The sequence below is a fragment of the Pinus tabuliformis genome, chromosome 1_2 (genome assembly GCF_031772625.1).
Source record: "Pinus tabuliformis cultivar Carrire ecotype Pingquan chromosome 1_2, CPIR1, whole genome shotgun sequence".
Classification (NCBI taxonomy): domain Eukaryota; kingdom Viridiplantae; phylum Streptophyta; class Pinopsida; order Pinales; family Pinaceae; genus Pinus; species Pinus tabuliformis.
This window is the reverse complement of record NC_142298.1, coordinates 455,712,719-456,289,434: the sequence shown is the minus strand read 5'-3', so window position 1 is coordinate 456,289,434 and position 576,716 is coordinate 455,712,719. Positions and strand designations below refer to the sequence as shown.

General features: G+C 39.3%; 1 long non-coding RNA gene and 3 pseudogenes across 2 annotated transcripts; 3 read left to right on the top strand and 1 right to left on the bottom strand.

Moving 5' to 3' along the window:
* Window positions 1-365,612: 365,612 nt before the first annotated feature.
* Window positions 365,613-369,015, bottom strand: LOC149206329 (triacylglycerol lipase OBL1-like; annotated as a pseudogene).
* Window positions 369,016-413,453: 44,438 nt separating this feature from the next.
* Window positions 413,454-414,879, top strand: LOC149206328 (uncharacterized; annotated as a pseudogene).
* Window positions 414,880-414,920: 41 nt separating this feature from the next.
* On the top strand, window positions 414,921-416,704 carry LOC149206327 (lysine-specific histone demethylase 1 homolog 3 pseudogene; annotated as a pseudogene).
* A 6,099-nt stretch (window positions 416,705-422,803) lies between these two features.
* LOC149206326 (uncharacterized) lies at window positions 422,804-433,991 on the top strand. 2 transcript variants are annotated; one of them, XR_016252545.1, is made up of 6 exons: window positions 422,804-422,934; window positions 429,044-429,093; window positions 429,525-429,659; window positions 432,588-432,663; window positions 433,083-433,515; window positions 433,677-433,991. It is a non-coding gene; the product is annotated as an uncharacterized LOC149206326 (long non-coding RNA). The 2 variants fall into 2 exon arrangements; XR_016252546.1 differs by lacking the exon at window positions 433,083-433,515 and having other exon boundaries at window positions 433,520-433,991.
* Window positions 433,992-576,716: the final 142,725 nt, after the last annotated feature.

The following is a 576,716-nucleotide window of genomic DNA, read 5'->3' as shown; positions in this document are numbered from 1 at the left end:
ATTTTTGACAGCAAGGATTGGGTTTCGCTCTTACAAGGTGAAGAAGGTTCTTCTGGTTGAGCTGGCTCCTCGTCCTTCTGCTTTGCTGCTTATTTTTTCTTTCTTCACATGGATGGGGACTCTGGGTACCCACTAACCCTTATCCTCTACTTCAGCCTCCTGATGCCAATTGGTTTATCAACCGGCCTCTTGTCAACCCTTACTGTCAAGGGTTGGGGTTTCTCCTTTGTCACCTGGAGCTTCCTTAGACATCTCGGCTTTCCTTCTACGGGTGGTCCTGGGCCTTTTCCAGATAAACTCTCCCCAATTCTTTCCCTGTCGGCTCAAATTATCCAGCAAAATGAGTTTGAGGCCATGGTTGGTAACACACGTTTCTAGGTGCGCAGTTGTTTTCACAGCCGTGACCATGTGCCTAATGTTTCCCAGCAAGAAATAAGGAAGGTTGATCAACTGTTGATGCTGGAGGTGGTTCAGCAATGGAAAATGATAATTAAACACAATTGTTTCCCTTCCCCTCAAGTAATGTACTTGATTAGGTAGAGGGAAACATCCACCCATGGCTGGGAGAGTGACAATCTATCAATTCCCCTTCCTTTCTTTACCAGCGACTCTTCTTCTTGGAGGAAATCCCCTATCAGTGACGGGTCATTGACGTTCCTATTGAACCATCTCTTCCCTTTCCCTGACAATCCTGTTACTCTAGCAATCACCTCTTCTATGATTGCTAATTCCATGCAAACTCTTCGCAAATTCCATGACAACACCATTGTCTAATCCTTCCAACCTCCAGAAGAATTCGAACCAACCTGCATCCTTAAAAATTTGGCATGCTTCTAGGCAATATTCCAAGGCTTTTGTGGACCCTGGATTGTGTCATATTGTTGCTTCTCCCCTTTCTTATACAATTTAGTGTTGTTCCATCTCCTTATCCTTCCCTTTAAGTGCTCCGGAGTAGTCAACACACAATCTAGTTGTTTCGGCTTATGCTACTATCTTCCTCTCCTCTGAGAACTCTGAATGGGGATTTAGTGCTTTCAGCAAGGGTAAATGGTAGGGTGGTAGGTTGGAGCAAGTGAGGATTTTGAATTGGGATTTGGCACGCATGGTTCATACTACATAATGAATTTTTCCTTAATGGTGAGTCATGGGGAGGTCTCATCAATGGTAAACTTATCCTTTTTGGTATGTTTAGCATTAAGTAACAGTAACTACTAGGTCATCATGCCTTAATTATAGGATTTTTCAAATGATCACAAATCATGTGACGGTCATGTCGCAATACGATTCGTGCCCACCCCCCCCCAAACTTAAATATGAAAATTGTCCTTAGCCATTAAAAGTCATGTTAAGTTGCCATAATTACAAAATAAAATGAATTCAATATTACCTTTTTGACGACATACCTGGGTGATGTGGGTCGAAGTAATGGGTGGCGCGACGCACGAACCAAGCTTTGACAGCAAGACGCATGAACTTAATTCTAATTATGAGGATCACAGTGATGTTCTGCTACTTATCACAATAAAATATATCATTTATTGTTGAAAAGTCGTCAGCTATTACAAGTGTAACAGCCAAGACGACTGATATATATTATTTTAATTTTTACAAAAAGATAAAGAATAAAAGATCATGTAACAACACTTATTGTGAGATATGCACTGAAATAACAAATTTTGTTACAGAGTGTGTAACATCCGCCACCAGGTGGTTTTCAACTGCTACAAAAAGTGTTTGTCTATGCCTGGGAAAGGTTTTCACAGCCAAATTATTATTATTATTATTTTGTTTTTTTTTTTAATGTGTAACCGCCGCCAACCAAAGTTTATTTTCAGTTGTTACACTTATTGGAAAAATTAATTTTTTTGCAGATCAGGGGGCTTCCCCTGTTCCCATAATCTGTAGATCTAAATTTGTGACAATGTTTACAAATTAATCCGTTGAGGTAGTTTTGTGATATAACCAATGATGGTTCCCATTTGCAAGTAATGGTGTCCTCGCACTATCAATGGTCACCAGATTTACAGTCCCATTGTCAAATACTGCATCTACCTTATAAGGACCTAGCCATATGGTGCAAAGCTTACCCTTGAAGTCTTTAAACCTTGAGTCATATAATAGAGCCCAATCTCCTTTTTGGAACTTAATTTTCTTTATTAATATATCATGCCACTTAGCTCTCTATTGTTGGATAACCTTTGTTTTTTGGATAGCAGCCAACTGTTTCTCCTCCAATTCACTGAGCTAGTTCAATCTTTTCCTTTGTACTGTAGCCAAATCCAAATTGACCTGCAATGTTATCCTTAGTGTCTTGATTTCAAATTCAATGGGGAATAAAGGGTTGTTTCCATACGCAAGTTCATATGGTGAGAATCAGTGGCATTCCTCCCTGTAGTGTTGTATGCCCATAACACTTCTAAAAGTTTATCAACCCAATTTATTTGATGACTGGCCACAATCTTAGTAAGCATCCCCTCATGACTTTGTTAGTGTTTTCTACTTGGCCATTTTCTTGGGATGATAAGGTGTTTTGATTATGTGATGGATCTTATATTTCTTTACCAACTCCTGGATCTTATGATATGTGAACCGAGGCCCTCCATCTGTGACTATCTCTCTGGGTGTGCCGAATTGAACAAAGATTCCTTCAAACAGGAAGTCTGAGACAACCTTCTCTATGGCTCTAGTTAGTGCCTTCACCTCAACCCATTTTGTGAGATAATCAGTGCAGACCAAGATGTAGGATCTCTGTCCAGATGAAGGATTAATTGGTCCCACAAAATCTAGATCCCACTTCTCAAAAGTTTCTAGGATGATTTGCAGTTGTAACGACATCTCATCTGATTGTAGTGGTTGGATCATCCTTTGACAACTATCAAATCCCTTCACAAACTTCTTGGCATCATAAAATATTGTTGGCTAGTAATACCCTATTGAAAGGACTTTGTATCATATATGTTTGTCTGTGAAGTGTCCCCCACAGGGTTCCTAATGACAGGTTTTAAGGATATCAAAGACCTCATCTTCTCTAACACAACATCTGATCTGGAAATTTGGTCCAGTGTGGTAGAGGTCCCCATCTATCCAGGTATATGTACCACTCTGTTGTATGAATTTTCTTTTCTCCTTGGAGGAAAAATATTGTGGAAGCTTCCATCCAACAAGATAATTGGCTATATTTTCATGCCAAGGTGAGTAAGTAGAAATAGCAAAAATATATTCATCAGGGAAAGAATCTTCAGTGGGTGTGCAACTGTCATCAATAGTTAGCCTAGAAAGAAAGTCAGCTACTACATTGTCTTTTCTAGACTTATCTACAATAGTGATATCAAATTCTTGTAACAGCAATAACCAGTGTGTAATACTACCATTTGTAATTGGCTTATTCATTAAAAACTAAATGGAAGAATGGTCAGTGTGTACAAATACTTGACACACAGTGATGTAATGTCAGAATTTATTGATGGCATGCACAAATTCTAAGAACTCATTCTCAGTCACTGTGTAGTTGAGCTCAGCCGAGTTATATTTTTGCTTATGTAGTAAATAGCATAAGGTTTCATATCCTCCAGTTGGCCCAAAATAGCACCTACAGCAATATCTGATGCATCTGTAGCTATGTGAAATGGCAGTTCCCAATTAGGTCCTCGCAAGACTGAAGCTACTGATACACAACATTTCAGCTTCAAGAAGGCCTACCCACACTTCCCTGTCCATAAGAAATCAACATCCTTCATGAGAAAGGAAAATAATGGCGATGAAATTTTTGAAAATTTTTCTATAAATCTTTTGTAATACCCTGCATGCCCCAAGAAACTATCTACCTCTTTTTGCATTTTTGGGGTTGGAATTTTTAGAATTACCTCTATTTTTGTAGGGTCTACCTTGATTATGTCAGTGGAAATGTAGTGTCCAATCACGATCGCTTCAGTCATCATCATGTGACATTTCTCAGTGCTCAAAACAACATTAGTCTGTACACAATGTTCCAACACTTTCTCCAGATTGACTAATGTTGTTTCGAAAGCATCTCCATAAGATGTGAAATTGTCCATGAAAATTTCCAGGCATCCATTCAACAAGTCAGAGAAAATTCCCAGTGTTTCCCTTTGAAAGGTTGTTGGCACATTACATAGCCCAAAAGGACGTACTCTATATGCATAGGTTCCCCAAGGACAAGTAAAGGTCATTTTATACTGGTCTTTGGGGCAATCTGTATCTCATTGTAGCCACTAAATCTGTCCAAAAATGAAAAGAATTTCTTTCTAGAGAGAGTATCGAGGACCTGATCTATAAATGGTAAGGGAAAATTGTCTTTCTGAGTGGCCTTATTAAGTTATCTATAATAAACACATAATCTCCACTTGCCATTCTTGTTAGGAACGATGACAAGTAGTGACACCCACTGACTGTCATATATTGGATAAATAAAATTAGCACTTAGAAGTTTTTGTAGTTCTTCTTTCACCACCTCCTTTAGTGCAGGGTTCATGTTGTGTTGTGGCTATCTAACTAGTTGCAGCCATTCTTCAAATAAATAAGGTGACTGCATAGGTTAGGGTGGATCCCTTTCATATCCATATAATCCCATGCAAATGCTTTTTTATACTTCTATAATAGTTGTTGGTTTTGTTCAGCAGTAAGGTTGGGATTAACATTCAAAACCTTTCCAAATTCAATCTCAATTGGACTGCTAGCAATATTCAGAGCGGTTCTCATTTGTTAAAATCTATATCTTCCACCTCTTCTTCCTCATTTGCATTTTAACAAAAGAAACAAAAAGTAAGTTATTAATAAGACCGTTAATGACATCATCTTCTATCTCATTTTTAAAGTATCGAGCTTTCCCCAGAGTGAGGAGTGGTAGGGAAAGATCTAACTTAGGCTCAAAATCATCCCACCAAGGGTTGTACACATGCATATTTGGTTTCGGGGGACAAAGATTAAGGTTTTGTGTTGCCTGGCCATCCGAGATCATCATAGATCCCATCCTGCAGCATATAAATGCATCTGTAGTGGCCCGCCAAGGTCTCCCTAGGATCAAACGATGTGCCCCCAAGTTGTATTTGGGCTATAAGATAAGAAAATCAGTGAGATATCTCCAAGAAGCTATTGTAATCACTATATCCTCTAGCATCCCCTCGAGTTTAACATAGGACCTGTCTGCTAATTCAAGCACAGTAGGAGTATGTCTGAGTCCCTGTAGCCCGAGAGTGATAAAGACGTCCTTTGTCATTACATTAATGGCAGCCCCAAGATCAATCAATGTGTTGGCTATGGGCTGATCATTAATGTAGACAGTGACCGTAGGATTTCCTAGATCATTGTACTTTGTTAGGAGAGTCTAAGCAGACATTAATTCAGATAATTTCCCCGTCACATGTATGGTGGTAGGCTCTTTAGGCTTCCTCTTCGGTTTCTTGATGCACAAATATCTCACTGTCTTAGCATAGATGGGTACTCATTTAAGGGCTTGCAACAAAATAATTCGTACATGCAAATTTTGCAACTCCCTAAGAAAATCAAATTCTGGATGTGAAGTCATCCTAGGTTTGGCCAACTCTAAGGATACGGGGGGTCCTACTTACAACAGTCGAATCTGTTGTTATAGGTGTATCAACCTTCCCTAAATTGGTTGTTACAACAATAGCAGTTCTTCGCGGGTCGGCTGTCACAGATGTAACAACTTCCTCTACATCAGTTGGTGTAGGCACAATAGCCACCTCAGAGCCTCCGGCATCTCCTCTAGATGGTTCACAATCCTCCTCTGCAATGATAGGGGAGTGACTTAGGTTAATTACTATGCCTGATTGCAATTGTATTTCATTAAGTCCCACGGGGTAATAAGGTAGGTATTGAAGGTAGTCGGAGCCTTTATACCCTAAGCTACTTTATTGTTTGGGTTTGGGTTAGGTTGCACAGGTAGTTTGGGTCGCACAGGTGGTGGAGGAGAAAGGGCTTGGAAAGGAGGTAACTGCAGCTGTTGTTGCGTGGGTGGTCCAAGCAGAGCTGAATTCTAGGAATTTCCTCTCTAGTTTTGGTTCCAAGGGTATGGTTGGAATTGAGGATTTTGAACAAGAGGAGATGGAGACCATTGGTTCCAGAGTGAAGGGAACTATTTTGAAGGAGTGGTAGAATATTGCCATGGATATTGCTGGTTATTATATGCATTGTTCCATGAATTGAAAGAGGAAAAGTCTTGAGACATACCTAGAGGTTGAAGTTGCCATGGCCTCCTTGGTGTGATGATGTAGGAGGACTGCACCTCTTCGCTTGATTCTCTCGAGTACTGCCTTTAGTCTAGGAAGCTCTGGACACTGCTCTATCAAATGCTCTAGCTCACAAATATTACACAAGCTAATGCCGTTCAATTCGCATTCCCTAAAAAGATGCTTCTTCCGACAAGTCAGTCAGAACATAGCCAAGGGTGTTTCAACTTCTACTTGTGTCTTCTTGATCTGTGCTATCATTATCTAGGCCAAGAAACTAGTAAGGATATCAGTCTTGAAATCTTTGAACAAATTCTCGATCTCCGCTCTAGTTACTCCTCCGCCTGCATAGTTTTGAATATGAACAGAGGCATCCTGAATTGTACTCCTTCCTTTGGATGACCCTCGATAGCATCATAGGCAGAGTTTGGCAGAGATTTACAATTTCAGCAAATGGCTCTTGTGATACACCCCCTTTTCCCCATAGGTTCAAGGTGTCAAGGCAGTCATCCCTCATTCCTCTGATGAATATAGTCTTCAAGATTTCCTGGTCTAAATCGCTGTGTTTAGACCTCTGCAGATTATAGTGGAAATGTTCCACATAATCTTCCAAGCTTTCATCCTCCTTTTGCATCATTCTAAATATTTCTTCCCTTAAGTCCCTGGTCCTACAATAGTATTGGTACTTTGATAAGAATGTCTCCTTCATATCATTACACATTGAAATAGAAGCAGAGCCCAATCCCATGAACCATCTTAAGGCTGCCCCTTTTAACGTAGCAGGGAATAGCTTTAATTTATGAGCATCTATTGTATAATCATAACTTCTACATAAGACATCAAACTCAAATAGAAATGTGTTTGGATCTTCCACGATCATCCCTAAGAGGATGGTAAGGATGATAGAAGAATATTTTTCCTAGGAGCTTCACCTCTTATATTCTCGATTGGGAACTGAAAGGTGGTGATAGTGGCATCTATTTTAGCATTGTTATCATTGTTGTCCCACATGACTAATTCTTCTAACCCTTGTTGTAGAAGATTTCCTTCAAACTGCTTTTGTGATGGCCCTGTAGATGTGATTAGTGCCTTAGATACCCCTGGGGCTGGTTATTTCACCGCACTACCTGTATCTGGATATTGATAAACCAACAGTTGCTTTTCCATCTCAAGTGTCTGATGTTCCCCCTTAATTTCCCCTTACCCCTCAGTCCTCAAGTTTTGGCTACTAGCTTCCCCTTCTTGCTCATGAATTGAATCCTTGGTCTTGGGGGTATGAGTGCTAGCTTTAGAATGATACGGTCCTGAGATGGAGGAATTAGAGTTTTCTGCTTTCGCTATGGGAGTAACAACTTTGTACAGCCCTGTTTTCCTTGCATTCCTTTGAGAGTTGGAGTGTTCTTTTTCCACCTTAGAGATTTGTTCATGGATAAGTGTCTTCCTTCCCAAATCTTCACCCTTCCTTTCCTTTTTAAGACCCGTCGTTCCCATGACTTATTAGAGTGGGGGTGATTTCAGTATCTCTATAATTCCTACAAGTGCACACATGGACTCTATGTGTATTAAATCACACACTAAGTGTCTCAGTCTTCGATAGTGGTGAGCCCTCCCAGGTATGTTAGAGCGATGTGCAGGCTCTTACCTCTCATCTTACAGACCAGTGACTGAAGAGTTGAAGACAAGCTAACAAAACATCAAAATGTCCTAAGTTTCCTAGTAATCACAGTGGTGAGCCTGCCCAGGTATGTTAGAGCGATGTGCAGGTTCTTACCTCTCATCTTACTGCCCAGCAACTATTGAATAGGGACACTCTATATCAAACAAACAACTTGGCTAATTGTATCGTCAACTTCCATCTGCGACAACAGTGCCAAAATGTAGTGTCGTTTTAATCAATCTTAATTGACTGAGACTGCAACATTTAATTGTCAACCCAGTGTAGGTCTTGTTGTTTCAACGGAGTTCTCACTACTTGTGCCAATATACTCCGGCCAAGAAAATGCAGAAAACTATTAAATATGTCGCTGATATAAATTGTTGAATCAAACCATGCATGTAGACATAAAAACACTCTACAGAATTAAATCACAACTCACAGTTATCAAAGTAAAGGCGCGCTACATAGGAACTAATATATATTTCTATTGGTTACTACCATTCCATTGATTAACTCAATGTAACATCATAATATAAATAGAAACAACATCGAATGTAATCCATGATTTGTACAACATTGAGAAACCATAAATCAATTAACTAAACTAGAATGTACACTACCTATATCAGTGCAATCCTTGCCAAAGAGGAGGGCCCTTCCTCCTCAACAAGGCGTGGGAATAACACAAAAGTGATTTAACAAATGAGGTGAAGAACATTAACAACATCATTGTGCTAATTGATATTAAAAACAATCTTAGAATTACAGAAGCAAAGTAACAGTACTCTTCTATATGTCGTATCTTTGTATATGAAAAATTCAGTCTTGTATAGTTATTACAACCCGAAATTAGAAATAGATCAGTCATGAGAATCTCACGATTCTTATGTTGATAAAAAATAAAAGTAGTTACAACCTTTTGCTAAATACAATATACATCAGTTATGATTGCAACTGCTTGAGCCTTGTTGCTTCAAAAATAAACAATCCCTACTGCTGACAGCGATTATGTGGAATAGTACCCGCATTTTCCAACTTCAGCACAAGAGCATCGAGTGAATGGCGCTTCACGATGATGTGGCATCACTAGTGACATCACTTTTGGTGTGACGGTGGAATCTTGTATTAACTTGTGGTGTAACAACATCTAATGTGTAACAGTAACCTGTAACAGCATCCAATGTGTAACAACATCATGTAACAACATCCAGGGTGTAATAGTGAACCATTCTACCCTTTTCTTCAGTTCATCCATGCTGCCCATCTACTTCATAGCTTTGTTCTCGTGAGCCATCACCTGAAAAGAAGACCTTCACAAAATACTTCTTCAATACACTCCCAGTTAGCTACAAAAGGGAATAAAGCCTCGTATTATTCGGTAAAATACAACAAAGTAACATGACAGTAGAATAGGTTAAAAATATAAGAAAACAGGGAATTTGATCATGTAAATTCGTAGGCCTGGAGGACAAAAAGGTTAAAACTAGGGAAAGAATGTGCAAAAAATAGGCAAAAAAACCACACCCAACAACATAGCTCACGTGCTTGTCCCAACGTTATTCTCTGGTTTTAGGGGAACATGCCCTCCCCCTATAATATAGTTCTTATAGACCGGCCAATGGTCCTTATCATGTCCATGGCTCTTACACGTCAAACACCAGACATCAGTGTGCACCTCCAGCTGAGCTTCCTTTCCTTTCTTCAGGCTCTGCAACTCCACGTGCATGCTTTCTAGCTATGAGTGAATCTGTTGCACTACAAGCTTTGTATCCTATATAGGTGAAGCATCCAACCTCATCACTATTTCCAACGCTTCTGCTTGCATTGATATCTTTTTCTCTGAGAGTGGAACTCTTAAATGTGGCAAGAGCAATGTTATATACCAGTCGCGATGCTGGGAATCTGTGATTATCATATTGGCCTACTTGATTAGCAATTTCAACCTTTGAATGAAATCCCAAGGTGTCTCATATATATTTTGTCGAGTTTCCTTCAATTCAATTACTAATTGTTCCTCTGACTTAGGATTACTGAAGTTCATGTTCAGAGCTAGTTGAGTATCTTCCAAAGTCGTGTTGGGGTTATCAATATTATACATGATGTACCATGTTAAGGCATGATCTTGTAATGTTGTAACCAGTTGTGCTATCTTAATATTATCATCCATAATCTACTATGTAGTCCAAATAGCTCCTGCAACAAACCAAAACTATTCTGGATATCAATCCCCTATCCCTTCAAAAACTGGCATCTTCATCGCATTCGCCATGTTGAATGGTGGAAGTGGAGGTGGACGGGGTGAAGGTGTAGGTGTATGAGGCAATGGTGTAGGTGGAGGTGGAGTGGATGGATGAGGTATCCTCAAGATACCCTATGTAATTAACTGAACTGCACTTCATGGCATAGTCAGCACCATCCCTTTGTTGTTGCTTGAAGGGGTTTCAATGAGCAAACTATATTCTGGACTTGATCTTCCATTCCTTCTAAAGAATCTCCCGCTTCGTGTAGCCCCAAATATCAAGGTAACTACATAACCCACTTTTCATATAACAACATTTTAATTCCAGTCATTAATGATTTCATATACTTACCTTGTGGTCCTTTAAATAGCCTTCGTTCCACTTTTCTATAGTTGATATTTCTGTCATTCGCAAAATAATTCACAAAACTTTCGAATGTGTGATCAATCCAATGATCCAAAACCCACATGATATTTCTTTCTAATGCTTCCAAACGTCGCACCAGTTCAGGGGTCCACACGATAAGACCTTCAAGCCTCCACATTCCTTGACTATCAACCAACTTAGAAAACCACTCGTGTAGTTCCTCATGCAAGAAACAGAAGAACGTATTGATCTCATCTGTGTACAAAAATCTTTGCAACCATTGTTCCTTGGATAATTTAGGGCTCCTGTTCTCTTGAGCCACAAACATGTGCACGTTTCAATCAATCCACTTATCAATCTCTTTCTTCATAGGAAACCATTTATCAAACATCCCTTAGATAGATCTTGGTCCCAACAACGAAACCAATTGTTGGCTTAAGGGGGTCTGACCTAGGTTCAGAGTTGTTCATGCTAACCAAAAAAACCCTAACTGTTGGCCCTTTTGGAAACAACCCACATAGTGCAGGTTGCAGTCACACCTGAAGCATTATTGGGGGATGCTAGAACCAGTTTTTTGCATCCACAAATAGTATGATAAGAGGTCTTTAAGCCCTGGTAGCTCAAATCTTCCTTTGCACAGATCGCTATCCTTCTATGTATTTCTACCGTAACTCTATGAAAATAGCTTCTAGACCTTCATGAAGGTCTCCGATCAGTCTTTACAAACCCTAAAGAGGCAAACTATCCACTTTCACACACTAATTAATAACCCTAGATCTGCATTCACGCAGATCTATCTTATTTCACTACAAATCATAACAGAATTAACCCTTATCTTCAAGAAATCAGATAATTACTTAAGCCATGCATAAATAAGATAGATTCATGCAACATTTTTACATTATTCCACAGAAAACATATTATTGAGTGACAAAACATAACATAAATAAAATTCACAATAATACTCAGATGCAAGTTATTTCTTCAAAATCAGTATTTATTTAGTTCCAGCGTTTAATTTACAAACTTCTTCACCCTACACACTCAGTTGCAGGGGTCTGTGCACTCAGTTGTGTAATTTCCAAGGCCTCCTATGCACTCGGCTACAAGATCCTTCCCCTTTCGCCAAGGTATAGGAAGCAGAGCCTTCTTACCTTAGCACTTGCCCAAAAAAGAACTCTATCATGACTTGTCTATTTTTCGTTACTTGTCTAGACTTGCTATGACTCAACTATATATAGATTCTACAATACAATACCATGGTCCACAGACCATGGGTGGTCTAAAAAAATGACCTATCACTTACCCAAACAAGGGGCTAAATCCCCTTTGACTCATATCTAGCTGCGTGCTCCGCATCCACATTTGCAGAGACTTTACATTCTTTACAAAAAAAAATTACAAAATTGGGTTAAACCAACCCCAAGGACCCTATCCCAACACCATCATGTGACACCATTCAACTAACCTTATTGTAAATATTTGATTATCCTCCTTCTCCACCTAATTCACCTTCATCCTCAGGAAATTCCTCTAGTGAAGAAGGTTCTTTTGAGTCCTCAAAATCAGAAGGATAACCTAGGATGGAAGATGAACCCAACTTACAAGCAACCATTCAGGAAGCCGTACAAGTTGAAATGGGCATTCTTTGTCTGAAACATATTACTAATACACAATAAGGCGTTGCCTTCTCTTCTGGAAAAAAACCAAAAACATCAAAATACCCTAGAGTAAAAAAGTTCCAGCCAACTTTAGACTTAGAAAGCCTCGAAAAGGTTATAAATAAATTATCCAATGAAATAAATGACTTTAGAAAGGTAAAATTGTAATGATCAACTGACATGGGAAATTTTAAGAACCCATTTAGAAGACCACCTCCTCCAAAATCACCTCTCCTGAATGAACGGTTGAATGCTAGAGGACTGGAAAATATTTTTCAAGCTTTAATAACATATATTTATTCAACACCTGATAATAGTGAAGAGAAAGAACTTGGATTGGATTATGAAAATCTAGATGAAATTTAGCCTCCTGATTTCTTCACTTAATTTATTTGAAGATTATATTAGCCCTATTTTTACTAGTAGTAAAACTTTAGCTGGAAGTCAACCACCACCTTCATCAAATAAAAATGCAAACAGATTATCACTTGGCACTCAAGAATCTACAATTTTAAATATTGAATATGGTCGAATAGATGATCTTAAGAAAGTAAAATTTAATATCTCCTTGTATAAACTTTGGAAACTTGTTGTATTTCAAAGAAAAGTCAACAACATAATGTTGGTTTAAGATCTCTTGCAAGTAAAGATACAACTAATTTTGACAAGACATATATGGAAAAAGTTCAGATATGAAAATTCCCTTCTACATGGGAAAATAAACCCCCACCATTCTTGTTGTTAGAGCATAGATTTACCTCAGGCTGAAAAGGTAAGATTCTAGGTCCACATCAAACCATGCTCAGCCTGGTAGCTAGCCCTACCAGGTCAGGAGAGGGCTCTCTCCGGGTCAATATTAGCAAATTATGATCACTAAGGGCTTGAGATTGACTGATATAGCTACTGATCTTAGGCTAGGTATAGGTGCAAAGAGTTTGATTGGATAAAATGATGATTTTATGGGCTCTAAGGGAAAGGCAGATTTTGGGTGCAGGGAATGAGGCACAGTCTTGCAGGGATTTCAATGGGGAAAGGTAGGCAACTGTATTTGGCACTCTAAATCAAGTGAGATGGATGGATCAGATAGAGGAGGAGTTGAAGAGGGCAAGGGAAGCCATGGATCCTCTCCAAATGGTGGAAAACATCAAAAACTAAAGAAAACTTCAATTGGAGCACTGCAATTTCAATGTATTCTACTTACACTCTTGTTTGTTTTAGCTGAGAAGAAATAAGAAAGAAATGATACACATAACACATGAATAAATTCACAAAGACATAAGAAAGCATTGTGCCAAAACAAATGCCACAGGGATCCCAAAGAGTACTGCAAACCCTGGTCTCAATTCCTTAGCCAAAATACTCATATGAGTGTACAATGAAGCTCAAGGCTTTCTCAAGAGTCCAACCCTGATAATGACTGAAAAAAATAATAATATATACAAAATAGCTCACCATTGCCTCTAGGGGTCAAGCTCACATGTTTAGAAGCTGATCCAACTGATTCTAAACTAGGAACTGGAAATCAGGCAATGAAATAACATGCCTCTAGAAACAAGGGAACTGATTCATTTAGTTTCAAACAACTTTTAAACTGATGAATATACCTAACCAAGTGAAAATTTGACATATTTACATCATGATCCATCAATATACATGAAATTACATCACAATTTTCCATCAAGAAAGTGAAAAATTCAAAATGGCCAAAACTGGGTGAAAAACAGAGCAATACTTGGTCAAACTGGCAATTTTTCCTCTATGCACCGCGCCTATTTGGACCCACTCTTGGAGGCCTTCCCAGTGTCCAAATCAGCTCCACGTGTGCTTGTTGGAAAGGTATGCCTATCTACTTTCCAACACAGTGGAATTTTTCAATTTGGCCTTTATTTTCCCTGCCAAAAATTAAATATCCCAAGACTGCCTCCTATGTGTCAAAATAGGGGCAGTGAGGTCATTTTTTGAGTGTTTTTGACCTTTTTGAGGGCTCAAAACCTGCCCAAATTTCTTGGACATAGGTAGGAAAGCATAAATTTTCATGCCAAATCCACAAATTCTGAGTTTTTTGGATTTGGAGGCTCCTAGCAAAAGCGAGCGCCACGTGGCACGGCGCATAGAGCAGAAATCACTGTTTTTGTCCCAAAAAATTTCCAAAATGCAAAAAGTGCTCCAAATTTTTTGAAATTTGGGCTGATTCTTCTATATCAAGAGCTATTTTGGGCCAAGGAAGCCTCATCCAATATCTAAAGTCAATCATGCTCCTTTTGCCTCTTTGATGCCTTCTTCAATTTTGCCTTTAAGCTCCTGATTCTCGCCTTGCAAACTTTGTTCCTTGCCATGTAATGAAAAGCCATGTGTCTCAACAAGTTTTTCTCCTTGTTGGCCTTCTCCAACAATCTCTCTAAGTGGATATTGACTCTCTCAAGCCAAGACTCCCGATCAGCATTGATCTCCTACTCTAGTGAAGTAAACTCCACCCTCCTTCTTTGGGCAGCTTGGCGGTTCTCCCAAATGTTTTGTAACTCCATGATCACCTGCTGATCTTCAAGCTGCTTATTCCTTTGCTCCAATTATTTTATAATCCACTTAGCCCTCCCCAAGTTGAGGGACAAGGTCTTGATGTCTGTCAGCTGCTCTTGGATGATTTCTTTGAGATTTGTGCTTTGCGGGCCCACATCTGTATCATCATCCTCAATAAGAATAAAGTCCCGCTCACCTGAAGGCCCCTCATCCTGCATTTGCCTCTTGCCTTTGTCCTAAACCTATGGTGCTGATGACGGAAGTGAGACCCCTTCCACCCCAGATGGAGATAATACTCGCTTTGCTGCTACGAACAACTGCCTAGTGCCCTTCTGATAAGTGATAAACACCGGTGCACTAGCGACCTGTGTCTCATGGCCCTCATGCTGATCAAAAGGTCCACCTATCTCATGCAAAGCCTCTGAATGTCCCTGAGGAGCTGTGAAAAGCTCACGAGAGATGAAATCCTCCCAAGTAATACCCTGTAAGTCAAGCTGATGGATGACCATAATTTTGATGAGAGCAAAATGGTAAATACTGTTGAACCGCTGCTGAGGAGTTTTGCGCTACACTAGAGTGGTTATCCTTTCGATATTTTGGTACACGAAATAGGGGATGTTCATCATCCGTACTCGGGTAAAATGCATCAGCATCCTGATATGATAAGCATACAAATGGGAGAACCGACCCTCACAACTGAAATACTTCATGATCAGTTTCATTAAAGGAGCATATTCATCTCTGAGGTATTGAAAAGGAAATACTCTCTTGAGATGTCTCAAAAATCTGGGCTTGATGTATGGTTCATAATGCTACTGGTCAATTTGCTGCCTCTTATTCCATGGCTCTCCAATGTTGGGAATACTGGTTTCTAGTGAAATGGATTCTGGTGTTAGCGTGAAAGTGACACCAGCTATGTGGCCTAACCATCATGTAAATGCAGCACAAATAAGCGGGCCAACTCATGGTGAAACTGAATGCTAGCAACCTTCTCACAAAAATCATAGCAGGACTGGTGTTGGAAACAAGATATGGCAAGTGGGCAGGCCTGTAACTTAGCAAGGGAGGTTGGTTCCTCTCTAATATGTTTGCCACCTCTATGAGGCCTCTTGGGTGCATGTCCCTCTGTAGGTGAGTCACTATGGGTTTCCTCTTCATAATCATATGAAGGATCAGATGCCATGTCTGCTAGTAGATAAACTGTCTTGGAGAGGTAGGTGCGGATGTGTTAAACTGTCTTTGATGATGTGTTTGACCTCTGCCGCCAAGGGAAAATAGTGAAATGAGGGATTGTGGAGGGGTAATTTAGGGAAATAGGGAATTAGGGAATGATTTAGGAGGGGCTAGGGTTTGGGAATTTGCTTTTGGGATTTTGGGAAAGAGAACTTGAGATAGGGGATTAGTGAACTTAGGGGTAGGAGAACTTTAGGGAATAAGGAAATCAATGGAAAAATTAGGTAGGGGAGTGATGGAGGAATTTAAAGGATGGACTTGGTAGCAAAACAGTCAACCAAAACCCTAGCACAGTTTGCTTTGGAAATTTTTGAAGAGGTAGGGTTTGATTTCTTTGAACAATCAGCATTCATCAACCACCATGAAACAAGCACCAAACTTGGATAAAGAAAAGAGATGGAAGCTCAACCTACTTGTACCAAGACAAATCCACGCGTTTTGGGCGGTTTGGAGCAAGCTTTAGCAGTTTTCGAGCTTGCTGGTTGTGTGCACCACGCATCCAACCCAATGCACCGTGCTCAGTGTATGCACCGCACCCATGTCTTTTTGCACTGAGAAATGCGGCCCAATGCACCGCGCCTAATATGTGTGTCGCGCCTCCTGCCTAGTGCGTCGCGCCCAGTGTCTTGGAGCGATTTTCACCCAAATTTCTCACTTGCTCACCACAACCACTTTGCTTTGCTTTCTCTTTGCTCTTGGAGTGCAAATGAGCTTTAAACATTTGGACACATGATTTATACATGAAGCTTTTAAATTCTAATTTTGCAAAACCCACTTTCATAATGTTTTGAAAATGACCTTATTTTCAAACTCTGTTTTTTGGATTTTTTCACTTCATTTGAGATGAACTAAATGACCTGAGCTTTGCTTGTTTTGTAGGTGTTGGAGCTACAATAAAAGAAAAATACTCTGTTTTTTCCTCAAAACAGAGTTTTGAGGAAAAACACATTTTTGAACACTTGATGATGAATTTTATTGATGTTGGAACCTCCTCATGGCCTGCTGGTTGTTATTAGACACTTTGAAACATTTTTTGACGAAACCCTAATGAAACCCTAGACCTAATTGACAATGAAACCCTAAAAAGACCTTTGCAACCTTTAAGACAAAAAGAAGAATATATATGCTTTTTGATGAGCAAACATGAACCAACAGGTAAATGACATGAGGGAAACTATAGGAAAGCCACTCCCATCAAATGATCCATGCGCCTAATGGAATGCAAATGACTGGGCGGGACACCTAATATGAAATGCAACAAGAGGATTTGATCTCTGACTAAGGGATGAAGATACTGACACAACATTGGCTCCAATGGGGATGGTAGCTCCTTGGAGGTGCCAAGAACTACAGATCTCTAGGAAAGCTGACAGTGCCTTCGTCCATTGGGCTATGGAGTCAATAACTTCGACGAAACAAAACTGAACTCTTGACTTAAAGACTCAATTTCAGGACTAAATGTGAGTCAACCCTGACCCATTTTCAAGAGTAAAATTGACTGGAAGACCTGACTCTAACAAACCAAACTCAAAACTGAAATCAAACTTCAGCTTTATAGCCTTCACCTCGGGCCCCAAGCTGAAGAATGAAAACAGTACACACTTGAAATGGAATTTACACAAATCGGTATATACAATGATGAATAGAACAGTAGTAAACATTTCACAAATAATATCGCTTGAGGTGCCAACCATTGGCCGCTCCACCCGGATAATCTTCGCCATTCAGCTCTTGCAACAGGAAAGCGTTCTGACCCCAATATGCAGCAATATTGTAGAGTCCTTTCCAAAGATTTTCAAATTTTCCATGTTTACCTTTCTCCTCATGCCTTGCATCCCATTTCAACACTATGTCTCCTATCTCTAACTTGTCCGCCTTTGCTTTTTGGTCATATATTCTCTTGATTCTTTCTGGTAGCTTGAAAGTATTCTGAAATACATCCTCCCTAGTTTGCTGCAAATGTATCATTTGATTGATCCTCCGCTGCAAACCATCATCTTCGCTACTCGCTTCTTGCAGAAGTTTAACCACCGGGACTGCCAAAGAAGTTGGTAAAACTGTTTCCACATCGTATACAAGCTAAAAAGGATACATGCCTATCGATTTCTTGTGACTTACCCTGTTTTCCCAGAGTGCATTGACCAGCTTTTTATGCCAACTTTTCTTGTTGATTTCCAGCAACTTTTTGATAATGTTGACAAGAGATCTATTTGAGGATTCGGCCAATCCATTGCCCTATGGATAATAGGTAGTCGAATGCCCCAAAGTTATTTGATACTTATGACAAAAATCAATCATTCTTTTCGATTTGAAGGCTGTTGCATTGTCGGTGATCAACTTATGGGGACAACCAAAATGAGACAAAATATTGTTTTCAAGAAAGGAGATAATTACCGAATCGGTGGCCTGACTTGAAGGAATTGCCTCAATCCATTTGGTGAAATAATTCGTCGCCATGAGGATCCATTTATGCTGCGCTGAAGAAGAAGGATGAATTTCACCAATGAAATCTAAACCCCACTACTGAAATGGAGTACTTACTTCAATGGGCTTGAGTGGCAAAGGCTGCAACTTCCTCTTACCTTGGAAAATATGACACTCATGGCAGCTGGCCATTGTTTTGTACACATCAACAAAAAGAGTTGGCCAATAATACCCGACTCTCAAGATTTTATTAGTTGTTGTCTTCCAGAAAATATGGCCTCTACAATCTCCTTTGTGAAACTCCTCCATTACCTGTTTCGCTTCTTCTTCCACTAAACAATTTAGCAAGACACCACCGAGGTCTTTCCAATAAAGTGCACCATTCATGACACAAAATTTTTCAACTTTCAATTTCAGTGTCCTACTCTTGTTCTTAGCCATTCCGGGTGGTGATGACAGATTTTGGAGTACATAAATAATGTCTGAATACCAAGGAGAAAGGAGGAACATTTCTGATACATGTACGGGTAGATTCTCTTCGTTTTCCTCGGACATAGCAGCAATTAGATTAATGTCTAGGACGTGTAGATTTGACTCAGCCATTAGTTTAGCCAGTCCTTGTCTTTTAATGAGCTTTGTCGGTTTGATTTCCACATCATACTCCAACAAGGAAGCAATCCATTTTCCCTTTCTCCCCTCCAGATCTGTTTGCACTAGGACATCCTTAACAGCAGCATTAGGAATATAAGCAAGGATGTGAGAATGCAAAATATAAACCCAAAAGTATTTCAATGCCTTTACCAAAGCAAGTGCCTATTTTTCAATAATATTGTACTTCAATGTCGTATCCCTTATGGTTCTGCTGAAAAAGCAATTGGCTTCTCGAGCTGGTCTCTTTTTTGCATCAAAACCACTGCCATAGTATGATCCAAGGCAAATGAAAACAAAATAAAATCCTGAGTATAGTCTGAGCTGATCAAAACTGGAGCTGAAGAAAGTGCTAATTTCACTAAATTGAAAGACTTAACTGCTTACTCCGTCCACCTTACTGCACTATCCTTTTTTATCATATTTGTGATCTCCCTTAAGTGTTCTGCAAGATTGGGCACAAAGCGACATAAAATTTTTATCTTACCATTGAAGGATTGGATTTCTTTCTTACTTCATGGAAAATCAATCTTTCAAATGGCCTCCACCCGAGCTGGATCAATGCGGATGCCATCCTTTGAGATGATGTGCCCAAGAAGCTTGCCTTCAATCCAAAAGGCATCTTTTCATAGTGAAAGGTTCCCCACGGAGTGGTGAACACTGTTTTGTCTCGATCATCCTCACGGACCAGAATTTGGTTATAACCCAAATAACCATCGAGTAGCGACATCCTGAATGCTCCAACTAATCACTGAAGTATGTGATCCATCTTGGGCAATGGATAGTTGTCCTTCAAGGAAACTTTGTTTAGATTTCTAAAATCAATACATAGCCGAATCTCACCTGTTTTCTTGTGCACAGGCACCAAGTTTGAAATCCAATCTGAAAACCTTATGGGAACTATGATACTAGCTTTATACAACCGATTCACTTTCTTCTCAATTGAGGGTAGCAACTTTGGATTTATTCTCCTTAGCTTTTGATGAAATGGCTTTTGATTTAATAGGCTTGAGCGGGATGACATGCTGAATAATACTTGTATCATATGAATTCAAATCTGAATAATCCCAAGCGAATACATTAGTGAAAGAGGATAACAAACTTATATATTTTTCTCTTACTGGTGGAGGCAATGCCTTTGATAATTTTACCATCTTGGGATTTTCAGCTGATCCGATGTTCACATCCTCAACTCCTTTCTCAGTTGGCTGCAAGATTGGTTTTCGAGCCACATGCCATGATATAACAACTCCTCTAAAGGGATTAGACCTTTAGGAATGATGTTGTCTTTGAGCTGCAAAACTTCCATCTGATTGACTTCTATATCTGAATCACCATCATCATACTCCACATCAATAAAAGTGTCCTTGAATTTACCTTTGTTCTGCAGAAATTCATCGATCTCATGATCATCTTGGAACACTTGCCAATACCTTTGATTTTCAGGGACAGTTGGGCGATGTTTCACATGAATCTCAAACTTCTTGTTTGAATTCATTGGAACTTTCAGATTACTTGTTGTTGTTGCAAGTGAATCGGGAATGATATTTTGAGCATGATGAACACAAGTCAAAGTATAATCTTAAAATACTCTCAAAATATCAAGAATTGCATTTCATTAAGCCCGCATTCTAGGATGTTTTGCTTGATATTCCCCTTTAACTTGCTTGATAACCAGCTCGGAGTCGCCATACACTGAAATCCTTTTGGCATTCAGCTTTCTAAGAATTTTTAAACCAGCAATTAAAGCTTCATACTCAGCCTCATTATTTGAACAATCAAAAGCTAATTTATAAGAGCGGACCCTTACATTTCTTGGCACTTTGTTTGGGGTGAAAACAGGGCTGCGTATCCAAATTCCAATTCCAGCACCTTCTCTTCCTACTGCACCATCAAAATCCATGATCCACATGCCTGCTTCATCCTCTTCCAAGTGCTAAAACTATGTTTGTTATGTTTCTCTTCTTTGCTGTCCATCACTGTGTTGCTGCTGTCGAAAGGCTGATTGCTCAGCGGTTTTCCTTTCTTGCTTCAAAACTTCTCTGAAATTTTCAGAGATCTCGGGAATGTCTTCTACCTCAACTACTTGTCTATTTACATCATTAAAGCTATCTGCATACAAAACAAATGATTCTAAATCAGTATGTACATAGTTGATCGAATGATTTACCAGTTTCTCCTTGCCAGTGATCATGTATTTCATCTTTTGTTCCCGATATAGTTTCCTCATCTGACCGAACACGGGAATGGTAGAATAGGAGAAATCAAGCTGCATTGTCCCTTTAATATTTACTCCCCAAGACCTGGAAAGAAGCATGCCAAATCTTGTAGGTATATTCGCTACGACTACATCCATCAAAACATTTTTGGCCGGAATCTGATCCAAACTGACCACCAAATCCTTGATAATACCAATGAATCTTACTCTCGCGGAATCGAAAGAGTAAAGGTCATGATACTTTCTCATAATTGTCAGTCCCAATTTCTCCATGATGGCCTTGGGGATGAGATTATGAGAAGCTCCGGAATCAAACATAGCATTATGAAACATAACGTCATGCACCCTGAGACTGATATAGAAAGGAGCTACATCACTATCTTGAGACTGACCTTCCAATGCTGGCCCAAAAATCAACTCAGGACTGTCATCATCCACATTCACCATATCAGATGATGGATCTAAATTCAAAATTTTGGAGACCTGATCTTTATAATTGCTATTATTCATCAACTCAATCAAAGGAATGGATATCTTAATCTTGGAAATTTCATTTTCCAAGTTAAAAATTGAAACTTTTTCTACCTATTTCGATGAAACATCCTTCTTTTCAGAATTTTTCCTTTAACCCACTTGGCTGATTGGATCTCTCATTTGCTGATGGCGTTTTGCTGGTGGTAGGATCAGCTGTCTCTTTTCCTTTTTTCTGCACATTAGGAGGATCATTCTTTGACATTGCTGCCTCCTTCCTTTTCTGAATTGGATTCACGGTCATTGCTGAGCTGATAAAGCATTCATGTATCCTCTTTGGTACTCATCGGACTCTTAGTCAAGAACAGTCTCATTTGCCAAAATGAAATTTTCATCTCTTTGTTCAGCTGAAGTCTCGTAATACTCCTCATCCTCAGTGATGAAATAGGAATATCATCGGGTGTAAAGAAATTATTTTCTTCTCCAATCACATTCTCTTCTTCATCTGATTCTAGACCATGTACAAAGTTCTACTGTAGAGGTTTCTGCACCGGCTGCTACACTGCTTGATCTTGGGCTCGCTGCTCTCTTTGTTTGATTCTATATTGTGGCTGTTGCTGGCCACGGAAGTTAGGATTTCTAACTTGAGGTTCAGGCTTGTCAATTTTCATTCTCTCAAGCATCTGCTCCACCTTCCGAAGTACTTGATCTGAAGTGGAAGACTCTTCCTTTATTGTGACTCTCTTCTCAGCTCTTGCTCTAGCTCTCTTGGAAAGCAAATTTTCCTCAACACTGACTGCAATATTCTGCATATCTTCCAATGTTGTTGGGTCTCTCTCTCTTAATTGATAAGCCATGTCAGTGTCAAAACCATATGGAAACTTAATCAAGGCCAACCCCCTAGGTGGCTTTATATGATTAGGAATTGCATTATAAACAGAGTTGAAATGAATACAATAATCTTAGACAAACTCACCAACATTTCGCTTGATGTGCTCATATTCGGAGAGGATCTGAAGAGGATTTTTCTTGACTTCCTAGCTATCTAAGAACTGTATTTGCAGATTGGCCAATGTAGTGATACTTGCAGCCGGCAAAGCTTTGAACCATTTCCTAACTTCACCACCAAATGTTTGTACAAACAGTCTCATTGTTACATTTTCTGCATCAATTTCATGAAGATCGAAGAAATCTGCCATTCTGTCCACATGTTGTTGAGCTGTAACACTATGAGGAGTGCCATCAAACAAAGGAATTTTGATTTGATAATCAGCGGGCATGTCATCCAAATTCTGAGGTAGCACAAGGGGTGCAAAACGAGTAGCCATTACTCTCAGTGGATTTGCAATCGGCATTGGAGATGTTGTGGGAGTAGGTGTAGCTGATGTATGGGGTGTATGAGGAGGTGTGTGCAGAGGCGAAGCAATTTTGGAAGCTTGAGGAGTAGAAGGAGTAGACGGAGGTGATATTACTGCAGACTTTTGATAAGAGATAATAGGATGCACGGGGATGGTGGGAATGAAAGTCGGTTCAGTGGGAATCCTTGAGCTAGATGCAGTTGCATAAGATCCAAGGGTTGCGGATGCAGATTCTAAGAAATCAACGATATTTGAAGCCAAAATTGAAGTCTGGATCTATTTCAAGATATAATTATCAATTGGCTTATTGGCCCTTTCAGTTTCAAGAGCTGCAACAAATTTTGGATTCAAGACCATAGAACCAATAACATTTCCGAATTTGGTTTCAAACAATGACAAATCAAAATGTTCATCAAAATCAAGCTCTTCAAGATACTCAAAAATCACAGGAAATGAACGAGATTTAAACACGGGAGTCTTGGAACTCTCTTGATGAAGGATTCTTGGAATAAGATTGGGATTCTTGTATACAGGAGGAGGATTTGGATCTGGATTGGCTCTGGTATATTTTCTGGAAGCCAGTGTGCTATTATTGCCAAGAGATAAAAGCGGACATTAACAACTTGTTTAGCCTATCAAATCCTAAGCTTATCATCCAAAAGCTTAGAATTATGAGGTGCACTGGGGTGAGTTGCAGGTTAGATTTTCCATTAATAAGACTAGACTGGAGATTGACTGAAGTAACATTTATCTACTTGCACTAGTGCAAATCAAAAGCGTTTCGAAGGCTACCTGGCTAATCTTCAGACTCCATCTGTAGTTTAAAAATGAAGAATACTAACAAACAATCAATTTATTCCCCAGTACAGTCGCCACTATGTTAGAGCCTAGATTTACCTTAGGCTGAAAAGGTAAGATTCTAGGTCCACATCAAACCACGCTCAGCCTGGTAGCTAGCCCTACCAGGTCAGGAGAGGGCTCTCTCCGGGTCAATCTCAGCAAATTTTGATCACTAAGGGCTTGAGATTGACTGATATAGCTACTGATATTAAGCTAGGTATAGGTGCAAAGAGTTTGATTGGATAAATTGATGATTTTGTGGGCTCTAAGGGAAAGGCAGATTTTGGGTGCAGGGAATGAGGCACAGTCTTGCAGGGATTTCAATGGGGAAAGGTAGGAAACTATATTTGGCACTCTAAATCAAGTGAGATGGATGGATCAGAAATAGGAGGAGTTGAAGAGGGCAAGGAAAGCCATGGATCCTCTCCAAACAATGGAAAACATCAAAAACTAAAGCAAACTTCAAGTAGAGCACTGCGATTTCAATGTATTCTACTTACACTCTTGTTTGTTTTAGCTGAGAAGAAATAAGAAAGAAATGATACACATAACACATGAATAAATTCACAAAGACATAAGAAAGCACTATACCAAAACAAATTCCACAGGGATCCCAAAGAGTACTGCAAACCCTGGTCTCAATTCCTTAGCCAAAATACTAATATGAGTGTACAATGAAGCTCAAGGCTTTCTCAAGAGTCCAACCCTGATAATGACTGAAAAAACACATAATATAGACAAATAATAGATCACCCTTGCCTATAGTGGTCGAGCTCACATGTTTAGGAGCTGATCCAACTGATTCTAAACTAGGAACTGGAAATCAGGCAATGAAACAACATGCCTCTAGAAACAAGGGAATTGATTCATTTAGTTTCAAACAACATTTAAACTGATGAATATACCTAACCAAGTGAAAATTTGACATATTTACATCATGATCCATAAATATACATGAAATTACATCACAATTTTCTATGAAGAAAGTGAAAAAGTCAAACTGGCCAAAACTGGGAAAAAAACAGAGCAATACTTGGTCAAACTGGAAATTTTTCCTCTATGCGCCGCGCCTGATTCTCTATGTGCCGCGCCTGTTTGGACCCACTTTTGGAGGCCTTCCTGGTGTCCAAAAAAGATCCACGTGTTCTTGTTGGAAAGGTTTTCCTGTCTACCTTCCAACCCAAGTGGAATTTGTCAATTTGGCCTTTATTTGCACTGTCAAAAATCAAATCTCCCAAGACTGCTTCTTGTGTGTCAAAATAGGGGCAGTGAGGTCATTTTTTGAGTTTTTTTTACCTTTTTGAGGGCTCAAAACCTACCCAAATTTCTTGGCCATAGGTAGGAAAGCTAACTTTTCATGCCAAATCCAAAAATGCTAAGTTTTTGGGATTTGGAGGCTCCTAGCAAAAGCGAGCGCCACGTGGCGCGGCGCATAGAGCAGAAATTACTGTTTTTGTACCAAAAAATTTCCAAAATGAAAAAAGTGCTCCAAATTTTTTGAAATTTGGGCTAAGTTTTCTCTATCAAGAGCTATGTTGGGCCAAGGAAGCCTCATCCAATATCTGAATTCGATCATGTTCCTTTTGCCTCTTTGATGCCTTCTTCAATTTTGCCTTTAAGCTCCTGATTCTCGCCTTGCAAACTTTGTTCCTTGCCATGTAATGAAAAGCCATGTGTATCAGCAAGTTTTTCTCCTTGTTGGACTTCTCCAACAATCTCTCTAAGTGGATATTGACTCTCTCAAGCCAAGACTCCCGATCAGCATTGATCTCCTACTCCAGTGAAGTAAACTCCACCCTCCTTCTTTGGGCAGCTTGGCGGTTCTCCCGAATGTTTTGTAACTCCATGATCACCTGCTGATCTTCAAGCTGCTTATTCCTTTGCTCCAAGTATTTTATAATCCACTTAGCCCTCTCCAAGTTGAGGGACAAGGCCTTGATGTCTGTCTGCTGCTCTTGGATGATTTCTTTGAGATTTTTGCTTTGCAGGCCCATATCTGTATCATCATCCTCAATAAGAATAAAGTCTCGCTCTCTTGAAGGCCCCTCATCCTGCATTAGCCTATTGCTTGTGTCCTGAACTTGTGGTGATGATGACGGAAGCGAGACCCCTTCCACCCCAGGTGGAGATAATACTCGCTTTGCTACTGCGAACAACTGCCTAGTGCCCTTCTGATAAGTGATAAACACTGGCACACTAGCGACCTGTGTCTCATGACCCTCATGCTGATAGGAAGGTCCACCTTTCTCATGCAAAGCCTTTGAAGGTCCCTGAGGAGCTGTGAAAAACTCACGAGAGATGAAATCCTCCCAAGTGATACCCTGTAAGTCAAGCTGATGGATGACCATAATTTTGATGAGAACAAAATGGTAAATATTGTTGAACTGCTGCTGAGGAGTTTTGTGCTACACTAGAGTGGTCATCCTTTCGATATTTCGGCACATGAAATAAGGGATGTTCATCATCCGTACCCGGGTAAAATTCATCAGTAGCCTAATATGATAAGCATACAAACGGGAGAACCGGCCCTCACAGCTGAAATACTTCATGATCAGTTTCATTAAAGGAGCATATTCATCTCTGAGGTACCGAAAAGGAAATACTCTCTTGAGTTGTCTCAAAAAGCCGGGCTTGATGTATGGTTCATAATGCTACCGGTCAATTTGCTGCCTCTTGTTCCATGTCTCTCGAATGTTGGAAATACCAGTTGCTAGTGAAATGGATTCTGGTGTTAGTGTGAAAGTGACATCAGCTAGTGTGGCCTGACCATCATGTAAATGCAGCACAAATAAGTGGGCCAACTCATGGTGAAACTGAATGCTAGCAACCTTCTCACAAAAATCATAGCAAGACTGGTGTTGGAAGCAAGATATGGCAAGCGGGTAGGTCTGTAACTTAGCAAGGGAGGTTGGCTCCTCTCTAATATGTTTGCCACCTCTATGAGGCCTCCTGGGTGCATGTCCCTCTATAGGTGAGTCACTGTGGGTTTCCTCTTCATAATCATATGAAGGATTAGATGCCATGTCTGCTAGCAGATAAACTGTCTTGGAGAAGTAGGTGTTGATGTGTTAAACTATCTTGAACTGTCTTTGATGATGTGTTTGACCTCTGCCACAAAGGGAAAACAGTGAAATGAGGGACTGTGGAGGGGTAATTTAGGGAAATAGGGAATGATTTAGGAGGGGCTAGGGTTTGGGAATTTTCTTTTGGGATTTTGGGAAAGAGAACTTGGGATAGGGGATTAGTGAATTTAGGGGGTAGGAGAACTTTAGGGAATAAGGAAATCAATGGAAAAATTGGGTAGGGGAGTGATGGAGGAATTTAAAGGATGGACATGGTAGCAAAACAGTCAACCAAAACCCTAGCACTGTTTGCTTTGGAAATTTTTGAAGAGGTAGGGTTTGATTTCTTTGAACAATCAGCATTCATCAACCACCATGAAACAAGCACCAAACTTGGATAAAAAACAGAGATGGAAGCTCAACCTACTTGTACCAAGACAAATCCACGCGTTTTGGGCAGTTTGGAGCAAGCTTTAGTAGTGTTTGGGCTTGCTAGCTGTGTGCACCGGGCATCCAACCCAATGCGCCGTGCTCTATGCGCCGCGCCTGTGTATTTTTGCACTGAGAAATGCGGCCCAATGTGTCGTGCCTCCTTCCCAGTCCGCCGCGCCCAAAGTTTTGGAGCGATTTTCACCCAAATTTATCACTTGCTCACCACAACCACTTTGCTTTGCTTTCTCTTTGCTCTTGGAGTGAAAATGAGCTTTAAACATTTGGAGACATGATTTATGCATGAAGCTTTTAAATTCTAATTTTGCAAAACCCACTTTCATAATGTTTTGAAAATGACCTTATTTTCAAACTCTGTTTTTTGGACTTTTTCACTTCATTTGTGATGAACTAAATGACCTGAGCTTTTCTTGTTTTGTAGGTGTTGGAGCTACTGGGGCTAGGGAAAGAAACGAGGATTACAAATGAAGGGATTTACAATGAGGAAAACAAAATTTCATGATTTTTGTACAATAAAAGCAAAATACTCTGTTTTTTAAAAACACATTTTCAAACGCTTGATGGTGAATTTTATTGATGTTGGAACCTCCTCATGGCCTGCTGGTTGTTTTAGACACTTTGAAACATTTTTTGACGAAACCCTAATGAAACCCTAGACCTAATTGACAATGAAACCGTAAAAAGACCTTTACAACCTTTAAGACAAAAAGAAGATTGTATATTCTTTTTGATGAGCAAACATGAACCAACAGGTAAATGACATGAGGGAAACTATAGGAAAGCCACTCTCGTTAGATGATCCATGTGCCTAATGGAATGCAGATGACTGGGTGGGACACCTAATATGAAATGCAACAAGAGGATTTGATCTCTGACGGAGGGATGACGATACCAACACTAACACTTGTTAACTATGTAAATTTGTAGTCGTAATGTCCATAATTGTATGATTGATGTAGGTGCTTCTTCAGAGGTAATGCCACTTTCCATTTGTAAAACTATTAATGAAAATATGAAACCTTATATTATACAATTCGAAAAAACGTATGTTAAAGTAGTAGAGGAATTGAATGATGTTTTGATCATATTTTCACAACAACATAGAGTCGATCAGATAATAGATATTATGTGTTGAGATTGCAACAAGATGATGGAGCTTAGTGAAAAGAGTCGCCTTCACTAAGTGGGCCCACAGGCTATTTTTGGCGCAAGTCTATTTTTAGACTATGTCTATTTTTAGACATATGGATCATGTTTATGGATGATTGGTCAAGTTGGGAAAAATAGATGGACTTCTATTTTTGATCAAAGTGTGAGTGGTCACAGTGTGAGTGATCAAAGTCTATTTTTAGACTGGCTGTCAAAAATAGAAAAGTCAAATATTATTGTCTCAAAATAATATTTGGACTATAAACTTGATCTTATTCTCTTGGAGCACTTCTGTTTGAGCTACAGAGGTGGCACATGCAGCTGTCAGAAGGAAATACGCTTTTCTTATGAGTCAGTTGAGTTTTTTCATGCATGACTTCAGTTAGAACTCAATCAGTTGAGTTTGGTGGAGTTGATTGTGGAGTTGATGGAGTTGTGTTCAGTTTAACTTGGTTAAACTAGTTGTAATTAGTCTAACTGCAAATAGACTAATGACGAGTTGTTAAACTAATTATTAACTCATGATGCAACTAATGAATACATCAGTTAACTCAGTTGCATGTCAGTGCATGTTCAGTTCAACAGGGACAGGTGGTAGAGAATCAGATTGCTATCAGTTGTGACTATAGTTGTGCACCAGATCTTGCACAATCAAGGGATTGAGTATGACAATGAGTTTGCTCACGTATTTTCCCAGTATTGTAGCCTTTGCTCACGTCCAAGAAAGTGTGAGTGATTATTTTGAGGTGAAATACGAGTTTGGTAAGCCATTCTCATCAGTTCTTGAGCAAGTATTGAGCAGTGGAGGCAGGCAAGCAGTGGAATAGATTTGGAGATCAGATCTTAGTTGTATTGTGTGTAACAGGTGGAGCTAGTATTGGATTGCTTGTGATAAGCATTGTTCTTTGTAATGTTACATGGTCTCAATCATTAATATACAGATAGTGTGGGGTTTTTAGCGAGATGCTTTCCCCAGGTTACATACTATGTTAATGTGTGAATGCTCTGGATGTTTTATTGTTATTGATGCTGCTATATTGATGATCAACATAGAGGAGCTTATGTATTGTGTATGTATTCCGCAATAGTACATGATCAGGATAATCTCTGTTGAATATTTGTTAAATTATTCAAAATTTCTACATGGTATCAGAGCGAGCTAGATAATTGTAGAAAAAGTTTCTACATGGTATCGGAGCTGTTGATCATCAGATCTACTATTCAGGAAGTGTTTACATTTTATTTCTTCAGGCAGAGTCTGTAATCGGGCCAGGTAGCCTCTGGATTCGTCCTTCCTTTGGAAGGTGAGATATCCGGTGAATGCCCATACAGTCAATCTCTGTACGAGAAATATTGTGTTCTCACGAATCTTAGATCCGAGGCGGTTGAGTTGGTTGATGGTGGAATTTGAATTTGCAGCAGTGTTTTCTTCGTGACAACGCAGCAATGTCTTTCAACGGATTGCGATTGGAGTATGCTCTTGAGGGCAGCTCAAACTATATTGCATGGAAGGACAGGATGGAGGCAGTATTGGATGATAACGGGCTGAAGGAGTTCATAGATACGGATATCCCAAAGCCTACTGATGCTACTCAAGCTGATGCTTGGCAAAAGAAGACCGCAAAATGTCGAAGGATTCTATTGGAGGGCGTGAAGGATCACATTGTGTCCAGCCTCCATGGAAAGGCTACTCCATATTTGATGTGGAAATCATTAACATAATTATTCCAAAGCAAGAGCGATCAGAGGAAGCTGGCGCTCAAAGATAAACTCAGAAACATCAAATGCGAGAAGGGTGACAGTATTCCCAAGTATCTCACGAAGTTCACTCAGTGTCGAGATGAGCTGGGAAGTGTGGGGGTTACTGTCGATGATGAGGACTTGGTGAGCTTGGCTCTTCTTGGTCTTCAGAAGAGTTGGCATTCCTATCAGGACTCTGTCAATGGTCGGGAGAAATTGCCAGGATGGGAAAGACTATGGTCAGATCTTGTGCAGGAGGAGATCAGGCGGAGTACCAGGGACGGATCTTCGTCAAAGGGAGCTGATGAAGAGAATTGTGCTTTGGTTGTCAAAGCAAAGAATGGGAAGAGAAAGAAAGCTTCTCAGTCTAGTGCGAAAGGCAAGAAGCAGGATATGTCCAAGGTGAAGTGTTTTCACTGTCACCAGCACGGACACTATGCCACAAATTGTCCGCAGAAGAAGAAGAACAAGCAATTTGTTGGATCTGCAGGGGGAAAGGCCTTAGCCTCACAGTTTGAGCTTGATTTTTCATTGATCGCATGCTTGGTTTCAAGTGTGATGGGATCAGTGTGGTTGTTGGATAGTGGTGCGTCTTTTCACATGACGGGAGATAAAGATTTGTTCTCTAATCTGGAGGACAAAGATCTTGGAGTGCACATCGAGATGGGCGATGATGGTAGATACAGTGCGACCAGTATCGGTACCATTTCCTTTGAGAGGGAGTCTGGTAAACCATTCATATTGAAGGAAGTCATGCATGTTCCAGGATTGAAGAAGAATCTTATCTCAGTGGCGATGTTAGAAGACAAGGGCTATGATGTTGTTTTCAGCGAGGGAAAGGCTTTCCTGCGCAGCAAGACAACTGGTGAGACCCGGAAGATATGGGTTCAAGTGAGGAACCTTTATCAGTTGCATGTAGATGGATGCACAGCAATGGCGGGAAAGGCAGAAGGATTGGTGAGCCGGGATGATGGCGAGTTGTGGCATAGGAGATTGGGTCACCTTCACCATGGAGCCTTGAAGATACTGCAGCAGATCACTACAGGGCTTCCTAAAGGCACACTTGCACAGTCAGATCAGTGCAAGGGGTGTACTTTGGGGAAGTTTGTGAAAGCCACCTTTCACGAGAAGGATAGTCGCGCCACGACGATCCTTGAGAGAATTCACACAGACGTGTGTGGACCTTTCTCAGTTACTTCGACAGCAAAACACAGGTATTATGTGATTTTTGTTGATGATTTCTCTCGTAAGTGTTGGATCTTCTTCATGCAGAAGAAGAGCGAGACATATTCAAAGTTCTGTGAATTCAAAGCACTGGTCAAGAAGGAGTTGGGGAAGAAGGTGAAGGCTCTTAGGAGCGATAATGGTGGTGAATACATCTCGGACGAGTTCAAGGATTTCTGCAAGGCAGAAGGGATTCGTAGAGAGCTCATACCTCCCCATAACCCATAGCAGAACGGGGTAGCTGAGCGGAAGAACAGAACGATTGTGGGTGCTGCACGGGCAATGTTGCATGATCAGGGCCTACCCCTTCACTTGTGGGCGGAAGCATGCAATACAACAGTTTATGTGCAGAACCGTTGTCCTCATAGGATACTTGGCATGAGTACACCCGAGGAGGCTTATTCTGGTAAGAAGCTTGATCTTTCTCATTTGAGGATTTTTGGTGCTAACATTTACATGCATGTGACGAAGGATGCCAGGAAGAAGTTGGAGCTGACCGTAGAGGTTGGGATATTTGTGGGGTACCCTGATACGCCCCACAACTATCGTGTGTATTTTCCAGACAGTGGTAAAATTGTTGTGCGACGGGATATAAAATTTCAGGAGGAGAAAGCCATGAAGTGTTCACTTGAGAGGGAGCTACACTTGCATGTAGATGAGGAGGTATTAGTTCCTAAGGATGAGCTTCAGGATGTGGATCAGCCACAGGATGAGGTTCATGGAGTGGACGAGTCCACTCATGCAGCGCCAACCATCAGAGGGCGAAAGCACTTGACAGAAGCTGAGCGACTGGCTCAAGATGCAGAGAAAGTTGTAGGACCACCTATAGCCCAACGCAGGCAGAGACAGTCACCTGATCGGTACACTGGATACATGGCTCTTATGAGCAAGTGTGTTGTGACTGAGCCATCCTCTTTCGAGGAAGTTGTGGAGGATCCCGCATGGGTAGATGCCATGGTGGAAGAGTATGATTCTATTGTCAGAAACAGTGCATGGGAGATTGTTCCTAGATCGGAAGGGAAATCAGTGGTGGGTTCGAGATGGATCTACAAAGTTAAGCAGGCAGCTGACGGGAGTGTGGAGAAGTACAAGGCAATGTTTGTTGCCCGAGGCTTTTCACAGATTGAGGGGATTGATTATGAGGAGACCTTTGCACCTGTCGCAAGGTATTCTTCCATACGGATGATTCTTGCTCTCTCAGCGCAGATGGAATGGCACATTCATTAGATAGATGTGAAGACTACATTCCTCAATGGATTCATTGAGGAGGAGGTGTACATTGAGCAGCCCGAAGGCTTTGAGGTCTTCAGCAGCGAGTCGCATGTGTGCAGGCTCAAGAGAGCATTGTATGGGTTGAAGCAAGCACCACGTGCTTGGTGCACACGGATAGACAGCTATTTCACAGGACTTGGATTCTCCAAGAGTGAGGTGGATCCTAACCTATACCAGATTGTGGTGGAGGGTAAGTTGCTTATCATTGTACCATATGTTGATGATTTGATTCTAACGGGTGATGAGCTGTTGATACTGTCATGTAAAAAGGATCTTGCTACAGAGTTTGAGATGAAGGACTTGGGCCTCCTTCACTATTTCCTAGGATTGGAAATATGGCAGCGCAGTGGTGGACTGTTTGTTTCTCAGGGCAAGTATGCTCGGGAGATACTGGAGAATTTCAACATGCATGGTTGCAAGCCTGTTGATACTCCTCTTCCTGGAGGTTGGAGGAAGGAGGATGCCACCTCGGGAGAAGAAGTGGATGCCACTGTTTATCGACAGTTGGTGGGGTCATTGATGTATTTGGTCAATACACGACCTGATATATGCTATGCAATTAACCAGCTTTCACAAGCTATGGTTAAGCCTACCAAGCTCTTCTGGAAGGCGGGAAAGCATGTATTGCGCTACTTGAGAGGCACATCAGGATATGGTTTGTGGTATAGACAGGAGGATGAGGTGAAGCTATGTGGCTTCACGGATGCAGATTGGGCAGGGAGCCCAACGGATAGAAAGAGCACATTAGGAGGGGTCTTCAGTATCGGATCGATAGCAGTTTCTTGGTACAGCAGGAAGCAGAGATCCGTGGCACTAAGTTCAGAGGAGGCCGAGTATATGGCAGCAAGTTCGGCTGCATGCGAGGCTATATGGATGAGGAAGATCCTGGTTGGTTTGTTCGGTTCTCATTTGGATCCTACTGTGATTTACTGTGATAACCAGAGTTGCATTAAACTCTCGGCTAATCCTGTATTTCATGATAGATCTAAACATATTGACATCAGGTACCATCATATCAGATATTGTGTGCAGCGGAGGATCATGTTACTTTCGTACATTCCAACGGAGGATTAGGATGCTGATATTCTGACGAAGGCTCTCACTAGGAGCAAATTCTAGTACCACCGAGGTAGGATAGGGGTTGCTGATAATCCATATCTTGTCAAGAGGGAGTGTTGAGATTGCAACAAGATGACGGAGCTTAGTGAAAAGAGTCGCCTTCACTAAGTGGGCCCGCAGGCTATTTTTGGCGCAAGTCTATTTTTAGACTATGTTTATTTTTAGACATATGGATCATGTTTATGGATGATTGGTCAAGTTGGGAAAAATAGATGGACTTCTATTTTTTATCAAAGTGTGAGTGATCACAGTGTGAGTGATCAAAGTCTATTTTTAGACTAGCTATCAAAAATAGAAAAGTCAAATATTATTGTCTCATAATAATATTTGGACTATAAACTTGATCTTATTCTCTTGGAGCACTTCAGTTTAAGCTACAGAGGTGGCACATGCAGCTGTCAGAAGGAAATATGCTTTTCTTATGAGTCAGTTGAGTTTTTGCATGCATGACTTCAGTTAGAACTCAATCAGTTGAGTTTGGTGGAGTTGATTGTGGAGTTGATGGAGTTGTGTTCAGTTTGACTTCGTTAAACTAGTTGTAATTAGTCTAACTGCAAATAGACTAATGATGAGTTGTTAAACTAATTATTAACTCATGATGCAACTAATGAATACATCAGTTAACTCAATTGCATGTCAGTGCATGTTCAGTTCAACAGGGACAGGTGGTAGAGAATCAGATTGCTATCAGTTGTGACTATAGTTGTGCACCAGATCTTGCACAATCAAGGGATTGAGTATGCCAATGAGTTTGCTCATGTATTTGCCCAGTATTGTAGCCTTTTCTCACGTCCAAAAAAGTGTGAGTGATTATTTTGAGGTGAAATACGAGTTTGTTAAGCCATTCTCATCATTTCTTGAGCAGGTATTGAGCAGTGGAGGTAGGCAAGCAGTGGAATAGATTTGGAGATCAGATCTTAGTTGTATTGTGTGTAACAGGTGGAATTGGTACTGGATTGCTTGTGATAAGCATTGTACTTTGTAATGTTACATGGTCTCAATCATTAATATACAGATAGTGTGGGGTTTTTAGCGAGATGCTTTCCCCGGGTTACATACTTTGTTAATGTGAGAATGCTCTGGATGTTTTATTGTTATTGATGCTACTATATTGATGATCAACGTAGAGGAGCTTATGTATTGTGTATGTATTCCACAATAGTACATGATCAGGATAATCTCTGTTGAATATGTGTTAAATTATTCAAAATTTCTACGTTATGATTGTTGAGATTCTTAAAGTATATGATTTTTTTCTAGTAGGGACTGGATGTGACATCTTAAGGGATTTATTGACACTGATTTGACCCAATTTTGGCTACGCTGGATGTTGGGTATGTATTATATTCTTTCCATGACTAGCCCCTAGCATAGCAGGGGTTCACAAGGGGGGCGACACCCCCTCTACATGGGGTCTGGGATAGTGCCTCGGTAAAAAAAAATTATAAGGACCCAAGGATGGGGGCATACCAAAATATGTTGGGTAGACCTACCCATGGTTTTATGCATGGGTTTTTCAGATGGTTTTGGGCATGATCGTTTTCTTCCCGTGGTATTTTTCAGATCCGATCAAGGGAACTATGGTATCTATATATGTATTGTAACATTGAAAGGAATATAATGAAAAATCAATCTCGTTGTCCTGGTTTTGGGATCTAGGGGAAAATATCTATGTATAATTGTTTTATGTTCTCGCCATTGTATATTTTTTTGTTTAAAAATTTGTTTTCAGGTAATTTATGTACAGGGATAAAACTTACATTAGAAAGGGAATTCGAATAAAATAAAGATTAATATAGAGCCATACATGAAACCTATGATTATTGATTTAGATGATTCAAATGAACTAGTAAATACTGATGATTTCCTTGCATTTGACTCTATCTTTGGAAATTTTGTTGCCAATTTTTCTCTAAATTTTAAATTTAGAGAAAAAATATGATTTGGAAATAGTCAACACATTAGTGTCAATTGATCATGGGGTTTTTTATATTAGTAGTGTGTCAAGTCTGTTGACACCTAATCTTTTGGATGAGGAAATTCATGTAAATAATGTAAATAGAAAATAAGGAGATTAGGAATATGAAGAGACACTCGGAGGTGAACCCCAAGAGTCTCTCCCTCCATGTATATATCTATGAGAAATATTAATGCAAAAACAAAATTCGCATTGTGGATTTACCTCCTGGCCTGACACGCTATCAGATCCAACTCCATTTTTAGCTTTTCTACCCTTGTAACTCCCTTCTGCTATTTTTGCAATCTTCCCAGTTTCTACTGTCTTCCATATTGTTTATTCCTATGTTATTTGACATTTGTGTTTGCGTTAGTTTTTTTAAATGCATTATTGTTATGCATTGAACTATGCATATTTTTGTGCCTCCAAGAAGGACTGAACGCTGATGTGAACTATGGGTTTGTGCCTTCTTAGTGAATGTTGTCTAACATTGAAACCTCTATTGTTATGACCACTGGTTCTGCGTTGGCGTGGAAGATTGTGAGTGTGTGTTTGCTTTCAAGGCTATTGAAATATGGTATTTATGCATTCAATCATGTGTTGAATTTTTATGAGCATGAATTTTAACATCACTCGTATATGAGAAGTTTGGTATATTATTTTATGAGTGATGCACCTTCATAGATGACCCTTCTGGTTCATCACTCCATACCACCGCTCCATCGGCATCGTGATTGAGCCCTTCGACCTGTCCCCGGTCATAATGCCCCTTCGTGGCTTGTCCGTTGTGTTAAAAAATGTAGAACCAACTCTCTCATACGTTGGCTTTGCGGCATTGACTCTCACATATCGGTGTTATCTCGATTGTCATCTCATCCCATACTTCCATGTTACACTCCTCGACTCTGGTTACAATACCTCCCTCTATGGTAATACTACTCAGGTCCTACATGTCCAGTGGTATTACACAGTCATCCTCTAATACTACCTATTGTGGCATCCACCATACTGCCTTCCCATACAACTCTACCATAATACACTCCATACCATAAATCCGCTCTCCAATCCATAAATCCACTCCCATTTTTTTTATCTGTGATATATTTGTTTATATATGTGTTTTAATAGTGTCTCATACCATAAGCCCACATACAATATATGTGTTTTGTTAATATATGTGTTTTAATAATGTATCATAACATAAACCCACATACCATATATGTGTTTTGTTAATACCATAATCCCACATACCATAAGTCATAAGCCTGAATTTGCCTCCCCCATAGAACCTCTCCCTCCCTCATATACTCCCTCCCCAATATAATGCCTCTGCTCCATATTTATATAAGAATTGTAATTTTTTTACAAAACTACCATTGGAAGTGTAATTTCTTACAGTATATTGGCAGCACAAGTACATTTTTTTTACAATACACACATTTTAATTGCATTCGTTGACATATATTGTTGGAGTAGTTCTCTTGGGAAAGGAGAACTATCGTGAATGGTCAAGGAACATAAAACACACTCTCATTTTCAATGAGTTGTGGAAATGCATTTGTGTAGGAGAAGGAGATAATGAACCTGCAAAGCCCACCTCAGATAAGGAGATTTCCATTTGGAAAAACAAGAATAGCAAGGCCTATGTCTTGATTTTAGAATCTTTAAATGAAGATATGAATTGCCATATTTCACCATTTTCAAATTCTTTTGAAGCCTTACATAAGTTGAAGGAACTCTATGACTCACACTCTGAACTTGAAGTTGTCAAATTGATGATTAAAGTATTCAGTCTTGAATTGAAAAATGATTATCCTATTGCTTTAGCATCAAAATTACTATTTGTTATGCATGATATCAAAACCACTGGTGTTCAAATAGATATTCCTCTCATAGCTTATGTCAAGGCACTATATCCCACTTATTCAAATTATCTTGAGTCATCGCAAGCAAGTGGAACCATCAAGGATATTACCTTTGACTCCCTTGAGAAGAAGTTTGTTGAGAGATAGAAGGCTTTTGGGAAGAAGAGAACTCCTCAATCCTCTGAAGAAGTTGTGTGACTTCCACACAAAGCGAATAATGATGCACAAGATTCTTCTAGAGGAAGAGGTGACCGAAGAGGTAGAGGAAGAAAAAATTTTAGAGGCATGGGGAGAAAACATTTCCAAGGAGAAAAGTTTGATCTTCATTGCATATGTTGCATTACAGATGGACATGATGCATCCATATGTAAGTTTCCTTGGGGAAAAATTGAGAAGGAAATAAAAGAAGCCAAAGGTAAAAAAAACGAAAAATGGAAAAGTAAAGAACTCGAATTCGCTCACTATGTTGCGGCACATTGTAATATTGGAGTAACTGAAGACTTGTTTAATGCTTCAATTTCTTCTTTGAAAAATGATTGGTTGTTTGATTCAAGATAAAATTGCCACATGACTTTTAGAAGATATTTTTTTGAATAATTTACTGACAATGTTGATGGAGCAGTATACTTTGTAGACAAGTCAAAACTCACGGTTTGGCACAATCAGGCTCAAACTTCTTGGTCTTTCAGAATTTCTTCTTCATGATGTTTTATATCTCTCAAAGCTAAGGTTAAACTTGTTGTCTTTGGTCCACATCCTCCAGCAAGGATACTCCATTCATATGTTTGATGGTAGGGTTGAGGTTATAAAACCATCATATCGCTCACTTGTCATGACAGGGATAGAAGAAGAAAGACTTCTGAAGCTGCAAGGTGCCTGTTCTCATATACAAAACTTCTCGTACAGTTCTTGTTATGATGAAGGTAAATTTCCATCAAGTATTTTATGGCATGCTATATTTTGGACACTTGAATTATGACAACCTTCGTATGTTGAAGAAAGGTGGTGTTACTAGTTTGCCTACAATTCTTAGGAAACTTAAGCAATGTGATGCTTGTATCTTAGGAAAGTACAACAAATAATTTTTTCATGATTCACAATCTAGAGCACATAAAAAACTTGAACTTATTCATTTAGATTTATGTGACCCAATGCATGTTCCTTATGCAAATTGAAATAAATATATAATGAAATTTATTGATGACTACACCAGAATGCGTTGGGTTTATTTATTGAAGAAAAAATCTACTTTTCAAACCTTCAAGAACTTTCATGCGTGGATTGAAAATGATGCACAATATCATATTGGCTCTATTCACACTGATAATGGAAAATAATTGTAACACCCCCTCCTAGGTCTACCAAAAGTAACCATGCCAACCTGGGGTAAACATGAGAAGAGAGGCCACTATGATCCAATTTGACCTCCCATGTCACCTCAAGGAAGTGGAATCGATGGAACATCACATACAGTCATCCAACATGATCAACAGACCCCTCAAGAGACAAGTTGGCTACTCAGACAAACTTCCCCTAGGTCCCACTTATATTCTACAGCTCTTAACCCTCATTCGCTCTCATGCTATGGGCAAGTGAGCAACCAACAACTCAAAGTCGCTCTCATAGGGCTAGCTGCCAGCGACTGTGATCTAGAATTGCCAGTTATGTGCTAGCGGCCCTAAGATTTGAGACACTTTTCTAGCCAATAATCCTATCCTATTCCCAAAACTTGTTGTAACTTTCAGAAATCATTAAAAACATGATAACGATATTGATTAATCAAAATCACCCTCAAGACTAGGCCTTAGCATCCCCAACTGGGACTAAAATTCTGTGAAACACATGGAATCAATGTAACCTACAGGTCTAGGATACAAGACAAAGCATAAATGACTGAAACAACTTATGAAACATAACTAGAAGGATCACCTCCTTCTCCATTGAGCCACTACATCATCAATTAGGTCTTCAATTTATCCTTTTAGCAGTTACCAGTAAATATATGAAATAACGATGACATGAACTAGTCATTCAACCATTCTTATAACCAACATAAAACCATATAAATAACATAGATATGATAACCATTAAATCCACATAAAAATCAGTGAAGAATTAAGAGAACTTAGATTTTATTAACCATAGGAAAATCTGACTAGGTTTGGGACTTCCACGTACCACCCAACCATAGACATGGCTGAACCAAATCTCTCTTTCTGTCAGTCACCCCCATGCCATATTCCAAGCATGAATGTGGGATCTCATAGAACAACCAATCCAAGAAAAACTAAGGGAATCCAAAGGTTAAACCACCTTCACCATCATCCAACCATGATCACACCAAAACTGGCGCTCTCATCACAACTGAATAGACCTTGGATTGCCATCCAGAATCCATCACTATCCTTGAGGAATTTTCCATCTCCTTGTCTCTCAGGCTTTATCGTAGTCCAAACCCAGATCACTAGGCCCTGATCTGAAACTTATTCCTTAGGCTTTACCGTGTATCCTGCCAAAACCATTCAAGGGATTCCTAGGCCTTTGGGAATGAACCTTGAGACCACCTCAGCCTCGGATTTTGAAATCCATTCAACAATTCCAAAGTTCCAAAACCAAAATAAACTTCCCAACATACCATGGCATCCAGAAAAAGGATAGGCTAAGCTGAAAACCATTGTCATAACCTGACAAAACCATGCCACTGACAACAAGAGAACCATACACCAACATGCAAAGCCATGCATGTCCAAAATAGCTAGGAAATCACACATACAAAAAGTTACCTACAAGTATTCTTGTTGAAGTTTCTTGATCATGCTTTCATTACCTTATTCCTTGCTTTCTTTTCCTTTCATTTCCTTTCGTTCCCTTTCCTTTGCTCCAAACTAGAGTGCTCCAAGAAAACTCTAAGTGACCAAGACAGTGAGTGAGAGAGAGAATGATGAGATAGTTCCAAACGTGAACTTGACAAAAAGCCATGAACTGATCCTTAGAAGCCTTTTTATGGATGAGGCCTCTAATTTCTTCATTTTTAATTATATTTCTTCAATTTCCTCCTCACATGCAACCTATGACCTTTTACCTTCCTTTTCTCCTAATTTCCTTTTTTTCATAAATAAATGTGCCAAAAATGTTTTTTTCCTTTTAATGCCTTTGCCTTTGCCTTTGCAAATTTTCCTTAGCCAAAACACACATCCAATGATGCCCAGTAGGATATCTTGCCCAACATTCAGCTTGGAATAAGTGTCCCATAACGGTGGTTTTATTTTTCCTTTATTAAATTTGATTACATGAAACTTTCACTAGGATTGTTACAGAAACCTCCCCCTTGGGGAACATCGTCCTTGATGTTAAACCACACCAATACCTCAGAAAAACTATTGAAAAGTAACATACTACTTATGGAGCTTTATAACTTAGCTTGTTGTAGTATTTATAATGAAGAACCTCCTCAAAAGCAAAACATCATGACAACATGACAAGATAATAACCATAATAACATGACATACATACCACTTATTGGAGCTTTATAAATTATATCATTGTGGTATTTACATCCATATATATACATATACAAATATCAAAACATCAACAAAACATATGCCAACATAAACCAACATCAAACCAAAATTTCTTTGCCTAAACTGGCAAACAATGAAGGATATAGGGCCCTGTTGTGCTATACAACAACCCTCCCCATTTCAAAATTTTTATTTAAAACTTTAACAAGAAATGGGTCGCCTTTTTAGAACTTAGATAAAATCAATAAAACCTTTAAAAAATCAATAGTTGTGATAAGTCTTTTGCTTTAAGGTTAAGTTCAATAACAATCGCAACTTTGAAAAATCTATACAACACATGAAAATCCTTATGAAAAGGTCTGATCCAATTTAAATATTAAACAAGACCTTGTCATAAAACAAATATAAATGAATGTGTCACATCCTTTGTTTAAAAGATAGACTTAAGGTTTCCATTGGCAATCATCGATAACAGCCCGTGCTAAAATATTACCCTACAATGACTTGGTCAGATGGATAATTGAGAGTATCAGCATAACAGACAGAGCATTCTTTACGGTTGATGGAAGGATGTTCGGGTCATTCAAGGTGGAAGATATCAAAAAGATGTACCATTTGCTTGAACCACAGAAGCAGTACAAGTAGGAATTTTTTGAATCCTTCGCCAAGGAAAATGATGTGGCGGCTGACCCTATCAGGTAGTGGATGCATTACCCAAACAAAAACAAGCATGAATCATCGGGTATGTACTCTGTAGACTCCTTAGCATCTCCTTACTGCTATGTTGGTGCTATGATATGCAGACTCTTTGGAGTCCATGATTTGGCTAAGTTTTCTATAGAAATGGTGCCTTTAATGGAAGCAGTAGTTAACTCTTATATCATGGATTGGGCAACCATTTTATCTGATAAAATGGCCAACCAAATCCTTGATTATAGAAGAAACAGGTTTGTGACTACCCGGGTAATACCCCCGTTTTATATGAGTGCCTACATTTTGGACACCATCTGTTTCAATTCTGATTACCCCATTTTAGGTTGGAAATGGACTCCACAAGACCCGACCCCCATTCATATCTATCATAAGGAATTGTGGAAATCCCATTATAAAAATCATCTTTATACAATCTGTCATGCTTTCGTTTTACATGTTCATTATGCTATATTCAACAAACCCGCTCCTCGGTTGTCCGATGAAGCCAGTGTCGACCTAACATCAATTGGTAGTTGGTTCGGTGAAGAGAAGTTCACCTATATCAGAGTTTTTGGCAGCACTACTGATCCACATGTCCTCCCCTTATACATTCCTGATAAACTATTTTCCAGAGAAATAGCTTATCAGATAACAGAAGCAGGGATGTCAAGGAACCTAAAGGAGTCCAAAAAACAAATGTGGCCTTCATTCCCCCTCCGATGTGGTACTTTCACACTGCATGACTTCAAACATGCAGAGAAGGAAGCTGAGAAAATTAAAATGTTAAAGTTAGCAGTCATCCCAAAGAGGCAGTATGATCCAAAAGCAGTCGCCTACAATTTCACCTCTCATGTCAAACTTGCCAAGTTTGAACATGAGAAGGATGATTATGATGATTTGTTCACTTCAGCTGAGTTATTTTCTCAAGTGAAACATCTAGCAAAAATCAGATTGGGAGCAGAGGGATTAGAGGAATTTTTGAAGTTCAGGACACAGAGGTTGCAAACACTACCTCTGGACTTGTTAAATACTACCTCTATGGTGCAACTAGAAGGCCATTGTGAAGAAAAAACTATTGAAAAGACTCCTAAAAAGGAAAAGAGCCCTAAAAGGGAGCAGACAAAGGAAGGAACTAGTGAGATCCTTGATACTAATATAAATATTGATCCTACTTTAATCAAGGAATGGGAGCAGTTCGATCTAATCATCAAGGACCCGAATGACTCCCAAAATCTCACTACACCAAAATAGCCTGTGGCACAAAAGCCTGAGGTTATTAGTGTTCCAATTGAAGGGACAAGCAGCCTACCCAAGATTCAGTAGGATATAGAAATCATTCTCGAAAATCCTACAGAGGAGATTGTACAAAAAATAGAAGAAATACCACCCCTAGATGTATTCTACAATCCGAAGCACAAGGTTGTGGTTAAACGACAGAGGAAAAAGGGGAAAATTGATCAAGGACCTCTTCTAACTCCTCAGGCCGAAATGATGAATGTGGTATGGATGACAGAAGTCAATCCTTCTAAGGATTTAACTAAATTATCTCAGTATGCAGGGGCTTATACAACAGCAACAATGGAAAAAGCCTCAGAGGCTAGCCAACTAATCATGGAAAAGGATCACAGGATCACACGACTTGAAGTGCAATCGGCAGAAGAACAGTAAAGGATTAGTCAGCTTGAACAACAACTAAGCAGGCTTCAGATGACAATTGAGCAGGAAATTAAGGCCAAGGAAGATCAAATTGCACAATGCAATTACAGATAGAAAAGTATAAGGGTTATCCACAAGTTACTGAATTCAGAAAAGAAGCCTTGGAGATAACCAATGCCTTGTCCCAATAGTTGAACATCCTTTGCCATAATATATCATTGGCTGACCCATTGTGTGATATCTCTACATCACTGATTGAGAAGGAAATCGACACCAGACTAGAATTGGAAAAAGCAGATGAAAGGATAACAAATTTTCTTTCTTGGCAAGATTCTGAAGAAGGAATGGCTGCCAATTTGCCAAAAATACAAGAATCGCACAAGGAAATCCTATTTTCGGAATGGGAGTCCCAGCTAATGAAAGCCAAAAGAGAAACTTCTAGATCTAGAGCTGCAATGAATGGTGTAATCGAATTAGTAAATAACAGTTTAGATATGTCTAATTTGATCTACGATTGCTCTCTAGGTAAAATCCCGAAAGCAAAAGCACTGGAACATCATTGGAGACAGGAGCTAGCAAGCAGAGAAAAACAAATCGAAGAAGTGCAAAACTTGACATGGGATGCATTCTCGTTTTTTCTAGTTAGGCCACATATCCAGCAGATGGCCATGAAATTCCTTTCTGACGCAGTCAACTGCATGATTCTTGAACTCTCCGATGCCACCTACACAACCTAGCTACATTCGAGGATGAGTCAACCTCTGGAAATCTAGCTAATGCTCGCAATCTGTCAGCTACAAGCACAAGAAAGGAAGCCAATTCAATGAATTAGTTCAATCACTATCGCACTGCTATTTTTATAGCAAATCTCAGATTTTCATGTCTACAGTTTGAATAGCACATAGCGATTTTTTGTTGATAGTTTGTTTTTATTTTATTATTTAAGACCCTTTCATGTCTTTAGAAAGGGTCCTCAATTTGTAAAATATTTGACTTGGGAGTTGCACTTCTATACTTCTAAATATTTTTTTTATCAAAAGTGGATCAAGGTTCTACATTTTTGTGAAAGAAGCTTTTTCAAGACTTTCACTTTTGCATCTTCTGGAGGTTTTCTCAAATAGGAAAGTGGAATTAGAGTGTTGTTTACATCGAAAGGATTCAAATGCATGTGGTACTTATATCACTATTTTTGTCTTATTTCTTTATATGAATGAACATTTCTTAAAATTTTGTATGCTTTTTCAAATAATTCTTTATTATATCATTTGTGAAGGTTGAGAATTGTTTATTTCAAAGGATATATGTCAGAAATATATATTGTGATGAATACGATAATGTTTTTTATAATTACTTTGTTTAATTTCTTAAACAAATTTATCATTATATGAATACATCTTTCTATTTACGAATAAGCCATATTATGACTATTTGTTTATTAGAAATAATCAGAAATCGCATTGTTAACAAGCTACCCAAGTTATATAGTTATATTTGTATATTTTTGAATTGTAGGATTAAAAACTTATCACCTTTGTTACAACTTATAAAAGAATCACCCATCAACTCATACATCACTAGGAAACTAGTCCCATTATATCCAGTCGGAGCCACCATACTAAATACAAAAGGAGCTACACTAAGGTTCGGACCGAGTGGTTTTCCCTGATGTTGATGCTAGGATTTTAGAGGCATCAACAGGTTTGCATCTAATCCACCATCTCACATGTAGCTTCTTCATGACCAATGTGCTTCCACTGCACTTTAACTTTCTCTATGGATCTGTTCCTGAGCATGAGATGTTTCTATTGCAATATGCACTGAGGCTCTAGCTGGAACTCTCCTTCTTTCTCCACCTGCAATACAGAACAATCAATAACATGATCAACATCCTTTATATCTTATTAAGCAATGAAATATGGAAAACATAATGGAATTTCACTGTTGGAAGTAGTGCAAGTCAATATGCCACTGGCCTAATCCTCTCAAGGATCTCAAAAGGCCCGTAATGCCATGGTGCCAACTTGGCACATGAACTAATCTTGAAAGGGCTTTTCTTGGGCTTGATGTGAAAATACACATGCTTACCAACCTAAAACTCTTTGAACACCCTATGTTGGTCTGCATAAGTTTTATGTATCTCCAGTGTTTCCTTTAGATTCTTCTTTATAACCTACATTTCCTGCTCCATGTCCACCAACATGTATGGTCCAATAAGTACCATGTTCACTAGATCACTCCAGCTAATGGGAGTGTTACAACTCCATCCATAGAATGCCTCGAAAGAACTCATCTTAAACAACTCCTGATAAACATTTTTGCATACGAACTCCACCAATGGTAGATACTCTTCCCATTTCTTTTGCTCATGCATCACATACATCCTCAACATATCTTCTAAGATCTTGTTGACCCTCTCTGTCTGACCATCTGACTGTGAATGACAAGATAAGCTATGCGTGCAAATAGATCCTTCCAAAACATGGAAGTGAACTTTGCATCCTTATCTGACACAATATTCTTTGGAACAACATGTAGCCTCACTATTTCTCTGATGAACACTTGTGATACCTCACTGGCTAAATATGTAGCCTTTACGGGAATGAAGTGAGCTACCTTTCTCAACATGTTGACCACGACCATAATAGAATCATGTTGCTTCTCTTTCCTTGGAAGACCTATGATGAAATCCATGGAAATGACCTCCCATTTCCATTCTGCAATCACTATAGGTTGTAGTAAACCACCTGGATGCTTGCACTCTACCTTTACCTGCTGACAATCTAAGCATCTAGCCATGAACTCAACCACTTCTTTCTTCAGATTCAGCCAATAATAGAACTTATTTAGTGTTGTCAGTGTCTTCTAATATCCTGGATGACTTGAATATGGTTTCACATGAAACTCCCTCAAGATAAGCTTCTTGAGCTCACTGGAATTCGACAAATAGATCCTGTCTCGAAACCTCACCAAGCTACCTACCATGAGATGATAGTCTGCATGCTGATCACCTGTACTTGTACCTGCACCTGTACCTGTACTCTACTATAACCTGTGCATAAAATCCATGTATTTTTCATCTCGTTGTCCTGCCTACAAAATCCTATCTTGTAACTCTATCCCATAAGAGCTTATAGTTGTTATATGATTTACCTATACCTTCCTACTAAGAGCATCTGCAACTTGGTTCTCCTTCCCTTTGATGTATCTGATCTCAAAGTCAAACTCACTAAGGGTGGCCAACCATCTAGCTTGCTTGGCATTTAGATTCGGTTGGTCAAACAAATACCCCAACCCACTATGATCGCTCATTAATGTGAACCTCGTGCCTAGAGGATAATGTCTCCACACCTTCAATGCATGTATACTCGCTGCTAGCTCAAGATCATGCGTCAGATAGTTCTACTCATGCTCATTCAGCTTCAATGAGTCATAGCACACTACCTTTCCTTCTTGTATGAGAACTCCACCAAGTCCCCTTTTGCAAGAATCTGTACACACAACAAACTCTTGGTCCAGATCCACAATCTTTACATTGATGCATGTGTCAATGTGTCACATGGAATGAGTCAATCTTGCGGACAAGATTGACCTCCCTAGTATCTAATGATATCTAGTGACAAGCAAGCCAATCAAAAAATATCTTTCTCTAAATATGCAACTTATAAACAAAGGCAAACAAGTGTTTTAGGCCTACCTTGGGTCCAATGCAAGTTTGTGGAAGCCTCGCTCCTTTGATCCACATGAGCTCCCTTGTAGCGAATCTGCAAACACAAACAAGAAAACAAATTAAATAGCACCTGAAAAGCAAATATCATAAAGCATACTTATCATGATGATCAAGGAATTCATGAAACAAATGACATAAGACAATTTGTTGAGAAAAATGAATCTGATTGTATTAATTCAAATCAAAGAAGAACTTTACAACCTGTGCCTTGATGCTGTACAAGCTCCTCCTAGGGTGCAAAAAGAAGTCTCCTCTAATTTTACAAGTTTCACTCTCTTACAAATGAAGCCAAAAGGTATGTGATTCCTCCTCTCAAGCTTAACTAGGAAGTCTCAATTCCACTAGCATTTACCCTAAAAAATGTTCAGCTTCTAACCTCCCTAGCAACCAGCCCAATGCCTTAATTTATAGTGCAATGGAGGGAAGTTATTAGGTCCTCATTCAAAGGGATAAAGCCCTCCTTCAAAGGGATAGCTCCTCTCATCAAGGGATTCGCTCCTTCTCTTTTGGGATGCATGAACCACCTAAGAGCGACCAATCAACGTCAAAATTCCTTCTAGAATCATCTAGAATTAACCCAAAGTGAGTTTTTTAGAATAAACTTGCGCCTTTTTTACTTTCACAGGGGTCCGCACCCACTCCTTTAGGGACAGAGTGGGAAAGTCCACAGTTTTTGTGAACAGGGGGTGCGGGACCGCAGGCAACAGTGAGCGAAAGTGCGGAACTAGATCTTTGTTGATTTTCAATGTCTTTCTCTCATTTTCAAAGCTTCACTTGAAGAGCTGAGGTCTGAGACTTGCTTAGGAGGATAGTACAAGTGATGATAGACCCATACTGACTGCAAATAGTCATGGTGACGATATTTTTGTGTAACAGATTGCCCCCTAAAGTGCGAAGTCTGTAGTAGATGAGGATTTCATTTATCATTTAGGAAGAGTGAAGTACTTTATCATTTCGAGGATCATCTTGTGGAGAGCCTGGTCGGAACCTGTAAAAACATTCAATGCAAAATATATATATGAGATCATATCATCGTTGAGGTAGGCATTCCCATACTCAGATCAAAAATGACTAGAAAACTAACTACTACTCTGATATAGGAATGATCTTGTAATACATCACAAGTATAGACACATGTAGACACAGTATGGGTGCAGCCATCTGTTTATGAATAGTCCACAATTGTTATAGACAATTTTGTGCCTTGCAGTATCAGGCATGAATTGTCAATAATCCAAGGGATCCAAAGTCCCTAAACATGATGTTCCTACCCCTAGAGGAACAAGGTCAGCAAGCCAACAGATCTCAGATCAGTTCTCCACCTGAAAACACTCAAAAACAAGCAATCCTGAAATCAAAGCAGGTGCTCCACTAGGCTTCTGCGCTGAAACTCAGCTGCTCCATGGTGTACCTGTGTTGCAAAGCAAGTGGAACAAAGGCCACCTGCGCTGGGCGAGATGGGACAAGTGGCACAATGAGTCATTGCTCTGGAATCTTCCAAAAATGACACTTGGATCAGGGATTTCGCCTTGTGATGAGTCAGAGGCTCTGTTTCTCCAAGTGGAAGCAAGGTTCTCCAAGTGGACTCAAGAACTGAAGATCAACTGAAGAGAGAGAGGACACAAGGCAGCTACACATCAGTTGCAAGCTGACTCATCCTTTCTCAATTCATCTATATATTGAGCTCTCTCCTATGAGCTCAGGAGGCTGGAATTTTGTGCAAAGTAATGATATGCTGTTGGTTTCGCTATAGAGCTATTGGGTGATTGCTTGAAGGAGGTGAAGAGGAGAAATTCTTTCTGCTGGGAGGTGTTGCAAGATTGGAGCCTTCAATGGTTGTACCACTCTCAGAACTTTACTTCTTCTATTAATAAAAGCTATTGAGGTTCTTCTATATGCACTTGTTTCAATGATGTGTTGTGATAATTGTATATTTGATTTATGCTAATCCTTGAATCAGTTATGATTGCATGCTTCTTGTAGTTTCCTTCTTTGTTATTTTGTAGGATCTCATTGTAGCTGGGCCGGAAAAAGAGCAAGGAGCTGGGAGCAAGCAAGCAAAGAGAAGAGTTTGGATTCGACATTAAGCGCAAGGCAACGATTAGTGCATTTCTTCATTCTCTCTTGCTTTCATAAAGAAGTAAACCTTAAGTAGTTTTCTTTACAGTTGTTGCTGAGGTACTATCACCCTTAGAGTGGGATAGGGTCATCCGAATCGGATACTTTTCCCTACAACAAACTGGCGACTCCACTGGGGATCGTATCTGTTTGATTGTTTGTAGTATTTTTCTATTCATTTCCTGAACAAAAGAGTACCAAATCGAAAAGCTTTTGACTATATCAAAAGCGAAGTAGAGGGCAGCTACTCTAGCTCATTTCTGAGCATGTTCATGATTTGAAGAGCTGATCTACAAGGATCCTTGTAAGCTCTTAGTGATAGCTTTTCACTTTCCTTGTTATCCTTTAGTGTGTGCTTGACTGATAGCTTCTGATTTGAGCAAAAACTGTGAATTTTTGAGAAAATTGTGACCCGGAAACTGTGAAAACGAAACTTTCGTTTTCCAAAGTAGGTAGCACACAGGCTACCTGCTTTGCAACGCAGGTCCCGAAGGGGCTACCTGCGCTGAGAGCCAGATTGGCTGTGCAGCACCTGCGTTGGCCCAATTTTGCCTTGTGCAGTTGGGGTTTCCTCCTTTTTCCTGTCTGTTTTCACTATAGTTTTTTGCAGCCAGTTACCAGTCTTGCACCTATTCTGAAACCAACCTTACTTTCCATCATTCCGCCTCTGTTATATAACGAAATTGTACTTGTTCTTTTGTATTTCTTACGTCATTTACAATTTCCCATAACGAAAGTGAACTAGTCTTGCTTTTGGCCTCTTAGATCTGAACCTGTGTTAGGCATTTTGCTGGTCTAAAGAGTTAGCTTGTTTGTTGTCCATAGCTTATTAGTCTTTTCATTTTTGTCATTATGGTTTGATTTCATGTATTTCCAGTGATTAAACAAGTAAATCTTAAGGTGTCTTTTGATTTTGGACTAGCTTGTTTACTTTCGCTTTAAATCGAAATCAAAAAGTTATATAACAACTTTCTTTTTGTAATACATCAACATTAAGAAAGGGAAAAGAAAATACATGCATTGTGCATTTTGCATTTGAAAAAGTTTGCATGATGATTTAGGAGAAAGTGCATTAGTTTGTGCTGTATGAACTGTGTGAAAAGATATGCCTTTCTTCTCCCTCAGTAGTTAAGATTTTCATCAGTCAAAAAGATTTGAAAAAGCTTGCTTCTCATCTTAGGCTGCATTTAGGAATTTGTCATATACATCTCGTGGTGAACCTTGAAAGGCAAACTTTAAAAAGATCAACTTAAAATATACTGAATGAACCTAACAATGCATTGAAACATAACGCAAACACATAGAGGTCTAAGCTAGAGACGTGTTCCGGCGTCGTTAAACTTAGTGACTGTCGATCTCTACGAAGGTGGGTGATTCCTCCTGAGAGTCGGTGGCACTAATACGGACTTGTGCTCCCACGTACCATCGCGTATATATTGGGAGACCCCTATAGGAATAAAGCCTTTATCCATAGGAAGCCGTGTCGGCCGCCCTACTGATCGCAATGCAGTGAACACAGCATTCACGAAGATTGACCACACGTACCGTAAAACGTATTCCGTGGTTTTGCGAAAGGTTTGGCACACCCTCTGCCTAGAACTCCAGAGCAGTTTCTTTTGGCCTTTTTCAAACTCTATAACTGAAAAAAGTCCAACCGAGCATTTGTCACTTCGGGCTCGTTAATACATCGAAGGAGACTAGAATCATCTTTAGCTTTTTCTCGACTCTTAAAACATGAAAAAGCAAAGTTATGTCTAAAAGCGTCTAATAAAATTCATTCAAATCGGAAACACAAATTTTCCCCTTTATATTTTAGTTGATCGAGTAATCCGCAATCGTGGAAGAAAGTCAATTGAATATCCGTCGTTCGCGGAGGCTTGCAAGCCAACCGTCTTTGTCTCCGGAATCGAAAACAATTCGGGAAAAGCGAGCTCGTCGAACCAGTTCAAAATCTCCTTTAAAAGTTAGAACAAGTGTTCCAACAACATCTGAGATTCTGGTGACTCCAAACATTTCCGGAAACCCTGCCTCTATAGAAGAAGTTCAACCGCAGCAGAAGGACAGTAATACTGATCCTAGTCTGGGGGCAAGTACTTGTATAACTGAACCAGTTCCATCTGTAATCGGTCCAGAGAGTTTTGTTCCTCAAACATCTGTCACTGTCGATACAACCCCTTCTTCGGCACCGGAAATCTTTTACGGACCTGACGGTCTTCCTCTTCCACCTGGTCTGATTGCGATAGAGGAAATTATAGAGGAACCGCAAGTATCCACTCCAACTCATTTTGGAGTAGGGGTCACTCTATTTCCTGCTACAACAGAAGTTTGTCCATCGTCAGTGGAAGTTCCTGTAGAATCACTAGGCGATCAATTGGATAGACTCAAAATGTCTGAACAACCGTCGACATCTAGGACTGTGTCAAATGACACGACGACAGCAGAATTACCTGCTGCAAATCCGACAATGTTCGCCGGCATACCACCTGTCCCAACTAGCTCTCAACCGCTAGAAGGAGTCCACCCAGGGACTATCGCGACGGTATGGTCTGTTCCTGTTTGTTCCGGAGTAATGTCTGGTAACTCTTACGGTGAGACTCATCAAATTGACCCTTTTGGGAATCAATGTAGGCCATCCAGTCCTCCAGGACAATCAATTGCCTTGAGTTCTGGATTACCACCGTATGGGGGGCAGTATGCCCTTTCATTACCCCCTCCGGGAGGGTACCCATACGGGAGTTCTCAACCTTATTCAAGTTATGGTGGAATTGCAACAAGTAGTTGGGTACCCATGCTATCCCAGCAACCGAGAGTTGTATATTCTATGCAACAGTGTGTACCTGTGACGAACATCCCAACTACACCGGCCATTGTAACCGTGTCGCAAGTTCAAACGATGCCTGTTGTATGTCAACCTCAGATTTCTCAGGTTCTCTTGCAACAACCCCTTGACCTTGCGACCCAACCTCAATCGCCTACTGGTGGGGCGACACAAGTACAATCGGGTACAATTACCCCACATCTTGGTCCAATGGTTAGTGTAGCACAACAACCCATGGTCTCACAACCGTGGCTAGTGCAGCACCAACAACCACAATTCCAACAAGTGTACCAAGGTTCTGAACAGCAAATCTTTGCGAATAGTGGACAACCATATATCCAAAATGGTCAAAATCAACCACTTTATAGCGGTAGTGTCCACCAACCGTATCAGTCATACCAGCATCAACTCCATTATGCTGGCATGCAAAGACCAATTGTTCAAGCGATTCCATCGTATCCTGGTTACGCTTCACCTAACTTGAATCAACAGTTACCATTCGTGGCGACTTTAGAATTTCCTGATCTACATCGGTTAACCAACGATCCAATTGCTTACGCCCCATGGTGGCCAGTGATTCTGCACAAACTTCCATCCGACATTCCTAAATTCAATGGAAATCCAGGTGAAGACCCGTCGAATCATGTGATGACATTTCATCTATGGTGTTCATCGAACACCTTAAATGATGATTCGATAAGGCTTCGCCTCTTTCAGAGGACATTGACAGGTCCAGCGGCGAAATGGTATATAGAATTGCCAAGAGCTTCGTTCGACAATTTTAGCTCCCTTGCCACGACATTCTTAACCCACTTTCAATAACCGATAAGGTATGAAACGGGAACAGAGATATTGACTAACTTCAAACAGACAACCGCAACTCATATATCAGATCATATACATGAGTGTCGACGTCGACGAAGAATGGTTAAAACATATGTTCCTGATCAGCTTCTAGCTGAGTGGTTTATAAAGTCGTTACTTCCGGCCATAACGGAAGATGTGGCGAAGGGGGGAGTCGTAACAGAAGAGCAGGTTATTGCTCGTGCGCAATATTTGGACTTAGTATATACTCAGTCCGGCACGCTCTATGACAAGATACCAGACGCCCCTAGACCAGAGTTTTCAATCCCTCCTCCTCCTAAATCAAACAGTGACTCTCATGCCGGTGATGGCGTGATTGGCACAGCAAACTCGAATCCGAAAAAGGTAAATCAAAAGAAAGCCCGTAAGGATTCGAATCAAAATGTGCATGAGGAAGTTCTTGCTTCGGAAGTAAATGCCGTATCGACAGATAAAGGCAAAGAAACTAATCAACCAGGAAGCAAGAAGAAGCAAAACAACGGGAAGAAAGATCAAAGAAAGTCATCTCCTCGAAAAACTCCTCATAGAGAGGAGAAACCACCAGGGAGGTGTCACATATGTGACGATGATCATTGGACGGCAGATTGTCCGTTCAAAGTTGAGTTTAAAAGATTCGTGAAGAATTCACAGACTCCAGCTGTGTTGACTGATCCATTTCCCGACCCAAGTCAGAATCTGGTTGATAGTGGAAATGCTTCCCCATCACAAGTTATGATGTTGTCAAGTTTTAAGCGCCAAGATGATGCTTTAATTTCAACATTAAACAAAATCCATGGGAATTCACAGTTGTTGAATGGCAAGAGAAAAGTTCAATTAGACAGTTCGACAACAACTTCGACAGAAGTTGTGCCGCCATCCAATATAGGAAGCATTCCAACAATCCATGGAGGCAATCATCCTCTCCAATATATCGGAGTAATTTTCCTAAAAGGCCCTTCTTTAATGGGCACTTTTGCCCCACCACCACCGAGTAATCTTACGGAGATGGGTGCAACGGAATATGAAGCCTTCTATTTTTAATGGATCTAAAAGTTTCGAGGATAGTTCCTGTCTCAAGTCAACCTCGTTTAAAAAATGAAATGAAGAGTAAAGAGGATAGTTCTTTACGATGTCAACCTCTTTAAAAAATGAAATGTCCCTTTAAGGTTTAGAGGACATATGCCTAATCTACATTTTTATGCTGGGGGCATCAAGAATCGAGCAGTTTTAGCAATGTTCATGCTCGTTAAAAAATAAATGCAAGATCCGAGCAGTTTTAGCGCATAGTTCATGCTCGTTAAAAAATAAACATAAGTTGTGAGCAATCTTCCCCTAGAGTTCAAGCTCACCCAAAAAAAATGAACCGGTAAATAACCTTGGTAAATGTAACCTTTGACTGCCATATTAAAAGCCCTTGGTCGTGTTTATATGCCATCACCTCCATCCGTTCATTTGGCCAATCGTTCATCTCCATATGATTGTTTACCTTCTTTTGAGGAACAGCTGCGAAGAGTGATTTCACTAAGCCATCCTTGTGACACTGCCGTGATTGGAATATTCCAACCTGTACCTGGAATCTACTGCTATCCCTGTTTATCACTCGTTCCTCAAAAGACGAGTCTTCTTTGAGCTCTTTTCACTGACTCGTAAAATATGAAAAGTTTGTCGAGTTTTGGCCTTCCAGCTCGTTAAAGCGACCGGAAAGCTATCCCTCCTCTAGATTTTAATCTTTTTGGACCTGAGGGATTATTGCACAAAAAGATCGAGCGCTTGTTTTGTTCGGCTCGTTAAAAGTACCGAAAAATCATCCCTTCTGTATTGTTTTATACTTTTTCGGACTTAAGGGATTAGATGACGAAAAAGGAATTCTGGAGTTGACTTTATGTACCTTTTCAGACTCTCTAAAAATGAAAAGGACCGAGTTATCCTTGTCGTTAGACTCGTTAAATTCATTAAATAGCGACAAACTTGTCTTTAGACGAGAACGAGTTTCCCTATCGCTAGGCTCGTTAAAACATAGCGATGGGCTTGCCCGAAGGGCAGGTTATAGAACAAGCATATGTTATCCTCCTCAAGCTTGAAAAAAATAAAGAGGTACTGGTCAGCAATGACTGGGGAAAAATTGGGAGAACCTCACAGCTTTAATGGTAGCAAGTCGCTCTTGAACATGACACTTTGTCCTCCGTACCACATCGGGTTGGGTTGTTTCATTCACCGGTCTCATCACCATGGTCCTCGCCACACCATCCATAGTTGGGGTAATGCTACCGATCCATCACATCAGTGTCGTTATATGTTCAAGAGATGTTGTTCTGCAAAGAGTCAACCGTGTCCCATCCACTACCATACATTGTCCTTCATCCATTTCATGACCGCCACCCTGAATCATACATCACAGTTTGTTTTCACCTCATCACAATCACTAGCTCCGTTCCGTGTCAATGATGTGGGATTCATTAAGGCCCTCCTTTGACGGATCACTCCTTGTCGACATCAGCTCATTATCCAAGGAGTTGATCTAGGAACAACCCCTTCAGTACTTTGAAGCTTGCATGCCTCAATGGCAAGTTTCTCACTTCCGGCGACAGGTATACATCAATGACCTTCGACCAGAAGATTTTGCATGGTGGTCGACGCCAAGTCCTTTATTCCCACCATGTGAATTGTACTGCTGTACCTTGAGGGTCATCATCCTTATCGGTGATTCCTCTCGTGCTTGTTAACGGTTTACATCATTGACCGGTAATCAAGCGATGTCTTTCCATGTTCGACTTCAAGAAATTCTCACATGGATCGACTTGTACATCGAGTGAAGATCGGAAGAGATTGAAGACCCCGGATCTAGTTTCATCCATCCGGGCTGCGATATATATTCAGGATATAAAGACATTTGATATGTACATCATTGCAGCAGATGATCATCCTTCTCAAAGGATGATACTTTCAGCAGAGAATTATCAGTCTACCATCAGACGATCGTCTGTTCTATGTACCAAAATGAATTTATAAAGCTGAGCATGGGAATGCCCGCCTCAGCTAGATCATGAAAAAGTATGAAAAATAATGTATTGTATTGTATCTTATTACAGGACACTTCTCAGCAGATTGAATGAACTTCGGATCCTCCTAATAAAGCATTTCACCCGATAAACGACCTCATACTTTAGGGGGCATCTGTTATAGACAATTTTGTGCCTTGCAGTATCAGGCATGAATTGTCAATAATCCAAGGGATCCAAAGTCTCTAAACATGATGTTCCTACCCCTAGAGGAACAAGGTCAGCAAGCCAACAGCTCTCAGATCAGTTCTCCACCTGAAAAAACTCAAAAACAAGCAATCCTGAAATCAAAGCAGGTGCTCCACTAGGCTTCTGCGCTGAAACTCAGCTGCTCCATGGTGTACCTGCGTTGCAAAGCAAGTGGAACAAAGGCCACCTGCGCTGAGCGAGATGGGACAAGTGGCACAATGAGTCATTTCTCTGGAATCTTCCAAAAATGACACTTGGATCAGGGATTTCGCCTTGTGATGAGTCAGAGGCTCTGTTTCTCCAAGTGGAAGCAAGGTTCTCCAAGTGGACTCAAGAACTGAAGATCAACTGAAGAGAGAGAGGACACAAGGCAGCTACACATCAGTTGCAAGCTGACTCATCCTTTCTCAATTCATCTATATATTGAGCTCTCTCCTATGAGCTCAGGAGGCTGGAATTTTGTGCAAAGTAATGATATGTTGTTGGTTTCGCTATAGAGCTATTGGGTGATTGCTTGAAGGAGGTGAAGAGGAGAAATTCTTTCTGCTGGGAGGTGTTGCTGGATTGGAGCCTTCAATGGTTGTAACACTCTCAGAACTTTACTTCTTCTATTAATAAAAGCTATTGAGGTTCTTCTATATGCACTTGTTTCAATGATGTGTTGTGATAATTGTATATTTGATTTATGCTAATCCTTGAATCAGTTATGATTGCATGCTTCTTGTAGTTTCCTTCTTTGTTATTTTGCAGGATCTCATTGTAGTTGGGCCAGCAAAAGAGCAAGGAGCTGGGAGCAAGCAAGCAAAGAGAAGAGTTTGGATTCGACATTAAGCGCAAGGCAACAGTTAGTGCATTTCTTCATTCTCTCTTGCTTTCATAAAGAAGTAAACCTTAAGTAGTTTTCTTTACAGTTGTTGCTGAGGTACTATCACCCTTAGAGTGGGATAGGGTCATCCGAATCGGATACTTTTCCCTACAACAACAATATAATGAATACAAAATTCCTTGTAGCCTGGATTGCGGAAACTAGATCCAGGGTCTTCATTTCTACTTCCCGAAACAGTACGATTCTATCCATGCGAATGAATGTGTTGGAGTCGAACATGGTAGAAACCACTTAATTACCAGTCAATGATGTAAACTGTTAACAAGTGTGAGAGAAACCACCAGTAATGTCAATGGCTCTCAAAGTACCCAGTACAATCCATGAGATGTGAATAGATGTGTTGATGTCGAACATGTCACAGAGTCTTTTGATCGAAGGTCAATGATGCAACCTGTTGTCGAAGGCAAGAAACCTGCCATTGAGGCATGCAGATCCCAAGGTACTGACAATTTCTAGATCATCTTTCTAGATAATGAGTTGGAGTCGAAAGAAAGCGATCCGTCGTAGGCAAGCCCACAACACGAAATCATAGATCAAGTTGAAGAAATTTAGTTGCAAGGACTGACTCAGAGATGGTCAAGATGGATGACAGATATTCTGCAGATGAATGGCTTATTGGCACTGACCTCTTGAACACATAACAACACGGCAGATGGTTTGGTGACAATTGACCCAAAGTTAATACCCAGAAACCAGCTCAAGACTTTCAATGTGGTTTGATCAACTATTAGGCAAAGGATTTCCCAACCCAGGTGAATAAAAGTGTCGTGTTCAAGAGTGGTTACAAAGTATGACAAACAGGCTCATTTTTCTCTCTTTTCCCCCTAGCAAGTACCTCTTTATTTTTGACAAGCTTGAGGAGGATAACATTTGCTTGATTATAAGCTCATCCTTCGGATGAGTCCAACTTAGTTTAAATTTGAACCCTAAGAAGGAGTGGTCTGTTCCTGTTTGTAATTGAACAGGTCCTTTACTGTTAAATTTTAACGAGTCCAGTATAGGAGAAACTCGGCGTTTTTCAAATTTAGAGAGTCTGAAAAAACTTAAGGAAACTCCATGGTTGTCCTTTTTCGTAAATTTGTGTCTCCCAAGCCTGAAAAAGTATAAAATAATACTTGAGAGAACCGCTTGATCATTACGACCAAGGAGTACTTTTCATAATTAGTGTCTCTGATCCGAAAAAGTAAAAAAGTGATCAATGACACGTCGTTTTATAACCAATATCGAATTTGAAACGAAAAAAATCCGTCAATATTTTCATGTTTTTACGGTCATAAAAGGGTTGTAAGTGGACCGTCTTTTTAGTTCCATTTTAACGAGTTTAAAAAGAAAAACTCTGCGATATTTTCATGTTTTAGGAGTCAGAAAAGAGCTTAAAGGTGACTCTAAGGTTTCACTTTTTCGTAAGTTTTAACGAGTTCGAAAAAATGATAAAAATGTAGTCATGGTTTTCACTTTTTCGTAAGTTTTAATGAGTTGGAAAAAATGATAAAAATGTACTCATATGACCAACTTTCAATTTAATTTACGAGCAGGAAAAGACGGAAAGAACTCGGCATTTTCATTTTTTTTACGAGAATGAAAGATAGAAAAATAATCTCGGGATTTTCATGAGTTTAACGAGTCTTGAAAATAACCGAAATTGACTCGAGATAGGTTTCATTTTTACAAAAGCTTGAAACAGAGAAAAACTATGCTTCAAAGTAGTTTCATTTTTACACAAGCTTGAAATAGAGAGAAAACTGTGCTTGATGCCCCCTAAGCGTAACTGCTAGAGCGCATGCCCCCCCAGCTTCATTTCGTTCAACTAAGTACATCACTGGTAATTAATATATGTATGGAATGAAGGTTCATTTGCGAGATCATTTGAAAAACTTGACCTAAAACTGTAAGAAAATTATGCAAAAAACTGAAATAACTAACCTAAATATACAACTTAAAATTTATGAGATCTAGTCAAACTCTCGACTCAATTAGAGGAGGATTTGTTTCATTTTTTAACGAGCTTGACACAGGAAAAGAACTATGCTCGGATTCAGTTTCATGTTTACGCAAGCTTGAAACGAAAAACTATGCTTGTTATAAGTTCGCATGCCCCCAGCATAATGACGCAAATCAAGGTACATGCCCCCCAAGCTTCATTGCATTCAACCAGGTGGATGAAATGAAGGTTTACTTTCGAAATCTTGGAAAGACTTGTGGGAGTTGTTTCATTTTTTAGTGAGGTTGACACAGGAAAAGAACTATCCTCAAAACCCTTGTTTCATTTTTTAAATGAGCTTGACACAAGATAAGGAACTATGCTCATAACTACTCTCTACAATCTACCTAACAAGGAACTATACTCTAAAAACCTTGATTCATTTTTTAATGAGCTTGACACAAGACAAGGAACTATGCTCTAAAAACCTTGATTCATTTTTTTAACTAGCTTGACACAAGACAAGGAAATATGCTCTAAAATCCTTGATTCATTTTTTAACGAGCTTGACACAAGACAAGTAACTATGCTCTAAAATCCTTGATTCATTTTTTAACGAGCTTGAAACAAGACAAGGAACTATGCTCTAAAATCCTTGATTCTTTTTTTAACGAGCTTGACACAAGACAAGGAACTATGCTCAAATCTACTCTCTACAATCTATAACCTATGACTCCCTGTTTCATTTTTTAATGAGCTTGACACAAGACAAGGAACTATGCTCTAAAATCCTTGATTCATTTTTTAACGAGCTTGACACAAGACAAGGAACTATGCTCATACTCACTGATTCATTTTTTAACGAGGTCGACACAGTAAAAGGAACTTTCCTCGAACGGATTCATTTTTTAACGGGGTTGACACAGTAAAAGGAACTTTCCTCGAACATCCAATTTCATTTTTTAACGAGGTTGAGATGGGAACAAACTATCCTCGCCAACTGATTCATTTTTTAATGAGCTTGACACAGGAAAAGAACTGTCCTCGAACAACTGATTCATTTTTTAACGAGGTTGACACTGGAAAAGAACTGTCCTCATACCTGATTCATTTTTTAACGAGGTTGACTCAGTAACAGGAACTATCCTCTGACCAACTGATTCATTTTTTAACGAGGTTGACACAGGAAAAGAATTGTCGTCATACCTGATTCATTTTTTAACGAGGTTGACTCAGTAACAAGAACTATCCTCAACCAACTGATTCATTTTTTAACGAGGTTGACACAGGAAAAGAACTATCCTCATACTCACTGATTCATTTTTTAATGAGGTTGACACAGGAAAAGAACTATAATCACGCTCACTGATTCATTTTTTAACGAGGTTGACTCAGGAAAAGACTATCCTCACAACACCCTGTTTCATTTTTAACGAGGTTGATACAGGAAAAAACTATCCTCGCACCCACTGATCATGGCTTCCAACTGGAAGAAATACATGTCAATGGACACACCTTGATCATGGCTTCCAAGAGGTCTTCAAAGGAAGAATAGTTCTCTGGAAGGAACACATGTCAAGGGACTCAAAAGGGATAAGAACATCATGTTCAAGTAATCCCATAGAGTTTTCCATGTCAATTACCGGATCCAAATCAAAGGAAGATGAGAAAATAGTGAGAGGCTCACTTACATTGGTAACTGAAAACATGGGACTAGTTGCCACATAACTAACTCGTGGCGGGGTAGATACCACTTTAGAATCAGGAACATTTAGGGGTGTCATATTATTAGTAGTTGAAACAAGACTAGGGAATGAAAGCTGGTCTACAGTCACAATATTTCCATTCTGAGGGAAAGACATCACGCGAAAGAGTGTCGATACGAAAACTTTCATTGCATAAACATAGTCTTGCCCAAGGAGTAAATTGAAATCCAAGGGACCTTGAACTACCATAAGATCAATACAGACAGTTTTACCTTCCAAGGTAATAGAAAACTTAGGAAGGATCCCTAAAGGTAATAGAAAACTTAGGAAGGATCCCTAAAGGTTCACTAATGGTTCTATTAAAAGCTTTCAGATTCTGCGTAATAGGCGCAAGCTGAGGGGAACCCAAAGCTTTCCAAGCAGTTAAGGATAAAATACTAACAGAAGCACCTTCATCTACCTGTGTGCGGTGTATGTCCCTACCATCAGCCTTGACAATGATTTGGAAAGGGATGGAGGAAGGGAGACGAGGTTCTGTCAATCTATTCCAATCAAAGGAAAAGATCTTAGTACTTGGACGGGGTTTTGTTGAAACAGGTGAAATGCCCCCCGACATTGAAGAATCTGATGTAACAAAAAGAACCTGAGCAGTATGAAGTTCAATCTCTAAAGGGAGAGTGGGATCGACCAAATGTGAAATTGAATCGACCACTTGATCAACTAATGGATCATCAACCTAAGTGATATGAGTTTCACTCTCCAGTGGAAGAGTGGGATCGACTATACTTGAAATTAGATCAATCAATCCGTGAGTTGACGGTAGGTTGGGAGAAAGTTTACGGTAACCAGTTGGAAATTCTTGCTCTGGAACAGTAAGGTTTTCCAATAATTTTGAGGCTTCATCAATGTGAGGGCAAACGTGAGTTTGATGACTCCCTTTGCATAACTTACAAGGAAACCTAACTTTACCCTTTTTCCCAAGAACTTGACTATCACTGGTTGATGGATCAATGGAAAGTTGATGAAATTTTTCTGACCCTACTTCCAAGACCTTTGGAATACTAGGACAATTGATAAGGAAGTGGTCACCCTTACAAATCCCGCAAGGGTATTTGGGTTTATGATGCATGTTGGATTTTTCCTCAACACAACTAACACTTACAGTCGTGGTTGGTTGGTTGAATTCTTTCTTATCTTGCTTCTTCTTCTTCTTCTTCTTCTTCCCTTTCTTCTTCTTCTTAGCCACCTGGTTACTAGCATTGAGGCTTTTACCAAGTGAAGAGGAATAAATGGAGGAAGAAAAATTAGGCGAAGAAGGTAAAGGGCCAACAGAAGGTTGGTGATGTTGAGATGGTGAACTCTTTTGAGGTGAAGCATTCAGTTGAGGTGGAACAATTGGAGTATTTGGGGCCAACGAAGTTGAAAATAACCATATCGGTAAACCTATTGTAAATCCAGGTAATGACAAAGTAGCCATGTAAGGAGGACCAACATTTCCAAAGTAAGGAAAAGTACTAGGATTCTCGTTAAGAGGGGTTCCTTGGTTGGTAAATTCCGGAACATTTTCCATTATATTCAACTTCAGTGAATTTTATTAACAATTTAAAACTAAAACTAACAATTCACAATTCACACCTAACAATTAAAATTCACAATTCACACCTATGGTCTCTAAAAGTAAAAACAAACAAATTAACACGCACTATCAAATCTAGGAGTCAAACCACACACAAATAGTAACTTTTTGTACCGAAAACACTAGTTGGTGATGAAATCCAACGTCGCAGAATTCAATACAGAAATGGTGGTTGGAACAGTTACCCTGACAACCTGCTTAATGAATAGACTGGCACAAGTTTCTCCACTTAAACTGTCTCGAGTGAAGAGAACCCCCCAGAAAATCCAAGTGCGTCTAGTCGACTTCTGCTCCAGGTACAGTGGGATCTTCCCTCCACTGTCACCTTAGGAAAAAATCTTATGGATTATGGCCGCTAAGGTTACCAACAGAAACAAATATACCTGGGGGAACAGTCTACGATCCGATACACACACAAGGGCAGAGTAACAAAGCTCAATCCCCTTGAAGGCTCCTTGACATAATCCAAGGTTTACCAACAAGTGACCCCAGGCTCCTCGACAATGGTTAACCCGAGGTTTACCGTTTTTAATACGTGTATATCTGCTATCGTTCCCAATGAGGAAGGATTGATTAACTCACTAGTTCAGATATGATCTCGTGCTTCTCCTTTAAGAGGAGCTTTCCCAGAGCATAGATGTAACAATTGGAATTTCTCCTTACCGCAAGATCGACTACTTGTTTGTTTTACTCTCTTGGAGAGTTAACTAAAACCTATTCCAAGACACTAGCCTAAGCTAGATTGGTGGAAAGAGCCCTAAAAATGTAAAAATTACTAGTTGAATTTTAATTAAGCGTTGTGTTATTTAGGCTGTTATTACTCAAAAGGGTAAATGGATATGAAACTAATGGTGTTATGACCCGACCCAAAATTGAATGCAATCGAATATGATAATATAATCTTTTCAATTCGATGAATCCTAACTAAAGTAAGGATAGAGTTTCCATTTACTTCCAACAATGCAAAAAATTGATCAGTAAGAGAAATTATAACAAATTCTCTAATGCACTAATTTCATCAAGAAAAACTAATGCAAATCAATTCCAAAACAATTTTTTTATTTTTATTTTTGTGTTAAAAACAAGCATAAAAATATGTAAATTCAAATCAAAGAAAACTGATCTAAATCTACGATTGATTTTTCAGAATGTAAACTATGATATTGTAATCTATGCACAATTCACTTGAAAAGTATGCAAATGTAATCTATGCATGTTTTTCATTCATATTCTGAAAATGAGAATTCTAATTATGAAAATGTGACCTATGCAAGAGAATTCTCAAACACAAGATGATTCTAATGTAATCTAGGAACCAATCAAGTGCAAGTCAAGAAAATTGGGTGAGAGTTCCAAAGATCAAAAAATAAAAACACTCAAAGGTGATTAACACTCAAAGGTGAAAAGACTGAGACAAACCTCGAAGGAATGACCAAAGGAAATCAAATTAAGAATTTCTCAAAAAAGAGACTCAAAACACCCAATTGATAAAAGCTTAAAACAGGAATGCCAGTGGAATTAACCTAAGAAAAGTTCCTGACAAGTCATGTGCAGATCTGGGCAGAGGCTAAAAACACATAAACAAATCCTAAGCTGACTGAAAGAGAAAATCTTAAGTTTTTCAAAATTTTGACAGGGTCTGCAGGCCCGTAGTGCACACAGGTGCGGGACCGCCTTGTGCGAAAAGCAAAAGTGCGGATAGGTCCGCACTGTGTTGCAAGCCGAGGGTGCGGTCCTCTCCCAAAATTATGAAAAACAAAAAATAATCATAGATCTACTAAATCTACCCAATTCCACACACAACAAACCAAAAACAGAAACAAAAACACAGTTTCTCAGGTCAAAGTAAAAACAAGGAAAAAATCAAGTCCCCAGCGGAGTCGCCATTTTGTCACACGGAATGAGTCGATCTTGCGGACAAGATTGACCTCCCTAGTATCTAATGATATCTAGTGACAAGCAAGCTAATCAAAAAATATCTTTCTCTAAATATGCAACTTATAAACAAAGGCAAACAAGTGTTTTAGGCCTACCCTGGGTCCAATGCAAGTTTGTGGAAGCCTCGCTCCTTTGATCCACATGAGCTCCCTTGTAGCGGATATGCAAACACAAGCAAGCAAACAAATTAAATATCACCTGAAAAGCCAATATCATAAAGCATGCTTATCATGATGATCAAGGAATTCATGAAAAAAATGACATAAGACAATTTGTTGAGAAAAATGAATTTGATTGTATTAATTCAAATCAAAGAAGAACTTTACAACCTGTGCCTTGATGCTGTACAAGCTCCTCCCAAGGTCCAACAAGAAGTATCCTCTACTTTGAAAAGTTTCACTCTCCTCCCAATGAAGCCAAAAGGTATGTGATCTCTCCTCTCAAGCTTAACTAGGAAGTCTCAATTCCACTAGCATTTACCCTCAAAAATGTTTAGCTTCTAACCTCCCTAGCAACCAGCCCAATGCCTTAATTTATAGTGCAATGGAGGGAAGTTACTAGGTCCTCCTTCAAAGGGATAAAGCCCTCCTTCAAAGGGATAGCTCCTCTCATCAAGGGATTAGCTCCTCTTTTGGGATGCATGAACCACCTAAGAGCGACCAATCCACATCAAAATTCCTTCTAGAATCATCTAGAATTAACCCAAAGTGAGTTTTTTAGAATAAAATTGCGCCTTTTTCACTTTCACAGGGGTCCGCACCCACTCCTTTAGGGACAGAGCGGTAAAGTCCGCAGTTTTTGTGAACAAGGGGTGCGGGACCGCAGGCAACAGTGAGAGAAAGTGCGAAACCACAACTTTGTTGATTTTCAATGTCTTTCTCTCATTTTCAAAGCTTGACTTGAAGAGCTGAGGTCTGAGAATTGCTTAGGAGGACAGTATAAGTGATGGTAGACCCATACTGACTGTAAATATTCATGGTGACGATATTTTTGTGTAACACAATGACTACTTAAGGTGCTCAAAAATATCTTCGCATTCCGTCATCCATTCAAACTTCTTACCTTTCCTCTACAATGACGTGATAGGATATGCAATGCGTGAGAAGTTTCTGATGAACCTCCTAAAGTAACCTGTCAATCCCATAAATGATCTCACCTCATCTACATTCTTAGGAGTTGTCCATTCCATGATGGCCCTTATTTTTTCCAAATCTTTTGCTATTCGTTCCTTAGAGACAACATGTCCCATGTAATGTACCTCAGTCTGAAAGAAGTTGGACTTGTAAAGTTTAGCATACAAATGATGCTCTCTTAGCAATCTCAACACTGTTGTTAAATGTTCGGCATGTTCCTCCTCATTCTTAGAATATACCAGTATTTCATCAATGAATACAATAAAAAAATTGTCCAAATAAGGATGCAACACACTATTCATCAAACACATGAATGTAGTTGTTGTATTAGTTAAGCCAAACGGAACAACAACAAACTCATAATGCCCATATCTGGTCCTGAACACAGCCTTGAAGATATCCTCTTCCTTGATGTGTACTTGATGGTATACCGGTCTCAAGTCGATCTTAGAGAATAATGATGCTCCCTTTAGCTGATCAAACAAACCATCAATCCTCAGCAAAGGGTACATGTTCTTGATCTTTACCTTGTTCAACTGTCGGTAATCAATGCACAATATATGAGTACCATCTTTCTTATTTACGAACAACACTGGTGTTCCCCAAGGTGATATGTTGGGTCTTGTGTATCCTTTGTCTAACATTTCCTTTAGCAGCAACTTCAATTCTTCCAACTTAGGTGTGCTCATCCTATAAGGTGCTTTCGATGTTGGAGCTACCCCTGGCCCCAACTCAATAGAAAAGTCTACCTCCCTATGAGTTGGAAACTCTAAAATGTCCTCAGGAAATACATCCTAAAAATGCTGCAAAACTGGGTACCTGCTTAACACATCAGCATCCTCAACCTCCTTACCCTTTTCACTGGAAATGTGTACTACAAACATCACACAACCTTTTTGGTAACTATACTTAGCCTGCATAATGGTAACCATCCTCATTAATGTAGGCTTCTTCTTCCCCTGCAAGATCCTCTTTTCCCCACTATCATCCAGAAACTCAATGGCCTTGTCGAAGAAATCCACTTTGGTTTTATGAAGGTATAGCCAATCCATACCCAAAAGAATACTATATGAACCCAATTGAAGTACATTCAAATGCGTTGCTGTAGGCATACCATTTAACTCAAATGCACAAGCTCTTACCCAATGGTGAACTCGCTTCTTTGTACTTGTAGCCAACTGTACCAACCAAGATTCTACATGCACTTCATTTCTCAAACCACAATTATCCACCAGGTCATGATTAATATAACTATAGTTAGATCCAGGATCAATCAAAATAGAAACAACTTGATCACAAATATTACGTCCATCTTAATGATCGATCCCTAATGATCCGCCTACATGTTGTCCACAACTGCATAAAACCAATGAATGTTATGACTAGCATCACCAACTGTATGCACCTCTTGAGAACTATAGATATGGGTTCTACCACCACTTTGATACTACAGACAATCCCTCTTATGATGATCCTTACCACATATCCAACACTACAATTGTTCCTTACCACCACCTCTAGCCTACTCCTCACCATGTCCCTTCTCAACTGCATTGAATCTCTTGTAAGGAGTTTCATTATCTTTCTCACTTGCATCTTGAGGTCTTCCTCTCTTTGGTGGCCATTTTCCTTTAGCTTTGTTGCTTCTTTTCGATTCATGTCTATGCTCAACTTTGCATGAAGACTGCTCATAACAATGCTTCGACTTTCGAATGGCCTCCTCCAACGATCTTGGCTCATTGAACTCAATCTGGTCTCTGTATGCAACTAGAAATTCACAGATGAATATCTGAACCTTGGCTTTATCCTCTCTAAGGTAAGGAACATATCTCAACAACTCCAAAAGTATGCTAGTATACTCCTCATCCATCATATAACGCATCCACAACTCATAAAAATCCTTGGCTATGTCATAATAATACCTCTCAGACAGGTACTTATTCTTGAAGAGCCTTCGAAATGCATGCCATGTCAACTCATCCTCATGTATTTCCTTGACATTCTTCACATCTTCCCACCAAATATCTACTTTACCTTTGAGACTGAAAAGTGTTATCCTTGCTTTCATGTTTTTTGAGTAATCATGCAATCTAAAGAATTTATGCATGACAAACAACCAAGCCTCCCCATCCTGTGATTTCTTCATCTATCCATCAAAGTTGGGTGGCTTTGCCTTCTTTAACTCATCTAGAAAATATCCCCTATCATTCCTCTTGTACTAATGATAATGATGATAATCATGATGTCTATGAGAACTAGAACTAGAGTAATACATGTGTCTAGTACATTTGCTATCTGGAGTGTCCAACAAACTTCCATCTCTGATAGTGTCAAATCCATCTGACCTATTTCTACTATTCGACCTACTGCTATATGCCCCATTATTTTTTTCCTCATGTCCATGGATGATTCGAAGAGGTCCCTGTTGCTGAAAACTTGACAAACTCTAATGTAATATCGCATTCAACTCTACTTGTTTCTCTTGTGCCTACATGATTTTGTCATTGTCCAATTTGCAAATCCTTATTTCTTCCTTTAGGCTTCTTAAGGTGTATGTTGAGTCAGAAGAGTGCCCCACCCCATGCTATCCATCTGATTCATAGGGAGATTCTATGTAGTCTAACACCTTGTTATCCATTTGATCTATTTCTTGCAAGGCATACTATGTCAGCTAAACCAAATCGCCATAAATCAACATACGTTAGCATACTTGGGGAGGATACCCTGTCTACAAGATCATCAAATCAGCGTGATGAATATACAATCATAACCATAATAACATATAGGCATATATCAATAAGTGCATCAACACATAACCATCATACTAAGTAGGTCCAATCATCAATGCAAGGCCATATCAACAATTCATGTTATGACCTCATGCATGACAACAACCAATACTCCAGTATACACATTGCCTCATGCAACTATCCACCTGCATAAGAAATGCCTAATCAACTACACATACACATAACTACATGTAGTTAATCATAAGCAATCAATTCTTGTAATCAACCTACAATACTGATGCATGTAATCAAATAACCAAGAATGCAACCCAACATACAACAATGTAATCAAGTTGCATATAATTGTATAACCAATCATATACTCACGATGATGAATTCCATAAAATTGACATCAAGTTACTCACGATAACCTTACTTTTACCATTATCAATATGATGCAGTGTAATGAGCACATGGAACTTCATTGTAAGAGCCACACATGCAACTAACATGCATGCATGACCAACACATTCACCCATATATGTAGCACCAGATATGACCCAAAGAGAGCGTAACCATGCTCTTATACCAATCTGTAAAACCTCCTCCCAGGTCTACCGAGAGTAAGCATTCCAACCCGGGGTAAACATGAGAAGAGAGGCTCCTATGATCCAATTTTACCTCCTACGTCACCTTAAGGAAGTGGAATCGACGGAATATCACATAAAGTCATTCAACATGATCAACAAACCCCTCAGGAGATAAGTCAGCCACTCAGACATCCTATCCCTAGGTCCCACTACTATTCTGCAGCTCTTACCCATTGGTCGCTCTCATGCTATGGGAACGAGAGTGACCAGCAACTCAAAGTCGCTCTCACAAGCTTGCCTGCTAGCAAATGTCGTCCAGAATTGCTAGTTCTATTCTAGTGACCCTCGAATTTGAGCCACATTTCTAGCCCAGATTCCTAGCCTCTACCCATAACTTATTATAACTCTTAAAAATCATTAAAAAACATGATAATAATGTTGATTAATCAAAATCACCCTCAATACTAGGCTTAAGCATCCCCAACTTGGACTGACATTATGTGAAACAGTTGGCATCAATGTAACCCTCAACTATAGGATAAAAGACAGATCATAATAGCTGAAACAACTTATGAAACATAATCAAAACGATCACCTCCTTCTCCATTTAACCACTACATCATCAATTAGGTCTTGCATCCATCCTTTTAACAGTTACCAGTAAATATATGAAATAACCATGACATGAACCAGTAATTGCATAAAACCATATAAATAACAAAGATATGACAGACATTAAATCCACATATAAATTAGTGCAAAATTAAGAGAACTTAGCTTTTATTAATCATAGGCAAATCCAACCAGGTTAACCTCTTCCACGTACCACCCGACCATAGACATGGTTGAACCAAATATCTCTTTCAATCAGTCACCCCTATGCCATGTTCCAAGCATGAATGTGGGATCGCATAGAACAACCAATCCAATAAAAACTAAGGGAATCGAGAGGTTAAACCACCTCCACCATCATCCAACCATGATCACACTAAAACCAATGCTTTGATCACAACTGAACAGAATTTGGAATGCCATCCAAAATCCATCACTATCCTTGAGGAATTTTTTGTCTCCTTGTCTATCATGCTTTACTGCAATCCAAACCAGGATCACAAGGCCCTAAACTGAGACTGCTCCCTCAATATTTACCGTATATCCCTCCAAAACCGATCAAGGGATTCCTAGGCCTTTGGGAATGAGTCTTGAGACCACCTCTTCCCTAGATTCTAAAATCCATCCAGCAATTCTAAAGTTCCAAAACCAAAATAAGCATCCCAACATACCATGGCATCCATAAAAAGCCTCAGCTAGGCTGAAAACCATTGTCATAACCCGACAAAACCATGCCACCAACAGTAAGAGAACCATACACCAACATGCAAAGCCATGCATGTCCAAAGTAGCTAGGAAATCACACATGTAAAATGTTAGCTACAAGTATTCCTGCTGAAGTTGCTTGATCCTTCTTTCCTTTCCTGGTTCCTTGCTTGGTTTTCATTTCCTTTCCTTGCCTTCCCTTTCCTTTGCTCCAAACTAGAGTGGTCCAAGAAAACTCTAAGTGACCCAAAGGGTGAGAGAGAGAGATAATAATGAGAGAGCTCCAAAGTTTAACTTAACAAAAAGCCATGAACTCATTCTTAGAATCCTTTTTATGCGTGAGGCCTCTAATTTCTTCATTTTCCATTATTTTCCTTCAATTTCCTCCTCACATGCAACCTGTGACCTTTCACCTTCCTTTTCTCCTAATTTCCTTTATTTTCATAAATAAATGTGCAAAAAATGCCTTTTTTCCTTTTAATGCCTTTGCCTTAGCCTTTACCAATTTTCCTTAGCCAGAACACACATCTAGTGTTGCCCACTAGGATATCTTTCCCAACATTCATCTTGGAATAAGTGTCCCTTAACCATGGTCTTATTTTTCCTTTATTTAGTTTTATTAAATGAACTTTTCACCAGGGTTGTTACAATAATACACTTCAAATGAATTTAAAAACTATATTCCCTAGCATGGGATAAAAAATCAAACAACTCTACCTTATAATCCCCAACATAATGGAGTAGCTGAAAGAATGAATAGGAAAATCTTAAATGGTATATTCCATGATGTTTTTCAAGAATGTAAAATTTATTTTTTGGGCTGATGCAGTTCTATGTGTTGTGTATATAAAGAATAGGTGTCCTTCTAATTCTATTAGAAACAAGACTCCTTATGAAATGTGGTATGGTCACATTCCTTTGGTAAAGCATCTCAGGGTCTTTGGTTCCACCTATTATGCCTTGATACCTAAGGAACAGAGAAACAAACTTGGTGCAAGGAATTGTAAGTGTATCTTCTTGGGGTATTCAAACACCTCCAAATCATATCATCTCTATGATGAATTTAATAATAAGTTTTTTGTATCTATAGATGTGATCTTTCTTGAATCTTCCAAGGCTGACAATGTCGTTGAGTGGAAGCTTGATCGCTTGGATAGATTTAGACATTCAAAATCATTCCAAGAATTTGATAATAATATTCCATTGAAAGGGGGTGATTCATGTACTATATCAATCAATGGAATCTTCTTCTACAACACTCTCTCCTCCACATGATTCTCTAAACATTGGTGATAATTTGAGTGATGTGACTGAAAGAATTCGGAGGATCAATATTGATTCAATCCCAACTCAGTCAGCAGAGAATCCCGGGCCATCTCAGGAAGTTCCTCCAAAATGGCTGACAAAGACACTTGAAAGTGTTCATCGTGATGAGGTTGGAAAGACAGTAACAAGAAATTTAACCAGACAAAATGGAGGTGATGTATACGATTCTGATTCACCTATTGATATGGATGTTTCTTATGATTTTGAACTGAATTTTTCTACATATTTTGAACCAACTCCCTTCAAAGAAGCTATTTCTCATGATGAATGAAAGAAGTGATGTAGAAAGAATGTGATTCCTTGATAAATAATGGCACTTGGAAGCTGGTTGATCCTCCATTGGGAACCAAACCAATTGGCTGCAATTGGGTCTATAAGAACAAGTATAAAGTTGATGACTCTCTTGACAAGCACAAAACTAGGTTTATGGAAATAGGTTTTGCACAGAAGGGAGGGTCAATTATGAGGAGACCTTTTCCCCAACAAAAAAATGGGCTACCATCCAAATACTCTTTGCCTTGGTAGTTCAGAATAGTTAGAAAGTCCATCAAATCAATGTAAAATCTACTTTCTTGAATGGAGATCTGAAAGTTAATGTTTTATGTCCCAACCAAAAGGATTTGTTGTGAAGGGCCAAGAACAAAAAGTATGCAAGATTGTGAAATCCTTGTATGGCCTCAAGCAAGCACCGCGAACTTGGTATGAAAATTTAACTGAGCATCTTCTGAAACTCAACTTCAAACATTATTATCTTGATGATGCAACTTTGTTTGTCAATAAAGTTGGAAAAATAGTTGTATATCTTGTGGTGTATGTAGATGATATCTTGATGACAGGGAACAATGAGAGCCACATTGCATCCATAAAAAAGGAATTGAGGAAAGTTTTTGAAATGACTGACTTGGGCTATGTTCGCTACTATCTTGGTATTGAAGTAACTCAACATCTGAAGTTTATATTCCTCTCTCAAAAGAAGTACATTGGAGATCTATTGAATAGGTTTGGCATGGCTGAGTGCAATCCTTTGACTACTCCAATGGAATAGGACACTGATTTGAGGATGCAACAAAGTATAAACAACTTGTAGGAATTGTTAACTACTTGACTACTAATAAACCATAAACTTCATTTGTTGTTGGAATCCTCTCTAGGTTTATGTAAAAGACTTGTAAGGGACATTGGTCTGCTGCAAAAAGAGTTCTAAAGTACTTGAAGGGAACTTAAGACTTTGGATCAAGTATACACAGGTGGGTTATTTCATCTTGATTGGATACTCTGATTCAGACTTCGATGGAGACAAAGAAACTAGGGTATCTACTTCGGGTTATGTTATGAGTCTTGGATCAGGAGTTGTCTCCTGGAGATCACGCAAACAATCAGTTCCAGTAGATTCGACGACTGAGGTAGAATATGTGATAGCATATTAAGCAACAAAGGAAATTATGCGGCCCAAGAAAATTCTAGAAGATTTACAGGAGAAACAAATGCATTCAACTCCTCTCATGATTGACAACACTGCAATAAAGTTGGCCATGAACCCAAAGTTTCATGATCAAACAAAACACATCAATAAAAAATACCATCTGATTCGACATCATGTTGAGGCCAAGAAAATCCATCTACTCCATTGTTCAACAAATCAGAAGATTGGAGAAATCTTCACCAAAGCACTTGTAAGAGAAAATTTCGAAAGATTCATAATGATGCTTGGAGTCACCGACATCCATTCATATTAAAGGGGGCAATTTTGACACCTAATATTTAGGATTACGAAATTCATTCAAATAATTTAAATAGAAAATAAGGAGATTAGGAATATGATGAGACACTGGGAGGTGAAGCCAAAGAGTATCTCCCTCCATGTATATATCCATGACCAATCTTAATGAAAAAACATAGTTCACATTGTGGAGTTACCTCCTGGACTGACAAAATCTTAAGAAATCTAAAATCTGGTCATTGTGTTTTGATGGTTCTAAGTCTAAACAATGAGTTTGTGTTGGATGTATGATTTTAGATCCTTATCAAAATAAAAAATTTATTGCATGTAGATTATAATTTCAAAGTACTAACAATGTTGAAGAGTATGAATCTCTTATTAAAGGACTTCGCAAAGCTTTGGACTTTGGAGTTAAATGTTTAAGATTTCATGGTCATTCTAGAATAATTGTTAAACAAGTAAAAAATTATATTCAATACCTTTCAGCAGATTTAAAGGCTTATCAAGATCAGGTATGGGATTTAATATCAATGTTTTCAACTTTCAATATTGATTATGTCTCTATAAATGTAGATCAAGAAGAAGACTTGTTAGCTAATGTAGCTTCTAAATTGATTCCATCTTTTACAGTAGAATTACTTTTTAGACCATCCATAGCTAAGAACATCACTAATTGGCATATGTTTGACGATGATAGATATAGCATTGACTTTATACATATCGAGGGTACATGTAATGATGCAATCATTGATGATACAACTCATGAAGAATATTTGTGGGAATTTTCTCATATCAACAAACAATAGTCATCAGATGAACTCTTTGACATGGTAAAAATGATCCATAAATTTGTTATTATATTGAAGCATTTATATGAATTTATTGATAGATTTAAGAGAGTTAGGAATCGTAGAACCAATATCCCTACCATGGAAGTCGAAGTTATAAAATTGGGGTGAAAAGATATTCCACACTGCATTAATTTAGGATTAAAATATTCTCCCAAAGAAAGGTCATATTTTATTAACTTGTTCAAAAAGTATAGGGATGTATTTTCTTGGACTTATAATGATCTAAATACCTTCGATCTAAATACTATATAGCATCTTATTCCTATGAAACCCCAAACCAAACCTTTTTAGTGGAAACTTAAGAAAATGCACCCAAGTCTTGAGTCCTCAGTTAAAGAAGAATTGAATAAACTCCTGAAAACTAAGATCATTTTCCATGTGTGACACACTCATTGAGTTGCTAACTTAGTACATGTTAGGAAGAAAATTTGACATCCATATTTGTGTTGATTTTAGGAATTTAAGCGAAGCCTCTGAAAAATACCACTACCCAATACCACCCATGGAACAAATTCTCCATCACGTCTCAGGCTCTGAGATGCTATCCTTCTTGGATGGTCTCTCGGGCTACAATAAAATCATGGTAGAAAATGTTGATCAATTGAAGACCACATTTTGAACTTCTTGGGGTACCTTTGCCTATATTAAAATTCCCTTCAGATTTATAAACACAGGGGAAAATTTCTAGCGGGTGATGGATATCACTTTTAGAGGTCTAATTAATGAATCCATGGTTATATACTTAGATGATATCACTATTTTCTCAAAACAAAGGCTTGGCCATTTATTGCACTTAAAGAATGTGTTTGAATATGTTGAAAATTTGGAATCTCCCCTAATCTTAAAACAATTATTTTCACAGTTACTGAAGGGAAATTACTGGGATGTATTATCTCTAAATATGGAAATAGGATCAATCTTGATAGGATGTAGGCCATTAGAACAATACCCCACCAAATTCCAAAAAATCCATACAGTATTTTATGGGAAATATTAATTTTATTAGATGATTTATTCTTAGGTCTTCCGAAATTTTAAAACATCTTCAATATTTAGTGAATAAAACTGATGCTTTTAAATGGGGAGAATCACAAAAATAGCTTTTAGCATTATTAAAGAAGCAATTGCAGATTTGCCTACCTTAATTAGTCATTATTTCTCTAAAGAGTTTATTTTGTATACATTGGCTTTAGACTTTTCCTATGTTATTATGCTTATGCAAAAGGTTGTTCCTAATACTGAAAACCCTATTACTTTCATGAGCTCCACTTTTAAAGAGTAGAAATAAATTATGCACTAGTGGAGAAATAAGTCTTTTTTGTGTACAAAGTAGTTAATATTTTTTATTTCTACCTTCTCAAATCCAAGACAAAAGTTATAGTCACATACCCAACAATTAGAAATATTTTAATACAAAAGGAACTTGGGGCGAAAAGGGCTCATTGGATGACAACTTTTCAAGAATTTGACCTGGAAATTAAACATGCACAAATCATTAAAGTCCAGGTTGGTTGTAAATTGGATCATGAATCTATTCCTTCCCCTACTAACTATTCCAATTTTCTATATGATTCCTCTCTAAACAATGGAGTATCCCTAGTACAAAATGAAGTTTTGTGCTAAGATTATGATCCTAACTCATGGTATGCAGACATTAGATTTTATTTAGAAAAAGGTACAACCCCCTCTCATCTTAGCACAACTCAAAAAATAGCATTGAGATTAAAATCAACAGCTTACCAACTTATTAATAATCTTCTTTCATAAAAAATTATGATTGGGTGCTACTTTGCTACCTAGAATAGGAAAATGCTTCAAAAATACTTCATGGAATCCATTTTGGCCCTACTGGTGGACATTTTGGTGGTGATACCACTACAGACAAGATTATAATGATAGCTTATTATTGGCCCACTCTGTTTAAATATTCCCATTCCCTTGTTAGAAAATGTGAAACCTACCAAAATATCGTTGGTAGGTTGAAGAAACCTGCATTTCCCTACAACCTATCATTGTTGAGGCTCCATTTCAACAATGGGGCTTGGACATAATTTGACCAGTTAATCCTCTCTAATCCCAACAAAATAAATTCATTATAATAGTTATATATTAATTTAGTAGATGGGTTGATGCAACACCTCAACATGTGATCAATGCTCATCAAGTTATTAATTTTCTTGAATCTCAAATTTTCACCCATTTTGTTGTTCGTGAGTCATTGGTATTTGATAATTCATCTTATTTATTATCTCATGAGTTAGATGCATATTGCATAGAAAAAGGGATAAAGGTTAAATAATCAGAAAACTATTACCCACAAGGAAATGGCCTTGCTAAATCATCAAACAAGAACTTGTTAAAAATCCTTAAATGAACAGTTTCATCAAAATCATAAAAACTGGCATCCTTATATTTAATCCATTATGATCTGATAGGGTCACACCAAAAGTTGTTATTGGAAACTCACCTTTTTTCCTCGTTCATGGTAGAGAAGTTATATTACCCCCTCATAGTTTTCTTCCTTCTTTGAAATTGTCCCAGAGTTTCCAAAAAATTAAGTCACCAACTATGGAGGATAGAATCAATGCTTTATTAAAATTAGAAGAAGAGAGACATAAAGCTAAAACCAAGTTAAATCAACATCAAGAACTGGCAAAATTATGGTTTCATACTAAGTTTTATTCTAACAGGGATCTCAAAGTTGGTGACATGGTTTTAAAATGGGACAAGGCCCACGAGGACAAGGGGGAACACACCAAGTTTCATAGGTTATGGTAGGGACCATTCATTATAACAGAAAATATTAGACCCAAAACATTTCAATTGCATACTTTGGAGGGTCAAAATGAGTCTCTCCCAGTCAATAGACATCTATTAAAAAGATACTTTGCATGATATCCTTCAAGGAACTTTTGTATATATTTATGTTTATGATTGTATTTAATTTTGTATATTTGAGTTTTCTCTTTTGAGTATGCTAGTACTTGGTTTTTATTTCTTTTGTTACTACCTTTATATATCATTCCACAGTCAAATATTCTTGGAAACATTTTCAAACTATGTTTTTGTTAGATTATTTGTTAATTCATGTACTGGTTTTTGAATCAATTCTTTTAGTTTGATTTTAACAAAGCAGTTTCTATGTTCAAAGATATCTTTGGAAATGGTCTTATTTATAGGAATTATCTCAATATATTATTATTTAGGAAGAATTCATATTTTGAAGAAAAAAGAACTTTTAACAGTGTTATTGATCTAAAGTTTGAAAGGTAAACTTTTCATGCCATACCTAGCCTTAAGCAGAACATTTTCCTCCCGATCTATTAAGTAATCCATCAAGGATTATTAATTATTAGAGTGTAATTCAAAAATTAAAAATAAAATAAAATATATGAGGTTTGATTACGAGCTGACCTACCAAGATCATCAGTCCTAACAGAAGTGGAATTACTCTCAGTGGTCACCAAGCCAAGGTAATGGATTTTAGTTGTAAGGATGAAAAAAAAGAGGTGTCATAATGGGTTGGCTTGTTGATTGTTTTAGTTCTTGTGACTGGGACTGACATTATTTGTTTACCAAGCCAAGATAGTGACTTTTATTTAAATACTAAGAAAACTTTTAAGGAAAGTAAATATTTTTAATAAATCTGAAGTCATACCTAATGGATGGTATACACGCATACTAGTGGGTTAAAAGGTACCCATACCAAGGATATGGATGCCTGCTGGAAGCAATGGCTCTATTTGTGGTATTAAAGTTATGATTGTGCCAAATTTCATAATTTGTTGTTTATCTTTTAAATTTGTCATCAATGTGGATCCTTCTAAATATTTAATTAATTATATTCTAATTTATATAAATTGCTAATCCTTTTAATAAAAGTATTGATGAATACTTATATTGTTTTGCAGATTGAATTCAAATAGACTTATTTTTAGTATATGATACATGGCTATAATTCCATCTCATTCTTTCTCCTTGAATTTTAATTTTTAGGCAAAGAAATTTGATTCAGCCTAGTGAATAACCAATGTTGGCAAGCCAGCGTAGTCCCTTTTATTTTTGACAAAATAAAGGGCCCCTCCTAAAATTTGTACTATTTTGCTTTTTTAACTAAATTGGATTTGTATTGGTTTGATTCTTGAATGCCTTCCTCTAATAATCATTTTGTTTTTTATGGCATGATGGTTCATTGTAGGGTCTATTCCTCCATTCATTGGGATATAAGTATTATTTTCTTTAATTTTTATTATTAGTATCATTTAAAGTTTCTCTTAATAGCAACCAAATTTTTCAGTTCAAGGGCCACTACAAAATCATAGATTCCATAGCAGCCCAAAATTGAGTTTATGATGTGAATGGGATAATTTTCTTGAACTATCATATTCATTCCTATGTTTATCCTTTTATTTCAATGTGATGTGTGTTTTGAAATATTTCATGACCGAATCAATGGCCATAACCTAAAATGTATAACCTATATGGTGCCACTGTATGTTTCAATTTCTCATTGTTATCATTTAATTATGTCGCTTTCCACTTTTGATATGCATTGTTTAATGGTCCATTGATTTCGAATTAAATACATGATTTTATATGATTTGTTTTATGGATCAAAACTTATGGTAAATAATTGCTTCAGATGATGTGATATGTTATTACACCTAGTCATCCACTGACATGAAACCTTAGGTCTTATTTTTTATCCGTAGTAGTGCTAATTTTCATATGGCTCGTGATCCCATGACTATGGTTCATTTCTCATATCCCAAGTCCATCCTATTCCTATCCCAACTCGGTATTTGGTAGTAGTTGAATTGATCATTGGGATTTTCTTGAGAAATCTTCATCAAATTACTTCATTTCGATCTTTCTCATTTTGGTCCTAAGCTTTTTTAAACCTAGGGTTTCATGTCTGGTCATTAGTTTTCCAAACCTTGTTTCAATATGACCTATAACTATTCCTCTATAGTATGCCACTAGTAGTCCGAACCGAGCTTATTAGAGCAAAACTTGTCAAGGAAAATGAGGAATGCTGACCTATTTTTTGTCAAGTTGGTGGTGGGAGTTTTTGAAAATATTTCGAGGACACAACGATGAAGAATTAAAATACTTTGTTGAATATTTCAATGGAAGGAGAGCCTACATGGGTGACTTGGAGATTAAAATTAATCTATAATTTTTGGCAGCACCCACACATTTACCCCTAGAGGGCGAATGCTTGTCAAAAAATATTGTGGTCCAAGGCATTCCATGGAGAAAATTGCTAGCTTACAAGGACTGTAAATATATGGTCAAAAGTATGCTAGTATCATTCCTAAAACCAAAATGGCGTGAGTTGTTGTGTTTGATTCATACATACATAACTTGTGAAGGTCAATATAGTGTTGTTTCCATGTATCATGTTCAACTTCTAATGGTTTTCTTAGGCTGAAATATTAACTTCTCTCATTATTTTCTTAAGATCTTAACCAAAATGTCTAGGGCTTACGAAGCTGACCAAAAAACCCCAAAAATTCAATTTTCCACCATAGTTTAATCTACATGTTACTCAAGTATATTTGGCTCAAACTGGTGATAGTTGGGATTCCTTTCTCTCTCATAAAAATTATGTTAAACCTTTGTAGTTTGACCTTGTTCAACCTTCCAACACCTTGGCTCCTCAACCTTCTCCCATATATTCAACCCCATCATTGGTTGAGGAGTTACAATAGGATGACTGTGAGGCATCTAAGCACCAGGGTGACCTTCCTCAGATGATAGTCAGGTTAAAGTTTCAAAAATTATGACCTCTCTTTGAGTTACCAAGATCGTAGTGAAAGCTCACATTTGGAAGCCCTTTGTTTAATGTCCTCGATGTGAACCACTATCTATTCAACTTGCACAAAACCAAGAAACTATTGAAATACATAAAAATGAACATGGCATGGTTAAGGTAAAACAACTATAAAGGAAAATTTCCAAAGCCCGAAGGACCAGACGTAAAATCCCCCTGAGACTATTTCCCTTGTTTTCCTAGAAACTAATCCTGAGCCATCATTGAAAAGAAACAAGCACCAGTTGTAGGTTTCTCCTCATGGTCATGAAAATACTCCCAATAGTGGTGATAGTTCTTTAATCACCAATATGTATTAGAAGCAATAGTATTTTCTCACTATCCCTCATCTAAAACAGCAAATCAAGCAACTCAAACCTTCGTTCCAGACAAAGGACAAGTCTAATGAATGAAAGTCATCCAGTGTCGAAGGTAAAACATGGTCCCACGATACTTACATTGTGATAAATTATATGAATCTCAAGGTTACCATTTCCTCATAATTAGAGTGATTTGATGCAGGAATATAGTGAATTTATCTTTATCTAAGCATGATAAGTGTTATAGATAATCTTTTTTTTATTTAGTTTTCTTTTTTAGAATAAAAGGGCTTCCACAAAATCATAGATTTTGTGGTAGCCCCCATTCAAGTATCATTATCGGAGTGTCTAATTCTAGTCTATTTCTTTAACAGGTTTTACATGCTCGTAAGACAATCATCTTGTATATCATGACTTGGGATATCTTCAATCACAATGCTCCCATTCTTAACCTCATATGGGAATCCTACTTGCCACATGTTTTATTTTAATTTGGTCATTTGGCCAAGAGGCCTGAAAATGCAATAACTCTCTTTATTTTCTATAATTGAAAAATTTAAAGATAATTTTTAGTTTTACTTTGTGGTGAAAGGATTAAGGACTACGGTTATATATACCCCTCACTTTGATTATAAAGGGGATTTGAAGAAGGAAAATTTTGGCACAAAGAAATGTTGTTTATATTTTGATTGTGGAATTAATTTAATTTAAGTGTGAAGATTTGGCTTTATTCAATCTAGTTCTTCATTTTTTAGGTTCCATGGTCATCTAAATCTCCTCTTTATTTATCTTGTTATTAGTTCTTAAAGAACGAGAGAATAAAGCCTTGTTTGTTTAATGGTTTTATTCCTTAAGAAAACAATTTTTTTTATTACATTTTGTGTCAATTACAACATAAATTTGATTTGTAATTATTTCAAGTCGATTGATATTCTCTTTCAGCGGCTTAATTCCTAAGAAGATATATCAATCTAGGCATCAGTTTAATTTCAATTTCTGTGATTTAATTCCAAATTTTCAACTTGGTATAATATGTCAATATTATTTGCAAGTTAATGATAATGTTGTTGTTATAGATGATAGTTTATCTGTGTTCATCTTACATGATAAGAAACTTTTCATTTACAATTACTCATTCTAATTCTTATTGACATTCAAGAATAGTATGAATGAATTTAGGAACAAAATTAGATTTTATTCCATTTTGTGAAATAGTTCATTTTCTTTTAGCTAGTTACGTTGTGTTATGTCTTGTTTCATTCATTGTTACATAGTATTGTACATTTAGTATTATAATATGATTATGTAACAAGATTATTGTATCATACTCTAATTCGAATATATAACTTAAATATATAAATTAGAATTACTTAGTATATATTTAGTTCATTTATAGTGAAACATTCACCCATTGTTTTAATATTCATATATATCGGAACTAAGCTATTGGATTTCCACTATTTCATTTATAGATCTAACTTAATAATTTAATTGTAGTGTATTTTTAACCATAGTTTAGTGTAGAATTAGTTCAGATTTGCGCAACATAACTATAACTTAGATTAGTTTAGATTAGGATAAGTTTTTCCGGATTTAATCCTTCGTAAGAAGAAAGGATCCAAGGCTAACGTAACCTATGAACTTGTCAAGGGTAGCTATACAAAATGGATTCAGATATTAAAGAGCCTCAGTCCGAACTATTCCTCCCTTGGTTACTTAATTGTACAATGCCCGCATCAACACATTGGAAATCTCTTTCTAATAAGTATCCAACTACACCATTTCCAAGAGCATATGAATTGGTCTCCTAAGACAAAAATGTCTTCAAATCTATAACTCCCCATTTGGCCATGTCAAAGGGTCCAACTCAAGTAGAACAAGAAACATACCACAACAATGTCAATCACACTATGCATCTAACATCAATGCTAGCCCAGTTAACATTAATTCCAACACACTTGATGCCACCTACCATCCTAACAATGCCAACTATCTAACAATCTTCCCCTTTGGAATTAATGAAAACACATCATCATTAATGGCCACTCATAAAGATACATCCAACAAACAAAATGTCATTCAATGCATGGTTGTCATTGAGTTTTTCTATCTTGCATGATCCACTAGTAGTTATTTATCCCCCTTTGACATCAATGGAAAAGGGCTACAAAATAGTTTATCTCCCCCTTCCAATTAATGTCTAAGATTCTAGTTCCTAATGTATATTCTTCTTTGCAAACTTCTATTCAAGGGCTAATATCTCCTTGATGATGCACTTGAATTCTACCATCCAAACTCAACGACGCCATCATGGGCAAAGACACCTGCAAAACCAAGCATTAGAAAAACATGTCCTTGTATCTTCTTCATAGTTTCTCTTCCACTTCGAGAGAATTGGGTATATATGATATGCTCCCCTTGAGCATATATTGCCATTTCTTTGAATGGTCATCTAGTTTTGGACACCTTATGGTCGTTGGATGAAAACTCTCTGTGCCAAGGCATCTTCTGTACCAATTCAAAAATAAATTGATACTAATTAAAACTGCAAATGGTATTGTTATTGTTACAAATACGATAGTTAACAATGCATTTAGGCTTACTCTTCATTGTTGTTACTCCTTCAGAGAATGTGCTCACTTCTCCAAAGCATCCTAAACATCAACTCTTCTCCCCTAGATATCATGCTACTGTAGAATAGGGACTATTGCTTAACAATACTAATTGTGCCAAGAGATTGAAACAAATTAGGTAGTGCACAAGGAAAAATCTTATAATTTATTCTAAAAAAGATGTCCATTTATCATTAGGTGATAAAATTTATGCTCGAAAATGAAAGTGCCCAGAAATTGTTGAAACTAGAACCAAATCGAAGTGCTCATCATTCTGAATCCAACGACATTCATTTCACCTAATCCAACACAATATGCTCAAGTTATCGTGTGCTAACTGTTTGGTGAAACAAGTAAAATTTGAGCAGAGCAATTGATTGGAAAGATGACTAGGATTTTGTACTACTGAGACAGTAGGGTGATTATGCACGCTATAACCCAATCACAGGCTTCCAAGTTTCATCCTCTGATTCATTGGCATGTGGTTAAATCTAATTGGTTGAGGTGTTTCTAGATGGACCAATGAAATGGTGCCACGTGGCCCAATCACAAGCTTCCAAGTTTCATCCTCTGATTCATTGGCATGTAGTTAAATCAAATTGGTTGAGGTGTTTCAGCATGGACCAATGAAATGATTCTACGTGGCCCAATCACATGTTGTGATGTGGCACCCCGATGTCATGCAAAATATTGGTTTGGACGGAACAACACCGCACAGGATTCGAACATGAGACCTTGTGCCCACAAGTCTGAAAACCTACCACTATGTCATGCTTTGGTCCTTATTAATGATATTGGCCAACATATATTTGAATGGGCACACATTGTATATCGGGGAAGGGGCCATAGCCAATCCCTCGCCCACAAACACACCCCACAACACAGGATCGACGGATAGAGCCAAGGGCTCGAGGCCTAGCCCTAGCCCTAAACCACAGTCATATGATATATCCCATAGACCCATGACCCCATGTAATTGTTCGCCTGGAATTTAAGGGCTAGGCCATCGAGGGCGAACGTTAAAGCCCAGCCCTCAGCATTATGTGGCCATATGGCCACAGTTTTCTCTCTCAAGGGGTTGGAGGGAAATTTAATGGCCCAACAAATTACGCCTACAGAGGGTGAATTTTTCACTTAGTTAGTGATTTTCAGGGTGGAATTGTAGGATCGTTATCCAGAAGGGCAGAATTGTAGGATGTTTAATAATCAAGTTCATGGATGAGCTTGTAGCTCATAAGTTTTTGAGATTTTCACCAATTTGAGCTCAAAAAGAGGCTACCTGGAGGTTCTTAGATGTTCTGAATCCATTGGTGACCTCTGTTTTATTTTTTGAGCACATCTAGATGGCCTTTTTTTTTAGGTTGGAGGCTAAGGAATGGTAGCATTTTCTGAGGGTGTTGGGCATGAAGAAGACCTTGTAGAGGTTTCTTCACCTTCATAATTCATTTGCAGAAATTAATACTTGTAATTTTCAGATCTTGGACATTTTTCTCTCTATGTCAAGATGAGGGAAGCTTGAATTATGTCCTTCTTTTTGCATGTATGCTCTTTTTCAAATGAGGTCTAGGGTCTTTACAAAAGACTCCTTGTATTGTTGTATTTTACATGGTGATTGCAGGTTGTCATGTTGTTTTTATGTGATAATTCTCTGAAGAATAACATTTCCTTAAAAGGGAAATAGCTACATGGTCATCAAAATACTTTAAGAATTTCAATTTTACACTGAAATATGAGTGGTATAGTCATGTTGACAGACCTCGAGATGTAGCCCGGGACGGGTGAACTCTTTCATCAAACCTTGTGTTTCTCTTCTCTATACCTACATGAATTATATGTTTTATGTTCATTATGATTCACTTGCACATGATAACTAATTCATTCTTGAAGGAACACTAAACAAACATGTTTCTTATGAAGACTCATTTTCATGCTTGCAAAGTGTCGACGCGGTCCTAATAGTTTTTGTTTCATTTGGTTTTGGAAATAGAGGCATAAAGCACATATTCCACTTTTATATCAATTTATACAAAAGGTAATTGAACAATAACCAAAGACAACCAACTGACGTAGTGATACCAATTGATAGTGAAGAAACCTATAAATATTGCACCAGTTGTGTTCATGAACCTAAATTTGCTAGGCATAATAAAATTCATAAATTAAATGAAATAAGGGTACTTCACCCAACATGCAAACCTTTCATTTCTTAAGAAATAACTCTTCCTAAGAGTAAATATTTTTTCCTTGTACTATTGCTAAAGAAGCCCCCCTTGAGTCAGTTCTCTCTTCTTTTATATGACCTCTTTGTTTCTTCTTGAGGAATAATTGTGTGGACCTGATTTAAAACTTTGGGTTCCTTATCACTCCATAGTTCTGCTACAACTCCTCTTCTTTTGACAACATAAAATATTGTTGTGTACGCCCCCTGAAACCATGTTGAATACACTTTTCTCTCTCTTTTAATGATGATGCATTTGAATAAACAAATTCATCATTGTAATCAATAAGGGGAATCGACCATTCCTCTAATCATTCAGATGCACCTCTCAGTATATTCCTTCTTGAAACTTTCATCTGGCTTATTTGGCTTCCCTTGAATCCATTCTCTTCTTTTAATGAAGATAAATAAAGCATCTAATCCCCCTGACTAGATTATCCCTTTTTTCTTCCACACCTTCATTGGCCGATTCCACATAGGAGCTTTCCCTTTGGTCTTGTTGTTAATATTGCTTTGTATTTTAACCTAACTACACAAGGTTAAAAGACACTCCTCATTTCTTTCCTCTTTCTTCACCAAATTCTTATGGCTACCATTTTTCTTTGCTTGTAGAGAATAATTATCTCCCCTCTTGCTTCTCTCACAATGATAATTTCAGAGACATCCTCAATAGGGATAAGAGGGTTGCATCTTTCGTTTTTTCTCTGAATATTCTCAAGAAGGAGATAGTATCATTGCCAACTTCTATCCCTTTTTTTCAACTTTCCATTTCATTGAGTGTTGAAAGCAAGATTGTATTGATTTTCCATTTTTATTTATTCTAACCTTCACAGGTTGAGTTTCTTCATTTGCATGCATATTCTGAGTGGAATTCCTTGTCTTCTCATATATATAGCTTGTTGCTTAGTGCCCAAATTTTCCACAGTTGTAGCATTCAATATGGCTTAGGAAAGGAGAAAAGGGGGTTTAATTTCTCAGACCACTTTCACTATTTATTCTCTTACTATTATCATACCCACTCCTTGGGTAATAATCAACTCTCTTATTGTTATTACTATAATCCTTCTTGGGCATCCTTTGCATCCTCGGATTGCTACTACCCAACACATTTTGTTTTATTGCATGCCATCTACAAATTTATGGATTTATGCCCATAATTATTGTAGGAAAATAAATAATCATAAAAGAGCCTTTGAAAATTAAATACACCTTTTCTTTGAGGAATTTTTCCTTGATGGGAAAAGGACCTCCACTAGTTCTTCATGTTCCTTCCATGGTTATCTGAATCTTTTCCTCTAGCGTTATGTTGTTGCTTTCTCTTATGCCCCTTCATCTCTTCTCCTATCCTTTTCGGTTTTTACTTAAGGTTATTAATTACTTTCCTTTGTCGTTGTTTTTTCTCTTGATTCTATTGTTGTCTAACAATCCCTTCACCTTTATTAATGTTAGATTCTTTGAATACACCATCCTGGATAGCTAATTCTTTGACCTTTTCTTTTTTGGAGATTAGTTCTTCATTGAAGCCTAAGCCAACCTTGTTGAAAGGGGATCTTTTTTTCCAAGAATTTCATCCAAAATCTTGGAGCCTCCTTTTTTATTCTAATATTAAGACAATTGATCGTTTACCTTTTCTATATCATTTATCACTGAAACTAATTTGACTTGTAATTTCTCACATTAGGAGTCCTTCTCATTTTTCTGACTTGTCAGCCTTTCATTCAATTTATTGGCTTCCTCTTATTGAGCTCTAATATCAATAATTATTTTGCTCAACATCTCATTCTCAAGCTTATATTCTTGTGACTCCTCCTCTTTCTTGAGATTTTCTTCTGAAAAATCCTTGATCTCCTTAAGAGCATAGATGATCTTTTTCTTGAAATAAATATTTTGATCTATATCCCTCTCTTCACTATCATATGTGCTAGAAAAATAATCACAAAGATCTAGACCCATTCTTGATTCTCAAGAATCCTCCATGGGTATGAGGAGTATTCCTTCTTCATCACTATAGGGAATGCATTAATTTTCACGTATAGATGAACACTCATGGGATCTATCTTCAATATCTAAATGATATGTTCTTCCCTCTTCTAAGAGGTACCTTAATTATCTATTGATACAAATGTAGGTCTATCTTCACCACTACTAGATGCATCTTTATATTTTTCTTCATAAACTTCATATGAAAATCTAGAAGATAAATGACCCATTATCTTAAATTCATAATAGAATAGTAGCATACTTTCTAAGCTTCTTGTACTCTCATCTGAGTCTTCTTCTTGATCATGTTTCGAGAGATGATCAACAACTTGTGCATTGGGAGGAAGATCTTCAATATTTTGAGCATTGTCCTTATGAGATGCATTCTTTGTCCTCTTTCTTCTCTTCTTCTCATCTCCAGCAACAACTTCTTTAAGATTTGATTCACTACTCAAGTAGTAAGGTTCATTATCCTTATTTGATGCTTTGTAACTATCTCCTCCGTATAAGCATTGCAATTTGTCTAGAATTTCCTTTGTTGCCACACAATGTCTCACTTTATCAACATATGATTGTGATATCCCTTTCTTGATAATCATCTTAGCCTCTAGATTGAACTCATTCTTGTCTCCATATTTTGTATACAACCAAATATATTCACTGATGGACATTAAATGGGCTCCCATTCTATTCTTCTGGATCTCATAGCCTAATCCATTTAAAAATGGGATTCCCTTTGGTGTAAGGAAAGTTTGATTAATTAGAGAAATTTTGAGGTCTAAAATGGGTCTCAAAACAAAAATGTACAACCAAAATAAACTTTATAAAAACCAATAGGATTCAATAGGAATTAAATTTTGGATCTAACGAGCGCTCCTATTAGAAGTTTAAGTAAAGTCATAGGGAGATAAGTTGAAAAAGTATTTTTTTTGTTTTTTTCGTCTAAAATTTGATGATGTAATCTAATATTACTTTATTATTTCCACTATTATTTTATAATATTCCTTAAGAGGCCCATTTTAGACCTCAAAATTGGTATAATGACCATGTTTCATTTTGATCTACCTTCAAGTAGTTAAGTTGTTCCTAAAGGAACCTTGCTCTAATACCAATTGTTGGAAACAATATTTATAACTGAGAAGGGGCGTGAATCAGTATTAAGGCTAATTTCAACTATTAATGCCAATTTTTATATTCATATTCAAACTTGGAAACCATCATGTGTGCAACCACTATCATCTAATGTGTAACAAAATTAAATCATCTCAAATATACACACACCATAGTATCATAAGCAGCAAACACGTGGAACACAAAGGATATAATGTGGAAACCCAAAAGGGAAAAACCACCAAACCTTTGTTTGTATTGTCATGTAAAATATGAGCTCTTATTCCATTTACATCAATATTTGTGAGCACTCACTAGAAGGAACCACCAGCTCCCTTCTTTTGTAGACACCTAATCAACTTATCAGAAGAACCAGATTCTTGGATTGTTGCAAACACCAACTTGTAGGAGGCACCAACCCCAAATCTCTCTTCAGATATCCACTAATATGGAAGCACCAACTCCTTTTTTGTAGGCTCCAACCCAAACTTAATAAGGAAATCACTACTCTTTTTTGTGGCACCCCTTGGTCTGATCTCGACTCTATGTTCATCAACTTGGTCCTCGGTTCTCAGCAACATACACTCATCCTTCTCCTCACTGCCTGTCCACTCTGCAACAACACTTTGTTCTATGCTCTTAGACCGCATATAGTCTATAAGATCAAAAAATCGTAGCCTTGAGTGTTCCTCAGGCTCTCTCAGTGTTATGTAACCAAGTCATAAAATAAAAGAAAAGATAGATCAACGACTTCAAAATCAGCCTCTTTGAGGGGGAAACCTCCTTTACACTACACAAATGGACAATGCTTAGATGATTCAAATGAAAAAACATCCTTTCCATATAGGAGTCTAAGGGGTCACAATATAATCAAAGCCAGCATAATAATAATAATTTAAGGGCACAATAATAACAATAGTGGGCTTCTATGGGGCATAATAATAAGAATATCGGGACAATAGTGCCACACCAATAACAATAAGGGCTACAATGAAAATAGTAATGGGAGAATCACTAGTATTATAAGGACCTAACATGTCCCTCCCCTTTATAAAAGTGTTGTCCTCAATGCTTGAGTAGTTCTGGATGCTTCTGTATAAAATTCTCATCCTCCCATGTGGAATCTTCATCGGGTAATTTCTTCCACTTGATGAGATACTCCGAAATTGATCGATTACATAGCTATTGAATTCTTATTTCTATGACTTCTTCAAATTCCAATATGATTTTGCCTTCCTCGTCAAGTTCTAGGAATATTTTTTGAACTGGGAGCCTCTTACCTATAACCCTCTTTAAGCATCAAACATGGAAAACTAGGTGCACTCGGGAAGTTGTAGGAAGCTCGAATTTGTATGCCATAGTTATAAATATTTTTCAACACCTTGTACGGACCATAATACTTTGTTGATAATTTATTATCCTTGTTAGCTTGCTTGAGGGACATTTGTTTATATGGTTGCAGCCATAGGAATACCCAGTCACCTACATCAAAACGTCTTTCGTTGCGATGTTGATATGCCTATTTTTTCATTATATTCTGCGCCAAAGTGAGGTTATCCTTTAAGAGTTGGAGAAATTGTTGTTTATGCTCGATGTGATCTTCCACTGCTTGAACCTATTGGGTTGTGTTATATTCTTTCCACGACTAGCCCACATAGTTAACTGGGGGGTTAGAGGGGGGCAAAGCCCCCCCTTCGTTGCGCCGATTGTTTATCGGGGGGTCACAAGGGGTTTGAGGCATACCCATAACCCCACTTTATGGGGTCCGGGGTAGCGCCCCAGAAAATTTTGGTTTTGGACCCTATGTTAGGTTGGGTGGACCCACCTATCGTTTTGTGCATGATTTTCGCACATGTTTTTGGACGTGATGGTTTTCGGTCCATCATTTTGGACATGATGGTTTTCAGTCCATGGTATTGGATGCTTCAGCATGTATAAATATGTATTATAACATTGAAGGAATATAATGAAAAATCAAGCTGGTAGTCCCGGTTTTGGGATCAAGGGGAAATCTCTAGGTATATGTGTTTTATGTGTTATGCTCTCCCATTATTTATTTTCTGTATTTTAGAATTTGTATGAGAGTAATTTATGTATGGGGTTAAAACCTACATTTGGTATCGCAGTTGTTTTGGCTTCAAGGGGACGCCTTTGTTGCTGAGGGGTTTCGCTCAGGCCTGTGGTAGACCCTGTTCAGTGAGAGATCTACGAGATCTATTATGGTGGTGAAATAAGATGGCAAGCAGTGGAAAGATAGAGATCAAAAAATTTAATGGTCAAAGTTTTGAGTTGTGGAAACTCAAGATGGAGGTCTGTTGGTGGATAAAGATTAGTGGATCGTGGTAGATCAGGTACTAAACCAACGAGAGTGTCTGATGAAGAATGGAAGAAGTTGGATCGGAAGGCAAAGAGCCCAATATTATTGTGTGTATCAGATTCAGTATTGTTGAATGTATCAAGGGAAGCTACGGTGAAGGCTTTGTGGGACAAGTTAGGGAATTTGTACCAATCTAAGTCTCTGGTGAATAAATTGTTCCTGCGGAAAAAGCTGTATAACTTGAGGATGAAAGACGGAGACTCGGTGACAGAGCATCTAAACGCATTTAATACTATGGTAAGTCAGTTAGCATCTGTTGATATTAAAATTTCAGATGAATATAAGTGCATCAGTCTGTTGTGTTCTCTACCAGATTCGTGGGATAGTCTAGTTATTGCAATAGGTAGCAATGCAACTACCTTGTAGTTTGATGAAATAGTCTCAGCCTTGCTGACAGAGGAGATGAGATAGAAAAATACGGAGAGACAGAATGGTGATGCCTTCTCTGTACGAGGATGGTCCTAGAACAAAAACAAAAATAAGTCATCGAGTGGGAGATCTAAATCTAGAGGGAGGTCTAAATCTCCAGGAAAATCTGTAAAGGTGGTGTGCTAGAAATGCGGAAAGGAAGGGCACTACAAAAGGGACTATAAATCTAAAGCTCCTGGCAAAGGAAAGGGATCTGATGATGCTCCTTCTGCAGAGGTGAAAACCACCTCTAATGAAGGTGGGGATGTGTACTTGGCTTCTTCAAGTACACATGTAGATCATGAGGCATGGTTGATTGACTCAGGTGCATCCTTTCACTTCACTCCCCATAGAGAGTGGTTTTGCGAGTATGAGAAATACGATGGTGGTGAAGTCTTCTTAGGGGATGATAGGAAGGCTAGCATCGTTGGTCATGGAAAATTAAAGTTGAAGTTGCAAGGTGGAAGGGTTATAACACTTCCAGGTGTTCTACATATTCCTGCATTGGCCATAAATTTGATTTCTGTAAGCAAGCTGCATGATGTAGGTTTAAAAACAGTGTTCGAGAAGGATACCTGCAAAATCGATTTGGGAGCACTGGTATTGATGTGGGGAGTTTGGATTGGAACTCTATACAAGCTACAAGATAGCACTGTTATTGATGGGTGCAATAGTTTTGTGGTTCCTGAAAGTGGAGCAGAAAATCCAGTGGTCTCTGGAGAGAAGACCATGCTGTGGCATCAAAGGCTTGGACATATTAGAGAGAAGGGCATTCGAATACTTCATGGTAAAGGTATGGTAGAAGGTATGAGTAATAGCCCTTTGGATTTTGATTTCTGTGAAAATTGTGTATATGGGTGTGGAGCACTTGGAAGGTATGCTTTTGACAAGCAATCTAGTGGTTTTTCAATAATAATTGTAACCTTTTCTGCATTAGGAATTCAAAGAAGATAAAGGATTTTGATAAAATGTGAAAAAATAGACAAAGGAAGCTCAAGTGCTAATAATTGACGTTTTCTATACAGGAAGACGTGCGAGCAAGGAGTTCCCGTCCAAAAGCGAGAAGCAGAGGAAAAACAACTGTTGTTCCTCCAGTGGGGAACCGGATGCAGACACGATCAAGCAAAATCAGAATTGAATAGTCCAGGAAAAGAATGCGGGATACCGGCTCGGCGAACGCAAGAAAGATTGAACGATTAGCGAATCCCTCAGGATCTTCGATCCTGAGGGATCGCTGCTTTACTTATCTATGATTATCTAGATATCTCCGTCATTTCTTTTATATAATGGCACAGCATCATTAAGCAAGAGGACGACTGTGTTTGTAATTTTACAGTTCCAGAACAAACTTTAATCATTGAGTCTCACTGAGACCTGATTTTGTTATACTTTTGTGGATGCGATTAATATAAAAGACTTGGTGTTTATTCCGTCTCTGCGTCTGGAGTAATCTAAGGCGGTGTACCATTGGCAGCTAAGGGCCCGGCTCCGAAGGACACTTGCTTTTGTATCATTATATGGTGATTTGTGTGTGGTTTGTTTATCTTTATTACTTAGCAATCTGATAAATTCTTTATATGATACGCTATGCTCTGTTATGATCAATGAATGAATGATTTCTCCATGTAAGGACTCTGCACTGTATAATTGGATTTACACAGGGTCGAATTGTATCTTTATTCAGCCATTTCTGTAACAGAGTGCTGGTATGAATGTTACTGTCATTGGATTTATGTGAAACAATATTTGTGGGATTTGAGAGTAGCGTCATTCTGTTTAGAAACATAGTTATATCATCCAATATTCTCAGATTGCTATATTAGTGTAGAACATGTACATACAGGTGATGGTTGTTGTTCCATTTGATTATTGCTATTCCATTTGATTACTGCTGTTCCATTTGATTATTGTTGTTCCATTTTACTGCTGTTCCATTTACTGTTGTTCCATTTCCATTTTGCTGTTCCATTTTACTTTCCGCTGATTTATTTACCTGCCTTTGTTGTTTTGGTGTGAGAGAAGGCCTAAGGCTGTAGTGAGCCTCAGCAAGACGCTGCTTAGCTCCCAGACCTATAAGTCCATGCTCTAATTTCCCTTCTTTAATCAGTTTCTAGAGGGATGGGTTATTGATTCTGTACCCTTGACTGATCAACTGTTTTGTGTGATTCCATCTTTTGGGTTAGTTTAGTTACAGCTTAGCATCTGTTTTCCTTTGAATCTTCTGAACACTGTACTACTAAGCATTACTCGGACAAATAGCCTCGGATTGAGCTACTTCTTGCAATAACAAAACGTTCCCGGATTGACTTATTAATGTGGAATAATTAGTGGTGTGAGAGACCCTAGTTATAGCTCTACATTTTGGCGTCGTTGCCGGGGAAGGAGTATAGCCATTTGCCCTTTACAGAGTAGTGCGCAAATCTGCTAGGGGGGAGTTGGATTTTAAAAACGGAAGGTAAGAACCTGCGTACGGAGCATGTAAAAGCCCTGCTCCACCGTCCGCTCTCTTAGCAGAATTGCTGGTTGAATAGGATTTAGTAGTTTTTAGAGTGCATGACTAAGCAGAAAAAGCTAGAAAAGAATATCAAACCTCCAGTCAAACCTGAAAAAGCCAAAGGACCGGTGACCCTTGGCCGAACAACCTTCATAGACGAAATCTATAAGAAAACTGAGTCTCAGCCGTCAGTAAGCCTCAGAAAGATTCATTCTAAGCAGCCTACTAGTTCCCTTCAAGCTACAGCATCACCATCTGGAGCCTACGCTGAGGTGCATAGTCAGACTGATGAACAGGACTTCCAAGAAATTGAAAATTCTATGTCAGAACGGCTGCAAGAAGGGAATTTAAGCAATCTTTGTGAAGGAGAAGGGGAAACAGGGGAAATAGAGGAACCAAGGTCTCCTTCTAGGATAATCCAATTGTTAAACAGCCCAGATAGGGGGAGCGCGGCCAAAGTTAACATTGAAGGCACCCCATTCCCTCAGACAGAAATCCCAGATAAGGGAAGTGTCATTAAAACAGTTCCTGCCAAGGCCGTCCCTTCTCAACCTAGGAACACCCTCCTAGAAATTCCGGAAGGATATTGGCACATATTTGATCCAATGGCGCAGAATCAGCCAAATACTCAAACTTCTACATTGCAATATCCTATAGTAGATTCTGCTGCAAATGCACCCATGAAAGCAATACCTCTTCAACACATCCCGACGTTTCATGGACTTACATCAGAAGACCCCGATGCATTTTTATTTGAATTCGATGTGCTATGTAGAGGGTACGATTACACCACTGACCCCCAGAAATTAAAGCTGTTCCCCTCCACTTTAAAAGGAGCAGCTCTGAGATGGTTCATGGGTTTAGGTGGTGGAGTCATAAACAACTGGGAGCAAATGAAAGAATCCTTTCTCAAAAAATATCACGATTATTGTAGGTCGAGAGAGCTAAAAGATGAAATTTTCCAAATGACGGCCAGACCAAATGAAACTTTAGAAGAATACGTAGAACGTTTCTAGTATAATTTACAGAGATCCCCCTATGCATCACTACCTCTGCCTGATAATGTGTTGAAAACTGCATTGATTAGAGGAATGAAAGAACAGTGGATTGAAACATTGAATATCATAAGAAAAGGGGATATTTACCAAGAGAATTTTGCTGATATCATTAATTTATGCATCAGGAGTTCAAGAGGCAGCACAAGGATAAAATCAACAGAATATGATAGGTTTGTTAGAGATAACAAAATATCAACAGAAGGAGTAACACGTGTAGAACTATTGAATTTATTAGAAAATTTTAAAACTGATATTCTGGGGACATTAACTACACAGCTTGATATTGTGCAGGCTAAACAAAAGCAAATGGAGGCGGAGCAAAATCTGGCAATTTTCTGCCCCCGATGCAGAAGAAAACATAGCCACAAGGAATGTCCGCTAGATACAATTCAAACATGTGCTATCTGTACGAAAGACCACCTTACTGAGAGCTGCCCCTCACTTCCTGGATTGAAGGCAGTATACAAGGACGCAGAAGAAGAATCAGAACCAGCATACTTTGTTAACCAACGTCGCCAATGGAAACCTAGGCAATCTGGTATGTTTTCGGACCCAACTTCTTCTTTCCAGCCTCCGCAGTATAATGCTCAGCAATATGGTATGTGGAAAAACCAATCTACACCCCCAGTCCCGAATTGGTCATCACAGCCGTTTCCTTCTCCGAATCCATGGATGAATCAGACAAGCCAATTCAGCTGGCAAAATTTTCCTTACACCCCACCATATTGGCAGAATAACTCATACCCTCCACAATGGATTCCCCCTACTTCACAAGGTTCACCCTGGCAGACAAATTGGCCAAGATCGACATATCAGTCAACAGGAACTATTCCACTCCCTCAACTGACTCTGCCAGCCTTACAACAAAACCCCCAGTCTAATCTAAGGCCGCAACTCCCAGCCCAACCCAATCCCAATCCTAATAATAGACCAGTCCAATCCCTCCAAATTATAGAAACATCAGAAACTGGACCTGACCTAAGGGAGTGCAATGACCTTCAGTTACGATCTGGACGTATCATAGAAACAGAGGGAGACAAAACAGTTCACATTGAAGATCACTTACCAATAGAACAACCACCACAACAAGAGGGTGTAAATAAAGAACAGACCCATCAACAAGCAAATACATCCTCTCCTCCTTTCCCGGAACGATTAGTCATACCACGACCAGTACAACATCCAGACTTTGACATTCTGGGAGAGTTACAAAACCTGTACATAAAAATTCCATTCCTCCAAGCCATTCAAGATATTCCTATATACGCAAAAACTATAAAAGAACTGTGCATAAAAAAATCAAGGAGGAATACAACCACTAACCCAAGAGTCCAAGTAGTCGGCACCTTATCTGACTTATTATCGGGAAAAGAGACACCTATCAAATACGAAGATCCCGGAAATCCAATTGTAACTGTCCAAATCTATGGCCAAACCCTGACTAACGCTTTAGTTGATCTAGGAGCTGCAATCAATATTTTGACAACCTCTACCTGCCAAAAGCTTGGCATCACATCAGTAGAACCTACTTCTACTTTGCTAGAATTGGCAGATCGATCTGTAGTTCGACCAGAAGGCACTCTATACGATGTCATGGTTTCTGTAGACTCCTGGGAATATCCAACTGATTTCCTGATAATTAATCCAAAAACCCGACTGGATGGACATCCGCTAATACTAGGAAGACCTTGGCTTGCTACTGTCGATGCCTACATTGGTTGCTGGCAGGGAAACATGACCATAACTAAAGGACCAGATGTTAAAAATCTAGTTCTATATCCTCCAGCACAGCCAAGCCTGCCAATGATCAAAACCAATCAGTATCCTGTGTCATACCTTACTAACAATATCAGATCCCCATTGACTGTACAGAAGGCTTTAGATTTTAAAGATCAAATAGAAGATGATGCCATCAATAACTTCATTAGTCAAACTGAATCTAGATCTCACACACAGTGTTTTATGATAGAGGCAGCATTTGATAGTGAGCTAGAGGAAGACCCTTTGAAAGACGCACATGACCAAACAATACCAGTGACTGTTGTTGCCAATAGTAAAGTAGTGGAAATTGAACCTGGTAAGGCCCTAAATATCAACGCCAACCTTACACCAGACCAAGAAACAAAGCTTGTAAATCTGTTACGAAAATATCAAGGAGCATTTGCGTGGGATTACCCTGACATGAAAGGGATCGATCCCCAATTATGCACCCACCACATCTATATAGAAAAAGATGCAAGACCTGTTCGTCAGCCGCAAAGAAGACTTAACCCCCATCTAAAAGAGGTAGTAAAAGCCGAACTTCAGAAACTTTTAGATGTTAATTTTATCTATCCCATCTCCGACAGTAAATGGGTCTCTCCCCTGGTGGTGGTACCCAAGAAAAATGGAAAATGGAGGATTTGCGTAGATTACAGGGAGTTAAATAAAGCCACACAGAAGGATCACTTCCCTCTCCCGTTTATAGATCAAGTATTGGACACTTTGGCAGGAAAGAAATTCTTTTCTTTCCTGGACGGCTTCAGCGGATATAACCAAATCCAAATCGCCCCTAAAGACCAGGATAAAACTACCTTTACTTGCCCTTGGGTAACGTTTGCCTATCCAGTTTTGCCCTTCGGCCTATGTAATGCCCCTGCTACATTCCAAAGGGCTGTCCTTAGTATCTTCGCAGATCTAATAAATGACGGACTTGAAGTGTATATGGATGACTTTACACCATATGGAGATGATTTTGACCCAGCTCTAGATACCCTGGAAAAAGTCCTACAACGTTGTATCGCTACCAGACTTTGTTTGAGCCACGAAAAATGTTACATGATGATGACAGAAAGGCTCATTCTAGGGCACTATATCTCAGCAACTGGCATCCAGGTAGACCCGGCTAAAATCCAGATTCTTTTGCTTATTCCTACCCCCACTACTCAAACGGAGGTACGCAGTTTTCTTGGATTTTGTGGGTATTACAGACGATTTATAGAACATTACTCACATATTGCTGAACCTCTATATGCTTTAACTGGCAATGTTGATTTCTTATGGACAGAAAAATGCGACCAGGCTTTTAAGGAATTGAAGAAGCTTGTATCAACAGCCCCAGTCCTTCGAAGACCAAACTGGAATTTGCCATTCCAAATCTCATCTGATGCCTCGAATACAGCAATTGGTGCAGTCCTAGGGCAAGAAGAGGATAAGAGATCATATGCTATCTACTATATCAGCAAAAATTTATCCTCTGCCGAACTCAATTATACTGTTACTGAAAAGGAATTCCTGGCTGTAATACATGCTGTTAACAAATTTAGACATTATATCACAGGCTATCCCGTTGTGTTATATACAGATCATTCTGCTATCAAATATTTGGCAAATAAACCTGTTACGAATGCTAGAATAACCAGATGGTTGATCTTATTGCAGGAGTTCGACATCACAATCAAGGATCGACCTGGCAAGGAGAACCCTGTAGCTGATTTCCTCTCACGAATACCGAAAGCAATTGAAACAGCAGCAGTGGAAGATCAATTTCCTGATGAGCACCTGTTTGTTGTTGCTGTTCGAACACCCTAGTATGCTGATGTCGCCAATTACCTTGCAGTCGGTAAGCTACCAAAACACTTAACCCCTCAGGAACGTAAGCAGATTGTTCAGAAGAGCACTCGGTTTTCGTGGATTGGAGACCATTTGTTCCATATAGGGGCAGACATGCAAATCAGAAGGTGTATTCGAGAAGACGAAATCTTCGACATTCTAAAAGCTTGCCATGACGGACCATGTGGGGGACATTTCGCTGAAAAGAGAACAGCACATAAAGTATTGCAGACGGGATACTATTGGCCTACAATTTTCAAGGATGCGAAAAAATTTGCACAAGCCTATGACAGCTGCCAGCGAGCAGGAAGACCTGGCCAAGCCGATGAAATGCCTCTGAGACCACAATTGGTCATTGAGCCATTTGAACGATGGGCTCTGGACTTCGTTGGGCCCATTAATCCATCATCAAATCAGAGGACATACATTCTGGTGGCGACAGACTATGTTACTAAATGGGTCGAGGCCGAATCATTACCTAAGGCTACAGAAGACTCTGTGATACAATTCTTGTTCCATTTGTTTGTACGTTATGGACTTCCGAGAGAACTAATCACCGATGGTGGACCACAATTTGTTGGAAATAAATTAGCTGCAACACTTAACAATTATCATGTCTAACATAAGATCACTACCCCATACCATCCGCAGGCAAATGGGCAAGTAGAAAGTAGTAATAAGGTAAGGCCACTCGACTACCCGAGGCACTGTGGGCCTACAGAACCACATGGAGAAGTACTACAGGCTATTCACCTTATCAATTAGTGTTTGGAAAGCAGCCAATTTTCCCCATAGAATTCGAAATCCAAACGCTACGAACTGCACAGGAAGTCGGCCTAGATCTGAGTGAGGCACAAATCAATCGATTACAGCAGATTAATGAATTGGACGAAATTAGGCTCTCTGCATTACAAAATACAGCATTGATTCAACAGCAGCGAGCTAAATGGCATGATGCACTTATCAAGAATAAAGTCTTTCATGAAGGAGACTGGGCTCTGTTATACGACTCTCGGTTTCAGGACTTCCCGGGGAAACTCCAGACTCGATGGTTAGGACCATACGAAATCCAGAAGGTACATGACAATGGGACCCTTACCCTGATCACAATTGACGGTTCTGGATATGCATTCAAAGTAAATGGCCACCGAGTTCACCTTTATCGAAAGCCACTCACTCGGGAATCCTTCTGTCAGCAGCTACGACAAGATACTGATATGGAAATCTTAGGAGAGGAAGCGAAATCTTCCTCACCTATAATTTAAGAAATTCATTTTTATAACTTGTACATAACATCTTGTATATATGTTTTCTTGATTTTTTTGCTTGTATTCCAAGTGTTTTTGTTGTTCCTTTGCAAAAGGAGCAGCACTAGTGTGTTTTTGTTGTTCCTTTGCGAAAAGGAACAACACTTGTGAGATTTTGTTGTTCCTTTGTGAAAAGGAACAGCACTGGTGTGTTTTTGCTGTTCCTTTGCGAAAAGAAACAGCATTTGTGTGTTTTTGTTGTTCCTTTGCGAAAAGGAACAGCACTTGTGCTTTTTGCTGTTCCTTTGCGAAAAGGAACAGCACTTGTGTGATTTTGCTGTTCCTTTTCAAAAGGAACAGCCTTTGCGTGTTTCTGTTGTTCCTTTGCAAAAAGGAACAGCACTTGTGTGATTTTGCTGTTCCTTTGTGAAAAGAAACAGCATTTGTGTGTTTTTGTTGTTCCTTTGCGAAAAGGAACAGCACTTGTGCTTTTTGTTGTTCCTTTGCGAAAAGGAACAACACTTGTGTGATTTTGTTGTTCCTTTTCAAAAGGAACAACCTTTGCGTGTTTCTGCTGTTCCTTTGCGAAAAGGAACAGCACTTGTGTGTTTTTGTTGTTCCTTTGCGAAAAGGAACAGCACTTGTGTGTTTTTGCTGTTCCTTTGCGAAAAGGAACAGCACTTGTGTGTTTTTGCTGTTCCTTTGCGAAAAGGAACAGCACCTGTGTGATTCTGCTGTTCCTTTTCAAAAGGAACAGCATTTGCGTGTTTTTGCTGTTCCTTTGCGAAAAGGAACAGCACTTGAGTGTGTCTGCTATTCCTTTTCAAAAGGAACAGCATTTGAGTGTCTTTGTTGTTCCTTTCTCAAAAGGAACAGCATTTGCAATTTTCCGTTGTTCCTCTCAAAGAAATGGTATCCTACGAATGAATTCTTCTCTCAGGAATGCCATCGACATGTTTTTGCCCTTATGGAGGATGCTTTGCCCCCATGTTCTCCTCAATCTTTTAGATACAGCAATGAACTTATGCGGTGAACATAAACCATGATATACCGAAATCAGCACATCATAAATCGCTATCACTATGAAGCCAGTATGTATAAGAGGACAAGAGGAGGGACGTGAACTTTTCATCTTCGCTGTCATTGTCATTTACCGGTACCCTGGTTGGTGATCTTTATCATGACGATTCCCCTAAAAATCTTTCTTGATCATTACTTAGGAGTAAGAACGAACGATTTATATCTATCTGTTGGGATCATAAGACTTCTTCCACGATTCCTCGCTCTTGAGTGCGGAACCACCCTTATGTGAAAATAAACAAGAGAGGTGCTCTGCAAAAGAAAACAAAAACAAAATATGAAAATTGTCAAATGCAGGATAGGGGGTCTCATTAAGAGCCGACCTACCATGATCATAAGGATGGAAGCGAAGTGGCATTCCCATAACGGCCACCACACCAGGGATATGGTCCGAAGGTAAATTAACAAGCAAACCTTGGAACAGGGGGTCTCATCGCGAGCCGGCCTGACCACGTTTCGCGCCTACCTTGTGAATGGCATTATGGCTATCTGGTTACCAAGCCAGCATAATGGCCTGCATTTTGACAAAGCACTCTTTAGAATATACACAAAGGATCATGGTTCCGGAGGGTGAAATAAACAACTCTGCCAAGGTTATGAACACCTGTTGGTAGCAGAGCTCTGTTAATGGCATAGAAGTCGTAATAATTACACCAACAGGTATGATATTAAATTTTTCTGTCTCTTATCCTTTGCAAAGATCATATGTCATGCCCGATGTATATATCGCATGAATATTCATTACCACCAATCATGGCAACGGAACTGACAGTGACCACTGGAGACTTCGTACACTTGATAGACGTCCCATCCCCTAGCTCCTCATTATATCACGCAGGCTCTTATATAAAACGCGATCTACCTTTTTGCCTCGGTTTCGGCATTTCGTTGTTTTTCTAAAACATGGCATAATTTCATATGTTGTACTTTATGATTGGACCTCCGACTGGCTGCTGCTCCTCTCTTTGACGGCTGGGGACAGCCTATCAGATCGCGGGGGGGAGGTAATCTCATTACTCCATGATTACGTGGCTGCACACCATTCGGGCGAGATAATGTACGAAGGAATGGCATGGTTTAACGGTATGATGATTCCATTCTACGGAAATTGCCATCCACGATCTCTTTTTTCGTTGCATGCTCGGTGATCTTTTCCAAAATTTGGCAACGATCATCCTCTCTGCGTCGCAAACACCGCAAGCAGTTGCTGTTCCATTTCTGAGTAGAATCATGGGCGGAAAGACGGTCCGAAGCGAACCTCACAAGCTGACAGTTTCCACTGCTGCTCGCAAAATCCTGGAAAACGTAGGATGGTTGAATTACTTCAGCTGCCTGCAAGAATCAAATGAAGCCGTGGCGTTGGAATTCCTGCAGAATTTGCAGGAAAATTACTCCATAGTAGGAGGAAAGCGGATAGCGGTTACAGAGGATATCATCGCAGAAGTCTCAGGATTACCAGCTGCTGGACCCATATGGACACTGAAGAAGGAAAGATTACAAAAAGCTATGGAAATTTTCCAGGACGAAGGCCAAAGCTTGACAGTCAAAGGGAAAGGAGTTCTGCCGGCAACACTAGGGGAACCCTGGACCGAGCTAGCGAAGACAGTACAAAGTTATATCACCTGCGAAGGGAGAAAAGACGTGGTAAGACCTCGTCACCTGAAACTTTTAGTTGTTTTAAAAGGAAAATGTTCTGTAAATCTCCCTGCACTTTTAAATTCGCTACTACATGACGCGGCCCGAAGCCTGAGGAAGGCCCAGCACATAGATGCAGTCGTTAGCCACCATGGGCTGATTCGGTTGATAGTGAGCCACAGTCTCACTCAACAACAAAGCACTTGGGAGGAACTGATCGCAATAGTCGAAGGAGGATCGGCTGCACCACCCCCAAAACCTGAACAGTCCTCTAGCACGCCGGAACGATTAGAGAAACGCAAGGAGTCAGCAGCAGAAAGACATGCCGCTTCAAAACGGAAACAACCTTCCGATACGCCAGAACGACCAGAGGAACCCAGAGAACCTGCTGGCACACCCGACCAACCTGAGAGACCAAGGAAGTCAGCTCGGCTGGCCCGGATACGAGGAAGGTTGGAAAGAATTCAGGGAACAACGGCCCAGCCAATTGAAATTGCGGACGAACCTCCAGAACCAGAAGGAGGACCCTCCGAAGGAAATGCTGAGCAATCAGGGCCCGGGACTGGCCAGCCAGAAGAGGAAGAAATGGTTACCGAACAGAGCAACCAAGAAGATGAGCACTCTGAGGAAGAAATGGCCACCGAACAGAGCAACCAAGAAGATGAGCACTCTGAGGAAGAAAGGGTTACCGAACAGGGCAATCAAGAAGAAGAAATAGCACAGCCAGGGGGTAGCCCGTCGCAGGACCCTGTAGGTGAGGAGGAATTGGCAGCAGTTCTGGCCAATATGGGGGAATATGGCCAGCCCTCCAGCACAGCAGGCGTCCCTGACAATCCTGCAGAGGAAGTACATGCAGAAAAGGCTGGAGAAGAAAACCTGCCTGGTTATGATAATGAAATTGAAGACAACAATCAGGGACAGTCTGTCCCCAGGACGCCGGAAGATATCCCAGATGAAGAAGGAGCCAGCTTAAGGGCCAAACCCTCTGCCGAGGCAAAGGAAATTAAGAAATTAAGAAAGAAACAGTAGAGGTTGTTGGGCAATATAGCCAGGCTCCGGCAACAAATTCGAATTTTGAAAGCCAATTTGAGAATACAAAGGACCACAAGGAAAAGGAGGAGGGCCACTATAGCAAAAACCCCGAGGACAAGAACCCGTTTTGTTGGTCGAAACCCCATCAGGAGACCTACTGCCGAGGAACAGTCTGCTGTTCCAAATGATAATGAGGAACAGGGTGTTGTTCCAAATAACATAGAGGAACAGACTGTTGTTCCATCTGACCCTGGAGAACAAACTGACATTCCAATTAAGGGAGAAGAACAGCAAGATGTTCCAATGGCAGGGGGACCTCAGCAGCCTTTCATTCGTGTCAAGAAAGAGAAAGAGAATAAGGGGATCCAAACAGAGGCACCACCCTCAGGGGTTATTCGGGTTCTGAACTCTAAACAGCGCAATAAAAAGTTTCAGGCAAAATTCCCGGCCTCTACGGCTCAATGGAAAAAGGATCCAAAAACGAGAACCTTGCACAGGATGATGAAGCAAGCCCAACAAGAAGCTGAACAACTAAGAGAGCAAGCAATCCCCCGGGAGAAATACGAAGAGTTACAACAGCAACTTCGGAGTATTAGTCAATCCGAAAGCCAAGCCTTTGAGGGATGGCAGAAGGAACAAGAAAAGGTTGCTAAGGTAACTCGTCGATTAGATAGTGTTGTTAAGCAGATGGACACTGTGTGTTCCTTATATAATGACGTTTTGACTTGTAGGGCCCCTGCTAAAAATTATGCTTTATTTTTGCTTGAAAGATATTTGAGATTGAAAATAAAAGCCGTTAGGGCAGGAGCACCTATCCACATCAACACTGTTAATGATTTTATAGACTGTTGCAAGCATTATGGGGTTAAGGTTCAAAGGTTATTGTGCGAGTTTTACTTGCACAACCTTGTGCTAGACCAGGAAACTGATTTAAATCCTGGCCCTTTTGTTGGCGATATACAATTCCAAGCCTTCATCTCATTTGGGGTTAATCAGCTGAAATGGCTCAGAGCTTATAACACCTTTCAGAGACAAGAAAATAGCCTAGACTTGTGGATACGAGCTGAACCTAGAAACCCAGTGACGCTATGGAGAGAGCATAGGAGTCTTATGAGGATCCCAGGTGTCATCGAGATATTAGGACCCATGCACGAAGACTTGATCCGAAATGGTCTGGAATATTTCCTGACTATTAAAGATCTTGCCATCGATGCTGCAAAATTTCGATACCAGACCTCTAGTCCAAGCATCCAGCTCAGGGAACCATTCAAATATGAGAATTTTGAGCTGGCTGCCAGCCGATTGAACCTTTATGGGGAACGGATTCTGCAAGCAGGGCCATCCTGGTTGGGGTATCGATTTCGCAGTCCAATTATTTGGCACCCTGCACCCGGATATCAGGCCTTGTATGAGATGCCTGCAGATCAAATAGATCAGTTCTTTGATAATCTAGTTGCTCATCACGGTTGTCGGCCTCCTCACGAGATCCCTTCTCCGGCCTATTCTCTCACCGCCTTGCATGTCAACTATAATGTTTTCATGAGGCCATGAAACAGGGTAAGCAGGGGGGTGTGTGGAGCACTTGGAAGGTATGCTTTTGACAAGCAATCTAGTGGTTTTTCAATAATAATTGTAACCTTTTCTGCATTAGGAATTCAAAGAAGATAAAGGATTTTGATAAAATGTGCAAAAATAGACAAAGGAAGCTCAAGTGCTAATAATTGACGTTTTCTATGCAGGAAGACGTGCGAGCAAGGAGTTCCCGTCCAAAAGCGAGAAGCAGAGGAAAAATAATTGTTGTTCCTCCAGTGGGGAACCGGATGCGGACACGATCAAGCAAAATCAGAATTGAATAGTCCAGGAAAAGAATGCGGGATACCGGCTCGGCGAACGCAAGAAAGATTGAACGATTAGTGAATCCCTCAGGATCTTCGATCCTAAGGGATCGCTGCTTTACTTATCTATGATTATCTAGATATCTCCGTCATTTCTTTTATATAATGGCACAGCATCATTAAGCAAGAGGACGACTGTGTTTGTAATTTTACAGTTCCAGAACAAACTTTAATCATTGAGTCTCACTGAGACCTGATTTTGTTATACTTTTGTGGATGCGATTAATATAAAAGACTTGGTGTTTATTCCGTCTCTGCGTCTGGAGTAATCTAAGGCGTTGTACCATTGGCAGCTAAGGGCCCGGCTCCGAAGGACACTTGCTTTTCTATCATTATACGGTGATTTGTGTGTGGTTTGTTTATCTTTATTACTTCGCAATCTGATAAATTCTTTATATGATACGCTATGCTCTGTTGTGATCAATGAATGAATGATTTCTCCATGTAAGGACTCTTCACTGTATAATTGGATTTACACAGGGTCGAATTGTATCTTTATTCAGCCATTTCTGTAACAGAGTGCTGGTATGAATGTTACTGTCATTGGATTTATGTGAAACAATATTTGTGGGATTTGAGAGTAGCGTCATTCTGTTTAGAAACATAGTTATATCATCCAATATTCTCAGATTGCTATATTAGTGTAGAACATGTACATACAGGTGATGGTTGTTATTCCATTTGATTATTGTTGTTCCATTTGATTACTGTTGTTCCATTTGATTATTGTTGTTCCATTTTACTATTGTTCCATTTACTGTTGTTCCATTTCCGTTTTGTTGTTCCATTTTACTTTCCGCTGATTTATTTACCTGCCTTTGTTGTTTTGGTGTGAGAGAAGGCCTAAGGCTGTAGTGAGCCTCAGCAAGACGTTGCTTAGCTCCCAGACCTATAAGTCCATGCTCTAATTTCCCTTCTTTAATCAGTTTCTAGAGGGATGGGTTATTGATTCCGTACCCTTGACTGATCAATTGTTTTGTGTGATTCCATCTTTTGGGTTAGTTTAGTTACAGCTTAGCATCTGTTTTCCTTTGAATCTTCTGAACACTGTACTACTAAGCATTACTCGGACAAATAGCCTCGGATTGAGCTACTTCTTGCAATAACAAAACGTTCCCGGATTGACTTATTAATGTGGAATAATTAGCGGTGTGAGAGACCCTAGTTATAGCTCTACAATGGGAAGCAAAATCAGGTGAGTTTCCCCTCTGGTATTAAGATGGCGAAATAGATATTAGAGCTTGTGCATAGTGATGTGTTTGGACCTGTGAAGGTTCCATCACTAGGTAATTCTATGTACTATGTATCATTTACAGATGACTTCTCAAGGAATACATGGATATATTTCCTTAAGAAGAAATCTGAAGTCTTTGACAGGTTTAAAGAATTTAAGGCTCTCGTGGAAAATCAGACAGAGAAGAAGATAAAGGTGTTGAGGACAGATAATGGTGGAGAGTTTTGTAGCAAGGAATTTGAATATTTCTATAAGAAGTGTGGTATATCATGGCAGAATACTACTCCATATACACCTCAGCAAAATGGAGTTGCAAAAATAATGAACAAGAAATTGATGGAAAGGGCAAGAAGCATGCTCAGTGGTTCCAAGTTAGGACAGGAATTCTGGGCAGAGGCAGTGGATATTGCATGTTACCTGGTCAACAGGTCACCTTCATCAGCGTTGGAGGATAGGACTCCACAAGAGGTATGGACAGGTAAGAAACCCTCTCTTTCACATCTGAGGGTATTTGGATGTGATGCATACGTACATGTTCCAAAGGAGAAACGAACCAAGTTGGATAGTAAATCTGAAAAGTGCATCTTTATTGGGTATAAGGATGGTTTAGAATGTTATAAGCTTTGGAACCTAGTAACAAGGAAGGTTGTGTACAACCAAGATGTGGTGTTTAGATAGGTGAAAGATGTTATTAAACATGAGGTTCAACCAAAGGAACCTGAGAAGATAGAGTTTGAGCTAAAGGAGGAAGAATCACACTCTACAGCAGAGGAGGAATCAGAAGATGAAGATCCACAAAATCCGGATGTGAGAAGATTAGTTCGAGAAAGAAGGCAGCCAAAAAGGTATAGTCCAACTACTTTCTGTTGAAATTTTGATTTGTCTATTATTGACGATGATCCCAAAACTGTGAAGGAAGTAATGGATTCAAAGGATGGAAAACTCTGGAAAGAGGCCATGGTTGATGAAATGGCATCTTTGCACAAAAATGAGACTTGGAATCTGGTGGAGTTTTCGGCTGGAAGGAAACCCATTCGCAGCAAATGGGTGTTCAAGAAGAAGACAAATGCAGAAGGAAAAGTGGAAAAATACAAAGCTCGGTTAGTATCAAAAGGTTATTCCCAGGTGTCAGGAATTGATTTTGGTGATATTTTTCTCATGTTGCCAAGGTAACTTCTATTATATTACTTTTATCTATTGCTGCTGCTTTTGATTTTGAGGTAGAACTAATGGATGTGAAGACAACATTTCTTCATGGGGATCTGCAAGAGGATATCTACATGAAGCAACCTGAAGGCTTTGTGGTGAAGGGTAAGAAATAACTCATATGCAAGTTAAAGAAATCTTTGTATGGGTTAAAACAGTGACCAAGGATGTCGTATCAGAAATTTGATACATTTATACGGGGACTTGGCTTCACCAGAAGCAAAGAAGATCACTCTGTGTATTTTAAATTAGTTGGTGACCATGTTATTTATCTAGTCTTGTATGTGGATGATATGTTGCTGGTTGGAAATGACAAAGAAATTATCCAGGATTTGAAGACCCAATTGTCCTCCAAATTTGACATGAAGTATCTTGGTGCTGCAAACTATATTTTGGGCGTGGAAATTAAAAGAGATCAGGCAAAGAGGAAGCTCTGATTAAACCAGAGGAAGTATGTCAAGACAATACTATAGAGGTTTACTATGTAGGATATTAAACCGGTGAAGGTTCCTATTCCTGTAGGTGTGAGGTTATCTGTTGAACAGTGCCCCAAGACACAAGAAGAGGAAGAGGACATGTCGCGTGTTCCATATGCAAGTGCAGTCGGTAGCCTGATGTATGCAATGGTCTATACTAGACTAGAAATTGCACATGCAGTGGGAGTATTGAGTAGGTTTATGTCAAAACCAGGGAAGGAGCATGAGACAACAGTGAAGCGGGTTTTCAAGTATTTGCGTGGCACTAGTGATTATGGTTTGTGCTACCAAGGAAGACTAGGATTGGACAGAATGTTGGATATTCATGGCTTTGTTGATGCATACTGGGTAGGAGATCTGGATCGGATAAGACCTACAAGTGGGTATGTGTTTAAACTATTTGGAGGTGCAGTCAGTTGGATGAGTAAGAAATAATCTGTAGTGGCACTATCAACTACAGAGGCAGAATACATGGCAGCCACTCATGCAAGCAAGGAAGCAGTTTGGTTGCATAGATTGTGTTCAAGTATGGGGTCAGTACAGGGAGATATAAGGATAGACTGTGATAGCCAAAGTGAAATTTTCTTGGCAAACAACCCCGCATATCATTCAAATACAAAGCACATTTATGTTCGATATCACTTTGTGATGGATATGATAGAAGACAAAAAGGTGTTGCTGGTAAAGGTGGAAATTTTGTAGAATATTGTAGATAAAATCTATGAGCTCTGAAAAGTTCTCTTGGTGTAGAGAGACAATCGGCATTTCAGGGCTGGAAAAATGATTAATCTCTCTTGTGGCCCTCAGTGGAAAGAAAAAAACAAGTGGGAGAATGTTGGGTTGTGTTATATTCTTTCCATGACTAGCCCATGTAGTTAACGAGGGCTTAGAGGGGGGCAAAGCCCCCCCTTTGTTGTGCTGATTGTGTAGCGGGGGGGTCACAGGGGGTTTGAGGTGTACCCATAACCCCCACTTTATGGGGTCTGAGGTAGCGCCCCCGAAAATTTTGGTTTTGGACCCTATGTTAGGTTGGGCGGACCCACCTACGGTTTTGTGCATGATTTTCACACATTTTTTTGGACGTGATGGTTTTTGGTCCATGGTTTTGGACGCGATGGTTTTCGGTCCATGGTATTGGATGCTTTGGCATATATAAATATGTATTATAACATTGAAAGGAATATAATGAAAAATCAAGCTGGTAGTCCCGGTTTTGGGATCCAGGGGAAATCTCTATGTATATGTGTTTTATGTGTTATGCTCTCCCATTATTTATTTTCTATGTTTTAGAATTTGTATGCAGGTAATTTCTATACAGGGTTAAAACATACAGAAGCTTAGAATTTTCTCTTAAATATGATGTGATGGATGGTGGATGATATCCATAAAGTTCCATAAATAGGGTCATCTTTGCTACAGTATGGAAGGAAGTGTACACCACCATTCAGTCCGAGGAAACCATTTGACCCATTTTGTCTATTTATTATATATAAAGAAACAAAGATATCCTTCCAAACATTTGTTTACTATCTCATTTTTCCCATCAGATTGAGGATGATAAGATGAGCTATGAGCTAACTGACTACCAAGACAAGAAAATAATTCTGTCCAAAAATATCCAGTGAAAATGGGATCTATGTCACTTACAATAATATTTCGGTTTCCATGTAGCTTTTGAATTGTTTCCATAAATGAAATAGAAACTGTACTAGCTTTAAATGGATGAGATAATGCACAAAATTTTGCATACTTGGTATGTCTATCAATTACCACCATGATGACAGTATTTCCTTCGGACTTGGGTAAACCTGTGATAAAATCCATTGAAATCTCTTCCCAACGTTGGCTTGGAATGGTTAAAGGTCGTAATAGACTTGGGGACTTAATAGTTTCAACTTTATTTTGTTGGAAAACCAAACATTCCTCCACAAACTATTGAATGTTCGATTTAAGGCCATCCCAAAAAATTCCTTCTTAACCCTGTGGTAAGTTTTTAAAAATCTTGAGTGCCCTCCTAAGGGAGAGGTCTTAAATTCCATAAGAATATTTTGATTGAGTTGGGAATTCTTACATAGGTATAAGCAATCTTTGTACCATAACGAATCATTTTTCCAGCTAAATATATCATATGTACTAGGATATTTTTTTATCTTTTGAATGAGTGCCCACACTTCTTTGTCATTCTTCTATTCACCCCTTGCTTCATTTATCCAATCTCGTTGGATAATAGAAATGGCACAAAGCAATGCTTCCACATCCTCATCCTTTCTTGGGAGTGCATCTGCCACAGCGTTTTGCTTCCCTTTTTTGTAGATGATTTTAAAGTCATAACCCAACATTTTTGTGACCCATTTTTTCTACTCTTCTTAAGACAATCTTTGTTCTAAAAATTATTTAAGACTATCATGATCTGTTTTTACCTTGAAGTGTCTTCCCATTAGGAAGGGTCTCCATTTCTTAAGTGCATGTAGTATTTCCAACATTTCCTTCTCATAAATAGCTTTGTGTAAATAATTTCCTTTGATTGGATGACTTTCGAAAGCAATGGGTGTTTCTTCTTGCATTAAAATGGCACCAATTCCATTTCTTGAGGCATCGCATTCCATAATAAAGGTTTTTTTGAAGTCCAACGTAGCTAAGACTGGTGCTTGGAACATTTCCACTTTAAGATTTTCAAATGCCTTCGTTGCTTCTCGAGTCCATGAAAATGCATATTTCTTCAATAATGTTGTTAGAGGTTCTGCTATTCTCCCATAATTCTTAACAAACGTGCAATAATACCCTGTCAAGCCAAGAAATCCTCGCAGATGCTTTATGGATGGGATTTTCCATTTCTTAATGGATTTAATTTTTCTAGGGTCTACCTTAACACCTTCATTAGATACAATATGACCCATATATTCCACCTGTTGTAATCTAAATAAAAATTTGTAGCTTTTTGCATATAATTGTTTGTCCTCCAATAGTTTGAGCACCTTGTCAACATGTTGAACATGATCCTTCCAATACTTGTTGTAGATTAGTATATCATCAAAAAATACTAGCACAAATTTTCTAAGGAAGGGTTTGAAAATGGAATTCATCAAACCTTGAAATGTAGAAGGTGCATTGGTAAGGCCAAAAGGCATGACCAAAAATTCATAATGACCCTCATGAGTTCTAAATGTTGTTTTCGAAATGCCTTCATTCTTCATTCTGATTTATGATATCCTAAATGAAGATCCAACTTTGTGAAGTAAATTGATCCATGCAATTCATCTAATAATTCATCAATGACAGGAATAGGAAACTTATCTTTAATAGTGCTCTTGTTGAGCTCCCTATAATACGAACACATGCACCATGATCCATCCTTCTTGTGCACCAATACTATAGGAGCAGAGAAAGAACTTTGACTAGGTTTAATTATACCAGCCTCTGACATTTCTGCAACCATACATTCAATTTCACTCTTTTGGGCAAAGGGATATTTGTAAGGCTTGATGTTTGGAGGAACACTTCCTGGAATCAAATGAATAGCATGATCATGATCACAAATAGGTGGGAGGCCATTGGGAGTCTCAAATACCTTTAAATGATTGTCCAATACTTTTTGGAGATCTGGAGAAATAGATGATTTTGATGTGGTAACCTCTAGCGAACATGATTGTGCAATTACGCCTCATTGTTCTTTATTTAGAATCTTTGTCATTCCTTTAGAGATGATTATCTTTCCTAGTTTCCCTATGATACCCCTTAATTAAACTTTCTTTCGTTCTAAAAAAAAATTCATGAAAATATATTTAAAATTAAAAGCTATTGTAGCCATTGGACTCCTCATACAACATCAGCACCACCCATTGGAATGGAAAGCATTGGGCTATTCAATACATATTCTCCCATGGATAGCTTTATATTATGGCACTTTCCGGCTCAATTTATGGTTCCTCCATTCACCACCATCACTTGACACTCTAGTGATGGATATAGGAGGAAATTCAATTCCTTGGTTATCTTACAATGAATAAAACTGCCCGAATCAATCAACACTATTACCTTTTTCTTCTTGATATGTCCTTCTATGTTGATAGTTTGAGTAGTGGTAATTCTATCCAATGCATTACAAGATATGGTCAGATTCATTTCTTCTTTCTCTAGGGTTTGTTCCTAGTGTATATCCTCTTCTTTTGATGTTTCTTGTTCCTTACCTTCCTCTTCTTCACAATCTATGTAAAATCATTTATTCTCAGCACACTTATGACCTTTAGTGTATTTGATATCACAATTGTAACAAATCCCTTTTGCTCTTTTTCCTTCCAATTGTTGTGGTGTCAACATTGTAGATTGTGGAAGGCTAGTAGCAACAACACTTCCATATTTATAGTTGTGAGTGGTAGGCTTCCTTGTTTCCATAATTTTTCTTTCCATTTTTCTTTCCAACCTGAATGTCTTCTCCAATGAATCAGGTTCCCAAAGGCAAACCTCATGTTGTATGTTATCCTTTAAAGTCCGTATGAACACATCAATCTTATGCTTCTCTGGAATATCTTTTATCCTTATATTCAATTTTTGGAAGTCCTCAATGTGCTCCATCATTGAACCCTTTTGTTTGAGATTTATCAATTGGCTAAAAAAAAGTGTTGGTTTTTGTATCATCATAATGTGTTATTATTTCTTCTGTAAAAATTTCCTAAGTGATAATTTGTTTATGAGAGAAAATCCATCAATACCATACAAACTGATTTGGTTCCAAATATAAAGTTACAATACGTACATTTTGTGTGTTTTGCACATTATGGAGATCAAAATATTGTTCCATCTATAGTATACATGTTACAGGATCCTTGCCATCAAACTTCGTCATATCGATCTTTGGAACATGGTGGGTCTTCAATCCAACGTTAGAGTCTATGAAATCATGAATAACATTTATTTTGTTCTCGCCATTAGTTTCCTTTACTACCCTTTTGCCATTAGTAAGCATTTCTTGTAGCAATTTGTTCAAATTTGTCTTCAAATCTTCCATGCTTCCTTTAAGTTTTTATTTTATACCATCCATCTTAGCTTCCACATCATTCATCTTAGGTTCCATGTCATTCATATTAGCTTCCGTGCCTTTATTTAAACCATCCATCGTAGCTTCCATGCCTTTCTTTAAACCATCTATCTTAGCTTATGTTACTTTTTTTGAGAGTGAATTTTGTTGCACTTGATCTCGTAATTTTGATATATCATGTTGCATTTCTTCCTCTTCCACATGAGTCATGCTAGAGCTTTTAGGTTACTTACTAGGTGTTTTCATTTTCTTTATTCAGGGCATCAATTAATGATAATTATGGTTCATTATGCCCTTTGAATTCCTTCAACTAATTTTTCAAACCAAACTTATGCAAAATCTTAAAAAAACTACACACATTTTTTCACTTCGTAGGAGCTCGATATTGAATCTATTGTAACTATGTAATTTTGGATCTCCAAGGTCTTAAATTTCATCCTATGGTAGCCTCGATGTCCTATTTCGAACCTCACAACTCTGATCAAGATTGGATTCTCCAAGAAACAGTTATGCCAAATCTCTCACAATGACCTGATTATAGACTGATTCAGTAGAGTGAACTTGTACAAAGTTCCACGTGTCATTGTTTCAACCTGAGGACCTAAAACCCATACACCGAAAATGACAGGCCATCCTCTTTCTATAATGTCTTATGAAATTTCAATCTGATGCTCAGAGAGAAAGTTATTCCTATTTTCCCCAGGTCACCTATTTGATATATAATTTGGAAGCCTGCAAAAACCCTAACTTCCTTGGATCCTATCTCCAAAAATATAACAAGAAAATATCTTAAATTTGGACCCAAGGTTCGTCATGATTTCGACTCAAATGGATTTTAATTTCAGCTTCTGAAATATTGTATAAAAAAAAGTTATAGCAAAACTTCCACAATGACCTATTTGGAGTAGTGAAACCCTAAAATCCAAGCCTCTGATATCAAATGTTATGTAACCAGCGTAAAATAGAAGAAAAGATAGATCAAGGGCTTCAAAATCAGCTTCTTCGAGGGGGAAACCTTCTTTACATTACACAAATGAAAAATTCTTGGATGATTCAAATGAAAAAACCTCCTTTCTATATATAGGAGTCTAAGGGGTAACAATATAATCAAAGCTGACATAACAATAATAATATAAGGGCACAATAATAACAATAGTGGGCTTCTATGGGGCACAACAATAACAATAAGGGATACAATGAAAATAGTGATGGGAGAATCACTAGTATTATAGGGACCTAACACTCAGCCTATCTCAGTAGCCCTCACACACACATATCTTTGTAGATAGATCTCAACAATGTTGTATTCCCCCATAGTGCACACCCACGATCCTATTTTTTTTCTCTGTAACATAGAGAATGATGTAGTCTCTGTCAGATCATCACTTTACCTGATATCATGCTCTATCCAACCCCTCAATTCTACAATTACATCTAATTTCTTAGCGACTATAGTTATGTTATATTTTAGAATGGGCTTTGGAGGTTTTTCCATGCTTAGAATTAATTCTTAGCCCACCTAAACAATGAGAGAGATCCTCCATTATATTCTGCTTGTAAAAACAACATGTCTCTCCAATGCTTGATATGTATTTGGACATGGAATTCTAAGATTTTGGTCTAATATCCATTAATACTCTTCCAGATATCGTGGTCCTTATTGCCTTCTTCATTTCCTTGCTTCTCAGTTCTCTACAATCACCATTAATTCTAGTAGTAGGTTTTACTTGTTCTTGTTTGAGCTAGGCTCCATTAATTTACTGTGCAAAATCGTGGTCCTTATTTGTCTTGATCTAGTGCTCTCGATAATCACCATTGAATTCATTAAAGCCAACTTGTGAATTCAAACCATTTATTGCCAGTGGTTTAAAACAAAACCCCCTTATGTGGTTTTCTAGTATGATGGGGAGGGGCTTCGCTTTAAACCTGGATTGTCAATCATTTGATCGACAGTTTGGAAAAATCACCATCCATGAGACCTCCCTTGTTGTTAACCCACTGGAGGGCACGGGCCTCGCATTTTTTGTGATGATATTGTGGTACAACACCATATCTATCCTGGGCTTGGCCATTCTTTAACCTTTCACAACAATGTTTGTTGCTCCATTCATGTCGTAGGTGTTAATCCCTCTCTAATATGCATGCAACCACTTCAAAATAATCCCTTAGTCCCTTGGTCACTTTAACACACAAAACCATCGCAAAACTGGCTCCTAGGTTTCCCTTTTGGTAAGCCTCAAGGGGCTTAAACTATATGCACTAACCTTTCACACCCATGGTCACATTGCATGCACAACACCAAGTACTAGAGCTTTACCTTTACCCATGGTAGAAATAAATTGTGAACCTTTTTTTCCCTCTAGGGTAAGCCTACCAGGGTTACTTATCCTTGTGGGACCACTTTTCTATGCCACTTGTGCCCTTCCTATTACTTTACAACCCCAATTCATATGCCAACTAGTACACCATGTTGGCCTAGCACCTCATCACCTTTGTGAAACTTCTTGCAACAAACTTAATAACCTCCAAGGTAAGGCCTATGGGACTATGTATCTTGGTGGTTCCCTTTCTTCAAACGTGTGATAATCATAAACCTCTCAAGATGGTGTGTTCCTACCAACATGCTAAATTGTATGCCACCTGTACCAGCTACCACATTTCATCAACTTTTGGCCCACTTGGGTACCCAAAAATTTTGAATCTACTTTCCATGTGTCATGGAATTGGACTTCCACGTGTCTAGTCTTACATCATGTTGACACCATCACTAGCCTTGCACATCCTTTGGATCTTCTAAGGTGACGTACCTAGTGGGATCCTTTGTTGCAGTGCTGCACCAATGAAGAAACATTCCATCAGTTTTGTGTGAGGCCACCCCGACACGTTATTACCCCAGTACTTCATCCTTCTTCCAAAATTTTTAGCTTCGGGGGTAGACCCTTTGGGATTACTTGTCTTGGGTGGGGCCCACTCACTTCCTCCTGAGATTAAAAATGGGCAATCCTATTCTTCCACCTATACTCAAGTGCCACATGTACGTTGACTCAATTATTGGGCCCGTGGCTAGGTCACCAAGTTTAACTTTTTTCCTTCTAATTTTTACCAGCCATAATGTTTGATCCTAGAGGCCTTTCTTGGACTTTAGCATAGCCTTGGAAAGCTATTTTTGAACACTATCCAATTGCATCATTTCTAGGAGCATCTGAACTAATCTCTTGAGATAGAAATTCCTTCAAATATATAACTCCCTATTTGGCTCTATCGAAGGGTCCAACTCAAATGGAATAGGAAACATGCCACATTAATACCAATCACACTATGCATCTGACATAAATTCTAAACTAGTTGACATCAATTCCAACACACTTGATACCACCTGCCATCCTAACAATGCCAACTATCTAACACATTTTATCCATATTTTCTTGAAATCCTTGTCTCTCTTCTTCCCATATTTGGTAGTGATGGTTTGAACCCCTAGCTACATTAATTATTTGGATTTTTGGAGGGCTATTGTTAAGATATGTTGAAAATAGAAACTATAAATGTTAAAAATAACATCAAGAAAAATCCTAATTTAATTTGTCCTTGAATAAAATTGGGAATTAAATTGTAATTCTAATTCTCATAGCAACTTGTAATAGTTAACTAAGTTAATTTGACTTAGTTAACTCAGTTAATTTGATTTGGGATTCTATCTAGAGTCATGTAGAGTGGTTCCTAAATTTTAGGGGCCCAAGTTGAGTTCTTTTAAGTTGTAATTATTTAATTCATCTTAACCGATTTAAATTCAGTTAAACTAGCTCCAATTAATGGACGAATTAGTGGGAGATCCAATAATGGGATGTAACATGTAGTAGTGGGGTGTAACCAACATTTCTAAATCTATGAACTGAATATTCACTCATTATTAACTCATGCATGTTAGATCAAATAAAAACCTAGTTGAGATTAGAGTTTAAGGAAAATGTACTATGAGTTGTAAAATCATCTAAATTGAACAGATGGTGCATGTAATCATAAGAAGGCCTAAAATAAATCATTCCTTAATTAGAAAAAGCACTAATTTTAACCATTCAAATTTCCTTTAAAAGGAGGAATGAAGGCACAAGTTTAATCATTGTTTTGGTGAGCATGAGTTGGTGATACAAAGCAATAGGAAGCACGAGTTTGTGCATGGATCTTGTGAGAGAAAGGTGTGCTAAGAGAAACTTGTGCACAAGTTGGTAGTGAGATAGATACAAATAGTGCAGAGGTTGCTCGGGCTTGAGAAAATCATTGTAATCTTCTCATATTTTCTGATTAATGTAATATACAGATAACAGGGGTTTTTATCTATGGCTTTCCCCAAAAAATTATTGTGTTATGTCTAATTGAACTCATTCTCTTTTATGCTTCGTGATTCCATCGATCATTTATTTCTTCTGTTGATGAGTAGAGAAGATTTAAGTAAATTTTTTTAGCATATTACAATCTATAGTTTGAATCTACAAGGAATTTGTACATGGTATCAGTGTTGAAATCACTATAGAAAAGGAGAATATGAGTTTGTCTTCTGCAGGAGATATTGAATTTGCAGTATCATACTTCAGAGCCAGTAGGATGTCGTTCTATGGATTGAGATTCGAATATGCCCTTGAGGGTATTTCAAAGTATAGTTCTTAGAAGGAGAGGATGTAGGTAGTGTTGGAAGACAACACGCTTAAGGAATTCATAGACAAAGATATTCCTAAGTGAGCTGATGCTCAAGATCTGGCAAAGTGGAGAAAGTGTGTAGCAAAGGTGAGAAGGATTATTCTAGAAGGAGTTTGAGATCATGTTGTCTCGAACCTTCATGGTAACGACACTCCATTCGCAATGTGGAACGCATTGATAAACCTGTTTCAAAACAGCAATGACCACAAGAAGCTGGCACTGAAGGACAAGCTCAGAAAGATCAAGATGGAGAAGGGCAACACAATCCTGAAGTACTTGACCAAGTTCACCCAATGTCAGGATGAGCTTGGAAATGTCGGTGTTATAGTTGTTGAAGATGATATGGTGAGCCTATCACTTCTAGGCCTTCTTGGAAGCTAGAATAGCTACTAGGAATCAATTATTGGGAGGGAGAAGCTACTATAGTGGGAGTGGTTGTGGTCTATGTCATGCGGAAAGAGTCAATTTTGCGGACAAAACCGACCTCCCTAGAAGCTAAGGCTTTCTAGTGACAAACAAGACAATTAAACACTATCTTTCCCTAAACATGCATTTAGAATACAAGTAGTCAGGTGTTTAAAACATACCTTTAGTCCCACGCTGTTTGTAGCAGTCCAGCCTCTCCGATCCGGATGAGCTCCTCCTTCTCTTCGAAACCTGCATTCACTAACAAGCAAACGATTAAATAGCACCTGAATAACTCATAAAATAAAACATATTCATCATAAAGACCAAGGAGTATATGAAACAAATTATGAATAACAACTTGTTGAGAAAAATGAGCTTAATTATATTAAGTGGAAACAAAAGAAACCATTACAACCAGTGCCTTGGTGTTGTGCAGGTCCCTCCCAGGGTCCAGCAAGAGTTCTCCTTTACTTTGATCAGCTCACCCACTTCCAAATGATGCTAAGAAAGGATGGGAATCTCTCCTCTCAAGCTCTATAAGGGAGTCCTAATTTCAGCAGCATCTACCCTTAGGAATTTTCAGCTTTCAACCTCCCCTCCCTCTGGCCCAATGCCTGTACTTATAGTGCTTTGGAGGAAGTTAATCAGGTCCACCATGAATGGGATAAGCCCCTCTTTCAATGGGATAGCTCCCCTCTTCATGGGATAAGTTCCTCTTTCATTGGGATGCATGAACCATCTGGAGGCGCTCAATCCACGTCAAACCATCTTCTAGAATGCTCTAGAAATGACCACAAGTAACTTTTTTGAAGTGAAACTTGTGCCTTTTGACCTTTACAGGAGTACGCACCCACCCCTTTACAGACAGAGCGTACAAGTACGCAGGTATTGTGAACTTGGGGTGCGTACACGCAGGTAAGGCTAAGAGAAACTGCGTAACCAGAGTTAATTGACTTTTTAAGGACTTTCTCTCTTTCTTGGAGTTTGACATGAGGAGCAGAGGTATGAGACTTGCCAAGGAGGATAGTATGACAGTTGATGAAGCCATACTAACTGTAGATAGTCATGGTGACAAATTTTAGTGTAACAAATTGCCCCCTAAAGTGCGAAGCCTGTAGTAGATTAGGGTTTCATATCATCTAGGAAGGGTGAAGTACTTTATCATTTCAAGGATTATCTTGTGGAGAGCCCGGTTGGAACCTGCAAGTATTCAACACAAAATACATGTATGAGATCATATCATCGCTGAGGTAGGCATTCCCATACTCAGATCAAAACTTTAACTAACAAACTAACTACTGCTCTGATACAGGAATGATTTCGCAGTACATCATAATCATAGACTTATGTAGGCACAGTATGGACGCAGCCATCTGTTTATAGTTAGTCTACTATACAATGAATACAAAACTCCTCGCAGCCTGGATGGTGGAAACTAGATCCAGGGTCTTCATTTCTACGTCCTGAAATAGTACGATTCTATCCATGCGAATAAATGAGTTGATGTCGAGCATGGTAGAAACCACTTGATTACCAGTCAATGATGTAAATTGTTAACAAGTGTGAGAGAGAACACCAGTGATGTCAATGGTTCTCAAAGTACCGAGTACAATCCATGAGATGTGAATGAATGCGCTGATGTCGAACATGTCGCGGAATCCTTCGATCTAAAGTCAATGATGTAAACGGTCGTCAAAGGCGAGAAATCTGCCATTGATGCATGCGGATTTCAAGGTGCTGACGATTTCTAGATCATCCTTTTAGATAATGTGTCGATGTCGATAGAAAGTGATCCGTCGTAGGCAAGCCCACAACACGAAATCATAAATCAAGTTGAAGAAATGTAGCTGTAAGGACTGACTCAGGGATGGTCAAGATGGATGACAGGTATTTTGCAGATGAATGGTTTATTTGCAGCGACCTCTTGAACACATAACGACACAACAAATGGCTTGGTGACATTTGACCCAAAGTTAATATCCGGCTGAAGACTTTCAATGTGGTTCAATAAACTGTGAGGCAAAGGATTTCCCAACCCAGGTGAATGAAAGTGTCGTGTTCAAGAGTGGTGATAAGGTTTCTTCTGAGACAAAGGATAACAAATAGACTCATTTTCCTCTCTTTTCCCCCACCATTTCTGGCAAGTACCTCTTTATTTTTTACAAGCTTGAGGAGGATAACATATGCTTGATTATAAGCTCATCCTTCGGATGAGTCCAACTTAGTTTAGATTCGAACCCTAAGAAGTAGTGGTCCGTTCCTGTTTGTAATCGAACAGGTCCTTTACTGTGAAATTTTAACGAGTCCAATATAGGAGAAACTCGGCGTTTTTCAATTTTAGAGAGTCTGAAAAACTTAAGAAGACTCCAGGGTTGAACGTTTTCGTAAATTTGTGTCTCCCAAGCCCAAAAAAGTATAAAATAATACTTGAGAGAACCGCTTGGTTTTTTACGACCAAGGAGTACTTTCATAGTTAGTGTCTTTGACCTAAAAAGTAAAAAGCGATCAAGGACACGTCGTTTTATTTCCAGTATCGAATTTGAAACGACAAAAATTCGGCAATCTTTTCCTGTTTTTACGGTCAGAAAAAGGGCTATAAGGGGACCGTCTTTTAATTCTGTTTTAACGAGTGTAAAAGAAATGCTCGGCAATCTTTTCATGTTTTAGGAGTCAGAAAAGGGCTTAAAAGATGACTCTGATGTTTTTGTTTGTGAAAAATGACAATTTTCCCTGAAAATCCTTTATCCTGCACAAAAACCAACACATTACTCATACCTGTTTAAAGATAGATAAAAATACTTTGAAAAATACCTTTTCACGGTGGAAAATAAACAAATTTAACATTTATTTACTCAAAAAACCTATAAAAAGGGCTTTTACCATTTCATTTTTACCATTTTACTGTTGAGGAGAGAAAAAGGGCTTTTGGCAAGAAACTTCCCGTGGTCATTGCGGAGAATCCGACCGTCGAAATCGAACGCCGTCTCATCAGGTATTCTACAACATCCTCCTCTTCATTTCCATTCGTTTAGAATTTGTTTTTAGGCTCTAGTTTCATTTTTTGGAGGATTTGGGGTTTCAAGGTCCGCTTTTCGGGGTACGCAGGTGCTCCACTGGTGACCTGCGTCCCGACATTTTCTCAATTGGGAAAATGCCGGGCGTATGCAGCTTCCCTTAAGAGAACCTGCGTACACACGCTCTGTCTCTAAAGGCGGGCTGCGTACACCGCGGAGAGGATTTTCAAACCCCCATTTCTCCAAAATGAACCAAAAAATTTTAATTTTATGGACTCTAACAGATGTTTTATGGTGTGTAGATTGCCCACCATGCTTGATTGGCGCGAGAGAGAACATGAAGATGTTGATTTGGCTGCCATTAATCATCAACCCTCCATTGATGCTTTAAAGGCATGCGGTCTTTACAAATACTGGGCCATACCTGGCATGAGGGCCCAGGTGCGCTTTCTAGAGTGGCTGGTTGAAAGGTGGAACGTTCAGGATCAGTGCTTTTACATTGGAGGGCACCAGCTCGAGATAGAGCCCTCAGACATTTATTTTCTCACTGATTTGTCCGGGACTAGGCCGGGTGGCCAGTCCATCGCTAGTCTCCGTCTAGAGTGGTGTAATAATAAAAACCAGGAGAGGGGGATAGAGATTAAAAAGATATCCCGACCTGAACTTATGGTAATTGCCTTTACAGTTACCAAACTTTGCGGAGCTGCCACTTTGCACATTGCCACCGGGTCCCAAATGTGGATGGCGATTGACTGCTATCAGGGCACCATTTTCAACTGGTGTGATGTTGTGTTGGCCAATTTAAAGGGCCAACTGACTAGGACTAAAAATGGACAATTAAAGACTTTTGGTTATGGGCCTTTAGTTGTGAGTTTTGCCCTAGAGAGGGTTCTAATGTTGATCCCACAGCAGCTCACTGTTGAAGTTGGGCTTCCCCGAGAGCCTAAATTGATGCGATGGGTTGCGGTACTGGCCCGTCATCCTGATGAGGGAACGGAGATTGTTCGATTTACTCTGGAGTACTTTCACTAGTTAGAGGACCAGGTCTTTTCGATACAGGATTTTTCTTATGCCGGAGTTGATTTTCGTGGAGATCCGGACATGATTCTTCCACCGGGAGAACAGTGGGATGACACAGGTACTTCATTTTTCACAAGTTTTTAAATTATCTATTTTTTTTTTTTTATATCGTCTCAAAGCTGACAGTGACAATTTTCAAAATGCAGATGTAGGCCCACGGCGTCCAGCCAATCTCCGGCCTTTGGAGAGGAGACAACTAGTTGCACCGGCACCGATCCCACAGGACGAGGCTACAGAGACCTTAGCTGAGTTGGAACAAGACCTAGAGCGTCTGACAGCAGATATACCAGAGACTACTATAGATGATATTCCTATCAGGCTTCAGCGCTATGTAGTCGGAGTCCCAGGACCTTTTAGAAGGTTCTTGTGTAGGGTGGCTCGTGCAGTGGTGTCGTATAGAGATCATCACCAGTGATTGGATGATCGTTTTTGTAGACACATGTGACATTTTGGTTTTTTGTACTTATCATTTTTGCCGATCATAAGGTGTTCCTATGATCGAAGACGATGTATTTTTTGACACACTCCTATCTATATATATCATTATACCGGCTTATCTTGTTAAACATGTGTGATTAAATGTTTTTAAATTTACATGTATGATTATCGCAAATGTCTGTTTAACATTCGAGAAGCAATTGCATCTGCTAATGTATTTAAAGACCTTGGAATATGCTGATATTCAATGTAATCAAATTCACGTTCCAAGAGACGCACTCTCAAAAATAACCTTAATAACACTGGATTTCTAATGGCATACACTCTATTAAGCTGTAATACAACGAGTTCAGAATCTAACCTCACTATCAAACTCTGAATCCCAAACGAAATAGATTCAGACAATAACTCAATCACTGCACTGTATTCTGCAATGTTGTTTGTTGTTTGACCGAGGCTCACCCCATGCATATAAACTAACTCGTCAGAGGGTGAATAGATAACCCAAGCTGCGGAAGAGATATTTCGTGTACTACGACAAGCACCGTCAGCAAATCCAATGTATGTTTGGAGAGGCATCGACATCTGCAAACATCAAGTGTAAAACCAAGATAAGCAGAATAACGACGAAAAACACACTTTCTAAGCTAAGCACACTGTCTAAACTAACAAACACACCAGCTAGAAAGAAAAACCTAACCTAACTAAAATCTCCATACCCATCATTTAAGCATAATACCTCTTTAGGTAAAGTCCATTTCTGGGTTTACCCAAAGAGTCCCCGTCAAAGTCAACTAGCTCATAGGCCCCTTTTGCTACCTTTCGCTTGACAATATAGGGCCCATGCCACATAGGAACGAATTTTAGCACCTAATTTATCGTTAGCTTGATCATATAATAGCACTAGGTCTCCTTCCGAAAAATTTCGAGGGGTCACATTTCGATCATACTGAGCTTTCATACGTTTTGCATGAGTCTCGATCGCCAATGCAGCATCACGTCGAGTCTCATCTAATTGAGCTAAGTATAATAAACACTTCTCCTCTTCGGAAGTAGCTGGAAGTAATTCGACAGCCATTTGCAGTGACGGGATTTCGCATTCAATAGGTAGCACAGCTTCCAAACTATAAACTAGTTGGAAAGGAGTGAACCCTGTTGATGTTTTCACTGAGGTTCGGTATGCCCAAAGCGTGGAAAATAACATGTTGTGCCAATTCGACCGATGAATACCAATGATCCGTCGGATCATGATAACTGAAACTTTGTTGATGGACTCAACCAGACCGTTTGCTTGGGGATAATAAGGAGTTGAGCTATCATGACGCAAACCAAGTTGGCCTGTAAGTTCTGTCATCATAATGTTTCGAAAATGGCGCCCATGGTCAGTGATTATCACTTGTGGGACACCAAACCTAGCAATAATGTGATTGAATACGAAAATTACAGTTGTCTTGCCGTCTGCCTCGAATGTAGGCATCGCCTCGGCCCATTTAGTAAAATAATCAACCGCAAGGATGATATACGCATGCCCCCCGGCCGAGTGAGGGTTACATGTAATAAAATAAATACCCCATTTGGCAAAAGGACCAACGGCAATTATAGGGTGGAGAGGAGCAGGTGGTGCACGCATCTTGTGATCAAACACTTGACAGTTGTGGAATTTCCGGACCGCAATAATACAATCTTTAAACAATGACGGCCAGAAGTAGCCAGCGCGCAACACCTTTTGGGTTGTGGCATACCCAGACATATGACCGCCACACGCTCCAGAGTGACAGTCATTTAAAACTCTTTCTGCCTCTTCGTGAGTTAAGAAACGTCGGAAAATCAAGTCTGCCCCACGGCGATAAAGAGTATCTCCAATAATTTTGTACTGTTGGGACTGGAATCGAATTTTCCGACGTTCCGACTTTGAAACTTCAGGCCGAAAGGATTGGGTTTGGAGATAGACGATTATATCCCCATACCACGGATCTAAAGTGCTGATGAGAAACAAATATTCGTCCGCAATGGGTTCCTCTGCCACAGTTTCCGTGTCAGCACGCGGGAAATCACACATTAACTCGGCAAAAACTAAAGATTTCTTAGACTTAGATTTTTCAAATTCCAAGTCGAACTCCTGCAGGATAATAATCCATTTGGAGTACTTGCCCCCTAGCAATTGTTTAGTCAAAATGTAGATCATAGGGTTGCAATCCGAAATGACTGTAGTTTTACGGAGAAGAATGTAGTGACGAAAACGTTGGACAGCTTGAACGGCTGCCAAGGCCAATTTCTCCACATGTGAATATTTGAGCTCAGTCGGATTCAACGTCTGACTAAGGTAATAGATCACATGTTCTGTTCCGAATTCGTCTTCCTGTACTAGGGCCATGCCAATGGTGGAATGAGCGGCGGCGAGGTACAAAAAGTAATCCTGGTTGTAGTTGGGAGGATGCAGCAACGGTGCATGGGTCAACACGTGCTTGAGTGCATCAAAATATTTCTGAGCTATCTCATCCCAAGAGAATTGAGCGTTCTGTTTCAACAACCGTGTAAAACCCTTTGTAATCTCGGCGTAGTTAGGAATGAATTGGCGTAAAAAGTTTGCTTTCCCCTGCAAACTTTGGAGTTGGCGAAGACTCGAAGGAGGAGGCAATTTGATGATAGCTTCTACCTTCGAGGGATCGATGCGAATGCCGGCTTTTGAAACTACAAATCCCAGCAATCGTCCTACTTCTATACAGAAGACACATTTGTGTGGGTTCAACCGTATACCATAATGCCTACACCTCATAAAAATTTCTCGTAAATGGACAAGGTGATCAGCTCGATGTAATGAATGAGCGGGCAAAGCATCGAGATACGGTTGCACAATGTGTTTGATGTCATGAAACGCATAAGACATCACCCTTTGAAAAGTGGCTCCGGCATTCTTAAGCCCAAAAGGTAATTTGCAATAAGCAAATGTCCCCCATGGACAAATGAAAGCCGTTTTTGGTTGGTCGGCAGGTAGAATATTGATTTGGTTGTAACCGGAAAAACCGTCCGTAAAGGAAAATATTTCACTGCCGGCACAATCATCAATTATTTGATCGGTATAGGGTGTTGGATAGTTGTCCTTGGTACAAGCACGATTGATATCCCTATAGTCGATGCATATTCTTATTGTTCCTTGTTTTTTGTTAACTGGAACAATATTCGATACCTAATTCGTTAACGGGATCGGATAAATGAAACCTGCTTTCAACAGCTTCTCAACTTCTGCTTTAATTGCAGCCGCTTTTCGTGGGTGAATCTGACGCAAACGTTGCCGGACGGGTTTAGCATCCAGGTAAGTCTTGATCTCATGAACAACAATTGCGGGATCAATTCCTGGCATTTCCTCATAGGACTAGGCAAACACGTCGCGGAATTCTTGAAATAGGGCCTTGTATGTCTGAATTTCGTCATCTGTACACGAGGCACCTATATGAATGTGCTCAACAATTCCGGGCTTGACTAAAATGTCAATGGGAACAGTGCGAGAGATGTTTCCCAAATTCAGCTCTGAATCAGGATGTTTCATTGAACTCTGAGATTCCTTGACATATTCAGCTGTAAAGATTGATGAGAAATCATTTTCAAAACAATCATCCTCAGGTAAAAACGAAGATCTATGATGGAGATCTTCCCATGGTAAATCGTCTACACACAGGACTTCACAAAGTTGTTCGTCAGATGACACAACTTCGGGAAACGTTATTAACTCTGAGGTTGAGGTGAAAAGTGATTCCTCACAGACCACATTCATTTGGTCGACCTTGGTTGAACGCGGGTTGGTAAAAGACTGCACGGCTTCATAGGCAATTTCATATGGACTCAAAGGCATAGAATTACCAAATGAGTCTATTTCAGATTCAAAAGGAACGATCCAAGGATCGTTGTAAACAATGGTATCTAATGTAATCATATGAATGGATGCAAATGAAGACACGGCGTTGATTGGAGGAAAAGGAAAAGTTCCCAGTAAACCGGAATCTTTAACTAATCCTACGCCAACATCCTTATAAGGGATTGTCGTTTTACCGACATGCTGGATACTCTCTGAAGAGGCTGGGTCGGATGAAAAGTAAGCCAGCTGGTCTATGGTTACGATCTTGCCATTATGTGGAAACTTTATTACTCTGAAGACCGATGAAACGACCGCTGTCATAGCGTAAGACCAACTTCGACCCAAGAGAAGGTTGTAGTCTAGAGGGGCATCAACCACCTCCACATCTAGACTAACGGTTTTTCCTTCAACTCCTATAGGCAAATCCTGTAGAATGCCAAACGGATGAAATCCACGGCCATCAAAGGCCTTAAGAATTGTCGGGGATTGATTTAGTGAAGGAGAACCAAGCGATCTCCAGCACTGTATCGACATAATACACGTGGAAGCTCCCTCATCAATTACAGTCCGATGAATAGGCCTGTTTTTTACTATCACTGGGATCTGGAAAGCCATTTGATGAGGTAAACGCGGTGTACTATTTTCTAGATCAAAGATTATTAGGTTCGGGTCCTGAACATCAACAGCTCCTATAGCCGACAAAAGTAATTTTTCGTTGTGCTGGGCATGATTGCAGCACTTCTAAAGCCGACATTGCTGAGGGTGAAACAGCTAAATCCTCAACAATGTTGTAATTCTGGGCCGCTCTCACATGTGGATTGAAAGCAGACCTTCGAAGTACACCCTTGGCGGGCGGTTTGATTACTAAGTCAGGGTTAGGTTTCTCGATCTGTAGTGGATCAGAACCGGGAGCTAAGGTTGATGGATTTGAATGAGAAGATTCTGCTTCTTTTGATCCATCAACAGGACTTTTACTACCATAATCTTGCGATCGAGTCGCAATCCTTACATGAGACATCATCAATATGGGTTCTTCACTGGCACTCGAGGAAGAACCTATCATCTTACTCTCCTGCTTTGGAAATGGATCTTTCAAAACAGCAGGAGTTGGGGAACCCTTGACGATTTTCACAACCTCGGCCCGATGAGGGCAATCTCTTGTAAAATGATCCTCTTCACAAATAAGACAAGGATATCGAGGTTTGCGCTTTTCATCATTGGTTTCCGACTTTTCTGTTTTCTCCTTTGGAGTTTTGTCTGATTTATTCTTCTTCTTGCCTTTCTTCTTCCCACCATTTTTTGATTTAGCCGTAGATGACTCTACAGCGTGAATATCAGCGGAAACTTCAGCAGAAGATTCTCCTGTCGGGGAGTCTGGTAAGGTTATAATGGGCGAAGAATTCTTTGAAGACTTCTTCTTGCTTTTAGTGTTCACCGTACCAATCATGCCATCAGCGGCATGAGACCCCGAAGGAGCAGCAGCGATTTGATTTGACTTTGGAAGATCTGGGATCTTTTCGTGTAACGTACCTGACTGAGTGTAAACTAAGTCAAGGTATTGCGCTTGAGCAATCACATTCTCCTCAGTAACTACTCCGGCCTTAGCTACGTCTTCAGTAATCTTCGGTAATAATGATTTAACAAACCATTCAGCTAAGATTTGGTCCGGGGTAAAAACTTTCACTAATCGCCTTCGACGTCTCCATTCGTGAATATGATCGGAAATATAAGTGGACGTCGACTGTTTTAATGAAGTTAGTAACCCCGTGCCATTATCATATCTGACCGACAACTGAAAATGAGTTAAGAACGAGGTAGCTAACTGACTAAAATTATAAAAAGAGGCCCGTGGTAACTCAATGTACCACTTGGCCGCGAGACCAATGAGAGTACGCTGGAAGAGACGTAAACGGATCGAATCATCCGAGATGGAATTTGAGGCACACCAGAGGTGGTATGTCATCACATGATTCTACGGGTCCTCTCCAGACTTACCCTCGAACTTGGGAATGTCACTGGGCAATTTATTTGGCATTGGCGGCCAAAACGGAAGATAATTGATCGGATCGTTCGTTAGGCGCGTCAAGTCTGGTAAATCCAAAGTTGCGATAAATGGTAATTGCCGATTAGGATCCCTAAAACTCTGGGTCACAAGACCAGTCCCAGGAGGAGGATATCCAGGATAACTTGGAATAGGAATCGCATTCGGGATATTGTATCCTCCGGGAAAACCAGGATTAACCGGACCGTACTGGGGTTGTTGTGGTTGTTGATAAGTGTACCCAGGATATGGCTGATACTGGTAAACTGGCTGTTGGACAGCAGGGCCGTATTGGTATTGTCCCTGGTACGGTTGATAAGCGAATTGTGGTTGACTAGTGACAACCGTACTTAAACCAGGTTGTCCTACAGGCATATGAACCGTAGTTTGAATCGTGGATCCAGACAATGGTAAAGATGTCTGAGGAGTAGTTACAGAGACAGTAGAAACCGGAGTTGTCGATACTCCAGAAGTAAGTGCGGTAGATGGAACAGATGTTTCGGTAGTTGCAGCAGTCATTTGAGATGGAGTACTAGGTGCAATGGGCGACTGAGTAACTATCGAAGGTACAGAAGTTTGAACATTAGACTGGACTGGTTTCTAGGGTGAACCAGAAACTAAATGTTATCCAGTTTGAGATGACAACTGTACGCTTGGCTGCAACACCTGTTGAACTTGCGATGGATCCCACACTATGTTCATTCCGGGGTATTGACCCATGACAGGTTAAGGATATTGAGATCCATAACCGGATCGAGGGTAGGATTGATAATTGAAAGGTACATTTCCCGTACCTTGAATATACGATTGACCTTGGGGTGGTTGATAACCTTGACTCGAGTACTGACCTTGGAGTAGATACCCTTGAGGTAAGTACTGATACTGGGGTTGACCTTGAGGCATAAATTGATACTGAGGTTGACCTTGGGGTACATATTGAGGCTGGGGTTGACCTTGAGGAATGTACTGTACCACGGTGTTGTGGGGAAAAGTATCCGACTCGGATGACCCTATCCCTACTCTAAGGGTGACAGTCCTTAGCAACAACTGAAAGTAAAGCTTTGATATTTTCCTTTATGAAAGTACAGAGAAGGAAGAAAAGATTGACCAACCGGTGTCTTTCACTTTTATCGATCCTGTCCTCTCTCTTTGTCTCTTGTTCCTAGCTCCTTGCTCCCTTTGTCGGCCCAGCTACACATAGATCCTGCACAAACAAGAGAGGGAAACTACAAGAAACATGTACTCATAACTGATGCATGGATTAGAGTGAATCAGATATACAAGTAAATACAATACATCAATGCAATACAAGTATATAGGAGAACATTCAAAGCTTTATTGATAGAAGTAAAAGGGTTCTGAGAAGGTTACAACCATCAATGGCTCCAATCCAGCAGCACCTCCCCAGCAGCAAGAAATCTCCTCTTCACCTCTATAAAAGCAATCACCCAATAGCTCTAACTGTAAACCAACAGCACTTCCTTGCTTTGCACAAAATTCCAGCCTCCATAGACCTCATAGAAGAGCTCTATATATAGGATAGAAGAAGAGAGGATGAGTCAGCTTGAGACTGACATAAAGCTGCCTTGTGTCCTCTCCCTCTTCAGTTAATCTTCAGTTCTTGAGTCCACTTGGAGATCCTTGCTTACACATGGAGATCAAGTACCTCTTACTCATCACAGGGCGAATCTCTTGAACCAAGTGTCAGTTTGGAAGCTTCCTGGGCAATTGACACCTTGCAAAATGACTGTGCCACTTGGCCAATCTCGCCCAGCGCAGGTAGCCTTCATTAGATTTGACTTTCAGCGCAGGTACAAGGAGGAGGAGTTGCATTCCAGCGCAGATGCTCAGTGGAGCAGCTGACATGATCCAAAAATAGCCCGTTTCTGAGTGTTTTCAGGTGGAGAACTGATGGGAAGTGCTGTGGTTTGCTGACCTTGTTCTTCTAGGGGTAAGAACAACATGTTTAGGGACTGAGGATCCCTGTAATTATTGACATTTCATGCTCCATGCTGCGAGGCACAAAAATGTCTATAACACACGGGTACATACTGTCCTTAAGGTTGCCCCCCAGACAAAATTTGTGTACCTTGAGGTTGCCCCCCAGGCGTTAATTGAGGCTACCCCCCAGGCGGTAACTGGCCACCTTGAGGTTGAGAACTGGGAATTGAACCTGAAATCATGTAAATGTCTCCTACGCCCAGCGATTTATTACCATTGTTTCCAGTTAATAACCCATGTTCAATGCGTTGAGGAGATGCTCCCGCAAAAGTACCAGAAAGTGACTGATACCCAGCAGGAACAGAAGGACCGCCATATAAGAAAAATTCAGGAGATTGAGTAAACATGGACGACTGACCAGACATATTTACAGGAGTATAAATACCTCCAGGTGGATAAGGAGTACGAGGTGGAGAAAACTTGACCTTGAGTTGTCCAAATAATTAGTTAACGAAAGATACCAAGTAGTACTTCTAGGTGGACTGTAAAAAATGGATTCACGCTCCCTTAGATCAATAGTAGGTTGATCTTCAGGGATAGGGATGCCTATTTCCTCTTCTGGAGCAAGTTCTTCGATAGCTATCAAACCAGAAGGAAGATTTTCGGTGATGACTCTTTCTACCCTAGGTGAATCAGGAGCACTAGAAGTTGGAGTAACAGGTTCAGATATTTCAGGTTCTTCGCCTATATCACTAGTAGATGAAAAACTACCAGCAAGCTCAGAAACTGAAATAGCTTCAGGATTATAACATGTTTCTAGACTTTGGTAATCAGGATGAACTACCAACGAAGACTCTCCTTCTTCAGGTGAACCTACTTTACTGCCACTAGGAGTTACAAGGACCTTCAAACCTTCGTAATGACCCGGGACGTCTTCAGGAGGTTGGCCCCGAAGTCTACGGGACTTCATCAACAAATCGGCCACGATAACAATCTCACGAGACTGGCCCTGAAGTCTACGGGACTGTCTCGGTAATTCAGCCACAGTTAAAAAACTTTTAACTACTGCACACGCAAACAAAGTAAAATCTCAAAGCAAACCGCCTAAAGTCTCTAAAGAACCAGACAAATTCGAATCACACACCTAAAGAATCTAGGGCGTCAAACCATACACAAACAGTAGCCTTCCGGACCGAAAAAACTAGTTGGTGATGAAGCCCAACATCGCCGAATTCAGTACAGAAGTGGCGGGTGGAACAGTTACCCCGGCAACCTGCTTAATGAATAGACCGGCACAAGTTCCTCCACTTTAACCATCTCGAGTGAAGTGAACCCCCCGGAAAATCCAAGTGAGTCTAGCCGACGTCTGCTCCAGGTATAGTGGGATCTTCCCTCCACCGTCACCTCGGGTAGAACCCTAAAGATAATGGTCACTAAGGTTACCAACAGCAACAAATATACCAGGGGGAACAGTCTACAACCCGATAGCACGCAAGGGCAGAGTAACAAGCTCAATCCCCTTGCCGACTCCTTGACAATAATCCAAGGTTTACCGACAAGTGACCCCAGGCTCCTCGACAATAATCCGAGGTTTACCGTTTGTAGTACGTGCGTATCTAGCGTCTTTCCCAATGAAGGAGGATTGATCCCCTCACTGGTTCAGACACGGTCTCGTGCTTCTCCTTTAAGAGGAGATTTTCCAGAGTACAAATGAAACAGTTGGATTTATCCTACCACAAGATAAGCTACTTGTTTGGTTTTACTGTCTTGGAGAGTTAATTACTCTCCTACTCCAAGACACTAGCCTGATCTATATTGGTGTTTCAGAGCCCTAGTAAATAAAAAGTTACTAAGTTGATTTTACTTTAAGCGTTAATTTTTATGGCTTTTCTTTAGGACAAAAGGTAGCGGAGATGAAACTGATGGTGTGTAGACTCGAATCAAATCCACTAAAAAGATGCACCTAGGATGATTTATACTAATTTTCTTTTTCAATGAATTCCCTAGCTAAGAGAGTTGGAGAATGCAAAATTGATATAAAGACAACTTTCTTGGCAATGAAAATCAAAGAAACAATCTCTTTATCTTTTCCAAAGCATACAACACATGAGCACTAATTATTTCATGAAAATTCCTTTTCTTTTCAAAGACTCAAATGTTACTAAAGCAAATTTTTCTTCAAAAGAGATTTTTTTTGGATTTTTTCCTCATACTAACAAAGCATATAAAAATCAAAAATCAAATTTCAAAAATCTATGACAATCAAATCAATTTTACCTAAAAGCAAATCTAAGAGAAAATCACCTAAAATCAAATCTAATGAGGCCAAAGCCTACAAAGTATGATTCCAGGATGTTTTACTCAGTCACGATTTAACCAAGGACTAGTTAATGCAGAATGATAAACCAGTCAAAAACAAAAAATCAAAATCTTTTGTTCTTTTTCTTAAGAATGAAATTCACAGTTTAATCAACAAACTTTTTCGAGATTCCGCAAAGAGACAACACAAAGGTAGGTTTCTCACAAAGGTGGATTCTATGAAAGGTCCGACTCCTAAGAAGACTGAAAAGACCAGGGATATCCAAGGTTTTACAACTTCTAAAGCCAAAGTCACTACAGGACCAATGCAAAAATCAAACCTTAGGGCTAGAACCTCTATGAATTTCACTAAAACTCTTGACACTGATGAAACAAGTTTAGGTGAAGACTTCTGGCAGGTAACCAGTGGATCTGGGTAGCAAAAACAAATTATAAACAAAATCTAAGAGGCAAAAAGGAAAAAATTGAAATTTTCTCAACTTTGACAGGGTACGCAGGCAACCTGTTTGCACAGGTGCGTGCACGCTCTGTGTACAAAGCTGCAGTGCATACAGGTACGCACTGTGCTTAACGCAGAGGTTGCTTACTTCTAGCAAAACCAAGAAAAACTAAAATCTAACTTAACCCTAAGCTATCCCACCCAAATGCACAGTCAAACAGCCAAAAACCAGAAAGAAAACGACTTTTCTCAAATCAAAGTTTCATACAAAGGAGAAATCATTCAAATCAATGGAGTTCCCCAGCGGAGTCGCCATTTTGTCATGTGGAAAGAGTCAATTTTGCGGACAAAACCGACCTCCCTAGAAGCTAAGGCTTTCTAGTGACAAACAAGACAATTAAACACTATCTTTCCCTAAACATGCATTTAAAATACAAGTAGTCAGGTGTTTAAAACATACCTTTAGTCCCACGTTGTTTGTAGCAGTCCAGCCTCTCCGATCCAGATGAGCTCCTCCTTCTCTTCGAAACCTGCATTCACTAACAAGCAAACGATTAAATAGCACCTGAATAACTCATAAAATAAAACATATTCATCATAAAGACCAAGGAGTATATGAAACAAATTATGAATAACAACTTGTTGAGAAAAATGAGCTTAATTGTATTAAGTGGAAACAAAAGAAACCATTACAACCAGTGCCTTGGTGTTGTGCAGGTCCCTCCCAAGGTCTAGCAAGAGTTCTCCTTTACTTTGATCAGCTCACCCACTTCCAAATGAAGCTAAGAAAGGATGGGAATCTCTCCTCTAAGGGAGTCCTAATTTCAGCAGCATCTACCCTTAGGAATGTTCAGCTTTCAACCTCCCCTCCCTCTGGCCCAATGCCTGTATTTATAGTGCTTTGGAGGAAGTTAATCAGGTCCACCATGAATGGGATAAGCCCCTCTTTCAATGGGATAGCTCCCCTCTTCATGGGATAAGTTCCTCTTTCATTAGGATGCATGAACCATCTGGAGGCGCTCAATCCATGTCAAACCATCTTCTAGAATGCTCTAGAAATGACCACAAGTAACTTTTTTGAAGTGAAACTTGCGCCTTTTGACCTTTACAGGAGTACGCACCCACCCCTTTACAGACAAAGCGTACAAGTACGCAGGTATTGTGAACTTGGGGTGCGTAGACGCAGGTAAGGCTAAGAGAAACTGCGTAACCAGAGTTAATTGACTTTTTAAGGACTTTCTCTCTTTCTTGGAGTTTGACATGAGGAGCAGAGGTATGAGACTTGCCAAGGAGGATAGTATGATAGTTGATGAATCCATACTAATTTTAGATAGTCATGGTAACAAATTTTAGTGTAACAGTCTATCTTGGTGCAAGAAGCGATTCGGCGGAACACCAGAGATGGGATCTCATCCAAAGAAGTGGAATAAGAATTTTCATTAGTCAACCAAGAAAAGGGAGCCAAGGGAAATAAGTCCCAAGGAGAGGATGACAATAAGAAGAATGACTTTTTGAACATCAATTTTTTTCACTATCATGAGTTCAAGTACTATGCCATGAAATCCCCACGTAAGAAAACAAGAAAGAAGGAGCCTATAGTAGCAACATCAGGTGAATCCCTAGCTTCACAAATAGAACTTGATTTCACTCTCATTTCATGCATGGAAATCACTATAATGGTAATTATGTAGTATGTAGACAATGGTGCCTCTTTCTATATGATGGGGAACAGAGATCTCCTTAGTGATTTGGAGGAGAAATACCTCAAGCAGAACATAGAGTTTAAAGATGATGTAAGGTTTAGTGTGACCAAAATTGGTATTGTTACCTTTAAGAGGGAGTTTGGCTCCCCTCTTAGACTCACATATGACATGTATGCTCCAGGACTAAAGAAATATCTTGTTTCCATCGTGGTATTGGAAGACTATGGCTACGATATAATATTTAGCAAAGGAAAGGTTTTCCTTAGAAAAATTTCCATGAGATGGGTGAAACAAATTGGTGTGTGAGTCAAGAACTTGTATGAAATTGAGGTACATGATGCATGAAAAGCCTTGAGGAGGAAGGAAAAGGTTAGAGACTTGGTTCTTGAGAGGGAGCATAAATTACCTCTCAACATGCAGCCTCAAAAGCAGCCTCACCAAATTGTGGAGTAGCCACAATTGGAGAAGCATAGAGGAGACCAAGCGGAGACATCCACTGAACCAGATACCTCTAGTAGGGGGGAATTTCAAGCCATTTGGGCAAAGGGAGCACATGCAACCATACCTCTAGGCTTGAGGTGGGGAAATATGAAACCATAGTGCCAAGAGTGCAGAAATTTGGGCAGGGTCCATTGAGGTGTTTTTTGTCTTATGGATCATTACCTTGCTATGGAGGCCCATAGTATCAATAGAAAGAGGATCATTGTCAGTCATATATTGAGGAAGTGCATAGAAGATTCGACAACAGAGCAGGAGGCTCAGTAGCAGAGTTAGCAGCAACACAATTTTCCTAGTAGACAGTTGCATAGACAGTTGATTCTTTTTATTTTGTCTGGATGCTTTTTTTTGTATATGTTGTAGTAGCAACAACAACAGTCACAAGAGTTGCATGCATGACATTCCAAATCTATCAAATCGGGATATAGTTGAATTCCTTTCTTTTTGAGAGGGAGTGTTGAAAATAGCAACAAGAAATGTTAAAAATAGCATCAAGAAAAATCCTAGTTTAATTTGTCCTTAAATTAAATTGGGAATTAAATTCTAATTCTAATTCTCATAAAAACTTGTAATAGTTAACTAAGTTAATTTGACTTATATGACTCAGTTAATTCGACGACTTGGGAGTCTATCTAGAGTCATGTAGAGTGTTTCCTAAATTTTAGGGGCTCGAGTTGACTTCTTTTGAGTTATAATTATTTAATTCAGTTAAACTAGTTCCAACTAATGGAGGAATTAGTGAGAGATCTAGTAGTAGGGTGTAACCAACACTACTCAACCAATAAACTAAATATTCACTCATAATTAACTCATGCACGTCAGATTAGGGAAAGACCGGTTGAGATTGGAGTTCAGGGACAATGTACTCTTAGTTATAAAATCATCTAAACTAAACATATGGTGAATGCAATCAAAAGGACTAAAATAAATCATTCTTTAATTAGAAAACTCACTAATTTTAACCATTCGAATTTCCTTTAAAAGGAGGAATGAAAGCACAAGTTTAATCATCGTTTTTGTGAGCATGAATTTGTGAGACCAAGCAATAGGAAGCACAAGTTTGTGCATGGATCTTGTGAGAGAAAGGTGTGCCAAGAGATGTTTGTGCACAATTTGGTAGTGGGATAGATAGAGATAGTGCAGAGGTTGCTCAACCTTGAGCAAAGAAATTTAATATTCTCATATTTTCTGATTAATTCAATATATAGATAACAGAGGTTTCTAGCTGTGGATTTCCTCGAAAATTACTGTGTTGTGTGATTGAATTCTTTCTCTTTTATGCTTCGTGATTTCATTGATCATTTATTGTTTCCACTGATGAGTATAGTAGATTCAAGTAAATTGTTTTAGCATATTACAATCTACAATTTGAATCTACACTAAATTTCTACTAGATGTTGATATGCTTGGCAGGAATACTTTTGATCGCATTTTTGCGGCATGCGTCTTCTAGGGCCATCATATCAAGCCCTTCAATATAAGTGAAATCTTCTTCCTCGATCATGAGAATGTTCTCTTATTTTTATGGTTTTGATTGTACTTGCTGATAATTATGGGTCACTTCCTTCAGACATTTCCCTTTGTCCTTAATGTTTGGTTACTTAGGTCTTTTAGGCTGATCTTCCTTGGCAAGTCTTTGAGTTGGCTTGGGGGATTCCTCTGGGAGGTCTCCTAACACATCAAAGTTGTTGTTGGTCATCTAGATTTTGGGAGAAACATTTGTGCTAGAATATTTATTATGACATTTCTTGGAGGGGATTTTGGTTTTAGATTATTCAAAGGGAAATCCTTGAAGAGGTTCCCTTGTTGATGGCATTTCCAGCATTGGTAAGGAACATGCTCATAGATTACAATTTGGACCCAATATTTGTCTTCAAATTCCAAGGCTATTTCTTTAGGAAGCGATGCCAAGTTGTTCATATATATGGAAATTATGGCATAGGATGTGTAGAAGCTATGTTTTGTTTTCTTAAAAAATCATACAAATTTTCCAATTTTATTTCCTATGTCTTGTAAGGTTTCTAGATACTATTAATCATATGGGAGGGAGTACATGTGAATTTAAATGAGGGGCCAAGAGAAATCTTCCTTGTATGGGTTGAACTTTTCCCTCCATTGAATCATATAAAGACCTCCTAAGTTGAAGAAGTAGGGACCTCCCTCCATGACCGCCTTCAAATCTTCTTAGCATGTGAATATCATTATGAAGAAGCCCTTCGAGCCAAGTTTGACATCGTAGTGAGATTTAGGTTTCTAGCGCTATTCGATCTAGTTCAAGAGAGATTCTTTAGTGAGTCAAAACCTGATAAACTTGCAAATCATGCCATGATATTGCATGAACTGTATCCTACCATTTAATCTTACACAGGGAACATGGACTCACAAAATCTCTATCAATTTGGAAATATAGGTATTGGTGTTTCTTTGAGTGGAGGGTTTGATCTGATCTTGTCCTGTGCTAACCTCTGCATTAGCTAGGATGTTGTCAACATTGTTTGAGTTCCTTGGGTGATTCCATTGATTGGCGGGGTGAGGGATTCCTAACAGAATTGAGCTATCAGTAAGGTTGGAGGGGCTAGGGGCCCTTCCTCCTGGGGTCAAAAGTAAGCCAAAACAATCAACCAAGTTGGAATTGGAACATAATTGAGAAGGGAGATGAAAATCAAGGACTGAAGACAATTTTTTGCCAGAGCATTGTTGCAGAGCCCTACCATCAATGGATTTTTACTGCCCACACTTTGGAGTGTAAAATATTATTTATTAATTAATATTTTATTATAATCAATAAATTAGAATATTTATAATAGTTTTCAATTAAATAATATTTAATAATAACTAAGTTTCTTATTATTAATAACATTAATAATTATTACTTAATTAATTTATTAATTATTTAATAATAATAATAATAATTACTTAACATTAATTATTTTAAATAATAATGGTAATGTTATTTTACTAAGATCCATAATAGCTTCAACTATAAAAATAACATTGTTTTTAGACAGTTAACGTCATGTAAATTTCAAATGGTTTATTATAGAAAATAAATTATTAAAAATTAGATAATGAATTTAAATTTTATTTTTCATAATCTAAAATCACTAAGTATGTATCTCAAATGGAAAATAATTCATTTTGTTCCACCTGTCATTTTTTTGTTAACAAAAACTTTATTATTATTTTTAAAGTAAATATATCAAATCCTTGCCATTGGTTAAAAATTCAACGTGGGTTCATCCAGTTGAGTTTGTAATAGGATGCCTTTGGCAAAATATGTAAATAATAGGAAATGCGAACAATTAGAATAAGAATCGGCCTTTTAAGATTAATTGCATGTTGAATCTGATTCTTCAACTTGTCCTGACGATGAACCACACTAGTGGGTTCGAAACGCGTCAACAAATGAAATTTCATGTGATTTCCGTCGAAAAATCTCTCATAAAATTAATATGGATCACAAAAGCCTCAATTCAACAATTCAACAATTATATTCTCATTAATGCAAGCGCATCCAAGTTTGGGAGTTACTTCACCTAGCCTAAAAGGGCATCAGAGCTAATTTTATACATTACCACTTAACTCCAATGTCCATTATTTTACCCCTATCTCTAAAAAATGTACCCTTCACATCTAACACTAGGCTCTTATAAATACATACCGCATGTGGTACAATAACGCTCCCCTCCTATCATGATTTCCTTTATTTTTTAGTTACCTTATTTTCCTTTGGATTTTCCTTTCATATTTCATGCTTTGGGTCCCTTTGGAACATTAATGGGCATGGCAAGAAGCAACAGGGCCCTGGTAAGTGAGTTGAGCAAGACCAAAAGGAACAAGACCTTAAATAGGCCCAGCGAATAATTAAAGAGCATTTTGAAAAGAAAAATGATGTGAAGGGTTGGGTGAGGGTGAAGGTTGAGAAAGATTGTTGTTGGTGTGTGTTGGGGCATCTCTCCTAAATATGATAGCAGGAAAAATAGAAATTATGTGCAAGCTACAAACTGTTGTGTGAATAACAATGTCAATATAGGGATATCTGATGTCTAGGGAGGCAACCACCACGGGCGAGACAAGGTTAATAGCATATACAACACATTTTCATTAACAAATTATGTATTACAACAAGTGAAATAAGTTCAAGTGTTCAACATAGGTTAAAGAAACATGCATTACAAGTGTTCAAGATTAGTCTTACAATAGTTACAATACATGTGTGAAAACGTGTTGGCCTGTTAGTAGGCTTCTAAATTAAGCGAAAGTTCCAAGACACATCATTACACCATACATCACTAACCCCGTGCGCGAGGTGTTGGAGCCACTAGCTACTCCTCAAAGAAAAGATTACAGACTCTCTTGGCTATATAGGAGGAGTTGAGGTGAAAATTCCTTTGTATTTACAAATGAGGGGGTATTTATAGCCAAGGGTGAAACTGACCCTTGTGGCTATTCGACTACCCTCATCATTATTTGACTTCCATGAATTTTTGACTTTACATGAATCTTTGTACAACAACTGGGTCTCTTGGACTTCCAAGTTACATTACATTGATTGACAACATGGCCCAGAGTAGAGATGTGGACAACATGACTCATGACATGACTTGACATGACAGTGCTAGTCCATTCGTGTTGCTGCTGGAGTGCATGTTGAGTTGTAGTGTTATTGGGTGATGGATCTCTTCATGGTGTGTCACATATTCACCTCTTGTTGTCTTAAGGGTCCCTGACCCAGGTTCAATGTTAATTATCCAAGTAAATCCCTACACTACTGACCCTTTTGGCATCAATCCGCAGAGCGCAGACTGAAGTCTCACCTAAAGCAGTATGGGGGGGTTCAGGAACTAAGTTTCCGCACCCTGAGATAGTTGTGATGTCGTTTTATACCCTAACACTTCCTTCGCACAAATCGACGAGCCTTTTAGGTCTTTCCAATTCACTTCTCTTTATTTGGCTTCGAAACCTTTTTGAAGGTCTGTGATCGTCCTTCACAGACCCTAAATAGGAAATTCATATGCTTACGTGCCTCTATAACTACTCTTACTTCTATGTTGACCCACATTAGCTTAAGTATTGGTTAACTTCAACAAGTATTATGATTATCTTCACGTAAACAGATATTCTTACTTACATTCATATGACAAAGTAAAACACATATATTCGCACATAAATACATCATTAAACCATAAACCCAGTATTCAACATAATATAACTGCATGCATTCATAACAGAAGTAAAATAGGTCATACACAGATATCTCCAGAATAATTCTCTTTATTGATGGTTCAGAGTTCCAGTATAGACTAACTTCCCTGCGCACACAGCTACAGGGGTCCATGCACTCAGTTGTGGAGTTCTACCCTAGGCCTTTGCGCACTCAGCTTTGGAGCCTCTTCCTATGCTAAGACTCTTTGCTCTTAGCTCTCACAGACTGATTACATAAATCAATTGCCCAAAAAAATACTAAGACTGAACTGCCTTAGACTCCTCTAAGACTCCCTTTTTATACATTCCCATGGCTCGCGGACCAAGGGTGTATCTCATCAAGCCGAGACAAGCTACCTAAACTAAGGGCAGAAACCCTTTTTTCCTGTTTACATCTTTGCACTCCATGACCACAAAATGCGGGGACTTTACATTCTTTATACAAAACTTGGGCCTTTAGCCCCAAAACTTGGGCTTTTAACCCCAAAAATTGACCCTAGGGGACCCGTTCCCAACATGCCCCCAACACAAATCTAGTGACTCATCCCAAGTCACTCGGCCAATGCGGATATCTTGGCGTGACGACCTCCCATCTTTGACAGTGGTCTCGCACTGCACTCTGGCTTCTAGTGGAGTCGAAAGTTGGGCCCTCAACTCAAGTTCTGTGATCTTAAGGTTCAGTCCAAACTAAACCATAGCCAACTTTGTTCATGCCTCTTGATACATGCATTAACTGGTGTGTCTTCTAGGATGTTCATTTCTGGAATAGTTTAGCATGCCTCAGCTACCACAGCTGTTGTGCACTCACTCTTTTCTGTGACCTTCTTAAGAAGATCATTCGTGGCCGATTTTTTGACAAACATCTATCCATTTTTCACCTTTTTCTCGTTGATAACATTCAATGTGTGTTGTTCCCAAGCCTGTTCTTCTGTGATCACACCATCGTGCAGGGTGTGAAGGGCTTCACCTAGAAGCGCGGCCAAGTTTAACCCAACTTTCTTGAGGGCGCTAATGGTGCCCCTGTCAGCCTCTATTTATGTGGTCAATGCTCCATCCGGCAACGTGACAACCCATGGATCCATTGAACGGACCATATCTACTGCATCTGAGGTTCTAAGTGCCAAACTGCTCAACACCATGTTGCCCAGCCCTACAGTAGTCTGCATATGAGTTGCCTGGATCTGCAATTCATGCAAACCCATTTGAATGGTGACCAAGGCATGTTTCTACTGCTGCTCGAACTACTACAACAATTCCACAGTCACGTTCCTTACTGTATCGTTGATAACATTCAAATCACCCTCTATCAAGGTGATTGGGTCAAGGGAGGATTTGTTGGCCGTGGACTTCTTCTACGGCCTTACTTTCTCCTGCTCCCTTGTGTGCTTAACCTAGAATGGAGTAGTCTCCAAGTCTGCTCCTCCCTATTATGAGCGCTGCTCCTCATCCTCTGTCTATGGAGAAAGCAACTTCTGACTCCAATTAGAGTCACAGTCTTCCCCTTCCTCCTCCACTTCTGCCTAATTTTTGGCTGCACGCTTTGCTTTGGCTTTGTCCTCGGCTTCCTTACTCTGTCTTTCGGCCAACTGCTCCATCTTTAACTTTACCTCTTCCTTCTTTTGCTTTGAGCAAACTTACTAGACCTAGTTGACAAGTCTGAGGCTATGTGCCACTCTACCAACCAACTCTCCAGAACCGCAGTGATTGCATCATCCGTCGCAAGGTATGGAAGATCATACCATTTTTTTTGTGGGTTTCTTCCATGCTCTGATGGAAACGCAGTGGAAGTTCACCTTGAACTCCACATATTCAGAAAACTACTCAAAGACAATCGGTGAGAGCCATGATTTTTGGTTGATTGTGGCGTGGATGCTTGATTCCATGAGAATCCAGAATATCTTGTTGTCCTTGACCCTTTGGGGGTCCTTCGTGGCCCAGAGCAAAGTGAACTTCCTCATGATTTTCCTCGCTGAGATATGGGTGGCTACTTTAATTGGAGGTTCGGTTATGCTGGAGATGGAGTAGCCACGTGGCTTTTTGGAAAGCTTGAACTTGTCCTTCATTCATTCGGCGAGGTCGCACTCACCCGTCTTTTCGCCAAATTCCATGGCCAGATTCAAGCCTGAATGCAAGAGTAAAGTGATCATGTGGATCATCATGTCCATGATCGATATCATATCTCCTAACCACAGGCACCCATTGTACACAAAGCATAAAAGTTGTTTGATCACTATCAAAGTTATGGGTACGTGGTTGTAATGCGGCACCCATAGTAGGTTCAACAGTCCTGCCTTATCCACCCCTTTTAACCACTATCTTGGCTCCAGCGCAGTCACGCCAAAGTCTTTATAGAAGACGTGGGGCATGAATGCATCAGTCACCAAGTGGGGAAAGCACTGGGTATCTGCCAAATCCCAATCCTCGAGCTTCAAATGGGGGACACGTGCCAAGCGTGTTCCTTCAAATGTGATTTTGTTTGGCAACAACAGGGTGAAAAGTGTGGTTTTGTTCTCATCGATATCCCTTGGTTCCTCCGCCTTGTCTCGGGGCGGAGGGACATATGGTGGTAGCTTCGAGATAGGTTCTACTCCCTCAATGTCAATGTCTTCTACCCTCATGTCAATGTCTTCCACTCCCACACCAACATCTTCTATGCCCCCATTAGTTCCAGGTCTACTACCTTGCGCTTCTCACGTGCAGTAGTATTTCTTTCTTCTGGTGCTTCCTTGCCGACTCACGCATCAGTTTTGTTGCTTTCTACTTATCCTTCTTCATCTTGGGATGCTCTTTGGGTGGCATAGGCCTCGACCTGGGCAGCGTAGGCCTCAACCTGGGTGGTGTAGGCCTTGGCTTGAGAGACCTCGGTGATCTAGGTACTTCCACAGGGACCTCTACACTCACTACCTCCGAGGCAGCTCCCCTCGCTTCTCCAACACTTGCAATATCCACAGATGCCAACATAATGTGAGTTAAAAGCTCCTAAGTTTCCTACGGTAATTTCTCAACCACTAAACTTGCTATCAAAGCCTCGAAATAGTCAAGGTTCATGCGCACCTGATATCTCAACACCTCAATTCTCAAAATGCCAAGTGTTTTTCATTGGTCGGTCATCTATAACTTATACGTAATTTCAAATTTGAATCCGACCGTTCCCCCAAAAATATGTTCATAAATTATAGAGTGGCGGCAGATTTTCAAAGATCTTGCTCTTAAATTCCAACTTAATTGTTGCCCCCCCCCCACTCCATTTAGTCATTTTCCCACTATCAAGTCATGAACTGTGACAATAACGGTCACTTTCTAGCTGCCCTGCATGGTCTCTCCTTCAATAGTGTAGATCCCCTCACACTTTTGTTAACACTATGACAATCCTCCATTCTGTGCAGTACCCCAATCGCACAACTCTACAACCCGGGCAGTGTAGTTTATAGTCCCACACCTCCTTTCAGTTACCTGGAGCGCTAAGACTGTGCTTCCACCATATAGTCATCTGGTCAGATCCCTGGTGTATGGCTTCAATTAACTACCATTCACCTTCCCTAGGAATGGCTCTCCATTCAACTTCACCAACTGAACTACTCCACCATCGATAATCTCCTTGATGACATAGGGCGCTAGTGAATGCATCCGAAATTTTCCAGAAAATTTATCAAACTTGCTATCATATAATAACACTAAATCATTTACCTTGAAGGTGCATTGATTGATGTGCCAATCATGCCATGCCTTTTTGTTCTCCTTTTGAGCTTGCTAGTGGAATCCAGCCAAAAACCTATCTTCTTCTACTTTCATCAGTTGCATGAGTTGTTCTTCCAGAGCTCCACAATCCGCCATTCCTGTGAATGTTGCTATGCACTGACTAGGTACAATGTATTCCATTGGCATCACAGCTTCAATGCCATAGACCACCCTAAAAGGTGTTTGTCCAGTCAACTTCTTACATGTTGTTCTGTAAGCCCATATCACCGCGGATACACGCACATCCCAGTCATTTCTTTGTGCATTGCAAACCTTCGTCAGCGCGCTCTCTAATATCTTATTAAACTCTTCTACCATTCCATTAGCCTGTGGGTGATATTGCGTACTCTTCTGATGACAAACCTGAAATTGCTATGTCAATGGACTCATCATCTCATTAAGAAAATGTGTATTGCGATCGCTCATCAAAATTTTTAGGCAACCAAGGCTCGTTAGCACGTACTCAAACATGAATTTTGTTGTTGTTGCGCATGTACAGTCCTTCACAAGTTGTGCCTTCGCCCACCTGGTTAAATACTCATTCGCGGTGATGATGCACAGCGCACCCATCTTCTTTCCTGGAGGCTGAATTGGTCCTAAAAATTGAATCACCCACTTCTCGAATGGTTGTAATGATGTTTGCAGATTTAGTAGTAGCTCATCCCTCCCCGATGGTCTGCCAGTCCTTTGGCATGCATCACATGCCCTACAATACACTTTTGAATCCTTATGCAGTGTCAGCCAACACAACCCAGTGCGTAGAATCTTCTGTGTTGTTGCTTTCCCACATAATTTCCTCCTGCGACTCCTCCATGAGCCTTAGTGAGGTTGTTGTTTCATTCAAATTCTGGCACATAATGTTGCAGTATTTCATCTGATCCCATTTTATAGAAGTGCCCTGCAATGACAAAAAAATATGTCGCGTGCACCACCAGTTCCTTCTTCTGTTGGCTAGTATATCCTTCTAGAGTCGTTCCCATTGTTAGGAAGTGTATGTTGGGCATGGGATCCCCCCCAGTATGGTTTGGGGCTCAAAGCCCAAGTTTTGGTCAATTAGATTGTAAGACTCCACAAATTGTGGGCGTAGAGCATGAAGTCTAGGATGAGTCATAGGGTTGTCTGCCCTAAAATATTGTATTTTAATGTAAAGTTGTGTCAGCCTACCCATGGTCCGCGGACCATCAGATTGTATAAATAGAGCGAGGCTCTAAGTGTAAAGATAGCTAGAAAAGGTAATAATAGATAGAATAGTGAAGGCATGGTTCGAGGTTAGAGTGGAATCTGAAGTGTGTTGGGTCATAGTAGTAGGAAGAGGCTCTACAGCTGAGTGCACAGAGGCCTAGTAGAGTCCACAGCTAAGTGAATGGAACCCTGCATTTGAGTGTACAGGGTGAATTTGGGTTTGTACTTGGAATTGAAAGTTAATAAAGAAAAGTTTACTCTGTGCATCTATTCTTGAATCCATATCTTTATGTTATACATTACTTCTACTATGTTTATTTACTGTGTGCACTTGATGAATACTCGTATGAATGCTTATATATGAAAATAATCTAAGTAATCAGCTAACAAAGCTTAACTAAGGAAGACTTGGGTAAATAACACGGGTCACGTTGTCGCTAGAACTGCGCGAAGACAGTATTGCAAGGCGCGGGGTACCCGCTGGTGCGCATAGTGCAGTAAGTGCGAAGGTTGGACCGCGTACCAATCACCTCATATCAGACATCCCCATGGTGTGGAAACCTGGTTCTAGCACCCTCCCATACTACTTTGGGTGAGACCTCAGTCCGCGCTCTGCAGGGTATTGCTGAAAGGGCCAGTAGTACCAGGATTTGCTTGGCTAAATCACTTCTGAACTTGGGTGGCTAAGCCAACAAATGGTTCCGTTGCTGGGATCGGGATCTGCATAAGGGATGTTTGATATCGTGCCACTGGAACCCAACAAAGAAGGAAATTGAAGAGTGGTTGGACAAGAAGATTCACGAGTTCGCGACACAAGAAAATAGAACTCTGCAAGTACTAATGAAAAGTTGTTGGAGCACTACGTGTATACGGAAATCCACAAGATTTTCTTTGCGTCCTTTCCTTCTGAGTTGTATGAGTGGATCGCGAGGTTAGTCGATAGCCAGGGAAGGTGTAGGCTCGACCAAATGATAGTGTGGTCTCCGCAATTAGTGTGCAGACTAGAAGCATCAGAAGATAAGATCACATGAGCTATGGACCATTGGCTCGACCGGAAATAGGCAGATTTATCACTGAGTTTGCGGTTGACACGACCGTGAGCTACCATGAGGCAGAGTGATGATTTCTCAAAGGACCACGAGGTAAGTATATTAAATCTTTGAATACTTGGATTAACATTCTATTATGTGAGAAAAGGGTCATGCGAATACATTAATGTTTGGGACTACATGGAGCAGAAAAATCTACAAAAGTAGCAAAGAATTAGAAAACAGTCCCTTAATTTCACCCTCACGAGAGAGCGAGAAGGAGTTTTCTAAGGTCTCTCCAAGAAGCGCGGTCAGTTTGATAAGGCAATGTATTCCATGGTTACCACCTCCACCCACACCGCCACCCACTTCACCTCCTTCACCTCCATCTCCACCCACTCCACCTCCACCACCTCCACAGTTCAGTATGGCGAGCGTGATTAAACTACCAATATTCATAGGAGTGGGGAATGAAGATCCGAACCAATTTTGGTTCATGGTAAGAGTAGTATGGGAAGTAAAAGGTGTCATAGATGAAAATATTAAGAAGGCTACACTGGTGAGCATGCTGCAAGATCGCGCATTAACATGGTATATAAAGGACTCTAACGACCACCCAAACACCAGGATAGTAGAGATCCAGAATGCGTTGAATAGGGAATTTAGCAGGCCAACACAATTGATCATCGAGTTTAAAGAAATCGCGATGCTCCCAGGTGAGACTCCATGGGATCTAGATCAATGGCTGAAGAGTACGATCCGCGTAGCCAATATGACATTGACAGATGGATAGCACCACACATGGTTTGTAACATCTCTAACACTGCACTTGAGGATGGCGTTGTCACAGAAAAAACATTCTACCCAGGCCAAAGTGTTGGAAATGGTGATGAGATTACATGAGACCCCGATACAAGACCCTAGGTTGGGAGTTCAACAAATCCACGCACAACTACAGAATCTGTGTTTTGAAATACAAAGCTTGAAGAAAGATAGGGCATGGCAGCAAGAGGCACGTGAGGAAGTATGGTGCATAAAATGCAAAGGCCAGGGCCATTGTTGGCTTATATGGGCCTAACCCAGGTTCGGAAGAATTATTTAGCCAAGCAAATCCTGTAGCTACCGGCCCTTTCGGCAACATTCCACGGAGTGCGGACTGAGGTCTCACCCGAGGTAGCAGGGGAGGATGCTAGAACTAGGTTTCCACACCCTTGGGATGTCTAGATGTGATCTGGAGGGTTCATGCAACCTCTCGCAGCGTCCCGTTGTCCTGTTTCACATAGATCTAAACCCAGAACACTCTTTGCTAGTTAGTAATGCGTTGTTTACAGATCTACTTTATGTGGTGAAATATTACTTAGAAATTTCTTTAAGTAAACATTTATTAGCTTTACTCAATTCGCATACCTAAATTAACCATAGATTCATATGTATTCAGAATGTAAGCAGATGCGCATAGATCAAACGGTAATATTAATCATTCAAAAGGCTAGATCCACGATACTTCAAATTAACACAGAATTATATCAAAGCAACTTATCTTTATTTCCTTTCTTCACCAATACATCCATATCCTCCCTACACACTCAACTCCAGGGGTCCGCGCACACAGCTGCAGACTTTTCCAGGCCTCTACGCACACAGCTGCAGAGCCTCGACCCACTACCCACACTCTCAACTCATATTTACAGACGCTTACTGATTCTTCTCAAAAACCCATTACATCAAAATCATAACCAAGACTTAGCTACCTCTACCCATAGAGCCTCACTCTATTTATACCTTTCCATGGACTGTGATCCATGGGCGGACCAACTCAACTTACATTTCTTTACATTATTCTTGGGCGGACTACCCTTTGAATTTCACCTATTACAAGCCGCACTCTGCGATCCTTGCAGAATCTTTACCTTTACGTTTCCCAAAATTGTGGGCTTCACACCCCATAACCATTGCATGGGGCTTCCGCTACCCAATAGTCCCCCAACACAATCATCATGACTCATCTCGAGTCACTCAGCTACTGCTTCTATCTTTGCGCATAGATCGGTTAACAGCCTTTGTGCGTTGCTGGTGCTAACCTCAAACTCTTCCTTCATTCATTGCATTCATTCCACATGTGTTACAGACACCTCGGTTCCTATTTCTGCTATCTCCATGGAAGCACACTCAACCTGCATGTGGGCTACTTGGCACTCGATAGTGGTTGAAACTGCAAATGCTTCATCTAGCCAAGGCTGGAGACAGGCTTTAATCACTGCTTCCTTTTGTCTGGCGGCTTCAGCTTGGATTTTCAGATCCTGAGCCTCCTATATATTATCCAAGCGTTGCGTAATTGCAATGTTTTGCACGGTTCCTTGGATCTGATCATAAGCTTGCTGAAGTTCCCGGGCCTCGATTTCTAATCGATGAAATGTTGGATCCTTCTGAAGGGATGTGAGTGTAAAAATCAACTGAGTGAGAAGCTCAGTACATTCTTCCATAGAAGATGTAAGCATTGCACACCCCATAGTGATAATGTTCCTGCGTTGCCCCAGGATCTCTGGTGGTACCATCGGTGGAACCTGTGGTTTTAAGTCTGCAATCTACATGTTGAGTTCGCACTGGATCTGCACGGCCTCCTCCTTTGTGTGTCAGAATCTAGTAGCCAATTTCTGGATTTGTGTCTCGGCAGGCAATTCCACCACAATCTCTAGTTCACAGGCACTCAAGCAAGCTTCTGCTACAACCTTCTCCACTTTTTGCTTCTGCTTAATTGCTTTGTCCCAATGGAGGCGCAGTTGGTCGATATTAATTTTTAGTTCCTGGAGTACTTGTTCAGTGCAGCCGGTCCTGGCGCAGAGCTCCATTGTGGCGCTATCCTAGACCTGCTACAAACTCTCTCATGGTAGAGCAGTGACATTTAATCCCAGCCCTTTAAGTCGTCCTAGAACTATGCGATCCTCCGCATTTGTGGTGACCAGTGCTCTTGCCGAAATCGGGATGGAATGAGCCATTTAGGCCTTCAACAATGGTTCAATGATGGACATGCCAGGAATATCCTATGTAGCGTTGGTGCTTATTGGTACGATCCTTGTTCCAAGTTCCTAGAGCTGTGTATAGATCTCCCCCAACACAATCTGCTGCTTGGACATAGCTTCATCTATGGCATCCCGAGCGACGTCCCACACAGTGTTCTCTATATCATTTAGATCCCCCTCAGTGAGGGTGGTCACTCCAGTGTCCGTCTTAGATGCTTCTGCCTTTTTTCATGGCTTTGACCTTTCCTGTTGTACAGGCCATTTCAAAGGTGAAGCCATGCTATTTGTTGGTGGCGCTTCCACTGTTGTCTTAGTGGGCAGCTTCTAACTAGTCTTGGTCATTGCCGACGTAGCCCCTCTTGGTGGTGGTTGTCCTGCTGCCGCCCGTGCCGCTTCTCAAGCTACCTGAACTTCTACAATGAGCTGTTCATTCTGTTTCTATTGCATGGCATGCTTAGCTTCCTCCTTTTGCCGTTGGATAGCAGCCTCGTTGCGCTCTACTGCCCCTGGTTCACGCCATGCCGGTGGCTAGGTGTCCACAACCCCATCTATAACATCATCAATGGCAATAAAGCAAAGTGAGGTCCATGCCTGTGTTGGGTCCTTGCATGCCCTAATGTAAATACGATGCATGTCTGCTTTAAACTCGGCAATATGCTTCATGCTTTCATAGATCCTATTGAACAAGTGGGGTAGCTGATTAATCCATTGATGCACAGTCGTGTCCATCAGTACCCAAAAGATTTTGATATTTCGAATTCGTTCTATGTCCCTTGTCACCCACAGGGAAGCATATCACGTGGCTTCTGGCCATTCTGAGTCCAATACCGGAAACTCGCTTTCTTCGGGTAAGTCAGTGGCGACCAGCATGATGGACAGGAGTAGCCACGCATAATGGAAAGTCTTGCCATCTTCCTGCACTTCACGGAAAATTGTTTAAAACTCTTCACAAAGGAACTATGACAAATTGAACCGTATTCCGGCTACGCATTCCTCAGCGAGTGTGATAACTGGTGGGCCCCAGTATTGTAGCAATAATGCTACAACTCCTGGAACTCCCTTCTTTAATTTTATCAACCCGGTAGTTCGTAACAAACTTGGAAGCGACGGTGCTGTATGCACAAGTACTAGCTCTTGCCGCAGCTGTCACTTGGTCAGCTGGCACAAGTCCGCTAGGGGCTTAAGCCAACTTCTATGAGCTCTTAGAAGAAGCTTTTTAACTGATGGATGAAAGCTAACTCAAAGGAAACTAATCTACTTGCGGAAAGAAACTGAAAGCCAAAAAGAAATGCAAACCCTAGCAAACCCTAATTCTACAAGCTAGTCCTACCGATGCAAAGATGAGAATGCAAACTACTGAAAGAGATGCCATTACTTCTATGAAGGTAACATACATGTGTCTAGACTACCTCTACCTGAAGAAAACATCTTTTTTTATTTTTGAATAAGTTATTAGAATTATCATGCATGCGCTTTTAACTGGCTTTTTACTGTGCAGAGGTGGATCAAGGAGGAGAAATGCTTGGAAGAGGTCGGGAAGGTTCGGAGAGGGCCTAAGGGGTCCCTAACACCCTTCCAGAGAGTTTCACAAAGTTTTCCTGCAAAGAAACCGCGTTTATGAGCTTCTATAGGAAGTCTGCAGGGGTTCTACAGGATGTTCTAGGATTTCTACAAGATGTTCTGTAATTTTTCTACAGGATGTTCAGAAATGGGGTTTTGAAGCATGGATGGAGGGAAAAAGGTGGAGGAATGAGTATGGAGGTGAAATAGGGGTGTAGGGGAGTTCAAGACTTGGAGGATGGAGTTGAGGAGTTGCGTAGATGGTGAGATTTGTTCAAGGAGGGATGAAACGATGTTGCACAAGAAGATGAGAATCATGGCAAAGTAAGCGAATGAGGAAAATGTAAGGTAAGGGTTCTGAGTGAAGGGTGAAGCAGGTAGGTTGGATGGAGTATGGGCAGGTAAGGAAGGATAACAGGTACTTTGCAAGTGGTTTTTCAAACTAAACAAACAAACACTTATAAAACCTATGACCTAGTTACTTCACTCTAATCTGACCTAACAGCAAAAGGAAATGAACAGAAGTTTATTTGCAAGGAAACCATGTGAAACAACTATGAAACTAAGCAATCATAAACCTAAACATGCATCCAAAACTGATATCAAGTTCTGCAAATGAGATTCGAACACTAATAATTGCATGGTGAAGCAAAGAATGTGTTTTTGTGGGCAGCAAGGTTACATTGGTCCCAGCTCATGATTCCACTGAAGGGGAGGTGAGATCCAAAGTACTTGGTAGCCTTTTTATGAATATATTCCCTGTGATTAACCTATCAAGTAAATCTGAATATGAAGAACCTTTTTAATCATCAAAAGCAACCTAAATAACAACACAATATTTAAATCTAAATAGCAGATTTTATTCTAAGAATGCAGCAAAGACACATGAAAGTAAACAAAGGAGGTACTGTGCGCTTGAGATGGGCCCAACCCCAAGAGATATAGCCTCCTAAGAGAGATTTAGAGCTGGTGAAAAGCTGGATTCATCTTTATTGAGCAAGAAAAGAAGAGTTACATCAAAACTGTCCACAAGGGAAACTTGAAAATGAGCTGAAAGCAAAGCTAATCTATTGCCTAAAAATCGAACTACAAAATGACTAACTACTGGATAACTACTAGCTAACCAAAATGAGGCCCTAAGCCTTCCTATTTATACAAATTGAGGACCCCAACAGTCCTCCTAAACTTTAGGGACTTGGCTGCCCAAAACTTGTAGTTAACAGCAGTCCTACTTGACTTGCTTGGCTGCCCTTGTGTTAATTGATTTGGTGGCCCTTGAACTCCGAGCTGATGGTGGAGAATTCGAGGTAAGGGCCCATAAATGAAGGGGAAACCTTCCTACAAATCCTCTCCCTTGTACTCCCACGAATTTGGCTGCCAAGTGCTCATTAAAACCTTCAATTTTGTCTCCAAATTGACCAAAAAGGCTACACAAAGCACACATTAGACTTGTTGGCATAATGACTAACCTAATTCACTCTATTAGCATAAATATAATCAAAAACATGCAATAAACTAATGATAATGGTGGATTAAGTCGAATTAGGAGGTTGAATGAGCCCAAATAATCATCCATTTTTGGGGCTCATCAATAACTACAGTGGGAACCTCAATGCCACCACATTTCCTCATTACTTTTCCTGCCAATAACTGAGTGGCAATGTGAAATGTGTTGTCTGAGATACTGTCAATGATGTACCCTTGTTGTCCCTTGGTGAGCTAATACTTCTTTTTTAGTCACTCTATCATCATGACATCGTTACTTCTATCAGTAATTTCCCAAGGGTCTCTTCTGTCGCAGGGAAGGTGCGAGACCCGATGAACAAGTTTTGTGGTGATACTGACGGGTTTGCCGACTCATAATATTTCCTCATGTACTAAACAGAGCAACTGCTTTATGACCAACATGGTGATCGGAGGCCGTAGAAAGTGAGGAATTGACAATAGACAGAGCAACCCGACTTTGTCCACCTTCTGCAACCAATCTTATGGTTGTAGTGTTGTCATCATCCCTTCAACAGTCTGCTTTATTAGTGCATATGTTGCCAGGTGGGGGAATTTTATGATATCTGTGAGGCCCCAATCTTCGAACTTCATTGTCGCAACACAACCAACCACCGAGTTTTCCACTGGGATAGATTTTGGCAGAGACAGGGTAATGATTACAGTGTTGACTTCATCTAAGTTTGCAGGCACCTTCACCTTCCCCTTTCTTGGCAGTACATACTTGGGTTGTTGCACTGGCTGTATGGGATCCTCCTCAGGGTTTACTTCTTTGATATATGTGGGAGACTCTTCTGCTTCCTCGTCGCTGTCAATTATGATAGTTTTACCTGTTTCCTCCATTGCAAACTTGCCAAAGTGCAGGTGTCGCGGCGATCGTCTTACTGGTTCTGGATCTTGGGGGTCCTTCCTGGTCTTTAGTGTCTGGAGTGATTTAGGGAGCTCGCCTACTTGCAACGTAGCTTCTTGTGGACTACCTACGGGAGGGTTTGTTGCTTTTAGGATTGCTTCCTGGTAATGTTTTGGCAATTCCTGAAACGACGGACTTGCTTTGAGGTGCTCGTCACTCATCTTGCGCTTGTCTCGGACCGTTATCTGGAAATCTAGTGTCTATGTAAAGCTGCTAGTCCCACTAAGATGGGTAGCTATCTTAGAAACAAATAGATTAAAGTTACTTTCATTTTCCTTTACGAGAAGTAGATAGAGGAGGAGCAAAGAATACCGACCTCAATCTTTCGCTCGATTCCTTGCTTGTTCCTTCTCCTCTCTGACAGATCTTTGCCGCTTTTCCCTTGACCACTCCACTTCTAAGAGTACCTGTAAAGTCAAAGCAGCATAATACCTTCAAAGTGCAGAGATATACAATCATAAACAATATAGGACCAGATATATATTGACCACACAAATGCATATATTATCAGACATACAAGAATGTGGAGGAAAACTTGAATAGCTTTATTGATTTAAATATTCGAAGAGAGGATTACAACCCATTAATCTGACCCAGCGTCATCCTCCCAGCATGAAAGCCCTTCTTCACCTCATGAAAAGCTTAGATCACCCAACACTATGATATTCCACCAAGAAACCAACAACACTTCCTTACAAGATACAAAATTCCAGCCTTTGGATCTCTAGAATGAGGGATCCATATATAGATGATTGCAAGGGGATGAGTCAGCTTCTGGGATTTTGATTAGTGTCTTCACTCTGATAGTTATTTATTCCACTTGGAGATTGATGATCTCTTACTCATCCCTGGGCGTATTCAGAGAGGCAAGTGTCACAGGAGAAGTTTCTGGAAGATTCCATGATCATCCACCTTGCAAAATGTCTCTACCATTTTTCTACTCTCACCCATCGCACCCTACGAAAGGGCTTTCCAGTATGCATCACACTTTTTACACTAAGGAGGTGAGATGCATCGCACCCTTAGCACTGGGCAATCTGTATGGTCCAGTTTTGACCAGTTCTGAGCAGTTTTCTGTGGAGAACTTCTGGGAGATGATGTAATCAGCTGACCTTATTCCTTTAGGGCATGAAACAACACTTTTAGGGACTCAAAATCCCTTTGTTTATGGACATATGTGATTGGGGTTGCAGTGCCCAAATATGTCTATAACAGTTGCCCCCTAAAGCATGAGGTCGAAAATCTTTTGATGTCAGGTGAAATGCTTTATCATGAGGATCCGAGGTTTTTCGAATTGGAAGGCAACCTGTAATAAGATATAATACAATACATTATCTTCATAACATTTTCATGATCTAGCTAAGGCGGGCATTCCCATGTTGAGCTTTATAAATTCATTTTCATGTACATAGGACAAACAACCGTCTATGTGGTAGACTGATGATTCTGATAGAGCCATCATCCTTTGATTCAGATGATCATGTGTCCAACAATGATGTACATTTAATGTCTTTATTTTCCTAGATATATCGCATCTCAAATGGATGAAACTAGATCCGGGGTCTTCAAACTCGTCCAATCTTCGCCCGAAGTATGAGTCGATCCACGTGAAAAATGTTCTGAAGTAGAACATGGAAGGACATCAATGATGTAAGCTGTTAACAGGCGCGAGAGGAATCACCGATAATGATGATGACCCTCAAGGTACTACAGTATAATTCGCGTGGTGTGAAAAACTTGGCATCGAACACCACACAAAATCTTTCAGTCGAAGGCCATTGATGTAAACCTGTCGCCAAAAGTGAAAAACTTGCCATTGAGGCATGCAAGCTTCAAAGTACTGAAGGGTTGTTCCTAGGTCGACTTCTTGGATAATGAGTTTTCATCGACAAGAAGTGACCCTTCGTAGGAGGGCCTTAATGAATCCCATATCCACGACACGGAATGAAGCAAATTATTTTGTGGAGGTGAAAATGATTTGATGATACAGGGTTCAGGGTTGCAGTCATGAAAGAATGAAGTGTGAAGGTATTGCAGTGAGTGAGACACAAGCTGGGTTGGTGAATTCTCTGATCGACTTCTCTTGAACATATCGGCGACACTGAAATGGATTGGTAGCGTTAACCCCAAAGATGGATGGTACGATGGACCAATGGTAGTATGACCTGTGAACGGAATAACCCAACCCAACTCAATCATGGTGATGGAGTGAAAGTGTCATGTTTAAGAGTGACTCACTACCAATAAAGTTTCTTCAAGTTTTCTTCCCAATTTTCCCCAATCATTGCTGACCAGTACCTCTTTATTTTTATCAAGATTGAGGAGGATAACATATGCTTGTTCTATAATTTTCCCTTCGGGCAAACCCGCCGCTATGTTTTAACGAGCCTAGCGATAGTGAAACTCATTCTTGTCTCTATGGACAAGTTTGTTGCTATTGGTTTTAACGAGTTTAACGAAAAAGACAACTCGGTCCCTTTTCAATTTTAGAGAGTCTGAAAAGAGACGGAAAGAAAACTCCAATAATCCTTTTTCGTCATATAATCCCTTAAGTTTGAAAAAGTATAAAATAATACGAAAGGGATGAATTTTTTATAGCGCCGAACAAGACAAGCGCTCAATCTTCTTACGTAATAATCCATCAAGTCCAAAAAGATTAAAATCTAGAGGAGGGATGGTGCTTCCGATAATTTTAACGAGCTGGAGAGGCCAATTTCCTGGCAATCTTTTCATATTTTACGAGTCAGATGAAAAGAGCTTAAAGGAGACTCGTTTTTTAGGAATGAGTGATATTTTCGGGTAGCTGCTAATTCCACGTAAGGTTTGGAATTTTCCAATCATGGCAGTGTCACAAGGATGGCTAACAGAATCACTCATCGTAATTGTTCCTCAAAAGGGGTAAACAATCAAATGGAGGTGTATGATCGGCTAAGACAGAGTGGAGATGATGGTAAGAACACGACCAGGGCTCAAAAGCTGATGATAATGCATTCGCAATGGTTATTTATCGGTGGTTGGTTCATTTTTTAATGAGCTTAAACTCTGGGGGAACATTTGCTCATTGCTTAGGTTTAATTTTTAACGAGCTTGAACTTCGCATAAAAACTTCTAATGCCAGTCATATAATAAGGATGTCTCATCGATAGGTTCAATTTTTAGGGAGCTTGCACCATTCAAAACTTTGCTCCGCTGCCTCTCGCATGCATGCTAGGAACGACCAACTACTATCCTAGGGGTTATTTAACTACTAAGGTTAGGTTGGAAATTTTTTCCTTTACTTTGCCGGTGCTATTTGTCCCCTGTGAAGGCGAACAGTCGATTTGACCACTCACCTAACTTAAGTAGTTGAAGTTAGCGGAACTATAGAGTTAGCGTTATGCTGGTCACTTTTCACTTGCACACAAAAGGTTTGCATGCTCCTAGGTATAGTGAAGTAGAGTTTCCAGGTTACCCTTCAATTTGCAGATAAAACATTTGTTCTATCGGGAAAGGCCTACCTTCTAACAGAGGTATCTGATTCTAGTCCAATCCCATTTTCCTAAATGGACGGGTGTGTCAGACTAGTCATATATCCTCCGTGGAAACCTACCCTATACCTAAAGTTTTTATGCCGAAGCAGACCAGGGTGCATGCCCCCTAGGTTTCAATCATGGCCACCGAATTACTCGCGTTCTTCAGGCGGATGGACTGGAGATTGACGATACATTCCTTGCATGAAAAGACCAGTTAGGGATGGAATTTGACTATTAGCTATGTGTGAGCCGGGGAATGAAAGCTGATCTATGAGCTGGACCACTCGGCCTTCATGCGGAAAACACATTACTCGAAAGAGTGAAGAGACAATGGCTCCCATGCTATAAATATAGTCACGCCCAAGGATCAGATTATAATCTAAAGGTCCTTGGAATACCATTACATTCAGATACGCGGTTTTCCCTCTCAAATTTATAGGTAAACTTGGAAGGATGCCTAATGGTCGATTGGTTCCTCTGTCGAAGACTGTTAGATTTTGCATCTCAGGCAGAAGAGATGGTGAACCAAGCACTTTCCAAGTAGTTGAGGAAAGGATACTCACAGAAGCCCCTTCATCTATGATGGTACCGACCATGACCATTCTGTAAGCTTGTACAATGATTCAGAATGGTACATTAGATGGTAGATGGGGTTTTCCTAGTAGATTCCAATAGAAGGAAACAACTAGGTTTCTTGGAGGTGGGACCTAATAAATGGCCGGATATGACCCTGACAAACTTCCTTCCTGTGGTAAAGGAATGGGTAGGTTGCCTCCATGTTCATCGGAGTCTATGTTTACGAAAAGAATTTGAACAGTGTTGTTCTCATTCTCTTCGGTGACTGTATCATCTAAAGAAGGACCTTCTGAAGACAAGACCAAGTCGACTACCGCCTCAACCTTTTGACTTTCGTCTGGTATGGATTCAGAGGGTTTATCTTCAATGATAGATGCTTCGACCGGACACAAAGTTGTGTCGGTCGGATTTTCAACTAGTGACAGACTCGGCAATATTTTCTTGTCCCCAAGAGGAAGCTGTAGTAGTGAAGCAGGACGGTTATCCAAGACTCTTTTAGCTTTGTCCAGGAAGGGAAAACGGTGGATGGCATGATTTCCTTCACACAATTTGCAAGGAAATTTACATTTTCCTTTCTGTCCAGAGACTTCGTTTTCACTAGTTGACGGTGTACTCTCAACGTGACCATCAGAGGTTGATGACACCGGATTGTGCAAACGAGGAGACCAGTCCCTTAAGATCCGAGGGATGCAAGGACAATATTGATGATAGTGGTCTCCCTTGCAAATGACACATGGAGATTTAGGCTTGGACGGTGCAGTGTGTGGATTTTCGCTAGATGACACATGGTTACCCCTTTTCGCCTTTGGCTCCTTCTTCTTCTTCTCTTTCTCCTTTCCTTTCTTCTTCTTCTCAGTTACTTGGTCTTTAGCTTTACCAACTTTACCAAGCAAAGAGGAAGGAGCGGAGGGAGAAACCAACGAAGCAGAAGGTTGGGGGTAACTCTAGCATCATCTAGTGCTAACTTGATTTCTCAGGAATCACAGAGGTTTGAAAGACAGAGGTAGAGAAGAGCCATATTGGCAAGCCGATTGTCAGTCCTGGGAGGGACAATGTGGCCATATGAGGTGCACCAACATTTCCCCAAGAAGAGAAAGGACTAGGATTTCCCTCAAGGGGGAATCCTTGGTTGGTGGACTCCATTTTTCTCAACCTAAGACCAACAAGGGAACAATGACGTTATTCCGATTAAAACAAATTTTAGATGCTTTGACACAACTTTCTTTTTCAATTTTTAAGAGTCGAGAAAAAGCTAAAGATGACTCTAGTCACCTTGGATTTTTAATGAGCTTGAAGTGACAAGTGCTCAAATGGACCTTTTCCTTTAAGGAGTCTGAAAAGGAACGAAAGAGACTACTATGGAAATCTAGATAGAGGGATTACCAAACCAATCACAAAACTGTAGAATACTTTTTATGGTACGGCAGTCAATCTTCCTGAATGATGTGTTCAGTGCATTGCGATCAATAGGGCGGCAGACATGGATTCCTAAGGATAACGGATATAGCCTATTGTGGTCTCCCAATATATACTCGATGGTACGTGGGAGCACAAGTCTTTACTGGAACTTGTCATCTCAAAGAGGAGGAATCACCAAACCTACGATTAAAGCAATAGGTACCAAGCTTTACGACACCGGAATACGTCTCTAGCCTATACTTCTAAATGTTATGTATTAGGTTCCAAAGCGTTTTTATGTTCCTTGAATTTATTTTACATTTGATATTTCTTAAGAAGTTTGCCTTTTAGGTTCACCGCGTGATGTAGATATACAATTCCTAAAATGCAATCTAAGATGATAAACAATTGTTTAATCTTCTTTTTGCAATGAAAATCCTAGCTACTAAGGAAAGAGAAGTGGGATTCTTCCAACATAAAGCAGAAAGCAGACACTAGATGCACCGTTCTAAATCAAAATCAACAAGCAGTCTAAATGCAAATGCATATGCATGTATTTTTTTCGCTTTCTTAATGTGTGAATGACAAAAAGAATGTTAAGTACAAATCTGAATCGTTTCAAGCGACAGTACTAACGATTTTCTTTTCAAAAGATGAAAGGAAGATAATGACGACACTTTGCGATTTTGAATTGAAAACTGCTTTCGACACTTGAAAAACTACTAATTCAAATCAAATACAAGAGTAACAGTGTAATCGACCATCAAGAATAGTAGGATTCTTTTCTTTGACTGAAAACAACACTTGCGACACTTCCAAATCAAAAGACGATAGTTTTATTACGCTACTTATTTGTAAAGGAGAACCGTAAATGGAAAACAATACATAGAAACATTCACAGTTCTTTGTACTATGGAGGCTAAGTCATGCAAAGGAAGGAAGTTTTCACAGTGGTATACTAATCACAGAGAGCAAAACTCCTGAATAAAGCTGAAGGGAGTGAACAAAAAACCAAAATCTGGAAACAGAAGAGGACTTATATGATCATCGTACCCGTAACACAGGGAAAGAGCGATGTAGCGCACCTACTGCACATGGGAGGTGCGATGCATCTAGATTCCCAAGAGGAGAAGGTGCGATGGTCCAGGGACGAGACTTCAACTTGGTTTTGGTCACAGTTTGCAGCTCAATTCAGGGATTTAGGACGAGCTAATGATAGTCAGTAAATACAAATAACAGGGGCTGATCTAATGAGCCTACTTAAGCCACCACTAGGGCAATTAGGATGTTTGAAAATCAATTGTTCAGTTTATAAACAAAACCTAGAGATAGACTGAAGCAGCATTGATCTACTTTGTAATTGCATAGAAAATGCAGTTCGAAGGCTAGCTGGCTTGACTTTAGGCTCCATCTGTCGTTTATAAAGCAAACAAATATAGACAAGAAAACAAGTTATTCAGTCCCCAACGGAGTCACCATTTTGTTATCGGGAAATCTAGTGTCTATGCAGAGCTGCTAGTCCCACTAAGACAGGTAGCTATCTTAGAAACAAACATATTAAAGTTACTTTCATTTTCCTTTACGAGAAGTAGATAGAGGACGAGCAAAGAATACCGACCTCAATCTTTCACTCGGTTCCTTGCTTCTTCCTTCTCCTCTCTGACAGATCTTTTCCTCTTTTCCCTTGACCACTCCACTTCAAAGAGTACCTGTAAAGTCAAAGTAGCATAATACCTTCAAAGTGCAGAGATCTACAATCATAAACAATATATGACCAGATATATATTGACCACACAAATGCATATATTATCAGACATACAAGAATGTGGAGGAAAACTTGAATAGCTTTATTGATGTAAAGATTAGAAGAGAGGATTACAACCCATTAATCTGACCCAGCATCATCTTCCCAGCATGAAAGCCCTTCTTCACCTCATGAAAAGCTTAGATCACCCAACACTATGATGTTCCACCAAGAAACCAATAGCACTTCCTTACAAGATACAAAATTCCAGCCTTTGGATCTCTGGGATGAGGGTTCCATATATATATGATTGCAAGGGGGTGAGTCAACTTCTGGGATTTTGATTAGTGTCTTCTCTCTGATAGTTCTTGATTCCACTTGGAGATTGATGATCTCTTACTCATCCCTGGGCGAATTCAAAGAGGCAAGTGTCATAGGAGAAGTTTCTGGAAGATTCCATGATCATCCACCTTGCAAACTGTCTCTACCATTTGTCTACTCTCGCCCATTGCACCCTACAGAAGGGCTTTCCAATATGCATCACACTTTTTACACTGAGCAGGTGAGATGCATCACACCCTTAGTACTGGGCAATCTGTATGGTCCAGTTTTGACCAGTTATGAGCAGTTTTTGGTGGAGAACTTCTGGGAGATTATGTAATCAGATGACCTTGTTCCTTTAGGGCATTAAACAACACTTTTAGGGACTCAGAAGCCCTTTGTTTATGGACATATGTGATTGGGGTTGCAGTGTCCAAATATGTCTATAACACGAACCTAAGGCGACTTTCTTGCAGGATGGTAAATTGTGGAAGTGTGACCCCTATTATGCTTATATAGAATTTCGAATTTGCATTTGGTTGTTTTCACATGCCGCAGCTCATAAATGCAAGTTTGGCAGCTATTCCTCCATCTTAATTTCCCACCACCCGCTCCACGATGTCCTAAATGGGCCATCATATTATGAACAGTACCGGTAACAGTCGCTTTCCACCTTTCCTTCAAGGCAGTGAATCCCCAAGGATGCAGGTGCAGTTCTTGTGTGTATGATGTGGCCATATTACGCAGCTTCGCAGTAGCCCGTTTTATAGTCCCACGCCCTCTTCCAACTACACGGGGCACTAGGACTGTGCTACGAATGGATAGTCAAGTGGGCGAATCTCTTGCACAGGTCTTCCATTTCCCGGCTAGCCCGCGCTACGAGCACCCATTACATTCCCTTGATTCTACTAACGAATTACAGTGTGTGCATTTTCGTCTTCCCAGGTTCGGGCACAACCATGCTAGCAGCGCCACTGCTTGTAGTAGGGTAGGAGAGTCAGCCATGTCTATTTTCTTCATTAGCTCCTTCGTATAAGTGACTTCTGACTGTAGCTTATCAATTTCTTCAGCTAACCTGACACTCTGTGCACAGAGTCTAGCCTCTGATGCTTCTAACTTTTCAATTTTCATTTTATCTCGCCAAATGGCTTCCAAGAGTTGTTGAATCCTTCTGTGGGTGTTTTCCCTGGAAGGGTGGGCTGTATCTGTGCTAGGTTTCTTGGGTGTAATGAGACTTTCTTGTCCGGCTGTGTGATCCTCTGATTTGCATAGATTCCAATGGGTGGTTGGTCGCCTGAGAAGTACCCATACTCTTCTTCATTGAGGTATGCCTGCTCTATACCAACTTGGCTGTTGTGCACATCCTTTAGTCCCTCCCTGGAAGCGCCTCCTCCGTTTCAGCTTCCGCGGGTCCCTTTTAGGTGTGCGCAGCACGTCTTCCAACCCACTACACTGCTCCTGTGCTACGTAAAATGTGTCCAGTTGGACAAGTTGCCTTTCCTCTATTGCGGCGCTTTCCTCTAGCCTTCATCATTCCTCGGTGGTTATGCATCGCAATGACCAAGTCATTAAATTACAGTTTAATGTCATATCTTTTTGCAACCAGTTCTGCCATCGCTTGATCTCCTCATCGAAATCCACTGTACAGGTGCTATCACGCTCCCATGCGACTCCTTAATCCTCTGTACAATGTGTCAGATCTGGGTTTTTCACTGTTATCTGAAAGACACAATCTAGTTCTTCATCTCTCACGGGTTCGGATTAGCGTTCTCCTTCGGCTGGGTCCAATGGAACTACTACTCGCAGTGACTTCTTTTCGAATGTCAGTTTCCACCTTTTTAAGTTAATGATCCTTTCATGTCTGTCACCCAATCAATCCCAACCAGTGCAGGGTAAGGATTACTGTCATCAAAAATATCTATGACTTCGAAATTGGTTTGTGTACTTACACCGTAGATATTCACGGTTACCCCTAGTAGTCGGTCCATTGGTAAGATCTTTTTTTGGTTGGTCATTCATAGCTAAATTGGAGACCATTGCAGTGTGAGCTTGCCCATGCATTCCCAAGTTTGCTTAGGTAATACGTTCACATCTGAGCCTAGGTCCAGGATGACCTGATCCATTTCATACTCGCCAATTTGCACTGTCATTCTCATTTCCCCCCTGTTGCGCAGAGCATGCCTTCACATTTTCTAGACTACCTACATCTCATCCAATCTGGTGCACCTTGTGATCAGCTCCTGGATTCCCTTAATGGCTTTACTATCTCGTAGCAGTTTCATGCATGTTTCGAGAAAGGTGGTAATCATGGAGGGGTCCACTCCTGGCCCCATTTGATCCCTCCTACCTGGAGTAGAGACATCCGTGAAGCTCCTCTGAGCTTCTCCCGGCATCTTCATCCCTAGTTCTGACTCGGAATCTAGTTCCTTTGAACAAGTGTCGTGCCTCTTTCGGCTTTCTTCACCCTCTTTTCACGGATTTTCTTTTGTAGTTGCGCCGCTCCTTAATACCATATTTATACTAGGGTCCTCTTCACAAGGTTCTGATCGCATCAGTTGGACATTCTAGGTCGGCGAAGATTGTAGCATGCCCTTTTCACGCATTTGGGCAATTAGCGTTAGACAGTCCACCATCTCATGATCAAACTGTTCACAATAGGGGAACGAAATTCTGGTTGGGTTAGTGCAGTCGCGAGCGTAGTGTCCCCGCCCTCCACAGTTATAATAGATCAGCTATTCGTGGCCCTGCCCAGGTCCCATTCCTCTTCCTTAGCCGCGTCTTTGAAATCCTCCACACACTTCAGCCTGCATTCGGTAAGTTGGGGTTCTTTTCATCATCAAGTCACAACTCCGACATTTGCTCATTGTGTCCTATTGATTAACAAAAAATGCAATATAGCTGCTGTGGGGTCTAGGTATACTTTTGTAATAAGTGGTAGTTATCTGTTCCATGTTTTCTACCCACTTAACAAATCGCACACCAGAGTGCAGGCACAGCACTTGGTCTTGCTTGTACCTCCAATTTCAACAACATTGGGCCTCCCCCTGCTATATAACTCACAAAAATAGGAAAATGGTCCTTTTCGTGCCCCTGGCTCTTACTTTTAAGACATCCTACCTCTACGCATGCCTCTAGTCGAGACACTCTTTCTTGCTTCAGGATTTGCATTTCTAAACTTAGGTTTTGAAGTTGTGCATGGATTTGCTGAACTTCCAATGCTAGGTCTGGTATGGGGGTCTCGTGCAACCTCATTGTTGTCTCTAGTGCCTCGGCTTGGGTTGAGATCTTTTGTTGTGACAGAGTTGTCCTCAAATGTGGCGTCAATGATGCCACAAAACACGTGCAATGTTGTGCATCCGTCAATGTCATATTCGCTTCACGAATAGTGCTCTTTAATCTCTGGTTCAAATCCCACGAGGTTTTCCTAAGCAACATTATGATCTCGTTGAACCCAAAAACTTACTGGGTTTTCGATTTTCGTCAACCAAACTCTTTGTTTAATGCATCCTGGATTGTTGTTATTCCTGCATTTGGATGATCAGTTGAGTAATTTATGTACCACGTCAATGCGCGGTCCTGTAGTGCAATAACTAGGGTGGCTTTTTTGATGTTTTCATTTGTTATGCCCTAGGCATCCCATACAGACCGTATCATAAATGAAAACCATCCTGGTTCTTCATTTCCTACACCCTTAAATGTTGGCAGCTTGCTCGCACTCGCCATCCCAACTTTTGGTGGGGGTGGGGTTGGGGGTGGGGTGGATGGGTTCAATGAAGGCGATGCGAGGGGTGGCATGGACAAAGATGGTAAAAATGGGAAGCACTCCTCGATCAAATGGATCGCGCTCCTTGGTGAGAACCTTGCGAGCTCTTTCTCGCTTTCTTGGGAAATAGAAGCTAAAGGATTGTTCTCTACTCCTTCTGTTTCGCGATAACCTCTTCCGCACCTCATTACTCTAGACATCAATATATGTGCATGATCTGTTTTTCACATAACAGCATCTTAATCCAAGCATTTAAGGATTTGATAAACCTACCCTAAGGTCCTTGAAGAAACTGTCTTTCTGCTTCGCTATAGCTCACAGTTGTATCTATTGCGAACTCAATAATAAATCCTCCTATTACCTGATCCAGCCAATGGTCTACTACGTGTGTAATTTTATCTTCTATGGCTTCTAGCCTATGCACCAGTTCCGGGGTCCACATAATAGGTTGGTCCGGTTTTCACCTTCCCCCGCTGCCAGATATCCTCGCGATCCACTTGTACAGTTCTACCGGAAATGTCGCAAAGAGGATCTCGTGAATGTCTGTTAATATATACTGGTCTAGCCAATATTCTTCTGACACTCGCGGGTTTCTGTTCTCTTGAGTTGCGAACTCGTGGAGTTTCACATCCCACCACTCTTCAATCTCTTTCTTCATAGGGTTCCAATGTCCCAACATCAGACAACCCTTAGGTAGATACCAGTCCCGGCAACAAAACCATTTATTGGCATATATGGGCCTAACCCAGGTTCGGAAGAACTATTTAGCCAAGCAAATCTCATAGCTACCGGCCCTTTCGGCAATAGTCCATGGAGTGCAGACTGAGGTCTCACCCAAGGTAGCAAGGGAGGGTGTTGGAACTAGGTTTCCACACCCTTGGGGTGTCTAGATGTGATCTAGAGGGTTTGTGCAACCTCTCGTAGCGTCACACTAGCCTGTTTCACATAGATCTAAACTCGGAACACTCTTTGCTAGTTATGAGTGCACTATTTACAGATCTACTTTATGTGATGAAGTATTACTTAGAAAGGTCTTTAAGCAAACATTTATTAGCTTTACTTAGTTCGCATACTTAGATTAACCATAGATTCACATGTACTCAGAATGTAAATAGATGCACATAGATCAAACAGTAACATTAATCATTCAAAAAGCTAGATCTGTGATACTTCATATTAACACAGAATTATATCAAAGAAACTTATCTTTATTTCCTTTCTTCACCAATACATCTAGATCTACCTTGCACACTCAGCTGCAGGGGTCCGCACACACAGCTAAAGACTCTTCCATGCCTCTACGCACACAGCTACGGAGCCTCTACCCACTACCCACACTCTCGACTCGGACTTACAGACGCTTACCAATTCTTCTCAAAAACCCATTACATCAAGATCATAACCAAGACTTAGCTACCTCTACCCATATAGCCTCACTCTATTTATACCTTTCCATGGACTGTGATCCATGGGCAGGCCAACTCAACTTACAATTCTTTACATTATTCCTGGGTGGACTACCCTTTGAATTTGATTTATTACAAACCGCGCTCCTCGCAAAATCTTTACCTTTAGCTTTCCCAAAATTGCAGGCTTCACACCCCATGACCATTGCGTGGGGCTTCTGCTACCCAATAGCCATGACAAGGATCATTGTCCAGTATTCGCGAACTACTTTGTAGGAGGAAGGCCAATATCGTTAAGACCGGAAGCACAGGCAAGGCCGAGCGTGGAACCCATTTTATGGTGAGTGATCTATTAGATAGGATGGAAACACACGATAGATAATTGTCATTTGTTGCAGAAATATACGCAGACACCCCAAAAATTGTTTTGTAATTTCTCTAGGTCGGTAGGCCACGATGAGTACGCTTGTCACAGTTATGAGCTAAGGATGGATTGGAGCCCTGCCTATAGGATGCAAACCGAAACGCGAGCCCTCAACCGAGATGCGGGGATGGCATGCGCTAGATTTCAAGGGCGAGGTCGACGACGAGATGGAATGGGGCCAGGAAGGGGTCACAAACAATTAATCTGTTGCAACTGCGGAGGACCAGGGCATTATGCCCATGATTGTACCAACCCGACAAGGATATCCTGTACATATTGTGCTCAGTTTGATCATGAAACAATAGACTATCCTACATTGATAACGAGGATGCATGAAAAAGGGGTATTCCAGCATCCCCTGACTCAGAATATACAAATGATGAGGTCTGAACCATGCGAAGAAGACCCGAATGTCAACATGATGCTCAGAAGCGGTATGGCCATGGGAGAGGATATGGGGAAGTAGCAAAAGGAAAGTACATGGGTTCACAAGGCTCTTGAAAAGGAACTCGAGTTTGACTTAGAACATGCAAAGGAGACGTTCATGGAAGCTAAGAAGAACTTCATGAAGGCCTCCACTTCAGGTAGTAAGGATCAACCATAGCCAAGAATGGATCCTTCAATGCCCACTACCTTTCTGGAGACATGCATGAAACTGTTGGACGAAAACAAGGTAATTAAAGGACTACAGGAACTGATCACTACTTGTGCAGGGTCAGGAGAACCGCGCGTGGTCCAGAAATTGGGGAAGCATGCATTGCGCACTGGAAGGGAAATGAGGTTGACTACACAGATGAGTGAGTATGAAATGGATCAGGTAATCCTAGATATGGGTTTGGACGTGAATGCATTACGGAAGAAAACATGGGAACGCATGGGTAGGCTCACACTACAATTTTCCCCTATTCAATTATGAATGGCGAACCAACAGAATATTTTACCCATGGGAAGGTTGCAAGGGGTAAAAATTGATATTGAAGGCACATGCACGCAGGCAGATTTTGAAGTAATAGAGATTGTCGATGACAACAATCTCTATCCTGAGTTGTTAGGAATACACTAGACCACTTATATGAATAGAGTCATCAACCTGAAGAAGCACAAAATGATCTTTGAGAAAAATTCATAATGCGTAGTAGTCCCGCTGGACCCAGCTGAAGGAGTGCGCTACACTGAACTGGTGCGCGACAATGATAGCGATGAGGATCTTGATTGTATTTACAATATAATTGTGTTAGACCAGGATTGGGTGAATCCGACTGTAGATGCAAGGATCTCGTGGGAGTGCGAAAGCTCTTGCACTTTGGATTCAGACGAAGAAGTAGAGCGATAGCAGAATCGGTTGCACAAAGTGACGACATTGAATTGCAACATGATGGTTAGATCACTGCATTGCGTCACAATGGAGACCAGAGAGCTGCCGACATATGATGGATTGATAGCGGTGGATGAATTCCTGAGAAAATTTGAAAGTGCAGTACTGGCACAGCAATGGTTCGATGCGTTGAAGTGGGCACTGCGCGCAACACCCGCACGATGGTGGGGTACACATCAAGGAAATTTTGAGGACTGGCATGGATGTAGAAGGATGATTTGCCTATGATTTGGAAGCCCCTATCTTTGAACAAGAGTCGGCCAGCAAGAACAAAGAAACTTGCATGCCCACCTGTCTCTATGGGTACACACATGTGTTGGGCAACAAGAAAACCCCAAACTCAGGAACGAAAATTGAAACAGGACATAGAAGCAGGAAATGCGATGTGCACCACAAACATTCCACATGGAAGCATTCAATAAGGTATGCAGAGTCCTGAACAAGGTTCACCAGGTGAGACGAACTAATTGGGACCTGCGCGTGCCAGAAATTCGATGGGCCTATAGAACCATGTGCAAAAACCCGAGCGTGGAGATGATTCCAAAGCTGAGGAGTAGAGTCAAGACCAAAATTTTGAAGGAAAGGAATCCTCACACAATAGCTCCCATAGTTGGAACAATACGCGAGGACTAGGATGAAGGAATTATACAGCTACGCGAGGGCGAACATATGCAGATTCAAGAAGCCATTCGGTGAGCAAACCTTAAGCTTCACGAAATCGAATAATATTGGGTACACCTGAGGAAGAAAATCATGTTAATGGATGCAGAAATCAAAAAATCAGAAAATTAAATCATGCAAGCATGTCTCGTCGATAAACTAAGAATGACAAGACAATATACGGACAACCATACTACTGCATTAGAAGAGTGTCACCTAGAATTTTGGACTCTACTACCATGGTTGCAACTGCACCTTACCAAAAAAAGTAAACAGGGGAGTGCACCACATAAGGAAGAACACACGGCACTGACTGTCGCGAGGATAATTGAGGGGTGCCCATGGACTAGGCTGGAAGCTGAATTGAAGTCTCGCACAGGTGGTGCAACCACTTGACGAGCTATAGGGAGCATATTCTTAGCACTCCAAGTAGTTGAAAGAGAGTGCAGGACTATAAAAGAGTCTGTGAGGGAGCTGCGTGATAAGGAGCTTGCGCACAAGATTGGCATGTCACAAGGGTCGCGCCCATGCAGAAGGGGTTGCACTGCCGTGCGAGTAGGCTGGGAAGCGACCATTGGTATCATTGTTCATGGCAAGATGTCCAATTTAAGACAAAGAGAAGCGGACGGCAGGCAATTAAGACACGAATTAAGAGCTAGATTTGGGATGATATGCCACCAAGAAGGCATTAATGACTCAGAAGTGGGGGGAATGGTCAAATTCAATTTCAAAAGATATTATAAAGCCCCCAGGAATATCCATGAGAAAACACTTGGTTGTTTGAAATTTGAGTAGTTACAGAGCATTGAGCATGTTATAGGACAAATTGACCTCCTAATCAACTTAGAGGAGAAAGACAAGATGACTAAAAGAATGACCACAGTTGCAAGCCCTGAATCCACACTAACGTTATCTATACACTAATAACCTACTTTATAAAGCTTGTTTACATGCATAAAGAAGCGTTAATCAACTTGCTAACTCTTGTTGTTAGACCAGGGGAGCGTTAGTGAACTTTAGTGATGCTCAAGTGGTTATACCAATGAATCTGTCATTAAATATCTAGATATTGTTTCCCTAAATTTACGCAAGAAAAGCAGGGAAACTCCAAAAATCAAGATATTTGGAGAAATTCTATTCCAGAAATAGAGGCAAATGGGAAAAAGCTGGTAAACAAGGTAGGTTCATGGTTTTTACCCAAATGAACTACAGCTGGAGTTGGGCAACCCTAAATCGATCACTATATAAGCAACGAGAGGGCCATTGCAAAATGGTCAAAGAATTTAGAAGGACAGTACATGGTGATGTTGTGATATTGTCATCTTCTTGAAGGAGCTAGTTGAAAGAAGGAGAGAGAGAGGAAAAAAGGATAAGGAAGGCTGATACAACAGGGTTGTTGTAATCACTCTTCTATTCTGAATATAGGACTGCAGTTGTGTTCCCTACTCGAAGTGTCGGTGATATTGTGCATTTATTTGTTCATTCTGATGCTTGTTGTGTTGAGTAGATAAGTTACACATTTATACATGTTTGTTACGGATTCTTACATTAATTGTCAGAAGTATATGCTGTGATTACTTTGCTTTGCTCTTTTGTGTAGGAATCGTCTTCGAGCCAGTCACGAGGAGTTCTTCTTACCGCACGGAGATCCCCAAGTGAATCTAGAAAGAACCAAAGGTGATCCTTTCTCCATATCCTGTCAATAAATGTCAGATAGATGAACATGTGTGTAACAGGTACCTTTTGTAGATAACCTTATGGTCTGTCGAAAGTCCCGGGAAGACTTTCGAGGGTAGTTTTCGTCCCGTGCATTTTACCCCATAGTAGAACTGGTGACTCCGCTGGGGACTATACATTTAATTCTCGGTTATCCAGACTCCTCTCAGATCTCTTCTCTCTTCTATGAGCTTCCCACTTCTTCATATCCTTCTCTGATCCACCTTCTAGTTTGTTGCATCTAGCTAAGTTGCTTTCTCTTCAGAAACTGATCCCAAAAGCCCACTTTTTGAGATCTTTCCCTCGCTAACACAGGTTGCTAGTCTACACAGAGCTTTATAAAGCTCTTTGACTATGCACAAGGAGCGTTAGTGGCTAAACTAAAGCTCTATTTACACATAGATAGAGCATTAGTCTCCCATTTCTATGTTTTTCAAGAGATTTTGTAGACCAAAAGGGGGGAAACTTGTCCCAAGGGATAAATTAAGATCTGCAACAGTATCATGCTAACAAATTTGGTGTCTTAAAATTTATTTTTTAAGAAAATGCTTTAATTTTTCTCTCATGAAAGAAATTTTGGTTGAAAGAAAAGCTAATAAACTGTACATCTCCTTCTGTCGAAATAGTTGTAGGCTGCTTTGTTTTGGTTCAATAGTTGTTAGGGAATATTGAGAAAAGGAACTTTCAGTTATGCAAAGTGTTGAATGACTTTAGATGCACTGATGAATACATGAATATGTGAAATAATACATGTGTAGAATAAGACTTATTTGCATAAGAAATTGAAAAAAAATTCAAAGCATTGTTCTGCATGGTTTATTGAGTTGAGAGTCTCATCATATTCATACGTCAACACCCCCTCCAAAGACAAATAAGAAAGTACACTAAAATCAATCAGATACTCTTTTTTAGAGCAAACCAACATTAGATAGATTAGGACCTTGGGATAAGAGAGTGAGTCAACTACCCAAGGTTGAAAATCAAACTAGTGTCGTTAAAGAGTGAAAAATCATTCTGCACTCATATTACCGGGACCACTCCACTCACAACAGAGCTAAATATGAGACAACATTGGATTGTAATCGAAGGTAGCTTGCCTTCTTTTACAACTCCTTTGGGCATTCTGTGTAACGGGGGTCCCTTCGGGGATTTCGGAACTGAGTCGGGGACTCAGGTATCCTGCCCACACAACGTGTTGTCTATGACTATGTCCCCCCTAGTAATGTCTATGATTTGAGGTATCTCTAGTGGCCAATACTTCTAGGTACTTCCATAAGGTGACTAGGACAGGCTGTCCTGGTACCTCAAATGGACGGATCTACTTTGTCTTCATTTTTGGGGAGGGTGCTCATCTTCACGAGAGTACTTGGCCCCTCAATTTGAGGTTTGGACGAAGCTCAAAAGTAACCATAACCGTACATTTGGCCATCCTTCTCTATTACTCATTGAGAGACTGGGTTCATCTCCAGTAATCGGTGTTTATCAAACGAGGTAATTTCACTTTGTTTGTTGATTGTCATTTTTAGAGTATTTTTTCTTTTTAGGTACCTGAGTGCTATCGTTTTCGAGACTTAAATAATATCACCTTAAAATTTATCCAATAAAATTTACCAGTCATTGTGGCTACATCCAGCCCTCACCGTCAATCCAGGTGGTTATTAGGACTTCCTCCACTCACTATGGAGGATCTGCCGAGATCCACTGACTCAGATTCCTCATCTTTGAGAAATCAAACTCCTAAATCGCACACGGGATCATTCTGGATGACCGATGATTCTGATTTGCTAGAGGATTTCTTCGCAGAAGGATTTCTTCCTCATTTTAACACTCCACTTACAAATCAGTCGGATCCTATTATTGCTCCCATCATACCAATACTTCACTCTTCACTAGGAGGAACTCTCCCATCTATTCAGTCAACACCTCAAGGGTTGTGGAATTATAGAGACACTGTGAGTCCTCTACCACTTCCCCAGTCGACAGTCATCACAACACCGGCAATGTGGAACCCCGCAATCCCGTTTTTCCTAGGTACTGCAACTCACATAACACCCTCTATCAGCGGAACCCAACAGATGCCAGGTTCCACTCCTATGGTGTGCCAAAGCATACCTTCGACTAGTGCCACATATAGTGCTCCATATAACACTCAATGTGGCACTATGGGTGTAGTTCCAGTTTACCAACACCAAGGTCGGCCGCCAATGTATGGTTCTGACCCCCAGATTTAGATATCTGGGGCAGTTCCCAATATGCACATGGCGGCAGGGAATGTCACAGTTCCCCCGTCGTTCTCAAGCATGCATGGACAGTCACTGATTGACATGAGACTTCCCTCTGTCAATCAAAGCCATATGATCAGTTCAGTGTCGGTTGGGAATCCACAAGGGATCCCCACCCAATCCATGGGGGCACCCTACTCACAAACTCAGATGAGTCAAGGGGGCACCGCTTATATTGGGGGAAACTTCATACCCTAGTATCAAAATCCTCATGGTAATCCACTTTACAACACCATACCACAAAGCAACTGCTACACCACGTAGCCCATGTACACCATGGGGAACCAAACGATGGGAGGAGCGCAGAGCTCCTCAGGTCATCTATCATCACAATGGTCCGAGTTGGGGGCACCCAACAATTTGCCTTTTTTGGCAACATTGGATATCCCCAACTTATACAAGTTGACTAACGACCCCATCTACCATAACCTACAATGGCCACCGATCCCGCATAAAATACTGGTGGATATTCCTAAGTTCGACGGAAAACAAGGGGAGGATCTAGGCACTCATGTCACCACCTACCATCTATGGTGTGTTTCTAACTCCATGGTGGATGACAGTGTCCGGTTGCGTCTTTTTCCCCGCACCCTCACTGGCAATGCTGCAAAGTGGTATATTGAGTTACCACGTGCGTCAGTGAATACCTTTGATGCTTTAGCGATGGAGTTCCTAAAGCACTTTCAGTGACCTATCTGCTATGAGACTGGGACAGAGCTCCTTACTTCATTTCGTCAAGATACTGCCACCCACATCTCTGATCATATTCATGAATGGAGACGTAGGCGGAGGTTAGTCAAAGCTCCCCTCCCAGACTTTCTCTTAACGGACTGGTTCTATAGGTCGTTACTGGCACAAATCGCTAGAGATGTCGCTCTAGGTGGTGCGGTCACTGAAGACCAATCCATACGTCATGCCCAGCACTTAGATTTGATTTATTCACAATCTGGCACTCTTTAGGACATAATCCCCCATGCTCACGGTAACCCCAATGCTTTCACTATCACCAAATCAACTGCTCTTCCTACCACTGCGATAAACTCTATGCAGTCTACACAGAAATCCAGTGGTAAGAAAGAGCAGAATAAGAAACAGACCGCTCCTTCTGAGGAGCAGTCAACAAAGCAACCCAACCCAAAATAGAAGGCTGCTATGCCTACTGATGTGGAAAAGGATAAAGGCACCAACTATTATTGCAAACTCTGTCTTGAATATCACGTAACCTGGCATTGTCCGCGTCTTCAAGAATGCACGGATTACCTTGCCAAAAGAGATTCTGGTAAGGCACCTGCTGTCCTTAGAAATCCTTTTCCTACTCAAAAATAGCAAAATCTTGTTGCCAACCAAACTCAACCCACGTCAGGGGGTAGCGACGGTTTGCAACATCCTTCAGCTGGAGAAGGATCTTCTGTCGTTTACACATTTGGAACAATAGATCTCACCACAAGAGCCAAATCTTATGGACCTCCTGTCACTCCGGCAGTAGAACCATCCTCAGGTCAAAACCCATCGTTGCCCAACGATCTGCATATTGAAAGGTCATTGAGGACTTCGTAATTCAACCTCCCAAAGGGGCACTTCAATGCACAATGCACAATACATCTGCACGTGCCACCCAACACTACAATATCGTAGAGGATTTGGCGCAAGCGCCATCGGCTATGTCGGCACTCGAAGTATTACAAACATGCCCCAGCCAACGAAAGGCTTTGCTTTCGATTATCGGAGGTATTGACCCTACAGATTCCATGCTTTATATTTTCAACATGGACAAGTGTAGACCTCCCCTTTCTCACCAGCTTGCATTCCAAGTGCATATCACCACGAAAGATAAAGGTATACATAGAACTATCATCGACGAAGGTACTTCAACCTGCATCATGTCAGCTTCATGTTGGCTCGGCTTGGGTTCTCCAACCCTATCCCCGTTGTTGAACTCCCCTAAAGCTTTCGATGGCCACACCTTTATCCCAAAAGGATACCAAGCCAGTTTTCCCATCACTTTGGCTGGGAAAATAGTAATGGTGGACGTAGAAGTCGTTGACAAGAAACTCAACTATAACTTGTTGCTCGGTCACAGTTGGACATATTCCATGATGGCCGTTGTATCTACTATCTTTCGCATCATCCAATTTCCATTGAATGGAAAGGTTATTACAGTACATCAGTTGTCTTTCTGCACCCTCGATTATTCACCACGACCAACTGGCTCTGTACCCCTAGTAGGAGGTGGAACTGACAGTTACATCAGTTTAGGTACCGGTCTACTGAAGGCTTCTTCCCTCATGGATTGTTTCCCTCTTCAGCCACTGAAGGTTTCACAATCGGTCAACATGCTTTCATATTTTCCTCATGAAAAGACCAATCCATGGATCCTACCGGCTCCTTCAAACATTGACACATACGGAGAGAAAATGCCACTGTCACTGGCTGAATCAGCTTACCAAGCCATTCAATTTGCATATGAATCTTTGGTCACTTTGGTTTTGACCAATGGTACCACTACCCCTCCCATAACCGCTCCATCTTTTGATCCACTCAATCATGTCCTATCGGTGGATGAAGCTATTAGAGAGATCACGCAATTAGAAGAGCGACCTTGGGAGGATTCGCACCATCATGTTTCGATATCTGATTCGGACATGATGCCTCTTCAAATCTTGTCACCTGATGCACATGAAATCGTTTCCTCACCATATACGACTATCCAACTTTTGGACTCGGAAGGAAACAGTGGCAATCTTTCACAAACATTGCTCCCTGATATTTCTGTCATGACGGGCATCATGAAAAACATACAGAGTGGAGCCAATCACAATCTTGAGGAAATTGTGAGCTTCACCTACCCATTTAGGGATTTCTGCGATGTTTTTCCTTGGTATTATGAGGAAATGCATGGCATAGACCCTTCTAATGTCAAGTATGAGATCGAGAAAGATCGAGCGTTCTTTTTATGGTATTTTTCTTACTCGTTAATCCAAAAAACCTCGAGTCTTCTTCTTTGGGCTCGTTAAACTACTACAAAGATGAATAAAGCACTGTTAGGGATATTTTATTGCCCTTTAAAAAATATAAATCTTTTTTCCTTGTGCTCGTTAAATCTATGCAAAGATAAATAGAGCACTTTTGGAGACATTTTATCGCTCTTTAAAAAATATAAACACCTCCGAGTTTTTGTGGTAGAACTCTTTAAATATATATACCACAACCCGTAAAGCACTTTTTTGGGATATTTTATCGCTCTTTAAACAATACAAACATCCCCGAGCTTTTCATCCTTTGCACTCGTTAAACAGATGCAAATGATGCTCTGAGCACCTCTTTTTTGATCTAGTTCCAACTCATAAACTGAAAAAGACCAAATGGAGCATCCTTTTTAGGCACTTTTTCCTTGCTTTTTAAATTGAAAAGAAAACCAAGATGTGTCTTGTTGCTCGTTAAACATGCTAAAGATGACCCGAGCATTCTTTTAGGTACCTTTTTCAAGCTCGTTAAAAAAATGAAAAATCTCGAGTTTTTGTTACCGAGCTCATTAAAGTGTCACGAAAAAACACGAGTTTAGTCCGCCTCCTAGTACTCGTAACAAAATGAGGTCGACATCTATTGCAAAAAGGTTCTCTTTATCCAGGTCCAGTAGATTAAATACAGAAAATTAATCGATACGGGTATACTATTAACCTTTTGTCACACTCGTTTAACAACTATGACAAAGGCGCCACCATGGAGTCTCTCTTTACGATCTTTTCAGACTCTCTAGAGATGAAAAGATCACCGAGTTCTCTAGTCTATACTCTTTAAATACACAGACAAGATATAGAGTCATTCTTTTAACGATACTTTTCAGACTCTTAAAAAATGAAAAAATCAATGAGTCTGCCTCTCTGGACTCATTAAACTAATTAGATAGGGCAAAGAGTCGTTCTTTTTTTATCCTTTTCATACTCTCTAAACATGAAAATATCGATGAGTTTACCCGTCTAGACTCATTAAAAATCAGACGAGGAAAGTGGAAATACAACCGTATCCTGAAGCGTGGTTTGGCAGCAAAAGTTCCCTTAAACATGGCATTCCCTCAGATAAACCGTCATTTTGATAGCCTCTCAATATGAACCCTACCAACCTCTGAGTTTTTAGCCCATATACCTTGATGCCATTGCATCTCCGTATCTTAAACACTCTGTAGTGTTCATGAGTCTAGTGTTATCTGGTTAAAACCATTGGCGTGCCTTCTATTGTTCAAGGGCCCCTACTTGTTTCCTCAATCAACTGACCCTACATATCCTTTAATCATGCCCCCCATTGTTTAGACCCAAAAGCTCAAAATATTCTTCAAAAAACAAAATCATCCTTGTCCGGTTTCGTGTTGACTGATGTAGGACACGTCATTGCCTACCTTTTGACAGGTTCCTTCCTATCGACTTCAACACTCTATCTAGGAAGATAACCCAAAAACACATTCAGTGCCTTGGTGCTTGCAGACATTAGTGGCAGGTTACCTTGTGCTTGATCATGGGTTTTCATCATTGGCTCCTGGTTAAGAGATTCTACGAGTGTTCGACGACAAAAAATCTTTCACACTCGCTAGTTTGCACTGTGCATCTTGGAGACCATCACCATTATCGGTGGCCTTCCTCACATCTGTTAATAGTCTCCATTATTGGCTGGTAATCAAATGATTTCGTGCATGTTTGACATCAACTCATTTTATCACATGTACCAATCTATGTTGTTCGGTGAAGTGGGAATCAAGACCTTGGATAGAGGTTTGCATCATTTGGCCTTGTTTCCTCTCCCAAGCTGCAATATTGTTCTTTGAATATAGCCATTTCAGGATAATCTATTATGACACTGGATCCGCCAGGTGCCATATTGGTGGCCAGCATTGTTATATCTCTAAGGAGAAAGTTACTTTGACATAGCTACTGAGCATGGGAATGCTTGACTCAAGACATGATTTTAGCAGTTCATATATATGTACTTTTGTTGTATCAGGTTTTCCTTATCGCCTGAAAATTCTCTCTACAAAGATTTTGATGGGAAACTACAGTATTTTCATAAAGTATTTCGACCATCATCTCTGCCTCTGATCTCATACTTTAGGAGACATATGTTATAGGACAAATTGACCTCCTAATCAGCTCAGAGGAGAAAGACAAGATGACTAAAAGAATGACCACAGTTGCAGGCCTAGAATCCACACTAACACTCTCTGTACACTGATAACTTGCTTTATAAAGCTTGTTTACAAGCATAAAGGAGCGTTAATCAACCTACTAACTCTTGTTGTTAGACCAAGGGGAGAGTTAATGAACTTTAGTGATGCTCAAGTGGTTATGCCAATGAATCTGCGATTAAATATCTAGATATTATTTCCCTAAATTTGCACAAGAAATGCAGGGAAACTCCAAAAATCAAGATATTTGGAGAAATTCTATTCTGGAAACAGAGGAAAATTGGAAAAAGTTGGTAAATGAGGTAGGTTCATGGTTTTTACGTAAATGAACTACAGGTGGAGTTGGGGAACAACGAGAGGGCCATTGCAAAATGGTCAGAGCATTTAGAAGGATAGTACATGGTGCTGTTGTGATATTGTCATATTCTTGAAGGAGCTAGCTGAAAGAAGGAGAGAGAGAGAAGAAGAAGGGATAAGGAAGGCTGATACAACAAGGTTGTTGTAATCACTCTTCTATTCTGAATATAGGACTACGGTTGTGTTCCCTACTCAAAGTGTTGGTGATATTGTGCATTTATTTTTTCATTCTGATGCTTGTTGTGTTGAGTAGATAAGTTACAAATTTATACATGTTTGTTAAGGATTCTAACATTAATTTTCAGAAGTATATGCTGTGATTTGTTTGCTTCATTCTTTTTTGCAAGAATCGTCTTGGAGCCGGTCAGGAGGAGTTCTTCTTACTGCACGGAGATCCCCAAGCAAATCTAGAAGGAACAAAAGGTGATCCTTTCTCCATATCCTGTTAATATATGTCAGATAGATGAACATGTGTGTAACAAGTACCTTTTACAAATAACCTTATGGTTTGTCAGAAGTCTCGGGAAGAATTTCGAGGGTAGTTTTCATTTCGTGTATTTTACCCCATAGCAAAGCGTTGAGCACTCTTACCACCTTTGAGTACGTGACAGAACATATCCCTTGTAAACATGATGACTGCTACCAAACCAGGAGTGTGATTCGCCAAAGATACTACTGGTGAGACCGTGGAGCTCCATATGGTCCATGAGGAGCCCGAAGATGTGGGGGTTGCACTAGAAGTTCCAAAATCGCCACGGACGCCGAAGCCGAGGAAAGATAAGCAGACTATGGGACCAGTTCGTGTATCCCTAAGAAACCCACGATTCGGCAAATTGTCAATGGAAGAAAAAGGCAAAGTTGTCACCATTGAATCAGATGAAGAGGAGGAAGACTTACAGGTGCTAATTGTTCAAATAGAGGTGCAAGACGATGTGGAGGACGTTGTCCCACCAATGCCTTCCGTGATAAAGTTACCCACGTACGTCCCTTCATGGAAAGCAAAATTTAGGGTGGCCAAAGACCTGGAGGCCACGAAGAGTGCGCTCTAGACCTCACTCCTCCCCAATGGAATTACTTTTGAGGGTCTGCCCCTCGGCTGGGTGCCTACCCTGAAATTCGAAGATTGGGACCTTGCAGACAATGAGAAGTTCCCGCACCTGACGATGGAAATCTTGATGAAACAGAAGTTGGAGGGGCCAGTGATCACATTGGAGCTGCGAAAATGATTGCGCAGTGTGGATAAGGTCGGGTTACTTCATCTACGATGGATACCCACTTTTACCGTGCGCCCATCACCATTTTCATCATGAGGTAGTTGTTGTGCCTGGTGCATGATGGGTATCTATGGCTGGAGGAGCCTATTCCCATCACGACAGAACTTATTCATAGGATTTTTCGGCTTCCCTGTAAGGGAAGGGACCCCGAGGAAATAGCTGGTAAAAGCAGCGATTTGGCTCTCGTGGAAGCCATGAAAACCAAGTACAAGCTAGAGAATAAGAAGCGTGGCTATGCGATTGTGAGTATCAAGAACAAAGACATACACGTAGCCACCCAGCTCCTAGCCAGAAAATTAATGCGGAGGTGTCGTGCCGATGAAGTACCAACGCTTGTGGTTGCGCTGGCCGAGCAGTGCGTGGAGGGGGTCCAATTCAACTAGGTTGAGTTCCTTTGTGAGGAATTTTTACTGAACTACAAGGAGGTCCAAGTGCAGGGTAAGACCTTCCACTATGTGTGGTTGCTCTTATCCATCTGGCTGGTAGCAGGTGAACTACCGATAAATAGCCAGTTCCCACCTATCGACCAAGACCTTCCTGAGGCCGTGAAGTATGCTTTGCTCTGGGCCACGAAGGATGTAAAGCAGATTCACATGATCAAGATTTTTTGGGTGCTGATGGAGGCAAGCATCTGGATGTGGATCAATAGAAGAATACGGTTGTCACCCATAGTGTACGCCACTCTACAGAGCTTTGCAAAGTTTAAATCGGACATGCACAACATTCAAGTCTAGGCATGGAAGGATCTAGCAAAGGAATGGAAAAAGCTTCCATTTATTGCCACTGATGATGCCATCTTCACAGTATTGGAAACATGGCCTCTGGAGTGGCGTACCACAGACTTAGCAAGAATGGAGAAGGTTGTAGCCCAACAAAGGAAGGACTGAGCAGCTGGCCAAAAAGAGGCATTAGGAACAAGAAGCAGCCACATAGCAGAACACGGCCAATGCAACAACAATGGTGCAGACAGCGAAAACAACAACAACGCTAATAAAAGAGGCTAAGGGGGGCCATGAAATGGCCACAGGGAAGGGGGCTGAGGACATCGACCTAGACAAAGAGCACGCGGATCCGGAAACCACCTCGCAAGAGCTAAAACGGTCGCGCCTCCTTGAGAAACCAATCCCCATAAAGAAGACGAAGGCATCCAAGACATCCATGGACCCAATCACGCTTACAGAAGGTGATCTTTTTGACATTCACGAAACGGTTCGTGATGACACTAAGGACGTGCTCTAAGAAGTGATGGTGGAGGAGAACACTGTATTGGGGGCATTACAAATGTAGTTACAGGGACTACAAGTGCAGCCTCCTCAGATAAGAACGATGGCCCCATATGCCGCAACATGTACATCAGAGACAGAATAGATGTTGCACGCCCACATGACCAACACTTTCATGTTCCTTGAGGGCACGTTAGCAGTAGAAAATGAAGTTGACCAAGCTGCGGTGGGCAGGATTAACGGGTTGAGCATAAACTTGGCTGCCCTTCCATGAGAAACCCTGTACCAGTTACAAGATGGGGTCATAGCCGAGCTCCGTGCCAAAGAAGGTCATGTGCTACAGGTATTGAGCAAAAAAAAGATCAATATGGAACATCTCAGTCAGCAACGTGATGAACTCATTGTTCAGACTCAAGAAATAGCATAAACAGTGGACGATGCTTATAGAACTGTCCCGGAATTGGCTGTATGGGCAGATCTACTAGTAGGAGAGTGAATTCACGGATTGGCCAGTGGATTCTGTGTGGCAAAGGAGGAAGCAACGAGGATACAACTGGACCTCAACCTTCATATTGCTGAACTGTGATTAAAGGCGCAATCATCCATGCCCCCAGAAGTTAGGGAATAATGCAGTGGCACTTTACAAAAAGGGTTGGAGGAAATAGGATAGGCAGTGCAGAACTGTACTACTATGTTGGAAGAATCCTTTGCGGTTCTCACTTTCTTATAGGAGGACCCCACCATACAATGCCTAGAAACAAAGGCGTAGGAGCTTCAAGTGTAGTATGACAGTGTGCGCGGAATGGTGCAGACAATTGTCCTAACCCAACAACTAGCGAAGCTACAACAAGTGAAGGCATTGAAAGAACAGGTGGATGTCGCACAATAGAAAGAGGCAGTACTTAAAGTGCACATCCAGCCTTGGATTGATGAGGCCTCCCTCATCACTACCAACATCAAAGGAAAGCTCACACAAATGAAGGTGATGCATGCTATAAGATAGGGATTTGCCCCTGACAGCGAGCATTCAGCCAAAAGAGTCAAGTAGATCCAGCAGATGGCAGAACAGTGCACTGTGGACCTTTGCACAACCCATGCATAGTTGGAGGGGTTCTGTGCCAAGATCGTCGCACCAGCAGAGTGACTTGGGATGAGTCACGATGATTATGTTGGAGGCCTATTGGGCATGGGATCCCCCACAGTATGTTTTGGGGCTCAAAGCCCAAGTTTTGTTCAATTAGATTGTAAGACTCCATGAATTGCAAGCACAAAGCGTGAAGTCTAGGATGAGTCATAGGGTTGTCTGCCCTAAAATATTGTAATTTAATGTAAAGTTGTGTCGGCCTAACAATGGTCTGCAGACCATGGGATTGTATAAACAGAGTGAGGCTCTAAGTGTAAAGATAGATAGAAAAGGTAATAATAGATAGAATAGTGAAGGCATGGTTCGACGTTAGAGTGGAATCTGAAGTGTACTGGGTCATAGTAGTAGGAAGAGGCTCTATAGCTCAGTGTGCAGAGGCCTAGTAGAGTCTTCAGCTAAGTGTGTGGACCCATGCAGCTAAGTGCACAGGGCGGAGTCGGGTTTGTACTTGGAGTTGAAAGTTAATAAAGGGAAGTTTACTCTGTCCATCTATTCTTGAATCCATATTTTGATGTTATACATTACTTTTACTCTGTTTATTTACTGCACACTTAATGAATACTCATATGAATGCTTATATATGAAAATAATCTAAGTAATTAGCTAACATAACCTAACTAAGGAAGACTTGGGTAAATAACACGAGTGGCGCTGTGGCTAGAACTGCGCGAAGAAAGTATCACGGGGTGCGAGGTACTGCTAGTGCGTGTAGTGCAGTATGTGCGAAGGTTGGACCATGTACCAATCACCTGATATCAGACATCCCCAGGGTGCAAAAACCTAGTTCTAGCACCCTCCCATACTACTTCGGGTGAGACCTCAACTCGCGCTCCGCGGACTATTGTCGAAAGAGCCAGTAGTACCGGGATTTGCTTGGCTAAATAACTTATGAATCTGGGTCAGGCCCCACTAAGCCAATAGTGTATAATATCTTCAAAGTGACTGTCCGCGACACACACCACAATGAGCTATGTGCCAAGTAGTCCTTCCTCCAAATTAGTAAGCTCCTCTCCTGTTTCAATGCATGACAGATGATCCGGCCTAGAATTGAATCATCCTGGTTTCATAATAACCTCAAAATCATATTCCTAAAATAGAAACAACCATCTGCATATTTCCCCCCAACACAAGCTTGATCACCAATTAATTCAATGAACAATGGTATGTATACATCTTAAAGTGTCTGCCTAGCAAGCAGTGCTTGAACTTCTGGAGCACATATACCATAGCCAGACCTTCGCACTCTGTCATTGAATAATTCTTCTCAGATTCAAATACCTTCTTACTGGCAAACGCTATAGTATGATCCAACTCTCCCTCACCTGCATGTGTCAGTACTACTCCTAGCGCAATACATGACGCGTCCACATGCACATGAAATTCCTTCTTCCAATCTGGGAAGACTAGGATCGGCGCGGTGAACATTTTCTCTTTTAGCTCATCCAAGATCCTCTAACATTCCTCATTCAAGCAGAATGTAGCATCCTTCTTTAACAGTTTCTCCATTATTGCAGTGATCTGAGCATAACTTTTGATGAACTTTCTATAGTACCTTGTATGCCCCAACATCGCGCGCAGCTGTTTCACACTTCTTAGTGCTTCCAAATTGATTATAACCATGATCTTCTTAGGGTCTACCATCAAGCCTTGTCTACATACCACGTGACCCAGCAAGATCCTATAAGGGACGTAGAACAAACATTTCTTTAAATAGAGTGTGATCTGGTACCTTCGACATGTATCCAGCATCAAGCGCAGACTTGCTACATGGCGCTTTACCAGGCCAAATAGTGTCGAATCATCAAAGTATACCTCCAGAAGTTTGTGCATGAAATCTTTGAATGCTATGATGACTACGCACAAGAAGATCTCCAGCGTGTTCTTCATCCCAAAAGGCATCATTATATACTGAAAGCATCCTCATTTAGTTGTGAAGGTCGTCTTACTTCTATCCTCTAACGCGATCGTGATCTAATGGTACCCTGAGAACCCATCAGTAAATGAATACGCTTCTTGGCCACCAACATTATCCAACACCTCATTAGTGAATGGAGTTGGGAAAGGATCATGCACACAAGCATCATTCAACTTCCTGAGATGTACACATATCCGTATCTCATCCTTCTGTTTCTTGTCCTGAACTACCGTGGGGCTTACCCAATCAGACTCTTTTACTGGTTCAATGATGCCTGTTGCAAGCATTTTATCCAACTCCAAGTGGAACCTTTCCTTATACTTCTGGTTGAGGTGGTAAGGCCTTTGCTTAACTGGATTCATGTCCATTTTTAGAGTGATATTCATGACACCCAAGTCCCATATTATCCCTTTCAGATCAGAAAACTTCACAGGGAACAGATCCTCATATTCGTGGAGAAATTCAGCGACCTTACCTACTGTTGCGTCATCCCAGTGGTCCCCAATCTTTGCAAACCTCAGCTCTGCCATTGAGATGGTCGTAAGCATGACATTACCATCAACACGCAAAATATTTGGTGGAATAACTAAGCAAGGTGGGTTTGAAGGCTCACACAAGCTCACGGAGTGAACCTAAGTGTATGCAACCATCAAGTGAAACTCTTGAAGGAGGCTACAAAATTGGGTGCAGGCCAAAATTTTCGAGGGTGGTTGTAGCCACTACAACAGTTGGCAACGCACTGGTAGAACTCCAACTTCTCTATTTTGGTTCATTGATAACATAGGGCATTGGTCTTTCGGGGAGTATTGAATTGTTGTGCGGGTTACTTTGGCTTCCCCACTTACCACATGGACATACATGGTTCAGCTTCTGCCAACTCAGTTAAACACAATCAAAATTTCATCTTGATCATGGTGTTTCGAAGATGGGAAGGGTAGTTTAGCTCGCGAGTTGAAGATTTTCAGAGTATAAGTTTTCATCTCTAGTGTTGCTCCATTGCCAACAGGCCTAGACAGTACCCCGACGGAATCACGTAGGAACACACACATTTCTCCACTACCAGTGAGCCTGGTCAGTACCCCAGTGGAATTTTATGCTTCACCTCTCTACACAAGAAGCCTTTCTCTTTTTTTCCTTTGTAATTTTCAAGAGGACTGTGCATAGACACTTATTTATTTTTGGGGAGGAAGAGGGATCCTGACTTATTGAGAGCAGAAAAGGTTGTTCTTTTAGAGAAGCATGTAATACCTCTGACATTAGTTTTCTCATTTAGATTTTCACTTTCTCCATTTCTACTAGTTGGATGAGTTTGAACACATAGAGCAAAAGGCTGAGTATAGGCATGGAGCTTCCCAGTGCAGACACAGGCTCATGGTTGGACAAAAACTTCCCTTGTAGAGGGTTCATATTTTCCATCAATACTTGATCAGTCGAAGGTTATAACCAAGCACAGAGAAGACGGGCATAAATTTTCCAAGTGCCGCACTGTCACAAGTCTCTTCAAATTTCAGCCACATACTCTATTCAAAATCCAGAATGTAGTGGTTGGCAACACTTATTTCTGGAAAAAAAATAGTAATATATCAAACAAACCAACAAACGTAAAAAAAAATAGTAAGTAGAACAAAATAAAGTAAAACAAAGATATTAAGAAAAGGAAACAAAATGAAAACAACAAGAAGCAAGCAGACTATGTACATGGCATGGGGCGCGGCCTAGCCTACTAGGAGTGATGCTTGAGATCTTGGTCGTTGACAGGAAGCTTGTCAATCCTCCCATCAATTGATGGAAGATGGTACATGTGTGGGCCAAGAATCTTGTGGACTAGTATAAGACTATCAGGTTCTACTACCAGAACCTGGTGGTATCCCAAAAGACCTTTAGGTGAAGACGATACTACTCCTTCAGATACTGTGTGCAACATAGGTTCTGATGATGTCATGGGGTAGTTGTTTTTATTCCAAGAGTGGTTCAAGTTTCTGAAATTGAAGCATAAGTGAATTTCCCCAGATTTCTTACGTGCAAAACTTAAATTAGAAACCCATGTATGGTGACGACCTTTGTAATTAATCCAAACATCCAAAAACTTAGTCAATTCTTTCTATATAAGGAGTTCAAATGACATATGTGTTTTACCTAGCTTCTGCTACAATGTTTTGGCTCCTCCTTTGCTTAGAATCTCGTGTTGGATTCTTTGTGCATTGTATGCACTAAGGTCGTCATCTACCCATGTGGATACATCCTGGTATTGTTTGATTAAGCAGCCAAAAGTTTTTCGCTATTTCAGTGTGTAATTTGTACCGAGACTAACTAACTTCAGATCATGATTGGTTCCCAAGTTGCTCTATTCGTTCATATTGGTGGACCTGGGGGTTCTGTTATTTCTTGGCCCTTGACAAAAGTTCTGTAAATCATAGATCTTGTTGAGAGAAACCAAAACCTTGGGAATGAGGTTTCCTTTCTTGCCACCAACCGCAGTTTTCAGAGGCTGACATGCTCATCTTCATCAACTATTGTGTCTTTGAAAGCATCAATACTATTCACAGGGTGCAATATTGCTTTGGGTGTGACCATGTTGAGGCTGGTGGCCCTTTGTAAGCCCAAAATGAGTGCTTCATACTTAGCAACTCTGTTTTTGCATTTGAACTTCAAGAAGCTGGAAATCATGCATTTTCTATTGTTTTGGATGATTGTGATATACCCGATTCTTGAGCTATCGTGCTTTTTTTATCCGTCAAAATCTATGGTGCACAGCTCATTTATACACAGATCATCTGACATGCTAGTACTGCTACTACTACTGTTGCTACTGCTACTGCTACTATTGGTACAATGCACTGTACATGTTTCGTTGCCATCAGTTGGGAAAAGGAAGGAGTCCCAACTGCGTGTCTGGTGGGGTTGTGTTGTGCCCTACAACAACCCCCCATTTCATATCATTTATATTTACAAAATTATTATATGAAATGGGTCCCTTTAGAAGTTAATTGGTATCAATATTGCATTATTTGAAAAAGGTCCGCAAACCAAATGAAGACATTATATAAAACCTTTTGAAAAACCCATTTTTGATCAAATAAAACAATCTTTTATCATTGCGATAAAGCGATCGCAAGATCGCATATCGCAATGACATAGAAAACACAAATAAGTGACATGTGGGTTCCCGCCGATGCGAAATCGCTATCGGCTATCGGCGATACTTTATACGCAGTCTTAAAGCACCTTAAGCCATTCACCCCGATGCGATGCGATATCGCAATCGGCAATCGGCAATATCCTATGCACAATAATAAGGCGCCCAGGTCATACCCCCGATGCGATGCGATATCGGCAATCGGCAATCGGCGATACACTATCTATGCACATTGTTATGCCCTTTCACTCCGATGCGATGTGATTTCGCTATCGGCGGTCGGTGGTATGCTATCCATATGTTTATATAACACCAATTCTCCCGATGCGATGCGATATCGCTATCGGCGATCGGGGTTTCAAAATTGTCAACATAAGGATTTAAGTGTTCCCGACGCCCGATTATGATATAGCACGGATTTCAAAAAATCGTTAAATGGAGGGATATTATGATCCGTTCATATTTAAAGCTTGATCTCTTAAGTAATCGATCACCTGCACTCAACCGCCAAAATATCCATAGCACGCTTAAACGGGCCATTCGGCCGAATAATGGTATAATGAGCATTTAAGGGGTGGCAGGTCTTAAACGGCCATTTAATGTAATTGTAAGATCTTCCCATGGATTGTATCCGCAGCCATTTTTAAGAGTTAATCTCTCAGCACGCTTTGATCAATATATCTTTCCCATATTGGATTTTCATTAGCATATCTCTGTGTTACGTTTATTTTCACCGCTGTGCAGAATTCATCCATAGAAGAAAGCTCAAGCAAGATGGGGAAGAAATCCAAGAAGACCACAGGCGCTTCTGCTACACCAGCTGCAGGACAAGCTGTCATGGACAAAAAGAAGGGCTTGATATCTGATACTACATGTACGGGTCTCACCAGAGTTACTTGGCAAGGCACTTACAACCTGATTGAAGCCGAAGAACCAGCAAGGACAATAGTAGAACCTACTGTGGATTTAACTTGGAAGTCTGAGAGTAATCTCAAGGATTTAGCCGACTCTTTCCTTCACAGGATAGCGGCCAGGGAGCAAATTCTCCCATACACAGACGTCGTGCGATGGGTGATTGAAGAAATCCCAATCTTGGATAGAACTTTCAGCACCAGAGACGGGAGAATTTTCGGATCATTCAGGGCGGATGATCTAAGCCAAATGTATCATTTGCCCGAGCCAGAGAAGATATATAATAAGGCGTTCCTGGAGAAATTGGCAAATGAAAATGAAGTTGAATCCGAACCCATCCGGGATTGGAGACAAAATCCGGCCAAGCACAAACACGAATCTTCCGGTAAGTACTCGATTGATTCTATGGCTTCTCCTTAATGCTATGCTGGAATAAGGATGTGTAGATTATGGGGATTGCATGACTCTGCTAATATTACCATAGAAATGGTTCCTCTAATGGAAGCAGCATGCAACAGTATAATTATGGATTGGGCCACCATCCTTTATGACAAATTAGCACAAGCTGTGCTTGAGTTTAGAAGCAAGACCCGTATTTCTGAAAGAGTAATTCCCCCATTTTATTACAGTGCCTATATTCTAGATACCCTCTGTTTTAACTCTAAATTCCCCGTACTCGGCTAGAGGTGGACTGCACAAGACCCCACGCCTATTCATATATATCATCAGAAATTGTAGAAATCTTCTTATAAACATCATCTATACCAAGTCTGTAATGGCTTTATGTTGCCTATTTATTATTCCATTTTCGATAAACCTGCTCCCAAGATTTCATATCAAGCCGGAATTGATTTAACCGGAATAGGTAGATGGTTTGGAGAGGAGTGATTTACCTACATAAGAGTTTTTGGTAGCCAAGCCAGACCGCATGTCCTCCCTTTTTACATACCGGATAAACTGCTAGCAAGGGAAATTTCTTACCAAATCATTGCAAAGAGTGTTAAACAAACGCTCAAGAAAAATAAGAAGCAAGGCTGGCCCTCTTTTCCTTTGAAGTGTGGTGTATATACCCTGCATGACCTCAAACATGCAGAAAAGGAAGCCACAAAAATTCAATCCTTGACTCTAGCGACTCTCCCAAATAGGCATTTCGATCCAAATAAAGTTGCCTATAATGCATTAGAACAGGCCAAACTGACAAGATTTGATCATAAGGAAGATATCTTTGACGACCTGTTCTCTTCAGCTGAGTCAATAAATCAGGTTAAATCATTCGCCATAGCGAAATATAATGATGAAGGGTTGACTGAATTTAATAAACTTAGAGAACAGAGGTTGCAAACTCTGCCTCTAGATTTGCTAGCAACAACCCCAGCAACATCATCAAGCGAGCCTGGTCGGCAACAGTCAAAGGAACCTCCGGTTACAACAAAGGATCATAAGAAGGAACAGGAGGAAAGGCAAAGGAAAGAACAGGAAGAAAATCAGAAGAGAGCACAAGAGGAAAGACAGAGGAAAGAGAAAGAGGAACAACAAATGAAAGAGCAGGAGGAGCAACAGAAGAAAGAGCAGGAAGAAGTGCGGAAGGAGTCCCAAGCCGAAAAGCAAAAACAAACCACCATTGATGTCAATATAGATACTCGTATTGACCCTAAATTGCTCCAAGAATGGAAGCAATTTGACTCTATCATCAGTGGGTTGGAATGTTCAAAGGATACAGACACTTCCAAGACAAACGATACACAGGACATCACTTCACCTCAGGTTCTAAGTGGAACCAGTGGCCCACCCATTTCTAAGGATGTTGAGGTAATACCAAAAGACCCCTCCGACCAAATCATTCTCCAGGTAGAAGATATTCCTCCCCTGGATGTTTTCTACAGCCCGAGGCATAAAGCAGTGGTAAAACGACAAAGGAAAAGAAGGAAGATTGATCAACCTTCCCTTTTCCCAGAGCAAACTGTTACGGGCAGCGTGGTTTGGAAGGAGGAATTTGACCCCTCCGATGACCTGACAAAACTGTCACAGTATGCGGGAGCCTATTCGGCAACGACAATCGATAAGGCATCAGAGGTAAGTCTTCTACTGAAAACCAAGGATCAAGAAATTTTCGCATTACAGGCAGAGTTGGCTGAGACAAAGCAGAAGGCAGAACAGGCAGAGCAGCAATTGTTGACACAACAGCAAGTGAACAGTCAATTAACTCAGCAATTGCAAGCAGAAAAGCAAAGGATCGACCAAAGCGCGATCAAGAAATAGAAGGAATTATCAGAGGCATTGGCACAATTAAGGGCAGCAAACGAGCAAATGATGAAAACAAAGGATGAGCAAATCGCTCAATTGTCATCGCAGCTCAAAAAAATAAAGGGCGCTCCACAAGTGGATGAATTCAGAGCAGAAGCATTACAAATAAACACTGCATTAATATCCCAAATTAGGCTCCTGTGTCAACAAATCGCTCAGGCAGAGCCACTGTGTGAGTTAACGACATCCATAAATCAGCAGGTAGAGAAGGCCAGAAATGAATTAGATCAAGCCGAAGAGATCATAACTGCATTTCTTGACTGGCAAGATTCTGATCAAGGGAGAGCAGCAAATTTTCCCAGGATCTTAGAAACACATAAAGATATACTCTTCATAGAATGGCAGTCTCAGATGATGAAAGCAGAGAGGGCGGCTTCAAGATGCAAATCAACTTCCAGCAATCTAGTTGAACTAGTTAACAACACTCTCTACTTATCAAATATGATTTCCCAATGTACACCAGGAAAGTTGACAACAACAAACACATTGGAGCAATCATGTTATCCTGATTTAGAGGAAAAGGGGAGATTAATCGCTGGGATTAACAGTTTAACCTTCGAGGCATATTGGCTCTTCCTGATTAAGCCGCATACACAGAGAGCCGCCCTTAAGTGCCTAACAGATGCGATCGGGTATATAATTCCCGATATTCAGGATGCCACCTATGCCGCCCAGCTCAGTTCGCGCCTCAACAAACCTCCTGAAGTAGAGCCAATGCTTGCAATAAGTCAGCTCAGATTTAAAGGCAAGTAGCCTACTTGATGAATCATGCCGCCGATTGCCAGATCGCTGAGGGAAATAGGATCAAGATTTATTGATACCGATTTAGTAGGATTTCAGTTTAATAGATATTTAGATTAATTTAGTATTTATAGACCCTTTCATTGTTTTGGAAAGGGTCGTAAAGTTTTGTACCAGACTTAAAAGACTGAAGTTTGCACTATTGTGCTTCAGTCAATATTCTTTTATGAAACTGGACCAGTTGTTCTTAATTCAACAAGGAAGCTTTTTATGCAATTGTGCACTATTGTCTTTGTTGAGAATGTTTTTGCGTTGAAGGAAGAACTACAAGTAGCGATTGATATTGGGAATGTCAAGCAGCTCATATGGTATTTCTATCTATGTCTGAATTCATTCCTTTCATATGAATTGTTATGTGATTATTCTTGCTATTATTGATTATATGCATGCGCTGTGACAGCAGATCTATATTCATTCCACTATTGGATGTTTTATGATGTGTTTTTTTTTTAATCATGTATATGTCAATGATATAAATGATAAGTGTGGTAATATTGCTTTAATCGCTTTGCTTAACTATTTAAGCACAGTAATCATGAATGAAATAATGTCCCTGTCTGTTAGATGGAGTCATCTATATGCCTGTTTATAGACACGGATCATTAAGCGCTGCACTTTAAAGCTCAATAAATTCCCGGGATAGATCATAATTTATGTATTCTTGTTAATAGTTTAGTTATTCGCTCACCGCTAGCTTAGTTTATAAATCATCCATTCATCCCGTTTATCCACTTTTGGGAAACTGGTCCCATTATCCCCAGTCGGAGCCACTATTCCAAACGGAAAAGGAGTTGTACTAAGGTCCGGACCGGGTGGTTATCCCCAATGTTGTTGCAGCGATTTTTGAAGCATCAACAGGTAGGAGCTGGCCGTGCAGGATAACACCCCAATGTTATTTCTAGGAGGTAGTTTCCAAACATGAGTTCTGCGAAGGCCAACGGTTCATTCTCGCCATTAAGGGGGGTAACATTGTGCTTCATATACCTCTCAGATAATACCCAAATTTGGTTGCATTTTCCCTTGTACGGAAACCACATGTTGGACCAATTTGTAACAAAATATTTGTCCAGCTCATTCGACCAGTCTCTACTGAGTAGCAAACTGTATGCTTCCGGTATGTCCACAACAACTACGTTGATGCATTGGTGGACTCAAATTTCATGAGAGTTTGATGATCACATCTCACAGTTCACCAATGGTTGATACTAATGTTTGATCAAGTTGGATGATTCGCGTGGATGTCACGCTCCATTGCGCATTGATCTTTTATGCAATGGAAAGTGGCATGACGTTGGCGACCATGTTAGAATCAACCAAGCAATTATGAACATTATAGTTAAAAATTTCAAATGATAGCATGAATGGAGGGCAACCTGAATTTTCTTCTTCCCTCCAGAGTGTGTTGAGCACAGTGGAAAGTTATCTGGGAGGTGTGCTTGCTCCCTTGTTGGTAGGTGTTGTGTTGTTCATTGTTGTTTGTCCCAATGAATGCAGTAGGATGTCTCACTGACTCTGGTGTTGTGGGGAAAAATGCCTATGCAGGACGATCCTATCCACCTAAGGTGTGACAGTACCTTAGCAACAAACAGATACAGCTACTTCGGTTTCTTCCTTTATGAATTGTGAAAGAGGGGAGATTGGCAGACTTACCGTTGTCTTCCGGTTGTCCCTCGATCTAGATCCTCTTCTCTTTGGGTGTCCACAGCTACTTGCCTCCTCGCTTGCTCAAGAGAACAGCTACTTGATTCCCACGAGATCACAAGAGAACAGCTACCTGTGACAAGAGAACAGCTACTTGCGACAAGAGAAGGACACAACACAAAGGAAAATATACATATTCATAAATGATTCAGGATTAGAAGTAAATCAAATATACTAATGCAAATCATACAAAATACACCAGCATATAGGAAAGAACCAAGAAGCTTTATTGATTGATAACAAGGTTCAGGAAGAGATACAACCCATAGGGCTCCAACCCAGCATCTCCTTCCTAGCAGAATGGAATTCCTTCTTCAGCTCCCTTCAAAGCATTAAGCACCCAATGATCCAACCTCAAACCAACAGCAATTCTTTGCAATCACAAAATTCCAGCCTCCCTGATCTCATGTAGGAGAGATCTATATATAGGGATATTGGAGAGAGGATGAGTCAGCTTGAGGCTGGTATGAAACTGACTAGTGTCCTCTCCCTCTCATAGTTCTGGAGTCCACTTGGAGGTTCTTGCTTCCACTTGGAGATTTGGAACCTCTTACTCATCACCAGTCGAATTCCCTGATGCAAGTGTCATTTTGGAAGCTTCCTGAGCATTGACACCTTGAGAAATGAGCCTGCCACTTGTCCAGTTACGCTCAGTGCAGGTAGCCTTTGTTGCAGTTGACATTCAACGCAGGTAGACAGTGGAGCAGTTGACATTCAGCGCAGATGCTCAGTGGAGCAGTTGACATGATCCAGAATTGCCTTGTTTTTGAGTGTTTTCAGGTGGAGAACTTTTGTGAATTGTTGTGGTTTGCTGGCCTTGTTCCTCTAGGGGTAAGAACAACATGTTTAGGGACTTTGGATCCCTTGATTATTGACATTTCATGCTCAGTGATGCAAGGCACAAAAATGTCTATAACATCTGGATCTTAGCTAACTCGAACAAACTAATGTTCACCTGAGTTTTCTTCATGTCATCCACAATGTTGTAGTCTAAAGGTGGTAGACTCACTGAGGTGTCCAGGGTAGAACGGGTGTTTGTGTCGTCCGATGAAGTGTTCTGCAGTTTGCTTCTTATGGAGGTACTCTTGTCTACCACTGTCTTCCAAGACTTGTTCTGTGTTTTATGCTTTGGGGCGACTGGTGGATTAACCTTCCTCAAGAGCAATCTCATATTTTCTTATGCTTCCCTAAGTGTAAGGGGAGCCCCTTTACTCTTAATATTGTAACGATCATTTTTCTTTTGGGGTTGCTTCTCAATGTTCGTCTTCATCATTACTTGCAAGCACTGATATGCATTCACCACGTGCCCAGAACTTGTTGCTTCATTAGGTGCAACCTCTTCTTCATCCTCAGTGTCTTTCGGCTGCTCCTGCATACTGCTTTTCGCATCGAGTGTATGGCTGCAGGGAGAGCTTGTGACTCGCTTCCAGTCCGAACAAGAGTTCTCGGGGTGATGTTCTTCGTGGAAAGAACAAAACTTATGATCTGCACATTATTCGACCTGGAACACAGATTTCTGTGCAGTTTTTGGAGCAAACCGGTTGCTACTTAGTGAGCTACTTTCATGTCTTTGTATGGATGGATGGCTTCATTGAAATGTGTCCATTTTCTATTGTTTGAGCTCAGACACTTCCGTAGTCAATTTCTTGACATGGCGAGTGAGGGTCTTAATATTGGTTGCTTCCTTGTCTCTACCCTTGCTCGCCATTGCTTGGGACTTCCTACTCACATCCTTGGAGTCCTTTTCTAATTCATTATCCTTTATGACTCTAATCAAGCTTAGGTCTTTCTCAATAGCAATAGCCTCTTCGTAGTTTTCGAAGAGGGTTGGTTTTGTAGCTCGCTTGATGAACTACGCAATGTTGGTCGGCAGTGTGGACATGGAGTAATCAACAAGGATAGAGTCATGAGGTTTAATGTCCACTGGAAACTTATGCGTGTAAACCTATAATTGAAGTATTTTACTTTTTCTTTTCCCTCCATCTTTAGGCTTCCCAATTCTTTGAGTATCATGGTTGGGGCCTTGTCAACAACAAACTTTTCAAGGAACATTCATTTGAATGCACCCCAATTCTGTATAGAGTTTGGTGGAAGGCTATGATACCAAGCAGTTGGGCAACCGTCTAAGGTACATGGGAACAATCTACATACTACGTCATCATACTGTACCTCAAGGGTCTATTGTTGTGAGTAGAACTTGTCCAAGTGATCTTCTACCTTCACCGTGTTGTCAGGGTTGAACTTGATGTTCATTCTCTCTGCTCGCTTCGGCATCTTGTGCAAGACACCTGGAAGAGCCAATGGTCCTTGAGTCATCCATTAAAGATTTGGGTCAACCATCTCTTCTTCTTCCTCGTCCTCTTCCTCTCTTTCAGAATCTGATGGTTATGGCTCTAAGTTTGTTGTTTCGTCTTCGCCTCCACCTCCTTCGCTGCTTTCCCCTCCACCTCTTGTACTGAAGTTTGATCCCAAGATCACAAGAGTGTCTTGTTCACCTTGCCAGAATACCATAGGTTCCTATCCATCTTTGATAGCTTCTGCTAGACCTTCAAGTGTAGCAAGGACTTCTTCTTCCACCAACGTTACAATAACTCCCATAGGAGTGGCTTTTAACTTTCTTGATGCGTACATAATATGTTTTATGCTTGGGATCATTCTGAATCCTTTCGTGAACTGGCGAGTGATGGGACAGATGGAGTGAAGTTGATGATACAGAATCTCGTGTTCAATCCTGTGAGGTGAGGAGTAACCAACTGCAGAGTCACGTGTAGGTGAGAGGGAGTGCGAGTTACTACCTTGACTAGATGGTTGATGAATAAGTGTGAGAGGATGTTTAGCCATATACAACTGGCAGCCCTCCTTCTAGCGTTGGAAATTTTGATGGTGTTGGACCCTCCAACATTCAGGGGATCACCCTAGTATGAAGTCCCAGCTAGACCTCAAACTTTTTTATGTGGGAGTCCCCTCCGATATGATGGCTCAATTTCCATTGCCTTAAGGATTTTCCGCAACTCTTACTTATCAGCACAGGAGAGTGGTATGCTTTGTCTTCAAGAAGTGAGGTTTGCATGCCTAGTGATTGCTAGTGTTACTTGTGTCAAAGGTTCTTTCTGATCTAGGTGGCTCCAGAGAGACACATAGGACAAAGAGGGCTTATGAACACTTGAAATCAAAGTGTTCAGTATGATGTCGACCCAGGACCAGAGCGTAGATCTCATCGTCCTAATCGTGGAGGTGTGAACATTTTTTCAAACCGAGCTTGTATGAGGAAGAACGGGCCAATCAAAGTTTGCTCAAAGTTTGGCTGTGGGCCAGGTTCAAGTTTCCTACAATTTGACCAACCCCAAGGCATGAACCTAGCTCCCAAAATCGGTCGAAATTGTTGCCTTGTTAATTTGACAATGACCCTTATTTTCTAGAAGTTTTAGAATGGCCCTTCCTTATAAAAATCAAATATAATTTGTTATGAGGTGGCAGGCCACCACCCCTGCCACCCCAAAAATTTCATAAAAAATTATATTTATTATAAGGCCAACGGGCCATAACTCCCCACCGGCCTAATCACCCCAACCCTTTAAAACAAATCGCATATATATTTTAAGGCCAATGGCCATAACGCCCATTGGCCTAATCGCAATCACAACCAAAAAACCAAGTCAATATATGGTTTCGAGATGGCGACCATAACCCCTGCCAAACCCTTCTCCACAACCCTCCGCATATATATATATATATATATATATATATATATATATATATATATATCTATATATATATATATATATATATATATATATATCATAACCATATATTGTTAAAATGCGGGCCACCGATGGTGGACCCGGCCCACACCCTATCGCCTCGACCCTTCATATATCTCCAATATATATATCATCGAAACCACCATATATCATGCTAATACATATGTGATAAAAACACCATATATAGCGTCGATCGCCAATACCTTAAACACGCCAATACATAATCGCTAATTCTAAAGGTCGATCGCTGATATTTAGTATGTCGATAATGCTTTTAGGGCGAGGTTTAAGGGGCGAGCCACCCAATGTGGACCTGACTCCCATTTCAAATACATTTGTGGTTATAAAGAAAAAAATATATATATATATATATAGAGTGGCAGGATTTGATCCCCCAACCTCTCCTTAACCATTTTCCCATTTTACCAATGCGCTAACCAATTTCATTGGTATATCCGCCTATAAATTTATTTAAACAGTCATCTTTACCTTTGCACACAGTTCAAGAAACAGGAGAGAAACTGCAGGCACAGATTTTGAGGCAGAAGGTGGGCACGTATTTCGAGGCAGTTAGTTAATATTTTAATGCAGGAACCATGAATTTTGTAGGAGGGTAAAATTTTCACTTTGTCATAATTTGACAAAATTTATATGGATTCTACACCTCTCATCTCCATGAGCACAACGGTGTTGTCCATTTCTCCATCAGAGTTCTGCATTTTTTGGTCATTTCCAAAATGCATGTGGAACCATGATTTTAGTGAAAATAGGGAGCGGAGCCATGAGCCTTGAAATTTTCCCAAGGAGGTAAAATTTTGATATGTCAGAATATAGTCAATTTTATACTTGATTTTCATGGTTTTCCACAGGGATCCCAATGGCGAGATCAGATTCACCATCTGATTTGCAGATTTCCTGTCCATCCATGGAATAGAATCTTTGAGGAATCTTGGAGGAATCTAAAAGATTCCTTAAGCCTAGAATTTTCAACTTCTCAGAATTTGGATTTTGGATAGCCGATTCAACACTACTCAACACCACAAATCTAATGGCGTCTTCAGATTTCTTATTCTCTCATTTGCTCTTCTAGTCACTTTTCTAAGTGCTAGTGCAGATGTCCACATTCATGTGCGAGCAGCCATCTTCATATGATCGATGCCTTGAGATCGATGGTCCGAGCAGCTTCAGCAATGTGACATCCACTTCTTCAAATGGACCTTGGTTGTGAGGTACATGATGTGTTCATGTACTTCTTATTTATGCATTATGTTGCACAGATCCTTGATTGATGTTGATGCAGGATCTTGTTTATTACATGTTGTCATGATTCCTTGCTTCATTTGATGTGGAATATTTTATGTGATGTACTTTTTGCCATAAATCATCATGTTATGCTTTGAGATCCCTTGTTCTATGCTGCTGGGATAGTCTTTTTGTCGTCATGCATGTGTTTTTCTTTGAGATCCCTTTTGTGACATGTTGGCGAGATGCTCATCATGCATGTTTTAGTGTCATACTGATAGGAATCTTTTGATTGAGAATTCCAGTAGTGGAATATCTCTTAGAGCCACTCCTGCATGAGGGCATTTTTCCTTGTATGATCGAGACATCATCTCTTGCGTACATCACCATTATTGATATGCATCAGCCTACACCATCTTCACAGCGGGGCCCAGAGACGTAGTCCCTCCTGGACGAACTCCGTTATCAACAGCTTATGTTTTCATGTGCTAATGATTGTTATGTTCCTCTTCTTTTCTGCATGCAGCTGTATTCATTAATGTTATTTTAAAATGCAATTTAACACATCACGAAAGTAAAAGGTCTTGGAAGGGTCCTTCTTCACACCCGGATCAAGTGGTATCAGAGCGGTCTTTGCGTGTATGTGAATTGCAGCGTGAACAATGGAACGTGCAGTGACAGAGAATGAGAGAGCGATGTACGAGACCATGGTCAACATTTCAAAAAGAGTGGAAATCATGTATAAAACTCTACATAAAGAAACAAAGAAAAAGAAGTGATTGCAGCTTTAGTTGCGAGCCACAGAAGAGGCCATGGAAGAACTGAAGCAAAACAAACATAATCTTAAACAAAAAATGATGAATTGAAGACATGCCTACATGAAGAGAAAGAGGAAAAACAAAGTTTGCTAGGACAGCTGCAAGCAAAGGACAAGGCCTTGGAAAAGTTGCAGCATGACCCATGGGAGGTAAAATGTAGTAGTCTATTTCATGTATGTTTCCTCATAACGATTTCGTTGTTTTTGAAAATCATACCACAATAATTGGCTCCAAAATGTTAAAGAGAATGGGGTATGAAGGAAAAGGCTTGAGTGTTAATGGCCAAGGAATTTTCAACCCCAACAAAGTGGAGGAATTACCATGTCGAACAGGACTTGGGTATGTCAGAAAGAAAGTTGGGGAATGTGCCACGACAGTTAGCAAACCAACAACGACAGATGATGAGCAGCCCTCATCAGTTCTTTCCAAATCGAAAAAAGGAGGTAAAAGATGTTGATTTCCTTTCAGTTTCATCTTCTGATAGTATGATTTCTGTTGGAGATTTGGATATCCCAATTACAGGGACAAACATGAGGCTCCTTACAAGGATGATGCTCGAGGAGAAATAAGAACTTGGTGTTAATAACCAAGGAATAACCCCACCTTTGGAGGTTTTTCATGAACATCCATTTGCAGGCTCAAGATACACTAAAGGAGAGTGCTCGAAGGTGTCAGAGTCATCCAAGACATCAATGAAATTGTCGAGGAAAGAGAATGATGGGAACACATCCCCATCATCCCACGGCAGTGCCCATTGTAGGGAGAGAGCTTAGGCAAGCTCTCATTGCCATACTGACATCAAAGACTATAACAATTTTTGATCTTCAAATGTGCATTTTGATTATGATCATGTTGTTAATAATGAACGAAGATCAAGGAATTGAAAAACATGTACCTTTTGTGGTTTACCTAACCATACCTTTTCTAAGTGTTGGAAAAGAATGGAAGCACTCATGAGGCATGAAAGACCCTCTCAATAGCATGAAAGGAAATAGGTTAAGCAGATATGGAGGAAGAAAGCCTACTGCAGTCATTGCGAAAGAAATGGCTAGCAAAGAGCCACTTGTTCGAGGCTCTATCCAGAGTAGCGCCTTAAAGACAGGGCGCCTGTGCATGAACTAGGAAGAGTAGTTGTTCGACAAGCAAAACCACCTCAAGGAGGTGACCCATTCACATTGATAAGTGAAAAATGGTTTCTAGACATGTTGTAGTTTCATGGTCATTATTTTGTAAATCATTTGTTGCATTTTAAAGTGTAAAAGTGATTATGTGTTTCCATCATTTGGTTAGCAACAATGATGTTTGGTCATGTTTGAGTCATATTTTGAGTCGCATGTTAAGACTCTAAAAGTGATGTTATGTTTCCATCACTTTTCAAAACAATAGTGTTTTGCCTTATGTATGTAAATCATATGTTGTAGTGATGATGTGTTTTCCATCAATTTGTGAAGCAACAATGATAAGTTGGCCTTGTTGTCATAGCTAGGATATTACATCCATCTTGTTGTAAACTTGACCACCGAGTATGTGTCATGAACTCGTGGCAAGTATGGGACATTTGGGTCATTAGTTGGCCTTGTCATTCAAGAATGTAATTTGCAAACAAGGTACTATAGGTTGCAGAAGTAGCAGGTGACGACTCATCGCTTAAGGCTCTGAAGGACAATGGTGAAGGAGATGGAACCTTGTGATGCAGATAAGGTACATAGAAAGTTGCAAATTATTTTTCATGCTTTTGGAGGACCAAAAGCTCCTCAGTGGGGAGGATTGATCCAGGTGGCTCCATAGAGACACACAGGACAAAGAGGGCTTATGAACACTCGAAAATCAGAGTGTTCAGTATGACATCAACCTAGGGCAAGAGCATAGATCTCGTTGTCCTGATCATGGAGGTGCGAATGATTCATCAAACTGAGCTCGTGTGAGGAAGAATGGGCCAGTCAAAGTTGGGCTGTGGAGCAGGTTTAAGTGTCCTACAATTTGACCAACTCCGAGGCATGAACCTAACTCCCGAAATCAGTCGAAATTGTTGCCTCATTAATTTTCCCAATGGCCCTTATTTTCGAGAATTCCCTGAATGCCCCTTTCTTATAAAAATCAAATATAATTTGTTATGAGGTGGCAGACCACCACCCCCGCCACCCCAAAAATTTCATAACAAATTATATTTATTATAAGGTTGACGGGCCATAACTTCCCATCGGCCTAATCACCCCAACCCTTTAAAACAAATCACATATATATTTTAAGGCCAACGGTCATAACCCCCACCGGCCTTCTCGCAATCCAACCAAAAAACAAGTCAGTATATGGTTTCGGGATCGGTAGCCATAACCCCCTCCGAACCCTTCTCCACAACCCTTTGCATATATATATCATAACCATATATTGTTAAAACATCGTATATTGGGGTGGGCGGGCCACCTGCGGTGGACCCGGCCCACACCCTATCGCCCTGACCCTTCGCCGATATATATATCGACGAAACCACCATATGTGATAACAACACCATATATAGCGTCAATCGTCAACACCTTAAACACGTCGATTCTAAAGGCCGATCGTCGATATTTAGTACGTTGATAATGTTGTTAGTGCAGGGTTTAAGGGGCGGGCCACCCAATGTGGACCTGACCCCCATTTCAAGTACATTTTTGGTTATAAAGTTATATATATAGAGGGGCAGGATTTGATCCCCCGGCCTCTCCTTAACCATTTGCCCATTTTACTAATGCGCTAACCAATTTCATTGGTATATCCACCCATAATTTTATTTAAACAGTCATATTTACCTTTGCACACAGTTGGAGACAGGGGAGAAAAACACTGCAGGCACAGATTTTGAGGCAAAAGGCGGGCATGGATTTTGAGGCAATTAGTTAATATTTTAATGCAAGAACCATGAATTTTGCAGGAGGGCAAAATTTTCACTTTGTCGGAATTTGACAAATTTTATATGGATTCTACACTTCTCATTGCCACGAGCGAAATGGTGTTGTCCATTTCTCCATCAGAGTTCTACATTTTTTGTTCATTTCCAGAATGCACGTGGAACCATGATTTCAGTGAAAATAGGGAGTGGAACCATGAGCCTTGAAATTTTCCCAAGGAGGTAAAATTTGATATGTCAGAATATAGTCAAGTTTATACTTGTTTTTCATGGTTTTCCGTAGGGTTGCAATGGTGAGATCAGATTTTCCATTTGAGTTGCAGATTTCCAGTCCATCCATGGAATAGAATCTTTGAGGAATCTCGGGGGAATCTAAAAGATTCCTTGAACCTAGAATTCTCAACTTCTCAGAATTTGGATTTTGGACAGTCGATTTAGCACTACTCAATGCCACAAATCTAATGGTGTCTTCAGATTTCTTATTCTCTCATTTCTTCTTCTACTCACTTTTCTAAGTGCTAGTGTAGATGTCCACATTCATGTATGAGCAATCATCTTCATATGATCGATGCCTTGAGATCGATGGTCCGAGCAGCTTCAACAGTGTGACATCCACTTCTTCAGATGGCCATTGGTTGTGAAGTATATGATGTGTTCATGTACTTCTTCTTTATGCATTATGTTGCACAGATCCTTGATTGAGGTTGATGCAGGATCTTATTTATTACATGTTGTCATGATTCCTTGCTTGATTGGATGCAGAATATTTTATGTGATGTACTTGTTGCCATAAATCATCATGTTATGCTTTGAGATCCCTTGTTGTATGTTGCTAGGATACTCTTTTTTTCGTCATGCATGTGTTTTTCTTTGAGATCCCTTTTGTGCCATGTTGGCGAGATGCTCATCATGCATGTTTTTGTGTCATGCTGATAGGAGTATTTTGATTGAGAATTCTAGTAGTGGAATATCTCTTAGAGCCACTCCTGCATGAGGGAATTTTTCCTTGTATGATCGAGACATCATCTCTTGTGTGCATCACTATTATTGACAACACTTAATGCAACAACCTACACCATCTTAACACTAGGGCCCAGAGACGTAGTCCCTCCTGGACGAACTCCATTATCAACAACTTATGTTTTCATGTGCTGATGATTGTTATGTTCCTCTTCTTTTCCGCATGCAGATGTATTCATTAATGTTATTTTAAAATGCAATTTAACACATATCGAAAGTGAAAGATCTTGGAAGGGTCCTTCTTCAGACCCGGACCTGGATCATTTTTACTGTAGGGGAGACAGGGTGAGAGTGAGTTCCAAGTCATTTGGGAGGAAACTCCAACTCTGCTAGGAACACACAACACAACAAGATGTGCACAGCTTCTAGAGGAGCAATCCACACGGATGCGGAAGTCACAACACACAGGGGAAGATAACACATACAACACTCAGTGGATGAGTCCGCATGAGTGCAACAATTGTTACAGCAAAATTTATGTGAAAGGTATGTCTGATGTCCAAGGCGGTAACCACCACGAGCGAGACAATGTTAACAACATATGCAACATATTTTCATTAACATATTATGTATTACAACAAGTGAAATAAGTTCAAGTGTTCAACACAGGTTAAAGCAACATGCATTACAAGTGTTCAATATTAGTCTTACAAGAGTTACAATACATGTGTGAAAATGTGTTGGCCTGTTAGCAAGCATTTGAATTAAGTGAAAGTTCCAAGACAAATTGTTACACCATACATCACTAAGCCTGTGCACGGTGTTAGGTTCCTATACCAATAGGAGTCATAATTTTTGAATGGCTAAGATTAAACCTGTAATATGTACATACCTTTGCTTTCTACAAATGTTTTCCATATTCAAAAAATTAAAAAATGTAAAGAAGGTATGTCCTAAAAGAAAAATCAAAGGACAAAAAGAATAAAAAGGTCAAAAAATATTTAAAAAACAAATATAAACCCCAAGAAAGAAAAAGACCATGAAAGTGAGCAAGTCAAAATGCCACTCCTAGTTACTTTTGATACAAAATAAATGATTGTGTGTAGCTTGTTACCTTTGCCACAATCCATGATAGTCAAAATGTTTAAACTTGACTATTTCACGTTTTCAATTTTAAGCTTATAGATAGAGAATAAAATCTGACCAAACTGTTTAATCTTGGCAAATAATTAGATTAGGTAGAGTAAATAAAAGGAGCTCAACTGCTTAATCTGAGCCGTTGAATGTAATAAGGTTATACTTAGTCAGATTATTATTGTAAATGAAAAGAAAATGTTTTTATAAGGGTTTTCCAGCTTAAGTGCACCCTAATAAAGAGAAGTAAAAATGGTAGGATGAGTAGGTGGGTAAGAAGAAGTAAAAGCATATTTATCACCTTCATCATCAAAGTTCTAAGTATGGATGAAAATTGGACATGCATCTATATAGGTTTTAACCCCGTACATAAATTACCTGTATACGAATTCTAAAACACGGAAAATAAACAATGCGAGAGCATAACGCATAAAATAATATACACAGAGATTTTCCCCTAGATCCAAAACCGGGACTAGTAGCTTGATTTTCCATTATGTTCCTTTCAATGTTATAATACATATTTATACATGCCAAAGCATCCAATAACATGGACCAAAAACCATCGCATCCAATACCATGAACCAAAAACCATTGCGTCCAAAAAACATGTGTGAAAATCATGCACAAAACCATAGGTGGGTCTGCCCATCCTAACATAGGGTCCAAAACCCCCTGTGACACCCCCCCCCCAGCTACACAATCTGCATAATGAAGGGGGCACCTGCCCCCCCTTCTAACCCCCTGGTTAACTACGTGGGCTAATCGTGGAAAGAATATAACACAACCCAACATTCTCCCACTCATTGTTTTCTTTCCATAGGGGGCCACAAGAGAGCTTATTCATTTTTCTGGCCCTGCAACACCCATTGTTTCTCTACACCAAAAGAACTTCTCAGAGCTCACAGATTTTGTCAATGCATCTGCAGTATTCTTCAAAGTGTCCATATTTACCAGCAACACCTTTTTGTCTTCTATCATATCCCTCACAAAGTGATACTAAACATCAATGTGCTTTGTCTTTGAATGATAAGCAAGGTTCTTTGCCAAGAAAATTGCACTTTGGCTGTCACAGTCTATCCTTATAGCTCCCTATACTAACCCCATACTTGAACACAATCTCTGCAACCAAACTACTTCCTTGCTTGCATGAGTGGCTGCCATGTATTCTGCCTCTATAGTTGATATTTCCACTACAGATTGTTTCTTACTCATCCAACTGACTGCACCTCCAAATAGGTTAAACACATACCCACTTGTAGATCTTCTCTAATCTAGATCTTCAGCCCAGTCTGCATCAACAAAGCCACGAATATCCAACATTTTTTCCAATCTTGATCTTCCTTGGTAGCACAAACCATAATCACTAGTGCCACACAAATACCTGAAAACCCGCTTCACTGTTGTCCAGTGCTCCTTCCCTGGTTTTGACATAAACCTACTCAATACTCTCACTGCATGTGCAATGTCTAGTCTAGTACAGACCATTGCATACATCAGGCTATCGATTGCACTTGCATATGGAACACGGAACATGTCCTCTTCCTCTTCTTGTGTCTTGGGACACTGTTCAGCAGATAACCTCACACCTACAAGAATAGGAACCTTCACCAGTTTACTATCCTCCATATTAAACCTCTGTAGTATTGTCTCGACATACTTCCTCTGGTTTAACCATAGCTTCCCCTTTGTCCGATCTCTTTTAATTTCCATGCCCAAAATATAGTTTGCAACACCAAGATCTTTCATGTCGAAATTGGAGGACAATTGGGTCTTCAAATCCTAGATAATTTCTTTGTCATTTCGAACCAGCAACATATCATCCACATACAAGACCATATAAATAACACGGTCACCAATTAATTTAAAATACACACAGTGATTTGCTTTGCTTCTGGTGAAGCCAAGTCCCCATATAAATGTATCAAATTTCTGATACCACATCCTTGGTGATTATTTTAACCCATACAGAGACTTCTTTAACTTTCATACCAGTTCTTTCTTACCCTTCACCGCAAAGCCTTCAGGTTGCTTCACGTATATTTCCTCTTCTAGATCCCCGTGAAGAAATGTTGTCTTCACATCCATTTGTTCTACCTCAAAATAAAAAGCAGCAACAACAGATAAAGTAATCTAATAGAAGTTACCTTGGCAACAGGACAAAAAATATCACCAAAATCAATTCCTAGCACCTGGGAATAACCTTTTGCTACCAACCGAGCTTTGTATTTCTCCACCTTTCATTCTGAATTTGTCTTCTTCTTGAACGCCCATTTGCTGCCAATGGTTTCCTTCCAGCTGGAAACTCCACCAGATCCCAAGCCTCATTTTTGTGCAAAGATACCATTTATTCAACCATGGCCTCTTTCCAAAGTTTTCCATCCTCTGAATCTATTGCTTCCTTCACAGTTCTAGGATCATCGTCAGTAATACATAAAGAAAAATTTGAACAGAAAGTAGAGGGACTATACCTTTCTAGTTGCCTTCTTTCTTGAACTTATTTCTCACACCCAAAGTTTGTGGCTCTTCATCTTCTGATTCCTCCTCCGGTATAGAGTCTGATCCTTCCTCCTTAAGCTCAAACTCTATCTTCTTAGGTTCCTTTGGTTGGACTTCATGTTTAATAACATGTTGTACCTCTCTAAACACCACATCTCGGTTGTACACAACCTTCCTTATGGCTGGGTTCCAAAGCTTATAACCCTTTAAACCATCCTTATACCCAATAAATATGCACTTTTTAGATTTACTATCCAACTTGGTTTGTTTCTCATTTGGAACATGTACATATGCATCACATCAAAATACCCTCAGATGTGAAAGAGAGGTTTTCTTACCAGTCCATACCTCTTGTGGATTCTTATCCTCCAACGCTGATGAAGGTGACCTATTGACCAGGTAACATGCAGTATCCACTGCCTCTACCCAAAATTCTTGTCCTAACCCGGCACCACTAAGCATGCTTCTTACCCTTTCCATCAACGTCTTATTCATTCTTTCTACAACTCCATTTTGCTGAGGTGTATATGGAGTAGTCTTTTGTCATGTTATGCCACACTTCTGATAGAATTCTTCAAATTCCTTGCTGCAAAACTCTCCACCATTATCTTTCCTCAGCACCTTTATCTTCTTCTCTGTCTGATTTTCCATGAGAGCCTTAAATTCTTTAAACCTATCAAAGGCTTTAGATTTCTTCTTAAGGAAATATATCCATGTATTCCTTGAGAAGTCATCTATAAATGATACATAGTACACATACTTACCCAGTGATGGAACATTCATAGGTCTAAACACATCACTATGCACAAGTTCTAATATCTGTTTTGCCCTCTTACTACCAGAGGGGAAACTCACCCGATTCTACTTCCCATATACACAAGTTTCACAGAAATCAAAATCCAGAGACCTATTACTCATACTTTCTACCATACCTTTACCATGAAGTATTTGAAGGCCCTTCTCTCCAATATGTCCAAGCCTTTGATGCCACAACATGGTCTTCTCTCCAGAGACCACTAGATTTTCTGCTCCACTTTCAGGAACCACAGAACTATTGCACCCATCAATAACAGTGCTAACTTGCATCTTGTACAGAGTTCCAATTCAATCTCCCTGCATCAATACCAGTTCTCCCCGAACCATTTTGTAGGTATCCTTCTCGAACACTGTTTTTACACCTGCATCATCCAGCTTGCTTACAGAAATTAGATTTTTGGCCAATGCAGGAATATGCAGAACACTCGGAAGTGTTCTAACCCTTCCACCTTGCAACTTCAACTTTACTTTTCCGCGACCAATGATTCTTGCCTTCTTATCATCCCCCAAGAAGACATCACCACCATCTTATTTCTCATACTCGCAGAACCACTCTCTATGGGGAGTGAAGTGAAAGGATGCACCTGAGTCAATCAACAATGCCTCATGATCAACATGTGTACTTGAAGAAGCCAAGTACACATCCCCACCTTCATTTGAGGTGGTTTTCACCTCTGCAGAAGGAGCATCATCAGATCCCTTTCCTTTATCAGGAGCTTTATTTACAGTCCCTTTCGAAGTGCCCTTCCTTTCCGCATTTCCAACACACCACCTTTACAGGTTTTCCTGGAGATTTCGATCTCCCCCTAGATTTAGATCTCCCACTCGATGACTTATTTTTGTTTCTGTTCTAGGAATGTCCTCATACAAACAAGGCATCACCATTCTTGCTCTCCATATTTTTCCGTCTCATCTCCTCCGTCAGCAAGGCTGAGACTATTTCATCAAACTGCAAGGCAGTGGCATTGCTACCTATTGCAATAACCAGACTATCCCACGAATCTAGTAGAGAACACAACAAACTAATGCACTTATCTTCATCTGAAATTTTAATATCAACAAATGCTAACTGACTTACCACAGTATTAATTGCATTCATATGCTCTGTCACTGAGTCTCCATCTTTCATCCTTAGGTTATACAGCTTTTTCCGTAAGAACAGTTTATTCACCAGAGACTTAGATTGGTACAAAGTCCCTAACTTGTCCCACAAAGCCTTTTTCATAGCTTCCCCTGATACATTCAGCAATACTAAATCTAAGACACACAATCGTATTGTGCTCTTTCCCTTCCGATCGAACTTCTTTCATTCTTCATCGGAAACTCCTGTTGGTTTAGTACTCGGATCTACCACAATCCACTAATCTGTATCCACCAACAGATCCTCCATCTTGAGTTTCCACAACTCAAAACTCTAACCATTAAATTTCTTGATCTCTGTCTTTCCACTACTCGCCATCTTCTTTCACCACCAGAATCAATCTCATAGATCTCCCACTGAACAGGGTCTACCACAGGCCTGAGCAAAACCCCTCAGCAACAAAGGCGTCCCCTTGAACCCAAAATTGCTCTAGTTCCAAATGTAGGTTTTAACCCTATATAGAAATTACCTGCATACAAATTCTAAAACACAGAAAATAAAAAATGCAATAGCATAACACATAAAACACATATACACAGAGATTTTCCCTTGGATCCCAAAACCGGGACTACCAGCTTGATTTTCCATTATGTTACTTTCAATGTTATAATACATATTTATACATGATAAAGCATCCAATACCATGGACCGAAAACCATCGCGTCCAAAAAGCTTGTGCAAAAACGATGCACAAAACCATAGGTGGGTCTGCCCATCCTAACATAGGGTCCAAAACCAAAATTTTCTGGGGCGCCACCCCAGACCCCATAAAGTGGGGTTACAGGTATGCCTCAAACCCCCTGTGACCCCCCCCCCCCCACCATTACACAATCGGTGCAACGAAGGGGGCTCTGCCCCCCCTCTAACCCCCCGGTTAACTACGTGGGCTAGTCGTGGAAAGAATATAACACAACCCAACAATCAAGTCCACAAAATCAAATTGATTAACTTCCCTCACTCATTACACCTTTCACTTAAATAATTTCCAATAAAAAGTCTTAAGTACCCAAAATCTTAAGTCAAAATGGTTTAGAGCATTTCTCTGACTTCTGGACGTACCGGATCCTCAACCCAATTATTTACAGGTCTTAAGTACTAAAAACCCCCTCATAAACATTCACCCCCTTCAATTCATTCATATTCCCAAACAAATCCCTTTCCTAAGAAAGACACCATTTTCCTAAGGAAAAGTCATTTTCCCCAAATAAACCCCTTTTTCTAAAGATAAAACCTTGTTATCCTAGGAGAAGTGATCATCCCCCCATGAAAGAGACCCCTTTTCTCAAAAAACCCAAAAATACTTTAAGCCTAAGTATAATGTGTTTATGACAATGACAAATGAATGAAATACATTACACTTTAGCGCTTTTTCATTATCATATTAACTTCTAACCTTTATATGTATTAAATCCCAAAAAAAGCAATAAACCTTTTCCCCATATAGTTATAAAATAAATCCCTATGTATTAATACCCCACCCCCAAAAGGTTTGAAACATAAACTTTATAAAACCCCTACCCCGATAAAAGAATTAATCAATTGATTTGCGGTTAATTAATAATCTAACCCTCTGCCAATGAAAAACGCCCCCGACGCCCTAACCCCACCATAATCTATTCATTTAATCTAACCCACCGTGCTTAATCATGGGCCAGGCCCATCCTTTACCCTCCGTACGAACTCCCCACCCCGATCACCATGCGATCGGCTCCTCGTTAATCCAACGGTGGTCATACATATCAGGCGGCCTCCAGCACCTGAGCTTTACCCACCCGATATGGGTTGTTTTCTTTTGGGCCCTGATGCTACATGGCACCCGAAGAGTGGCATCAGGTGGCCTCCCCCCAAAACCACTCCAACCACAAAAATGGTGTGATCAAACCCTCTTACCGCCTCCTGCTAGACAATAAAAAGTCACATCTCCCGCTAAAAGCCAAACGTACCTTTTCCCTATGTGCCCGCCAATGGTTGACTTTGCGAATAAAACTAAAAAACTCATTATTATTTTTTTAATCGTGAAGGAGCGCTCCAGACCTTAATGAAAGCAACAGACTACATTCAACTACCAACCCACATCCAACCGCCAACCTACAGAAGCCACTGAACTTCCAATCAACCCTCTAGTTCAAATAGACCTCTTGCAACTGTGCACAGTCACCCATCGACCCGTCAGAGCCAAAAATTCCAGGTATTTATCCAAATACACCAAGCAACCCTGTCTCATTCCTAAACCTATTACTCAATTGCTTGAAATTATTAAGTAATTAAGTAAAAGAAATCCACAACAACCCCAAACTACTCTGTAATTGAACCAAATTGCCCCAATTTGACTGACAACAGTTTCCCCATTCTTAAATCCACAAGAACTAAGAATGGCTACTCCAGTTGCAATGGATGTCCAACTAATTACCACTCCCCATCTGGATTTAGACCATCTCCTTTTGGCAGATAAAGATTTCCAAATCAAGGACATTGTTGTCCGTGAATCCCCTCTTAGGCTATACTACCAATACAGGGACCAATACCTAAACCAAGCTAACCAAATCGGGCTTTGGGAATCTAATTTTCCCAAGTACCAGTTCCCAAAGGTGCATATCTTCCCTGAAATTGTTCGTTATTGCCATACCAATTATAGCCCTAGTCAAAGAGTAGTGATGTCTCCAAACTAGGATGTACTCTTTACCATCATTATTGAATCCATCAATGAAATGTTGCAGTTGCAACCAGGACAAAATCTGACCCCCATTTCCATTGGAGACCTACTAGACAAATTCCCCAAGATTACCCCTATCAGACTTGCTGAAATATTCCAAACCTTTATTTTAGAAGAGAATCATATTCCAAAGGATCCTCCCCCATACATGTGGACCATATTTTCTAAACTTGGCCAGGACATTGTGTCAATGATATCTAGTGTCTTAGGCCATACTGTCAGTGAGTATATTGATGAAATCATTCTAGCCTTCATGTCTATCTTCACTCCAGGATAACCCCCTGCCATCATATATGATTATGCAAAATTCATAGCAGATAAAATTCATGATCAATTCTTAAGAATGAACAATGAAAGAGTATTCAAGTATTCCTCAGTTCTGTACCACCTTTTCTTATATTATGAAGCTGATAAATTCCCATTTACTCTTCAAAATCTTGATACCAGAGGCCACCCTAGGTCAGTAGTCTTTTGGAATCCTTTGATCCACAAATATGAATCACCATATCCATACACAGACTTCATAGATATTTTTGTATATCCTATAGTGACCATGCTACTAGGAAGTCCTCCTCCAAGGATCAGTTCAGATATCAAGAGGATCCTACAGCTTTCAAAACAACACAAAGTGGGAGATTGGTACTTGTACCAAAATCACACTGAAATTAGGATCTATGGTTGTGAGTTAGCACCATACAAGTTACCCAGATACCTCCCAATGAGGTTATTTTCTTTGGAGTACTACAAACAGATAATCAACTCAGATGAGGTACATTTTGTGAAAGCCAAAAAGAAGGCTCAACTTAGAATCAAAGATCAACTAGGCCCCTTTGTGTGCAATAGTCGAGAAGCTGGAAGAGAAGCAGAAGAAATCCTTCAAAGGCTCAAACTGAAACAAAGCTTCATATGGATATATGACCCCTTTTATTTCATCTACAATAGAAGACAGAAAAACAAGTTGTCTCCCTATATCCACCATAGAATCCCTGAGATAGAAAAATATGCAAATCAATTGGAATGGGTGGAAAATACTCTAGTGGATAGAGATAGCATTGAAGTTGTTGTTGAAAATGAATTAATTGATGTAGAGAGGAGGCTTGATGAAGGTTATGTCATATAGGTGCTAGGAGAATCTCAAGCACAAAGGGAATCACAGGCACATAGTGAACAACAAGCAAAAGAAATACCCCAGGTTCAAGAAGAGTCAGAACAACCAGATCTATCAGAAGAACTAACTCAAACATGACTGCCAGAGCCCATCATGAGTACTCCCCCTATCGTGAAAACTCCTCTCAATTAGGAGAGAAACCTCAAAAGAGATAGGGAGGAGGCCACTCCTTCAAGCAGAGCCATTTCACAAACATATGTCAAAAGGCAAAGGTTAAATCCTTTCTCCAAGCAAGAATTCATAGAAGAAACAGTGGGAGCCACAAGCATAAAAAGAGAAGGGAGCAGGCATGCTACTCCCTCTGGAGGAACACAAGAACCTTCCATATCACATGCTCAGATGTTGGAAAGACAAAAAAGTGTGGAAGTGTCCTCATCTAGGATTCCAACTGACCAAGACTAGGATATCAAAGAAAAGTACAAGGAAATAAAGGCCAGGAATAAAAGGTTAAAATCCCAAAGCTATGCTCAGTACCTCAAAATGGATCCCACAAACTAAACAAGGCTTATGTCAGCCTTTGATGTGAAAGAAGGAAAAATGCAGATGACTTTCCTGAAGCCCACCACTCAGCAGCCCAAATCAACAGCTGACTACTAGAAGACAGATTTTGAAGTGCTGGAAAAGGACATACATCCTATTGACCAAATTGAATTGCATAAACAGATAGGAGAGATGGTATATTCCACTTTGACAAGCAAAACCATTGCAACCCACCAGTTACAGAATTCATTGAATAATATATCAACGCGGTTTCAACTAGAAAAGGCCTCCTCACAAGCTAAGGATACCAGAATCAAGTCCTTGGAAGACTTAATCATAGAGTTGGGACATGATCCCAAAGATGTGAAAGCTACAGAAAGGTTAATTAAAAAGAAGAATGATGACATAGTTGCTTTGAAAAAGTAGCTCAAAATTCCACATCTTCATCATCCACAAATAGCAGAAGTCTTAGAGACTCAGAAGGAACAAGAAGAGCTTATGGAATTGGTCCTTAAGCTAAATGATTAGCTGAAAGAAACTAAGAAATAGTTGGTCACATTGATTCAGTCTAAGCAAAGTGAGTTGGCCACCACTCCACAGACTGTTATTCCCACACTCTCTACTTTAGTTCCCTCGACATTGGCAGCGTCTTTAGCACCAACAGCTCCACCTGCTACATCACTGCCAGTCAGAACGGAGTTTACAACTACAGATACTTCAACAGAGAAAACAATAGAGTTAGTAAAAGCCATGGAGGAAATGTCCATTCAGGATAGAGAGCTAAAAAAAGCTTAAGGAGAAAGTGACAAGCTTAGAAACTAACTTTCAGCTTTCCCAAATACAACAGAAAGAAGAAGCACAAAAAGCCCTAAGGATCGGTGATAAGATAAAGTTCCTTGAAAAAGATTTAACATTGAAAAAGCCACTAGGACAAACTAAGTAGATGCTCTAGGCCAATATCATTGACTCTGTCAATGATGTTTGGCCATCAATTCAAGTAATATTCGAGCAAACAGAACTGGTGAAAGTGGCCACCGAAGCAATACAAAAGGTAAAGGAAGACCTAGGAGACCAGCCTGAGGAAGCTAATCGACTCATCCATTTCTTGAACAACAAGAACAAGTATGAACTAGATGAGCTTGGTGTGGAGGACAAAATAGAAACTGTCATTAAAATAAAAAAGGTTCTTTCTAAAAGAAGCCTTATGCTTAACTTAGAGAAAAAATGCCATGACTTGCAGGTTGGTATTGACAGATTCATGGAAAAACTTCAAATTTTGATAAGTAAAGGCCTTCCCAATCCCATGGTAATCAATGACAAACTTATGATCCAATTGGACTACGTTGACAGATTAGAGAAATTGTCCAAGGAATAGGCAAGCACTTTAGAAGTCAAAGCATTACCAACAGGGAAAGTATTATACAATACTTTAGAAAATCTATTCTTCCTAGAGCATGAGGTGAAGCATCTCTTCGTCACCAAGCCAAATTTTTCCAAATACATTGAGGCAGATGAGATATATAGAAGGATGCTCAAGGTAAAGTTTCCTGAAAATGAATTGTGGGTAACAATGACATATTTACTATAAGTTACCACAATGAATCTAAAAGCAGGTGAAAGGATAGATAAACAACGTCAAAGACTAACAGGTTAAAGAGTATCAGTAAAAAAATTAAAGACAAAGGTGATTCCAGCATACAAATATCAACTAGCTTAAAGAGCTCAAAATTAAAACTGTAAACAACTAGCACAATCACAATAAAAGGGACAACATGATGCAGTTTTCCATATTTTTCTATCTTCATGCTTGAAGATATTTTGATTTCCTAGATTAATTCTCAAACTGTTATGAGATATTTTGTAAATATTTTTTGTATAAATACTTCACCTTTCGAAGTATTTAGGGTGGATTCAAAGACATTTCTATAGACATTTTCTTCTCAAGTTAAGGAGCTATTGTAATCGAGATTAGATTGGCTTGCTAGATCAAGGAATAAAGTAAATACATTTCACAGGATTCTTGTGTAAAGCGGAAATCAAATAAGTATTGTCTCTCTCATGTGTTATATTGTTTCTCTTTATGTTTATTAATAATCATATGTGTCTCTATGAAATCTAAATGTTAAACTAGGAATGATATTTCAGAACTAGCTTGAATGCTCTCTGTCTTGACTGTTTACATTCTTAATGATTTTTGCTAAAATATCTTGGTCTGGGAATTCTTAATTGCTCCCTTACTTTCGTAGTTTCCCCCCTAGGTCTATAGTAAATGATTCTTATTTTCCCTTTTCTCATGATCACTTCTTGCTCTTCATCTTGATCCCAGTCTACGGATTCTTCATTGCCCTTTCACCCTAGTTAGGATTACCTCATCCATTGGAACATGAAGATTTTCCTTTTGCTTTGCTAGCCTGCCCTGTGAACTCTTCCTTTAGTGATTGATCTGATCCAGTTAAGCCATCCTTTGATTGAATCCATAGCCCAATGGATTCAAAGCCTTGCTCCGTCCATCTGTTCCTAGAATTCCATCACCAACCAAAATCAAAACCTTATGAGCACTAAGAATAGCCTAAAATCCCACCAAAAAAAAGTTAAATTATAAAGAGAGAGCCCTCTCTAGACTTAGGTTGGCTAGAACCCAAGTCTAAGAGATTATGTTTGTGCTTACCTCAGATTATTCCTTCTTTTGATCACTTCTAGGGAAGACTTCTGAGTGATAACACACAGGGAATTGGAGCCACTACTTACTCCTCAAAGAAAAGATGACAGACTCTCTTGGCTATGTGGGAGGAATTGAGGTGAAAATTCCTTTGCATATACAAATGAGGGGGTATTTATAACCAAGGGTGAAATAGACCCTTGTGGCTATTCAACTACCCTCATGACTGTTTGACTTCCATGAATTTTCGACTTTACATGACTCTTTGTACAACAAGTGGGTCTCTTGGACTTCCACATTACATTACATTGAATGACAACATGGCCCACAATAGAGATGTGGACGGCATGACTCATGACACGACTCGACATGGCAGTGCTGGTACATTCATGCTGTTGCTAGAGTGCATGTCGAGCTGCAGTGTTGTTGGGTGATGGATGTCTTCATGGTGTGTCACAGTTTCACCTCCGCACAGCAAGGTGCATGGAGTCTTCGATGGTTGTTGGCTCACTTGATGTTTTTTTGGCACGTTTCTCCTTACTTGTATGTTTAAAGGCTTGACAAGCTCATCTTTTCGCAAAAGTTGCATGTTCGTTTGTTCATCCGTCTGTGAGCACATCTTTCATGTTTTCTCATTCGTTCGTCCACAAACACATCTTTGAATGATCATCTATTCGCGAGCACATCTCTTTGCATGCATTGTTCGTCATCCATTGGTGAACCTGTCCTTCTACATGTGCTCCCTTCATTCATCCCATTCGTCGTCACGCCATGTTTGTTGGTGTACCTGTACCTATAGTCACTCATGACGAGACGACATCAAATCCAAAGGCCTCCTAACCTACCATGACACATGATCATTTCAGATGCAATTGACCAAGAGAGGCAATAAGGTTGCGAGGCAGGATGATGGCTCCAGGCACTGCTGATGAAAATTGTGCAAGATTCACTGGGTGATTAAGATGGGCAATCCGAGTCGAAAGTGACTATCCATGAGGTCTAGCTCGACTGGAAGGTAAAACTACTCAAATTTTGGGAGGGATATTCTGGGTTGTGGGAACGCAAGGCAAACAAAATCTACGCATTTTACAGAACCAGTGGGCAGCAGCAGCTTGACAGCAAAATTTGTGCAATTTCTAGGAGGAACAGTCTAGGCTATAGGGAGGATTGGTAGACAGGATTTGCGCAATTTTTTGGTAGAACAGGCCAGGGGCTTGGTAGCCAAAACTACACAATTCCTGGACGGTACTAGCAGCTAGCTGTTAGGTAACTGGCAGTAGAAACTGTGCAATTCCTAAAGGGAACTAGCAGTCAGCTACTGGAGCATGGCAACAAAAACTATGCAATTCCTGGGGGAAACTGGTAGTCTTCCGATTCGAGCTTCTGGTGAGAAAAACTACGCTGATTCTGGAGGCTGCCTTACTGGTCACCTCTATGCAATTTCTGAGCTGAGAAAACTACTGGGTAGCAAAGGGATTGCTGATGAAAACTGTGCAATTTTCTGGGTGAGCATTCAGCGGATTGTCATGAGGACTAGCTGGAAAAATTGTGCAATTTTCTTAGGGAGACATGGATGAGCACTGGGTGTATATCTGGAATGTCTGTACAATTTTCCCAGCCAATGGAGCTGGCAAGGTCTGTAGCATCTGTGCAATTTTTTAGGGGAATGAGTCCTTGGGTGGCTGTCGAGTCGAATTCTCTAGTTGACCAACTTGAAGGCTGATTTATTTTCTTGCGGGCAGCATAGCTTGAAATGACTTGCTTGTTGCTTTTGTGCTATTCTGTGTGACAGTCGATCGATTCGATGGCGGGGTGATGATCTAGGTGTCAGATGGGAGTCTAGTCATCAGAACTTAAGCAAAATGACTAAGTGTGTGAACGAGTTAGAGATGCATATGTGATCTTGTAAACACACACTTACATGACTCCAACGAGATGATGCAAACCATCCAGACACACATGTTCAACATGACTGGCCGACAGTTGCAAGCGAAAAGCGTGACACTTGTGATTGATCGTTGATTGACCGCGACGATGCTTGCACGACAGTGAATGTGACTCTGTGTGTGAGTCCAACAGATGTTTTCATAGTGAACATAACATGTACACACGAAGAGAAGACCTTGAGCATGGCCAGAACATGGTCGCAAGCATGACATTGGCATCAACATGCAAAAGCTTGGGTGGAATAACTAAGCAAGGTGGGTTCGAAGGCTCACATGAGCTCATCGAGTGAACCCGAGTGTATGCAACCATCAAGTAAAACTCTTGAAGGAGGCTCCGAAATTGGGTGCAAGCCAAAATTTAGGAGGGTGGTTGTAGCCACTACCAAAAAAAAAAGAAAATTGGCAAGGAGGAGAATGCACTAGGACATTCTCTCACTCACTCATTATTCCATTTGGGCATGCACATGTAGTGGAAGTGAATAGAGAAAAAAAAGTGCCAGCTAAAGAGTCCTCGGAAAAAGGATTGTTGAGTGAAATATTCATAGGCTTGCGTGAGGGTTGAAGAACCCACTAGGAATATTATTGGATTAATGAATCTATTTGATAGGAGCAAAGGATATTTTGGTTTTGGTGGGGCTGGTAAACCATAATGTGTTTCCTTGGGGGACGGAAAACATTCATTCTTGCTCCACTTGTGAACCACCAATGGAAGGAAGCCCATGTACTCCGTGGTAGCTTAGCTAACTAGTGGACCTTTTGTTTAGGTGGGAACTCTCGTACTGAAGTTAGGTCACACTCCCTATATTAGGACCTCTATTATGATGTCGTGATGATGTAATTTTCTTAGATAGTTGGTGGGGGAAGGTCGTGTAGCCTTGGGGACACCATGTTTCAACTGTGATATTGGTTAAAACATACCATTGGTATTGGTTGTGTATAAGTGAAGGTTCGATGGTTCATTGACCATTTGAATAGATTGTGGGTGAAGAAAGTGTGGCCTTCAGACACCCTGTTTCAACTCGAGATTCAATTATTCCTCGAAATCATTTCACCTCAAGCATTGGAATTTAGATTTTGGGTGACACCTATAAGAAAGACTTGGCTACAATTTTTTATGGTTGGGTGGAGAGTTAGAGTCCCACTCTTAGTTGCCAAACCTTCCATAAGATAAGTATTACATTATGATTGTGCTTGTGATTACCGTATTTCCTCTGTTACTTGCAAACAAGATAATGTCATGCTAATAATTGAGGAGTGTTGATTATTTCACTTATCAATTACATCAACTATTGTGTTGGCCATAGGAATGCATTGATGTTAAATTCAATGCTCAAATGTGTGATTCATGCCTGTGAATCAAGTGAGTACTGATATTTCATGTCTACCTATGGAATGTGATTTCCTATACGAATTTAGGCCTCATGTGTTTCATGTTCAGTTTCATCAGTTTGTTGTATGTTTATTAATAGCCCAAGAGACCAGTGGATCTCGAAGATAAGATGGGCTAATTTTTGTCTATTAAGATCATCCTGAGAGGTTTGTAGACCTTTGAGTTATGATGGGCTTGCAATTTTTCTAATGGGCCTTAATGGTTATGAATGGCAAGCCCCATCTTATTTATTGTATTGCTTATACAAAATGCTACTAGGCCTTCTTCCTTTAGTTTCAAGCTCATGAAGGATAGTGCTACATATATACATCTATATCTATATATCTATATCTATATATATATATATATGGCACTTCCTTCACCCAAAGGAAGGATTGAATCTATTCATGCTTGTAGCAAATCATGATTGTGGGATAGGGATGTTGAGAAATGGAAACAAGAAATTCCAGTTTAATTTTTCCTTGAAATAAAATGAGAATTAAAATTGAATTCTATTCTCATAACAACTTGTAAATAGTTAATTAAGTTTAATTAGCTTAATTATCTTGGGAATTATTTCTTCACTCATGTATATGTTCTCCCTAAATTTTATGGGTCCGATATGAGTTTAAATTGAGTTGGAAAGTAGATCACTCAGTTTACTAAGCTAAGTTCCGTTAAATTATTTCCAAATTATTTTTGGAACTAATAGAGGACTAACAGTCAATTGGTGCACTAGTGCATCCACTAGTGCTACTCCAGTTAACTGAAGATTCCCTCATTAGAAACTCATGCATGTCAGTTCAGAGAAAGACCCAGTGAGACTAGAGTGCAAGGACAATGTACTATCAATGGTATTATTTACTGGAGTGTAAATATCATGCATGCATCAAAGATTGATCTTGTGTTTGGATTGTGAAGTTTTGGAAGCATGAATTCCCTTTAAATGCCGGCTATTCATCCTAGGAACTATGAAAGAGATTATAGACTTGGAGAGCTGCAGAATTGGCTAAATGTTGGCCAAGAGCTAGCTTGTGAGTTAAGAGAGTTGACCATATTTGTGTGGAATTGTTGTAGTGAGAAAAATCTTTGTATATTCACTCATATTTCTAATATATGCAATACAGATAGTAAGGTTTTTAGCAATGACTTTCCCCATATACATCATGTGTTATGTGCCATTGATTTATCTTCTTCTTGTTCATATTGTTTTCATCTATCTATTGGCTTATGTTGGTTGGAAGTAGAAGCATATTTCTGTCCTCTGCTTTAGTACATTGCATGATCTTGTGAATCTACAAGATATTCTACATGGTATCGGAGTTGAAGACAATATACTAGAGGAGATTTTGAAATTTTGAGTTTTGGGTTATAGGTGAAATTCGAATTCGCAATACATACTTCAATATCGGCAAATGTTGTTCTACGTTTTGCAACTCGAGTATTCCTTGGAGGCAACTCGAATTTTATAGCCTAGAGGGATAGAATGGAGGTTTTTCTAGAGGATAATGGCTTGAAGGAATTCGTTGATCAAGAAATTCCTAATCCAACAGCATCAGATGCACAGAATTTGGTTGAATGGAAGAAGTGTGTGGCGAAGGTGAGGCAGATAATCCTTGAGGGAGTTGGAGACCACATTGTCTCAATTCTCCGTGGCAAGGAAAATTTGTATGCTATGTGGAAAACATTGAAGGACTTGTATCATAATAGCAGTGACCAAAGGAAATTAGCACTGAAGGACAAACTTTGAAAATTCAAAATGGAGAAAGGCGAGACTATTCCAAAATACTTGACCAAGTTCACTCAATGTCGTGATGGACTTGGAAGTGTTGGAATCATGATTTCTGAGGACGATATGGTGAGTCTTGCTCTTCTATGACTCCCAAATAGTTGGCATAGTTATCAGGACTCTGTCAATGGTCGGGAGAAACTGCTAGATTGGGAATGACTATGGTCAGATTTAATGTAGGAGGAGAACAAGAGGAACACCATGGATGGTTTTCATCAAAGACTAATGATGAAGAGAACAATATCTTACCCATTAAGGCGAACAAGGGGAAAGGGAAAGCTACCCATTCCAAATTGGATTCTTATCATGGAGGTAAGAAGAAAGACATGACGAAAGTTAAGTGCTTTCATTGTCATGAGCTAGGTCATTTTGCTACAAATTGTCCACTCAATAATTCCAACAAGAATTCCTTAGGAGGAGCGGCGGGTGAGGCTTTCGCCTCTCAATTCGAATTATACTTTTCCCTCATTACATGAATGGTGTCATCAATGATGGAAAGTGTATGGCACTAAGACAGTGGAGCTTCATTCCACATGATTGGTGACAAAGAGTTATTCAATGATCTGGAGGAGAATGATCTCCATATGCATATTGATATGTGTGACAACGGGAACTATAGTGTTAATGGATTGGGCATGATTACTTTTCAGAGGGAAAATGGGGCTCCACTCACCTTGAAGAATGTTATGTATGTTCCTGGGTTGAAGAAGAACTTGGTATCCATTTCCATGCTTGAGGATAGAGGCTGTGATGTGATCTTGTCGAAAGGAAATGTGTTCCTTCGACACATAGCCACCAGTCAAGTAAAGAAGATATGGATTCGGGTGAAGAATCTTTATAAGTTGGAGGTAGAGGAGTGTGTTGTGTTGAGAAAAAAAGAAGAAAGGGTGCAGATCCAAGATGTTGGCGAATTGTGGCACAGGAAATTGGGCCACTTGCATCATGGGGCTTTGAAGATATTGCAGCAGATCTCTACCGGTCTTCCCAAAGGTATGCTTGAGTGAGTTGAGACATGCAAGGGGTGTACTTTGGGAAAATAAACCAAGTCTTCCTTTCAAGACACAGATAGTCAAGCAGAGGCTATTCTAGAGTGATTCCATTCAGTGGTGTGTGGACCATTCTTGACAACATCCATGGCCAAACACAGGTGATCTGGAATCACTTGTGAATGATCACAGTTAATTAATGAAGGTATTACAAACTCATGTTCCAGGGTGTGCCTATGTTATTTTAAGCAACGAATCGATAAAATTGTGAAATACACAGGCACTTGAAACAGTAAGAGAAACACAGTAAGCAAATATAAAAACACAACAAATTTAATAAGGAGTTCACCCAATCCTCCTGGGCTACGTCTCCTGGTCCAACCTTCAGTGGTGGCCTTTTCTATTGTGTCTTAAAGTAGAGATTTTACAATAAGGAGCTCAATTTGAGTCTCGCTTAACAGATAATGATCAATAGGATTGTACTTGGATCCCCCAAGTCTCTAGAGTACATAGACTTCCCTTACTGAATCTCGACCTCAACTGGTCTCAGTGGTATGCATCCAATTTGGTACTCAATACCTGACAGGTACACACAGAGGAGTTTCTTGAACCTCTCAAACCTTCTCTAGAGTTCACAGACTCTCGGACTCTCTCTGTTCTATCTTTGTCTGCTCGATGCTACCTTTTCTCTGTAGGTTAGCTCAGCTTCTCTGTTCTCTGCAACTCACTTCTTTCTCTCTAATTTTATTCCCCCTTCTTCTCTCTCTCTTTCTCTCTGTCTGTTCGTGGCTTAAAGCCAATTTTCTCCCTGACTATTCATTTCTGCTTCCCGGCTCTCTAGATCGCCTACCTCTATCCACTGGAATTCCCTTTCTCTGTGTCATCATCGCTGTGTAACGCTTCTCAAGGAGGTGGCCACATGTCTCCTCACAAATTGAGTGTAAGTTCTCTTTGAATGGTCATTATTTCCGTTATTCCAAGATTGCCTGTGAAACTGTTCCTCGGCCAACTCATCGGTCATGCCAGACCTCAAATTTCATGTACCTCAGTCTATTTCCCTGTCAAATCCAGTCTTCCATTGGGTTTATTTTCCACCGTTGATCTGGAACATCGAGATCCTACGGTCTCCGTCTATATCGCGCGAGTGAGCTACTTGACTGTTACTCACGCGATGTAAGTAGTTTTCTCTCTCATCCGTTGGACACGTGTCACCCAGTGTGTGGCATCATGATAAATTAGACCAAACCCGCTTACTGCTCGAAGTGCAACGATATCCTGCCAGTTTTGGGCGCATGACCTACCTTCTGATGGAATCGGTGATTTCCATGCGGTTCTATGCTTCAGAGCTTTCCTTCACTGAGGGTTTTGCCCTGTGATATGTGATCAGTGCTTTGCGCTAATCGCATATCAGGCACTACCTTTATTTTCAAATCTAGGCTTTCGATTGCCAATTTGCGTCCATGCGCGGTCTCCATGGGCCAACGGTTAGTGCGCTTTGACCGAGGGTCCTCATTGTTCCGTGCTGGGCACAAATTGCCATTGTCCGAAAGTCATTTTTGATAATCTCGTCATTCATAAGATTTTGAAGCCTGGCATAATTTGAAACAGTCATGGAAATGTTAAGGATCCAATTCGGATCACGACCTTCCCACTGAAAAATCTTTTGGACCACCGAAATTTGGTTTTCAAGCATTGACTAAGTGAGGGTATATTTGTCTCACTTGTCCAATCTCTATCCATTTTTCACTGCTTGGCTTTGAACCCTTGAGTCCAATCCTGAGGTACTCAACATCTCCCCTACGTGTCGTCCTCACCTTCCTATCCAAAACTGTGTCTTCCTGTAATTCATTGAGATATTCAGGTAACACATCATCAATAGAAGGAAATTGGCTCTACTCTTCGGGATCTTCAATTAATGAAGGTTCAAATAGTCTCAAGATCTCTACATTAACAACTGAGTAGATGTGCATGTAAGCTGGTAAATCAAGGCGAAAATCGTTCTCACCAATTTTCTCAAGTATTTTGAAAGGTCCATACCTTATTAGATTTAGCTTTTTACCTTCACCTTGCATTTTTCCCTTTGCTGATATACAACCAGACTTGATCACCAACTTGGAAACTATGCTCCACCCGATGCTTGTTATTCCTTGCCTTGTATTTGGCTTGGCTCTTTTCCAGCTATTCCTATACTGCCTGGTGAATCTCTTCGATTTGTTCAATGAACTTGGTTGCCTTGTCCACATCACTGTGTCCATCAACTGCTATGTCTTTACCAAAGACAAAATCTAAAGGAGACATTGGTGTGAAAACAAAGTAGGTCTCAAAAGGAGATCTCTGTGTAGAAGAATGTTTTGCTCGGTTGTAAGCATATTGCACATAACACAAATGTTCATCCCAAAGTTTGGGATGCTTGTTGCAATAGCCTCTGAGCAACTGGATCACTGTCCTGTTGACCACTTCTTTCTGGCCATCTGTTTGTGGATGAAAGGCTATGCTTTTCTTTAGTTTGGTGTCCATCAGTTACCGTAGTCTCGACCAAAACTTCCCAACAAATCGGGTGTCTCGATCAGACACAATGGAAGTAGGTAATCCAAAATGAACACATACATGCCGAAAGAACAACTTTGCAGCTTGTTCAACTGTAATCTGTTTATTAAAAGGTATCAAAATACACATTTTGTATCCACAATAACATATAAATAGTCATGACCTTTCCTAAATTTAGGCAATCCTCCCACAAAGTCCATGGAAACACTTTCCCAAGGATGAGAAGGAACTAGCAGTGGAGTGTACAAGCCTAGTTTTCTATTGTTGGGCTTGCTTTTAGCACACATGGTACACCCTCTTACATATCTAGAAATTGTCTCATTCGTTTTAGGCCAGTAACAAAATTTTTGCAGTTGTCCAACCATTTTACTTACACCAAAGTGACCTGATATTAGAGAAGTGTGTGCTTCTCGAATTATCTTTACTCTTTCAGTTTGTGGAATGCATAGCTTCCCACAATGATACAATATTTGGTCCTTAATGTGATAATCCAATTCTTCTATTCGTTTTCCTTGACTTAAAGTTGCATATACATCTTTAAAATCTACATCTTGAGCATATTATTCAATGTAGCTCTCATCCAATACTGAGTTATGCTTAAGTATAGTAGATGCATTTATAATTGGTCTAGATAACATATCTACAACTTTATTGTGTATGCCCTTTTTATATCTAATGACTAAATGAAACTGTTGTAGAAAACCCATCCATCTATAGTGTCTTGATTGCTACAACTTAGTTTGGGAGTGTAGATACTGAAGTAGTTGATGATCAGTATGTATAACTGTCTCTTTGCCCATTAAGTAATGTTTCCACTTTTTCCCACTCTGTACTAATGCATACAATTCTTTATCATCTGTGGGATAGTTAACTACTGCATAATTAAATGTCTCAGAATGATAACATATGGGTTTATTGTGTTGTAGCAACACTGCTCCCATGGCATAGTCACTAGCATCCGTTTGGATCTCAAATGGTCTTTGAAGATCAGGAAGTGCTAGTACTAGTGCTATACTAATCTTTTCTTTCAAGGTGTCGAAGGATTTCTGTTGTTTTCCTCCGCACTGAAACACCTTGTTCAATCCTATTAAAGCATGCAAGGGAGTTGTAATTAAGGAAAAGTTAGAAATGAACTTTCTCCAATATTGTGTTGCTCCTAAGAAGCTTCTAACTTCTATAACAGATTTGGGTTTAGGCCAGTTTACAATGACTGCCACCTTAGAGGGATCTATCTTCAATTCACCACCCCCTACTATATGACCCAAATAATTCAAAGACGTTTTTCCGAATTCACATTTTGAGAGTCTAACATAAAAAATTTCTCCTTCCAAAACATCTAGTGTTTGCTTAACATGGTTTAAATGTTCTTCCCACATTTTGCTAAATATAAGAATGTCATCTAGATATACAATAACAAAATCATCAAGAAAATGTCTGAGTACATCATTCATTATTCTCATGAAAGTAGCAAGAGCATTAGTTAAGCCAAAAGGCATAACTAGCCACTCATACAATCCCTGCTTTGTTTTGAAAGAAGTCTTCCATGCATCTTGCTCTGCGACTCTGACCTGATTATACGCACTATGCAAGTCTAACTTGGAAAAATAAACAGCTTCTTTCAATTGATCTCATAGATTATCTATGCGAGCAAGGGGATAATGATTTTTGATTGTTATCTTATTCAGTGCTCGGTAATCAATGCACATTCTCCACAAGCCATCTTTCTTTCTTACCAAAATGATTGGAGACTGACATGGTGATGTGCCAAGTCTGATGAACCCCTTCTCGAGCAACTCCTACACCTGCTTCTTGATTTATGCATTCTTTAATGTAGACAACCTGTACATTACGATGTTAGGCAATGGAGCATCTTGCTGCAAATTAATATCATGCACTATTTCCTTTTTGGCTGGCAGATCTTTAGGTTCTTGAAACAAGATATCATATTTTGAAAAAAAAAAAATCTAAATCAACTTACTGTTTAGTATCACAGCCCTCAAATACATTGGTTTATCATGTTTCTTTTCCTTCACAACCATTAGTAAAAATTGTTTGCATGAATTTACAATTCGTTTCATCTACCCTGAGTTTATGAGAGTATAATTATTCTTGAGTTTTTGAGCTCTTACAAAGTATTTGATTCCATCTTTAACGAGTAGATACTTGTTCTTAGCTCTATAGAAAATAGCTTTTCTATTATACAAGTAAGGACTTCCTAAAACAATCCCACATATATCTAGAGGAACTATGTCTAACTCAACCTCGTCTACAAATGATGACCCAAAAGAAAACTTAATTTTACATTGTATGGTCACTTGTAGTTGTGCTTTATCACTTAACCAACCTAATGGGTATGGTTTCTTGTGAGGTGTAGTCAGTAATCCCAACTTCTTTACAATTGCTTCAGAAATTAAATTTACTTGTGAGCCACTATCAAACAAAGTATCAATCTTTTGATGCTTGGAAATAACTCGAATATGGAAAAAGCTCATGTCTTTTTCTCTCATTTTCTTCATCATTCATATATCGTGCAGAATTACTAGTAGATGATTCATAATTTTTACCTTTTATACATGTGGCTGAAATTGTTGTTTCATCTCCTGAGTCCAACCCCAAATCTTTCTGAATAGCTGCAGTAGTCTTCTTCTTCTTTCCCCCAAACTTCTTAGGTCTCAGCTCTAGATGCAGAATCCAACAGTGCTCATCATCATGCCCATCCTTCTTACAATGAGTGCATGAAGACTTTCTTTTCTGTGCAGTGTTGGCCTTCCTCTCTTTCCATTTATGTTTTCTTTTCTCCTTATTCTTTCCTGCAATGGGCTTGGATGATTCTCCAATTTTTGGGTTCCCATTCTTTCCTCTAGCTTCTAGATGCATAGCTTGAACAAATACCTCATCTATGCTAGTGGGATTAAACATGAGGATAGTGTGCCTCATGTAGCTGTGTAGACCACCTATGTACTTCAACAGAGTCTCAGGTGAGTCTAATGAAATTCCTAGAATCAAAACTATCTTCCTAAATTCTTGGGTGTAACCTTATACACTTTGCCCTTTCAATTAGCGAAGAGTTTGCCAACTCGTCATGGCTTGCTGCATGTAAGCTAGTGGATAAAATTGATTTTTGATTGCAGAAACAAATTCACTCCACACAGAAAGAATCTTACCATGTTTCTTCATGTCAGCTTGGGTCCTGCCTTATCACCATACCAAGGCAGTGCCTCCCAGGCGTAGGTTGGCCAGCTGAATATTACTCTTGTCTGAGTCGATACTCTGCACTTTGCAATAAACATCAATTTGTCTGATCCAATTATCCAGCTTCTCTGCATTCAACTCTCCATCATATATTGGTAAATCAAATTTAACATCTAATTTAATCAAAGATCTCTTCTTTTTATGTTCAGGGCTATTAGGAGGTGTGAGAAAGTTTTCCTCTTTCCCTTTGCCTTTTGAGTGGTCATGGAGGAGAGACTCTTCTTCCCCTTTATCTTGTTTGGAGCTTGAAGAATCTTCATCTTTATGTTTCCTAAAATCCCTATACATTTCCTCTACCATGGACCTCATGGCTAGGAAACTATCTATAAATTGGGGATCTGGTCCCAAGGGACTTTCTTTTGACATTTTCTTCTGAGGATAGACTCTTCCAATTTCCGGGTTAGTTTCGATCAACTCTCCTTTTCCTAATTTAAGCTTTGATCTGGTTAGCATTCAACAACAAATCCAGCACAAGCTTGTCTAACCTTAAACAACCTAGAAGCTCTGATACCACTTGATATGGAATCACTTGTGAATGATCACAGTTAATTAATGAAGGTATTACAGACTCATGTGTTGGGGTGTGCCTATGTTATTTTAAGAAATGGATTGATAAGATTTCGAAATACACAGGAACTTGAAATAGTAAGAGAAACACAGTAAGCAAATACAAAAACACAACAAATTTAATAAGGAGTTCACCCAATCCTCCTAGGCTACATCTCCTGGTCCAGCCTTCAGTGGTGGCCTTTTCTATTGCATCTTAAAGTAGAGATTTTACAATAAGGAGCTCAATTTGAGTCTTGCTTAACAGAGAATGATCAGTAGGATTGTACTTGGATCCCCCAAGTCTCTAGAGTACACAGACTCCCCTTACTGAATCTCGACCTCAACTGGTCTCAGTGGTATGAGTCCAATTTGGTACTCAATACCTGACAGGTACACATAGAGGAGTTACTTGAACCTCCCATGCCTTCTTTAGAGTTCACAGACTCTCAAACTCTCTATGTTCTGTCTCTGTCTGATCGATGTTGCCTTTGCTCTGCAGGTCAGCTCGTCTTCTCTGTTCTCTGCAACTCACTTCTTTCTCTCTACTTTTGTTCCCCCTTCTTCTCTCTCTTCTCTTTCTCTTTGTATGTTCGTGGCTTAAATCTAATCTACTCCTTGACTGTTCATTTTTGCTTCCCGGCTTTCAGGATCGCCCGCCTCTATCCGCTGGAATTCCCCTGCTCTGCACCATCATCGCTGTGTAACGCTTCTCAGGGAGGTGGCCACTTGTCTCCTCACGAACCTCATGAATTGAGTGCCAGTTCTCTTTGAACGGTCATTATTTCTGTTATTCCAAGATTGCCCGCAAAATTCTTCCTTTGCCAACTCATCGGTCATGCCAAACCTCAAATTTCATGTACCTCAGTCTATTTCCCCGTCAAATCCAGTCTTCCATCGGGTTGATTCTCCATTGTTGATCTGGAGCCTCCAAATCCTACGGTCTCCATCTATATCATGCGAGTGAGTTGCTCGACCATTACTCATGCAATGTAAGCGGTTTTCTCTCTCATCCGCTGGACATGTGTCACCCGGTGTGTGGCATCGCATTGAATTCAGCCAAACCTGCTTACCGCTCGAAGTGCATGTGATATTCTATCGGTTTTGGGCATAGGACCCACCTTCTGATGGAATCGGTGATTTCTATGCGGTTCTATGCTTTTCCCTGTGACCAAGCGCTCGGGGCTTTCCTTCACGAAGGGTTTTTCCTTGCGATACGTGATTAGCAGTTGCGCTAATCACGTATTAGAAACTACCTCCGTTTTCGGATTTGGGCTTGCGATTGCCAATTTTCATCCATGCACGGTCTCCATGGGCCAACGATCAACGTGCTTTGACCGAGGGTCCTCGTTGTTCCGTGCTGGCCACAAATTGCCATTGTCCAGAGGTCATTTCTGATAAGCTCGTCATCATAAGATTTTGAAGCCTGAAATAATTTGAAACAGTCATGGAAATTTTTTAAGGATCCAATTCGGATCAACAAGTATTATGTTATATTTATTGATGACTATTCTTGTAAATGTTGGATATTTTTCATGCAAAAAAAGGATCAAACTTTCAGACGGTTTTGTCAGTTTAAATCATTGGTGGAGAAAGAGTCGAGCAAGAAGGTTAAAACTCTATGGATTGATAATGGTGGTGAGTATGTCTCAAATGAGTTTAAGAGCTTTTGTGCAATGGAAGGGAATAATGGGACCTGATGGCACCCCATAACCCTCAGCATAATGTGGTGGCTGAGAAGAAGAACAGAAGCATAGTGGGGAAGCGAGGGTGATGTTGCATGATCAGGGCCTACCACTACACTTGTGGGTTGAGGCATGCCACATAGTGGTTTATGTTCAGAACTGTAGTCCATATCAGATACTCGAGATGAAGACACCAGAGGAGGCTTATTCCGGTAAGAGGCCAGATGTTGGTCACTTTATGATTTTGGGTCATCGGTATATTTCCATGTGACCAAAGTTGCACAGAAGAAGCTTGAGCCAAAAATAGAGTTGGGGATATTTGTGGGGTACACTAATACACCTCACAACTATCGGGTGTACATTTCAACCAGAAGGATGACAATTATTCACAGGAATGTCAGATTCAGTGAAGGGAAGGCCATGTGATTTTCCCTGGAGAGGGAGCTTGAGCTACATGCAGATGAGGAGATTTTAGCTCCTAAGGTTGAGGAGCCTCAGATTGATGTGGAGCAGCCACATGCAGAGTATTTGGAGTGAAGACATACACTCAAACATAGTCTTCTATAGAGGGAAGAAAGCACACCAGAGAGATTGGTAGATTGTTGGATGATGCATAGGAGAATGTGGGAGCACCCACTTCTCAGCACAGGCAAAGGAGGTCACCTGAGAGGTGCACTAGATACATGGCTCTTATGGGTGAATGTGTTTTGATAGAGCCATATTCCTTTAAGGAAGAAGTTCAACAATGATTTTGGGTTGATTCCATGGTGGAGGAGTATGACTCTATTGGCTTATATGGGCCTGATCCAGGTTCGGAATAATTATTTAGCAGGGCAAATCCCGCAGCTACCGGCCCTTTCGGCAACAACCCGCAGAGCGTGGACTGAGGTCTCACCCAAGGTATTAGGTGAGGGTGCTGGAACCAGGCTTCCACACCCTTGGGGTGTCTAGATGTGATCTGGAGGGTTCGCGCACCATTTCGCAGTGTTGTGTTGGTCTGTTCTGCGTAGATCCAAACCTATAACACTCTTTACTAGTTATTAGCACATTGTTTACAGATTTACTTTATGTGATGAAGTATTACTTAGAAAGGTCTTTAAGCAAACATTTATTAGCTTTACTCAGTTCACATGCGTAGATTAACCACAGATTCACATGCATTCAAAATGTAAGCAGATGCGCATAGATCAAATAGTAATATCAATCATTTAAAAAGCTAGATCCGCGAAACTTCATATTAACACAAAATTATATCAAAGCAACTTATCTTTATTTACTTTCTTTACCAATACATCCAGATCTACCCTGTGCACTCAACTGTAGGGATCCGTGCACACAACTACGAACTCTTCCAGGCCTTTGCGCACACAGCTGTAGAGCCACTACCCACTACCCACACTCTCGACTCAGACTTACATATGCTTATTGATTACTCTTCTCAAAAACCCATTACATCAAGATTATAACCCAAAACTTAGCTACCTCTACCCATAGAGCCTTGCTCTATTTACACCTTTCCATGGACTGTGATCCATGGGTGGGCCGACTCAACTTACATTTCTTTACATTATTTTTGGGTGGACTACCCTTTGACTTTGACCTACTACACATCGTGCTCCACGCTTCTCGTGAAATTTTTACCTTCATTTTTCCCAAAATTGCAGACTTTGTGCCCCATGACCGTTGTGCAGGGCTTTTGCTACCCAACAGTCCCCCAACACAATCATTGTGACTCATCCCAAGTCACTCGGCTGGTGCTAGGATCTTTCCCTGGAGGTCGCTCAGCACCTTTTGCATCTCACTCGTCTCTGCAGAAAATTAGGTTGCGAGCCTCTATGCCTTTTCCAATTGAGCCGCGAAGGCATCCCTTTCACCTGAAACTGCATGCTCTATCACATATACTAACTACATCTATGTTACCTTACCTTCTATGGTTTTCGATATGCTAAATGTTTCCTCGAGCCAGGGCTGGATACGCTCTTTAAGTACTGCCTTTTGTTGCCACACCTCATCCATTTGTGCTTTAAGCACCTGGGCCTCTTTCATTTTGGCCAACCGTTGTGTGATAGTGACTATCTTTGCAGCCCCATGGGCAATATCGTAGGCTTGTTATAGTTTACGTGCCTTGGCTTCTACCTGTTGTATAGTTGGGTCCTCCTGGAGGGTAGTGAGTATCCCGAGCGACTGTCTGAGTAGTCCCGAGCATTCATGAATAGCGCTATTCATCGTTTCTAGTCCATCTATAACTTTTTTGCGGCGGCGTTCCCGGGCTGGGGGTGTGGGAGGCCGGGCCTTAAGACGGAGCTCTACAACCTGTAACGTTAATTCATCTCGGTTTCTTGCAGCCTCTACTTAGGCTGTGCGAAAGCCGGCTGCCATGTGTTGAATCTTGGTGGCTGGTGGGAGGTCCCCGGGGATAGCTAGCTCGAGTACCATGCTACATGCCTCTATCACTGCTTGTTCTACCACCTGGTAGCGCGCAGCCAAGTCCTCATGCTGAAGATTGATTTGTTCAACATTTGCCCTTTGTTCTATTAAGATGTGGAAAGCGTGACCTTCCCTGGCTCGAACCTCCTATGCTACTCCCTCTTGTAGTAGGTATACCATATCTCTAGACAAGGTGGCTAGATTTAATTTCCAACTACCCACGTTGCTTGTGGTTACAGCTCGGACAGCATCTACTAGAAATGGGTGAATATGTGGTGTGTGCATGTTGATCCCTTGTTCGGCAGAAGTTGTGTTGTCTGTGGGCTCGCGAGGGACCCAGCCAGGGGTCGCTCTTGTAAGGCCTGTAGCTACGCTCTGATATCCCCCAACACAGCAGTTTGCATAGAGAGTAGTTCAGGCAACGCGTCGGTGGTAACATTGCTTGTGGGCTGGCTACTGTCCATGAATTTTTTTTCAAGAGCCTTCGCTATTTTGGACTTTTCTTGGATGCCCAGTGTTTCCCTATCATGCGACCGCTTGAGGTGGTCTTGTGTCTTCGATTCTTGTTGCAGGTCCTGTTACAAATCCATGCCCTGCTCTCCCTGATTCCCCATTGTAAGTGGGCTCGGCATAGCCTCCTATTGCAAAGCAGCCTGTTGTTCCTGACGTGTTTTTTCTTCCAATTGAGAGTTGCTACTGGCATTCATTATTTTGCTGCTGGGCGGCCAATCTGTCGAGAACGGCCTTGTCTGGGGTGTGCCATTACAGAGGCCATGCTACCAATACTGCGTAAATGAATCATTGGTCGCAAGGAACGAGAGTGTGACCCAAGATTGTCCTAGATCCTTTCGTGCATGGATATACACGTGATGCATGTCAGCTTTGAACTCAGTCGTGCTTTGAAAATTATTGTATATCATAGGGGACATGCGTGGTCTTTGAGAAATCTACATCTATATCTTTCCTTCCATGGAGGTCCAAAATGCCCAGGTTGCAGAAACCCTTGCTGCTTCTTTTGTAGCCCAAAGCGAAATATACCGCGCCCCTTTGGGTAGGCTGTCCTCAATGTGGGCAAACTGGCTCTCTTGCGGCAGTTCACCTATAACCAGAAGGATAGATAAGAGTAACCAAGCATAATGAAAGCTCTTACCCTTCTCCTGTGCTTCTTCACAATTGGTCAGAAACTCATCGCATAAAAACTGCACCCAATTGAATTGAACCCCCTCAGCACACTGTCCTGCAAGGCCTCCCTCAGTACTGGTTCCTGCAATGTCTACTAGGTTATTCCCTTTAGTCGTAAAGTGCGTGATCTGGTGGATTAAGTCGGCTGTGATTGGGATTGGTTCTTCCAACTGGAGATATCCATCATGGATGAGACATAATAGTTGCCAGATCACAAATATGGCGATGGTTGTGCGGTGATAGTGAGGTATCCATCTGAGATTTAGTAGCCCTACCCTCTCCACACCTAGTAACCACTTCTGTGGTAATAACCTGTTGTTGGTGAGTTCGGGGAACTTGTTGCTATTTGCAAGGTCCCAATATTCAAATTCGATGCTTAGAATGTGCCCCATTAGCAAACCTTCAAACCTTATATCGTCCGGAAGAAGCGGGCTTTGCAGTGTAGTTTTTTCAGCGTCTACGTCTTTCAATATCTTGGTCTTCCCGGTCCATGGAGAAAGGTATCGGGGTAACAATGGAAGCTAGAACGCAGGTTGTTCTTCCTCCGCCTATGTGTTAATATGATCTATTAGGTCTTGTAGATCATCCTCTTCTTCTTTGGGTTCATTGGTTACTGCTTTGCCCTTGTCCACGGCTGAGCGTTTGTTGAGCCTTGGGGAGACCTGGACTATTCCCATCTTTTGCTTATTCTTTCTGGGTCGCGAGATATGTGGGGATTTAGGAACTTCATGGGCTAGATTCACCGCCTCAGGCTCTTCTTGATTCAACTGCATCTCTTCTGCGAACCGTGCTTGACCTCTTGCCATAGTACTCATGGAGTGCCTGATAGCTGCGTACTTGCTGCTTTTTGCTAGTTTAAAGTGCCAAAAGTCCAGTTTCAACCTCAAGGCCTGCGATTTTAAAAATCCCTTCCCTCTGTTTTCAGTTCATTAATGGTGTTGAGTGGGTAGATCTTTGCATATCTCGTCCGGAACTTGCATCTTAATGGCTCGCTGCCCACTCCTTTCTGACGTGATCGGACCTTTGTGTTAGGGCCAATGTGGCTAATGGTTATATTTTGACTTTCCTCTATGGTAGTACTATCCATGGGGCATGGCTGCGGACTTCAGGACTACTGGTTTCTCACAGACTGGTTTATAGTCCCACACCTTCTGTCAACTGCTCGAGGCGCTAAGACTGTAGTTTCCACTACTAGTCAGGTATTTTCACCTTTGGTGCAAGGTCGGAATAGCCCTGCTAGCCCGGGCTGTGAGCACTGTTCATGCACTTGGTTATTCGATCGAGGTGTTATGTTCTTTCGTGAGTGTAGGCGCAACCATGATAGCAAGGTCACAGCTCGTTCCTGGTCTATTAGGCTAGATCTGGCCCTTCGTAGTGCACGTTGCTTTCTTGGTTGTAACCACAGTGTATTGATGCTGCAGGGCTTGCGGCTACTTTGTTTTTTCTGAGCTTCTCTCTACCGTTTATTACAAACCCACCAGATCCGTAGTATTTGTAACTTCCTTGAACCTCTGCTGATCTTGGCGTCAGTCGCTAGTGCACCAATCTGTTGGGGTGGCTTGGGACTACTAAAGCTAAGCTGATTGGATGCCCTCACCACAGACATTTGTTGCTTATGTTGTCTAGGAATGCTTACTTCGTTGTGCTCTCCCCTCTGTACATGCACCTGCCTTCGATATTGGCACCCTTTCCTTCGCATCCTCGGGGCTATACCTTTGCCTGAAGCAGTGGTGGCGCCGAATGGTTGCCCAGATACCTTTGGTTGTTCTTTTGCCCCTATTTCCACCATCCTATTACAATTGAGTGTGGTGACCTCATGCAATCGGTTCTGCCATCGTTCAATCTCTTCATCTAAATCTGACATGCAAGAACTATCATGGCCCCAAGAGAGTCTACCATCCGCTATTGGATTTACCCTGTCGTGATCCTGCGCTGTAATCGTGTAGATAGAGTCCAACTCCCCCTCGCTGTCTTTGTCACATAAAGGCTTAGTATATCGCACCCCCTCCACTGGATCCAACGGGATCACTACGCGGAGAGATTTCTTTTTGAATATCATTTTCCGTTTCTAGAGGTTGATGACTCCATTCATATCAGTTGCCCAATCTATCCCTAGTAGAGTAGGATATGGGTTACTATCATCCACAATTTCGATGACCTTAAAATTAGTCTATGTGCTGGCGCCATCGATGTCTACTGTAACATCGTGCAGGCATCCCATGGGTAGAATCTTCTATTGGTTAGCCATCCGTAGTTGAATCAGTGACCATTTTAGGGGAGGCCTACCCATGCGTTCCCAAGTCTGCTTTGGTAAAACATTCACGTCGGATCCTAGATCTAAGACGACCTGATCCATATCATAGTCTCTGATCTAGATGGTTAGTCGCATTTCCTGCCCACTATGCAAAGCATGTTTACCTAATTCTCGGATTGTTCGTGGTTCATCCACTCCCGTGCATCGGGTTATTAATTCTTGCAGCCCCTTTACCACATTAGCATCCCTAAGTAAGTTCATACAGGATCCCAAAAAGGTGGTTAGCACAGATATATCCTTCTCTGATCCTACTTGGTCCTTTCTTCCCAACGTAGAAGCTTCTGCAAAGTTCTTCTTGGCTTCCATAAAGGTTTCCTTTGCATGTTCCAAGTCAAAGCCTGGTTGTTTCGGGGTGGCCTTACGGTCTCATGCATCTGGCTCTGGTTGTTTCCCCTTATCTTCTCCGGTGGTAGCGCCACTACGAAGCATCATATTTATGTTCGGTTCCTCCGTACGAGGTTCAGCCTTCATCATCTGGACGTTCTGAGTGGGGTTGGCCAGGAGCACCCCCTTTTCTCACATCTGAGCAATCAACTAGGGCAATTGACTACTTCGTGGTCAAATTGGTAACATTAAGGACAGCAGGCCTTAGGCGGGTTCATGCAATCCCGCACATAATGTCCCAGCTCTCCACAATGTAGCAAATTAAGGGTTCTCATCCTTGCCCAAGTCCCATGCCTCCACGGCATCATCTGCATCCCTGGTATCCCCCTCATGCAAAGGATGTGGTGGGATCCTATCCATGCGCCTCTATTTTCACCCTATAAGCAGGGGTTTGATCCATCAACATTTGATAACTGCGGTAATTTCTTTCCTCATGGCCCACCGTCCTACAGAAGTTACAAAATAATTTTTGAGGAGGGGGCTATCTTAAGTTTGGCAGTAGGTGACAATTGTATGTATCATGCTTCCATCCCACCTAACAGATTGCGCACCAGAGTGTGGGCACCATGCTTGGCCTAGCTTGTATCTCTGGTCGCAATGCTATTGGTCCCCCTCTTGCCACATGGTTCGCGAAGGTCAGGTAGTGGTCCTTGTTGTGGCCCCGTCCTTTACATTTGATACACCACACTTCTTCCTGTGCTTCTATCCATGGCGCTTGTCCTTGTTTCAAGCTTCTCATCTCTAAACATAAATTTTGTAGTTACACTTGGATTTTTTGTACTCCCAACCTTGGATCCTATATTAGGGTTTTGTGTAGTCACATGGCTACTTCTAGCACTTCTGCCTGGGTTGATATCTTTTGTTGTGATAGCGTCGATCTCAGACATGGCGTTAATGATGTGAAAAACCAAGCACAATGTTGTGAATCCAACAGGGTCATGTTAGACTCGCAAACGGTGCTTTTTAACCTCTGATCCAGATCCCACAAGGTTTCACCAAGCAACATTACAATTTCCTTGAACCAAATAACTGACTGTGTTTCTTACTTTGGTCACCCAAATTCCTTGTTCAGTGCCTCTTGGATTGTTGTTATTCCCTCATTTGGATGGTCACTTGAATTTTTCATATACCCAGTCAAGGCGCGGTCCTACAGCACACTAACCAAGGTAGCCTTTTTGACATTCTCATCTGTGATGCCTTGGGCATCCCATACAAATTTTATCACAAACCAAAACTGGCCCAGTTCTTCATTTCCTAGACCCTTAAATGCTGACAACTGGACTGTGCTCACCATCCCGGATTTTGGTGGCTGTGGGTTTGGCTTGGATGCCCCTGATGTATGTGACGCAGGTAGTGGTGTGGACGGAGGTGATATCAGTGGCAAGCACTCCTTGATCAACCAGAATGCACTTCTAGGTGAGAACCTTGTGAGCTCTTTCTCTCTTTCCTGTGCAATAGATGCCAAAGGATTGTTTCCTATCCCTTCCTTTCTACTGTACCCTCTTCCGCTTCGCGTTACTCCAAACATCAACACTCGCACATGATGGGATTTCCACATGATAGCATTTACTAATTTGATATATCTACCTCGCGGTCCTTGACGAAACCGCTTTTCTGCTTCAATAATAACTCCTTATATTACCCGATCCAACCACTCTTCAATCTATTTCTCTGTCGGGTTCCAGTGTTCCAACATCAGACACCCCTTAGGTAGATCCCGGTCCCAGCAACGGAACCATTTGTTGGCTTATATGGGCCTGACCCAAGTTTGGAAGAATTATTTAGCCAAGCAAATCCCGCAGCTACCGGCCTTTTCGACAATAGTCCACAGAGCGCGTCCTGAGGTCTCACCCGAGGTAGCAGGGGAGGGTGCTGAAACTAGGTTTCTGCACCCTTGGGGTTTCTAGATATGATCTGGAGGGTTCGCACACCATTTCGCAGCGTCGCACTGGTCTGTTCTGCGTAGATCCAAACCTAGAACACTCTTTACTGGTTATTAGCGTGTTGTTTACAAATTTACTTTATGTGATGAAGTATTACTTAGAAAGGTCTTTAAGAAAACATTTATTATCTTTACTTAGTTCACATACTTAGATTAACCACAGATTCACATGTATTCAAAATGTAACTAGATGCGCATAGATCAAACAGTAATATCAATAATTCAAAAATCTAGATCCTTGAAACTTCAAATTAACACAGAATTATATCAAAGCAACTTATCTTTATTTCCTTTCTTCACCAATACATCCAGATCTGCCCTACACACTCAGCTGCAGGGGTCCGCGCACACAGCTGCGGACTCTTCCAGACCTCTGCACACACAGCTGCAGAGCCTCTACCCACTACCCACACTCTCAACTCGGACTTACAGACACTTACCAATTGCTCTTCTCAAAAACCCATTACATCAAGATCATAACCCAAAACTTAGCTACTTCTACCCATAGAGCCTCGCTCTATTTAGACCTTTCTATGAACCGTGATCCATGGGCAAGCCAACTCAACTTACATTTCTTTACATTATTTTCAGGCGAACTACCCTTTGACTTTGACCTACTACAAATCACGCTCTGTGCTTCTTGCAAAATCTTTACCTTCATTTTTCCCAAAATTGCGAACTTCGTGCCCCATGACCGTTGCAAGGGGCTTCCGCTACGTAACAGACTCCATCGTAATAGTGTTTGGGATGTGGTCTCAAGATTGTAGGACAAGTCAATGGTGAGCTCCCATTGGCTTTACAAGGTAAAGCAAGCTCTAGATGGTAGTGTGGAGAACCATAAGGCTATAATTGTAGCCCGTGACTTTTCACAGGTAGAGGGGATTGACTATGATCAGACCTTTTCTCCTATTGCAAGGTACTTGTAAATTAGATCTATATTGGCATTATCAGCACAGATGGGTTTGAAGATACATTAGAGGGATGTGAAGACATGCTTTCTTAATGACATGATTGAGAAAGAGGTGAACATAGAGTAGCCTGAAGGTTTTGAAACATTTGACCGAGAGTCGCATGTGTGCCAGCTCAAGAGAGCATTGTATGGGCTTAAGCAAGCACCCCGTGCATCGTACACCAAGATAGATAGCTACTTCACCTGGTTGGGTTTCATCAAGAGTGAATCAGATGCGAACCTGTACCACATAGTGGTGGAAGGTAAGTTGTTTATCATTTTACTTTATGTTGGTGATCTCATACTGACAGGTGATGATCAGTTGATCAAGTCTTGCAAGGAGGACCTTGCAAGAGAGTTTCAGATGAAGGACATGCGGCTCATGCATTACTTTCTTGGCATGGAGCAATGGAAGGGAGATGGTATTTGTTTGTGTCTCAGGGAAGTATGCCAATGAGATACTCAGAAGATTCTGCACGGAGAGCATCAAACCCATGGAGACTCCTCTAGCAGGTAACTGGAGGAAATAGGATGCTACTTTGGGAGAAGTAGTGGAAGCTACTATTTATAGGAAGCTTTTGGGTTCACTCATGTAACTTTTGAACACACGACCGAATATGTGTTATGCAATTAACCAACTTAGTCAAGTGATGGTGAGGCCTACTGTCGCACAGAATGAGTCGATCTTGCGGACAAGATAGACCTTCCTAGAATCTAAAGAAGACCTAATGACAAGCAAACCAACCAGGCACTATCTTTCTCTAAATATGCTTCAATAAACAATAGCAAACAAGTGTTTTTAGGGCCTACCTTTGGTCCAACGCAAGCTTGTGGATGCCCTCGCTCCTTTGATCCAAATGAGCTCCTTTTCGCGAATCTACAAACACAAACAAGGCAAACAAATTAAATAGCACCTGAAAAACCAATTGCATAAAACATATTTAACATGAAAGTCAAGGAGTCCATGAAACAAATAACATAAGATACTTGTTGAGAAAAATGAGTATGATTGTATTAATTCAAAAGAAGAAGAACTTTACAACCTTTGCCTTGACGTTGTACAAGCTCCTTCCAGGGTCCAACAAGAAGTCTCCTCTACTTTGACAAGTTTCACTCACTCCCCAATGAAGCCAAAAAGGTATGTGATCTCTCCTCTTAAGCTCAACTAGGAAGTCTTAATTTCACCAGCATTTACCCTCAAAATTTTCAGCTTCTAACCTCTCTATTCCTCACCCCAACGCCTGTATTTTTAGTGCAATGGAGGGAAGTTACTAGGTCCTCCTTCAAAGGGATAAAGCCCTCCTTCAAAGGGATAGCTCCTTTAGTCAAGGGATTAGCTCCTTCTCTTTTGGGATGCATGAACCACCTCAGAGCGAACAATCCACGTCAAAATTCCTTCTAGAAAACTCTAGAATTAACCCAAAGTGATTTTTTTAAGATAAAACTTGTGCCTTTTGACTTTCACAGGGGTCCGCACCTACACCTTTAGGGACAGAGCGGGTAGGTACGCAGCTTTTGTACACAGAAGGTGCGGGACCGCAGGTGACCATGAGAGAAAGTGCGGAACCAGAGTTACATTGATTTTTAATGTCTTTCTCCCACTTCCAAAGCTTGATTTGAAGAGCTGAGGTCTTAGACTTGCTTAGGAGGACAGTACAAGTGATGATAGACCCATACTGACTGTAAATAATCATAGTGACGATATTTTTGTGTAACAGATTTCCCCCTAAAGTGCGAAGTCTGTAGTAGATGAGGATTTCATTTATCATATAGGAAGAGTGAAGTACTTTATCATTTCGAGGATCATCTTGTGGAGAGCCCGGTCGGAACCTGTAAAAACATTCAATGCAAGATATATATATGAGATCATATCATTGCTGAGGTAGGCATTCCCATACTCAGATCAAAACTAACTAGAAAACTATCTACTGCTCTGATATAGGAATGATCTTGTAAAACATCACAAGTATAGACTCATGTGAACACAGTATGGACGCAGCCATCTGTTTATGAATAGTCCACAATATAATGAATACAAAATTCCTCGTAGCCTGGATGGTGGAAACTAGATCCAGGGTCTTCATTTCTACTTCCCGAAATAGTACGATTCTATCCATGCGAATAAATGTGTTGATGTCGAACATGGTAGAAACCACTTGATTACCAGTCAATGATGTAAACTGTTAACAAGTGTGAGAGAAACCACCAGTGATGTCAATGGCTCTCAAAGTACCCAGTACAATCCATGAGATGTGAATAAATGTGTTGATGTCGAACATATCACGAAATCCTTCGATCAAAATTCAATGATGTAAACTGTCGTCAAAGGCGAGAAACCTGCCATTGAGGCATGCAGATCTCAAGGTACTGACGATTCCTAGATCATCTTTCTAGATAATGAGCTGATGTCGATAGAAAGCGATCCGTCGTAGCCAAGCCCACAACACGAAATCATAGATCAAGTTGAAGAAATTTAGTTGCAAGGACTGACTCAGGAATGGTCAAGATGGATGACAGATATTTTACATATGAATGGCTTATTGGCAGTGACCTCTTGAACACATAACGACACGACAGATGGCTTGGTGACAATTGACCCAAAGTTAATACCCAGAAACCAGCTGAAGACTTTCAATGTGGTTTGATCAACTGTTAGGCAAAGGATTTCCCAACCCAGGTGAATAAAAGTGTCGTGTTCAAGAGTGGTTACAAAGTATGACAAACAGACTCATTTTCCTCTCTTTTCCCCCACCATTTCTGGCAAGTACCTCTTTATTTTTGACAAGCTTGAGGAGGATAACATTTGCTTGATTATAAGCTCATCCTTCGGATGAGTCCAACTTAGTTTAAATTCGAACCCTAAGAAGGAGTGGTTCGTTCCTGTTTGTAATTGAACAGGTCCTTTACTGTGAAATTTTAACGAGTCCAGTATAGGAGAAACTCGGTGTTTTTCAATTTTAGAGAGTCTGAAAAAACTTAAGAAGACTCCAGGGTTGACCTTTTTCGTAAATTTGTGTCTCCCAAGCCCGAAAAAGTATAAAATAATACTTGAGAGAACCGCTTGATCTTTTACAACCAAGGAGTACTTTTTGTTATTAGTGCCCTTGACCCGAAAAAGTAAAAAAGTGATCAATGGCACGTCGTTTTATAACCAATATCGAATTCGAAACGACAAAAATCCGGCAATCTTTTCATGTTTTTACAGTCGGAAAAGAGCTGTAAGTGGACCGTCTTTTAATTCCGTTTTAACGAGTTTAAAAGAAACACTCGGCAATATTTTCATGTTTTAGGAGTCAGAAAATAGCTTAAAGATGACTCTACATGTTTTTATGTCGAAAATGATAGATTTCGCCTGAATAATCCTTTATTCTGCACAAAAACACAAACATTACTCATACCTGTTTGAAATGGATAAAAGCGTCGCAAAATACCTTTCCAAAGTGAAACATAAACAAATTTGCGATTTATTTACTCAAAAAACTTATAAAAAGGGCCTTTGTCGATTCATTTTTACCGTTTGAGTTTGGGTGAGAAAATAGTGCTTTTGCTTAGAAAACTTCCCGTGAAGATTGTGGAAAATCCAACCGTCGGAATCGAGCGCCGTCTTCTCCAGGTAATCCACATCATCCTACTCTTCATTTTCAACTGTTTAGGTTTTTTATTTAGTCCTTCATTTCATTTTTTGGGAGGGTTTTTAGGCGCAAAACCCGCGTGCGGGGGTCCGCAGGTTTACCATTGCAGACCCGCGGACCCCGAATTTTTCTCCATTGGGAAAAAGCTCGAGGTCCGCACCTTCCGTGTAGACAAAGTGCGGACCCACACACTGTGTCTAACTCGGAGGGTGCGTACCCCGCCGCAAGGGTTTTGAACCCAAAAATTCTCAAAAATGGACCAATCAAAATGTTTTCTAGCAATTTAATTAATCTTTATACTTGATGCAGAGAGTACATCATGCTAGATTGGCATGAACGAGAGCATGAGGACGTGGATACTGCCGCATGGAATCATCAGCCTTCACTTGATGCTTTGAGGGCGTGCGGACTGTACAAATTCTGGACCATTCCTGGCATGAGGGCTCAGGTGGATTTCTTACAATGGTTGGTTGACAGATGGAGCATACAGGACCAGTGCTTTTTCATTGGCGGCCACCGGCTCGAAATCGAGCCGGCGGACATTTATTTCTTGACTGGTTTGCCTAAGAGAGGCGAAGACTTGACTCTGCACGGGACTAGGCCAGGTGGCCAGTCTGTCGATAGCCTCTGGCTAGAGTACTGCAACAGCCAGGCTAGAGACAAAGGGATAGACATAAAGACCATATCCCGTCCTGAGCTCATGGTGATTGCGTTTACTGTCACCAGACTTTGCGGAGCTGCCGCATTACATATTGCCACCGGATCCCAGATGCGTATGGAAGTTGATTGCTTTTGAGGCACCATCTTCAACTGGTGCAATGTTGTGCTGGCCAATGTGAAAGGCCAACTGACCAGGGCCAAGAGCGGACGACTAAAGACCTTTGGTTATGGGGCTTTGGTCGTGAGTTTTGGCCTGGAGAGGGTTCCTATGCTGATCCCACAACACCTTACTGTTGGAGCTGGGCTTCCTCGAGAGCCCAAACTGATGCGATGGGTCGCAGTCATGGCCCGTCACCCGGACGAGAGGACAGAGGTTGCTCGGTTCAAACCTGAGTATTTCCAATGGTTGGAAAACCAGGTCTTTTCCATTCAGGACTTCCCTTACGCTGGGATAGATTTCCGTGGTGACCCAGACATGGCTCTTCCACCAGGAGAGCAGTGGGACGAGTCAGGTAAAATCCTTTTCAACTTTTTCCTATTTTAAATTTTTTTATTTTTTCATCGTCTCAAAACTGATAGTAAAAATTTCAAATGCAGATGTGGGTCCACAGCGACCAGCCGCTCTCTGGCCTTTCGAGAGGAGGCAACCAGTTGCACCCGCGCCAGCCCCACAGGACGAATCAGCAGAGGTTTTGGCCGAGTTGGAGGGTCATCTTGAGCGCTTGACAGGGATATTCCTGAGACCACTATAGACGACATTCCTCGTCGACTTCAGCGCTATGTGATTGGAGTCCCGAGACCTTTTAGGAGGTTCCTTTGCAAGGTGGCCCGGGCAGTGGTTTCTTATAGAGATCATCACCAGTGATAGGATGATCGCCTATTGTGGGCACATGTGACATTTTTGTTTTTTGTACTTATCATTTTTGCCGATCATAAGGTGTTTTTCAACCTATGATCGAAGACGATGTATTTTTTGACACACTCCTATATATATCACTATTACCGGCTTATCTTGTAAATCATGTTATGGAATGGTTTTAAATTTACATGTATGATTATTGCAAATGTCTATTTAACATTCGAGAAGCAATTGCATCTGCTAATGTATTTAAAGACCTTGGAATATGCTGATATTCAATATAATCAAACTCACGTTCCAAGAGACGCACTCTCAAAAATAATCTTAATAACACTGGATTTCTAATGGCATACACTCTATTAAGCTGTAATACAACGAGTTCAGAATCTAACCTCACTATCAAACTCCGAATCCCAAATGAAATAGATTCAGACAATAACTCAATCACTGCACTATACTCTGCAATGTTGTTTGTTGTTTGACCGAGGCTTACCCCATGCATAGAAACTAACTCGTCAGAGGGCGAATAGATAACCCAAGCTGCGGAAGAGATGTTCCGTGTATTACGACAAGCACCATCAGCAAATCCAATGTATGTTTGGAGAGGCATCGACATCTGCAATATCAAGAGTAAAACCAAGATAAGCAGGAATAATGAAGGAAAAACACTCTCTAAGCTAAGCACACTTTTTAAACTAAAACACACAAGCTAGAAAGAAAAACTATCCTAACTAAAAATCTCCATACCCATTCTTTTAAGCATAATACCTCTTCAAGTAAAGGCCATTTCTGGGTTTACCCAAAGAGTCCCCATCAAAGTCTACCAATTCATAAGCCCCTTTGGCTAGCTTTCGCTTGACAACATAGGGACCATGCCACATAGGAACGAATTTTCCAGCGCCTAATTTATCATTAGCTTGATCATAAACTAAGACTAGATCCCCTTCCGAAAAATTTCGAGGGGTCACATTTCGATCATACTGAGCTTTCATTCGTTTTGCATGAGTCTCGATCGCCAATGCAGCATCACGTCGATTCTCATCTAATTGAGCCAAGTATAACAAACGCTTTTCCTCTTCGGAAGTGGCTGGAAGTAACTCGATGGCCATTTGCAGTGACGGGATTTCGCATTCAATGGGTAACACGGCTTCCAAACCATAGACTAGTTGGAAAGGAGTGAACCCTGTTGATGTTTTTACTGAGGTTCGGTACGCCCAAAGCGCTGAAAATAGCATGTTGTGCCAATTCGACCGATGAATCCCAATGATTCATCGGATCATGATAACTAAAACTTTGTTGATGGATTCAACCAGACCATTCGCTTGTGGATAATAAGGGGTTGAACTATCGTGACATAAACCAAGCTGGCCTGTAAGTTCGGTCATCATAACGTTTCGAAAATGACGCCCATGATCAGTGATTATCGCTTGTGGGACACCAAACCTAGCAATTATATGATTGAACACAAAAATTGCAGTTGTTTTGTCGTCTGCCTCGAATGTAGGCATCGCCTCGGCCCACTTAGTAAAATAATCTACCGCAAGGATGATATACGCATGCCCCCCGGCCGAGTGAGGGTTACATGTAATAAAATCGATACCCCATTTGGAAAAAGGACCAACGGCAATTATAGGGTGGAGAGGAGCAGGTGGAGCGCACATCTTACGATTCAAAATCTGGCAGTTGTGGCATTTTCGGACCGCGGTAATACAATCTTTAAACAAGGACGGCCAGAAATAGCCAGCGCGCAATATCTTTTGGGTTGTGGCATACCCAGACATATGACCACCACATGCTCCAGAGTGACAGTCATTTAGAACCCTTTCAGCCTCTTCGTGAGTTAAGCAACATCGAAAAATAGAGTCCGCCCCACGGCGATAAAGAGTATCTCCAATAATTTTGAATTGTTGGGACTGGAAACGAATTTTCTGACGTTCCGACCTTGAAATTTCTGGCCGAAAGGATTGGGTTTGGAGATAGACGATGATATCCCCATACCACAGATCTAAAGTGCTTATTAGAAACAAAGATTCGTCTGCAATGGGCTCCTCTGCCACAGTTTCCGTGTCAGCACGTGAGAAGTCACACATTAACTCCGCAAAAACTAAAGATTTCTTAGACTTAGATTTCTCAAACTCCAAGTCGAACTCCTGCAGGATAACGATCCATTTAGAGTACTTGCCCCCTAGCAATTGTTTGGTCAAAATGTAGATCATAGGGTTGCAATCCAAAATTACCGTAGTTTTACGTAGTAAAATGTAGTGACGAAAACGTTGGACAGCTTGAACGGCTGCCAATGCCAATTTCTCCACATGTGAGTATTTTAGCTCAGTTGGATTTAACGTTCGACTAAGGTAATATATCACATGTTCCGTTCCGAATTCATCTTCCTGAACTAAGACCATTCCAATGGTGGAATGGGAGGTGGCGAGATACAAGAAGTAATCCTGGTTGTAGTTGGGAGGATGCAACAACGGTGCATGGGTCAACGCGTGTTTGAGTGCATCAAAATATTTCTGAGCTATCTCATCCCAAGAGAATTGAGTATTTTGTTTCAACAACCGGGTAAAACCCTTTGTAACTTCAGCGTAGTTAGGAATGAATCGTCGTAAAAAGTTTGCTTTCCCCTGCAAACTTTGGAGTTGGCGAAGACTCGAAGGAGGAGGCAATTTGATGATAGCTTCGACCTTTGAGGGATCAACGCGAATGCCGGCTTTCGAAACTACAAATCCCAGCAATCGACCCATTTCTATACAGAAGACACATTTGTGTGGGTTCAACCGAATACGATAATGCCTACACCTCATAAAGATTGCTCGTAAATGGACGAGGTGATCAGCTCGATGTAATGAATGAGCAGGAAAATCATCGAGATACGGTTGCACAATGTGTTTGATGTCATGAAACGCATAAGACATCGCCCTTTGAAAAGTTGCCCCGGCATTCTTAAACCCAAAAGGCAATTTGCAATAAGAAAATGTTCCCCATGGACAAATGAAAGCCGTTTTTGGTTGATCGGCAGGTAGAATGTTGATTTGATTGTATCCGGAAAAACCGTCCATAAAGGAGAATATTTCGTTGTCGGCACAATCATCAATGATTTGATCGATATAGGGAGTTGGGTAATTGTCCTTTGGACAAGCTCGATTAATGTCCCTATAATCGATGCATATTCTTATTGTTCCCTGCTTTTTGTTAACCGGAACAATATTCGATACCCAATCCGTTAACGGGATCGGATAAATGAAACCTGCTTTCAACAGTTTCTTAACTTCTGCTTTAATTGCAGCAGCTTTTCGTGAGTGAATCTGACGCAAACGTTGCCGGACGGGTTTAGCGTCCGGGTAAGTCTTGATCTCATGAACAACAATTGCGGGATCAATTCCTGGCATTTCCTCATAGGACCAGGCAAACACGTCGCGGAATTCTTGAAATAGGGCCTTATATAATTGAATTTCGTCATCTGTACATGAGGCACCTATATGAATGTTTTCAACAATTCCGGACTTAACCGAAATGTCAATAGGAATAGTTCAAGAGATGTTTCCCAAATTTAACTCTGAATCGGGATGTTTCATTGGATTCTGAGGTTCCTTGACATATTCAGTTGTAAAAATTGATGAGAAATCATTTTCAAAACGATCATTCTCGGGTAAAAACGAAGATCTGTGATGGAGATCTTCCCATGGTAAATCATCTACACATAGGATTTCATGAATTTGCTCATCAGAGTGAACAAGTTCAGAAAACGTAGTTAAATCCGAGGTTGATGTGAAAAGTGATTCCTCAGGGACCACATTCATTAAGTCAATTTCAGTTGAACACATGTCGGCAAAAGACTGCACGGCTTCATAGGCAATTTCATATGGACTCAAAGGCATGGAATTACCAAATGAGTCTATCTCAGATTCAGAAGGGATGATCCAAGGATCATCATAAATAATGGTGTCTGATGTAATCATATGAATAGTTGCAAATGAAGATGATGCGTTGATTGGAGGAAAAGGAAAAGTTCCCAGTAAACCGGCATCTTTAACTAATCCTACTCCAACATCCTTATATGGGATAGTCGTTTTACCAACATGTTGAATACTCTCCGAAGAGGCTGGGTCGGATGAAAAGTAAGCCAGCTGGTCTATTGTTACAATCTTTCCATTATGTGGAAACTTTATTACTCGAAAGACCGATGAAACGACTGTTGTCATAGCGTAAGACCAACTTCGACCCAAGAGAAGGTTGTAGTCTAGAGGGGCATCAACCACCTCCACATCTAGACTAACGGTTTTTCCTTCAACCCCTATAGGCAAATCTTGTAGAATGCCAAAAGGATGAAACCCACGGCCATCAAAGGCCTTAAGAATTGTCGGGGATTGATTTAGTGAAGGAGAACCAAGCGATCTCCAACACTGTATCGACATAATGCACGTTGAGGCTCCCTCATCAATTACAGTCCGATGAATAGGCCTGTTTTTTACTATCACTGGGATCTGGAAAGCCATTTGATGAGGGAGACGCGGTGTACTATTTTCTAGATCGAAAATTATTAGGTTCAGGTCCTGAACGTCAACAGCTCCTATAGCCGACAAAAGTAATTTACGCTGTGCTGGACATGATTGCAGCACTTCCAAAGCCGACATTGCTGAGGGTGAAACAGCCAAATCCTCAACAATGTTATAGTTCTGAGCCGCTCTCGCATGTGGATTGAAAGCTGACTTTCGAAGTATACCCTTAGCGGGTGGTTTGATTACCAAGTCTAGATTAGGTTTCTCGATCTGTAGTGGATCAGAACCGGGAGCTGAGGTTGATGGATTAGAATGAGAAGATTCTGCTTCTTTACCATCAACAGGACTTTTACTGCCATAATCTTGCGATCGAGTCGCAATCCTTACATGGGACATCATCAATATGGGTTCTTCATTGGCACTCGAGGAAGAACCTATCATCTTGTTGTCTTGACTTGGAAATGGATCCTTCAAAACAGCAGGAGTTTGGGAACCTTTGACGATCTTCGCAACCTCTGCTCGATGAGGGCAGTCTCTTGTAAAATGTTCTTCATCACAAATGAGACATGGATAACGAGGTTTGTGCTTTTCATCATTGGATTCCGCCTTTTCATATTTCTCTTTTGAACTTTTGTCCGTTTTATTCTTCTTCTTTCCTTTCTTCTTCCCACCAAATTTTGATTTAGCTGTAGATGACTCTACAACGTGAATATCGGCGGAAATATCTGCAGAAGAATCTCCTGTTGGGGAATCAGGAAAGGTTATAATAGGAGAAGAATTCTTGGAGGATTTATTCTTACCTTTAGTGTTAACCGTGCCAATCATACCGTCAGCGGCATGAGATCCCGAAGGAGCTGCAGCGATTTGATTTGACTTGGGAAGATCGGGGATCTTTTCGTGTAATGTACTTGACTGAGTATAAACCAAGTCAAGGTACTTGCTCCTCAGTAACCACTCCGGCTTTAGCAACATCTTCAGTGATCTTTGGCAACAAAGATTTTACAAACCACTTGGCCAAGATTTGATCCGGAATAAATACCTTCACTAAACGACGTCGACGTCTCCACTCATGAATATGATCTGAAATCTACGTGGATGTTGACTGTTTTAGCGAAGTTAACAATTCCGTGCCATTGTCATATCGGACTGGCAACTGGAAATGAGTTAAAAACGAGGTAGCTAACTGACTAAAATTATAAAAAGTGCCTCGCGGTAACTCAATGTACCACATGGCCGCGAGACCAATTAGAGTGCGCTGGAAAAGTCTAAGACGGATCGAATCATCTGTGATGGAGTTAGACGCACACCAGAGGTGGTAAGTCATCACATGGTTCGACGGGTCCTCTCCTGATTTACCTTCGAACTTGGGAATGTCACTGGGAAACTTATTCGGCATTGGTGGCCAAAACGGAAGATAATTAATCGGATCGTTCGTTAGGCACGACAAGTCTGGTAAGTCCAAAGTTGCGATAAACGGTAACTATCGATTAGGATCCCTAAAACTCTGGGTCATGAGACCAGCCCCAGGAGGAGGGTATCCGGGATAACTAGGAATAGGAATCGCATTCGGGATACTGTATCCTCCCAGAAAACTAGGATTAACCGGACCGTACTGGGGTTGTTGAGGTTGTTGATAAGTGTACCCAGGATACGGTTGATACTGATAAACTGGCTGCTGGACAGCAGGACCGAATTGGTATTGTCCCTGGTACGGTTGATACGTGAATTGTGGTTGAATTGTGACAACCGTACTTAAACCAGGTTGTCTTACAGGCATCTGAACCGTAGTTTGAATCGTGGATCCAGACGGTGGTAAAGATGTCTGAGGAGTAGATACAGGAACAGTAGAAACCGGAGCTATCGATACTCCAGAAGTAGGTGGGGTAGATTGAACAGATGTTGCGGCAGTTGCAGCAGTCGTTTGAGATGGAGTACGAGGCGCAGTAGGCCCAAACTGAGAAACTACCGAAGGTACAGAAGTTTGAATATTAGACTGGACTGGTTGCTGGGGTGTACCAGAAACTAAGAGTTGTCCAGTTTGAGATGACAACTGTACACTTGGCTGCAACACCTGTTGGGTTTGCGATGGATCCCACACTATGTTCATTCCGGGGTACTGACCCATAACAGGTTGAGAATATTGAGGACCATAACCGGGTTGAGGGTAGGATTGATAACTGAAAGGTACATTTCCCGTTCCTTGAACATAAGATTGACCTTGGGGTGGTTGGAAACCTTGGTTCGAGTACTGACCTTGGGGTAGATACCCTTGAGGCACGTACTGATACTGGGGTTGACCTTGAGGTATAAATTGATACTGGGGTTGACCTTGGGGTACATATTGAGTCTGGGGTTGACCTTGAGGAACGTACTATATCATAGGTACGTATTGTCCTTGAGGTTGCCCCCCAGATGCAAATTGTGTACCTTGAGGTTGCCCCCCAGGTGTTAATTGAGGCTGCCCCCCAGGCGGTAACTGGCCACCTTGAGGTTGAGAATTGGGAATAGAACCTGACATCATAAGAATGTCTTCTACGCTCAACGGCTTTGTACTATTGTTTCCAGTTAATAACCCTTGCTCAATGGGTTGAGGAGATGCTCCCGAAAAAGTACCAAAAAGTGACTGATACCCAGAGGGAACAGAAGGACCGTCGTACAAAAAAGATTCAGGCGATTGAGTAAACATGGACGACTGACCTGACATATTTACGGGAGTATAAAAACCTCTAGGATGATAAGGAGCACGAGGTGGTGAAAAACTTAACCCTGGGTTTTCCAAATAATTAGTCAAAGAAAGATACCAAGTAGTACTCCTAGGCGGACTGTAAAAAATTGATTCACGCTCCCTTAGATCAAGAACGGGTTGATTTTCAGGGATAGGGATGCCTACTTCTTCTTCCGGAGCAAGTTCTTCAATAGCAATAAGTCCAGAAGGAAGATCTTGGGTAATTACTCTTTCTACCCTAGGTGAATCAGGACCACTAGAAGTTGGAGAGACAAACCCTAATGTTGGAGTAACAGGTTCAGATATCTCAGGGTCTTCACCTATATCACTAGTAGATGAAAAGCTACCAGCAAGTTCAGAAACTGAAATCGATTGCGGATCGTAACCTGTTACTAGAGTTTGGTAATCAGGATGTACAACCAATGAAGACTCTCCTTCTTCAGGTGACCCAACCTTACTACCACTAGGAGTTATGAGGACTTTCAAGCCTTCAAGCTGGCTCGGGACTTCTTCAGGAGGTTGGCCCCGAAGTCTACGGGACTTCCTCAATAAATCAGGCACGGTTACAAACTTAGGAGACTGGCCCCGAAGTCTATGGGACTGTCTTGGTAATTCAGCCATAGTTAAAAACTTTTAACTACTTCACACGCAAACAAAGTAAAATCTCAATGAAAAACACCTAAAGCCTCTAAAGAACCAAACAAATTTGAATCACACGCCTAAAGAATCTAGAGATCAAACACACACAAATAGTAACTTTCCGGACCGAAAACACTAGTTGGTGATGAAATCCAACGTCGCAGAATTCAGTACAGAAATGGCGGTTGGAACAGTTACCCCGGCAACCTGCTTAATGAATAGACTGGACCAAGTTCCTCCACTTAACCGTCTCAAGTGAAGTGAACCCCCCAGAAAATCCAAGTGAGTCTAGCCAACGTCTGCTCCAGGTATAGTGGGATCTTCCCACCACTGTCACCTTAGGAAGAATCCTAAATAATATGGCCACTAAGGTTACCAACTGAGACAAATACACCTGGGGGAACAGTCTACGATCCGATACACACAAGGGCATAGTAGCAAGCTCAATCCCCTTGAAGGCTCCTTGACATAATCCAAGGTTTACCAACAAGTGACCCCAGGCTCCTCGACAATGGTTAATCCGAGGTTTACCGTTTTTAATACGTGAATATCTGGCGTCGTTCCCAATGAGGAAGGATTGATTCCCACACTGGTTCGGACATGATCTCGTGCTTCTCCTTTAAGAGGAGCTTTCCCAGAGCATAAATGCAACAATTGGATTTCTTCCTACCACAAGATACAGCTACTTGTTTGTTTTTACTGTCTTGGAGAGTTAATTACTCTCCTACTCCAAGACACTAGCCTAAGCTAAGTTGGTGTATCAGAGCCCTAGAAATAAAATTTTACTAGGTGAATTTTACTTTAAGCGTTAATTTTAGTGGTTGTTGTTTAAGTCAAGAGGTGGCGGAGATGAAACTCGTGGTGTAAAGACTAGACTCGAAATCACTAAAAAGATGCACCTAAGATGATTTAAACAATCTTTTCTCTTCGATGAAATTCTACACTAAGAAAGAGTTTGAGAATGCAAATACTTTGTAAAGACAAATCTTTCTCAATTAAACAAATTTAAAGAAGAGCTTTTTCCTTTCCAAAGCACTCAAAACGGGACAACTAGTTATTTCACAAAAATTTCCCTTTTCTTTTCAAAGCACTCAATCACTACAAAAACAAACTTTTTCCAAAAGAGATTTTTTTATATTTTGTAAATAAAACACTCAAAACTAATGAAAATGACTAACTTTGAGAGATACAAACTATAAAAAGCTACTTGAAGGCAAAGCCTACTAAAAGTCTTTTTGAGGATGTTTTACTTAGCTAAATGTGAGCTAAGGACTAATTTATGCAGAATCACAATTAGTCAAAAAACAACCAATCTTTCATTTTTCTTTTTTAAAAATGAAAATTCCAACTTTCAAATACAAGTTTTTCGAAATTTTGAAATGAGAAAACACAAAGAGGATTCCTCAACAAGGGGAGATTTCATAAATGGTCAGACTCATAAGAAGACTGGTAGACACCAAGGTAATCTGAGGTCCCTACGGCTTCTAAGCTCAGAGCCACTACACAACCAAAAACGAAAAACAAACCCAACAAGCAAAATTCCTAGGAATTCCACCTAAAACCCTAACACTAATGAAATTAAACCAAGGAAATTTTTTGACAGGGAACAAGCAGGTCTGGGCAATGGCTAAAACCTATAAACAAATTCTAAACTGATAAAAAAGAGAAAAATTTAAAATTTTTCAAATTTTGACAGGGTACGCAGGCAACCTGTTTACACAGGTGCATCCACGCTCTGTGTACAAAGGAAAAGTGCGTACAGGTACGCACTGTGCTTAACTCAGAGGGTGCGTACCTCTCCCAAAACTATGAAAAATAAAAACTGACTCAAAATTAACTAAATTCACCCAATCCCACAATCATCAAGTCAAAAACAGAAACAGAAAATACAGTTTCTCAGGTCAAAGTATAAACAAGGAAAACAATCAAGTCCCCAGTGGAGTCGCCATTTTGTCACATGGAATGAGTCGATCTTGCAGACAAGATAGACCTTCCTAGAATCTAAAGAAGACCTAATGACAAGCAAACCAACCAGGCACTATCTTTCTCTAAATATGCTTCAATAAACAATAGCAAACAAGTGTTTTTAGGGCCTACCTTTGGTCCAACGCAAGCTTGTGGATGCCCTCGCTCCTTTGATCCAAATGAGCTCCTTTTCGTGAATCTGCAAACACAAACAAGGCAAACAAATTAAATAGCACCTGAAAAACCAATTGCATAAAACATATTTAACATGAAAGTCAAGGAGTCCATGAAACAAATAACATAAGATACTTGTTGAGAAAAATGAGTTTGATTGTATTAATTCAAAAGAAGAAGAACTTTTCAACCTTTGCCTTGACGCTGTACAAGCTCCTCCCAAGGTCCAACAAGAAGTCTCCTCTACTTTGACAAGTTTCACTCACTCCCCAATGAAGCCAAAAAGGTATGTGATCTCTCCTCTTAAGCTCAACTAGGAAGTCTTAATTTCACCGGCATTTACCCTCAAAATGTTCAGCTTCTAACCTCTCTAGTCCTCACCCCAATGCCTGTATTTATAGTGCAATGGAGGGAAGTTACTAGGTCCTCCTTCAAAGGGATAAAGCCCTCCTTCAAAGGGATAGCTCCTTTAGTCAAGGGATTAGCTCCTTCTCTTTTGGGATGCATGAACCACCTCAGAGCAAACAATCCACGTCAAAATTCCTTCTAGAAAACTCTAGAATTAACCCGAAGTGAGTTTTTTAAGATAAAACTTGCGCCTTTTGACTTTCACAGGGGTCCGCACCTACACCGTTAGGGACAGAGCAGGTAGGTACGCAGCTTTTGTACACAGAAGGTGCGGGACCGCAGGTGACCATGAGAGAAAGTGCGGAACCAGAGTTACATTGATTTTTAATGTCTTTCTCCCACTTCCAAAGCTTGATTTGAAGATCTGAGGTCTTAGACTTGCTTAGGAGGACAGTACAAGTGATGATAGACCCATACTGACTATAAATAATCATAGTGACGATATTTTTATGTAACACCTACCAAGTTGTATTGGAAGGCATCAAAGCATGTGTTGAGATACCTCAAGGGCACTTCTCAGTATGGATTATGGTACAAGCGGACAGAGGGAGTGAAGCTTCAAGGCTTCACCAATGCAAATTAAGCAGGGAGTCCATCCGATAGGAAAAGCACATCAAGAGGGATCTTTAGGATTGGGTCAACGACAATTTCTTGGTACAATAGGAAACAAATATCGATTGCACTCAGTTCGGCAGAGGTAGAGTACATGGATGTGAGTCAGGAAACATTTGAGGCCATCTGGATGAGAAATATCATGGTTGGTTTGTTTGGTCAGCAGAGGGATCCAACTGTGATTTACTATGATTTACTGTGATGATCAGAGTTGTATCAAACTCTTTGAAAATCCAATTTTTCATGATTGGTCCAAGCATATTGATATTCGATATCATCATCTGAGAGATTGTGTATTGAGGTGGATTATGTTGTTAGAATACATTCCCACGAAGGAGCAAGATGCTGACATTTTGACAAAGGCATTGCTAAGATGTAAATTCGAGTTTCATAGAGACAGGATCAGGGTAGCTGATAATACCTTTCTTATTGTAAGGGAGTGTTGAAAAATGGCAACAAGAAATTCGTATTTAATTTGTCCTTGAATTCAAATGAGAATTAAAATCAAATTCTATTCCCATAGCAACTTGTATATAGTTAATTAAGTTTAATTAACTTAATTATCTTAGGAATTTTGAGTTGGAAGTATTTTTGTAGTCATGTATATGTTCTCCCTAAAATTTAGGGGTCTACTATGAGTTTAAATTGAGTTGGAAATTAGATCACTCAGTCTACTGAGTTAAGTTCAATTAAACTATTTCCATATTGTTTTTGGAACTAATAGAGGACTAACAGTCAGTTGGTGCACTAGTGCATCCACTAGTGCTACTCCAATTAATTGAATATTCCTTTATGAGAAACTCATGCATGTCAGTTCAGAGAAAGACCCAGTTGAGACTAGAGTGCAAAGACAATGTACTATCAATGGTATTATTTACTGGAGTGTAAATATCATGCATGCATCGAAGATTGATCCTATGTTTGGATTGTGAAGTTTTAGAAGCATGAATTCCCTTTAAATACAGGCTATTCATCCTAGGAAATATGAAAGAGATTAGAGGCTTGGAGAGCTATAAAATTGGCTAAGTGTTGGCCAAGGGCTAGCTTGTGAGCTAAGAGAGTCGAGCATACTTGTGCAGAATTGTTCTAGTGAGAACAAGCTTTGTATTTTCACTCATATTTCTAATATATGCAATACAGATAGTGGGGTTTTGAGCAATGGATTTCCCTCAATACATCTTGTGTTATGTGTCATTGATTATCTTCTTCTTGTTCATATTGTTTTCATTGATCTATTATCTTTCCCTGATTGAAAGTAGAAGTAGATTCGTGTCTTGTGCTTTAGTACATTGCATGAGCTTGTGAATCTACAAGATATTCTACAAGGGAATGCTCACTTATAAGAGCATGGGAAAGGATTTGATATACCTAGTAATTATTTGTGAGCTTATGTATTATATTATTGCCCTTTCCCTTAACAAAACCCCCTTTTACGACACCTTCATCCATGGTATATATATATCTATATATGTAGATATAGATATATTAGCGTCAAAACAAGCATTGTGCCATATACGACCAAGGCTCGTGACCGTGATCCTCCGGGACATGTTACATCAGCTTGGCTACTCCTTCAAGTGATGAGAGAACTCGGTCATTGTATGGCCGCTCTTTATACAATTCTAATGGATATGCATATTCCACCTCCATGTAATCTCAAAGCCTTGTGAGCTCAAGTTATTCTTTGGAATGTGCCTTTGTTCCTCCCAAGAGATGGACTCTAGGGAAACACGAAAGTTTATATCTCTTTCATGTAACAATATGCCAACATGAATTTACACACATCACTCTGGTGTTTTTGTTAAGGCTACCACGTCCATTTGTGAGCCCACGTCGTGTCAGTCCTCATAATCCCAATGGGTTGGGACAAAGAGCATAGAAGTAATGCTTGTGATTGAAGTCTCAAGGTGAGGTGGCAAGGTTTTCCTGCATCTGTGCTTGTTAAGTGAATATATTTATATATTTTGTGTGTGTGTGAGAGAGAGAGAGAGAGATAAAAGTCCTACACTGGCCTTTATGAGTTGACGACATGGGTTTACCTGTGACCTGGAGTATGAACAAGTTGGAAGCTAACAAGTGGCTTATGTCAGTCGCGTGGGCACCACGTGGCATGCCTAATGTCATGACATTATTTAATTTCCCATGACTTCAATTGGCCATATTTGTCGATCTAGGAGTTGGATTGAGACAAATTTGATATCATCAAAATAATCTCGATTAGATGAATGTGATGGCATCATTTTTTTTAGTTTTGAAAGAGTAGAAGAAAGTGAAAATCTAGACCCCATTTCCATAATGTGACTATGGGAGTCGGGCCATCATAATAACTGCCTCCTGCTAACCTTAATTTGGGTGGGGAATAGTAGGGGCCATGTTACATAAACAAGGAAGGGGGGGATGTGGGTAGTCTAGTTGTGACCAACCCAGCTTGTCTAGGGCTAAGGTTCAAGCTTAGGAGGTGGCTACTACTTTGCAGACTATGACCTCCCTTGGCACCCAAGTTGATATTCAAAGACCAGAATCTAATGAACAAGGAAAGACAATCTCTCTTTGACTCAAGGCTTATTGGTGGAGTCTCTTAATGATTATCGGACCTCAGTTGCACTAGTGGCAAAAAATCTCAATACATTCACTCGATCACTTTACACTTACAGCTCAAGGCTTTGTTGGGATAGGTCCTCAAGGAAAAACATGAGGATCATAATGAAGTAATTGTGTTCTTCAATGACATTTAGAGAAATTAGTGGCAAATCCAGGATAATTCTGGGCACTTGGAGGCTTGCATAAATTGTCTAGATGCTTTCCTAGAGCATATAGAGTTGCATGTCTAGTGCAAATTCCCTCATCCTCCACCCTCAGGTTCTAGCACGGTGAATCAAGTGCTGATAACAACTTCTGACACTTCACAATTACAGGATGTGTGAAAATCTTTGTTGATTAATGGTTTATGGGTTCTCTTATGTTTTGGATCTCTCAGTCTTTTCTAGTTAATGTAAAAAAAATATGTTGGTGAATCAACGGGTAACCAATAAATCTAGTATGAGTGAGGCTCACAAAATTTTACAAAGCTATAAACTTCTATGTAACATTTTTGGCTTAATGAAAACAACTCCAACTTACAAAATAAATTTATATTTTTTATATTTTTTTTACTATATTAATATACTTGTATATATCTATTTAAATTTATTTACAATATTAATTTAAATTAACACGTCTGTTAAATTTCAAAGGAAAAGTTATTTTTGAGTCGAGAGCCTCATTCTACAGCCCAATGTGATGTGTCGCGTTGTTTGTCCCTCATCAAAATGGAATTGAAATTTTGTTGAGGTCCGCTAAAATAAAAATTATGAAAAATCTAAAAAAAATAACTATACAAAACATTTAAATAATGTCGATTCACAACAAAATTTACACATGAAGAAATTGGATCGCTCTAGGCTCATGTTAGATTCGGATTTAAGATTGGTCTTTGAGCAGAGAAGCTCATTCTACATCTCAGTATGATGTGTAATGTTGTTTGTTGGTCATCAAAATTGAATTGAATGTTTGCTCAAGTCAGCTAAAATAAAAATCTAAAAAAATTTAAATAAATAAATAACTATACAAAATATTTAAATAATGTCAACTCACAACAAAATTTACACGTAAAAAAATTGAATCTTTCTCGACTCATATTAAATCTGTATTTAAAATAAATTTATACTAATATATTTTTAAATATAAATAAAAATATATATAAAATCTAAAATTCCCCATACTTAGTTTATGCATTCCATGTAATAAATGGTTTGTACTCGAATGAATTAATAATTTGGTAATTCATTTTTTTAAGTTTTATTGCGATGGTGTATTTTTATTTTTATTTTAAAAGAATTAATTTATTGTTTTTATTGGGCCTATAGGTGTTTTATAATTCAGTTGAGGGAAATGTAAGGATTAGTATAAGGGAAATAATCAACTAAAAATAATAATGAAAAAAAAATAATAATAATAATTAATTAATTAATTAATGTCGATTATAAATAAGAAAAATTAATATAAATTGTAAATAATTTTTTTAAATGCAAATAATATTTTTCAAATTTTATAATAAAAAAAATGATATATTGAGAAATTTTATCTTTTCAAGGCAAACCAATAATTAAGTTAATACATAATGTTAAGTGATATGATTTCAAGTAGGATGAACCCTCGTGAAAATCAACTGATTCACAATTACAAAACCATGATAGTACCTTTTCGCATTAAAAAGTATTTTATTATATAATAAACAAAATAATATCCCATAAACAAAATAAAAAATCAATAAACCAATTATTAACTTATCAATTAACATTTTATCACAAACTAATAACATTAGTCACTTAGATGAGATGAGACTAGACAATTAATGATCCGTCATTTATAGGTGAAAATACTGCTTTCCCTCACATGAAACCCGGTATTCAGCGGATGACCTTTAACTTCAGATCAATCCCGATATTGTATATCAATTTGACAAGGGGTTGAGGCTAATGGATTATAAAAACAATGACTTTTACTTGAGATAAATCGTGATACTGTATATCAGTTCGACAAGGAGCTTGACTAATGGATTTATGGAATAAAGAAATGAGTATATCGCAGCCACCCTAGAACCTTCAAAACATTTAATTAATTATAAATTCATAAAAAAACTATAATGATTTCATACAACCATTACCTTAGTCAGTCAGATAGTCCTACTCATTTCCCAGCATCCCAAAGCCTAAAAACTGAGATTTATCACCTAAAAAAGTAACATAAACAAGGGAAGTTGCACCATTGCTAGTCCATGCGTAAGGCTTTATTGTTAAATAAAGGATTTAAGCTAGCTGAAAGAGTTCAATATCCTACATCAATGCCTCTGGTAAAGCACAGTTAAGTCAAAGAATTATGTGGAATTGCAAACTACTAATAAGCAGCCATAAGGGCAACTTTAGTGAGCTTTAAATTCTTGGCATGGTGAGCTTTCAATCAATTCTTCCAAATCATTAGCAGGATAGTGCGGTAGATAGCCAAGATCTTCTGAAGAATGAAAAAACTAAAAAAATTTGCATGTATTCCAATATATATGTTTGAAACCTAGACCGCTTGCTTGGATTCATTCATCTTCTTAGGAGGTCAGGTACAGCTATAGACCAGTCCCGAACCGGTCTTTAGGGCGGGAAGTCATTATTTTGTGGAGTGCGTCAATGCAATGAGCTGCCTCCCTTTACCTTTACAATTCACTTTCCACCTGCTTAGCCCCGAAGTGATCACCCAGTTATGGGCTAGACCTTGACACCTTGGGGCTTAGCGGACTTTCCCCGACTATCCCCACTACAATATCCCAGGAAAGAGAAGTCTGATTCGCTTCAGATAGTAAAGAGAATTCGGCTGTAGGATGCGGAGCCGACCGCGCTTGGTTAGTGAGCCCTTTGAGCAGAGCTAAACTCCATATGTTCCCGGCCATCCAACTCAGAAGACTAACCAGCATCGCTCAATCATTCACTATTGAGTATCAGTTGCTTGCGTAGCGTCCTACCCCTGAAGATGTTTTGTTAGTTGTGTCTGTTGTAGTAGTGCCCCACATCGAAAGTGCAATCAATTTGCTCACAATCAATACCTTTCGCGTCGACATGTCTGTTGTTTAGAAACCCCAGCTTAGAGAAATTCCATATTTATTTATATATGTTGCGGTAGTTTGAAATGAGATGTAGAATTTCAGGATAAATAACTAGAATTGGTAACTAGAGATATTGTAAATCAATCTCATTATATGTGTACTTACGCTGACGCATCGAACGTACTCCCATAGTACTGCTACCTCCGCTGCTTGATCATTCACTAGCTCTAGATCATTTACTGAGACACGGCCAATCAAATAAAATGCAACTGATGTTCGATCTCGATCAATTGGTTCCTCAGCTGAAACCACTGGAGCTCCCAGCTCTGCCACCTATGTATATGCTTGCTTCGATGCTGAAATTCCAATGAGGTGATGCTTATGACTTGATAGCTCATATAGGTGTCATTATAAATAGTAAGGCCTTTATGGTTTCTGGTAGCGGGCAGAGTAGCCTTTCCTTGCTACTGATTAATAATAGGGTGAATCAACTGCTTCGGGGTCAACAAATGGATCTGGGACTTATGAATTGATATATGAATTTTGCGCAGTAAGGATCCTTGACTTTATCCGCGCTAGAGTAGTGACACCCATGTGATTGTTTTGTCATGAAAAGCACAGCCACGTATCTCTCATGTTGAACGCCAAGCTGCATGCATACCAAATGCCTTATTACCATAAATGCCAACATGCCTGCGTGCATACCAAATGCCTTACGATAAACGCCAACATGCCTGCACGCATACCAAATGCTTTATTTTGGCATAGAGAAATCATCACCGGGGAGAGACGGGGGATTTACAGTACGCCACAAACTTGTTCAGGACAGGGACTTAGCCGAAGGAACCAGTAAGTAATACATTACTAAACCAGTCAATAAAATACTTCTGCTATTTTTGTTGAAGGTTCTCTCAAATTCCTCAGTTAATAAATGAAATAGGGTTGCAGAAGGTTGTCTGCAATAAATCCTAGCTCTTTTCATCTTCAAATTGTGAGCAAGTCTAAGTTCAGGAAATTCATTTATAAAGGTCAGTAAGTCTAAGCAACATAGCAGAGGGAAAATGACAGCAGGTTTCATTCTTAGAGAGCCCACAGACCATACCAGGCTCCATAGTCAACCTAAAGTCGTAGCTTCTTTGAAAGGGGTAGGATGGTTATCATTTTTCGATAAGTTAGATGGATTTGATGATGCAATTGCACTCAAATTCGCCCAGAATTCTGAGCATATTCAGGTTCAGAACAGTAATCATTTGAACTAATGTTGGAGCACTGTCGACTCTGATAAATCCACGCTTGGCTGCATTCCCAACATTCGATCCCAAGTGTTTCAACTAGGTTGAATTCCTCTTTGCCACACCTTCCTGAATCTTCGAAATATCTTTGAATTTCATAAAAAATTCAAAGGGCCTTTTGACAGTGATCCTACTACCGATACCGTAAGTGCATTAGGTTGCAGTAGGTTGATATCTAATGAATACTAAATGTTTTTTCGTAAAAGGGAAAACGTTTAACCTAATTTTAAAGAAAGTTTGTAGTTAGAATGTGAACAGTTGATCTTGACTTTATGGATTTTCTTTCAGGTTCTATAGAGATGAATACAATTGTACTTGCTAATCGAATATTGTTGTTGAAAACTTGAGAAGAGTCAAGCTTGATTCTTACCGCAGAGTTTGAAGGCTTCTTTCTGTGATAAAGGGGAATGCAGCTGTGATTTATAAGGATCTAAGGTTTGAAATTCCCTTTTTTTGTATCGAGTTGTCACAATGCTCTGCTATTTTTAATTAGCATTCGCTGAAAAACGACACAGATCGTTAATTCCACATGGACTCTGAGTAACCCTGTGCAAACATCAACAAGAATAGAGTAAAGATAAGCTAGTCCTTTATATTCTGTTTTCTAATGGTTTGTATGTATTTAAAGCAAGGAGATTTACTCGAAACGTTAGTCTTACACTGTAGCAATGAAAATAAACAAACATTAGTCTTACACTGTAGCAATGAAAATAAACAGGTGGGTTGCTGTCAAGATGTCAATTATCAGTTCACAAAATAAAGTGCTCTACTGGTTTATTATTGCAAATGGTGTTTTTATTATTGTTGATGGTGTTTTCTCTGAGTACCTTGCATATCGGTTGATTACATATCGGTTGAAGGCATAGCTACGCCTGTAGCAAGAACCTGAATTCTATCCTGCTTCACCATGCCAAGAAGCTAAGCCGGTAGGGCAGCGGAGTGAATACTCTTCTCTTTTTCTCTTCCAATTGTTGTTGCAGCTGCTGTTGCTGGGCTAACTGGGAGAGAATCCGCAGAGGGTCCGAAGGAGAGGGCTTCGGCCTATTGCTTGGACCTGTTGTGTTGGAGCTGGCAGGATCAGGTGCACTTCGCCTTCACTCTTCTTTGCTTCTCCTGTCCTTCTGTTGGCGCTCGTTTTCACGATCGAAGTGCTAGCTGCCAAAGTTTCAGTGCTAATACATGATAGACATAATAGTTGTTTGTATTTAGTAATATCATCACTGAATCCTTTTCTCTTCTCTGTGCGTCTCTAGGCGAGGAAGAACCTACCAGCAGAAAGAATCCAGACCTACTTGCATAAAGAAGCCAGAGAAGCCAGTGTAAATACTAAGAGCAACTGAACATGAACATGCAGACACCGAATCAACACAATTATGAACATGCAAACACCGAATCAACATGCAGACATCGAAGCATGCAACATGCAGTAACCGATGGCAACAAGTGGCAACTTCGGCTACTTATAAATTAGTTCTAGTTCACGCAAATTAGCTGCACTGGTCCCTCCGCGTCACCCAATGAATCTAACCGCTCACCACCAGCCAATCGTAACGGGATATGTGACCAGCATTACACCTCTAGCACGGTTTGACACTTCCAAACTCTGTAATTCTACTAGCATTTCATACTTCTAAACTAATGCTAGCATTTCATACTGCTAAACTAATGCTAGCATTAGTTTAAATTGATTCCTAATTCCTAATGATTCGGAAATATGAATCACATCACGCGAAGATACTATATGCTTATAGCGTCTCTGCCTCAGGAAGAGGCTAAATAACACGATGAAAAAATAAAAATATAGTTTTAAGATCACATAATGCCGACGGAAGTTAAAACAGTGTAAATATTCAGAAGAATTAATGTTATCTTGTCCATTCCGATTACTATAGTCCCTGGCCATTGCCAGATGGCAGAGACTAATAAAATTGTTATATCACTTATATTATTTCTATTGAACATGCCCTTGAATATGATTAATCTATCCCCATAAATTAGTATTTTATATAACATATAGATGTCTCATGAGTGTAAGTGTGCCAAGTGAGTCTGAACCTTTAGGCTTTAACCTTCAACATGCACGGTGCATTGAAGTATGATAGGAGTGTGATACCATGAGCACTGTTGGTGTTCATGTTGGAGTCTTAGCATTATGGACACCATTGAATTTGTACTTTATTTTGGAATTTAAATTCCTAAAAATAAAAGTTTTTTAATTTTCTATTCTAAATTGAAAGTTTTTTTATTCTCTATTCTAATTTAGATTTACTTATATATGAGATATTATAGTTTTAAATATATATTTAATTTCTCTCACACATATCTAAATATAAATATATATAAAATTTTAATTCATTTATTAGTTTTATAGTTTAAAAATTAATTAAACTAAAATATAAATTTTTAATTTATAGTCAAGAAAAGTATTAATTGAATCCTACTTAAAAAAATATTAGTAAATAATAATTAAATTAAATTTAACAATAAAAACATAGTTACTAATCAAATTAGAATATTACTTTTTACCCATTTTATTTAGGTGGAAAAAAATTCATTTGAAAATTGTTGATTTAGAACACATTTTTTTAGGAGCATAGTTTTGACAATTTAAATTTTGTAATGAACATTTTTTTAAATGTTAGTGATTTTCATGTTGATTTTGAAAAATGTTGATGTAGGATCAACTATTCTTTCCTTGGAGCATATTTTTAACATTTTAAATTTTTTTGTATATCAAGTATGGACTTTTACTTTTTTAAATGCTAGTGATTTTCACACTGATTTGAAAAGTGTTGATGCAGCATCAATGGATACTTTTTTTTTTAAATTTTAGTGATTTTCATACTGATTTTGAAAAATGTTGATGCAGTATCAATGAACATTTTTTTTTTTAAATTTTAGTGATTTTCATATTGATTTTGGAAAGTGTTGATGCAGCATCAATGGACATTTTTTTTTAATTTTATTGATTTTCTCACTGATTTTGAAAAGTGTTGATGCAACATCAACCACTTTTTTTAGAGGGCTTATTTTGAACACTTTAAATTTTCTAATATATTGAGTGTGCCAATTTTGAAAATCATCAATTTTTTAAGACATATTTTTGACACATTAAATTTTGATGTTCAATTTTTTATAAATTTATATATCATTAATTAATACTTCAAAGCGCAAAAATAATAATTATTACTAAAAAACCATAAAAATTCTTAAAAAAAACTACAAAAACTATCTCTCTCTATATATATGTGTGTGTGTGTGTCAAGCAAACAATTTAAAAATTTAATTGAAGAAAAACAAATAAATAAAAATGAATTATAATAATTAAAAATTATTTAGATTAAATAGTAAATAAATTAAATTCTAAAAAAAAATTAAATTTATGTAAAAAAAAATTAAATTATAATTTAAATATATTTAAATGAAATATTTAAAAATATATATATTTAAATTAAAAAAAATAACGGCCCCTCCTAAACTAGGACTGATTTTGGGAATCGACCCCCACCTGGTTGAGGGTCGATTCCAGGAATATGCCCTCAGTCATGCGGGGCCCTTAGGGCTGCCTCAAGACTGACCAAGCCATACTTGTCGATCTGGGAGTCAAATTGGGACAAATTTTATATCATCAGAATCATCTTGATGAGACAAACATGATGACATCGTTTTTTTAAGTTTTGAAAGGGTAGAAGAAATCGAAAACTTAGAGCCCATTTCCATAATGTGACTATGGGATTCAAGTCATCATAAAACTGCATCTTGCTAACCTTAATTTGGGCGGGGAATAATATGGGGGATGTTAGATAGACAAAGAAGGGGGCAATGCAGGTAGTCTAGCTGCAACCAACCGAACTTGTCTAGGGTTGAGGTTCAAGCTCAGGAGGCGACTATTTCTTTACAGACTACGACATCCCCTAGCATCCAAGCTAGTATTCAGAGACCGAAATGAATAATGAACAGAGAATTAAGACAATCTCTCTCTGATGCAGAGCTCATTTGTGAATTTTATCAGTGGTTACTAAGCTCCGATCACACTAGGGGGAAGAAATCTCAATAAATTAACTCAATCACTTTACACTAGCAGCTCAAGTCTTTGCTGAGATAGGTCCTCAAGGAAAAGCATGAGGATCATAATGAAATAATTTCCTTCTTCAATGACCTTTAGAGAAATCAATGGCAGATACAGGATAGTTTGGTGCGCTTGGAAGCTTGCATAAAATGTCTAGATGTTTGCCTGAAGCATAAAGAGTGACACGTCTAGTACAAATTTTCTTAGCCTCCACCCCCCGTTCTTACCAATGAATCCATTGCAAATAACTTTTTCTAACACTCGATAATTACAAAATGTGTGAAAATCTTAGTTGTTTACTAGTTTATAAATTCTCTTTATTGTAGATCTCCCACTCTTTTCTCACTGATGTCAAAATTTTGGTAAATCAATCCCATATAAATAATGCTCGCAAAATTGAAAAACTATAAACCACTGTGTAACATTTTTAGCTTAATAAAAACGATCCCAAATTACAAAATACAAAATAAATAAATAATAATATATCTATTTAAATTTATTTACTATATTAATGTACTTTAATACATGGTATAAATTTCAAAGGAAAAGTTCGTTTATATTTTTAAATATAAACCAAAAGTTTTGATATAAAATCTAAAGTTCCAAACACTTAGTTTCTGTATTCCACGTAATATATGATTTGTACTCTACATATATGAGTTAATGATTTGGTAATTCAATTTTCTAGGTTTTATTGTCTAGCTATATATTTGTTTTGATTTTAAAAGAATTATTTTATTGTCTTTATTGTGTCGTGAGTTGTTTTAAATTTTAGTGCGAAGGAAATGTAAAGTTTAATATAAAAGGAAAATATTTTCATTAAAAAAAAAGAATGGTTATTAAAAAAAAAATCTACTTTAATTTTAGGTTAATTTTATAGAGAGATAAAGTAATTAATATAGAAATTTTTTACAAATCTCATTCTAAGATTATGTAGAAAATCTGACTGTAGATTAATCCAATAATGCAATATAATTAAAGCAAAGTACTTTAATCTACTTCTACAATCAATTAGGGAAAGCTTAAAAGATTTGAGCAAGATCAAGCGGAACACATATAACCAGAGAAGAATCAAAACACAGAAAATACTTAAGAGAAAGCCTCAGCTAAAAACCCCATTATCTGTATTATCATACAAGGTGGAAATATCTCAGAATTACACAAAGCCTTAGTTCTCACAGCTAACCAGCTCTCAGTACAATCCTCTTGGATGCTCACAAGCAAACAAAGCTTCTCACAAGCCTTCTCCTCTACCCTCCAAGCTCCTATTTCTTTGCGCAGTTACCTCTGGGATGATCTCCTTCACCAAGTGTAACACTACTCTCACGGACTGCTCTAACACACTGTCAGAACTGTGCAATCCTCAAGGAACCTTATTCCTTTTGCATGCATGAGTTTCCTTTATAAGAGAAAAAATGCAACTGATAGTACATTGTCCTTGACATTTAGCTCAACTGGGTCTTTCTCAGAATAGACATGCATGATTTTCTAATGAGAGAATCTTTAGTTATCTGGAGTACACTGGTTGAGTGCATGCATGCATCAACTAACTAATAACTCACAATTAGTTCCTCAAATAGTTTGGAACTAATTTCTCTAGACTTAACTCAGTAAACTGAGCTAACTAATTACATCTCAAATATAACTCAATCTTATCTCCTTAATTAAGGGATAATTTCCTTAATTTAAGGGATAATTGTTGGATGACTTCACAAAGACTTCTAAATTGAATTTCTCCAATTAATTAACTCAAGATGAATTAATAAATTATTTTTCAAGCAGCCGGTGAGACTAAATTTGATTTTAATTCACAATTTTAATTCAAGGACAAATTAAAATTGGAATATCTGGATTCTATTTTTATAATTTCTTCTTGTTATTTTCAACACTCCCTCTCAACAAGAAAAGAATTCAACTCGATCTCGTTCATGAACCTTTGGAATGTTATGCATGCAACACTTATCTCTAGTGTTGTTGCTCCAGCAACTCTAGAAACAAAAAAACATCCAACCTGAATGAGTATGATGCATCTGTCATCAAAGTCTCTGACTGCTATTGCCTCTGTCAACTGAAAACTTTGCGCTTCGGCTGACTCTGCATTTCTGCACTGTTGTCAATCCTTCTCTGCGCTCTTCAGTATCTGACTGCTCTAGCCTCTGTCACTTTGATCTCTGACTGCATCAATGCCACTGATTCCTCCCGCTACTATGTACTTTGGGCTTCCGTAGCAAAGTACCATCCATGAGATAAAACCTCTCAATGAACCCTGCACAATTTCAGCCTTCTTGGGACTATTACTTCACATTGCCCCACCTCACACCTGGAGGTATGGCTGCATGTGATCCATTTTCTGACTTGGCTCGAAATTCCCCCCTACTGGAGGTCTCAGAATGAGTGGATGCCCCCACTTGGTTTCCTCTCACCATCTCCAATTGTGGCTCCTCCACAATTGTCTGAGACTTCTTCTAGGGATGTATGTTGAGAGGTAATTTACTCTCCCTCTCAACCACCAAGTCTCTAACATTTGCCTTGCTCCTCAAGGCTTTGCATGCATCTTGAATCTCAAGAGCGTACAGGTTCTTAACTCATGAACCGATCTGTTTTACCTTTCCTGTGGTGATGTGTCTAAGGAAAATCTTTCCCTTACTGAAGAAAACATCATAGCCTTTGTCCTCCAACATCGCGATCGATACCAAATTCTTCTTCAGTCCAGGAACATACTTCACATTTGCCAAGGTGATAGGAGCTCCATGATCCCTTTGAAAGGAAATTGTGCCCACTCCTAAAACACTAAACTTTTCATCGCCACCCATCTCTATGTGAATCTTGAGGTCTTTCTCCTCTAAGGTACTGAATAAACTTTTATTGCTGGACATGTGGAATGAAGCTCCACTGTCAAGAAACCAAACACAACCCATCATCTATGACACCATGTATGCGATGAGGGTGAATTCCATTTCAAACTGAGAGGCTAATGCCTCACCATTCGATCCTTCCGAGGAGCCCTTCTTGGACTTCTTCGATGGGAAATTAGTCGCATAATGACCCATGTCATGACAATTAAAGCATCTCACTTTAGACTTATCAACCTTCTTCCCTCCATGATAATAATTCGATTCGGAATGGGACGCCTTCCCCTTCCCTTTCCTTGCCTTACTTGCTAAGGCCATATTTTCTTCATCATCCTTGGATGAAAAACCATCTCGTGTGCTCCTCCTGACCTCATCCTGCATGAGATCCGACCACAGTCGTTCCCAATCCGGTAGTTTCTCCCTTCCATTCATAGAGTCCTGGTAGCTATTCCAACTCTTTGGAAGGCAAGGAGAGCGAGGCTTACCATATCATCATCAACATTAGTTATTCCTACACTGTTAAGCTCATCTCTGCAAGTGGTGAGCTTGTTCAGATATGTGGAAATAGTATCATCATTCTCCTTCTTGATTCTTCGAAACTTGCCCTTGAGCACCAATTTCCTCTGGTCGTTATTGTTCTGGTATAGGTCCTTCAATGTCTTCCACATTGAATATGGAGTGTCCTTCCCATGGAGACTCGAGACAATATGGTCTCGAACTCCATCAAGGATGATCTGTCTCGCCCTCACCACACACTTCTTCAATTCAGCAAACTCTTGTGCATTAGTTGAACTTGGCTTTGGGATTTCTTGAACAATGAAATCCTTCAAGTCATTGTCTTCTAATACAGCCTCCATGTGATCTTTCCATACTATGTACTTCGAGCTGCCATCCAAGTCATACTCGAGTCTCAAGCCATACAACACCATTGACCAACCTTGAAGTATGAGATGAATTCAATTTGCACCTGCAACGCAGAACTTCAAACTTCGAATTCTCTTCTCTATATACTGTTCACAGTGCCGATAAACTTGGCTCTGATACCATGTAAAAATTTTGCAAATTTTCTACAAATCTCACTCTAAGACTATGTAGAAAATCTGACTCTAGATTAAGCCGATAATGCAATATAACTAAAGAAAAATACTTTAATTTACTTTTACAATCAATTAGCGGAAGCTTAAAAGTTTTGAGCAAGATCAAGCAGAAAACATATAACCAGAGAAGAATCAAAACACATGAATCACAAAAAATACTCAGGGGAAAGCCTCAGCTAAAAACCCCACTATCTGTATTATCATATAAGGTGGAAATATCTCAAAATTACACAAAGCCTTAGCTCTCACAGCTAACCAGCTCTCAGTACAATCCTCCTGGATGCTCATAGGAAAACAAAGCTTCTCACAAGCCTTCTCCTTTGCCCTCCAAGCTCCTATTTCCTTGCGCAGTTACCTCTGGGATGATCTCCTTCACCTAGTGTAACACTGATCTCACACACTGCTCTAACACACTATAAGAACTGCGCAATCCTCAAGGAACCTTATTCCTTCTGCATGCATGAGTTTCCTTTATAAGAGAAAACATGCAACTGATAGTACATTGTCCTTGACATTTATCTCAACTCGGTCTTTCTCAGAATAGACATGCATAAGTTTCTGATGAGAGAATCTTTAGTTATCTAGAATACACTGGTTAAGTGCATGCATGCATCAACTGACTGATAACTCACAATTAGTTCCTCAAACGGTTTGGAACTAATTTAACTGGACTTAACTCAGTAAACTGAGCTAACTAATTACAACTCAAATATAACTCAATCTTATCTCCTTAATTAAGGGATAATCTCCTTAATTTAAGAGATAATTGTTGCATGACTTCACAAAAACTTCTAACTTGAATTTCTCCAACTAATTAGCTCAAGATGAATTAATTAATTTTTTTCAAGCAGTTGGTGAGACTAAATTCGATTTTAATTCACAATTTTAATTCAAGGACAATTAAAATTGGAATATTTGGATTCTATTTTTATCATTTCTTGTTGCTATTTTCAACAATTAAAAGTAAAAAATATTTTACTCTTTATTATGAAGGAGTTCTATAGTAATTTTTTCACTATTTAATATGGAGTAGATATATGACATGCAAAAATAATATTATTGATATATTATATGTAATTCATTTTATCTTCAGTTGATCTGTAATATTTAAAATATATATATTAACAATGAAAATATACATATTTTAGTGTCAATCATCAATAAAATATTTCAATGCCCAATATTAAATAGCATAATTTTATATCAATTTTACATAGATAAAAATAAAGTAAATTAAATTAAAAAATTCTTATATTTTTACTTTCCATTATGAAAAAGATGTACAAGTTATTTAATTGTTAATTTATAAGATTTAAAAATATTAATAACATATTTTTTACTATGAATTATATATCAAATATTTCAACATATTATACATAGAAATAGATTTTATTTCTATATATATATATATATATATATATATATATATATATATATATATATATATATATATAATGAATATATATATATACATATACACGCATAGTCTAATTTCAAGAAAAAATGTGTTTTTTGTTGTTTAAAATATATTTTTGAATACATAAATGGATTCAACACCCTAAAAACCCCATGGGGCTTTTTAATTTTATAGATTAAATAACTTCGACTCAAATTTCAAAAAAAAAAAAAAAAAAGAAAAAAAAATTGCAGATTTTGATTAAAATTAATGAGGAAAAATGTCTATTAAAACATTTTATTAGTGTGTTTCTAAAAACCGATGTAAATCCATCTTAACTCCACATTTACTAAAACTCTAGAGAAATCAAATTTTTAGAAAGGCAAATGTTTCCACAAATTTTGTAATAAAAAAGAGGTTTGCATATTGAAAATTTTGATACTTTATTAGGCATTTGGTAGATCCAATAAAAAAAAATCTAAAGACAATAAACCAAGAATTACTTTAATAGATAATACTAGGTGGTATGATTTCAAGTAAGACCCACTATCATGAAAATCAATTGACTCATAATTATAAAACCATGGTAATATATTTTCAAATCAAAAAAGTTACTTATTAAATGAGAATCCAATGAACAAGATGTAAAATCATTAAACCAATTATTGACTTATAACATGGCCAATTATTAACTTATGACATGGTCCTTGATATTTATAGAATTCCAAATCTATAACATTACTCACTGAGATGACACAATTAATGACCAATGGGTCATTTATGGGTGAAAATATTACCTTCCCTCACATAAAACTTGGTACTCAGCCGATGACTCTAAATGTTGTATTAGGATATTCCGTCACATAGGAAATAATTAAGTATAACTTGGTCTAGTGTATAGTTAAGTAAAGTTTGTTTCTTTAGTATGTACTTTTTGTAACCTCCAATCCGACGACCACAATATGGTCTAGACATGAAGTGATCTGATGGTTCATTATCTCATCGGTATTACTAACACTTGTTCCATAGCTTAACACCCGATTGGTCCATGATATCTATTTAAAGAGCATGGAGGGTCATTTGTTAAGTAACCGTTCATGAGATAAGTTTATGTAAAAAAAATTCTTTTACATTAATAAATTTTCTGAAGTGGTCGTGTTGGCTCACGTCATGGACTATTTCCCTCTTTGAGGGTTTTAACCATGTTAAGAATACTAGTGTATTGATCTGTGATCTGTTTGTGAGCAGTGTCATTTGGTGTTCTATCTAAAGAACTTACCCTGCAAATTCCTACATGGTATCAGAGTTATTCGAGGTCTGCATCCTTTGGTGATCCAAATCTGAAGCTGGTACAACTGCATTCGACTGTCGTTTCCTATATCTATTGTTTCTAGATGGTTTTAGGCCGAGAGAACTTCTCTATTGTGTTAGGAGCATCTGTTCTAGTGAGGAACCCCTTTCGTTTCATCCGAAAAGGTTTCTGGTAGCCCTAGCTATGTCATTTTTAATATCTAGAGGTATACAATCTTTATTTGCAATTACAGTTATTTATCTCTCTGTTTATTTCGATTTATAGTCCTCTATAAAAAAAAACTTATTGCTAGATCTATACCTTTCATTTATGTGTATGCTCTTTGCCCTGCAACTCTGTGTGATCTGGGCAAACCAAAAATAGAAAGAAAGGGTGGTTCTCATGCGTATGCTCTTTTTCGTTGCACCTTAGTGTGATCTCGGAAAATTAGATACATAGAGGAAAATATTTAGTTTCCGGCTAGATCTAACTTTAAGTCATAAGGCTTGGATTATTTTGGTTTTTTTGTTTTGAGTTGTGTGGTTTTTTTGTTTTGTAGGAAAAAATGACTTTTTGAAGTAAGCACACATTCTAAAGCTTCAGTGAGCAAAAAAAAAAAAACCTTCCTTCTTTCCAAAAATTACTAACCTTTTAAACTAGCTCACTTGGTCCAAAGTTACTTTATGAGAATTATAGAGGTCTTGGGTCACAAGTCTTTCATTTTTTTTAGTTACTTTTTCAAAAAACACATGTATCTTATGTTTTAAAGTTACTTTATGTAAAAATGTTCTCACCCATTATAAAAATTGAGTCACTTATAATCCTAAAGTCACTTTATCTTTTATTTAAGTTACAATTTAGTAGATAGTTCATAAAGTGTCATTTTAAAAGTGACTTTCACTTATTTATAAAAGTGGGTCACATAAAGTAATATTTTTTAAAAGTGAGCTAATTAGATTAGGTATGGAAAGGGGGGGACGGGGGAGTTTAAATATAACATTATCATTTACTTCCCAACATTCAGGTGGTTCATCGTCATCTTCAACAACTTTGCTTCAAAAAGCCATAACATCTTCATCCAGAAGTCGTTTTTAGAGCCATTTTTCTTTAATCGACCTAATTTTTTGAAATTTTTCCATTGGAACACTTAGTTTCAGCATATACAACTTCAATTTATTTTAAAATTGAAAGTTCATGCCTAGTTATTCTTGATAGAACTAACTACTTCCAATGGCTATCATACATTGTGGATTTACTTAGAAGTAAAGGTCTTTATAGAATAGCCTCAAGCCAAGAGTCTAAACCTAAAGATGAAGATAAGCAAGCCAAATGGAAAAATAAAAAAGATCAAGCACGTGGGTTGATAGAGATGTCTATTTCTCTAGACCTTAGATTCCATATCGCAGAAATTGATACCCCAAATGAAGAATGAAACAACTCAATAAAGTTTTTGGAATTAAAAATGAACTTAGAGCCCATCAACTCGAAAATGCGTTGCTTACATTGTACCCCAATAATTTTTCTTCCACTGAATATTTTTTGTCCAAGTTCAAGACCCTTAGACTTCTCTTGGAAGGTGTTAAAGTTAAGAAAGAAGAAGGTAGCCTTATCTATTCCATTCTTACTAAGTTAGGACCAACCTACTCTATCTTTGTGTCCACCTTCCATTCTACTGGAGAAGCCTTTATTTTCAAGGCCAAGACTACAAGTCCCCCTCTTTTGATGCCTTTTGTGATTTTTTAATAAGAGAAAAAGAAAAACTCTTACATCTTGGTATTCTTAATACTGGAAACTCTTCTAAGAAAGACTTAATAGCCCGACAACAACCAAGTTCAAAGAATCCTAAGAAGAAGCATCCTAAAAAGAATGGTCATAAACCAAACAAGGGTCCCAAGAAATTTGAGTCTCACAATGAAAAATCAACTGAACAAAATGATAAGGCAACTAAAAACAAAGGGAAGAAGATTGATAGACATTGCAAGTTTTGTAATCATAAGAGCCACTTAGAATCCAAATGCTTTAAGAAGATGGAAGTCTTGGAAGCAGCAATGAAGAAGCATAACATCCATTTGGATCACTCTTCAACTTTAACTTCATCTTCAAGAATAGCACTTTCTGCATGTGGTTGTCAAGCATCTCGGTCTAGTTATGCACTAAAAGTATCTTCTTCTTCTCATTCTTATGAATAGCTCATAGATTCTTGAACTTCTTATCACATGGCCAAAAATAAAGTCATGTTTTCTTCTTTAAATGATTGTAACACCAAAATATATATGTCGGTGATGATAGATCTCTTAGCATTGTAGGCACTGAAACTATTCATCTAGATAATGGTCAATTTAATGATGTATTATGTGTTCCTACCTTATCTTACGACCTTCTATCTGTATATCAGATAACTCATTCAGGTGAAGGTAAAATTGTTGAATTTTCACCTCATGATGTCGTAATTAAGGACCTAAGAGATCCTAGATATATTTTAGCTACTGGCATTACTGATGATTCTACAAGGTTATATAAGTTTAACAACTTTGGGTCATCAACTCTTCCCTCGGTATTTGTAGCTCATAATGATGAAGTGAGCAAACTTTAGCATGAGCAATTTGATCACTTAAACTATCACTCCCTTCAAAATCCATGTAAAGTAAATATGGTGAGAGGTCATCTTTAGTATCTTGCAGAGATGGTGTTTGTTTCGGATGTGTACTCGGAAAACATCATCGGGATAGTTTTGAAGAATGTTCCCCATGGCACGCCTCAACCCCTTTACATCTTGTGCATAATGATTTATGTGGTCCACTTCCAATTGTTTCATTCTCTGGCTACATGTATTTCTTAACTTTCATTGATGATTTCTCCAGTTCTTAAAACTCAAGAGTGAAGTATTTAACATGTTCTTGGCCCTTAAGGACCTTGTTGAGAAACAATATAGACATCAAATTCTTAAGCTAAGATCTGATAATGGCGGAGAATATGTTAAAAACAAATTCATCAAATTTTGCACTGAGCATCTAATTCATTTGCAACATACTGTTCCATATACTCCATAGCAAAATGGTGTAGCTAAAAAGAAGAAACGCACCTTAAAGGAAATAGCTAATTGGATGAGTCAAATTTGGTATATCCCCACTTGGTTGGGAGATGGATGTATGTGTGAGTCATTGGTGATAGGAAGGTCATACTCACATAGTTGAGTTATAGAGTCACGTTATTCCTTTGGAAAACATTTTTGCAGACTCTGCATGTGCTCAGGGGGAGCATGGACAACATAATGTATATCAAAGGGGGAGAATATCTTCGTACGCCCTTTGCCCTTGATGTCAAATGGGGAGAGTGTCTTGGTATTGTTGTTGCCATCAAGTCCAAAGGGGGAGATTGTTGGCATTATGATACCAGTGTTTTCCTTGATTGCAACTCACTCAAATGACAATTCACAGTGCAGCAGGTTAACAGCAAAAGACTACATATCAAACTCCAAAGAATGAAGAAAGAGAGGTATATGTAGGTTCACTTTGTCCAAGGAGTGTATAAACGCGGGTTAACAGAACAAAAAGAGCGTATAATGTATACACACACTTTCACAGGAGGAAAAGCGTGTACATGTTGGAAAACTAAGTTTTTGGTCCAAGGTATTTTTGATCCAAGTTATTTGGTCCAAGGTATTGACCCTAGGTATTTGGTCCAAGGTATTGGTCCTAACTGGTTTTGGTCCAAGGAATTGATAAAGGCCTAAGAGTATATAAGGAGGAGAAGATCATTAGGCCATGTGTGAAAGAAATAAGATTCTAAGGAATACTTCTATCTAAAGTATATTTTATGTTGCAGGGTTATGTTTGGGATTAGATCTGAAATATTCATGTGCACCTTGAGTTCAATATTGGATCAGGAATCATGAGACTTGAAATGACTTATTCTTGAATGATCTGATATTGGGTGAGACCAGATCTAATGTTTTGCACCTGTTCTATTCGTTACCTATCATGATCTGGGTTTGTCTGAAGTCTGGAATCGCAGCAAAATTCCGAGTCAATATTTGCATATTTGTACGCAGGTTCGTATCAGCCAAAGGGTGTATACACGTAGGTTTGGTTCCTTTAAGTAGCGTACTCTAAAGAAAAGTTTCTTTCCATATCTAATTGATCTATTTGATAAATTTTTGTTATTTTACTATTGTATGTCAATGAAGTCTTCTTAGATCTAAATGTAAAACTGAATGCATAAGGAGGTTGCCATTTGATTGATTGATTGTATAAGTGAGAAGAAGTGATCTTTGTCCCCGCCTGTGTAAAGCTTTGAAAGTTGAGAGTAGATATTCAGAATATTGATAGTTGGTACAGACTTGATTCAAAATTTTATGTTTGTAGTAGTTTTAAAGGTATACATAGGTTCAATTAACAAAAGTAGCGTACACACGCAGTTTGGGTGCAGCCAAGTAGCATATACATTCTAATGCATTATTTTTTAGGTTACAAGTAGTTCTGAATGAGGATGCAGGGTTATGGGTTCAGTACAGTGTTCTGGTGTCAGTGATCTGATTGTTCAGATTAACTGAATATTGGTTGATGCAGTTTAAGTTTAAGTACAACTTGGTCTAGTGTAGAGTTAGGTATAGAGTTAGGTAAAGTGTGTTTCTTTACCGTTGTACATTTTGTAACTTACAATCCGACGGTCACGATATGTAGTGATCCGACGGTTCATTCTCTCCTCGGTATTACCGACACTTGATCCGTGGCTTGACACCCGATTGGTCCATGAATTCTATTTAAAGTGCATGGAGGGTCATTTGTAGCGTAATCCGTGCATGAGAGAAGCTTATGTAAATTTTCATTCTTTGATTAATAAATTGCCTGAAGTGGCCGCGTTGGCTCAGGCCGTGGACTGTTTCCCTCTTTGAGGGTTTTAACCACGTCAAAAATACTAGTGTATTGATCTGTGATCTGGTTGTGAGCGGTGTCCTTTTGGTGTTCTTTCTGAGGAACTTACCCTGTAAATTCCTACATGGTATCAGAGCTATTTGAGGACCGTGTCCGTTGGTGATCCAAATCTGAAGCCGGTAGAACTGCATCCGACTGCCGTTTCCTAGATCCACTGTTTCTGACTGCTTTCAGGTCGAGAGGACTGCTCTGTTGTGTTCGGAGCATCTGTTCCAGTGAGGAACCCCTTTCGTTTCACGCGAAAAGGTTTCCGGTAGCCCTAGCTGCGTCATTTTTAAGATATGGAGGTATATAGTGTTTATTTGCAGTTTACTGTTATTTTCTCTCTGCGTACTTTCATTTCTGCGTATGCTCTTTGCCCTGCGACTCTGTGCGATCTGGGCAAATCAGAAACAGAAAGGAAAGATTTTTTCTCATGCGTATGCTCTTTTCCCTGCACCTTAGTGTGATCTCGGAAAATCAGAAACATTGAGAAAAATATTTAGTTTTTCGACTAAAGCTAACTTTGAGCCGCAAGGTTCAATTTTTTGAAAATATTTAGTTTTTTGGGTAAAGCTAACTTCGAACCACAAGGTTCGTTTTCTTTGCATGTCCGTGTTGGGTTTTGTGTTTTTTGTTTTGTAGGGAAAAAAGCTATTTTAAGAGAGTAGAGGTCTTGGGTTCAAGTCTTCATTTTGTGGGGGCGGACTTTTTCATTTCCGCACATTCCCGCACTTCGTCGGCAACTTCAACAACTTTTTTTCAAAAAGCCATAACTTCTTCATCCAGAAGCCTTTTTCAGAGCCGTTTTTTTTAAACCAGCCTAATTTTTCGAGATCTATCCATTGGAACACTTACTTTCAGCATCTTCAACTTTAGTTTCTGTTGAAATGGAAAGTCAATACCAAGTTACCCTTGACAGCACCAACTACTTCCAATGGTTGTCCTACATGGAGGATTTACTTAGAAGTAAAGGTCTCTACCGAATAGCCACAGGCCAAGAAAAAAAACCGAAAGATGAAGACAAGGTGCTAAATGGGAAAATAGACAAGATCAAGCACGTGGTTTGATAGGGATGTCTATTTCTCCAGATCTTAGATTCCATATTGTGGAACTTGAAACTCCTCATGAAGCAATGGAACAAATCAATAAAGTTTTTGGGATTAAAAATGAAATTAGAGCCCATCAACTTGAAAATGAGTTGCTTACATTGGACCCTAATAATTTTTCTTGCATTGAAGATTTCTTGTCTAAGTTCAAGACCCTTAGATATCTTTTGGAAGGTGTGAAGGTTAAGAAAGAAGATAGTAACCTTATTTATTCCATCCTTACTAAGTTGGGACCAGCCTACTCTGTATTTGTTTCCACCTTCCATTCTACAAGAGAAGCCTTCATTTCTCAAGGAAAAGACTACAAGCCCCCTTCCTTTGACTCTTTTTGTGATTCTTTAATAAGAGAACAAGAAAAACTCTTACACCTTGGTCTTCTTAATCTTGGAAACTCTTCCAAGAAAGCGTTAGCCGCCCAGCAGCAACCAAATTCAAAGAATCCTAAAAAGTCATATCCTAAAAAGAATGGTCCTAAACCAAACAAGGGTCCTAAGCAATTTCAGCCCCAAAATGAAAAATCATTTCAACAAAATGATAAGACATATAAAAACAAAGGGAAGAAGACTGATAGACATTGCAATTTTTGTAATCGAGATGGCCACTTACAATCAAAATGCTTTAAAAAGATGGAAGCCTTGGAAGCAGCAATGAAGAAGCATAACATCCATTTGGGGCAATCTTCAACTTCAACTTCATCTTCAGGAATGGCACTTTCTGCATGTGGTTGTCAAGCATCTCGGTCTGGCTATGCATTAAATGTATCTTCTTCTTCTCATTCTCATGAGTGGCTCATTGATTCTGGAGCTTCTTATCACATGGCCAAAAACAAAGCCATGTTTTCTTCTTTAAATGATTGTAACACCAAAAATATATATGTTGGTGATGATAGATCTCTTAATGTTGTAGGGACTGGAACTGTTCATCTAGACAATGGTCAGTTTAATGATGTATTATGTGTTCCAACCTTATCCTGCAACCTTCTATCTGTATATCAGATAACTCATTCAGGTGAAGGTAAAATCGTTGAATTTTCACCTCATGATGTTGTAATCAAGGACTTAAAAGATCCTAAACAGATTTTTGCTACTGGCATTGCTGATGATTCTACAAGGTTGTATAAGTTTCACAACTTTGGGTCATCAAATCTTCCCTCAGTATTTGTTGCTCATAACGATGAAGTGAGAAAACTTTGGCATGAGCGATTTGGTCACTTAAACTATCGCTCCCTTCAGCATCTATGTAAAGAAAATATGGTGACAGGTCTTCCTATGGTATCTTGCAGAGATGGTGTTTGTTCCAGATGTGTACTCGGAAAACATCATCGGGACAGTTTTGAAAAACGTGCCTCTTGGCACGCCTCAGCCCCTTTACAGCTTGTGCATAGTGATTTATGTGGTCCACTTCCAGTTGTGTCATTCTCTGGTTGCAAGTACTTCTTAACTTTCATTGATGATTTCTCCAGACGCACTTGGGTATACTTCTTAAAACTCAGGAGTGAAGTATTTAACACCTTTTTGGCCTTCAAGGCCTTTGTTGAAAAACAATCTGGACATCAAATTCTTAAGTTAAGATCTGATAATGGTGGAGAATATGTTAAAAACACATTCATCAACTATTGCACTGAGAATGGAATTCAAATGCAACATACTGTTCCATATACTCCACAACAAAATGGTGTAGCTGAAAAGGAAGAATCACACCTTAAAGGAAATGGCTAATTGTATGCTACAATCTAAAGGACTTGGTCTTAGTTTTTGGGCAGAAGCAATTAACTGTGAAAATTACATAATAAATCACACTCCTACTAAGGCTTTAAAGAATATCACTCCAGAAGAAGCATGGAGCTCAATCAAACCAGATGTAAGTCACTTTCGTGTTTTTGGAAGTGAAGTGTGGGCCCATATTCCAGATGAAAAGCATAAAGCTTTAGAACCTAAGAGTGAAAAATGTACTTTTGTTGGATATTCTGAAGATGTCAAAGGCTATAGACTTATTCCATTTAAGTTCAAAAATGTTATCATTAGAAGAGATGTAAAATTTGATGAAAATATATCGGCCTGCGAGCCTAGTCCGGCGGATGTGCCACCTCTCCCTATCTCTTCTACCTTTGAAAACATTTCTTCGTCAGATGATGAAAGTGAGGATGACAATCCTCCCCCACCATCTCAGAATCCTCCTTCAGCTCCTGAGCTTCCAAAATGGGTTTGTGCTACTCGAGATGCAGCAGGTGATCTTGCCGGTGATCCTACAGATCAGCGACGCAAACGTTCTCAGTTCGAGAGAGCCTCTTCTTTACTGGCTCAAGCTCCAGTAAATTATGATCCTGACACCTTTGCAGAAGCTTTAGGCCATCCAGATTGGGAAGTAACTATGAATGAAGAATATCATTCATTATTGGCAAATGATACATGGGATCTTGTTCCTTTACCAAAGGGACGAAAACTTGTTAGATGCAAATGGGTTTACAGAACCAAGTATGGACCAGATGGGAAAGTTGATAAACATAAAGCTCGTCTTGTTGCTAAGGGCTTTTCACAGGTTGAAGGCATTGACTACACTGAAACCTTCTCCCCTGTTGCCAAAATGAACTCTATCCGCCTTGTTCTTTCCCTTGCTGCCTCTTTCAAATGGGAATTCCATCAGATGGATGTTAAATCCGCCTTCTTGCATGGGGACTTGCATGAAGAAATCTATATGGAACAACCCATTGGCTTCATACAAACAGACTCTAGCCTTGTTTGTCGACTTAAGAAATCCCTTTATGGTCTCAAGCAAGCTCCTCGGGCTTGGTATGCCAAAATGGATAGCTTTCTTTTAGAATCTGGCTTTTCTAGGTGTCATTCTGACAATACTGTCTACACCAAGAAAGTGGGCAACTCTCTTATCATCCTTGTTCTTTATGTTGATGATCTTATCCTTACTGGTAGTGATCCCAACCTTATAAACCATGTGAAGTCTAGCCTCAAAAGGAAATTTGAAATGACAGACTTAGGACACTTACACTATTTTCTCGGTCTTCAAGTCTTGTAATCCAAGGAGGGTATTTCCCTTTCCCAGTCCAAGTATGCTTCTGATATTCTACGTCATTTTCACATGGAAGACTGTAAGCCAGCCCCTTCTCCCTTTCAGTCTGGAGTCAAACTTTTAGTCACTTGTACTTCTCCTGAAGTTCAACTTGTAGGAAAACTTTTGTATCTAACCCATACTCGTCCTGACCTTTCCTTTGCTGTTGGCCTTGTTGCTCGGTTCATGCAAAACCCCCGTGAAAGTCATTGGAAAGCAGCTAAAAGAATACTTCGTTATGTTCGAGGTACAGTTCAGTTTGGGATTCATTACAGTGCCAAAGCATCTCCTCTATTGGTTGGTTTCACTGATTCCGATTGGGCTGGTGACCCTGATGATCGGAAGTCTACTGCCGGTTATGTGTTCACTCTTGGTTCAGGACCTATTACATGGGCTTGCAAGAAACAGGGTGCCATTTCTCTTTCATCAGCAGAAGCAGAGTATTGTGGTGCCGTAGAAGCTAGTAAGGAAGCCTTGTGGCTTCGTCAGATCCTGTCAGAGTTTGGCTTTGAGCAGCAGCATCCGACTACACTTTGGTGTGATAATCAAAGTGCCATTCAGCTATGCAAAGATCCAGTCCAACATCAGCGCAGCAAACACATTGAACTACACATGCACTTCATCAGAAAGCTCATTCACGACCATGTTCTTGAAGTGCAATATTGTTCAACAGATGATCAAGTTGCAGACATCTTCACAAAGGCTCTCACAGAGGCGAAGTTCACTAAACTTCGATTTATGGTTGGAGTTCAGGAAGTTGTCACTAAGGGGGGATAGGCTCTAGTGCCTCCTTCCTTCTCCTATTGTGTCATATTTGTAAATCCTTCAATCCTATCCCAAGTTGTTCTTAAGGGGGGATGTTAGGATATTCCGACACATAGGAAATAGTTAAGTACAACTTGGTCTAGTGTAGAGTTAGGTATAGAGTTAGGTAAAGTGTGTTTCTTTACCGTTGTACATTTTGTAACTTACAATCCGACGGTCACAATATGTAGTGATCCGACGGTTCATTCTCTCCTCGGTATTACCGACACTTGATCCGTGGCTTGACACCCGATTGGTCCATGAATTCTATTTGAAGCGCATGGAGGGTCATTTGTAGTGTAATCCGTGCATGAGAGAAGCTTATGTAAATTTTCATTCTTTGATTAATAAATTGCGTGAAGTGGCCGCGTTGGCTCAGGCCATGGATTGTTTCCCTCTTTGAGGGTTTTAACCACGTCAAAAATACTGGTGTATTGATCTGTGATCTAGTTGTGAGCGGTGTCCTTTTGGTGTTCTTTCTGAGGAACTTACCCTGTAAATTCCTACAAATATTGATAGTTGGTACAGACTTGATTAAAAATTTTATGTTTGTAGTAGTTTTAAAGGTATACATAGGTTCAATTAACAAAAGTAGTGTACACACGCAGTTTGGGTGCAGCCAAGTAGCATATACATTCTAATGCATTATTTTTTAGGTTACAAGTAGTTCTGAATGAGGATGCAGGGTTCTGGGTTCAATACAGTGTTCTGGTGTCAGTGATCTGATTGTTCAGATTAACTGAATATTGGTTGATGCAGTTTAAGTTTAAAAACTTTGATGAGTCCAACATGAAAATTTAATGAACCTTTAGTTTGTGGTGTTGTGATCCAGGAGTATCTAGTCTGAAAATGTATGAAACATGGTCCCTGGTGGAAGAGTGGAGTTTTCTATATGCTGACACCTATGTACTAGTAAACATATTGGCTAGTACAAGAGCTAGGGGGTTGCAGCTCCCTTCCAGTAGAAGCTAGAGAAAAAAAGAAGGTTTTAACCTTCTGCAGGAAGAAGCCTACATATTGGTATGAGTCTGCACCAGTACAAGATTGTAAACATATTTTCTTATTATTAAAAAAAGACAGAGATGACAGCAGCAGGTGATTTTTACCCACATTGGGTTTCCACCTTAAATCTTGGTGTTCATGTGTGTTTCTTATGTGTGATGCTTTATTCTTCTTTTACTACACTGTCTAATAAATCTCTGCTTTATTGGTTTAAGATCAACACATGATAAATTGTATAAATCACAAGTTCTCTGCAAATATGCTTGTTTCCTTAAGCACAGTCACATGTACACGCTAGTTCACTTCACTGAAATAGCGCATATAAATCTGTTTGAGAAATAAAATTATTGATCTGATAATACTAATTCACCCCCATCTCAGTATTATTTCCAACAATTGGTATCGGAGCAGGTCCTTCAGAAAGAGCTTGATCGCTTGAAGGGAGATCCATCAACATGAATAATCAAGAAAGAATGGGTTCCATCAGACCGCCAATCTTCGATGGGAGAAACTTTGTTTATTGGAAAGTAAGAACCACATCCTATCTACAATTGCTTGGAACGGATGTCTGGGAAATTGTGGAAGGAGGATATACATTTCCAATAGCAATTTCTATAGATGCAGCAGGGAAAAAGCAATATGAAACCAATGCCAAAGTTGTCAATACTTTATTGGGAAGTTTGTTACAATCAGAGTTTGTCAATGTCATGTAGCTCAAATTAGCCAAAGAAATATGGGACAAAATCGTTCTCAGCTACGAAGGAGACTCTCAGGTAAAACGTGCTAAGCTTCAAACTCTCAGAATTCAATATGAAACTCTTAATATGCATAGTGATGAAAGTATATCTAATTACTTCTTATGTATAGATGAGGTAGTTAATTGTATGAATAATCTGGGTAAAGAAATAAAGGAAGTTACCTTAGTTGAGAAAGTTTTGAGATCCTTGTCTACTAAATTTGAATCAAAAGTGTCTGCCATAGAAGAAAAATAGGATCTGCAAAATATCACTATGACACAGCTTCACAGAATCTTAACTGCCTTCGAGATGAGAAAAGGAGGACCATCAAATATGAGATAATCCACATTTAAAGCTTCACCAAAAGGAAAGGAAGAACACAATGAATCAGGACATATTTCAGAAGAAGAAGATGAGGCAAACTTTGTCAAGAAGCTTCAACGAGGTTCTGGAAGGTTTAGAGGTAAGCTACCCTTCAAATGCTTTGCTTGTGGCAGAGTCGGTCATTATGCTGCCAGATGTCCTCATAAAGATAAATATGAAAAAGGAAAGGAATATGTAAAAGGAAATAGAAAACAAGTTGTGAATAAAAGAAGTTACTATACTCATAAAGATAGTGATGGTTTATCTAATAGTGATGAAGATGAAACTGGACAAGATTACAGACTTCTCATGGCCTATGATAGCAATGATTTTTGGGATAGTTTAGAAGAGGATAGTGATGGTTTATCTAATAGTGATGATTATAGACTTCTCATGGCTTATGACGATGATAATTTTTGGGATGCTTTAGAAGAGGAATACCTTCATGAAGAAATCTCTAAATTCAAAAAAAAATTAGAAGAAAAGAATATGATTATAGATACCTTAACATACCAACTTACTGAAAAGGAAAAACACAATGAAAAATTAGAATGTGAAATTGTGGGTCTAAGAAAGGACCTTGAGAAAACGAAATCTCTCAATCTCAGATTTGCTAAAGGATCAGAAACTTTAAATGAAATTATTAAAGTTCAGTGATCTCCACTAATAAAGACAGGTCTTGGATATACTGAAGAAGCATCTCAATCACAGAAGTCGTCAACCTCCACCAAAAGCTATCTTGATGCAGCAAAGACCAGTGAACAATATGACAATCGTTAGCAAAGGTATAAAGCTAATCACTAGGTAAATCGTACTCAATTTACTCCAAGGATGAATAGAAGCCACAACCAACCTCAAAAAAATCATACTCAATTTGCTCCAAAGATGAATATCAATAGAAATTACAATCACCAGGTTAATAGTCACAAGAACTTCTTTAATGGGCAATGTTTTTCATGTCATAATTTTGGGCACAAAGCTGCTCAATGCGTTGCTTACAAAACCATTATGACTTGAGAATCACAAAATTAAAGAAATGTAACAGGGATCAAGAGAAGTTCCTATAATAACTTTTCTCCTCTTGAAAATTAAATAGAATGTTCAATCTGTAAAAACTTTGGTCATGAAGAATCTGAATGCAGGAGCAAATTTCGGAAAACATCTCAAAATGAGCAAACACCATTAAATCCCAAGATATGGAGAATGAAAGAATTCAAACAAAAAGATGTGGTATATCCTTGTATGCAGAAGGAAAAGAAAATCAGTGGTACATTGACAATGGATGCTTCAAACACATGAGAGGTGACAAAGAAAAACTTCACTCATATAATGCCTTGGAAAGGGAAAAGAATACCTCATTTGGAAATGACACTCCTGCTATCATAAAAGGTAAAGGTTCTATTTTCTTGAAAGAAAAGGTTAAAGCTGGAAATGTTATGTTTGTAAACAGTTTAAAGCATAAAGTGTTGAGTGTTAGTCAAATGTGTGATCAAGGAAATGAAGTGGTGTTTCGATCAAACGGGTGTGTTGTTCATGAGCTTGATATAGGAGAGGCCGTGATCAAAGGTACAAGAACTCCAAACAACTTATACATGCTCAAGGGAGGACAACAACAGTGCTATCTAAGAAAAAATGATGAAAAATGGTTGTGGCATAGAATATTGGGACATCTAAGCTTTTCTCAAATAATAAAAGCATGCAGACTCAAGGTTATTCGTGACCTTCCAGATATCAGCATCCCAGAAAATACAATATGCAAACCATGTTAAATCGGTAAGAAAACCAGAGTTCACTTCATTGAAAAAGAAGGGTCAACTAGTAAGCCTCTTGAACTTGTCCATACTGATTTATGTGGACCATCAAGGAAAAAGTCACCTCGAGGAAAATAATACTTTATTTTGTTCATTGATGATTTTTCCAGAATGTGTTGGATAGGTCTTCTAAAGCATAAATATGAAGCATTTGAAAATTTCCAAGCCTTCAAAGCTTTGGTTGAAAATGAATCAGATCGAAAAATCAAATGCCTCAGATCTGATCGAGGAGGGGAATTTACATCGGATGAATTCTTTGACTTTTGTGAACAACATGGAATAAAAAGGAAATTCTCCACCGCAAGGACTCCTTAGCAAAATTGTGTGGTAGAAAGAATGAACAGAACGGTTCAACAAATGGCTCGAGCTATGCTAGATGAGTTTGGAACTCCTGCAACCTTCTAGGGTGAAGTTGCATTCGCTGCCATGACTATTCTCAACAAAACAAATGTTCGAGTAAATAGCACTCAAACTCCACATGAACTTTGGTATGGTAAGACTCCTACTATAAAATACTTTAAAGTTTTTGGAAGAAAATGTTTTATCAAAAGGACTGATGAAAAACTTGGTAAGTTTGAACCCAGAGTAGATGAAGGTATTCTTCTTGGTTATTCTTCTAGAAGTAAAGGATATAAATGTTATAATAAAAGACTTGGGAAAATTATTGAAAGCATTGATGTTGTAGTTGATGAAGCATGAAAAAATCCAAAACAGATAAAAACAAAAGATTATGACAATGAAGAAGATGGGGACTATTTTCCCACATCAAATCAAAATGATATTGAAGAAGAAACCAATGAAGCACTAGAAGAAGAGATAATGGTAGAAGAAAAGACTCCATCCAGGTATGTTCAGAAAAATCATCCAGAAACTCAAATTTTAGGGGAAAAAGAGGCAGGTGTACAGACAATAAGAACTATTGTAGGGACCTCAAGCTATCTAGCATTACTATCCTCCATCGAACCTCAAAATATAAATGAAGCATGCAAAGATGAATGTTGCGTCAAGGCCATGGATGAAGAACTTGAGCAAATTGAAAAGAATGATACTTGGGAATTAGTTCCTAGACCTCATGATAAAAATATTATAGGAACTAAATGGATATTCAAAAACAAGCTGAACGAAAATGGAGAAGTCACTAGAAACAAGGCCAGACTTGTTTGCAAAGGGTATGCTCAACAAGAAGGTATAGATTTTGAAGAAACTTTTGCATCTGTTGCTAGACTTGAAGCCATAAGGATGTTTCTTGCTCTTTCTAGCTTTGATAAATTCAAAGTATACCAAATGGATGTAAAATTAGCTTTCCTTAATGGAGATTTAGAAGAAGAAGTTTATATTGAACAGACAGAAGGATTCATTCTTGGAAATGATGCAAAACTTGTATGCAAACTCATAAAGGCTCTGTATGGTCTGAAATAGGCTCCAAGGGCTTGGTATTACCGCCTTGACAAATATCTACGCCAACAAGGTTTTACAAAAGGTTCAACAGATAGAAATCTCTATACAAAGATTGAAATTTGATAAATTGCTGATTATTATCGTTTATGTTGATGATATCATTTTTGGTAGCAATGAAGAATCCACGAGTTAGAATTTTGCTTTAGTAATGCAGCATGAATTTGAAATGTCCTTCCTTGGTGAACTTACCTATTTTCTTGGTCTACAAGTTCAACAAAATGAAAATGGTATTTTTCTTTCACAAACCAAATATCTCAAACATATCTTGAAAAGGTATGGAATGGAAGATTCTAAACCTATATGTACCCCAATGGTAACAGGATGCACTCTCATCTGAAATGATGAATCAACAAAAATACATCAACGAACTTACAGATCGACGATTGGCAGCCTGCTTTATCTAACAGGTACCCGTCCTGACATCATGCATGTAGTAGGAATAGTTGGATGATTCCAAGCAAATCCAAAGGAATCACACCTTCAGGTAGTCAAAATAATTTTCAAATATCTTCAAGGAACTCAGGACTTCGGTTTATGGTGTCCTAGAGATGCAAATCTTACTCTTCATGCATATACAGATGCAGATTGGGCAGGAAGTGTTGGTGATAGAAAAAGTATTAGTGGTGTTGCATTCTATATGGGTTCTAGGTTAGTGTCTTGGTTCAGCAAAAAACAAAGTTCAATTGTTTTATCTACAGCTGAAGCAGAATATGTGGCTGTTGCATCTTGCTGCACACAGGCATTAAGATCACATGTACCCCACCCCTCTCCATTATATGTGATAATACAAGTGCCATTAGTATTTCAAAGAATCTAGTCACGTGTAGGTTTTAACCCCATACAGAAATTACCTGCATACGAATTCTAAAACACAGAAAATAAACAATGCGAGAGGTCAACACATAAAACACATATACACAGAGATTTTCCCCTGGATCCCAAACCAGGACTACCAGCTTGATTTTTCATTGTTTTCCTTTCAATGTTACAATACATATTTATACATGCCGAAGCATCTAATACCATGGACCGAAAACCATCATGTCCAAGAAACATGTGCAAAAATCATGCACAAAACCATAGGTGGGTCCGCCCAACCTAACATAGGGTCCAAAACCAAAATTTTCCGGGGCACTGCCCCGGACCCCATAAAGTGGGGTTACGGGTATGCCTCAAACCCCCTGCGACCCCCCCCCCCCGGTTAACTACGTGGGCTAGTTGTGGAAAGAATATAACACAACCCAACATCACACACTCCAAGACCAAGCACATACCCATCAAGTACCATTTTCTACATGAATAAGTGCTTGAACAAAAGGTCAAATTGGAGTATGTTCCCTCGAAAGAACAAGTTGCTAATATATTCACTAAATGTTGGCCGGATAAATCGATCTTGTGGACAAGGCTGATCTCCCTAGTATCAAAAGATATCTAGCAACAAGCAAGACAAGAAAATCTACCTTTCTCTAAACATATTGTGATTCATTAATAAAAACTAAAGAGGTGTTTAGACCCTACCTTAAGTCCAATGCTAGGTTGTGGCAGCCATGCACCAACTGTCTGAAAGAGTTTCCTTTTAAGAACCTGCAATCACAAACAAGCACACATCAAATAGCACCTGCATAGCTAATATAATAAATCATGTTCATCATGGTGATCAAGGAATCCATGAAATAAACCATAAAACATAGCTTATTAAGAAAAATAAACTTGATTGTATTAACTTTGAAATAGAAGAACTTTACAACCTTTGGTGCCTTGATGTTGTACAAGCTCTTCCCAGGGTCCAAATAGGAATCTCCTCTACTTTGACAAGCCTCACTCTCTTCCAAATGAGATCAAAAAAGGTATGTAATCTCTCCTCTCAAAAGCTCAATTAGGAAGACTAAGTTCCAGTAGCATTTCACCTCAAAAATATTCAACTTTCCCTCCTTAGTAACCAGCCCAATGCTTCATTTTATAGTGCAAAGGAAGAAGGTTACAGGTCCACCATTGAAGGGATAAATTCCTCCTCCAAAGGGATAAGCTCCTCACATCAAGGGGTTAGCTCCTTAAGGTATGGGATGCATGAACCTTTAAGGAGCGAACTTGCCACCTCAAGATTCCCTCTAGAAGCTTCTAGAAATGACTCAAAGTGAGTTTTTAAGAATGTACTTGCGCCTTTTTAACTTTTACAGGGGTCTGCACCCGTAACACAGAGACAGAGCGGTCAGGTGCACAGGGGACATGACCATTAGGTGTGGTACCGCAGGTAATGCTAAGAGAAAGTGCGGAACCAGAGTTTTAGAGATTTTTAAGGTCTTTCTCTTATTTTCAAGGCTTGATATGAAGAACTGAGGTTTAAGACTTGCAAAGGAGGAAGGTATGAGTGGTGATAGACTCACACTGATTGCAGAATGTCAAAGTGACAATTTTTGTGCAACAGATCACCCCCTAAAGTGCGAAGTCTGTAATAGATGAGGATAGTTTTTGTCATCTAAGAAGAGTGAAGTACTTTATCATTTCGAGGATCTTCCTGTGGACACCCCGGTCGAAACCTGTAAAAACATTCAATGCAAAATATATATATATATGAACATATCATCGCTGAGGTAGACATTCCCATACTTAGATCAAAACTGACTAGAAAACTATCTAAAGTGCTCTGATACAGGAATGATTTTGTAATACATCACAAGTATAGACATATGTAGACACAGTATGGATGCAGCCATCTGTTTATGAATAGTCTACTATATAATGAATAACAAAATTCCTCGCAGCCTGGATGGTGGGAACTAGATCCAGGGTCTTGATTTCTGCTTCCCGAACTAGTACGATTCTATCCATGTGAATGAATGTGTCGAATTCGAACATGGTAGAAACCACTTGATTACCAGTCAATGATGTGAATTGTTAACAAGTGTGAGAGAAACCACCAGTAATGTCAATGGCCCTCAAAGTACTCAGTATAATCTATGAAATGTGAATAAATGAGTTGATGTCGAACACACCACAGAATCCTTTGATCGAAGGTCAATGATGCAACCTATCGTCAAAGGCGAGAAACCTGCCATTAGGGCATGCAGATTTCAAGGTACTGACGATTTCTAGATCATCTTTCTAGATAATGAGTTGGAGTCAATAGAAAGCGATCCGTCATAGGCAAGCCCACAACACAAAATCATAGATCATGTTTTGAAGAAATATATTTGGCAAGGACTAACTCAGGGATGATCAAGATGGATGACAGATATTTTGCAAATGAATGGTATACTTGAACTGGCCTCTTGAACACATAACGACACTGCAGATGGTTTGGTGACAATTGACCCAAAGCTAATACCCAGAAACCAGCTGAAGACTTTCAATATGGTTCGATTAACTGTTAGGCAAAGGATTTCCCAACCCAGGTGAACAAAAAGTGTTGTGTTCAAGAGTGCTTAACTGTTTTTCTAAACACAAAGTATAACAAACAGGTTCATTTTTCTCTCTTTTCTCCCACCATTTCTGGCAAGTACCTCTTTATTTTTGACAAGATTGAGGAGGATAACATTTGCTTGATTATAAGCTCATCCTTTGGATGAGTCCAACTTAGTTTAAAATTCGAACCCTAAGAAGGAGTGGTCTGTTCCTGTTTAAATTTGAATAGGTCTTTTACTGTTAAATTTTAACGAGTCCAGTATAGGAAAAACTCGGTGTTTTTCAATTTTAGGGAGTCAGAAGAAAAACTTAAGAAAACTCCATGGTTGTCTTTTTTCATAAATTTGTGTCCCCCAAGCCCAAAAAAGTATAAAATAATACTTGAGAGAACCGCTTGACCATTACGATCAAGCAGTACTTTTCATAATTAGTGCCTTTGATATGAAAAAGTAAAAAGGCGATCGAAAACACGTCGTTGTATAATCAATATCGAACTTGAAACGACGAAAGTCCGACAATCTTTTCATGTTTATACGGTCAAAAAAGAGCTGTAAGTGGACCGTCCTTTTAATTCCGTTTTAACAAGTTTAAAAGAAAAAACTCGGCAATCTTTTCATATTTTACGAGTCAGAAAAGAGCTTAAAGAGGACTCCAATGTTTCTCTTTTTCGTAATTTTTGGAAGAGTCCGAAAAAGTGAAAAAGTATGCTCTTTGTTGAAAATGATCAATTCTTCTTGAAAATCCACTATTCTGCACAAAAACTCAAAACATTACTTATACCTGTTTAAAATTAATAAAAATGCATCAAAAGTTACCTTTTCAAAGTGAAAAATAAACAAATTAAAAATTCATTTATTCAAAAAAGCTTATAAAAAGGGCTTTTGTAAATTTATTTTTACCGTTTGACTTCAGAGTGAAAAGTAAGAGTTTTTGGTAAGAAACTTCCTGTGAAGATTGCGGAAAATCCGACCGTTGGAATCGAAAACCGTCAGCTCCAGGTAATCCACATCATCCCTATCTTGCATTTCAACCGTTTAATTTTCATTTTAGGGCTTCAAAAATTGATTTTTAAAGGAAAATTTTGTTTAAAAAACCGCTTGTGGGGGTCCACAGGTGCAACATGCGGCCCCTGCGGAGCCCAACTTTTTCGTAAAAAGGAGAAAGTCGGGGTCCCGCACCTGCTCTTAAGGATGAGTCCGGACCTACGCACTGTCTCTAACTAGCGGGTGCGGACCCCATGAAATAGGTTTTTAAAATGTCAATTTTTTCCATTTCCACCCAAAAATTTTGAACTAAATTATTCTAATCCGCCCTTTTTGCAATGTAGGATATACAAAATGTTCATTTGGCAGGAATGGGAGCACGAAGATGTGGATCTAGCCGCATTAATTCATCCACCTACAATACGGGCATTAAAAGCATGCAGACTATTTAAATTCTGGGCCATACCCGGCATGAGGGCTCAGGTAGACTTTCTGTAATGGTTGGTAGACAGGTGGAGTACACAGGACCAGTGTTTCATAATTGGTGGCCACCGGCTCGAAATCAAGCTAGAGGACATTTATTTCTTTATTGGTTTGCCCAAGAGAGGCGAACGATTATCTCTATTTGGGACTAGGCCAAGTGGCCAGTCTGTCGCTAGTCTCCGACTAGATTTTTGTAATGACCAAACTGAGGAAAAATGGATAGATATCGAGACTATCTCCCGTCCTGAACTTAAAGTGATTGCATTTACTTTCACCAGACTATGCGGGAGCGCATCATTGCATGTAGCTACCGGATCCCAAATGTGGATGGCAGTAGACTGTTACCGAGGCACCATCTTCAACTGGTGCGAAGCTATGTTGGCGAATGTAAAAGGCCAACTGACTAGAGCAAAGAACGGAAAACTAAAAAACTTTGGATATGGTTTCTTAGTTGTGAGCTTTGGCCTAGAGAGGGTCCCTATGTTGGTCCACAGCAGCTTTCCGTTGAGGCTGGACTTCCCCGAGAGCCTAAGATTATGCGTTAGGTTGCAGTGATGACCCGTCATCCTAATGAGGGTACAGAGGTTATCCGATTTCCATCTGAGTATTTTCGTTGGTTGGGGAACCAACTTTTCATGATTTAGGACTTTCCATATGCTGGGATGGATTATCATGGTGATCCAAACATGGCTCTTCCACCAGGAGAGAAATGGGATGATTCAGGTAAAATCATTTTCAACATTTTCTAAATTATTAACTAACTTTTTTTGTTTTTAAATCGTCTAAAACTGACAGTAAAAAGTTTTAAATGCAGATGCGGGTCCACGGCGACCAGCCGCTCTCCAGCCCTATGAGAGGAGACAACTAGCTGCAGCAGTACCGGCCCCATAGGACCAATCCACAGAGACTCTGACCGAACTGGAGCATCATCTAGAGCGTTTGACAGCAGATATTCCAGAGACTAGTATAGATGATATTCCACTTAGGTTACAACGCTATGTGATTGGGGTCCCAGGACCTTTTAGGAGGTTCCTTTGTAGGGTGGCCCGAGCAGTGGTTTCTTATCGTGATCATCATCAGGGATAGGATGATCACCTTTGTAGACTCATACGACATTTTATATCTTTTTGTACTATCATTTTTGCCGATCATAAGGTGTTTTTCAACCTATGATCGAAGACGATGTATATTTGACACACTTCTATGCTATGATATATCACTATTACTGGCTATCTTGTATAACATGTTTATGGAATGTTTTTAAATTTACTATCTTGATTATTGCAAATGTCTATTTAACATTCGAGAAGCAACTGCATCTGCTAATGTATTTAAATATCTTGGAATATGCTGATATTCAATGTAGTCAAATTCACGTTCCAAGAGACGAACTCTCAAAAATAATCTTAATAACACTGGATTTCTAATGGCATAAACCCTATTAAGCTGTAATACAACGAGTTCAGAATCTAACCTAACAATCAAACTCTGAATCCCAAATGAGATGGATTCAAATAATAACTCAATCACTGCACTATATTCTGCAATGTTATTTGTTGTTTGACCGAGGCTTACCCCATGCATAGATACTAACTCATCGGAGGGTGAATAGATAACCCAAGTTGCGGAAGAAATGTTCTATGTACTACGACAAGCACCATAAGCAAAACCAATGTATGTTTGAGAAGACATCGAAATCTACAATATCAAGAGTAAAATCAAGATAAGCAGGAATAATGATAAAAACACTCTCTAAACTAGGCACACTTTCTAATCTACAACACACCAAATAGAAAGAAGCTATTCTAATAAAAATTTCCACACCACACTTTAAGCATAATATCTTTTAAGATAAAGCCCATTTCTGGGTCTACCTAAAGAGACACCGTCAAAATCTACTAATTCATAGGCCCCTTTTGCTAGCTTTCTCTTAACAACAAAAGGACCATGCCACATGGGTACAAATTTTCCAGCCCCTAGCTTATTGTTTACTTGGTCCTATAGTAAAACTAGGTCTCCTTCTGAAAAATTACGAGGTGTAACATTTCGGTCGTACTGAGCTTTTATTCGTTTTGCATGATTCTCGATTGCTAATGCAGCATCACGTCAATTCTCATCTAGCTGAGCTAAGTACAACAAATGTTTCTCCTCTTCGGAAGTGGCTGGGAGTAATTCTATGGCTATTTGCAATGACGGAATTTCACATTCAATGGGTAACATTGCTTCCAACTTATAAACTAGCTGAAAAGGAGTGAAACCAGTTGATGTTTTGACTGAGGTTCTGTATGCCCAAAGCGCTGAAAATAAAATGTTATGCCAATTTGACCGATGACTACTAATGATTCGTTGGATCATAGTGACTAGAACTTTATTGATTGCTTCAACCAGACCATTAGCCTATGGGTAATATGGAATAGAATTATCGTGACGCAGGCCAAGTTGATCTGTTAGTTCAGTCATCATGATGTTTCGAAAATGACTTCCATGATCAGTAATAATCGCTTGAGGAACACCGAATCTAGCAATTATGTGATTGAAAACGAAAATTGCAGCAGTTTTGCCGTCTGCCGAAAATGTACTCATTGCCTCGGCCCACTTGGTAAAATAATCTACCGCAAGGATGATATACGCATGCCCCCCAGCCGAGTGAGGGTTACATGTAATAAAGTCGATACCCCACTTTGTGAAAGGACCTACGGCAACTATAGGGTGGAGAGGAGCAGGTGGAACACGCATCTTACGATAAAAAATTTGACAATTGTGGCATTTCCGGACTGCATTGATGTCATCTTTAAATAAGGATGGCCAGAAATAACCAGCGCGCAATATCTTTTGGGTTGTGGCATGCCCAGACATATGACTGCCACATGCTCCAGAGTGACAGTCATTTAGAACCCTTTCGGCTTCTTCATGAGTTAGACAACGTCGGAAAACAGAATTCACTCCATAATGATAGAGTGTATCTCCAATAATATTGTACTGTTGGGATTGGAAACGTATTTTCCTTTGCTGAGATCGTGAGATTTCAGGCCGAAAAGATTAGGTTTGGAGATAAACAATTATATCTCCATACCATGGATCAAGAGTACTGATAAGAAATAAGGATTCATCCACAATGGATTCTTCCGCCACAGTTTCAGTATCAGTATGCGAGAAATCACACATCAATTCTACAAAAACCAAATATTTCTTTGCCTTGGATTTTCCAAATTCCAAGTAAAATTCCTGTAGGATAACTATCCGTTTGGAATACTTTCCCCCTATCAATTTTCTGGTCAAAATATACATCATAGGGTTACAGTCAGAAATTACCGTGGTTTTGCGTAATAAGATGTAGTGACGAAATCTTTGGACAACTTGAACAGTTGCAAACGCCAATTTCTCCACATGCGAATGTTTAAGATCAGTCGGATTCAGAGTTCAACTAATATAGTAAATCACATGTTCATTGTTGAATTCATCTTCCTGAACTAAAACCATCCCAATGGTGGAATGAGAGGCGGCGAGGTACAAAAAGTAGTCTTGGTTGTAGTTGGGAGGATGCAATAATGGTGCATGGGTCAACGTGTGTTTAAGTGCATCAAAATATTTGTCAGCTATCTCATCCCAAAAGAATGGAGTGTTCTATTTCAACAACCTAGTAAAACCTTTCATTATCTCGGTGTAGTTAGGAATGAAACGACGTAAAAAAATTTCTTTCCCTTGCAAACTTTGGAGTTGGCGAAGAGTCAAAGGCGGAGGTAATTTAACAATAGCTTCAACCTTCGATGGATCGACACGAATGTCGGATTTTGAGACAACAAATCCCAGTAAACAACCTTTTTTTATACAGAAAACACATTTATGTGGGTTCAGCCTAATTCGATAATGCCTACATCTCATAAAGATTGCTCGTAAATGAGTAAGATGATCGACTCTACGTAATGAAGGAGCAGGTAAATCATCGAGATAAGGCTACACAATGTGCTTGATGTCATGAAATGCGTAAGACATAGCCCTTTGAAAAGTTGCTCCGACGTTCTTCAATCCAAAAGGTAATTTGCAATAAGTGAATGTCCCCCATGGACAAATGAAAGTCGTTTTAGGTTGATCAGCAACGAGTATGTTGATTTGATTGTAACTGGAAAAACCATCCGTAAAGGAGAATATTTCACTGCTGGCACAATCATCAATAATTTGATCGATATAGGGGGTTGGATAATTGTCTTTAGGACAAGCTCGATTAATATCCCTATAATCAATACATATTCTTATCGTTCCTTGCTTTTTGTTAACAGGAAAAATATTCGATACCCAATCCATTAAAGGAATTGGATAAATGAAACCTGCTCGAATTAATTTCTAAACTTCAGCTTTAATAGCAGCAGCTTTTCTTGGATGTATCTGACGCAAACGTTGTCGGATAGGTTTAGCATCCGAGTAAGTTTTAATTTCATGGACAATAATTGATGGATCGATTCCTGGCATTTCTTCATATGACCAGGCAAACACGTCACGGAATTCTTGAAATAGGGTTTTATAAGTTTGGATTTCCTCGTCCATATAGGAAGCACCTATATGAATGTTTTCAATAATTCCAGGTTTCACTAAAATGTCAATAGGAACTGTTCGAGAAATATTTCCCAAATTCAACTCAGAATCAGAATGTTGCAATGGATTTTGTGGTTCTTTGACATAATCAGCGGTAAAAATAGATGAGAAATCATTTTCAAAATGATCAAGCTCAGGTAAAAATGAAGATCGATGATGAAGATCTTCTCATGGTAAATCATCAACAAACAAAAGTTCACAAATCTGCTCATCAGTTTGAATAGGATTAGAAAAAGTTGTTGAATCTGAGGTTGAGATTGAAAGTGACTCCCCATGGACCACATTCATTGGATTGATTTTGGTTGAACAAGAGTCGGAAAACAACTATAGAGCCTGATATGCAACTTCAAAGGGACTCAGATGCATTGCATCACCAAATGAGTCCACCTCAGAATCGGAAGGTACGATCCAAGGATCATAAAAAACAATTGTGTTCGATGAAATCATATGAATAGTTGCAAAAGAAGGCAATACGTTAAGAGGAGGAAATGAAAAAGTTCCTAGTAAACTAAAATCTTTAACCAAACCTACCCCAACATCCTTGTAAGGGATAGTTGTTTTACCGACATGTTGAATACTATCAAAAGAGGCTAGGTCGGATGAAAAATAAGTTAACTGGTCTATGTAACGATCTTTCCATTATGAGGAAACTTAATAAGGCGAAAGACTGATGAAACAGCAGCAGTCATAGCGTAAGACCAACTACGACCCAAAACAAGGTTGTAATCTAGAGGGGCATCAACCACTTCCACATCTAGAGTTACAGTTTTGCCTTCTACCCTATAGGTAAATCCTGTAAAATGCCAAAAGGATGAAACCCTCGGCCATCAAAAGCCTTTAGAATCATCAGGGATTGATTGAGTGTAGGAGAACCAAGTGATCTCTAGCACTTGATTGACATAATACACGTCGAAGCTCCCTCATCAATCACAGTCCGAAAGCAAGGTCTGTTTTTGACTAACATTGGGATTTGGAAAGCCATTTGATGAGGTAGGTAAGGTGTACTATTCTCTAGATCGAAGATTATAAGGTTGGAATCCTAAATATCAACAGCTCCTATAGCAGACAATAGCAATTTACACTGTGCTGGGCATGATTGCAACACCTCCAAAGCCGACATTGTTGAAGGAGAAACAGCTAAATCTTCAACAATGTTATAGTTCTGAGCAACTCTCGCATGTGGATTGAAAGCTGACTTCTGAAGTATACCTTTAGTAGGCGGTTTGATTACTATGTCTGGGTTAGGTTTCTCGATCTATAGCGGATCAGAACTAGAAGGACTTGAAGTTGATGGGTTTGAATTAGAAGATTCTGCTTCCTTACCACCAACAGGATTCTTACTACCATAATCTTGCGATCGCGTCACAATCCTGACATGGGACATCATCATAATGGGTTCTTCTGAGGCATTTGAGGAAGAACCTATCATCTTACTATCTTGACTAGGAAAAGGATCCTTCAAGACAGCAGGCGTTTGAGAACCTTTGACAATTTTCGAAACCTCAACTCGATGTGGGCAATCTCTTGTAAAATGCTCCTCATCACAAATGAGACAAGGATAGTGAGGTTTATGTTTCTCGTCAGTAGATTCAGTTTTATCTGGTTTCTCTTTTGATTTTTGTTTATTTTTCTTCTTCCCCTTATTTTTACCGCCGGATTTTGATTTGGCCATAGACGATTCTACGACATGGATATCGGCAGGAATTTAAGCGGAAGATTCTCCTGTCGGGGAATCTGGTAAAGTTATAATAGGAGAAGAATTATTTGTAGATTTCTTCTTACTTTTGGTACTAACTGAACCAATCATACCATCAGTGGCATGAGACCCTGAAGGAGGTGCAGTTATTTGATTTTGTTTTGGAAGGTCGGGGATTTTTTCATGTAAAATACCCAACTGCGTATAAACGAGGTCAAGGTACTGAGCCTGAGCAATTACTTGCTCTTCAGTAACAACTCCTGCCTTAGCTACATCCTCAGTGATTTTAGGTAATAATGATTTAACAAACCATTCTCCCAAAATTTGATCCAGAATAAAAACTTTCACTAAACATCATCGACGCCACCATTCATGAATATGATCTGAAATATATGTGGACGTTGACTATTTTAATGAGGTTAATAATTTCGTGTCGTTGTCGTATCTGATAGGCAACTAAAAATGAGTTAAGAATGAAGTGGCTAACTGACTAAAATTGTAAAAAGAGCTTCATGGTAACTCAATGTACCACTTGGCAACGAGACCAATTAGAGTGCGTTGAAAAAGACATAAGCGAATTGAATCATCGATATTGGAATTGGATGCACACCAGAGGTGATAAGTCATCACATGATTTAACAGATCCTCTCCTGACTTACCCTCAAACTTCAGGATATCACTGGGCAACTTATTAGGCATTGGCAGCCAATACGGAAGATAGTAAATTGGATCATTCGTAAGGTGCGACAAATCAGGTAAATCCAAAGTTGCAATAAAAGGTAACTGACGGTCTGGGTCTCAAAAAACTTGGGTCACAAGACCAGCCCCAGGAGGAGGATATCTAGGATAACCTGGAATTGGATTTGCATTAGGAATATTACATCCTCCTGGAAAACCAGGATTAACCAGACCAAACTGGGGTTGTTGAGGTTGTTGATAAGTATATCCAGGGTACGGCTGATATTGATAGACTGGGCTTTGCACAGCAGGACCGAATTGGTACTGTCCCTGGTACGGTTGATAAGTAAATTGTGGTTGACTTGTGACAACTGTACTTGGCCCAGGTTGTCCTACAGGCATCTGAACCAAAGTTTGAACTATAGGTCCTGACTGTGGTAAAGAGGTATGAGGAGTTGATACAGGAACAGTAGAAACCGGAGCTGCCGATACTCCAGAAGTAGGTGGGGTAGATTGAACAGAAGCTGCAGTAGTTGCAGCAGCAGTTTGAGGCGGAGTTCAGGGTGAACTAGGCCCAGACTGATGAACTACACCAGGTGCAGAAGTTTGAATAGTAGGCTGGACAGGTTGCTGGGTTGGACCAGAAACCAAAGGTTGTCCAGATTGAGATTACAACTGCACATTGGGTTGCAAAGTCTATTGAGATGAATCCCACACCACGTTCATTCTGGGTATGGACCCATAAAAGGTTGAGCATATTGGGGACCATAACCAGGTTGAGTGTAGGGTTGATAATTGAAAGGTACATTTCCAACTCCTTGTACAAATGGTTGACCAGAAGGCGGTTGGAAACCTTGAGGTTGATAACCATGAGGCACGTACTGAAACTGGGGTTGACCTTGAGGTATATATTGATACTGGGGTTGACCTTGAGGTATGTACTGTCCCGAAGGTATGTACTGCCCTTGAGGTTGCCCCCCAAGCGGTATCTGGCTACCTTGAGGTTGCCCCCCAGGTGGTAATTGAGCACCTTGAGGTTGCCCCCCAGGTGGTAACTGACTACCTTGAGGTTTCCCTCTAGGTGGTAACTGACTACCTTAAGGTTGCCCTCCAGTCGGTAACTGACTACCTTGAGGTTGCGGATTTGGAATAGTATGAGACATCATAAGAATTTCTTCTACGCTCAACGGTTGAGTTCCGTTATTACCAGTTGATATCCCATGTTCAATTGGTTAAGGAGATGCTCCTAAAAAAGTACCAGATCGTGACTGATACCTAGAAGGAACAGAAGGATCGCCATATAAAAATGTTTCCGATGTTTGGGAAAACATGGATGACCGTTTTGACATATTCGAAGGAGGATAATAACCTCTAGGCGTAGGATGAAAAGGAATACGAGGTGGTGAAAAAACAAGACCCAGATTTTCCAAAAAATTCGTCAATGATACGTACCAAGCATCACTTCTAAAAGGACTGTAGAAGATTGATTCACGCTCCCTAAGTTCTAAAGTTGGTTGATTTTCAAGGAGAGTTGTATCTTCGTCCGGACTAACAAGTTATTCAATGGAAATGAGTCCAGAAGGAAGATTTTGAGTAATGATACTTCCTACCCTGGGTGAACCAGGACCACTAGAAGTTGGAGAAGCAAATCCTGAGGATGGAGTAGTAGCAGGTTCGGTTTCAGGCTCAGAAATTTCAGGTTCTTCAATTAATTCACTGGTAGGAGAAATACTACCAATAACTTCGGAAAATGAAAATGGTTCGGAAATATACTCTGTTGCTTGAACTTGATAATCAGGATGAATAATTAAGGATGATTCTCCAGCTTCCGGTGACCCAACTCTACTGTCACTAGGAGATACAAGAGCCCGTAGCCCTTCAAGCTGACTTGGTGTATATTCGGGAGGTTGCCCTCGAAGTCTACGGGATTGTCTCGGTAATTCAGCCACGATTAAATACTTAATTACTTCACATGCAAACAAAGAAAATCTCAATAAAACAACCTAAAGTCTCTAAAGAACCAAACAATTGAATCACACACCTAACAATCTAAGAGTTCAAACCACACACAAACAGTAACTTTCCGTACCGAAAACACTAGTTGGTGATGAAATCCAACGTCGCAAAATTCAATATAGAAATGGCGGTTGGAACAGTTACCCTGACAACCTGCTTAATGAAACAAACTGGCACAAGTTTCTTCACAAAATCGTCTTGAGTGAAGAGAACCCCCTAGATAATCCAAGTGAGTCTAGTCGATGTCTACTCCAGGTACAATGAGACCCGTCCTTCACCGTCACCTTAGACAAGAATCTTAAGATTATGGTCACTAAGGTTACCAACAGTAAAAAATACAACTGGGGGAACAGTCTACGATCCGATCTACGCGCAAGGGCAGAGTAGCAAAGCTCAATCCCCTTGAAGGCTCCTCGACATAATCAATCCGAAGTTTACCAACAAGTGACCCCAGGCTCCTCAACAATGGTTAATATGAGGTTTACCGTTTTTAATACGCACAAATCTTCTATCTTTCCCAATGAGACAGACTTGATTGTCTCAAAGGTTCGGACATGGTATCATGATTGACTCCTTTAAGAGGAGCTTCCCATATTATATCAATTACAATTGGATTTATTTCCTACCACAAGATATAGCCACTTGTTCGTTTTAACTATCTTGGAGAGTTAATTACTCCCTACTCCAAGATACTAGCCTAAGCTATATTGGTGATAAGAGCCCTAGAAATAAAAAGATTGCTAGATCAAATTTAATTAAGCATTATTTTTATGTGTTGTTCCTTAAGTCAATAACTATGGAGATGAAACTTTGATGGTGTGAAGACTCGACTCCAAAAACACTAAAAAAAAATGCACCTAGAAATGATAAACAATTCTTTTTTCCTTCAATGAATTTATAGCTTAAAGAAAGAGTTGAGAATGCAATTCTTTGAAAAAACAAATCTTTCCTTCAACATGTAAATGAAAAGAAAATCTTTTTGTCTTTTTCAATAAACTCAAAACGAAACTACTAATTATGCTCACAAAAATTAAATCCCTTTTCTTTTCAACACTCAAAACTACAGAAAACAATTCTTTCAAAAGAGAATCTACGATTTCTAGAAAAACACTCAAAACTATGAAAAACTAATCTTGAGATCTAAGCTTTTAAAAACCTAATTGAAATAAAATATTCAAATGTTTTTGAGGATGTTTTACTTAGTTATTCAGTAAACTAAGGATTAATTCGTTCAGAATAACAAATCAATCAAGAGAACACCCAGCTATGTTTTCTTTTATAAAAATTAAATTCACAACTTATGACCAAGTTCGTTCAAATATTTGCAAAGAGAAACGAAATCTATTTCTCACCAAGGGAAGATTTCACAAACCAGCCAGACTCATCAAGAAGACAAAAAGATACCAGGGTGATCTAAGGTTTCTTAGGCTTCTAATCTTTGGGTCACTACAGAGACCGAGTGAAAACCAATCCAGGCATGCAAAACTTCTAGAAAATCATCTAAAACAAAAACACCAATGGAACTTACTCACAAGAGACTTTTGACAGGACATATGTAGATCTAGGCAGAGACTAAAAGTAATAAATATAACCTAAACTTAACTGGATGAAAATATTTTAGGTTTTTCAAAAATTTTGACAGGGTCCACAGGCTTCCAGTATAACCAGATGCGGTACCGCTCTGTGCAGTAAAGTAACAGTGCGGAGATGTCCGCACTGTATTATAAACAGAACGTGCAGTCCTCTTAAAAAATTTGAAAAAACAGAAAACAAAGTAGAACCTAAAAAGCTACCCAATCCCACACATCAAGCAAAAACCAGAAACAAGAACAAGTTTCTCAGGTCAAAGACAAAGGAAAATCAAAAACCAAATTCAGTTCCCTAGTGGAGTCGCCAATTTGTTGGCTGGATAAATCAATCTTACGGACAAGGCCGATCTCCCTAGTATCAAAAGATATCTAGCGACAAGCAGGACAAGCAAATCTACCTTTCTCTAAACATATTGCGATTCATTACTAAAAACTAAAGAGGTGTTTAGACCCTACATTAAGTCCAACGCTAGTTTGTGGCAACCATGCTCCAACTGTCTAAAAGAGTTTCCTTTTAAGAACCTACAATCACAAACAAGCACACATCAAATAACACCTGCATAGCTAATATAATAAATCATGTTCATCATGGTGATCAAGGAATCCATGAAATAAACCATAAAACACAGCTTATTGAGAAAAATAAATTTGATTGTATTAACTTTGAAATAGAAGAACTTTACAACCTTTGGTGCCTTGATGTTGTACAAGATCTTCCCAGGGTCCAAATAGGAATCTCCTCTACTTTGACAAGCCTCACTCTCTTCCAAATGAGATCAAAAAAGGTATGTAATCTCTCCTCTCAAAAGGTCAATTAAGAAGACTAAGTTCCAGCAACATTTCACCTCAAAAATATTTAGATTTCCCTCCTTAGTAACCAGCCCAATGCTTCATTTTATAGTGCAAAGGAAGGAGGTTACAAGTCCACCATTTAAGGGATAAAGTCCTCCTTCAAAGGGATAAGCTCCTCACATCAAGGGGTTAGCTCCTTAAGGTATGGGATGCATGAACCTTTAAGGAGTGAACTTGCCACCTCAAGATTCCCTCTAGAAGCTTCCAGAAATGACTCAAAGTTACAGTAATTTAAATATCAATCTCCTAAAAGAAAGAAAAAGAAAGACATGAATGAAGAAAATAGAAACACCTAGTAAGAAAAATTGGATGGATTATTTGAAGAATGTGATCAAAGCTAAGCTAAATAGTTTTATCTATGCCATGGAAGCTAATATCAATGGTATGGAAGAAGATTTGAAGAAATTCATGGAATATTTGAAGAAAGACATGGAAGGTTTGAAGGAAGGTGGGACAAAGCTACTATAAGAAAGGCCTCCTAATGGCGAAAAGGTAGTATAGGAAACTCATGATGAGAAAAAATAAATGTTAATCATGATTTCAAAGAATAATGTTGGATTGAAGACCCATCATATTCCAATGATTGATATGAAGAAGTTTGATGGAAAGGATCCTATAACATGGATACTACAAATGGATAAATATTTTGATCTCCATAATGTGAAAAACAAAGAAAAGGTATGTATTGCAACTTTACATTTAGAAACCAGTCAGTTCTCATGGTATCGATCACTTTTCTCTCGTCAAAAAGTGGTCACTTGATCCATTTTTATGGAGGAAATGATAGAACATTATGAGGATAAAAAGAGCAACACCTTATTTAGCTAATTGATAAATCTAAAACAAAAGTGTTCAATGGTAGAGCACATTGAGGACTTCCAAAAATTGAATATTAGGATAACTAATATTCTAGAGGAGCACAGGATTGATGTCTTCATAGGGACTTTAAAAGATAGCATTCGACATGAGGTTCTCCTTTAGGAAACTGATTCATTGGAGAAGGCATTCAGGGTGGCAAGAAAAGTTGAAAGCAAAATTATGGCAACAAGGAAGTCTACCACTCATCACTATAAAGATGGAAGTGTTGTTTATCCTAGTCTTCCACAAACTACAAGGTTGACATCACAAAATTTGGAAGAAAAAAGAGCAGAAGAGCTTTGTTATAGTTGTGATAACAAATACACTAAAGGTCATAAGTGTGCTAACAAGAAATTTATTTACATAAATTGTAAATAGGAGGAAGAAAAGGATCAAGAAACGTCAAAAGAATAGGATATACACTAGGAACAAACCCCGGAGAAGGAAGAAATGAATCCGACCATATCTTGTAATGCATTGGCACTTTATGGATATCATCCAACATCCATCACATCATCTTTAAGAGAAAATTCTAAGGTTCAAGAAGCGGAATATCACATTGAGCATCAACAACAAGTTCTCCAACTCTTAAAGGATAACTTCACTTTGGTGTATAATCAAATGAAGCAACCTATAAATGAACATGGCAGTGAAATAACTTTTAATGTAGGTGACTGGGTAGTTTTACGACTACAACCATACAAAAAAATGTCCCTCAAGCAAGCTAAGAAGGATAATAAATTATCACCAAAGTACTATGTTCCTTACAAGGTGCTACAAAATATTGGTACTATGGAATACAAATTAGAGGTTACTGCATCTTCCCGAGTGCCCCTAGTTTTCCATGTTTCATGCTTAAAGAAGGTTATAGGTGACAAGATCCCAGTTCGAAAAATATTGTCAGAACTTGAAGAGAAAGGAAAAATCATATTGGAACCTGGAGGAGTCATGGAAACAAGAACTTGATACGTACGAAATCAATCAATTTCATATTATCTAATCAAGTGGAAGAACTTACCCGCTGAAGAATCCACATGGCAGGATGAGAATTTTATACAGAAGCATCCATAAATACTCAAGTGTTGAAGACAACACTTTTTGAAGGAGAGGGGCATGTTAGGTCCCTATACTACTAGTGTAGCCCCTTATTGTTATTAGTGCAACCCCATTATTGTATTGTTATGCCCATGTAGTCCCCATATTGTTATTATTGTGCCCCATAGAAGCCCACTATTGTTATTATTGTGCCCTTACATTATTATTCGGCTCTGATTATATTGTGACCCCTTAGACTCCTATATATATATATATATATATATATATATAAGGACGTTTTATCATTTGTATCATCCAAGAATTGTTCATTTATGTAATGTAAAGAAGGTTTCCCCCTCGGAGACGCTTATTTTTAAGTCATTGATCTATCTTTTCTTCTATTTTGTGAGTTGGTTGCATAACACCGTCTGTAGAAAAGAATAGGGTTGAATAAATCCTGTAGAGAAAATAATTTCAGCAGTAAACCATAATTAGTAGCAGAGCACAGAGGCCAGAACATGAAGAGATGGAAATGAGGTCCGCAAGCGGAAAGGGGGTGGGTTAGTTGCACTACAACTTCCCCAAGTTGATCTACACTGTTTGATTGATGAATCCATGGTGGACCATCGATCCCCATCACATCCGAGGAGTAAATTTCCAAGTGGACGATCACGGTACACCCTCTAGAGAGTTCGCATAGGTTTCATCAATGATGTGGTGGTGCAATAAAATAAATTTGTTAACATGTCTTATTCATAGTTGAATCAGAGTGTTGTAAAATGTATTAAGACATAGCGGTTGGAAACCTAAGGTTTGATCATTGTGGCGTACAACTATGCGTGTATTGGTTTAGAATTGTTGATATAATGAAATATTTATTTACATAAATATGTTTTGATATAACCATTCTAACCCTCAACTTTCATGGATATCCATTTTATTATTTTTAAATTCCTTAATTTGGCTTCTAACTCCATGTGGTCATTCTCCTTGTATGTATGTGTCACTGTCAAATTGTAGTTAAGTTTTTGGAGTAGTATAAGGAGTTGTGACAATTATATATAGAGATATATTTTATTCCATTAATAAGTATGAGGGAGATTTGTAATCCATTGAACGATATATATATATATATATATATATATATATATATATACATACACTCTAAGCATTTATCACCGAAATCCAGTGACAATTTCAAGCAATATTATGATTTTTATTGTTTAAAATGCATTTATGAATACATAAATGGATTCAGAACTATAAAAAAAAGCGTTTGGGGCACTCTAATTCTATATATTAAACAAATTTAACTCAAGTGTTTAAGCATTTCTACTGATTTTGTTTAAAATTAACTTGAAAAAAATGTCCTAAAAAAAGTTATTCTCTCTCTCTCTCTCTCTCTCTCTCTCTCTCTCTCTCTCTCTCTCTCTCTCTCTCTATATATATATATATATATAGATATACTATTTCAATGTCAAATATGTACATATTATATAAAATAAGTGAAAATATTTTTTTTGTTATAGTTAAAACATTTTATTAGTGTGATTCGAAAAACCAACATAAATCTATATTAACTCCATATTTACTAAGAGTCTAGAGAAATAAAAAATTTAGAAGTGAAAACTTTTCTTCAAATTTTGTAATAGAAAAGAGGTCTACATATTCGGGAACTTCATCCTTTTCGGGGCAAACCAATAATTAACTTAATACATAGTGCTAGGTGGTATGATTTCAAGTAATATCTACCACGATGAAAATCTGCTGACGCACACTTCGAAAACAATGGAAGTACCTTTTCACATTAAAAAATATTTTTTTTAATGAGAATAAATTAATGTGCAATCAATAAACCAAATTATTGACTTATCACATAGTGCTTGATACATTAACATTACTCACTTAGATAAGACAATTAATGATCCATCAATTCATTTATGGGTGAAAATATCGCCTTCTCTCACACAAAACCTGGTACTCAGCTGATGACCTTTAACTTCAGATCAATTGTGATATTGTATATCAATTCGATAAGGAGTTGGACTAATGGATGTCTTGGATAAAACAATGAGTATATTGTCGCTGGCCTAGAATCTTCAAAATATTTGACTACTTTTAAATCCATTATATATATATATATATATATATATATATATATATATATATATATATATATATATATATATATAATTTGACAAAGAGTTGGACTAATGGATGTATGGGACAAAACAATGAGTATACCGCCATCGGCCTAGAATATTCAAAATAGGAACAGTTTATAAAGCGACCTTTTAAAAAATCTAGCAACTGGGAATTTCCTCTTTTCAAATGACATGACATTCCTCATTAGTCCCTGTGACATCCACCGAAGTTCCTCGCCTATGCCATTTCACATCTCCATCCACTGGTAAAAACTAAGCCATACATTTTACATGCATGACATGGTGCTACCCTATCTCATCGCACACCTTTGTCTACACCATGCATCGATTATAGAGCCATGAGACCATGCACCCATAATAGAGCCATGAGGGAACACATTTCGTATGCAGTCATGGAATACCCTATTCACTCGAATTGATATCAAAATCTATGACCATAATGTATTGTATATATAATGGATTTAAAAGTAGTCAAATATTTTGAAGATTCTAGGCCAGTGACAATATACTCATTGTTTTATCCAAGACATCCATTAGTCCAACTCCTTATCGAATTGATATACAATATCACAATTGAAAGCTCTAAAAAAAAAATGTATTGTATACCACCTGGGTCGACATCCAAATCGATGTAGTGAATTAAAGTTGAATTGTTATGTTGTATCTCACTCGGATCGACAACCAAATCAATGTAGTGCAATGGTTGGACTACGTATTTAGGGGCTTCTCAAGTAGGAAATGGAGTTTTGGTATGCACATTACGGTGTTATTTCCCTTCCTTGCAACTCCATGTTGTTTGAACGCATTCTAGGTCCCTTCAACGAAAATGACTAGGGCACTGTGAGCATTTCGATACACTCTCGGAAGCACGTTTAGTCAATTTTTCTGTTATTTTTACTTTTCTTACATTGAAGCACTTTCTCTCAACATTTTTGTATGACTGGTAATGTCTCTGCAACGTTTAAAACCTATTGGTATATATAATATAGAGTTGAAACGTAAAGTTCTTTATCTTGATGATAAAACATCAGTTTATTAATGTACCTTACCTTGCATTTTATTTGGGGTTTCACTTGGATAGGCTCCATATCCTACACTACATACACAAAGCGAAATCATATTTTCTCAAAAGCCCCATACCACCATCGGCCTTGCACGAAGCATTGAAATTCTTGGAAGAGAAGCTTGGAAATTCCTAAGTTATTCGCGATCCTCTTTGGGGATAATGGATGAAATTCCACCCTCTAATATACCATTCCTTCATCGAGCAGAGAATTTGCACTCAATGCAGTATACAATTTCATGGAATGATCTAAGCGAAGATGCAGAGTCTATCGCTTGGATTTGAAGGTTATACCAGTATATGACTCCTTATGTTTCCATCTCCTAATGGGACAACCATGGCTGAAGAAGCGACGTCATGGGTGAGAAATATTTTTTCCATAACTATGTGAGGCTTGTGAAGGTAAAAAATGAGGGCCAAGACCTGAATATCGCCCATGGTAATTTGAACACTCATGGGTGTCTAATGTGCACAAAGATATTTATGAAAATCGTGGTTGTCCCATTAAGTCATTTCATATAAAATCTACTTTCTTCTTTCTTTAGACACAATTACAAACTCTTCCTATAAACTATTCTATCCTTTATACAACTGCAAACCTTTCTCCAACCTATAATTTGATTGCAATTTTTTTCTCTAGTTAAATATTTAACTACAAAATGTTGATTTGCAAATACATTCAACTTCAAATGTTGTCACACCCTTAAACTTTGATGATCACATTCGTGAATCTACTCTCTCTACCATACAATTTAAACTTACCAAAATAATAATCCAAAACCTAGGTAGTGAGGCCAAATTCCATGTTAATGTTAATAGTTAATAGCATGGAAGAATTTGTCGCAACATCAAACATGTAAAGGAAAAAGATAAGTACAAATTTATCTTATTTCATGGTTTATAGGATATGTATTTTAGAATAACATGGTCGTACTTGAGCTTTCAAGAAAGTATGAAACATATACACATAAATATCTCTCATAGTTTTACATTCAAAATCAAATTCCTCATCGCACCTAACAGATCTACATTATAAAAGAAATAAGAATGAATTAGAAGTTCAACATAGGGGGTGGTGGGGAATTTACTTAACTATGATGAGGGCCACAGACGTGGATTTACCAAGGAAGGTTGGCTTCTCATCCCCGGCCATAATCACAGTCATGCTCATGACACTAAAATTTTGACATATCATCTGTGTTCTCATTCTTCCAATCTCTATTATGAATATCCCTTGATATATTTCTTTATTGGCCTTCAAAAGGGTGCCCACACATGGAAGACAGGGTCACGTTATTTTTTATTTTATCTTTATTTTTATTTATTTTTTCATTTTTGATTATGTATTTTGAGAAATTCAAAATGTTTAACAAGACATGACATGACATTTTTTTCAAAGAGAAAAAAAATAACTAACTTTCTATTAAAAAATGTTGTTTTCATTTACATTATGAGTTTTGATAAACTTCATATCCCTTATAAGTGTTAAATTTTCTATTTTTGAGTGAGATTTCTTGTATCCTATTCATTGGTATCCCTCAATACCAAAAAAATATGTCCACATGATCTTTTATATGAACTGTCACAATATTTAGTTAATAGAATGATTTTTTGAATTTCTAGCATTATCGTTTTCATACAAAGAAACCCATCACAAAAATGACAAATTTTCACTTTAACAATATGATTCTATGTCATTGGAATGTTTCATGCTCTATGAAGAAGAGAGCCATTGCAGAAAGATGCATAAGAGATCACTCCATGACGAATGGTATAACCTTGTTTTGATAAAGTATCTATGGCAATATTCTACTCCCTATAGATATGTTCAAACTTAGGTCCTAAAAAGTATCAATCAACATCTTAATATATTTCATCCAATTAATAAACAAGGGCAGCACAAATTTTGTTTTCCTCAACACCCAGTCAATGACCAATTTAAAGTCTCTATATACTTTTATGTGATCAATAAACAACCATCTAACATTAAAAAAAACTCCCCATAGGGTGATAATCTCAGTCTTATTATTAAATTTGTAACATATTTAATATAAATATGATTAGAACTCTCAAACAAAAATTATTAATTAAAAAACGAACTATTAATTTATAAATTAAAGGTTTAAAAACAAAAATTATTATTATATTACAGATAATTATATTACAGATCTGTTATCTGTTATATTATATTACAGTTTGGTTAAGAAGGTTATTTAAAAGGAAAAAAATAATAGATTTTTTTCATTAATTAAAAAAAAAGTCGTTAATAAAAATGATATTTAGTCGTTAATAAAAATGATATTTAAAATAATTCAAATTGAAAAACGTAAAAATCTTATTTATTAAAGAAAAAAAATGTAAATTATAATGATTTATATAATTTAAATTTTGAAAATATAAATAATAATAAAAAATAGAATCTATTACCATTCAAATTAAAATATTTTTTAGTATACCCTTAACCAAGATAAAAGCGTAAACGTTTTATTTATTAAAGGAAAAAATATTCTTAAATTATAATGATTTATATAATTTAAATTTAAAAAAATAAATGATAATAAAAAAATTGGATCTATTACATCATTTCATTGATAAGTGTGGTTATTGTAGGACTATTTTATTTCTAGAGAATGAAAGTATATTGTAGAGCTATTTTATTTCTAGAGAATGAAAGTATTTTGTACAGATATTTGGTAGGGATGGGTAGGCATATTTTATGGTTATTTTTTTAGTTTTCAAGAAGGTTATTTGGAATAAATTATGGAAAAGAGAAGAAAGAGGGAATAGTTTATTATTTCTTATATTTATAATGGAGAAAAAAAAAGAATTAGCTTATTATTTTTTATATTTATAATTTATAATTATATAACTTTTTTATAAATGATGTTGAAAAGATTTTGAATAATTTAATGTTTTTTAAATAAATTAAATATATTTAATAATTAAAATATAAAATAAGTTTAATATATTAAAATTAATATAAAATATACATGTATAAAAATAAATAATTTTAACATGATTTATTTATTTTAATATTTAAAAAATAATTTTAAAAAAAAGGATTTTTTTCAATTTTATTTTATAAAATATTTTTTTAATATTTTTTATTTTTAAAATGAAATAATTATAATTTATTTTCTATTTTGATTAAATATAAAAAATAGTTTAATAAGCAGATAGGCTTTATTGATGTTTAAAATACCTTTTTGAATGAATAAATTGATTCAATGATTGAGGGAGCTGATTTTTGCAAATTAAACAACCTAAACATATGATTTCTAAAAATTGTCCACGGGGTCTTGGATAGACAGTGATCAGGTGCTCTATTAAGGCACTCCTTGATGTGAAGTCGTTGGTTCAATTCCCCGCCCCAATCGGGGTGATATATTGGACATGATGAAGATGTAGTCCTACCAAGCTTACAAAAAAAAATTGTATATGATTTTGGACAAATTGACAATAAAAAATTATAACGAAAGAACCATTCAATATATTAGTTAAACTACTCATATAAAAAATATTAACATTTTAAATTATGGTTTCCTAAACCAATAGTCTATGTAATTCGAAATGAATGTTTATAAAATAAGTTGTTAATTCTACTATGTAAATGTCAATTATACTATACTAGGCTCTTATAGCTTATTTGAGTCCATAGAGTGTTTTCTTCAATCTGTAAACTTTATCTTCTTGACCTTCAACTTCATAACCTAGAGGTTGCTGCACATAGATTTCTTCTTCTAGAATTCCATTTAAGAAGGCTGATTTCACATCCATTTGATACACTTTCCACTTGTTTTGAGCTATTGTTGCTAAGACGGCTCTTATAATATCCAATTTGGCTACCCGAGAAAATGTTTCTTCAAAGTCTATATTCATTTAATGCGATAACCCTTTTGCTATAAGGCTTGCTTTAAATCTGTCAATCTCTCCTTTTTCATTCAACTTTGTCTTATACACCCATTTCACACCAATGATATTTTTATCTTTTGGTAAATCAACTAAATCCCAAGTATCATTATTTTCTATATATTATATTTCTTCATCCATAACTTGCACCCAATTCTCATCTTTGATAGCTTCTTCAAATAATGAAGGTTGAAATGAAAATAATGCAAAATTTGAACTAACATCCAAATCATCATAAATATCTTGTAGACTTCTCATTTTTCTCTTACCATTGCTTGATTCATCACTTGATTTATAGTTGGGAGTATTTTTATTTGTTGATCTGCTTGCAGATCCATGTTGTTCAAAAAACCTTAGATTCCTTGCTAGCGTGACTTTGTTTGGTGTCTTCTCCTGTGACGCATGTTGCTCATTTTTTTCTACATCCTTTTATTCCATCAGTAGTACTCTTGCATCAACTGTTTTGTTTACACTCCCATTCCATGACTCTTCTTCTTTGAACACAACATCTCTGTTGATTATAGTCTTCTAGGTGACAAAATTATACAATTTATAAGCTTTTGATTGCTCACTATAACCAGTAAATATTAATTTTTCACTTTTATCATTTAGCTTTCCTCTTAGCTCTTTAGGTACATGGGCATATGATACACATCCAAACAACCTAAAATGAAATACAGTGACAAGGCATATTTGACCATGCTTCTTTTGGAAATCTATTCATCACACTCTTTGTAAGAGATTTTTTTATCACATAAACAATGCATGCAAATGCTTCTGCCCAATACTCATTAGACAAATTTCTTCCTTTCAATATACTTCTTTCCATATTTATAATTGTTTTGTTCTTTCTCCCTGCTACACCATGGAAGACAGGGTCAAGTTAATTATTATTATTATTATTATTATGTATTTTGACAGAGTAAAAATGTTTAATAGAACATGACATGAATTTTTTTTCAAAAAGAAAAAAACAACTAACTTTCTATTATAAAAAAGTTGTTTGCATTTACATTATGAGTCTTGATAAACTTCATATCCCTTATAACTGCTAAATTTTCTATTTTCGACTAAGATTTCTTGTATCCTATTGATTGATATCCTTATATACCCAAAAAATATGTCCACATGATCTTGTTTATGAACAGTCACAACATTTAGTTAATACAACGTCTTTTAGAATTTCTAGCATTAGCATTTTCATATGAAAAAACTCATACCAAAAAAGACAAATTTTCATCTTAACACTATGATTCTATGTCATTGGAAAGTATCCTACTCTATGAAGAAGAGAGCCATTGCAGAAAGATGTGTAAGAGATCACTCCATGAGGAATGTTGCAACCTTGTTTTGATAAGGCATTTGTGACAATTTTCTACTCCCTATAGATATGTTCAAAAGTTAGGTCCTGAAAAGAATCAATCAACATGTTAATATGTTTCATCCAATTAATAAGCAAAGGCAGCTAAAATTTTGTTTTCCTAACATAAAAAACAACTCCCTATAGGGCGATAATCCCATCCTTATTATTAGATTTGTAACATATTTAGTATAAATGTTATTAGAACTTTAAAGCAAAAATCATTAAATAAATAATTAAATATAATTATTTATTATTATTATATTATAGTTGGTTAAAAGTATTATTTAAAAATAACAAAATATAGATATTTTTTATTAATTTTGATAAAAGTAAAAAAATTAAGAATATGTTAATAAAAATTATATTTAAAATAACTCAAATTAAAATATTTTTTTATTATAATCTTAATAAAGATATAAAAGCATAAACATATTTTTTTTTACACATTGGGAAAAACTATCGTAACTCAATTGTCAAACCAACATTGAGGGAAACCATCACTAACTGCTAACAGCAAATGTAGGTCGACTCATCACCATTATTCAAGGAAAACCACACCACCTGGAATAACCCAATAGTGGTCCGTAAGGGGGCAAGCTTTCACTCCTTCCATATGCCTTTGGGTCTTGGGTTGTTAACCTATTTCCTTAGGTCCGAAGAAGATGAACATTTTACCAAGTAAAAGTAGTTTTAAGGCATAATCTAGACCCACACAAAGATTTTATTTTTTAAAGAAAATAAATAAATATTCTTAGATTATAATGCTTTATATAATTTAAATTTTGAAAAGGTAAATGATAATAATTTTTTTAATATATTATATCATTCCATTGATAAATGTGGCTAGTGTATGGCTATGTTATTTCTAGAGAATGAAAGTATTTTGTGGAGCTATGTGGTAGGGATGCTATAAAGGATATTTTATAGCTATTTTTTTCCTCTTGAATATGGTGGACGTATTTTGGCTCCAACTCGGCCAAAATCTTTGTACTTTCTAGCCATCAGAACAAGCTGGAAAAAACCAGAGGCAAAGCCAGGAAAGGCAGGAGCTGAGCTAGTTGTATAGCTTCCCGCAGTAGTTTATAGTATATACGGGCCGGTTGGAAATTTTATTTTACAATACCGTAGCAATTGCCAGTTCCATAGAAAATGACAGATCATTAACGATATGGTTAGAAATTTCGTTTTACAATACCGTGGGAACTGCCAGTTCCATAGAGAATGACGTTTCCGAGAATCTTGAAGTGAACATTGCTAAATTTTATTTTTATTATTAATTTTTTTAATAGTAATTTATCCCATCGTAATCCATTGTCCATACGGTCAACTGAGGAATATATCGGTCCATGCTCACTTGCGTAATTAATCCAACTTGAGTTGGAGAATCTCACATGTTGCGTTGCATTGAGAGGACTATTAAAATTTATGACTGCAGTAGCATTTGTGTTTGGAGCCTGCCACAAAAAACACCACCTGCAGAAATGTTTGGCGTTGTTTGTCTGGAGACTCTAGGATAAGGGTGGCATCCTTCATTTATTTTTATCTAGAATTTAAAAATGAATTAATTAATATTTTATTAATAAAAATATTATTTTTCATAGTTTAATTGATCGAGTTTATGTATGGTGCTAAAACATCTCACCAAAAAAATTTACAAGGTCAATTCTCTTTGACAAGCTAATAAGATAGGAGTGGACAATATTAAATAATAACAATATTTAAAAAATAATAATTAATTAATATTTTATTAATAATTTTTTTTTTATATATAATTTTGATGGGTAATGTAATTGTTGGAAGTCATGTCACTAAAACATTTCACTAATAAAGAATTAAAAAATCACAGGGTCAATTTTCCTTAGTAAATTAATAAGGTGAGAGTGAATAGCATTAAATAAAAACAATTTGTAGAATTCAAAAACTAATTAATTAATATTTCATTAATAAAAAAATATATTTTTCATAATTTTGATGAGTAGCTTAATTCGGCTATAGTAAAAACTTCTTATTAATGAGAAATCACAGAATCAATTCTCTTTGACCAGCTAACAAAGTGGGAGTGAACAACATTAAATAAAAATAAATCTAACTGTTAAACGTTTTAATCCTTAGTCAGAGCATCACATCTCCGCACCTCAAAAAATAATAACATAGCACTAAAAAATATAACCTAACACTTTTTTTCCAGAGGTAAAAAAACATAGTCTCTTCATTATAAATAAAGTCACGCAGTCTCTTCATTATGAATAAAGTCGTTTACGTTTACAAAGTTCTTTGCTTGATGACCGTTCAGCAAAACCAACATACCACAATTCAATTAGCTCAGAAACAGGGCCATGAGAAGCAACCGTCAATGCTAGGTCATCACTGACCCCAGAAACAGTCTAAGTGAGAATACAAAAATTGAAGATCAAAGATAGCAGAAAGTAGCAAAGTATCAGGTAACCAACCAGATATGGAAGAGAACAAACAGAGCCTCCTTCGCAAAATAGAGCATTGCAGACCAGCATGCTTACACCTCGAAAAACTTTAGCCATGAACAGAGTTGTGGATCAGATGTTCATAAAAAATTAGCTCAGGAAAGATGGAATGGCCAGATTTGGACAGAGCGTCAACAATCTGATTCTTCTGTCTAAACATGTGGGGAAAGGAGATGTCAACCAAAAAAAAGGGAGAAGTGACCTAGTAATCTCCATCCAGTTAACCAACCAGGGAACTTCGAGAGCATTGGCCCCTGAATCCATTGGATTGGATGATTGTCAATACATCCCAACAACCAAGAACCTTATCAGTTGTCAGTCAGAAGGCACACTGTAGCACCCTCAAAGGACAACCAATTATGCCTTGCAATTGAAACCAACTCCTCCATACCAACAAAAGTTATACACCTCTGAAGGGTTGATCCAGATATGAGCCCCCAAATCCACACCCATCCGCCGGAAGATAGTAACCCAACACTTATCAAATAGTAAAATAAAATATTGATAATTATTTGTTATAGAGTAGGATGTTTCAGCTAGATTAATGCATTTTGTATTTATTTATGCGGATGTACCCAATTTAAGAATCTGTTCATATCAACATAATGATATCCTCGAAAATATTAGACGGGATTGCAAAAACATGACAATGGAGAAATCCAATGTAAGAATTTGTTAAGATCAACATAATGATCTCCTCGAAAATATTAGACGGGATTACAAAAACATGATAACGAAGAAATCCATGTTATTGCATTCTTTTTCAAATTCGTTGGAGGCATTCCTTCTAACTTTCGTCAATAATCAATGGACCATGTAAGAATCAACCAATAAGAATTTTGACGGGGTGTAAATATTTTAAACCGTAGTAAGTTCCAGGGATTCGTTAGAAGGATGAATGGTTGGCAATGTTTCTTACAATATAGTCAATTGCACTTGTCCTGATTGCTATGTTTAGTGTCCCCCAAAACAGATGTGATTGGACATTTCCAGTTGATTTTTGAAAATTTTTCTTAAGAGGCATTAAAAAGAAAGTTGTTTTGTTCTCCCATGAACGGAAGGAATAAAATAACCCATAAGATACTATTTTCTGTGTGTCTATTTTATCGGATCTGCATATATGTAGGTACATGTTGTTTGATTTTTACAATAAAATATTAACTTTAGAAGATAAATTGGATAAATGTAATTCATTAACGTGATAGTGGAATTTGTATAAGGTTTGTGTAAACACTCTTCGCTGCATTTGAGTGGCTTTCAAGTGGCCTAGACATAAATTGGCTTAGCACACTGATTGCATAAGCCAAATTAGGTCTTAGGTAGATTAGACTCCCAACCAACTGTTTGTAAAGTGTTGCATCCGCCGCTTTTGACCCATACTCACACTGCAATTTGATGTTCTACTGCAATGGTACTGCTGCAGGCTTACACTGATCCATCCTAAACTTTTCTAACAGGCCTTTGACATACTTTGCTTGGGATAGAAATGTTTGACCTGAATCTCTCCAGATCTCAAGACCTAAACAATATCTGAGTTCATCAAGGTGCTTCATTTCAAACACCTATGACATTTGTTGCTTGAATTCATCAATTAGATATGTAGCATCACGTGTAATTATCAAATCATCTACATATAATGAATCAACACTATGCGCCCTTGTTCATCTTTCATGGTGTAAAGATTAGGGTCATTCTTACTTCTATTATAGCCAACTTGTAGAAAAAATGAATCAATTTTTTCATACCACAATTTGGGAGCTTGTTTTAGTCCATAAAGTGATTTCTTCAACCTACAGACTAAATGTTATTTTCCTTTCTAGACAAACCCTTCTGATTGCTCTAGATAAACCTCTTCTTTTAGTTCTCCATTCAAAAATGCAGACTTTACATCTAGTTGGTGCATCATCCAATGTTTCTTAGTAGCTAAAGCAATTAACATTCTGATAGTGTTCAATTTAGCTACAGGGGTGAAGGTTTCTTCATAGTCTATCCCTTCTTTTTGTGTGTACCCCTTTGCAACCAACCTAGCTTTCAGTTTTTCTATAGTTCCATCTGCATTAATTTTCGGTTTATATAACCATTTACAACCTATGGTTTGTTTTCCTCTAGGAAGTTAAACTAATACCCAAGTGTTATTTCTGATTATTGAATCATATTCCTGTTCCATGGCTATTTTCCATTCATTTGCTTCTTTATAATTAGACAGTTCAACCACATTCATCATACTAGTTATAAAAGCATTTTCCCTATATCTTGCAGGCATTTGAGCTTTCCTACCTGATCCCCTGAGTGGTGGGGTGCTGGTTTCAAACCTTATTTGATCATCATTTATGTCTTCCTGCTACTGCTGATGTTGTTGCTGTTGTTGTTACTGTTGTTGTTGTTGTTGTTGTTGTTCATCCTTTGCCTTTGTCTGCTGCTAACCCTGATTGTTCTTTGCTTCTTCTTCCACAAAGTACAGAATGTCCCATTCCTCATTGTGCTCATCAAGTTCTTCATGATCCTGCTCATGGAATTTAACATCTCTACTAACAAAGATCATGTGAGTAGATGGATTAAATAATCTGTATGCTTTATATGACGAACAATACCCTATAAAAATACATCTGATGGCTTTTGAATCTAATTTTCTTCTATCTTCCTTTGGTATGTGGGCAAATGCTTTTGATCCAAATATTCTTAAGTGTTTTACTACAGGCTTATATCCATATAATGCTTCAAAAGGAGTTTTAGACTCAAGACTTTTTGTAGGACTCCTATTTTTCAAATAAACTGCAGTATTCACTGCTTCAGCCCAAAAACCATTCGAAAGATTCTTACCTTTCAACATACTTCTAGCACATTCCGCTAGCGTTTTGTTCTTTCTTTCAGTTACTCCATTGTGTTGTGGAGTATGGGGTACTGTGAACTACTACAAAATTCCATTATCTTTGCAATATCTGGTAAGCTCATCCTTCCTGTATTGTCCCCCTTGATCAGAACGGAGAATTTTTATCTGTTTCCCTATTTGTCTTTCAATCATATTTTTAAACTGCTTAAAGTATTTGAATGTATGGCTCTTCTTACTTAAGAAATACACCCAAGAAAACTTTGTACAGTCATTAATGAACAGTAGGAAATATAGTGCACCTCCTAATTATTTTGTTTGCATGGGTCCACAAAGGTCTGTGTGCACTAATTCAAGTATATCCCTCTCTTTCTTTTCTACACGAACAGGGAATTCTTCTCTATGCATTTTTCCTAATGTACATGCATCACAATCATTATGTACTTGCTTTAGCATAGGAATATCTCTTACCATTTCCTTCTTTTGTAGTAACAACAAATCATTGTAGTTGATGTGGCCAAATCTCTGATGCCTAAGCTCTTCTATAGTTAGGCTCGCTGTTGTCAAAGCTTGAACTGGTGCAGGTCTCACATCCAACTTGTACAGACCTCCTGTTCAGATTCTTGTAGCAATTGTCTTCATGCCATCTAACAGATCTTTAACATAATAGTTAGATTTAAAGAATTCAAATTTCATATCTTGATCTATAATCATGGATACAGAAATCAAGTTCTTTGTTATACCAGGCACATACATAACATTATAAATTTGTTTGATATTACCATTAGGTAGATTGATAGAAACCTTCCCACATCCTTTGATTTGATGACTTCTGTCATCTCCTAGGTAAATTTGTGCGCCTTCGTTGATTTCTTTAAAATCTTCGAGCCAATGCTTATTCCCTGTCATGTGTGTTGACGCTCCTGAATCTACATACCAGATGTCTGCATCAACATTTTCATCACAATCTGCCATGAACAATCTGAAATTCGGTACCTGATCATCACTCGCGAGATGACCTACATGTGTTTTCTTCTTCTGTTGTTATTCATGATATTTCTTTTTCCTGCACTCCTGGCAATATGACCCAGTTTTCCGCAATAAAAACATTTAGCTTCAGTGTAGTTTCTATTCGGATTCATACCTTGGGTCTGATTCGGTCTTTTGTGTGAGTTTGCTCCATTTTTCTGTTGTGGACTTCCTTTCCCTTTGAAGAAGTTCTTCTTCGCCATCAATGCAAGATCGGCACTCTGGGGCTTCAGAGACAATCTTATTTCTTCTTCTTGCATCAATATTCCTGTCAGCTCTTCAAATTTCTGGATCTTCTCTCTGGCATTTATCCCAGTGATGAACATTTGGTAATCATCAGTGACACCATTCATTGTAATGGTTGCAAGATCTGTATCGTCAACTGTATGACCAATGTCTGCTAATTTGTTCTTCAGATCCTTAATCCTTGCTACGAATGAAGCAATTGTTTCATTCTCCTCGATCTTCAGGGATAGGATCTTACTCTTGAGGAACAGAAGATGATTTGAATTACTGATCTCATACAACTCCTTCAGGATTCCCTAGATATTGTTAGTTGTCTTACAATCTCTAATGTGAGGTATGATGGAGTCTTTCACTGACATCTTTAACATTGTCCTTGCTCCACTTTCTAGTTTCTCCCAATTTGGGATCAATGCTGATCCAGTCGTGGGCTTCAGCTCATCCCCATTCACAATCGTCCAAGCACTCTACGCTTCTAGCAAAGTCTGCATCTTGAACTTCCAATTTGCATAATTAGAACCATCGAGCTTGTTATGCTCATTCATGCATCCTTCAAATATATTGTTATCCATCTTGGCGATTTAGGAAAAAAAAATTGACAGCTAAACGATGTTAAATTTACCCTAGATCTGTGATAGAGACAGATCACTATTCTTCAATGTTGTTTGATCTCGCAGAACCCCTGCAGATCATCGTGGCTTCCTTCTCAGCCTCCAAACAACCTTCTATTGTCAGTTGCAGCCTTGTTCTTGGCTTCCTCACGCAGCTTCTTTGACAGCTATAGCCTTGTTCTTGGCTTCCCCTCGCAGCCACAACCTTGTTGTTGGCTTCCACGATCATCACAGATATGCCTGTCTTTTCTACACGTCGTCGCAGCTGTACACATCTTTCCTGCGATGAAAAATTTAAAAACATGGACGAAGGAGCTACAGTGCCTCGTCTCAGAGGTACACTCAGAACCAGTGACGATCTCAGAATCATCGCAATTATCCTCCTCACAACTGTGATGATCTCGGTTCAAAGAATCACCCACCAAAAAACATACAGGTTCCTCAACCCTAACGCTCTGATACCATGATAAAAATGGCAATGTTTGTATTAAAAGAATAAAATCCACTGGTCAGCTCTACGAAAGAGAGTCTAAACCAGGAGAGTCTGGTTCTGCAGAATGCTCTGTGTTACACAGTAATTTGTCACTGTCTTCCTGTCAGTCTTCCTACTGTGCCATGAGTTCAAATTAATCATGCTCATGCTCTCTAATGTTTCCAAATGACCCACTTTGCCAAATTTTTACTATCATCGCGACTGTTGTTAAGATAAACGCGCTGATGGGTGCTCCATAACAGACGGAATGCGCTGCCAGCGCGGAAGTACACGTGTTTCCCACGCTGGTCGAATTTCATGAGACAGCGCGTCCGTTATTCATATCTGATCGCGCTGACATGAACTTCCTTGTTATTCAGCTGCGATGTCAGTGCTCCAGTACAGTTATGGACCCGCGCTGATCCAGTTTGGGCGAGTTTGTTCTAACAGCCAGCCTTCCAGATGACTCCAGACCTGGTTGTTGGCCTTGTAAATGTCGCCCTCCCTTCTCTGGCATGTTTGTTTCGTCATTTGAGCCACCTTCCTTGGAGATAAGCTCATCCTCCCACCATTCGTGGAGACTCCTTCTCCTATTTAAGCCTCTACCATTGCCATGAGCAGCTAGTTTGGAATTGATAGTGCTTGGAGTGTTGCTGCTAGTGTGTGAACTTGATAGGTAGTTGGTGTGACAAGTGTGGGATTGCTAGAGAGCTTAAGGAAGGTTGTGAAGTGTTTCTTTCTTGTGTAAACTTGTGTGAGAGAGAGTTTTTGTCTTGGGAGATCTACCTCCAAGGGTGAATGCTTGAGAGACTTGCTGGCTGGACCCTCTTGAGAAGGATTCAACGTCAGAACCATGGTTGTATTCTTCTTTGTTATTTATTAATAATAGATGACTATCATTATGGTTCCACTCTCATTGTTTTATGTTTGATGTTGAGTTATATGTTTTCTGACTGATATATAATTGCATCTACTAGATTTTATGCTTGTTTTCGTGTTGTTCTTTTCATGTGCAGGTGTCCAATCACGGAGATCGTGGGGATCGTGACCGGCCAAGGCAAAGGAACGAGGGCGACATCTCTTCGACGAACACTAGCGTTGGAATCCAAGTAGGTTCTCACCATCTACTTTTTATTTGCAATTAGGAACTTGCGTGATAGCATTGTGTGATTGTTGCTAGACCCGGTCTGGGCTAGTAGGGATCGTCTCTGTCCGTAGAGAGGATTTACCTCTACAACAATTTGGTGACTCCGCTGGGGAGTTTTTTTACCTTGTTGTTTGATTTGTAAACTTTGGACGGAGCCTGAAGCACGGCCAGATAGCCTTCGAAACGTTATTTCTCTGCATTAGCGAAGTAGATCAAAGCCACTTCAGTCCATCTCCGGTTTGGTTTACGAACTGAACAGCTTGGAGCTGGCTTTTGTCTTTTTGTGTTCATTTTTTTCCTTGAGTTTGATTTTTGCTCTCTTTTCAAAGTTTGGGGATTAGTTCTCTGTTTTTGGATTTCCTGGTTCAGTCTGGGAGGTGCCTTGATTGTTTAAAGAGTGATTGCCTTGGTTTGGGAGTTTTTGGCTTGATTGTGCCTGTTTTTTAGCTTCAGCGCGGTTTATAATAAAACAGTCGCGCTGCCATCGCATAGCTGTTTCTTTGACTTCTTGATCATCGCGTTTATACACTGAACAGTCGCGACGGTTCTGAAAATCGAACCAGCGCGGTTAAGTCGTGTACTTCTGCGCTGACAGCGCTTTGTTGCTACGCGTGGTTTCTGATCAGCGCATTGTTGTTGTGTATCACCCGCGCTGATACCTGTAGAATTGAATTTCTTCAATTCTGCCTCCTGAGCCTGTTGGTTTTGCTATCCCCTGCTGTTTTCACTTGGTTTATGACTTGATTTCCATTGTCTGAAGATTGAAGCACTTTCTTGAGAAGTCTTGTTGAGCGGATCTTGCTTTTTGTGTCTTGTGACCTAGTTTTATCATTCCAATTTCGTTGGATCGGCTTTGCTTGGTTACTCGCTCACAAAGGTTCGTTTACTGCTTGCTTTTGGTTTTGCGAAACCTTCCTCTTTGCTTGCTTTTGCTTGGTTGTTTAGGTGATTGTTATTGAACCAGTCTTCGCATTGTTTCGATTACTTCTCACTACCCGGACACGGATCACAGTTGTTTGGGGTCAACCGGTTCTTTTCACATTTGTTTGTTATTATTTCTCAAAAGTTTGTTTAATGCACTTTGCCATCAACAAAAAAAATCTCTTATGCTTTATATTGGTTAATGAGAACTAGAAGCTTTTCCTTTTGATTAATGATTAGTGATCTTAACGAAAAGATTATGAATTTCCATTAGCTGCATTAGAGAAGTTGTTTGTTGTTTTGTAATCATTTCATTTGTATGAAAGCCTTCTAACTCTCTCGTAATTAGCATTCATCGAATGGAATGACATATTTTGGCATATAGTTTGCATTTAGGCAGTTTTGAGAGTTTTCATACGGTAGGGCCTGAAAACTGAAACCTAATTCAAGATCAACCGTAAAATGAACTGAATGAACTTAAAAACGCATTGGAACATAACGCTCACTGTTTAGAGGTCTAGGCTAGAGACGTGCTCCGGCGTCGTTAAACCTAGTCACTGTTGTTTCACACTACGGTTGGGTGATTCCTCCTTTTGTGACTCGATAGTGGTCTAGCACGGACTTGAGCTCCCACATACCGTCGCGTATATAGGGGAGACCCCACTAGGTTATCATCCTTTATCCACAGGAAGCCGTGTCTGCCGCCTTACAAGCTGTAACGCACTGAACATAGCATTCGGGAAGATTGACTACCGTATGGGAAGTCCTTGGTTTTCATATGACTGCCAAGGTGTATATGCAGTTTTACGGATTTGTTTGGTAAACCCTTTGCCTAGTCTCTCCAGAGTAGTCACTTTTGATCCTTTTCAGACTCCTTAAAAGAAAAGGCTCACTTGAGTAGTTTGTCACTTCGGGCTCACAAAACATTCGCAGGCGACTAGAGTCACCTTTTGTCCTTTTGTCGACTCTTAAAACATGAAAAGGTCAAGTTGTGTCCTTGCGTCTTAAAATTCATTTGGCCGCGATAAACATTACCTGGTTAGATCTTGTGAGAGTTAGTTTGAGTAGTGTCCTTTATCGTTAGATTCCCTTAGGTTTTGTTTGAAGTTTGTCATCCTGGTTGAACCGTCGACTCCCGTTCCAAGTGATCAAGGGTCTCCGTCTTCCGCTGCTCCTGAGGTACCGGTTGTAAGTGATACTCTTCCTGTTATCCCGAGTATCCAACCGATCAACTCTCGCGCTTCGGACGACGAAGGTTACGAAATTCATTCGAACCCCATCGGGAGCCTGAAGAGGACGATATTCCTTTTACCCCCCCTGGTGTTTCGTCTCCAATGTCTACCTCTCACATGGATGAGACATCGCCTAGAGTGAGTGAGACACCTGTTTTGTCGAATATCGACACTCCCATCCCAGCTACTTCTCCGCTCCCCCCACGCTACCAGTCGTTGAGGGATAGGGTAAGTGCCAGGACCCCTGCTTCGACTATTTGGGACCCCCATATCACTCCCACCACGGGATCTTTTGTTTCACAAGTCCACACTACACCTGTCACTTCAGTTCCGACAAATCCAACTGTTTGTGTAGCACATTCAACTCCGGTTGTTAGTGCCGTTAAAGCGTCTTCAGCTTTGAACACTGGTGCTGGTCCCCCTCACGATCAAGTGAGTAACGGTCAGCCGACACACTCACCTAAAGTTTTCCACCCTGCACAAAGTGCTCCACCCTTTTCTGGTCCCGTCCCAGGAGGGGGGCCATATGATGCCTATGGACAAGCTGTTCAGGATCTGAATGCGCAAGGTCCATTCTACTATTACGATTCTACTAGTCAATACCTTCAGCTTTCTCGACCCTTGCCTACTCAACCTATTGTTGAGGTTTCGGTACCATTATCCGTTGCTTGGAACGCCACCACTTTCCATGGGGGCCAAGCAATGCCTGCACAGCTTCAGGGGCCGCCTAACCAAGGCCAGCCATCTTATGTGCAAACCCCCCAAGGGCAGCAATATTATGGCCAGTCTTACCCAGGACAACCCTATTAGGGACAACCTTCGGCCGCTGGCGGTCCATCTTTTACCTATCTGACTCAACCTTCTGGCTATCCGGGGCAACCTGGTACCCAGAAAGGTTACCCGTCTGGACAACCAGGACAACCTTACATCCAACAAGGCCAACCTGGTATCCAGCAGGGTTATCCCTCTGGACAGGCTGGACAAACTTATATTCCACAAGGTCAACCGGCAGTCCAACACGGGTATCCTTCTGGGCAAGGGGGGCAGCGTTACATACAGCAGGGCCAACCCACTGCCCAGCCTAGTCATCCTTCTGGGTAAGCGGGCCAGCTTTCTGCACAGCAAGGCCAACCCACTGCCCAGCTTAGTCATCCTTCTGGACAGGCTAGCCAACCTCAAGGTCAACCGGTCGTCCAGCCCGCTCAACCATCTGTTCCGCAAGGACAACCCTTGGTTGCTCAAGGACAACCTGGTACCCAGCAAGAACATCCTCCTGGGCAAACAGGTCCGCCCCAAACCCAACCAGGCCAACCTTCCGGCCAAATGGTCCAAGCCCAACCTGTTCAAGGACATCCTTCTAGGCCCCATACCCAAATTGTTTATCAAATGCAAGGTGGGCCACGACCTCAACCTTCTTACCAAGCACAGCCTTCTTATCAAGCTCAGTATGGAGTTCAGAAAACGTATGGCTACCAGCAACCCCAGGGGCAAACTCAATTTACCCCTTATCAAAATTATCAACAAATGCAGGTCACTCCTTACCAGAATTATCAACAACAGTACGTTGCACCTGCAGGTCAAGTTGCTAATCCATGGGGTGCTGGGGGGCAGACCCAGGGTCAACTGTCTGCTTATGGATAGAATCCTTATGGACAGAATCGATATGGATAGAATCCTTATGGACAGAACCCCTATGGGCAAAATCCCTATGGGCAGAACCCTTATGGGCCGAACCCATCCGGACAAAGTCCACGGGGGCAACCACCACCTGGTTGGAACCCTGGTACTACCTCTCTTCCACAGCCACAAATGTCCTTTAATCCTCAGTTTCCTTTCTTAGCGATGTTGGAACTTCCAGATGTGTCCAAGTTGACGAATGATCTCATTCTTCATAATCCATATTGGCCACCAGTTCCAACTAAAATACCCGGTGATTGCCCAAAATTCGATGGCAAAGTTGGTGAAGATCCTCAAGCCCATGTCATGACCTATCACCTTTGGTGCTCATCCAACTCGTGGCTTGATGACTCCATCCGGCTCCGCCTCTTCCAAAGGACTCTCACTGGCTCAGCCGCTAAGTGGTATATTGAGTTGAATTGCGGAACATTTCAAGATTTCAACTCGTTGGCTATGGCATTCCTAACTCATTTTCAGTTACCCATTCGGTATGAGACAGGGACACATCTCCTTACGTCTCTCAAACAGGACACGGCCACGCATATATCCGATCATATACATGAATGGAGACGGCGTCGTCGCTTGATCAAATTTTGGATTCCTGATCAGCTCCTGACCGATTGGTTCACGACTTCCTTTGTCCCTGCGATCGCGCGAGACATCGCCATGGGAGCTTGTGTAACTGAAGAGCAAGCTATCGCGCGTGCTCAGTACCTTGACTTAGTATACTCTCAGTCAGGTACTTTATATGATTATTTGCCAAACGCCCCGAGACCCAGAACATCCAAAGCTCTGCCAAAACCATCTGTTGACGGAGTTATTGGCTCTGTAAACGCGTCTTCAAAGAAGTCATCCGCGAACCCTGGGAAGCAAAAACAGAATGCTTCTAATGGAAACACTTCTCAGGGTCAATCTAATTCTGGAAGTACCTCCGAGGTTAACGCCGTTCAGTCCACCATGGCGGATAAATCCTCGAAAGGGAAAAAGAAAGGGAAAGCCAAGAATAAATCCGAACAGCCCAAACAGGACTCCCCTAAACCTCCACCCGAGGAAGGAGCCAAACGTAAACCTAAGTATCCTTGTCTTATCTGTGATGAGGATCACTACACTAAAGACTGCCCCAGGCGGTCTGAAGTTAGTCGATTGTTGAAAGGTGCTCCTGGGACTCCTGCTGTGCTTAAAGAACCTTTCCCTTCTCAGCAAACTCAAATGGTGGCAGATCCATCGCAACCCTCTTCTTCATTTGGCTCTCAAGTATTTATGGCTGGGACAATTCCCATCCATGTCACTACTCGACCAAAATAATATCCATCTCACGCCAGGAAAGAGCCAGAGGTCCCCTCCAGCGCTCCTCCGTCCAGTTCTGGTCCTCTCCACATCGAAAGACCTAGCACTGAGATGACTATCTGACCCCCTCCAAAAGGTGTACTCCGGAAGTCTTCTTACAACCCTAATGCTCGTGCTGCCCAGCACTATAGCATCGATGAGGACTTAGCTCAAGCTCCCTCTGCTATGTCCGCTCTAGAAATCCTCCAGAGCTGCCCCTCCCAGAGGAAGTCCTTGCTATCGGCCATCGGTGGCATAGACCCAGCTGACTCGGATCTGATTTCTTTTGATCTCGAGGGCTATACGCCGAGACTGCCCCACCAAATCGCTTTCCTTATACAGGTCATCATCAATGGTAAAACGATTCATCGTACAGTCATTGATGAAGGTGCCTCAACTTGCATCATGTCTGTTGCTTGCTGGAAAGCTATTGGTTCTCCAACATTGAGCCAGTCTTCTACGACGTTAGAAGCCTTTGATGGAAGAGAGTCCCGTCCTTACGGTATCCTCCAACGCTTGCCCATCTCCTTGGAAGGGAAGACGGTAGAAGTGGAGGTCGAAGTCGTCGACGCTAATCTTACCTACAACCTCCTCCTCGGACGTAGTTGGACATACGCCATGCAAGCCATGGCCTCCTCCCTTTTCCGTGTCATTCGTTTCCCTCATCAGGGGAAGATTGTCACAGTGGACCAGCTCTCCTTCTTCGCCTCTTCTTCTGAAGGTAATGTGCCTTTCGTGGAGCATACCTCCAAATCATTCGAGAGTGTGGGAGCTGGGCTCTTTAAGGATCCCACCCTAATGGGTGTCTTTCCACTCCCACCTCCGAATCTCGCCCCTATTAACATGATTTCCGTGCGTTCTGATCCGTGGGTCCTTCCTCCCGCTAATCAGATAGAATCCTGGGGCGATATGATGCCGTTGAGTCCTGCCGAGCTCAACTACGTCGAAATCATTGCTGCATCGGCTCCCCCTCCCGAACCTGCTCTTCCGAGCGGTGTTCCCGACTCATATGTTCATTTCCCTTGGCTTGGAGATGATGCTACTTTGGATCCATTAAAGGAAATATTTCCTTCCGATGAAGCCATCATAGAGACCATGTCTCTTGAGGAGCTCCCTTGGTCAGATCATCACCACCGTTCCTCGTTCCTCCCTACCCATCAGGAAATGATCGCATGTCTCGAACGGTTTGCTTCGTGTATCCCATTCTAACCCCTTCAAGCACCTATTCAGATTTACCAAGTGTCTTCTGAGGGCAATATGGGAAACATTACGCAGACCCAACCCATCGACATCTCTGTGAAACCAAGGATTGTCGAGCACATTCATATTGGAGTCACTTGCACTCCAGAGGAAGTTCAACTTTACACCGATCTATTTCGCGAATTTCGTGATGTCTTCGCTTGGTCCTATGAAGAGATGCCCGGCATCAACCCTAACATAGTGGTGCACGAGATACCTACGTATCCAGGTGCTAAGCCTATTCGTCAACGCCTACGCCCTGTGCACCCCCGAAAGGCCGCAGCCATTAAAGCAGAAGTCGAAAAGCTTCTCAAGGCTGGTTTCATTTACCCCATTCCACTCACGGATTGGGTTTCTAATATAGTCCCTGTGAACAAAAAGCAAGGTATTATTCGAGTCTGTGTTGATTATCGTGTCATTAACCGCGCTTGTCCTAAGGATAACTTCCCCACACCTTTCATCGATCAGCTTATTGATGAGTGTGCAGGAAGCAAAATCTACTCGTTTATGGACGGTTTTTCTGGATATAACCAGATCAATATTGCGCCCGCTGATCAACATAAGACCGCTTTTATCTGTCCTTGGGGCACTTTTGCCTATAAGAAGCTCCCTTTCGGTTTAAAGAATGTCGGCGCTACCTTCCAACGTGCAATGTCCTATGCCTTTCATGACATTCGTCACATTGTACAGCCGTATCTGGATGATCTTCCAGCTCATTCAGCTAAGCGTCAAGACCATCCCTCCCATCTTCGCGAAATTTTTCTCCATTGTCGACACTACCGTATCAGGCTCAATCCTCATAAATGTGTCTTCTGCGTTGAATCAGGCCGACTGCTCGGGTTTATCGTCTCCCGAGAGGGCATCCGTCTGGACCCCCTCAAATTCGAGGCTATTTTGAACCTTCCTCCCCCTGCTTCTTTGCAGCAGTTGCAGAGTTTGCAGGGTAAAGCAAATTTCTTAAGACGATTCATTCCGAACTATGCCGAGGTGGCTAAGGGTTTCACACGGTTATTGAAGCGAGATACACCCTTCCATTGGGATGCTATCGCTCAGGAGTCTTTCGAGCGACTCAAGGGTCTCCTTGTCTCTGCTCCATTATTACAACCTCCGAACTACCACCGTGATTATACTCTGTATCTAGCCGCCACTGATACCACTATCGGCATGGTTCTCGTACAAGATGATGATGATGGCAATGAGCACGTGATATATTATCTCAGCCGCAACATCTTGGATACGGAAACTCGTTACGCTTACGTCGAGAAGTTGGCATTGGCACTGTTTGTGCCATCCAACGCTTCCGACGTTATATCTTGTTGCGCACCACGACCGTGATTTCTGACTACAACCCGATGACGTACATTTTGTCACGTCAGTTGCTGGGGGGCAAATACTCAAAATGGATCGTAATCCTCCAAGAGTTTGACTTGGAATTTACTGCTGCCAAGTCTAAGAAATCCCTGCTCTTCGCTGAGTTACTCTGTTCTTTGTCGTCTCCTTCTGCACCCTCTGTTTCAGAAGATCATATCCCAGACGAAACTCTTTTTCTGATCAGCACCCTCGATCCCTGGTACGGGGATATTATCGTTTATTTACAAACGTCCTCTTTCCGCCCCGTTGTATCCAAAGATGCTCGGTGGCGGATCCGCCATCAGTCTCAACCCTATCGTATCATAGGGGACACCCTGTACCGTCTTGGCGTGGACTCCGTTCTCCGCCGATGTCTTACCCTCGAGGAAGCTGAGAGAGTCTTGAACGACTGCCACTCTGGCGCCTGTGGTGGTCACATGTCCGGATATGCCACAGCTCAAAAAATCCTTCGCGCTGGTTATTTCTGGCCCTCCATTTTTAAGGATTGCATTCTTGCCGTCCGTTCATGTCATGCATGCCAGATATACCAGTGGAAGATGCGTGCGCCACCGGCCCCGCTGCACCCTGTAGTGACCGTAGGCCCTTTTGCAAAATGGGGCATTGATTATACAACCTGTAAGCCTCGCTCGGCCGGGGGGCATGGGTTTATTATCGTTGCCGTCGATTACTTTACAAAATGGGCCGAGGCGATGCCCACATTAAATGAAGACGGTCATACAGCAGCGCAGTTTTTGTTCAATCATGTTATTACACGGTTCAGAGTTCCACAGGCCATCATCACAGATCACGGAAAACATTTCCGTAATCACATGATGACCGAGTTGACAACCCAACTAGGCTTACGGCACGATAGTTCAACCCCGTACTATCCTCAGTCTAACGGCTAGGTTGAAGCCGTTAACAAGATTTTGGTTACGATGCTTCAACGCACTGTTGACATGCATAAGTCTAATTGGCATCTGATGTTGTTTCCCGCCTTGTGGGCCTACCGAACCTCTGTGAAGGATGCCACCGGTTTCACTCCATTTCAATTAGTTTACGGACTGGAGGCTACCCTTCCCATAGAATGTGAAATTCCTTCGTTGAAAATAGCCGTCGAGTTGCTTCCCAACACTACTCCGGTAGAGGAACGGCTTCTTTATCTAGAACGGTTAGACGAGACCCATCGCTTAGCCTCTCTAGCCATCGAAGCTCAAAAGAAGAGAGTCAAAACTCATTTTGACCATACCATTCATCCTCGTTCCTTTGTTGAGGGAGATCTAGTCCTGCTATACGACCAAGCAAATGACAAGCTGGGGGCAGGCAAACTCGAGCCCATGTGGCTAGGCCCTTACATTGTAAAGAGAGTGTTGCAAAAAGGGGCATACGAGCTAGTTGACTACGAAGGTAATCCTCTTGATAAGCCCCGCAATGGGTTGTACTTGAAAAAGTACTATGCATGATTCATGCGCTTCAATTTATACATGCGTGTGTCTTAGCAAGTGTGTGTGTGTGTATGTTTTCATGTTTTTTGGCTTGGTGTGAAAGCGTGATTGCTCCTTATTGTGTTTTTTCTTCTTGTGCAGATGTCGGGTGCACCTTATATTGGTTTCGCTGATGGTGCCTGCCGCAGCACTCGCAATTTGTCCTCTGCGGCGTGGGTGATCTACGATCCTCATGGTGAGTTGATAGATCTTCAGGGTGTGTGTTTAGGTTGTACTACAAACAATGTCGCTGAATATAGTGTTGTTATTGAATTATTAGCCGAGGCGATTAATCTCAATATTCGTACATTGGTTGTTAACCTAGACTCTCAACTTGTCGTCCATCAGCTCAATGGGCGATATTCCGTCAGAGACCGTCACATTTTAAGGTTGTACTTACGTGTTAAATTGTTAGAAAGGAATTTTGACTTATCACATATCAGCATATTCCACGACGATCAAACACATTATCTGATGCATTGGCTAATCATGTATTAGATAGACATTTGCGTAATTTATAATCAAAACATCATACAAGCAAGCACATAAAAGCACAATAATAAACCATAGGAATATGTATATATATATTGTATGGCGCACCAAGGCGCTCAAAAAATAAGTGTATATGTCTAGATAAGGCCTGTGTTCTCGGTACATCTGAGACACATGTCTCTCAAAAAACCATCAGTAGGAAATAAAGACCTAGATGTCTACTGTGGTGGGTTATGCTCTCTATAATCTGCAGTCGCTCGGGCCACCCGCCTTAAAAGGCGGTGCATCCTAGGTTCTACCCCCACTGTATGGATCTGAGATGCTATGGGGACCTCCTCTATCCCCTGGTAATCTGGAATCCCTGACAGTAAGCCCTCGAGGTTCCGTATCACGGTCTCCATCGTATCGGCTCCCGGAGGAGCCAGGGCCAGAGCTCCAATGCCCTGTGCATCCCTCCGCGCCTCTGGAGCCAAACCAAGGGGTCTCGTCGGTCCTACATCTGCATACCATAGCATTCATCGTTAAGACATGTGCATGAAAAATCAAAAACATTACAAAAATCAAAATCAAAAAGAGATCAAGTGGCTTACCACCATCGTCCCACTGCTCTCCAGCAGGCAGCGGCATGTCTGGGTCTCCACGGAAGTCTATGCCAGCATATGGCCAATCCTCCACAAAAATAGTTTGCTGATCCAACCACTCTCGGAAGTATACTCCCCATGCCACTGGTCGGCCGCCACCTCCTCGTGGCATGACATGGCCCCATCGTGTGGCCCTCGTCTCTCGGGGGCCTCTAGGTGGATCCACGACCATGTCTTGCAGCTGTAATGCCGGTACCCGCTCCAGCATGAGCGGGACTAAAATCGACCCATAGCCAAACAACTTCGACTCACCATGTCGGCAGTTGGTCAGCTGTCTCTTTATACTGGTTGTTACTACCGCTGCCCAGTTGAATACGGTAGGACTCAAGCATTCGAGAGCCAATCGAAGATGGGCCTTCGAGGCCTCGTGATTGGCCAGGGAGCCCGCTGCCCGAGTCACCATGAAGAGTATGGTTCGAAGGACGATGTCCTCCACCGTAGGAATAGCTACTTTCCCACTCCGCGACTTGCGTGCCTGTGGGCACACCTGGGCCATCAGCATATCCAGAGTATCACCACCAGGTCACTGCCCCTCCAGAATGGGCATCTCACCTCGACGTGATAACCCGGTCAAAAAATAGATATCTGTATAGTCAAACTCAATGTCTCGGCCTCGGATCACAAATTTCCCATCAGTGGGATTCCAGGCTCTGATCAAGAATTCAAGAAGGTCAGGCTGTGCTCGCAGGCGCGGAGTTAGGAAGAATTTGAGCAACCCGCACGCCCGCATTGCATTACGGCACCCAGCATCGGCAAATGCCGCTATGTCCTCATTATCATGAGCTCGCTCCTGCCAAACGAACGCCATTTTACCCTGCATGATCAAAAAAATTCATTAGGGCCCTGTCCATAACGTTTCATACGTTCAAATTGTTAAAAAACTTGTTGCGCGGCGTCAGCGCGACTGTTTTTAAAACAGTCGCGTTGATCATGGCACCCTTTGATATTTTTCCTGGGTCAGCGCGGAAGTACATCACTCTTCCGCGCTGATCCGGGGGTGGTCTGTGTAAATCTTTTTCGATCAACGCGGACCCGATAAGGAAATCCGCGCTGACCGAGAGCGAATTGAATTTCAAAAATCCGCCCAAACCAGCACTTCCCACCGTTAAAATGCAGCTAAAATACTTCAAAATGGAGTGTAGAGGAGGGTGAACCTACCTGGAACAGACTGCAGGATGGTTGATGTGCGTACGGAGTGGAATTCGGCTCGTCAACCTCACAGCTCCAAGACGTCCTCCAAAGCTCCAAATGGTAACAATGGTAAAAAACTTTATTTACCCCCCTATTTATGGTAAAATTTCATAATTAAGTATTATTTTTCATAAATGAGGGATTTTTGTGATGATTTTTACCATGTGCTTGGTGCCAATATAGTTCTGCTATGTTTTTATGCATGTGGTCCGTATTATCTCGAACAGGTTTACGCGTGCGGTGTTTCTTGTGCAGATTATCATGCCGGTGGAATTACGACGGTTCTATACACACTTGGTCCTGGAACGTCGTCTTTAAGCTCTTTTTCGACGTGAAATAAGAAAAGATGGTTGAGTCCCCCTCTCGGCTCGTTAAAAGGAATGAGAGGTGGTCGCCTTTAAAGCTCTTTTTTCGACCGTTTAAACTAAAAAAGATTGCCGAGTTTTTGTCGTTTCGAACTCGTTATTGGCTCCAAAACGACGTGCTTCTGACCACTTTTCTACTTTTTCGGGTCGAAGTCACTACTTACGAAAAGTACTCCTCGATCATACTGGTCGGGCAGTTCTTCCGAGCATTGTTTTATACTTTTTCAGGCTCGAGAGACACAACTTTACGAAAAAGGACCCCCCTGGAGTTTACTTTTCTGTTGTCTTTTTAGACTCTCTAAACAGGAAAAGACGCCAAGTTCTTCCTTTGTCAAACTCGTTAAAACTCAATGACATCGGATTCTATCAAAATGACGCCTTCCAAGCATATGTTATTCCCGTCAAGCTTGTCATCAAAAAATAATCGGGGTACTCGCCAGGAATGGTGGGGAAAATGGAATCATAATCATTGTCGTGTCGGCAGTATGTCGCTCTTGAACATGGCACTTGACCGCATTCGTGTCTGGGTGGGAGTCTCTCATCTTGTTTTACACTGGCCTCCGTGGGTTTGGGTTATCCTGTTTGACTTTTCATCTGCTCATTGACTTGTCACCATGACCCTTGATCATTTGAATATCAATACTGCCAAGTCCACTGTCGTGCCGCCGATATGTTCAAGAGAAGTTGACCTCTGCAAGAATTCTCAACCCCCCTCTGATACCTCACACAAAATATCTTATCCTTCTCTGTCTCGTGTCGATGATGTGGGAAACATTATGGCCCACCTTCGATCAAGGTCACTTCCTGTCGACTTCAGCTCATTATCCAGGAAGGTGACTTAGAGACTCCCTTTAGGTGCCTTAGAGCCTGCATGCCTCAATGGCAGGTTCTTCGTGTTCGACGCGAGGTTTTCATCATTAGCCTCCGATCGAATGATTTTGCGGGTGTTCGATGCCAGCTCAATGATTCGCACGCCGTGGATTGTACCTATAGTACCTTGAGGGCCATTGTCATTATTGGTGGTCCCTCTCGCGTTTGTTAATGGTTTTCATCATTGACTGGTAATCAGACGATGTTCTTGCATGTTCGACCTCAACTCCTATATTCACATGCTTGGACTTGTACTTTGTTCAGGACGGGATGGAGCGCAAGACCCTGGGTTTTGTCTGTTGAAATCCAGGCTGCGATTTTGTGGATTATTAGGATCATTACATGACTCATTGATGGATGGCTGCGCCCATACCTAAGTCTTCATGGATGGCTGCGACCATACCTTTATTGTCATCATGGTCTCTTTAGCTGGGTGGCTGCGTCCATACCACAGACCTCCTTCGTATGTCTTTTGGATGGCTGCGCCCATGCCTGGACTACATGTAATTGATTATCAGAGATATCAGTTGTACGTACGTGCAGATTCTTCCTGGTGGTGTTCTAGTTCAGCGAGTTTTGTAAAGCATTTCACCCCTCCCACTCTCTCGGGCTTCATGCTTTAGGGGGCATCTGTTACACAGTAATTTGTCACTGTCTTCTTGTCAGTCTTCCTACTGTGTCATGAGTTCAAATTAATCATGCTCATGCTCTCTAATGTTGCCAAATGACCCACTTTGCCAAAGTTTTACTATCATCGCAACTGTTGTTAAGATAAACGCACTGATGGGTGCTCCATAACAGACGGAATGCGCTGCCAGCACGGAAGTACACGTGTTTCCCGCGCTGGTCGAATTTCATGAGACAACGCGTCTGTTATTCATATATGATCGCGCTGACATGACCTTCCTTGTTATTCAGCTGCGATGTCAGTGCTCCATTACAGTTATGGACCCGCGCTGATCCAGTTTGGGTGAGTTTGTTCTAACAGCCGGCCTTCCAGATGACTCTAGACCTGGTTGTTGGCCTTGTAAATGTCGCCCTCCCTTCTCTGGCATGTCTGTTTCGTCATTTAAGCCACCTTCCTTGGAGATAAGCTCATCCTCCCACCTTTTGTGGAGACTCCTTCTCCTATTTAAGCCTCTACCATTGCCATGAGCAGCTAGTTTGGAATTGATAGTGCTTGGAGTGTTGCTGCTAGTGTGTGAACTTGATAGGTAGTTGGTGTGACAAGTGTGGGATTGCTAGAGAGCTTAAGGAAGGTTGTGAAGTGTTTCTTTCTTGTGTAAACTTGTGTGAGAGAGAGTTTTTGTCTTGGGAGATCTACCTCCAAGGGTGAATGCTTGAGAGACTTGCTGGCTGGACCCTCTTGAGAAGGATTCAACGTCAGAACTATGGTTGTATTCTTCTTTGTTATTTATTAATAATAGATGACTATCATTATGGTTCCACTCTCATTGTTTTATGTTTGATGTTGAGTTATATCTTTTCTGACTGATATATAATTGCATCTACTAGATTTTATGCTTGTTTTCGTGTTGTTCTTTGCATGTGCAGGTGTCCAATCACGGAGATCGTGGGGATCGTGACCGGCCAAGGCAAAGGAACGAGGGTGACATCTCTTCAACGAACACTAGCGTTGGAATCCAAGTAGGTTCTCACCATCTACTTTTTATTTGCAATTAGGAACTTGCGTGATAGCATTGTGTGATTGTTGCTAGACCCGGTCTGGGCTAGTAGGGATCGTCTCTATCCGCAGAGAGGATTTACCTCTACAACACTCTGCATTGTTCATACACTTTACACATTAAATAGAAAACATGGTTTTAGGGAAGTTAGAACAACATCCTAATAAATAGAAACTAATTCCTGTCCTGAGGTTACGTGAACCAAATCTGCCTATTCTAGGATATTCTCCATTATCATCAACATATGTATGTTTTCAATCCCTCTCTGAATTTTCAGAGGCGATTTACAAGGACGAAGTCCAAAAACTTTTCAATGTACATGATTTTTTTAATAAGGTAGTCTCAGATGACCATGGTTGGGACCGATTTGTTGGCCCAAAAGCACTTGACTCTTCCCCATCTACAAATCTGCGGTCTCTTGAAACCGAGGTTCAACCCTTTCTTCACTTTGTTCAATCAGTTTATGAGAACTACAAGCCATTTTCAATTACTTTTCAACAAATCAAATGGAAATAATAGTCAGCTGAAAACAAATTAATGTTTTTCAAGTTGTTATAATATCCAAGTTGACATTAGACATTAGTTACTCCTAGCTTTTAGTATACCTTTGGCCTAGCGTTAAATATGCTACGCCTAAATAAAGAAGCAATAGCTTAAACTATATTTTGTTGTCAAAGTGGCCCTTTCCACGCCTACCTCTAAGCCAACAACTGCATTATGGAGAAAACTCTGACGCGAGAAAGGAAACGGTGTTCTCTCCCTAGGGTTATAGTTTATAAGGTAATATTTGTCACGAGCCATGTTGTCACGCTCCCTTTGGAGAAAGAGAGAAAATATAGTAGTTTCTCATCCTTCCTTGTTAAACTTCGGCATTTACGATTCCAGAGGAAGAAAGTGGGGATGCGCCAAAAGCGGTATTGGGCATTGGAGCGAGTGGTTTGGTTAAATCTTAAAAGAGCTTGATGGCCATTCAGTTCGCACCACATAATATAGGTAGTGGGGGTCACATTGTACACTGGTAATAGAATAAAGCAGAATAGGATAGGATCGTTAGGAGAGAGGTTGAATTTGTTGGAAATTATAATTACTCCTATGTGTAGGGAAATCTATATTAAGAGTGTGAGTTAATTTGAGTTAATGTGAGTTAATTTGAATTCAATCTATATTTGGAAAAGTCTAATTTAGTGAGTGTTCCCATGAACAAGTTAGCAAGAGTTGAGTCAAGTCTAGTTAGAAATCACATGATTCCATATTTAGTAAGTTATGGCTTTATATACATACGGATGGGTCATTATGAAATGTATGAGCCTAGAAGAGACAAGATACAGAACTCAATGAATGCAGATGTGAGGAATTTTTAGGAAGATAAGATTGTTTTATGTGTGAATTCATTTTTTCCCTCCTTTGCCTTTCCATCAAATTTTTATTAGAGTTGAGATCAAGTTGAAGGATACAAGGGAAAGCTAGAGGATATAAGGAGCCTAAGAGTTTGCACCCACATATTTCAGAGTTGCATTTGTGAGTGATAAATCATGTCCTAGAGGGAAAGGTTGAGAATACAAATTTAAAGTTGTTTTCGCTGCCAACGAGCGATAAGCAGTAGCTTGTCGATTTTTTCCTGAAAAGAGTGAGGGCCAAAGCCCTAAGTGTGTAAATCATCATTGTTGGGTTCACATGGAAGTGAACGAGTCGTCCCATCACTGATTAAATAGATTTGTAGCTCTTGCCATGGCTACAACCGCGAGTTCTTTGGAGTGGAATTTCTATGCTGTCATGAACTTTGAAAAGTCAGCCTGCGATTGATAATAGGTTCTCTTTTAGAAATGAGGTTTTTCTTTTGTAAGTTCGTCATTGGTAATGCTACATCATGGTCATGTCCAAGAATAACACCCAAATAGGTCAGAGAATTGAACTGGTGACTTAACATCTAGGATTATTTTAACAACGCACCCAATCACCATCTATTCAAGACCCTGTGGACCAAAAAAGAAGGGATGCATAGTATGAAAAGGTTTGAAAATGTAGTGTTATAAATTTTATGAAGTTTCATGAAGATAGATAGATTTTTAAAGTGATTTAACAAAAAAAGAGAAAAAAAATAAGGAAAAAGGTTTTATTGGAAAGAGAGTTTAGGACTTTGCAAAGGTTTGTTTATCTATAATTTTTTTTCTGATTTGTCAAGAAAGACAGTTTTTGGGCTTCAGAAAAATCTCTTTGTGTACGTGAATCCAGTGAATATTGTGCCTTAACGGGGCGCATATTGAAAATCATTTTTTTTCGGGGGTGATATGGAAGGAAGCCTCCTGCAATAAGGAAAGCAATCATAAGACAGAAGAAATATAACAATCATGGGTCGCAAAGCACAATTGAAGCAGATGAAGAAAAAGAATAAAAAAGAAGAGGTAGAGATCAGTGCCATATTTAGAGAGGTTCGGACTACAACTCAGGAACCATGAATTCTAGCGGAAGATGGAAGAGAAATCGAAGTTGATCATTGCAGTGTGGATCTACTACCACCTCCTATGTTTACTCGTAAAAGAAATGAATTTTGAGTTGTCAAAATGCAAACTTTTCTTTGAAATAAAGAGATAATTGAGTATCAGTCTGATAACCCATATGGTGAAGTATGTGATGCTTTAGTGTTGGATTTTATAAAATGGACATTGGATGAGAATTTTTTGTGCAAGGTAGCAAAAACTACATCTTCTAAGGAAGCGTGGCAGATCCTAGAAGAAAAAATTGGTACAAAGGAAAGTTACATGTAGCAACAAGTTGTGTCACAATATGTTGAAGAATTAATTGAGAAGTTAGTTGCAGATCTGAGAGTAGATGAGCAAGACTTTGGGAGGACAACAAAGCTTGGAGAATCTGACTCAAAGGTGAGTGATGGTCATGAACACTATAAAAGTGAAACCCATTATACATACATGAATATGGATGAAGAATATGAAACAAAGATTGCAAAGAGAGGAGTTGAAGCCTTTGTGTATGAAGTCGAGAAAGAGCATATAAATGCTCAAGAAATCCACTGTAACATGGATGGTGAAGATGATGGTGAATCCCACTATGATGAGACGGATGTGGATGCTAACTGCAATGTGAGATGTGAATTGGTGAATCTAATTGCAACTAATGAAATTGGGAAGTTGAAATTGTTAATGAGAAAATGCATGCTCATACATCCCATCGTAGGGTGGATGAACATTATATTGATAACATGTGTCATTTATTTTTTGAAACAAGGATTAATTGTGGCAATACAGTAAGTGCCATGTTTGATGAAGAATTGAAGGTTGAAGTTACCATTGTAGTAGAAAGTTATGATACAGTTTGAATTGTTCATGAAGCAGTGTGTAATCTAGCAACAGTTGATGTTGAAGAAGAGGTTAAAGTGAATGAAGAGTTTTTTATAAGAATGTCCACTGATAGCATAATAGTGGGAGAAAGTTTCAATGAATTTGAAGAGGTAGAGAAGGAAGAGGAAGAGAAGAAATCTCTCACTGTAAAGCATAATGAAGATGTTGTTTCTAACATTGTTTTTTAATATCTAGGTGTTCAATATAGCATGGCAGCTATAGTTAAAAATAAATTTGTTGACAAGTTTGATGCAGATTTGAAGCTCATTGAAGAATGAATTGAGAAGTCAATTGAACAAATTGATGATAGTATTAAAACAACAACTAGAATAAAAGAATTAAATGAAATGGTGAATGAGAAAAAGGTAAGTGATTATGACTTTATGTGTAAGCCTAATGATTATATTGAGTTTGTAGATTGCAAGCAAAAATAAGCAGCACATGATGACGAAAGTGAAAGGAAAGACATGGAAATTTGCCACAAGATGAAGAAAAAAATATTGAAGAAATCTTTAAATTTTGGAGTTCTGAAGAAATTAAATTTTACTATGAGCTAATGTTATGGAAGCAGTTGAGTTATCAGGTGTATGATAATGATAAATTGAATTTTGGTTATAAGCTTGATGATAGTGTGCATAAATGGTAGCAGTCCATGAGTGAAATAATTGTTGAAGAGGAAGCTATAGAAGACAGATTCAGAACAGATAAAAAAATAAGCTGAAGAAAAATTACAACAACAACAAATGAAGAAATATGGAGCCTACACCAAGAAAGCATAGCCAATAATGAAGCAATTTCGAGGGTATATAATATGGAAAAAATGAAAAATAAAATCTAGCATTAAGTCGCTGCAAGCTTAGCTGAGACTTAGACCAATAGGCATGTTTAAGTGATGATTGAGTCAATTCTAAGTGTAAACCTAGAAGACAGAGTTGAGTCATGTTTGAGTTATGTTGAGTCATATTGTCATCATTAAGGGAGAGTGTTGGAACTAGTAATTACTCTCGCATGCATTGAAAACCATATTAAGAGCGAGAGTTAATTTGAGTCAATGTGAGTTAGTTCAAGTTCAATCTATATTTGTAAAAGTCTAATTTAGTGAGAGTTTGTATGAACAAATTAGTCATAGTTGAGTTAAGTCTAGTTAGAAATAACATGATTCCATTTTCAGTAAGTTAGGGCGTTATATACCCCTTGTTGGTTCGTTATGAGATGTATGAGGCCGGAAGAGCCAAGAGTCGTAACTCAGTGAATGTGTATATGAGAAATTTCTTTGAATATAAAGATTGTTTTATGTTTGAATTTATTTTTTCCCTCCTCTACCTTTACATCAAACTCTCTCAAAGAGTTGACCTCTCTCTTAATTGTGAGATTCTAGGATATTCCCATAATATGCAATCAACATAACTTCAAGAGGAAACTGGGGGAGTTAAATCCCTTACTATTTTCGTTCAAAGTGTTTTATTCACCGTTGATCGCTTGAGGAAGCTTCAGATTACACCACGTGTCCGGCATAGCAAAATGTTTCCTCCAAGGGGGTTAGGGTAGCTATGCCTTTTTTCATGGTCAACGCAGATGGGACTGGCAGGCCTATACAGGATTCTATGAACGCCATCATTATTTTTATTGCCAAAATATAAGGGTCTATCTCATTCCTTGGAAATAATTTCAGTTTGATCCAAGATTTCAGCCGAACAATAATGGGAAGCCTCACTGAGCCAAAACGATTAACTAATCTAGCTCATTCCTTCCTTGGAAATAATTTGAAGTTAATCTAAGATTTCACACAAACAATTATCGAAAGCCCAACTCAACCCAAATTATTAACTACTTTCCATATCTACAAAGAAAAACATGTTTTAAAATTATTGCACTGATTTTTGAAAATAGATAACACAAATTCCTGAAAATCAACAATGTTAAAATGTGTATCGTTTCCTTGGAAATTAGATTGTTCCTTAAATGGATCTTCAACAACCATTCTATTATATGACTATAACATTGTATATCCTACTGGTATTAGCATTATTGAAACTATATCTTTAACGTTTTATTAAATTCATGAAACTAATCATATTTTTACCACTTAAACGTGTTGCTACTTTGTGTGTCATGAATAGACATGGTAATGCAAAGTAAAAAGTGTTAAACCAAAACATTTAAAACTCATTACACAAATTACTAGATGAGAAAATGCTTCAAATCTGAGGGAATGTCAAAACATTACAAAGCATATTGAAGCACATTGCTAAACTATTTAATATATTCCTTATATTTTTGGAAGCATTTAGTTTAATCAGTTAGAGTTAGTATTATTGGAAATTTAACTAGTTACATAAATTGCCATTACCAATATGGAAAATCATACTTGATTTCATCACTAAATTTTCAAAAAAATCCTCTCCGTACAATTGGATATTGGTAATCGCATAGATATACCAAAGTGTCTTACCGCTTATAAATGGTTCCCGGAACTAGCATGGATCTGCCAAAAGGTCTTCCCACTTGGAAATGCTTAAAATTTAATGATGTGTTTCAATCATGTTGTGGGCTTGACAATATTCTTCCTAATATTAAACAATGTGCTTTGAGTAATACTTGTCCACTAATCTCCAAAATTTACAAATCTCTAATGTATCATTTGGATATTAATATCCCTAAGGGATAACTCAATTGGTCAAGTTCCCATTGTTAAGTACATCGTTTATTAAGAGGTCACGGTGTTAATTATCCTTGACACCCTCAGGGTTAGGCTCTACTAGTTTGGCTGACAGGATGCGATCCCTTCGGGTTCATCTCCAAGGATTTTCCACAAAATAAATAAATGGATAATGATAAAATAATTGGATTGCCATATGTCTTATGATTGACGTCTTTGGGAATGGAATTGACCTATTTATCATAATTTTTCCTCCTTATTACAACCCCAAAATTTAAAAATAAATGAATAAATTTCCTCCAATTTTATGTTCTTTAATTTTCCAAATTGTCCGACTATTTTTTTTTCCCTGGACTGCAACTATATTTCCAATTTTGTTTGTAAGCTTACATTTACATTCCCCTATACCAATTATTTTCGCAATCCATATTGGGCCCTCACTAGTTTTTTTAGGGTCTCCCTTAACACATGGCACACATGCATTCACCTTCTCAAATGTTGACCCTACTTAGGCCTTCCACACTCCATGTGGGCCTTCCACATGACCGGACTAAGTGGGCATAGTTGGACGTTAGGTCTACTCCCCAGTGGTAACATCCCCTGGTAACCTTGCAAGAAAATGTGTGGAGCTAGGAAAAAATTTCAGCATTTACCAATGTGTAACCTTCTAAATTATTTTCCATATTCCTTCAATAACCATTAGATAAGCCATTATCATTACATAGAGTAATCATTAGTAAAACCATAGTGAGATACACAACCATTAAGTGTCATTATTGTAGCATATGAACTTAAATTTCCTATTGTAACTATGCATCGATTCCATGATTCTTTTAACTCAGTTAATAATCACATACTTTATAATATAAAAATCACCTTATGAAAGGAATTGACATCATCAAAATGGCACAAAGAACAATCACATAATTAAACACCGATATACCCTGGAAACCTCGTAGGGTGAAAACCAACAAATGTTTAATTTTATTATTAAACACTTGTGAGGGTGTTCACCCCTCACTCAATGACTTATAAGGGAGTCCATCTCTTAACCATTGTCATAAACTAGTTCAAATAATTATCATCTGAATTGAAGCATAACTAGCTACAAGCTATTACAATCATCATGATATCATTTACCCACGAAGCCATGAACATTAACTCTTTGCAACCTAGTTCTTCCCATCATTGGATCATCTGGTACTTGGCATTCATAAATCTACATGGACCAACAAATATTTGTTTGCCACAATGTTAAACATGAATTATCCTTTTCACAAGTCACTATCTTTTCCTCTCATTGTTTTCATCAGCACACTTGATATCATGATCATATAAAACATAAAATATTAACTAACCAATAATCAATATTCATTAATGACACTTCAACATTTATTTTTGTGCATACATAAACTACAAACAACATTTCAGAAAATGTCTTCTTTGACATCATTGCATATGCATTAGTAATAAGAAAATCACTCTCAAGTGTCATATTTCCAAAAAAACACTAACATAATCTTGCATGCACTTTCATATTCTTTCCAAAGGAAAGCTAACATACTGGATATTATTCTTGTGCGTGCAAATGCGTAACAATCTTTCAAGAGAACTAGCCCAACATGCAATTTTCTTTGTGACTACTATTATGTTTTCTTTTCCAAACAGATCAATGCAGTAGATTTCATACTTATGCATGTGAATGAATGTTCTTTTCCACAAGAGAGTTACTCCCAATAGCTATAATCTATAAAAAAATGTAAGCTTTATTTCAAACAAAGTTAACATAATAGTTATAATTTCTTGCATGCAACTACTTTTCCTCTCCAACAAAAAATATCATGGTATCTTGTTCTTCTTGCATGTGAAGCATATATTTCTTTGCAAAGGAAACTAACTAAAATCTTGCATGGAAAAATAGGTTTCTTTTCCAAGGGATCAAATGCATAACATCTATTATTTCATGCATGCAAAGATACATTTTCCTCTTACCAAATGATATGGCCCAATAACTATACATAATTTTCTCCCAAAAGAAAATTAATACCAAAGCTAATCCATTTAGGCATGCAAAGGCGTATTATTTTTCCCAAAAGAAGTTAACACAATCAATATTATGTGATTGCATCTTTCTTTTCACCAAAATTCCAATACCAAAATTATATTTTTCCTTTGGTTCAAGTGTATATGTTTCTCTAAATAATCTTCGAAATGAAACTTAACACAATAAAGCATGTGATTACCATTTTTCCTCTCCAAGAATCTAATTCAATAATGCATACAAGGACATTTTTTTCTCTTCTCTTCTTTTTGAAGAGTTCTAACACAACAAACACTTCTTTGTATGCAAATATATATATTTATTTTCCAAGGAATCTAACACACCAATTATTATTTTTCTAAAAATTAGCTAACTCACAAGCTATTATGCATGCAATACAAAATATTTTCCTTTCATTTCACACATCAGACAAATTTGTAAGATTTCTCCAAGAAATAACATGAATAACAAATCATTCTCAAATAACACAACCAGATGTCTTTTATGCAAATTTTTTATATGAACGCTTTCTCAAAAAAATTGTTTGTCTCCTTCTTGCACAACAAAAGCTTACCATGCATGTAAAATCACATATTCATATCCAATAGATGGAATATACTAGATATTATTCCTATGCACATAAGCACATATTGTCTTTAAGGGTACAACATTTCTCTTTAAAACTTTAATGCATATCAATGATGAGAACATGCTTGGTAATATTTTTAATGAAATAACTTAATTCCTTTTCAAGAAATATCAACGTAATTGTTCTATTTTTGTGCATGCAAATAACTTATTTCTTTTCAAGAAATATCAAACTTAATAGTTATTTGTTTGTGCATGAAATTAATTTATTTCTTTTCAAGAACATTAACACAATAATTATCTATATATGCATATAAGCAAATGTTCTTATCATGTTCACAAATCAAATGGCAATGCTTTGTTTTACTCTATTTTTCCTGTTTTAGTCATCAACTTTTGCCACGGTTTCCGAACATCTGGAAACAATTTTTTGAAAGAAAAAATAGAGTTTTTTTGTTCAAAACAAGTTCATTAAAAATAACCTCTCTCATTTTTTATACATGTTTCAGGGTCTGGAAGATTCAAATGAATCTTTGTAGCCCATTTTTCCATATTTAAATATTAAATAATTTCTTGTTTTAGTTATCAACTTTGGACGTGATTTTCGAGAATTTGAAAACGAATTTTTCAAATATGAAATAGGTTTCTAGCGATAACTGACTTATTTACAAAGACCTCTTTCTGTTTTTACACATATATCACGTTTTTGGAGGTATGAAGACATATTTGGACCCTAATTTTTCAATAACTCACGCAATTCACACAATTATTTCACCATTCTTTCAGTTTTTGCACATATATCATGTTTTTGGAGGTACCAAGACATATTTGGAACCTAATTTTTAAATAACTCATGCAATTCACACAATTATTTTGCCATGAAAATATTTTAAGAATTCAATGCATGGGAAATATTTTTAAGAATTCTATTAACAAAACAAGTATTCCTCTACGCACGAAATTCCATGGAGTTTTTCCCAAGAAAATAATCTCAATTATTTATCATATGAAATTTTCCAAGTAAATAAATTTGATTCTTATTGCTTCATGCACCATATGCAAACACAATAATTTTCAAAGAGCATAGTTACTTATCATTTAATGCATGCTTGGAATCCTTCCTTCCTCTCTTTTGGCTTGATTCTACACGTAGTTTTTTATTAGATCCCATATTTTCCCATAGGCTTACAATAAGTAGAATTAAGAAAATGCAATAATTTTTATAAATCATAAAAACATTCCATAAATTAGATTTTTCCTAAATTCTAAAATTACTCCATAAATCATCCATAAATTACTTCATATATCATATTTTTCTAAATTCTAAAATCACTCAATAAATCATCCATAAACCTCTCATGTTTTTTTTCAAGGCAAATTTTCTTTTGCCTTATTGACAAAATATCACTTACCCATAGTTTTTTTTAAACTATGACTCATTAGTTATAAAACTCAAAAATATACTAACTTGGAAATACAATTTATTTAGATAGAAGAATATAAATTATTCTCAATATAAGAATTAAGAACTAATTCTTGTAATATTCTTGTAATTAAGAACTAGAAGAATATTCTTCATCTAATATCAATATAGGAATTAATAATATTTAATTATTCGACAACACTTATTTTACGAGAGTTTTTACAGTAGCCTACGTCGGGGATATTACATACTCCCTCCCTTAAAGAGAACACCATCCTAAGTGTTCTTCTATTGTTGGAACATTAAATTTTACTCATAATATAACAATCTAAATACAAAAAATGCAATCATTTCCCTTCAGAATGAAGGATTTTTATGTTTAATAAGTAGAATCAATAATGCTTGTCAAATGAAATAATTTTCATTATCAATTATTTATGCCATGTCAAATAATACTTTAATCATAATACTTCTACAAGTACTCAGATAGAACCATCCCTTTGATCATCAAAATGATTAAAATTTCCATCAAGTGCATACTGTCTTTTATTTAGGGGTTCCACCAGTATTTCTTTCCCACTGGTGTTGTTTGAAAATTACTATCTCTCTCTCCCGTAATGATTTCAATCAAATTCAAACTCATGGCATTTATCTCCAACCATTTTTATCTAGTCTGTGAGGAATTTAGAGCTCAATAGCTCACTATTTTATTTATTACAAATTAATTCACACACACATATTTCAATTATTTCAATCTCTGAGCAAATTATTTCCTCTTCAGATGTCGATCCTGCTTTGAGACAGGGCATCTAGCCAAAAATTGCCCAAAAGCCTCCCAGAAAAATTTTGCTAGAAACAACCACCACAGATCTACATGGTGGGAAGGAGCACAAAAAGAACACTACACTGTCATCAAAGAAGAATACTCTAGAGAAAACTCTGAATCACAAGAAATCGGGCAGGAAAGAAACAACTCTCAAGACAGGCAGGGAGAAAGCCCCGCCCAACAAATCAACAGTTATGAGGATTCGACCGCACAAAATAAATCTTCATTTAACAGCAAAGCAGATCTCCTAGACCAAACTTCTTCTCCGACTATCTTCAAAAGGACGAACACAATAGATCGCGAAGCTAAGACACCAATGTCCCAAGAACCAGAAGAGATGAAGGGGATGCAAGATAAAGGAAGTTGGAAGACCGTAGAGAAAAAAAAGAAAGCTACAGCACCAATCTCGCCAAGAAAGACGAGGAGCCAAATAATTAAAAACTAAGAAAATTATAGGTCCGATAGACCAATTTGGTCTCAGTGGACGTTAACCATAATCATCATCATCATCATCATCATCATAAAGATGTATTGGCATTCATAAGTTAAATCATAAATACATACATTAAAAAAATATTTCCTTTATGCATGCATATAGATAATTCATTTCTAACATGTTCATTTTCTCATACAAACCTACAAGCACAACCTATTTCATTGAAATTATCACTTAGATAAATTAATAGATCATGCATGTAGAACTATAAAACATACAACAACTTAGAGACATGCAACTTACAACTCATTTTAACATCAAACTTCTTTAGACGATTGCAAAATCAATAGCAAAATATAGACATAATTTCATCTAATCATAGTTAATGCTTGAGAATTATTCAAAAGTTGAGCATATTCCACCCAACCATGAACTATCTCAAATAGTTCCCCCCCAAGATAAGATTTACTTGGCACTAAAATAAACGACCTCACTGATTCCTTGATGGATTCTTCCCAACAGAGTTTTAGCAGCATCTTGCTTTTAGGTCTGTCAGCCTTTCGCCTAGGCCTTTTTGCTTTAGTTTTTCGGAAAATATTGTTTTATTTTTCTTTAAAGCACGTCTTTCTCTCCCATTGTGTTTTATTCCAACCCACTTAGTATTTCTCTTCAACTAAGTGATTAACATAACTTTTCTCTCCCATTATGTTAATATTATATTTTTTTATTATTTTCTCCTATGGATATTTAGGAGACTTTTAGGGAAGGTCCATCATGTGGACTTAACCACTAATAGCTTTTCGTAAGCTGGAAAGAAGTATTATAAAATTCTAGTGCTTTTTCTTGATTATCCCAAACAATGTATTTATTAATTCAAGAAGAAAATAAAATATTATATCATTGCATTAGTCTCATCATGGTTTCCATAACCATTTAATCCAATAATAATTCGAAGTCTAAAGATAGTCAATGTCTAAAAGTCCATTATAATTTACATAACTGTCTATTTGCATATTATCATTAAAGAAAAGGAACAATTATGTACATCATGCATCCACACTTTACCCTCAACATAGGTCCCACAATTTATAAAATTACATTCACATAAAATCATCACATGTCATATGGGTGGTATATATTCCAAATTTCCACATAATAACAATCATGCAACTTAGAAAAAAACATTTACATATCTTTCATATCATAACATTATACTTTATATAGGGTCCCACCTTACCAACTATCAATATTATAGATAAATAACAGTCGCAATGAACACTAAGACACAAAATATGATTTTTTTCTTTTCTTAATTACTTGGTAACCTTACTTTAATCCATCACCCTTTAAGATACTTTATGTTCAATAATAACATTTCTTGGTGGTAAGACAAGCTTCCCTTTTATTATCAAACGATCCGCAACATTAATGAATTAAACTCTTACTCAAAAGTGCTTCACTCCTAACAATTCATTATAAATCTTATAAACTAGTATAACCACATTTACCAATGTGGTTGATAAATGTCGATAGGCCTATATGAAACATATATACAACCACATTTTCCAATGTGATTGATATACACCGATAGGCTTATATCAACCACATTAATAATTATTATGGGTATTTTTTTAAACACCAACTAATTATCATTATTAATAACTATATAAAAATTAACAACCACATTATTTATATATATTATCATATCAATATTATATTAATATTATAATAATAATATAAACTCATAATAATATTAGTAATATTAATTAATTAGATTATCATTATATTATTAAAGAAATAAAATCATATAATTATTATTATATTATTATAATAATAATATAAAATTATAAAAATAATAATAACAATTATATTGTATAATCATAATAATTATAATAATAATTAATAATATATTAGGATTATTATTATAACAATAATATCAAATAATAATAATAATATCAAATAATAATAATAATAATCACAATTATATTGAGTTGTTATTATAATAATAATATTAGTTCATAATAATAATCATGATCCAATAATAATTAGAATTGTGATAAGTGAATTATTATGTGTAATTTTCTAAAGACCAACTATTATTATAATTAATAACTATATAAATAATAACAACAATATTCTTATATCTTTATGATTATTATATTAATATTATTATAATAATATAAACTCATAATAATATTAGTAATATTAATTAATAATAATAATTATTCTTATTATTATTATTCTTAGGCTTTATTAATTCAACCATGTTTATTTTAGTATTTTTAATATTTATCCTAGGGTTTGTATATGTTGGGTTTATAATATTAGTCCCTTTTGTTTATCATTACCCAAGGGATAAATACTAAAAACCAAAGGGATTATGAACCAAAGGGAATAATATTAAACATAAGGGACTAATATCATAAACCCAAGGAACTAATATTAGACAACCATGGGAGGGGCACTTTTAACATTTTGTTTCCTTGGCCGAGAACATGGACGCGGGACATGCGAATGGTGGTGACATCGCAGGCTGCCTTGGACGCAGCAGCCGAAAGGCGACGTCGGGCATCGAGCCACCCCTGAATGCTCTGCAACGCAACCGCGACTATGCCCGGAGGGAGGCCATGAGCAACAGGAACTCGAAGCTCCCTAAGCCTATCAATATCCTTGGGGGTGAGCGTCTGAACCTCCACAACCGCATCCAAACCCTATGTAGGGCCGGAAAGCTCGAGGATGCCACGCTCGGCGTCAAGCACAGTCTTTGCTTCAGATCTGACAAAGACCAGCCAGATCCGGTTACCCAGAAGGCAGAACAACCCACGCTCTGGCCAGATCCAGAGATCTGTACACATCCTGGCCAAGATCTTGCAGGTCTGCTCCCCCGGATGGGAAATGGCCATGGCAGATCTGCTCTAGGAAGCTCAAAGCCCTCACTTGACTCCTTTCAGATCCAAATCTCTCAGCCTACAGGCAGAACCATCATGCAATGGGTTAGCCCTTCAGATCTGGTGCAGGAACTCAAACTGATTCTAGAGCGCAGAATGGGGATCCCTTCAAGCTTTCAGCATCTCCTCTTTCAAGGTAAACAACTTGAAGACCCTTTTCCCCTCTCTGCTTATAGCATTTCCAGGAACAGCTCTGTGGTGGTAACCCTCCGTTTGAGAGGAGGTGCAGTGGGACAGTCTTCCTCTTCTCGGCCTTTCTCATACAAAGATGTTGTTCACTCTGAGATCCCCAAACCCCCGGAAGTCCTTAAATCTAAGGCCTTCTTGGTTGACAAGATTGAAGAAGTACCCTCTATTGAACTCATTCATGAAGATCTGGCTTCCCATCTTCAAGAATTTGCAGAAAGAGCCATCATTTGCAGATTCAACGGATTATGGCCGTGATCTCAGGATCTCTATGCATGGATCCATGCAAACTGGACACATCATTGTAAGATCTTTTTTTGTTCGAAAGGTTATTTCATTGTTTTATTTGACAACAGTAAGCACTATGAAAAGGCCTTAGCAGAAGGCCCTTGGTTCATGGGAACTGCAGGACTATTCCTGACTCCTTGGTTCCCAGATTTTGATCCAGCTACTGCAGTCATTACTAAGACACCTGTATGGATCCAGCTTCCAAACTTACCTGCCCACCTATGGAGTACTCGTGTTTTCAGAGCCATAGGAGACACCTTGGGCAGCTTCATTCATGGTGATTTATGGCGGGAAGCCAAAGGTCTCTACTCATATGCAAGAATATGTGTGGAATTAGATCTGAGCAAAGGACTTCCAGAACAAATCAATCTCAAGATTAACGACTTCGTCTGGACCCAGACACTGGATTACGAGAATACTGCTTTTCGGTGCCGTCATTGCCACCAATCTGGGCATTTGCAAAATACATGCCCATCTCGCCCAGCAAAAAAGAACAAGGCCAACGTCTCCAAGCCTAAGGCTAAACAATGGGCTCCTTGTTCTCCTCCTCCTGTCGTGAATTCTGATTCCTCCAGCTCTGAAGATGAAGATAGTGATGAAGAATTGAATCAGCCGCCTCATTTCGTGGCCCCTCCCACAGATGGTCTGGCGCCTTCCACTGACTCAGCCATTGCTCAGAAACGTGTCCACTTGTCCTCCTCCTCTGATTCAGAAAAGGAGGGCTCTCCGGTGGAGGACCCCAATCTTCAAGTTGTTATTGCTCATCCACCCCAAAATGGTTGGGTTGAAGTCAAAAAAAGGAAAGGGAAAAAGCTTCGTGTTGATTCCTCTACCCTTTCAGGGTAGGAATCACTGCTTCTTTAGGTTACCAGTGACTTGTTGTAGCTCCTTGCTTGCTTAATTCCTTCTCCGGAACCGAGGTTGATAGTCTTATCATTTCCGGTTGCCGGTTTTCTACCTCTCTGGAAGGTATCCTCTTGTACAATATTTTTCTTAATAGAATTAGTCTTAATCGAGAAAAATATATATATATATTAGACAACCATGGTCAACCATGGTTGAATGTCACATTGTGACAAAGATTGTCTCACCATGAAAATAAACCATGTTTATTTTAGTCTTCATAATATTTATATTAGGGTTTACCAATGTTGGGTTTATAATATTAATCCCTTGGGTTTGATATTAAACCCTATGATTAATATTATAAGCCCTGGTATCACAAATTATAAAGCCAATATTAAAATTTAGTATTTTAAACTAAATATTAGAAAGTCCTAATATTATAAACTTTGTTTAAACCCAAGTTTTGTAATGTAACAATGTGAATATTAAACCCTAGGATGAATATTAAACTCCATGATTAACAAACCCAAGGGATAAATTTGTGAACACAAGGATTAATATCAAACCATACGAATATAAAACCTATGATTAATACTATAAACCCGAGGAATTTATAGCATAAATCTAATGGATTATAAACCCAAAGAATCTATATTAAACACTCGTTAATATTATAAACCCTATCATACAATGATGTGTGGTTTAACGGTAAGTCTACTTGGGCGAAGCTCAAGAGACCATGGTTCAAATCTCATTAAGTACATGACCTGCTGTGGTGGCGGCTCAAGAGTAGAATCCCACCCTGCCTTGGCGGCATGAGAGTCTCGCTTTGCTAAAATCATAGGATCTTAGTATATCGACTTGCAAGTAGTTGGATGTACTCTTGGTGTTATAGTGGCAACTACGAGGATTAATCTTGGGTCTGCCATAGATTAGGACTGGAAGTTACCGATTCACCACGTGGTTAAAAATATATATATACTATAAGCTCTATCAATAATATTATATGCTAGGAATATGAACCCTTAGATTAATAAACCCAAGGGATTAATAATATAAACCTAAGGAACTAATAACAACAAGGGATTAATACTAAAAACATAAAAAACCAAAAGGATTAATAGTATAACCCAAGGTATATAAAACCTAATATAAACAAAACGGACTAATTTTATAAACGCAAGGAACTAATAAACCCAATGGTTTAATATTATAAACCCAAGGAATTAGTGAACCCAACGGATAAATATTAAAAACCTAAGGGATCAAGAAGCACAAGGGATTGATATTACAAATACAAGAGATTAATAAAAATGACCATGATTGATATTATAAACCCAAGTTAATAATAAACCCAAAGGGTTAATACTAAAACCCCAAGGGATTATGAACCCAAGGAAATAATATTAAACCCAAGGGACTAATATTAGAAACCCAACATTGGTAAACCCTAATATAAATATTAGAAAGACTAAAATAAACATGGTTTATTTTCATGATGAGACAAGCCTTGTCACAATGTGACATTCAACCATGATTGACCATGGTTGTCTATGATTGACATTGGTTGACCATGATCGATATTATAAACCTAAGGGAATAATAAACCCATGGGATTGATATTATAAACCTAAAGGAATAATAAAACTAAGGGATTAATACTAAAACCCCAAGAGATTATGAATCCAAGGGAATAATATTAAACCCATGGGACTAATATTATAAACCCAACATTGTTAAACCCAAATATAAACACTACAAACACTAAAATAAACATGGTTTATTTTGATGGTGGGACAATCATTGTCACAATGCGACATTCAAACATGGTTTACCATGCTTTGCTATGATTGACAATGGTTGACCATGATTGATATTAAACCCATGGGACTAGTATTATCAATCCAACATTGGTAAACCCAAATATAAATACTACAAACACTAAAATAAACATAGTTTATTTTGATGGTGAGACAATCCTTGTTACAATGCAACATTCAAACATGGTTGACCATGTTTGGCTACGATTTATATTATAAATCTAAGGGAATAAAAAACCCAAAGGATTGATATAATAAACCCAAATGAATAATAAACCCAAGGGATTAATACTAAAACCCCAAGGATTATGAACTCAAAGGAATAATATTAAGCCCAATAAACCCAAGGGAATACTATAAACCCAACATTCGTAAACCCAAATATAAATATTATAAACACTAAAATAAACATGGTTTATTTCCATGGTGGGACAATTTTTGTCAAAATGCATCATTCAACCATGGGAATAATATTATAAACCCAACATTGGTAAACCCAAATATAAATACTACAAATACTAAAATAAACATGGTTTATTTTGATGGTGAGACAATTCTTGTCACAATGCGACATTCAACCATGGTTGACCATGTTTGGCTATGATTGACAATGGTTTACCATGATTGATATTATAAAACTAAGGGAATAATAAACCCAATGGATTGATATTATAAACCCAAGGGACTAATATTATACACCCAACATTCGTAAACCCAAATATAAATATTACAAAGACTAAAACAAACATGATTTATTTTCATGGTGAGAAAATCCTTGTCACAATGTGACATTCAACCACCTTTCACCATGATTGATATTATAAACCTAAGGTAATAATAAACCCAAGGGATTGATATTAAAACCTAAATGAATAATAAATCCAAGGGATTAATACTAAAACCCCAAGGGATTATGAACCCAAGGGAATAATATTAAACCCAAGGGTTTATGGACCCAAGGGAATAATATTAAACCCAAGGGATTATGGCCAATGGAATAATATTAAACCCAAGGGACTAATATTATAAACCCAACATTCGTAAACCCAAATATAAATATCACAAAGACTAAAATAAACATGGTTTATTTTCATGGTGAGACAATCCTTGTCACAATGTGACATTCAGCCGTGGTTGACCATGGTTGGCTATGATTGAGGGATTAATATTGAACCCTAAGATTAATATTATAAACCATATGCTTAATATTAAACTGTAGGAATATAAACCCTATGAATAATATTGGAAACTCTAGGAACAATGTTATAAACCCAATGGATTACTAAGCCGATTGGATTAATATTAAAAACCCAAGGGATTAAAAACTGAATGGAATAACATTAGGCCATGGGATTAATATTAAACCCTAAGAATATAAACCCTAATTTAATATTATGAACCTTAGGATTAATATTATAAACCCAAGAGATTATTACTATAAATCCAAGGAATTAATATACATAAAGGAATAATATTATAAACTAAATGGATTATAAAGTGAGGGGGATAATTTTAAACCCAAAGAATTAATATTATAAATCTAAGGGATTAATAAACTCAAAATATTAATATTAAAAATCCAAGTGATCGATAAACCCAAGGGATTGATATTAAACCCTATGATTAATATTATAAGCCCTAATATCACAAATTATGAATCCAATATTAAAATTTAGTATTATAAACTAAATATTAAAAAGTCCTAATATTGTAAACCTTGTATTAAACCCAAGTTTTGTAATGGTTGATAATGGTTGCTTTTGTTGGGTTTATAAACCCAACATTGTTAATTATGTTAGGTTTATAAACCCAAATATAAACACTAAAATAAACATGGTTTATTTTGATGGTGAGACAATCGTTGTCACAATGCGAAATTCAAACATGGTTGACCATGCTTTGCTATGATTGACAATGGTTGACCATGATTGATATTAAACCCATGGGACTAATATTATAAATCCAACATTGGTAAACCCAAATATAAATACTACAAACACTAAAATAAACATAGTTTATTTTGATGGTGAGAAAATCCTTGTTACAATGCGACATTCAAACATGGTTGACCATGTTTGGCTACGATTTATATTATAAACCTAAGGGAATAAAAAACCCAAGGATTGATATAATAAACCCAAATGAATAATAAACCCAAGGGATTTATACTAAAACCCCAAGGGAATAATATTAAGCCCAATAAACCCAAGGGAATAATATAAACCCAACATTCGTAAACCCAAATATAAATATTACAAACACTAAAATAAATATGGTTTATTTTCATGGTGGGACAATCTTGATGGTGAGAAAATCCTTGTTACAATGCGACATTCAAACATGGTTGATTATGTTTGGCTACGATTTATATTATAAACCTAAGGGAATAAAAAACCCAAAGGATTAATATAATAAACCCAAGGATTAATACTAAAACCCCAAGGATTATGAACTCGAGGGAATAATATTAAGCCCAAGGGAATAATATAAACCCAATATTCGTAAACCCAAATATAAATATTACAAACACTAAAATAAATATGGTTTATTTTCATGGTGGGACAATCTTTGTCAAAATGCGACATTCAACCATGGGAATAATATTATAAACCCAACATTGGTAAACCCAAATATAAATACTACAAACACTAAAATAAACATGGTTTATTTTGATGGTGAGACAATTCTTGTCACAATGCGACATTCAACCATGGCTGACCATGTTTGGCAATGATTGACCATGGTTTACCATGATTGATATAATAAACCTAAGGGAATAATAAACCCAAGGGAATAATATTAAACTCAAGGGACTAATATTATAAACCCAACATTCGTAAACCCAAATATAAATATTACAAAAACTAAAACAAACATGATTTATTTTCATGGTGAGAAAATCTGTCACAATGTGACATTCAACCATGGTTGACCATGATTGATATTATAAACCTAAGGGGTTGATATTAAAACCCAAATGAATAATAAACCCAAGGGATTAATACTAAAACCCCAAGGGACTATGAACCCAAGGGATAATATTTAACCCAAGGGACTAATATTATAGACCCAACATTCGTAAACCCAAATGTAAATATTACAAAGACCAAAATAAACATGATTTATTTTCATGGTGAGACAATATTTTTCAAAATGAGACATTCAACCATTGGACTAATATGGTAAACCCAAATATAAATATTACAAATACTAAAATAAACATGGTTTATTTTCATGGTGAGACAATCTTTGTCAAAATGTGACATTCAACCATGGGACTAATATTATAAACCCAACATTGGTAAACCCAAATATAAATACTACAAACACTAAAATAAACATGGTTTATTTTGATGGTGAGACAATTCTTGTCACAATGCGACATTCAACCATGGTTGACCATGATTGATAATATAAACCTAAGGGAATAATAAACCCAAGGGATTGATATTATAAACCCAAATGAATAATAATCCTAAGGGATTAATACTAACCCCAAGGGATTGTGAACCCAAGGGAATAATATTAAATCCAAGGGACTAATATTATAAACCCAACATTCCTAAACCCAAATATAAATATTACAAAGACTAAAACAAACATTGTTTATTTTCATGGTGAGACAATCCTTGTCACAATGTGACATTCAGCCATGGTTGACCATGGTTGGCTATGATTGAAGGATTAATATTGAACCCTAAGATTAATATTATAAACAATATGCTTAATATTTTAAAGAAGAGTTTTAGCGTAAATCACATGTAGAAAACCTTTGTCGACGCATTTCGAACCAACTAGTGTGGTTCATCGTCGAGACAAGTTGAGGAGTCAAATCATAGCTGTGAGTTAAATAAGGAGAGCAGATCTTCCAAACGGCTAGGTGTGACCATTAACAGCGTTATAAAAACGGCTAAATTATATAATAATATTCTAATATTAATTATGGGTCAATAGTAATATAATATATAGTCAACGTACCTCATTATATTCCTAATAAATAATTAAATAATTCATTTAAATAATTGAATCTTGTATTATTTTATATTTATTTTTAAAATTCAGTAATTTATATATTATAATATATTATATATTTGAATTTTATACTATTTCATTTATAAACTTTATTGGTAATTAAATTAATTTACTTATTTAAGTTCAAAAGGTTAAGTAAAAGGGTATCCATAACATTTAAAAAAAATATTATTTGGTTATTAATTTTTAATTATTTTTAATATATTTAAACATTTAAATCCAATAGGGAAATATATAGTCAATCTAGTAATATTATCATCCCTTGATCTATTAGCCGGCTTCTCTTATATTTATTTATTTATTTTACCCTTACATTAATCCAAAATTATTATTATTATTATTATTATTATTATTATTATTATTATTTATTTATTTATTTTTATTTTTTATATTTATGTATTTATTTATGTATTTTTTTTAAGCTAGCAATTAAATATTTTTAACTGACAATTAAAAATAATTTATTAATTCTATTTAATAATTTTTATTATTTCCAAAAAATAAAAATAAAAATTACCCTTTTACTAGATTGACTATATATTTCCCTATTGGATTTAAATGTTTAAATATATTAAAAAGAATTAAAAATTAATAACCAAATAATTTTTTTTTTTTAAATGTTATGGATACCCCTTTACTTAACCTTTTGAACTTAAATAAGTAAATTAATTAATTTAATTACCAATAAAATTTATAAATGAAATAGTATAAAATTCAAATATATAATATATTATAATATATAAATTATTGAATTTTAAAAATAAATATAAAATAATACAAGATTCAATTATTTAAATGAATTATTTAATTATTTATTAGGAATATAATGAGTTACGTTGACTATATATTATATTACTATTGACCCATAATTAACATTAGAATATTATTATATAATTTAGCCATTTTTATATAGTCGTTAATGGTCACACCTAGCCGTTTGGAAGATCTGCTCTCCCTATTTAACTCGCAGCTATGATCTGACTCCTCAACTTGTCCTGACGATGAACCACACTAGTTGGTTTGAAACGCGTCGACAAAGGTTTTCTACATGTGATTTACGCTGAAACTCTTCTTAAAAATATTATAGATCACAGAAGCCTCAATTCAATAATATACTAAATATTAAACCGTAGGAATATAAACACTATGAATAATATTAGAAACCCTAGGAACAATATTATAAACCCGATGGATTACTAAGTCGATTGGATTAATATTAAAAACCCAAGGGATTAAAAACCGAATGGAATAACATTACCCCATGGGATTAATATTAAACCCTAAGAATATAAACCCTAATTTAATATTACGAACCTTAGGATTAATATTATAAACCCAAGAGATTATTGCTATAAATCCAAGGAATTATAAAGTGAGGGGAATAATTTTAAACCCAAGGGATTAATATTATAAATGTAAGGGATTAATAAACTCAAAATATTAATATTAAAAATCCAAGTGATCGATAAACCCAAGGGATTGACATTAAACCCTATGATTAATATTATAAGCCCTAGTATCACAAATTATAAAGCCAATATTAAAATTTAGTATTATAAACTAAATATTAAAAAGTCCTAATATTATAAACCTTGTATTAAACCCAAGTTTTGTAATGGTTGATAATGGTTGACGATGGTTGACGATGGTTGACAATGGCTGCTTTTGATATTGAGACAATTTTTGTCACCCTAAAACAAACATGGTTGACCATGGTTTATCATGGTTGACCATGATTTATCCTAGTTGAGTGTGGTTTAATATTAAAAACCCAAGGGATTAAAAACCGAGGGGAATAACATTAAACCCTAGAATGAATATTAAACCATAGGAATATAAACCCTAAAATTAATAAACCCAAGGGATTAATATTGTAAACACTCGGCTTAAAATTAAACCTAGGAACATAAACCCTATGATTAATATCATAAACCCTATGGTTGACCATGGTTGATTTTCATATTGAGACAATATTTGTCACAATTGACATTGGACCATGGTTGACCATGGATGGCCATTGTTGTTGGACCAAGAGACAATCTTCGTTACATCGTGATCATGATTATTGACCATGGTTGACCATGATGGATCAGAGTTGATTTTCATATTGATAAAATATTTTTCATAATGAGACATGGTCGACGATATTCTTATATATTCATATTGACACAATCTTTGTCATAAAATAGCATTTGACCATGATTTGTTTTCATATTGAGACAATCTTTGTCACATTGCGACGTTAGACCATAATTGACAATAATAATATTATTTAATAAAAGTATTTAATGTTAAAATTAATATTTATAAATAATAATAATACTACGAGTAATATTAATATTCACATTCATATTAATTTATATTATAATTAATATTATTATTAAAATTAAAATTAAAATTAATATTAATAATAATATTAAAGCTTTATATTAAAATTTTATACATATTTAATGTTATTAATGTTAATTATATTCATAATAAAAATATTAATTAGTATTAATATTAATATTATTAATAAATTAAAACAACACAAAATTAAAAATAATATTATTAATAAATTAAAACATCACAAAATTAAAATAATTTAAAATATCACAAAATTAAAATAATTTAAAGTTACCACATTAAATAAATTAAAATTAAAATAACTTAAATTTATATTATTTATTAAATGTATAATGAATATTAATATTAGTTATAATATTAATATTAATTATAATAGTAATATTAATTAAATGTCATTAATATCAATAATTAACATTAAACTTAATATTAAAAACTCAATATAACTCAATATTATAAGTTCTATGGATAAAAACATTAAATAATTTAATATTAAACTCTAATAATGCAAACCTAAAAATTAAAACATAATAAAAATTAGTAGTGAATATTTATAATATTTACAACTAATTATTAATTATTATTAATTATGACTATTAAATGTCAATGTTATTATTAATTCATATCAAGAATTAACTTTTCTTATTATTTATAAATAACTATTAACAAAAATTAGTAGGAATTTTTATATTATTTATAATATTTATTACTAAGTATTAATTATTATCATTATAAATTATTACTAATTATTATTATTATAATTTTAAATATATATATAAGTAAAACTAATTTATTGATATAGGCATAATGTACAAGGAGGCACCAGCCTCAGCGGTACTGGGTCAATGGAATGACCATTTGAATCTTCCAAACTTGAGATCGAGACTGCCCCAGAAGGGGAAACCAGTCCAAGCCCAAAATTAAGAAAGTTTCAGCTGCCCATGTAGGGGCTATAGTTCCCATATACAAAAAATTAGAGTTAAGACTGAGTAAATCAAAACTTGACTCAAACTTGTCCATTATAAGTCAACCAGTGGGGACAAAATTCCAAAATTTTACGGACGAGAAGGAAAATAAGATAGTAAAAGACTGGATAGGATGCATGAAACAAAAGACAAGTGTTAGTTATGAACAAAACCAGATTAAGGCTCGCCACGTGACCTGGTGGGCTACTGCTTGGTTTCCTCTGTAGGTTCCTCCTCCACTATCAGACACCACCTGTAGATGTCAGAACCTGTGTATTCTGCATGACCACCACCTGTGCTATCCTCAAGTTGTATGCCCTTATCCTTTCGGTGGGTTTCGCTTTCCAGTGTTCGCGGATTGCTGCTTGAGGGGAGATCCTTATCTGTTGGCGGAAATCTGGAGCTTGGCTCCCCTAGTTCAAAATTAAAAGAAGGAACTTCGCTGAAATCCCTGCTGAGCGAAGGTTCTGAATTGGACGCAGAGATTTCCCTGAAGTCCACGGTGATGGTGATCATAATGCTCGGCTTGTTCAGGGAGCTTTGAAACTGGAAGTGTGCTTGCTAGGAGGTGGCGTTGGTCGTTGCATGTAGAGGGATGCTTCTAGAGTGACGAGCCCTGCTGGAGCTAATTCTTCCACGTCTGCTTCTCGTGTTCGGATATCTGCCTTGGGGGCTGGGATTAGAGAGGGTGGGGGACTAGGAAACTGAAGGGGAAGAAGAGGCAGAGGGGGGACGATATTTGGAACGCGGAGCACAACCACGATTTCCTCCGCGCCTACTGCTCAATCTGTGACGATATCTCATGGGACTGATGGAGAGAGGCTCCATGGGAGGAAAAAGTCGGGGTTCCACTGAATTCACAGGCGTAGCAGAGGAAGGAGATGGGATCTCAGACCGCAGATGGCAAAGAAGGGATTGGGAGTGGTGAATACCATTGCCAAGGTCTACGCAGCATAATAATCTGCAGCGTCTTCCAGTAGCTGTGTGGAGGCTCAGTTCAGAGACGGAAGGAGGACAAGAACAATTGAGGGGCTGAATGAAGTTAAGTGGAGTCTCCTGATCCATAATTTGGGAGTTGCAGGGAATGTCTCGAAATTCCTAGGTAGTTAATGTTGCCAACCTGAGAGCCATAATTTGCCTTGAGAGCACACAAGCGGTGGCACAGATGGCTGTATGGATGGGCCGCCTGTTTGCCCGCCTGCTCATACACCATAAATGTCTATCTACCACCCGCATCCAGCGAAAGTTATTATAAATTATTACTGATTATTATTATAAATGATTATAAATTATTAGTGTTATTATTAATTCATATAAAAAAAAATTAAAAATAAATCCAATTAACCCCTAAAATAATTACATAAATATTCAATTTAATAAAAAATTTATTATTATTATTATTATTATTATTATTATTATTATTATTATAGTTATTATAACATTTATTATTAATATTTATTTTTTATAAATAACTAGAAATTATAATATCTATGAAAACTATCAATAATAATATAAATTAGTAGTGAATATTTATAAAAATTATAATACTTATTATTATTATTATTATTATTATGAGAAATTATTACTATTAAGTTTTATTATTACTATTTAGTATTACTATTAATTGATCATTATAAAATAAAAATTATAGGAATTAGAATAAAAATAATAATAATAATAAATAAATAAAATAACCTAATTTAATTTAAAAACTTAAAAATTTGGATAATATTAATTATTAAGCAACCGACCTTCATTTTTCCTTAAATCATAACTATCTCGCATTTTAGCTCTTCTACTATCAACATTCAGAAATAGTCCTGAGGATGGATCTCTGTTGGGATTTGAAACGTTGACAGAATATAGGTATTACTGTGGATTCTCCAATTACTAACTCAGAATATATAAACCACAGATGTCTAAAATCTTAAAACATAATAATCTAAACTTAATATAATGTCAAAACATATTAATACCTAATATGACATAAAAATATATTAATATTAAATTAATTATATTTTAATAAAATTGGATTTTAATTTTGTTATTAAATGTAGATATTTATATTAATATCATTATGAATATAATTAAGTATAGAATTAATAAATAGCAAGTTTATTATCCAATTTAAACAAAAAATTAAATTTTCTCAAAACAGAAAATTGTATGTTTTAAGAATATCTTAAATAAAAATATTAATAATATAAATCTAAAATTACTCATTTGCTTATGGCCCCTCTCAAATTTAATGTTTTCTTTAAGCTACATTTCATGCCACCATTATCTTGGTTTCCTTGTTTATGAAAAAAAAAGATTATATATGGTTAAGATTTAGTAAATTAAAACAAAAAAAAATAATATTTTCAATTATTATTAACTTATTATGTTATTAATTAATTGAATATAAATAAATCAAACATTAAGGGGTAATTGTGAATTGTGGTTGCTTAAATAAGTTTTGAAACACAATTTTACATTTTCAAGTTGTAAATTGGTTTAAAATGATTAGTTTTCACCATTTTAAATATTATTATGTATTTGCATTGTTAATTTTTTTATATTTTTTAATTTTACAATTAAGTTTATATATTTGTAAGTTTTCATGAATGAATACATTGAAACATAATAATACAAATTTAAAATGATTCATTTCATTATTTGGACTGTAGATCAAGTTTATATATCCATTTTCAATAAAAATGAAATCAAAGTAACTACAAATTTATAGAAAGATCCAAGCTATTAATCCATTACATGTTTATTGCAGGTTTATAAGCATCTAATTTTCTGAGTATTTTAATTTAAAAATATGGAAATTTTATTAGCTCGATATAGTTTCTTCAACAAAAAATACATATTTGAACAATAAATAAGTCTGAAAATGAGAGATCCTTTTAATCATCCTTTCATTTTTTGTATTGTCTACATGGAAACAATTAACAATACTTGTTTTGTATAAATGGTTTTTAGCATTTTTATTCCTAATTTAAACATGAACATGTAGCTATAATGTGGTTGGAGAGACAGTAACACAAGGTTCTTGGCATTTGTGGTAGATGTTATTGTCTGTGTTATGTTTTTATTAGCTGAATGGTTTGTTGAAGGAAGATTGAGGAAACACAAACAAATAATATATAATAATTAAGATTAAGTTTAGCTGTACAAGAATAAAAGAATTAGTATAAGTAATTTGTCCATTCAAGATCATAGTTGTTTATTTTATTTAAAATTTTGGGATGATAAATAAGATGGGCCATTTTTATAATAACAATTTAAGATCAATTATTTCAATTTTAATAATATACAAACCATTGAATATCAATATTAAAAATCTTAAACCTAAACCTACCAACCTAAACCTAATCATACTACTCTAAAACCATAAAGCTAAACCTAGTTCCTTAAAACAATATTGTTAAGATATAAACCTATTGTTGTAAAAACTTAACATCTAAAACCATTTTCAAAATAGTGACTTCTCAACTAAATATTGTTATTACTTTTATGAATCTCTCGTTTAAAAGACCTTGTATGATCCTCTCCACAAAGAAATAAATAACTTAACATAATAATATGGATGAACATTAGATAGAACTCTTATTCTCATCTCCACGGAGAAAGAAACAAAACCTAACATAATAGTATGGATGAACATTTGCTAAATCCCTGGAATTATAAGCCCTAATATCCTAAAGAGCGTCGAAAATTTTGTTTCTTTGAAGTCCCTTCCTTTTGTGTATTGCAAGAATAAACTTTGCACCAATTCCCACACAACATTTATGCTTAGGGGGATGAAATATAATAGCGAGAAATTTATGTTGGGCTCCTCCAGAAGATTCTGTCAAAAAATAAACCATTTAATATGAGCATGAGGTTGAACAAAATATTGTATCAGAAATGAAACGGGATTTTCTGGTTGAAGAGAATGTGAAGAGCAGTAGTGTAAGTACCTTCTCTTTGTAGCAGCTGTTGTAGTAAAGGGATACACCAAAGTTCTTGTACTCAAATATTGGATCGTCGAAAGGCAGTCTAGGAACTAGGTCATTGCAGTAGACGATTCTAAAATATGTGGGTACTGTTTCATTTATGTTCTTGTTCATAAACTCTGTGAATACTTCATCTCCAACTCTTGGTTGTCCGAATGTATAAACACCAACCATTTTCTCCAATAGCCCCTCTTCCTTGTGTATAAACAGTATTACTGGAAACGACACAGCCAAGGCTCCACCAAGGTTGTGGCTTGTCACAATGGATTTTGCATTTCTGTGAACTTGTAATAATTATTTCAATTTCTTACGAAGAACATAATAAGCTAAAGGCTTTTCAGGATCTTATTTATCAATATCAACAGTACGCACAACATTGTCATAATTACTATGATTATCGAAGATCTAGGGGTTTTGTGAATGGTTTGCAAGACCCAAAGCTTCCAGAAATCCAAGATGAACCTTTCCGATTTGGCTGAATTCATACCATGAGAAATCGAGATCTGTTTCCCAGTCATCTGCATTAAATGGCTCTGTTCCTCTGAAGGCTATCACTATTAGTTGGGCGTCCACCTCCTTATCACAGAATATAAAGGCTTGCGTTGATTTCTTTTGCAAGTGATCTGATTATATACAAGTCAATCTTAACATCAATTAATGAACGAAAAATTATTTTATATATATATAATATGACTGAATCATAGATTATTGAAGCCAAAGAGTTGCATATATACTATTCCAGCAGTCTAAGAACTCCACGAAGTGCATCTGCAGGATCAGGTTGAAATATTTATTAAATCAAATAGAGTTTTGCATGAATAAACAAGTACTAAAATTCATGGAAACTAAACACTACCTCCCAATGTTTTGTGACTCTGTTTCTGATAACCAGTTTGTTTTCATAAGCTACAGTTGAAGCCATGGCACAAAGGCCTGCATAGAACTTTTTCCTGGGTTCAATGGTTGAGTCAATAAGTCCCCTGGTTCTGCCATGATACAAGTTTACGCGATGCTCAAGAAGGCCGATGATACTGAGGAACGTGTCAGACCCTCTTCTCGGTATTACGATTCTTTGGCCTGAACAAATCAAAACATTCAGCCAAACCCTAATTAATGATGTTGGCTGAGGGTGAATTCCTTATTCAATTTTTCAATATATTAAGAAGAGATCTATGAGAAAGAAACAGACCAATAAAAATCACCAGTTCCTAACTCATGATGTTGGCTGAGGATAAAATCCTTAAATTTAATTCTTAATACTTTAAAATCGCGTATAAAATAAAGAAAAAGATGAATAAAATCACCAGTGAGTGGCCTGAAGAGTGTTTTTAGCAATCCACCATTTCTTGAAAGCAGATTTAAATAGAATTCTATACAGGTCCCCAAGTTGGCTAATGGTACAACAACAATCTGGATAAGTTTTATCAATATAAGCGAAAGCCTGATTTTCCAAGTCTGATTCACGTCTGATTTGATGGAGTTGGGGCATTCTAAAACATCGGATCTCAATGCCCCCATCAAGAAAGGACTGAACAGACCTGATCTCAATGCCCCTGAAGAAGAGATAGCAGGAAAAGGGAGAAAATGCAAACGCCCAAGAAACTTTATGAGATGCTCGACGAAGAAACTTTACGTTACTTATCCATGTTGAGAGTTATTCCTCCACCATATGTCTAAGAATTTAAATCGACATTAGGTCAGGTTTATGACATGCTGGGCGAAGAAACTTTACGTTATTTGTTGAGAGTTATTCCTCCATGTTCTAACAACCATACGTTTAAGAATTTAAATGGACATTCGTTTCACATGCATAGAGAATTTTTAATTATTTTTAATTTAAGTTTTTTAATCTCTATACGTGGCCATAAACAAGACCCATCGGAAATACACCTTTCCACTACTATGCCAAGTGTATGTGTAAGGTGTGTGTTACATTTTGTAGTCTTCCCATTATGGTTAATCCTAATAGGTGTCAATTAACAAATGGCATGGTAAATTTTTAATGGAGCTTTGTAAAAAAATAATTTAAACAAGGTTTAATCATGTGATTTAGATATGCAGGGAAGTTAGTAGTGTGAATTCAATCCATTGATATTGTGGCAACTACGAGAATATGCTGGCATCTTTCAATTGAAACCATCCGATCAATTTTTTTGATTAGTAAAATCATTAAAGTGCCCAACTCCAATAGGAGGGGATGCCTATCGATGTAAATATTTAACTCTATAATTAATCCATGATGTTTAATGACCTTTCCAAACATTATCTCACATTTTTAATCATATCTTCAATGATTATCAACATGTATGTTATTACGTAACGTCATTCATCATTGCCTCACAATAATACTAATACTTCTCACACAAGTAAACTTATAAACCATCTTCATTGATGCATTCCTATAAACACATTAGTAAACATGAAAAACCACAACAAATTGGAGGATTTTTTGTTTTTTACAATTGGCTTGCATCCGTGTAAGCTACAACCATTGGAGAATTTTGAGCAAAAATTTTGCAAGCATGCTATCTACAACCACGGGGACATTTTATCAAATAGTTTGCAAGGATGTAGTCTACAACCATTGAGGAATTTTAACAAATAGATTGCAAGCATGCAATCTACAGCCATAGAGGAATTTTAACAAACAGTTTGCAGACATGAAATAAATTGCCATAAAGATGTTTAAATTATAAGAGAATGTTGTAGCGGCTACAACCGCCCTCAAAAAATTTTCCTATGCTTCACGTTGGACCCTCCCTACTAAAATCTCAACAGCTTGTCTTACACTGCCCAGGTACTTGTGCTTTCATTTGAGTTTTATATTTCGCTTTACAACTTGTGTTTTCTTACTTGATGTGTTGTCTAACCACAATTTTACCTTGTGACTTGGTTGCATTTGGTTCTAGCACTGCCTTTATGCCCAACGCAATCCTAGAGGGCAACCAAACTTTCTCTTAGGAAAATGTGTAGTTCAACCCAGTAGCGAATTTCAACTCCAGAATTACATTGAGTAAGATGTAGCTTGTCTTCAACTGGGAAATTACGCAAAGCATGAGGGCCAGCCAGAACCATGCAGCCCAGGAATTGCACAGAAGAATTCCCTCAGATGTTGTCCGATGCATGTGCCGGTGAGTTACCCGATTCTCCTAGTATTGCGTAATTTCTCAATGCATGCATGGCATCCTTTCCCAAAAAAGAAGAAAGAAAAAAATGAAAAATTATCCCTAAAAAATAGGGATCTATTTTTGGTAGTTGAAGTTACACTTAAGTTATTTCTAGAAACTATCGCCATGTGTCGCTTTTTCCTAGATTTTTTTTCTTTTCGCGTCATCAGCCCTAAATCAATGAAATCTATTTAATGGACACTCGCATATCTCATTTGCACATTTAATCTTGGAGCTCTGGCATTCCCGTGGCATCTAGGAACCTTTGGCGCAGTCAAAGCAGCTTTTCTAGGTAAGTCTTGTTTTTCTTGTCTTTTGCTTCTTTTTCTGTAGCTTTTGTTTCCTTGGCTTGTGAGAGTGATGCTTTACCCATTTTATTGAATAGTTGTTGGCGTTTTGATTTTTTTAAGTTTTTCATTTCCTTTCCTAAGCATCACATGCATAACCCATTTTTTGCACTGATAGTCGTTATTGCGGCTACTCTCTCCACAAGATTTTTTGTTCTTTTGTGTCTCTGATTCCTTCATTTTTTTTATTACATTCATCACCATTCACTCAAATATGCACCAACATTCACTCATACATTCAGATCTTCTCATTTTCATGTTGCCCATGGGCAGATCTAGGCTTCCTTTACTTGCATCTATCTTTTCCTCGCATGCACCACACATTTCTGGATCTCAAGGCTCTGCCTTGGCTCCATAAATTATGCAGAGGTTGCCAGTGACTGGCTCCGACTGCACATTACATAGTTCTAGGAGCCAGTCTCGGAGTATTTTCCATTGGGATTTCTCAATGTGCATTTCCAGCCAGCATGAAAGCCACACTTGACTGTGCATTACGCAGTTCCAGTCATCATCAACTCTCCTGGTAGTTGGGATTGCGCAATGCGCAGATCCAGCTAACAATCCCTCACCTCTAAAACACATAATTGCACAATATTGCCCAGCAGTTGCCCAATTGTTGGGAACGGGTCCCCCAGAGTCAATTTTGGGGTTAAAAGCCCAAGTTTTTGTGTAAAGAACGTAAAGTCTCCACATTTTGTGGTCACAGAGTGCGAAGATGTAAAGAGTCATCAATGATTTCCACCCTTAGTTTATGTAAGTCATGTCGGCATTAAGAGATCCACCCATGGTCTGCAGACTAGGGGATTGTATAAAAGGAGAGCCTTAGAGGAGTCTAAGGCAATTGAGTCTTGGAATGTTTTGAGTCATTGATGAATGTAATGGGTCTGTGAGAGCTAAGAGTGAAGAGTCTTAGCGTAGGAAAGAGGCTTTACAATTGTGTGTGAAAAGGCCTAGGGTAGAAGTTCACAACTGAGTGCGCGGACCCCTGCAGATATGTGCATAGGGCAGTCAGAGTCTGTAAAGAAGATCTTAAGCATCAATAAAGAGAATTATTCTAGAATTATCTTTGTATGATCTATTTTACTTCTGTTATAAATTCATATGATCACTTTATGATGAATACTAGGTTTATGTTTTAATGTTATAATGATGCGTGAATCCATATATTTTGTTTTGCTATATGAATGCAAGTAAGAATATCTGTTTACGTGAAGATCATCCTAATGCATGCTAATTTTATTCAATGCTTTAGCTAGTCTGGGTAAATACAGAAGTAAGAAGAGTTATAGAGTCATGTAAGTGTTTGATCCGCCTATCTAGGGTATGCGAAGGACAGTCATAGACCTTTGTAGAGGGTTAGAGGACGACTAAGAGGAGTATATCGATAAGCCATAAAAGGATTATTGACCTACGTGAAGGAAGGTTTAGGGTATAAAATGACATCACTACCATCTCTGGGTGCAAAAACTTGGTTCCTGCATCCCTTATATTGCTTCGAGTCAGACTTCAGCCCGTGCTCCGCAGATTGATGCCGAAAGGGTTAGTAGTGTAGGGATTTTCTTGGCTAATTAATGTTGAACCCAGGTTAGGGCCCATCAAGCCAACAAATGGTTCCATTGTCGAGATCGGGATTTGCATAAAGAGATGTGTGATGTCACATCACTATAATCCAACCAAGAAAGAAATCAAAGACTGGTTGGATAGAAATATCCATGAATTCATGGAGCAAGAGAACAAGAATTTGTGATTGACGAAAGAACAGTGGTTGGATAGATATCTGTACATAGAGATACATGAAATCTTCTTCCATTCCTTCCCAGATGAATTATACGAGTGGATCGTGAAATCAGCAGACGAGCAAGGAAGGTGGAGACTTGACAGTCCGATAGTTTGGACCCTGGAGTTAGTGTGAATATTGGAAGCCTCTAAAGATAAGGTCGCACGTGTTGTTGATCATTGCCTCAATTGTATCATAGAAGGATTCGTGACAGAGTTCGCAGTCGATACGTCAGTCAGTTTTAGCGAAGCAGACTGCCACTTCTTCAAGAGACCGCGAGGTAAGTATTTAAGGTCTTTAAATACTTGGATTGAGATGCTCTTCTCTGAAAAGTAGGTTATGCATCTACCTTGATGTTTGGAGCTATGCAAAGTGGAAATATCTTTAGGGATAAATGGAAAACAAGCCCTGCATATAGCCCTCTGATTGGACCTCCCCTCTGAGTGATGACGAGGAAGCAGCACAAGCTCCTCCACAGATCGTTGTTCAACTGATAAGACAAGGGTTCCCGCGAATACCTCATCCACCCACACCACCTCCATCTTCACCCCTACCACATATGCCTTCACCCACACCATCACCACCTCCACCACCATCCAATAAGGAGAATTCAATAAAATTTCCTGTGTTCAAGGGGTCAGGAACTGAGGACCCAAAGCAATTTTGGTTCGTCGTGAAGGTTGTATCGGAAGCTTAGGCTATTACAAATTATCAAATGAAGAAAGCAACATTGGTTACCGCATTTTAGGAATGCGTGATAACATGGTACATTAAGTACTACACTGATAATCTGATGGCTTCATTAGAAGATATTCAGACTGCGTTGAATAAGGAATTTAGTAGGCCCGAGTCTGAAGCTCAATCAATTGTGGGATTCAAGGAGATCATGATGAAGCCTGGAGAGACACCCTGGGATTTGGATCAGAGTTTGAAGTGCACAATCCACGAAGCCAACATAAGCCTTACGGATGGACAACACAACAAATGGTTTTTGGCTTCGCTCCTGCCTCATCTAAGGGTTGATTTGTCACAACAAAAGATTGGGACCCAAGTAGAAGCCCTAGAGATTGCATTGAGATTGAATGAGACTCCAATGCAAGATACTAATTTGGGGGTTCATCAAATTCACGCGTAGTTGTAGAACCTGGGCCTAGAATTTCAGAGCTTGAAGAAAGATAGAACAGTTCAGCCGGAGGTGCGCGAAGAAATTTGGTGCCTGAAGTGTAAAAGTCAGCGGCATGACAAAGATCATTATCCAGTCTTCGTGAATTATGTTGCAGCAAGGGGACCGATGCCTCTGAGGCCAGAAGCTCAAGCAGGACCAAGTACAAGGCTCACACTATGGTGTGCTATCTGTTAGGTAGCTGGAAAACATGTGACTGACAATTGCCATTTGCTACAAAAATTTGTACAAACTCCGCAATAGCTCTTTTGCAACTTCTGTCAATCGGTGGGTCATTATGAGTGTAATTTTCATAGTTTTGAGCTAATGATGGATAGAACACCCACATATACAGTGCGAGCAGAAACCCAGCCTCTAGACCAAGGCATTGGGGGAGCGCGAGGGGAATATCATGGGCGTGGACAAGGTTGGGGTGGAGGAGGACTTGGTATAGGTCGAGGATAGGTCATTTGTTACAACTATGGAGGACCAAGACACTATGCACAAGAATGCATGAATCCGACGCGTCTTTCATGTTGATATTGTACTCAATTTGACCATGCGACTGAAGATTTCCCGGTGTTCATAGCTAAGATACGTGAAACGGGGGGCACAACCTTTACAGCTGACTCAGAACTTGCATATGATGATGGCAAAGCCTCACGAAGAGGATCCTAAGGTAAATATTGGCTCCAGAGTGGAAAGACGACTAGCGAAGATAAGCGGAAGAAGACTGAAGAAAGTGAATGGGTCTGCAAAGCCCCAGAAAAGGAGATTGAGTTTGATCTAGAGCATGTAAGGGAAACATTTATGGAAGCAAAGAAAAGCTTTGCTGAGGCCTCTACCTTAGAAAGTCAGGATAAGTCAACTAAAGAGATGGACCCTTCCATGCTTACTACTTCCTTGGAGACCTGTATGAAGTTGTTGCGTGATAGCAAGGTTGTGAAGGGACTACAGGAGCTAATAAAGAAGTGTGTCGGAAAATAAAATACTCCCAAAGGACCACACATAATGAGGAAGATTGGTAAGCATAAGGCAAGAATGGGGCGTGAGATGAGGCTCACTGCGCAGATAGGAGAATATGAGATGGATGAAGTAATTCTGGATATGGGGTTAGATGCGAATGTTTTGCCTAAACAGACATGGGAGAGGATGGGGAGACATGCGCTGCAGTGGTCTCTGATCCAGTTAAGAATGGAAAATCAGCAGAAAATCATCCCCATGGGAAGATTGTAGTGAATGACAGTTGATATTGAGGGCGTGAGTGCATTGGATGACTTCGAAGTAATAGAGATTGTGGATGACAACAATCCCTACCCTACACTCATTGGGATTGATTAGGCCACTAACATGAATGGGGTAATCAATTTGAAGAAGTGGAAGATGATATTTGAGAAGAAAGCCCTCTGCACAGTAGTGCCCTTGGACCTTGCAGAAGGACCATGCTATACTGAACCTGCCCGTGATTATGAAAGTGATGATGATTTGGACTAGATTTATAAGATAACAACGCGAGACCAGGATTGGGTGAATCCCATAGAAGATGGATGCATTTCCTGGGACCACGAAATTTCTTGCACATCAGATTTAGATGAGGAATTGGAACACTAGGAGAACTAACTGCATGAAGTATCTATGCTGCCCTGTAATATGATGACCAAGTCGCTGCATTGTGTATCATCGGAGGTAAGGGATCTACCCTATTATGATGGTTTAACTAATGTTGATAAATTTTTGGATGCATTTCAGAGGGAAGTTCCTGAGAAGCATTGCTTCTAAGCCTTGATTGGGCACTACGCGCTACGCCTACAAGATGGTGGGGTGCGCACAAAGACAGGTTGATTATTGCCGCGTGTACATAAATATGATGAGATTGTGGTTTGGTCACCCACAAGTGTGGCTAATAGAGAGATATGATGGAAGGGATGATCCGCACGATCACCTAGCCAAATGTACTAAGGTTTATGGAGCAGAGCCTTAGCCTAAATGGGTGCATCTGTTTTGTCATACTTTGGATGTAATATCAATGAACTAGTACTCAGAAACGGAGCTTCACCATGGCACTGAAGAAAGAGACGTTTTGCAACAGGAATTATTGATGACGGTTAGCTTTGAAGATTGATTTGAATGTATTAATGAGGCATTACAGGAAGTCAAGGAAACGATCTTTAGAATACTACAGGATCCCTTGGAATTAATTAGATTGGACCACCCAGCTACGCCACATGTTGGAGTGCTACAATGTGACTGCTGAAGAGGAAGACGAGGACTCGAGGAACATTAATATCCTAGAGATTGAAGGTCACTGTGAAGTTGAAGGACCGCAAATTGAGAATCCAAATATCATCGCACCTCTGAAAACGAGACAAGTGAACATTGGGACAGAGGCGAAGCCGAAATTTGAAAGATTTGGGACTACTGGGATGATGCAACAGTAGATAAGGTCGTCGAATTTCTCCACGAGTATAAAGACTTGTTCCCTACAAAGTTTTTAGATTTGAAAGGGATAATAGGGGACCTAGGATTTATGAAAATCACATTGAAACCAGACGCAAAGCCGATTAAGGAAAGGCCTTATCGCCTCAACCCTAAGTATAAAGAAAAGGTCCACTTAGAGTTGGATAAAATGCTTGCCGCAGATATTAATGAACCAGTCGAAGAATATGATTGGGTGAGCCCAATAGTAGTCCAATAAAAGAAGCAAAATGATGAAATAAGGATATGTGTAGATCTCAAGAAGTTGAATGATGCCTGCGTACATGATCCCTTTCCGACTGTGTTCACAAACGAAGTACTAGATAATGTTGGTGGTCAAGAAGCATATTCATTCATTGATAGTTTATCTGGGTACCATCATATCAAGATTACACCAGAGGATAGAAGTAAGACGACCTTCGCGACTGAATGGTGATGCTTTCAGTATATTGTGATGCTGTTTGGGCTGAAGAACGTGCCAACGATTTTTTCGCGTGTAGTTATCGCAGCGTTCAAGGACTTCATTCACAAATTTTTGGAGGTATACTTCGATGATTGGATGGTGTTTGGATTGGTAAAGTGCCACGTAGCTAGTCTATGCTTGATGTTGGATACATGCCGAAGGTACCAGATCATGCTCAATTTAAAGAATGTTTGTTTTGTGTCCCTTTTGGGATCTTGCTAGGTTATGTAGTATGAAGACAAGGCCTGATGGTAGACCCTTCTATGATCATGGTTATAATTAATTTGGAGGCACCAAGAAGTGTGAAACAGTTGCGCGCAACATTGGGGCATACAGGATACTATAGAAATTTCATTAAGAGTTATGCCCAGAATACTGCACCGATGGAGAAGCTGCTAAAGAAGGATGCTACGTTCTGTTGGAATGAAGAGTGTCAGCAAAGCTTAGATGTGTTAAAGGAAAAGATGATCACCATGCCAATCCTAGTCTTCTCGGATTGGAAGAAGGAATTTCATGTGCATGTGGATGCGTCATGTATTGTGTTGGGGCCAGACACAAGCCAGTGAGGGAGATTTGGATCGCCCTATAACGTTTTCTAGTAGAAAATTGTCTAAAGATGAGAAGAACTGTTCAACGACAAAGCACGAAGGGTTGGCTATGGTGTATGCACTCCATAAGTTCCTACACTACTTGTTAGGTGGAAAATTTAAAATGTATACGGACGATTCCACGTTGAAATACTTGGTCAACAAGCTTGTGTTCGGGGGGAAGATATGCATATGGTTGTTGTTGTTTCAAGAATATGATTTCAAAGTTATTGTGAATCTAGGATGATTGAATGTCAGACCGTATCATCTGTTGCACATTGAAATAGGAGAGGGGCCTACTAATTTGGAGTAAGGATTGCCTGACGTGCAGCAATTTGTAGTGCCTATTGCGAAAAATCACTTTGCAGATATCATACACTTCCTGATGACAGGGACAACAACAGAAGGGTACACTAGCCAACAAAAGAAGGAATTGGTGGTGCATGTGGCAGACTTTTCTATCATTGCAAGGCATTTATATAAAATGGGCTTGGATGAAATTTTTTGACGTTATGTACCTGACTTTGAACGGAGCAGCATCATTGCTGAAGTTCATGGAGGAGCCGCGGGAGGACATTATGGAGGAAAAGCAAGAATGCAAAAGATTTTACGCGCTGGGCTATGGTGGCCAATGCTTCATAAGGATTCCAAGGCTTATTGTAAGTCATGTGATTCATGTTAGAGGATGGGAAAGCCATTGAGGAGGGATGAGCTGCCTCTGAATCCACATATGTCATTTTGACTTTGTAGGGCCAATTTAGCCTCTGGGAAAGAAGACGGGTGCACGTTACATCATCACCGCGACTAAGTATTTGACCAGATGGGTGGAGGCGTAGCCTATGAAGGACTGTATAGGGGCAACAACAGTAAAGTTCATATTTGAGTATGTATTGACTAGGTTTGGTTGCCTAAATATTTTGATGAGCGATCACAGCACACATTTCCTTAATGAAATAATCAGTGCACTGATGGAGGAATTCTAAGTTTATCATCAGAAGTGTACGCCATATCACCCGCAAGCTAATGGGATGGTAGAAGCATTTAATAAGATATTGGATAATGCGTTGATGAAGGTTTGCAATGCATAAATGAATATTTGGGATGTGCGCGTACCCACGGTGCTATGGGCTTACAAAACGACTTGCAAAAATCTGACTCAACAAACACCTTTCAGGCTAGTCTATGGCATAGAAGTTGTGATGCTGATGGAGTACATTGTAACTAGTCTACACATAGTGTCATTCACAGGAATGGAGGATCGCGAAGCCCCAGGAGAAAGGCTCGCGCAACGGACTGAGCTAGAAGAGGATACCTTTTTGGCTATATTCCATCAGCAAGTTCAAAAGGAGCGTGAAAAAGCATGGCATGATTGACACATCAAACTGCACACCTTCAAGGTAATTGATTTAGTGTTATTATATGAAAACAATTATGATAAATTTCCAGGAAAATTTTGGATGCATTGGCTTGGGCCCTATGTCATTAGGGAGATTACCGATGGCAGAGCAATTCATCTAGTGAAGTTGAATGGAGATCCATTTCCAGGGAAGGTAAATGATATCCGATTAAAGCCATACATCAGGGATCCAACTATATGACTATTTGGTGGAAGCACAGTCTTAGTGCTCCAGGTAGCTGAAACGAGGCGCTAGACCATAAACTACACTGCCTAGATTATAGAGCTGCACGACATAGGGAATGCGTAGAAAGGAGGAACGTCAAAATATCAGCAGAAGCGCGAGGGGAGTTGCGCTATTGAAGAGGAAACCCTGCAAGGCAGCCAGAAAGTGACCATTATGGTCATTGTTCATGATTTGATAGTGAGAAAATAGCTAAGTGGAGTGGGGGGGTGGCATTTAAGTCGGAATTTAATTGCAAGATATTAGAAAATCTACCACTAGTCTACCATTTATGAGCAGATTTTGGGGGGAACGGTTGGAGATGAATGCAAATTTGCCTATAAATTACAGATGGTCGCCCAACGAAAAACACTTTTCATTTTGAAAATTCAGGTTTCGAGGTATCATGCGCACATGAACCTTGATAATTTCGAGGCTTTGCTAGCCAGTTCAATAGTTGATAAATTGCCTAAGGAAACCTAGGAGCTCCTTACTAGCCTCATGTCGGCGCCCATGGAAACTACAAGTGTTAGAAGATAGATGGCCTCTGAGGGAGCTACCTTTGTGGTTGTGAGTGTAGAGGTGCCTGCAAAAGTGCCAAAATCATCGATGCCATCTAGTCCGAGGCCTACACCAACAAAAGAGGGGCCTAAGACAAAGAAAGACAAGAAGAAAGTTACACAATTGGTGTGCAAGTCACCAAGGAAGCGCCAGAAGAGAGAGAAGCCTACTTTGTAGGAGAAAGGCAAGTTGGTTGACCTAGAATCTGATGAGGGCGTGGAAGACACTGGTATGTGCACAGAGGGTATTGATATTGAGGGGGTAGACCCCATTTCCAAGTTACCAGAATACATCCCTCTGCACCAAGGCAAGATGAAGGTCACGAAGGACTTAGATGAGGGAAAATTTATGATGAATGTTATAGACATATTTGGGCACTGGAACCCCAATCACATATGTCCATAAACTGAGGGCTTCTAAGCCCCTAAAAGTGTTGTTTCATGCCCTAAAGGAACAAGGTCAGCTGATTACATCATCTCCCAGAAGTTCTCCACAGAAAACTGCTCAGAACTAGTCAAAATTGGACCATACAGACTGCCCAGTGCTAAGGGTGCGATGCATCTCACCTGCTCAGTGTAAAAAGTGTGATGCATACTGGAAAGCCCTTTTGTAGGGTGCGATGGGCGAGAGTAGACAAATGGCAGAGACAGTTTGCAAGGTGGATGATCATGGAATCTTCCAGAAACTTCTCCCATGACACTTGCCTCTCTGAATTCGCCCAGGGATGAGTAAGAGATCATCAATCTCCAAGTGGAATCAAGAACTATCAAAGAGAAGACACTAATCAAAATCCCATAAGCTGACTCACCCTCTTTCAATCATCTATATATTGATCCCTCATCCCAGAGATCCAGAGGCTGGAATCTTGTATCTTGTAAGGAAGTGCTGTTGGTTTCCTGGTGGAATTTCATAGTGTTGGGTGATCTAAGCTTTTCATGAGGTGAAAAAGGGATTTCATGCTGGGAGGATGACGCTAGGTCAGATCAATTGGTTGTAATCCTCTCTTCTACTCTTTTATCAATAAATCTATTCAAGTTTTCCTCCACATTCTTGTATGTTTGATGATATATGCATTTGTGTGGTCAATATATATCTGGTCCTATATTGTTTACGATTGTAGATCTCTGCACTTTAGAGGTATTATGCTACTTTGACTTTACAGGTACTCATTGAAGCGGAGTGGTCAAGGAAGGAGCGGCAAAGACCTATTAGAGAGGAGAAGGAACAAGCAAGGAACCGAGTGAGAGATCGAGGTTGGTATTCTTTGCTCCTCTCCTATCTACTTCTCATAAAGGAAAATAAGAATAACTTTAATCTATTTCTTTCTAAGATAGCTACCCATCTTAGTGGGACTAGCAGTTCTACATAGACACTAGATTTCTCGATAACAAAATGGCGACTCCGCTGGGGAGCAAATAGCTTGTTTTCTTGTCTATATTTGTTTGCTTAATAAACTTACAGATGGAGCCTGAAGTCAAGCCAGCTAGCCTTCGAACTGCATTTGCTATGCAAGTGCAAAGTAGATCAATGCTGCTTCAGTCTATCTCCGGGTTTTGTTTATAAACTGAACGATCGATTTGCAAACATCCTAATTGCCCTGGTGGTGGCTCAGTAGCCTCATTAGATCAGCCCTGTGATTTGCATTTACTGACTATCATTTGCTCGGCCTAAACCCCTGAACTAAGCTGCAAACTATGACCCGGAACCAAGTTGAAGTCTCGTCCCTGGACCATCGCACCTTCTCCTCTTAGGAAACTGGATGCATCGCACCTCCCGAGTGTAGTAGGTGTGCTGCATTGCTCTTTCCTTGTGTTGCAGGTGCGATGATCAAATAAGACCTCATCTGCCTCCAGATTTTGGTTTCTTGTTCACTCTCTTCAACTTTATTTAGGAGTTTTTCTATCTGTGATCAGTATACCTATATGGAAACTCCCTTCCTTTGCATGATTCATCCTCCTTAGTACAAAGAATTGTGAATGTTTTTATGTATTGTTCGCCATTTACAATTCTCTTTTACAAAGAAGTAGCGTAATCAAACTGTCGTCTTTTGATTTGGAAGTGTCGCAAGTGTCATTTTCAGTCAAAGAAAGAATCCTGTTGTTCTGGATGGTCGATTACACTGTTACTCTTGTATTTGATTTGAATTAATAGTTTTTCAAGTGTCAAAAACAATTTTCAATTCAAAATCGCAAAGTGTCGTCATTATCTTCCTTTCGTCTTTTGAAAAGAAAATCATTAGTACTATCGCTTGAAAAAATTCAGATTTGTACTTAGCATTCTTTCTGTCATTCACACATTAAGAAAGCGAAAACAAATACATGCATGTGCATTTGCATTTAGACTGCTTGTTGATTTAGGAAAGTGCATTTAGTGTGTGCTCTCTGCTCTATGTTGAAAGATTCCCGCTTCTCTTTCCTTAGTAGCTAGGATTTTCATTGCAAATAAGAAGATTAAATGATTGTTTATCATCTTAGATTGCATTTTAGGAATTGTATATCTACGTCACGCGGTGAACCTGAAAGGAAAACTTCTTACGAAAGATCAACTGTAAAATAAATTCAATGAACATAAAAACGCTTTGGAACCTAACACACAACATTTAGAATTCTAGGCTAGAGACGTATTCCGGCGTCGTAAAGCCTGGTAACTATCGCTTTCATCATAGGTTGGGTAATTCCTCCTCTTTGAGACGACAAGTGCAAGTACGGACTTGTGCTCCCATGTACCATCGAGTATATATTGGGAGACCACAATAGGCTATATCATTTATCCTTAGGAAGCCGTGTCTGCCGCCCTATCGATCGCAATGCACTGAACACATCATTCGGGAAGATTGACTGTCGTAGTATAAAAAGTATTCTGCAGTTTTGTGATTGGTTTGGTAATCCCTCTGCCTAGATTTCTAGAGTAGTCTCTTTCGTTCCTTTTCAGACTCCTTAAAGGAAAAGGTCCATCTGAGCACTTGTCACTTTAGGCTCATTAAAAATCGAAGGTGACTAGAGTCATCTTTAGCTTTTTCTCGACTCTTAAAAGTTGAAAAAGAAAGTTGTGTCAAAGCGTCTAAAATTCATTTAATTCGGAATCACTTTTTCCCCTTTTGAGTTGATCGAGTAATCCGCAATCGTGGAAGAAAGTCAATCGAAACCCCGTCGTTCGTGGAGACTAACGAGTCAACCATCTTTGACTCCAGAGACGAAACCATTCCAGACAAAGCGAACTCGTTTAACTGGATCAAAGTCCCCTGGTTTGATTGGAACTTGTGTTCCAACATCCTCAGGGACTCCAGTTACTCCAACCATTTCTGGTATCCCTGCCTTTACAGAATAAGTTCCGCAGCCACAAGAGGACATTAGAACTGATCCTAGTGTAATGGCAAACACTTCTATTCCTGAATCAGCTCCATCCACAGCTGATTCGGAAGGTGTTATTCCCCGAACATCTGTCGCTGCAGAGTCTACACCTTCTTCGGCACCAGAAATATTTTACGGACCTGACGGTCTTCCTCTTCCACCTGGATTGATTGCTATAGAAGAGATTGTGGAGGATCCTCCATCTAGTACTCCATCACATTTTGGAGTTGGGATCACCCTGTATCCTTCTTTATCAAAAGTTAGTCTCCTGTCATCGGAAGTACCTATAGAATCGCTAGGAAATCTTTTGGATAGACTAGATATGTCTGAACAACTGGCCACATCTAGGACTGTGTCATCCAACATAGCAACGGCGGAACTTCCTTCTACTACTCCAACGATGTTTGTTGGTGTACCATCTGTCCCAACTAGCTCTCAACCACTAGATGGAGTCCATCCAGGGACTATTTCGACAGTATGGTCTCTTCCCGTTTGTTCGTCTGGAATAATATCTGGAATCTCTTATGTTGAGTCTCAACAGATTGATCCTTCGCAACGGTATCAATTTGGGCAGTCCTGTCCCCAAAGGCTAATCGTTCCTTTGAGCACTGGATTGCAACCATATGGAGGGTAGTACACCCTTTCATTGTTTCCTCCGGGAGAACAACCATATGGGAGTTCTCAACAGAATTCAGGTCATGCTGGAATTACATCCAGTGGTTGGGTGCCAATACTGCCTCAACAACCAAGAGTTGTGTACTCAATGCAACAAAGCCTACCTATGTCGAATATCCCCACTACACTGGCCATTGTGACAGTGTCGCAAGTACAAGCATTGCCTATTGTATGCCAACCTCAAGTTTCTCAGGTCGTAATACAACAACCTCCTGTCTCCATGACACAGCTGCAATCACCGATTAGTGGCTCCCTAACTGGAGTGACCCAGGTTCAGACGGGTACTATTACCCCTCATCTTGGTCAAATAGCCAGTATTGGACAACAGCAAATGGTTTCACAACCATGGCTGGTGCAATATCAACAACCGCAATTCCAACAAGTTTACCAAGGATCTGAGCAACAAATCTTTGCAAATAATGGACAGTCGTATATTCAAAACGGTCAACATCAATCACTTCATAGTGGTTACGCCCATCAACCTTACCAAAGTTATCAGCATCAAATGCATTATGCTGGTATGCAAAGACCCACTGCTCAAGCAATCCCATCTTATCCTGGGTATGCTTCGCTGAACTTGAATCAACAATTTCCCTTTGTGGCGACTTTAGAGTTACTGGATCTAAATCGGCTAACGAACCATCCAATTGCTTATGCCCCTTGGTGGCCGGCGATTCATCATAAACTTCCGTCAGATATTCCTAAATTTAATGGAAATCCAGGTGAAGACCCGTCGAATCATGTGATGACCTTTCATCTGTGGTGTTCATCCAACACCCCAAATGATGATTCAATTAGGTTTCGCCTTTTTTAGCGAACGTTAACTGGTCCGACAGCAAAATGGTACATCAAATTGCCTAGAGCTTCATTTAATAACTTCAATACCCTCACCACAACCTTTTTACCCCATTTTCAGTTACCAATAAGGTACGAAACAGGAACAGAGCCTCTTACCAATTTCAAACAGACAACGGCCACTCACATATCCGATCATATTCATGAGTGGCGACGTCGTCATAGAATGGTGAAGACATATGTCCCTGATCAGCTACTAGCTGAATGGTTTATTAAGTCTTTGTTACCTTCTATTACGGAAGATCTGGCAAAGGGAGGAGTCATCACTGAAGAGTAGGTCATCGCTCGCGCGATATATCTAGACTTGATCTATACTCAGTCTGGCACGCTCTATGACAAAATCCCTGATGCTCCAAGACCAGAATTTTCTGTTCCTCCTCCTCCTAAATCAAACAAGGACTCTCATGCCAGTGATGGCGTGATAGGTACGACAAGCACGAAATCGACAAAGGCTACATCTACGAAAGCCCGTAAGAATTCTGATCAAAATGCAAATGAAGAACTTCTAGCCTCGGAAGTTAATGCCGTGTCAACCGACAAGGGCAAACAACTGAAGCAACCAGGGGGCAAGAAGAAAAAGAAAGGGAGAAAGAAGAAGCAGGATGAGTCATCTCCTGAAAAACCTTCCACAGACCCTTATGGGCAAAGGAAACCCCCTGTGGGGTGTCAGATATGCGATGAGGATCATCAGATGACAGATTGTCCACATAAAGCTGAAGTTAAAAAACTCTTTAAGAGTTCAAAAACCTCAGCGGCATTGACTGATCCATTTCCAAACCCGGGAACCAATCTGGTTGCTAATCAAAATGCTTCCCGATCCCAAGTGCTTATGTTGTCCATTTCAAAACAACAAAATGATGCTTTGATATCGACAAGGAATAAAGATTACGAGAATCCACAGATGTCGAACAACAAGGTTATTGATCAACCTAGTAGTTCGACAACGACTTCGACCGAAGTTGTGCCACCCATCATTCCTGAGCTAATGATAAAGCTGCCAAAGGGAGTAGTACACAAATTGACATTTAATCCTCGTGCCAGAGTAGCACAGAATTATAATATAGTAGAGGACCTGGCCCAATCACCATCTGCTATGTCGACACTTAAGGTACTGCAAATTGCCCTTCCCAAAAGCAGGCTCTATTATCAGAAATAGGTGGGATTGACCCAGCAGATTCCAATCTTGTGTCCTTTAATCATAAAGGATATGAACCTCAGTTACCAGCTCAACTCGCTTTCCTCATTCAAGTGAAAGCCCTCAACAAAACTATTCATCGAACAATTATTGATGAGGGAGCATCTACATGTATTATGTCAATGAGTTGCTGGAAACTTTAGGATCTCCACCCATGTCGCGATCGTCAACGACGTTAAAAGCATTTGATGGATGAACATACACTCCATACGGGATTTTAAGTAACTTGCAAGTCAAACTGGGGGGAAAAACAGTAGAAATTGATGTTGAAGTTATCGATGGAAACCTCGATTACAACATCCTACTCGGAAGGCCTTGGATTTATGCTATGGCTGCTATTGTGTTGACATACTTCAGAAAGATTGCATTTCCTTTTCAAGGAGGGATTACAATCATCGACCAGCAAACCTTTCTCCCCAACAGTTCACAAGTTACGGGAAGCATTCCTATGATCCATGAAAGTTCTCAATCGCTTCAAAATGTCGGAGTAGGCCTCCTAAAAGACCCTGCCTTAATGGGTACTTTTGCCCTACCGCCTCCAAGTAACGCGGAAGTGGCCACGGTGGAAACCTACAATATGATATCTTCTATATCTAAAAGATTCGGAAGATTCCTGAACATTTTGTCAGCATGGATCATCGCCATTTTATAAATATTGTAGCAATCAATTATCTTGGCCTGGGGGGCAAACCCAAATCTATGCTCATCGAGTGTTTGGATAGATAGGTCTAAGGAATATGGTACATCTTCAGATCCTTGGTCGCATGTACATTCTACAGACAAAGGAATCATTCAATCAATGATGATAGGAGTGGCACCATGGGAAGATCACCACCATCGTTCCCATCTTCCGGATTACCATGAAGATTATTCCAGCGACCTTAATCATCCTTCAGTGTTTGATTTTCTATCAAATATTGTAAATACGGTGGATTATGAGGATAGTTCTTTTACTGTGTCAACCTCATTAAAAAATGAAACAACTCCTTTCTAAGTTGAGTCTTTCACAGATCTCGGAAGTAAACCTTCATTCCAACCACCGCGTTGAATGCAATGAAGCTTGGGGGGCATGCACCTCAATTTGCTTTATTATGCTGGGGGCATGCGAACTTATAACAAGCACAATTTTTCGTTTCAAGCTTGTGTAAACATGAAACTGAATCCGAGCAGTGTTACCGCAGGGTTCAAGCTCATTAAAAAATAAACCCGCCACGAGCAGTGTTACCGCAACGTTCAAGCTCGTTAAAAAATAAACCCGCCACGATCAGTTTTTATGCGAAGCTCAAGCTCATTAAAAATTAAACCTAAGCAATGAGAAAATGTTCCCCCAAAGTTTAAGCTCATTAAAAAATGAACCAATCTCCGGTAAATAACCATTGTGAATGCAGTATCATTAGCCTTTTGAGCCTTGGTCGTGTTCTTACCATCACCTCCACTATGTTTTGGCTGATCATTTGCCTTTATTTGATTGTTTACCCCTTTTGAGGAACAGCTGCGAAGAGTGATTCTATTAGCCATCCTTGTGACACTGCCGTGATTGGAAAATTCCAAACGTTACCTAGAATTAGCAGCTACCCGAAAATATCACTCATTCCTCAAAAATGAGTCTCCTTTAAGCTCTTTTCATCCGACTCGTAAAATATGAAAAGATTGCCGAGCAATTGGCCTCTCCAGCTCATTAAAGCTATCGGAAGTGCTATCCCTCCTCTAGATTTTAATCTTTTTGGACCTGATGGATTATTACACAAAAAGATAGAGCGCTTGTCTTGTTCGGCTTGTTAAAACGATTGAAAATTCATCCCTTTCGTATTATTTTATACTTTTTCGGACTTAAGGGATTATATGACGAAAAAGGATTACTGGAGTTTTCTTTCCGTCCCTTTTCAGACTCTCTAAAATTAAAAAAGGACCGAGTTGTCTTTGTCGTTAAACTCATTAAAACAAATAGCGACAAACTTGTCCATGCAGACAAGAACGAGTTTCACTGTCGCTAGGATCGTTAAAACATAGCGACGGGTTTACCCGAAGGGCAAATTATAGAACAAGCATACGTTATCCTCCTCAAGCTTGATAAAAATAAAGAGATACTGGTCAGCAATGACTGGGGAAAATTGGGAAGAAAACTTGAAGAAACTTTATTGGTAGCGAGTCGCTCTTGAACATGACACTTTCACTCCATCACCATGATTGAGTCGGGTTGGTTTATTTTGTTCACCAGTCATACAGCCATTGGTCCACCGTACCATCCATCTTTGGGGTTAACGCTACCAATCCATTTCAGTGTCGCCAATATGTTCAAGAGAAGTCAATTAGAGAATTCACCAATTCCGCTTGTGTCTCACCCACTGCAATACCTTCACACTTCATTCCTTCATGACTGCCACCCTAAACATTGTATCATCAGATCATTTTCACCTCCACAAAATCATTTGCTCCGTTCCATGTCATAGGTGTGGGATTCATTAAGGCCCTCCTACGACGGGTCACTTCTTGTCGATGACAACTCATTATCCAGGAAGTCAACCTAGGAACAACCCTTCAATACTTTGAAACTTGCATGACTCAATGGCAAGTTTCTCACTTCCGGCGACAGGTTGACATCAATGGCCTTTGACCGAAAGATTTTGCGTGGTGTTCGACGCCAAGTCTCATTTTCACACCATGCAAATTGTACTGTAGTACCTTGAGGGTCATCATCATTATCGGTGATTCCTCTCGTGCCTGTTAACAGCTTACATCATTGGCTGGTAATCAGGCGATGTCTTTCCATGTTCGAGTCTAGAACATTTCTCACGTGGATCGACTTGTACTTCGGACGAAGATTGGATGAGTTTGAAGACCCCGGATCTAGTTTCATCCATCCGGGCTGCGATATATTCAGGAAAATAAAGACATCAAATGTACATCATTGCTGCACAGATAATCATCCGAATCAAAAGGATGATGGCTCTATCGGAATCATCAGTCTGCCACACAGACGATTGTCTGTCCTATGTACATGCAAATGAATTTATAAAGTTGAGCATGGGAATGCCCACCTCAGCTAGATCATGAAAATGTTATGAAGATAATGCATTGTATTGTATCTTATTACAGGTCACCTTCTAGTTCGAAAAACCTCGGATCCTCATGATAAAGCATTTCACCGGACATCAAAAGATTCTCGACCTCATACTTTAGGGGGCAACTGTTATAGACATATTTGGGCACTACAGCCCCAATCACATATGTCCATAAACCGAGGGCTTCTAAGCCTCTAAAAGTGTTGTTTCATGCCCTAAAGGAACAAGGTCAGCTGATTACATCATCTCCCAGAAGTTCTCCACATAAAACTACTCAGAACTGGTCAAAACTGGACCATACAGACTGCCCAGTGTTAAGGGTGTGATGCATCTCACCTGCTCAGTGTAAAAAGTGCGATGCATACTGGAAAGCCCTTCTGTAGGGTACGATGGGCGAGAGTAGACAAATGGCAGAGACAGTTTGCAAGGTGGATGATCATGGAATCTTCCATAAACTTCTCCTGTGACACTTGCCTCTCTGAATTTGCCTAGGGATGAGTAAGAGATCATCAATCTCCAAGTGGAATCGAGAACTATCAGAGAGAAGACACTAATCAAAATCCCAAAAGCTGACTCACCCCCTTTCAATCATCTATATATGGATCCCTCATCCTAGAGATCCAGAGGCTGGAATATTGTATCTTGTAAGGAAGTGTTGTTGGTTTCCTGGTGGAATTTCATAGTGTTGGGTGATCTAAGCTTTTCATGAGGTGAAAAAGGGCTTTCATGCTGGGAAGATGACACTGGGTCAGATCAATTGGTTGTAATCCTCTCTTCTACTCTTTTATCAATAAAGCTATTCAAGTTTTCCTCCACATTCTTGTATGTTTGATGATATATGCATTTGTGTGGTCAATATATATTTGGCCCTCTATTGTTTACAATTGTAGATCTCTGCACTTTAGAGGTATTATGCAGCTTTGACTTTACAGGTACTCATTGAAGCGGAGTGGTCAAGGAAGGAGCAGCAAAGACCTGTCAGAGAGGAGAAGGAACAAGCAAGGAACCGAGCGAGAGATCGAGGTTGGTATTCTTTGCTCCTCTCCTATCTACTTCTCATAAAGGAAAATAAGAATAACTTTAATCTGTTTGTTTCTAAGATAGCTACCCATCTTAGTGGGACTAGCAGTTCTGCATAGACACTAGATTTCCCGATAACAATGAATACCCCATTGCTTCTAGATTAGATCACATTGAAGGCCCGCACTTGGCGCACAACCCCCATCTCAAGCTAGAGGATTGGGACTTGGCGGAAACGAAGTGATTCCCCCACTTGGTGACCGATACATTTATGACCCGCGTCTTCTGTAAAGATTCTGTGTCACTGCGCTAGAGTAGAGGTAGTCGATTAAAGGGGTAGACAAGGCAGGACTGTTGAACCTTCTATGGGTGCCGCATTACAACCCCACGCCCATCACTCTAATAGTGATCAAAAAATTGTTGTGCTTGGTGCACAAAAGGTGCCTGTGGTTAGGAGAACCGATACTGATCACTGATATGCTAATCCATAGGACCACATTGCCACCACACTTAGGGTTAAATCTGGGTAGAGCATTTGGCAGAAAGACGGGAGAGCATGACCTTGCCGGGAGAATGAAGGACATGTGTAAGCTTGCCAAGAAGCCACGCGGCTACTCACTTTCCAGCATAACCGACCCTGCGGTTAAGGTAGCCACCCAGATCCTAGCTGGGAAAATAGTGAAGAAGTGTCACGCAGATGAGGTGCCGACACAGGTTGTATCTTTAGTAGCTCAGTGCGCAGAGGGCGTACAATTTAATTGGGTGCACTATCTCTGCAATGAGTTTCTCGTGAACTGCAGAGAAGCACAAGACTAGAGTAAGACCTTCCATTATGCCTGTCTTTTACTCTCAATTGTGTTGGTTGCGTGGGAATTACCGGAGAATAGCCAGTTTCCTCCCATTGCCTCAGATCTACTAGAAGCCACGAAGTTCGCTTCAATCTAGGCTACAAAGGACCCCGAAAGTGTCAAGGACAGTAAGATATTTTGGGTGCTGATGGAAGCAAGAATCCGCGCTGTGAAAAACCGCAAGATGTGACTATCACCAACTATCTTCGAGCAGTTGTTGGGCTATGTGGAGTTCAAAGTAGACTTCCACTGTGTCTCATGTGAGCACGGAAGGAACCTAAGCAGAAGTGGTATGATCTCCCATACCTTGCGACAGACGATGCAATCACAACAGTCCTTGAGCACTGGCCAACAAAGTGATGCATGGCCTCAGATTTGTTAGCTGGTGTTGAGATTGCAACAAGATGATGGAGCTTAGTGAAAAGAGTCGCCTTCACTAAGTGGGCCCGCAGGCAAATTATGGCGCAAGTTCTATTTTTTATCACAGTGTGGATGATCACAGTGTGGGTGATCACAGTGTGAGTGATCACAGTGTGAGTGATCACAATGTGGGTGACCAAAGTGTGGGTGATCAAATTCTATTTTTAGACTGGCTGTCAAAAATAGAAAAGTCAAATATTATTGTCTCATAATAATATTTGGACTATAAACTTGATCTTATTCTCTTGGAGCACTTCAGTTTGAGCTACAGATGTGACCCATGCAGCTGTCAGAAGGAAGTACGCTTTTCTTATGAGTCAGTTGAGTTGTTGCATGCATGACTTCAGTTAGAACTCAATCAGTTGAGTTTGGTGGAGTTGATGGAGTTGTGTTCAGCTTGACTTGGTTAAACTAGTTGTAGTTAGTCTAACTGCAAATAGACTAATGATGAGTTGTTAAACTAATTATTAACTCATAATACAACTATAGAATACATCAGTTAACTTAGTTGCATGTCAGTGCATGTTCAGTTCAGCAGGGACAGGTGTTAGAGAATCAGATTGCTATCAGTTGTGACTATAGTTAAGCATCCGATCTTGCACAATCAAGGGATTGAGTATGCCAATGAGTTTGCTCATGTATTTGCCCAGTTTGTAGCTTCTGCTCATGTCTGACACATTGTGAGTGATTCTTTGGAGGTGAAATACGATTTTGGTAGACCATTCTCATTCATTCTTGAGCAGGTATTGAGCAGTGGAGGCAGGCAAGTAGTGGAATAGATTCGGAGATCAGATCTTAGCTGTATTGTGTGTAACAGGTGGAGCTGGTACTGGATTGCTTGTGATAAGCATTGTACTTTGTAATGTTACATGGTCTCAATCATTAATATACAGATAGTGTGGGGTTTTTAGCGAGATGCTTTCCCCGGGTTACATACTGTGTTAATGTGTGAATTCTCTTGATGTTTTATTGTTATTGATGCTGCTATATTGATGATCAACATAGAGGAGCTTATGTATTGTGTATGTATTCCACAATAGTACATGATCAGGATAATCTCTGTTGAATATGTGTTAAATTATTCAAAATTTCTACATGGTATCAGAGCTGTTGATCATCAGATCTATTATTCAGGGAGTGTTTACATTCTATTTCTTCAGGCAGAGTCTGTAATCGGGCCAGGTAGCCTCTGGATTCATCCTTCCTTTGGAAGGTGAGATATCCGATGAATGCCCATACAGTCAATCTCTGTACGAGAAATATTGTGTTCTCACGAATCTTAGATCCGAGGCGGTTGAGTTGGTTGCTGGTGGAATTTGAATTTGCAGCAGTGTTTTCTTGGTGACAACGCAGCAATGTCTTTCAACGGATTGCGATTGGAGTATGCTCTTGAGGGCAACTCAAACTATATTGCATGGAAGGACAGGATGGAGGCAGTATTGGATGATAACGGGCTGAAGGAGTTCATAGATACAGATATCCCAAAGCCTACTGATGCTGCTGAGGCAGAAGTTTGGCAAAAGAAGACCGCAAAAAGTCGAAGGATTCTGTTGGAGGGCGTGAAGGATCACATTGTGTCCAGCCTCCATGGAAAGGCTACTCCATATTTGATGTGGAAATCATTAACAAAATTATTCCAAAGCAAGAGCGATCAGAGGAAGCTGGCGCTCAAAGATAAACTTAGAAACATCAAATGCGAGAAGAGTGACAGTATTCCCAAGTATCTCACGAAGTTCACTCAGTGTCGAGATGAGCTGGGAAGTGTGGGGGTTACTGTCGATGATGAGGACTTGGTGAGCTTGGCTCTCCTTGGTCTTCCGAAGAGTTGGCATTCCTATCAGGACTTTGTCAATGGTCGGGAGAAATTGCCAGGATGGGAAAGACTATGGTCAGATCTTGTGCAGGAGGAGATCAGGCGGAGTACCAGGGACGGATCTTCGTCAAAGGGCGCTGATGAAGAGAATTGTGCTTTGGCTGCCAAAGCAAAGAAAGGGAAGAGCAAGAAAGCTTCTCAGTCTGGTGCGAAAGGCAAGAAGCAGGATATGTCCAAGGTGAAGTGTTTTCACTGTCACCAGCATGGACACTATGCCACTAATTGTCCGCAGAAGAAGAAGAACAAGCAGGCTGCTGGATCTTCAGCAGGAGAGGCTCTAGCCTCACAGTTTGAGCTTGATTTTTCATTGATTGCATGCTTGGTTTCAAGTGTGATGGGATCAGTGTGGTTCTTGGACAGTGGTGCGTCTTTTCACATGACGGGAGATAGAGATTTGTTCTCTGATCTGGAGGACAAAGATCTTGGAGTGCACATCGAGATGGGCGATGATGGTAGATACAGTGCGACCGGTATCAGTACCATTTCCTTTGAGAGGGAGTCTAGTAAACGCTTCGTATTGAAGGAAGTCATGCATGTTCCAGGATTGATGAAGAATCTCATCTCAGTGGCGATGTTAGAAGACAAGGGGTATGATGTTGTTTTCAGCGAGGTAAAGGCTTTCCTGCGCAGCAAGACAACTGGTGAGACCCAGAAGATAGGGGTTCGAGTGAGGAACCTTTATCAGTTACATGTAGATGGATGCGCAGCAATGGCGGGCAAGGCAGAAGGATTGGTGAGCCGGGATGATGGCGAGTTGTGGCACAGGAGATTGGGTCACCTTCACCATGGAGCCTTGAAGATACTGCAACAGATCACTACAGGGCTTCCTAAAGGCACACTTGTGCAGTCAGATTAGTGCAAGGGGTGTACTTTGGGGAAGTTTGTGAAAGCCACCTTTCACGAGAAGGATAGTCGCGCCACGACGATCCTTGAGAGAATTCACACAGACGTGTGTGGACCTTTCTCAGTTGCTTCGACAGCAAAACACAGGTATTATGTGATTTTTGTTGATGATTTCTCTCGTAAGTGCTGGATCTTCTTCATGCAGAAGAAGAGCGAGACATATTCAAAGTTCTGTGGATTCAAAGCACTGGTCGAGAAGGAGTCGGGGAAGAAGGTGAAGGCTCTTAGGAGCGATAATGGTGGTGAATACATCTCGGACGAGTTCAAGGATTTCTGCAAGGCAAAAGGGATTCGTAGAGAGCTCATAGCTCCCCATAACCCACAGCAGAACGGGGTAGCTGAGCGGAAGAACTTAACGATTGTGGGTGCTGCACGAGCAATGTTGCATGATCAGGGCCTACCCCTTCACTTGTGGGCGGAAGCATGCAATACAACATTTTATGTGCAGAACCGTTGTCCTCATAGGATACTTGGCATGAGTACACCTGAGGAGACTTATTCTGGTAAGAAGCCTGATCTTTCTCATTTGAGGATTTTTGGTGCTAACGTTTACATGCATGTGACGAAGGATGCCAGGAAGAAGTTGGAGTCGACCGCAGAGGTTGGGATATTTGTGGGGTACACTGATACGCCCCACAACTATCGTGTGTATTTGCCAGATAGTGGTAAAACTGTTGTGCGACGGGATATAAAATTTTAGGAGGAGAAAGCCATGAAGTGTTCGCTTGAGAGGGAGCTATACTTGCATGCAGATGAGGAGCTATTAGTTCCTAAGGATGAGCTTCAGTACGTGGATCAGCCATAGGATGAGGTTCATGGAGTGGAAGAGACCACTCATGCAGCGCCAACCATCAGAGGGCGAAAGCACTTGACAGAAGCTGAGCGACTGGCTCAAGATGCAAAGAAAGTTGTAGGACCACCTACAGCCCAACGCAGGCAGAGACAGTCACCTGATCGATACACTGGATACATGGCTCTGATGAGCAAGTGTGTTGTGACTGAGCCATCCTCTTTCGAGGAAGCTGTGGAGGATCCCGCATGGGTAGATGCCATGGTGGAAGAGTATGATTCTATTGTCAGAAACAGTGCATGGGAGATTGTTCCTAGACCGGAAGGGAAATCAGTGGTGGGTTTGAGATGGATCTACAAGGTCAAGCAGGCAGCTGACGGGAGTGTGGAGAAGTACAAGGCAAGATTTGTTGCCCAAGGCTTTTCACAGATAGAGGGGATCGATTATGAGGAGACCTTTGCACCTGTCGCAAGGTATTCTTCCATACGGACGATTCTTGCTCTCTCAGCGTAGATGGGATGACACATTCATCAGATGGATGTGAAGACTGCGTTCCTCAATGGAGTCATTGAGGAGGAGGTGTACATTGAGCAGCCCGAAGGCTTTGAGGTCTTCAGCAACGAGTCGCATGTGTGCAGGCTCAAGAGAGCGCTGTATGGGTTGAAGCAAGCACCACGTGCTTGGTACACACGGATAGACAGCTATTTCACAGGACTTGGATTCTCCAAGAGTGAGGCGGATCCTAACCTATACCAGATTGTGGTGGAGGGTAATTTGCTTATCATTGTACTGTATGTTGATGATTTGATTCTAACGGGTGATGAGCTGTTGATACTGTCATGCAAGAAGGATCTTGCTACAGAGTTTGAGATGAAGGACTTGGGCCTCCTTCACTATTTCCTAGGATTGGAAATATGGCAGCGCAGTGGTGGACTGTTTGTTTCTCAGGGCAAGTATGCTCGGGAGATACTGGAGAAGTTCAACATGCATGGCTGCAAGCCTGTTGATACTCCTCTTCCTGGAGGTTGGAGGAAGGAGGATGCCACTTCGGGAGAAGAAGTGGATGCCACTGTTTATCGACAGTTGGTGGGGTCGCTGATGTATTTGGTCAATACACGACCTGATATATGCTATGCAGTTAACCAGCTTTCACAAGCTATGGTTAAGCCTACCAAGCTCTTCTTGAAGGCGGGCAAGCATGTATTGTGCTACTTGAGAGGCACATCGGGATATGGTTTGTGGTACAGACAGGAGGATGAGGTGAAGCTATGTGGCTTCATGGATGCAGATTGGGCAGGGAGCCCAACGGACAGAAAGAGAACATCAGGAGGGGTCTTCAGTATTGGATCGACAACAGTTTCTTGGTACAGCAGGAAGCAGAGATCCGTGGCACTCAGTTCAGCGGAGGCCAAGTATATGGCAGCAAGTTTGGCTGCATGCGAGGCTATATGGATGAGGAAGATCCTGGTTGGTTTGTTCGGTTCTCATTTGGATCCTACTGTGATTTACTGTGATAACCAGAGTTGCATTAAACTCTCGGCTAATCCTGTATTTCATGATAGATCTAAGCATATTGACATCAGGTACCATCATATCAGAGATTGTGTGCAGCGGAGGATCATGTTGCTTTCATACATTCCAATGGAGGATCAGGATGTTGATATTCTGACGAAGGCTCTCACCAGGAGCAAATTCGAGTACCACCGAGGCAGGATAGGGGTTGCTGATAATCCATATCTTGTCGAGAGGGAGTGTTGAGATTGCAACAAGATGATGGAGCTTAGTGAAAAGAGTCGCCTTCACTAAGTGGGTCCGCAGGCAAATTATGGCGCAAGTTCTACTTTTGATCACAGTGTGGATGATCACAGTGTGGGTGATCACAGTGTGAGTGATCACAATGTGGGTGACCAAAGTGTGGGTGACCACAGTGTGGGTGATCAAAGTCTATTTTTAGACTTGCTGTCAAAAATAGAAAAGTCAAATATTATTGTCTCATAATAATATTTGGACTATAAACTTGATCTTATTCTCTTGGAGCACTTCAGTTTGAGCTACAGATGTGGCCCATGCAGCTATCAGAAGGAAGTACGCTTTTCTTATGAGTCATTTGAGTTGTTGCATGCATGACTTCAGTTAGAACTCAATCAGTTGAGTTTGGTGGAGTTGATTGTGGAGTTGATGGAGTTGTGTTCAGCTTGACTTGGTTAAACTAGTTGTAGTTAGTCTAACTGCAAATAGACTAATGATGAGTTGTTAAACTAATTATTAACTCATAATACAACTATAGAATACATCAGTTAACTCAGTTGCATGTCAGTGCATGTTCAGTTCAGCAGGGACAGGTGTTAGAGAATCAGATTGCTATCAGTTGTGACTACAGTTGTGCATCAGATCTTGCACAATCAAGGGATTGAGTATGCCAATGAGTTTGCTCATGTATTTGCCCAGTTTGTAGCTTCTGCTCACGTCTGACACATTGTGAGTGATTCTTTGGAGGTGAAATACGAGTTTGGTAGACCATTCTCATTCATTCTTGAGCAGGTATTGAGCAGTGGAGGCAGGCAAGCAGTGGAATAGATTTGGAGATCAGATCTTAGCTGTATTGTGTGTAACAGGTGGAGCTGGTACTGGATTGCTTGTGATAAGCATTGTACTTTGTAATGTTACATGGTCTTAATCATTAATATACAGATAGTGTGGGGTTTTTAGCGAGATGCTTTCCCCGGGTTACATACTGTGTTAATGTGTGAATGCTCTTGATGTTTTATTGTTATTGATGCTGCTATATTGATGATCAACGTAGAGGAGCTTATGTATTGTGTATGTATTCCACAATAGTACATGATCAGGATAATCTCTGTTGAATATGTGTTAAATTATTCAAAATTTCTACAGTTGGGTCCAATAAGTCCAAAGGAAAGCAGAAGAAGGAAGAGGCCCGGTTGAAGATGCAACAGTTGGCTGACAGGAGGAAAAAGGAGGCTGAGGAAAAAGTGAGAGCAGAGCGCACTACTAAGGAGCACACAGAAGAAAAGGAAGATGAGGAAGAGCATGACTCTAACAGAAGTCATAAGTCTCCTTCACCAGAGACAGAGGAAGAAGAGAAGTTATTAGGAAAGGGTGGTGCAGACCCGTAGACTACTCCATTCCGGGTTAAGCGCACTAGGGAGCAGGAAAGAGAAGGGCCACGGAAGAAGTCCAAGGCCAGTAAATCACTGCTTGACCCAATCAATTTGACAGAAGGTGATCTGAATGACATAGGGGACATAGTAAGGAACACATCTGCGAAACTTCTACAACAGTTTGAGCAGCAACAACAACAACCCTTGGTCGCCATTCAAATGGGTATGCACGAGCTACAGATCCAGGCTACTCAACTGCAAGCCGGTGTAGGGCAGGGCAGCGCGGTGTTGACTAGTTTAGTGTTTGGAACCTCAAAAGCAGTAGAGATGGTTCGCTCTATGGATCCCTGGGCCATCGCGCTGCTGGATGGAGCTTTGACTGCAGAAGCAGAAGTTGACAGGGCCACCATCAGCAGGTTGGGTTGAACTTAGCCATGCTTCCAAGTGAAGCCCTTCACACCCTGCAAGATGGTGTGATCACGAACTTCGGGCCCGCGAGCAGCGTGCTCTGAATGTGATCAACTAACAAAAAGTTAACAATTGCTAAATGTTTATAGAGAAGACTTTCGCAACTGATATCATTAAGAAGATTCAAGAGAGGAATGAGTGCACCACAGCTGTGGTAGCTGAAGCATGTAGAATTGTTCTGGAGCTGCATATCCCAGAAGATGTTTCGGTCGACGCCAGAATTTAGAAGCTTGTTACAGGTATGCATGACACAAAGACAGAGCTGGCTAACGTTCAGTTTGAGTTGAACCTTAAGATCACAGAGCTTGAGTTGAATGCCTAGCCTTCGACTCAACCAGAAGTCAGACAGTAGCACGAGGCAACTATCAAAAGATGCAGTTGCAGCCCTGGATGCTGTCGTGAAGGATTACACTACGCTCTTTGAGTGGTCACTCAAAGTAGTTACCAGTTTATAGGAAGATCCAAACCTGCAGAGAATAGAGACCGAGGTGAGGGAATTGCAGCAGAAGTATGATGAGGTCAGAGCGATGACACGCACCATCTCCATCACACAGAGGTTGGCGAAGCTATAAGAAGCAAAGGCACTAAAGGAACATGTGGATCTAGCACAACGTAGGGAGGCATTACTGAAGGCCATATTGGGGCCTTGGCTAGATGAAGCCTATGTGATCATGGCCGCCATTGAAGGAAAATTGGCTAGTCTGCAGGAAACACAACAGAAGATATAGATAGATAGTGCAGGGCTAGCGACGAAGCAGCTGGTTGAGCAAGTTAAGCAGGCGATGACGCAGTGTACCGCTGAGGTTGTAGTAGTGCAAGTGGATCTGGGAGGTCTTCGCGAGTAGAGTGATTCAGGGGGCAAGTCACCATATTTGGGTTGGGGGCCTATTGGGAGCAGGTCCCCTTGAGTCAATTTTGGGGTTAAAAGCCTAAGTTTTGGGGTTAAAAGCCCAAGTTTTTGTATAAAGAATTTAATGTCTCTGCATTATATGGCCGCGGAGCATGGCGATGTAAAGAGTCATCAAGGTTTTTCACCCTTAGTTCATGTAAGTCATGTTGGCTTTAAGAGATCCACCCATGGTCCACGGACTAGGGGATTGTATAAAAGGAGAGTCTTAGACAAGTCTAAGGCAGTTGAGTCTTGGTATGTTTTGAGTCATTGATGAACATAATGGGTCTGTGAGAGCTAAGAGAGAAGAGTCTTAGCGTAGGAAAGAGGCTCTACAGCTGTGTGCATAGAGGCCTAGGGTAGAAATCCGCAGCTGAGCACACAGACCCTTGCAATTGTGTGCGCAGGGCAGTTAGAGTCTATAAAGAAGATCTGAAGCATCAATAAAGAGAATTAATCTAGAATTATCTGTGTATGATCTATTTTACTTCTGTTATAAATGCATATGATTATGTTATGATGAATACTGGGTTTATGTTTTAATGTTGTATTGATGCGCAAATCCATATGTTTTGCTTTGTTATATGAACACACGTAAGAATATATGTTTATGCAAAAATCATCTTAATGCATGTTGAAGTTATTCAATGCTTAAGCTAATTTGGGTAAATACAGAAGTAAGAGGAGTTATAGAGGTGCTTAAGTGTCTGATCCACCTATCTAGGGTACGCGAAGGACAGTCGTAGACCTTCACAGAGGGTTAAAGGACAACTAAGAGGAGTATATCGATAAGCCCTAAAAGGAATATCGACCTACATGAAGGAAGGTTTAGGGTACAAAATGACATCACTACCATCTCTGGGTGTGGAAACTTGGTTCCTGCATCCCCCCATACTGCTTCGGGTGAGACTTTAGCCTGCACTCCATGGATTGATGCCGAAAGGGTTAGTAGTGTAGGGATTTGCTTGGCTAATTATCATTGAACCTGGGTCAGGGCCCATCAAGCCAACACTAGTTTGTTGCATGATATTCCCTTGAATTTATTTTTGATTTCAAGCTAACGTTTCCATTCCATGAGTGTTCGCTCTGTCTCCAAGTAAAACAGTTGTTGAGCAACTCCTCAGTAGTACAAGTAGTATGGCTTCCAAGAGAGCTAGAATAAAGGATACTATAGAGAGAAGCACTGGAAATGTAGTTGAATAGGTGTCAATGAAATTTTTAGTGTATTCAGACACATTTTTCATAGAGAAGGACATGAAGATAAAATGGCAGGAAATTCAAGACATATTTGCAGGTAGCTTTAAGGAAGATCTGGAAGATCGACAAGACTATGTCAAAATCCACATGTCAGGATTATATAAGGTTGCATGTAGGTACTCTACCTTCCCATGTGCAGACATCATTCACTAGATTTTCTCACATACCGATCCTAAGATGATGACATTGAGTAGTGCTAGTGGAACAAAACTTTCTACCTTCGGGCCGGAAAACTATCATCAGATGTATCACTTACCACAACCGGTGAACCACATGTATGCACTCTTATATACTCTCAACAACAATGTGAACACCAGAGACACCATGAAGCGTTGGGTAAAAGAGTTATCGAATTCCAGGTCAACAATCAGGTCTACACGACTAAGTCACCTAGAAAGGCCTACCAACTCTTGATCATCTTTCCATGTCGCTTGTAAAGTCAAGAGAGCATAGAGACCTTTCCATAGAATTGGGTGGTTGTGTTGGATCAGTTGGAAAATGAAGGTAGGCCATTCAACTGGTTGGATATGTTGGCTCTTCAGCTAAAAGTGCATGTGGTTAATGCCCAAAACCTGCTCAATGATGAGCAAGCGATATTCTATATTTCTGTGTACCTGCTTGATGCAATCTATGCCCAACCTCAGTTTCCTGGCATGGATTAGACATGGACACCATCAAAGAATGCTGTGAACATTTTTTGCAAGTTTCCTTTTGAGTGCAACTACCGAGGAGTCATGGAGAGGCTATTTGGCCATTTCATTATGCCAGTTTACAAGATGATCTTTGAGCAGGATCCACCTTGCATGTCCTAAGAAGCGATGCAAGTGTTGCTTAACATTGCAGATTGGTATGCCTCACCTAGTGGCACCTTCATTAGGATGTTTGGCGGAGATAAGTCTCTGCATGTGCTACCAAGGTTTTCCACAGATAAGTTGGTCATGCAAGAGATTGCATATCACATCTCCATAGGGTTATTAGCAAGATTTCACAGGAGGAAAAAGGCACCATGGCATTCTCTTCCTTTCCAGATTGGATTGTACAACATCCGGAGCTTGAAGGATGTGATTTCCGAGGTCAAGGACTTAGAGAAGTTTGAGTTCGGCATCCAGGATTTAAATCCATATAATCCCCACTGCATATGCAAGAACCAGTGTGCAAAGGTGTATTATCCATGGATCCATGGGGCATGTCATTGGCCAAAGGAGGACCCTTGGAGGTATTTCTACAACTCCTCTAAGCTCAATGAACCGGTGAGCATGGCCATAGAATGGAAAACAACTCTGCAGGCAGAAGAACCACATGAAGCATCATCAACAACAACAACAGTGAGTAGCAAACCAACGAAGAACAAAGGCAAGAGGAAGATTGCCAAGAACCCAGAGGTTGAGAAAAGATACAAGTTCAAAGAAGATCCTCTCGTTGAGAAAGCATCTTTGTAAATAGAGGCAAAGACGAAACAACACTCAAGGAGAGTATAACAGAGGCAGAGAGAGTAGCAATGGTTGGAGGATGTAGAGAGGAATTTGAAGGAAATAGAGAAGAATCTAAAAGAAGAGCAACAACTAAGAAGGAGAGAAAAGGAAGCGAAGAAGAAACAAGAACATGATGAAAGGCAAGGTGCAATGATAGAGAAAACTATAACTATATAGTTGAAGGAGTCAGAGCAGCTAGCAAATGAAGAAGAGGGTGAGCAGGTGCAGGTTCTGGAACTTGATCAGTAGATTGAGCAGGCGGTTGAAGCAAGGGACATGGAGTTGGAAAAGGAGTCATAGGACCAAGATACCAACCTCATCTCGAGAACATATGAGGTCGCACCTCAGTCTCCACCACCTCTAGAATCAGAACCATTCCCGAGTGAACAAGGAAAGGTTGTCCTCCTTGATGATGATCTAGTGATGGATTTGTACAATCTGTCATTTAATTATTCACATCAAAGGATTGTACAAGAATGAAGAAAGTATCTCCCGAATGATCACACATCACCTGCACATATAAAGGAAAGGTTGATTGTGTCAGATGTTAGAAGACATCCAACTTCCTTGGGCGATGCCTCTAATTCTTATGCAGAAACCATGAGTTAACTCGTCAATTTATTGTTAGTAGAGAATTATCAGATGGAAAAGGACTTGCATGAAGCCGAGCAGAGGACAAAACAATCCACAAGGTCCGCTATGGAAGAAATGAGAAAATCTATACTTGCTGAAGTATCGACTCTTGAGACCACGATGTGGAAACTGTATGAAATATTTGTCACCGTGCATAAGCTGGTTGGCCATCTATATGGTTTTCAGCAGTAGTGCATGAAGATTGTCAAAAATCTCAAAGACATAAATGCTGCTATTATGCATGTACAGGAATGGAAAATGAGGTAAAAGGGAGCCTCGCTTTACTTGCATAAGATAATGACATCGTAGACAAAGATAGACAAAGCACAGATTCAGATGTTGATCTGGAACTATGAGAAGCTCCCTCCGCTCATCACTAGCATTGAGGCTTCCTATGCATGATTGTTCAAGATTCTGGATGTGATAGTGAGGACACACATGATCCCTTCAATCAGATCCCTCACTCAAGCCATGAAGAAGAGCTACGTCCTGTTGGAGATCAACAAGTACATGGTGCAGTTGATGCGAGAGGCCACCAATGATGACTTGTAGCTGAGTGCAGAAAACATGCAGAAGTACATTAGTTGTCTAACAACACTCAAGAAAATTCTACGCATGCTTCAAGATGAGTTGGACAAAGGTCACAGAACCATATACCCTGAAGCCATGGAGGCAAGAGTCCATTTACAGAAATACATCACCAAATAGTATGGGGACACAATAGCAGAGTACCAAGCTTGGTATCAGTTTGTCACCAAAGACCATCATGAGGATGTTGTTGGGTTGGTCTTTCCCCAAGATTCCAAGTGATGGTGTTTGTCTTGTTAGGATACTCAAGCCTATTTTGTATCACATGGGTATATGTGGAAATTGTATTATTACTTGTAAATATATTGTAAGTGAAATTCCAAGTGTCAATAGTGGAATGTGAATTGTCACTATGTAATGTAAAGAGCTATTTGTAAATGAGTTGAAGAGTCACAAGGGTAGTGAAAGAGTCAAAGGGGAACGCCAAGGGTTACCCCACCCTTTGTTATATAGCGTAGAGCGAGTACATCTCTTTGGAGGAGCAAGCGATCTTGACTATAATGTTCCACCATTGCGGCTAGTGGTTGTCAATGGTGTATGTATGGATGGAACTTTCACTTAATAGTATAACTGAGCCAACACGTTTTCATCATACACTAGTAAAAAAATGAGAAATTAGTGACTAGGTGACTAAAAAAGTTAGTCACTGCAACTTTTCAAAGTGAAATATTACAAAAAATGAGCAATATTAAGTGACCCAACTAAAAACTACTAACATAAATGACTAAATTAGTCTCTGGTTAAAATATATAACTAGCTAATAAGTAATACAACTAAAAATGACTAACATAAATGACTAATTTAGTTTAGGAACAAAACTACAACCTAACAAGTACTACAGTAATACAAATTAGTGGTTTATGTTCGTCATTTTAATTGTGTCACTTTAGCAATCTAAACTTACAAGTGATAGGGGATTCAAAGGCTATTAATATAGATTGGTTGAAAGGTTATACTTCCTTAAACACTTCTTTATTGGATTAGTGGATGACTATATTTATGGAGCTTATTACAATCTTCAGGGTTATATCCTTTGACCACATTCACAGGGAATTAAATTCAAAGGTTGACAAGTTATCCAAATGAGAGCGGGCATATAGTTGAATCAAATACATTATGAAGAATACCTGCAAAGCGAAGTGTTGGTTAATTAGTAGATGGCACATTTCTTTAGTTGAAGACTTAACTTTTCATTTGTATCTACATTTTTTATTATCAGGGCCATATCCATTGAACTTAGGATGCTAGTTTTTAACTCAGATCCCATGTTGTTTATCTAGTTTGAACGTACATTATGAGCATAGGCAACAATGCAAACATTTAGAGGTAGTCGTTGAATGTGCAATGCACACATAACACAACCCTTTCCCACATATATATGGACCAATGTTGACCCATGGTCTCCTCAACACCTGCCAAATGACATAACTCAATACCTTAAGGCAGCCATGGGTACCCTACTAGTGTGTAATGCACACATAACATTGATTTTAAATAGAAATTTGGATTAAAGCCTACACATGTTATCCTCAATGCCCACCCAAATTAGGGTGGATTATCATATAATCAATTGGTAATGTCATTATTCTTACATGGGAGATGTCTAAGGTTTAAACCTCCCCCCCATGCTCTTTAGACATTGAAATGATTACTACAACTAAGGCCATAATAATTTGGTGTTAGAAATATTATGGCCACATCCATAGGCCATGAATTTCTTCTAGCTAGGACTTCCACCCAACCTTTAACACAAGCAAATAAGAGCATGCACTTTGGGATTGAGACTTGAACCCAAGTCATCGTTAAGGTAAGAACCCCAACTTATATGTAGACCAAAACTCAACACATATCCCCTTCCCATATTAAGTGGGTGCTTCTAAAGTCATTTCTCTTGCAAGTGAGAGGCACAAGGTTCAAATTTCTTGCCCCTTCCCATGTTTTCTCTTTACTAAAATGGTCATTGCAACTAAGCCACAATAAAAAAAATCATCGTATCCATGCATTGTCAATTTATTTTAGGACTTCCACCGATTGTTGAATATGTCGACATTATAAGAGCACAACTTTTCAAGCTATGACTTAAACTTGGGGAATCATTATAATAAGTTTTCCAACTCGCTGCCAAACCATAACATGACAAACCTCTCCCCTCAATGTTAAAGTGAGTTTTTATAATGGAGTAATGTAGATTAATATTCTTACCTTATTAGAGATCAAACCAAAGCGATGATTGGAATTTTTTTTTGATTACTTGATATCTATCAAAGATTGAACTCTAGCCATTTATGGCATATGTTAAATAACACACAAAATGTAACAATTTATAGGCACGATTTCAGATGGAATTCAATCATGGATTATCATTACATTTGGATCATAGTTTTTCTCATGATCCTACCATGATTAGAAGTGTTTAAGGATATTTGATTGAATTTAAAACCTTAGAAGAATACGAATAATGTTAGATTAATCAAAATCTTAAAATTTATTTTTCCCAATAAAATTGGATATATATATATATAGTTTATTGGATAAACAACATTGTGATTTATTTTTTAACTATTATTTTGATAGCCTATCTTTGTAATTGAGCTTCAACATTCTACTCACTAGTATTGACTTTAAAAAATCATATATTCAAATATTAAAAAATAAAGCAAAACAATACTAAACCAACATAGAAATTACCCATAATTTTAATAACAACAATAATTTTAACACATATTAACCAGATCAATATCCTTATCATATATATATATATTTATTTTTCTCGACAATTATCACCATTACCACATTTTCACTATAACTTAGTTTTTCATAATTAAATATATGAGTATACATAGACATAGAATGATAAGAGATGTATATCAATATGCAATAAAGACTTGAACATAAGAAGTGATCATTTTTTTATATTAACATCTTGAACATAGGGAGTGGACCTTTTTTTTCTATTAGCATTTGGCTTTGGTGAAGAGGTAAAAAATCCCTCGTTGTTACCCTGTGTTTTATCGTTCCTTATTTTCACCTCTTTTGTGATCATTAAGTTTTTTATTTATTAATTAATTTAGTGGGAGCTTTAACATTTAAAACTCCTTATATATTTCCCTCCATGCATATATTAATTTGGTGGAAAACTCTTTTTATATTTCCCTCCACACATTTATTAATTTGGTGGGAATTTAAGACTTTTGTTGTTTTGCCTTTCAGAACAAGTAGCCATCAAGAATTTGTCTTGCACTACCCTAATGTAAAGCTTATCATCCCAAAGCTTGGTTTAATGGCGGGTTACGATATGATTAGCTTTCTGAAATAAGTCTGTAACCTTTGGCATTTTTATTTTTATTCTGACGGAATAACGTTGTGAAGTGGAGCAGCATGGAAAACTAAGGGCATTGATGAGTGGAATGGGTCCAGTTATGGCATGGAAAAAACCTCATGTCACTCAATCTCTTCAGTCTCAAATACTAAATGCTGGAATGGTGGAGGGAGATTTTGTAGGCGACAATGAGAACTTGAATCAGCCATTTCCTGCCTTCCCTTCGTCCTCATCACTTCGAAGGTTTCAAGGAAAGGATGCGTTGTATTATGCCAATATAATGTGATCGACGATTAAATTTTCAAATGCACTTGGTCTCTATGGAATTATTCTGGAAACAAAGCCTACCAATATCGATGAAAATGTGTCCAAATGCAAGGTCTCATTCTGAAGGCATTTTAATGCTTTGCTGAAGTTATTGCACTTGATCCCCAAAATTCTTGTGCTCTCATGCACTGCGGATTTTTGTACAAGGATGAAGGGAACTTGCAAATAAAGGTTTGTTTTTCACATCTGACATTTTTTCTTTTAACAATATTTTGTATCATAGTAGTTGTTTTATAATGGAGTGGTTTCAATAAGAGGTGTAACTTCCTAAAACTTCCTAAAAAATTTCGAGGTGAGGAGAGTCTATTTGATTTCCAAGGAAATTGCCATCTTGTTAGGAGTGCCAATAATCATGACATGTGAAGGATTGATAGTCAAGGATTATATGTCCTTTCTAAACCCCCCCGAAACCTCATTTGTGTTGTTCGCTAGGATTTTCAATAGTGTCATACTGTCATCATGATTTGATGTGCTAGTAGTTTTTGTATACGGTGAGGGCTTTAGTGGGATACACTAGATGTTGCAACCTTCAAGTGGATCCTCAGTGAAGTCGACCTTGTCCTCAAATTTTTTTGCATTCGAGGGGTGGGGAAAATAGGGTTTCAATGGAGAGTGAGCATGGAGATGATTAGGCCACAATAAGTAGTCCTATTGGCCTTGCAGAGATATGATTTTACTAGTTTTGTCATTGTACATAAGTGTTAAAGATTTTTTTCATCTTTTATAGCATATATATAAGAGAAATCAGAAATATGACGAGTATTTGGTAACCATCTGCATATATTGACCAAATCAAAGTAGAAATGGAATTATTGTTTATCTCATGCTCTCTGAGACTTCTCACAATTTCTGCTAAGTGGAAATGTATTACATAATTGTTTCCATCTGAATGTTCTTCCACAAATGCATTATTTCTCTCTTGCACATTGTAACCTCATGCATTAAATGAATCTATTTTTAGTTCGCTTCTAACATGCATCAGAGTCAGGACTTGGATTTTGTTTTGAAAACTCTATTCTCCCTTAACTGGATACTCTACACCATCCTTAAGCTATTAGATTATTCCTTCTTTCCTCACAATACTTTGCTTCCTTCATTGACTCTATCTCCCTCACTTATAGCTACTTCAAATTGAAGCTTTCTACACATTTCACTTCACCTTATCAAGTTGCCTGGATTTTTTTCAACTCAACATTCTACTTCAATTTTATTCTAACCACAAAGAAGAAAAGAATCCACTTTGCATAGGATATTTTCTTTTCATATTGTTTTGATTTTCTTCTGCCGTCTATTTTTTGGGGGGTTTTAGCACTTTCCATTGATTAGCAAAATAGTGGACTCCTGATCTATGTTTCACGTGGAGAAACATCTTCAACGCTTGGTGATTCTTCTGGAAAATCACTCTATGTTCAAAACTGAAAAATGATTAGCCATTTTACCTTCGTTAAATAAGAGTCTTGAATCTGTTGAGATATGGTAGCTTAGGAGGTATTTTTCACTAGATTAGTTCCTTAGCTTGTGAAGAATATTAATCAGCCTTGTAAATGCTTACTTAAGTGGAGAACAACAATGGAGATGGTTAGAGCATAGGCACGAGGTCTATTGGCACTGTAGAAATCTAATTCTACCACATTTATTTGAGATCCGCTCCAACCCTAGCCACAGAGCTATCACTTTTCTCATTGTACATAAATGTTACTGATTTTTTTCATTTTTTATAGCATATATATAAGACAAATCATAAATATGAAGAGTATTGGGTAACTATCTACAAATATTGACAAAATCAAAGTAGAAATGGAATTCTTGTTTATCTCATGCTCTATGAGACTTCTCACATTCTCTGAAAACTTTATCCTGCCTTAACTAGATACTCTACACCATCCTTAATTTGTTAGATTCTACCTTCTTCCCTGAAAATACTTTGCTTCTTTCATCGACTATCTCCTTCACTTACAACTACTTTGAACTGAAGCTTTCTGCACACTAGAGTTCACCTTCTCAAAGTATTTGGATTTTGTTCTGCTCAACACTCTACTTCAATTTTGTTTTGACCACAGCAGGAGATTTTTCTTTTCATATTGTTTTTCATTTCTTCTTTTGTTTATTTTTTGTGGGGTTTTAGCACTTTCCTTTTATTAGCAAAACAATGGACTCTTGATCTATGCTTAACTTGAAGAAACATCTCCAACGCTTGGTGATTGTTCTGGAAAATCACTCTATTGTTCAACACTGAAAAAGGATTGACCACTTTACCTTCGTAAAATAAAAGTCTTGAGTCTGTTGAGCTATGACAGTGCAGGAGATATTCTTCACCAGCTTGGTGTTTTAGCTTGTGAAGAATATTTACGCTGTAAGGCGTTCCCTTTGAGAAAAACTCCCTTAACTGCCACTCTGTACCAGTCTACACCATCGGATGGAATGTTAGACGATTGAAGATTTTTAGGTCATTGGATTAATAGTTAATAGTTAAGAGAAAATTAATAGTTATGGCACATAATGGGCATGTTCAAAAAGTAATCAAAACGGTTTTTTGATGGCTTAATGCAAAGGTCTTTTCATTGCAGATACAACAGACACCTCTGCGCTCTTTGATGATAGCATGTACGCACATTAGAAGTGGGCGGGGTTTACTCTGAGTACCTAAATTTGGCCTTCTAGTTTCCTTTCTCTTTCTATGTTACCTGAATTGTCTCCAAGAACTCCATTTGGGATCTTGTGAAATTCTAATTGTGCTTCCTAGAAGTCTAGAAAAGCCTGTATCATTGAAATAACTCTCCATCTATTTACAGTCGGTGTATATTTACACAGGTCGGATTGCAATTTCATTCAAATGGCATGGATCAGTGGTGCATGCAAAATGCCTAATATTTTCCTCACAATTGGCCTTCAAGAATTTGTATGGATTTTATTTTTTTATTGTTGTGCAAATCGTTCATTAGCACAAGTTTTTCTCAAGACATTCAAACTTTGAAAAGCCTGATTTTTTTTTGATTTAGATAACATGTTCTTAGCTTAGGACAGTCACTTCAAAATTTCATATAAGCTCATTTGCTAGTCTATTTTATAGCCATTAGAAATATCATGAAACATTATCAAAATTATAGTGACTAAACAAAGAACATAAGAGATAGGTGCAAAAGAAAAGCCAAGACAAGAGTGCACAAGGATATGGCTCAAGCCAAGGAAAAACCCTAAGATGGGGAAAACCCTATATCAATTCTTCCTATTATTAATATTGAATGTTCAGCAGAGAGAGAGTACAATAATCCAAAGTCAAAATGACTTTGACAATTTGAAGATTCAATATCTTAAACAAGTGTAGGGCTCAAATTGTAATACCAATATTCAGTCAACTGTAATCTAGATAGGGTTGCTTACTGTCCACTTTGATTTCATTCATTTGATCCAAAGACCCTCTACTGCAACTTCCACTGACATGCATGAAGAAGACCATTGCTGACCCTTAGGGTTGATTTGGGCCCATGATAGTAGTCTCGGTCCCCTTGACTGATGTTGCAGACCTACAGCTTCCCTAGAGGAGTAGATCTGAAGAGCAGTCTCAAAACGTCCACAAAATAACCCAGGAGCAGTACATGAATACAACTGGCCTTTCTTCTCTATAATTGGATCTTGCAAAGACAAATTTTACTTACACAAAAATTTCATAAATTCCCGCAAAGTCTGCAGTTGCCCTTCTGGAAATTCTCGGCCCTACCTGAGAAGAGAGACCCAAAACAACAAGCACTGTGTTCTCCTTCAAGAACTCGGCTCCCTCAGAAGCCTTTTGATGTCTCTAAGATCTGTATAATGAGAATGGAGGACACCTATATATATAACAATTTATACTTATGGAGGTGAAGCCGACCTTAACATTTTGGAGGCAAATTTGAATTTCAAATTTCATTTTTCCCACCTTAATAAGCTCATGACTTGTAGAATTTCTTTTAAGTAAGTACATATTTTTCGCTATCCAAATTTGGTGATATTATGGTCGATTTTGGACCTCTTGAAAAGAGGAATTTAATTCCACAATAATTTTCTTTAAAAGAGGAGATCAAAGTGGAATTTCGCCCTAGTTTCCAATTTTAACAATCCCTCTCAACTAGGGAGAATTCCACCTCTCAAACCATCAACCACTGTCACTGATCATAAAACCATCCTGACACCATGAACCATCTCTAAATCCCGTCTTTGCTCTACTTTTCTTTGCTTAACACTGATGTAATAATGAAAAAGAATTGATTGAGAGGGACTCACAAGACTTTACCACTCTCTATTGACAAAAGTCATTCCAGAGGTAAATCCTTAATCAGACTTGATCCTGGATCAAGTTGAACAACACCATGCATCCTAGTCATAGGGAGTACGACAGTAGCCGATGCGTCCATCAGTAATGCTATGGTCCTTAACCGCTTTTCCAACTCATTGGCTAGATGAGAGGTACTTCCCATGTGTCCTAGACTACATGGGTAGGATGATACTGCACCAATAGTAGGGAAAGAATGTATCACATCCTGCTCACAACCATACGTAGGGAAAGGGCGAACCACATCCTACAATACAATCACACGTAGGGAAATGATGAACCACATCCTACAATCACAATACATGTAGGGAAAGGACGAACCACATCCTACAATCACAATCACAATCACACGTAGGGAAAGGATGAACCACATCCTACAATCACACATCACAACAATCAATCATGGGGAAAGGATGAACCACATCCCATTGAATTGTCAACAAATGCCTATATGCATCTCTAATTGGGGTATCCACAGGAGAAGGTGAGCCCCTCATCCTCCTCATATGCGATAGGAGAAGGTGAACCACTCATCCTATGCATATGTCATCAACAATAGTGGAAGGTGAACCCCTTACCCTACATACATGTGTCTGCAATCGTAGGGGAAGGTGAACCGCTCACCGTACACACATGTCAGCCACTATGGGGTATCACAAGGGAAGGTGAACCACTCACACTGTACACAACACATTAGTGAACCACTCACCCTATGGTCTCTCATAGCTCAAAAAGTACCCCAAGTTCCCAAGAGCTCCTAGAGCTCAATATTCAATCTTAACCAATGATCCTTTTATATATAGGATAGAACCATGCTGCTTTCTGAAAATCATGACCATAACTGAGTGATGATTTTGCTGACCAAATCATCAATAGCTCCATCCAACATCATATATTCATACACGACTGATCTTACTCCCTCTTATATTAACAAATGAGAGGGTCATAATTCCCTCTAAAAACACAATCATTGAGCCACCTGTAACCTGCCCTTTTTCTACTATAGACCCATGTTCATGAGCCACGGTCATCAAGGCATCATTAGAGTCATCTTTGCCAAGAAGATTCATCAAGTTATTATGTCAGAGCTCCCTCTAGGTCTTACTTCAGTTGGTTCCTCGTTAGTCTGTTCCGTGTCTGTTCCTCGGCTTGTTGCAACTATATCAACAAAACTTGCCCTATCAGACTTTCACACATGCTATAACCATTCAACAGTAAATTAATGGATTTAGCAGAATTATACATGAACTTCCAATTATGTAAAGACATCGAAGAGATTTTCTACGAATTCTGCTCTGATGCTTTTGGACTGACTACTACAAATCTAAGTGAGCCAACATGTTTTAAACAATCCTGATTCGTAGCCCTTATTGTCACTGATCTGAATATCTTCGTACTCTAGATGGACTACATAATGCTTGGGTCATTTATTGTATTCAAATTCACTGTTGTAATTCTGTCACCATAAACTTCTGTGCATCTAGATGGTAGCACATCAATGATACAACCTTGGCTTCACCAAAATACTAACTTGACAATATATATAAGCTCTATCAGACATAATAATGATAGCTCAATAGCAATAGTGTATTTATGCAAGGAACCCAACCACTGGTCATTAATGTTGAGACACACAGATATTCAATCAAACCTTCTTTCTTCGGAGTGATTGACCAACCACTTTTTCACTTACGTATAGTGCAACAATTCAGATATAATAAAGATTAGACAATTTTGTTAGCAGCCAGGGGTTCAGTGCTCCTTTCAAGGAGGGATCAAGCTCTAGAAATCATTGTTTCTCTTGTACATCATCACAATGATTTGCTCTAGGCTAGTTAATTAAGAATCTTGGATGGACTTCTATACGAGTGTCTGAAGGAACTACATAAGATACTACCATTCCTCCTACGTGCTGCAATGCATAGTGTATCTCAGGTATACATACACAAGTTTCATTTCTTTATTGTCCATAGCGTACTTTCCTTTAAAGTCATATTTCTGATTCCATATTTCACATTTGAGTCTCTTAGTGTGCTAAAAGAGCTATGCAATCTTCAGAATCTAGCTTATAATGCTTATACTACAACAAGCTTCCAATGATGATATATATAATCAAGATTCAAAACTAATTCAGAGTAGTAGCAATATATACTCTCCAGATAAATTCTTACTGCTATAAATAACACAAAATCTCAGGGACGACTTCAGAAACATACCTAGACTGTTGTAATTTGAGGCTGAAATATTATTTCACAGTGTTAGAATTACTTCTTCAATTTGGAGTACACAAACCTTACGTCAGTCCACAGATCTTATCATACTAATGTTTTCTAACTTTTAGATTTCAAAACGTTGCAAGTTGAGCCTTGATCTTCAAGATTGTTAATCTTCTGAGAAGAATATGAATCTTATGATTTAACAATTCTTCCTCCACTACCATAAAACTCAAGAACATGCCAATCATGTTTTTCACTCATCAAATCAACAACTACAGACACAACATCAGCCATACATCCCTGTAGCAATTCTTATGACAAAACAACATAAACACTTACATTCTCTGCTTCACATGGAATTAGTAATAATGGTAAGACACCCTTTCTTAACCATATGGCATCAACCATTCAATACAAGAACTATACATCGTCCAAACATAGATCCTGTGTTTACAACATACACAAATCATGTTGTCTCCGCTCTTTTGGAAGCAATTAACAGCTACAACGATGACCAAAGCCCAACTTTACATGTACAGTGAGGTCCAGGATTGCTTCTGCCTTTATTTGCTGTTGTCTGTTGCCTCTGCCTGTATCTGCTTGCTCTTGGTCTTATTCAAATACATTTGCAAACCCTAAGGACATTAACTTTTCTTCTCTCTTCTTTAACATAGTGGTCCTTGTTGATTCATGACACATATCAGAAAAATTTATTGCATAGGGAAACTTACTTGGTTTATCACAAATGGACTGTAATTGTTGATTCACTGTCAACTTCAACTTTGCACAGACATGCCAAAAGAAGGATGATTGTTCACACAATCACAATCTCAATCTTGCTTCCAAGGTGACCCATAAATTCATCATTAGATCAACACCAGGAAATCTTAAAGTTACAGGTTCATGACCTTTATCAGTCCTTCAAATACAATCATTAATATCAGATAGCATACCTCTAGAACATGTAGTTTTGAAGAACAAATTTTACACAGGCAGCCTCAAGAAAGGATGCAGATAGTTGCCAAATTGTAGAGCTTAATCATCAAGAAATAAGAGGCCGAAACTCCAGCTTGCACAGAAGTTCTTCATGGCTTCACTTCAGAAATGACTTCGGGCCTGAATTAGTTTGCAAAATATGCTTAAAAAAATATGAACAAATTCCATGAAAATGTCGAGCAAAGAACAATTAGTATACCAAGATTGCCACAAATGTTTGACTTAGAATAAGCTTGAACTATGCACACAAAATTCACTCAGATCTTTGGTTAGACAGTGCCAAGTTTTGTCACAGAAACTGCCTCAGATTTGTAAGTCAAAAGAACAGCTTGGATCTATGGTATTTTTTTGCAACAACTTTCCAATATACCATGCTTTTTACAAGAGCTCAACAGAGGACTTATCCTCAAAATTATGCCAGGAATTTAACCTCAAAATCATGCCAAGAAGTCTCACAGATCTGCCTTCCAAATGTCCTTAAGAGCATTCAAAATTATACCATTTTTTGTGCCCTGTTTGGTGGGAGTCTGGTTAGGGCATCACAGTTTAGCCTCCAATTCTTAGATTGGCCTTAAGAAATAAGCTTCAAAAGCTCGCTTCAGCCACAGATCAGTCAACCACTTTTACCCAAATTTTTGTTTGATTTTTGGAGCTCGATGTGCATATATTTGTGCCTTCAGTCACTGAGATAGGCCGCAGAGCATAGCTAACTAGCGTATCAATCTCATATGTGCTCAGAAAAAAAGGATTCTGAAATGCTATCGAAAATCCAAACCCAATCATAAATGTGTGAATGCCCAGAATTGTCTCAAAACTCTGCCTATGAATCCACTCTACAAGGCTGCAGAAGGTGCACTTAGGTCAGCATTTTGTCGTCTCATAGCCTGAAGAAATACTCTCGGAAAACCTCTTCCATTCAAGGTTTGCAAATTAGATCCTTATTAGTTATTTGAAAAATTATTTTCTTCTTTGATTTATGATAAAATTCTTGATAAACCTACTGCATTTGTCTTGTTTCAAAGGAGTTGCATCTTTGGTAGTCATTAATGTATCTCCATGCATATGTTATAACCTTAAAAAAATTAAATCTAATTAGAAGAGATTTTTTGGCTCACAATGTGCATGATTATTACTGCGGGGGTATATAAATGTTGGTGTTGCAGTGAAAAAACCAAAAACGAAAGATGATTTTGAGCCAAAGCTGAAGCTCTCAAAAGAGAGTATGTAGACAGAAAATTGTGGCGACACAGGGATTAATGGAGAAGAGGAGGTTTCTTTCATTCTTGGTCAGATTAAGGATTATGAGGAAAACCTTTCAAGGGGGAAGAATTAAATTTAGGTAGAAGGTGAAAACCAGACAATGCTGCTTAATGTGGAATATGTGAAGAGAAACAAACTTCCAGAGACTGCTCTTGGCCAATAGAATCAGATAAAATGGATTATGAAGAATGTGGTATTTCTCTTATGAAAATAGACAGATCCACAGTGGTTGTACCCAACACAACAGGGAATTTAACTGTGGAGGCTGTAAGAAGCTCTGTTTTGAAAAATGAAGTGGAAATTGAGTCTGTTATTGCCCACAAAGATGATAAGCTAGGACCAAGAGACATTTCTGGCTGAGACTGAAAATGAAGTTTTTTTAGGAAAGGATCATGGAGTAAAAATTGAAGTGGATCCATTACTCAAAGTTCATTATGCTTTGGACCAGATAAAAAATTCTTATGGTGAAGATGAGTTTAGTGACATTGATAGAGCAAACGTTTTGCATAATCTTCGTAAGCATGATTTGCAATTGGACTGACAAATTGATAAACAAGAATCCATGTGAAATGCATCATCACAAGCCAATGATGGAAATTCTATTTTAGAAAGTTGGAAAAGGATAATTATTACTGGTGCAAGGCCTTCTGAGCTAGCAGTTGCTGGGCATTTACAGTGGCTAAATTGTCATGTAATTATTTTGGAAGCATGAGATAGGGTAGGTGGAAGAGTTTATATAGATTTTTCAGCACTCTGAGTGCCGATGGATCTAGGTGTTAGCATTATTATTAGCATCGAGGTAGATGTGACAACAGAAAGAAAATTAGATCCATCTGCATTGCTTTGTACACAACTTGGCCTAGAGTTGACAGTGCTAAATAGTTACTTCACTCTATATGATTATGTGAGTGGTAAAATTTTCCAGCCACCTTAGATGAGGCACTTGAAGCAGAGTATAATGTACCACTTGATGATATGGTGATTCTTATTGCTCAAAATGGAGATGTAGCAATGCACATTTCTCTGGATGACGAGTTAGAGCATTCTCTAAAAAAAGTGACACATCACTTGATCAAGTTCAACTGGTTCAGTGTTGGCAAGCAGTAAAGGTCTTCTTAACAATTATGTCAAAGCACAATTAGGATTCCTGAGCAGGAGACTTAGAGGCACTGAGTGCAACAGTTGATTCTCGTATAAAGGCAGCTTCTGAAAGTAACATTTTAATAGTTGCAGGTATGGAAAATGGAATTAACATGGAATCTCAACCTAATAAACTAAATTTATCTGACAATTCCAACATGGAATAGCAGAGCCTCAATCCACTTGAGGGATGAGTTATGGATTGGAATTTTTCTAATTTGTAGTATGGCTGTGCAGCGAAAATTAGTTGGGTTTCACTCCCTTACTGGAATCATGATGATACTTACGGAGGTTTTGGAGGAGCTCATTGTATGATTAAAGGAGGTTATAGCACTATTATGGAGGCATTAACTGAAGTTCTTAATATTCAGCTAGGCCATGTTGTAACAGAGATTTCATACTCTACAAAAGGACCCAAAGTCAAAAGGTGGAATAGAGAGAGAGGTTAAAGTTTGCACTAAGAATAATTAGGAGTTGTTGGTGACGTAGTTCTAATAACTGTACCCCTTAGCTGCTTGAAAGCAAATACAAAAGAGTTTTCACTAGATTTTCCAGATTGGAAATTAGCCTCCATTAAACAACTTGAATTTTTTGTCTTGAACAAGGTAGTTATGGGATTCCTGAAGGTCTTTTTGGATGAGAGTGTGGATTATTTTGGGGCAACTGCAAAGAGAACAGAGTTATGGGGATGATGTTTTATGTTTTGGAATCTGAAGAAAAGAGTTGGTGCACTAGTTTTGATTCCTATTGTTGTTGGAAAGGTTGCAATAGATGGCCAGGATTTAAAAACCTCCGATCATGTTAAACATGCAGTCATGATCCTCTGAATTTTTTTTGGAGAAACTACTATACCAAAACCCATTGAGTTTGTTTCTACACACTGAGGTGGTGGACGATTCAATAGGTGTTCTTATTCTTATGTTGTCTTTGGTTCTTTTGGAGAGGACTACGATGTTTTGGGTAGGCCTGTAGAAATTTTTTTATTCTTTGCTGGGGAGGAAACCTGTAAGGAGCATCCTGATACTGTTAGTGGTGCACTGATGAGTGGTATTTGTGAATCTGTTTGAAGCATTGACATTCTAGAAAACATGGAGGATTCCATGATAGAGGCTAAGGCTATGGTTTTTCTACAATGGCAGTCTGATAGTAAAAGAAGTGAATTGAGGGACATGGTTATAAGGATTGATGTAGGAGATCTTCCCAGTGTTCTTTGAAAATGATCTCTTAATGGGGAACAAAAGACTTTTAGAAAATATCCTTTACTTCAAGACATGTTTGGAAATGCAAAGACAACAACTGGGTGTCTGTGTTTAGCAAAGTAGATGTTGTAGCTAACTGTTGCTACTATGAAGGCTTTTGCTGGAACAAAAGAAAGGCTTGGCTTTCACAACATATGGATCCTGGTATGTTAAATGCATTTTCCTAAAAAAATTGCAAGTTCATCTAATGGATTTGAAATCAATTATCAAGGACTACCTTATCATTTCATTTTGCAAGGATATTGTAATACTATGAATTTATTTCAAATTTCATAATAAATTGTGTGTCTCTTTAGAATTTGTTATGCATCTATTTTCCTCTAATCAACCCAGAGGGAAGTGTTGGATGGATATTTTCATGTGGATTTAAACTTCTCTCATTCCCTCTCCAGAATTTTCCAATTTTCTAATTGAGTTGATAGCTTATATTAAATTGGCATGGTTTGGGAATTTAGGAACTTTTGTTTTATTATCTCTATATTCTTCAAGTTTAAAAGTGTAATGAAGCCTCATGCACCTTATTATTATAATTTTGTTTTCAATTAGTACTCTTTTACTCTATATTTGAGTACTTCTACATCCTAAACAATTCAAACTTTAATACAATTGTAATGGTATTTAGTTCTTGATTTGAAAATGACATTAAAGGTGTTGTTGAAAAATATTAGAAAGAAACGTTAATTTCCCTCCTGCGCGCGCGGCCGGCTCCTCTGCTCTCAAGCTAGGGTTCTGCGACCTACAGCGCCGCCCAGGCTGCTGCGCCCCTGCGCACAGCCTCGCCCTCCACTCTGCAACCGGATGGAGACTCCTGAGAGCTCTGCCCCCTAGCGGATCCGCCCCCTGAAGTCGCAGCGTTCAGAAATTTGATTGCAAATGGGACAAATCGCCCTCCTTCTGCATCACAGCAGAAATTTATCAAAAGAATGGAGAAGATACCCTCTGTTGCCCTGCCAGAGGAGGACACCTGCAAAGCGGCTCTGAATTTGGCAGAAAGAGGCCTCATAGGCCAATTTACAGGCCTATGGCCCTCCCCCAAATCCGTGGAGGAATGGACCCAGAGAAACTGGAAACCTCTGATAAAAGATGGAGTGAAGAGTTATTTTGTTGGCAAAGGGTACTTCGTTTTTGTTTTCGAAAATAAGGAAGAAAGAAGTTTAATATTCAGAAACGGTCCCTACTTCATGGGGCCACAGGGACTGTATTTAAATCAATGGAACCCAGACTTTGATCCCTCTCAAGACGTCCCATCTGCTGTGCCGGTGTGGGTAAGGCTCCCCCATCTTCCCCTTCATTGCTGGAATCAAAAATCGTTTCAGACCATTGGGAACGCACTAGGTAAATACATAGATCAGGCTGTTAGAAGAGACCAATATTCCTGTGCGCGTATCTGCGTCGAAGTGGACCTTGAAGAAGGATTGCCTGAAGCGATCAAGCTCTCGGTGGCAGGGTGGACGCACATCCAAGAGCTCGACTATGAACAGCTCCCCTTTAAATGCAGACATTGTCATGGCTACGGTCACTTTGCCAAGCACTGCAAGAAGAAAGCGGAGGAACAACCTGAAAAACAGAATGGAGATCAATGGACCTTAGTCCAGAGAACAGCCCAAGCAAAGAAAGATGCAGGAAAAAGCGCAGCATCAGGGGACAGAAACATCAACATCCCATCACAGGAAGAGGGAGAAAAAGTAAAAGGAACCGAGGAGTCACAACCTGATCCACTGAGCAAAGAACAAGAAAAAGAGAACCATGAGGAAACCCCTCCTGCAAGCAAAGAGGGAGGGGGAGACATCCAAGGCAGTCCCTCTAACCCCACCTATGCAGAAATCATAAAGAAAAAGCTAGTCGAAAGCTCTGAGTCCTCAGAGGAAGAGCTCTTTGAGAGACCACTAAAACGACCCGGAAGGAAATCCCGCAAGGAAAAAAGAGAAGAAGAAGCAGAACGGTTCAAAACCCAAGGGAGCCAATCCACGATAGAAATGACAATCGGAAGAAGCAGTAGGCCCAGGTCATCCAAGGGTGGCTCCACCCCCAACATAGGTAAATAATGAAGCTAGTCTCTTGGAATTGCAGAGGATTGGGGAACCCCGCAAAAATAGAAGCAGTAAAGGATCTTTTAAAGTCGGAACCTACTGACATCCTCATGCTCCAAGAGACTAAGATAGCAGGCCAAGCCCTGCTAGAAACCAACAAATTAAAATGGAAGAAAAATTCAGGCATAGCTGTCAGCGCTCGGGGCTCCTCGGGAGGTCTGGCAACTCTCTGGAACGAAGATCAATTTCAGCTGATCAACTCTCACGAGACCCTGCATTGGATATGCACAGAAATAACTCACATTTCAAGTAAGTTACCTTTCTCTCTAGTCAATCTATATGTACCTGTCAATTACTCCAAAAAAAGAGACTGCTGGAATTCTCTGGCAGAGTTTCTTGAGCAGGAATCCCCCACCAATATCATTCTCGCTGGGGATCTCAACATAGTTTTGAAAGCCAAAGAAAAAAGAGGAGGTACCAACTCCAAGGACCCGATGGTGGGAGTAGTGGAGGAGCTTGCCCAGCACTGGGATCTGCAAGATTTTAACCCAATTCAAGGCTTATTCACCTGGTCAAACAACAGAACAGGAACAGATCATATCTCTGCTCGACTGGACCGATTTCTCGTGCAAACCTCCCTCCTCATGAACAAGAAAATCATAACAAAAATTCTGCCCAAGTTGTCCTCTGACCACAAGCCAATCCAGCTCTGTTTAGAAGATGAGGAGGATTTGGGTCCCATTCCATTTCGTTTTTCTCCTCAATGGATCGAAAGGGAAGGCTTTTTGGAGACTGTGAAAGCAGCTTGGGACACCTCCATTGCAGGCTCTCCAAGCTTCGTTTGGGAGCAAAAACTGAAGCTTACCAAAAAAGCATTGAAGGAGTGGATCAAGAAACCAGCTCCCAACCCCATCTCTCTTAGAGTCGCAGCAGTCCAGGCTTTGCACTCACTACAAAATGACATGGAAAGTAAAAATATTAATGAAGAACTCTTGGACAAGGAAACAAAAGCGCAGAGAGCAGCCTACCAATCTTTTAGAAAAGAGGAAGAATATTGGAGATTAAAGTCTAGGAGCCTGTGGCTAAAAGCCGGGGATCGTAATACCTCTTTCTTCCACCGACAGTACAGGGCTAGACTGTCAAGGAATCATATAGCAGAAATAAAGACTTCGACGGGCCAAATCTGCAAGGGCTTTCAACAAGTCAAAGAAGCAGCAGAATTACACTTCCAAAACCTCTACAACCCGGATGCTCAAGGTGAAGAAGCGGACGAAGCAGATTTCCTCAATCACATCCCCTCCTTAATCTCACCGGAGGACAACTCAGAACTATGCAAGCCTGTTTCAGAGGAGGAAATAATCAAAGTTATCTGGTCTATGGATTCCGACAAGGCCCCTGGGCCGGACGGATTCACCATTCATTTCTACAAAGTATGCTGGGATATCATAAAATACGATCTGCAAAAGATGATAAGGGGATTCATGACAAAAGCTAAAGTAGGTGGTAGCACCAACTCAACCTACTTAGCTCTGATTCCCAAAGACTCTAACCCGGAAACCTTTGCCAGATTCAGGCCAATTTCGTTATGCAATGCCTCCTATAAGATTTTGGCAAAGTTGTTAGCCAGCAGAATAAAGCCTCTGCTTCCCAGAATTATCTCTAACTCCCAAGGAGGCTTTGTGGAAGGTAGGCACATTCTGGACAATGTCATTCAAGCGCAGGAGACTATACACTCAAGCAAGCAGAGGAAAGAGAAAGGTATGCTCATAAAGCTAGATATGGCGAATGCGTTTGACAGAGTCAACAGAGCATTCCTCAGCAAAGTTTTGCTCTCCTTTGGTTTTTCCACTCAGTTTGTTAACCTCTTAAAAGCATGCATGAATAATCCATGGATTGCTCCCCTCATAAATGGCAGGCCTGCCAATTTCTTTAAAGCCAAGAGAGGCATCAGGCAGGGATGCCCGCTCTCCCCCTATCTTTACATAATATTGGCTGAAGCATTAAGTCGAAAACTTGAAGCTGAAAGACTGTCAGGATCCATTCCGGGCCTCAAACCCTCCAACAGAGTAAGACCCCTGAATCATGCATTATTTGCAGATGACTCAATCCTGTTGGGGGGTGCCTCAATTAGAATAGCAAAGGCCTTCGACACGGTCATCAGGAACTATTGCAAAGTCTCAGGAGCCTTGGTAAATGAAAGAAAAAGCGAAGTCTACAGCTGGAATACAGATCAACAGGAGCTCAATAATATAGCTAACACTCTTGGATTCAAAGGGCATTCCCAATGGGATAGAATCAGATATCTTGGGCTCCCCATAATCTCAGGGGTGAATAAGAGATCGTTATGGAGTGACATAGTTTGCAAATTTAAAACCAAGATCTCGAAATGGGGAGGATACTGGTTGACAAAAGGAGGCAAGGTCATTTTAATTAAATCTCAGCTCTCTTCCTTAATTATTTACCAAGCAGCCTTTCTGCTTGCTCCCAGAAATGTCATGGATCAAATCTCCTCTTTCCTCAGAGATTTCCTTTGGCAAGGAGGCAGGGGCAATGATAAGAAACAGCATCTTGTAAACTGTCAAGAAGCCCATCGCTGAAGGAGGACTGCAAATTCGAGATCCTTCTCTGGTCAACCTCGCCTTAGGCAGCAAAATTCTGTGGAAAATGATCAAAGAACCAGGACATCCTATAAGTGCCATATTGCGGTCAAAGTATACAAATAAAATTGATTTGAGAAATCTCCAATTGAGTTACACAGCTAACAGCACGCTGTTGTGGAAGCTTTGTTATAACAGCTGCAATTTTTTCAAAAGAAATGTCTACAGAATACCAGGAAATGGTAAACAAACTCGTCTTTGGCAGGATGGGATAATGGGACAAAATCCGCTAAGAGAAAATGAGGAAATCGCTGACTTAAGGGAATGGCTCATTTCTGTTGGGAAGCAAAGCTTATTTGATATCTCCTCATGGGATCAGAGAGACGATTGGGCCGGCTGGGCAATCCCTGTGCCTCCTGCCCACCTGCAACTGCAAATGAATACATTCCTAAAACTGATCGAAGACGCTTCACCGATACATCGTTCACTGCAAGATCGGTGGGGCTGGGGTCAATCTGGAGAATATACAGCAACAGAAGGATACAAAGCACTTCAGACTTCGGGAAACAATAAGTACAGTGCCGAGTTCTGGAAAAACGTTTGGGAGCCTTTAGCTCTCTCGAAAGTAAATTTTCTTTTATGGACCCTGATTCACAACAAGATCTTAACTGGAGACAACCTTGCAAAAAGAAACTTCGCTGGCCCTCATTGGTGCGTTCTTTGCAGAAGCAACGCCGAGACTGCCCAACATCTCTTCATCGACTGCCAGTTTGCAAAGGAAGTATGGGAATCAACGCTCCAAGATTTAAATATAAGCTCCCCCGCTCAGATATCTGTCCCAGATCTCTTCGCAGATTGGAGCCATCGCTATTCTCAGTATATTCCTCAAAAATCGATTTGGTACAAAATCTGGAACGCCCTGCCCAAATTTGTCTGTTGGAAGATATGGCTGGCCCGTAACCAGAAGATCTTTAAAGACCTCCATCTCACTCCCTTGCAAGTAGCAGCTAAGGCCAGATCTCTTCTCCTAGAAGCGGCACAACATCAGAACTACAAAGAGGATGCATCACTCCAGCAGGTAGAGAAAAGGTGGCTTGGAAAGTTTGAATTTCAAAACAGAAAAAATCTCCTTTCTCCACAAGCAGAGCCCCCAAACTGGAAAAAGAGAGACACAGATGAAACATTCCAGCACTGGTGGAGAGCTCAAAACTCCCACACAATCTTCTTTGATGGGGCTTCCAAAGGAAACCCCGGCCCCTCGGGCGCCGGTGGGATCATCTATTCCCCTGAAGGGCTCTCCCGAGATTCTTTCTGTTGGGGTCTTGGCCTGAAGACTAACAATCAAGCAGAGCTGCTCAGTCTCCTCAAAGCATGTCAAATTGCCAGAGAAAAAGGGATCAGAGACATTCAGGTTTTTGGAGATTCGGAGATTCTCATAAAGAAGCTGAAAGCTGGAGAACTATTCAGAAATGCAGGCCTTAATAGATCTCTGGAAAGATTGAAAAGAGTGCTCTCCTCCTTTGCTTCCTACAAATTCTTCCATATACTTAGAAGCTCAAACAGCGAAGCGGATTTGATGGCCAACAAAGGGGCTGCTCTGGATAAAGGGTTGCTGTTCATAAATGAGGACAGATATGTAGAAACTCCTTACTAAATGCTTAGATAGATCAGCTGATTTAGAAGTACAAGCATGATGTAAACAGGGCTGCTTTGGCAAAGCCCCACTCTTTTTCTACTATAAATAATAAAAATATATCCGTTATAGTTAAAAAAAAAAAATATTAGAAAGAAACATGGGTGAAGAACGCAACTTTATGTTATAGTGGACTAAGGGAATATCTATTTTTTCCTTTTGCATGGGGCAAACAAGATTCCATGGGCAAAGATGGGACACAACTCTTGTGCCACTATGTACGATTGCTACTGATTGCTTCAGCTGATATGATTGCATTACAACAATCTGGTAAAGACATTGAAACTTCACCACATCTTGTCATTATTTTTACTTTTTTTTCTTATGCTAATGTTTTAATGATATAGTTTATCCTATATCCCTTGAATGTTTTAAATGAACAGATCAATTTGTTCACGTTCCAACAATGCTTTTTTGATAAATAAAAAAGGGAATTTGCTGCTTGATTTTACAATTAAGAGGAAATTTTGTATTTGATCCATTATATATTTGCAAAAGTTTCTAGTCCAGTTCAAAAAACAAGATACTCAGAGTTATATGGTATGTTTAGTTAGTAATAAGTCCTCTTTTGTAGTTCACCATGTAAGATTTCAATCAAGAGTGTCCAGAGTTCACTTCTATTAGGGAGCCACAAAGAATCCATGGTTGGGAAAGCATAGTCACGTAGTAGAAATGCATCAGGTGAGAAAGAAGCACACTATGGAAAATTATGTGACAAGGGAATAAATATTTCCCAAGGGCATAACATTCACAGGTTGATACTTGATACAAAGACTTCCTAACCCATCCTAAAGTCCTACTGGAAGTGTAAACTGTGGATTGAATGTAGATAAAGCAATTCCTGGGAACCATGGGATTTCTCCTAGAAAGAAAGAAAAACACGATGTGCATTATGGGAAGATAAAAGAACTGAATATTCTTTTTGATGGTAATTCCTCTACAAAGGTTAATACAGAGGATTTCTAGAGAAATAAAACCAAATCCATAAGTTCTATACCTATTTAGGAGTAAAGTGTAGCATTAATGGTGAAAATAGTGAAAAAATGTTGGAAATGTTCAATACAGCTCAAATTCTGTCTTCAGACCTTGGTGAAAGGGAAAAGTGAAAGGAAGACTTGGCAGAGGGCACTGTTGAGATAGAAAGAAGAAAATATTGTGAACCTAGTGGGAAATCAAAAGGTACCAGTTAAGGGTTCTCTGTCCATTCTCAAGCAAAAATAGTAGCGTGGATCAACGCTGTATGAGTTTACTAGCAAGCATAGTTGTGACTGAAATATCAAAATATGAGAATGCAAATGTTGTAGGCAATTCTGTAACAACTTTCATGAGAACATGAGAGAATTTAGGTCAGGATGGTTTATCAGGTTATGGATCCAAACTCAATTCACCTCGGAGTGATGATGTAGTAGGTCAAAATGTGTTGAATATGAAGAAAGAAAAGAATGATCACTATTCCATGGATCATCGAGATGCTTCTAGAACTAACTTGGATACATTTCAAAATTTGGAATTTACTGGTAAAAAGGAGGATGCTTTGAATTCCTCTATGAGGGATTTGGAAACTGTAAATGTTGCTATGGTGGGGGATGGTATAAAGGGCCTTATTGAGGACAGAATACAAGAGCACTATGTTCAAACAAGGGTGGGCAACAACCAAGGCATGAGTTCTATTATGATGTTGAATAACTATACATCAAAGGAAAAGATGGACTGGATTCAACTGTGAAAAACAATCTGAACTAGAGAGAAGAGACAGACAATAGGTACTTGGTGGAGACCAAATACAGGATGCAATTAATTTACAAGAAGAAAAGGTACATTTCAAGGGCATTAGTGTAGAAGGAGACAACCAGGGAATTAGTGAACACTGCTTAGAAAAGGAAAAAGAGGTTGGAAATGAAAACCAAGAAAATCGAAGTGAAGGATATGTTCCATGCATAGGGGCCTCTAATTCTGATGTTAGGGAGCCAAATAATTATCATGCAGGCCTTTCTGAAAACAATTTTGTGCAAATTACACATCAAGTGGCAAACATGGTTGGAAAAAGAAGAGGGCCATGACAAGCAGTCTAGATATAATAAGTTGCCTGATAAAGATGTAGAGGATATAAGTTTGTCTTATCAACAAAATAAAAGTACTGACGGGCTTGATGCCAAGGAATACCATTCTACCTATGGAATTGAACATGAAGACCAAGGAAAGGGTGAACACAAAGGTAATTAACATCTTCTTGTTGCCAGGAGCATCACATATAAGTCAAGAAACTCAGGAAACTCTGACCGAAAAAAGAGAGTGCATGGAACCAGAGCAGACTGTTGCATCTAGAGAAGTAGCAAATAAAGGAATTGGTGTGACTACTAGTTATGAAAAGAAAAATGTTACTACAGAGAAGGGATCTTGTATTGTTATTGATATTTGTGACATTGAAAGGAAATTTCAAATCAAACATAATGAGCTTTCAAAGGTATCTTCTAATATTGGTTATGAAGGTCCACAAAGCATTATAGTTGTATCTTCAACATTCGTAGAACATCAAGAATTTTGTTTGAAAACAATAGTATAGAGTGCGTGGTCAGATGAATTGCATTCTTTTGACAAAATTATGGCAACAACCATCCCTCTAGCAAAATATGACGAAAGCAATGATTCATCATAAATACTTGCTTTTGAATTAAATGAATCTATTGAACTGGATGAAGCGGGTCATTATGACGCAACACTATCCACATTAGCATCTCATTTATCAATTGTGCCTTACACAAGTGCTTCTCTTCCCTTCCCGTATTGTGCACTATCTTAGCAACACCAAGTGTAGTGGTTGCTAGGTCAAAGGGACCTTTCATTCCTTCAATAAATCCAGTGAAAATCATAGGAGAACTAGGCTAGAAAGGATATGGAGCAACAAGTGCTTTTCGACCAATAGATACTAGAATAATTGATCTTCAACATCCTATCTCCAAAATACCAATTTCATATTTTGATGCATTTAATTCAATTGGAAAAGGAAATAGAGATTCATTATATATTGATCTTAATGTGGCTTATGAGAAAAAATATGAAGATGGGGTAATAACAACGCATTTATCTTCTCAAATATGTGAACCATCAATAAGATTTGGATGCAGAGATATGAGCAAAAAAGATTTATATCTTCAATTGTTGAACCTTTTGCTCATACCAGGCCTTGTAGTCCTTTGAATTCATATTTAGAATTGAATCACATTGATGATAGTGGGGAGAATGAACTGATCAAAATTCCTCTTGGTATCAGTGCTGAAAATTTTGGATTGACTTTGAAGGTTGACACCAGTGTATCGTCCCTTGGAGCTTCATGTGTTCTGAGAGATTTTGACTTGAATGATGGGCCCACTTTTGATGATGGTGGAGTTGAATTTTTGCCTCAAAATTTCAGCTCATCTTCCCAGCCTATAGCTGACCTGAGAATGAAGGTCGAGCTATTCAATTCATCATCTTATTTTTCTACTAGAGATGCCTTTCAGTCATTTACAATACCTTTGCATTTTAATGACATGATAGATCATCAAGTTATCACTACATTTGCATCTGCATCTCAGTCTAATTGGAGTTCATTACCTAGTCCTAATTTGTTTAGTGGTGATATACATATAAAGGGCATATATCATTCTCTTCAGATCCTATTATTTCCTTTTCAAATGCCACTAGTAAATCATACCCATTTACTGGATTTCATTTTGAGTCAAGTTTTCATATTAACTCAGCTTCTTTTTTCATGTGACTCAACTTCCTATCCAGAATCATTACGACCAGGATATTTTCCATGCACTGCTCAACCTCATCTATCCTCTCTATGTCTATTCACAGACCAGTAGAAAAATGGATAAACCTTGAGCCAGTTGTGTCAGAAAGTATTCCAGAAAAGGATTTCATTGAAGTTAAATGCTTTCAAGTTCCAACTGAAGGAATGTAGATATTTTTCACTGAGGTGGTGTAGCCAAGTGTTCAAATATAGGGCATGCAATTCAATGTAAGCAAGCTCCATAGGATTGGACCCCAAATCCTATCGTGTAAAAATCCCATGCATACATGTATTGCAATGCGGGCACTCTAAATTTCATAGGCCTATGGTTTTCTACATTTACACAAAACCAAAAATCTCTGTAAGATTATGACTTTCCAGTGGAAAACCTAGAATTTACCCATCATTAATGCCCACATCACACTATTTTTTTGCCATGGAAGGGCTTACTGACATATTTTTTATTGGAATCTAGTGAGAATTTCAAGGATTGAAACAAATTGATCCGTATACTCTACATATTTATTATTTGTGAATCCATCTGTAAAATCCAAATGAACAATTTCGATTCATGTTTTACTGCATGAATCATTGGAAAAAGATCTGAAATCCAAGCACCTTGGCATGGTTCAATCCCAAATTTTTAATCCTATGAAAAGGACACATAGGCACAATCCTACAACTAAATTATAGTAGACACCCATAAAAATTGTCTCCTTAAATTTAGTTTTAGACATCATCTCTAACATCTTTTAGATGACAATTGTGATGATAACATCAGATGTCAAATATCTAATATCACATGTTTTTGGAGACTGGGACTCTGCAGTTGGGGAAAGGGTTTCTGGATACTTGAATCTATATCGTTGGAAAAGGGATTGTTCACGGATACTTGAATATATACTATCGGAAAATGGATTACAGATACTTGAATCTATACAGTTGGAAAAGAGATTTTTCATCAAACAACTAGAGCTAGATCTACGCAACTAGCTATTTATTTTCTTTAAAAACCATCTATATATTTAGATAAATGAATATTATTTTCTTCCGGAAGCTGAAAACTACCATCTATCATCTCTTTAAAAAACATCTATGTATTATGTATGCATGTAGATGGATGTTGTTTTCTTTCAAAAGCTAGAAGCTAGCATCTCCATTGGATTGAGTGCATTGAACCTACAAGTTTTTGTGTGTAATGTGGGTGGATGGATAACATTATTACTACAACAACTCCATGGTTGGGGTTTAAAGTGTTTTAGATTTGAGGGTGTCATGCTCACAGATTGAAAAAGAAACAACAAAATCGACATGTGGATCCTCTTTCTATGGTAATGATATTCATGTGGCCCCGGTAATAAGAATAATATAGTGAGCCATTGTTTGAATATGCCATGGATAAAACTCTAACTCAGGGATGACAAGTGAAGGAAGTAGTTAACCTCAGGTTGAGGATTGGTTGGTAATAAATATTTAATTATGACAAGTCCTGATAATTTTCCTTAGATACGAATTGAACCAATAATGGCACATTCATTGTACTCTATTATTCTCTCTCTCTAGCTAGCATAGGGAAACGAATTCTTCGAACAATTCAATGTTAGGTTTTATTAGTGTAGGAGGAAATAGTCCTTTTCTAAAAATTTGGTAGATATTTCTAAGAATTATAATTTGAAGTTGTTTATTTTGTGGAGTTATAGTGTTGCAGTAGTTTTTTCTAGTGCCACATAGATCATTGTTCTGATAGGTTGATTTAGGTTTAAGCACATATATAGGGAATTGTTCAAATCTCCAGGTTTTGAACAACGACATGTATTTTAAGCATAGGAACAAATTGCATTTCTTCAGGAAAATTCACAGACTGTATTGCTTTAGGAACAAATTTTCAGCTTCCATTGGTGTTAAGGGACACAAATTACAGTCGATTTCGCAGCAAAAACAAGAGAGAATGTATTGGGAGCATTGACAAGAATGTATGGCAGGTGAAGGTATCAAATTTTTATTTTATTTTAATTTACTTTTATATAACCCAAAAAAGTCATGTTAAAAGAATGACTTCCTATAAAACACTATGATATCAGTTGCAGGCTTTGAAATTTGAGGAAATTTTAACTTCAACAAAACAAACTGGTAAGCATTGTGACAGAGTGTAAGTCCTTAGATGGTCTGACCTATCTTTCGTATTTTCTTAAAATATATACTTACTCTTAAATTGTTAAGGCTTGTATTACTATGGTTTTTGGGAAGATTCATTTTTTAGATAGATCATTTTAACTAGTTGTACCCTTCACCTCCTTTGGATTGCATTGACTTCAACAAAAAACCATGATGCTGGAATTCTGGATATTGAACTGTGTAAATTTTGTAAAATGTATGATATTTCAAGAGGACATTACATACATCATCATGGAAAACAAGTCTTCAATTTGCAAGTCATTTGCAACAGTGATGTCTCCTTTGTAAATTAGTTGTATTATGTTTTCTTAGAAGAGTCACTTATATCTTTGAATATATATTAAACTATGGTTAGGGTGTAATGATAGAAAAAATGGTACTATAAATGATAGGAATAATCAAAGTGAACAGTTCTTATGATTGCAGGGATATATTTGCAACAAAGAGGATATAAGTAAGGTTTTTTCATTAGCCAAGTAAGTAGTATATTTGGTTATGCATGTTACATTCTGCATTCTAAATACTAAATCAAATTTTATATGTTTATTGTTGTTATTTTGATGTTTTTATTGGGTATAAAATTTTATGAATCATTCCTTTACATATTCCATTTGTATGCCTTTTTTTTGACATCTATAGCTATATTTTGTTTCAAGATTTCTTAGGTCATAATTTGTGTTTTGTCATCTACAATTTAGTATGTTGATTAGCATCGTATATAAAGTAGAGATAGTTGCAGACTTTCAAATATTATCTAGCTTTAGACTACTTATTCCGATGGTTGAGTTGTTGGTGGCTGGTTCTCTGTTCTTGAATTTGTGTACTATCCTTCCTTTTGTTGCACCAGAACCCTTACGAGTAGTAAATTATTTAATATAATTAGAAGCTTTTCTTTGTCATGGTGTAGATTTGATGCCGTGATACATTTTGCTGGATTGAAGGATGTTGGTGAAAGTGTGGCAATTCCATTACATTATTGTAAGAACAATCTAGTTGGCAACTCAAACCTATATTAATTATGGCCAAACATGGTTGCAGAAAGGTAATTCTAAACCTTGCCACTGCTAATAATATTTATAATTGTGTATATTATAGAATTGTGCCAATGTAGAGGCATTAAAGTAGAGTTATCAAACGTTATTAGCATAGTGCTCCTTAAGTTTAGTTTACATATACCTACCAATTTCTGCAATGTAAATCTTTCCAAAAGAACATGTTATAGTGTGGATGCCTTTCTTCATTTTAGGATTGATTAGGCCTTTTACATAGTTTAACTTTCCTGGTATGGTATTTAGGGGGAGATGGTGAATTTTGCACTACCCCTTTTCATAGTTTTTGTGATTTTATGTCAGTGCCTGATGTAAGGCAATGCTATTTTTGATATTGCATTCTCTTCTTCCTGCCTTCTTTGGAGATCATCTTTGCCTTTAGGAGAGTGTTGTTATATTGTCTCTCACTATAGCCATCTATTTTGAATACCTTTTCCAAGTGTTGTAGTTCTTGCTCTATGATCATCTTCAAAGAGCCTAGTGGCTCATTACTAGAGTGTTTATTGCAACTTGTTTTTGCACTGGATAATGAGGAGAATCTACGTGCAAGTATCTAGTGGTATGGGTTTTATTTTGGTAAACTTGATGGGATAAGCCAATAAGGATCCATCTTAATTATTTTTTATGAGAACATCAATGAAGGGAATGCTCCTATTATTTTCCACCTCCATCATGAATCTGATGCTTTCATTTTGGTTGTTGAGATGATTGAGAAATTCATTCATGATTTTCATTCCATGAGAGCATTCGATATTCATACATCTATGAATTGGTCCCTTTGATCTGGTTTTAGTGGAAGGGATCCTAATACCTTCTTTTCAAAGTACTTGATGTACATATTAGTGGACATTGATGACAATGGTAATCCCATGGCTATTTCTTCATTCTATTCATATCTGATTCCTTGAAGGATGAAGTATGTGGATTTGAGATATCCTTGATTTTCTTGATTTCTTTTTTAACTTCATTTTTTAGTAGATACTTTCTTATATTGTAAGAATTGGATCAACTTTAGAAACAATTCTGAAGTAACTAATAAACTTGTGCAACCACAAAATGTAGTGGCTCATAAATTTGTTATCCTTATGGTTATTCGTGGCGCCAGCTCAAGCTAATTCACGAGTTCGAATGATAGTAGAGTTATCAAGGAATTATTTGAGATATTTTAGTTAATCAAATCATCATTTTGATATTCTATCTGATTTATTACAAGTACATAAATCAATTCCCAGATATTTTTCAAAGAGGGCACTATAAAACCAATTTGACTTGAGCAAAATTTTGAAAAATTTACATTGTTTCACCTAGATCTAAATAAGTCATCCATTTGGTTAAAATGGCATAATTTTTTGTGATAATTGATTCACTATGATTAAATATATGCAATATGTAATGGTATGTATTTTCAAAATACTTGTGTTTCATAGCATACAAGCACAAAAATTCCTGATTTTAAGCAAATTTGTCATCCGTTTTGATTGTGTGAAAGTTTCGTGTTTAATTTGATATAGAATCTCAAAATATATTTTGTTATTTTTTCTAATTAAGATGTGTATCGTCTTGATGCTTCCAATTCCTCCCTAGTGGCATAATAAATGGGTCAATAGAGAAAAAAATGAAAATTATAAGGAAGGATAACATCTCTCTTTAGTGTTGCTCTGAGATCAATATATAAAATGTTTTCATTGACGCTGATGCAAGTGAGTAAGATAGTTGGGGATTATTGTGATCCATTTTGGTATGCATACAAGGATATGTGTATCGGTGTTGTCTACTGCTCATTTATGGATGATTTTGATCCATTTTAGTATGTCCATTGCATACAAGGATATGGGTATCAATGTTGCTCAGTTATGACACTACTAGATGTTAATTTCATAAATTATTTTTAGTAATTTAACTTGAAGCGTAATCATGTTTTACTCAAATATGTTTATCAAAAGGTTTTTTCATCACCAGCTACAGTCTATGGACAACCCAAGGTGATTCCTTGTGTAGAATACTTCTAACTTTCTGCAATGAATCCCTATGGATGCACTAAGATATGTTGTTCAACTTGATGTGTGCACCAATAGTTATATCTCCATATTGTATTTTTTTAGTTGTTGAGTGCGGCTGCTATTTTAATAACTATTAATATTTTCTAAGTAGATTCTTACATTTTTTTTGCTTAAAATAATTTCGTTATTAGTGGTTAGATGGACCATGTAGCTACAGAAATTAATGACTTTTCCATCTGTTTCTTCAACTCTTCCTTGAAGATATAGCCCATGATATTTATAAGTTAGATCTAGAGTGGAGAATGATTTTACTAAGCTACTTCAACCCAGTTGGAGCTCACCCAAGTAGCCAGATTGGTGAATATCCGAAGGGAATTCCAAATAACCTCATGGCTTTCATCCAACAAGTGGTTATGGTAGGCAACCAATGTTGAACATTTATGGTAATGATTTCCCAACAAAGGATGGCACAGTGGTAGGATAGAATACTATATTCAATATTTGATGCTATTATAAATTTTTATAGAGATGCCAATTTGTTTTTTAGATAACATAGAAATTTTTGGTTTTGAATCTACACACATGAAATTACTAGCAGAATAAGAGCTTTCCAAAAATGTCATATTAGTATGTGGCAGAGTCAGTCTCTTAGGATAATTTATGAGACTATTATATATTAGAACATATTGATTATGCAATACTTGCTACTTATTGAACATTGATACTTGGACAACTTTAAGAGACCATTTTATAGGTCATGGATCTTTGAACCTATTTCTTTTGAAGCTTGCAAATGTTTTTGACTATTGTCAACTCTTCAATATGCTACTTTAACTCCTCACTCATTTTTTTGTTTACGCATTTTAGATTGTCTATTTGCAACTATTTATTTTTGTTCTACTGTACTTGCAATGCTATTAGATTCGAGACTAATTCATGTGGTAGACTTGGTTGATGGTCATCTGCGCTCCAAAGCTATTTAATGCAAGCGACATAGGTAAATTTCCCTTGAGTTTCATGATTGATATTTTTGCCATAAATTTAGATCATATAATAAGGAGATCTCAAAATTATTTTAAGTGAATGTATCTTTTCTATGCTGGAAAAAAGGCTTGTACAACTTTTGTGTATTGATTCCTTCATTTTTTTAATATGGTCCTTAAATTTAGTTGTCTAATATAAAGAATTCATTGATATTTTGACATTTCAATATGTTAAGGGTCGTAGATTAAGAAGACATTATGCCTATATTTCACATTTTTAGTAAATCTATGCCTTTTTTTGCTACAAGTACATATTAGTATTGTCAATGATCCGTTAATATATGGGAAGATTTAAATAGCCATTTTCGTTATTGGATGCAAACTTTTCAAATGTTTTTTTAATGGTGATGTTTTATTTTCTTTGTTTATGCAGGTCATTTGGCAACATAGTGGCTACTATCACCCAATTGAATAAAACTAGTTTGGGTTTCCTGAGCTTCATGATTGATATTTTTGCCATAAATTTAGATCACATGATAAGGAGATCTCAAAACTATTTTAAGTGACAATGTATCTTTTCTATGCCGGAAAATAGGCTTGTATAGCTTTTTTGTATTGATTCCTTCATTTTTTTGAATATAGTCCTTAAATTTAGTTGTTTGATATCATTGATATTTTGACATTTGAATATGTTAAGGGTATTAGCTTAAGAAGACATTTTGCCTATATTTCACATTTTCAGTAAATATATGCCCTTTTGGTCAATGATCACTTAATATATGAGAATTTAAATAATTATTTTTGTTATTGGATGCAGGATTTTCAGGGGTTATTTTCTATGGTGACACTTTATTTGCTTTGTTTATGTAGGTCAGCCGACAACATAGTGGCTACTATCGCCCAATTGAATAAAACTTGTTTGAGTTTCTTGCGTTTATTCGGGAAAATAGCATTGACGTAGTTGATATTCCAACGTTCATCTTCTTTCATGTCTTATACTCTTCATTGTATCTTCTTTCATTTTCAGAAGAGGAACTAAGTATTGATGGTAAGAAGTAGGAGTTGAAGAAAGAGCAGACCAATAACATTGAAGCGGCAAATGCAGAAAGAGAGAAAGATAAGAGAACTAGTCTAGTGATACCCTTAAAGCCAATATATCGCATGAGATATACACATAGAGACTAATTGTCAAGTTTTTAGAGTTGTGAATTCACCTACAATGCTTTGGAAACACAATGATAATGTTTTGAAGTGATGAAACAATATTTTATGTATAAATTGTAGTCCAACCAATATTAAGTTGGAAACTCATGTTGTAATATTTGACATTTCATATAATATAATTTACGTGGTTGAAATTATTTAGTGTTGTACTTGATATTATTTAGTATTGTAATTAACATATATAATTTTTTGTTTTCATATTAGATGAACGTGCACATTGTATAACATTTTTTTTAGTTGCAAAATCATACTAATTAATTTGTTGATTAATAATGAACACATGAAATCAATCTAAAACTACTAAATTAGTAGTTTATATTGATTAACAATGAACAAATGAATATACGACTAAATTAGTCATTTATAGTTTTATTAATGAAAGTAAGTGAAAAGAATATTAACTACTAAATTAGTTGTTTATATAATGAATATGAAACTACAAAAAAAATATAAGTGATTACTGTAAACGATAAATTTGTGATTATAAATGACGACTACATTTTGCATATATACCATTCTTAGTAGCTAATTTACAGTATCTTATAACACGACCAAAATTTAGTCATATTTCTTTGGTCTTTAATTGGTTTCCAACGACGACTAAAATTTGCATATATATGATTATTAGTAGCTAATTTACAATATCTTTTAATGCAACCAATATTTTGGTCATATTTCTTTGGTCATTAATTGGTTTTTTGGGGTGATCATATAGTAGTATATTTTGTTGTGTATTTGGTCATTAATTATGCAAATTAATGACTAAGTGAATGACTAAATTTACTACTATACGATAAAATTGAGACAACCAGTTAATGAGCAATCTAAAAACGACTAAAAGTTGTTCGCGTTACAAGAGACTATAAATTAGCCACTATTAGCCACCAACTAAAAAATGGTCATCTATATGCAAATTTTAGTCATTTTTTTAGTAACTAATTAGCCATTTTGTACTAGTGATATGTTTTTATTGTAGTTGGACTATTTTGATTGCTTTAGCAATGTATGTTATTTAAGTTACGCATTTGTGTATGAACTATTTTGTATGAAATTGTATGAATCTTTTTGGAGTTGTGTTTTTGGATTAACTTGTCACATTGGATTGTGGACTATTTTGCTTTCCATCTTGTGATGTCATTCCACCCGTGTGTTCCTTTCCGATTGTGTACTATTACAAGCTTCTAAGGGACACACTTCCTTTTTCCCTTTGTTTGTTAGAACCCCCATGCATCTCACTTGACTCGTTACAAGGTCACACACTTGTTTCTGACAAAGTTATCATACTTACCTCTGCACTCTACCATGGTTAAGGCACTACTTTACTACCCACTACTAGAACTCCTACTCCAAATGGTCTGAGGTCTCGCTGGGATTTCTTACCCAGGAGATCCCTTGACATGTTGGTGGGTCCAACACCGTCAACATTTATGGTGCTAGAAGGAGGGTCAAATGACAAGTTGAGCCCTCAAAGTTTGATTTGAATCTCTGCACATCATTCAATACTATTACAATCTCAAGTCTGGCATGTTTTTCTCATGCACATGATTTCAAAGTGTCAGAGGATGTCGTCAATGGCTTTTCATGGCTTGAATAGAACGATGAAGGTGGAATAGCCCTGTTAAGACACGAAGTTGCCTTCTTAGTTTTCTATGAAAGGAATGAAGTCCCTTAGGACGAAATTACCTGTGGGATATTCTCTCACACATTTGAATGACACATTTAGAAATGGTGTCTCACATCGCCCACAACCTCTATTCACTCTTTTAATCACAAGATCTGAGTGTTAGGTAATGATTTCTTCCGTTATGGCCGTAAAGCACTTATTAAAAAAATTATGGAATTACGAAAAACACTTGATGAATCTATTGCGCAATTTTGGGATCTTTTTCGTAATCTTTCTTTTCAAATCTCGGAAGATGAAATGGATTGGAAATTTATCAAAAAAATATTTCAATATCTTCTTCACATTTCTAAAAATCCACATGAGTTAGAATCATTCAAACCCCTCCCAACATTCCTCGGTGTTAGGGCTTCCAAATCTAAGATTGAAAATGTTGTTGTCACAAGTGACCCTCCATCCACTTCTCATCAAACAGCTCTAGCTCCGCAGGTCAAGGTGGGAGAAGTTGTTAACCCTTATGTTGAATTGTTACCTCCTCCCACCCCACCTACTCCAGATATTTGCGCAGATTTGGACTGCAACCTTGATGGTTGTCATGTGATATCGTTATATAAACCTTCATCCTCTGGTTCTTATGATCCTCCATATTGTACTGTATTGTGTTCATCCATTCCGGAATCCACATATGTTGTTCACGAGGATCAAGTTGTCAACGGAGTTTTTGTTGAGCAGCCAACCTACATTGTCATTTTTTATGACTGTGTGGGAATCTGAGGAAGAACCTGCAGTGAAGGATGACCTCCTTTCGTTCGCACCTCATCCGCTCTATCCTGACATCTTCTGTGATTTTTCTATTTCTGATTTTCCTTGTGAAAATTCGTTCCCAGATGTTTCTACTTCTGATCATTCACAGAACACACAAGATGTTAGTTCATCATTTGATTGCGGGGAGGACAAACATTTATTTTCAAATCCACCCATTCTATCATCTTTTCTTTCTGAAAATTCAGAGGGTGAATAATTATGTTTCTCATCAACCCCCTCTGTATGATTTGTCAAATCATCAGGATTTCGATGCAAATCTCGAATTTTTTGATCGTGGGTGTTGCGATCTTTTTAATTGTACATTTGATCACAATTCTGATTCACTTAATGTTGATATTTCTAAGGCACTCGTCTTTGATGAATCTTAGGGAAAATTTTAAGGATGGAAAATTATCTTGAAGTTTAAAAACATTGGCGAATCTCACTAGTCCCTAATATGCAAACTATAAAATGTTTATTGATGTATTTATAAAATTATTCAATTTTATAATGATTTTATATATACTCTCTATATAATGTTGGCTATTTTTAAGGTAAACTAGCTTTATATTGTAAAATTTGGGTGAATTCATTTTTATAAAAAATGGAAATTGGCAAATCTTTTTTTAGAAAAAGCATGGAAAATTAGCCCACCTGTGAATATTAGCCCCTAAAATTTTCCATATGATACATATTTTGATGAAGTGGAAATCCCTCAAGTTGCCAAGGCACTTTAGCCCGAGCTAATGGTTATGTAAGGTTCTCGCAACCCTGAGATCAGTTCCACTTCCAATCAGAAATTTGTTGAAACACCCGAGGCTCCTCACCACTCTCTTATTTGCATTGAAAATCAATATGATCTACAATTTTTACATCCTCCACCAAAATCTCATGATCCTATCGCTCACGCATTAGAGAAGTCATACGTAGAAAGTCATGTTGCGAAATGAAAGTTCTATTCTTTCTGCATGTTTGTTCGCTTGTCAGGATCGAAGGAGTGTAAATGTTTGTCATTTGTGCACAATGTGATGCCACACCATGGTACGTTTACAAAGTGCCTGTCATATGCTTTTACTCTTTTCTTTTCTATGGATGCATCTAAATTTCGAGCGTGTTGGTTTCCATTGATTTATCTTTCTTGCTTGCTGGTTTTCCTTAATATCTTTCTTGCCAACCATGCCTTCACTTACATGGGTCAACTAATGTGCCAATGGCTGCATTGGAAATATCACTTCATGTGAGTTGGCCCATGCATTGTTTAGCTTAGGAGTAGGAGTAGTGTTTTCTTTCTTGTTTGTTTTTTATTTCATGTTTTGCTATTGTTTTACTACTTTCATTTTCTTGTTTGTTTGTTTATGAACCCGTAGGATTAACTTCCCATGAAACCATGTTTGGCTTCTTAAGACAAGCAAGGTGAAATACAAGAGGACCTGTACAACTATCAACATTTGGTTATTTTTCTATTCCCTCTCCTTATGAAGATCTTGTGTTTCTTTTAGTCGACGATACCCTCATGGAAAATACGTTCCTTTTAGAGTGAGTCTTGGTGAAAACACAACGTTTGCACTTTTAACTAGTACCGCCTACTGTAGTCAGTTTTCTATTTTCGGTTAAATCTTGTCAACTCAGTTAAGTAGAGTAAGGTGAGGGGGGAAACCTTAACAAGTACGGTATAGGTATGTGTAACATTGTTCTCTGAAGGGACAACCTCTTCTGCTCTCAATAAGGAGGTATCGCTCTTCCGCCTCATGAAATATATAAGTTCCTATGCACAATTCTTTGAAAATGAAAAATGAAAAAAAATCAAAATAAAGGCAAAAAAAGAGAAATGCTTCCTACACAGAGAGGTGAAGCAAGTAACTCCATAGGGGTACTATCCAAGCTCGTGGTAGCAGAGTGATGCTTGTGTTCCTGAAGTGACTTTGCCGGGGTACTGTCCAAACCTGCTGGCAGTGGAGCAACAACAGAGGTTAAACTTAAACTCTAACAGCATATATTACTTATGCATCAATATACCCCTCATCCCCAATTGAAACACTCAGTTGACTTGGCTTGGTATGTGTGCTAACCGACCAAGAAAATGGCAGGGACTATTTCTTTAACTCAAGCTACTGAAGGAACCATGATGATCAAATAATTGAACAATACTTCCGGAGGACTTAGACTCGCTTTACACAAGACAAGGTCCATACAAAGAGCTGGGAATATACCAGTGTGTCGTCAATGATGAGCGGCTATAACCACCCTCCAAAATTTTTCCTATGCTTTGTTTTGGAGCCTCCCTACTAAAATCTCAGCAGCTTGTCTTACATTGCCCAGGTACTTGTGGTTTCATTTGAGTTTTATCTTTTGCTTTGCAGCTTTTTCTTGCTTACTTGTTGTGTTGTCTAACCACAAGCTGACCTCATGACTTGGTTTCATCTGTTTCTAGCACTACCTCAATGCACAACACAATCCTAGAAAGCAACCAACCTTACTCTCACGAAATGTGTAGTTCAACCCAGTAGTGAGCTTCGACTCCAGAATTGTGCAAACCCAGCTGGTAGCTTGTCTTCAGGTCGGAAATTGCAGAGAGCATGAGGGGCAGTGAGAGCCACTCAGCCCGGGAATTGCGCTGAAGCACTCCCTCAGCTGTTGTCTGATGCATGTGCCAGTGAGTTGTCTAGTTCTCCCATAACTACACAATTTCTCCATGTTTGCATGGCATCCTTTCCCAAAAGAGAAAAAAGGAAAAAGAAAAAGAACATCCCTAAAAACTAGGGATCTATTTTTGGTAGTTGGAGTTACACTTGAGTTATTTTTACAAACTTCCGCCATGTGTTGCTTTTTTCTAAATTTTTGGCCTTCGCGTCATAAAGCCTAAATTGATCAAATCTATTTAATGGACGCCACCAAAGATCATTTTCACATTCAATCTTGGAGCTCTGGCATTCATGAGGCATCTAAGAACCTTTGGCACAGTCGACACAACTTTTCTGGGTAAGTCTTATTTTCTTGTCTTTTTCTTCTTTTTTTGTCGCTTTTGTTTCCTTAGCCTATGAGAGTGTTGTTTTACCCATTTTATTGAAAAATCGTTGGTGCTTTGTTTTTTTTTTTATCTTGTAGAAGTGTTGTTTTAAGTTTTGCATTTTCTTTCCTAAGCGTTGCATGCATAACCCAGTTTTTGCACTAACATTCGTCGAGTCGGTGACTCTCTCCACAAGCTTCGTTGTTCTTCTATTTGATTGATTCTTGCATTTGTGTACGTTGCATGCATCACCATTCACTCATATCTGCATGAAGCTTCACTCATACATTCAGATCTACTCGTTTTCATGTTGCCCATGGGCAGATCTGGGCTTCCTTGGCCTGGATCTAGCTTTTCCTAGAATGCACTGCACATTTCTAGATCTCAGGGCTCTGCCTTGGCTCCAGGAATTGCGCAAAGGCTACCAGTGACTGGCTCCAATTGTGCATTGTGCAGTTCGAGGAGCCAGTCCTGGAGTCTTGCCCACTGGGATTACGCAATGTGTAGCCCCAGCCAACATCAAAGCCAGACTGAACAATGCATTGTGTAGTTCCAGTCATCTACAAGCCACACTTGACTTCGCATTGCGCTGTTCCAATCATCATCACCTCTCATTGGCAGCTGGGACTACGCAATGCACAGATCTAGCTGATTGTCCCTCACCTCTGAAACACAAAATTGTGCAATATTTCCCAGGAGTTGCCTAGTCTTTTGCATGATCTACCCTTGAAGTGCTTTTTGATTTCAGGCTAACATTTGCATGCCATGAGTGTCCGCTCTGTCTCCAGGTACAATAGTTGTTGAGCAGCTTCTTAGCAGTACAAGTAACATGGCTTCTAAGAAAGATGAATCAAAGCATACTATAGAGAGAAGCACTGGAGATGTAGTTGAACAGGTGTCAAAGAACTTGTTAGTCTATTCAGACACATAGTTGTTCATAGAGGACATGAAGATAACATGGCAAGAAATTAAGGACATATTTGTAGGCAGCTTCAAGGAAGATATGGAAGATCTACAGGTCTATGTCAACATCCACAAGTCAAGCTTGTATAAGGTTGGATGTAGGTACCCCACCTTCCCATGTGAAGACATCATTCATTGGGTTGTTTTACATACCGATCTGGAGGAGATGCCATTTAGAAGTGCCAATGGAACACAACTTGCTACCTTCAAGACAGAAAACTATCATCAGATGTATGACTTACCATAGTTGATGAAACACATGGATGCACTCTTTTATACTCCCAACAGTAATGTGAACACCAAATACATCATGAAGCATTGGGTAAAAGAGCCATCATATTTTCTTTCAACACCCAATCAGATCTACAAGTCTAAGTCACTCAGAAAGGCCTACCAACTCTTGATCATCTTTGCATGACGCTTGTATTGTCAAGAGAGCACGGAGACCTTTCTGCAGATTTGGGTGGTTGTGTTGGATCAGTTGGAAAATAAAGGAAGGTCATTCAAATGGTCGGATATGTTGGCTCTTCAGCTGAAAGTTCATGTGACTAATTCTCGGAATCTGCCCGAGGATGAGCAAGTGATATTCTATATGACCCAGTACCTTCTTCATGTAATATGTGCCCAACATTAGTTTCCTGGCATGGGTTCTACATGGGCACCACCAGAGAATGATGTGAAAAATTATTGCAAGTTTCTTTTTAAGTGCAACTACCGAGGATTTATGGCAAGTCTATCTAACCATTTCATCACCCCAGTTTACAAGATGATCTTTGAGAAGGATCCACCTTGCATGTCACAAGAAGCGATGCAAGAAATACTTAACATTTCAAATTGGTATGCCTAACCCAGTGGCACCTAATCCTGATGTTTGGTGGAGAGAAGTCTTTGCATGTGCTACCAAGGTTTGCCACGGATAAGTTGGTCATGCAATAGGTTGCATATCACATCTCCACAGGGTTATCAGCAGGATTGCACAAGGAGGAAGAAAGCACCATAGCCTGCTCTTCCTTTGCGGATTGGATTATATGATATTTGATGCTTGAAGGATGTGGATGTCGAGGTCAAGGACTTAGAGAAGTTTGAGTTCATCCCCAAGGATTTCAATCCATATGATCCCCATTGGATATGCAAGAACCACTGTGAGAAGGTATATTATCCATGGATCCACGAGGCATGTCATTTTCCAAAGCAGGACCCTTGGAGATATTGCTACAACTCCTATAAGCTCAATGAATGGGCCAACATGTCTATACAATGGAAGGAATCTCTATAAGTAGCAACACCATAGGAAGTAGCAACAACAATGGCAGTGAGAAGCAAATTGACGTAGGACAAAGGTAACAGGAAGATTGTCAAGAATCCAGAGGTTGAGAAAAGTACAAGTTCAAATAAGATCCTCTTATTGAGAAAGTAGTTTTGGAAATAGAGGCAAAGAGGCAACAAAGCTTAAGGAGAGTAGAATGGTGGAAGAGAGAGAAGCAAAGTTTGGAGGATGCTAAGTGGAAGTTTTAGGAAACAAAGAAGAAGCTGAAAGAAGAGAAGGAGCTAAGAAGGAGAGAAAGGGAAGAGAAGTAGAAACAAGAAAAATAAGAAAGGAAAGGTGCAATGACAGAGAAAATTGCACCTATACAGTTTGTCAAGTCAGAACAACCAACAAATGAAGAAGAGGGTGAGAAGGTAAAGGTTCAAGAACTTGATCAGTAGATTGAGCAGATGGTTGAAGCAACATACATGGAGTTGGAACAGGAGCCAAAGGAACAAGATACCGACCTCATGAAGAGAACATTCAAGGTCGCACCTTAGTCTCTACCACCTCTAGAATCAGAACCAGTCCTGAGCGAACAAGGAAAGGTTTTCCTCCTTGATGATGATCTGGTGATGGATGTGTACATTTTGTCATTTGATGAGTCACAACAAAGGATTGTACAAGCATGAAGAAAGTAGCTCCCAAATGATCACGTGTCACCTGCACATAGAGAGGAAAGGGTGATTGTGTCAGATGTTAGAAGACATCCAGTTGCCTTGGCTGATGTCTCTAAGGGTTATGCAGAAGCCACGAGTTCAACTATCAAGTTCTTGTTAGCAGAGAATGATCGGATGACAAAGGACTTGCAAGAGACCAGGCAGAGGACAGAACAGTCTGTAGGATTCGCTATGCCAGAAATGAGAAAAGAGATACTTGCTAAAGTATGGAATCTTGAGACCACTATGTAGAAACTGTATGACATATTTCTCACCGTGCACAAGGCGGTTGTCCATCTATATGGTTTTCAGTAGCAGTGCATGAATATTTTCCAAACTCTCAAAGACATGCACGCCACTATTATGCATGTACAAGAATGGACAATGAGGTACAAGGGCGCCTCGCTTTACTTGCATAATATAATGAAGCCACAAGTAGAGCTAGACAAAGTAGAGATTCTGATGTTGATCCGGGACTATGAGCAGCTCCCTCCACTCATCACTAACATTGAGGCTTCCTATGCATGCTTGTTCAAGATTCTGGATGTGATAGTGAGGACACACAAAATCCCTTGAATCAGATCCCTCACTCAAGCCATGAAGAAGAACCAAGTCTTATTGGAGGTGGACAGGTACACGAAGCAGTTGATGCAAGAGGCCACCAGTGATGGCTTGCAACTGAGCATAGAAAACACACAAAAGTACATCGTGGTCCATCCACACTCAGGACAATGCTACACATGCTTCAAGATGAGTTGGAAAAATGTTCTAGAACCATATACCCTGAAGCCATGGAGGCAAGAGTCGGTTTCCAAAAATACATCACCAATTAGTACGGGGACACAATATCATAGTACCAAGCTTGGTATTAGTTCGTCACCAAAGATCATCAAGAGGATGTTGCTAAGTTGGTCTTTCCCCAAGCTTCCAAGTGATGGTGTTTGTCTTTTTATACTGACTCAAGCCTATTTATTCCCACATGGGTATATGTGGAAATTGTAATATTATTTGTAGATATATTGTAAGTGAAATTCCAAGTGTCATTAGTGGAATGTGAACAATCACTATGTAATGTAAAGAGTTATTTCTAAATGAGTTGAAGAGTCATGAGGGTAGTCAAAGAGTCAAAGGGGAATTTCAAGGGTCACCCCACACTTTGTTATAAATAGAATCTCATAACTTGTAGTACAGGATTTTGGGAGCCAAGCTTTTGTCTAGGCATTGCTTAGAGAAGGCTTCGAGAGTATTGTGATGAGCCTTGGCTTCTCCACAACATAGAGCGAGTACATATCTTTGGAGGAGAAGACAATGTTGACTATAATGTTCCACTATTGGGGCTAGTCGTTGTCAATGCTGTATGTATGGATGGAACTTTCACTTAATAATATAACTGAACCAACACATTTTCATGCATATGTTGTTATTGTAGTTGGACTATTCTGGTTGCTTTAGAAATGTATGTTATTTAACTTATGAAGTTCTGTATTAACTATTTTGTATGAAATTGTATGAATCTTGTTGGAGATGTGTTTTGGATTAACCCGTCACTTTGGATTGTGGACTATTGTGCTTTAAAGATTGTGATGTCATTCGGCTTATGTGTTCCTTTCAATATGTGTTCTATTACAAGATTCTAAGGGACACACTTCCTTTTCCCCTCTATGTATTATAACCCCCATGCATATCACTTGACTCACTGCAAGGTCACACACTTGCTTCTGAAAAAGTTATCATGCTTACCTTTGCGCGCTACCACAATCAAGGCACTACTTTACTACCCATTGGTGCGACTCCTACTCCAAACAGTCTGAGGAATAGTTAGGACTTCTTACCAGGGAGATCCCTTGACATGTTGGAGGGTCCAACACCGTTAACAGAGAGACAATAAAACTAGAATTTAAAAAATAGCATGAATCATATTAATATTATCAATGGTAAAATTTCTACAAAACAACACAATCAACAATCTCTACAAGGATCCACCAAATCGGCAAAATTGACCAAATTATGGAATGTGAATGTGAAAATCACTTTTTGGGAACCAAAGTGGGGGTTACATGGTTTTAAGGTACGAATAACCACTGATTTTGAGATGAATCACATCCAACAATCCTAGCGATGCAATTGTTTAAAACAACAAAACTTTGGATCTCATTTACCACTTTTGTTAAACACATGGAATGCAAACTTTCATCTACAACTCTATATGAAGAAAGACAACCCAACATTATGCTACTATGAGTTTTTCATTGAATTTAAGTTCACTATATGAATTCCACCTGACTCATTGTTAATTTTTAACATCTAAAGAGGTTTTTTCAATGATTTTTTTTAAACATTATATTGTCCTCTTTAGGGTCAACCCAAACCTCTACATTCTTTAGTTATTACACAAACCATATATGGATTCATTATTTATAAGCAGTGTATTGTAACTTTAGTCATGTTTTTTGTTTTTTAATGCACCATAATCGTTATGGTAATAGTATGCATGCAAAGGTCGGTAATTAATACTAACTATAACTAGTAAATGCTCAGGATTGTTCATAGGTGCAATAGAGATTTTATTGTCTTTTATCCACATCCATATTCGAATGTCATGAGAAGAACTTTGAAAGAAAGTTTATCACTTTCTATTCTTTCATGCAATCATTAACCATGTATCATGCATCTCATGTCAATTGTTTTCTACTGCCAATTTAGTTAGAATCATACCTGAGATGATGCCCACTAGCATCATACATCTACTTCTTTTCTTCTTAATGATTCCCAAAAGGCACCAATGTTGCAACCTTTTTCTCTTATACCACTTGTAACATCCCCCGGTAACCTCACAGGAAAAATTGTGGAGTTAAGAATCTCTTTCAACATTTGCCAATGTGTAACCTTCTAAATTATTTTCCATATTCCTTCAATGACCATTAGATAAACCATCATCATTACATAGAGTAATATTTAGTAAAAACATAGTGAGTTACACAACCATTAACTGTCATTGTTGTAGTATACTAACTTAAATTTTATGTTGTAACTATGGATCGATTCCATGATTCTTTTAACTCAGTTAGTAAATCACATATTTGATAATATAAAATCGCTTCATGAAATGAATTAACATCATAAAAATGGCACAACAAAAAATCACATCATTAGACATGGATATACCCTAGAAACCTCGTGGGGTGAAACCACCAATTTTTTAATTTTATTATTAAACGCTCGTGAGGGTGTTCACCTCTCACTCAATGGCTTGTAGGGGAGTCAATCCCTTAACCATTGTCATACAATATTATCATCTAAATTGAAGCATAACTATTTATAAGCTATTGCAATCATTATGATATCATTTACCAACGAATCCATGAACATTAAGTCTTTCCAGCCTGGCTCTTCCCATCAATTGATCACCCAAAAGTTGGAATTCCTAAATATGCATGGACCAACAAATATTTATCTACTACAATGTTAAACATGAATTATATTTTGTACATGTTTCCATCCTTTCTTGTCGTTGTTGTCATTAACACACTTGATATTATGATCAAATAAAACATAAAATATTAATTAAGGAATAATCAATATTTATTAGTGACACTTCAACATTTGTTCATGTTCATGCATAAAACATAAACAAAATGTGAGAAAATGTCTTCTATAATATCAAGTGTCATATTTCCAACAAAATTCTAACATAATATTGCATGCACTTTCATACTATTTCCAAAGGAACGCTAACATACTAGATATTATTCTTGTGCATGCAAATGCATAACAATCTTTCAAGAGAACTAGCCCAACAAGCAATTTTCTTTGTGCCTACTATTATGTTTTTTTTCAAAGGAATTAATGCAAAATATTTCATACTTATGCATGTGAATGCATGTTCTTTTCCAAAAATATATTTTTCCACAAGAGAGCTATTCACAATGGCTATTATATATAAAAAATGAAACCTCTATTTCAAACAAAGTTAACATAATAGTTATAATTTCTTGCATGCAACTACTTATCCTCTCCAACAAAAAAGATCATGGTAGCTTATTCCTCTTGCATGTGAAGCATATATTTACTTCCAAAGGAAACTAGCTAAATCTGGCATGGAAAAACACATTTCTTTTCCAAGGGATAAAATGCATAACATCTATTCTTTCATGCATGCAAAGAAAGATTTTCCTCTTACCAAAATATCTAACCCAATAACCATACATAATCTTCTCCCAAAAGAAAACTAATACCCCGGCTAATCCCTTTAGTGTGCAAATGCATATTATTTTTCCCAAACGAATGTTAAAACAATCAGTATTATGTGATTGCACCTTTATTTTCGCCAAAAATCCTATACCAAAACTATAATTTTCCATGCATGCAGGCGTATATGTTTCTCTAAAGAATATTTCAAAAGAATCTTAACAAAATAAAGCCTTCGATTACAAGTTTTCCTCTCCAAGAATCCAATTCAATAATGCATACAAGGACACATTTTTCTCCTCTTCTTTTTGAAGGGTTCTAACACAACAAATACTTCTCTCTCTCTCTCTCTCTCTCTCTCTATATATATATATATATATATATTTATGAATTTTCCAAGGAATTTAACACTAATTATTATTTTTTCTGAAGTTAACTAACTCACTAGCTATTATACATGTAATACAAAAAAATTCCTATCATTTCACACATAAGACAAATTTGTAATATTTCCCTAAGAAATAACATGAATAACAAATCCTTCTCAAACATCATAACCAATTGTATTTTATGCAAAGGTTTTATGTGAACTCTTTCTCAAGAAAGTCACTTGTCTCCTTCTGCATGACTCAAGCTTCCCATTCATGTAAAATCACATATTCATATCCAATAGATCCAACATACTAGATATTATTCCTATGCACATAAGCACATATTCTCTATAAGAGTCTAATATTTCTCTTTAAAAATTTAATGCATATGCATCATGAGAACATCCTTGGTCATATTTGAAAAGAAATAACTTAATTCATTTTCAAGAAATATCAACATACTTATTCTATTTTTGTCCATGCGAATAACTTATTTCTTTTCAAGAAATATCAATGTAATTGTTCTATTTTTGTGCATGCGAATAACTTATTTCTTTTCAAGAAATATCAAACTTAATAGTTATTTGTTTGTGCATGAAATTAATTTATTTCTTTTCAAGAACATTAAAACAATAATTATCTCTATATGCACAAACAAATGTACTTATTGTTCTGACAAGTCAAATGGAAACAATTTGTTTTCTTGTTTTAGTCATCAATTTTGGGCACGGTTTCTAAACATTTGGACACGAATTTTTGAAAAAAAATAGGTTTTTGTTGGGAACGAGTTCATTAAAAATAATATCTATCATCTTTTACACTGGTGTCATGGTTTGGAAGATTTGAATGAATCTTTGCAACCTATTTTTCCAGATTTAAATATTAAATAATTTCCTATTTTAGTCATCAACTTTGGATGTGATTTTCAAGAATTTGAAAACGCATTTTTCAAATTTGAGAGAGGTTCCTAGCAATCATGGTCTTATTTACAAAAAACTCTTCCGTTTTTACACATATATCATATTTTGGAAGATATGAAGACATATTTGGACCCTAATCTTTCAACGACTCATGCAATTCACACAATTATTTAGCCATGAAAATATTTTAGGAATTCAATGCATTGGAAATCTTTTAAGAATTCAACTAACAAAAAATTTATTCCTCTATGCACAAAAGTCCACGAATGTTTGTTACACATCCATTTGGGCACATCACTCCCATCATTCAGATCAGTACCATTAGGGCTCATCAAACCCTAATTCAGTTGCTACATGCCCTCTTTGAATGGCTCCTTCCCTGAGAGTTCTTTTGCCTAAAGCCCTCTAGAATTATCTCCTTGAGGGACTAGCGCAACCTTGGATAGGGGTAAGTGCACTTCAATGCAAGTAAGCCCATGTCAAGGTGCTCTACAGAGCACCTAGGCCCACTTTAACCTGCGCTGGACGAGATTGAGAAAAATGCACATAGTGTTTTAGGAATATTCTCATCTTCTAGAGCCATCTAGAATATTCCCACACTTATCATCTCCTATGAGCTCTAAATTGGATAGGGAATGAGTTAAGTAACCTCCTATCCTCTCATCCCTTCCTCCATGGAAACTAACTCTAAGTTTGGAAGGCCATTCAATACCCTCATTCATGACAAAACCTCCCCCATTTGCCTATAAATTGAGCACTCATCTAAGTGATCAGGGGCTAGACTTTGAGAATTTATAAGGAGATACTATTGGAGTGAGAATTGAGATTGTAAGTGAGTAGTGTTATGCTTCCGGAGTGCTATGCTAATGATGTGATGTTGGTTCGAACCCAAGCTAGAAGAGTGACAATGGATCAGACTTCATGGTTGTAATTCTTCCTTCTATAATAAAGCATTTTACACCTTTTTCCATATGCTTATCTTGATATATGATGTTTATGTGTGCATGTATCTGATTCCATCTACTTGTATTCGATAGATCTCTTGCTTTGATTGGTTCTCTGTCTTCTATTTATGCTTAAAGGTACTTTTTGAGCGAGTTAAGTTCGAGAAGGAGCAACATGAGTCAAACAAAGGAGACAAAAGGAAAGCGAAAGAACAAGTAGGTCCTTTGATTCCTTTGTCTTATTTATCGTTTATATAAAAAGGATAAGCGCTTTAAATATATTGTTCTAGGTATAGCTACCTACCTAGGGAATTAGTATTTATCCGTAGATACCAAATTCCTCATAACAAATTGGCGACCATACTGGGGAAGGATCATCATTCCGGGTAGTTTACCTTCATCCTAGTACTCTCTAGTAGACCTTACTTACTTCCATTGATCTTCTTTCAGCCTTTTGAAGTGTTTGTTGGTGAAATTTGTGCTTGTAAGCCCCTAGGATGGCCTCTCCGACACTATCACAGGCTTGGTCTAGCGACACAAAGCTATAGAGCACCCCTGGCTTGAGGACAATGATCTAAAGCACACTGTCTCCCATTCAAGGCTGCGCTGATCCTCCTTAGGACAAAAATCCCTCCTTTGAGTTGATTTTTTTGCAAATTTCCTTTTGTTTATGCTTGCTGAAAGATCAATGATGCTTGTGTCTCTGAAATCAATTTATGTTTACTTTTCCATCCCTACTTTGTCCTTGATTGTTTAGTGTTTCTTAAATGATTTCTTGATCACTATCAATTCATTGTCAAAGTTAGTTTATAGTCGATTGATATTTGTTCAAAAGAAAGTGTCGTAAAAGTCTTCATTTCTTTCGAAACAAAACTGTCATAAAGCCTTCGTTCTTGCAAAAATATTGATTGATTGTAAGTGCATTTGTTTCATTTTTTTTCATCATGACATTAAGGGAATTGAAAAGAAAAACTTGCATTGTGCATTAAAAGAGTTTGTGTGTGCTCATAGGAATAGTTTAGGGAAATTGCATTAGATGTGTTATTTGTTCTTTGATTACAATAATCTAATTGCTCTATCCCTACTAGCTAAGGTTTTCATTACCAAAACTGAATGAAAAGGATGTCTATCATATTAGTTGCATTCTAGGAATTAAAAATACATCACGTGGTGAACCTTGAAACGAAAATTCTTAATCAAGATCAACTTAAAATTAACATCAATTAACCTAATGGAGCATTGTCATCTAACGCAAAAAATTTAGAGGTTCTAGGCTAGAGACGTGTTCCAGCGTCGTAAAACATAGAAGCTGTCACTAACTTGTCTGTGATACATTCCAAGTGTGATACCTCATTCCACATACGTGAGTATATCATAGCTCGTCCACGTACCTTCAAATATATAGGGCAGTGTTAGAGCATGTAAAGTATATGGGAATGCTCTCACTGTGCAGTTTCACATTAGACAATGCTAATACGGATTGGGCCTCCACGTACTGTTGGGTATATATGGGAGGACAACACTAGGTTTCTATCCATCCTTAGGTAACTGAGTCAGCCACCTTGTGCACTGTGATACACCGAACACAACATTCGAAGAGACTGCCTGCCTGTACTTCTTCGTTCGCCAGGAGGTATTCTATAGTTGATAGTTGCTTGGTAAACCTTTTTGCCTAGCTTACTATTTTTTTGTTTATTTCTTTTTTGTAAAAAAATCAATCAGCAATTATGGAGGAAAATCAACCCTTTCCCCATCGTCCGCGGAGAGCAGCGAGTAAACCACCTTTACCACCCGAAGCTACACCTATCTGGTTGAAGTGGTCTCCTTTGACTAGATCCAGTACTTCACAAGCATCTGGTTCTTCATCTGAATGATCAAAAACACCCATACCAGTAAGTACAATGACCCCAGTTACTCCTATGGTTACTGTTACATCTGTTACTGAAGTGGAATCTCGACAATTACCTCAGGAAACTAGAACTGAATCTAGTGAAATGGTAACCCAAGTTGTTTAACAACAAGTTGATTCTCAATCCAAAGTTGTTCAACAAGAAATTACTTCTAAACCTGAATCAGTTCAGCCAAAAGTGGATCCTGAACCCATCACTATTCAATTAGAAGTTAATTCTGAACCAGAAGTCATTCATGAAGCCCAATCTGAATCTGTTCTTTTGCCAGAACATTTGGATATTGAGGTTGAATAATCAAAAGTTGTTACCTTACCGGAAGAAGATCGACCGATACATCCTCAGACATTCATAACCGTCGAGACTTCCTCTTTACCTCAGCAACAAATACCATAAATCTATTACGGACCAAAAGGTGAAATTCTTCCACCTGATTTGATTTCAATAGAAGAGGAACCTGGGGTAGAATCACCCAGAACTCCATTCCATTTTGGAACTGGACTTTATCTCTATCCTCACACTCCTCATTTTACTGCTCCTTTTTATCTTGATTACTTTCAAACACCTGTTGATTCATTAGGAAACTTATTTGTACATTTGATTATGGTAGAGTCAACATCCCATACAATACCATCTATTATGGCTATGGCAGAATCTTTTGTCGCAACCTCTTCGATGTTTACTGTGACACCTGAGTCAAACTTGTATGATGTTTCGTCTGTCCCATCAGGTTACCAATCTTTATCAGGAACCCACTCAGGTGTTTCTTCTAGCCATTGGTCTTCACCAATGTCCTCTACTGGAATTTTATCTGGTTCCCCATTTACGGGTACCGAACAGATGGACCCATCAAGTTCACATCAAGTTGGTTCATCTGGTTACCGTCCTATGTATCCGCTCTACATTGGACTACCCCCATATGGAGAACAATATGCATATTCTCCTTATCCTCCATTTTTTTGGGAGAAACCATATGTCGGTATGCCGTCGTCTTTAGGTTAGCCTGGAATGACTATCTGTCAGTGGAAGCCAACCATGCCCATTCAACCTAGGCTTGTGTATCCATCACAACCTATGCAATCTGTCTCATCCATACCTACAAAACCTATTGTTATAGCTGTACTACTATCACAGGCTCAGATTGTTGTATCTCAACCTGTGCAAGCTAGCCCTTCAACCTCAGACCCCCAAGTTTCAAGTATATAGATCCAACCTTCTCAGGTAGTTTTACAACAACCACTTATGTCTGGAGTCCAACAACTTCAGGCTAGTTTACTGTTTACTGTAATGACTCAGTCTCACATTGGTTTAGTGTACTCATAACCTAGTCAACCTTACATTGGTGGGCAACAACAACTGTTAAATCAACAACCATTGTACCAACAACAACAACAGTTGCTTCAATAGCCTTGGAAGCCCCAATATCAACAACAACAATACCAACCTCAACATGGACTTGGACAACAAGCTCATGTTGGGTTTGGTCATCAACAAGTTTATCCAGGCCCTCGTAACAAGCCTATGCTGGGTTTGAACAACAAAAAATTTACCCTGGTGCAGAACAACAACAAACTTACACCGGATTTTCTCAACAAACTTACCCATATCAAGGTTACCAGCAATAGATGCCTCATGTTGGTATGCAAAGGCCCATTGCCCAGACAATCCCATGTTACCATGGATATGCTCAACCTAACCTCAATATACAGTTTCCTTTCGTTGCAACACTTGAGTTACGAGATCTAAATTGGCTCACGAATGACCCAATTCTTTATGCATCTTGGTGGCCGGTGATTCCTCATAAGTTACCTTACCATATTCTAAAATTTAATGGAAACCCTGGAGAAGACACGTCCAACCATGTCATGACTTTTAATTTATGGTGTTCATCAAACTCCTTGAATGATGATTCTGTTAGACTTCGTCTTTTCCAGAGAACGCTTACTGGGCCGGCTGCAAAGTGGTACATCGAGTTACCACAAGCTTCTTTCAATAACTTCACTGCCTTATCCACCATGTTTTTAAACCACTTCTAGTTACCCATTTGATATGAAACTGGAACGGAACTATTAACCAACTTTAAACAGACTACTGCTACTCATATCTCTGATCATATTCATGAGTGGCGTCATCGACGTCGAATGGTTAAAATTTTTGTTCCTGATCAACTTTTCGCTGTGTGGTTTATAAAATCCTTGCTACCATCTATCACTGAGGATGTAGCGAAAGGTGGAGTTCTCACTAAAGAGCAGGTAATTTCTCGTGCCCAATATTTGGACTTGATTTATACACAGTCTGGCATGCTCTATGACAAGATCCTGAATGCACCCTGACCAGCTTTCACTGTTCAACTTCCACTATCGAGTAAGGAATCTCATGCCGGTGACGGTGTGATTGGTTCTTTGAGCACACAAATGGCAGGTAGACCATCTGGTCAAACACTTGCCATTTCCAATCAAAATACAATGCACCTGATAACACTCTTACTTCTGAAATTAATGTCGTGTCATCTGACAACGGCAAGAATGAAAAGCAACTAGGAAGTAAGAAGAGGGGAAAAAACAAGAAGAAACAAAATAATTCCCCTCAAGCAAAATCATCTGATTCCTCTTCTTTGGCTAGGAAATTTCGTTACTCGTGTTTGATTTGTAATGATGATAATGTTATGCGAGATTGTCCTCACCCCTCCAAACTCTCAAAGCTTCTGAAGACTTCTAATACATCCGTGGTATTGACTAATCCTTTTCAAAAACCGGAGACAGATATGGTTGCTACAGACCATGCTTCCACTTCCCAATTGCTTATGATATCCACCTCTAAGCTGAAAGATGATGTTTTGGTGTCAACACAAAGTAAAGATTATGGAAATCAATTGTCATCATCGAATAACTAGGCTGATCAACCTAACCCTTCGGCTTCAACTTCGAATGATCCTATTCCACCACCTATTGCACTAGAGTTAACAATAAAACTGCCTAAGGGAGTTGTACATAAATCAACATTTAACCCTCGAGCTTGAGCTGCACAGAATTATAATATAGTAGAATATTTGGCTCAGTCACCTTCTGCTATGTCTACGCTCGAGGTACTTCAGAACTGTCCCTCCCAAAAGCAAGCTTTGTTGTCAGCAATTGGTGGAATCGATCCAACTGATTCCTGTTGGGAGCGGGATCCCCCAAGGGTAGTTTTGGGGCTAAAAGCCCATGTTTAAGCTCATTTTTATAATATTATTATAAAGACTCCACAATTTGTGGTCGCGGAGCGCGAAAGTGTTATGTGTCATAAAGGGTAGACCGCCCTTACTTTTGTAAAAGTAAAGTTGGTTGTGAGAGAACTACCCATGGTTTGCAGACCATGGGAATGTATAAAAAGAGCTAATCTCTAAGTAGTTTGGAAGAGAGAGACAATGATGGATGATGTAATAGAATCATAGCTCTAGAGAAAGAAGTCTATGTCTTGGGTTGTAGCGTAGGTAAAAGGCTCTACAGTTGAGTGCATAGAGGCCTAGGTAGAAGTCCGCAGCTGAGTGTGCAGACCCCTGCAGCTGTGTGCACAGGGCAGACAAAGTTTGTAACCACTTGGGAGATATTAATAAAGAGAGATATTCTGAAATTTCTATGTCATTTTTCTATTGATGCATCTTGATATGTTATGTATGAATTTTCTTTATTATGCTTATATGGTGTGCGAATGAATGCAATTAAATCGAATAACTAAGCGCATATACAAATATCTGTTTATGCGAGGATAACTATAATTGTTTGATAAGATAAGCAGGGAGCTTAGATTGATTAGGGAACTTGTATGACACACTACCATAACAATGCGAAAGTACCAGAGCAGTAGGCTTGGGCTGCGCGAAGGACAATCATATCCTTTCATGGAGGTATTGAAGAATGGAACGCAGGGTTTGTCTTGCAATCCCTAGAGCGAAGAAACCTGTGCGAAGGCAGAGATAGAGGGAATTAAACGACGACCATCTTAGGGTGCGGAAAATTGGTTCTAGCATCCCCCAATACAGCTTAAGGTGAGACTTCAGTCCGTGATCCACGGGTTAATGTTGAAAGGGCCAGTAGTGTAGGGATTTGTTTGGCTAATTAACACTGAACCTGGGTCAGGCCCCCTCAAGCCAACAAATGGTTCCGTTGCTAGGACAGGAATTTGCATAAGATATGTGTGATGTTGTATCATTGGAATCCAACTAAGAAGGAGATTAGAGACTAGTTGGATAGAAAAATCCACGAATTCACAACACAAGAGAAAAAAAATACGCAACTGACAAAGGAAAAGTGGTTGGACAGATACCTGTATACGAAGATCCCCAAGATATTTTTCTGCTCCTTCCCTATTGAGCTATATGAGTGGATCGTGAAGTTAGCAGATAGCCAAGGAAGGTGGAAACTTGACAGCGCTATTGTGTGGACCCCAGAGCTAGTGTGAAGGTTGGAAGCATCAAAGGATAAGATTGCCCGCGCTATCGATCATTGGCTCAATCATGTCTTAGGAGGATTTGTGACTAAATTCGCGGTTGACACCTCAGTCAGCTACAACGAGGCAGAGCGATGATTTTTTAAAGAACCACGAGGTAAGTACGTGAAATCCCAAAATACTTGGATTAAAATGCTAATGTGCAAAAAACGGGTCATGTAGCTACCTCGATGTTTGGAACTACATGAAGTAGAAAAACTTACAGGAATGAAGGACAAAAGGGTCCAAAGTATAGTCCATTGATTTCACCTCCACGAAGTGATGAGGAAGGGATAGCGAAGGTTTCTCCGCGAAGTGCCATTTAGATAATAAGACAAGGATTCCCGTGAATACCACCTCCGCCCACAACACCTCCAACTTCACCACCATCACCTCCAACTTCACCCGTACCACCTGTGCCTCCACCACAGTTCAGTATGGAAAATGCAGTAAAGATGCCTTTGTTCAAAGGCTTGGGAAATGAAGATCCGAACCAATTCTGGTTCATTGTGAAAGCTGTATGGGAAGCACAAGGTGTTACAAATGATCATATAAAAAAGGCGACATTGGTTAGTGACCTGGAAGATCGCGCACTAACCTGGCCTATCAAGTACTTGAATGATAACACGAATGCTGGAGTGGCATAAATCTAGACAACACTAAATAGGGAATTTAGTAGGCCTAAATCAGAGGTGTAGTTGATTGTGGGATTCAAAGAGATTGTGATGCAATTAGGTGAGATGCCTTGGGAACTAGATCATAGGCTGAAATGTATAATCCGTGTAGCCAACATGAATTTGACATATGGACAACATTACGAGTGGTTTGTGGCCTCGCTACTACCCCACTTAAGGAGTGCATTGTCACAGCAGAAGATAACAACTCAGACCGAGGCCTTGGATATTGGCATGAGACTACATGAAACTCATATCCAATATCCTAATCTAGGAGTTTAGCAGATCCATGCACAACTGAAGAATCTATGCCTTGAGATGCAAAGTCTGAAGCAGGATAGGAAAGTTTGACCAGAGGTACGCAAGGAAGTATGGTGCCTAAAATGCAAGAGTCGGGGTCATGAAAAAGACCATTGCTCGGTCTTTGTGAACTATATTGCAGGAGGAGGACCAATTCCTTTAAGGCCAAAAGCTCAAGAAGGACCTAGTGTGGGGCCTACATTATGGTGCGCTATCTGTCAGGTAGCAGGAAAACATGCCGCGTATAACTGTCATATGCTGCAAAAGTATGTACAGACATCGTAACAACTATTCTGCAACTTTTGTAGATCGATAGGGCATGATGAGCGTAATTGTAGAAGTTATGAATTGATGATGGCTAGAACTCCCGCTTATAGGGTTTAGGCCGAAACGTGCCCCCCTGACCAGAGTGCAGGGATGGTGGATAGTATTTCAAGGATGCAGACGAGGCCGAGGCAGAGGAGGACCTGGAAGAGGTCGAGGATAGTTGATCTGCTACAATTGTGGGGGACCAGGACACTACGCCTGCGATTTCACTAACTCAACACGTTCATCGTGCAAGTATTGCACACTGTTTGATCATGAAACGGAAGATTGTCCTACGCTGATAGCTAGGATACATGAAAAAGGGGCGCTACCAACTTCACTGACTCAGAACCTACAGACGATGAGGTCTGAGCCGCGCGAAGAAGATCCAGACATAAATATAGTGTTTAGAAGTGGAATTCTGGTGGGAGATGACAAAGGGAAACAACCAAAAGACAGTGCGTGGGTCCACAAAGCTCCAACAAAGGAGGTTGAGTTCGATTTGGAGCGCGCATGTGAAACCTTCCTGGAAGCTAAGAAGAGCTTCGCTAAGGCCTCCACCTCTGGAAGCAAGGATAAGCTTGAGCAGGAGATGGACCCCTCTATGCTCACAAGTTTCTTGGAAACCTGTATGATGTTGATGTGCAACAGTAAGATTGTGAAAAGATTACAATAACTCATCAATAGATGCATTGGAACGCGCCAGGTGAGCCGCACATAGTACGAAATATTGGCAAGCATAAAACAAGGACGGGACAGGAGATGAGACTAACTGCACAGATAGGAGAGTATGAAATGGATCAGGTCATTTTGGACCTAGGGTCAGATGCGAATGTCTTACCAAAATAGACTTGAGAATAGATGGGGAGACCTACGCTGCAATGGTCTCCGATTCAGCTAAGGATGGCGAATCAGTAGAATATCATCCCCATGGGGTGGCTGTAGGGGGTGACCATGGATATTGAGGGAGCGAGCGCACTGGCTGAATTTGAAGTAATAGAGATAGTGGATGACAGCGATCTGTATCCTACGCTCCTGGGAATTGACTGGGATACTGATATGAACAGGGTAATCAATCTAAAGAAGCGAAAGATGATCTTTGAGAAGAAACCGTTGCATGTAATAGTACCCCTCGATCCTGCTGAATGATCATGATACACTGAACCTGTCCATGATTATGAAAGTGATGAAAACCTGGACTATATCTATAAAATAATAGCATGAGACCAAGATTGGGCAAATCCCGCTGTGGATGGATAGATTACATGGGATCACGAGAATTCCTACTCTTTGGACTCCGACAAAGAAATAAAATGTTGGCAGAATCGGTTACATGAAGTAACTACAATGAATTGCAACATGATGGCCTGGTCGCTACGCTATGTGTCATTAGAGGTTAGAAATTTTCTTACTTATGATGGCCTGAATGAGGTAGATATCTTTTTGGATGCATTTGAAATGGAGGTACCAGAAAAGTAGCGCTTCCAGGCCTTGGACTGGGCACTCCGCGCTACACCCATAAGATGGTGGGGTATGCACAAGGGAAGCTTTGATGATTGGCGCGAATGTAGGAGGATGATGAGAACATGATTTGGGAATCCTAAGCTATGATTGAAAGACAAGTATGATGGGTAGAATGATCCACGTGCACATCCGGCAAAATGGACCAAAGATTATGGAGAAAAGCCCCAACATGAATGGGTGCACCTATTTTGTCATACCCTGGATGCTATCCCAATGAATTGGTATATAGAAATAGATATTCGCCATGGGACAGGAAAATGGGATATCCTGCGTGAAGGATTCATGATGACCTTCAGTTTTGAGGATGGGTTTGATAGTATTGATGAAGTGCTACAAGAGGTGAAAGCAGCTATCATTAGGATACCACAGGATCCTTTAGACCTGGCTCAGCCTGAATGGGCTACTCAGTTGGGCCGCGCGCTAGAATTCTACAATGTAATTGCTGAAGAAGAGGGCGAGAATTTGCGGATGATTAACATTCCAGAAACAGAAGGTCACCGTGAGGTTCAAGGGCCACAGATTGAGAATCCTGATATAACCGCACTGCTGAAAATGAAACAAGTAAACATTGGTACGAAGGCAGAACCCAAATTCGTGAAGATTGGAGACTACTAGGACGATGCGATAGTGGATAAGGTCATTGAATTGCTTTGCGAATACAAGGGCTTATTCCCTACCAAGTATCTGAAAGGAATAATTGGGGACCTAGGAATGATGAAGATCATGTTAAAGCCCGACGCAAAGCCAGTTAAGCAAAGGCCTTAACATCTCAATCCGAAATATAAGGAGAAGGTCTGCTTAGAGCTAGACAAGATGCTCACGACAAGAATCATTGAGCCTGTGGAAGAATCTAACTGGGTAAGTCCAATTGTGGTGCAAGAGAAGAAGCAGAAGGATGAGATAAGGATATGTGTGGATCTCAAAAAATTGAATGACGCTTGTGTGCATGATCCTTTCCCGACTCCTTTCACAGATGAAGTGTTGGACAATGTAGGCGGCCAGGAAGAATATTCCTTCACTGATGGGTTCTCTAGGTACCACCAAATCAAAATCGCGCTAGACGATAGGATCAAGACAACCTTTGCAACTGAGTGGGGTTGTTTTCAGTACACTGTAATGCCGTTTAGATTAAAGAATGCGCCTGCAATATTTTCGCTCGTGGTTGTTGCGGCATTCAAGGAATTTATTCACAAGTTCCTGGAGGTATATTTTGATGACTAGAATGTATTTGGGCTGGTTAAGTGCCATGTAGCAAGCTTATGCTTGATGCTGGATACCAATCGAAGATACCAGATCGCGCTCAATCTCAAGAAGTGTCTCTTTTGTGTTCCTTTTGGAAACCTATTGGGGCATATGGTTTGCAGACAAGGACTGATGGGTAGACCCCGCGAAGATCACAGTGATACTGAACTTAGAACCGTTGAGGAGTGTGAAATAGATGCACGCTACTATGGGACACACGGGATATTATAGAAAGTTTATCAAAAGCTATGCCCAGATCACCGCGCCTATGGAGAAATTGTTGAAGAAGGATGTCACGTTTTGCTGGAATGGTGACTATAAGAATAGCTTGGACATATTGAAAGAAAAGATGGTTACCGCATCGATTCTAGTATTCTCTGACTCAAAGAAAGAGTTTCATGTACATGCCAACGCGTCATGTATAGCACTGGGAGAAGTGCTAACACAGGCTGGTGGAGAAGGCTTAGGCCATCCTATCACGTTCACAGGCCGCAGGTTATCCAAAGCAGAGAAGAACTATCCCATCACTGATCGCAAAGGGCTAGCTATGGTGTATGCGCTCCAGAAGTATCGATACTACTTGCTAGGAGGCCATTTTAAGATGTATATGGATCACTCTGCACTGAAGTACCTGGTTAATAAGCCTATGTTGGGGGGAGAATCTGTAGATGGATCTTATCGTTCCAGGAGTATGATTTTGAAGTTGTCGTGAAGCCTAGATGATTGAACGTGGGACCTGATCATTTGTCGCGCATCGAAATAGGGGAGGAACCTATTAACTTGGAAGAAGGATTGCCTGATGCACAACTATTTGCAGTGCATGTTGCGGATGGTCACTTTGAGGATATAATACACTTCCTAACAACAAGAACTACACTGGAAGGATACACTATCCAGCAAAAGAAGGAATTAGCAGTGCGCGTGGCAAATTTCTCTGTCATTGCTAGGTATCTGTACAAAATGGGGACTGATGAGATATTACGATGGTATTTACCTGAGTTCGAAAGAAGAAGCATCCTCACAGATGCTCATGGGGGTGCCACAGGAGGACATTATGTAGGGAGAGCAACCGCACAGAAGATTCTACAGGTAGGGTTGTGGTGGCCAACCCTTCATCAGAATTCTAAAGCATATTGCAAGGTGTGTGATGTATGTCAAAGAACGGGTAGGCTATCGTGGAGGGATGAGATGCCTTTGAATCCACAAGTGACGTTGCAACCCTTTGATAATTGGGCAATCAATTTGGTAGGACCTATTCAGCCACAAGGAAAGACAGGAGAAAGAGACATTATCACTACGACAAATTATTTGACTCGTTGGGTAGAAGCGTAGCCGGTGAAGGACTGCACGGGCACAACTACCATGAAGTTCCTATTTGAGCATGTACTGATGTGATTTGGATGCCCAAAGATCTTGATGAGTGATCGTGGTACGCACTGCCTAAATGATATGATCAACGCACTAATGGACGAATTTCAGGTATATCACCAGAAGAGCACACCTTATCACCCATAGGCTAACGGAACAGTAGAGGCATTCAATAAAGTTCTCAAAAATGCGATGAACAAGGTTTACAATGCTCATCAAAGTGATTGGGACCTATACATACCTGCAGTATTGTGGGCTTATCGAACGACATGCAAGAAGTTGACTGGACAAACCCATTTTAAGCTTGTCTATGGTGTGGAAGTAGTAATTCCTATGGAATACATCGTACCTAGTTTGCGCATAATAGTGCTCACATGTATGACAGATCATGGATCCCTGGAGGAGAGGCTCACACAACTAGATGAGCTCAAAGAAGAAATATTTTTGGCTGGATTTCACCAATAGGTCCAAAAGCAGCGTGAAAAGGCATGGCATGATCGACACATAAAGTTGCGCACATTTAAGGTAAATGATTTGGTTTTGTTATATGATAGTAAGTTTGATCAATTTTCAGGGAAATTCAGGATGCACTGGTTAGGGCCTTACGTTATTAAGGAGATTACCGACGGAGGAGCGGTATAGTTGGTCAAATTAAATGGAGAACCGTTCCCAGGAAAGGTGATTGGTAGTCACTTGAAGCCATACCCCAGTGGTCTAGCCATGTGACTAAATGAAAGAAGCACAGTCTTAGCGCTTTAGACAGCTGAAAGGAGGTGCGGGACTATAAACTACACTGCTCGAGTTGGGGAGATGTGTGATTGGACGATGGCGCAAGGGAAGGATGTGCCATTGGGTCCGTGGCAACATGGAGCGAGTTGCGCTACCCAGGGAAAAATCGTACAGGTTGACTAGAAAGTGACTGTTAAAGTCACTGTTCATGAAAAGACGGCAGAAATGATGCCAAATAGAGCAGGCGGCAGACATTTAAGATGAAATTTATGGCTTAGATCCTTGAAAATCTGCTGCCAATCTGACATTAATGAACTGGTGTCTGTGGTTGGAGGAGCCAATACCCATCACCGATATGTTGATTTACCACATAACACATCTACCCTATACAAGCAAAAATCCAGCTATGATCTTTGGCGGCAAGGGTGGCGAGCATGCGCTCACAAAGTTGATGAAAGAGAAGTTCAAACAAGTAAAGAAGTCGCGCAGGTACGCTATCTCCAGCATCTGTGACCCCACTGTGAAGGTGGCAATGCAGATCCTTGCAGGGAAGCTGATGCGGAAGTGCCACATTGATGAGGTGCCAACGCTTGTCGTCACGCTTGCACAACAGTGCGCAGATAGTTCCTGTCGAACTACCATGAAGTGCAAGATAAGAGCAAGACCTTCTACTATGTGTGGCTCTTGCTATTGATTGTGCTCGTATTGTGGGAGCTACCAGAAGAGAGCCAATTCCCCTCTATCGTGCCAGACCTTCCTGAAGCAGCAAAGAATGCTTCACTGTGGGCAACCAAGGATGCGGTGCGCGTTCGGGATAGCAAGATCTTTTGGATCTTGATGGAAATGAATATCAGGATGGCCATCAATCACAAGCCATGATTTTCGCCCATAGTATATGCTAACCTGCAGAGCTATGCCAAATTTAAAGCTGATTTCCATCGGATATCAATCACGACATGAAAGGACCCTACGCAGAAGTGGTATGATTTGCCATACCTAGCCACAAATGATGCCATCGACACGGTGTTGGATAAATGGCCGGCATAGTGGCGCACCACCACAGATTTGGTGGTGGTTGGAAGCAATTTTGCCGCACATAACAAGAAGGAAGAGGCCAAGCTAAAGATGGCACAACTGGTTGAAAAGAGGAAAAAGGAGGCCACTGAGAAGACCCAGGTGGAACAGGGAGGAAAGGAGGTAGGAAAACAAACAGGTGGCACAAAGCGGGGCTATGACAAAGGTGCGCGGTCGTCTCCACCTAAGACCGATTAAGAGGACACATAGCAACATGGCCTGGACCCTCAGGAGATGTCCGCCCTCATTAAACGCTCGAGAGAGCTAGAAAAGGGAGGGTCTAGAAAGAAATCGAAGGTGACCAAGACCTCACTAGACCCTATCACACTAACAGAGGGTGACTTATATGACATCGATGACAGATTCAGAGATGTCACCGTGGAGGCCCTGTAGCAATTCGAGAAGTACCAGTAGATCATCCTAGGGGCCATCCAGACCAAGTTGCAGGAGTTGTAGACCCACACGATGCAAGCTGGTCCACTGTCCACTAGCTTGGCTATTGACATTTCAGAGGATGCTAATATGCTGCGCACGAAGGATTCTAGTGCGATAATGCTGCCAGATGAAGCACTGACCACATAAAATGAGGCTAACAGGCCCACTATCAGTGCTTTGAAGGGAGTTGGACTGAACCTGGCAGTGCTTCTATGCGAAGCACTCCACCTCTTATAGGATGGAGTAATTGCAAAGTTGAGGGCCCGTGAGCATCGCGCCCTCCAGGTGATTAGTGAACAAAAGACAAACAATGAGTAGATGGCCCTGTAGAGGAATGCTGCCATTGCCGCTAAGGCCAAAGTGACCAACCAGTGCAAGAGGATCATATAGGTCATGGAGGAGGCATGCATAATGGTCCTAGACTTGAGCCAGTTGAGGTCTGCATCCACAAATTGGCCACAAGGGTGCGCGACACTCGGACAAAGATGGCGCGGGTTCAGTTGGAGCTGAACCTACAGATTATAGAGCTCAATTTGAGGGCCCAACCTTTAACACCACCAGAGGTAAAGGAACAACGGGTGGCTGCTATCATCGAAGTAGTTGCGGTGGTGGAGAGTGCAGTAGCGGACTCCACACAGTTGTTCAAACAATCGTTTGAGGTCCTGACCAGCTTGAGGAGGACCGAAATATCTAGAGGCTAGAAACAGAAGCATGTGAACCCCAACATCGCTATGATGAATTTAAGGGCACAACATGAACAATTGAGCTGACACTGAGGTTAGTGAAGCTACAGGAAGCCAAGAAGCTAAAGGAATAGGTGGATGCAGCGTTGCACAAGGAAGCAGTGCTGAAGGTGCGACTCAAGCCCTGACTGGGGGAAGCTTACGCAGTCATAAGAAACATTGAGGGTGAGCTTGTGACTCTGCAAGTGACACAACAACAACTTCACGCTGATAGTGTAGGGGCAGTAACCGAGAAAGCAGTCGAAGATGCGAAGCAAGTAGCAGCTCAGTGCACAACCGAAGTTGCGGTCATCATGGTCGAGCTGGAAGGGCTTCGCACAAAGATCTCTGCGCCTACCAAGTAACTCGAGGGTGATTCATGATGTTTGTGTTGGGGGCCTGTTGGGAGCGGGATCCCCCAAGGGAATTTTTTGGGGCTAAAAGCCCATGTTTAATCCAATTTTTGTAATATTATTGTAAAGAATCCGCAATTTGTGGTCGCAGAGTGCGAAGGTGTTATGTGTCATAAAGAGTAGTCCACCCTTAGTTTTGTAAAATTAAAGTCGACTGTGAGAGAACTACCCTTGGTCAGTGGACCATGGGATTGTATAAAAAGAGCTAAGCTCTAAGTAGTTTGGAAGAGAGAGACAATGATGGATGATGTAATAGAATCATAGCTTTAGAGAAAGAAGTCTAAGTCTTGGGTTGTAGCATAGGTAAAAGGCTATGCAGCTGAGTGCGCAGAGGCCTAGGTAGAAGTCCGCAGCTGAGTGCGCAGACCCTTACAACTGCGTGCGTAGGGCAGATAGAGTTTGTAACCACTTGGGAGATATTAATAAAGATATATATTCTGCAATTTCTGTGTCTTTGTTCTGTTGATGCATCTTGATATGTTATGCATGAATTTTCTTTATTATGCTTATATGGTGTGTGAATGAATGCAATTACATTGAATAACTAAACACATATACGAATATCTGTTTATGCGGGGATAGCTATAATTGTTTGATAAGATAAGTAAGGCACTTAGATTAATTGGGGAATTTGTATGGCACGCTACCATAGCAATGCGAAAGTACCTGAGTAGTAGGCTCTGGCTTCGTGAAGGACAATTGTATCCTTTCGCGGAGGTATTGAAGAATGGAATGCAGGGTTTGTCTTGCAATCCCTAGAGAAAAGCAACCTGCGCGAAAGTAGGGATAGAGGGAATTAAATGACATCACGACCATCTCAAGGTGCGGAAACTTGGTTCCAACATCCCCCTATATTGCTTCGGGTGAGACTTCAGTCCATGCTCCACAGGCTAATGCCGAAAGGGCCAGTAGTGTAGGGATTTGTTTGGCTAATTAACTTTGAACCTGGGTTAGGCCCCCTCAAGCCAATAATTCCAATCTTGTGGTTTTTAACCATGCAGGTTATACGCCACAGTTACTAGCAAAACTAGCATTTATAATTCAAGTAAATGCCTTGAATAAACTTGTTCATAAAACCATTATTGATGAGGGGGTATCTGTAGAGCCTCTAACTTGCACCCAATCATCCATTATTACCTACAGTTTTTCCTCACTTACCTCTCTCTTTTGCCTCATTTTCCTTGTAAACCTACCCAGATCATTACATTAGATGTCTTTAAGCATGATCAAGTGAACTTTGCTAATGTGTGACTGTTTTGTTTAGATTTTGACATATTTACAGAGATCCCGCAGCTGTCTGGCAATTCCGCAGCCATTAAGCGATTCCGCAGCCATCTGATGATTCCGCAGCCTTTTTGTTAATCTCAAGGTTCCATGTGTCATTTTGCAAAACGAACCACATGGGCACGTTGGAATAAAGGTGCTCAAGGTTCCTGTGCTATTGGTTCGGTCAGCCACATCATCCACACCTCCGGTCAACGAGGGTCAAGCCACGGTCAACAAAGGCAGCTTAAACGGTGTTGCGTAAGCTGTTGGGTCACGTCAATGAAAAGGGTGATTTGTCCGTGTTACGCAGGTTGTGGGAGACATAATCCAACTCTGGATTCAATTCCCATGACGACCAGAACCTCCAGCTCATCCACGAGGCTTATGACGTGTTGCTGAACCTTTATTACGCATGACAGATTAGTTATTTTTCAGTTTTAGCTTTACGCATTAGGCCATCGTTCAGATGCCTATAAAAACTAGCGTCTGCGTACGCTTAATGTTACTTTTTAGTTGCTGTGTTTTATGTACTTGTTATAATTTTAGTGCATCTCAAGACTCTGTTTTGATAGTGCTGTTCTAGCACTCTTGACTGTATTTTTCTGCATATGGAGTAATAGAAAACAGTGCTGTGTTGACGTTTTCAAGTACCTGAGTCTTCTTTGGGTTTTATGGATGGAGGGCCCCCGTTCATGACAGCCCTTGTATAGTAATTTCATGTTTATATTCTTGCAATTTCCTTATTTTACATTCAACATTTCCTTTTCTTGAAACATGTACAGCTTGATTTACTTTCATTGCCATTTCATTTGCAGCCTTTACTTTGACTGATCAGATTTGTTTTTCTGCAGGTTTTTAACCCGGGATTGTGTGTGTGTTTGTGTATTTGCTTTATATCTAGTGGTAGTTGCAGTTGTCATATTCATAGTGCTGCCCTTTACTCTGTTTTCTAGTTAGCTTTTAGTTTAGTTTCTCAAGTTGTATGCTAACTGATTAATGGTCTCTTTATCATAAACTGTTTATCTTTAAGAGAGCAGAATACTAATGAATTACAACTTGTTTTGAAGTAGTCTTGGCTTATTTCACTAACTCTTTTTCCACTTGTTACACATAACCATGTATGTTGGAAGCAGTATGATGGAGAAAGGCATAGTAGTGTTACAATTTGTCATTTAGAGCTTTATCATTTCTTAGACTTATCTTTAGCTACTTCCTAATTGTGTTTCACACAGTACTATGTGTTAGAAGCAGAGAGTTAGAAAGAGATAAACATTATCATTGGTCCTTGAAGTGATTTTCTTATTTCTTTTATTTGCAACAACATGAGTAGTGACTAATGCCATTAGAAAGTGGTTCTTTGCTTTCAGTTCATTTCAAGTTATTTATTTCCTTTAAGTTTTTCCTTTACAAATTTAGCAAGTAGTTAGAAACCACCAATCACACACCCTCACTCATCTAGAATTCACCTTACACACACTATCACTCATCTGTTTATAATCATCACTCCATCTTAGGAAGATAAATTAACCACAAACAACACCCCAAACGACAAAAAGCTCTAAGAGGTTGCTTAAGTACATATAGTACACCTTCACTTCATCAGCTTACGAGCCCCGGGTTGACAATTAATGACATCAATTTAGGAACACTAAATTGACTAAACATTTTGGCGCCGTTGCCGGGGAAGTGAAATTAAGTAGCCATATTCTTAGAGAAAAAAAAACATAAAATTTCAAGGAAAGAAGTTGATAACCTATCAAAGTATGCTCTCCTCTTGCACTTCAAAGTGATCTGGAGGATCAGAAAAGAGAAAGTTATTGATTTAATAGTTTCTTGAGTATGCTCTCTTCTTGCACCTAGAGTGACCTGGAAGATCAGAAAAAGAACTATTAACTTGACTTGAAGATAAATAATAAAAAAATGACATGCATAGAGCTAGAGATTCTAGGGGAAGGTTTTTAGCTAGAGCTCGAAGTTCAATCTTTACAAGTCCATCTGCTTCAAGGGATAGACAAGAGACACCTCCCTTATCTCCAACCGACACTCCTAGTCCTAGAATTTCTGGAATTCAAGAGCCAAGAATTGACTCTCCCACAACTTCTATTGAGTTTGAACCAGGAAGAGACTCTTCTCTTTCTCCTACAGAAAAACCAATTGTAATTGAGGAAGTAGAATCACCTGAAGAAGAAGGAGAAATCTCTTCTCATTCACCCTTTGTAGAGGAACCAGAAGATTTTGAAATCCCTAGGAGAATCATCATGGCAGAGGAAGAAGGAGGTGGTAGAGGTAGAGGTAGAGGAGGAGGAGGAAACAACAATAATAATGGAGGAGGTAGAGGTCCCCTTGGAGGAGGAAATAGAGATGGGATAATTCATTTGGGTTTCCCATTGTTAATGAGGATTCCCGAGCCACTATGAAAAACATATCACCATCTGTCCTCCCAAACTTCCATGGGTTAAGAACTGAGGACCCTGAAACATTTTTATTTGAGTTTGAAGTTGTATGTCGAACTTATGACTATCTGGATGATACTCAGAAACTCAAATTGTTCCCCTCAACATTAAAAGATCAAGCTTTGAAATGGTTCATGGGGTTACTCACTCAATCCATTAGGTCTTGGGATGAAATGAAACAAACCTTTTTGGATAGGTATTTGGACTATTGTATGCCTACTAATCACAAGGACGAGGTATTTAAAATGATGCAAAGAGAAGATGAGAGCCTAGAAGATTTACTTGAAAGATTTCAATATAACTTGAAAAGAGCAAAAATGAGTAGCTTGGATGAAGAGACCTTAAAAGCCCTCTTATTAAAAGCCATTAGGGATGAATGGATAGATATCTTAAACATGACGGGGAAAGGAGATATTTCTCAACTTTCACTCAACGATATAGCAGAACTCTGTATCCATCTCTCAAGGGGCAAATCAAAAACTCAAAAAGGGCCTAGAGATCCCTCTCTCCTTAGAGCAAATAAATCTGCAACAGGATCAGTAAGTAGGGCTGAAATTGGCAATATGCTTGATGAATTCAAAACTGACATCTTAGGGAGTCTTAGTGAACAACTAGATACCCTTAAGATTCACAATAAACAAAAAGCAGAAGCTGAGGCTTTGTCTATCTTTTGCCCGAAATGTAGAAAGAAACATGCTTTAAGGGAATGTCCCCTGGATGCACACGTTGTAGAAACATGTGTAATTTGCTCAGAAACTCATGAGACCAAGGATTGTCCTTCAATTCCTGGCCACAAAGCAGTCTTTCAAGAGGATCCAAGCACACTTGAATCTCTCTGTTTTGTTGCAAGGAGACCTTGGCAAGGGCAACAAAATCAGGGGTTTAACAACTCTATGAAGTTTCAACCCCAACCAAATTGGAATCCTTGGCAACAATCTTGGCCTCAACCTCAAAATGCTTTTCAAGCATGGATACAGAGCATGCAAAATCCTTATGGGAGACTTTCTCAATTCTATCAATATCCTCCATCATTTCAGAATCAGCAAGCTCCACAAATTCCAAATCAAGGTCAACAATTATCATTACCATACCCTCAACAACAACAACCTCCTCGACAAAATCAAAATTCTCAACTCTCGCTTCAATCCCAGCAGAAGTCAAATCAACTTCCCTCTCAGCCATTACCAAATCCAAATAATAGGAACCCTCAAAATGCTTACATGATGGAAGGTCAACCATTCCCTACCTATATGATTGTTCCTCTCAATGAAGTACAACTCAGATCAGGTAGAATCCTAGATCAACCTTCTACAAGTGTTCAACAACCAAGCATTTCTGAGGAAGAATCTCTCCAAGTCAATAAAGGTTCTGAAGTATCACTTCAAAACCAAAATATCCAAAAAGGAAAAGAAAAAGAATCAACTTCTACAACTCCCATAGTTGAGCAACCTACATCTTTAGCTACACCTCCTTTTCCTGAAAGATTACAAATTGACAAAGGAGTGGAAAAACAAATTTGGTTGCCTGACTATAGTTTTCTAGATGAATTGAAGAATGTCTGTATCAAGATCCCCTTGTTACAAGCCATTAAGGAAATTCCCATTCTAGCAAAGACAATAAAGGAGTTGAGTTTGAAGAAAACAGTAAAAAGAACCAGAGATACCAAAAGGATACATCTAGTTGGAAAAATTGCAGACATTATGATGGGTAAAATTACCATGCAAAAGTATGTGGATCCCGGTAGTCCTATTGTCAAAACTCATATTAATGGGGTTGAAATCCCAAATACTTTGATTGACTTAGGAGCCGCTATCAACATCATGAGTAGACAGACCATGGATCAGTTAAAGCTTCCTAACCTTCTCTTTACACCTACTTTACTGCAACTTGCAGATAGATCAATCATTAAACCTGATGGTGTATTGGAAGACATTCCAGTCTCTCTAGACTCTTGGGAATATCCAGTTGATTTTATGATTTTAACTCCCAAGAACAATCTAGGAGGACATCCTCTTATCTTAGGAAGACCTTGGCTAGCAACAGCTGATGCTTTCATCAGTTGTAGGTCTGGGGACATGTATATATCAGATGGTAATTCCACCAAGAAATTCAACTTGTATCCCCCAGCAAAAGCTATAACAGAAATAGGAGAAGATGAGTGGGTCGATGATGAAGATACTATACAACCTGTTCTAACCATCTCTGAGATTAGTGAAGACAGTCAAATTCTAAATACATTAGAAAATTTTGAAGTATCTTTAGAATATGACTCTACACATTTTCAGATAGATGCAGATATTGAATATCTCTCCTCTAGACAGATGTCTCTCTTCTCAATGGAAGAATTTGGTAGTTCTACAGTTGAAATCCTTCCAGGAAAAACTTTGAACATCAACAGAAACTTGGAAAGACCACAACAAGAAGAGTTAACCAAACTTTTGCAAAAGCATTCTACAACATTTGCATGGGAATACACTGACATGAAAGGAATTGATCCTAAGACTTGTATTCATCACATCTATATTGAAGAAAACAGCAGACCTATTAAGCAACCACAAAGAAGGATGAATCCAAACCTTAGGGAAATCGTGAAAGAAGAACTTCAGAAATTGCTCAAGGTAAACTTCATTTACCCCATTTCAGATAGCCAATGGGTTTCTCCCTTGGTTATAGTGCCCAAAAAGAATGGTAAATGGAGAGTTTGCATTGATTATCGAGAATTGAACAAGGAAACCTTAAAGGATCATTTTCCTCTACCTTTTATTGATCAGGTACTAGACACTTTAGTAGGTAAAAAGTATTTCTCATTCTTGGATGGTTTTAGTGGGTATAATCAAATTCAGGTAGCACCTGAAGATCAAGACAAAACCACATTTACTTGTCCTTGGGGAACTTTTGCCTACCGAGTACTCCCTTTTGGATTTTGCAATGGACCCGCTACATTTCAAAGGGCTGTACTAGGAATTTTTTCAGATCTAATTCATGATTGTGTAGAGGTCTACATGGACGATTTCACAGTTTATGGTAATACATTTGAAGAAGCTTTGGAAAATTTGGAAAAAGTACTGGTAAGATGTAAGGAAACAAATCTTTCTTTAAGTCATGAAAAGTGTTTTATGATGTTTACTGAAGGGATTGTTTTAGGACATCATATTTCAGGAGATGGGATTAAGGTTGATAGATCCAAAGTTGAAGTCATCTCTAAGTTACCTATTCCAAATTTCCAGAAGGATGTTAGAAGTTTTCTTGGGTTTACTGGATATTACAGAAGATTTATTGAAAACTTCACTAAGATAGCATCTCCTCTTTTCAAATTGCTTACCAAAGACTGTGAGTTTAAATGGGATCCTGAGTGTCAATCTGCTTTTGAAGCTTTAAAAACTAGAATATCTGAAGCACCCATCTTAAGGGGGCCAAATTGGAAACTCCCTTTCCATATTTCCACTGATGCTTCAGATACAGCTCTAGGAGCTGTTTTGGGACAAAAGGACTTGATCCCTTATGCCATTTATTACACCAGTAAAAATTTGACTCCCACTGAGTTAAATTATACTGTTACAGAAAAAGAGTTCTTAGCTGTGGTACATGCGATTAATAAGTTTAGACACTACATAACCGGCTATGAAACCTTTGTCCATATTGATCACTCTGCCATAAGATACTTAATGAACAAACCTGTCACTAATGGTAGAGTTACAAGATGGCTTTTACTTTTACAAGAATTCAACATTACTGTGTTAGATAGACCTGGGAAACAAAACACAGTAGCTGATTTCTTGTCTAGAATCCAAAACACTAATGAAGATTCTCCAGTAGAAGATAAGTTTCCAGATGAATACTTGTTTGCAGTGACTACCAAGACTCCTTGGTATGCAGATATGGCTAATTATTTAGTTACAGGGAAGCTACCTCTACACTTATTTCCTAATGAGAAAAGGAAAATCATTCAGGAGAGTTCACATTTTTCTTGGATTTCTAATGAATTGTTCAAAACAGGGCCAGATTGTATAATCAGAAGGTGTGTTTGGGAAGATGAAATTCCTGACATCCTTAAGGCATGTCATGATGAACCATGCGGCGGGCACTTTGCTGACAAGAGGACAGCCTATAAAATCCTTTCTCTAGGATATTATTGGCCTTCTCTCTTTAAAGATGCAAAGCAGTATGTTAGAAGGTGTGACAGCTGCCAAAGAGTTGGGAAACCAACTCCTTCAAATGAAATGCCACTACAGCTTCAGGTATGCATCGAACCCTTTGAGAAATGGGCTCTAGATTTCGTTGGACCAATTAATCCACCATCAAAGCAAAAGAAGTATATACTGGTTTGTACTGATTATGTTACTAAGTGGGTAGAAGCGAAAGCATTGCCTTCTGCCACTGAAAATTCAGTTGTTCAATTTATTTTTGAGGATATTTTCACTCGTTTTGGTGTCCCAAGGGAAATTGTGACAGATCAGGGCAGCCAGTTTACATCTAAATTGATGGAGAAGCTGATGGAGGAATATAAGATCAAGCACAGAACATCTACTCCATACCATCCACAATCAAATGGCCAAGTGGAATCTACCAATAAAGTTCTTGAAGGCATTATCACCAAGACTGTTCATCTTCATAGAAGAGATTGGGCGGAAAGGCTCCCTGAAGCCTTATGGGCCTATAGAACTACATGGAAGAACACAACAGGACATTCTCCCTATGAACTTGTTTATGGGAAGGAAGTCCTGCTCCCCATTGAGTTCCAAATCAAGACCTTCAAGATGACAGTCCAGTTGGGAATGAGCCTCTCAAAAGCCCAAAAACACAGAATGGACCAACTAAATGAGCTAGATGAAATAAGACAAGATGCAATTCTAAGGACCGATCTAGTTCAGCACCAAAGATCTAAATGGCATGATCGTCATATCAAAGAAAGAAAGTTTCAGAAAGGAGATTGGGCTCTATTGTTTGATTCGAAGTTCAAAGACTTCAAAGGAAAGTTTCAAACTCATTGGCTTGGGCCATATGAGATTGATGAAGTCTTTAGCAATGGAGCAGTTCGAGTGAAAACTATTGATGAATTTCATACTCCTCTTATTGTGAATGGCCATCGCTTGAAGATCTACCAAAAGCCATTCTCAAAAGAAGAGTTTGTCAAGCTGTTTAAAGAAGATTCTGCAATCAGGTTGGTGGAGAAGGATTCTTCTCCTCCATCAGCCTAAGCTTTGGTTTTTGAAAAAAAAAAAAAAAAAAAAAAAAAAAAAAGAAAAAGAAAAAAGAAAAGAAAAGAAAAGAAAATAATAAATGTATAGGCCTGAAAACCAGTCTCTGATTGGCAGTCCTATACAGAAAATCTGAGGTGAAAATCAGGGTCACCTGACACCTCATATTTTCTAAAAAAAAAAAAATCTCTTTCTCTCCTTATTCCATCTCATTTCATCATTACAGCCATTTCATTCACCATCTCATTCATTTAATCACTCTCACTCCACCTCATTTCTTTCCATCCATCCATCCATTCATTACATTTCATTCCATCAATAAAGTCATTTTTTAGATAGCTAAAGTTGTTTTGTGCAGCTGGAGGGTACCACTGCAGTTTCCGCAGCTGTCTGGCAATTCTGCAGCCATTCAGCCATTCCGCAGCTCTCTGCACCTGCATAAAAGAAACACAGTCTGTTTGAATTTTTTTTACAGTTTAGAAGTCATCAACAATAAATGGAAAAGAGTCATGCAACAACAATGAAACAATGAAGGGTTAGTGGCAATTGATCAAAGGCAATGCAAGCGCAGATATGAGGTATGATCTAAATCCTAAACTTACGGTTATCTCATTTAGCAAAGTTTCCGGGTTATGTTTTTTGCCATTTAATGTAATGATTACCAGTCTTTCCCATCATGCGACCAAAAATCCACGTATCCCCCAAACTACCGGTCTCTGTTCATCACGATTTTGAAACTTAATTGCGGCTGCTTCTCCATTAAGGTTTTCGTACCTAAGTGACGTAGACTACTGTACTACGTCTCTCTACGACATAATCCCGCAACCAAGTGTAAACGTATGACCGATGCCTAAGGACCTAACCGTTTCTACCCATCATTTCATAACCCTTCTACGCTCCTACGCTCGTATCATTCCATTCACGTTGTCTCATTTCCACAGTTCCCTTATTCCGCTGTGCTCACTACGCTGCTACCTTAGCCACACTCTGTTTTACTCCTTCCTCTCTGCTAATTCTGATTACCAGTGAAAGTATGTTACGGCTGTGTCAAGGCCGTAAATTTACTGTGTTAAGGCCACTGTTGAAGCCGTGTAACCTCCTTTTCCAAAAGTTTTAGAACAGAGCCGTAGAGCCAATGGGTAAACTCTTAAGGGCAGAACCAGAGGGTTCAAAATTTCTGGAGGGATATCCTCAAGTTAAAGAAGCGTTGCAGAAAGCAAACTGGCTCCAATGCATCCAGAAATTCAGAGGTTACCACAAAGAGGTTACGAAGGCCTTTGCACGTTCCTTTAGAGACAAAGATAATCAAGTGGAGATAGGGGATTTAAAGTTTACAGTCATTGAGAGCAGCATAGCACAAGCCACCTCACTCCCACAAACTGGAGAAAGATGGTTTAAAAACCGGTCAGTTCAAGATCAACAGTGGAAGCAAATCTTAAAGAATCCAGGTATGGATACCAGCATTTTTACAAAAGGGATTCCTGTTACTTATGTCAAGGAAGAATGGACAACTTTACTTTTATTAGTGCAAAAATTTTTTACTTGTGAGGGAAGGTTTGGAGTTTTATATGTTTACCATGCCAAGGTCATGATGCATTTCTTAGGAGATGATATTAACCTTCCATATTTTCTAATCTCAAGTCTTAGAAAAATGTGTTCAATTGTCCAAAGGAACCCAAGAAACATTGAGCCACATCTGTATCATCATGGTCTTGTTAAGATGCTAGTTGAAGAACAATTGAAAGCAAAAAGAGATACATGGGAGAGATTTCTTATAAGAAATCATTTCCAAGAAATAGGGGAAGCTTCTGGTGGTTCACCTCAAGTGCCTAAAAAGAGTAGAAGGAAAAGAGGAGAGGGAATTACCCCAGAAATTGTTGCCCAAGCTGAAACTACTGTCCTTGAAACTGTCCAAGAAGAAACTGTCCAAGAACAAATTGAAGAAGAAACTGATGTACATCATTCTGAACAAGGAATTGATCCTGGGCTCGCTGCAGATATTGATCAAACAGCCAAAGAAATCATTACAGAAACCCTTTCAGAAATTGTCCAAGAAGCTGCTCAAAAGAGAAAGGAGAGTAGGAAGAAACAAAAGAAAGATAAAGGCAAAGCTATAGCTCAAGAAACCTACCTTACTCCTGAAAATTCCAGTGAAGAAGACACTCAGCCCTTAGCACATAGAATGGCCAAACTCCATGAGACTGCCCTTTCCAAGAAAGTGGAAAAACAAAAGCAAAAGGCACAAAAAGAAAAACAGAGCATCACCACCGTGAGAAGGAGCAGAAGGATACAAGATAAAGTGGGGGCCACAAAGGGTAAAAAGTCACTCATCATTGACTTGAGCACACCTGAAAAGGTTGCTACAAGACTTGACTTTGAGAAAAGCCCTCCACACGCTGAGTATGTTGAGACTAGTCCTCCACGTGAGGAAAGTCCTTTTGAGCATGAACCTGAATATGAACATGGATCCGAATTTGAGTATGAGCCTAGTCCAAAGAAGTCACCAGAGGTTGACCCAGATCAGCAGAAAGTTTATAATTACCTGGAGACGTTGGAACAAGCAGCTGCTGGCCCAAGCAATGTTCAACCTTTGGAGCAGCAAGTTCACTCACTCAAACAGGAAATTTTTGAGATTGAGGTTCTAAATCGCCATATCATACAAGAAAATGAAAAATTGAAGGAGCAAGCTAAAGTGGATAAGATGGTTCATGATAATACCATGCTACATCTGGGCCTGTGGCAAAGGAATAACAAAAAGCTAAAGAAGAAATGCAGAAAGCTAAGTAGAGCCTTGATCAATCTAAAGTTCAGATGCTTGGTAAAGAAACCAAGAGTTAATGTGGCCACACAGAGGAAGAAGAGAAGACTAGATGTCTTAGCAGAGGCATCTCAGCAGGTTGATTAAGCAGTGTTTTTGCATGAGGACATGCAATGCCCTCGTAGTGGGGGTATGTAGAGCCTCTAACTTGCACCCAATCATCCATTATTACCTACAGTTTTTCCTCACTTACCTCTCTCTTTTGCCTCATTTTCCTTGTAAACCTACCCAGATCATTACATTAGATGTCTTTAAGCATGATCAAGTGAACTTTGCTAATGTGTGACTGTTTTGTTTAGATTTTGACATATTTACAGAGATCCCGCAGCTGTCTGGCAATTCCGCAGCCATTCAGCAATTCCGCAGCCATCTGATGATTCCGCAGCCTTTTTGTTAATCTCAAGGTTCCACGTGTCATTTTGCAAAACGAACCACATGGGCACGTTGGAATAAAGGTGCTCAAGGTTCCTGTGCTATTGGTTCGGTTAGCCACATCATCCACACCTCCGGTCAACGAGGGTCAAGCCACGGTCAACAAAGGCAACTTAAACGGTGTTGCGTAAGCTGTTGGGTCACGTCAATGAAAAGGGTGATTTGTCCGTGTTACGCAGGTTGTGGGAGACATAATCCAACTCTGGATTCAATTCCCATGACGACCAGAACCTCCAGCTCATCCACGAAGCTCATGACGTGTTGCTGAACCTTTATTACGCATGACAGATTAATTATTTTTCAGTTTTAGCTTTACGCATTAGGCCATCGTTCAGATGCCTATAAAAACTAGCGTCTGCGTACGCTTAATGTTACTTTTTAGTTGCTGTGTTTTATGAACTTGTTATAATTTTAGTGCATCTTAAGATTCTGTTTTGATAGTGCTGTTCTAGCACTCTTGACTGTATTTTTCTGCATATGGAGTAATAGAAGACAACGCTGTTTTGAAGTTTTCAAGTACCTGAGTCTTCTTTGGGTTTTATGGATGGAGGGCCCCCGTTCATGACAGCCCTTGTATAGTAATTTCATGTTTATATTCTTGCAATTTCCTTATTTTACATTCAACATTTCCTTTTCTTGAAACATGTACAGCTTGATTTACTTTCATTGCCATTTCATTTGCAGCCTTTATTTTGACTGATCAGATTTGTTTTTCTGCAGGTTTTTAACCCGGGATTGTGTGTGTGTTTGTGTATTTGCTTTATATCTAGTGGTAGCTGCAGTTGTCATATTCATAGTGCTGCCCTTTACTCTATTTTCTAGTTAGCTTTTAGTTTAGTTTCTCAAGTTGTATGCTAACTGATTAATGGTCTCTTTATCATAAACTGTTTATCTTTAAGAGAGCAGAATACTAATGAATTACAGCTTGTTTTGAAGTAGTCTTGGCTTATATCACTAACTCTTTTTCCACTTGTTACACATAACCATGTATGTTGGAAGCAGAATGATGGAGAAAGGCATAGTAGTGTTATAATTTGTCATTTAGAGCTTTATCATTTCTTAGACTTATCTTTAGCTACTTCCTAATCGTGTTTTACACAGTACTATGTGTTAGAAGCAGAGAGTTAGGAAGAGATAAACATTATCATTGGTCCTTGAAGTGATTTTCTTATTTCTTTTATTTGCAGCAACATGAGTAGTGACTAATGCCATTAGAAAGTGGTTCTTTGCTTTCAGTTCATTTCAAGTTATTTATTTCCTTTAAGTTTTTCCTTTACAAATTCAGCAAGTAGTTAGAAACCACCAATCACACACCCTCACTCATCTAGAATTCACCTTACACACACTATCACTCATCTGTTTATAATCATCACTCCATCTTAGGAAGATAAATTAACCACAAACAACACCCCAAACGACAAACAGCTCTAAGAGGTTGCTTAAGTACATATAGTACACCTTCACTTCATCAACTTACGAGCCCCGGGTTGACAATTAATGACATCAATTTAGGAACACTAAATTGACTAAACAGTATCTACTTGTATAATTTCTATGAGTTGCTAGAAAACACTTGGCTCACCACCTTTGTCACATTCACTAGCAACATTAAAAGCTTTTGACGATTGCACATATACATCTTGTAGGATAATGAGTAATCTACAAATTGAACTAGGAGGCAAAACAGTAACTGTTGAAGTTGAGGTTGTTGATGGACCCCTTGACTACAACATTTTACTAGGAAGACCGTGGGTTTATGCTATGGCTATTGTGGTTTCAACATACTTTCGTATGATTTCATTCCCTCATAAAGGTGGAATCACAGTTATCGACCAACTTGCCTTCTTCGCCTCTACTTCACAGGTTACTGGAAGCATTCCGTTGGTACACAGACCCCCACTATCTCTCCAAAACATTTTAGACTTACAAAATGATATCTTCCACTTCATCTGACTTAAGGAAGATTACCAATAGTTTTGAAGTTTATAGTAGTAATGAAATAATGCCGCTAAGCCCTATTGAGCTAGCATAGCAATCAATTTTTCTTGCTTGCACAACAAACCCAAATCCATCTTCGTCAATTGTATGGGTAGATCATTTATTAGAATTTGGTACTTCTTCCAATCCTTTTTCACATATATTTTCTACTGATGAAGGAATCGTCTAATCAATGATTATGGAAGGAGAACCATGGGAATATTATCATCATCGTTCCCATCTTCTAGATCACAAAGAAGATTATTCAAACAAACTTTCTCACCCTTCAGTTGTCAATTTTATTTCGAATTTTGTTTTCATAGATAGAACATACTCTGAGCGAAACCTGTCACATATCGAAGAAACTATTTCTATCAATGTTTCGACCAAACCTAACATTGTAGAAAACATTCATGTTCGAAAATCTTGTTCTCCATCAGAACTTGATGTTTACAGGGCTCTCTTTCATGAATTTCATTATATATTTGCATGGTCATATGAGGAGATGCAAGGAATTGACTCTAGTATAGTTGAACATGAAATCAAAATGTACCTTGATGTCAAACCACTGTGATAATGCCTTCATCTTGTTCATCCAAAGAAGGCTGCTGCTATTAAAACAAAAGTTGAAAAACTTCTGCATGCTGTTTTCATTTACCTTGTTCCTCTTACTTATTGGGTTTCCAATATTTTTCCTGTCATGAAGAAAAAAGGGACAATACGAGTGTGCGTCGATTATAGGGATGTTAATCAGGCTTGTACAAAAGACAATTGTCCTACTCCATTTATCGACCAGATTATTGATGAATGTGCCAAATGTGAAATATTATCATTTATGGATCTTTTTTCTGGCTATAATTAGATCAATATTTGTGCAGAGGACCAATCTAAAACTTCTTTTATTTGTCCATGGGGCATATTTACTTATAGGAAACTCCCTTTTGGTTTGAATAACATAGGGGAAACATTTCAGAGGGAAACGAATTATGCCTCCCATGACATCAAACATATTGTTCAATCATACCTTGACAATTTACCTGCTCATTCACGAAAGTGGTCTGATCAACTGCAATATTTGAGAGCCATATTTTTACGGTTCTGACACTAAAAAATACGACTGAATCCACACAAACGTGTGTTTTGTGTTGGTTCTGGTCGTTTTCTTGGATTCAAAGTGTCTAAGGAGGGAATTCGACTCGATCCACTAAAGGTTCAGGAAATCCTTGATTTGCCTCCACCTTCCAATCTACTACAGTTACAGAGACTCTAGGGGAAGGCTAACTTTTTGAGGAGGTTCATTCCAAATTGTGCTAAAATGTCTAAATGATTTACTCGTTTATTGAAAAAGGGGATACCCTTCCATTGGGACCAGGTTGCGTAAGATTCCTTTGATGCTCCTTGGTTAGAGCCTCATTAATGTATTCCCCAAATTATCAAAATGAATACTTCCTGTATCTCGTCGCTGCAGATACAACCATTGGAATGGTTTTAGTCCAAGAAGAAGATGGGATTGAAAATCTGATATATTATATGAGCTGCAATCTCAATGATACATAAGTTAAGTAATCTTATGTCGAAAAGTTAGCCCTGGTTGTTGTTCAAGCTGTACAAATATTTCGCCACTACATCCTGCTCTGAAAGACCATTGCCATTTCGGATTGCAACCCTATGAAATATATTTTGTCACTCAAAATGGATCGTCATTTTGTAGGAGTTTGATTTGGAATTCATCAAATCCACGTCAACCAAATCTCTAGTCTTCGCCAAGCTTCTTTGCGACCTTCCATTGAATACCATTGATTCAACATAAGAACCATCAATTCTGGATGAGTATCTCTTCCTAATTTCGTCATCTGACGTGTGGTATGGAGATATATTGATTATCTCTAGACCCAAACTTTTTGGCCAGAAACCTCTCACTCGCAATAGTGACGTATCCGATACCAAGCCAAAGATTATCTGATCGTTGGCGACACTCTTTATCGTCGTGGTATAGATACAATTTTATGAAGGTGCCTCACTCATGAGGAAGCCAAGAAAGTTTTGAATGATTTCCATTCAGGTGCTTGTGGGGGACACTTATCTGGTTATGCTACTGTACAGAGAATTCTCCGTTCTGGTTACTTCTGGCCTTCCATATTCAAAGATTGCATAATTTCTGTCAGAAGCTATCACACATGCAAGATCTATAACCGTAAAGCTAGATTACCACCTGCACCATTACATCCTGTTGTTGCTGTTGGACCATTCTCCAATTGGGGCATTGACTTCATGACATGTAACCCCACCTCGACTGGGGGGAATGGGTATATTATAGTCGTCGTTGACTATTTTACCAAATGGGCCGAGGCAATGCCAACATTAAACAATAGTGGCGAGAGAGCTGCACTTTTATTTTTAAACCACGTGGTTTCCCGGTTTGGTTTACCACAGGCTATAGTTATAGATCATGGGTCGCATTTTCGCAATCACATGATGGCTGAGTTGACTGCCAAGTTAGGACTTTCACATGATAGTTCTACTCCTTATTATTCGCAAGTGAATGGACAAGTTGAGGCCATCAACAAAGTTCTGAAGAGAATGCTTCAAAGAATGATAGGGGTACATAAATGAAACTGGCATTTAATATTGTACTTTGCCTTGTGGGCATATCAAGCCTTGGTAAGAAATCTGACTGAATTCACACCCTTTCAATTGGTGTATGGTCTAGAGGAAATCTTGCCGATACAATGCAAAATTTCATCTCTCAAACTTGTGATTGACCTGTTACTCGACACTTCTGAAGAAGAAACACATTTATTGGAACTTATCCATCTAGATGAAACCCATCGTGAAGCCGCATTGGCTAATGAAGCGCATAAGAAATGAATAAAGGCACAATATGACAGAAATGTCAAGCCTCACATTTTCTCAAAAGGAGACTTGGTCTTGCTTTATGATCAAGAAGCTGGTAAACTAAGAGTAGGAGAATTTGAACCGCTTTAGATGAGTTCTTATATTGTCAAGCGTGTTTTGGAAAAAGGTGCCTATGAGTTGGTGGAATATGATGGGATTCCATTGTCACAGCCCCGAAATGCGCTGTATCTCAAATGTTACTATGCTTAGCTGAGTGTAGTAAAACTCACTGTATATATGCTTTAATTGCACATGTGTGTGTCAGCGTGTCCTTTAGAGTTTTTTATGTGGTTAAGTAATCCGCTTTGCATTTGTTGCAAATGTCGGAACCTTTGGAACCATCTGTTGGTTACGCTGATGGTGTTAGTCATAGTACGTAGAACCTATCTTCTGTAGCATGGGCCATTTTCGCTCCAAGTGGCAAGTTAGTAAGTTTTCAAGGGATTTGTATCGGTCAATTGACAAAGAATATTGCTGAGTATAGCACATTGATCGAACTTCCCTCTGATGCCATTTCACTTGGCATCCGTCGAATCATCATTAGGTTGGACTCACAACTCGTTGTACTACAACTAACAAACATTTATACCATTCGAAACCCAACAATTCTTCGTATGTTCCTTAGATTTCATATTTTGTAAAGACATTTTGAGTACATTCAATATCAACATATTTCCAGAAACTTTAACACATTAACCCACTCATTAGCAAACTATGTGTTAAACAGACATTTGTGACACATGTAAAAGTAAATTTTTAATTCACACCATTAATTGAATAGGATTGCATATAACCATATATATAAAAACTCTAAAAGTAAAATAGTTATATGTTTTAAAAAGTTTTTACAAAATTTGTGTCCAAGATATGTTTCTTCATATGACCTAAAAACACAAAATGCATGCAAAAAACATCCTAAGTAGACCTAGTGATGCTCATGATAACAGGTCACAGCCTGAGCTATCATGCACAAGAAATGCATCTAACGACCTAGAACACCAAGAGTATGGTTCTACAACTTGATAGGTAACTCCTCGATTTGGACATCCAGAATACCAAGGGGTAATACCTCCACATGATCCTGCAACTCTACCAAGGTCTCGACCAAATCCAAATCCTGGAGAAATGCTCTCCCAATATTTCTCTGCACTGGCCCTCCACGAAAGTCCATCCCTGAATATGGATGCTCCTTGATGATAATGTGTTGCCGATTGAGCCAACTAAAGAATGCAGTGTGAAACGTAATTGATGACTGACCAACATGTCTAGCCATCAATTTGACCCACCGCTGCATTCGTGGATCTCTAGGACCATATACACCGAGTGTTACATGTTGGGGTTGCATCAATGGAATTCTTTCTAAGGTAAAAGAAATTAAGAGCGATCCTAATCTAGGTGGATGTTGGTGGCCACCCACCTATCCCACTTAGACCCCCACAACTGTCTCTTTCAGTTTTTCATTTTCCTTAATTGTAGCACAATTTACTATTTTTAGTAGTTTCTTGGGTCCTGAACTTCTGGAGCCATTTTGAGGCCCTAAATGAAGTTTTTTGGGAAATTTGGGTGCAACATAGGTCCATGGCCCAATGTTTCTATTCTAAAAGTTGTAGTTCTTGGATAGATCTTTCTAATGAGCTATTGTATGCGTCAAACGAAGATCAAGTGCCAAAGTTACGACCCTGGGAAGTTGATGTACCAAGTTACCCAAAATGCGGCCCACAATTTGGCGTTTCATCTTCTAGGGTTAAGTTTTGGGATGTTAAGGGTTTTCCATTGTTTCTCAACAATAAATAGGCCTTCGAGCCTCATTGTAACACAGTTCAGAGGCATGTAGCCACCACATCTCTTCTTAGAGATAAGCTACCATTGCCCTAGTTGGTTTATTTCCATTTTCTATTTGTAAGCATATTTCAGTATTTTACAGTAATGAAATGAAGTATTATTTCCACTGCATCTTTGTATTTATGGTTATCTCTGTAATTTGTTATATTCCTATTTAAATCTGGATCAATGGTATCATAGAAGTTTGCTTTTTTTCTCTGTTTTTCTTTGCATGTCCCCAACGAGGTCAGGATATCAGGAGTTAGGGCTTGAACTGGTCGAACCTTTACAAGACCAGCCTCGCAAATCCCGATGACCTCCCATGGCGGATGAAAAGAAATACGAGGGGGCAAGAGATCCTATCAAAATCTTGCTCGAAGAAGCCCTCGAGCAACAAATGAACACGATGATGGACAACTTTGCTTAAATCCTTCAGCGGCTACCCAAGGGTGACACATCGGCTTCCAATAGCTGCTTTGGAAACGCCACACCATTTAAGGTACAAGTTAATTTTGAAATCCCCATATTCAAGGGTCAGATAGACACATATGCCATAGATAAATGGTTAAATCTGCTAGAAGGGTATTTTTCTGTTCATGATTTTTCCAGTCGAGAAAATATTATTTTTGCTCTTCTCAAAGTAGCCCCCCATGTCAAGGACTCGTGGGAAACCTACTGCGAACAGAAGGATGAATGTATGGGCTCACTATTTTTAGCCACAACAACTTGAAATTCATTTTGGGATGCCATCAAGGAACAGTACTACCCTGTCAAAATATATGAGGACAAATACTAATAAAGTGGACCACTCTGCGGTAGGGAAGGGACCAAGATGTACTAGAATTCACAAACACTTTTCATAACCTTCGCACATAGTTGGGTATCAAGGATTCTGAGTTGCATTTGGTACTCAAATACAGTGGCTGCCTACACAGGTACATCCAGGAAGAGATGGAGTTCCTGGATATCTCCTCGTTGGGCACAACATATCGATAGGCTGTCAAAATCGAGCAGAAGTTTCACAAAAGAAGTGAGACTTTGGATCTTCAAATCCAAAGCAAAGGAAAGGCTTTCCCAAATCACAAAACCAAGGACAAAGCCAAGACTGGGAAACCCAAGACAACCTGTCAAAGCCACAAGAAAAGAACAACACCACGAAGTCAAAGAACGACATGGGAAAGTGGTGTGAGTTCCATAAGAGCCCCACTCACAACACAAATGAGTGTCGCACCAAGCTATCACTGGTGGCCGAGTTGAAGGCTTCAAAATGAGATGCATGTTCCAACCCTGAGTCAGAACTCGATAAGGTGAATGGCAAAGGGAAGTATATCATTGACGCGGAGCCTAATGCCATTGTTGCCACCACCAAGATCCAGAAGAATGAGCCCAAATATTCAGAGGAGGGGGAGCATCTTTTCCACTCACAGATGTGGGTGAAGGGTTCACCACTACAAGTCATTGTTGATAGTGGGAGCCAAAAGAACCTCATTTCAGCAGAGGTCGTGAAGTGGTTGGGCCTATCGACTACACCACACCTGCAGCCGTACAATATTGGGTGGCTTCACTAAGAACGAGATATCTGAGTTCGCCAGCAGTGCCGCCTTCCTTACAACATCAAACCCTTCAGAGACGAGGTATTGTGTGATATTACATCTCTAGATGTTTGTGATGTATTATTAGGCCAACCATACTTGTCGAGGCGACATACTGTGTATGAGTCAAGGCCTCGTGCTGTCATTATTTCTTTGTGTAATTCATTATACAAGATACCGAAGGTAGACCCACCTACCGCCACCTCTTTGATCACTGCCAAGAAGGGCAGCAAGCTCATCTCCTAGACTAGGAAATTCATTTTCTATCTGGTTCGCTCCCAAATTAAGGGGAAGATCGTCACCACATCCATGACCCCCGTGAAGGGTTCCTCCACGCAGCAGCAGAAGTAGAGGGATAAAGTCAGGAAATAACATAGGATCAACTTCTCCTCACCCACAGGGGTACCACACAAGCTTCAGGTGGGCAACAAAGTCTGGTTGTATCTGCAGAAAGAACACCTCACAAGAGCCCATCAGAAGCTCCGACCACGCCGACATGGTCCTTACACCATTACCAAGGCTGTGGGAAATAATGATTGGAGCACAACATTCCCCCATTCCTTCACTTGCATTGAGTGTTCAATGTGGACAGTTGTCGACCATGATTCCCACCATTACTGGACACATCGGAGATTGTAGAGCAACTCACCAGGGACCAAGTTCAGCTGCAGGAGGAACGCAATGCAATGGGGACCATTGCTTCCTAAGGGGAGAGGAATGATCTAGGTGGATGTTGGTGGCAATCCACCTATCCCACTTATACCCCCACAACTGTCTCTTTCAGTTTTTCGGTTTCCTTAATTGTAGCACAATTTACTATTTTTAGCAGTTTTTCGGGTCCTGAACTTCCAGAGCTATTTTGAGGCCCTAAACGACATTTTTTTGGGAAATATGGGAGCAACATGGGTCAATGCATTGATGTTACTCTTCCTAAAGTTGTAGTTCTCGGATAGATCTTTCTAATGAGCTATTGTATGCGTCAAATGAAGATCGGGTGCCAAAGTTACGACCCCGGGAAGTTGATGTACCAACTTAACCAAAATGGGGCCCACAATTTGGCATTTCATCTTCTAGGGTTAGGTTTTGGGATGTTAAGGGTTTTCCATTGTTTCTCAACAATAAATAGGCCTTCGAGCCTCATTGTAACATAGTTCAGAGGCATATAGCCACCACATCTCTTCTCAGAGATAAGCTACCATCGCCCTAGCTGGTAAGCATATTTCAGTATTTTACAGTAATGGAATGAAGTATTATTTCCATTGCATCTATGTATTTATGGTTATCTCTGTAATTTGTTGCATTCCTGTTTAAATCCGGATCAGATCCATAGCTAAATTTCTTGGTCTTACTGCTCATTACCTTTTTCAGCTTCTCTTTCAGTGAAGAAAGTAGTACCTCACACCAATTGAATAAAGTTGGCTCAAGACACTCAAGTGCATACTGAACATATGATCTGTTCACTAGATGAAGTGTCACACTACCTGCCGACTTTACGATGGTGAAAAGGATTGTTCTCAAAGGAAAATCATAGATATCCTTGATGATTATCTTTCTGTCCTTGCTAGGCTGTGTACTTGGCCGACAGAATTGTCGAACATAGTCCCTCACTAACTCCCTCCATGGGAAGCACCTGAAAGAGATATGGGGGCACCATGTCTCAACAACCCTGTAAGAAAGTAAACATCATCAATCACAACAGGGACAACTTTGTCTCTTATGTGAAAAGCCTAGTCTGTCGGATGCCATGCATGAACTAGGAACTGCAATAGTTCTGATTGTTGCCTCATTTCGAACAACTTGAAGTATTTCAGCAACCCACAGTTCTTGAGGGCCTCAACTATACCTAGTTTATTTAGGAAACCATGTCCTATTCTTCATGCTCTCTTTCTCACCAAGTAATAGACATTCTGATCCAATGAAAGCCTGAAATCAAACCAGAAGCTTAGTTAAGATCCTTTTCATGCAAAAAACTGAAGAAATTTTGGGTCATTTTGGTGAAAGTTTGGTAAACTTGCCCAGCGCAGCCCAGGCAAGGAGACACTACGCTACAGTGTAGAATCCCTTCTATCTGGGTGCTCCCCAGCGCCAGTCTTTGACATGCAAGCCTACACTGGTCCCAGGGTGAAAAATTCAAACCCAGGGGCCCTAAAAACCATAAAAACTTGTATGAAATAGTAAAATAATGACATGAAAATAAAGAGGATGGATAGATCTCCTACCTGGTCCAGACGGCACAGGAAATGATCCGCATAATATCTCATAATCAGCTGATGAAGATCGAGGTAAAAACAGGGTCAGAGCACAAACTAAATGATAAATATCAAATGGTGAAAATAACATGGTAAATTCTTGTTTTTATGTTTATTTCATGATCGTTAAATGAGTAAACTTTAGTATTTACTTGTTTTTACCAATGAAACAGGTATTTTTAATCCTTTTGGTGTTTCTTTGAATAGATTTATAGCTAACCTATAGAATTTGACGTGCACGTTCGTGAATTATATTTTGATCACAGAGCATACCTTTATCTCTTTTTCGAGCTCTGTTAAACACTGAAAAAGGAACCCCCTTGGAGTCCTCTTTAAGCTCTTTTCAGACTCTCGAAATATGAAAAGATTTCCGAGAGCTTGTCCTTTTCAGCTTGTTAACGGATTGAAAATGACATCTACTTAGTATAAGTTTAACCCTTTTTCGGGCTGAGATAGATTATTTACGAAAAATGAATACGTTGACCGAACATGGTCAATAGGTTCTCTCTTGTATTGTTTTACACTTTTTCGTACTTGAGAGACAAATCTATGAAAAAGAAATAGTGGAGTTTTCTTTTTGTCCCTTTTCAAACTCTATAAACATGAAAAGGACCGAGTTATCATTATCGTTAGACTCGTTAAAACATCAAATAGCGGTAAACTTGTCCATCATGACAAGACCAAGTTTCACCTTCGGTAGACTCGTTAAAATATCACATAGTGATGGATTCACCTGAAGGGTGGAATTATACAACAAGCATATGTTATCCTCCTCAAGCTTGATAGAAAATAAGGAGGTACTAGTCAACAATGACTAGGGAAAATGGGAAAAGGGGTAAACTACTTTATGGCAATAGGTCGCTTTTGAACATGACACTTTCACTTCGTCATTGTGACTATTTGGGTTGGGTTATCTACTTGATGGTCATCATACCTTGGTCTATCATACCATCCATTACTTTTGTTTTGGGTCAATGCTGCCAATCCATTCAGTGTCTCCAACATGGTCAAGAGAAGTAACTCAGTTAAAATTTATCCTTTGCAATACTCATAAACCTTCATTTTCATGACCGCCATTCCTGAACCTTGTGTCGTCAGTCCAATTCCGTCTCCAAAATCATTACAGTCATTTCATGTCATTGATGTGGGATACATCAAGGCCCTCCTGCGAGGAGTCACTTCTTGTCAACATTAGCACATTATCCAAGAAGTTGACTTAGAAACACCCTTTAAGTACCTTGAGGCTTGCATACATCAATGGCAGGTTTCTCGCTTCCAGTGATAGGTTGACATCACTGGCCTTCGACCGAAAGACTTTGTATGGTGTTTGACATCAAAAAATCCATTCACACCATGCAGAATGTACTGTAGTACCTTGAGGATCATTATCATTATTAGTGGTTTCTCTCGCGTCTGTTAACGACTTACATCATTGGCTTGTAATCAGATGGTGTCTTCCCATGTTCAACTTCAGATCACATATTCGCATGGTTAGACTCATACTTGAGCGAATGGTTGGATGAGATAGAAGACCCTGGATCTAGTTTCATCCATCTGGGCTGCGATTTTAGGATATGTAGCAAATCATCCATACAATGGCTTTACATTGATGGTCATTCCAATCATGGGTCTATATCAGTAGAGGACTGTCTATGTACTTGTAATGAAAGTTTATATGCTAAGAATGGGTATGCCTTCCCTCAGCAATTCATGAGAAAAAACCAAAATATCATGATATTATGTATTGTAATCGATGCAGGTCACCAACCACTTCGGAACCTCCTCATCACATCGTAAAGCATATCACTCGACATTATTATTTTCGAATTCATGGTTTAGGGGTCAACTATTATAGATCCATTTGGGCACATCATTCCCATCATTCAAATCAATACCATTAGGGCTCATCAATCCCTAATTCAGTTGCTACATGCCCTAGACAAGTCACCTCTTTGAATGCCTCCTTCCCTGAGAGTTATTTGAATTGAAGCCCTACAGAATTGTCTCCTTGAGGGACCAGCGCAGCCTTGGACAGGGGTAAGTGTGCTTCAGTGTAGGTAGGCCCATGTCAGGGTTCTCTGTAGATCACCTAGGCCCACTTTGACCCATGATGGGCGAGATTGAGCGAAATTCACATAGGATTCTAGGAATATTCTTATCTTCTAGAGCCATCTAGAAGATTCCCACACTTATCATCTCCTATGAGCTTGAAATTGGATAGGGAATGAGTTAAGTAACCTCCTATCCTCTCATCCCTTCCTTCATGGAAACTAACTCTAATTTTGGAAGGCCATTCAATACCCTCATTCATGACGAAACATCCTCCATTTGCCTATAAGTTGAGCACTCATTTGAGTTAAGTAACCTCATATCCTCTCATCCCTTCCTTCAAGGAAACTAACTCTAAGTTTGGAAGGCCATTCAATACCCTCATTCATGACAAAACATCCTCCATTTGCCTATAAGTTGAGCACTCATCTGAGTGATCAGGGGCTGGACTTTGAGAATTTGTAAGGAGATACTATTGGAGTGAGAATTGAGATTGTAAGTGAGTACTGTTATGCTGCCAGAGTGTTATGTTATTGATGTGATGTTGGTCGGAACCCAAGCTGGAAGAGTGACAATGGATCGGATTTCATGGTTGTAATTCTTCCTTCTATCTAATAAATAATTTTACACCTTTTTCCATATGCTTATCTTGATATATGATGTTTATATGTGTGAATGTATCTGATTCCATTTACTTGTATTCGATAGATCTCTTGCTTTGATTGGTTCTCTGTCTTCTATTTATGCTTGCAGGTACTTTTTGAGCGAGTTAAGTTTGAGAAGGAGTGACGGGAGTCAAACAAAGGGTACAAAAGGAAAGAAAAAGAACAAGTAGGTCCTTTGATTCCTTTGTCTTATTTATCATTTATAGAAAAAGGATAAGCACTTTAAATCTATTGTTCTAGGTATAGCTACCTACCTAGGGAATTAGTATTTATCTGTAGATACCAAATTCCTCATAACGATGTTTTCCCAAGAAAATAATCTTTTTTCTTTATCATATGAAATTTTCCAAGCAAATAAATTTGATTCTTATTTCTTCATGCACGATATGAAAACACAATAATTTTCAAAGAGCATAGTTACTTATCTTTTAATTCATGCTTGGAATCTCTCCTTCCTCTCTCTTGGCTTGATTCTACATGTATTTTGTCATTAATTCTCATATTTTCCCATACGCTTACAATAATTAGAATTAAGAAAATTCAATAGTTTTTATAAATCCTAAAAGCATTCCATAAATCAGATTTTTCATAAATTAGAAAATCACTCCATAAATCATATTTTTCTAAATTTTAAAATCACCCAATCAATCATCCAACAATCTCTCATGGTTTTTTTCAAGGTAAATTTGATTTTTCCTCGTCAGAAAAACATAACTTATCCATAGATTTTATAAAACTATGACTCATTGGTTCTAAAAATAAAAAATATACTAACTTGGAAATATAATTTATTTAGATAGAAGAATATAAATTATTCTCAATATAAAAATTAAGAATTAATTCTTGTAATTATGAATTAGAAGAATATTTAATTATTCAGCAATGCTCATCTTATGAGAGTTTTTATGGAATCTTACACTAGGGATATTACACCAGCCTTGCTAACACCATCATGGCCCATTTCCTTTCTGTATCCAGCAACTGATACTTCTACCAATCGGACAATTCTAATGCCAATGGATTCCAATTAACATAGAAGTCAAAGATTGAACCTACACCCCTGAAATTGGACAGTTCAAATTAAACATGATCGACAACTATGACTAGTCATCAGTCTCTAACCTACATGGCACTTTATCTATCCTCCCACACTCGATGGGATGAAACAACCACATTCAATGTAGATCAATGGACTTGGTGTTGCCACATGGCCCCTCTAACATCATCTTGCTAGTTCAGTTTCCATGTCATCGTTGACATCACCCTACCAGGTTCATTTCCATGTGGCATTGACATGGGCCTATCCACCTCATCAATTGTTTTAGTGCGTGTTTAAATTTTTTTATTTTATAAAAAAAATATATGGGCGATTGTGTCCCACCTCATTGTGGGTCCTGCTCTAATTCAACAGCTGATATGCTTTGGCCATATCTATGGCCCAAAATGATTACGACTTCCTATGACATCAACAAGAAGGGTGTCCATAATCAAATTTCTCTTCCAAGGTCCACCCCTTTCCCATCAATGGCAATGAAGATTTATGTTGCTGAGATCCAAGATCCATGTAAATTGCGGGGCGATACCCCATGATGTCACTCGAGAGGGGTTTGGTACCCCATGACATCACTTGAGAGAGATCCACAATCATGTTTCTACCCTCCTCCTCGGCTTAATTCCACCTTCCACGAGCATTGTTTATATGTCGCCATTATGTTGTGTACTCCAAAATGTCTAAGGTGTTTGTTATCTGGAATTTTATTTATCCGTGGAAAGCTAGAAAGGCAAAAGGGCCTACATAATGCATCTATATTAGATTTATGTCTTTTAATTTCCTGTAAGTTCAACATATGATAGAGTGCAGAGACACAGATGGTGAAAATAATAGATTTCTTTAGAAAGTTGATTATGTGAAGCTAGGAATAAATTATGTACCAGAGATAGTATGAGAACAAAATATTTAGAGACGTATAACACTTCTAACCATGACACTAATGCAAATTCAGCATAGAAATCTATGTGAGATGGCGAATAGTAATCAATTTTTTGGAAACCATGGTCCACATCCATGGAAACAATTAACCAAGGTATTGTTTATCAAGAACTAAAAGGTGGGTCGCAGAGAGGTTTTTGACATAATTTTTGGTTAAATTTGTTTAAAATTTTGTAAGAATTCGTTACATTTACAAGTTTTATGTATGTGTAGATTTTCTTCCGGATCCATCGCATTCATTTTCTTTTTAGATCGACGTTTCAAACCAACAACGATGGTTCATCTTCAGGATGTGAGAGAATTAATTGAAAGACCGGTCTTATTTGTCAAATATATATAGGGATGCAAGAGATGCTTAGCCGACAAATCTTTAAATTATTTTAAAGGATCTCCCAGTCTCACCTACATAAGGTTTTCCGCATGATTGATTTTGGCAAATGTAGGAACAATTGACGAATCTCTGCATCTTTTCAAGAATGTAAGGTCAGCGTTTTTTTTTTCGTTAAGAGCAATCTGTATCATTCAAATCTGCGAACTTCTTCCAAAATCTCCCTTGCGTATTGGGTGAGTATTTTATGTATTAATTAGAAAAAAGAAATAGTAAACTAAATATATTTAAAAATTATATAAATAAATATAATATCATTTGATTAAAAATTATTTTACTAAAAAAACAAAATTTCAAAAATAAAAATAATTAAACGAAGGTCAAATATCAAAATTGCACAATTAGATAGTCAATCGAAAGCTACAAAATGATTATTAGAATTATTTGGTGGTTATTAGCATTACTAGATGGGTATTATCTAACTATATAGCTTTACTAAGTTGTATTAAGATAAGTATCTAGCTTTATTAACTAATCTCTAGTAAGTGAATAAGGCAAGGATATAACCCAATGAAGAAGGAAAGGAGTTCAACCACCTAATCATTTTTATATGTTAGAATTCAAATTTCATGTTTTTGATCAATATTAATCTTGAAGCCATTCAAACCAGTGCCTTTATTAAACTCCAATTACATAATTAGTGATAATTAAACTTAATTAATGTTAATCCATGTTACGAATATTTTTCCAAGGTGCAATTCTGAATCACTTTGAGAAAATGCCATGGCAGGACAAAAAACATGTACATGAATAAATGGTAAAGTTAACGCTTTCAAGCACTTTTCGTCAATGAGTTTTATTAGCACCATCCATCATAAATAATGATGTGTATAGTAAATGAAGTTGGTCATATGGTAATAACGTGAATTAATGTAAATAAACCACCTAATCATCTTTACACATTAGTATTAGGCTTTCATTTTTCGATCAAACTGAATCTTGAAGTCATTCGGATCACTGCCTTTATTAAACTCTAACTACATGATTAGTGATAATTAAATTTAATTAATGTTAACCCACACTATAGATCTTTTTTCAAGGTGCCTTTATGTATCACTTTGAGAAAAGGTTGTGATGGGACAGGAAATATGTATGTTAGTAAATGGTAAAGTTAACTTTTTAAAGCACTTTTCATTAAGTTGAATTGGCACCTACCACTGTTATTGATGACATTTATAATAAATGGAGTAGGAAATTTCAAGTCTTGATTTAACATGAACAACTGATTAATACATTTTCTCATTGACAACAAAACATATTGTTGAATGCAAGTTTTAAGATTGCATTTCTAAGAAACCAATAACTACCAAAAGAGGCAGGGATTTTGCTACTATGCAAGTATCTGAATTGTAGGTTTATATATATAGGATTACATATTTTATTATCAAGATCATATGATGTGTTGATTAGGATTGATTGGATCTCACACTATTAGAACACAGAGACCATTTTGAAAAAAGTTGTGCATGCATTAATAATGAAAGGTAACCAAGCAAGGTTCCAAGAATCATTAGTCCTATCTCACATTCTTCTTTATCTTTTTCTATGTAGATGAAGATATGATAAATAAAATATTTCCAAATTTATGTTGTAATTGTCATATACGTTTAAGAATGTGCACACTATGAGCTTTGGAATTGAACATATTGTTATAAGAGTTTTCCAATAAATCTTACATCAAGCCTATCCTTATATATTAAAGAAATAGGTGCATGATCTCAATCATCATTGATTATTCACCAATTCAAGTAGAAGTAGGATGGTTTTACATACTTTGCGCACATCCTTGACATGAAATTCAGATTCAAAATGGATCCATATCCTACATTGATATCTAGTGGAAAGTAATACAAACTTAATGAGTCCAACTAGGAAAGAAAGGAAGCATGTAGGAATAATAAACTAGAAGGAAAGTGTTATAGGCCATTTTGTCACATCTGATTAGTGAGCCTCCTAATGGGATCAATCAAAATCCTATTCCCCCTTGTCACCATCTTGAACAAAGGCCTAAGCATGTACATTTCATTTCCTAGAATTTAAGCCCTAAACTACATCATCTAAGCCAGTTTGAGGACCAACGCTCCATGTAAGCCTACCGAGGTACGTTCACTAGCAGGTTGCTCCACTGTGGCTTGCATTAGTCACTAGAAGGTTCCTCCCCTTTGCACTTGCGTTGGTTCTAGGAATTCGGGAGAATGATCGGGATTCCGGAAGCTTCAACTTCTAGGAGTTTATAGAAGTTATTAGAACAACTTACCTTGGATAAATCATTCAGATCCTATCCATCCCTACAATGGAGTTTTCACCACTTATCCTTTGATCATGTCCCTCCATCAAAGGTGGATCTCTTACCCTAAGATGGTAATTGGATAAGAACTCCCAACTTACCATACTTCTCTATATATTTCCAGCCTATTATGAGGTTGGGGGTTGGCTTTTGGAGAATAATTCCGCCAGGCTTATGTTGCTATAATGAGTGGTCATAATTCCATGCATTTAGGGTGACTGGAGGTGCATATTGTGATAAGGCAAGGACAAGTCAAAAACTTGGAGGAGCTCTTCTAAAATATCAACTGCTACTTATGGTTGTAATCTCCTTCCATTTATAGTAATGTAATGAATTGATTGTTTTCCTATATGTAATGTTGTTTCATATATTTCAATACCATGTTGATCTATCGAATGAAGTACTTAGATGATATTGCATACATCTCATAGTTTCTTAGCTTCTGTAACTTGACAATGCAGGTTTTTATTTTGGCAATCAGAGTTGGAATTGGGGCCTCCAAGCTAAAGGAGGAGTGAAGCGTGCGAAGGATTCTAGGTAGGCCTCACTCCATTACCGATTTACTTTAGGGAAAACCATTGGGTTACTCTTCTCTTTGAAGTTCTAAGTTAGCCACTGACCTATGGGAGATACTTTTTCCTGCAATTGTAGATCATGTATAACAAATTGGTGATTCCACTAGGGAACAGAGTATTCCCTTGGTGGTATCCTTGACCATTGTGTTTGATTACCTCCTTAACAAACCTTTGTTATATTATTCAACCAAGAACAGACCTAGGAAGTGATTTAATTGATCCTTCTTTGAAATTTTTGTGCTGAAAACCTCTTTCCCCAGCCCACCACACCCCCTATGAATTTGACAGAGCATTGCACCTCACCCTATCCCACTCTGCACCAGCGTTTCAATGAATTGGTGCCTCTTCTGCACCAATGTTGGCCCCTATTTTTGCATGAATTTTTCCTTAGTTCTTGAGCTTCTGTTTGGTCAACTTTCTTCCATTTGAACTTCCCCGATTCTTCATTGCCTTGTGGTCTCTCTACTAAAGCTTCCATTTGGTTTGCATTTCTGTTGTTTGCCTTTGGTAATAATCGGTTTTGATTTTTATGTATTCTTATCACTTGGTTGCTTGCAAACTTATTTCATTTGGTTGTTGGTTTCTTGGATGAATTGTTGTTTTAATCCTCATTCTGAAAAGTGTAATTGAATCAGTAATTGAACATTTGCATCTTAGTTTTCTCCATTTTTAAAATTAAGTGTAGTGATAAGAAAAAAATTACATTGACATTTATGGTTTTTCATGTGCATTAGCATAGGAACGATTGCATTGGAAAGGGAATTACATCATGCATCATGTTTTCTACATATTATGTGTTGCATCTTGATTGTTTCTTCCCTTCCTTAGTTATATTTTCATTGAAAGAGAAAGGATTTATATTTTCTCATGTTATATTTGCATTTTAGGATATTCAGGTGACATTCATGGTGAACCCTAAAACTGAAACATAATCAAAGATAAACAGTAAAATTTATTAAATCAACCTAAGGAGCATTTGTGACATTAACACAAACATTTATAGGTCCAGGCTAGAGACATGTTTTGATGTCGTCAGACATAGGAGCTATCATTGTTTGCCAGTGTTGCATTCCAAGGGTGAAATCTCGTTCCACGTATGTGAGTGTATAGGACTGTACTCCACATACCTTCAGGTATATTTGTTGTGCTCCACACACGTAAAGTATATGGGAACACTCTCATCGAATGATTACACATTAGACAACACTACTACAGACCACTCTCACATACTGTCGCATATTTTTAGGGAGTCCCCAATAGGTTTCTATCCATCCATAGGTAACGGAGTATGTCGCCTTGTGTATCGTGATACACTGAACACAACATTCAGGAGATTGGCTATCATATGTTAATTCCTTGGTTCGCCAAGGTGTATATTGTAGTTCACGGTTGCTTGGTAATCCTTTATGCCTAGATTACCCTCTTTTTGACTTATTTGTCTTTGTGTTAATAAAATTTATGCCCAATGTGGAAGAACAAAATCCCCCTCCCTGTCGTTCACGTAGAATGCAAAATAAACCTCCACTTCTTCCATAGGCTTATCCTAATTGTTGTCCTAGGCATAGGAAAACACAAACTACCTATAGAAATTTACAGGGTAAGTACCTCAAAGAGAACACCAAAGGACACCGCTCACAAACAGATCACAAATCAATACACCAATATTCTTGACGTGGTTAAAATCCTCAAAGAGGGAAACAGTCCATGGCCTGAGCCAACACAACCACTTCAGGCAATTTATTAATAAAAGAATGAAAATTTACATAAGCTTCTCTCATGAACGACTACCCTACAAATGACCCTCCATGCTATTTAAATAGAGATCATGGACCAATCAGGTGTTAAGCCATGGATGAAATGTCGGTAATACCGAGGAGAGAATGAACTGTCGTATCACTATGTATCATGACCGTCAAATTGTAAGTTACAAAAGTACATGGTAAAGAAACACACTTTACCTAACTCTACACTAGACCAAGTTATACTTAGCTATTTCCTCTGTGACAGAATATCCTAACATCCGCCCTTAAGAACAACGTGGGATAGGATTGAAGGATGTAAAAATATGACACAATAGGAGAAGGAAGGAGGCATTAGAGCCTATCTCCCCTTAGCGACAACTTCCTGAACTCCAGCCATAAATCGAAATTTTGTAAACTTCGCCTCTGTGAGAGCCTTTGTAAAGATGTCTGCAACTTGATCATCTGTTGAACAATATTGCACTTCAAGAACATGGTCATGAATGAGCTTTTTGATGAAGTGCATGTGCATTTCAATGTGTTTTCTGCGCTGATGTTGGAATGGATCTTTGCATAGTTGAATGACACTTTGATTATCACACGAAAGTGTAGTCGGATGTTTCTGCTGAAAGCCAAAATCTGACAGGATCTGACGAAGCCACAAGGCTTCCTTACTAGCTTCTACGACACCATGATACTTTGCTTTTGCTGAAGAAAGAGAAATGGAACTTTGTTTCTTACAAGCCCATGTAATAGGTCCTGAACCAAGAGTTAACACATAACCTGCAGTAGACTTCCGATCATCAGGGTCACCAGCCCAATCGGAAGCAGTGAAACCAACCAATAGAGGAGATGCTTCTGCACTGTAATGAATCCCAAACTGAACTGTACCTCAAACATAACAGTGTTCTTTTAGCTCCTTTCCAATGACTTTCATGTGGGTTTTGTATAAATCGAGCATTAAGGCGAACATCAAAGGAAAGATCATGATGAGTATGGGTCAGATACAAAAGTTTTCCTACAAGTTTACGGTATAAGGTAGCATCAACATCAGGGGAAGTACAAGTGACTGAATGTTTGGCTCCAGACTAAAAGGAAGAAGGGGCTGGCTTATAGTCTTCCATGTGAAAATGGCGTAGAAGATCACAGGCATACTTGGACTGGGAAAGGGATATACCTTCCTTGGATTGCAAGACTTAAAGACCAAGAAAATAATGCAAGTGTCCTAAGTCTGTCATTTCAAACTTCTTTTTAAGGCTAGACTTCACATGGTTTATAAGGTTGGGATCACTACCAGTAAGGATAAGATCATCAACATAAATAACAAGAATGATAAGAGACTTGCCCACTTTCTTGGTGTAGACAATATTGTTAGAGTGACATCTAGAAAAGCCAGTTTCTAAAAGAAAGCTATCCATTTTGGCATACCAAGCCCAAGGGGCTTGTTTGAGACCATAAAGGGATTTCTTAAGCTGACATACAAGGTTTGAGTCTGTTTATATAAAACCAGTAGGTTGTTGCATATAGATTTCTTCATGCAAGTCCCCATGCAAGAAGGCTGATTTAACATTCATCTGATGGACTTCCCATTTAAAAGAGGTAGCAAGGGAAAGAACAAGATGGATAGAGTTCATTTTGGAAACAGGGGAGAAGGTTTCAGTATAGTCAATGCCTTCTACTTGTGAAAAACCCTTAACAACAAGACGAGCTTTATGTTTAAATTTTTTTCCATCTAGTCCATACTTGGTTCCGTAAACCCATTTGCATCTAACAAGTGTTCGTCCATTTGGTAGAGGAACAAGATCCCATGTATCATTTTCCAATAATGAATGATATTCTTCATTCATAGCTGTGTCCCAATCTAGATGGCCTAAAGCTTCTGCAAAGGTGTCAGGATCATAATTCGATGAATCTTGAGCCAGTAAAGAAGAGGCTCTATTGAACTAAGAACGTGTATATCGTTAATCTGTAGGATCACTGGCAAGAGCACCTGCTGCCTCCCGAGTAGCTCAGACCCATTTTGGAAGCTAAGGAGCTAAAGGAGGATCCTAAGAAGGTGGGGGAGGATTCTCATCCTCGCTGTCATCATCTGAAGAAGAAATATTTTCAGAAGTAGAAGGGATAGAGAGAGGTGGCACATCGCTGAACTAGGCTCGTAGGCTGATATATTTTCAGCAAACTTTACATCTCTTCTAATGATAACATTTTTGGACTTAAGTAGAATAAGTCTATATCCTTTGACATCTTTAGAATATCCAACAAAAATACATTTTTCACTCTTAGGTTCTAAAGCTTTATGTTTCTCATCTGGAATATGGGCCCATGCTTCACTTCCAAAAACATGAAAGTGACTTACCTCTGGTTTAATTGAGCTCCATGCTTCTTCTGGAGTGATATTATTTAAAACCTTAGTAGGAGTGTGATTTACTATGTAATTTGCACAGTTAATTGCTTCTGCCGAAAAATTAAGACTAAGTGCTTTAGATTGAAGCATACAATTAGCCATTTCATTTAAGGTGCGATTCTTCCTTTTAGCTACACCATTTTGTTGTGGAGTATATGGAACAATATGTTGCATTTGAATTCCATTCTCAGTCCAAAAGTTGATGAATTTGTTGTTAACATATTGTTTGCCATTATCAGATCTTAGCTTAAGAATTTTATGTCCAGATTGTTTTTCAACAAAGGCCTTAAAGGCCAAGAACATGTTAAATACTTCACTCTTTAGTTTTAAGAAGTATACCCAAGTGCGTCTGGAGAAATCATCAGTGAAAGTTAAGAAATACTTGTAGCCAGAGAATGAAACAACTAGAAGTGGACCACATAAATCACTATGCACAAGTTGTAAAGGGGTTGAAGCATGCCAAGAGGCACGTTTTTGAAAACTATCCCAATGATGTTTTCTGAGTACATATCCAGAACAAACACCATCTCTGCAATATACCATTGGAAGATCTGTCACCATATTTTCTTTACATAGATTCTGAAGGGAGTGATAGTTTAAGTGACCAAATTGCTCATGCCAAAGTTTGCTCACTTCATCATTATGAGCAACAAATACTGAGGGAAGATTGGATGACCCAAAGTTGTTAAACTTATACAACCTTATAGAATCATCAGTAATGCCAGTAGCTAAAATCTGTGTAGGATCTCTTAGGTCCTTAATTACAACATTGTGAGGTGAAAATTCAACGATTTTACCTTCACCTAAATGAGTTATCTAATATACATAGAGAAGGTTGCAGGATAAGGTTGGAACACATAATACATCATTAAATTGACTATTGTCTATATGAATAGTTCCAATCCCTACAACACTAAGAGATCTATCATCGCCAACATATATATTTTTGGTGTTACAATCATTTAAAGAATAAAGCATGGCTTTGTTTTTGCCCATGTGATAAGAAGCTCCATAATCAATGGGCCACTCATGAGAATGAGAAGAAGAAGATACATTTAGTGCATATCTAGATCGTGATTCTTGACGACCACATGCAGAAAGTGTTATTCATGAAGATGAAGTTGAAGTTGAAGAGTGCTCCAAATGCATGTTATGATTCTTAATTGCTGCTTCCAAGGCATCCATCTTCTTAAAGAATTTGGATTCTAAGTGGCCATCTCGATTACAAAAGTGGAAATGTCCATCAGTCTTCTTCCCTTTGTTTTTATTTGCCTTATCATTTTGTTCAAATGATTTTTCATTTTGTGAGTGAAATTTTTTAGGACCCTTGTTTGGTTTAGGACCATTTTTTTTAGGATACGACTTCTTAGGATTCTTTGAATTTGGTTGTCGCTGGGCGGCTAAGGCTTAGAAGAGTTTCCAAGATTAAGAAGACCAAGATGTAAGAGTTTTTCTTGTTCTCTTATTAAAAAATCACAAATGGCATTAAAGGAACGGGACTTGTAGTCTTGTCCTTGAGAAATGAAGTCTTCTCTTGTAGAATGGAAGGTGGAAACAAACATAGAGTAGGCTGGTCCCAACTTAGTAAGAATGGAATAGATAAGGCTACCATCTTCTTTCTTAACCTTAACACCTTCCAAGAGAAGTCTAAGGGTCTTGAACTTGGATGAAAATTCTTCAATGGAAGAAAAAATTGGGGTCCAACGTAAGCAACTCATTTTCAAGTTGATGGGTTATAATTTCATTTTTAATTCCAAAAGCTTTAGTGAGTTGTTTCATTGCTTCATTAGGGGTATCAAGTTTTGCGATATGGAATCTAAGGTCTGGAGAAATAGACATTCCTATCAACCCACATGCTTGATCTTGCCTATTTTCCCATTTGGCTACCTTATCTTCATCTTTAGGTTTGGTTTCTTGGCCTGAGGCTATTCTTTAAAGACCTTTACTTCTAAGTAAATCCACAATGTAGGAACACCATTGGAAGTAGTTAGTGCTGTCAAGAATAACTTTGCATGGACTTTCCATTTAACAGAAACTGAAATTGTAGATGTTGAAAATAAGTGTTCCAATGGAAATATCTCAAAAAAATAGGCTGATTAAAAGCAAACAGCTCTGAAAACGGCTTCCAGATGAAGAGGTTATGGCTTTTTGAATAAAAGTTGTTGAAGATGTGGAAGAAGTGCGTGAATGTGCGGAAATGAATGATAATGTTATACTTAAGAAAAAACCCCCCTTTTTCCAAACTTAATCTAATTAGCTCACTTAAAAAAATATTTTATGTGACTCACTTTTATAAATAAGTGAAAGTAACTTTTACAATGGTACTTTATGAGCTACCCACTAAATTATAACTTAAATAAAAGATAAAGAGACTTTAGAATTATAAGTGAGTCACTTTTTCTAATGGGTGAGAACGCTTTTACATAAAGTAACTTTAAAACATAAGATGCCTTTTGAAAAAGTAACTCAACAAAAAGAAAGACTTCAAGACGTCTATTCTCATAAAGTAACTTTGGACCAAGTGAGCTAGTTTAAAAGGTTAGTAATTTTTGGAAAAGAGGAAGGTTTTTTTTTTTTTTTGGTCATTGAAACTTTGGGGTGCGTGCTTACTTGAGAAAGCTCTTTTTTTGCCTACAAAACAAAAAACACAAAACCCAACATGGACATACAAAAAAGAAACAAACCTTATGGCTTGAAGTTAGCTTTAGCTGGAAACTAAATATTTTCCTCAATGTTTCTGACTTTCCGAGATCACACTACTGCGCGGTGGAAAAGAGCATAAGCATGAGAAAATTCCTTCCTTTCTGTTTCTGATTTTGCCAAATCGCATAGAGTCACGGGACAAAGAGCATACACAGGAATGAAAAGTATAGATATGGTAATACGAAAAATAGAGAGCTAAATAACTTGAAATAAACTGAGATAAAATAACTAAAAACTACAAATAAACATTGTATACCTCCAGATCTTAAAAATGACGTAGCTAGGGCTACTGGAAACCTTTTCGCGTCAAACAAAAGGGGTTACTCACTAGAAAATCTGCTTCTAACACAATAGAGCAGCCCTCTTGGTCCGAAAGTAGTAAAAAATAGTAGATCTAGGAAACAAAAATCAGATGGAGTTCTACGGGCTTCAGATTTGGATCACCAACATATGCATCCCTCAAATAGCTCTGATACCATGTAGGAATTTACAGGGTAAGTTCCTCAGACAGAACACCAAAGGACATCGCTCACAAACAGATCACAGATCAATACACTAGTATTCTTGACATGGTTAAAACCCTCAAAGAGGGAAACAATCCATGGCTTGAGCCAACGTGGCCACTTTAGGCAATTTATTAATAAAATAATGAAAATTTACATAAGCTTCTCTTATGAACGGTTACCCTAAAAATGACCCTCCATGCTCTTTAAATAGAGATCATGGACCAATCTGGTGCTAAGCCACGGATCAAGTGTTGGTAATACCAAGGAGAGAATGAACTGTCAGATCACTACATATCATGACCGTCAAATTGTAAGTTACAAAAGTACACAATAAAGAAACACAGTTTACCCAACTCTACACTAGAACAAGTTATACTTAATTATTTCCTATGTGTCAGAATATCCTAATTCCCCCCCTTAAGAAAAGCTTGGGATAGGATTGAAGGATGTACAAATATGACACAATAGGAGAAGGAAGGAGGCATTAGAGCCTAACCAAATCAGAAACATCAGGAATTACTTTTGTCCCTCCACCTGATGTTGATAAGCCAGAATTATCTATCCCTTTGAGTTCTGAACTGGAGATTACATCTATTTATGTTTGTGACACTGGCATAATTGAAACAAAAGTCCCTAAAACTTTGTTACCTGAGGTCATTGAGTCTGACCTTCCTGAATTAGAAACTTTGTTTCCTGAGGTTATTGAACCCGAGGAGCCTCAACCATCTTTACCTAAGTCTTTGGGACCTTCCTTCTCTCTTCCTTTGTCTAAAAAAAAACTAATATATATTGGGTTTGATGATGAACCTTTTCCATATGGACTTCTGAGTATTGAAGAGATCCCTCAAGAAGAGCCTCGTCCTCTTTTGCCTCCTCAGCCTCAGAACACAATCTCCTTTACCTGATTCTTTGGGCTTACTTGGGGATTTCTCGTGGCAATATTCATTGGGATTGTCAGCCAAGACTGGAACTGATCCAAACACCCAGCCTGTGTCCACCACTATTTTTGATACATCAAGAGTTACATCCTCATCCATGTTTGTAACATCACCAAAACTCATTTATATGGTGGCATGTCCATCCCGTCTGGCGATTCGTTATTATTCGGTACCTCTACTAGTGCGGCTTCTAGTCCTTGGACATCTCCCATGATGTCCAATTCAGGAATAATGTTTATTACCTCTCTTATGAATGCCACACATTCTTGTCCTCTCCCTCCATATATACCTACAATAGAGTAGCAGGATGGCCCTTATATCAGTGGGAAAATTTACTCTCAATGGCCCAACCCTCTTTATGTTGGGTACCTTCCATCTGGATTGTAGTTGCCTCCATCATCCCCTCCCCCTATGTGAGGGGGGGAACTTCTTGTTGGTAGACCTCAATAAGGTAATCCACCTAATTACAATCCTCCTCATCCTGGAATGGCTTCCAGTGTTTGGAAATCTACTTTACCCATAAAACTTGGTTCATATTGGTATCGACTTTTAAATTCTTAAACTGTATCATCTTCATCGCAAATTCCTACCTATCTGTCAGAACCTCAACAAGATCAAATAAATGTGATCCAAGCTTTACAACCTATTCCAATGGTGTTTGGTTCTCCCTAGATCACGATTCTTTAAATTATACAAGGCCCCTCATCTTCTTAAATGCTTGCATAAGGTACTCCTCAACTTTTGGTAGGTAAAATTATTCAGAATTTGGTACAGTCTCAATCGAACCTGTACCAAGGGTAAATGCAAACCCCAATCAAGCAACAATAATATGGATCACACCAAGTGCCTTTTCAAGGCCAGAGAATCCAAACCCAACCTTATAGTAACTTTATAGGCATCCTCAGACTGGACAGCATACCCACTTGTATGCTGGTTATCAGACCCCTCCATATTCTGGTAACCAAGTTCCTTATTATCAGAAACCTCCTTATCCAAGAATGCAAATGCCTGTTTCCCAGGTTATCCCTTCATATCCAAGTCATCCACCTCTGGACTTTAACATGCACTTTCCTTTTGTAGCTACTATTGAATTATTGAAATTAACTCATCTTACAAATGACCCCATTGCTCATTCACCATGGTGGCCAATTATTCCCACTAAGTTACCTTCTGATATCCCAAATTTCAATGGGAATCTTGGAGAAGACCCATCGATGCATGTCATGACGTATCATCTATGGTGTTCATCCAATTCAATCAATGATGATTCCATTTGAGTCTGTATTTTCCAACGAACTCTTACGGGTACTGGAGCTAAATGGTATATTGAATTACCTAGAGTGTCATTTCATCACTTCAACACTTTAGCCACTACCTTCCTCACACATTTCCAGTTTCCCATCAGATACAAAACTAGAACAAAACTATTAAGTAACTTTAAACAATCAGACTGTACTCACATTTTGGATCACATTCATGAGTGGAGACATCGTCGCCGATTGGTCAAGAGTTATGTTCCCAATCAGTTGTTAGCGAAATGGTTTTTCAAGTCTCTGTTAGCTCCCATAATAGAAGATATCGCCAAATGTGGAGTCGTGACGGAAGAGCAAGTTATTTCTAATGCTCAATATTTAGATCTGGTCTACACCCAATCGGGCACGCTCTATGATAAGATACCAAATGCTCTGAGACCCTCAAATATTTTTTCTCCTCCACTTGTTAAAGAATCTCACGCTCCTGATTGCATTATGGGTTCTGCCAGCTTCTAGTCGATGATTAAACCATCTTGTATTTATCTTAACATTATTACAGAGAACCATCCACCTCATCCTCCTATGGATTTTGCTTCTGAGATAAATATTGTCTCATTTGATAAAGGAAAATCTCAACAGCAACCTAGAAGCAAGAATAAAGGTAAATGTAAGAAAAAAAAGATTCCCCACTGCAAGATAAACAAACAAATTCCTCTTTTGATCAGAAATGAAAGCCTCGATACCCATGTTTGATTTGTAAGGAGGATCACTTTACACGTGATTGTTCGCACCGCGTTGAAATGAATCAGTTCCTTAAATAATCCACTTCTCCTGCTATACTCACTGACTCGTTTCCCAAGAAGGAGACCCATATGGTTGTCTGGGATGCCTATTCCTTTAACATAGTTTTGATTCTTTCCTCCTCAGAGATGAATTATGATGTTATGGTGGCCACTCAAAATAAGGATTATGGTAATGTGAATCCACTGAATGGTTAAGATGCTAATCAATGTACCAGTTCAGCTCCACCTTCATTTGATCCTATTCCACCTCTGATTCCTACAGAATTGACTATCAAGCCTCCGAAGGGTGTTATTCATAAGTCTTCTTTCAACTATCATTCGAGAGCACTCAAAATTATAACGTAGTTGAATATTTGGCTCAGTCTCCTTCAACTATGTCGATTCTTGAGGTGTGGAAAAATTTTTCCCACCCAAATGAATGCCTTATTGTCATCTATAGGATGTGTGGATCCATTAGATTCCAACCTAGTGGTTTTCTCTCATGAAAACTATACCCCTCGAATTTCGGTCTAGTTAGCTTTGATGATCCAGGTCATTGTCCATGGCAAGAATATTCACCATTCTATTGTGCATGAGGGAGCCTCGACCTGCATCATGTCCTTGTCTTACTAAGAGGCGTTCGGTTCACCCCAATTTAGTTAATTGACTACCACATTAAAAGATTTTGATGGAAGGACATACAAACCTTGTGGGATTTATAACTCTCGCCAAGTAGAATTAGGCGAAAAAACCATCTTCGTTGAAGTAGAATATATCGATGGACCTTTAGATTAAAATATTCTGGTAGGATGTACATGGGTTTATGCTATGGTTTTCATCGTTTCGACTTACTTCCGTATGATCATCTTTCCTCATAAAGGTGGGATCATGGCCATAGATCAACTCACCTTTTTTACCTCTGATTCCAATTCTACTAGAAGTGTCCCTCATGTAGGAGAAGCCCTACATTCCTATCATTATGTTGGAGTTGGTTTATTGAAGGATTCATCACTTATGGGAACCTTTTCACTCCCTCCCCCTCCCCTTCCCATCTCCTCCACTTTGGTTTCTTATATCAACATGATATCATCATCTACGATACTGACCGATCCATGGATTGTCCTTGATGAAACTAGCATCAAAAGTTTTAGTGACTGGATGTTGCTTAGCCCTGTTGAGTAGGATTATGAAGCCATATTCTCAGCTTGTGTGGCCAATACTTTTTCCTCAATTAATTGGGTAGATCGATCACTGGATTATGGTTTTCCCTCTAATCCTTTCTCACGTACATTTCATGATTTCAGACAACGTGTCATTGGATGAACATCATCACCATTCCTCCTTCCCAAATACCATTGAAGATAATATCAGTGGTGTATACCTACCTAATTTTGTCGAACATTTTACGAATTTTGTTTCCATTCATGAGATCGACTCTGAAAAGAACCTTTATAATATCGAAGAAATGATTCCTATTGATATTTCTATTAAACTAGGAATAGTCGAAAATCTATACATCGGAGCATATTGCACTTCATTTGAAATAGATATTTATCGAGCGCTTTTTCATGAGTTCAAATATTTCCTTGTGTGTGCATATGAGGAAATGCCAAGTATTTACCTAAACATCATAGTGCATGAAATCAAAATGTATCACGATGCTAAACCCGTCTAGCAGCTCCTTTGTCTACTCTATCCCAAGAATGTTGCTCATATAAAAGCTGAAATCGAAAAGCTCCTTTGGGTTGGTTTCATATACCCCGTTCCTTTAACTAATTGGGTATCAAACATTGTCCATGTTATGAAGAAATAGGGCACGATCCGAGTATGTATCGATTATCAGGACGTAAATTGAGCTTGTCCAAAGGACAATTACCCAACCCCATTTATTGACCAAATTGTTGATGACTGCACTGGCTTTGAGATTTATTCATTTATGGATGGATTCGCAGGTTACAATCAAATCAAAATCCTCCCAGCGGACGAACCTAAAATTGCCTTTATTTGTCCTTGGGGTACTTTCGCTTATAAGAATCTTCCTTTCATTTTAAAGAATGCAGGGGCCACATTTCAACGTGTAATCTACTACTATTTCCATGATATCAAGCACATCATGCAACTCTATTTGGACAATCTCCTTGCTCACTCTAAGTGTCGAGATGATCACCCCCTACACTTACCAGTCATCTTCCTTCGTTGTAGATATTATAATATTCAACTCAACCCACAAAAATGTGTGTTTTGTGTCAGTTTTGGTTGACTCCTTTGTTTCATAATTTCAAAACAAGGAATTCATATTGATCCTTTAAAAGTCTAGGAAATCACCAACTTTCCCGCACCCTACACTCTTGTTCAATTATAAAGAATCGAAAGGAAATCCAACTTCCTAAGGAGGTTCATCCCTAAATACGCTAAACTGACCAAATGATCTTGCTGAAAAAGGGGATTCCCTACCATTGGGATGACGCTGTGCAAAAAAAATTTGATGCCTTGAAATATATTCTGGTTCGGGCATCTCTTCTATATCTTCCCAACTATTAGCGCAATTATTTCCTTTACCTTGCTATAGCCATCTCTACTATAGTTATGGTGTTGGTCCAAGAAGATGATATGGGGACTAAACATTCGATTTATTATCTAATTCGGAACCTCAGCGATACTGAGATCCGATATACTCATGTTGTAATAGCCCTGGTGAAAATTTCATGTAATAAAAGTTAATAAAGGAAAAATAAGACCACAGGTAAGGGACAATTATTCCAAGTTAAATGTTGGGCAAAGATATCCTAGTGGGCATCACTAGACGTGTATTTTGGCTAAGGAAACTTGGAAAGGGCTAAGGCAAAGGCATTAAAAGGAAAAAAGGAATTTTTGGCACATTTATTTATGAAAATAAAGGAAATTAGGAGAAAAGTAAGAAGAAAGGTCACATGTTGCACCTGAGGAGGAAATTGAAGGAAAATAAGGGAAAATGAAGAAAATAGAGGCCTCATTAATTAAAAGGCTTCTGAGGATCAATTTGTAACCTTTTGTTGGTTCAAGTTTGGAGCTCTCTCATTATTTTCTCCCTCTCTCTCTCACTCTTTGTCACTTAGAGTTTTCTTGGAGCACTTTAGCTTTGGATCAATGAACGAAAAAGCAAGCAAAGGGAAAGGAAGGAAAGCAAGGATCAAGGAAGAAGAGCAGGATCAAGCAACTTCAATAGGAATACTTGTAGGTAACCTTTTTCATGTGTGATTTCCTAGATGGTTTGGACATGCATGGCTTTGCATATTGGTGCATGGTTATTTTGTTGTCGGAGGCATGGTTTTGTCAGGTTATGACAGTGCTTTCCAGCCTAGCATTGCCTTTTTACTGATGCCATGGTATGTTGGGATGTTTATCTCATTTTTGAGCTTTGGTTTTCCAGATGGATTTCAGAATCTGGGGCGGAGGTGGTGTCAAGGTTCATACCCAAAGGCCTAGGAATCACTTGACTGGTTTTGGTGGGATACATAGTAAATATTGAAGGAGAAGTCTTGGTGTAGGGCCTAGTGATCTGGGTTTGGATTGTAGTAAAGCCTGAGAGAATGGTCTCAGTTTAGGACCTAGTGATCTAGGATTGGATTGCAGTAAAGCCTGGGAGACAAGGAGATGGAAAATTCCTCAAGGATAGTGATGTATTTTGGATGGCATTCCAATTTCAGTTTGGTTGTGATCAGAGCACCGATTTTTGTGTGGTCACAGTTTGGTGAGGGTGGAGGTGGTTTAACCTTTGGATTCCCTTGGTTTTTCGTGGATTTGTTTTTCTATGAGATCCCACATTCATGCTTGGAATATGGCACGGGGGTGACTGGCTGAAAGAGAGGTTTGGTTCAGCCATGTCTATGGTCGGGTGGTACGTGGAAGTCCCGAACCTGGTTAGATTAATAAAAGCTAAGCTCTCTTACTTTTACACTGATTTATATGTGGATTTAATGGGTATCATATCTCTAATATTTATATGGTTTTATGTTGGTTATAAGCATGGCTAAATCATTGGTTGATGCCATGGTTATTTCATGTATTTACTTGTAATTGTTAAATGGATTGATTCTAAATATAATTGGTGATATAATAGCTCAATGGAGAAGGAGGTGATCCTTATGGTTATATTTCGTAAGTTCTTTTAGTCATTTATGCTCCGCCTTGTATCCTAGACCTATAGGTTGCATTGATGCCAAGTGTTTGACAAAATGTCAGTCCCGGTTGAGAATGCTCAAGCCTAATCCTGAGGTTGATTTTTGATTTATCAGCATTTTTATCATGTCTTTGATGGATTCTGAAGGTTGTAGCAAGTTTTGGGTAGAGGTCGGGTTTCTGGGCTACAAAAGTGGCTCAAATCTCAGGGTTGTTGGCACATGTCAGCTGAGAAAAGTCCACAGTCACTAGCACATAGATCTATCAGAGTGACTTTGGGTTGCTAGACGTTTTCATTCCTATAGCATGAGAGCGAATTTGAGTTAAAAGGCTTAAAACATCAGTGGGACCCAAGGGCAGGATGTATGAGTGGTTGACATGTCTCCTGGGGGTGTTGTTTCTAATGTGGATGGGTTGTTTGATGTGTTCCATTAATTCCATGTCCTTAAGGTTACCATTGATATTGAATCCCTTATATTGACCTCTCTCATCACATGTTTTCCATGGCTAGTTGGTTGCTTGGGTGGACAAGAGAGGAGGGGGTGTTATAGATTGGTAACAAAGCATGGTTCCGCTCTCCTTGGGTGAAGGTGTTTGGTCATGCATGCATGTCAGTTGCATGTGTTTCTCTTACACTTGCATTCCATGTGCTTGTTAGATTGCATCATGTTGATCATGATTGTAGTAAGGTTGTCATGAGGAACTTGATGTGATTTTTTGGGATGCATCGTCAGAAGTATATGATTGGTTATATGATTATATGTAGCTTGAATACATCCTTGTATGTTAGCTTGCATTCTTGAATGTTTTGACTACGTGTATCAGTATTGTAGGTTGATTACAAGAATTGATTGCTTATGCTCGACTATATCCGTTCATATGTAAGTGTATTTGGTTAAGCATTACTTATGCATGTTGATAGTTGCATGTGGAAATGTGTGCAATGGAGTAATAGTTGTTGTCATGCATGAGGTTATAGCATGCATTGTTGATATGGCCTTTCATTGATGACTCGACCCTAGTTACAATGATGTTTATGTGTTGATACTCTTATTTTATATATGTCTATATGTCTATATGACGTTATGATTATGTTATAGATGTATCATGTTGATTTAATGATCTTGCAGACAAGGTATCCTCCCCAAATTATGCTAAGGTACGTTGGTTTATTGTGATTTGGTTTAGCTGACATAGTATTCCTTTCCGGAAAGAGATCAGATGGCTAGCAAGGTGGTAGACTACATAGAATCTCCCTATGCATCAGATGGGCAACGTGGTGTGGGGCACTCTTCTGATTTGGCAGACATATTGAGAAGCCTAAAGGAAGAAATAAGGAGTTACAAAGTAGACAATGACAAAATCATGCAGGCACAAGAGAAACAAGTAGAGGTGAATGCAATACTACTTTAGAGTTTGTCAGATTTGTAGCGACAAACACCACTTCGAATCAGCCATGGACATGAGGACAAAACTAATGGGTTATATGGAAGTAGGTCTCCTAGTAGACACAGGTTGGATAGGTCTGACACGATCAGAGATGGTAGGTTGTTGGACACTTCGGATAGGAGAGGTGATCGACATAGGTACTATTCCAGTTCTAGATTTGATAGGCATCATGATCATCATCATTATCATCCTTAGAGGAGGAGTGAGATGGGGATACTTAACGAATGATTTTAAGAAGGAAAATCCACCTACCTTTGATGGAGAGATGAAGAAATCACAGGATGCATAAGCATGGTTGCCTGGTATGAAGAAATTATTCCGATTGCATGATTATTTAGAAAAAATGAAAGCAAAGATAGTCACTTTCAGTCTCAAAGGTAAAGCAGATGGGAAGACGTGAAGAATGTCAAAGGTATAATTGAGGAGGATTTGACTTGGCATGCATTTGAAAGGCTCTTCAAAAAGAAGTACTTGTCTAAGAGGTACTAGGTTGATAGAGCTAAGGATTTTTATGAGTTACGGATGGGTTCTATGACAGATGATGAGTATACTAGTAGATTTTTGGGGTTGTTGAGATATGTGCTTTACCTCAAGGAGGAGAAGGCCAAGGTTTAGAGATTCGTCAATGGATTGCTAGTTGCATACAGAGGCCAGATTGAGTTCAATGAGCCTAGATCGTTGGAGGAGACCATCTGAAATTTGAAGCATTGTTATGAGCAGTTGAAGCACAAAGTTGAACCTAATCATTACTTGAAAAGAAATGAGAAATATAAAGGAAAATGGCCACCAAAGAGAGGAGGACCTCAAGATGCAAGTGAGAAAGAAAATGCAGTTCCTTACGAGCGATTCAATATAATTGAGAAGGGATGTGGAGAGCAACAAGCTAGAGGTGGTGGTAGGGAATCATTGTAGTGTTGGATATGTGGTAAGGATCACCGTAAGAGGGATTGTCTGCGATATTAGAGTGGTGGTAGACTCGAGATCTACAGTGCTCAATAGGCGCATACAGTTGGTGATGTTGGTCATAGAATTCCTTGGATCTATGCAACTATGGACAACAAGGAGGCAGATCATCAAGCATCGATAATTGAGATGGACGATAAGATTTTTGATCAAGTTATTTCTATTTTGATTGATCATGGATCTAACTATAGCTATATTAATCATGAGCTAGTGGATAAGTGTGGTTTGAGAAAATAAATGCATGCCGAATATTGATTGGTGTAGTTGGCTACAGGTACGAAGAAGAGATTTCAGCATTGGGTAAGAGCTTGCGCATTTGAATTAAATGGCATGCCTATAGCTAGATATTTTAATGTACTGCCATTGGGTTTGTATAGTATTCTTTTGGGTATGGATTGGATATACCTTCACAGAACCAAAGTGGATTGCTTCAACAAGGCCATTGTGTGTGTGGACGATAGTGGGGAAAAGAGGACTTTGCAGGGGAAGAAGAAGCCTACATCAGTGAGGATGGTTACTGCTATGCAGGCTAAGCATAGTTGCAGAAAAGGTTGTGTGATGTTTGCAATAAAAATTTCTAGTGACAAGGGTAAGGAGGTTGAGGATGTAGATGTGTTGAGCAGGTACCTAGTTTTGCAGCAGTTTCAAGATGTATTTCCTCAGGACATTACAAACTTTCCACTTCATAGGGAGGTAGAATTTTCTATTGAGTTGGTTCCAGGGGTAGCCCCAACATCAAAAGCACCTTGCAATATGAGCACACTTGAGTTGGTTGAGTTAAAGTTGCAGCTGAAGGAAATATTGGACAAGGGGTACATTAGGCCAAGTGTATCGCCTTGGGATGCACTAGTGTTGTTCAGGAAGAAGAAAGATGGTACTCTTAGATGGTGCATTGACTACAGGAAACTGAACAAAGTAATGATCAAGAATAGGTACCCATTGCTGAGGATTGATGATTTCTTTGATCAGTTGAAGGGAGTATTAGTGTTATCTAAGATCGAATTGAGATCAGGATACCATCAGGTACGCATCAAGGAAGAGGATATCTTCAAGATTGAATTCAAGACCAGGTATGGGCATTATGAGTTTTTTGTTGTTCCATTCGGTTTGACTAATGGTCTAGCTACATTTATCTGTTTGACGAATAGTGTGTTGCATCCTTATCTGGACAATTTTTTTATTGTATTCATTGATGAAATCCTTGTGTATTCTAATAGGTTGAGCATTTAGTAGCAGTGTTGAGATTTCTAAGAGAGCATCAGTTCTATGCTAAAATTAGCAAGTGCAGCCCCTTTCAGAAGGAGATACATTACTTGGAGCAAGTTGTCTCCAAGGATGGCATAATAGTGGATCTAGAAAAGATAAGGGCCATCATGGAGTGGTCAGCTCCTAAGAAAGTGGATGAGGTGACATCATTTATGAGATTGGCATTCTACTACAGGAGGTTCATCCAGAAATTCTCACGCATTGCATATCCTATCACATCATTGCACCAGAAAGGTAAGAAGTTTGAATGGAAAGAAGAATGTGAGGCTAGTTTTGAGCATCTTATGCAATTGTTGACACATGCATGAGTGCTAAATATTACGTATCCCAACAACGAGTTTGTAGTATGTGCAGATCCTCTCAAGAGAGGACTTGGTGGAGTTATCATGAAATAAGGACAGGTAGTATGCTATGACTCACGGAAATTGAATGAGCATGAGCAGAACTATCCAACACACGATCTTAAGCTAGCAGCGATTATACATGCATTAAAGGTGTGGAGACACTATCTTCTTGGCAGCATGTTTACATTGATGAGCAATCACAGTGTGTTGAGGTATTTGTTTGACCAATCGAATCTAAATGCCAGGAAAGCTAGATGGTTGGCTACCCTTAGTGAGTTCGACTTCGAGATCAAATACATCAAATAGAAGGAGAACTAGGTTAAGGATGCTCTTAGCAGGAAGGTATAGGTAAATGATATAGCAACTATGAGCTCTTATGGGACAGAGTTACAGGATACGATCTTGCAGGCAAGACAACGGGATGACAAATACATGGAGATTATGCATAGGTTAAAACATAGCAAAATATAGGTATAGGTACATGTGCAGTTATAGGTACAAGTGATCAGTATGCAGACTATAATCTCACAATAGATGCTTTGCTAAGGTTTAGACACAGGATCTATGTGCCGAATTGTGGTGAGCTCAAGAATCTTATCTTGAGAGAGTTTCATGTCAAGCCATACTTAGGTCATCCAAGATATCAGAAGACATTGATGGTGGTTAAGAAGTTCTACTATTGACTGAATCTAAAGAAGGAAGTGGCAGAATTAATGGCTAGATGTTTAGATTGTTAGTAGCTAAAGGTAGAATGTAGGTATCGAGGTGGTTTACTATTACCTATAATGATTATGGAATGGAAATGGGAGGTCATTTCCATGGATTTCATTACAGGTCTTCCGAGGACAGTAAAGCAACATCATTATATTATGGTCATGGTTGACAGGTTGAGCAAGATAGCTCACTTCATTCCAATAAAGAATACATATTCAGCTAGTGAGGTAGCACAAGAGGTCATCAAAGAGATAGTGGGACTGCACGGTGTTTTGAAGAAGATTGTGTTGGACAACGATGTAAAGTTCACTTCCAAGTTTTAGAAGGAGCTATTTACAAGCTTGGGCACAAATTTGGCCTTCAGTACAACTTATCATCCACATACAGATGGACAAACAGAGAGAGTCAACATGATCTTAGAGGATATGTTGAGGATGTATGTGATGCAACAACAGACGAAATGGGAGGAGTATCTTCCATTGGTTAACTTCACATATAACAATGGTTATTAGGAGTCATTGAGAATGAGTCCTTTCGAGGAATTGTATGGGTGGAGTTGTAACTCTCCCATCAACTAGAGTGATCTAGTGAATAGGGTACTTATTGGATCAGATATATTGGTGAACATGGAGAAAGAAATGCACATTATAAAGAAGAATTTAAAGGCATCACATGATAGATAGAAGAGTTACGCGGATCAGCACAGGGTGTTCAAGGAATTTCAGGATGGGGAGTATGTGTATTTACGCATCAAGCCCAAGAAAATCTCTTTGAGGATCGGTTCATATGCCAAGTTGGCACCAAGGTATTGTGGGCCTTTCGAGATCCTTGAGAGTATTGGACCAGTGGTATATCGACTTGAACTACCTCCAACAATGAAATTCCATGATGTTTTCCACATTTCATTGCTTAAGAAATATATAAAGGATGTTGATCATGTTATTGATTGGTCTATATTGCAAGTGGAGCAAGGAGAGCTCCAACCAGAACCTCAGTGTATATTGCAGCCTAATCATCTCATGCTTAGGAACAGAGCCATAGAGCAAGTTAAAGTGCAGTTGAAGCACTTTGGGACTAAAGAAGATACATGGGAGATGGTGGATCAGATGCCGACCCTGTATCCTTCATTGTTTGTCTGTTGAGGAAAAGTAGTTTTGGTTTGATGTTGGTATATGTTTGGCATAAGTTTGATGCTTTTTTGGTATATGTATGCATATGTGTACGTATGTAAATACCACCATGAGCTAAGTTATAAAGCTCCAATAAGTGGTGTGGGTTTAATATTATTATGGTTGTTATATTGTCATGATGTTTTTCTTTTGAGCAGGTCTTTCATTGTAAATATTGCAACGAGCTAAGTTATAAAGCTCCATTGGAAGTATGTTTTCTTTTTAGTAGTTTTGTTGAGATCTTGGTGTGGTTTAACATAGAGGATGGTGTTCCCCAAGGGGGAGGGTTCTGTAACAACGCTGGTGAAAATTTCATGTAATAAAAGTTAATAAAGGGAAAATAAGAACACGAGTAAGGGACACTTATTCCAAGCTGAATGTTGACCAAAGATATCCTAGTGGGCATCATTGGATGTGAGTTTTGGCTAAGGAAAATTAGAAAAGGCTAAGGCAAAGGAACTAATACGAAAAAAGGCATTTTTGGCACATTTATTTATGAAAATAAAGGAATTTAGGAGAAAAGTAAGGTGAAAGGTCACAGGTTGCATGTGAGGAGGAAAGTGAAGGAAAATAATGGAAAATGAAGAAAATAGAGGCCTAATTAATAAAAAGGTTTATGAGGATTACTTGGTAACATTTTGTTAGTTCAATTTTGGACCTCTCTCATTATTCTCTTTCTCTCTCACACTTTTGGTCACTCAGAGTTTTCTTGGAGCACTCTAGCTTTGGATCAAGGAAGGAAAAAGAAAGAAAAGGGAAAGGAAAGAAAGCAAGGATCAAGGAAGAAGAATAGCATCAAGCAGCTTCAATAGGAATACTTACAGGTAACCTTTTGCATGTGTTATTTCCTAGCTGGTTTGGACATGCATGTCTTTACATGTTGGTGTATGGTTCTCTTGATGTCGGTGGCATGGTTTTGTCAAGTAATGACAATGGTATTTAGCCTAGCCTTTCCTTTTTTTGGATGCCATGGTATATTGGGATGCTTATCTCAGTTTTGAGATTTGGTTTTCCAGATGGATTTCAGAATCTAGGTGAAGGTGGCCTCAAGGTTCATTCCCAAAGGCCTCAGAATCCCTTGACTGATTTTGGCTAGATACACGATAAAGCCTAAGGGAGAAGTCTTCGTTTAGGGCCTAATGATATGAGTTTGAATTATGTTAAATCTTGAGAGACTAGTCTCGATTTAGGGCCTAGTGATCCGAGTTTGGATTGTGGTAAAGCCTGAGAGACAAGGAGACGTAAAATTCCTCAAGGATAGTGATGGATTATGAATGACATTCCAACTTTGGTTTGTTTGTGATCATAGCATCGGTTTTGGTGTGATCACGATTTGGTGAGGGTGGAGGTGGTTTAACCTTTGTATCCCCTTAGTTGTTCTTAGAATGTTTTTTCTATGAGATCCCAAATTCATGCTTGGACTATGGCACGGGGGTGACTGGCTGAAAGAGAGATTTGGTTCAGCCATGTCTATGGTCGTGTGGTACGTCGAAGTCCTGAACCTCATCGTATTTGCCTATGATTAATAAAAGCTAAGTTCTCTTACTTTTGCACTGATTTATATGTGGATTTAGTAGATGTCATATATCTAATATTTATATGGTTTTATGCTGGTTATAAGCATGCTTAAATGACTGGTTCATGTCATTTTTATTTCATTTATTTACTTGTAATTGTTAAATGGATGGATTCAAGATCTAATTGATGATATAATAGCTCAATGGAGAAGGAGGTGATCCTTCTAGTTATGTTTCATAAGTTCTTCGAGTCATTTATGCTCTTTCTTGTATCCTAGACTTGTAGTTTGCATTGATGCCAAGTGTTTGACATAATGTTAGTCCCAGTTGGGGATGCTCAGGCCTAGTCCTGAGGTTGATTTTTTATTTATCAACATTGTTATCATGTCTTTGATAGATTCTGAAGGTTATAGCAAGTTCTGGGTAGAGTCTAGGTTTCTGGGCTAGAAACGTGGCTCAAATCTTGTGGTCATTGGCATAGGTCTACTCAGAGAAGTCCACAGTCACTGACACATAGGCCTATGAGAGTGACTTTGGGTTGCTAGAGGTTGTCATGCCTATAGTATGAGAGTGAATTTGAGTTAAAAGGATTAAAACATTAGTGGGACCTAGGGGTAGGAAGTCTGAGTGGCTAGCATGTCTTCTAGGGATGTTGTTGTTGATGTGGATGGGTTGTTTGATGTGTTATGTTGATTCCATTTCCTTAAGATTACCAAGGATATTGTATCCATTATAGTGATCTCTCTCATCACATGTTTTCCATAGCTGGTTGGTTGCCTGGCTGGATGTTGGGACAGGGCCCCTGGGGTCATTTTTGTAATCATTTTTGTTAATTATGTAAAGTCTCCACATTTTGAGGACGGAGCACAAAGGTTGTAAGAGTCAAAGGGGATTTAGGAAGGGAAAATCCCCTTAGTTTGTTAGAAGTTAAGATGGTTTTTAACCCACCCATGGTTTGGGAACCATGTACTGTAATGAAAGAAGCTATATAAAGGATTCATAGTGACTCATAAAAATTAAGTTAGTCATTGAAGATCTATCTATGGGCAAGTGATCTAAGGTAGAAAAGTATGTTTTCTGTACTTAGGCGAATGGGAAGGCTCATGCAGTTGTGTGCACGGATACCTTGGTAAGTCCACAACTAAGTGCGCGGGCCCATATAGCTGTGTGCGCAGGGAAGAAAGAGTCTATAACAGAAGGATTGATCATAATAAGGACTATTTTGGAGCCATATTTGTGTATCTGTGACTTTCTGTTTACTTATGCATTTTCTATGTATTCACTCTGTTTTATGTAATTATCTAGAGAAACTCTTAATTAATGCACGAAAGTAGTAGATATGTTAGTTTACTTGATGACATAGATGTTTAAAGAAATTGGCGCAGAGTTAGAAGTTTTTATCTGTGAGTTATCTTAATTTCCACAATTCAAGGGATCGGGTTCACGAAGGTCAAGATAAACCATATAAGTAACAAAAAACCATCACATAGACCTCTGGATCTAGAAACCTGGTTTTTTCATCCACCAATACTTCTTCGGGTGAGATTGCAGCCTACGCTACTGAGGTTGTTGCTGAAAGGGCGAGCAATTTAGGGTTTTTTTGGTTGGTGCAACTAACTTTAAAACTGGGTCCAGACCCCCTTAAGCCAAAAGATGGTTCCATTGTTGGGATTGGGATCTGTTTGAGGAATGTGTGGTGTCAAATAAATTTTTCCTAACTAAGAAGGAAATCGATAAGTGGATAGATCGGAAGTTGCACGAATTTGCAGCCCAGGAAAATAGGAATCTGCGCTTGTCGAAGGAAGAGTGGTTGAATAGATATCTATATACAGACGAACACAAAATTTTATTATGTTCTTTTCCATGCGAATTACACTAGTGGTTCTCTAAATTAGCAAATGGTCAAGGTACATGGAAGTTGGATAACCTTATTGTGTGGACTCCAGAACTGGTAAGGCTCCTGGAAGCTTTAGAAAACAAGATCACGAGGGTTGTTGATTACTGGATCAATAGCATTTTGGGCGGGTTCATTACTGGGTTCACTATCGATACCTCTGTTTGTTATAGTGAAGCTGAATGACAGTCTTTCAAAGGACCAAGAGGTAAGTATATGAAATTCCTGAAGACTTAGATTAAAATACTATTGTGCGAGAAAAGGGTTATGCCATTAAATTAATATTTAGAAGAGATCTAACGGGAGCTACGCGAAGTGGAAAAATATTCGGAAGAGATCTAGATTCAAGTGCTTATCACAGTCTGCGGTTGGGAGCATCTAATAGTGACGAAGAAAGTAGTGTCCTAAGGACACCTCTAGGTGTGCTACAAACGGTAAGGCAGGGTATTGTGGGGATACCACATCCATCCAATCCACCGCCACCATCACCTCTGCCTCACACACCTACACCTACACCTTTGCCTCCACCTCCACTTTCACTATTCAACATGGCCAATGCTATGAATATGTCCATATTCAAGGTTCTGGGGATAGAAGACCCTGAACAATTTTGGTTTGTAGTAGATCCTGTTTGGAAGTCACAACAGATTACACATGATGACTTGAAGAAAGCACAACTAGTTACAACACTGCAAGATAGAGCACTAAGATGGTATATTAAGTATTGTTTGGTTCATCCAAATGTGACACTGGATGAAATGAAGAAGGCACTCAATAATGAATTCAAGAAGCCCAATTCGCAAGCTTAATTAGTAACAGAGGTCAAAGAGATCCAACACAAGATGAATGAGTTTGTGTGGGACTTTGATCAGAGGTTGAAACGTATGCTCTAGCAAGCTAATATGCAAATCACGGATGACCAACACAAGGACTGGTACATTGCTTCACTATTTCCCCATTTGAGATTTCCATTATCACAGTAGAAGATCGGGCCACAGGTGGAGGCACTAGATATTGCTGTGAAGTCAGAAGCCTCACCCATTCAGGATATGAATCTGGGAGTGCAACAGATTCAGTCACAACTAGCTAGCCTGCATATGGAGTTGTAGTGCCTTAGGAAGGGAAAATAAGTCCAGAATGAGGTCTACATAGAGGTATGGTGTTTGAAATGTAAGGGCTAGGGTCATGATAAGGATCATTGTCCGGTATACGAGAATTATCTAGTTGGGGGAGGTCATGTTCCCTGAAGCCTAAGAATACCATTGGGACAAGTACGAGTGCAGTACCATGGTGCGTGATTTTTCAGATTATGGGAAAGCATACAACGAACAACTGTCATTTGCTGTAGAAGTTTGTGCAAAATTCGCAGCAGTTTTTTTGTAATTTCTGTAAGTCTGTGGGTCATGACGAATGCAATTTTCAGAGTTGCGAATTGATGATGGAGAGAACACCAACATATAGAGTACAGATAGAGGCTCATCCTCAGGATGAAGGTGCAACTGTGGCATGCAGAGGATTTCAGGGTCGAGGAAGAGGACGAGGAGGAGGGGATGGAAGAGGTCATGTCCAAATAATTTGTTACAATTGTGGAGAACCAGGTCATTTTGCATGAGATTTTTAGAATCAAACGCACCCATCATTTCAATATTGTCGCCAGTTTGATCATGTCATAGAAGATTTCCCTATGCTCATCGCGAAGATGCAAGAAAAGAAGACTCAGGCTCAGCAACCTACCCAAAACATCTAGATGATGAGATATGAACAACGCGAAGAGGGTCCTACAGTTAATATGTCATGCGAAGTGGCATAGCTACTAGGGAAGATAAAGGGAAGAAACCAGATGAAAATGTATTATGCCAGAGGAGTCAGTACTGTGCTAGAAACAAATCCCTTATTGTAGGCATATTTCTTACAAACCTGCATGAAGCTCCTAAGGGATAAGAAGGAAGTATAGGGACTGCAAGAATGGATAGATAACTGCACTAGCAAGAATCAACCTTTACTGGAAGATCATGCGATACATAAGGTGGGAAAAAGTAAGAAAGGACTCGTTGCTAAATGAGATTGACTGTGCAAATTGGAGAATACAAAATGGACCAAGTAATTCTTGATTTTGGGTCTGATGCAAATGTTCTTCCAAAGCAAACTTGGGAAAGAATGGGAAGACCAACACTATAGTTTTCCCCGATCCAATGGGGGATGGAAAATCAACAAAAGATTATTCCTATGGGGTGCTTACATGAAGTGATTTTGGATATTGAAGGGGAGTGTGCCATAGCCGATTCTGAAGTAATCGAAATAGTGGACGACATTAACCCATATCTAGCGCTACTTGGAATTGATTGGGAATTTGATATGAACACGATCATCAACCTAAAGAAGCGCAGTATGATATTTGAAAAGAACGAACTAAGGTTTATTGTGTCATTGGATCTAGCCGAGGGTGCGCAATATACTCAACAACTTCGTGATTATGAAGAGGACGACTATATTGAGTAGATCTATAACCTGACTACATGAGATAAAGATTGGATCAACCCTATAGCAAATGGGTGAATTACATGGGTAAATCAGATTCAGATGAGGAGTTTGAACACTAGAAAAATAGGTTACATGAGGTATCATCGTTGTGATGCATCAGGCTTACAAAATCACTTTGATGTATATCCACTGAGGTACACAAATTACAGCATTATGATGGTTTAGAATATGTTAATTTTTTGTTGGATAAATTTGAAAGGGATGTATCGGAGGAACATCGGTTCCAAGCGCTAGACATTGCGCTGCAAGCTACACCTACTATATGGTGGGGTACACATAAGAACATCTTTGCAGACTGGAAGGAATATCGGTGGATGATGAAGCCATGATTTGGGTATGCAAATACCTGCATTACAGAGAAATATACAAGGAAGGATGATCCATATGAGCATCTGGCTCGATGGACGAAAGTGTGGGGAGAAGAACCACAACTAGAATGGGTTCATATGTTCTGCCATACTTTGGATACGGTCCCGATGAAATGGTATCTAGAAATGGAGCTGCGACATGGAATCATAGAATGGGACGTTCTAAAAGAAAGTTTTCTACTAATTTTTAGCTTTGAAGAGGGATATGAATGCATTTATGAGGCATTACAGGAGATCAAAGCTGAAATATTCAGAATACCTGAAGAACTTATTACATAGGTACAACCAGATTGGAGTACACAGCTGTGCCATGTTCTTGAATGCTACAATGTGACCACCAAGGAAGGCGAAGAAGATCCTAGGAACCTCAATATTCTTGATTCAGAAGGACAATGCAAAGTCATAAGGCATGAGGCTGAAGTCCCTGATATTTCACAACCCTTGAAGGCGATGCAGGTGAATATTGGATTGGAAGCGCAACCAATGTTTGCAAAAATAGGCGATTATTGGGATGAAGACATAGCGGACAAAGTCGCAGAGCTACTAGGGAGTATCACGACTTGTTTCCCACTAAGTTCTCTGATTTGAAAGGGATAGTAGGGGACATTAGCGTCATGAAGATCACTCTAAAGCCAGATGTGAAGCCAGTAAAGTAGTGCCCCTATTGATTGAATCCTAAGTACAAGGAAAAAGTGTGCATTGAATTGGATAAGATGCTTGTAGCCAGGATTATTGAACATGTCGAAGAATCAAGCTGGGTTAGTCCCATGGTGGTCCAGGATAAAAAGAAACAGGGTGAAATTCGGATATGCATAGACTTGAGGAAGTTTACTAACACCTGTGCTCACGATCAATTTCCTACGCCATTCATAGACGAAGTACTGGAAAATGTTGGAGGCTAGTAAGCTTATTCGTTTACTGATGGGTTCTCAGGGTACCATTAGATCAAGATTGTGTCAGAGGATAGAACTAATATTACCTTCGTTATTGAATGGGGTTGTTTCCAGTATACAATTATGCCTTTCGTACTTAAGAATGCCCTTGCAATATTCTCTAGGGTGGTAGTCACCACCTTCAAGGAGCATATTCACAAGTTTTTGAAGGTGTACTTCAATGATTGGACAATGTTTGGGCTAGTTAACAGACATGTCGCCGTCTTCGCCTTATGTTGGATACATGTCAAAGGTATCTTTCCATTAATTTGAAGAAATGTATATTATGTGTAACATATGGGTTATTGCTCAATCATGTAGTCTGTAAGTAGGGGTTGATGGTAGACCCTGCCAAAATTGTAGTAATTATTAATCTGGAACCCCCAAAGAATGTAAAACAACTGTGCACGACATTGGGCCACACAGGGTCTCACAAGAAATTTATCAAGGGGTATGTGCAGATCACTGCGCCCATGGAAAAATTGTTGAAAAACGAGGTGTTGATGGTCCTGGACCCACTAATATGTAAGGGGATCTCCTCGGTAAGAAGTCCCAGTAGTGGGTTGTATAGTAATGCCTTGACTGCGATTTCGCACAGAGGCAAGTAAGATAACTCTGTTGGTAGCAAGGGTGTGATAGCAGTAATGAGTCAAGGAAGGTGCATGAGAGGCTATAACACATGGGGGTTGAGATGAGTGTGCCCCTTGGAAACCTATGATATCACTCGGCTTGGAATGGAACACACGAGCAGAGATACATCACAACATGGAAGGCAAGTTAGCATACCACTTTAACATAGATCTTTTAACACGGATATGATTAACACAGCAAGATTGCGGAAATTTGAACATGATTTTCCATTATATTTGGTAGAATATTAGATAGGAAAATATCTTCCTCAGATGGACTGCTGCAGTGTTTAGTAGATATGTGTTAGCCGAAGCATAACAGATCTACAGGCTACCTGGCATACAAGCAGACTGAGTCTCAAGATTAGATTGTCATAAACACTATAGGATCCGACCACTTTAGGTTCACACTAGTGTCAAGCACTAATGCGCAGGCTTCTCAAATCACCTAAGGACTTTGAGATCTTCTCGTGATGCAAGCAGTTCAGACTGGAAGTCTGCAGATGTAGAGCAGGAGAAAAATTCGACTCAGACCTCTAAACTCTAAAAACACCAAAACTCCGAATGAGTCTTACTTCGCAGCCACTTCATATTTATAGAGCTGGAAGGGAACAAACATCCGTGAATGGGCTACGTACAGACTGATGAATCAAAAGAAAGATGCTGATCAGATCTGACAAAATCACCGAAAGCTAGATTCGGGCATGGGAGGACTGTCCCATGTTATCTCGTCCCTTCTCCTTTTACGGATAGCCAGAGGCATGTGGGGACCGAATCATAGAGTACTGACTGACTAATTGGTACTACAAAGTGGAGATTCCAGACTGAGGGAACCCACGAAAGCTTCATGAGCAGAGATACGAAAATCTCTTTTATTGTACAAAAGATTACAAGGTGGATATTACCAGATCAAGGGAATCCACGAAATCTTGTCCAACACCATCGTCGGTTGGAAAGACAACACTAATCCATAGTATAGTAGTCTATCTGGGGGTGTGTGTAATGATGGTACCTGAATCTTTCAACCAGATAATTATTGAAGTACTGGACTCTCACTTCTTTTTCTGATTCCCAAGTCTGCGAATTGTAGTTGTCAGGTGGCTCCAGGAAGTTGATGTATTGGAAAGGATTGGATGCTATATCAACTTGATTGTGAAAATCTTCATAATTGGTACTGGAGGATATTGTTCTTGCCTTGTAATGATTCGTTACAAACCATCAGATATGACCACAGTGCCATGCTCCTTGCAAAAGTGAAAGATCTTCTATATCAACAATATCTTCAACAATCTTGTACAATATTCCATTCATATGGGCTCATGGTTCGCTAAAGCCAGGAATCTTTAACATGTGAAGTGTATATGGCTTTATGACCAAGGCTGAGAGTCCATATATCCGCCACCATTCAATGAACCATTCCGGTGTGGGGTCTTCTTGTTCTAAAGCTCCAACTGTCATTCCTTCAAACAAAAATGAAAACTGTACAGAATAAAATAAATTGGCTGAACAATTTTGGAGGTTCATGGCTGTAAAGAATGCTTCTTTTTGTCTGTCTGGATCATAATTATTCCGATGAAGATGGTTATCAAACCTTCTTAATGTGATATGGCAACTTGTCATCCTGTCATCATCTTCATCATCTCTCTCAAGTGTATAGATTATGCTGCCAATATGCTCTAAATAATCCAGAGCTTCAATTGATTCTTCATTCATCTCGTTTTGCATTGTTTCTGTCCAGAGATATGGAATATCTTCTCTGTATCTGACTTCTTTGATTGGATACCAGGCTTCATCATGAGTAAGTAAAGGAACTTAAAGATTATAACTTACCCAACCAATTGGAGTTTCTATTTTAACAGTGTCTTCATGCAGTCTAATATAGTTACATCCTAAGCCCATCATTGAATGTTCAGACAGGAATTCCCTACTCAACATATCTGCAAAACTATTCTTTTCTCCTTTAACAAATTCAATGTCAAAATTATACTGACTGAGCTGCATAATCCATCTTACCATGGCAGCGTCTTCAAAGTCACATTTGTGGATGGCAAATTTTAATGCTTGGCAGTCTGTTCTAACAGTGAACTTGGTGTAGATGACAAAATCTCTGAATTTTTCTATTCCCAAACAAACTGCTCTAAGCTCCTTTTTTAGACTGGACCAATTCAATTGACTTTTGGCCCAAAGACCAGATGCATACTGACATACTTCTATCTCATTTTTGTTGTTGGGGTTCTTCTGAAACAAAACTGCTCCCCATCCTTCATGGCTAGCATCTGTCATTACGATCTTTTCCCATTCTTCTCTGATCGGGGAGAGTGGCTGGATGCTTATGACCTTTTCTTTTATTGTTCTGACTGCCTGGGTGCAGTCACTATTCCATGGAATTGGATCTTTCTGAAGTCGTTTATTTAACAATTTTCTTTCTTGTGCACAATGCTTCAGAAACTTAGAAATATAATTCAAACTTCCCAAAAATCTCTGCAATTGAGTTTTATCTTTGATTTCATCAGGGAAGTGATCTACAAAATTCAGACTTCTTTGGATTACAGTATAAGAACCATACTGTATATTGTAACCCAAGAAATCTATCATTGGCCAGAACAACTTCATTTTGGATTCTGATAATACTATACCCATTTCTTTGACTCTGCGCAGAAATATTTTTAGATGTTTGATATGGTCAGCAATATTATCAGAATGAATTAGTAAATCATCAATGTACTTTTTCAGGAATTCCTCCATTCCTTCAAAAGTCTCGTCCATTATTCTCTGAAAGGATGAGGGGGAATTTATTAGACCAAATGGCATAATGTTCCATTCATAGTGTCCCTCAGGCACAGAGAATGCTGTTTTCCATTTAATTTCTTCCTTAATCCCAACTTGCCAAAAACCAGACTTCAAATCAAATTTGGAAAATATTTTTGATTTTGATATTTGAGCAAGTATGGAAGAAGGTTTAGGTAGAGGGTAAGCATCATAATCCAAAATACTATTCAGAGGCTTATAATTTACAACTAACCTTGGCTTACCTCTGGCGATCTAGCATGCTTATTAACGTAGAAAGCGAAGCATGCTATCGGGCTCTTACTTTTCCTGATGAGTCCTTTCTTGAGGAGGTCTTTGATTTCTGCTTTGCACATTTTCATTTGTTCTTTATTCATTGCCACTGCTTTAGATCTCCTCAGCTTTCCGCTGAAATCCTTCTTAAGAGGAAGTTCCACTTCCTGCTTCTTGATATGCCAAAAGGCATTTGGGTCATCTGAACAACATTCTTTAAATTTAGCAGTGAGTTCTGCTATCTCAGAGGCATATTTTCCGTTGTCCAAATGTTCTTCTGTTTTCAAGATTTCTTTCTTTACTTTCATTTTTTCTAAGAGGTTCTCTAATCTCTCAATTCTCTTTATTCTGTTAGGTGAATTGGAGTTTATAAATGGAAAGAAGATTTATTTATTTCCTAGGCTGAAAAATAACCATACCTTTGGCTATTCTCATCAAGCTTTGCTCCGTGTTTTGTGAAATTCTGGAAAAAAGGAGTTCCGAGATACATAGCACAATCTATACCTGGAACTATTGGACAAACTAGATGTACTCCAACATTTTCAGTTAGGAAAACATCTATCTCTGCTTCATGTTTAGTGGCAATTTCACCACTTGCAGTAATGACTCTGGGACAGGTAGTAGGTCTCCGTAGATGCATGCTGACCACAGTATTGTTGACAATGTTTAACCTAGAGCCAGTATCCAACAATACTTTCCAATACTCAAATTTTCCACCAATCTTTACTTTCATTTTGACACAATACATTACATCTCGATTCATGGTATTGCATCCAAAATCCGTTCTATCTTTCTCTTCCTCTTCTTCTTCTGGACTATTTTGCTGGTGAATTTTTGTGATAACTGGTTCTGAATGAAAAGTCCAGTTTTCTATTTTCCCTGATAATTCTGGTCCTTGTGAAGTTGAGGCAGAAGGCCATTGAGCATTCAACAATCTGACATTTAATTCTTCATGTTTTTCTATACACAATCTCCTATTGTCTTTAATTGTCCTTCTCAGTTCTTTTATTGCCTGATGAACTGCGGGAAATGTTTGCGGTAGGTCTTCACCAAAGTCTTCATTTCTGAATTGCCGAGTCAAAGCTTTTACTGAGAATAGCGTGGCTGGAGGCACATACCCTTTATTAGGAGACTTTTTTGATTTAGAAGGCGCTTGCTTCAAATGTTCTGTTAATAAAGATTTGTACATATTTTTTATTTGAGGCTCAGTAGCATTAATCATCTGTGCAAAAATATTCCTACTGGTCTCATCATAGTCAGATTTCATCATTCTGACTGCATTACATTTACAGACATCAGGATCACTGCAACTACAATCCCTACATTCTATACAATGAGGATCTCTGCAAAATTCATCCTCAGAAGTACCCTCAGAGTCAACAAAATTCAAATCATATTCTGATTCTGAATCAGACGTTATCAATTCATCACAGCTACTGGGTAAATCAAAGAAATTATTTTTTCCTTTTTTGTTTCTATACTGGACTTTATTCTTTGATTTATCTTTCTGCTTTTCTGGACAATTTGGAGCTGTGTGGCCTTTCTTGTTACAAATCCAAAGTGATAGTTAAACCAACAACACATTTTAGAAAGATTCATACATACTTATACAGAATAGCCTATACATGCATGAGTAAGCAAACAAATACATATATCATTTAGAGTAAACCAAATAGCATATAATACAATACAACATATGCATGAGACATGTTGGCTCTTGTTATATTAAGAAGTGTAAGTTCCAGTCATACAATACATCCATGTCCAACCACTAGTTCCAATAGTGGAACGTTACAACCAAAACCACCTACTCTTCCAAAGAGATGTACTAGCTTTGCACAATGGAGAAGCCAAGGCTCATTACAATATTGTCCAAGCTCTCTCCAAGATAGTGTTATCGGAAGATTGGCTGACCAAAAGCCCTTACAATGAGTTATGAGGGACTATTTATAGCAAAGGATGAGGTGACCCTTGACATTTCCCTTTGTGACAGTTCATCTACCCTCATGACCCTTCATCTACTTTATGACTGTTACATCCAAATATCGACACTTGACTTACACTTGAAAAGACATTACATTACAATGCACATGTACCCATGTGAGACAAAATGGCTTGAGCAAGCCATGCAAGACATCAATGACACTTGGTCCATTATGGTGAGACCAACTCTTTGACATGCTTGTGATGGTGAAGGTGGTGAGTTGATGCCAAGCTTGGTCCTCTGTGATGGTGTGCATGCACTCCATAGTGACATCTTGTTGAAGCAAACTCTTGCCTCTGTTGCATCCGCATTGGTATCGCTCCTCCATCTAACTCATCTGCTAACATGTGCATGGTCTTCATGGGTGCAACCAAACCAGCAACACACTGATGCATAGTGTTTGTGCTGATCTTCCAATGTGTGCTGGTGGTCATGTGCATCAACTGTCAACTACATGCTTAGCTCCAATCGGACTTGCTTCTTGTCTTCGCCTCAGTGAGTGTGCTGAATGGGTGGGATCGCATGCATGATCAAAATGACATGCATGCTATTGCATTCCCTTGCATGTGATCAAAAACACTGCTCACCTTGTATGCTCTGCTCTAGCTGCTCGAATGGATCTATAACTTGTACAGGTGCAGTTTCATCCATGAGTGCATGTTGCGCCCCCTATTGTTCATGTTCCTGTTGCAACTCATTCTCTCATCTATGCATCTCTTTTTCTTCCTTGAGTTGCTGCTTGAGCGCATGGAACTCCTTCTCTGTTCCATTCTCTACCTTCATGTGATCTTCATGTCGTGTTGTCACCTCATAGCCTGAGTCTCCAAAGTTTCTCTCACCACAAGTGGATCTGCTTGAGCTTGCAACTTTATTCCACCTCATTGTTGTCAAAAACCTTCCTCTTGTGTTTGTTGCATCCGTTATGTTGCCTTCAGCTGTTGTTGATGGTGCTGCTTGCTGTGATGTTGTTGTCATCACATCTTGATATCCTTGCCTATGAACATGTTGATGTCTTTGTGAGTAGGCAAGCTCATAGACACTTGATCGACTACATCCCCAAGTGTAATATGAATGGGGTATTTGACTCTGATCTCTTGGAAACCATTGTACCTATGCTGCTAAGAGGAAAATGAACACTTGCGATACCTGGAGACATGTGAACACTCATGGTAAGAAATCTGTCAGTCAAAATCCATAACGAACTTGAGAAATGACTTGCAACATACCTGTGTGACTGATCATGAAGGTCGCACAATTTCAGCTGGGAGGTTGGGAGAATGAGTGCAAAAACTGCACAAGGCACAGTCTGGGCTGCTGGGAGGCTGACTGACTGATAAAACTACACAATGCAGAATCCAGTCTGGCTGCTAACTGCTGGAGTTGCACAATACGCAATCTCAACTAGCAATGGTTGCATGCTCAGTGACTACATTGCACAATTTTCTAGGCCAGCAGTCACTATCCCACAGAATTGTGCAATGTAAGACTAGAGGAAAGTCACTGGGAAAAAATGTACATTTCTTGAGAGGAAGATAGATCCTTCCCTCATAGGATTGCGCAATGTCTCCTTGGTGAGGCGGAGTTCAGGCCAAGGCTACCCAAACTCACTGACGGGCAACTGAAAGCAAATGTAAATGCGAATGCATGGCGATAATGAGTGTAAACATAAGTGAATGATCATGCATGCAAATGGTGAATGACAGATTTAGAAAACAAAAAAAAATGCATGTGGGTGAGGCGAGTTGTCGAATCGAGGACAGTTCGTGAAAAACAATTTCATGCATGCGACAACAGTGAGATGTTAATGAAAACTAAAATAGCGCTAGTACAAGATAGTATGTATCAAAATGACCACAAGCACTCACTAAAATCAAGCAGACAACATTCATATGAAGCAAAACACAAAAAGCGCTAGAAATTAAACACAAGACATGAAAGGTGGGCTTACCCCAAAACAACTGAGTTGAATGTGTTGACGGCTCCTATATGCAATGTGGGATGTCAAAGCTGCAAGGTGGATGTGAAGAATGAGCTCTGCAATGTTCGGTTCATGAGTTTTGATAAAATCGAAGATGTGATGTGCATGCCACAAATCTTGGAAGAGAGACACTTGGTGGGAGGTTTCCGAGATGATCCTTGCATGCAACCTGCAGCTGCTAGAAGTAGATCCATGAATCAAGGGATGCCTTTGCATGCTACCTTGGGAGAAGCACCCCATGCATGCAAATTGGTTTTTCTCGGTCCCAGAGGGAACCAGTCAACTCAACTACACATGCAAGAGGTTGCTCGACTACTGGGACAAAATGCACATTTCTAGAGGGGAGCTGGGCTAGCTTCCCAGGATATTTTCACAATTTATGGGCAGAGTTACTGACTATTGCCTAATATTGCATAATTATTGGGTTGAGCATCCCTGTTGGGAGGAATTGTGCAGCTTTCTAGATGAAGCGTGACTCGCAGAATTGCGTAATTCTAGAGCCCAACAGGCTGCCAGACAAAACTGTGCAATTTCTAGAGGCAAGGCTGGTTGCCCTCCAGAATTGCACATTTTTTGGGGAATTTCTCGGCTTACAGTTGGACCAAGTCTGGATGAACATATTGTGAGGGTAATGCATCAAGCTTTGATTGACATGTTGTCTTTGTGCAAGAAAAACATTGAAAATTGTGTACTTGACAAAGCAAGACAAGGTATTATGAAAATTTGGTAGGGAGTCTCCAAAATGAACCTAAGGAAAAATTTTGGAGGGTGGTTGTAGCCGCTACAACACTTTGCGACACATTGGTAGAACTCTAGCTCTCTGAATGGACATTGTTTGTGAAAAGCAAGTCTAACACCTCCAGAAGTATTGTTCAGTTCTTAGTTTGTCTTGGTTTCACACTAGCTTGATTGTAAGATGTAGCATCTGCCAAGCTCTTGGTTGATTGACACACTTTCCAAGCCAAGGAAACACAGTTGTTTCGATTGGGGTTGAGGGGTATATTGGTACATAAGTAGTATAGTCGTCAGAGTCTTAGTTTCATCTCCAGTGTTGCTCCGCTACTAGCAAGCCTAGACAGTACCACGACATAGTCAGATAGGAACAAAAGCATGGCTCCGCTACCAGTGAGCCTCGTTAGTACACTGGCGGAGTTACTTGCATCACCTCTCTGCGCAGGAAGCCTTTCTCTTCTTTCGCCTTATTCATTTTTCATGTTTTCAAACTTTTTTCACTTTTTCCATTTTTCTATTTTCATAACTATGCATAACACTTATTCATTTCAAAGGCGAAAGAGGGATCCTGACTTATTGAGAGAAGAAGAGATTATTCCAGTAGAGAAGTAGTTTATTATACCTCTGAAGTACCTATTAAGGTTTCCCCCTTGCCTTACTCTACTTGACTGAGCTCACAAGGGTTAACCCAAAAACAATCGACTAGAGTAGATGATACTAGTTAGCACGCAAGCATTGTGTTTTTACTAAGGTTCACTTCGAATAATACATATTTTCCTTTGACATATCATGGACTGAAAATAACAAGTTCTTCATACAGAGGGAAGATGACAGATAACAAAGTAGTGATAGCTACACATGGCCTCTTATACTTTACCCAACTTGTTTCAAGAGTCATACATGATTTCATGCGAAACTAACCTATGAACAAAACAAGCAAACTAACAAACAACAAAGCAAAGAGAGAGAAAAAGAAAAAGAGAAAGCAAAGCAGGCAAGAAAACAAGGAAGGAAACAAACAAACAAACAAACGAAAAAACAAAGTAAGAAAACAAGCATGCAAGCAAACTGACTAAGAGCAAACACTACTCCTACTCCTAAACTAATGGTGCATGGGCCTAATCACATGAAGTGATATTTCCAATGTAGCCACCAGCACATTAGTTGACCCATGTTGGTGAAGGCTTGGTCCGTGAGCAACCCAGTTGTGTGAACCAGCAAGCAAGAAATATATAACAATGAAGAAAACCACACTTTGTGTTTGAAAGTGCCCAAAGGACATAAGTGAGTGCAAGTGAATGACGAGCAGTCCGTGGAATTATCATGGTTTTTTGTGACACTGCATGCAAATTTGAAGCATATGCACACTCTTGACTGTGAAATACAAGTAAACAAAAGAGACAAAGATGCATCGTGCACGCATGTTTGCAATGTAAGATTCCTCCAATGCATGAGCAATGGGATCATGCAGTTCGAGTGGAGGAAGCATAATCTGTGTGAAAGATTGATATTCAATGCATAGAGATGAGTGATGAGGAGCCTTGGGGGATTGAACAATTTCCTGATCAGAAGTGAAACCAACCTCAGGACAACGAGGGCCTGACATAACCATCAGCTCGGGCTGTAGTGCCTTGACAGTCTTGGGTGTTTCAACTTCATCATCAGATAGATCATCATAGGCTGGTGGCTTCGAAAAATCAACTGCGATAGGATCATGATCATGATCAAATATGGAAGTAAATCGATCACGACAACCACGATCAAAAAAATCAATGAATTCATCGACATCCTCATGATTTGATGAATCAAACAGAGGGGTAGATGAAAAGCGAACAAATTCATCCTCTGTGTTTCCGGAAAAGGCAAATGAAATATCAAGTGGATTTCAATGAATAACTTATCCTCTCTGCTGTCGAATGATGCACCAACATATGGTGTGTCCTGCGAGTGATCAGCAATGGGTGCATCCGTGGATGAAGATACACATGCGAAATCATGGATGGCAGGTTCACCAAAGATGTCAGGAAAGAATGAAGGAGGCTCGGACGGAAGGGATTCATCCTTTGCCAAGTGTTGATACTCAAGCTTCCACTCATACTCTTCATGAACGACAGTGCATGTTGTTTGTGCAACACCAACTCCGTCAATGGCTTGTTCCTCATTCACAACAAGTTTAGTGTCTGAAATGGAAGAACACAAGGCAATATCATCAGAGGAATAGCCGAAGTGCGAAGACAGAGGTTGTGGAACAAAATTCATATGACAACTTGATGGACTCGCAATCAAATCTGCGTGAAAATTTAGAGAAGTAATGTTAGGAGAATGTGAAATCTAAACAGGTGTGTGAGCATGATTCTCAGCATCACTCGGCAATGGTGGAGCTATTTGATGAGGGGATGGCAGACAGTCACTTGTGATAGTGACCACATCCACATGAGATTACGCAGCTCCATCACTAAAGAATGTTGAGCGAGGCTTGATTTCAAACTTCTTCCTAGGATAAGAAAATTTCTTAACACAATACTTGAATCAGTCCCAAAGATAGATAAATTTCATCTAGCTCCTCGAAGCTTGAAACTGCAAGTCATGGAAGCGTTGCCAAAAATACATGTATAATTCATGAAGAGCCTTCTGTTGTTGTAACAGTTTTTGGTCAAGATGGTCTCAATCAAAATGATAGAAAGCATCTTCAATGAGATCATAGAAGTGATCAAGTGAGTGCACACTATCAGCCGGTAGGCTGCACATCCATCGAAGTGGAGATTCGCGAAGTGTGTATGCAAGCAGCAAGCTGGCCTGTTCATCATAACGCCCATCTTCCTCATGAAGCGTGGAAAGAAAGTCATGTAAGAACTCAATCCAGGCCACTTCGCCTTCACCATCATACATGTAAGTGGAAAAGTGATCGAAAAATCCCTCATGATGGTGACATCTTCATGATTCGAAAAACATCGGGGAGGGAGAAGAGTGCAAGAATCCATAACATATATGCAAAGGTTCAAAATAGGATGAGAGGACACAGCTTGTCATCTGGCCCTCTTTCTAGCACCAAAAATGTTGACGGTGATGGACTCGCCAACATGTCAGGGGATCTCCTTAGTAAGAAGTCCCAATTAGACCTCGGAGCGTTTGGTGTACGATTCCCAGCAATGGGTCGTACAGTAATGCCTTGACCTTGATTTTGCATAGAGGCAAGTAAGATAACTCTGTTGGTAGCAAGGGTGTGACAACTGCATTAAGTCAAGGAACGTGCATGAGAGGTTCTAACAAATGGGGGTTGAGATGAGTGTGCCCCTTGGAAACCTGTGATATCACTCAGCTTGGAAGGGAACACATGAGAAAAGATACATCACAACATGGAAGGCAAGTTAGCGAGCAATACAAAGTGATGGTTAAAGCAACATCACATTTCAGAAAGATTCATACATACGTATACAGAATAGCCTATACATGCATGTGTAAGCAAACCAATACATATATCATTTAGAGTAAACCAGATAGCATAGAATACAATAAAACATATGCATGAAACGTGATGGCTCTTGTTATATTAAGAAGTGTATGTTCATGTCATACAATACATCCATGTCCAACCACTAGTTCCAATAGTGGAACATTACAGCCACAACCGCCTACTCCTCCAAAGAGATGTGCTAGCTCTGCGCAGTGGAGAAGCCAAGGCTTATTACAATACTGTCCAAGCTCTCTCCAAGCTAGTCTTATTAGAAGCTTGGCTGACCAAAAGCCCTTATAATGAGTTATGAGGGATTATTTGTAGCAAAGGGTGGGGTGACCCTTAACATTTCCCTTGTGACAGTTCATATACCCTTATGACTCTTCATCTACTCTATGACTATTAAATCCAACTATCGACACTTGAAGAGACATTACATTGCAATGCACATGTACCCATGTGAGACAAAATGGTTTGAGAAAGCAATGTAAGACATCACTGACACTTGGTCCATTGTGGTGAGACCAACTTTTTGACATGCTTGAGATGGTGAAGGTGATGAGTTGATGCCAAGCTTGGTCGTCCGTGATGGTGTGCATGCACTCCATGGTGGCATCTTGTTGAAGTGAACTCTTGCCTCCGTTGCATCCAGGTGCATTGGTATGGCTCCTCCACCCAACTCGTTTGCTAACATGCACATGGTCTTCTTGGGTGCAACCGAACCAGAAACACACATAGTCTTCGTGCTGATCTTCTAGTGTGTGCTAGTGGTCATGCACATCAATTGTCAACTACATGCTCAACTCCAATCAGACTTGCTTCTTGTCTTTGCCTTGGTGAGTGTGTTGAATGGGTGGGATCACATGTGTGCGCACAATGACATGCATGCTGCTTCATTCCCTTGCATGTGATCAACAACACTGCTCATCTTGTATGCTCCATGCTAGCTGCTGGAATGGATCTATAACTTGTATAGGCACAGTTTCATCCGTGAGTGCATGTTGCACCCCCTGTTGTTCATGTTTGTGCTGTAATTCATTCTCTCGTCTATGCAGCTCCTGTTCTTCCTTGAGTTGTTTCTTGAGTGAATGCAACTCCTTATCTATTTTGTTCTCTACGTTCGTGTGATCTTCATATCGCGCCGTTACCTCATAGCCCGAGTCTCCAAATTTGCTTTCACCACAAGTGGATCTTCTTGAGCTTGCAACTTTGCTCCACCTCTGTGTTGTCAACAACCTTCCTCTTATGTTCATTTCATCTAATATGCTGCCTTCAGCTGCTGTTGATGGTGTTGCTTGCTGTGATGCTGCTGTCATCACATCTTGATGTCCTTGCTTATGAGCGTCTTGATGTCTTAGTGAGTAGGCAAGATCATAGACACTTGATCGACTGCATCCCCAAGTATGCTCTGAACGGTGTCTTCGACTCTGATCTCTTGGAAACCATTGTACCTGTGCTGTTGAGAGGAAGATGAATAAATACGATACTTGGAGACATGGAAACACTCATGGCAAGCAATCTGTCAGTTGAAAACCAAAATGAACTTGAGAACTGAATTGAAACACACCTGTGTGACTAAGTATTAAGGTCGCACAATTTCAGCCGGGAGGTCAGGAGACTGAGTGCTAAAACTTCCCAAGGCACAGTCTGGGCAGCTAAGAGGTTAACAGACTGCTAGAAGTGCGCAATGCACAATCCAATCTAGATGCTGACTGCTAAAGTTATGCAATGCGTAATCTCAACTTGCAATGGTTGCAGGCTCAGTGATTGAATTGGCATTTTTTTGGGCCAGCAGTCACTGTCCCTCATAATTGTGCAATGCAAGACTAGAGGACAGTCACTAGGCAGAAATGTGCATTTCCTAAGAGGAAGACAGATCCCTCCTTCTCAAGGTTGCACAATTCTATCTTGGTGAGGTGGAGTCCAGGCCAAGGCTACCCAGACTTGCCGACAGGAAACTGAAAGCAAATGTAAATGCGAATGCATGGCGATATTGAGTGTAAGCATAAGTGAATGATCGTGCATGCAAACGGTGAATGGCAAATTCAGAAAACCGAACAAAATGCATGTGGGTGAGGTGAGTCGCTAAATCAACGACCGTTCATGAAAAACAATTTCATGCATGCGACAACAGTGAGATGTTAACGAAACTGAAATGGTGCTTGTACAAGCTAGTATGTATCAAAATGACAACAAGCGCTCACTGAAATCAAGCAGACATCATTCACACGAAGCAAAACAAAAAAAGCACTAGAAAAACAACACAAGACATGGAAGGCAGGCTTACCCCAAAACAACTGAGCTAAATGTGCTAACAACTCCTATATGTGATGTGGGATGTCAAAGGTGCAAGTTTGATGTGAAGAATGAGCTCTACAATGTTCGTTTCATGAGTTTTGATAAAATCAAAGATGTGATGCACATGCCAGAAATATAGGAAGAGAGACACTTAGTGGGAGGTTTCTGAGATGATCCTTGCATGCAAACTTCATCCGCTAAAAGTAGATCCCTGAATCAAGGGATGCCCTTGCATGCCACCTTGGGAGAAGTATCCCATTCATGCAAATCGGTTTTTCTTGGTCCTGGAGAGAACCAATCAACTCAACTGCACATGCAAGAGGCTGCTCAAGTGCTAGGAGAAAATGCACATTTCTGAAAGGGAGCTGGGCTGGATGCCTAGGAGATTAACGCAATTTCTGGGCAGAGCTATTGTTGAAAAGTGTGCAACAAGAAATGCTTGTTGAGAGTGCAACAAGATGATGGAGCTTAGTGAAAAGAGTCGCCTTCACTAAGTGGGCCCGCAGGCTATTTTTGGCGCAAGTCTATTTTTAGACTATGTCTATTTTTAGACATATGGATCATGTCTATGGATGATTGATCAAGTTGGGAAAAATAGATGGACTTCTATTTTTGATGAAAGTGTGAGTGATCACAGTGTGAGTGATCAAAGTCAAAAATAGAAAAGTCAAATATTATTATCTCACAATAATATTTGGACTATAAACTTAATCTTATTCTCTTGGAGCACTTCAGTTTGAGCTACGGAAGTGGCACATGCAGCTGTCAGAAGGAAATTCGTTTTTCTTATGAGTCAGTTGAGTTGTTGCATGCATGACTTCAGTTAGAACTCAAGTGAGTTGAGTTTAGTGGACTGGAGGTACAGTTGATGGAGTTGTGTTCAGTTTAGCTTTGTTAAACTGGTTGTATTTAGTCTAACTGATCAATAGACTAAAGATGAGTTGGGTGAATTAGTTATTAATTAATTCACAAGTTATTAACTCATAATGCAACTATAGAATACATCAGTTAACTCAGTTGCATGTCAGTGCATGTTCAGTTCAGCAGGGACAGGTGTTAGAGGATCAGATTGCTATCAGTTGTGACTATAGCTGTGCATGATGATTTGCACAATCAAAGGATTGAGTATGCCAATGAGTTTGCTCACGTATCTTCATGATATTATAGCTGTTGCTCACGTCCAACATAGTGTGGGTGACTATTTTGCAGTGTAAAATCGAGTTTGGGAAGCTATTCTCATCAGTTCTCGAGCAGGTTTGAGCAGTGGAGGCAGGCAAGCAGCGGGAGAGATTTGGAGATCAAATCTGAGCTGTATTGTGTGTAACAGGTGGAGATACTTGTGAGAAGTATTATGCTTTGTATTGTTACATGATTCAATCAATATAATATACAGATAGTGTGGGGTTTTTAGCGAGATGCTTTCCCCGGGATACATACTGTGTTTATGAGTTTGATTGATGCTTCTATGTGTGCCTGTGGATGTTTCTGCTTCTGTAATTTGATGATCAACGTAGAGGAGATTATGTATTATACATGTTCCGCTTAAATTGTATGATCAGGATAATCTCTGTTGAATATGTGTCATATTATTCAAAATTTCTACATGGTATCAGAGCTAGATGATTTGTAGAAAAAGTTTCTACATGGTATCAGAGCTAGATAAATTGTAGAAAAAGTTTCTACATGGTATCGGAGCAGCTTGATTTGTAGAAGAGATTTTTACAGGATATCAAGCGAGGATTGATCATCAGATCTACTATTCAGTCACGAATTCTAGATCGGAAGCAGTTGAGTTTTGAGCTGGTGGAATTCGTATTTAATTCCAAAGCAAGAGATAAAACTCAGAAACATTCAGTGTGAGAATGGAGACAGTATGCCCCAGTATCTCACGAGGTTCACTCAGTGTCGAGATGAGCTGGGAAGTGTGGGGGTTACTGTTGATGATGAGGATGGTGAGTCTAGGACTCCTTGACCTTCCTAAGAGTTGGCATAGCTACCAGGACTCGGTGAATGGAAGGGAGAAACTGCCAAATTGGGAACGACCATGGTCGGATTTGATGCAGGAGGAGATTAGACGGCACACCAGAGACAGTTCTTCATCCATGCAGGATGAGGAGAACTGTGCCTTAGCGAGTAAGGCGAAGAAGGGGAAGGAGAAGGTTTCTCTTTCCGAATCTTGTTCTTCCAGTGATGGGAAGAAAGTTGACAAGTCGAAGGTGCGATGCTTTCATTGTCATGAGATTGGTTCATGGGTCAGGAACCTGTATGCTCTTGAGGTTCAAGATGCATGCAAAGCCTTGAGCAGTGAGGCAACTGATGGAGACTTGGTGGTTGAGAGGGAGCGTATATTACCTCTCAACATGCAGAGCCAGAAGAAGTCTCAGACGATTGTGGAGGAGCCACGATTGGTGCACCAGCTTCAGGAGATTGTGGAGGAGCCACAACAGGGGAAGCTGAGAGGAGATCGAGTAGAGACATCTACTCATCCAGAGACCTCCAGTAGCGGGAAACTTCGAGCCAGGTGGGCTGAGGGATCGCATGCAACCATACCTCCAGGTAGGAGGTGGGGTGATGTGGATTGATTGTCCCAAGGAGGAGGGGCAGGATCCTTGAGGTACCCAACCTCTTGGATGAGACCTTGCTACGGGAGCCCCGATGCGTAGTAGCAGGAACTGACTGATTGGGTAGAGACAGATGCGGATGGAGCGGCAGAGAGAGCGACAGTGCAGGGAATCCCAGGACAGCGCATAGCTAGCAGGCTGTAGCAATGCGAGAGGCACAAGTGTTTTGCACAGCGTTAGGTGGCACAGAGAGGTGTGCAATGGTGCGAGATGCATGGAGATGTTGCAGTAGCGTAGATGTCAGAGAGGGAGCACTTGTCAGCAGCAGGTAGAGCTTCAGCATCAGAGGATGTTTCTATCCCAACAGGGAGGTCAGTTGGGAGGTGCAGTGCGGATGCAATGCTGGGAGATAGAACCAGCAGCAGCACGGATGCAGTCAGAGATCAAAGTGACAGAGGCTAGAGCAGTCAGATACTGAAGAGCACAGAGATGCAGAGTTTCAGTCGACAGAGGCAATAGCAGTCAGAGACTTTGATGACAGAGCAAGTGGACCGGCCAGATGTGTTGCATGGAGAACATTCCAGAGTTACAGGATCGGGTTTGAGAGGAAGCCTTTCTTGTTGAGAGGGAGTGTTGAAAAGTGTGCAACAAGAAATGCTTGTTGAGAGTGCAACAAGATGATGGAGCTTAGTGAAAAGAGTCGCCTTCACTAAGTGGGCCCGCAGGCTATTTTTGGCGCAAGTCTATTTTTAGACTATGTCTATTTTTAGACATATGGATCATGTCTATGGATGATTGATCAAGTTGGGAAAAATAGATGGACTTCTATTTTTGATGAAAGTGTGAGTGATCACAGTGTGAGTGATCAAAGTCAAAAATAGAAAAGTCAAATATTATTATCTCACAATAATATTTGGACTATAAACTTAATCTTATTCTCTTGGAGCACTTCAGTTTGAGCTACGGAAGTGGCACATGCAGCTGTCAGAAGGAAATTCGTTTTTCTTATGAGTCAGTTGAGTTGTTGCATGCATGACTTCAGTTAGAACTCAAGTGAGTTGAGTTTAGTGGACTGGAGGTACAGTTGATGGAGTTGTGTTCAGTTTAGCTTTGTTAAACTGGTTGTATTTAGTCTAACTGATCAATAGACTAAAGATGAGTTGGGTGAATTAGTTATTAATTAATTCAAAAGTTATTAACTCATAATGCAACTATAGAATACATCAGTTAACTCAGTTGCATGTCAGTGCATGTTCAGTTCAGCAGGGACAGGTGTTAGAGGATCAGATTGCTATCAGTTGTGACTATAGCTGTGCATGATGATTTGCACAATCAAAGGATTGAGTATGCCAATGAGTTTGCTCACGTATCTTCATGATATTATAGCTGTTGCTCACGTCCAACATAGTGTGGGTGACTATTTTGCAGTGTAAAATCGAGTTTGGGAAGCTATTCTCATCAGTTCTCGAGCAGGTTTGAGCAGTGGAGGCAGGCAAGCAGCGGGAGAGATTTGGAGATCAAATCTGAGCTGTATTGTGTGTAACAGGTGGAGATACTTGTGAGAAGTATTATGCTTTGTATTGTTACATGATTCAATCAATATAATATACAGATAGTGTGGGGTTTTTAGCGAGATGCTTTCCCCGGGATACATACTGTGTTTATGAGTTTGATTGATGCTTCTATGTGTGCCTGTGGATGTTTCTGCTTCTGTAATTTGATGATCAACGTAGAGGAGATTATGTATTATACATGTTCCGCTTAAATTGTATGATCAGGATAATCTCTGTTGAATATGTGTCATATTATTCAAAATTTCTACATGGTATCAGAGCTAGATGATTTGTAGAAAAAGTTTCTACATGGTATCAGAGCTAGATAAATTGTAGAAAAAGTTTCTACAGCTATTGACTGCTACCCAGGATTGCACAATTCCTACGTTGAGCAATCCTGCTAGGAGGAATTACCCAATTTTTTGGATGAAGCCTAACTGGAAGAATTGTGCAATTCTAGAGCCCAGCGGGCTGCCATATAGAATTGCACAATTTCTGGAGGGAAGGTTGGTTGCCCTCCAGAATTATGAAATTTCTTGTGGAAGCTGCTCAGCCTACAACTAGACCAAGTCTAGATTATCAACCTATGAGGGGAATGCATCAAGCTTTGATCAACAGGCTGCCTTTGTGGAAGAAAAAAACTGAAGCTTGTGTACTTGACGAAGCAAGACAAGGTGTTGTGAAAAATTGGGAGGGAGGCTCCAAAACGAAGCTAAGGAAAAATTTTGGAGGGTGGTTGTAGCCGCTACAATAGGATGAGACATTTTGCTAGGATGAAGACTGACAGAAAAGCTTGAATGTCTGAAAAGAAAATATGGTCACTGTGCCCGTTTTAGTGTTCCCCGACTGGAAGAAGGAGTTCCATGTACATGTATATGCTTCCTGGATAGCACTAGGTGATGTGCTAACCCAACTAGGTGAAGGCGATATCGATCATCTGATAACATTTGCAAGTAGAAAGTTATCAAAGGCAGAAAAGAATTATTCTATTGCAGAGCGCGAAGGAGTAGCAATGGTGTATGTGTTGTAGAAATTCAGGCACTATTTGTTGGGTCTGCACTTGAATATGTACACAGACCATTCTGCTTTGAAGTACTTAGTCAACAAGCATGTGTTGGGGGGAGGAATATGTCGATGGTTGCTACTCTTTCAGGAATATGATTTTAAAGTAATTGTGAAGCCAAGACGATTGAATGTTGGATGATATCACCTCTCGTAGATTGAGAATGGTGAAAAACCTACAAATATGGAGGAAGGATTGCTTGATGTGCAACTCTTTTATATGCACGTTGTTGATGACCATTTCGTAGACATCATCCAATTTTTGTCTATAGGCACAACCCTTCAAGGGTATTCCAAGCAGCAGAAGAAAGAGTTATTGGTTTGGGCCGCAAATTTCTATTGCAGGACATTTATATAAAATGGGATCAGATGAGATATTGTGTAGGCATGTCCAGGAGTATGAAAAACAAAGTATCCTCACTGAAGTGCATGGAGGAGTTACAAGAGGACATTATGAGGGAAGAGCAACTGCCCAGAAGATACTGCGATCAGGACTATGGTGGCTGACTATGCATTGGGATTCCAAGGTTTATTAGAGGGCATGTGATGTTTGTCAGAGAATGGGGAGACCATCATGAAGAGATGAACTACCTCTAAATTCGCAAGTGTCATTGAAAGTGTTTGATAAATGGGCAATAGACTTTATAGGACCAATTCAGCCACTGGGAAGGAAGACAGGAGTCAAGTACATCATTACAACAACTAAATATTTAACAAGGTGGGTTGAGGTACAACCTGTGAAGGATTTTAGTGCGGCAATAGCTGCAAAGTTCATCTTCGAATATATTTTGTCTCAGTTTGGCTGTCCGAAGATCTTGATGAGTGATAGAGGTTTGAACTTATTCAATGAAACAATTTTTTCTTTACTCGAAAAATTGCAAATGTATCACCAGAAGAGTACATCGTATCATCCTTAAGAAAACGACACTATCAAAGCATTTAATAAAATTTTGAAGAATGCCTTAACAAAGATTTTCAATGTGAAGCGAAATGACTGGGATGTGCGCATACCTGCTATTCTATGGGTGTATAGAACTACCTTTAAAAAGTTCACGGGACAAACATCGTTTAGATTGGTTTATGGTTAAGAAGTGGTAATTCTGATGGAATCCATAGTGCCCATTTTGTGGATTTTTGCAGTTACAGACATGGTCGATCAGGATACCATGGAATAATGCCACATGCATCTTGTTGAGTTGGAGGAAGATCACTTCTTGGCGGGTTCTCATCAATAGGTGCAGAAGGATCGTGAAAAGGCTTGGCATGATCGCCATATCAAACAGTGCACCTTCAAGAATGAATATTTGGTATTGTTGTACGACAGTAAGTTCACAAAATTTCCAGGAAAGTTCCAAATGCATTGGCTAGGGCCATATGTTATTAAGGAGATTATGGATGGAAGCATAGTGCAGCTCGAAAATTTGAATGCGGAATTATTTCTAGGAAAAGTTAATGGAAGTCACTTAAAATTGTACAGAGGTGATCCCGCCCCTATGTAATGACTATATTATTGTGGGATAGTCTTAGTATTCCAGGCAGTTCCAAGGGAATGCGGGACTATAAAATACACTTCCAAAAGGAAGGTTGGGTGAATTGAAGGGGTTGTGCAACAAATCAAAGCAAGGTGCAGAGGAAAGATGCGACAAAGGTGATGCGCTATGATGGTGGGTCCCGCGCAATTGAGCCAACAAGTAACCGTTGGAAGCACTGTACCTGATTGGATGGAGCTTTTTCCATTAAAAGGAGTTGGGGGGGGGGGAGATTTTAAGATGTAGATCTTTGGAAATCTGCCACCAAAACCACATTAATAATAGGGAATTGGAGGGAACAAACATATTTGAATTCGAATTGAGCAATAAATATGGCATCCCTCTCAACATTTGAACACTTTCTTCCTGAGAATTTCCCTTAAGTTGTTCCATTTGTGTCTAAAATAGTGTTGTATGTTTGATAAGGATTGGGAGAGATTTCTTTCACAGCTGAAAATTCACAAATTTACCTGATTAGCACCGCAAGATAATCCTTGATAGAATGATTGCAACACAACCTGAGACAGAGGGAGCCCAACTTGTACCTACAGATTTGCCCACTACCACACCTAGGTCTCTAAGGACTAAACCATGTGCTTCTACGGTGGGAGAGAAGAAGTAGAAGAAACCTTAGCAAGCACTGGTGCAACAATCACCGCCGAAAAATCCCACTGAAATCCGCCAGAAGGGAAAGATGGATAAGTCCAAGCAACCAATAGAGCCATTGGACCTAGATGAGGAAGAACTGCATGGAGGAGTAGAGGAGATTGACATAGAGGAGGTTGAGCCAATAACTCTGTTGTTGTCATATATACCACCTAGAAAATCCACGATGAAAGTGCCCAAAGACCTGGATTCTGCGAAGTTTCTAGTCTTCACACCTTTGTTATTGAAGAATGTGTTATTTGACGACCCGTTGCAGGATCAGATACCAAAATTGAAAATGGAGGATTGGGACCCTCGGGACCACGAGAGGTTTCCATAGTTGAAGCCGAGTAAGTACCCCCAGAAGTTCTACTATGAAAAGTTGGACGTCACGTGATTTGAATTGATGAACTAGGTGGCTGGAGTTGGGGGCGTAGTGCTCCTAAATATGTTGTGGGTATCGCACTTCAATCACACCACTATTAATACATTTTGTGTGCACTAATTGTTGACACTGGTGCATGATGGGTGCCTCTGGTTAGGAGGGCCCATCTCAATCACTGACATGCTTATCCATCGCATAATGTTGCTTCCATCCCAAGGAGTGAACCCTGCAGAGGATTTCGTAGGAAGGTCGCACGAAAAGTAGTTGGCAGACCAAATTAGGAGTTATTTTGGGCTAGTTAAGAAGTTGCATGGATATTCCATTCAGTCCATATCAGATGGTGTGGTGCAGTTTGCTGCACAGATCATGGTCGATAAGATCATGAGGAAGTGTTGCTCCAATGAAATGTCGGCGCCAATCATTTCTTTGGCTGCGCAGTGCACCAAAGGAGTCCAATATAACTGGGCTCAGTATTTATGTCATGAATTTCTGGAGGACTGCAAAGAGGCCTAGGATGACAGCAAGTCATTCCACTACGCGTGGTTTTTATTTTTGATCGTGCTGGTGGCGTGGAGGACACCCGAAGAGAGTCAATTCCCTCAACAGGACTCAGACCTACCTGAGGCCGTGAAGTTTGCTTCGCTATGGGCTACTAAAGGCCCTGCATGAGTGATGGAGACAAAAATATTTTGGGTCTTGTTCGAGTCAGAGCTGCAGATGGTGATTAACCAGCGGCCAAGGTTATCACCAAGTTTGCATGAGAAATATGCTAATATCGTAGACTTCAACGTAGATTTCCACAATCTGCAGATTCACGCGAATAAAGATGCTAAGGGAATATGGTACAAGTTGCCATATTTATTCACGGAAATGATATTATAGGGGTTGTCAATAAGTTGCCAAGTGACTTGGTGACCCCCTCTGATGTCAGCGCATGAACATGTAAGGTTGTTGAAGGTGAGGCAACATAGACCACAGTGACGACAACAATAAAAAAGAAGAATGAAGAACAAAAGGCTTCTACTAGAGAGAAGTTTGTAGCAAGCGAAAAGGCCACACAACAGAAAGAAGTTGCTACAAAAGAGGAAGAAGCTACTGAGAAAGAAGTGGTTGCCAAGGAAAAAGAAATAGCAAAGGAAAATACTACGTCTTAGGCCACCATTGACCTCGGTGAGATAGACACTAAGTGCATGGACATAGATGAAGAGATAGATGGAGAAGAGGAATGGGGAGCATGCTTGGAGTCCCTCTTCGTCATCAAGAAGAGGTAGAAAAGGAGTTCGACAGGGCCGCGCAAGAAGCAAAAATCAAATAAAGCAGCAAGCGCGATGCCTTTTTTCCTCACAGAGGGGGACCTAGATGAAATTGGGGATGTGGTCCGTGGTGCAACAACAAATCTTATGAGCCACTTTGAAGTGTAGTACCAAAAATCACTCGGTAAGGTACAACACGACCTACAGGAATTGCAAGTCCAAACAAGTATTATTCAAGCGAGCATGGGACTATTGGGATGGGGTCCCCTAGGGTCAATTATGGGGAAAAAGCCTAAGTTTTGGGGCAAAGGCCCAAGTTTTGATGTACAAAATGTAAAGTATCCACAAATTGTGGTCGCGGAGTGTGTAGATAGTTAAAGTGTCATAAACGATTTTACCCTTGTTTTATGTAAGTTGAGTCGGATTTTTTAGGATCTACCCATGGGTTGCGGACCATGGGATTGTATAAATAGGTGTGTCTTATGATGTCTAAGGTAGGTAATGAATTTTGGTCTATGGAAGAAGTCTAAAGAGTTAGCGAAGAAGACTAGGAAGAAAGGCTTTTCAGCTATGTGCACAGACCCCTGCAATTGAGTGTGTAGGGAAGTCTTGAGTCTGTAACCTTGAACTCTTGTAGCTGAGTGCGTAGGGAAGTCTTGAGTCACAGAAATCCTTGTGCTTCACCTATTTACTTTTGTTATGTATGAATGTTTTTTTATACTATGATGAATGATGGGTTTATGAAATAATACTTTATTGGTGTGCAACTTTACACGAATTGTATTGTTATATGAATGCAATTGATGTTAACTACTTACGCGAAGATTATCTTGTTGTATGTTGAAGTCATCGAACACTTAAACTGATCTGAGTAATTATTGGGTTATAAATAATATTTAATGTGCGTAAGTAGTGGATTCACGTATTTAGGGTCCGCGAAAGATAGTCGTAGACCTTCACAGAGGTCTAAAGGCTAATTAAAGGAGGTTACATCGATAAGCCTTAAAGGCTTATCGATCTACACAAAGGCAGATTTAGGGCATAAAATGATATTACACTGATCTCTGGGTGCAATAACTTGGTTCCAGCACCCCCCCATACTGCTTCGGGTGAGACTTCGGTCCGCACTCTGCAGATTGATGTCGAAAGGGCCAGTAGTGTAGGGATTTGTTTGGCAAAACTAACTCTGAACCTGGGTCAGGACCCACTAAGCCAACAAATGGTTCCATTTTCGGGACTAGGATTTACGTAAAGAGATGTGTGATGTTGCATCACTGGAATCCAACAAAGAAATAAATTGAGAAGTGGGTGGATAGAATGATCCATGAATTTGTGGCACGAGAAAACATAATTCCACGCCTGACGAAAGAACAGTGGTTGGACAAATGCCTATACAAATAGATACACGAAATATTCTTCTGGACCTTCCCAATCGAACTATACAAGTGGATCTCTAAATTGGCAGACGACCAAGTAAAGTGGAGACTTGACGGTCGAATAGTGTGGACCACGGAGCTAGTGCGGAGATTGGAAGCCTCTGAAGATAAGGTTGCATGCACCGTCGATCATTGGCTTGATCGAGCCATAAGAGGATTTGTGAAATAATTCATAGTCGATAACTCAGTCAGCTACAACGAACTAGAGCGACGCTTATTCAAGGGACCGCGAGGTAAGTATTTAAGATCTTTGAATACTTGGATTAAGATGCTTTTGTGTGAAAAGTGCATTATGCCATTACGTTGATGTTTGGAGCTATGTGAAGTGAAAATTTCTTTAGGGATAAAGGGAGAATAGGTCCTAAATATAGCCCGCTGATTGAGCCTCCTCTGAGTGACGACAAGGGAGCAACACAGGCTTCACCACAGAGCATTGTCCAGTTAATAAGGCCTAGGGTTTCCGAGAATACCTCATCCATCCACACCACCTCCACCTTCACCTCCACAGCATACACCTTCGCCCACACCACCACCACCTCCAACACCATTCAATATGTCGAATACGATGAAGTTTCCCATTTTCAAGGGCTTGGGAAATGAGGACCCGAACCAATTTTGGTTCCTTATGAAGGCTATGTGGACAACACAAAATATTACAGATGGTCATATGAAGAAAGTGCAGTTGGTTACTACTATACAAGATCACGCATTGAAATGGTACATTAATTATTGTACTGATAATCCAGTGACATCGTTAGCAGACATTCAAACTGTGTTGAACAATGAATTCGAAAGGCCTAAGTCTGAAACGCAATCAATAGTGGGGTTCAAGAAAATTGCGATGAGGATCAGTGAAACAACATGGGATCTGGATCAGAGACTAAAGTGCAGAATCTACGAAGCCAATATGAATCTCATAGACAGTCAGCACTGGGATTGGTTTATAGTAATGCATCTGCCTCACTTAAGAATAGTCTTGTCACAACAAAAGATAGGGACTTAGGCGAAAGCGCTGGAGATCACAATGAGATTACATGATATGCCTATCCAAGACGTGATGTTGGGAGTTTAGTAGATTCATGTGGAGTTGTAGAAGCTTTGCTTGGAGTTTCATATCTTGAAAAAGGAGAAAGTGGCTTGGCTAGAGGTGCGTGAAGAAGTTTGGTGCCTCAAGTGTAAGAATCAAGGGCATGATAAGGATCATTGCCCTGTTTTCATGAATTATATGGTAGGGGGAGGGCCCATGCATCTAAGGCAGGAAGCTCAAGCAGGGCCAAGTATAGGGCCCGCACTGTGGTGCGCTATCTGTAAAGTAATAGGAAAACATGTAACAAACAATTGCCACTTACTACAAAAATTTGTGCAGACACCACAATAGTTATTATGTAGTTTCTGTAAATTGGTAGGCCACGATGAGAATAACTGTCGTAGCTATGAAATGATGATGGAGAGAATGCCTGCTTATCGAATGCAAATAGAAAATCGACCTCTAGATCAAGGCGCTGGGGGAGCGCGCAAAGGATATCAGGATCACGGATGAGGCCGAGCAGGAGTAGAACTTGGTAGAGGTCAGGGACAAGTTATTTGCTATAATTGTGAAGTGCAAGGACACTACATGCAAGAGTGCACGAGCCAGACACACCCATCATGCCGATATTGTACTCAGTTTGATCACATGATAGAGGAATTTCCTATATTAATAGCTAAGATGCAGGAGAAGAAGGCACAACCTCAGCAACCTACCTAGAATCTACAAATGATGAGGGCAGAGCTCCGCGAAGAAGATCCCAATGTGAATATTGTGCTGCGAAGTGGGATGATGACTGATGATGATAAAGGGAAAAAACCTGAAGAAAGTGAGTGGGTTCATAAGGCTCCAAAAAAGGAGGTTGGATTTGATCTAGAGCGCATGAGGGAAACATTCATGGAAGCAAAGAAAAGGTTCGTTGAGGCCTCTACCTCAGGAAGTCAAGATAATTTATCTAAAGAAGTTGACCCCTCTATGCTTACCACCTTTTTGGAGACTTGTATGAAGCTGTTGTGTGACAGCAAGGCTGTGAAAGGGTTACAAGAATTGATAAACAAGTGTGCTGGTAAGGAAACTTCTCCTGAAGGACACCGCGTAGTTAGAAAGGTAGGAAAACACAAGACGAGAATAGGGCGTGAGATGAGGCTCACTGCGCAAATAGGAGAGTATGAAATGGATTAGGTTATTCTGGATCTAGGGTCAGATGTGAATGTTTTACCTAAACAGGCATGCGAAAGAATGGGGAGAATTGCACTACAGTGGTCTCCAATTCAGCTAAGGATGGCAAATCAACAGAAGATCATCTCGATGGGGAGATTGCATGGAGTAACAGTAGATATAGAAGACACGAGCGCATTGGCCGATTTCGAAGTGATAGAGATGTTGATGATAACAATCCATACCCCATGCTCCTTGGAATTGATTGGGCTATCAACATGAATGGGGTAATCAATCTGAAGAAGGAAAAAATGTCATTTGAGAGGAAATTGCTCCACGTAGTAGTACCTTTGGACCCTACAAAAGGACCGCGCTACACTGAACCGGTCTGTGATTATGAGGAAAGCGATGATGATTTGGACCAAATCTATAAGATAACAACACGAGATCTTGATTGGGTTAATCCGACAGCTGATGGATGCATTGCATGGGACCACGAAAGTTCATGTACATCAGATTCAGATGAGGATTTAGAACACTGGTAGAATAGGTTGCACGAAGTATCTATGCTACGCTGTAATATGATGACTAAATTGTTGCGTAGTGTATCATCGGAGGTAAGAAGTTTTCCTTATTATGATGGTCTAACTGATGTAGATAAATTTTTGGATGCATTTGAAAGGGAGGTACCAGAGAAGCATATCTTTCAATCCTTAGATTTGGTGTTGCACGCTACGCTCGCAAGGTGGTGGGTTATGCATAAGGACAGTTTCGATGAATGGCACGAGTACAGAGGAATGATCAGATTGCAGTTTGGTTGCCCAAAACTTCATCTAACAAAGAAATTTATTGGAAGAAATGATTTGCGTGATCATTTACAAAAATGGACTAAGGTCTATGGAACAGAGCCACAACCAAAGTGGGTGCATATATTCTATCACACTTTGGACATCATTCCTATGAATTGGTACTTGGAAATGGAGCTCCACCACAACACCGAGGAGTGGGATATTCTACGAGAAGGATTTTTGATGACATTCAACTTTGAGGATGGGTTTGAATGCATTGATGAGGCATTGTAGGAGGTCGAGGTAGCGATATTTAGAATACCATAGGATCCTTTGAAATTGATTCAACCATATTTGAGCACCCAACTGTGCCATGCACTAGAATGCTATAATGGGACTACCGAAAAATAAGATGAGGAGCCAAGTAACATTAATATCCTAAAGGAGGAAGGCCATCGTGAAGTTGAGGGACTGCAGATAGAGAATCTAGATAGAGACTAAAAACTAGGCAAGTGAACATTGGCACAGAGGCGGAGCCAAAATTTGCGAAAATTGGGTACTACTGGGATGATGCCACAATAGATAAGGTTGTTGAGCTGATCAATGAATATCAGGACTTGTTTCCTACCAAATTTTAAGACCTAAAGGGTATCATAGGAGACCTTGGCGTAATGAAGATAACCTTGAAGCTAGACGCGAAGCCGATTAAGCAAAGACCATATCGCCTTAATCCCAAGTATAAGGAAAAGGTCCACTTAAAATTGGATAAGATGCTGGAGGCAAGTATTGTTGGACCAGTGGAGGAGTTTGATTGGGTGATCCCAATGGTAGTCTAGGAAAAGAAATAGAGGGGCGAGATACGAACTTTTATAGATCTCAGGAAGCTTAACAATGCTTGCGTTCATGATCATTTTCCGACACCATTCACAGATGAAGTATCGGATAATGTTGGAGGGAAGGAGGCCTATTCACTCACTGATGGGTTCTTTGGATACCATCAGATTAATGTCGTGATAGAAGACATGAGCAAGATGAATGGGGATATTTCCAGTATATAGTAATGCCTTTTGGACTTAAGAATGTGTTGGTGATCTTCTCGCACTTAGTCGTTGTGATGTTCAAAGAGTTCATTCACAATTTTTGGAGGTATAGTTTGATGATTGGACAATGTTTGGACTGCTAAAGTGCCATGTAGCTAGTTTTCGCTTGATGTTGGATACATGCTGAATGTATTAGATCGCGCTAAACTTGAAAAAATTCTTATTTTGCGTCCCCTTCGAAATTTTGCTGGGTCATGTGGTGTGTAGACAAGGATTAATGATGGACCCTACTAAGATCATGGTAATAGTTAATTTGGAGGTGAAAAGAAGTGTTAAACAACTATGCGAAAAATTGGGCCATACAGGATACTATCGAAAGTTCATCAAAATTTATGCTCAAATTACCACTCCTATGGAAAAGCTATTGAAAAAGGACGCTACATTCTGTTGGGATGAAGAATGTTAGCGGAGTCTAGATGTATTGAAGGAGAAAATGGTCACCGCGCCAATCCTAGTCTTTCTGGATTTGAAGAAGGAATTTCATGTGCATGTGGATGTTTCATGTATTGCACCAGGAGTAGTGCTGACACAGGCCGTTGAAGGAGAATTGGATCACCCTATAGTGTTTCCGAGCAGGAAGTTGTTTAAGGCTGAAAAGAATTAATCAATGACAGAGCATGAAGGGTTGGTTATGGTGTATGCACTCCAGAAGTTCAAACACTACTTGCTAGGAGGACATTTCAAGATGTACACAAACCATTCTCCATTGAAATATCTAGTTAATAAGCCTGTGTTGGGGGGAAATCATGTAGATGGTTGCTATTGTTTCAGGAGTATGATTTCGAGGTGACTGTAATGCCAGGAAGGTTGAATGCAAGACCAGACCATCTGTCGTGCATTGAAACAGGAGAGGAGCCTACCAATTTGGAGGAAGGGATGCCAGACGTGCATATCTTTATATTGCGCATAGCAAATAATCACTTTGCTGATATTATCCACCTTCTGACTACAGGGATGGCTCCAGAGGGATACACTAGTCAATAGAAGAAGGAATTGGTGGTACGTGTGGCGAAATTTTCAGTTATTGCAGGCCATTTGTATAAAATGGGATTGGATGAAATACTTCGACGTTATGTGCCTGATTTTTAGCTAAATAGTATCCTCTCCGAAGCCCATGGAGGAGCTGCAGGAGGGCATTATGCAAGAAGAGCAACAATGCAGAAGATTTTACTCGCAAGGTTGTGGTGGCTGACGCTACATAAGGATTCTAAAGCATATTGTAGGGAATGTGACGTGTTTCAAAGAATGGACAGACCATCACGGAGGGACAAGCTGCCTCTGAATCCACAGGTGTCATTGCAGCCTTTTGAGAAATGGGAAATTGATTTTGTAGGACCGATTCAGCCTCCAGGCAAGAAGATGGGTGTACGGTATATCATCACCGTGACCGAATATTTGACCAGTTGGGCAAAGGTACAACCTGTGAAAGACTGTATAGGGGCAGCAACAGCGAAATTTTTATTTGAATATGTGTTGACAAGGTTTGGTTGCCATAATATTTTGATGATCGATCATGGTACACATTTCCTTAATGAAATGATCAACACACTGACATAAGAGTTCTAGGTCTATCATCAGAAGAGTATGCCACACAATCCTCAAGCCAATGGAATGGTTGAAGCTTTTAATAAGATATTGGAGAATTCGTTGACAATGGTTTGCAACGTACAGTAGAATGATTGGGACGTGCACATACCACGAGTGTTATGGGCATACAGAGCTACCTGTAAGAAGCTTACTGGTCAGAAACCTTTTAGGTTGGTCTATGGTGTAGAAGTTGTGATGTCTATGGACTATTGTGCCTAGTCTACATATAGCGGCCTTCACAGGAATGGCAGACCACGGAGCCTTAGAAGAAAGGCTTGCATAGCTAACAGAGCTTGAGGAAGATATATTTTTGGCTTGATTCCATTAGTAGGTTCAAAAGGAATGCGAAAAAGCTTGGCACGATTGACACATCAAACTGTGCATCTTCAAGGTAAATGATTTGGTTTTATTATATGACAGTAAGTTTGATAAGTTTTCAGGAAAATTTCAGATGCATTGGCTGAGACCATATGTTATCAAAGATATTACCGATGGTGGAGCAGTTCATCTCGTGAAGTTGAATGGAGATACATTTCTAGGAAGGGTAAATGGAAACCGATCAAAGCCATACAACAGGAATCCGACCTAATGACTACATGACTGTAGCACAATTTTAGTGCTCCAAGTGGCTGCAAGGAGGCATGGGACTATAAAATACAATGCCTGGTTTGTAGAGCTACGTGACAGGGGGTCTGTGTGAAATAGGATGGTGTCACAGTACCAAAAGAAGCACAAAGGGTGTTGCATTATAGGGGGAGAGACCACGCAACACAGCCAGAAATTAACCGTCACAGTCACTGTTCATGATTTTCCTGCCATGAGATGGTTAAGAGGAGCAGGGGGCAGTATTTAAGGCTGAATTTAAGAGTGAAATAATTGGAAATCTATCGCCAATTCAAAATTTATGGATGGATTTTGAGGGGAATAGTCGAATTTGAATTCGAATTCGCCTATAAATTACTCGTGGCTGTCTAACGAAAAACACTTTGCATCCTTAGAGTTTCAGTGTTCAGGTGTCGATTGTTTATGAATCCTCAGGTTTACGCTATAATTTAGTCGTTTCTTCTATATTTTAGAAGTTACCCAAAGAAACCCAACGGTTTATTCTTAGCACAATGTTGGACGAGGAGAGACTGCTAGTACTAGGGGTGTTGTCGCCACTAAGGGAGCTGCTCCAGAGGTAATTAGTATGGAGGTTTCAGTTGTAGTGCCTACAACACTAATGTCACCTAGGCTGAAGCCTACGCCAGTGAGGGGGGTCCCCAAACCTAATAAGGACAAAGATAAGAAGCCCATACCAGTGCATGAGTCATCGAGGAAGCATGCTGCTACACAGGCCCAGAGGAAGAAAAACTAGGCGCCAAAGAGAAGGGGAAAGTGGTGGATTCAGAGGCTAAAGAGGGCGCGGAGGATATAGACACCAAGGGGGTGGATCCTATATCCAAGTTACCACATTACATTCCTCCGCGCAAGGGAAAATTGAAGGTCCCTAAGGACCCAGATGCAGGACAATTCCTCCTCAATACACCCTTGTTAGCAGAGAACCTTACTTTTGAAGGTACGCAGTTGGTGTGGATACCACATTTGAAGCTGAACGACTAGGATTTTGCAGACCACCAGTGGTTCCACCACCTTGCTACATACACCTATATGAAGAGGGTCTTTTATAAAGAATCTGGGGTCATTGCGTTGGAGCCTGTGGAATGGATTTGCGGAGTGAATGAGTCAGGGTTTTTGACCCTGTTGTGGGTGCCCCACTACCATCACTCCAATATCAACTTGATTGTCATTAAGAAGTTGTTATGCTTGGTGCATGGGCACCGATCCCTATCACTGATATGTTGATCCATTGGATCACATTGTTGCCACACTAAGGTTTGAATCCAGCCAACAAGTTTGGTGGAAAGACGAGCGAGCACAACCTCGCTGAAAAGATGAAGGACAAGTTCAAGCTTGTGAATAAGCCGCGTGGGTACTCTATTACCTCGATCATTTACCCCGCAGTAAAGGTTGCCATGCAAATCCTTGTTGGCAAGGTTATGAAAAAATGTTGCGCAGACGAGGTTCCAGTGCAAGTGGTTTCTTTGGCTGCATAGTGCACAGAGGACATCCAATTCAACTAGGCATGCTACTTGTGTAGTCAGTTCCTCGCGAAATGCCGAGAGGCGCAGGATGAGAGTAAAACATTCCAATATTCATGGTTTTTGCTCTCCATTATGCTCATCGCTTGGGATCTACCAGAGGACAGCCAGTTTCCTCCAATGGAGAAACATTGGCCAGAAGCTGCAATGTTTGCATCTCTCTGGGCCACAAAATACGTTGCATGGGTCACAGAGACCAAATTATTTTGGGTGCTAATGGAGGCGATCATTCACATGGCCATAAACCATAAGCCACAGGTTGTCACCAACCGTGTTTGAACATATTTCAGGGTACGCGGAGTTCAAACCTGACTTCCACCACGTATACGTCCAGGTGCGAAAGGATCCGCACAAAAAATGGTTCGACCTACCCTACCTCGCTACAGATGATGCTATTGAGGAGGTCATCAAGCACTGGCTGATAGATTTGCATTCTCCATCCGATCTAGTTTGCAGGGACTAGCAAGTCCATGAAGTAGAAGAAGATGGAAGTGGTCAAGCAGAAGGTTCAGTAGTTGGCTGAGAAACAGAGAAAAGAGGACGAGGAGAAGGCCCGGGTGAAAGCGGAGCGTGCCACGAAGCAGCAGGCCAAACAAGAAGAACATGACTCCGAGCAAAGTGATAAGTCTCCTTCACCCCAAACAGAGGAGAAAGAGAAGTTACAACAGGGTGACAGTGGTCATAAGGTGTAGATAACTCCCTTCCGAGTGAAGTGGTACAGGGAACAAGAAAAGGAAGGGCCACGGAAGAAATCAAAAGCCAACAAGCTGTCACTGGACCTGATCCTGGACGAGATAGGAAATAAGGTATGGGATACTACAACAGAACTGTTACAGTAGTTTGAGCAGCAGCAACAGCAGGCATTGAGCACCTTTAAGAAGGATCTACGCGACCTGCAGATTCAGACGACTAGAATCCAGGTAGGCATAGGGTAGACCAGTGTTGCATCAACAAGTTTGGCACTGGGGACCACTCAAGTAGCAGAGATGGTTCACTCATTGGACCTTCGGGAAGTCACGCTACCAGATGGATCTTTGAGTGTGGAGGTGGCCAATGACAAGGCCATAGTGAGTTCTTTGAAGAAAAATGGCCTCAACCTGCACACGCTGTAGGAAGGTGTGCTAGCAGAGTTCCGGGAGCGGGAAAAGAGTGCGCTCAGCCTCATAAGTGAATATCAAGTAAACAACGAATGAATGTTCACTAAGAAGTCAAAGGCACTAGAGGCACAGAAGAAAATTTAGGGGCATAACGCCTAGCTTGCAGCCATGGTAGCAGAAGCCTACAGAACAGTACCTGAACTGCATATACCAGAGGAAGCACCATTGGAGGCAAATATTAGAAAGATGGCTGCGGGTGTGTGCGACACGAAGATAGAAGTAGCTAGAGTTTAGTTTGAGTTGAACGTGAAGATCACTGAGTTGGAGTTGAAGTCACAACGTTCAACTCCACTAGAGGTAAGGGAACAACACGAGGCCACTATGAAGGATGGAGTTGCGACGGTGGATGCCGCGATGGTAGACTGCACCGCACTTTTTGAGAAGGCAATGGAGGTAGTCACGACTCTGCAGGAATATCCCACCCTGCAGGCCTTGAATACAGAAGCTCATGAACTCCAACGACAGTATGATGAAGTAAGGGCAATGATGCACATCGTTGCTATAACACAACAACTTGTCAAGCTGCAAGAGGCAAAATAGGTGCTTACATAGGTGGAAGAAGCGTAGAAGAAAGAGGCAGTCCTCAAGGCCAGATTGGGGGCTTAGTTGGATGAGGCCTACATCATCTCTACCAAAATTCAGGAGAAATTAGCGAACTTGCAGAGTACGTAGTAGAAAATCAAGGAGGACATTGCAGGACTGGCAACAGAGTAGCTGGTGGAGCAGATCAAGCAGGCAGCCACGTAGAGCGCGACTAAAGTAGCATAGGCACAAGTAGAGTTGGGAAATATTGACAGTAAGATATTCGCGCCAGCCGAGTGACTCAAGGGCAAGTCACGATCTTTGTGGTGGGGGGCTCTTGGGATGGGGTTCGCTAGGGTAAATTATGGCGAAATAGCCCAAGTTTTGATGTACAAAATGTAAGATCTCCAGAAATTTTGGTCACGGAGCACGTAGATAATTAAAGTGTCATAAAGGGTTTTACCCTTCTTTTATGTAAGTTGAGTCAGCTTTTTGAAGATCTACACATGGTCTGCGGACCATGGGATTGTATAAACAGGTGTGTCTTGGGATTTCTAAGGTAGGTAATGAAGTTTGGTCTATGGGAGAAGTCTAAAGAGTTAGCGAAGAAGAGTAGGAAGAGAGGCTCTAGAGCTGTGTGCACAGAGGCCTAGAGTAGAGTCCACAAGTGAGTGTGTGGACCCCTGCAGCTGAGTGCGCAGGGAAGTCTTGAGTTTGTAAGATTGAATTTATTATCAATCAAGAGATTATTATAGAAATCCTTGTGCTTCACCTATTTACTTTTTTTATGAATGAATGCGCTTTTATACTATGATGAATGATGGGTTTATGAAATAATATTGTATTGATGTGTGAATTTACACAAATTTTATTATTGTATGAACGCAATTTATGTTAACTTCTTACGTGAAGATTATATTGTTGTATGTTGAAGTCATCGAACACTTAAGCTGATCTGAGTAATTACTGGGTTATAAATAATCTTTGATGTGTGTAAGTAGTGGATTCACTTGCTCAAGGTCTGCAAAAGACAGTCGTAGACCTTTGCGGAGGTCTAGAGCCTGATTAAAGGATGTTACATCGATAAGCCTTAAAGGCTTATCGATCTACACGAAGGCAGATTTAGGGCATAAAATGACATTACACTAATCTCTGTGTGCGGAAACTTGGTTCCAACACCCCCCCATACTGCTTTGGGTGAGACTTTGGTCTGCGCTCTGCGGATTGATGCTGAAAGGGCTAGTAGTGTAGGGATTTGTTTGGAAAAACTAACTCTAAACCTGGGTCAGGACCCACTAAGCCAATAGGACAGGTGAGCCAGAAGAAAGCAAGCGATTCATCCCTAGAAGCAGAACTTACACTTGATCTCGGCACAATGCAGTTGCCAGAGGGATCCCTACGTGTCGATTTAGCATAAGAAAGGGCACACCTATTACATATGAAGGACTTGAGTCTGAACCTATCCACACTTCCTATTCAAACTCTGCATGAGCTACACCAAGGGGTGTTTGAAGAGCTTTGAATCAGGGAACAATGCGCACTATGAATCATCAGTGAGGTAAAAACAAATAATCCACAGACATTTGAGGAAAAGGCACAGGCCCTCAAGTTAAAGGAAGAGGTCACGGTGCGAAGTCAGCAACTGGAGGCTACTATTGCACAGGTCTATTGTGAGCTCCACAAGCTCCATATTAAGGCAGAAGCAGCTCCTATGGAAAAGATTCAGAAGCTAGCCGCTACAGTAAGGGAGTCACAGGCAGAAATCTACAAGGTTAGGTTTGAGTTGCAGCTACAAATCTCGAAGCTACAACTTAAGTTGCAGCCCACAAGCCCTCCAGAAGGTAGAGATCATCGCGAAGTTTCTATTAAAGAATTGATGGCCACCTTGGAAGCAACAATCAAGGGCTACACTCAGTTATTTGAACAGGTCATGGAACTGTGGACCTCGCTACAAGAGGATCCAACTCTATAGAAGATTGAAGGGGACATCAGAGAGAAGAAGAGACAATTCTATGAAATCATGTCGACAATGCGAACCTTAGCACCCATGCAAAGGTTCACTAGGTTATAGGAAGGCAAGCTCATCCAGAGTGAAATTGATGAGCTGCATCACAAGGAAGCCATCATATCTCAAGGACGCAACCTTAGACAAATGAGTCCAGTCAGTTGACGTTGTCAGAAGAGGGAAAGTTGAAGGCCATGCAGCAAATGCAAAGAACAATGGGCTTTGCAGTCGAAGGCCCAACAACAGAGAAATGGGTTGAAGAAGTTTGTTAGGCCGTTATGCAGGGGATAGAAAACCTACAAGTTTTTTAGATTGAATTAAATGCACCGTAGGTGAAGATCGAGGTGCCACCAACTGAGTGACTCGAGAACGAGTCATGACTTTGTGTTGAGGGCCTATTGGGACAAGGTCCCCTGGGGTCAATTTTTTAATCATTTTTGTTAATTATGTAAAGTCTCCACATTTTTAGGAGAGGAGCAAGAAGGTCGTAGGAGTCAAAGGGGCTTTAGGAAGGTCAAATACCCTTAGTTTGTTAGAAGCTAATATGTTTTGTGACCTGGCCATCGTTCGCAAACCATGGTATTATGATGAAAGAAGGTATATAAAGGAGTCATAGTGAGTCAAAGGAAGTAATTTAATCATTGAAGATCGATCTATGGGCAAGTGATCTAAGGAAGAAAAGTTCGTTTTATGTACTTAGGCAATGGGGAAGGCTCATGCAGCTATGTGCGTGGAGACCTTGGTAAGTCTGCAACTGAGTGCACAAGCCCCTGCAACCGTGTGCGCAGGGAATAAAGAGTCTGTAACAGAAGGATTGATCATAATAAAGACTATTTTGGAGCCATATCTGTGTATCTGTGACTTTCTATTTATTTATGCATTTTTTTGTATTCACTCTATTTTCTGTAATTATCTTGAGAAACACTTAATTAATGCGTGAAAGTAGTAGATCTTTAATTTACTTGATGATATAGATGTTTAAAGCAATTGGCACAGAGTTAGAATTTGTTATTTGTAAGTTATCTTAATTTCCACAATTCAAGGGTGTTGAGGGTCAAAGTCCCCTAGGGTCTTGGGTCAATACCCTAGCAGAGCGGGGGTTATCTACAATAAAAAACAAGCATTCCATACAACCATGATACTAATATAAGCAAATTACGCGAAGAGAGGTGCACCTGGGGGTCCTTCGTTCGGGTATATCTAGCCAGGGTCCAAACCCTCTTGGAGTTCCTTTCGATCCTTCAACTTGCAAAATAACCAACTCAAAGAAGCATAGCAGTATATGGACCAAGCATCATAAAGAAATCAAATTCATAGCATATTGAAAGGTAGTTACTTATATAATTGAAACAACTATTCATATGCAAATCATAACATTAACATCATAAGCATGAAGAAGATTAATCTCAGGAACAAGACAAGTGTTTCTTTACTGCAGATACCTAAAGTAAAACAAGGAATGATATTACCTAAATCTTCCTCTCGTAGGCTCCAAGCAGAACCGTCCTCCGGATTCATCCAATCCCAAGTCTTCAAAAGGCTCCTTCCATAACTCACACAAGGATATCTCAACTAATGAAAAGACATCCTAACTCAAGGAAACAAGGGTTTCCTATAATGGGGGAAGTGTTGGAAGCACAAGGATCTTCAGACCAGATTAGTGATAATCTCAGCAGAGTGATTTTTCTCTCTATTCTCTCCTCCCTTAGGCCTTCCCATTGAAGCCTTTTTATACTTCTCCCAAATTAGTTTTTTAGTTGGGAATTCGTTGGGAACAGTTGGGCCACGAGCACTAATAGGTAATCAATAGGTAAAACCCGTGATCTCTGCCCGAAATTAAAGAGATCTAATTTTTTTAAGTGTTTTAAGACATATACGCGGGTTGGGTATATACAAACCCACGTACACACACGTTTAGCTTAGGGCAATGTCGCGTATGTTAGAGCCTAGATTTACCTCAGGCTGAAAAGGTAAGGTTCTAGGTCCAAAAATCTAAAGGCTCCTTGTTTATAAGCCATTTCTTCATTTCAAGAGTTCATTTGCAAAGTGGAAACAAGGCAAAGATATTTTGGGGTGAGCAAAGCAAAGTTGGATAAAATCGTTCAAAAACCAGAGGCGCAACACACTGGGCAGGAGGCGCGGCGCACTGGGCATCAAATTCCAGTTCATTTTTACACAGGTGCAACGCATAGGAAGGGTGCGGCGCATTGGGCATGCTGTGCTGCATACAGTTGAGAAGCTCAAAAATTGCCAAAGCTTGCTCCAAATCACCCGAAACTTGTGGATTATCGCTCGTTCAAGTAGCTTAACCTTCTGTCACTGCTTTTCATCTAAATTTGATGGTGTTTGTTGCATGGTGAAGTGTGTTAAGGAAAGCAAACCCTATCTCTTCAAAATTTGCAAAGGAGATTGCTACTAGGGTTTTTTATTTGGCTGTTTTTCTCATCACTCCCTTACTGCATATTTTCCTAGCTCTCCTTATTCCCCAAATTCACATACCCCTAATCCCAAGTTCCCTTTCCCAAAATCCCAAATGCACCAAACCCTAGTCTCATACTTAAAATTCCCAAACCCTAATGGCTATCCCAAGAGCTTCATGTCACCATTCGGCAGAGTGTACCATCATTCAGAGGGTTTTCATCATCATTCCAAGTTCCACTGGGCCATTTTATGCCTTGTTCATGCTTCAATTTCGCCTAGGTAAGGTCATTTCCCTCTCCTAGGGTTTTGAAGGCAATTTCTCTTGGATGGTCAAATCATCAGCAAAACTTGTATCCTGATGTCCATACACCTTCCCCTATCATTAATGTACCTTATTAAACACTTCCCATCACTGAGATCCCTCAAATTCCTCATTTTTGCACAAACCCTAGTTTCTTGCTACAACTTGACAATTTCCTAGGTTGGGCCTGTGTTTAGCCCTTTGTGACCCCTTCCCCTCACTCAATCTTTGACATTCCACTTTCCCCTACTTCCCAAAATTTTCTCAAGAATTTAGAAGCCCCTTGTCCCCTTCATTTCGCTTCATTTCGACAAATCCCCTGTTCCACACATCGGGGTAGGTTTTACTCAAATGATGCTTCTGAAGAAGGAAAGATGAATTTGGAAAAACTGAGAGAGGTTTTTGTCCAAAATAGGCCAAGGAAGAGAAAAATCCTTCAATTTTTACACAGGTGTCATGGTTTTAGAGAAAATGTCAAAAATATAGTCACCTCGGGAGAATTGATGCACCTCTGAAGTGACCTTGGGAAACTCAAGTTTTCTCATAGCTTGGTTGGCCAAATGACTTTATTGATGAGTCAAATGATAAGTAGACACAAATATCTTTCCAATGAGTGATCATGAGCTCAATTTGGAGTTGAGGAAGACCTTCAAAAGTTGACTGCAATAGCACTCTGCCCTGAGGCAGCCTCATTTGGCACATTTTGACCAGTCTTGGGAGATTTGACCTTTGACAGGGAAAATGAACTCCAAATTAAAAAATTCAAGTTGGGTTGGAAATTAGACTCAATAACTTTCCAACAAGCTATCCTATACCCAATTTTGACATCGGGAAGGTCCTTAAAACTGGTCTGTAAAAATGCGCTACGCATAGAAATTTTTAACACAGGGTTTTCCTCCCTATGCGCCGCGCCACTTAGCGCTTGCTTTTGCTAGGGGGCTCCAAATCACAAAAACCTTGAATTTATGGATTTTTCATGAAAATTATGCTTTACTACCTATGGCCAAGAAATTTGGGCAGGTTTTGAGCCCTCAAAGAGGTAAAAAACACTCAAAAAATGACCTCACTGCCCATATTTTGACACAGGAAGCAGTCTTGGGAGATTTGATTTTTGACAGGGCAATGAAGGCCAAATTGAAAAATTCTACTTGGGTTGGAAATTAGACAGGCAAAAATTTCCAACGAGCACACTTGGAGCTGATTTAGACATCGGTAAGGCCTCCAAAAGTGGGTCCAAACGGGCGCGGCGCATAGAGAATCAGGCGCGCCGCATAGAGGAAAAATTGCCAGTTTGACCCAGTTTTGCTCTGTTTTTCGTCCAGTTTTGCCTAGTTTTACTTTTTTACTTTCCTAATGGAAAATATATGATGTAATTTGATAAAAATTTATGGATCATGATGTAAATATGTTGGATTTTTACTTGTAGAGGTAGATTCATCAGTTTAGAGGTTGTTTCAAACTGAATGAATCAGTTTCCTTGTTTCTAGAGGCATGTTGTTATGTTGCCTAGATTCCAGTTCTCAGTTTAGGATCAGTTGGATCAGCTCCTAAACATGTGATCTCGACCCCTAGAGGCAAGGAGGAGCTATGTTTGTCTATATTATGTTGTTTTTCAGTCATTAGCATGGTTGGACTCTTGAGAAAAGCCTAGAGCTTCATTGTACACTCACATCAGTATTTTGGCTAAGGAATTGAGACCAGGATTTGCAGCATTCTTTGGGATCCCTGTATCATTTGTTTTGGTTCAGTGATTTCTTATGTATTTGTGAATTTATTCATGTGTTATGTGTATCATTTCTCTCTTATTGCTTCTCAGCTAAAACAAACAAGAGTGTAAGTAGAATACATTGAAATTGCAGTGCTCTACTTGAAGTTTGCTTTAGTTCTTGATGTTTTCCACTGTTTGGAGAGGATCCATGGCTTCCCTTGCCCTCTTCAACTCCTCCTCTATCTGATCTATCCATCTCACTTGATTTAGAGTGCCAAATATAGTTGCCTACCTTGCCCCATTGAAATCCCTGCAAGACTGTGCCTCGTCCCTGCACCCAAAATCTGCCTTTCCCTTAGAGCCCACGAAAACATCATTTTATCAATCAAACCCCTTGACATCTATACTTAGCCTAAGATCAGTAGCTATATCAAGTCATCTCAAGCCTTTAGTGACAATAATTCACTGAGATTGACCCGGAGAGAGCCCTCTCCTGACCTGGTAGGGCTAGCTACCAGGCTGAGCGTGGTTTGATGTGGACCTAGAACCTTAACTTTTCAACATGAGGTAAATATAGGCTCTAACATAGTGGCGACTCCACTGGGGAAGAAAGTTTATTTTCATTTTTTGGCTTTCTAGACTACAGACGGAGCCTGAAGTTAGCCAGGTAGCCTTCGAAACTCTTTTGCTTTGCATTAGCGCAAGTAGATAAAATCTACTTCAGTCAATCTCCGGTCTAGTTTATAAACTGAACATCTGATCTAAACGATCACCCCAGTACATGAATCAAGTTAGATCTAATTGTTGATGGTGGACAACGATCAGACATAGGAAGGCTGAAATCATTCACCTGGCGACTCCAGTGTCAAAGAATCCCAAGGTTTAGAATTTTTATGGCGACTCTACTCTTCAAGAACCAGTAGCCTGAAGAATCTCTTGGTGAATTCATTGTTATCAAAATGGATTTGCTTGCTCGACGGTATGCTCCCATGAGCCAAGATCACATTCCAGGTTTTCCAAATAAAATTCCTAAGGTAGATTGGCAAAGAAATTTGCCTACGTTTAAAGATGATAATAAGAAGGATGCTGCTTTACATCTGGTTAGATTTCACATACATATTCGCAAGTTGAAGGTTGATTTTCCTGAAGATTGCTTGATGAAGATATTCATGGCCACTCTGGAAGGTGAAGCCCGATCTTGGTATGAAAGTTTGCCGCCTGCTTGTATTTACTGTTTGAAAGATTTTCATGCCATGTTCTTTGAAAGGTATAAAGAATCTTATCCATCATTAAATTTAGTTCAGGACTGTTGCAAACATGCTTATAGTTTTATTGAAAGCCTTGAGAAATATTATGAAGATGATAATTTCATGGATGATGAGATCATGGAAGCCCTGTATGAAAATCCATTTCAGCAGCATAAAGAGAGTGATACTTATCAAGATGATCAGGAAAATTTGCAGCAGGATCAAGATCTTAGTACAGTGGAAAATGATGAAAGAGAAGGTTTTATTTCAGATCTGTCCATAGAAGAAGACAATATGCAGGGAAGTCAAGTTTCAAATTCAGAATGTGATAAAGTCAAGTCGGCTATTTCAAGTCTAGATTCAGATCGTAATGATGAAGATTACCTTGTTTTCAATCCCATGAAGGAAAGCTCTATTGTTGAGATCATCTGGAATGAAAAATACAGAGTTATTGACCAAAGCCTTCATGAGGAGGTAATCCAGTCATTTCATGAAAAACAAGATGAGATATTTGTTCAAGTAAGTGAAAAATCTTCTTTTGATAACTCAGTGGTAAATGATCCTTTGGATAGTTTGATTGCCATGTCATATGAAGATGATCAACAATGTTTTCAAATTTCAGAAGATCAGGGAATTAAGGACTGCCATTCAGGTTTTTCATGTTTTAAAATGTTATTTCAAGAAGGCAATCACTGTTTGAGCAAAAGAAAACAAAAAGTATCATCTCCTTTGTCTGAAGATGAGATAGATCAACTCCTGAAAGGTCAAGTTACAACCAAAGCTAATGCAGGTCTGCAGTGTGCACATGGTCAAGAAAGTGTTGGTGAAACTTCTTTCTCTTTTGAAAATGATGACAGTTTTGACATTAGCCTTATAGATCAGCGAACAGATAATATTTTCTTTCATGAAGATGATAAGGCTGTCATGTTTGATAATCTTGAAGATTGTTTTCTGTTAAGAATGACCTAGACCATGAAATTAAGGAATGTGAGTCTGAGAGACACAGTATGCCAGAATTCAGGTCCGTTACTATCAATCAGCAACCCACTATTCTTTCAGATCAGAATGAAGGGAGTACTTGTATTTTTGCTGCTGGATCTCAAGACAAGCTAGTGCTTCAGGACTATCAAGATCCTTTCGACATTCTTTTGCAAGCATTAGAAAAGATAGATGTTGCCTGGTTCGTTATCATAAGCCTTGGTTTCAGTGGTTATTGTGAGTTGCCTACATTTACATCGTTCTACCTACTCAGGAAAAGTGAGAGAAAAATTTCAGTGTGTAGCCATCTACTAGATTGGTTACATTGGAAGGCTCACTACACATGATTGTACATATTTCATCAGTAGGCAGGTGGTTGTCATCACGATTTGAATCTCTCAAATCTCGATGGACTGCTGCCCTTTGAAAGCTTTGTAAGTACTTGTTTCACTTAAGTCAGTCTTGAGTCATTTTTTATTTCAGTTAGTTTAAAGATAGTTTCAGCTGAGTGTCCAATTTCAGCTTTTGAGAGTCTTGTTTCAGTTTTGGATTAGTCAGTTCAACTACGAGTCTTGAGTCAAAGTTTTGTAGTAATTGGTTTTTGGGTGTTTTGAAGTTATTGACTCCATAGCCTAATGGACGAAGGCACTGTCAGCTTTCCCAGAGATCTGTAGTTCTTGGCACCTCCAAGGAGCTACCATCCCCATTGGAGCCAATGTTAGTGTCGGTATCTTCATCCCTCCGTCAGAGATCAAATCCTCTTGTTGCATTTCATATTAGGTGTCCCGTTTTCAAACTCTGTTTTTTGGACCTTTTCACCTTTTTGGCTTCGTGATGAACTAAATGAGCTGAGCTTTGCTTGTTTTTGCAGGTGTTGGAGCTTTTTGGGCTAAGGAAAGAAACTAGGGTGCAGATGAAGGAATTTACAATGAGAAAAACAAAATTTTCATGATTTTTGTACAATAAAAGCTAAATACTCTATTTTTTCCTCAAAACAGAGTTTTGAGGAAAAACACATTTTCGAACACTTGGCGATGAAATTTATTGATGATGAAACCTCCTCATGGCCTGCTGGTAATTGTTGGACACTTTGAAACATTTATTGACAAAACCCTAATGAAACCCTAGACCTACTTGACAATGAAACCCTAAAGACAACCTTTTGCAATTTTTAATGAAAAGAAGACTGTATATGCCTTTTTAGTGAACAGACATGAACCAACAGGTGAATGACATGAGGGACATGAGGAAAATTGTTGGAAAGCCACCACTATCAGATGATCCATGCGCCTAATGGAATGCAAATGACTGGGCGAGACACCTAATATGAAATGCAACAAGAGGATTTGATCTCTGACGGAGGGATGAAGATACCGACACTAACAGCGTATAGGGAGTAAAACACTATTTTTAAAGTATTTGGACCAGGTCTGGAAGGAGGGGTTTCCCTAGGCCATGAGTGCAGCATCACAAACATCAAGAGTGAGATTTGGAGCTATAATAGATGCCCCCTAATATATGAGGTCAGAAGGGGTACATGATGGCCGAAATGTATTAAGTAAGTACATGGAAAGGAAACCTGTCAAAAACTGAGAAGGACTTCACCAGAGTTCAGCCTGCCAAGCCACAAAAGGAGATCAGAAAGAAACACTGTCTGAGGTGGGCATACCCATGCTCAGAGAAAGTAAAGCATGTCCGCATATCAAGTACAAGTGGATCCACTAAGTATACAAGTATAGAAGACTGGAAAATACATAATGGATCATCTGATCATGATCAAACAAGTACATGTCTGAATATCACATATAAGAATGTCAATGATGCTAAAGGATGAATCTGATCACTAATATCAAAGACTGATCCCAAAAGTACCAAATGAACATGATGGAGTAAGATGGTACTACACTGCAAACTCAGGTGCCAACATATAGAATGTCACCATGAATGACTGCAACATATAAAGTGGAGTGGAGTGGTATCAACTAGTAGCAATAGGAGCAACTGTTAAGTGAACCAATGAATGCTGATGCAACCCGAGGTCTTCACTGACCACCGCGGTACATTTCTACAACATGGGAATAAATGATCTGAAGTCGACCATGTGAGAAATCGTTTGATTACTGGTCATTGATGTATATTGTTAACAAACGTGAGACTACTCACCAATAATGATAATGAGCGTCAAGGTACCTAATACAATCTAACAAGTGTGAATAGATGAGCTAGAGTCGAACACCTGTAAGAATCTATCAATCAGGAGACAATGATGGTTTCCCACTATCAATAGCGAAAGATCTACCACTAATGACTGCAAACCCCAAGGTACTCCCAAATGGACTCTAGATCTTTGCCCCAGAGCAATGAGTCGTAGTTGATAGGGAAAGATCCACTAGAAGGAAGGCATTAAGGCATTCTTCATCAATCTAGCATGAGTGTAACCCGTAGGCCAATAATGTGGAAGGAATCAGACGAAAAAGATGTAGTAACTCAACCGAAGCACTTTTCCAGTGTACACAAGATGTGGCTAGCGCACGACAGAAACCCTCTGAACCAACCAATAATGAGAGCTGACACAGAGGTGAGATATCCACCAATATGGTCAAATGGAAACCAAGGTACTACATGAATCCCCATGTGTGATAGTGTAAGCTGATGTCAAACACAAGGGAAACCACTCAGTCAAAGACCCATGATACTGATCGATGATGAGCACAAGGTGATCTATCAATAATGAAAATAGGGCCAGGGTGTGGCACTAGGCCTATCCTCAGAGCAAGATGTCATTGTCGATATGGACAAGACCCGCCAACAAGAAGTCAATAGGGACCTTCTCAAACCGACATGAGTAAAGGACCAATATAGTTGATGTGATGATAGACAAGACACTGAAAACCAGGGATGGTTGACTAAAAAAAGAGTCAAGAGACACCACAGAGAGGCTGACTCAGGCTAACTTCCCTTGAACAAAAGCACGACTCAATGGTGACTATGTGGCAGCATATGATGAATCTGTATAAGCTCGTCGTGCAGGAGGCATGAACGAACCCTCCATATGATTGGAAGAGATAACCAATCGGGGAGAACTGACTCAATAACAAGTTTAAGGCGTTCCTAAGTCAAACTAAATCCCGCCCAAATGGAGGAGACTTTGTTTTGAGCCCTTTGTTCAAGGGCGACATGACTGACTCTAGCTGCCAACAATAAGTGGAAATATTGTCCCATTCCCGCTCTTTTTGGAATATATAATTTTTTTTGTCTTTTTCTTTAAGCTGGAAAAATAATAAAAGAATGCTATAGTACAGTGGAAAGAATGAGTGTCGGTGAAACAGATGATCTAGTTCCTGGCATTGGAACAATCCTATGCTTAATGCAGGGAGACGAAAACTAGTCAAAGACACTCAAAGGTATGTTCCTTCCACGGGTTAGGGTGTGTCAAGTTGTAGAAGTCAAGGGGATGCAAGTTTGATTTTGCAGACGTCATGGTCAAAAGTTGGCTTAAACACGAGTCCAAGTGAAGCCAGCTCAAGGCCAAAAGGTGCAAATGGTCAAAATGCAATGCAATAGTACAACTCAACATGAAGGAGCCTCTAGGGTATAAAACCAGAACGAAGCGAAGAAGCAAAGAGGAATGAGTCTTCATCGCATAAGTCATGGTGAGACTACAGAGGACTCCCGAGCTTACTCAAATCGAAGCAACATGGGAAACAAATGTTAGTGAGGTGCTAACTATGATGCCCATGAAAAGGATGGCTCTACCATCATGCCATGATTTAAAAATCGACAAGTGAAGATGGTTTATGAACCATAACACTATGGGATCGACCCTATGGAAAGTGTATCGACAAATGGAGGCTAGTATGCATAATGCAACAGAAAAATGGCTTCCCTAACCTATATGCCAGTAAGAAAACGATACCTGCCATGATGGGTCAGCAGTCATGGAACCGTCTCGAAACTATCGAAAAAGCGTCCAAAATGTCCTGAAAATCAAACCATTCTCGACATTCCAAGCTCCCAAGTTAAAAGTTACATGAGACAAAAGAAAATCAAGTTTTGAAAAAATTTGACATTTTCAAAGCTTATAAAATAGTTTTTTGACTCCCATTATCACCATTTGATTTGAGAGCAAAAGGAGTGAAGAAAAAGGAGCAAGCTTTGCCATTTGTCAAATTTGACCATTTAAATCTTCCCAAAATCACCAGGTAACCCCTAAACTCATTTTGCATTCATTTGTGATTGGTTTTAAAAATTTTAATTCAAGTTTCACCATTGAATTTATGTCAAAAAATTTGTCGCGGTGTATACGCAGGTTGTCTATGTGTAACCCGCGTATACGCAGGCCCTAGATGCAACTGTGTATGAAACGGACCCGCGTTACACCGTGAAAACTTCAAAACAAAAAACTAATGGTCCAAACTTGTTTTTTCTTCAGGATTGCAGTCACTTGGAGGGAAAGAGAGCATGCCTTAGTGGATGATGAGGTTATGAACGATCCTAATGCCCTGGAAGCCTTAAGAGGATGTGGTTTGCTAAAGTTCTTCAAAATTCCAAACATGAAAGCAAACACACGCTTGCTCGAAATGCTTATTCACTACTGGAGCATCGAGGATGACTCATCCATGATTGATCAAATGCCATTCAAGATAGAGATTGAGGATGTTTATTTCATCATTGGCCTTTCCCGGAGGAGAGAGGTAGTACATTCCATGGGTAGATCACGAGGTAGCCTCTCTATCGAGGACTATATGCATATCTATTGCCCGGGTCATCCAGAAAATATTGGAAGTCAAAATCCAATCAAGCATGTGGAGAGTTTATCATTGAGGATCATCCTGTTCACTATAGCCAGAGTGAATGGATCAGCTTCCTTACACCAAGCTTCACGACTTTCCATGAGCTCAGCGGTAGACTGTCTCACCACAATATTTGATTGGTGTATTCCTCTTCTCACCAACTTGAAGAGCCACCTTACTTCTATCAAGAAGGGCCAGACCAATGTTGGGTTGTGTTATATTCTTTCCATGACTAGCCACGTAGTTAACCGAGGGGTTAGAGGTCCGCCCCCCTTTTTTGTGTCAATCATGTATTTGGGGGGGGTCACAGGGGGTTTGAGGCATCATCGCCCTGGAAAATTTTGGTTTTGGACCCTATTTTAGGATGGGTAGACCCACCTATGGCTTTGTGCATGATTTTTGCACATGTTTTTGGACGTGATGGTTTTTGGTCCATGGTATTAGACGTGATTGTTTTCGGTCCATGGTATTGGATACGTCGGCGTGTATAAATATGTATTATAACATTGAAAGGAACATAATGAAAAATCAAGCTGGTAGTCCCAGTTTTGGGATCCAGGGGAAAATCTCTATGTATATGTGTTTTCTGTGTTATGCTCTTGCATTGTTTATTTTATGTGTTTTAGAATTCATATGCAGGTAATTTTTGTACGGGGTTAAAACCTACATTTGGTATCAGAGCAGTTTTGGCTTCAAGGGGATGCCTTTGTTGCTGAGGGGTTTCGCTCGGGCCTGTGGTAGACCCTGTTCAGTGGGAGATCTGCGAGATCGATTCTGGTGGTGAAAGAAGATGGCGAGCAGTGGAAAGATAGAGATTGAGAAATTTAATGGTCAGAGTTTTGAGTTGTGGAAACTCAATATGGAGGATCTGTTGGTGGATAAAGATCAGTGGATCGTGGTAGATCTGGGTGCTAAACCAATGGGAGTGTCCGATGAAGGATGGAAGAAGGAGAAGATCAGTTCGAGAAAGAAGTCAGCCTGAAAGGTATAGTCCATCTGCTTTCTGTTCAAATTTTTCTTTATCTGTTACTGATGATGATCCCAAAAATGCGAAGGAAGCAGTGGATTCAGAGGATGCAAAACTCTAGAAAGAGGCCATGGTTGATGAAATTGCATCTTTGCACAAAAATGAGGCTTGGGATCTAGTGGAGTTGCCAGCTGGAAGGAAACCCGTTGGCAGCAAATGGGTGTTCAAGAAGAAGACAAATGCAGAAGGAAAGGTGGAGAAATACAAAGATCAGTTGGTAGAAAAAGGTTATTCCTAGGTGTTGGGAATTGATTTTGGTGATATTTTTTTCTCCTATTGCCAAGGTAACTTCTATTAGATTACTTTTATCTGCTGTTGTTGCTTTTGATTTGAGGTAGAACAGATGGATGTGAAGACAACATTTCTTCACGGGGATCTAGAAGAGGAAATATACATGAAGCAACCTGAAGACTTTGCGGTGAAGGGTAATAAAGAACTGGTATGCAAGTTAAAGAAGTCTCTGTGTGGGTTAAAAAAGTCACCAAGGATGTGGTATTAGAAATTTGATACATTTATACGAGGACTTGGCTTCACCAGAAGCAAAGCATATCATTGTGTGTATTTTAAATTAATTGGTGACCGTGTTATTTATCTGGTCTTGTATGTGGATGATATGTTGCTGGTTGGAAATAAAAAAGAAATTATCCAGGATTTGAAGACCCAATTGTCCTCCAAATTCGACATGAAAGATCTTGGTGCTACAAATTATATTTTGGGCATGGAAATTAAAAGAGATCGGGCAAAGAGGAAGTATGTTGAGACAACACTGTAGAGGTTTAATATGCAGGATAGTAAACCGGTGAAGGTTCCTATTCCTCTAGGTGTGAGGTTATCTATTGAACAATGTCCCAAGACACAAGAAGAGGAAGAGGACATGTCTCGTGTTCCATATGCAAGTTCATTCGGTAGCCTGATGTATGCAATGGTTTGTACTAGACCAGACATTGCACATGTAGTGGGAGTATTGAGCAGGTTTATGTCAAAACCAGAGAAGGAGCACTGGACAACAGTGAAGCGGGCTTTCAGATATTTGCGTGGCACTATTGATTATGGTTTGTGCTACCAAGGAAGATCAGGATTAGATAGAATGTTGGATATTCGTGGCTTTGTTGATGCAGACTAGGCTAGAGATCTGGAACAGAGAAGATCTACAAGTGGGTATGTGTTTAACCTATTTGGAGGTGTAGACATTTGGATGAGTAAGAAACAATCTGTAGTGGCACTATCAACTACAGAGACAGAATACATGGCAGCCACTCGTGCAAGCAAGGAAGCAGTTTGGTTGCAGAGATTGTGTTCAAGTATGGGGTTAGTACAGGGAGCTATAAGGATAGACTGTGACAGCCAAAGTGCAATTTTCTTGGCAAAGAACCCCGCATATCATTCAAAGAAAAAGCACATTGATGTTCAGTATCAATTTGTGAGGGATATGATAGAAGACAAAAAGGTGTTGCTGGTAAAGGTGGACACTTTGAAGAATACTGCAGATGCATTAACAAAATCTGTGAGCTCTAAGAAGTTCTCTTGGTGTAGAGAGACAATGGGCGTTTCAGGGCTGGAAAAATGACTAAGCTCTCTTGTGGCCCCCTGTTGAAAGAAAACAACACGTGGGAGAATGTTGGGTTTTGTTATATTCTTTCCATGACTAGCCCACGTAGTTAACCAGGGAGTTAGAGGGGGGGCGGAGCCCCCCTTCGTTGCGCCGATTGTGTAGCGGGGGGGGGGGGGGTCACAAGGGGTTTGAGGCATACCCGTAACCCCACTTTATGGGGTTCGGGGTGGCACCCCGAAAATTTTTGGTTTTGGACCCTATGTTAGGATGGGTGGACCCACCTATGGTTTTGTGCATGATTTTTGCACATGTTTTTGGACGCGATGGTTTTTGGTCCATGGTATTGGATGTGATGGTTTTTGGTCCATGGTATTAGATGCTTCGGCATGTATAAATATGTATTATAACATTGAAAGGAACATAATGAAAAATAAAGCTGGTAGTCCCGGTTTTTGGATCCAGGGGAAAATCTCTGTGTATATGTGTTTTCTGTGTTATGCTCTCGCATTGTTTATTTTATGTGTTTTAGAATTCGTATGCAGGTAATTTCTGTATGGGGTTAAAACCTACAACCAAAAACTTCGGATATGAATCTATTTTGTGCTCTTTCTTCTTTGAGAGGGTCCCAACACTCTGTCCTAAAGTATCAGTTTCGATCAACACCCCACGAGATCCACGGATGGGCAGGTGGGCTGACCTGATGAAACGACTAGGAGGTGGCAACATTCCACAGACTGCTTTCGACGATGACTTCTTCTCCTGGTGGGAGCAGCAGATCATTGCAGTGGGTGATTACCCTTATGTCGGTTTGGACTTCTGAGGAGATCCTGATCTAGCTTTACCACTAGATGCGACATGGGGCAGTATAGGTGACAAATGTTTATGATTTTATGATTTTTATGATTTTTCCAAATATAAAAATGAATTTGAAAAAATATTTTTGATAGGATTCAAATGACTAATATGATGATCATGTTCCAGATATTTGGTCGGTACGACCATATGGTTTCCCACGGCATGGACATCGGGCCGAGGTGCCGAAGAGGTGGCTGCGGACACAGAGCGACTCCTACACACAGTTCAGTGGCACTTGGTGAGACTAACTCACCGAGTACCGATGGAGGCTGTAGAGGATCTCCCTATAGACATACAGCGTCATGTGGTTGGCATGCCACGAGACTGGGTTCACACTCTTAGGCGTGTGGTCAAAGCAGTAGTCGCATACTTAGCCGCTCATCCTAAGCCGGGGCATTAGATGTACTGGACATGATTATGGGCATTTGAGTCCCAATTTTTGTATATTATTTTGGACACACTTATGTACACTCAAGATATTTTATGATATATACATAGAGTTTCGACCTTTTTGATGCTTCATTTTATTGTGATGAATGAATGATGTGCCAGTGTAAAGCTTGATTAGCAATAGAATTTGCTAACCAATTATGAGATCTTGGAATGTGCAAATAATTAATGTAAATAAATGATCTTTGCAACAACCTCACCCTTAAATATTGGCAATATAAACATGGATCTCTTACTCGATAAATGTTATTTAGTTGTGAATCAAGATAGACTACCAATGAATCAATTCCATAAGAAATAGCTTCAGATAGTAAATTAATGACCAATATACTCAGCCATATTATTTGACGCAGGACCAATGCATACTCCCCTTGACACCATCAACTGACCAGTTGGATAGTAGATTACACAAGATGTGGAAGCGAAGTTCCAAGTGCGTTGACTAGCACCATCAACAAATCCAAAATAGACCAAGTCATCCATCAATACCTGCCACAACAGACCAAAAAGTGTTGATATCAAAAACTCCCGATGAGATATGTACAAAAAATACAAAATGTACAAAGAAGTCGTTGCTTAGCTGCTACTTAAGCAAAGTACTTCTTGAGGTAGAGCCCATTAGGGGGCTCCGCCAGCTTGCTCCTACAGATGTTTATAGGTATAGTCATTGAACCAATCAATATATTACCTCCCGATGAGATATGTACAAAAAATACAAAATGTACAAAGAAGCTATTTCCTAGCTGCTACTTAAGCAAAGTACTTCTTAAGGTAGAGCCCGTCAAGGGGCTTTGCTAGCTTGCTCCTAGAGATGTTTATAGGTACAGTCATCGAACCAATCAATATATTACATTCGGCAGAAAATTGTGTTGGAGCCAAAGGAACCGTACAAACATCACTAGTAGGCAAATTGGTGGACCTAGATTCGACTTCATGCAAAGGAGGACGGAAATATAGACGATGATGTAAATCTTCCAATGGTTGATATACAACTTTCATGGCTTCGAATATGGCTTCGTCAGATGGAAAAACAATATCCAAGCAATCCAAAGTAGAAGTGGAATCAAGGGTCTGAGAATGAGCCACATCACCATCTAACTCTTTTTCCAAAGAAGGAGAGAAATGGTTGTCTATAGAGTTATTGATAAATTCATATCCAAACTCTGCTATACACCCACCTTCCCTTCATCTGATGTGGTCGCGAAAGAAGGTAAGGTCCCAGTATCCGAAAAATAGTGAGTTTGAACAAACTCTTTTCGTAAAGGCTCCTTGGAGGAAGAAATTGTATCTATTCTAGCTATAGGAGGGGGAAGATCAAAAGTACCCATCAATGAAGAGTACATCCTAACTCTTAGATTCTTAGTAGGTAGATGGGGGTTATCCAGTAAGGGAATAGTAGAGTCTGAAGTTGCTCGAGGATCGTCTGGAGAATAATCCAATTGATTAACCTTAACAATTTTCCCTTCATGAGGAAAGCAAATGACATGAAACAGAGTCAAAACAATGGCATCCATTTCATATATCCAATTCCTTCCTAAGAGGAGATTGTAATCTAGGTTAGCATCGATGACTTCTACTTTGATATTAACGACCTTTCCTCCAACACATATAAGAAAGGCTAGGATAAACCCGTATGGCCTATGAGAATCACCATCAAACGCTGTCAAGAGGGTAGGTGAAGGAACAACCGAAGGGGATCCAATGGCCTTCCAACATGACACAGACATGATGCACATGGAAGCTCCCTCATCTATAACCGTCCGAAAAATATTAGTTTTCCCGTAAGCAGACTTTATCTGGAAAGCCATATAATGAGGAAGTATCTTTTTGACATTATGCATATCAAAAGTGAGAGCTAAAGAATTATTTGGATCCACTGCCCCCATTATCGAAAGCAAGGCACTTCTTTGAGCAGGACATGACTGGAGCACCTCTAAAGCAGACATAGCACATGGACTCTGAGCCAAATCCTCAACAATGGAGTAATTCTGGGCTGCCCTAACATTACGGTTGATAGTCGCGCGTTTAGCGGAACCTTTCGGTATCCAAGGTATAGTCTCGATAGAGGGTCACTCAATATGAAGTGGGTTGGTAGTTTCAAGAACTGATTTATCCTTGGATGTTTCACCTTCACCATAATTAAGCGACCGAGTGGCCATGTTAACATTAGAACCCATCATTAAAACATTTGACGATTTATCCCCTTCCTGGTTGCCCCCTGCAGAGGTACCTGGATTTGAATTCACGCCAGCAAGCATCTGCTACCCTTGGGGAAAAGGGTTGGTTAACACAGCTTGAGAGCTAGAAGTCCCTTGTTGCCCTAACAAGCGCTGAGCATCTTGAATTTTTGGGCAGAGATGAGTTAAATGGTCTCCACTGCATAGCTTGCATGGAAACTTGACTTTCTTTCTAGACTCATTTCCACCACCACCAACATTATTGCCAGGTTTATTTGCGTCAGTCTTCCCATCTTGACCCTTTTCTTACCTCGTCCTTCCTTTTTCCCATTGGAATTTTGATTTCCTTTGGGGTTGGAAGATTGGACGGCATTAACAAAAGAGGGTTGAGAAGACGAAGGGTTAGACGATGAGACCTAATTGTTAGGAGCAGTTTGTAAAGACAACTGCTGCAATTGGCTCAACAGGTTCACCGCATTAGTGTCTACAGATCCAACGATACCATCTGCATGGGGACCTGGCTTCGACTTGGCTATATCAACCTTAGTCCCAGGAGCATCAGGCAAGAATTTTTGTAGAATCGTAGACTGAGAGTAAATAAATTCTAATTGTTTGGCCCTAAAAATAGCTTGCTCCTTAGAACAGACTGCAGACAGAGAGACATCCTTAGAGATCTCAGGTTGTAAAGATTTGAAAAACCATTCGAGACAGCATTCAGGAGGAATTTCAGCTTTAATGAGGCTCTTTCTCCGTCTCCATTCCTTAATATGATCAGAAATGTGAGTCGCCGTATCCTGACGAAAATTGTCCAGAAGTTCAGTTATGGCATCATAACAGACAGGCAACTGGAAATGATTTAAGAAAATGTTAGCCAAGTCGGCGAAAGATGTAAAGCTGCCCCCTGGCAACCCTATATACTACTTGGCCGCATTACCAGTTAAGGTGCGTTGAAAAAGTCTCAACCTAACCAAATCATCGATGAAGGAGTTTGATGAGCACCACAAATGGAATGTGGTTACATAGTCGCCCGAGTCTTCACCACCCTTCCCCT